Source organism: Pseudorca crassidens, chromosome 3 (genome assembly GCF_039906515.1).
Source record: "Pseudorca crassidens isolate mPseCra1 chromosome 3, mPseCra1.hap1, whole genome shotgun sequence".
In the NCBI taxonomy this organism is placed as follows: domain Eukaryota; kingdom Metazoa; phylum Chordata; class Mammalia; order Artiodactyla; family Delphinidae; genus Pseudorca; species Pseudorca crassidens.
Window position 1 is genome coordinate 45,632,830 of NC_090298.1, and position 574,233 is coordinate 46,207,062.

Consider the following 574,233-nt stretch of genomic DNA (forward strand, 5'->3'; position numbering starts at 1 on the left):
ACTGCAGACACTATTAGTTCTACCCATGATCCCCTCCCTTCTTCCTTGCTCATACATAAATCTCAGTTTGGCTTGGCAGCAATGCACCAAGTTGCAGGTTGGGGGTTGGTAAATTATAGCCACCCATCAAATTAGTTCTGCTCCCAGTTTTAGAAATAAAGCTTTATTGGAACACAAATAAGCCCAATGTACATATTCTCTATGAGCCACTTTTCCACTACAAAAGCCACACACCTGAGCAGCTGCAACAGGGACCATCTGGAAAGCAAAATCTAAAATATTTACTATGTGGCCCTTCAAAGAAAAAGTTGGCAGACCCCTGCCCTAGATGATGGCCCATGGTTGGACTCATCCAACTAACACGTGGGTCTTTACTCTCCCCCACTCCCTCGCACCTGGGGTGGCCATAGAACCATATAACTGGACAACTGCTGAGACACTTCTGGGGAAAATTTTAACTTCCTTGGATAAAAGCGTAGTCATAGCTGATCCATCTTCCTTCCTCCTTCTTCCTGCCTTGAACAGGGACACAAAAACTGAAACTGCAGCAAACAACTTGGGGCCATTAGGAGAAAAGCCAAAAAATTCATAAGGATCTTGAACCTGACACCCTTAATCCAATATATCCATGTTGAGAACAACCTCCCTTCAGACTTCTTCTTATGTGAGAAATGTAAATCCTTATTTATTTAAGCTCTGTTATTGGACTTCCTGTTTTTCATTGCAGCTGAATGCTTCCCTAATGATATGGCTTATGTCCAGGAGGGCCTTTCTGATAACTCCCAACTAAGCCCTCATGAGAGAACAAAGCCCAGCACATATTATACAATATTGTGTGGCCACATTTTTCTTTTTAACCATGAACTTCAGGTTATTATAGAATAAAATACCGTGTAGTAGTTTAAGCACAAAGGATCTGGGCTCTGCTTGGGTCTAACCCTCTGGCTCTCACCCTTACTATTATATGAATTTGGACAAGTTATTTGCTTTATCTAGAAACTCTCTTATCTGGAAAATGGGAAAAACAATACTTCTACCTTATACAGTTTTTGTGAGGATTAAATTAAATTATGAATGTATAGCACTCGGTCTGCTAATGCTCAATAAATGCTTAAAATTATTGATATCTTATTTGTAAACTAATTTTAATAGCTATCCCAATTCTTTAGTCCATAAAGAAAACAGAGTATTTAAGAAATTATAGGTAGGGAATTCCCTGGCTGTCCAGTGGTTAGGACTCCTCCACGCTTCCACTGCAGGGGGCACGGGTTCGATCCCTGGTCAGGGAACTGAGATCCCACATGCCATGTAGGCAAAAAAAGAAAAAAGAAAAAGAAAAGAAATTACAAGTATCCCAGACCAATATTAAACACAGGACGAAAAAAAAATCAATTTTAGTTTCCTAGGAAAGAAAGGGTATTTTTTAAAGTCTTTACGTTTGGAAGCCTTACCTCTTGGAATTCTCCCTCTTCTAAACCTCACTCACCTGGAAAATTGGTTGTGCCTCTCTCACCCTGAGGATATATCTTCATCTCCTCAAACTTCCACACAGTTATTTATGCCTCTTCTTCTTTACCTTCAGATATATTAATCAGTAACAAATTATTATGGCAGCAATATTCATTGAGCATCCATTACGTTCAGCACAGTTTTAAAGGAGATAAGATAAAAACAAAATCAGAAGCATTTTCATTCTTCTCTGAGAAAGAAGCCAGCATTTCGTAGGTAACCATGTCTCCTGACAATACAAGTCTGCAATCTGACAGCTGACACTCTGAGACTCTGACAATTTTGAGGCCAGATTTTTTTTTTTTGGAATGTACAATTTTGTGTGATTTTTGAATAGCAATACATTTTGTATTCCTTACATTAATATAATCAATCAGAGGTCTGGGGCATCACCTTATAATTAGCACATTACTTCAGTAAAATATATTAATATTCACTCCAAGAAGAATGAATAAATACCATAAACAGAGGTGTAGCTTAAGTCAACTTTCGCTGTTATTTAGGCCGAGTGAAGTTTTTTTCACCAAATGAGTTACATAGATCTTTTAATTTTTTTCAGTTCTTTTGAATTTCAAAATGGTAGTAAAAGACTTACAGACTTGTACCACACATTTCAGTAAGATGTAATGCAGTCTAGACAGATGAGCAAACCAAAATGGCTTTTCTCTCAATAACTTTTTGATTATATGAACTAAGCCAAGGCCAGACATCCATGTTCTCAGACCCCTTTTTGTAAACTATATAGAAGAGTCTCAAATAGAAAAATCCTCAAAAAGCTATGCGAAATCCTGCTCCCTGACTCCAAATTGCAACTTTGGAGAATCCCAACTCCAGATTAGAAGGAAAGCTTGCGAGGCTTCCGGGAAGATGGCGGAAGAGTAAGACGCGGAGATCACCTTCCTCCCCACAGATACACCAGAAATACATCTACACGTGGAACAGCTCCTACAGAACACCTACTGAACACTGGCAGAAGACCTCAGACCTCCGAAAAGGCAAGAACCGCCCCCATGTACCTGGGTAGGGCAAAAGAAAAAAGAATAAACAGAGACAAAATGATAGGGACGGGACCTGCACCAGTGGGAGGGAGCTGTGAAGGAGGAAAGGTTTGCACACACTAGGAAGCCCCTTCGCGGGCGGAGACTGCGGGTGGCTCAGGGAGACGATTCGGAGCCGTGGAGGAGAGCACAGCAACAGGGATGCAGAGGGCAAAGCGGAGAGATTCCCGCACAGAGGATCAGGGCTGACCAGCACTCACCAGGCTGAGAGGCTTGTCTGCTCACCCGCTGGGGCGGGCGGGGCTGTGGGCTGAGGCTCGGGTTTCGGTCGGAGCGCTGGGAAAGGACTGGGGTTGGCAACATGAACACAGCCTGCAGGGGGTTAGTGCGCCACAGCTGGCCGGGAGGGAGTCCGGGGAAAAGTCTGGACCCGCCGAAGAGGCAAGAGACTTTTTCTTCCCTCTTTGTTTCCTGGTGCGCGAGGGGAGGGGATTAAGAGCGCTGCTAAAGGAGCTCCAGAGACGGGCGCGAGTCGCGGCTAACAGCGCGGACCCCAGAGACGGGCATGAGACGCTAAGGCTGCTGCTGCCGCCACCAAGAAGCCTGTGTGTGAGCACAGGTCACTCTCCACACTCCCCTTCAGGGGAGCCTGTGCAGCCCGCCGCTACCAGGGTCCCGGGATCCAGGGACAACTCCCCCGGGGAGAATGCACGGCACGCCTCAGGCTGGTGCAACGTCACGCCGGCCTCTGCCGCCGCAGGCCCGCCCCACACTCCGTGCCCCTCCCTCCCCCCGGCCTGAGTGAGGCAGAGCCCCTGAATCAGTGGCTCCTTTAACCCCGTCCCGTCTGAGCGAAGAACAGACGCCCTCCGGCGACCTACACGCAGAGGTGGGGCCAAATCTAAAGCTGAGCCCCTGGGAGCTGTGAAAACAAAGAGAAAGGGAAATCCCTCTCAGCAGCCTCAGAAGCAGCGGATTAAGGCTCCACAATCAACTTGATTTACCCTGCATCTGTGGAATACCTGAATAGACAACGAATCATCCCAAATAGAGGAGGTGGACTTTGAGAGCAAGATTTATGATTTTTTCCCCTTTTCCTCTTTTTGTGAGTGTGTATGTGTATGCTTCTGTGTGAGATTATGTCTGTATAGCTTTGCTTCCACCATTTGTCCTAGGGTTCTATCCGTCCATTGTTTTTTTCTTAATAATTTTTTTATGTTAATAAATTTATTATATTTTATCTTTATTTTATTTTACTTTATCTTCTTTCTTTTTTTCCTTCCTGCCCTCCTTCCTCCCTCCCTCCCTCCTTTCTTTCTTTCTTTCTACTTCTACTAATTCTTTCTTTTTACTTTTTCTCCCTTTTATTCTGAGCCGTGTGGATGAAAGGCTCTTGGTGCTGCAGTCAGAACTCACTGCTGTGCCTCTGAGGTGGGAGAGCCAACTTCAGGGCACTGGTCCACAAGAGACCTCCCAGATCCATATAATATCAAACGGCGAAAATCTCCCAGAGATCTCCATCTCAACATGAGCACCCAGCTTCATGCAACGATCAGCAAGCTACAGTGCTGGACATCCTATGCCAAACAACTAGCAGGACAGGAACACAACCCCACCCATTAGCAGAGAGGCTGCCTAAAATCATAATAAGTCCACAGACACCCCAAAACACACCACCAGACATGGACCTGCCCACCAGAAAGACAAGATCCGGCCTCATCCACCAGAACACAGGCACTAGTCCCCTCCACCAGGAAGCCTACACAACCCACTGAACCAACCTTAGCCACTGGGGAAAGACACCAAAAACAACGGGAACTACAAGTCTGCAGCCTGCAAAAAGGAGACCCCAAACACAGTAAGATAAGCAAAATGAGAAGACAGAAAAACACACAGCAGATGAAGGAGCAAGATAAAAACCCACCAGACCTAACAAATGAAGAGGAAATAGGCAGTCTACCTGAAAAAGAATTCAGAAAAATGATAGTAAAGATGATCCAAAATCTTGGAAATAGAATAGAGAAAATGCAAGAAACATTTAACAAGGACATAGAAGAACTAAAGATGAAACAAACAATGATGAACAACACAATAAATGACATTAAAAATACTCTAGATGGGATCAATAGCAGAATAACTGAGGCAGAAGAACGGATAAGTGACCTGGAAGATAAAATAGTGGAAATAACTACTGCAGAGCAGAATAAAGAAAAAAGAATGAAAAGAACTGAGGACAGTCTCAGAGACCTCTGGGACAATATTAAACGCACCAATATTTGAATTATAGTGGTTCCAGAAGAAGAAGAGTAAAAGAAAGGGACTGAGAAAATATTTGAAGAGATTATAGTTGAAAACGTCCCTAATATGGGAAAGGAAATAGTTAATCAAGTCCAGGAAGCACAGAGAGTCCCTTACAGGATAAATCCAAGGAGAAGTATGCTAAGACACATATTAATCAAACTTTCAAAAATTAAATACAAAGAAAACATATTAAAAGCAGCAAGGGAAAAACAACAAATAACACACAAGGGAATCCCCATAAGATTAACAACTGATCTTTCAGCAGAAACTCTGCAAGCCAGAAGGGACTGGCAGGACATATTTAAAGTGATGAAGGAGAAAAACCTGCAATCAAGATTACTCTAACCAGCAAGCATCTCATTCAGATTTGATGGAGAAATTAAAACCTTTACAGACAAGCAAAAGCTGAGAGAGTTCAGCACCACCAAACCAGCTTTACAACAACTGCTAAAGGAACTTCTCTTGGCAAGAAACACAAGAGAAGGAAAAGACCTACAACAACGAACCCAAAACAATTAAGAAAATGGGAATAGGAACATACATATCGATAATTACCTTAAATGTAAATTGAGTAAATGCTCCCACCAAAAGACACAGATTGGCTGAATGGATACAAAAACAAGACCCATATATTTGCTGTCTACAAGAGACCCACTTCAGACCTAGAGACACATACAGACTGAAAGTAAGGGGATGGAAAAAGATATTTCATGCAAATGGAAACCAAAATAAAGCTGGAGTAGCAATTCTCATATCAGACAAAATAGACTTTAAAATAAAGACTATTAGAAGAGACAAAGAAGAACACTACATAATGATCAAGGGATCGATCCAAGAAGAAGATACAACAATTGTAAATATTTATGCACCCAACATAGGAGCACCTCAATACATAAGGCAAATACTGACAGCCATAAAAGGGGCAATCTGCAGTAACACATCCATAGTAGGGGACTTTAACACCCCACTTTCACCAATGGACAGATCATCCAAAATGAAAATAAATAAGGAAACACAAGCTTTAAATGATACATTAAACAAGATGGACTTAATTGATATTTATAGGACATTCCACCCAAAAACAACAGAATACACATTTTTCTCAAGTGCTCATGGAACATTCTCCAGGATAGATCATACCTTGGGTCACAAGTCAAGCCTTGGTAAATTTAAGAAAATTGAAATTCTTTCAAGTATCTTTTCCGACCACAATGCTATGAGACTAGATATCAATTACAGGAAAAGATCTGTAAAAAATACAAACACATGGAGGCTAAACAATACACTACTTAATTACGAAGTGATCACTGAAGAAATCAAAGAGGAAATCAAAAAATACCTAGAAACAGATGACAATGGAGACACAACGACCCAAAATCTGTGGGATGCAGCAAAAGCAGTTCGAAGAGGGAAGTTTATAGCAATACAATCCTACATTAAGAAACAGGAAACATCTTGAATAAACAACCTGACTTGCGCCTAAAGCAATTAGAGAAAGAAGAACAAAAAACCCCCAAAGTTAGCAGAAGGAAAGAAATCATAAAAAACAGATCAGAAATAAAAGAAAAAGAAATGAAGGAAACGATAGCAAAGATCGATAAAAGTAAAAGCTGGTTCTTTGAGAAGATAAATAAAATTGATAAACCATTAGCCGGACTCATCAAGAAATAAAGGGAGAATACTCAAATCAATAGAATTAGAAATGAAAAAGGAGAAGTAACAACTGACACTGCAGAAATACAAAAGATCATGAGAGATTACTACAAGCAACTCTATGCCAATAAAATGGACAACCTGGAAGAAATGGACAAATTGTTAGAAATGCACAACCTGCCAACACTGAATCAGGAAGAAATAGAAAATATGAACAGACCAATCACAAGCACTGAAATTGAAACTGTGATTAAAAATCTTCCAACAAACAAAAGCCCAGGACCAGATGGCTTCACAGGCGAATCCTATCAAACATTTAGAGAAGAGCTAATACCTATCCTTCTCAAACTCTTCCAAAATATAGCAGAGGGAGGAACACTCCCAAATTCATTCTACGAGGCCACCATCACCCTAATACCAAAACCAGGCCAGGATGTCACAAAGAAAGAAAACTACAGGCCAATATCACTAATGAACATAGATGCAAAAATTATCAACAAAAAACTAGCAAACAGAATCCAACAACACATTAAACGGATCATACACCATGATCAAGTGGGGTTTATTCCAGGAATGCAAGGATTCTTCAATATACGCAAATCAATCAACGTGATACACCATATTAACAAATTGAAGGAGAAAAACCATATAATCATCTCAATAGATGCAGAGAAAGCTTTTGACAAAATTCAACACCCATTTATGATAAAAACCCTGCAGAAAGTAGGCATAGAGGGAACTTTAACATAATAAAAGCCATATATGACAAATCCACAGCCAACATTGTCCACAATGGTGAAGAACTGAAAGCATTTCCATTAAGATCAGGAACAAAACTAGGTTGCCCACTCTCACCACTCTTATTCAACATAACTTTGGAAGTTTTAGCCACAGCAATCAGAGAAGAAAAAGAAATGAAAGGAATCCAAATCAGAAAAGAGGAAGTAAAGCTGTCACTGTGTGCAGATGACATGATACTATACATAGAGAATCCTATAGATGCTACCAGAAAACTACTAGAACTAATCAATGAATTTGGTAAAGTAGAAGGATACAAAATTAATGCACAGAAATCTCTTTCATTCCTATACACTAATGATGAAAAATCTGAAGGCAAAATCAAGAAAACACTCCCATTTAGCATTGAGACAAAAGACCTGTATGCAGAAAATTATAAGACACTGATGAAAGAAATTAAAGATGATACAAATAAATGGAGAGATATACCATGTTCTTGGATTGGAAGAATCAACATTGTGAAAATGACTCTACTACCCAAAGCAATCTACACGTTCAATGCAATCCCTATCAAACTACCACTGGCATTTTTCACAGAACTAGAACAAAAAATTTCACAATTTGTATGGAAACACAAAAGACCCCGAATAGCCAAAGCAATCTTGAGAACGAAAAATGGAGCTGGAGGTATCAGGCTCCCTGACTTCAGACTGTACTACAAAGCTACAGTAATCAAAACTGTATGGTACTGGCACAAAAACAGAAATATAGATCAATGGAACAGGATAGAAAGCCCAGAGATATACTCACGCACATATGGTCACCTTATCTTTGATAAAGGAGGCAGGAATGTACAGTGGAGAAAGGACAGCCTCTTCAATAAGTGGTGCTGGGGAAACTGGACAGGTACATGTAAAAGTATGAGATTAGATCACTCCCTAACACCATACACAAAAATAAGCTCAAAATGGATTAAAGACCTAAATGTAAGGCCAGAAACTATCAAACTCTTAGAGGAGAACATAGGCAGAACACTCTATGGCATAAATCACAGCCAGATCCTTTTTGACCCACCTCCTAGAGAAATGGAAATAAAAACAAAAATAAACAAATAGGACCTAATGAAACTGCAAAGTTTTTGCACAGAAAAGGAAACCATAAACGAGACCAAAAGACAACCCTCAGAATGGAAGAAAATATTTGCAAATGAAGCATCTGACAAAGGATTAATCTCCAAAATTTACAAACAGCTCATGCAGCTCAATTAAAAAAAAACAAACAACCCAGTCCAAAAATGGGCAGAAGACCTAAATAGACATTTCTCCAAAGAAGATATACAGACTGCCAAGAAACACATAAAGAATGCTCAACTTCATTAATCATTAGAGAAATGCAAATCAAAACTACAATGAGATGTCATCTCACAGCAGTCAGAATGGCCATCATCAAAAAATCTAGAAACAATAAATGCTGGAGAGGGTGTGGAGAAAAGGGAACCCTCTTGCACTGTTGGTAGGAATGTAAATTGTTACAACCACGGTGGAGAACAGTATAGAGGTTCCTTAAAAAACTACAAATAGAACTACCATATGACCCAACAATCCCACTACTGGGCATATACCCTGAGAAAACCATAATTCAAAAAGAGTCATGTGCCAAAATGTTCATTGCAGCTCTATTTACAATAGCCCGGAGATGGAAACAACCTAAGTGTCCATCATCGGATGAATGGATAAAGAAGATGTGGCACATACATACAATGGAATATTACTCAGCCATAAAAAGAAACGAAATTGAGCTATTTGTAATGAGGTGGATAGACCTAGAGTCTGTCATACAGAGTGAAGTAAGTCAGAAAGAGAAAGACAAATACCGTATGCTAACACATATATATGGAATGTAAGGAAAAAATAATGTCATGAAGAACCTAGGGATAAGACAGGAATAAAGACACGGACCTACTAGAGAATGGACTTGAGGATATGGGAGGGAGGGAGACGTAAGAGGGAAGAGATATGGGAACATATGTATATGTATAACTGATTCACTTTGTTATAAAGCAGAAACTAACATACCATTGTAAAGCAATTATACTCCAATAAAGATGTAAAAAAAAAAAAAAAAAGAAGGAAAGCTTGTGCTCTCCTAGGAGGAATGTGTATAAATGAACATGACGAAGACCCTACTCTTGTATTTTGGAAGAAGTCAAAGAAATATTTTTTCTTTCTTATTTATGGTTTTGAGATTGTGGCCTGTGTGAGCAGAACAGGAGGTCCTGACCATTCGTCTCTTTCACCGTTCCTCTTTGAAAATGTGAGATACATGTCCAATGCCCAGAAAACCTGAAAAGAACCAATTTCAAACATTCCTTCCCCCACCTGGTTTGATTTTCAATTTAGCTGGAAACTTGGAAACTAATCTATCTTTGGAAGACATGGACCAAGCAGAACAGCTTTGAAGATCTCTTAAGCTGAATAGCATAAAGCTGTAAGCAGACTGTTATTGTTAATATGAATTATTAAACTAATAAAAAAAAATCAAGGTAAACAAGTTCGATAAAGAGTTCCTCCAGGCTTGACTGGAGTCAAAGCCAAAATAACAGACATTTTGGAAAATTTCCAAGCCCACATACTGGTCCCAACCTATAAAATTTATTAAAAAGTCTGTCATTTAATTTAGCATTCACTTCTGGTAGCCTAGTTTACATAAATATTCTCACAGGTGGTAAGTGTATACTATGCCTTAATTCATTGCCTTGACCTTGACTTATCTTGCCCTTGAGTCTCTGACTTTATTCACCTCCTTTGAGATCAAGGGCAAATTCTTAATGGTGACAGCTCAAAGGTGCAGCTTGTGTTTGTAGCACCTTTGTGCAAGTTACAAAATGCTGCCAACTCTGGGAAGATGAATTAGAGCAGAACCAAGGGCATCATGTCGTCCATTACCTGCCTTCTGAGCCAATGGCTCTGCACAGCACACAAACCCACTGTGCTATATGGGGCCAGTGTAGCTGTTGTCAGAGAGACAGAAAATTTGCTGAGGCTGAACACTTCACAGTTCGATCAATTTTTTAAAGTCATTCATCACAATTTTTGTGATCTCTGAACTTTAGGGCCCTGAGGCCCTAGAATCACCCCAGACTCTCCACTCTGCTTCCTCCCACCAAACCCTATCAACACTGAGATTGTGCCTCTTGTGCTGGACCTCCGGCTCCACCCTCCACCCTTCTCTGCCCTGTCCTGGGCTCCAAAGAGCTGACATTCGGTGAGTGTAACACTCAGATCCCTTTGTCCTCTGGCTGGGTTTGACCAGTGCTGATGAGAAGGCTGCAGGCAAAAGAGAGATAGAGGTATTGATTCCCAAGCTCCAGCACAGCCCTCCCCACACGCTCTACTTCCCATGCTTGGTAGGCTTATGGAATTGCTTTAAGATGGCACAGTTTGAACTCTGATGTTGCCCTGCCTACAGCCGCACCTCCATCTCTCCAGCTCTCTTGGCTTCCACTAACACTGCTCCCTCCTGGTTTTCCACTGTTGCCAGTCCCTGAGAGCTTCACCATCTGTTGCTTCTTATCCTAACTCAGACCACACCCTGCAAAGATCAGAGTCCGTTCATGACGGTCTCCGCAGTTACTCCTTTTGAGTGCACCATCACGCTCCCTGCCACTTCTGTCACCAGGAACTCTCACACTGGTCTCACTCCTTTCTTCAACAGTGCTACTCGTCTTTCTTTCTCTTCTAAATGTCCCGGTCCTGGTCTCTGTCTTTTCACCTTCTTCATATTGCCTGCAGAGGGATCTGATCAAGTCACCCTCTTGGAATCGGACAGAACCAAGCCCTGCGTACTTAATTACTACATTTCACCTCTACCTGCCTCTCCCCCTTTATCTCTCCGAGCAGCAGCCATGCCCAACCGTTTGCAGTACTGACACTCAGTGCTCATCTCACCTCCACTTTTGCACTTCAGTTGTTCCTTCTACCTCAAAACCCCTTTATCCCATTCACGCTCCCTGCTGAATGCCTAAATATTTGAGGACTAAGTCGTGTTATTTTTTCCATATCTTTCTTGGACTTTCAGCTTCTTCCTTTTCTTACTGACTTTTTTGCCCATCCCACCTTACTGCCTGTGTCTTAGGAGACTGTGATAATTCTATCAAAACACCTATAAGATTTTAATATATTAATTTGTTCACTTGTCATTTTTTCTCCTATTAGCCCCTTGAAAGTCAGCTCCCAAAACTCAGTCAGTGAAGGCAAAACTGAGGCATTTAGTACATTGAAAGGAAAAAAAAAAGAAGAAGAAGAAGACAGACTAGGGAAAGGAAATGTCCTGTTTATGTTGCAAAATATCATATAAGGTTTTCATGTGTTGCATGAAGACAGAGTGACTTTGTGAATTGCATTTGTTATCTCAGAGTTTGGGGGTGACTACTAAATCCCTGCAAAGATTTTGATAGTAGTAAGGGATGAGTGCAAATACTCTGGGTTTTTTTATTATGAAATTTAAAAATAGAAAATTCTAAAATTGAAATAATGCTAGAGTTTTAAAAACAACAAATTCAGAAAGAAATAAGGAAAGGACTGTTTCTCTAACTTGAAAAAAAAAACCCAGAAACATGTTTTAATTAAAAATCAGGATATCTGCATCTAACTGCTTTATGGTGACCAGCTTTTATTATTGCTGTATCAACATGGAATTCAAGACACATTGGATGGCATCACTGAAAATATGCTAGAGAATTTACTCGAAAAAAATGAAAGTTTGGATTTAAAGATCCCATGTTAAAAGGAAAACGGTATTTATTTGACTAGTATTTACTACGTGTCTATTCTAGATGCTAGTGATACAACTGTGAGAAACAGCAGTATGTACTTCATAAGGGTTTCATGCCATAATGCAAGTAAAATGTTTAGTGCATTTATAGGGTATATGAGAATTATGCTCATCTAGATATTTATCAAAGGTCAAAGTTTTCAAAGATCTTTAGTTACTACATGAATCTTTTTCATCAACGAAAGAATTGGAGAAACGTAAGACCACACTTTTAAATACGAAAAAAAAGGCCCCATTCCCCCATTGGGTTTTGTAAATATTTAATATATTCTAATCACAATATGTTTTACCTTTCTGTTTGAACTTGACTGCCTAGTCTTTCAGGCTCTTCCTTTTCTTTTTGTGATAATGGGACTTAGGTCCTAACTGTCATGGAATAGTCCCCCATATCAGAATGCGAACTGGGCCAATTTCTACAAACCAGTAAAGCTCAGTTTGTGTCCTGATGCCTGTGGACCTTAAAGCTTACCCTCACTAAGTGAATTAATATTCATATAAATAAGCGTAACTCAAATCCAGAAAAAAATTTAGACTTGGGAAAATTCAAAGCATAACAAAGAATTTGTTGTTTTGAAGCATTTTAATATTTGGCCATGCTGTCAACATATTAATGAATGTAATGTCTTTATCAGGATCCTTTCTTTCATGATGATAATGAAGAAGAGGATGATTCACTCACCCTCTGCCAGCTCTTTTGAAAATTTATTAAGCTTATTCTGTAGGTAGTAGCATTGAAGACTGGCAGGGAAAATTCAGAATGTGTATAGAATTCCAGCAGCTAAACAGAGGTTTATATATTATCTCTATATTAATACATGCCTTATTAATTCAAGTTTCACTTTGCAAGTGAAATGTATTTTAGAAATTAAATTAGCAAGGTATGTGATAATGATCTTTTTTATATGTTTTTGTCTCCATCTCATAATTAGATCATAATTCTACCTCCAGGTTATCAATCTGATCTAAAAGACCTAAGAAAGGAAGATTTTTGCATTATTTTGGTCAGTCAACACATTAGTGCTCAGTTCAGTGACAGTATGTTTGAAGACTGAAGCTAAATTGCTTTACCTGCCTGTATTGCTTTCTAATGAATGTTGTAATAATGACTTTCAATATTGCATGTTTTGCAACCATACATTTTCATGCACTTTAACTGCATCCTTTCAGTGTATAGCAGTACATTAAAATAAATTTATGATTTATCTTTTTTGATATTTTTAATTCATAAAAATTTATATATTTTGATTTATAAAAAGTTATGATTAAGTAAATTTCTGATTATAATGATAACTTGTGTGATTCACTCTCACAGCTGTAGTACCTTTTAAAGTTGATAAAGACTTCCCTTCTTGGGCTTCCCTGGTGGCACAGTGGTTGAGAGTCCGCCTGCCGATGCAGGGGATGCGGGTTCGTGCCCCGGTCTGGGAAGATCCCACATGTCGCGGGGTGGCTGGGCCCATGAGCCATGGCCACTGGGCCCGCGCGTCTGGAGCCTGTGCTCCGCAACAGGAGAGGCCACAACAGTGAGAGGCCCGTGTACCACCAAAAAAAAAAAGACTTCCCTTCTTTAGTTGCCAATCATCAGCCAGTCTCCAAGATGGCCCCTAATGATCCCTACCTCATGGAGTTCACACCCTTGTACATTCCCCTCCCTCACTGTAACATGATTGATCACTATGACCAATGGAATATAGCAGAAGTGATGGGATGTCAAATCCAAGACTGGTTCTAAAGACACTCAAGCCAACAGCATGAGTGACCCTCAGCCAATATCACCTAGCTAAACCTCTCCTGGCTTCCTGACCCACACAGACTGTGTGATAGAATAAATGTTTGTTGTCTTAAACTGCTTAGTTTTAGAGAAATTTTATGCACAACAATAAATAACTAATATAAGAGATAAGAGTATAAGCAGGATGATTAGACATGAGACTATTGCAGTGACCCAGCAAAGAGATGGTTGTGATATTAACAGATTTGGAGATAAATGAGAGGATCGTGTATTTTTTTTTTCTGTGGTGGGGTGAAGCCTAACCTGATACAGTTTATGTGGAAGAACCTGGAACATAATCCTCTCAGTGCAAGATATTGATGTGATTTGAGTGCTGAGAAAGCCAACTGAGGCTTCCCCAAAGTGACAGCAGCAACTTTTGTGATGGTATGGACTTCATTTGTATGCTCCCCCAAAATTCTTATGTTGAAACCCTAATCTCCAATGTGGTGGTATTTGGAGATAAGGCCTCTGCAAGGCAATTAGGTCATGAGGATGGAGCCCTCATGATGGGATTAGTGCTCTTATGAGAAGAGACACACGAGAGCTTGCTCATCTTCTCTCTCCCTCTCTCTTTCTCTCTTTTCTATATGAGGATATGGAAAGCAGGCATCTATCTGCAAACGAGGAAGAGGGCTCTCATCAGGAACCAAATTGCTGGCCACCTTGATCTTGGACTTCCCAGCCTCCACCACTGTGAGAAATAAATTTCTATTGTTTACGCCACACAGTCTATGGTATTTTAATTATAGCAGCCCAAACTGACAAAGAGAGATGGAAAGGTGTTTCCTCTCTTTCTTGCACTGAGTAGGCTATTCTTGGAGTGATTTGTCTAATTCTGGGTGATATACTTGCAAAGAGCAATTGAAAAACAAGCCTCATGCAGAGGATGTTCCAAAACGGTAGACTGAGGGATGGTAGAATGGAAACATGACAGTGAGAAATGATGGAAAGAAAGAGCAGTATCAAGCTTGGGAAAAAAACTAAGATCGAACATGATGGATATATAAAAATATTTGGAGAAAAATCCAATCCTCACCAATTCTCTTTATCTGAAGCTTTGGAAATTTTGCTAAGTGCTTAGTTTCTTAATTATAACTTCTTTCCAACTATTCTATCTTCAGTATGAAGAGTTAGTGAGAAAATTCTGTCCCTGAGAAGAAGCCAGAATCAATTCACTGAATTGATATTTGTACAATGTCCACAAGACATGGAGAATTATAACTCAAGAGATTAAAAATGTATTAGAGCATTGTACTTTTTGCTCTAAGGAATAGCGGTAATTAAATAGATATTTTGTTCTAACACTGTGATCTCGTTTTTAATATCCTTCAGCAAGAAATTATGGCAAGTTTTCTCTCATTTCTAGAAATTAAAATTTTTTTTCCTCAGGAGACAAAGGTTTGTTGTTTTGTTTTATACCAGTGTAGACTTGTCTGCTCCAGAGAGCAAGGATTCATTAATATAGCTCCCAGGAGGTAGACAGGCAGCTCACAGCCTGGTGATGAGAGGGGTCACATAGAAATAAGAAGGGAAGAGTTGAATAAATTGCACTAAGAGTGAATTGGGTAAGAAAATGTTGGAAATATTACCTGCAATAGAAATACAAGTATACTTTTAAACAAACCCATGAAATTCACTTAACAAATATTAATTTAGTTCCTACAATGTGTCAACCATTTTACCAGGTACAGTAATCCAATGGTGAACAAAAACAAAACAAAATAAAACAAAAAAGCACTCAGTATATTGTCCTTACAGGCAAGTGGGAGAGTCAGATAATTACATGAACAATTATATAAACAGAAGTAAAATGGATGTAAAATTACAACTTTGCCTAATGCTATAGATGCTATAATGGAGAGCTGCAAGGTATCACGAGAGCCTAAAACAAGAAGATTTGACTTTATGAAGGAGCTTAGGAAAGGTTTATCTGGAGAAGTGTTGATTAAGGTAAGATCTGAAGAAAGAGAAAGAGTTAACTGGATTGAAGATGGTAGAAGTTGAGGGCATATCAGGAAAATGGAATGGCTTGTGCAAAGGCCCAGTGGTTGAAAGAAACATGAAAAATATGAAACACTGACCTGAAGCCAGAAGGCCTGTACCCAGCAGAGAAGGGCAAGAGGGAGTAAAGGATGGAGAAGAAGCTCAGGGCTAGACCCTGCAGAGCTTTATGAGTCATCTTAGGAAGTTTTGTTTGCATGTTTGCAATGGGAAGCAGTTGAAGAGTTTAAGTCTAGAGAGGGGAGAGGAAGGTGACATGATTAGCTTGTCTTCGGGGGAAGGTGTAACTCTGATCACAAAGTAGAGAAGCAGTTGAACAGTGAGCAGAATGGAGCAGAGCAGATCAATAATTGAGGTGAGAGGTGATTGTAACTTGGAATGGAATAGCTATGGTATGCATGGAAAGAAGTGGATAGCTCTTTGGTAAAGTATTGACAATTCGATGTGTGAGAGAAGGAGGGGTCAAGGATAATTGTGAGCTTTCAGACTCACACAACTGTTTGGATGGGTGGAAGTAGGGGTTAATCACTACGAAACGGAATACTGAAATAGGCCTAGGAATTAAGCCAGAGGATTAAAAGTTCAGTTTTGGATATGCTGAATTTAATCTAATATGAGGCCACCAAGATGACTTTTCACACAGGCAGTTAAATATATGGGTATGGAGCTCAGAAAAGAGGTCAGAGCTAGAGATCACTGCTGTGAGTTACCTGCAAAGGTGTCATAATTGAAGCAGGAGTGGAGAAGAGGTAACCTGGGACTGCACATTAAAGAACTTCTACGTTTAAAGAGAGAAGATGCTGGTAAGGAATACTGAAAGGGAGTGGCCGGGCAGATAGGTGGAGAAGCAGGCATGTACTGGGTTTAGGAAGCCAAGGAGAGAGAGCATTTCAAGGATGGAGTTGTCATTGAGTCAACCACTGGTGACAGATCAAATAAAAAGAGAATATGAAGAATAGACTCTCCCGTGCTAAACAAGAAAGATTATTTAAAGCTTCTAGAGGAATTTGCTTCTGCTTTATTAATTCCCTAAGTCTCAGAATTGTAGGAGGGAGTAGGAGGTTTTTTCACCTCTTGATATTGCCATAAAGGACCATATGTCTCATACACCCAAGTTCAGAGAGATGGCACAGTCACACTACTGTTATTCCCAAATGTAGGAAATCACAACTTGTAAATTATGATTTTAAATTAACCAATTATTTAAATTAGGTTTAAGTGGCCCCCATAGCCATCATCCTGGTTTCATTTTGAAAATGTAGAGAAACATGAACCTCCTCTTTCTAAAAGTTCTTTAGCAGCATTAATATAGAAATAATTTTTAACAGTTTGAGTAGGAAATGAGGAGAAGGAAGAAAGCTGAAGAAAAGTACCCTGCAAATATATCATCTTAAGATTCTAAATCATCTATATTTATTTGCTTTTATTTCTTATGAGGTATGGGGATGTATTGCTGTAGCTTAGCATATTCTTGGTACTTAATGCTTACTACACAATTTTTTTAATAGTGGGAAAGAAGAGGTAAATTTGACTCAGACTAGCCAGAATTTTTTTTTTTTTTTTTTTTTTTTTTGTGGTACGCGGGCCTCTCACTGTTGTGGCCTCTCCCGTTGCGGAGCACAGGCTCCGGACACGCAGGCTCAGCGGCCATGACTCACGGGCCCAGCCACCCCGCCGCATGTGGGATCTTCCTGGACCGGGGCATGAACCTGTGTCCCCTGCGTTGGCAGGCGGACTCTCAACCACTGTGCCACCAGGGAAGCCCCCAGAATTTATTTTTAAAGTAATATTTTTTAAAATCCATGTTTATTTTCCAAAAGAACACTGGCTTACTCCTTCCTACTAAATGATGAATTATTAATATTTAGGGGAAAAAATGATGTTCTTCTGATTACCTAATATATTTCCTGATCCTCTTTCTTCCTTTTCATTTATTATAACCATATATGTTATTTTTTTGTTTTAAAAAAGATATTTACTCTGTAGGCCAGAGACAGCCTCCCTATGGGGGAAACAGGAAGAGGGGAAGGAGAGCCACCATCAGATGAAAAGCTGCCCAACAGCAAGAACAGAGCTGGACACTGCAACTCACTCGGTCCTCAGGATGAACTCCTGCGTCTCCGTTATCTTACAGAGACAGAAAGTGAGGTTCTGAAAGGAATGTTCCTGCTCCAGAGTGAACAGAAAGAGTTTTCACTCCTCTGAGCTAGTGTCCATACTCCTCACACTACATCATCTGCCCACACAGGGTTGTAAGGCTGCATGAGAGAATATTATGTTCCCTCACTCACCATATTTACTTGGATGTGGAAGCCTGAAGATGCATGGCCATTCCAACTTAGACATAAAGAAGTAGTACATTTGGGTTAAAACGTGTGATATTGATTTTTTTCCCTAGGAGCAGATTATAAAATATAGAGAGATAAAATCTCATTGGACATCTGAGAGGGATGGGACATGAAATAAGGGAAGAAAAGAGTATTAAGAAGGACCTAGGGATACCAAAACTGTCCTCCTAATTTTGCCTGCAACCAACACAGTTGAAGGCAGAGTAATTGTGTTGTTGATGGAACATTCCTTCCACCTGGCACAATTAGCAAGTTATTACTAATAGATTTGCCCCCTCAAATAGTCTCTAAAATAATTTTTCTCCATTTCAGAAGCAACAACTTTCATCAGGAAATACTGAGGACCCTTGCATAAGCTGCCTTTGAAAGAGTGCAAGTTACACAGATAGAACGGCCCAGTACACAATCCACTGGTGAACTCTCAACTACAATACCTTGATTTTTGCCAAGGTCATGATAAAAAATAAAATTAAGAGATCAGAGTAAGTTCATGACCACAGCAAGTCAGTTCTAGCTAGTGTCTTTCTCAGAATTTCCCAAATAGAACCTCTATAAATAGTCACCCTCTACCCAGAAGAATTTGATTTGGAAATTAACAGCTGCCTCAGTGAAGAATTTTAGCCAGACAGGAAAAAAAAAGTTTATTGGAGAAGCAGCTGCTAATTGCACTACTGTATTTCCCAAATGTGTGACTGCTTCTGAACTGCAATACACTGCTCTTCCCTGCATACAGCCTGGCTACTCCAAAAGCAGAACATTGCATCCTTAAAGTGACTTCAGTGTAAGTCAGTACAACTACAAGACCGAATACCTGATTCAATGAAGTGTCTTCAGTGCTCTTGGTTTATTCTACCAGCTAATCTGAACTCAGTACTTTCCTTTACTTTCACGCAGCTTTGTCGGCCCATAGAATGAGATATGGAGGCTGAAGGAGACCGGCGCCCATCCTAAGCCATGACAGGTGTCTGGGGAAGAGGCTGTCTTTTGTCGGTGTGGTCTGCCACACCGGTTGTTGGAAGGCCATCACAAAGTTGCTACCCAGCCTCTGTAGAAAATTCAACATTTGTTTCAGATGTTTAGGTTTTATGGAAATATTTTAAGTACTTTTAAAAGACATTAAATAGACTACTCAGCTTTTCCTTGTTTGAATGATTCTTCTTTCTCCCTCTGTTCCTCAGATTCTAGAGTTTGATCCACTGTAGATTTCTATGAATATCAAAGAATAAAGGACTAAAAAATAGAAATAGGATACATTAATACACTTACTTATTTAATAAATATGTAGTGGGAATCTGTTATGTGCCAGATGCTGTTTTAAATTTCCAGAACTCTGTGTCTAGTCCACATTCGTAAATGGCTACAATTTAAGCCCATATGTAAGAAATTCCTCCCAAAAAATAGGCATAAAGAAGGTGCAATACTAGTGTAGAGAAGTGGCTGGGATGATGATCAAAGTATTCAAGAAAAGTATAATGCCTATTGTTCATTGTCAAGTTAGAACACCTTCTGTTCTCTTCTGTCTTTCCTCTGCATCTTAGCGGCTGGAAGGCTGAGAGCTGCATTTCCATGAATCCCTTGCTAGTTAACGTTTTGGGTAATAGTCAGCCAGTGATAGGTACTTACATAAAAATGTGTAGGTAAGAGACACAACGCCATATTATTGTTCCTTTGACAGTAACAAGTCAATGTGTGAACTACAGTATAGTTGAGGGATTTTTTTTAGTGACTTTTGGCATTTTCCTAAGAGTTACCTACTTTCATACTCCAGGCAGCTGTTAACAGTAATGGTAATTTCCTGTGGGATTTTTTCTTTTTTTTGCGGTACGCGGGCCTCTCACTGCTGTGGCCTCTCCCGTTGCGGAGCACAGGCTCCGGACGCGCAGGCTCAGCGGCCGTGGCTCACGGGCCCAGCCGCTCCGCGGCATGTGGGATCTTCCTGGACTGGGGCACAAACCCGTGTCCCCTGCATCGGCAGGTGGACTCTCAACCACTGCGCCACCAGGGAAGTCCCCTGTGGTTTTTTGAACTTCCTGATTCTCTGAATGTTAGCAGCAAACCTAAGAACTAGCCATAGCCTTCTCTGACCTTTATTTCCTGTAGTCCTTCAAGCACTTACATCCTTATATTAAATCCTTCCTTACATAAATTTCCTACATATGGCACTCTAGCTGAACCTATACCAGTCAGGAGGGTTTGGGTATGGTTGGCAGAGTGGCAGGTGATCAGGAGCCAGGATTGTCTAGAGATCAGGATGAGCACAAGTACATCATCTTATCATCATTAGCATCACCACCATCATTACTAGTGTTTACTGTGCTTATTATGTGCCAGGTACTGTTCTAGGCACATATTTACTCAATCCTTAAAATGACTAATATAGGTGCTATTATTGTAAAAATGAGAAAATAAGTGCCAAGAGGGGTTAATTAAACCTGTGTAAGGTCACAGAACTACCAAGTGGTGAAACCAGAATTCATCATGTTTGGAAAATGAAGGGTACACGTTAAACAAAATTGAAGATACAACAACATCGAGTGGTCTTAAATATTGTTGGTAAAGTACTAGCTTTGTTAAAACGTTTAAAGTATTGACAGACTCACAGAAAGTTGCAAAAAAGCAACAGCGAGATCCTGTATACCCTTCTCCCAGTTTCCTACAAATGATTACATCTTTCATAATTATAGTACAATATCAAAAGCAGGAAATTGACATCCGTACAATGCCATTAACTAAGCTACAGATCTTATTCAGATTTCACCAGTTTATACATACACTTGTATATGTGTGGTCCATGTGTGTTATACATAATGTGATTGAATAAATTACTGTTTTTAAACTTAAAAACTTAACTTCACAATTTTAACGTCAACGTATTTTCAAGACAAACAATTTTTGCTTGATATAAACTCAGTGTGAGTGAATAATACTCAGTCTCAAGCTGCCTTGATAGAAACACTGTGCCCAGCCTCTTGGTGGTAAGAGCTCTACTATAGTATACACTGACTAGACCCACCCAGTGGTGTTCACCCACACCCGGAGAGACAAGACTGGAAACTGGAGGACTTCCAGAGAAAGGAAAATGGAGGTTGAAGGGTGATGATCAAGGGTCTGAAATCCCTGCCAAACAAAGAAGGGTTGAGAGAATAGGCACTGTTTATCCACGAGAAGAGATGATCTAAGAGGATGTGATACCAAGCTGCTCGTGCAACCCAGGGTCTCAGTTTTACACATGACACTTAGTTGAGCCAAGGACCCACTCATGCATGAACATCCGTATTTTTCTCACTTGGAAAGTCCTATTTTCAGAAAGACTTTCATGATTCTTATTAATTAATCCTTTCAACTTGGAGATTTGTTAGAAATGTCAATTCTTGAGCCCCACCTCAGACTTACTGGATCAGAAACTCTGGGGTGAAATCTGTTTTGTAACAGGCCATCAGGTAAGCTAATGGACGCTAAGTTTCCGAAATCTATGGCGTAGTCCTTAACTACCTGGGGTGTTGTTGTATTGAATATGTACATCCTCCTTCCCCAGCTACTGCTCTGTGAGGGAAGGTTCTATGCCCTTTTCTGTGTCTCCCTAATTGTGCCCAGAACAGAGCTAAGCAGTTCACTGATTGATTTACAAGACTTATTCTGTTTTGTTTGGAAAATTGTGTCTGTTTCAACATATATCAGGAGTTGGTTTCTATCCTAGAATAACAGCTTTCTCTGACTTCCTAGGATTTGATATAGTTCACTATCAAAGCCAAGATGATTAAAACTATAATATTCATCAGCAACTGTCAGTGTTATTAATGCATTTTGGACACCCAACTGAGAACATAAACTTCTACTTTCCCTTAAAGCTGTCCTATCATACAGATTTGGCACCTGTACACCCTTGGCTGACCAACAGGGCTAAGATCACAGCTAAAAGAAAGCTAATGTGTCCTTAGCATGCAGCTCTATTAGCTGGCTTCCATATCAAAGTTCAGGTCAGAGAGCCTGCAATGTGTCCTTTTCTCCTAGTCTATCCTGTTCTCTGAGAACACTGGAGCTAAATGCTTCCATCATTTCCACAGAAGCATCACATAATCAAGAAGTAAATATTCCTAAGTGACAGAAGACATGGATCCTGCTCTTTTAAGAATTATTTTTAGGGTCACCAGAGGGCTTCTGAGATTAACTCAAGAGGCAATCCTTCTGCCTCCCATCTCTGCCCTGAGTTCACAGGCTATACAGAGTGAGGGCCAGGCACCCAGGATAGGAGACCCTTTGGGGTCTGATTCCAGGTTTCCTAAAGGAGTTCCTGAACTCCTTCACTGGCTGAGGAGGCAAGGGCTGTGGTTCTCAAACTTCTGTGTATTTGGGAATCACCTGGGAACACATTTAAAATGTACCTGGGGCCCTCTGCAGAAATTCTGATTTATTAGTCTGAAGGGAAGCTGGATAATCTAAGTCTTTAGCAAGTGCTCACGGAGACTCTGATTCAGGAGGCCTGTAGTTTACACTTAAGCAAATTACGAGGAAAACAGCCCTACTTAGAGTATTTAGCATCGCCTCCTACACCAGGGAGGTGGCACAAAGCAGAGGTCTGTTCACCACCTCTTCACAGTCAGTTGTTAGAACTGCATTAGTGAGAGCGCATGGGCTGCATTATCATATATATGAATATATGTCACTCAAATATTATGTGTTCATTCAACAAACGTTATCACATGTACTATGTCCAGGTCCTGTGCTAGATACTGGGGGAATGAGAGTCAGTTTCTCCATTCAGAGGAAGACAAATATTAACCGTGTCAATATCAAGGAGTCAAGTACTACAAAGAGAGTACAGCGATCTGAAGAAACAGAATAGAACTAAACTAGTGGCTAGGGCTGAGGGGGTAGGAATGGCTGATGAGGACAAGAGTTTATTCCCTTAAATTGAAATCTCACCTTCAATGAGGCTCATTTTAAGGATATGCAGAAAATCATATCACTATTGGTCTCATCATTTGGAAATAGAGTCTGAAGCAATATAAGTCTTCTCAATCAACTGGCTAACTAAAATATCTCAAATTTTATAAAACAACCATTTAAAAATGTGTGTAGACATATATATATATGAATGACTATGCATAGAAAAAAACCTGGAAATGCACACTGAAACTGTTTTGATCTCTGAATTCTGTGATTACTGGTTATTTCTGTTTTTTCTTTGCCCTTGTCTGTATTTTCCAAATTGTCTATAATAAACTGGTATTATTTTTGTAATCAGAAAAAAATATTATTAGAAACAAAACTAAGGCAGATTTTACAATAAAAATGAAAAGCATTCCTATAAGGAAATTATGAAGAAATGTTTTGAGCCAACATACATTTATTAAGCATCTCTTATATAGATACTAAAATTCCTAGAACCACAGCTTGTAGATCTTCCACTTACCAGTTGTATAATGTTAGACAAATGACTCTCTCTGTCCCTCAGTTTGTTTATCTGGAAAAGAAGTTCAGTTATTGAGAGAATTAAATTAATTAATGCATGTTATGTGCTTAGAGCAGAATTTAACATTTGATAGCCCTCAATAAATGTTAGTTATTACTGTTGCTACTGCTATTCTAAAGAACTACTGTCTCCCCCATTTGTGAGTCACCAGGCTCTGCTGGAATATGATCAGAGATCAGGATCTCATTACTTCCTAAGACGACCTTTTAGATTTCTGAATAGCTCTACTTATTGAAAAGGTCTGCTTTATTCTGAGCCAAAATATGCTTTCCTGGAATTTCCACCTACTGGACACTCTTCTTTCTATTACTGCACTGTGTAAAAAGATTGCTTCTCCTCTACATGAAATTCCCCCATATATGCAGGCTCCTGCCATTTCTTCTCTGAGGCTTCTCTTTCTGCTTGGTAAACAGTTCCCCAAATGACATAACAAGAGCAGTAACACCTGCCTTATATTTTCTAAAACTCTATTACATGTCTTATGTGAGCATCTCAGCACATAGAATAAATATTACCACCATCACCTTTTTATAGGTCAATAAATTGAGGCTTGCAGAAGTAATTGACTCAAGCAAGATCACAGCTAGTAGGTGGTGGTAGTGAGAATTAAACACAGGATGCCTCTTAAAAACAAGATGTCCAAGCCTCTCTTCTACATCACGTCTATTTTAAAATGCCATACTTTAAGTATAATGCTCCAATTGTACACAGAAGGATTCTCCTGTGTCTTCAAGTCCATCTTTGATTACTGTAGCTTGAGTGTGTTATCAGCCAGAATTCAGCCAGGAAACAAGAAACAAGTCTACAACTTCCAAACACAGAGAACTATAATAGAAGGAATTGGTTTCACATATGATAGAAGAGTTGTGAAGCCAAACAGAGGACATGAAGACATCCAAGAGATTCGCCAAAGGAGGAAGCCATTACCACCCCTAGAAGTGGTGTCCAGAGCCACCTCTGCACAATAGAAGCTGTGAATCAAGATCTAGCATGATTTGAGGGAATGAGAGCCACAAGACACTGGGAATGGGGGAAAAGAAATACTCTGGCTCCTCTCTTTTCGTCCTCTAGTTGTCAGTCAGGGCCCAGCATCAGCTGAATGTACCCAGAAACTAGGGTCCAAGGGAGCTCGGGAAATATAGATCCTGAATTACAGAGCAGAGGTGGGGAAGAGTGAGGACCAGGTCTGAGAACAACCTGGTTATTAGAGGCACACATCACACTTCTAATTCATTTTGAGCTTACTGTCAAGGTAAAATCAAGTCATTTTTCACATGAACACTTAGTACACTAGTTCTTTTTTGTTTGTCTGTTTGCCTTTGTCAATTGACTTTTTTTTTAACATCTTTATTGGAGTATAATTGCTTTACAATGGTGTGTTAGTTTCTGTTTTATAACAAAGTGAATCAGTTATACAAATACATATGTTCCCATATCTCTTCCCTCTTGCGTCTCCCTCCCTCCCACCCTCCCTATCCCACCCCTCTAGGTGGTCACAAACCACCAAGCTGATCTCCCTGTGCTATGTGGCTGCTTCCCACTAGCTATCTATTTTGCATTTGGTGGTGTATACATGTCCATGCCACTCTCTCACTTCGTCTCAACTCACCCTTCCCCCTCCCTGTGTCCTCAAGTCCATTCTCTACTTCTGCGTCTTTATTCCTGGCAATTGACTTTTTGAATTTAAGTAAGGTCTTTAATTTATCTTGCTTAATTTCATCTTCTGAATTTTGGTCAGCCTTTTAGATGCTGTAAACCTCTCATCCCCTCTAGCCTTGTGTAATCTGGAAATCAATAAATATGATTCAATACGTATATTCAAATTATTATTAAATATTTTGAATGTGGCAGGGCTAAGGCTCGAGATCAACAACTAAGAGCGACCACAGTGGAGCATGTGAGGTACCCACCTTGGGCACAAAATTGGGGTGGGGGAGTGCCAAAAAACTCAGTAATCAAGATAAACAATATTTTAATGTGATATATTAAAAAATCAAAATTAATGCAAAGTCCCAGGGTAAACAAAATATCAAAATTATAAATAAAAACAGACCTCACAGTGATTAACATTTATCAATTTCTCAGCCACGTGTAAATTCTCCTTTTTATGCTCTAACCTCTCCCACCCTTTTCATCTATTACTGAAGGATAAAATAGAGTATGCTGTTAAACATCTTTCAAATGCTTTGTTACATTATGTTCTTGAATCTAGAACACTAATTTACTAACCGTGTAGAGAAAGACAAAATTCAAGATCACATCTGAAGCTGATATAAATTAATGGAATATCACTCTCTAAAGCCAATTTATACTAAATGTAATCCCAATTCAATATCAGTTCATACAGAATTCCCAAAATGTGGCCACTCCAACGTTACTTGACAAGAGGTAAAGTGTGGAAAGTGGACGTGGAAAGACACCGTGGTCTTAACTGATCGTGGTTAGATTATTTTGCAAACTTTACAAAATGCATGTTCTTGTGAACATGCTGTGCTACATCCCAGACTGTAGAAGGGGCCTTTGCAAGCAAAGTTTTATTAATTTTGTAGTAAATCCAACTCTGAATTTAGACAAAACTCCTACTAAAGTTTCACACATGGACAATAAATCACAGCAGAACCTTCCATTGTGCACTGTTACACAGATCTGATTTCTTGCTAGAGAGAATCATGTCTTCTGAACAAACTCTCTTCTCTATAGATGAGTAGATTGGAGCATATGGTTTTGAAGATGCTCTCTAATTTGAAAAACTTACTCCATTTCATAAAATAAAAACTGGCTATTTCAGAAATAGTCCAGAACAAAAGTGACAGTCAATTTCCCCAGCATAGGTTTCATAAAAGGAAGTCTGCATATAAAGTACCTTTCTTTTATAAAATATCTCATTTACAAAAATGTTGTCTCAATTAGGAAGAAGAGCAGTCAGTTTTGTTTTGTTTTTTTCACTAAAAAAGACAAATATCCTGGAGTTGTTTAATCAAGAAACCAGAAAAGAGAAAAGTCGCTGTGCACTAAAACTCCAAAAGGTGGCCTAGATTTTGGTACTTGCTAAAGAGGAGCTTGTCTAAAAATAAGCCCAAGTGTCTGGATAAGCTTGAGGATTTTAGAGAAATGATTCCAAAATGCTAATATGAATGCTAAAAACTCAAATCCATAAATGTCTTACGTTAATAGTTGAAAATTAATTGCCTTCTGAAAATAGTATCATTGCTTTACAAATAAGCAGAGAATGGCAAATCCCCACAATGAACATCATAGTCAATGTGTTCAGAGGTATGAGAGAGTGGTAGGAAAATCTGAACAAAATGTTTGATGGGTAAGGAAGAGATATTTTGGGCCTTTAATCTTGGAGATGGTAAATACCCATTTTAGAATGAGGCACAGTCTGACTCAGCTAATCTAAGTACATTTTTTAATCACTCTGTTAAAACCACCCACAAACAACAGACAGCTCTTCATCACTCACATCATAATAACTTCTCAAATCTCTTTAAATCTGTAAAACTGCCAGTTGACTCTAATAAAATACAATCAGCATAATACCCTATGGCTTGATATTTAAACGCTGAATTTGATTATTTAATTGATGTGGATTTTTTAACCTCAATGTTTAAAAGACAATTTGAAATATTAAGATAAGATAGTTTAGAAGCATGGATTTCACCTAAAACTCACAGAAAAAAAATAAAATAATGTAAAGCCTACGTCATATTATCAAGAGTGTGGTGTTAATTTGACAATGATCTAATTTTTGGGGTAGCTTATAAACAATACTTCTTTAGTTGTTGTTTATTCTAATGAATGTTATCTATTTTAGATACATTGCACAGTTTTCGATTTGGCAATATTATGTCCATTAGTCAATCTTAACTGTTTTCAGGAACATCTTTAAATCTTATCAGATTCAGTATAAATAAAATTGGATTTCATCCCTTCTCTATGGAATTGTACCTTTCAACCAGTAAATCAGTAATTGTTTTGTAGCTAATGACTTCATATCTTTAAATCCTAGAACCACCACTGTAGCAAAAGATGGGAAAAATATAAAATATACTGAGTTCTGACATTAGAAAATGCCATCTGATGGTTTGAGTTGACCCAAATGAAGGGAAAATAGATGTTGTACAAATTTATTTGGAGCAACTAGATTCCATGTGCTCTTGTTTATGCAAAAGAGGTCAAGAAAACCCCTAACAACCCACTCAGTTCAGCTTTCACATTGTGATCATGAACCAGCTCTTGTCTGTAAGATACTCAATAATTTGTGGATAGAACAAAATTTATATTAGCATATTCATCTTTATACTTTGAAATAAGTTTTGGCACTCATCGTTCATGAATAAAAAAAAAATGTTATGCAGTGAAATCCTCTAAGGCAATTAGCATAACACAGGGTTTATTTCTTCAACCAAAACCTTCTACTACTAAGGGCCTTTTTGGAAATCGAACTTAATGCTTCAAAGTACCTATGTGTAAAGAAGATGAAATTTAATTTTTGAAGCTTGTTTTTTTTTTTTTTTATTTCACAGGTTTCCCCTAGAGACAATGCAGCAGATACAATTCAGAAAATATAAAATAATTCTCTGCTTTATTTATGCTGGTAGAAATGTCTAGATTCTCATTCTGACCACAATTCATCTTTTCTCCTGTGTACATGAAAAACGATTAGGAATCTAACCTGACTTCAACATATGGTAATTTTCCATCTCCTGTGATGTTAATTAATTTAATGGAAATGCTTGATTTTAGAGATAAAACAGGGTCCTCAATGTTGTACCTACAATGTATCATTATTATTTATAGAGCACTTTGCTTTTCAGAGAATTTTCAGGAGTTTTACTAGTCAGTTTTCATTGTATCACTTACAGTTGTATGATTACTCTCATTTGACACACAGAGAAAATCACAAATAGAGACATGAAAGCTATGGTTTACACTGTGCCAAAACTATGCATTTCATTCCATCAGTGCAGCTAATCCAGTCATGAAGGAAAAAATAGCAGCTCAGTCAAGATACTTAGCACTATCTGGACAAAAAAGAAAATCAAACAAAAATAAATACACACATCTGTAGTGATCTCCTAAATGAAATGGTCAGCCAAGATATAAGTTTGTTACATAACTTCAGACCTAGCTCCTATCCACCCTATGAACTAACTCATGGTGATGAGATAAGATGAGAAGGCGACATTTTTCCTCCTGAAGAGATAAGTAGTTTCCATTCTATGCATACAAAAAGCTCCTAAAAAGGAGTTTTTTCTATGTTTATTTAAAATTAGTTTATCTCATTTTTTCACATTAAGCCTTAGATTTCCCCAAACTGAATATTTTGAAAAAAAGTGATATCTGATATTTATCGAGTCTTGACTCTGTGCCAGCCACTATTGTGGATTATTTTAACAATCCTCGGAGGGTTCGTATCTCTATGACATGGATTTTATGCCTAATTTACAGTGGATGTGATAAAAGTCCAGACAGAGAAGTCAAGGAACTTACCCACAGTCACAAAACTAGTTTTGATAAACCTGGGACTTGGACTCAGGTCTGACCTTAGAACCTGGATGCTTTGCCACTCCACCAGCTGAGAGAAAGAAAATCCAGGGCTCAACATGACGTCCATCACTATGATTTGTCCTCACTCCTGATTCTATGGTCCCCAGATAGAGGAGACACTGTGAGTATAGCCTGAAATCATTGTTTTCACTAAAACCTCCCCGAAAAGCAATACTTCGATACCCACAGGACAGAGTGCCATACAAAACAGGAGTGTGTGGGCTTTCTCTCCCCTTCTGCACACAACATGCCGTGTGCTCCACGCCTTCAGCCATTGAAGTCCCCGGAATCTGTACTCTCATTTTGGCATCCGGAAGGTTTCAGCATAAGAGCAGGATATTGCTTATAATGGTACCTAGGAGCGCTGAGTGGATGGGTCTCCTATGCATTTTTTACAGGGACTCCAAGAGCAAAAGGAACAAAATGCCTGTGGCTAAAGCAGCTAGAAGAACCCATAGGAGAATGCCAGTGAGATAGCGCCTGCAGACACCATAAATAAGTGGTAGAAAAGTGTTTCACTGGAAGTCGAAGTTTCTGCAATAACAAGGGGGAGTGAAAGCCCAGAAAATGTATATCATAACTGCTCATCTCACTCCATTTTTCACCTGTCCACTCTCCACATCCCTCAAGGCTGGGGCAGCCTAAGAAAATACAAACTGTGAATTTAATCCCTTGACAATGTTCTTTGTACACTAACTCTCTGATAAATAACGTTTTAAACATGTCTCACTCCACTTCGGATGTCTTCAAGTCTCATGTTTTCATTATATGTGGGATCACTGCCCATTATGAGTAGTATTGTGTACTGTGATTAGCAAGGCCTGACTTTATCTCCTTAATACAGCATATAATTGTCTCTGGCCAAAAAGGAAAATTGACATTGTAATTATATTCAAAGTTAACACATAAGTTTTGTTGGTTTTTTTTTTGCGGTACGCGGGCCTCTCACTGCTGTGGCCTCTCCCGTTGCGGAGCACAGGCTCCGGATGCGCAGGCTTAGCGGCCACGGCTCACGGGCCAGCTGCTCTGCGGCATGTGGGATCCTCCCGGACCGGGGCATGAACCTGCGTCCCCTGTATCAGCAGGCGGACTCTCAACCACTACGCCACCAGGGAAGCCCAACACATAAGTTTAGGACGTAATCCAGAGAAACAGGTCAACAAAATAACAGCCATATACGTGCCAGAACAGGGCTAGACAGGGCTGTTACCAAGCCTAATCATTGGTTTTTGTTTGTTTGTTTTGTTTCATACTTCTGATATTTTTAAGGACCTACAGATGAGTAACATTTATTATTGCTTTTCATGGCTATGACCATTCTCTTAGATTCCTAATAGAGAGAAGAAAATACAGGTATGGTCTAAAAGATTTTATATTCAAGGCCAAAATAGTAGGCATATTATGGCAGGACATTTTGAAGAGAATGATTATAGCATACATGCACACATGCATATGAGAGTGTGGTTAGTCATCCTTGATAATCTTCAGGGCCTTTGTTCCAGGACCCCCAGGGATACCCAAATCTGCAGATTCTCAAGTTTCATATAAAGTGGGGATCCGTTGCTTGAATCCGTGGATGCGAAACCTGCGGATACAAAGGGCCCACTGTATACGTTTCTTGGAAGAGGGATGGGCAGCTCAGTGCTGGTGGTATCAGAGTGGCAGGCTGGCCTTGGTAGAGAGCTGAAACAAAGACATCAAAAAATAAAAATAAAAAAGAAGAGAGCCATCTGAGTTTCCAGGAAAGGTTAGGTTAAAATCTAAAGGTTAGGACTCCCCTAACAGGTGTGGCAGTCAGGATCTGGGATTCACTCTAGTTACGCACTGGCCGCCCAAGCATTCCCCTTGAATTTGGCTTGGGAAATAAAGAGTGATCCAGCCTTGCTTTGCCACTAATGGAAGCATGAACTTTGGGTCCCGCATAGCTCCACATAGATGTCCTCACAGTATCCTCCCAAGGTCCCTTAATAGAAGAGCTTCCGCCTATCATGGCTTTGCTTATGATACCCATAACGACAATTAGTAATAATGCCTCATTTTGGTAGAGCACTTTGCATCCTGCTTTTGTCCATTTTATACCTGTTATTCAGTGTGATCCTCACAATAGCTCTGATGTAGAATGAGGGTGGTATTAGCCTTGATTTGCAGATGAGGACAGACTCAGGGAAGGACTTGGTCTAGGTCCAATAGCTAGTGAGTGACAAAGCCAGTACTCCTGTCTTCAGGCCACTTCCTTTGCCAGAGCCCTGGGCTGCCTCACCAGCTGTGGCCAAGCTTCTGAAAAAGTGAGGCCCAAGGCTTCTGGGAAGATTCATCTTGCAGTTTTGCTTCTCCCAATGGATTCAAGGGCAGTATGGCTTCTTTACAATGTTGGATGAAGTGAACAAAGGGATGAACTTTATTTTATTTGCACTCTCTGTCTTCAGGTTCTATTTACCACTGACTCTGCAACAATGAACAATTTAACTTCTCTGATGATTGATTTCTCCGTCTTTAAAATGGCAAAGGTAATATTTGTCACCCACTGACTTTTCTAGAATTAAGGAACCAGAGCTTCTAAAATACAGTGAAAGAGATTATTTCAAAGAGATGCTCTAGAAATATGATATTTACATTCAATACAATTAAATGTGATTTTTTAAACAGAAATTAAGGTTTCACCAAAGAGTCTCGCCACATTGAACTCATCATCATTTGTGTTTTTATTATTCTTATTATTACAATTTCTTTCTTTTTCAGTTTCAGTGACTAGGCAGTAAATGGACTTTCCAGTTTTACAGATTCTGCCATTTTATGGCCCACTGCTGAAGACGGAAATTTCCTCATCTTATACACTCCACCCAAGACCTCATTTTACTCAGTTTGTTCTAGCTAAGGTGATAAATAAACATTGCCTTTTTTTGCTATACAGGAGTAACAACACGTTCTTTAAGCTCTGCCTCAGAACAAAGCATAAGATGATGAACCAGGTTTTACTTCAACACTAAAAGTGCCATTTTGTACCATAATCTAGCAATGGCACAACAGTGTTGCTGGCCCTGGTGACCTGATGCATCACAGGGACAGCCGTCATTAGTCAGGCTGGCATGTCTCCCACTCGGGGAAACTATAGGATGTGTAATCTCTCCAAGGAGAGCTGAGGTATAGCAACCAGACTGCTGAAGGCTTCTTAATGAATGACTCTAACAGTCCAGAGTTACTAGGATTAAAACTATTAAGCCAGAGAGACATCTATGGCTTGCAAATTTAAAATGGTGTGTTTGTTCTTGAGAAGCCATTTTTAGATAAGAAGTGCAAACTTTCACACTGAACTGGATTGTCTAAAGCACCTGAACCAACAAAATGCTTTCCATAAAGGTGCTATTGGTTGTTGAAGTTGACCTTGAAATGATACAGAAGAGTTTTTCTGAAAGAACCTGAAATTCACAAATCAGGATTTTCATGAATGATATTATACATTATCTACTGTTTCATAGGAATTTTTTTCAAAATTGGGTTAGTGTCATTTAGCTTTTCTATCTGTCTCCTGTTTTCAGGAAGACAATGAATTAATATACTGCTAAAAGTCTTCTAAGAAATAAATACCTGTCTTTTAAAGACCTGTCTTTTAAACATCTAAGTGCTTCATTTAGTCCTGATAACCACGGTCTGCTACCAAGAAAACAAAAGGAAAACAAACAAGAAACAAGCAAACAAAATGGTTTATTTCTCAAAAGTTTTTATTTTCTTAAATACAGCTAACCCTAGCTCAAAGTGCTCAAAAATGTTCATCTTCCTCATGACATCTGCCTTATATTTTGGATACTTTGGTTAGTCTTGTGGATTTTGTGTTGTTTTGCTTTAATTTCTAAAGTGAGCTATGCTCTACCATTAGCTTGTTAGGAAACTGGCCTTTCAGTCTTCTCACACCCACTTAAAACAAGCACACAATGTTTGGAAAACAATCCACAGTACCTTTCACAGTGTCCGAAGATTGGAATATGACCAAACGTTGAGAGATTGGAATATGACCAAACATTGAGATTCTGTCTACTTTATTGACCTAAAATTTCCTTCACGTTGCCAAGAAACTGGCTCCTGTAGACACTTGTTACACTTTAATATCAGACTGGTACTGTGGCAATGACGCTAGGTAAATAGCATCGATATGTCTGATACGTTTTCTGAAAACTTCATGGTGCTTCACTGAAAAAAAGTCATCCAAACACATAGAGAACTCAATACCATGTCTGTGTAACTAAAATAAATGATATTTTTTAAAAAATAAGTTATTTTGGCCAATTTGGTGCTGAACAAATAGAGTGTAAGAACAAGAGCTCGAATCAACTTTCTTTACAAGAATTTGGAGTATTGTGATGTGACCTGCAATATCTGTATTTTTTAAAACATAGATTTTTAGGTTTTCAATAAAAATATTGATATAACCCAAAGATTTTTTTAAATGTTTCTTTTGACTGTTAATTCTTAAAATCTTTACATACATGTAATAAAACTTTCATATTTATTGTTGTTATTATGACTCTCAATCTTAATTCCTGTTTTTGTTCTTCTGCCCATTAAAGTAAAAGGGTAACTTCAAGAAACCATATAATGTCACTCTTATACCATGAATGCTAAGAGAAAAGCCAGTTAGAAACTGGGAAACCCTAATGAAAAATTTAAATTTGCTGTGCAGTCCATTCAGTGTAGTATCTACGTCACTAAAGCAAACCAGCTGTTATATGCCTGATATAAAGTGCATTCTTACTTTTAATTCTTAGCTAAGCCCATAAAATGTACCAATACAATCGCAATTCTAAATGCGTCACTAAATTGACAATGTTACTAAGTTCAAGGTGAAATTCTTTTGATGTATCTAGAAACTCAGAATTGAGTTTCTACTATTATACTATTTTAGTTATACTATTTTATAACCTCCTTCCTTAGATAAATAATTATGACATCTTGGTATGTTTAGTTAATATTGGCATTTCAGCTAATATTGACCGAAGAAGCTGGGGTGTCTATATTTAAATTCTTATTTCCATAAGAGCTTCACCACACTCCACAGAATATTTTAAATATTTTTAAATCTATGAGATCTATTATTTTCAGAGTACATTTCAAATTCATTCATTTTTCCAGTCAAATTATTTTTCCAGTCTATCCACCTGAATTGAAGGAAATCTATTTTATTTGAAACAAGAACTCCATATTTCTATTTCAGTCCTTCCTCTTTAAAGCCAGGATGAAATCATGTCACTGTTTAATTCAACCATATACCTCTAAGTTGAAATGACACATAATTGATTATGAGTCAGAGTCTGTAAAAGATTAGTGATTAGAGAAACCATATCTTTTCCAAATATGTTTCTTTCATTCTCATTTACCAGGTGGTACCTGTGTCATTGACTGTCATTAATATTTTTTACCATCATTGGCATAGTGGTCTTAACAAGCAGATAAAGTAAAAAAGTATGTAATTTGTACCAGCATCTAAATAAATTTGTGTAGCCTGGATTCAGTTTTTCTGCTTCTCTGTTTAATGAGGCATAAAAATAAGGTCATAGACACTAACAGTACTGAAAAATTCTAACCTAACTTCCATAGGAAAAGGAATGGAAATCAAAGGTGCAGTAACATGGGAGCAGGTCATGCTAGATGCGTCTTAGCTCATGTGGGATAGAGCATGAATGGGATAGCAATGAATATTTCATAGGGTAACCATATAATTCATCTTCCAAATCCAGACACATTTGACTGGGACAAAGTCTGGGTAAGATTTTCCCAGGTAAACAGAGGTGTGTGGTCACCCTCCACGTATATGTATCACATCTTTGCAGTATCTGGCTGTTCAGTATTAATGAGAAAAAACCAAATTGGACAATTAAGCAATAGCTAAAACAACATGTTCCAAACCGTCTAGTGGACATTGAAAGACCCTCTTCATTTGGATTGGAACTATAATATTATGTTCCTGGTGCAGTGTGAGATTTATTCAATTAGGGTTTCCTGACTTTTTTCTTTAAACTGAACTGAGTTTCTGTATCCCTTCTGAATATATAACTCCTTTCCTTATCACGCCATTAAAATAAGTCAATTAAATCTTGCCCTTCTACAATGATTTCACAATGAAGTTTAATTAATAAATCTTGCTCTAATGTATTCAGTATGATAGATCCACATGCACTGTTCAGTAGGTTCTTCACAGGAGGTGGCATATGGAGGAAGATGCTTTACATCTTTTACAGCTGTGCTCTTCAGTGTAAAGAACTATCAACATGCTCTCTTCAAACCCAAAACGTCTTTTGCAAATCATAGTGAATATGGACTAAAATTTATTTTAAAGCATTTCAATGCTATTATGGTAAAGAAACAGAAATGTGCATAAGTCAACTGTAGGCCTCTCCTTATTATCTAGGAATGGAATGTCTGCACTGCAAAGTTGACGTGGTTACCTGGCCATACGGTTGATTTCTGGGCCATAAGTTTCTCCCTCTAGAGGGAAAATTTTCTTACTAAGTAAGACTGTAGAAGATATCTAAGGGGTCTGGAACTGTGATATCAGAGGTGGTGTTAAACTCCCTATTCACCTAAATATTGTTCTACCACTGTAAAACTCTGGGCTTTCATCCCAACCTATTTGACTGGTTCAAGATCTTTTAAAAGTAAATTTCAGTTACTAAATATGATTACTACATACATTGGCAAACTACATTCCAAGGAACATTGCTTACGATCTTAAAAGTTAATCCAAAACAAAGAGTGTACTAGGGCAAATAAGTTTGGAGAAACCTTTCCACTCTATTCCTCTCTGGAGATTCACAATGCAGGATATAGCATATTCAAGTTCCTGAGAAGTTTTGACTTAAAGAAATGTTTACATTTATTTAATTCAGTATTTCCCCAAATAATTTGCCAGTGAGTATATTTTTCAGGGAATCTTCATGATATTGAAAGAATTTGGTATTCCTTGGAACACAGTAGAGGAATTATTTTTGAAGATAGTTGAGAAAGGACTATAACAAGAAAAAGCAACAAAGGAGGACTTACAATGTGGGAGATGTTTATGTGACTGGACTTAAATTTTGTCGGTTATCAGAAATTAAATTGCTCTCACTTTGGGGCATTCCTTACTTGATTCCTAGGAGCATGGTGAATGAAGCAATTAATAATTGAAAAGCTCTAACAATATTTAATTAGGTACAAAATATACTCTTTACTGAAATGTATATCACACATTATATTGTGTATACTCTTATTTACTCTTCAGTAAATGATATAAATATAAAACAAAAGGAAATATTAATAAAGACAATATTAAAAGAGGGAAGAAGAAAACTTTCAATCTGATTTCTTCTCTTATTTTTTTGAATGAAAAGAAATAGCTTCTGTTGTAGGTCAAAAATGGTCAAATATCATCAATATCATATTGTTCATCCTAATAGATTCCAATACAATTTTTATTATTATCCTTATTTTACAGATGAGAAAACTAAGAATCAAGCAGTGTCGTGTTCCTGATACTCAGCATGATGCCATTGGCCCAGTTCAGTCAAGCTTAATATAGCTGATTAAAATTCCAAACTTTTCCTACTACATCATATATTTTTATAATTTGTTCATTGTGGGTTTTGTTTTACCACAAATGTTTCTTATTTGAGGAACTGACTTTTTACCACAAGTTTTGTATTTTAAACAAGAAATATAACTTGCATATTGTCTTTGAGGTTAACTGTAATTTCTTACACATTAGGACTTTGAAAATGTATTAGCTTTCATACTTATATTCAGCTCAATTTGATTTTCACTGCCATGTATGAATACATTTATAAAAGTCCATTTGCAAAGATATTTTTTCATTCAGTTTAAAAATTCTTATGGCATGTTCAACATGATCCCAACTTTAAAGGTCATTCGGCTGCCATTGATTCCAAAGCAGTACCAAAGAAAGGCATTGCTGATTTTATTTCATTTAGGCCTGCTGCCTGGTTTCTTGCAGTACTAATTTGCTACAGGCCTAAAAAAGAGAATTTGTTCTAACTCATATGGTTGGATTAAAATATCTGATCGTTCAGTATTTCATAGCCGAGATACCTCAGTACATTTATTATTTTCACCTTAACTTGGTAGTGAAGTTATTGTACCTCAATCATTAAAATCAATTTTGCTTTGTATATAATTGTATTATAAAGCTAATCCCAGGGGCAAAATCTATGCATTCTATTCAGTTGAATTCCAAACACTGATGAACCGTTATATTAAATTCTAACACTGCATATGGGAGTTTAACATTTTAGTTTGAATTCACTAATATAATTAAATTGTGGCAATTCAAACAAAGGGATACTTTCCATTACTAAAGTTAATAAGGCACAAAGAAGTACTAGAGGAAAGCATGAGTCTATTCATATATAGATTAGAATCTCTTGCAAGTCAAGGAAAAACAAAATGGAATCTACAGGTTTCTGTTTATAGAAGAGGTTATTCCAAGCCTTGGAAATATACTAACTCTACCATGCACAGAATTGCTATAAAATACCAACATTGATTTCTCCATGTACCTTATGAAAATGTATCTTACTCATTTTTAAGTCATATCTATTTTCATTAGACTAACGTCTCTCTAGTGTAAAAAAGTCTGATGATGTTTCAAATCACAGAGGCCTAAAGCAAGAGTGACTCATCTTAAGGTTCCTCACTCTATCTTGTTCCTCCTCTAACCTTCCCCTGCTTGTCATCCTCCTGCCTAGTGAACTAGAGCTCTTAGCACTCATGTCACTTTGGGATTTAAGAGGAAGGGAGGATAGAGGTGGTACAAAATTAATGGAAGAGAAAAGTTAAGAAAGAAGGAAGGTATTGGCCTGTTCAAGCTCAGACCCACCCCTGCCCTTCCCTGCTTCATTCTCCAATAGAAGAATGATTCCTGCAACTACATTCATCAGGGTTCTTTTCCACTAGCGTCCAGTTCACTTGGTCAACGGTAGACTCTAGGGCAAAAGGAAGAAATAATCCAGAATATTTTATCCCTTTTCTTTCCCATCCAGATGTGTACAGGGGTTATCTCAAGCAGTGACTACATTTGCTCCATGATTTCAAACTCCTGGTAGGCAGTGACCACCATAATTCTACTTTCTGCCAGAAACCCCCAGTTCTGGAGTATTCCCACTTTCCCTCTGGGTCTCTCCAGCCAAGGGCGTGGTAGCGGCTTCCTACTGCTGCTTATCTCTTGGTTGCCTCACCGCCTCCTATCTGACTTCCGAGCTCTTCCATTATCTATACAACCAATAGCCTCCAATAAATTCCTTCTCTTTGAAAGTCCTAAAATGACTTGTGCATTCCTGGCTCGCCCATGACTGATACAGAAAGGAAGACTGGAAGGGGCAGAAATGAGTCAGTTATTTTCTTTTCTAGGTAACCAGGGTTACTGTTATGATGGGTGTGGAAGAAGGCAGGGGAAACAGGACAAGAAAAGGGGCAAATATTTATTGAGCACCTTTGATGTACAAGTGCTTTATTATCATTTAATCTTTGTAGGTGAGGAAACTGAAGCTTAGAGAGGTTAAGTATTCTTGAGATCTTATTGGTAATACATGGTTGAACAGGAATTTGAACTTAGGACTGATTCCAAAGTTTTTCCACTGCAGTACACTTCCTATCTAGCAAACATAAGGTTACATTCAAAAATAGTTCTTGAAGGTTGGTTTTTCTGGGTTTTTTTTACTACTTTTATGAAGTAGTAAATGTCAAATAACTCAGGATCTGAGTCCTGCCATGGTCACACCACACTTAGCTGAAGTTAGCTATTACTATTTTCTGGATCTATTTGAGCGTCCTCACACGAGTTTGATTCAAGCTGTCCTAAACTCACTGTATTTCCCTGAATATCAGGCTCTTCCTTCTGCATTCCTAATTTATTTCAGTTAATGACCCCACAGTACACTGCCTGCCCGCCATTGACTGCCAATCATCCTAAGGCCCACCTTCTTCCTCAGGCTCCACATTCAATAAAGTGCCAAATCCTATTCAAATCAACTTTCTAAGTCCCTCCCAAATCTACTGTCATTTATTCATTCAATATTTGATTGCCATATGCCACCGTACTGGGGATACTAAAATAAACTATTGGTAGACGGGCCAAAGGAGACACTACCTAACTCTTTATATGCTCCTTTTTATAAAGTCCTTTCTCACCTGGATCACAACATTAGTATCTTTACTGTTTGGGTCATCTTTCTCCATCTTCTTCCCCACCCATCTTGCTTTAATAAATTTATTTAATTTATTTATAAATTTATTTAATTAATTTAATTTAATTAATTAATAAATTAATAATTAATTTAATAAAACTGAAATACTAGGTCACTTGCTTCCTTAAAATCTTTCAGTAACTACAAATAGCCTTCGGTGCAGCCTAAATGCCTTGTGATGGAACTTGGGAGCACGTCAGGTCTGTTTCTTCCAGCCTTTACTTATGATGCTTCAGACTTACACATCCACTTCTCCTGTGAACTCTTTCACCCTCGGGCATCTATATATGTTATTCCCACTGCTTATAATACCCTTCCCCATCTCATACCTTTATTTAACCCTCACTCATCTTTCAAAACCCAATAAAAAAGAATTTTCTTCTCTGGAATCTCCTGCGCAGCCACGCCTGCGGCTCCTTCCCCACGATTCCTGTTCTTGGTTCCCACAACACCCACTACATATCTTTATCATAATATCACAGCACTTATCAGACTACTAGACAAATGCACTAGACAAATGTCTCCTCCACTCTGCTGTGATTTCCTCAAGGACAGGGAGAGGTTTGGGCTCACTCAGCATCTCCAACACCAGGCCCTGGATTTGGCACACAGGAGACCCTCAGTACCTACAAGAATGGATAAGTACCTAATTTTGAAATGGTGAAGTAATATACAACCTAACACTGTAAAACTCAAAATGAAAGCACATTTTTTACTATTTACAAACTCCTACTTCTACCTCTCTGCTCACAAAGATAAAAATAGATTCTACTTTTGCACACCCAGCTATGAGTGTGATTATCCAGTTTTCTTCAGCTATTACTATTTTCTTCAGCTATTACCATAAACCATTTAACAGAGGCTGAAGCTGTACACGTGGCCAGAGAACTCCAGTCAGCAGGAGGTACTCTAGGAACTGTGAAATATCCATAAACAGCTCTCCAGATTTGACTTTTATTAATAAAGCTTATCAGGGGCAGTTTGTAGTAATTTTAGAAAACTGTAAAATTACAACCACCATCTCTCCACTACTCTGTACAGGATCCTAGTGCAAACAGAGCCTGACACATGAGAGAGTGCTGCTTTTCTCAGGACAATATTTTCCTTATAGTGGGATTACAATTGAACAGAAAAAGTATTTGCACTTTATACAGGTCACTGTAAGTTCAGAGTAACAGGGAGCAGCTTTGTACACCTGTCAAAGGAGACATCCCACTGAAAGAGAAAACTGTCTCAGATTTACCCCTTGGATAATTTGATAGTTTAAAAGATGGGCTTAAAACCAAAGCTTGGTACCCTTACCATTCCCCATCCTCCATGCACCAGAAGGAAAATGACTTATTTACAAAGTACTTCTCACTACTGGTGGCAACGGGCGTGTTTAGGTAGGTTTAAGCTGACTTATACATTTAGGTGGTGCAAGTATTATAAAGTACAGAGTCCTGCCCACATTAAGATAAACTTCCGGTACCTATTGACACTTAATAACAGAGATCCGTTTACACGGGATTACTCTAGTTTTTAGCTCCAAGCTAAACGAGTTTTGGGGAAATACTCCAGAGAGAAGTTGGGTTTGGATTCAGTAGGAGGCCTATATTCTGGTTGTGAAAAGAGTGGTATTTTTGTTACACTCTTCTCTTCTCAAGCTAGATCTACCAGAGAGCATATGACTTCACTTCAGGTATTAAAGACTGACTTCCTAGAAATTATTATCAGCAAAGTTAAAACTCTAACTTTCTAGCCTGCTTCTGCACTCAACATCCTGCCAAAGAGTGCCAAGGATCCATGATCAAAGAATGCTGGGATGCAGTGCTGGGGCCACACCAAAGACGGGAGATCACTGTTTCTGCTTTTTCATACTCTTTATTGCCAACAGTTTAAAATGGTCAACATAAAAAAAAAACTGATAATAAATACTGCTCTTTGGGCTGTAATAAATAAAAAGTTTATTAACAAGGAATGCACTTTTCCAGCCACAAGTGTCTTCAAAAAAAAGAGAAAATTATATATGGCCATAGTTCACAGTTGAGCAGCCAAAAGCTGCTCCAGTTACAGCCTTTCAACAACACGGGAGCGTCCTCCCTTCTCCCTCCCCTTCAGGAAGTATATTCACAGTCCCAAGTCCTCTGTCTGAAGTGCTCTCCACAGAGAGAAGTTAAGTCAATGCACCTTTCTGCGAAATTGTCTGAAAAACCTTTTGAAACAGGTACATCAAGGAAAACTGCATTCGGGTTCACTCTCAGCTTGTCCAAGGTCCAGAACTGTGTGCCTCTGCCCGGTCTGGTTCCACCGGGTCCAGCAGGCCACGGAGGAATTGTTTTCGTACCACCACCTGTCCACCTTCTTCAACGTGCTGTAGATCATTCTACTGGCTTCCCTGTAGATCTCACAGTGGAAAAGAGGAGTCCCATAGGATCCATTCAAAAAGTCTCTCAGTTACACCTCTGTAAGAGCATGTTCAGAGCATATTCCATTCGATTTTTTAATTCTAATGAACAGCCAGACATCAGCAGAGTTGTCAGTCTAAACGTTGTAGATATCCTGTCCTCATTGATGTAGGTGAGAAGGTATTCTTCATTTTGGCTACAGATGATTATTTTCGTATGATCGTGGTAGAAATTCACCTTTAAAAAGCAGACATAGATATTAGATCTCTCTAAATACTCAAGATGTGAAGAGTTTCGTCAATGATCAGATTGGCTAGGTCACAATCATTTGGGGACCTAAACACCTGCTTTCCTCAAGGGTTCATTTACCTGAAAGGTGCCATCGTTGAAGAGCATCATTAAGGCCTTATCAGATTTTAGCCACTGAAGGAGGTAGAGCCGAGGTCTTCGAACATCCGTAACACTAGGCAGATCTCCACCCTGGGAGAGATTGGGAGACTTAGTGCCTATAAAAGCTTTGCTGTGTGTGCACTCAGTTCTTCTCAGCAAATGCCTATCAAACTTAAGCAAGTGCCAGAGTGGCCTGGAGATTCTAATCCAGTAGATTGAGGGCGGGACACAAGAGGCTGCATGCCTTAAAGCGTTGAGGTTACACAGATGCCACTGCTCTGTGGACTACACTGCAAACATCACTGCTGGAAAGCCACGGTACTTACATCCATGAGGTTTTCCTCCATGTAATGAGAGAAGTATTTCAGCACCGTCACTTGACTAATGAATTGTTCGGGGGCATCTGTTGCTGGGAAAACAGAGCATTGGCCAAGCTCCGCGTAATAGTGAACTGTTCTAAAGAACAGGAACAATACGGAGAAAAGAAGGAAAAACGGAAGTAGTTAGTCACTATTTTCAGATTTCCTTAGGGCAAAACTAAAGAACTGACGGGGCTTCCTTAATTGAACACGCTTACTTTTTATCTGGAAGGAGGCTCATGTGAGCACCGTTGTTGAAGAGGACGCCTACAGTGTGGTCTGAGAGCTGGTACCCAAAGCCATATTTATTAGAGTAGTCGACCCATTTGGTGACCCACTGAAAGGAAGTGCTCAGCTGCTCTTTGGGGATGCAGTCAGCTTCTGGCATGTTTTCTAGACATCCTCGAAGGACTCTTGCCACTGTGTCTGCGACACTTCCCATGGTACTGTCCTCGAGGCCTGGAAAGTCAGAGAAATTTAGAAAATAATTAACAACAAAACCTCAGGCTATGGTAGGTGCTAAGTCTCCCTTCACTAAATCTAAGGAGGGAGGACTCAAAATTGTTCCAGTCCTCTAATTTTGCTTCTTCTATGTTAAATCAGGCCAAAAACCAAACTGACGTCAGTTACTTAGTATTGAGCACTGGCATTCAGAGCGTCCTTATTTAAAATGCAGTTGACAACCACTTACATTCACTGCTGCTGCTGCAGCTGCCAAGTGTTCCTCTGACTATCATCCGAATAGCATCTCCAATCTGCTGCTTGTTTTCCACTGCGGGTGTTCCAGATCTGGCAACTGTAGTGGTAGGTGGCTGGAGTTCCTAGAAGAGAGAAGAGCCAGGCCATGGTCAAGCTTTTAAAATTCATTTGGGGTTGAGAATTCTAGTTTAAGATGAGATTGTGGCAATTAGTAGGAAAGCTTATCAAAAAGCAATGGACACAAGCCAGGTAACAGCTATTTCGGTAACTCAACTGCATGCATTGTTAAACTAAGAGATAAAAATCTTCCCTTTTAAAGGGTTGGGAAGAAAACGTTAAGTAAATATGTGATCCAAGCGATAATTAACGAAGAATGAAAAGGATATAAAGTGTTTATAACTATTTTACTCTTCTTTAGCATACCTCATCTGTCCTATGTTTGCTGGGTTGCTGAGTTATCGAAGTCTTTTTCAAATCATGCCTAAGCTTGTAAATTTCTTCATCTTCTTTAGCCACTTTATCTGTAAATCAAGGAAAAGAATTATGAGCATTATTCTATCCAAACAAGGTAGAAACAGAGCTAGCCCTATTTCCTCCTTTGGCATTAATAACCAACTTAAGAGCATCCAAGGCAAAACCATCAGCTTTTACTTTTATCTTTGCCATCAGCTGCAGTTATGCAAGAAGCACACTTTAATGCCTATGAAACAAAAAGCTATCAACCACAGTTTGCAGTGTGGATTTTTGACGCTACAGAAAGTCAAATAGTATACAAACATACAGGCCAACTTATGTTCATATAAAAGCCTCTTTTAACTAACTTATCAACTTTATATATAATATTGGACACGGAAGAACAAAAGAAGTCTTATAACTTACTGTGTGTGTCAATATATCTTGCTTTGTCTTTTTTGCCACCAAAAAGAGCAGCAGCTGCCTTCTTAAAGAAATTCTTAGCTGGGCTTGACAAGTGGAAATCTGGAACTGTGTGACAACAGCTAGAAGAGAGTCTGTCTGGAGTGAAGCCCTATGGAGTAAAAGACAAGATCTTCAGTAACCTGCTGCGAAATTAGGATCAAGAACATGTAATAAAAAGACGGCAAAAAAAAAAAAAAATGCACCCACCTGCAAAAAAAAATCATGTCGAATGATGTCATCCAAACTGGGACGATCTTCTGGATTTTTGGACAACATGCTGGCTATTAAGTGCTTAGCAGGAGCCAGCAATGAAGAGGGCATCGTATACCTTGCTTCTCTTATGCACCTGTAAGTTTCTTTCAGGTTTGTAGTTTCAAATGGGGGTCTTCCTAATAACATTGTATACCTGTATGCAAGGAAACACTTCTTTAGGAACGGTCAAAAAGCGACTCTTTTCGAGTGTTAAAAACCTACATCCAAATTTGCTTTTTGATTATTTTGGTGCGTTTACTTACATTACACAGCCTAAGGCCCAAATGTCTGATTCACAGCCGTGTCCTTGTTTGTTGAGGACTTCAGGAGAAAGATAATTTGGGGTACCACATATCGTTCTAGGAAAACAAAATATGAAGATCTCATTAGGAACTATTCTACTGTTTAAACTTAGTTCTCTGGATAAAACCTTAAAAGCACTATGTTGAATTTCTATTTGGAAACACCTGACTTTTGATTTCTGGCATGTAAACAACTGACATTTGACCAAGTGACTTGGTAATTTTTTTTTAATGTGTGTACAATTTTTTTCAGCCACATGACAAAGTGTTTTAAGCCAACTGAGACCAGGTACAGCAGGATATATTTATATATTTCAGGCAAATATAAGACAGATTTGTTTCATAATCAACTTATAGGCATAAGGTACTCTGCCTGGTCCATAGTGGCACTGGATAAGTGTTTCCTTCAATTAACACTGTAGCGGTTTATAGATTTTAGTATCAACTGGCCTTTGAAACATTAACTGGAAAATAAGAAGGGCATATTTGATCTCCACAAAACCCTATCAGGATGTGTCCTTCTGACTCTTACCTCCTTCTGTGTTCCAAGGGCTCCAGCCTGGCTGCCAAACCAAAGTCCCCAACTTTTAGTTCCATGGCTTCATTAATAAAAAAGTTTCCTAGATGATTAAAAAAAAGAAATCTGAATTCCCTTGGAAAGCTGTTCTAACCAAGTACACACACATCCACTCAACAGGCAGGCAGCCAGTTGCTTCAAGTGAAAGCCATCATTCATAAGCAAGATTGCACTGGTGAGATCCCAACTAAGAACGTTAATATGTTAAAAAAAAGGGAGAGAGACAGCACACCTCTCTGACACAAAAGTCATCATTCGGAGTGAAAGGCTTACCTAGTTTGAGATCTCTGTGCAAGATTTCTTGTTCATGAAGGTACTTCAGTCCAGACACAATCTGCCTGAGGTAGTATCGGACTTCCGGCTCTGTCAACACCTTCCTTGCTTTCAAGATATGAGCCATGGACTGGGAAGAGGAGAAGGAAAAAAGAGAATCTGTCAAACAAAGTTACCAAAATCAGGGGTTTCCTTGTGCAGGATGAGTGATGAAAGTTAATGCTGCAGTGTAATAATTACCTCCACAACGAAATTCCCAGATAAAGTTCAGTTTGAATGCCATGTCAGTTTGCGGGAAGTAAATGCATTCAAATAGGAGTGAACACTTACCCTTCTACTGCAATATTCCAAAAGAATGTAAATGTTTTCTTTATCCTCAAAGTAGTGGTAAAACTGCACTACATGCTTGTGATGGAGGATTCTGTGAAGCTCTATTTCTTTGTCAATCTAAAAGAAAAAAGCAAGATCAGTCTTATTAGCCTCCCTCACCTCTGAAAAGCCAGTCTTACACATGCAGAAGACATTTTCCTAAAAGGGAAGGGCCATCTTGCACACAAAGAAAATACTTTACTCAACAGTCATACACACCTTTTCCCTTTGATGAGGTTTGGCCACTCTGCTGTGAGGAATAATTTTTGCAGCGTAGACTTTGTTGTTTGTCAAATCTGTCATCTCGTAACATTTTGCAAAGCCACCCTGACAGGAAACAAAGCCGAGACGGAATTGAGTATGGCAGGGACATGGACGGCAGATTTTTATATATATATATATATATATATATATATATATATAAGTAAATGAGAAAGAAAAGCAAAAATATGGGAGAGGAAGGGCGGACAGAGGGATGCGGTCTACTTTTTTAAAGCTCTTTCACGAAGGGAAAAGCATTCCTGAAAACAGTAAGTTAAAACAGTGCCCCTTCTCCCTTTACAGAGAGGAGCTTTCCGGAGGGGGGGCTTGGGGTTGGGGAGATGAGAAATAGGGTATGAAGAGACTTGTCAAGAAAATCCTCTGTGGGGGCAGCTCGAGAGAGTTGGGTCTGGTATAGAAAGCCCTCGCTTCTGGCCTCAAGATCAATGTCTTTGGGCGGCGGGACGCAGACTGAGCCGCGGCTAAGGATGTGAAATCGATCCCGGCGCTGCCAGCGCACAAAAGCCAGAGGAGGGCAGGTGAGCAGCCCACGTCGCGCCGGGATCGGCCTCCCGAGACGCCGAGAAGCGGTGGGCGCGGCGTCCGGCCCGGCCCGGGGAATGCCCGGGCAGACCTCCCTCCCGCCTGGCAGCAGGGCGCCCGCCGCTCGTCACCTTTCCCAGCACTTTGCCTCGGCAGTAGCGCTTCCCCGTGGTGGGGTCGACGATAATCCTCGAGATCTCGGCCCCCGAGTGCGAGTGGTGGTGATGGTGGTGCGAGGCGGCCGGCTGCACCTGCACCTGGGGCTGCGGCGGCTGCGGCTCTTCGGGGGGCGGCTGCGGCCGCTTCTTCTTCGAGTCCCCACCGCAAGCCTTGCCCAGCGCCTGCTCGCACATCTTGGTGCCAGCTGCCGGCTGGTAGGTGATAGTCCGCAAGAGCTCCATGGTCCCCTCGCCACCCTGCACTGCCCGCTGCCACCTCCGAGGCGCGGACACGCGACCGAGCCGGCCTCTACCCTCGAGCCCCAGCCGCAGGCACCAACCTCCCCCGCCCGACGCCTTCGTTCACTTGTACGAGTGTGAACGCCCGGAGAAGTCTTATATACGGGCGGAGAAGGGGGCGGAGAATCGAAACGGGATGCTACATCACGGGTGACGCCCCGCCCACCGGCCTCAAGAGCGTCCGGGGCCGAGCGGGAGGTTGCGACGGGCTGGTGGCTTCCAGCTTGCGAGCCGCTTGCCGGCCGCGGGGAGCGCTCACCCCGATGGGGAGGCGGACACAGGCGTCCGGCCGTTCCCGTGACCGCCATCCCATTCTTGGAATGTTCCGAGCTTCTGGGTTTGAAGTAGAAACCCTAGGGCCGACGCCTGGCTCCGCCCCCACCCGCCCCGCGGCGGGCGGTGCAGTGATCAGAGCCCCACCGGGTGCTGCGGTCCTCGCAGGTTCCCTCCCGTGCACAGCCCTTCCTCACCGCCCTACAACCTGACGCCTCCGGTGTCAACGTGTGAGTGTGGCCGGAGCCACTGCACAGTCACGTGAGGCTTCCCGGTGGCCACCTGGAGACCTTCTGGGCTGCCGCCGCCCCCGCAGTTTTACCCCGTTAGCTCCTGTCTAGAGGGGCCCTGCGGGGAGGCCGTGCCCCTGAAAGACAAGGGTCCGCGGAACAGGGTGTTCCGAGCTCCCCGCCGCTTCTAAATGAAGCGGACTTCGGCTGGGGCCGGCCGGCTGACCATGGACAAGTCCCACTTAGGCCCGTGTGGCCTCTGCCCATCACCTTAGAGCAAGCCTTTGTCGGAGGTCAGGCCCTTAACCTTGGAGAGGGAGGCCAGCGCCTTGGGAAGGCTTCGCGTTCAGAATGACCGAAGACGGGGAGCAAAGGCGCTACCTCGTGGAATGTTCCAGAAGCGCAGTTAGTCCGAGTGGGCAGCGGTTAATGACTATATGGGCTTCCTTTGACAGTAAGTGGTTTAAAAGTGCTCCTGGTGCTAACTATGGTTTTACAGTCTAAATCATCTATCACTTCTTATTCCGAAGGGGTTATGCGGAATGCGTCGTTTAAAATGGCTCATTAAGCCACGTGGCTGCTCTGGTGCTGGGAGAGTCAATCCTAAGCCTTCCAAGTGGAGAGGATTGGTAGCATGAGGGAGGAGCATAGCCATGTGAGCTAAAACATGGCTTAGTTTCCTATTTCCAGATTGTACGATTCAGACTTGCTAACCTGGGACCGCCATTGTTTCTTGTTCTAATGACAGTAGTGCATTTATGTGCAGGGTACCGTGCTTAGTATTTTGAAAAGCCTTATTTAATTCTACATCCATTCTAAGTAGGAAATATTGTTATTCCCATTTTACAGATGAGGAATCTGGGGTTTAACGAATTTAAGTTAACTATTCCCTCTATATATATTTAGTAGAACATCCAAGTTATGTTAATTGGCAATAGACAGATTTTTAAATCCAAGTTAAGATGTGTTAAACAGTTTTTTGATACTAATTTCCAGTGCTATATAGAATACCAGATTAATAACCCCCCGGAAGGTACCTAGAAAACGGTTGGCTCCAGTACAGATACCATCAGGGTATGCATGGTATCAGTTAATTAAATGTGCATGGTTTCGAAGATTCTGTCTCAAGTGTTTCCCACATAATGTAGAAAGGAGTTTCATTGGCATTACAGAGTAGAAAGGGAAAGTCTTCTGTGACTCCTCCTTTTTGATTCTGTAAGCTGTTCAGGGCAAGCCAAGGCATGTTTCTCATAAAGTGAAAGTAGAATTTACCCCATGATTATCAGGGCTGGAACAGGCGCCTGGTGGTGGATATGAAGAATTACACAACCCTCCTCTTTAAAGATAAACCTAGGGGTGACCTTTGCTCCCCAGATTTATGCAGACTTATATACTAGCCTGTAGTAGGCTTGCAGGTTTAGAAAATACTACCTAAATTTCCAGAGTTAATTTTACACCTTGTCTTTATTCTCTCGGTTGATAATGAACTTTTTAATCTGTATCTGTTTATGACTTTCTATGATAAAAGGACTATGAAGAATAATCATGATATTTTTCATTATTATTTCCATTCTTTGATTATCATATACTATAGTATATCTCTTTACCAAATGTACTTAAGCATTTTATGGACTGTTGAACATGCCATGTGAAATTCAGGTCTATCCTCCAAAACATTTGAGCATTTAATAAAATATTAACATGTATATGTGTTATGGGACCTTCTGTCCAACTATGAAAATCTGATTTTTTGGTTCGTGGTGCCATCGTGTGGACAGAACTAAAATTGTTGTTAGTAGAACAAAAAAGAAAATAAATGTACTTTCCAATGGAGATAAATCTTTAATTACAAAATATTTCTCTGTAGTTCTGTAGATTTAATGTAATTACAAGTGGAATCCCAATATGACTTTTAGTGAAACTTGACAAGCTGATTGCAAACTTTGAAAGTGTAAGTGATCAAAAATAGCAAACTAACTTAAAGAAGAATTAGAAGGGGGAAGGTCTTTCTTTACCAGTTATCACAACTTATAATTAAGCTAGAGCAATTAAGAAAATTTGGTCCTCTCACAGGGATAGACTGACCAATGGAATAAAGAGCCTAGAAATAGATCCACTTATATATGGAACTTTGGTATATGGCAGAGGAAACATGATAGATCATTGAGGAAAGGAAACTATTCAGTAAATGGAAGTAGAAAATTGATTTTTCCATATTAAAAAAAAATGAAATCCGTATCTTACACTGTATTAGTTTTCTAGGGCTACCCTAACAGAATACCACAGACTGGGTGGCTTAAACAACAGAAATTTACTTTCTCACAGTTCTGGGGGCTACAAGTCCAGGATCAAGGTGTGGGCAGGCTTGGTTCCTCCTGAGGCCTTCTCTCTTTGACTGCAGATGGCTGCCTTCTCATCGTGTCCTCACGTGATCATTCCTCTGTGAGAGAGCATCCCTGGTGTCCCCTTGTATGTCCAAATTTCCTGTTATAAGGACAGCAGTTAGACTGGATCAGGGCCCACCCAAATGACCTCATTTAACCTTAATCACCTTTTTAAGGCCCTATCTCTAAATACAGTCATATTCTGAAGTACTGGGGACTAGAGCTTCATTATATGAATTTTGAAGGGAAAGAATTTTTAGCCCATAACACACACCATGTACAAAATATCTACTTCAGATGGAGTAAGGACTTAAAGAGTAAGAACAAAACAACATATCAGTAGGAAATATAAGTAACCAACTTGCAGAGCATAGGGTAGGGAAAGATTTTTTTTATTGAGATCTAGTTGACATATAATACTGCATTAGTTTTAGGTGTACAGCATTATGATTTGATATATGTATGTGTGTATATATATATATATGTGTGTGTGTGTGTATATATATATATATATATACAGTGAAATGGCTAACACAGTTTATATCACCACATATAGTTACATATTTTTTCCTTGTGTGATAATAAATTTTAAGATCTACTCTCTCAATAACATTCAAATATACAATACAGTATCGTTAGCTAGAGTCACCATGCTTTACATTACATCCCAGGGACTTACTTATCTTATAATAGGAAGTCTGTACCTTTTGACCCCCTTTACCCATTTTGCCTACCTTCCCTGACTCCTGTTAACCACGGATCTGTTCTCTGTATCTAGAAGTTCAGGTTTTTTTAGATTTCACATATAAATGAGAATATACATTGTCTTTCTTTCATTTCACTTAATATAAATACCTCAGGGTCCATCCATGTTATTGCAAATGGCAGGACTTCCTTCTGTTTTATGGCTAAATCATATTCCATTATGTGTGTGTGTGTGTGTGTGTGTGTGTATCAAATGTCTTCTTTATCCATTCATCCGTTGATGGACACTTTGTTTCCATACCTTGGCTGTCATTAATAATGCTGCAGTGAACATGGGAATAGCGATATCTCTTCAAGATTATGATTTCCTTTCCTTTGATTATATACCCAGAAGTGGGATTGCTGGATCATATGGTACTTCTATTTTTAATTTTTTGAGGAATCTCCATTCTGTTTTCCATAGTGGTTGCACTAATTTATATTCCCACCGACAGTGCATAAGGGTTCTCTTTTCTCCACATCCTCACCAACACTGTTATTTCTTGTCTCTTTAGTAATAGCCATTCTAGAGAGGTGTGAGATCATATCTCATTGTAGTTTGGATTTGCCTTTCCCTGATGATTACTGATGTTGAGCATCTTTTCATTTACCTGTTGGCCAGTTGTATGTCTTCTTTGGAAAATATCTATTCAAGTGTTCTAACCATTTTTTTTTTTTATTGAAGCATAGTTGATTTACAATGTTGTGTTAGTTTCTGGTGTACAGCAAAGTGATTCAGTTATATATATACATATATATAATATATTCTTTTTCATATTATTTTCCATTATGGTTTATTAGAGGATATTGAATATATACAATTCCCTGTGCTATATGGTGGAACCTTGTTGTTTACCTATTTGATATATATCAATAGTAGTTTGTATCTGCTAATCCCAAACTCGTAATTTATTCCTCCCTACCCTTTCCCATTTGGTAACCATAAATTTGTTTCCTATGTCTGTGAGTGTGTTTCTGTTTTGTACATAAGTTCATTTGTATCATATTTTAGATTCCACATATAAGTGATGTCATATGATATTTGTCTTTTTCTGACTTACTTCACTTAGTATGATAATCTCCAAGTCCATCCATGTTACTGCAAATGGCATTATTTCATTCTTTTTTATGGCTGAGTAGGATTGCATCGTATATACATACCACATCTTCTTTATCCATCATCTGTTGATGGACATTTTGGTTGTTTCCATGTCTTGGCTATTGTGAATAGTGCTGCTGTGAACACTGGGGTGCATGTATCTTTTCAAATTAGAGTTTTCTCTGGATATATGCCCGGGAATGGGATTGCTGGATCATATGTCTTCTACCCATTTTTAATCGGATTGCTTATCTCTTTACAGTTGAGTTGTATGAGTTATTTATTTATTTTGCATATTAACCCCTTATTAGACATATGATTTGAAAACATTTTCTGTCATTATATAGGTTGCCTTTTCATTTTGTTGATGATTTCCTTTGCTGTGCAGAAGCTTTCTTTGTTTGATATAGTTCCACTTGTTTATTTTTGCTTTTATTGCCTTTGATTTTGTCATCAAGTCCAAAATATCATACCCAAGACTAATGTCAAGGAGCTTATCCCCATATTTTCTTCTGGGAGTTTTATGGTTTCAGATCTTGAACCTATTTTTTGTTGATTTTTGTGTATAGCATAAAGATAATGGTCCAGTTTCATTCTTTTGCATGCGGCTGTCCAGTTTTCCCAGCACCATTTATTGAAGAGACTATCCTTTATATATGTCCAAAAATATATTATGGGGAAAGGATAGCCTGTTCAATAAAGGCAAAGATTTTCAACATGCAAAATCCATTAACCATATAACAGGAGATTGATAAATTTGGTTAAATTAAAATTAAGAAATTTGATTCATCAAAAGACACCTTAAAGTTGGGGAATCCCCTGGCAGTCCAGTGGTTAGGACTCCACACTTCTTCTGCAGGGGCACAGGTTCAATCCCCGGTGGGGGAACTATGATCCCTCATTACATGCGGTGCAGCCAAAAAAAAAGATACCTTAAAGTAAAAAGGCTGGACAGCCTCTTCAATAAGTGGTGCTGGGAAAACTGGACAGGCACATGTAAAAGAATGAGATTAGATCGCTGCCTAACACCACACACAAAAATAAGCTCAAAATGGATTGAAGACCTAAACGTAAGGCCAGAAACTATCAAACTCTTAGAGGAAAACATAGGCAGAACACTCTATGACATAAATCACAGCAAGGTCCTTTTTGACCCACCTTCTAGAGAAATGGAAATAAAACCAAAAATAAACAAATGGGACCTAATGAAACTTCAAAGCTTTTGCACAGCAAAGGAAACCATAAACAAGACCAAAAGACAACCCTCAGAATGGGAGAAAATATTTGCAAATGAAGCAACTAACAAAGGATTAATCTCCAAAATTTACAAGCATCTCATGCAGCTCAATATCAAAAAAACAAACAACCCAATCCAAAAATGGGCAGAAGACCTAAATAGACATTTCTCCAAAGAAGATATACAGACTGCCAACAAACACATGAAAGAATGCTCGACATCATTAATCATTAGGGAAATGCAAATCAAAACTACAATGAGATATCATCTCACAGCAGTCAGAATGGCCATCATCAAAAAATCTAGAAACAATAAATGCTGGAGAGGGTGTGGAGAAAAGGGAACACTCTTGCACTGCTGGTGGGAATGTGAATTGGTACAGCCACTATGGAGAACAGTATGGAGGTTCCTTAAAAAACTACAAATAGAACTACCATATGACCCAGCAATCCCATTACTGGGCATATACCCTGAGAAAACCATAATTCAAAAAGAGTCGTGTACGAAAATGTTCATTGCAGCTCTATTTACAATAGCGAGGAGATGGAAACAACCTAAGTGTCCATCATCGGATGAATGGATAAAGAAGATGTGGCACATATATACAATGGAATATTACTCAGCCATAAAAAGAAACGAAATTGAGCTATTTGTAATGAGGTGGATGGACCTAGAGTCTGTCATACAGAGTGAAGTAAGTGAGAAAGAGAAAGACAAATACCGTATGCTAACACATATATATGGAATTTAAGAAAAAAAAATGTCATGAAGAACCCAGGGGTAGGACGGGAATAAAGACACAGACCTACTAGAGAATGGACTTGAGGATATGGGGAGGGGGAAGGGTAAGCTGTGACGGGGTGAGAGAGTGGCATGGACATATATACACTACCAAATGTAAAATCGATAGCTAGTGGGAAGCAGCCGCATAGCACAGGGAGTTCAGCTCTGTGCTTTGTGACCACCTAGAGGGGTGGGATAGGGAGGGTGGGAGGGAGGGAGATGCAAGAAGGAAGAGATATGGGAACATATGTATATGTATAACTGATTCACTTTGTTATAAAGCAGAAACTAACACACCATTGTAAAGCAATTATACTCCAATAAAGATGTAGGCAAGTTGAAGATTACTCTTTTTATAAAATTCAAGAGCTAAACCTACATATTTTGTTTATACATATATATGTATTGATTTAAAATTCTATTTTTTTAAAATGTGGAAATGTTAAACAGAACATTTAGAGCAATGATTACCATGTATGAGGCAAGGGGTGTAAGAGAGGGAAAGAACATGCAGGTCTGTATAAGTTATTGCCCATGATCGGTTTTTCGATTGGATTATAAACTCAAACTAGATGTGTATACCTGGGGAGACCAATGATAACTATGTCACGAGCCAAGGAATATGGTTAGGCCAATTATGAGTACCTTACATCCAGGTAAAAAAAAAATACGTACTTCTAACCAGCATGATTTGAGGGAAGTGAAACAATGGGAAGAACATTCCGATATATGTATGCATTGCCAGGAGGCTACAGGGGCTAGGCTGGCCATGGTACGTCTCCACTGAAATATCCTGAGCGTCTAAGGAAGGTGAAAAGAGACCAAACCTCGTTTTATATTTGTCACAATATATCTAATTGATTGGATATTTAAATTTAAGGCCTAACCCTTTGAAAAGCAACTTAATGAATATAAAATAAAAGGTTAATTTTAAGATTTAAATTTAAATATTAGGCTTGGCGGCCCGTGCAGGTCCGGGGTCAGGCAGCCACGCCCCCGGCCCAGCCATGGTGCAGTCCTGGTACATGGACGAGTCGCCGGCGACCCGCGGTGGCCCCATGGCGCAGAGCCTGCGCGCCCGGTCCGCCTGGAGCGGCTGCAGGGGCTCGGCGTCCTTTACTGGACGCTGGATGCTGACAAAGATGAGAATGATCCAGAATTAGAAAAGATCCGAAAAGAGAAAAACTACTCCTGGATGGACACAATAACCATATGCAAAGACAAACTACCAAATTACGAAGAAAAGATGAAGATGTTTTACGAGGAGCGTTTATACCTGAATGACGAGATTCGCTACATCCTGGACGGCAGTGGGTACTTTGACGTGAGGGATAAAGAGGACAAGTGGATCCGGATCTTCATGGGGAAAGGAGACATGATCACTCTCCCCGCCGGGATATACCACCGCTTCACACTGGACGAGAAGAACTACGTGAAGGCCATGCAGCTGTTTGTGGGAGGCCCAGTGTGGACGGCGTACAGCCGGCCGGCTGACCACTTCGAGGCCCGTGGGCAGTATTGAGTTTCTGGCACAGATGGCCTAGCGGTGCCCTGGGGCCTCGGGCACCCGAAAGTCCGGGACATGATAGCAGCAGAAAATCTGTCCTATTCTCCTTGCTTTTGTGTTGTGGACTTGAGGCTAGGTGAGCTTTCCTCTGCAAGATTGTTTGATCAGAATACGTTTTAATGGAAGTAGCTGTAGAATCGGTTGGTACATAGAAGCACCTGTGGAAATCTGGGCAAATCCGTTCGTTTTCTCTAATTCAGGACCAGTGGTCAGTGGCCCTGTATCAGCTCGTGCCTTCAGCTGTGACCGAGTGAGTTTCAACTCCCCAAACGGAGCCACTTAGCTGCCCCATCTGAACCTGATTCTTGGACTTGAAGCAGGTACCAAACGAGGCCATGACTGCCTTGTGCGGAGGAGTGATAGTGGATGACAGGACTGGGTAGAGAGAAGAAGCTTTTCTCCCAAAACACGGGAGGAAGCTGGGTGGGGGAGGGGTGCCGTGGGGGATGAGCTGGCGAGTTAGGGGGGCCCTCACTTGATTATGCCACTTTCTTCTTCAAAATAGAGTAGCTGCCTTAACGTTAATAAATAAATATTAAATATGTTAAATACCTTTTATGTTACATTCATTTTGACATACAGGCATTTTGTAAGTGAATAAAACTCTGTGGTAAATCCTGCCAGTAATCTTTGATGAGGGTTTATATTATACATTTATCAAAATAGTTGACCAAACTTTTATTCATTCATCTGTCTGTCTACCTGTCTACCTACCTAACTACCCATCCACCTGTTTCCTGGACATGATAATAACAGTGTTTGAGAGCGACTCCCCTTTCCCTTCATTCACTGTTGCACAGACTGAAACTACTAATTTATTGCAGTGGACATAGATCTCCCTCTACTGGTACAAAATGATAATGCCAATCAATGCTATAAAGTTTTTAAGGTTGTTTAAAATGCAGCTATTCCTTTAAGTCATACCCACCATTCCATTGCCTTGTGTAGCATCAGCATAAAAAGTAATCTCACTTTTGAATCTATCTTAAGGGCCACACTTATTTTCTAAAGTCAAATTATATAAATTTTTATAAATAAAAACAAATTATTAAGTGAATATAACACAAACAAAAACAAGGTAAAGGTGTTTTAGCTTTTCCTCATTCTTGGAAGTAAAAACATTTTGTCTCATTGAAATCTTAAACAAAAATTTTTTTTGCAATTTTATTTTATTTATTTTTTATACAGCAGATTCTTATTAGTTATCCATTTTATACCTAGTAGTGTATACATGTCAGTCCCAATCTCCCAATTGATCACACTACCACCCCGGCCCCGGCCACTTTCCCCCCTTGGTGTCCATACAGTTGTTCTCTACATCTGTGTCTCTATTTCTGCCCTGCAAACCGGTTCATCTGTACCATTTTTCTAGGTTCCACATATATGCGTTAATATATGATATTTGTTTTACTCTTTCTAACTTACTTCACTCTGTATGACAGTCTCTAGATCCATCCATGTTTCTATAAATGACCCAATTTCGTTCCGTTTTATGGCTGAGTAGTATTCCATTCTATATGCGTACCACATCTTCTTTATCCATTCGTCTGTTGATAGGCATTTAAGTTGCTTCCATGACCTGGCTATTATAAATAGTGCTGCAATGAACATTGGGGTGCATGTGTCTTTTTGAATTATGGTTTTCTCTGGGTGTATGGCCAGTAGTGGGATTGCTGGGTCATATGGTAGTTCTATTTTTAGTTTTTTAAGGAACCTCCATACTGTTCTCCATAGTGGCTGTATCAATTTATATTCCCACCAATACTGCAAGAGTGTTCCCTTTTCTCCACACCCTCTCCAGCATTTGTTGTTTGTAGATTTTCTGATGATGCCCATTCTAACTAGTGTGAGGTAATACCTCATTGTAGTTTTGATTTGCATTTCTCTAATAATTAGTGATGTTGAGCAGATTTTCATGTGCTTCTTGGCCATCTGTATGTCTTCTTTGGAGAAATGTCTATTCAGGTCTTCTGTCCATTTTTGGATTGGATTGTTTTTTAGTATTGAGCTGCATGAGCTGTTTATATATTTTGGAGATTAATCCTTTGTCCGTTGATTCATTTGCAAATAGTTTCTCCCATTCTGAGGGTTGTCTTTTCATCTTGTTTGTAGTTTCCTTAGCTTTGCAAAAGCTTTGAAGTTTCATTAGGTCCCATTTGTTTATTTTTGTTTTTATTTCCGTTACTCTAGGAGGTTGATCAAAAAAAAATCTTGCTGTGATTTATGTCAAAGAATGTTCTTCCTATGTTTTCCTCTAAGAGTTTTGTAGTGTCCAGTCTTACATTTAGATCTCTAATCCATTTTGAGTTTATTTTTGTGTATGGTGTTAGGGAGTGTTCTAATTTCACTCTTTTACATGTAGCTGTCCAGTTTTCCCAGCACCACTTATTGAAGAGACTGTCTTTTCTCCATTGTGTATCCTTGCCTCCTTTGTCATAGATTAGTTGACCATAGGTGCGTGGGTTTATCTCTGGGCTTTTTATCCTGTTCCATTGATCTATATTTCTGTTTTTGTGCCAGTACCGTACTGTCTTGATTACTGTAGCTTTGTAGTATAGTCTGAAGTCCAGGAGCCTGATTCCTCCAGCTCTGTTTTTTTCCCTCAAGAGTACTTTGGCTATTTGGGGTCTTTTGTATCTCCGTACAAATTTTAAGATTTCCTTAGGGTGAAACAGGAAAGGAAAATAATATACTTTTATAGTCTCAAATGTGAATAGGGCATAAAATTTCTGGAAGGATTAATAGGAAACTAATAACAATAAAGGTTTTCTCCATTTACTTGTTTATACATTTATTTTTGCAGGTGGGTTATTTACTTTTCTGATCACTTTTTTATAGGTTTTAGTGTTTGGACCAGGAGAGTAGATTACCTATTTTAAAATATGTAAAAATATTTTTATGACAGGATTTAGCTCCTCAAAGAGGGCTTGTTGGTCTACACTCCCTCTGTTACTGTCAATCAGCTGATCAAGATTTCTGATGTATACCCTGCTTTGTATTATTTAATTGTTTGGTGGTTATTTTTCTTCCCCACAGATGTGAAAGCTCCATGAGGGCAAGTTCATTACTATCTTCAGTGCTGTGTTCCCTGTGTCTACAACAGTACATGGTACAGAGTAGGAAATCAATTATTTTTTGGATAAATCAATTTATAATTATAAAACAGTTGAGGAGACTAGACACATTCTAGATTTGGTCTTGCATAAATTACTGAACCTCTCTGTGCCACAGTTAACATGGGGATTACAATATTGTATAAGGTGGTTGTGATTAAATAATCCAATGCCTAGAATGTGTTTAGAGCAGTGCTTGACATATAGGAAGAGATGAATAGTATTAGTTACTATTTAATATTCAGGAGAAAGGAAGGGGCAAGATAAAGAACTAGCAAGGGCAACAGGGATGGACAAAGAGAAGTTTAACCCAAGGCCTAGTGGAAAGATCTTCTCTCCAGCATCTGGTTTACTGAAAGGAGTTGAACAAAAATAAATGGAACTAACAAGGAGAAAGAGTGAGCAAATAAGCACTGTTTTTGTTTGCCTTTTTGCTTTGTTTCTGGCTTGGGTAAGTGGAAAGAGAGAGGAGAAGCATCTAGGAGGTTGTTACCACCAGCCAAGGGAGAAGATGTCCCAGCTCTGGACCCGGAACGTGATGGAAGCTGCAGCTTAGCTGTTCTGAGGGCTGGGAGAGGCTGGTGTGCTTCTCTCAGTGGCTGCCTAGGCAGTCCAAGTGGGACGGGCTTCTTCAGCTCTGCTCCAGGAGGCCAGCCCTGGCAAACAGTCTGGTGCCCGGAGCGGCCGTGTGCATAGGAAGCGACCTGCTCCTCTTGAGAAGTCCCAAGCCCACTTCGTCCAAACACCTCTCCACACCGCCTCCCACCGTGGCTCCCCACCCACACCTAACTCAGCTTTTGTGAATTCAGGGGTGCAAAGAGCAAGGCTGACTCTGGGGACTCAGTGTGGTGCCTGCAACCCAGGACCTCCAACCACTGGGGTAGGAGCGAAGCCCTGGCAGAGGAGGAGGGATCTGGGCCACTGGCGTCTCACTGTGGAGCTGCAGTGACAGGTTGGCAGCACAGAGCATATGTTTGTTTAACATAATTGTGAAAAACAATCAAACGTATAGAATTGTAAAAAAAAAAAAAAAAAAAGGCACAGTGAATGCCCATACATCCAGCACCACATTCAGCAGCTGTTTACACATATTCCCCCCACTCTCTTGCTTGCCATTTAAAAGTATGTTGTAGACATCATAACATGCTATCCTTAAATACTGCAGCATGTATCTCTTAAAATGAGGAAATTCTCATATAGAACTGTAACTCTTTTATTGCACCTTGCAAAATAAACAATAATCCTTCATATCTAATACCTAGCTCACATCCACATTTTCCCACTTGTTGCACAGATGCATTTTATAGCTGATTTGGTTCAAACTAAGAGCCAATCAAGGACCACAGACTGCATTCTGTTATGACTCCTAACTCGATAAAGCTGCAAGTCAGTCCTTCTTTTGGCTTTTTGAAGAGACCGGGCTAGATGTCTTGTAAAATGTCTGTTTTCTGGATTTGTTTTATTTTTTTCCTAAACGTTTCATTTAACATATTCCTTTGTCTGTATTTCCTTTAAACTTGAAGTTAGAAATGCAGACTGATTTAGATTGGGGCTGAGCATGTTGTAGTAAGAATGCGTCCTAGAGAACACCGTATAATGCCCATGTGTCCCATCAGGAGGCACGTGGTGTTGTCCCGCCATTCCTGATAGCCACTCTGCTCTCCGAGTTAAGATGCTGGCAGCCAGATCTCACCGTCATAAAGCTGCAGGGAATCTGGGGGCAATGTAGGAAAATTTTTCCATCAGCCATTCACCTAATGATTCGATCCCACTTTGGTGATTCTTAATAGAACCAGTCATGTCATTCATGGTTGCAGAATGGTGATTTTCTGATAGTGTCCATTCTTTCTACATTTATTAGTTGCTATTCCATAAAAAATATTTTCTCATCACCAGAGGCTCGGAGGATGGGGGCAAGGGGAATTGGATGAAGGTAGTCAAAAGGTATGAACTTCCTGTTGTAAGATAAATTAGTAGGGATGTCATATACAACATGATGACTATAGTTAACACTGCAGTATGATATATAGGAAAGTTCAGAGAGTAGATTCTAAGCGTTCTCATCACAAGGAAAATTGTTTTTCTTTTATTTTTGTATCTATATGAGATGATGGATGATAATTTAACTTAGTGTGGTAATCATTTCACAATATATGTAAGTCAAATCATTATGTTGTACAGCTTAATCTTATACAGTTCTGTATGTCAATTATATCCCAGCAAAACTGGAAAAAAGTTTCCTTATCAACTGGGATTATATTGTTATATAAGAAAGAGTAAGAAGAGTAAATTAATGCGTTCCCTTTAATTACCAATTTTCAGAATAAGGATTCCAGTGCGGGCGAGGAAGTTTACGTTTGCATGCTTACTTTTTTTTTTAATACAACTGTGGTTTCATGAATTTTTTATGTCTCAAGTGTATTAATCAATTATATTCACCTTTTTCAAAAATGTAGGCCCATTCAGACAGCAGAGGTAGGAAATACATTTTTTTAAATCAGGAGTTTAAATTGACATTTGTCAATTCAAATTTGACTTATAGGGTTTTATCTAATTCCTTAGATTTTACACTTCCCCTCTTAAAATGAAAATTTTATTTTATAGTGGCATAATCATTTATTTGCTTTAGCTCTATAGTATACATAAAATGACTTCCAAATAACAATACCAATATTACTATTAACAGTAAAACCACTGAGTTTGAAGCTCTTTTTGACCTTAGAATATATCTTTCCAAAGGTTTGCGGCAAGAATACAATATTCTAGAGTGATCTAACGTAATTGTTTCCTCTGTCTGGTTATGTTAAATTCTGATATACAGTTAGTATCTTTCCTTTTAAAATATTTTCAATTTTAGGGATTACTTTTTTTTAAAATGTGTAAAATATTTACATGATTCAAAAGTCAAAATTTCATAAAAGTATACTCCAAGAGGTCTTGCTTCCATTTCTGTTCATTTAATACTGTTTATGTCCCAACACCCATCCCTAACCAGTAGATATTTTCATTAGTGTTGGGTTTGCCTTACAGAGTTTCCTTCTGAAAATATAAGTGGATATGTCTGCCTATCTATATCTACCTATCTACTTATCTATATATATGCATAATATATTCATATTCAAATACTTTTATTTCTCTTTCTTTCTCACACAAAATGTAACATAACCAGTCCTCACTCTGAATCTGCATGAGACTCATTGAATCACCCAGCATCTGGGCAGACAGAAGAGCCTGCTGGAAGATTGTGATTTTGCCTTTGTCCAGTGCAAGTTCTAGCCAGAGACAATTAGGTTGTTGGTGATACACGTGAATTTTATCTCAGGCTCCGGGTAGTTGAAGAAACACCTTCACACAAAATTTTTAAATTTTAAATAGACTTTATTGTCATGCTGATGTGAAAATCTCTAGTTAAATGTGAGATCTTCAAGTAGAAGCATCTGGCTGGTGTTTCTGAATGTAAAAAGAGATCAATAAGATTTCTGAGTCATCCACCTAGGGGTGATGATTGGGGATTTGTGAGAATGAGTCAATTCTCCAAGAGAAAAAAATACAGAGAAAGTAACTAATTTTGTAGAAAAGTCGATTCAAATGAGGATATGCATATATTGGAATGTTTCAAGGAGTGCTGGGGCACACAGATAGTTTCAAAGAAGTCAGTTTACGAATTCCCAGCTGTTACATGAACTCTTTCCTGAAACTCATCTGCCTGTGAAGTACCCCGTCTGTTTGTTCTCCTTTCCCAATTTCTCTTTCACAACTGCCCTCCTCTCATTTTACAGTAGGAGAGCATGCCTCTCATCTGTGCGTCCATCCATCCATCCATCCATCTATCCAGAATTTTACTCTTGTGCATTTCCTCCAGGTGTAAATGTTACTGAACCAGGTTCGTTTGCTCGACACATGGCAAGCCGAAAGCTGAGACACTGAGGTTGGCAGCAGGTAAAGGGTTTATTCACAAGGCAGCCAAGTGAGAAGACAGGAGAACAAGTCTCAGATTTGCCTCCCAAAGGTGAGGGGCTCAGGATATTTATAGGATAGAGAAGCAGAGTGGTCTTAGGTGTGGGGAAAGGAGATTGGAAGTAGGAAAAAGGTGAGGTAATCAGTGTTCTGTGCAGGCATATCTGAGTTACATGCTTCTTCATGGGATGCATGATCAGAAAATGGCAGTGTTAGCGAGATCTGAGGGTGGAGTTTTTGGCCCTCTGACATCAAAAGGTCATCTGTGGGACACTCATGCAGGCCCAGTTGGAGGGTCAGTGGTCCCAAACAGCCTTAACCAGCTTGAACTTGAACTAAACAAATACTCCAAGTTCCTAAAAAACAAACTTAAGCAACCATTACCATAGCGACCCATACGTTAGAAGTATTATCTATAAAGGCAGTTAAAGGAGACTTGCAGTATATTGTCTAGGCTACCTGAAGTTTGGAGGGTAGGCAATTTGCAGGAACAATTAAAGGGAGCTTAGTCAATGAAGACAGGTTACAGGGTATCATTTATTAAGCAAGTTATAGTTTAAGGGATCCTAATTAATGGCTGTTCTCAGTTTCGTAAATACCTTTGGAGTATTGTTCCCCAGAACAAAGGGAAAGTTTGAGACTGCAGAGCTTCTGCAAGAAGCTTCCTCCAAGTGGCAAACCTGTGGCAAGACCTCCTGCCTCATCTTTTCTTTTCTTTTTCCTTTTTCCTTCTTTCTTTTCTGTGCCGAAGACTTAGAATTTAGAAGCAAGATGGTTGACACAGAGACAGGTTTTAACACATTTATTTGAGTTGGAACACAAAGTCAATTTTTTGATTGATTTGTTCGGCAGTGAAGACTGTGTTTGCCAATTAAATTATGTAGTGGAAGTTTTCCATAAACTGAAGGTGCAACTCCATAGTTTTGTCAAAAATGTATTAGAGGCACATATACAATATTCACTGTGTCACATATTGTATTCCTTGTGACCCTTAATCTTATGAAAAAATTTACATTTCAACTTAAAAATGTGTGAGGTGGTACATAATTTTCAACGTTATTTTATTATGGAGTACAGGGACCAAAACATTTGAAGTCCTGTGAGTTAGAGGACCTGAAGAGACAGAAAAGGACCAGAAAAAGTCAGGGGCAAGGAGGAGAACCAGAAGAGACGGCAGAAGAGACTCCAGTCCAGGAGGTAAGTATGATGGCAAAAAAGAGGGGTAATGAGAAGCGCTAAACATTGCAGAAGGGTTAAGGAGAATAACAACTGGATACAAATCTTTGTGAATGCAGTTTCTGCAGGTGGGATAGAGTTAATAGTCTGTTTAGATCATTCAGAAAGTTGGGCAGGGCTTCCCTGGTGGCGCAGTGGTTGAGAGTCCGCCTGCCGATGCAGGGGACACGGGTTCGTGCCCCGGTCCGGGAAGATCCCACATACTGCGGAGCGGCTGGGCCCGTGAGCCAATGGCCGCTGGGCCTGCGCATCCGGAGCCTGTGCTCCGCAACGGGAGAGGCCACAGCAGTGAGAGGCCCGTGTACCACAAAAAAAAAAAAAAAAGCTGGGCAGTGATGACAAGGAAAATAGAATACTGTTTATAGTACTATTTGCCAGATCACTGGGGTTAAAATGGATTTTGTAACTGAAAGAGCAATTCAGGATGTTGGCCAGTGAAGACTGTTTGAAGGAATACAGTGGCAGGGGGGCAGGGGGCATAGAGAGAGGGACTTGCCTTCAGGAGAAGGAAGAGAGCTCTTCCTCTGAAACTGGCGGGAGTGAGCAGAGAGCTGTTGAGACAGCTGGAGAGGAGGGAAGCGGCCAGAGCCTCCAGCTCCAGGCGACGGTCTCAGTTAAGGAGAAGGGGAGCTCCTGTGCTGAGAGTAGCCGTCTGGGTGGAGAGCAGAGGAGTCCAACGACTGCTGAGAAGTTATGCCAAGAAATTTCTAAGAGAGGTTTAGGAGAGAGGACCATTTTAGGATTGTTGCATTGTAATTTTCTTATGAGTTTTTAAAGTGTAGTTTTGTCAATGCTGTCCCCTTTAAGATTTCTATATTTTTCAAATTTCCTACAATGAACAAGGAATAAAGAATTTTTTTCCAAAATAAGGGGTTAAAAAATAAAAGATCAAAGAAGGTGCAGGTAAACAATGTCATCAACCTACATCAAACTAAAAAGCTTCTTCACAGCAAAAGAAATCATCAACAAAATGAAAAGACAACATACAGAATGGGAGATAATATTCGCTAACCATTTATCTGATAATTCATTAATATTCAGGATATACAGGGAACTCGTACAACTCCACAGCTAATAATAATAATAACGCAATTAAAAATGGGCAAAATCTTGAATAGACATTTTTCCAAAGAAGATATACAAATAGCCCACAGGTACATGAAAAGGTGCTCAACATCACTAATCATCAGGAAAATGCAAATCAAAACCACAATGAGATGTCACCATACACCTGTTAGGATGTTTATTATAATAAAGACAAGAGATACCAAAAGCTGTCAAGGTTGTGGAAAAATGGAAATCCTTGTATACTCTTGGTGGAAATGTAAACTGGAACAGTCACTATGGAAAACAATATGGAGATTCCTCAAGAAATTAAAAATAGAACTACCATATGATCTAGCAATTCCATGTCTGGGTATATATCCAAAGGAAACAGAATCATAGTCTTGAAGAGATATCTGTGTCCCATGTCCACTACAGCATTAGTCATGATAGCCAAAGTACGGAAACAAGCTAAGTGTCCATCAATGATGAAGGAAGCAAATGTGGCATATGTAGGCAATGGAATGTTATTCAAATGCCTTAAAATAAAGAAGGAAATCCTGTCATTTTCAACAACATGGATGAACCTGGAGGGCATTATGCTAATTAAAATAGACAGACAAAGACAAATATTGCCTGGGATCACTTATATATGAAATCTAACAAAAACATCAAACTCATAGTAACAATAAAACGGTGATTGCCAGGGGATGAGGGTGGTGGGGGAAATGAGGAGAGGAGAGGTTGGTAGAAGGGTTTAAACTTTCAGATACAAGATGAATACTGTCTGAGAATCTAGTGTATATGGTATGGTGTCTATAGTTGACAATACTGTGTTGTATAATTGAAATTTTCTAAGAGAGTAAATCTTGTGTTCTCACCAAGAAAAAAAGTAAATATGTGAGTGATGAATGTGATAATTCAATTGGGGAATCCTTATATGTATATCAAATCATCACATTGTATGCTTTAAATGTATCATAAGGTGTCAATTATACCTCAATAAAGCTAACACAGTTTTAGAACAATGTCCTCAGCAAACTCCCTTGGTACTGTAATACTGTAACGTAAAGGAGGAGTCATTGCCTTTATGTGGAGTAGTAGCTCAGTGTTTCTGAGTTTGTTTTGCCGGTTTGAGGAAGCTTATAAAGATGTCTTCTGAAACGTTAGATGAGTACTTTCAAGCAGTCTACCCACAGCTGAGCCGACAGTCAGCCATACTACCTGCTCAAATTTTGCTGGCCCTGAGTATGATGGTTTCTAATGATCAGTCTGCATAGAAGTCATGTTTATAACAAAGATAGTGATGACTTGGCAGGTATACAGGAATTGGGTGTGAAAAAATAAGGTGCATTACCAAACCCAGATTTTTAGCCAGTAGAGGGCAGTCTTCTCTAGGTTTTGGGTTCTACAGCATTTGCTGCTAGTTTTTCCTAGTGGTGATACAAGTATTAAAGATAGATAAAGCCAGACACTAGGGAAAGTGATAAGAACACATTATAATCAGTAACCTACTACTGCAGTAGGGAAAGGAGTTCAGCGTGAACTGAACTCAACTTTGACTTATACAGAGGTGGCTGGGTGTTTAAAGGGAGAATGAGAATGAGGGTGTTGGTGAGCAGAGGCTCAGCAGTCAGGAAGCTGAAAGCTTACAAAAAGGAGGACGAAGTGGGGGTAGGTCCATAAGAAACCCATCTGGGTTTGCTAACTGGCACTCACCAAAATTAGGCTCCTACCATCCCACAGAGACTGGGAGGTGGGCTCTATCTTTAAGTATTGGCTGGAACAAACAATAAAGTCTTTTGGCAGCAATGAGTTTTCTCAGGCGGGTACTTTAAGGGGGTGTGAGGGTCCTCCTAGGGGTTCAGTCTTGAGCTACTAGAAGCTATGTTGCTATTTGTTCAAGTCTTCATAGGCCAAGGTGAGGCCTGCTTGAGAAAGGGCTTGAGAGGAACCTGGCTAGAGTTTGGTCAAGGAGACAATTTTTGTCACAGGGAATGGTATTAATACTAGTTTTATTGACAAAAATATAATTCCACTACCTTCTTCTGCCAGTGGGACAATGCTGGTACTTCTTGACTCATTGACAATAATTCTGCTTTGGAACTGCTTTAAGATCTCAGCAGAGGGCTTCCCTGGTGGCGCAGTGGTTGAGAGTCCGCCTGCCGATGCAGGGAACACGGGTTCGTGCCCCGGTCCGGGAAGATCCCACATGCCGCGGAGCGGCTGGGCCCGTGAGCCATGGCCGCTGAGCCTGCGCGTCCGGAGCCTGTGCTCCGCAACGGGAGAGATCACAACGGTGAAAGGCCCGCGTACCGCAAAAAAAAAAAAAAAAAGATCTCAGCAGAATTTGGGAGACAACTTGAGAAATGGTTCTCTCTGTCCTGAGAGAACTGTTGTCTTGTCCCTGTCCTTTTTCCTTTAAAGAATCTTCAAGAAGAAAAAGGGTCACTTGTGTTTCTTCACAAAACTCCATAATGTCCTTCTGTAAACCATGCATCAGCCGGCAAAGAGAAGTAGTTAACCTCATTTGTCACCTCCGCTCCGGGGGAGGACATGCAAGCTTGGCCTAACCCATCAGAGCATCATACACCCCCTGAGTCAAACAGTTCTTCCAAGAACTGACTTGAAACCTGACACAGGCCAGTGGTCAATTCTGGGGCTTCTGGAACTGTTGAGAAGCCAGGCACTCTTGCCACTAAACTGCCAACTGTAGCTATAGCAAGCTTGGGGCTGCAGGCGATTCCAGCTGCAGCGGGCCTGCAGAGGCACGGGGGGTGCAGCCAAGAGGAGGGGGTGCCATTGCTGATGACATTTCTTGAGCTGCTGGATCCAGCCGCTTCATGTTGTTTTATCTTCGTTTGTTTTCATTTATTTTGAAGTATTTCAAATATTCAAGAAGGTGTGAAAATTATTGTAATGAACATCCATGCACCCATCAGGCAGTTTGGGAAATAAAAGATTACCAATGACATTGAACTCATGGACTTTTCAGTTATAAAGGTCAGTCAATCTATTTTGTGTAAGCCAGTTTGAGTTGAGGCTGTATCCCTTACAACTGGAGAGTTCCAGCACATATCCAGTAAAGTATGTCCTAAGATGATCTGAAAGCATAGTACATAAACAAATGTAAAGATGTAAATAACTGCACAGTGCATCAGTCACAGTTTTAGTTGCAAGTAATGGACCCTATTGAAGCTGATTTTTAACCCTTTTGGAAAAATTAAGACTTTTGTTTTTAGAACAGTAAGGTCCATAGCCAACTTGAAGGGAAGGTATAAAGATTTCCCATATACTCCCTGTCCTCACACATGTGGGGCCTCCCCAGTCATCAACAGCCCCTACCAGAGCAGTACATTTGTTACAGCTGACCTACACTGACACATCATAGTCACCCAAAGCCCAGAGTTTACATTACCTGTTCAGTCTCGGTGTTGTGCAATTTACAAGTTGGAGAAATGTATAATGTCATTTATCCATCATTAGTGTATCATAAATAGTGTTTTCACTGCCCTAAAAATCCTCTGTACTCTGCCTATTCATATCTCCCTCCTTCCCCAATCACAAGCAACCACTGGTCTTTTTACCATCTCCCTAGTTTTGCCTTTTCCAGAATGTCATATAGTTGGAAGCATACAGTGTGTAGCCTTTTCAGATTGTCCTCTTTCACTAAGTAATATGCATTAATTTTCCTTCATGCCTTTTCACGGCTTGATAGCTCATTTCTTTTTAGCGCTTTAGTATTCCACTGTCTAGATATTTATTTATCTATTCAGCTACTAAAGGACATCTTGGTTGCTTCCAAGTTTTTTTTTTTTTTTTTTAGGGATGTTTGCATATTTTATTCTTTAAAAAATTTATTGACTAAAACATTCTTTAAATTCTGTAGTGCTTTACAGTTTTCAAAAGTTTCACACACATTATTTCATATAATCCCATAATAACCCTTTTTCCCCCTACCCTTAATTGCCCCTCCCCCTTCCCTCTTCCCACTGGTAAACACTAGTTTGTCCTTTATATCTGTGAGTCTGCATTTTTTTTGTTTTATTCATTAGTTTGTTGTATTTTTTAGATTCCAGATATGTGATATCATACAGTATTTGTCTTTCTCTGTCTGACTTATTTAGCATAATGCCCTCCAAGGCCATCCATGTTGCAGCAAATGGCAAATTTTCATTATTTTTTATGGCTGAGTAGTATTCCATTGTGTATCTATCCATATATATCTATCTGCTTGTCTGTCTGTCTATCTATCTACCTGCCTACCACATCTTTATCCATTCATCTGTCTATGGACACTTAGGTTGTTTCCATATCTTGGTCATTGTAAATAATGCTGCTATGACATTGGGGTGTGTGTATCTTTTTGAATTAGTGTTTTTGTTTCTTTGGATATATACCTAGGAGTAGAATTTCTGGGTCATATGGTGGTTCTATTTTTAGTTTTTTGATCTCGATACTGTTTTCCATAGTGGCTGTACCAATTTACATTATTGTAGCAGAATAAAGCTGCTATAAACATCCTTGTGCAGGTTTTTGTGTGGACGTAAGTTTTTAACTCCTTTGGGTAAATACTAAGGAGCATGATTGTATGGTATTGTGTGGTAATTGTACAGTAAGAGTATGTTTAGTTTTGTAAGAAACCACCAAGATTTTGCACCCTTTTAAGCCTAAGGACAGAAGGTCTCAGTGAGCCTGGCCCTGATACTTTCCTATACTTGGCTTGTCTTGACAATATGCTGCCAGGATACTTGAAGCCCCTTTTTACCCCACAGAAATGCTCTTCTTTGACCTACCCCTTAAGGCCATACTCAGAAGCAGAAAATACAGAGCACCCTTTGTCCCTGACCTTGTCTCCACTAGACATCCATGTCTGGTCCATACTAGAGGCCTACCAGCTGCTTGACAATAAGCTGTACATTTTCATGCCACTTCCTAGACCTGTCCAGAGACACGCCAGCCCACCAGAAGGGACTCTGTACGAACTCAAGGAGGCTGAGGCAACTGGTGGTCTCGTGGTTCAGCACAACTTCTCTTCTGCAGAGAGCCTCATCTGACAGTGGAGATCTTGCCATGTCTACATGAACTGAGTCTGTGCTTGCTCTGCAGTTTTCCAGACTATTTAGTGATATATACATAGGTGGTGAAACTGTAACGAAAAGCAAGGAATGATTAACAGAAAAAACCTGGGCTGCCGTTACTCTGGAGATGAGGGAAGACAGTGTCATAGGGTGGCGCAAGTTTGGGGCTTCCAAAGTAGTGGTGATTTTCAGTTTCTTTACCTGAGTGTGGATACGTACACCGATGTAACATTGTGCTAAAGGGAGCAGCTAACGCACGGCCTAAAGGCAAGAACGAACTGAACGCAGTGGAGGGTTCGCAGACAGCAAATGTGTCTGGGGTTCAGTGAGGGAGGGAGGTAGCAGGGGCTAGATTATGAAAATCCTTATCAGTAAAAGTGGGGTAGTTCCAAGACTGCAGGAAGCCACTCAAGGGTCTTAGTAAGCAGGGGGCTGATGTGGTCTAATTTATGTGTGAGAGATATCACTCTGTCAGCTTTACGGCAGTATTGGAGGGTGAGCAGGGTAGGATAAAGAGGCAGTAAGAGGCTATTTCATTTGTTCAGGCGGAGATGGTGTGGTCTGGAATAAGGACATGTCCGTGTACATACAGAGAAGAGGGCAGACTCTATGTGTAACAGCTTACTGAGTCCAGTCAGAGCTAAATGTGAGGTCATTTCCATCACTCTCCCTGGCAGTGACCAGGGCCACCAGCCTCAGGCCATTTTAAGCATGTCACTCCCCTTCTGTGAATTGTTTAATCTGGTACATCACAGGCATTTGGTTACACAAAGAGAAGGAGGGCAGTTCATAAATACCGTAGAGGTTAAAAGCACCTGCTCTAGATTCAGGTCACATGCTGTGAGTTTGAATTCAGGCTCTGGAAAGAGATATGGCCTCGGGTAGGCCTCAGCTTCTTCATCTTCAAACTAGTAAATAACACCCATCCCTATTCTTGCAGAAATTAAAAAAGAAAATCCACATAAAGAGATGAGAGAATGGTCTGACATATGCTCAAGTGTGAAATCAATGTGTATGTCCTATTAGTGCCATTTTAGCCATCATGCAAATTCCTGGCAGCTTTTAGTAACATATATTTTTGTGGTGAACTTCGAGCACTTTGCAGATATGTTTTTACAACACTACGTTTCAAGTTCTCTTTATTTATTTATTTTTGGTTGCGTTGGGTCTTCACTGCTGCATGTGGGCTTTCTCTAGTTGCAGCGAGCAGGTGCTACTCTTCATTGTGGTGCACAGGCTTCTCATTGCAGTGGCTTCTCATTGCAGAGAACGGGCTCTAGGCGCACGGGCTTCAGTAGTTGCTGCATGCAGTCTCAGTAGTTGTGGCACACAGGCTCAGTAGTTGTGGCACAAGGGCTCAGTAGTTGTGGCTTGCAGACTCTAGAGCACAGGCTCAGTAGTTGTGGCTCACAGGCTTAGTTGCTCCATGGCACGTGGATCTTCCCGGACCAGGGATCGAACCCATGTCCCCTGCATTGGCAAGTGGATTCTTAACCAATGCGCCACCAAGGAAGTCCCTCAAGTTCTCTTTTTATAGTGAAGACAACTGAAGTAAAGAGTTAAGTGGTTCTCAAGATCATACAGCACACAGCCATAGAATATTAGTTCAAAAGAGGCCTGACTGTTCAATACTGGCTTGCTGGGGACTTTAAATACCTGAAGACCTTTTAAAAACTGGTAATGCTCAAGTTACACCCTCAGAGATTTTGCTCTAATTTTTGTGGCCTGGAACCCAAGCATCAAGATGCTTAAAGCTCCTTAATGAGATTCCAATGAACAGCTAGAGTTAAGAACCATTAACTCATTAAGATCCATTTTACAGATGAGAAATTGAGGTTCTCTGTGATTAAATGACTGGCTCAAGCTAGTTAATATTAGAGAGATGATAGGTTCTGAGGACAAGAAAGAGATGGTCTTCAAATGCTGATAAACTAGCTAATAAAAGGAACATATTGCGGTGAGATATGTCTCTTAAGAATGAACAACATGATGTTAGCCTGGTCTACTAACAAGAAGCCAGTGGTCTACAACGAAGCATAGAAAATGGGTTTCAGAGACATCGACTTGGCTGGGGCATAACACTGGCTTATCTGAGACTATTAACAATTTATGCCTCGCCACTAAATGCCCTCGTGCTCTGGGTGAACGTTCACCAATATTTACCTGAATATGAATTGGCTTCCAGAGTGTGTTTCTTGCCCTCTTTATTGGGACCCTTTTAGACAGGCCCTCTGCCCTACCCACTCCATTTTAGTGTTTGTTGTTTTCTTCACCCTCTACTCCTCCTCCTGGGAATAAATTTATATAGGGCGCAATCTCATTTTGGGGGGAGAAAAGTGACTCTAAACAGCTACTATTCTCTCTCCATCCCCTAATTTCCTGCTCAGAAACAGTGTATAACTCAGATCACTCAGGGTCTTCAAGCAAAGGCCTGAGAATACGCTTACCTCTGATGAGTGAGCCTTCCCTAGTACCCGCTTCCCGTGCCAGGTTTGAAATGGTAATAGTGATTGACACTGTTCTTGGGAGAAAGGTGTCTGCTCTCCAGTAGTTCTCACATCCAGGCTGACTACAGTGTAAAGTTTCAAAATATGTGCAGTTATTTTTAAAGTAATGATATGTTATAATGTGCCTTGCAGAATTTTCTGAGGAAGTTGGCAGAATCAACCAGTGACTGACTTGGTGCCTATTATTAATCCTAGTTTATAATACTCTCCTCCTCAAATGAACAAAAACCAAACATCTGTTGAAATAGTTTATCCGTTATTTGACTTGTGAAATTATATACACAGTCTAAGATGAACGGTGTATCTTCTGTCGGACTGCTAAATTATGCAGCTTTCAAATGTTTTTCATGAAGCAGTAAAATGTTCTCAATCTTTTTCAGCTTTCCCAATGTCCATTTATTTTAATCTGAAGGAATAAAAGGGGAAACAGCGAGGGAAGGAGAAGGAGTGTTGTTCAACTGAAGTTGAAACAAGCTTCAAGTCATGTTATCTGATATGCGCTAGCAATTAGGAAAGACATGATGAAAAAGGAGTTGGAGTGAAAGGAAATATATGCTAAACGTGAAAACTGCTTTGAAATATCATCTTCTGAATGTGAGGGCCATTTTTATACCATTCATTTGTACTTAGTAGAATTTGAAGGAATCTTAGGGATTACTGAATCCGTTTTTGTTTTGTGGATGAAGAAAGCAAGATGGAGAAGTCATTATTTGCCCAAGATCACAGAATTATTCCTTTTAGGTTAAATTGCTTTATACCTGTGTTTTAGATTGAATATTATTTTTCAGCAACACATCCCTTAAGTAAGTCAAGGCGTGCCAATGAAAGACCATATTCATAATCTCAGAAAGTAGAAATTCCCTGCTTTGACTGGGTGGAAGCTCAAGGTTCATTAATAACTCCCATCCTTCTTACCACCAGCCTTTACCAACCTTCAGGCTCAGGAAGCTCCAGATAAAGTTATAACTCATCCAGCTCAAAGTCTACCTGCAATTTAGCAAAATTTCCCCTCCCAAATTAGTAGATCAGTTTACCAAAGAAGATGGTAATCTGAATGAATAAAAACATATATCTAGTTACCTCAATTTGTCATGACTTTTAAAGGTATTGTCTTACTCTTCATCTCCAGTTTCTTTTTTTTAATTAAGATACAATTACATAATGTAGTGCATAAATCTGAAATGGACAGCCTGATGAATGGTTATACATAGATACGTCTTTGTAGCCACCACAAAGAGAAAGATATAGAACATTTTCTTGCATCTGAGACGGCTCCCTTATATACCTCCCAGTCTATAATAATCACCTTTCTTCCGACTTCTACCATTATATGGTTGTAGAAAGCTTTACATGATTTCAGGAGTGGAATCATAAAACATGTACTCTTTTGTGCATAGCTTCTTTAATTATATATTAAGTTTGTAAGATTCATCCATGTTTTTGTGCATATCAGTAACTTGGCTGTTTTCATTGTTGTGTAGGACTCCATTGTGTGGATTTACCATGCTCCATTTACCCACTGTATTGTTGATGGACATTTGGAATGTTTCTAGAGCTTTGGCACAATATGAAGAAAGCAGTCATAATCAGAAACGGCCTTCGTTTTTGTTGAGTATATACATAAGAGTGCAATTCCTAGGCCTTTTTACTTTGTTTTTCTTTCAATGTCTTCTTTTTTTAGCCCTTGACCATAATCTAACCTTTCTAAGTTGTTAAATGAACCATAACAATATACGTCTCTTTAGTCCTGACAAGTGTTTCAGGTGGCAGATTTCATAGTTTAAAATGGTCCACCAATAGAGTAACATCTTTCATGGATCACTACCTATGGCATCCCTGATGGATTTTGCTCTCTCTTTTTCTTATCTCTAACTTCCTGTCATATATATTCTGACTTAATGTAAGGAGAGAAAAACAGATAGACTCTTGAAGGGGACATCTAGGGACTTTCTTTTTATCTATTCCTCACGGAGGTGGCATAGTATAGAGGAAAATTACTAGATCAGAATCAGGAGACTGTTTTGATATCTGGTCTAGATTTCTACTTTCTATGGAGTAAATCACATCACTTCTCTGACCCTCAGAGGGTTCAATTATATCAGTAGTTCCCAAACCTGGCCACAATTCAAAATCATCTGAGATGTCAATGTTCCTTTTTCTTATAAAAGTGGTACATGTTTATGAAAAAAGATCAAAAAGTATAAAAGACTGTAAAATCAAAAGTAAAAATTCCTCTCCCCGACACAGTCTGTGCAATCCCTTATTCCTCTAACTCAGAAATTCCTTGGTATTGTTCTTAACTTTTAAAATGAAGTTCCCTGGGCCTGACTCCAGACATAATGAAGCAGAATCCCCAGGGTCCTATGAATTTCTATTTTTTTTTAAGTTTCATAAGTGATCTTTTTTTTGTGTGTGTGGTACGCGGGCCTCTCACTGTTGTGGCCTCTCCCGTTGCGGAGCACAGGCTCCGGACACGCAGTGGCCATGGCTCATGGGCCCAGCCGCCCCGCGGCATGTGGGATCTTCCCGGACCGGGGCACGAACCCGTGTCCCCTGCATCGGCAGGCGGACTCTCAACCACTGCGCCACCAGGGAAGCCCCTCATAAGTGACCTTGATAGACTTTCAGGTTTGGGAATGAATTCCTTGACTAAATAATATCTCACATCTCTACCAGCAAAATCCATTCCTGTCCCCTCAAAATTATATGATTTAAGTTTGCCAGCTGCTAACAGGATTGACACTAAGCATAACTAAAGCAACAGTGGTTCTATTTTGACCTCTTCTTATTCATGCCTTCTCTCCTCACCTTCAACTCCTCAATTTCCTCACTTTAAAATTTTCTTAACTCCTTGGCCCACACAGTGAAACTTTGCTAGTTGAGAGGCAGTGACTCATTGCATTAAAGCTCTAGTTGCTTTTTGGCTAATCCCATAAACCCATCAGTATTAATGAATTTGCTAGCTAATAATATGCTACCTTTCCCAGGCAACATAATGTCTTATGCTAAAATGTTTGCTTCCATAACGCCTTTAACCAGTAGCATGGAGTTTGGGGGCTCCCTACAGGATATCCAGGAAGATGTTTTTAGTCAGTCATGCTTTCAAATAAAATCCACATTCACAAACATTTTTCCACATCTGTCATCACCAATATTACTCAGTTCAAGTATCTGAAAAAGTACATGGTTAAAATAAAATAGGTATTAACTGACACAAAAGAAATTGCTAGGAATTTTAATCACAGTTAAGTAAATTGGTTGTTAGTCATCAAATAATAGAAGAAAGATTATCTGGATAAACTATTCAGTCCAAATTACACTAGAGAACAATTTACCTCCCACGCCCTCTGCTACCCAAACGACATGGTGGTAGGAAAAGCAGGAAAAGAAAGCCTAACTATAATTGCTATGATTAAAAAGGGAACTGTAAGAAGACAATAAAAATGTGTCTTGCTAGGCCAAAGATAGGAAGGTAGGAAAACAGAACTCAAGACATAATATCTGATCCATATACATGATGATTATACAATAATTCTATTTTGAAAAAAAATATATAGCATCTCTTCTGTAAATTCAAAGAATGCTTATATCTATTACTTAAAAATAAATCATATCTAGAGAAAAAGGCCAGGGAATATCCCTTCATTTTATTTATCTTTAGAAAAACTAAAGTGATAAAGGGTTAAAACTTTCCTAAGTTCAAACAGCAAAATCCAGATGAACTTCCAGTTGTCCTGAGTTCTAGAGTAGACTGTATAATCTCACATGAATATTGTATTTATTACATTACTTGCAGATTGTATGCGTGTGCGTGTGTGTGTGTGTGTGTGTGTGTGTGTGTGTATTATTACTTGGAAGCGTGGCTAATGTTGCAGTTAAAATATTGGTAGACTGAAGATTGAATTCACATTTCAAGCTTCACAACTTCATAACCTCCTTCACTCTGAGATCTTTGCCTAGAACACTCCTATTCTGCCTCGCTTATCTCCTTCGTGCTCTGTGAGGCTTTGCTCATGTCTTCCCTTCCCTTCACCAGCTGTGAGCTGGTGTCTCTTTTCCTCGCTCCCACTGTTCCCTGTGCATAACGGTGTCTTTCTTAGCTCCTACTGTCTTGATCTGAAAAGATCTGTGGGTACAACCTCTTCACTAGGCTTTAGGTGCTGCAAGGGAGTTTGTTCACTATTGCATCCCCATTGCTTAGCATAATGCCTGGCACGGTGTCAGTGTCCAGTCAGTATTGACAATATTGTTCTTCGAATGTCCAATTGGTATTGCAGTAAATAAATCTTTTATTTATTTATGTATTTATTTATTTTTTTGCGGTACGCGGGCCTCTCACTGTTGTGGCCTCTCCCATCGCGGAGCACAGGCTCCGGACGCGTAGGCTCAGCGGCCATGGCTCACGGGCCCAGCTGCTCCGTGGCATGTGGGATCCTCCCTGACCGGGGCACGAACCCGCATCCCCTGCATCGGCAGGCGGACTCTCAACCACTGCACCAGCAGGGAAGCCCACTAAATCTTCTTTTAAACTGCCTCATGCAAAGTTCATCCTCTGTGCTTGAAAAAGTTCCAGTACAACATAAAAGGCAAAACTTCCGTTACTTTATCATCTTGTCTGTCTAATTCACCATTTCCCATTTTGGTATTCCGCAGAGTTGTCCTCTGAGAGATGCTGTTAGATAAGGGTTCCGTGATGGAGACTTGTCCTTCAGCCTAGCGAGACAGCTAGTATGGTGACTTTAGCACACAGGTGATGGAAGCAAACTGCCAGCCACACGGGGGAGTGAGTACCTCACCACTCAGCCTTCCTCCCCTCCTCTGTAAGAAAGGACGAATAGAGTCCTCTCCTATCAAGCTGTTGTCAGGATTTACTGAGTAGCACACAAAGGCTTTAAATACATAGTAGTGCTCAGAAAATGCTGGCGACTATTATTAAATGAAGTGAAACAGTTTTTCTTTCATGTTTGGTTTTGTTTTGTTTTGTTTGCTTGCTGTAGGACTGCTCATAGCTTTTAGTATGCTGAGTGCCTATGAGTCTCCAGGCAAGCAGTACTTTCCAAATTTACTTGATGAAACTTCTACTAGAAAATTCCAGAAGTAGTACACTTTGGAATATACTTTAGGAAATCCCGTCTTATCAATTTAATTTAAAAGAATATTAGCATATTCTGAACAAAAATTGGGACACTGGTTTGACATGTGTAGATGTAACCTGGGGCACTGGGACATAGTACTTGGAACAAGGACTGTTCTAACATACAAGCAAATAAATAAAGACCTATGCATTACTACATTTTAAAATATTTCTTTTTAAAAATTTTAAAGTACTAATAAAATGACTTATTTATTCTAAAGTGAGGACTGCCTGAAGATTACACACAGAATTAAACTTTTAAAAGTTATAAAAATTTGGGCTTCCCTGGTGGCGCAGTGGTTGAGAGTCCACCTGCCGATGGGGGGGGGACACGGGTTCGTGCCCTGGTCCGGGAAGATCCCACATGCCACGGAGCGGCTGGGCCCGTGAGCCATGGCCGCTGAGCCTGCGTGTCCGGAGCCTGTGCTCAGCAACGGGAGAGGCCACAACAGTGAGAGACCCGCGTACCGCAAAAAAAAAAAGTTATAAAAATTAAAAGGTAAAATGCACACTCTTTTAGGTATTGTAGTAGGTTGAATGGTGACCCCCCCCACCAAGCCCCTAAAAGAGCCATCCAAATCCTAATTCCTGGAAGCTGTGAACAGGACCTTATTTGGAAGTAGGGTCTTTGCAGGTGTAATTAAATGAAGGGTCTGTGAAAAGATCACCCTGGATTATCTGGGTGGTCCTACATCCAATGACAGTGACCTTATAAGAGATACATAGAGGAAAAGACAAGAGGAGAAGCCATGAGACAATGGAGCAGAGATGGGGGTGATGTGTCCACAAGATGAGGAACACCGGGGGTCGCCAGGAAGCACCAGAAGCTGGGAGAGAGGCCTGGATGGATTCTCCCCTGGGGTGTCCAGAAGTACCGCCCCTGCCCACCCCTTGATTTTGGACTTCTGGCCTCCATAATGTGAGAGAATAAATTTCTGATGTTTAAAAGAAACAAAAATAAAGTGGAGACTGCAAATATTGCTCAAATAAAAACACCACCTAGGCTTTAGGCATCATTTTCTGATATAGTTGGAGAATTATTACTGGGTAAAGATGAAGGGCTGGACTTCCTTACTCAAAAACTCGTGCAATTTATCTTAATTCTTGTGCATCTGATGAGAACTTCCTCTAGAGCCAGGAAACTTTGCAAGTATGAAATGATCTGAAAGGAGGGAGTAAAGAAGGAAGTAACCGACCTATGTGAAAAAGAGGAACAAGTTCTAAACAAAAGCGGGTTTAAAACATAACCAAAAGAAAGCTCGGCATACCAATCTCAAGGTAAGTAAGACCTGCTTTAAGGTGTTTGTGTGAAATGAAAACTATAAAAACTAGTTCATTTTAAATAATCAATGGCTTTTTATCTTATCAAACACAGTTTGTAGAATTAGGTGGCCATACGTTGAAAAACCACTTTACAAATTGAGAGTGAGGTTAATGTTTCTTTACTAGTATAGAGCCTCACAAGGATAAGAGTATGCTTTGTTGTTGACTTGGTTTCAAACAGAAGGACAGTATCTGACTGAAAATTTCAGAAGTTTGTCAACAATTTGTGGTCTTAAGACAAATAATTGTTAGGTAACCTGTTGGAATTGTCTTCCAAAACAGAAGCAGTCTTCTTTCAAATTGGGCAAAGTGAAACCTATAAGTTATATTTGAAGGACTCTTGTTTAACATATGTATCCCATTCTAGTAGGTCTTTATTCATGTCTTGCAGGGTTTTTCCTATTGTTATTTTGAAGAAAGAGGACAGATGCATTTATTTTCCTGTAAAATGTCTCCTTGTCTTTATCTCAGAGAACACTACTTTGACAAACAGCTTTAATATTGGGAATGTAGGGCTTCTCTGGTGGCGCAGCGGTTGAGAGTCCGCCTGCTGATGCAGGGGATGGGGGTTCGTGCCCCGGTCCGGGAAGATCCCACATGCCGCGGAGCGGCTGGGCCCGTGAGCCATGGCCGCTGAGCCTGCGCGTCCGGAGCCTGTGCTCCGCAATGGGAGAGGCCACAACAGTGAGAGGCCAGCGTACCGCAAAAAAAAAAAAAAAAAAAATATTGGGAATGTACTGGAATGTCTACATAGAAGAACATAGATGGTTAAAAATAAATTCTCCTCTCGAAAATCCAGAGAGCAATTTCTTACCTTATCCTCAGAGGACAGTAGTTAGCCTTCCTCACTGCTGTTGCAATCCTGGCAGCTTTTAAAAAGCTGATTAATTTCAATCAATATGTGAAATTTAGTTCAAATATGCTGGCAAATATTTACTTAAATGAGTAATCATTTATACCATGAAATATCTTACATATGGTCAGTTCTCAACTGCTGCAAAAAAAAGGAAGTGGGCTCCGAATGGTTAAAGTCACTTGCCAAACCTTTGCCTTTGAACACAAGCACTGTGTCTGGCCTTTTAAAGGAGGGAACCTACAAAAGTTCCAAAGAGAGTAAAAGATGTTGCAGTCTGGGGTGTCTGTCCCTATAGTTTTATCAAATAAATGTTATGAGTTAACTGCATCTCCTATTTAATTTCATATTTTATGTGAAATGCCAATTGAAAATTTGCACATTGATGTATTCTAACCTTGAACAAATTTAGAAAAGTTCACTGTTGTACATGAGTTCCTACTGAGAGCAGGGCACAATTTCATGGGGTTTCTTTTTTCCTGTTTATCATGACTATTTTTATCCTAATGCAGGTTGCTCCCTTCATTAACACATATTTAGCAAGCTAGCTATTCTGTGTCTAGTACTGCTGCTGGTAATATAAAGATGAATAAGATACGATTCCGAACACTCAAGAACCTCAGAGCTAATCATCTATAAAAATTTAGCAATGGATGTGCTTGATAGACATTCATAGAAATGTGGGTAGGAATAATATTTGGGGGAAATTTTTACTTGAATCCAGATTTAATCACTTCTTAGTCATTAAAGAAGTTACTTAACTTTTTAAATCCTCTCTTTTCTCACATACAAAATGGGCATAACAGTAGTATCTATTTAACATGACAGCTGTGCATGGTAGGATTAAATGAGATAATCTGTGTAAAAGTGTTTAGAAGCTGACCCCAAATAACTAAATATTATTGATGATGACATTCAGTGGATCATGACAATCATCTCATAAGCACTATGAAATTGGATGACTATAGTTGACAATACTGTATTATTTATTTGAAAGTTGCTAAGAGAGTAGATCGTAAAGTTCTCATTACAAGAAAAAAAATTGTAACTGACCTGATGCATATTAACTAAATTTAGTGTTTTGATCAATTCACAATACACACATATATCAAATCATCATGTTGTACACCGTAAACTGATACAGTGGTATATATCAATTATATCTCAATAAAACTGGAAGAAAACAACAACAATAATGAAAACAATATTGGGTATAAGTATTTCTTTGACTAGGCTAAAAACATACAGTAATAATATTTTGTTGATAAAATCATAATAGAACACTCAGCCGAGTTGAACACTTCCATTTTTCTCTCCTCTTTGCTATTTTAAAGCATCAACAGGTAGCACTCTAAAATTATCTTAATTAAATGGAAGTTATTTACTGGAAGTTGTGAGAAGACTAGTGAGAGGAAGTCTTTCAAATTTTGTTTTAAATATTTTGGTTTTAGGTATTTTGTGTTACATCAAAGAGCTCTTTTCTTTTTTTAAGTATACACTGTACCTTTTAGAAGACATGTCTCGAGTTTTAAACTGTGAACTTAAACAATTAGATGCTTAGATTTGGAGTTCTATGTTTATTTAATCATTTATTCAATAAATATTGACTGAGTGTCTTTTTTGTGCTAGGTGTTACGCTTTTCTCTAGGAGTATTCAGAGGAAAAGACCTGATCCCTTGTCCACCGTTTAACCAGATAGGAAGACAAACAATTTCCTGTAATTTAGATTGCCATGCTATAATAGAGAACTGACTCATTAATATGGGGATACAGGGGAATGTGTGATTAGGGAAAAGACATGGTCCCAGATCATTACAAAGAGGGACAGGCAAGGTTTCACAGAGGAGGTGATGGGTAATGGAAATGATTGCACATCTATACTCTTATCTCTTTGCTCCTATTGTGTTTGAAGCATTAACTTTCTCTTGAAAATTATTAGCCTTATGGTCAAAAACCATGTTGAAATCTAAGTGATAAAACCACTCAGGCTTCAGCAGAGACAGGTTCTTTTAACTCTCCCCCCACCACACACACACACACACACACACACACACACACACACACACAACAGCTCGTACTGTATTTTATATTAAAACAAAAAGTCACTAAATGCAACAGCTAGTACTGTATTCTACCCTGAAGGAAGAGCTCACTAAATGCTGGTGCTTAATGTAGTGGTAGAAATTGGCAGATTTTTGACTATGCTATGTACTAAATACGCAATTAAAATGTTTCTGATTTACAGCAGGCACGTGGATGGTAGATCGTTCAACCTTCCCTTCCTTGAGTTTTCTGCTCTGCTATTAGTTTCCACTCATTTGTGCTTCATTTTGTGATTCATTGATAGAAAAGGAAGCGGAGTTGAATGAAATCCCCCCGACACGGTGCAATTATACAACAACAATTGTATAATCATCAGCTACAACAAGAGCCAGCTTCCAAAATCAAGTTTACTCACCTCTCCTCTATGTACACCAGGACTTTGCCATGATGTTCTTTCATATCTGAAACAGAAATGCCTAAAAGAACTTCCAAAATTACTTTCAGACCATATCCTACAAAGAATTACAGTGGACTGTACCTGTGAATTCATTAAGGGCTACACCATACTACAAAACAATACTGTGCAGAAATGCTGAAAAGCTGTGGAAATACTTCAGTGGCCGTTTCCATAGGAATTTCCCTTCTTTTACTGTTGGTGATCTGTGGAATTGGGTGTGTTTGGCACTGGAAACAGCGTAATACAAGGCAACTTACCTTACCAAAGTTTTTGCAAAGGAGAAAAAAGAGAAAAGACCAAAGTAAAAGAGTCTCCTTGAGCTCCCAGGTTATCGGCCCAAGGCATAAAATCTCAGTTCAAACCCAAGACCACAGCTCTGCTGGGAAGGACACTAACACACATGGCAACTATGAAAATGTGGAAGCGTGTCCTCCCCAAGCTAAAGAAGAAACAGACAAGGGAGTATATGAAAACACTTGGCAGACCAATTTCAAGGAACACATCTATGGAAATGAGACACCATGTGACTATTATACCCGCCAGAAGCCTGATACTTCTGAAGAACCTCAAGATGAAGACATATATATTCTTCCGGATTCTTATTAACTTTTCAAAATGTGGGTTTAGTTATTGGAGGATAAATATTTTCTGGAACTTTTATTGTACTGATAACATTATTAATCAAGTTCTTCTGTTCAAACTCAATGATCTCTGTTTTATCTCCACCCTTCCGAATCCTCTCTGCATGTATCACTGTGGATTAACTCTAGATATCCTCTCCACCCTCCTTGCCCTGGATTAATTCTGCGTTATGTTTTACTGATTCTTCCTTCTGAACATTACTTGTTATATTTTTCTTCTTTTTCTATCTCCACCTTCTTTTCTGGCCCAGGATTGTTGTCCCAGTCTGCTAACTAGTCTTTCTGGCTCTAGTTTCTACATAATCAGTGATGCTGCATCTATCCCCATGATGTTGCCCGATTCATCTGCAGAAAATATTCCCAACGGCCACATCACTCCTTTGCATATAACCTCTTAATGTCGCCTCTTTGTAAAAGACATACTACTCATAATTCTAACTCCAGAATTCATGATTTTACACAGCTGGTTCAAATTCACTTTTCCAGTGACTTCTACTAATCTCTCACTTCGTTTTCATCAGAATCATCTGAAAACCTGCCGAACCCATCCCTCCTCCACAGCTTTGCTTGTCCACCCCCTCCTAAGCCTGCCTCAGATCATAACTTCTTCCACAAGTCTCTTGAATCATTCCAAACCTACATTTGCCTTTTTTCTTTTCCTGATCTCCTATAGATTTGGCTGCCTATTCAATTCTTTGGGCGTTTAAACATACGAATGTTTGCAATGGCATTTTATTATTTAGTGTCCTATGACGATGTCTTAAATTCCCTACTAAATAGTCAGGAACTGTCTCATATTCATATTTTAGCTCCAATGCTTAGACCGCCGTGTGAGGCACTCAATATTATTCAGTTGACAAGAATTGAACTGTATATTTTACTAAGTCCTTTTGAAAACAATCTAATAAATTCATCCATCCAAGGAATATTTATTGAGTACCTTCTATTTACTTCTTACTGTGCTGTACAAATGGACGGGGTAAAATAGTGAAAAGAAAGACATGGGTCCTGAACATGTTCTGTCTAGTACGAAAGAAAAGACAAAAAACAAACAAATACGATGCTATTTATTAAGCTGTCTCTAAACCCACCCTTGGATATGCTGCTCTAAATTGCTCAGGCTGGAACTCTGCAAACTATCAATACCTTTTTCCTTTGCCAGGTGTATCCACGTTAGGATCTGTCAATAGCGGGCAGTGAGGAAGAATGGTAGGCAACAAACAGGAAGGAAAAGGGGCCTTGCTCGTTCTCGTTCTCCTTGCTGTTCTGAGAAGGTACTGTTGTCATTTAACTTACTCCAGCATCACTGGTTGTTCGCAGTTTCTAATTCTCCCAGCACTCCCAGAACCAGCTTCTTTGCACCTTGTCAGAGTTGCCGGCACCAGCCAAGCAGCACCCTTTCCTTGGTATCTGAGAACCAGCCCCTCAGGCCCTCCTCCAAGCTCCTGAGGGACTGGCAGGAAGCAAACGGAACCTTGAGCTCTGGGTCCCAGCCCTGCAGGACACCTCCTCCTAGTTTCTGATGATCCCCAGCCTTAGGTCTGGTGGCTATTTCCCGCATTTCCTATCTCTCTGGTACCTCAGTGTCCTCTTTTTGTCTTTTCAGTCTGCCAGTACTTTTTTTAAATTGATGCTTTATATTTGGTCCTCCCTTTTCAGACAAGCTGGTATGGTTTCCATTTCCCGAAGTGGACCCTGAGTGATACAACTAAAAATGGTATAGTAGGTGCTGTGAAGAAAAAAAAGCTTTCTGTTTTTTTTTTTTTTTTTTTTTTGCGGTACACGGGCCTCTCACTGCCGTGGCCTCTCCCATTGCGGAGCACAGGCTCCGGATGCGCAGGCTCAGCGGCCATGGCTCACGGGCCCAGCCGCTCCGCGGCATGTGGGATCTTCCCGGACCGGGGCACAAACCCGTGTGCCCCGCATCGGCAGGCGGACTCTCAACCACTGCGCCACCAGGGAAGCCCAAAAGCTTTCTGTTTTTGAGAACAATGGCATTCGTTCAGTAGGGAAGAGGATTTGAATTTTAATAAGATGGCCGAAGGAGGCCTCTCTAAAGGCACGCTTAAGCTGAGACCTGAGGGTGAAAGGGGTTCTGTAAATGCGGTGATGGGCAAGAAAGGAACCAGCATATGGAGAGAATCTGAGGCATGAAAGAATGTGTGGTGCTCTGGGAACTTAAAGAAAGCCATGGTGGCTGGAGCTTGGTGAGAGAGGGCTGAAGTGGCACCTGATGTGTTGGCAAAGGGGGGAAGAGTAGACACAGCGCAGCTTCTCGTAGGTCTTGGTAGGTGGCTTGGACTCTGACGTGGGTGCAAGTGGAATCTAAAAAAATGATTTTAAGCAGAGGAGTGACAACATTACATTTTTAGAAGAGCTACCAGGTTGAGAAATAACTGGAAAGGGTCAAGATGGAAGTGCTCAAGACAGTAAAGAATGTTCAGTACCTTACTACTCATTAATGAAAGTCCATAAAGCCTGGCGAGGTTTGAAACGGCTCCTATTCACTTTCTAGAGGAGAAAAGGATTTATGTTGATCTCAAGCATTTATGTTGGTCCCGGACCACATGGTCATTTTGAAGTCCCAAACAGTAAGTTTTTTGCTAGAGTAATCTATACCCATGCCTACCTAGTACTCAATCATAGGAGCTGAAAATTACCTGCCAGAAACACCACCAGAGAGTATCTGTGTCTTGGTAGGATGGTGGGAATCAGGCTGGAACGAAGAGGGGGTTAATCCAGAACAGCTGAAGTGGTATTATCTAAAGGGGTCACGAGACTCCCTGTGGAGGTGAGTAGCCACAGGTGGGCACTGGAGGAGCCGCCTTACCAGTCTGGTCTGAGCATTCATCGGGAGGAGGTAAAGCAAGGTTTCTCAGTGAGCTAAGCAAGGGCCCATTTGCTGGGAGATCAATAGTGGGTTGGGGTATATTACTCTACCCTCTTATTGGGGTATATTATTATTACCTTTATGATGAAGTGTTAAGTCAGACTGAAGTGAAACTTTGCAAGTTGCAGGCGTGAGCGCCGGGGCAAGGAGCCAGGTGCTCGTTGTTGCTGGATGTTGGCCATGAAACCCTGCAGAGACTAGCTACGAGTCACGGGGTGTGAACATGCCGACATTTCTGTGAGTACCTCGTAAAGCCGCGCTCATTATATTTGACGCTACTGGGTCTTTTTCCCCACCCCCAACTTCCTTCCTCTTTTAATTGTGGTACATGTGGTTAATTTCGCTAATAATCTAACTCAAATGCAAACTGCTATTCTCAGCCGATGTAAACAATCTTTTTATCTCTCAAGGACGATTTTCACTTTTGAGATTTTAAGAAGGTACAGAAATATTGTAAAGGATGCAGATGGAAGATAGAAATTTGAAAGGGGAGGTGGGGACGAAGATAGAGAAGAGGAGGAGGAGAAGAGTGGGGGAAATGAGAGAAGGAGAGAGAGAAACGAGAATAGGAAATAGCGGGACGGAGAATGGAGGGCATGTATGGTAAAAAGAGAAGTTGAATGACAATTTCCTTTACCCCCTCTGTTGTTTCCCCCAACACACACACACACACACACGAATTGCTAATAAGGAGCTTCCCTGGTAGTGCAGTGGTTGAGAGTCCGCCTGCCGATGCAGGGACACGGGTTCGTGCCCTGGTCCGGAAAGATCACACATGCCGCGGAGCGGCTGGGCCCGTGAGCCATGGCCGCTGAGCCTGCGCGTCCGGAGCCTGTGCTCCGCAGCGGGAGAGGCCACAACAGTGAGAGGCCCGCGTACCGTAAAAAAAAAAAAAAAAAAAAAAGAATTGCTAGTAAGGTAAGTAGATATAAAAAGGAGGAAGAAGTTGTCTGCCTTTACTGCCTTTCTAACCTTGTTGAATGTAGATAACAATTGGCTACTGGTAAACATATTGGTAATTGCACCCGTCCTTGTCATGGAAGTGTACTTATGTGATCACTAGCCTTCTTGCTGGTCCTCAAACTTGCCTGAATTCAGGGACATTACATTATCTCAGCCCTGACTGCTCTTCCTCCAGATATTCACACTGTGAACTCCTCATTTCATTGAACTCTCTGATCAAAGGACACGTACTCAGAGCTGACCCCCCAATCTGAAATGGCCCCCTACTGTGAATCTCAGACCCTTTTCCTTGCTTTAGTTGCCTTCATAGACTTATCACTACCTGACAAGTGTTCTTGTATGTTTATAATCTGCTCTCTTTACCTAGAATGTAAGTTCCATGAGGTCAGAAACATTTTCTGTCTTACTCCCTGCTTGATCACCAGTACTCGCTTATAGGATATGCTCAATTATGTTTGCCGATCAAATCATTAAGGTGTTTTCTTGAAGGCTAACATTTTTAGTGAAATTGCTGAAATACTTTGGAAAATAACAAAATGGGAAAACTTACAAATATTATTTTGAATATCACTATTATGCAAGGATATATTAAGCCAGATTTTAATAGAAATTCAGTGCCATGAGACTTCTTTGCTGTCTCAGCACAAGTGAGCTTCGTGCCACATCAGTAGAAGGAGCAGAGCAGGTGTGGCACTTAGGCCAGTGGGGAGACTGGACATTGGGTTCCATGGAGGAAAGGGAAAAGAGGGGAAAGATGACCCTATTTCCACATTTTTTTTTTTTTTTTTTTTTTTTTTTGCGGTACGCGGGCCTCTCACTGTTGTGGCCTCTCCCGTTGCGGAGCACAGGCTCCGGACGTGCAGGCTCAGCGGCCATGGCTCACGGGCCCAGCCGCTCCGCGGCATGTGGGATCTTCCCGGACTGGGGCACGAATCCATGTCCCCTGCATCGGCAGGCGGACTCTCAACCACTGCGCCACCAGGGAAACCCTATTTCCACCTTTTTAACTGCTCTTCTAAGCCACAATAACCAGCTGGTTTTTTACGATTCAGGGAGTTATAAACTCCATCGTCCCCTTTTAGTGCTTATATTGTGTTATCACTTTGCAGCATGGTATTCTTGTTCCCTCTCTCCCCTCCTCAGCTCTTTTGCAAGTTCCTTTCCTCTTGTACACCCATTCAGCACAGTGGTGCTCCATGAGGCTTTCCTTAGCTCCCAGCTTCTTCTCACACTTCTTCCCCAGGTGACTTAGACATTTATGCCTGAACTCTCCTGCCCCCAATGTCCTTTGGAAGCATTTGACTCACATAGCTCACCATCTAATGCTTATTTCTATGCAGTATTATTATCGTTCAGACATCTGAAATTCAGCATGGGTCAGACTGATGGCTAGAGGTCAAGGTGTGGGTTTCACTCAGACATAGAAATGAAATTAATGATGGGATCAGAGAAGGCTCAGAGATAAAGGGAGGGTATCCACTGCATGGGATGCTTGCTAATAATTTCAGAAGCTGACAGTTCAGAATGTCGCAGTGTCAGAAACTCCAGCCTCAAAGTATCATGGTGTCAGTATACCACGTACTGAGTAGCTGCCTCTTCAACATTAGTGCCTGGCTCAAGATTTGTCCCTGTGATCCCCAGTCACTGAATTCAGGTGGTGTCACATTTAGCAAACAGTGTGTCTGTCCTTCTCTTCCGCTGACTGCTGACTGATGAGCTCTGAAACATAAGACTCTGTGTATAGTAGCAAGAAGGGGTCCAGGGCTTGCTAGGCCTGGTAGTGGACTTGTCTGATGACTATAGGTGTATGGCTCAGTAGTGCTACTTATTTCATTTACTTCAACATTTTTGTTTGTTCCTTATTTTTAAGTCTTTTTAGGATAACTGCATTGAGCTGACCTAAAAATCAGTGGTTAGTGGACTAAATCATGAAAAAAAAACACAGACCACAGACCAGGGATTTTAGAATTTGTCCACTTTAAGTGACTGGTTATCTACTGAAATCCCTGTAAAGGATAGGAAAATTGCAAATACATCTTGAATAAAAGCACCTTCTGGTAGATGCTTACAGTTGGATAGACAGGGAGTTGCAGAACACCAAAGTCATGAAATTTATAACAAGGGACTCTCATGATCTAGTAGGATAAAGTGATTTCAGTCATGCAACAAATATTTGTGAAGCGCCTGTGATGTATCAGACACTTAAGGAGCACTGCAAATTCAGCAGAGGGGTTAGTGGATGGAGGGTGTAGAGACAGACCCTGCCTCTGCATTCGGTGGGCTTACACAGTTTTAAGGAGTTCTGATACTTCTACAGGCTATTAGAATGTATTGAGATAATGGTGTAACAGGGAAGCACGTGGTGTAATGGAAGACTCTCCAGGCTTGGGGTTAAGAAGGCTTTCCTGTGGAAAGTGACACCTAAACTGAGACCTGGAGGACAATTACGAGATAGCCAGGCAAGGAGGCTGAGGGAATGATGTTCCAAAAAGAGGGGACAGCATGCGTGAGGACCCAGAGTATAGGATGTGTTCAAGAAGTGAAAGAAGAGAAATAAGAGTGTAAAGGGAGACGGGCAAGAGGAAGGTGGTGCTGTGAGCAAAGGTCAGCTGATATAGGGCTTTGTGTGACAAGCTGAGGAATTTGGACTTTATCCTGACAAAGCTGATACCCATGATATCAGAATAGGATCTTGGAAGGCAGAAGTGGCATCGATTTTTCCAAAAACCATAGGGTATTGCAAATAAATAATTTCTCAGCTGTAACAGAATAGGGGAAGCGAGATTCTGAGGTTCAGGATATGGGACTTGATTCTAACAAGCACATGTCTATGAGTTTTATAAAATAAGCCGTGCTCTCCAGTGTTTTATTAAGGCTCCCATAGCTTTTCATTTAAATTCAGCTCCCGTAGTTTTGCATTTTGCGATTCTCCCAATAGAGATGGGAATTAAGCAAATGAGAGAGGCTCAAACAAAAGGAAGCACAGAAGATGGTAAATTGCCAGATGCAATCAAGGCTGATGAAGGTGTGACTGCAGCTATTGACCTGCGCTGTTGCCATGGGAACAAAAGCTCAGTGGTTCTGGAGTGCTTTTCCTTTTTAAGGACAGACTGGCTTTAGTGAATAGTTAAGACTGAAAATTATGGAAGTCAGACCATCCACTGCCACATGTATTCTAAATCTTTGTTAGTGACAGAGACGGTGGCTAGCTGGGTCTGAGGTGAGCTCCCCAGAAGCCCGGAAGCTGTAAAAGCCATAAGGTTGAGGCTCAGTGAAAAGCAGAGTCTAGCTGTTGCCTCAGGCCCACTCCATGCTCCACTCCATGCTAGACTGACATATTAATTGTGATACTGAGAATTTAGGAGGAGGAATATAATTAACTAGGCTTTATTAACATATGATTTTTTAAATATCAAATTAGGATATTGGAAACTCATCAAGCAAATACACAGAAATGTACATCTTATTTTCCTTCTTAGGTGTTTCTGAGAAGACTGTAGTCCTTGTTACATTCCTACGATTGGACTGGCTTCTGAGCACCAAGCACCATGATAAGGCTTTATGTGAATTATCTTTCTTAATTCACCAACAATTCTATTGCATTTGTACTGTTGTTATCCCCATTTTACAGATGAGAAGATTGAGACTTAGGGAAGTTAAAATCTGACCAAAGATCTTAGTGTCAATAAAAAAAAAATGGAGGCAGGATTTGAACCCAGTCATTCCGATGAGAGACTTGCTCAGGTTATTTTATTACAGTATTATTAGTAGATGATATCTTCTATCTTAGCATCATGGAATTTCAGACTGAGAAAATAACTTGGAAATTATCTAAACTGACTTCCTCATATTGCAAATGAGAACAATGAGTCCCAGAAAGTTTATGTGACTTCCCTAAAGTAATACAGTGATTCATGACTAACCAGGATCAGAACTCAGGGCTAGTCAACGTAACTTGCTGCCTTTCTTATTGACTGAAAATAGAAAGGTTTTGTTTGTCTCTTAATCCAAGTCTTCTTCATAGCATCCTTTCAAGTCTCATTTCCTGAGGGCTTTGCTTTTATCTATTTATTTTAGCTGGGCCTTCTCTGCATTTAGAAATGATGCTGATTTTTCTAAATGTTAAGCAAAGATAGCCCTAAGAGAGCAGAGTATACAGATTTCTTAATGCATGTGGTTCTCGTGTGGCCGGAGCTAAGTAATGAAGCCCATCAATCAGGAGTGGAGTGGTGCACGACATGTCCTCTTTTGGTCATTATTTCTTAAAATGTACTCCTTTGTCATCTTGTTTCATCTGGCAGAATTTGTCTAGACTATATACACTTTTAACTCAATTATCTGATAAGAGAGACACATGACCAACAGAAGAGGCGCATTCAGGGTGAGGGGAAGGGGGAGGAAGTGGGGAAATGTCTGTGACAACTGCATTGCAATGAGAGGGCTGGAGAGCACATTTGAAGGAAGAGCTAATGACAAATATTCTCTCTGGGCTGGAATGGCAAGGCCCTAGAAGCTATTTTCATTCTGTTTGTTCCAGAAGATCAAGGAGAATATTGTGAAGTACCTGAGCAAGGAAAAATCTGATGTTACATTTAAGGGAGAATCTCCTCCTTTTAACATCAAAAGGTGGAAAAGCAAAAGCAAAGCAATAATTACTTTTGAATTTGCTAGATCAACTAATTAAATCTTAGAGCAAAGGTTTGGGAGAGGACTAGAAAAGTGCACGGGAGGGGGAACATTTAGAAAAAGGAGGAATGAAAAGATGCATAAAAAAAGAACCTTGAGAATATATAATCCCCTTAATGGTAATCAAAAGAGAACGTTCTGTCTAAAGGAGAAAGCTAGACATCTACAAGGGCTAGGCAAGGACATATATTCATGAATGAGGCTGCTGAAAGGCAGTCGGGGGCTAAGAGTCTTGTATGTGGAGCAAGTGAAAGGGCTGCCTGTGTGTCTTTCCTTTTCAGACCCTCTGCAGAACAAACAATAATCAAGCAAATGTGTCCCTTAGCTCTAAATCAAGACGTAGTTCTTTGTTCCTACTATTTCTAATGCGTCATGCAGATCTGTAGAAATGGTTTGATTTTACTGTTTAGTAATAGTTCTTTCTACTGAAACACTTTATAGTTCAAGGATATATAATAGTAAAGGAAACCAGAGGGGGAAGTGGTACTCTTTTCATTTAAGAATGATTTTCATTTCCTCTTTTAATTAGCTGTGTTGCTTAATATAACAATACCTTCTCACCCACATGTGTTGAAAAAGAAAGCTGTGAGGCTTAATTTAGGATGCATCTCCTCGACTGCACTTAATGGGAAAAAAAAAGCTGTAATAAAGGGTGTATATTTTTAACATGTGGATTGACATGTTAAACATTTTGCCCCCTTCTCAAAGCCTATATTAAATTCCAGATCACATATGAAGCCTTGTTTAATGCCAGCAGTCCAAAATGACCTATCTTGTGCTGATTTCCTTCCTCTGTCTATCCATGCATCCATTTAGCCGTTACCCAGCTAACAAATATTTACTGACGGTGCATCAGCTGTTAGGCATTGTGATAGGAACTCAATGGTGAATAAAAACATACAATGCAGTCTAGATGAAATACCAGAAAAAAACCCTACAAACAAAAGCATAATTAAAAACATAAATAAATGCTATGAAGGAAAGAAACATGGTGATATTAAAGCTTGTAATAGAAGAACTTGACGTAGTTGAGCAGTCAGAACAGGCTACTTACACTGGATTACTAAAGCATGAATTATATAGCAGAATTTACCTAGAATGAAAATAAGAATTAATGACTGCCTTTCCACAAAAGAGGCCCATTATTATAGGACATTATCACTGTGTTGGCTTGTTTGTGTAAAAGAAAGGGCAAAATCTCCAATTGCTTTGAAGGGCTTGTAAACTGCTATTAAAAATAATTAGAAACACGAAAATATTGGTTGAGAAAATTTCATACAGATTAGCTTTCTACACAGGTCTGGCATGAATTTAAATATTTCTAGGCAGTGTAATAGAGTGGAAAAAATAAATGCTAAAACATATACTAGACTATATTAGTATCACAGTTCTAATGAATATTAGCTATGTGGCTTTGCAAAAGTTATTTATCCACTCTGAGTCAGAAAATCCACAGCTGATAAGTAACACTAATAAGAATACGGTAGAGTTATTGTGGAAATTGAATAATATGTGAAAATGCCTCAGACATTAAGATTATTCAATGCCTGGACTTCCCTGGTGATGCAGTGCTTAAGAATCCACCTGCCAATGCGGGGACACGGGTTCGATCCCTGGTCCGGGAAAATCCCTCATGCTGTGGAGCTACTAAGCCCACGAGCCACAACTACTGAATCCTGCGCCCTCAAGGCCCGAGTACCACAGCTACTGAGCCTGCGTGCCTGGAGCCTGTGATTCACAAGAGAAGCCACCGCAATGAGAAGCCTGCGCACCGCAACGAAGAGTAGCCCCCCCGCTCGCCACATCTAGAGAAAGCCTCTGCTCAGCAACGAAGACCCAACGCTGCCAAAAATTAAAAAAAAAAAAAAGGCTTCCCTGGTGGCACAGTGGTTGAGAGTCCGCCTGCCGATGCAGGGGACACGGGTTCATGCCCCGTTCCAGGAAGATCCCACATGCTGCGGAGAGGCTGGGCCTGTGAGCCATGGCCGCTGAGCCTGCACGTCCGGAGGCTGCGCTCCGCAACGGGAGAGGCCACAATGGTGAGAGGCCCGCGTACTGCAAAAAAAAAAAAAAAAAAAATTATTCAATGCCTAAGATGCATATAAAACATTAATCTGTTGTATTACTTGTCTCAGTTATATTACCTACATATTATTGTTGGACTTTTCACCATTAAGGATTATTTTTTATGATTTTCTTCTTCAGAGATTTTGTGCTTTGAAATTTTGCTCAATAAAATAAGCATTTATTATATAATAATTGATTTTGATGGACATATATACACTACCAGATGTAAAATAGATAGCTAGTGGAAGCCACTGCATAGCACAGGGAGATCAGCTCCGTGCTTTGTGACCACCTGGAGGGGTGGGATAGGGAGGGTGGGAGGAAGACGCAAGAGGGAGGGGATATGGGGATATATGTTCATGTATAGCTGATTCACTTTGTTATACAGCAGAAACTAACACACTATTGTAAAGCAATTATATTCCAATAAAGACGTTAAAAACTAATAATAATAATAATTGATTTTGAAATTTTCAACAATCATGCACTTGTAACTACCAATCAGAACTTCTGATCAGCATGGTCACAATTGAATTTATATAACTAAAAAAACTTCTTGCACTACTTCGACTTTTTAAAATTCAAAATAGCTACCTCTTATGTGAACAGTGAAGCAGCTCTTGTCCGAATTCCTTTCCAGGAAAATAAGGGGCAAGAATGCTGAACCAAGGGCAAGATTGAGGGAGGCTGGGCTGGAGATAGATGAGTTCTGTGCTCCTCGCACCAGCTCTGAGAGTCTTAGTTGAACTCCAATGCACTAGAACGATATAGCTTAATCCCTAATTTCAATATGTGTCAATTAAAAGTTGTATTGATTCTACTGTTAAATCATTGACTCAGATGTTTGGAATGACTTCATTGCCACAGAGCTCACCTTCTGAAAGTTGTCACACTTTTTTTTTTTTTTTTTTTTTTGCGGTATGCCGGCCTCTCACTGTTGTGGCCTGTCCCGTTGTGGAGCACAGGCTCTGGACTCGCAGGCCCAGCGGCCATGGCTCACGGGCCCAGCCGCTCCGCGGCATGTGGGATCTTCCCGGACCGGGGCACGAACCCGTGTCCCCTGCATCGGCAGGCGGACTCCCAACCACTGCGCCACCAGGGAAGCCCTGTCACACTTATTTTGATGAGTTCAAAGGGTATTAAAATTTGCTTAGTTCAGTCTACATTTCTGCTCAAAATTCATCAGCTTTTGTATATCTTACTGCCTCTCTTTGGCTGCCATACTTTACAAGCTTCCCTCCTTGGAGCATTATGGAGGGCCTTGAGAAATTCTCATGATGGATACAGAAGTATTACCTACAGAGACAGTGTCCATAAAAATTATATCCACCCCCATTTGGGCCATGCCATGATGATATAAGTTTCCCTCTTTTCAATTCCCAAGATTGTTGATATGCCCTGAAGTTACTTCCACCACGTTGACTGCTGGTTGAGTGTGTGCACTTGTCCAAGAGTTAGAATGATATAGGAGGTTGTTGCTTGGGTCAAGGTAATTTAAGGGTGTCCAAAGTCCCAATTACACATCCCTCCTGCCTGTCACAGAGTTTGAAACTCACACCAATACAGGGTTCTTCCTTGCTCTTTAGAGTCTCTAAAATCCTTTTGTGTTCTTAAACCATTACCCACTACTTAATTCTTTCAAGAGTTGATGATTCAGGTAAGTAACAGGGATTTAGAGAAGAGCCACCACACATCCGAGCAACTAATTAACTGCTTTCTTCTAAGACAAGTGATCACATAGTGCAGAGGTTCTGGAATTCTGGGCTGGTTCAGGGGGAAGATATAATGGAGTTTCAGATGGCTTTTGGTAAAAAGATGCTATGAGGAAATAAGCCAAATTGTCTTCATATTTCTTCTATATTCCTGCCTTCTGGTACTCAGTTGTCCTTTTTAATCCTTGACATTCATCACCATGGCTGCCTAATTAAGAGCATCTCTTACAGCCCTCCAGGTATTAGCCCATGTAATACCTCAGCACAGTATTAAGCTGAGGATACAGATACATGAAAGGCAAGCCTCTACCCTTGAGGTTTATAGTCTGCTTAACCTTATAATCATTTTTCCCCCTCAAATCATGGACTGATATTGCCACTCACCTGTTAATTTGCATTATTAGGCCTGCAAATCTTTGGAATTCAATGTCGTTCCAGATAAAACATGTACTGCTTTATTTTTTTTTAAATATATTCATATGCCATGGCCATTCTAGACTGTAGTGACACAGAAATGATGTCAAATGACTCATAGACTTTTGTGAAAGCCACATAAATAAACCAACAGTTTTAGTACAATGTAATAAATTCTATCTTTAGTAGAAGCGTAAGTTCATAGCTATGTGAGCAGAGATGAGAAAGTCTAATTCTGACTGAGAGGGTAAAATGTTTCTTCAGAAAGAAATGGTGAGCTAAGATGGGGGAAGAGTACAAGACTTCATTACCTTGGAAGTCCCAGGAAATATTAATACAAGATACATATGACTTGATATGAGAGATAATCTGAGCATGGCCACTATGGGGACCCAGTGGAGCATCATGAGAAAACCAGAAGCATCATGATAAATTCTGGGAAACCAGAGGTCAGAGGGAGTTTTAGTTGTTAGGAAAACACTAAAAGTAGGAGAGAGACTAAAGAAGGAGAGGTGGGAAGCTTGTAAAATATAAGTACACACTTTTTCACTATTTTGTAGAAAATGCATATGTGAGTGTGTATAGGCATTTCAGATAGAGGGAACTTGATAAAGGAATTGGTTGCAAAGATGTTGCAGGACTGCGAGAACAAAAAGGAGTAGGTAATTCTACTCAAAAGATCAGTAACTGCAGGAACCTATTCCCTCCCTATTCTCCCCCAGGGAGAGCTAAAGCGAAATGATCCAGACTAGACTAGAGCTCACAGTTCCTATGCCCCTGAGCCTGCTCCTTGGGGATCAAGTTATGTGAGCAGGAGCCCAGGAAGTGATGCGCAGCAGCCATCACTGCAGGAGGTACCACGAGAAAGCAGAACAAGAGCTTCTCCCTACCTTCAAACCTACCAAAAGGCAACCGACAAGGGAGCTTGGGAGTTTGAGAAATATAACATGCAGATTCTCATCCCCAGTGGTATAGAGGAGACCATAGAACAATGATTATGGAGTTGAGAGATAATAGACACTATCTAACAACTCATGTCCTGACTTAAGAATCCCTTAAGAATCTCCCTCCATCATCCCTACCCCCAGTATTCCATCAACAAAGAACAACATGGAGGACACTCGTGTACTTGTTTTCATTTTCTTTGGCATTACCTACATATATAGTCATGTCTGCTCTTGGGAAATAGGAAATTATTCTAAGTATGTTATTCTAAGTATGTACTGGTAATAAATGAGGGACAATTGGAACAGATAGAGATACAGGTTCAGGAGAGAGCCTTTAAAAACAGCAGAAACTAACACAGCACTGTAAATCAGCTATATTCCAATAAAAATTATTTTTTTTAAAAAGCAGAGAAGGCCAGTAGTAATTATCTAGAAAAATAATAGTCTCCTCTATTCCTAACCTATTCTTTACCAACACAAAATTTTTAAAAATCCACTTATTTTATACATTTATACTTTCCTTTTTAGTTTTTTAGGTCACCATATCTGCTTTACTCCCACAATTAAAGATTTAAGAAGAAAATAAGTTGTATTTTTCCACCCCAACAGTTTCTAATAATGAAATACGACAAAGCTAACTCTATTAAACAGCTATTCAGGTTGTTCAAATACGCTCTATGGCACATATTTGGATAGGAAAATAAGGTGTATCTCTTTCAAAAGGAGATTAAATGGCTAAAGATCAGAGAACAATGACAACTGGAAAACTCAACTGGAGAACAAAAATAGACACATAGCCAAAGAGAGAAGCTTGGGTTTTCTATTTAATTTATAAAAGAGTTCTGTTTTTCAAAAAAAATGATTGCATTTGTTGATCTTTGAAAGATTAATGTAAAAATTTAAAAGAAGTTAAAGTAAAAACAGTAAAACATACTTTATGCTTTTGCTTTTACATTGCTATTTCCTCTGTATAACTGTATAAGTTTTTAAAGGCAGTGCACACTAGTGGCCCACAAATATACAATATTCTTTAGGGTATATTTTAAATGGTACTCTGTGTCACTTGATTGAAAATTTAGGCTGAGAAATCAGGAGAAGTCAAAACTTAAAACTATAAAACAAAATCCTGATCTTTCAATTAATTTGCAAAGTTATAAAATCATCCTGTAACTATAATTTTGGGGGCAATTTGCATGGCACTGCTCTTAATAGACATATTTTTGGAGTAGTAAGAATTTCACCATAATCTCCTCTCCAGGGTGATTTCACACACCATAAAATAGGGTCCTTCAGACCCTTTTCCTAGTTGTTTCCTCTTCCTGGAATGCTCTTCCTCTAGATACCCATATAGACGATTTTCTCATTTTCTTCAAGGCTAGTTGCTTCATTCACTCTATAATAGTAGCTAACACCTTCCTAACACAGCAAGAGTTGTAAGACATCAATTATCCAGAAAGGGCAACTTCAATAGACAATTTTTTTAATGTAATGGTTATATATTTACGTGGTTCAAAATTCAAAAGATACAAGAAGATATATAGTGAAGTTTTCCTTCTAGCCCCATACCATACTTTCCACTCTCACCTCTCGACACCAGTAAAAGCGGTGAGATCCAGGAATATAACCTATACATAAGTCGTGGGTCACTCCACAGGATGAAGCTCACAGATTATTTCTGTGTAATACAAATATGGAGAGTTTATATTCTTGCAGGACACATGTCCCAGAGGTATGTTACACAGTTTAATGGGCTATGATATTTCATTTTCTATATGTGAATAATTCCTTTAAAAAAAACTGTAAAGCACCTAGACATTACATTGTGATGTGAAGTGAACATTGTTCTTTGGAGTAGTCATCAATTCTTTATCAATTCTTTAATGTCTGAGCTGAACACCTCATGGAGAAGAACATTCATTTCTATTTGTATTTTGTTTAATAGTTTTATTAGTCAGGATTATCCAGAGAAGTAGAACCAATGGGATATTTTGTCTGCAAACTGGAGACCCAGGAAGGCAGGTAGTGTAGTTCAAAGCCTGAGAGCCAGGGACCTGATGGTGTAGATTCTAGCCTGGGTCTGAAATCCTGAGAACTAGGAGTGCTGAGGGTAGATCCATGTTCAAGTAGTGAGGCAGAGAGAACAGGAATCTAACCTTCTTCTGCCCTTTGTTCCATTCAGGCCCTCAAAGGACTGGGCGGGCGATACCCACCCACACTGGAGAGGGCCATCTGCTTTATTCAGTCTACCAATTCAAATGCTAATACTTTTGGAAACATCCTCACAGACACACCCAGAATAATGTTTAATCAGCCATATAGGCATCCTGTGTTTCAGTCAAGTTGACACATAAAATTAACCAACATAATGGTAAATTTATTAAATTTGTTAAACTTATGTATTTAATAAATCTTTGAAAATATTTTTTCATAAATATTTAAATATAAATAACACATAAATAACAAAATATCCTTTCAATTTAAATGGGAAATACAAAATTACTATGACTGATTATTTTGAATACTCCAAAACCACTAAGACGACAAAACTTACACACATACAAACTCAGCAAATTTATTATTCTACTGACTTAAAACTATTCTACAGTTTCACTATTACAAGCTTAATTCATTCCTTTGTTGTTTCACACTTGATGTTAATACCTTCCTAGGTGGATAGCTATACTAATTTTAATACATACCTAGAGCTGTAGTCATATTATTTTGATAACTTCTTGGGGTTGAAGTAATCTTAGCAGATGCATTAGAAAAATAATACCTTCTCAGACCAGCCAAGGATTTTTGTTGCCAACAGATGGGACAAAGAATTTGGTCACTTTTCCCATAGTGAGCTTTCTTTTAGGTGACATATTTTATCTGTTACTTCATTGACTCTAAGTCCTCACTTCTTATGTGGATATTATTATTGTCATTATTTTGTCTCCTGTTGTCTTCCCCCAGCCATAATATACTTTCAAATAATCACTTAGCTACACAGCCCACTGTCTAGTCTTTATGATATATTGACCTAGTCTGTTAGCAATATTACAAACTGATATATTTCTTGGTAAAATTTTATTATTATCAATAGTGCTGTATAGGAGCTTCACCTTCTAGGCAATAAGCGATTAACATTAGGTAGTTAGCTCTCCTCATTAAGAACACTGGCTTATTATTTATTTCCCTGGAACACTGGTGACCTCCTTCTCTACTTAGTTTTGTTTGTGGCCACTGATACTGACTACCTGTTGAACTCCCTTTCCACCTGGTTTTTATTTTGGGTCACCTGTTAATGTTCATTCCTTCCTAGTTTTGGTATAGACTCCTTTTTTTCCCCAGACTTTCTCCATGCTTCTCTCTTTATTCTTTCCATTGTACACAGATGAAAGCAACAGCATGTCTAATCTTTATAAACAGACATATAGCAGTTATATAAAAGTATAAGAAACTGAGCACTTTTATATATTGCAACTTTATTTGTTAAAATTGTTGTCAAACCCAAGTTCATGTGCCCGACTCACAGTGAAGCCAAACAAACCAAAACATTGGAGTTTGGAGCAGAGAAAGGTTTAATGCAAGGGCCAAGCAAGGAGTATGGGTGGCTCATGCTCAAAAGACCCGAACTCACTGGTGGATTTCAGAGAAGTGTTTTTTAAAGGCAAGATGAGGGAGAGAGTCACAAAGTGCATGATCAGCTCGTTCATAATTTTCTGACTGGTTGATGGTGAAGCACATTGGAAGGTGGTGTCACAGGGTTTAACATCATCAGTGCTCAGCCTCCAGCCAGTCTGGGGCCTATGTGCTCATGGTCATCATGCAGTTAGTTTCTCCCATCTGGTGGGATTTTATTATCTGCAAGACAACTCAGGAATGTGCATCAGACACTGTTGCCCATGTTCTTTAGGGAGGAACCAAAGGTTCTGTGACTCTGCCATAAGGCTGATCTATTGTTTAAACTGTTACCAGTTTTCCTGGCCCAGCTGCTATTTTTTTGTAACTACATTTTCACATTCTTCTAATCATTAACTCCTTAGCTAGCTTTTTGTGACTCAGGGGAGGCCTGGGAGCCTCAGCTTTTCTATAAACCAGAGGCAGGTGGAGGACATGTGGGGGGTCTGTCCCAGGAAGGCCCCATAGGGTCCTGCTCAGTTACAAAACCATTATAAATTTGAATGTATTCACCTTTCTTTTGTTCTGTATTTTTAAAATAATGTTTATACAAACTGTTCTCTTTGGAATGGCATTAGGAACTTACTGAATTTCACAGCAAACCTTGTTCAAACTGACATAACAAGAATAATCATAGTTATTAGTATTACAGTATTATTGCTGTGGTGGCTGTGGTTTAAATTATCACCACTTGATTAATGAGTTGTTTTTTGAAGAGTCTTTGTCCTTTCAGCACTACCCTTTTTGGTAAGAATTAGACATGTTTTGATATTTCTTTTCCTTAAGATATGGAATCCATTACTTTCCTGTAATACCCCTTGCCTCTTAGTTGAGAATACTATTATAATAAAATACCTGGGTTCTTGGATTGCACAAGAGGATTGGTGATGAGCAGAAATGTTTCTTCATTTGATCCATTTTCCTTAGTGACAGAGGTAAAACATATGTTTGTGTATATATATACATGCGTGTATGTATGTACACATTTGTATATGTACATATATATGTATTTCTTTCTTATTGAATATAATTGACGTACAATATTATGTTTCAAGTGTCCTACATAGTGTTTTGACATTTGCATACATTATGAAATGATCACCATAAGTTTAGTAACTATCTATCTAACTTAGTAGTTACTAAGTTTAGAAACTACTAACATACAAAGTTAGTACCACGTTATTGAATATATGTATTTCTTTTTAAAGCATAAGTTCACACTGATTTTTCTAATTTAAGCATGTGAAGTTTCATCAATAACTAAGACTTTGTTTTACATGAACAGACAGGACATTGTGATGTTCCTACCCTGATAGATGCTATATTACTAGAGAAGAAAATGCTTAGCTAATGATAATATTGAGTATTTTACACTGTCTCTGTGAAATGATTAAGTCTAACCTTAATCCTGCCAACAATTCAATTTTTGAATCTGATGACTTCATTTACAGAATGCAGTTTACCAGAATCTTAATCCCGTCATCAGATGCTCCATTGTGTGTACCATCCATACAGTTATATAGGACCTTATGCTTAGAACGGCCCCATACTTGGTTTACTGCTTTGCTCTTGCTGCGTTAAAATCCTCAATCATTTTTTAACAAGTGTCTCTGCACTTTCATTTTGCCCTGGGCCCTGCAAATTACATCCCCAGTCCTGCCCATAATATATGAGCTGTTAGATTAGAATTTAAGGTCCTGGTTCCTTTACCTTTTTATTCACCCACAGTAAGAGGCAAATTTTTAGCATGTGCCTTTCCAATGAATAACAAATCATATTAAATCCAAGAGACTCACCATTTCCCCTGTGAGACTGAAATCCTATACAAAAAGTCTTCAGACAGAAGAAAATCAGTCTAAATATTTGACTGGTTACTAAGAGTTTCCAGGAGACTTAAAACTACAGATTTCTGGGAAGCTCTGCAAACTGAATCCAAATCTTTATAGAAAAGAACAGGGAAATCTGCATTTTAAAAATCTCTACACTTCTTTTTTAACTGGTTGCGAGTAAGTATGGAAGCAAGAGGCTGCTGAAATTCATGACGTGAGAGGCTCCTGTTACCAAACTCAGTTTCTGTTGGGTATTAATCTGATATGGTTTCTGCCTGTTTCCAGTCCACCAACAGGGTACGCACCAGGAGGGAACTAACAGCTACTACTCACAACCACTGTGGATGTGAGACCTCTTAGCTCTTACAATCATGCTCAGCTAACATTTCCAAGAAAACATTGGCAGAATAAGTCCTTTCTTTTCACTTCTTTTAAAAGTTTATTTTACTAAAGTATAGTTGACTTACAATGTTGTGTTAATTTCTGCTGTGCAAAGTGATTCAGTTATACACATATATACATTCTTTGTAATTCCTTTCTAATTTCTAATTTCACCTCTCTCCCCACTTGTCTATTTCCTGTGGTAACTATGTGGGCTCATTTCATTATAACTTATTCCCCTTTCTCTTCCCTGAGTCTGATCTTAATTACAGCTGTTACTTTCTTCTGCTCAGTCTTGCCCCTTTGTGGGAAAGAGAGAAAAGAAGACAGGAGCAAAGCAGAAGCAAAAGTACCATCTTAACTTAGACACCTGGAGGGGAGTTACTGGGGCTACCCTGACATTTGCTCTGCATAGTCATCACACAAGGGGTGGATTATTTTCCCCTGCACACTCTCTATAAGGTACAGAGTGTAGAGCTTGTGAGCTCTTCAAGGAACCAGGACCTTAGACAAACAACCAAAACGGAAGTATCGACTCTAAAGTGCACAAATAAAACTGCAAAATCAAAATTAGTCATTGCAAAAAAAAAAAAATTAGTCATTGCTAGCTAATGTATATTACATTTACTTAATTGTTACTATTAATAATCACAAAAATTTCATTATATTTGAAAAGAATGCATAGGTTAGCTTTACCTTGCTTTGCAAGAATTCCCGAGTATACTTGATAATTGCTGAGAATTATAGCCAAATGTTCATGAGATTCATTATCCATAGGCAAATAATTTCAGAAGCAAAGTTTAAAAGTTCATTTCAATTTTTTTAATGCAAAAAGTATGTTTAGGGACACAGGGGACAACATAAAGAGCTCCAAGTAGCCAAAACTGGAACAGTTTGAGCAATAAAGTAAATAAATAATTGTAACCTAAAGTATAAAATGAACATCTATGTATCCATACTGACATAAGTAATTGAATTAAGAAATTTAGATATATTTAATGTGAGTAATTTAAAAATGTTTAGAATACTATAGGGACACCATCAAACTTAAGGATGCCAAAAGTCCTCTAAGGTCTTAAGACATCCCCATTAAAGTATACTGCCATAGGCTTCCTTGGTGGCGTAGTGGTTGAGAGTCCACCTGCCGATGCAGGGGACACGGGTTCGTGTCCCGGTCTGGGAAGATCCCACATGCCACAGAGCGGCTGGGCCCGTGAGTCATGGCTGCTGAGCCTGCGCGTCCGGAGCCTGTGCTCCGCAACAGGAGAGGCCACAACAGTGAGAGGCCCGTGTACCACAAACTGCCATTATGTTTATATCTGTAGTTTCATAATAGTTTGGAAAGTCAGATCATAGTTGACCTAGTAAACAGTTACCACAAGCTGCTCTGTTATGGTGGTAATTTCAAATGTTTTGCTAAAGCAAAATATTTTGCAGTACTCCAATATTAAAAATATGTAAATAGAAAGACAGACAGACAGATAGACAGCAAAACCACTCAGCCCCTTACCCACCTCAGCAGCCCCAGGCAGCTCTGCAGAATTCTGATTATCTGTGGACCTCAGCTTGTAATTTTTTTTAATACAGTGGGAAAAGCTGAGTCTTTGAAGGCAAGCCACAGAGTTGGAGAAAATAATTGGAATATAACTGTCTTGTATAGGGCACGTATCCAGATAATATAAAGGACTCTAACAACTAAGTAAGAAGATAAAAATCCCACTAATAAAAATGACAAAAAGTGAGAAGAAACATTTTACTAGAGAAAATATATGAATGGCTAATAAGCATAAATGAAAAGTTTCTCAACATTATTAATCACTGGGGAAAAACAAATTAAAATAAGTTAACGGGCTTCCCTGGTTGTGCAGTGGTTAAGAATACGCCTCCCAAGACAGGGGACATGGGTTCGAGCCCTGGTCCGGGAAGATCCCACATGCCGCGGAGCAGCTAAGCCCGTGCACCACAACTACTGAGCCTGTGCTCTAGAGCCTGCGAGCAACAACTACTGAGCTCATGCAGCACAACTACTGAGCCCGTGTGCCACAACTACTGAAGCCTGCATGCCTAGAGCCTGTGCTCTGCAACAAGAGAAGCCACTGCAATGAGAAGCCCGTGCACTGCAACGAAGAGTAGTTCCCACTCGCCACAACTAGAGAAAGCCTGCACGCAGCAACGAAGACCCAATGCAGCCAAAAATAAAATAAATAAATAAATTAGTTTATATAAAAATAAAAAGTTACCACTACATGCCTACTAGAATGGATGCAATATAAGGGCTTCATAGCAAGTTTTGGGAGATTGAGGAATAATTGAACCTCTCACACATTGCAAGGATGCAAAATGGTACAGTTACAGTTGAAAATAGTTTGGCAATTTCTTATAAAGAAAAACAGCTATTTCCTATAAGACTCAGCACGCCCCCCCCAGGTATTTGCTTAAGATAACAGGAAACATATGTCCCTACAAAGACCAGTGGGTGAGTGTCTACAGCAGCTTTATTAACCTCTGAATATTTATTTACTTCCTGAGGAGAATGTAAACTCAAAAGTAAACAGAAATGGTCACAAGTTGTCTTTGCTGTAGAGTTCGAGATTCAAAAATCTGAATTTACTGCAGAATGTTGTTTAAAAGTCAAATACTTCTTTCAGAACAAAATGTTACAGAATGACATTTTAACACCCAACTTAGGCTTTTTTTAAAATTAATTTTTATCAGACTACAGTTGATTTACAATGTTGTGTTAGTTTCTGCTGTACAGCAAAGTGAATCAGTTATACATATACATAAATGTACTCTTCTTTAGATTCTATTCCCATATAGCCATTACAGAGTATTGAGTAGAGTTCCCTGTGCTATAAAGTAGGTTCTTATTAGATATCTATTTTATTTACAATAGTGTGTATACGTCAACATCACAAAGTCATTACTTAATGTGTCCAGTAGGGCGTGCAGTGCTAGCTGATTCAATGCATGCTTTCTTAAAAACAAATAGGTACTGTAACTTATTAATAGTATTCCTGAAAATTACAGTAATTTTAACACCTATCTAAAGTGGTATAAAATTCATATTTTAAAAATTCTGTCACTAGTTTTAGGTTAACACATTTACATGGATATCACAGATTGAGCTGACATGTTAAGTGATAATGGATTTTTACCTGCCACAACTCTTACACTTCAAACACCAAGAGAGAAATGATAGTGCAAAGCCCTCAGGAGGCAATTTTCTAAAAAGAATTTTTTAAATCTTCACAAAGTAGAGATGCTGCATTAGCATCTTCTCAGAATGGAATTGTTAAATCATATGTTAAGCACTCATATTTTCTGCTTTCTATGTCCTCTGCTAGAACTAGAAATGTTTTCACAATCCCTTTGAGACAGATTCTTAAAATTCTCCGCACTTCTTTTAAGTGAGATAGTGGCATCATTTAATTATGAAAGTTGTCTGCTTTTCTTCTGGGAATATTAATTTGCCCGCCATGCATCTTAGTAATTTTACAGCCCAGTGTTTGCTGCACCTTCCTTCTTCTTGCTGTGTTCTCCCTGATAACTTTATCTTGATTAACACTCTTATCTCCTACCTAAAAGTCACCCAAAGTAGCTTTATATTTTTTGTTGTTGTTGGAGCATTTAATCCGTTTGCATTTAAGGTAATTATTGTTATGTATGTTCTTTTTTTAAAATTTTTATTTATTTTTTTATACAGCAGGTTCTTATTAGTCATCCATTTTATCCACATCAGTATATACATGTCAATCCCAATCGCCCAATTCATCACACCCCACCCCCACCCCTACCGCTTTACCCCCTTGGTGTCCATACATTTGTTCTCTACATCTGTGTTTCAATTTCTGCCCTGCAAACCGGTTCATCTGTACCATTTTTCTAGGTTCCACATATATGCGTTAATATACGATATTTTTTTTCTATTTCTGACTTACTTCACTGTGTATGACAGTCTCTAGATCCATCAATGTCTCAACAAATGACCCAATTTCATTCCTTTTTATGGCTGAGTAATATTCCATTGTATATATGTACCACATCCTCTTTATCCATTCATCTGTCAATGGGCATTTAGGTTGCTTCCATGACCTGGCTATTGTAAATAGTGCTGCAGTGAACATTGGGGTGCATGTGTCTTTTTGAATTATGGTTTTCTCTGGGTATATGCCCAGTAGTGGGAATCCTGGGTCATATGGTAATTCTATTTTTAGTTTTTTAAGAACCCTCCATACTGTTCTCCATAGTGGCTGTATCAATTTACATTCCCACCAACAGTGCAAGAGGGTTCCCTTTTCTCCACACCCTCTCCAGCATTTATTGTTTGTAGATTTTTTGATGATGGCCATTCTGACCAGTGTGAGATGATATCTCATTGTAGTTTTGATTTGCATTTCTCTAATGATTAGTGATGTTGAGCATCCTTTCATGTGTTTGTTGGCAATCTGCATATCTTCTTTGGAGAAATGTCTATTTAGGTCTTCTGCCTATTTTTGGATTTGTTTGTTTGTTTTTTTGTTATTGAGCTGCATGTAGCTCCTTATAATTTAAATGAGATTATGTGTTGGGTAAGACTGTCTCATCGTTAGCAGCTGTGAGTGTGTCTGACTGTATGTCTCTGAGGGGTTTACCTAAAAGTTACCCACAGTAGCTTTAAAGGTTGGAAACAGAAAGTGTGCTGTTTTATTGCCATACTCAAATACCTTAGGCAAAACTATGAAATGAAGCACGCCATTTTATATTCAACATGGCTCTCCTTTCCTCTCCTTCTCTCCTTGTCTTGGTGCCTTTTCCCATATCTTTTCCACCTCTAACTCCTAGACCCCCATATGCCAACTTCTTTTTTGTAAATTAATGTATTTCCTTGCCACCGAGAGAGGATTTGCATTTGAGAGGAGCCAAAACAACCAATTGTGGAATTTGAACAACTCTAGCAAGTTGACAGGGAGCTAATTGGGGAAGGAAGTAAAGGTGTGGAAAAGGTAAAAGGAGTTTTGGTTTTCCTGCCCCAATTGAAATGTACAGATTATTAACTATACCAGTGCATTAGGCTGAGCCTAAACCTTGCCAGAATAATCCAGAATAGGTTGAGGTCACCATTATAGTGAAAATGTGGTTAGAAGGCACCATTTAAATATCTAATGTTATACATATATACATATGAAAATGTGGTTAGAAGACACCATTTAAATATTTAATGTCAAATCCCACAGTTGAATGTATATAATGTGAAAAAAATCCTTGGAAAAAGGTGATGGGACCGTGTTATTATCCAGATTAGTTTCTTGTACATTTGTTTCACTTCCCAAAAAAAAAAAAAAAAATTAAAACTCAATATTTCTCTCTCTACACCTGCATCTGGTTACTCCCTCTTCTGCATTGACTACAGTGTTCCACTAGGAGGGGATCACTTCTGTCTTCTCCCAACTTCCTGTTCTAATTCACATTGCTTTTACTCATCTTTTAAGTTCATATCATCCACTAAAAAAATCACACAAACAAACCCCTTTTTGTATATTGAGAGAAAATAAGCTTAGTGGTTAAAAACTACATGCCTATTCTTGCAGGTGTCAGCTCTCAGCCCCCACAGCCCCATCATCTGTGTACCTTTGCACAGTGCGCAAACTGTACAAAAATCCACTCAGCCTTGACTCCACCCCTCCTTTCCTCCTCTCTCTTTCCACTTCCCACTATTATCAAATGTACTTTACTTTTCAATCTTTACATTCTATTTTGCAACCAAAATTATATGTACTTTGTATACAGATTGAATATTAATATAAAGCATTTTCATTACTATACCAATATATTATTCACTGTAGACAAAAGTATGGTTACATTTCCTATTTTTTGTATAGCCCTTTGTTTTTCCAAAATTGCCATTTTTCTTTTTTATATTACCCCTCTCTCTCTCTCTCTCCCTCTTCCTCATTGGAACCCTCCTTCCCTTGCTTTAGGCTAGACTATTTGATCTTGGAACCGGCTGTGTGCTTGGGCTTTTCTAATTATTTTCTTGGGTTGATGCCATTATTTCCTGGAATTCATGTCTTTTGAAAAAATTTACTGTCTTGTTTTACCTAGTTGGAACAGAGCCTCAAGTAAGTGCCTACCAGAGAGACGAAGTTTCACATTCCTTGCACATCTAAATTATCTTCTCTTTGCCCTCAAATTTCACTGATAATTCAGCTTAGAACAGAATTCTAGATTGAGCACCATTCCTCTTAGAATTTTAAGAATGTTATGGCTCCATTGTCTTCTAGCATCAAGTCTGGCAGATGAGATATCTATTCTCAGTTACATCATATTTTATCTGTTTTCTCTTCCCTTGTTCCACCAGCATACCCCTACTGCCAATGGAAATTTTTAGCATACTCTCTTTCTCTTTATTGCTCCCAAGTTTCACAGGGATTGTCTAGGTATCGTTTTTTTTTTTTTAAAAAGTCAACTTCTATATTATTCTAATAACCTTTTTTGATAGGAAATCTCATGTCTTCTTTCAGCCTGGGCACTTCCCTTTTAAAAATGTATTTGATAACTTCTTCACCTCCATTTTCTCTGTTCTTTCTTTCTGAAATTATTCTAAGTCAGATATTAACTTGCTTGGTTGTAGACCTTCTTTTACCATTACCTTCATATTTTAGCCCCTTGTGTTTTAGATAGTATAATAGGTTATGGAACAAGGCTGCATGAATTTAATCCCACTTCCCCCTTATTATCTGTGTTACCCATAGGAGTTTCTTAACCTTTCTTGTTACATTTCCTCATTTCTAGAATGGACTAATAGTGGTGTCTACTCATAAGGTTGTTCTGAGGACTAAATGAGTTAATTCATTTAGCGCAGTGCTTGTCACAGAGTAAGTGCTTAAAAATACCGGCTTTATTTTTGGAAATAGTATAGCATCACAGTTAAATTCATTGACTCTGGAGCTAGACTAACTAGGTTTTAATCCTAGCTCATTAACTAAGTGACCTTGACCAAGTTGCTTAATTCCTCTATACCTTAGCTAAAAAAAGAGCGTCATATTATTACCTACATAATGGGCTTGTTGTGTTAACTAAACTGCTTAGAACAGTTCCTGGCTATTTGGAAAATGTTACCTATTTGGAAGAGTTCTTTGACTTTGTCTTTTAAACCTGATAATGATTTTTATATTTTGTCAATCGTATTTTAGATTTCCAAGACATCTTTCATGTTTTCTAATAGTTCCTTTTTCATAGTATACTGTTCATGGTTTGTGGGTATAATATCTTCTCAAATTTCTCTGAAGCTACTTATTTAACATTCTGTTTCCAGAACAATCTTAATTTCTTTCTGAGTGATTCTTAAAATTTGCTTATTTTCTTTTGTTTTCATTTAGGAGTCTTTCCTAAAAGTCTTGGTGAGCATTGACTGGGTCATTTTGAATTTCAGAACAAGATCATAAAAGGCTATCCTGGGTATACATTTTAATGGGTACTGTGGCTTTAGGAGGAACGGGTAAGAAGCTGGTCCTTATGTTGGATGGTCCCCGAAGTCCAGGAATCCCTGAGATTTGCTTTGGCATGGCAACATTCGTGCTGGCTGCCCTGGTTCTCCCAGACAACTTTTGTTCCAGTTTCTTTAAGGAGGAAGCCTCATGTTTCCCCTCAGGGATAAATGCCTGATCCACAGCTTTCAGGAGTGACGGGGTGGGGAAGTCAGCTACTCTGTATTCATACCTTTCAGTAATCCCCTATTTTCGCTCCCTCCATAGGGTCTTGAGTCTGAAGCTTTGCCAAGGCTCCACTGGGCAGGCTATTTGTTTCTTTGGTGGCAGCTCAGAAAGCATGAGTTCTGGGCTCCAGTTTGCTCTCACTCAAGCTGTATGGTCAGCACCATCTTTATCTTTCTGCTTTCCAGAGACGTATTGAAATCTCTTTTCGACTGATAGTCCCTCTCCAATTCTATCTGCTATTACGCATGAATACATTGTTAAATTCCTTTCAGAGTGATTTAATGGGGATTTGGGTGGGAGAGGAGATAAATACAGATGTCCAGATGGCCATCTTTAATGACCACTGCTGAAAATGTATTTTAAAAGGATCCCTTGGTTTACCTCAGCTCATTTGGACACACTTGCTTTTAATTAGTTAATCTCACATCATTATCAAGTACAAAGTATGATATGTAAAGAGGAATATTTAACTGTAAAGTCATTTGTCGTGAGTTTGTAAATACTAAGGATTATAGAGCCCCCTCCCTGCCTCTTAATAGCTGTAGCTCATGCCTTCTGGGCCTCACGTAGCTCTTCCTTATTGGCTTCACACCTTGTTCAGTCTCCTGATTACTATATTATTCCCAAGAATATATAATTTGGGGGATTTGGGTAATATGAACATTTTAATTGCTACTTGGCATATCTCCTTTTCCCTCCCCAAAGTCCTATGTAGACTCTTGCTCTGGTGTACAGGCTGGATTACAAAGAACTTGCAGGGAGCATCTCACACAGCCTGGTACTGAGCTAGCCCTAAGAAATTCACTTGATATGTTAAAATTTATTTTCTTATTGGAAAAAATGTATTTTAGATATTTTCTATGTGTGATACATGGGAGATAGAGTGGAGGACAGGATGACATGTTTCCTCTGATTGTATAGCTTCATTCTATAGGATTCTTGTTAATCCAGGCCCACCGAGTTCTTATCAGCTTTTCTGACCTGAGCACCTATCAGCAGAATGCATTTCCAGGCCCTCATACTATTTTGTAGGGGAAAAGGAACCAGTGAGAGTCACATAGGAGAAAGCTTGGATGCACTTTGCTGCTCCCACCAAAGGCTGTGTTCATTTTCTTCTATTTTCTTAGGGGCTCTCTGAGCATGGGGGAGTGGGTTGGGGAGAGGTAAGAGTGTGTAACCAAATGTACTAAAAAGTTTTTTTATATACCTACTCAACATTTTAAGTTGGACATGGGAGGATGGTAGAATTACATTTCTTGGTACAGTGTACAGTGACCATCTCTCTTCTTTTTATCAGGGACCTGCTTGTGGTACTAACTCAATAACATACAAATAAAGTCAAGAATGACCAATGTCTCTCTTTCTCTCTTATAGACTCCACTCTAAAACTCCCTATCACAAAAAGAGGGCAGCCTTAAAACTGTCACATTTTACATTCTGGGCATAAAACTCTTTAGATGACATAGCAATTGTTCTTTTTTTTCCTAATGAGGTTGACAGCCACTAGAGGCCCTCCAAGCCCAGAACTCAACAATGGAACTGGAATGCTAAACAGCTCTCAGCAGCACTGTCAGCCCAGAGGTAACTGAGGGGTTGATTACACCTTCCGAAAGCACTTATCTGCCAGTCTTGTCCACAATGGCCACATTAAACACCTGCAATCTGTTACACAGCCTAGGTGGGTTTCTTTTCTGAAGAGTACTATAAAACCAAAAATCATTTCTGGGCGCATGTGTTCGCCTTTTATTCCTTTCCAGAAATTTTTTTCTTAATATTCTTCTGCTTCAAAACAAATTCTCAATGTTTACCATCTCTTTGGAGAGATTTTACAAACTAGCAAAGATGATTCTGCTTTCCCAGGGCTGATAATACTCACTGTTATTCAGCAGAGGGTCCACAGAAGATGCTTCCTTCTATCCCACGAATAGTGATGCTGAGGATTTGATTCACTGAGTCGGTTGAGCAAATGAGGTTGAGAGGCCTGAGTTATATGTCCACAGGCTATCTTGCTCTTGCCAGTATCTGGATATCCAGAGGTCTAGTTATGGGATAGTCCAGGACAGAATTTAAAGGTCTGTCTTTTTCTCCGCATGGGGCTCCAATAACAGAAGGAGACAGTGTTTCATATGCTTGGTCCTTCCAGGGTGGGGAGTCAAACAACAAGATGAGTATGCCAGTGCTGCATAAGTGAACCAGAGGAACACCTTTAACCCTGATCTTCCAGGCCAGGAATAAGGAGGGCTAAAGACCTCCCTATGATCTACCGCTTCAACACTGAGTATTTGTAATGACATTCACTCTTTACTAAAACCCATCCCACCTCCAGAATGGCCAGAGCAGACAGATCTCTCAGCTGGTAGTCAACTCCCCTTTTAACCCATCTTCATCATGATACCATATTATCTTCCTTAAATCAGCATATTATTGCATCACTACTCTGCATCCTCCCCCACCAGTACTTGGATGACTCTGCATTGCCATTTGGAAAAGTCCAAGTTTAGCATCTTATTCAAGGTTCCCCATTATTTTCTCTTCTAGTATATTTTCCACTTCTCTTCTTTTCATGACCTTTTTATGCAGAAGCTCATCTTTGCAAATGGCCCAGCTGTTTGAAATTCTTTAACAGAATGGAATTCTGCAACAAAGACTCAAGTCAGTTATAAGAAGTTCAGTGTTAACCGCGCCGTGAGTGGGAATGAACCTGAGCCAAAAAGGAAAATTTCTGGTCTTTGGAAGTGGTTCCATTCTTAACCTGCTTCCCTAGTGAAGCTCTGAAAGCCCCAGAACATGGAAAATACACTTGCTTTCTAGGGACTGGGCTGCCGTGTTTAGGTAAGGTTACCCATCCTTTGAGGATACCCTAGAATTTCCATGAGCCTGGAAACATTTCTTCTTGTCTATCACAGTGGGACTAAGGAGTATAGCATGCTGATTTTAATATTGAGAAATTCCATTGTCAGCAATTTATTTTAACTTCCTTAAAATAGCATATAATTTTAAGTATCTCAAGAAAGGAGACATGGTAGATAACACTCCTTTGACATTTATTAGAGATACTGATTCTATGATTAAACACATTGTTCATGTTGTGTTTCAGATTTGCCCAACTATCTAAGTCAGTTGAAAGAATAATCTGTTCAGAGTTCTTCAAGAGAAGAAGGTTTTAGATTTTTTGGATCATTTTAATCTGACATAAAAAAATCACAATATCAAAATCCTGATCTTAACCAAATGATCTTTTTACTTCATCCTAGGGAAATAATATGAAAGTACCTGGTTTAGCTTCTTTTCTTAAACCTTCTTCTTCTGGAGTGATGTTTTCTAAGTTCAAAGGGAAGCAGTTGTTTTCAGGATTTTGACCTTGATTTGCACAGAATCAATCTAGCCATTTTGACTTCCCAAATCTTAAAGAAAGGGTCTTTCACTTTAAGTTTGATAAATACTGCTGTAATTGATTCCTTGTACCTTGGTACAGTGGAACACTGACCACTTGCTTTCTGAGAATCTTCATTTTTATTCTAGAAGTCAAGGATTAAAATGAGCTTTTCTCTACCACATTCAGACATGGTGACCTTAACAGGCCATAGTAGTTTGTATTGTCACCACCCTTGATGCTGCACATTGAAGGGAGCAGAATATGCCACCCCAAAATAAGCGTCTTTGGTATAAGGATTATTTTGAGAAACTGCACACACAGGAGAAGCTCTGAAAGCAGAGTAGAGATTATCCTTTTTTAAGGGAAATCTTCATTTATAATGGAAATTTACATTAGAAAGGATGTCTGTACCAGGAAGAGAGCTATTACCAGAGATAACTTTTTTACCTGAGAGATTTATCCATATGTCAGGGCAACTTTGTTTATCAAACATTTACTCCCCTCTCCTTCCCTGTGAATTGCTCCCCCTCAATTCCCCAACATCTTCCTTTTGTCTTTACCTGAAGATGGTATCTAAGATGGGGGCTTGGGACATATCAGGGAGTTACTCATTTTTCCTGGGTTCTCTCATGAAAATGTGAGGTATACATGTTAATAAACTTCTGTTTTTCTCTTGTTAATCTGTCTTTTATTACCGAGGTCTCAGCCAAGAACTCAGAAGACTGGAGGGAAAATTATTTTTCCTCCTCTTCAACATTTAATAACCACTGAAAAAAACCCATAAACAAAATTTATAACGATTAACACTAGCTGCTGCTTTTGTAAAGTGGTAGATATTGTTGCCGGGAAACTAAATGGAAAGAAGCTAGAGAAAACCAAAGCTTTTACATTTGCAGATTTAGCATATGTGGAGGTAAGATTTGTTTCAAGGGTTTGATTCTTTTTAGCTTGATTTAATTTAGTTGACTGTGAGGTAAGGTATCTGCATACTCATTTTTAATAATCATAGCAACACCTAGTGATACTTTAGGTGATGATTTATATTTGAAGCTGAGAAATTATTTCGAGATCTAGCCTCAGGAAAAGCACGTGCACACACGCACGTGTGCACGCACACACACACACACACACATAGAGTATGAGATCTAAAATGTATAGCATTTGCCAGAAAGCAGAGCTCTAACGGAGTGAAATGTGAGCTTCAAACACTGGCTACCCAGCAGGGAAGGGCCTCATTACTAAATCTGAGATGCACTTATAAATCAAAAGAAGCCCTGAGGTAGACAAATAATTTATGTAAAATTTTTGCTTTTGCCTACATAAGTGATTACTCTAATTCACTATTTCTTTAGTCTTGATAACTCAAATGTTTTATTATTTAGTGAGGGTCACCATGAATTTAAAAATCACAGATGTCGGGCTTCCCTGGTGGCGCAGTGGTTGAAAGCCCGCCTGTCAATGCAGGGCACACGGGTTCGTGCCCCGGTCCGGGAGGATCCCACATGCCGCGGAGCGGCTGGGCCCGTGAGCCATGGCCGCTGAGCCTGCGCGTCCGGAGCCTGTGCTCCGCAACGGGAGAGGCCGCAACAGTGAGAGGTCCCACAGATGTCATAGATTAACTTACGTTTAACAGTAAGCTGCATTGTTTCCAAAGTCTACTACCTGCCCAACACATATACCTTTCCCCATCTGCTTATTAGAACACATTGAGAGCCTAAATTAAAATCACCTGGAAATCATACACTTAAAGATGGTTAAAATTATAATTTTTGTTACAGATGTTTCAGTACAATAATAATTAAGTCATTTTGAAATCACCTGGGGAGCATTCAAACAAATAATAAAAGATAAACAAAACCCCAGCCCGACTCCAAGATGTTGGGATTTAATTGTTCCTTTATGTAAGGCTCCAGTATTCATTCAGTCCCATACAGATGATTCTGATTTGCCTCCAGATGATTGATTTGCCTCCCTCTGATCCAGATGATTCCTTTCTCTGCCAGGTCCTTTCCCTGGGAGCTTATCCTGCATGCTGATGTCACATCAGTGCCCCAAACACTGCTTCATCACATCATTCCTCACATGCTCCCCATTAGTGAGCCATTTCCAACCGTTTAAACAGTAACTTCTCTAAACGAGAAAGGCTCCATTGTGTATAGTAGTCAATACTCAGTATTAATTTTAATGCTAGGGAATTATTTTAAACCTTAAAAGACTGGCACAGAGCATGATACTTGAGTCTGGTACCTAGTTTGTAAAGTATGTGGTTACCCGTTGAGATGAAAAACATCTTGCTTTGTGGACCATGTCTAGAGAACTGTAACTCCAGCATCGGGGCTTTATTTTTGTGGGTTAGAGAAGTGGATGATTTTAAAATGCATATATCTGTAAGAAGGAGGTCTGACATGGGATTGCCTTTCCTTTCTAATTGGACCACTAACTAAAGGAAAATTTGATGGGGGGTTGGCAGAGACACCCTGAGAACACCAGGCACCTCCAGAGACTACAAGAATGAGGAGAAGCCCATGTAAGGAAAGGAGTGAGAACACTGGAAATCAACTCTCTTTACTTCACCATTTACCTGTAATAAATCTGCTGTAAGGGGTATGTTTACACTTGTGAAATATGCATAGTAAAGTGGGGAAATATCATTTAAATCACAATTGGCTTCTATGATTAGACAGTGTCACTAAAATAGTGGCAGGCCTTTACTTCAAATTTTTAAAAACGGGAAATTATGGACAACTTGCTCAATTAAATATGAAAAAGTACTATAAATTTACGAAAACTAAACCATCACAAGGTATTTTCTCATGGGAATATACAGAAAGATAAAAGAATGGAGAAAAAGTCAGTAAACAGACACATCTATGTTTATATGTGTATGTATACATTACTCCGTGCCTCATAGAGATGGTGTAAATTCATGAAGCCACTAAAACAATAAATAACGTACATTAAATACAATAATGTAGAAATGTACTTATTGGCATAGAAATAAAGCATGAGACTCTTGTTTTATACACATATGGTAGATTGATAATTCTGGAAAAGCTCAATCAAAACAAGGTTATCTCCAAGTGGTACTTTGGGTATTTTTTATTTTCTCCTCTTCTTTATCTGACTTTCAAAAATCTAAGTTATACTTATATAACTTGTATAAAAATGCTTTATCATTTTAAAAAAGGCTAAAAGTGAAAAGGTTTTCTTTTTATATTGCAAGCTTATAACTCAGTGATAATTTATTCTGATACCATTTTATAATTACTGCAGGGTTTGCAGGAGATTAGATTGCTTATAAAAATAGAAGCCCAAGGAATATAGAGCCACACCTGAAAAAAAAATGGGTTCCTAAAATCTCAGTGGAAGATCACATAAATGAAGTAAATACTAGGTTTATAGAATAATATGAACAAAGGAATTATCTTCCAGCAGAGCAGACACAGTAAGTGAAAGTTACAAACATTTTACTGAGGCATGGGAATTATAAACTAGGTTGGAAGAACTCATTTTATCAATATTTCAAGCCTAAAGAAGTAAGAATAAAAGGAAACTAAAATTATTTTTTTGTCTGTAGTTCTCTCTTTTCCCTTTTCCAGGGACAAGCCAGCAAAGAGTGAAAATGTGCACAGAATAACGTTGAGGGTGGTGGCAAAATAGCCACAGGAGTGACACAACCTGGGAGCCCACACAAGGATTGAGGCAGCAATATTTCCCAGCAAGCCTGTGCTCCTATTGCTGAGAGAACTGTGTAAATCAGATAAATGCCAAACTCGTAATTCACCCAGACACAGCTTTTACGCCAGCTAGGTCAATCCAATTATCTCAGAGCAGGGACAATGGGAAGAGTGCATGAGGACATATTAGGCAGCATTCCACTGGTAAAAGAGGTAAAGAGATACAGGAACTCTATACCACCACCCAAAGGGTACCTTCATAACTTAAAGCTGAACAGAGCTTCAAGCTCCTGTCCCACAGCCCAAAATCACCCTCCCAAGACCATGGGTCCACCCTCCTCTCGGAGCAAAAGTAAACTTTTCAGCAAGTTTTGTACATGCTACATTTTTACTCAAAAGAAAGACCCCTTAGTGTCTTGAAATGGCTCCAAATAATAACAGCCAACACTTATTAAGAGTTTACAATACGCCAGGTACTGTTTTACACCATTTGTAATTATTAACTTATTTAATGCTCATAAGCTAAGACAGGTACTGTTATTATCTCCATTTCACATATAAAGAAATACAGGCACAGAGAGATTAGGTAACTTGATCATGATCACACAGCTAGTAAATGACAGAGGAGGGATACAAACAAAATCTTCTCTTTTTAAAAAGAATCTTTTTATTGTAGTATAGTTGCTATACAATATTATATAAGTTACAGGTGTATGATATAGTGATTCACAATTTTTAAAGGTTATACTCCATTTATAGTTATCACAAAATATTGGATATATTCCCCCTGTTGTACAATATGTCCTTATAGATTATTTTATACCTAATAGTTTGTACCTCTTAATTCCTTACACCTATATTACCCCTCCCCACTTCCCTCTCCCCACTGGTAATCACAAGTTTGTTCTCTATACCTCTGAGTTTGCTTCTTTTTTGTTTTATTCACTAGTTTGTTGTATTTTTTAGATTCCACATATAAGTGATATCATACAGTATTTGTCTTTCTCTGTTTGACTTATTTCACTTTCACTTAACATAATGCCCTCCAAGTCCATCCATGTTGTTGTAAATGGCAGAATTTTATTCTTTTTTTATGGCTGAGTAGTGTTCCACTGCACATATATGCCACATCTTCTTTATCCATTCATCTGCTAATGGACACTTAGGTTGCTTCCATATCTTGGCAAGTGTAAATAATGCACCTATGAACATTGGGGTGCATGTATGTTTTCAAGTTAGTCTTTTTGTTTTGTTCAGATAGATACCCAGTAGTGGGATTGCTGGATCATATAGTAGCTCTATTTTTAGTTTTTTGAGGAACCTCCATACTGTTTTCCATAGTGGCTGCACCAATTTACAGTCTCACCAACAGTGCACGAGGGTTCCCTTTTCTCCACATCTTTGCCCAGCATTTTTGTGGAGAAAACCTTCTCTTTTAACCACCACAATGTGTCTTGAGAGAAAACATTGGCTTAGTATGAGTTTATTGCTGCTCACTAGGCTCCAGCCACAAAATAGAATCAAATAACTATCTTAAAATCTGACCAAATAGAACAGTACTTCGCCTGATTCTGGGTGGAGATAGAGATGAATAGGAAGAGAAAACAAAAAAGAATTGAGGAAGAATGAAGAGAGAGAAATCTTGAGTAATTAAAAGCAGATCCCACAATGGATAAACAAACTGTGATACATCCATACTGTAGAATACTACTCAGCAAGAAAAAGGAAGAAATTACTGACACTGACATAACAGCAACATGGGTGAATCCCAAGAGCATTATGCCAGGTGATAGAACCAGACACAAAAGAGTCTGAGATCTGCAGTTTATATGACATTCTGTATGGTTCCATTTACCTGACATTTTGGACAAGGCAATACCTTAGGCATGGCAAGCAGACCATACTGGTTTCCAGGATTTGAGGTGGGAGAGGGTTGACTATAAAAGTGTATGGACAAGATTTTTGGGTAATGAACCACTGCATGCATTTGTCAGAACTCTCATAAGTGCACCCTAAAAGGGTGAATTTTGCTCTGTCTAAATTATACCTTAATTTAAAAAAAAATACAGGACCCACAGCACCCAGAACAATTTCAAAATCTGTCTTAAAAAGAACCCTAGCAGGTTAATTTTGTTCTTTTTTGACAGATCTTCATTGAGCAGCTGCTGTGCACATACAGTTGGTAGGGCTGAGAGGGCGCCAAACAATAAATAATACACCATCCTGACCTCAGGAAGCTCAAAGCCTGTTACATTTAATCATGTGGATTGATTCTCTCCTAAGAAATCTGAGGGACCATAAATATAGCAAAAAGTGTGCAATTTTTTTCCTTTCAAAGGTACCAAAAAAGAAAACCCAGAAGATTTTAATAAGTATGAAATATAAATAATGTAATAGCACCAATGTCCTTAGTACAAAGTGGAATATTTCATATGTACCCCAGGGGTGCTCTTCCTGAACAAAATAGTTCATGCAGCCATTAATTTCACAAATATTTATTTAGGTGTTGAGGTGTGGTGGTTAATTTCGTTTGTCAACTTGGCTAGGTTATAGTCCCTAGTTCAATCAAACACTAATCTAGGTGTTGCTGTTAAGGTATTTTGTAGATGTGATTAAAGTCTATAATTAGTTGACTTTAAGTAAGGGAGATTTTCTCAGATAATCTGAGTGAGCTGGACCTGATTCAATCAGCTGAAAGGTCTTATGAGCAGAGCTGAGGCTTCCCTGAAGAAGCAATTCTGCCTGTGGATAGCAGCTTCAGCTTATTACCAAGAGTTCCAGCCTGTCCTTCCTGATGGCAAGCCCTACACATTTCAGTTGTGTCCAGCCAGCTCCCACAATTACATAGGCCAATTCCTTGCAAAAAAAAAAAAAAAAAAATCTCTTGCTGTATCTCTCCTATGGGTTCTGTGATTCTGGTTGAATCCTGACATACTTAAGGAGAGAGGAATCTAAAAGATAGACACAGATCTGGTCCTTACCAATTGTGTGGTTTGGTGGAGATGACATGGAAGTAATCTGGTGATTACAAAATAATTTTTTGATGGTAGAAGTACAGGGAATATATTGGGTGATACCTAGCCTAGACTTCAGAGTGGAATGGGTAAGAAACATTTCCTAGATGATGGAAAGTTTAATTTGAGAGTTAAAAAATTGACTGTGAATTAAAAAAGTAAAGTGTGTGTGTGTGTGTGTGTGTGTGTGTGTATTACAGGGAGAATGGTGATAAAATGTTCTAAGCAGAAGACCTAGTTTTTGCTAAAGTCTAGAGGCAAAAGGGAGCATTGCACAATGGATGAGTGAAAGAGACTCAGTAGAGCTGGTGTGTAGAGTGTGGAGGTGAGAGAGGAAGGCTGTGAGAACAAGCAGAAACTAGATCATGTGGGCCTTGTGAGTCATGTTAAGTTGCTGGGCACAGGGAAGAAATTAGAGTTTTAAGCATAGAGAACAAGTGATTAATTTTGGATTTCAGAAAGATCATTCAGGACGTGATATGGATAATAGATTGGGAGAAAATGGAGGCTGGGGACTACAATCAAAAATTCAAATGGCTAATGAAGGTAACCTAGTAGAAATGGAGAGAAGGATTTAATTGGATAGATATTTAGATGGTAGAAAGGACAATACTTGCTGATTGATTAGATTTGAAGAATGATGAAGATTGAAAAGCCAATATCTAGCCAAGATTTCTGACCCGAGCAGCTAGGTGGATGGTGGAACCACTTGCAAAGATGGGGAACACAGAGGAAGGTGCAAGTATGGAACAGGGAAGGACTCTTTTGGACCTGCTGTGGCTTAGGTACCCTTGGACATACAGGTGCAGAGATCCAGTAGGCAATTGGCTGAACCAGTCTAAAGGGCAGGAGAAAATCTGGGCTCAAAATATGGATCTAGGAGCATCATTAGGTCAATGAAAATTGAGGGTGTGGGTGAGCTCATCTAGGAAGACAGTAGATACAAGTCAGGAGAGAGAGCAAATTATAACCAAGAGTAACACTGATATATCCAGTGGGGAAAGAGAAGGGGAGCCTTCAAAACAGCAGACACTAGTTTTTAAATCAGGTTAAAATATGACATATCACAACCTTCCACTTTTTTTCTTTTCACCACAATTAATATGTGGTTATGAAATGCAATTGGGATCCAAAGATATCAAAATGTTTTTTAGTTGTGGATGTGCTTCCTGTCTATACTAAGGTGGTCTGGCTAGCATATGCTTTGTCATTTGAAGCCTTTTCACAGGCATACATCTATCATTTAATCCTGAAAAAAAAAGCCCTCAGAGGAATCTATTAACATTATTCTTATTTTACAGGCAAGGACATTGAGGTTCAATTCAATAATTTGTCCAAGCTCACTGAAGTCCATCCTAGTGCCTCTGACCATCAATCCCATCAGTATAGCTCTTTACAGTGGACATATTCAAAAACAGCCCTGCAGCCATGATTGACCTTATATTACAGATAGGAAAATAAAGGCTCACAGAAGCCGAGAGACTAATCAATGTTTCTTACTCTGAAAAGGGAGTGGCTGAACTTTCATTCAGATATTTTGATACTATAAAACCAGCTTTCAATACCTGTTGACTAATATAGTAATAACTTAGAAAACCTTTATGGTCCATAACTTCAGTGGAGTTTTTGTTTCTTTATATTGGTTTGTCTGAGTATGAAATTGGGCCTCTGATTATTCACAGCAAGCATCATGATTTTTCTAGGAACTCACTAATTTTTACTAGAAGGTATATACTTCTTTCTGAAAACAAAGTAATAAATAAATGTGAACCCTAGTGATTACTTCTCTGTTTTAGTTTCAGACTCTCCTGGTGCCATAAAGTAAAATTAAAATATGGGGGTATGATTTTGTAACCTTTAAGTTTCTACAAATACTAAATTTTGTCATTAGGATTATAACCATCAGTTATAAGGAAATTAATGAGAAATAGCAGTATAAGTCAGTGATCAATGCAACGATACTAAAAGACACTTGCAATTTCTTCTATTATAAATTTATGAACCATTATAGGGAGAATCCACCTATAAATGTTTCCTTAGTCTACCCTCAGCCATAGAAATATATAACATAATTAAAAACAGCATATCTTCCACCTAAATGATTATATTGAGAATCAATGACTTAATTAATATGAAAGTGATTTGTAAATGGTAGGTATCCCTGGGAAAACGGGGGTATTCTTCTTATTATTTTATTAATGATAGCAATCAGAGTTCTATTTCAGTTAGGTAGGGTCATCCCACTGCAAAGCAAATCACCCTGCTTAAGAATCCTTTCATTAGCAGTATTTTATGTTTCAACCAGATGAATTCAAACATTCCAGAGGAATCCAGCATCAACCAAACAATATGCAGATTTAGGATTCAGTAAAGAAGGCTGATGTTAGTAAGGAAAGAGCCTCAGTGTCAATGAATGTTCGTGGTTATGTGAGTGACTCCTTTTTAATGGTACATTTATTTCTACTAGGTTCTAACTGCTCGGTTCCCATAGCAACTCAAGTGCTGGAGTGATGACCAAGGGAATGACCTTGTACTTCCTGGGATAGCTATTAAGTCCAGGATAAATCATTTCTTCTTTTGCAAAACTGCCTTCCAGTCTAGGGTCTTCCATTTGCTTGACATGCACTCTAGGTAATTCACTTTAACTTTGGTTTTGTTTCCTCATCTATAAAGTGAGATTCATAATAATAATGCTTATATCACAGTTGGTATGAAGATATAAGAAATTATTACTTTACTAATTTACTTTTTCTTCAAAAGTTTTATGATACCACACCTTTCACTTTGAAAAGACTTGAGTTAATGTTACAGAATTTAAAAAGGGAAGATATTTTATTTGGACATAAGAAACATAATGTGAAAAAGGAACACATGCACTCTGCATATAATCCTATGAACCTAATGAATCTCAAAAATATTAACTTTGTAAAGAAATAAATGCATATTTTCCTCCTTCAAAATTCAAATCCAACATTATGTTTCTGTTATCATTATCTTTTTCATTGATAATTTTCTTAATTCAAAATTTGTTCTGTGGAAGTTAGGATGAAGATTCTTGGACAGGAAAATTCTGAGACTTGATTTCTGAATACGTACCTAAAGGGACAGTTGGCAATTTGTATGCTAGTTTGGGAGTAATTTTTTTTTAAACTTAAGGAACTCAGATTCTGTAGTTACAAAGCGAAATACCAAAGCTGCCTCTTTGACGTTATAGGAAATTACTCAAGAACTTCAAAAACGGTCCTGCAGACCATTTCTCATTATAGAGGGGTGGGGTCACTTGTTCACTCATGTGAAATACCTGTGACATAGTGGATAAGCTTGTAGCTCTAGAGCCGCACCACCTGAATTGGAATGCTTACGTTTCTGCTGACAAAAAGCAAACTTCTTAAACTTCCCATGCTTCAATTGGTTTTCTCGTCTATAAACAAGGATCATCACAATATCTATCTTGTGGGTTTTATGTGAGAAGAAAATGATAAAACTGCGTGTACAAAAAGCTTACTAAACTCTCTTGAAAAGACAGCTATTAAATGTACTACTGGACGTTTTTGCCTCAAAAGAATGCCTTAGGGTTGCCTTTGTCTAATTTGTGCCTGTGATCCGTAAGAATGAGACAACAAATAGGCCAGTAATTTAAGCCACAGTCATTCACAAGCACATAAAACATAAAACTCTTAGTGAGCGAAACTTTTTCTTATGTATTCACCTACGTACTGTTCCAGAAAATCACTTGAGCTGCATGAGTTAAACTTCTAATCATCTCTTGGATTCCAAGCTAACGAAAGAGCTGAGTTGCTGCTGCTCTCCTGGCTTCAGTGTTAGACTCGAGGGCACTTCCAACCTTAGAGTATATTCCATCCACTTCATTTCCTGAATAAGAAAATCAATTCCTCAAAACCTTGCATAATTTTTATCCTTGTTCTATCATCCACCAATCTCTTTCTCTACAGGCAAAAACAAGGAACCCAGTAAAGAAATAATGGAGTGAATTGAACTGAAATTCCATTCACTGGGGCTCAATTCAAATAGTGCTGAGGTGCTTGGTTGTGAATGTTCCAACCCAGTGTCTCCTCTAAGAGATGAAAGTAATTTCTCCCTCAAGTAGCTTCTGAGAGTTAAAAGCAAAAAATCAACAACTACAAAAACACTTCCTACAAATCCATCTGTAATGAAACATCTAAGATGAAAACTCCCTACTTGGAAGTTCTTACAATCAGTTAAATCACGAGGACTAACTGGGAACTTGGAGAGAACCAATTACTGTGGTATGCTAAAAGCAACATAATGGAAGAGCCTAAGAATTCTCAGTCTCTTGATTGGCTACTCTTCACAGGGTGAAAGCTTTTCTACTAAGACATAATGTTCCATTAGTCAAAAGATGAAAAAGCAAGATCAGAAATTACATTTTTCAGCACTAACATAACCTTAGCTAGTGTTTACAGGCATAGCACAGTGCATAAAAAATGCTCCTTTTTATTGGTTTTTCATTTCCCACTAGGGTGGGACCAATTCACCTCAGTTTGCTGTGACTTTTGAGAATTCAGCATTGAAAATCCTATATCCCAGCAAAGCCCTCAGTCCTGGGCAAACTGAAATGCTTGGTCACCCTGTATCCCAAACCAAGTCAGTCCTACACCTAGCCACATCTACAATGTAATTTTCAGGGCTCCAAAAGTGCCTTCACCAGAAAAGCATCTTCATCAGCTTGAAATACAGCATTTGAGAAAAGATAAGTAGAAGCATATTCATAAAATAGCTTAAAATCCTCCCTGTGGCTTATTGGTAACATACAGTCATTCATACATTGTATGGCAACAGGGAGACAGTCCCAGAACTCCTGCCACTTACTATGGGGAGAGAAGCCATAAGGTAAGCCATCTCAATACACCTCAAAAAGTGCTATGATGGCCAAAGTTCTGAGTACTATAGAAGCACAGGACAAATATACCTGGAGCCTGGAAGAATCAAGGAAATCTTCCTAGATGGTGATAGCTGAGAACTTTTTTAATTTTTAAAAAAATTTAATACAATTTTTAAGGGTTACTTTCCATTTGCAGTTATTACAAAACATTGGCTATATTCCCTGTGTTGTACAATACATCCTTGAGCCTATCTTACACCCAATAGTTTGTGCCTATTGACAAGTGTGAGGTGATACCTCATTGTAGTTTTGATTTGCATTTCCCTGATGATTAGCAATGTTGAGCATCTTTTCATGTGCCTGTTGACCATCTGCATTTCCTCTTTGGAAAAATGTGTATACAGTTCTTCTGCCCATTTTTTAATCAGGTTGTTGTTGTTTATTTATTTATTTTTGATGTTGAATTGCTTATATATATTGGATATTAATCCCTTATTGGTCATATCATTTGCAAATATTTTCTCTCATTCAGTAGGTTGTCTTCGTGTTTTGTGGATGGTTTCCTTTGCTGTGCAAAAGTTTTTAAGTTTAATTAAGTCCCATTTGTTTACTTTTGCTTTTATTTCCTACACATTAGGAGATCCCCAAAATATTGCTGGTATTTATATCAAAGAGTGTTCTGCCTATGTTTTCTTCTAGTTTTATTGTGTCTGATCTTACATGTAGGTCTTTAATCCATTTTGTGTTTATTTTTGTATACAGTGTTAGAGAATATACTAATTTCATTCTTTTACCTGTATCTGTCCAGTTTTTCCAGCAACACTTATTGAAGGGACTGTCTTTTCTCCATTGTATATTCTTGCCTCCTTTGTCATAGATTGACCATAAGTGTGTGGGTTTATTTCTGGGCTCTCAATTCTGTTCCATTGATCTAGGTGTCTGTTTTTTGTGACATAAGCTGGGATCTTAAACGCATGTTTAATTTAGTGCTAGAAGTATTAAACAAAGCCTTATTCTGAGAAAGGAGGCTAGACAGGCAGGTTTTCCTGAATATCATGCAACCAGAAACAGCTGACATTTTTGGGAAAAGGAGATGTTCCAGAGTGGGGGGAGGGGGAATGAGGACAGGAAAGATCTGGGAAGGCACCCGAAGGGGCAGAGTGTGTTCCTCCAGAGCAAACTTCTTCCTTTTATCATGTTTGCTTTCATTTCCTGTAGGAAAAACCTAGTCCTCTAAACTATTTCCCCTCTAAAGTACCCAAGTGTCCTTCCCATTTGTATCTATTAAACCTTGTTCATCTTTTCAGATTCCTCTGAACATCTCCATTTCCACCAAAGCTTCCTTGCTCTTTGCTGATTCTCCCTGAGCTTCATCTTCCCAGACCTCTAACCCTTTACTACATGTGCCACACACTTATGAGCTTCATTATATTTGTTTTTCAGTATTTTACATTTAAATTCATCAAAATCTGTTGAGCACCTACCATCTGCCAGGTAGTTATTAAATAGTAGTGAACAACTTAAATAGGACCCCTGGCCTCCTGGAGCATATAGTCCTTCATTAAAAAAATAGGATTATAAGCACTAAAAAGTACAGACCATGCAAATATGTCAGTTGTATCCTCTACAGTGTCAAAAACAACTATGGTGCACATTGGGCAATTCATAAGTATTTGTTGACTTGAGGAATTAAAAAATTCACTAGTGAAATTGTTCACATTAGGAAACAATAATAAAAGCAGACAAAAAAGAGATGGTACATAGAAATTATTCAAGGGTCCAGTTGAAATGTGATGATGTATGTACACACTTGATTGTATAGTCCTGGGGATGTTAAGGCTGTGAAAGTTAAATGAGGAAAATGGAGTTGGAATTTTGGGAAAACTCCCTATGATGAAATTACAGATTATTTTTCTCTTAACCAAGCTTAATAGCATAGTTAATACATATAATGAATGCAAAGAGAACTAGAAAGATCTGAGTTTAAATTTTGTTTTGCCTCTGTGACCTGCAAAAGTTATTATTTGCTTTGACTCTCAATTTGCTCATCTTTAAAATGGGACAGTGTGCTGATACCTCCTATTTACCCTCCTTTTCCACCCTACTCTGCCATTCTTTACTCTGCTCTCTGTCTTAGGAGGCTGAATCAACAGATTCCAAGGCTCATGATTCTGACTGGGTTTAGCCAATGGGGAGCTGGCAGGGGACAGAAGGTGGAAGGCTGGTTATTTCCTTCCAGTGCAGTCTCCATCTTCCACAGTAGTTTCTTCTCTGTTCAATGCTTCCTTCCTGGACTTTAGCCATCTGGCTGTAACTTCTCCCTGGTTCTCTGTTGCTTCTAGTCCCAGGGTACACTACTGTCTCCTGTTGGTTTCCACTAACACTGCCATGGCTCTGTAAATAGCCCCTTTATTAAATTTTCTACCAATTACCCAGTTTGACTGTGCAATCTTTGCCTGTTTATCCAGACAACAATCATATTTGCCTCTTTTTTTTTTTTTTCCTCTCACTGTTGTGGCCTCTCCCGTTGTGGAGCACAGACTCCAGACACGCAGGCTCAGCGGCCATGGCTCACGGGCCCAGCCGCTCCGCGGCATGTGGGATCTTCCTGGACCGGGGCACGAGCCCATGTCCCCTGCATCGGCAGGTGGACCCTCAACCACTGCGCCACCAGGGAAGCCCCATATTTGCCTCTTGCTAATGTAAACATTAAGTTAAACTATGCAAAATGTCCAGCAGAGTTCCTAATATAAAGTAAGTCTTAGCAAATATGACTCTCTCACCCTCCTTCTCCTTCTTGTAGAACACTCTGGCCTTCCTAAAGACAAGGTACTAGTCTATGCTAGTATGGAATCTGTACTAAATCTGATTTTTAATAGTTTAATAACTCTCCTTGAATAGGTCTTTGTTACTATAAAGAAAAAAAAAACTGTTGCTTACATCAGGGTCATTAGCAAATGAAATCAAGAAAATGCGTCTTTCAATGAGTCATGGCAATCTAAAGAAAAGTGTACTTCAACTATAAGTGCTTTGACCAGAGTTAAATGTGTGCTTTATAATGATATAATATCCCTCCTTTCAGGAACACATACATACTCAGACTATAAAAGAGCACAAGGGTCAGACAGAAGAAAAAGATTTATTTGACATAGGCAACAGCTTTGTGGACAAAATATTGCTTACAAAAATTTGTTTTGGAGATGATTGATAATATTTCTAGCTCAAGTTTCCTATAGATTTTGTGGCAGGGAGAGTAACTGAGAATTAAATGTGACAGAATATCTGTTGGGAAATGATCGAGTCTCCCTTTTCTCCATAAGATGATCATGGAAGAATGAAAGGTGTTCTTTCCTTGCAGTAGGGGTGATGAGGCTTGTGAGTTCTTTTGTCCAGGAATCCTTAACTTTCCTTACCTCCCGGGGATAGTTAACAGTCAGAAGAAGGAGTAATCAGTTGTTGTAGGTATGCTGGAAGGAATTTTCTGAACATGACTTTGTTATTAAAGGCTTAGGTCCATGTAAATAATGAAACTGGATTACTCAAAGAGAAACTTAACCAGCAGAAGTACTGTGATTGAGGATTGAAGAGGGGCTCTGTGAGGTTGATAGATCCCCTGAAGCCAGGGAGGTGGTGGGAGTTCTGGTGAAGAGCAGCAGAGGCAGGTGCTCATGGAAATGCAGAGCCGTTGATGGTAGAGCCTTGATGCAATGCTGGGCTGTGTGTGGCAAGTTGAAACAGTGGCCACAGTCTCCACAGCTTCCTGTATCTGAGTCCTTTTGAAATGTGACTATTCAGCTCCTCTTATCAAGAAGTGGAGTTTATTTCTCCACCTCTTCAATCTGAGCTGAACTGTGATGTCTTCTGGTAAATATAACAGAGTGGAAGGGATGATATGCCAGTTCCAAATCTAGGTGTCAGGAGGCCTTGCATGTTTCTGCTCTTTCTCTTAGAACCTGGAAAACTGCCATGTGAACAGATTTGAAATATCCTACTCTATGAGAGACACATGGCATGGTCCTTCTCCCATTCCCCATCTGATAGCCAAACAATCCAAGAAGCCACTTTGCTGACTTGTAGCTCACCACAGAGGTATGTGTAAACCCAAGTGAGACAGAAAGACCACTCAACAAAGTCCAGCCCCAATTGTCAACCCATAGAATCATGAATTAAGAATGTTTAAATCACTAAGTTTTGAGATTATTTGTTACCCAGCAAAGCTAACTGATACACTCTGTGCCTATGACTTTGGGATTTTGATCAGAATCTCTGTGGCCTAGCTTGGCATGGGGAGAATGGTGCTACCTGACTACAAATCGGCCATGTTGACCTGAAAAAAATCAGCATCAGTGACCATCAGAGATGTCCAGCATGTACCATTTTGCTGTGCTCCCTGTCCTTCAGGGTTCTGTGTAATCTGAGGAGGGAGGAAGGAGAAACCCTTGCCCCCATTTCTGTCAGATCAGTTGATACTGAACTTTCTAACCATCTTAATATGTGGGGACTTGAGTCAAACTTTATTTCAATTAGAAAAATAATAAAACCTGGTTCTGTAGCTTATGTCACATTTTTAAAATAATAAAATTTAAAATATTTAACAAGCCCTTATGTGAAAAGGAAAGTATTATACTTCAGCTTTCCTTAGATTTTATACCCTGTTTCTCAGCCAGCATAGGAGAGATAACCATCAGATCACATAACTTTCTGGAGGAGGTTTTTGAGTTCTGATTTAATGTGTGGTAATTTCATGATTTTTGAGCAAAAGTTTGGTTAAGTTATGAGATAGCAAATAAGTGTTCAAGTCCAAAGTAGTGATTGTTGAAATGTTGTATATTTACAAAGAACTCTGGTCTTAATGTCATGTGAATTGCATATTAGTCTTGGCTCAGTTATTAAGTATTGTGATGCTAGGTGAGTCATCACCCATATTTGAGCCTTTATCTGCAAACTCAGAAAAATACTAAATAATCCTTAAGTCCCTTTGAAGGTCTTCTAGTCTTTGTCTTGCCTTCTACATTTACAATCGGATACCTTCTTATTCAGAGGCATAATTTACTTCTCCATAGAATATCCTTGAACTGATTACTCTTTCCTATAAATCTTTAAAGCAGTTACTAATGAGAAGAGTTGGCAGGCAGCTAATCAGGCCCAGGTTTGTGTTATCTCTGCCACTGATATCTTGTTATCTGTTACCTGTTTATCTGCTCTTCTGAACTAGTTTGGAACCCCACTTGAGGATGAGGGTGGTGTCTTATCCTTTCTGACTGTGCATTTTAAAGTATAAAATGTAAACCTAAAAATAACTCAATGAAAATTATTGATACACATAAAATTGACTATAATAATAAATTGTGATGTACTTTCAAGATAGCTTTTTTTCCAATATTTGTTAGAGCCCTTCAATGGCATCGGATGACACGTGGTACTTTAGGCAGGTCATTTCACTTTACTGGAATCTAATTTATAATGCATAAAATGGAAGGATTCAGCTAGATCATCTGTAAGAACGCTTCTTCATGTACTAGTCTGTCATGTTTTAAGTGCTATGGAAGTTCAGGACATAGATGTTTGTCATGAGCCTCATTCTTCTTAGCTAGACTTGGCTCTTAGATATAAGCTTAGCTTAGAGCTATTGAAGGCGTGCAGGCTGGCTGTCACAGGTGCTCTGGCTGGGTGCCCACAGCATGTTCTTCCATCTCACCCCTCAACCTCCCACCTTCACCCCCAAAACACACACACACACTCCACACTGTTGCAATTCTAAGAGATGCTGCTTAGGGCCACCCTTTGTTCTCAGAGTTAGTATGTTAGATTGACTCTTTTTTGACTGGTCAGAAGCCTAGAGGTAGAAAATTTAATATCTACACTCGACATAATTAAGTTGGGTCTTGATTATAAAATTATTTTCAAAATTTGTAATAGCTTTACAAAATAATTGTTTTAAAAAGATAATGATATCTAGCTCTTTGGAAGTAAGACCTGGCTTCTGTAAAGATGTAGGTCACATAACCTTCACGCAAGATTAGCAATCTGAAACCTGTAGCTGAATAAGTACTTTGCATGAAATGTGCAGACTGTCGTTTAAAATTCCTTTGTTTTTCTCATAATCTGCATAATTATAATCTGTTTATTCTAAAGCTATCTTCTATGATTTGGAAATATAACATATACACTTTACCAAAAGATCTGAAATTGATACAAAGCTCCTTAGTAATATCTCTAGTGCATCAAATGAATCAGTATCTGACAATGTTGACAGTTTTCAAATTTAAAAATGTATGAAAAGATATAAGTAACCCAGTAATTCCATGAGAGGACTCTATGTAGTATCCTTGTTCCCAAGCAAGGTCAACAACAGCAACAAAGTCTAGTAAAACTTCTTTGAAAGACATTTTAAACATATTATCTTGAATCAATATTGCCTTTTTTTAAAAGCTTTTTTTGCATCTATTAAGATGATCATATGGTTTGTATACATCAGTTTCATAATATGGTGTATCACATCGATTGATTTGCATATAATGAAGAATCCTTGCATCCCTGGGATAAATCCCACTTGATCATGGTGTATGATCCTTTTAATGTGTTATTGGATTCTGTTTGCTAGTATTTTGTTGAGGATTTTTGCTTCTATATTCATCAGTGATATTGGTCTGTAATTTTCTTTTTTTGTAGTATCTTTGTCTGGTTTTGGTATCAGGGTGATGGGGCCTCATAGAATGAGTTTGGGAGTGTTCCTTCCTCTGCAATTTTTTGGAAGAGTTTGAGAAGGATTGCTGTTAGCTCTTCCCTACATGTTTCATAGAATTCACCGGTGAAGCCATCTCGTCCTAGACTTTTGTTTGTTGGAAGATTTTTAATCACAGTTTCAATTTCATTCCTTGTGATTTGTCTGTTCATATTTTCTGTTTCTTCCTGGTTCAGTCTTGGAAGCTTATACCATTCTAAGAATTTATCCATTTCTTCCAGGTTGTCCGTTTTATTGGCCTAGAGTTGCTTGTAGTAGTCTCTTAGGATGCTTTGTATTTCTGCGGTGTCTATTGTAACTTCTCCTTTTTCATTTCTAATTTTATTTATTTGAGTCTTCTCCCTCTTTTTCTTGATGAGTCTGGCTAATAGTTTATCAATTTTGTTTATATTCTCAAAGAACCAGCTTTTAGTTTTACTGATCTTGGCTGTTGTTTTCTTTGTTTGTATTTCATTTATTTCTGCTCTGATCTTTATGATTTCTTTCCTTCTGCTAACTTTCGGTTTTGTTTGTTCTTCTTTCTCTAGTTCCTTTAAGTGTAAGGTTAGATTGTTTATTTGAGATTTTTCTTATTTCTTGAGGTAGGCTTGTATAGCTATAAACACCCTCTTAGAACTGCTTTTGCTGCATCCCATAGGTTTTGGATCATTGTGTTTTCATTGTCATTTGTCTCTAGGTATTTTTTGATTGTTTCAGTGATCTCTTGGTTATTTAGTAACATATTGTTTAGCTTCCATGTGTTTGTGTTTATTACGTTTTTTTCCATGTAATTCATTTCTAATCTCATAGCGCTGTGGTCAGAAAAGATGCTGGATATGATTTCAATTTTCGTAAATTTACTGAGGCTTGATTTGTGACCCAAGATGTGATCTATCCTGGAGAATATTCTGTGCGCACTTGAGAAGAAAGTGTAATCTGCTGTTTTTGGATGGAATGTCCTGTAAATGTCAATTAAATCTATCTGGCCTATTGTGTCATTTAAAGCTTCTGTTTCCTTATTTATTTTCATTTTGGATGATCTGTCCATTGGTGTAAGTGAGGTGTTAAAGTCCCCCACTATTATTGTGTTACTGTCAATTTCCTCTTTTATAGCTGGTAGCAGTTGCCTTATGTATTGAGGTGCTCCTATGTTAGATGCATATATATTTATAATTGTTATATCTTCTTCTTGGATTGATCCCTTGATCATTATGTAGTGTCCTTCCTTGTCTCTTGTAACATTCTTTATTTTAAAGTCTATTTTATCTGATATGAGTATTGCTACTCCAGTTTTCTTTTGATTTCCATTTGCATGGAATATCTTTTTCCATCCCCTCACTTTCAGTCTGTATGTATCCCTAGGTCTGAAGTGGGTCTCTTAAAGACAGCATATATATGGGTCTTCTTTTTGTATCCATTCAGCAAGCCTGTGTCTTTTGGTTGGAGCATTTAATCCATTCACGTTTAAGGTAATTATCAATATGTATGTTCCTATGACCATTTTCTTAATTGTTTTGGGTTTGTTTTTGTAGGTCCTTTTCTTCTCTTATGTTTCCCACTTAGAGAAGTTCTTTTAGCATTTGCTGTAGAGCTGGCTTGGTGGTGCTGAATTGTCTTAGCACTTGCTTGTCTGTAAAGCATTTGATGTCTCCATCAAATCTGAATGAGATCCTTGCTGGGTATCGTAATCTTGGTTGTAGGTTCTTCCCTTTCATCACTTTAAATATGTCATGCCACTCCGTTCTGGTTTGTAGAGTTTCTGCTGAGAAATCAGCTGTTAACCTTATGGGAGTTCCCTTGTATATTATTTGTATTTTTTCCCTTGCTGCTTTCAATAAATTTCTTTGTCTTTAGTTTTTGCCAATTTGACTACTATATGTCTCTGTGTGTTTCTCCTTGGCTTTATCCTGTATAGAACTCTCTGCACTTCCTGGACTTGGGTGGCTATTTCCTTTCCCATGTTAGGGAAATTTTCAACTATAATCTCTTCAAATATTTTCTCGGGTCCTGTCTCTCTCTCTTCTCCTTCTGGGACCCCTATAATGTGAATGTTGTTGCATTTAATGTTGTCCCAGAGATCTCTTAGGCTGTCTTCATTTCTTTTCATTCTTTTTTCTTCATTCTGTTCTGCAGCAGTGAATTCCACCATTCTGTCTTCCAGGTCACTTATCCGTTCTTCTGCCTCAATTGTTCTACTATTGATTCCTTCTAGTGTATTTTTCATTTCAGTTATTGTATTGTTCATCTCTGTTTGTTTGTTCTTTAATTCTTCTAGGTCTTTGTTAAACATTTCTTGCATCTTCTCGATGTTCGCCTCTATTCTTTTTCCGAGGTTCTGGATGATCTTCACTATCATTATTCTGAATTCTTTTTCTGGAAGGTTGCCTATCTCCACTTCATTTAGTTGTTTTTCTGGGGTTTTATCTTGTTCCTTCATCTGGTACATAGCCCTCTGCCTTTTCATCTTGTCTATCTTTCTGTGAATGTGGTTTTTGTTCCACAGGCTGCAGGATTGTAGTTCTTCTTGCTTCTGCTATCTGCCCTCTCAATATTGCCTTTTGTGAGAAAAACTATGGGCAAGAATCTGGGCTTTGGAATCAGATAACCCTGAGCTTCAAATCCTGCCCCAACATCTTGCTGGCTAGGTGTCCATAAGCAAAATCATGAGCAAGAATGAGTTAAAATTATTTTTCTTTTAATTAAAAAGAGATCAATAACATCATGGGGATATTCAATTTCTTCCAAAGGCAACATGAGACAATCAATAGCAATTCTTGATAGAGATGCTGCACAAAGTTGAAATCAAAGACAGCTTTAACACAGAGTCAGACAAAGGTAATGGGCCTCAGTCTAGAAAAACCTCCTGTTTGTTTGGAAATGGTCCCAGAAACACCTAGGATTAGACACCCAGCCATATCCTTGCACAGTGGATTTGAGTAAGGCATGCATGAGGGAGTAAGTGAATCCCCAGGGTCATACTTATCTCTTATACCAAGCCTCAGTCATTTTATTTTTCAGTGTAAGTCCTAACAGAGAGATAGTAACAATGGTAGAAACAAAATATCTAATGCTATTTTTCATTTAACCAATATCATCATTACTAATTAATAATTATCCTTGTTCTTGGGTTTGTTTAGCCTAATAAATTATCCCCATTTAACCCTACTTGATAGAATTTTACTGTTTAATAGAGCTGATATAGACAAGGACTGATAACAACAAAGTGAATAATAGATAAACTAGATAAATACAAAAAACAAAGTAAATGCTAGTAAATATCAGATAAACACAGGATAGTCAGTCAATAATGAAGAGTGATGTCAGACAATGAAAAGAAAACTGAATCCAAAGACAAAGATTTAAGAGTTCTTATCTCAGCTATCCCTCTAATGATCTATGTGACCCTGGGTAAGTCATGCTCTCTGGACCTCAGGACTTTGAGCCTGCTCTACTTTCTAATATGGGGAAGTGCTCATGTTACATACTTTGTGACACTCACTGGTGGGCTCTTTGCCTTCACTTAACTCTACTGTGCCTTTTAAAACCATTTTAATGTCAACTAACCCCAGATTCATATGTAAGTGGAGAAGACTTCCCTTTTTCCTTATTTCCTCAACAAGAGCCAGACTATTCTAACCTTTGGGTAATTCCTTGATTTTAAGGCTTTGATTGCTGTTAAATTACAGAGCTCCCTGGGAATGGATAAATTTTAAAATTATTAGACATTCACATTTCAGTAAAATTGCTAAAGGAAAAAAGTAGCAAGATTTATCTTATAGTCCCCCTTATGCCCTATAGGAGAGATTACCAGCTGTCTGCCAGCACCTGTTCTTCCCCAGTACCCATTTTATAACAGAATTCCTGATTTTCAGCTGGGCACAAGTTTACCCAGAATAGGGGCTACATTTCCCAGCCTACCTTGCAAGTAGGTATGATCATAAGATTAAGGTCTAGGCACTGTAATGTAAGAGCACTGGTGTATTAAAAGGGATGCTGGAATGCCCTTCTTCATCATATCTTCCTTCCTGCTGGCTAGAATGTGGATATAAGAGATGGAGCTCCAGCAGTCGTCTGCTGACCTTGGGAATGAAACTCACAGATGGTGGCCTAATTTCAAGCAAAGATAAAGTGCTCTTCTGACTTTAGGGAGATAATCAGTTCCAGTCCACTTTTGTTTGTTGAGTTGATCCCTGACTAGCTTTTTTTTTTACTCCCTTCACCCACTTAAATAACCAACTGAGGCAGGAGAAACAGGACAGAACTAAGTTCCCCAAAACCTTTCACAATGTTTTTTTTTTTTTTCCTCAACTCAATTTTCATGGGTTCTTCCACAAATAAAAGACATACTAGAAAACTGAGGGGGTAAATCATTGTAATAAAATTTTAAGAAGGGATGAACTTCTCAAATAATAGTAAATCCAAGAGGGTTCAACACATAATATTTCAACATGTTCTGTGGTATCAGACTCTTTGAATTCTGAGAATTTCAGAAGGTGATGATGATAGTATGAAAATTATAGGAAATTTTTTTGAAGAAAGACAAGCTCTAAGTAGCTGTGCATATTTTTATTATTAAATGCCAATAATTATACACATTTAAGTGTCAGTATTACTTTGTTGGTACTTCTCTTGGAAAAAATTTATAAAGAAGTGTACCTTTACATAGATCTACAAAAGATCTGCAGAAGGCTTATGTGTAATAATCTATCAAGAAACATATAGATATTGGTTTTTACCTTTTAATTTTATTTGCTATTAGCTAACTTAAATGAAATTGCTTGAAACCTCACATAACCAATGCTCCCCTATGAGGGGAGCATTTTCAAATGTGTTTTCTGAATAGCTATAAAAACTATTTACCTAGGTGATATCAATTCCATTCTCATTGATTGCAAGATTAGAAGACAGATCTTAGATTTCTTAAAAAAAAAAAAACGGCAAAAACAAAAACACAATCTAAAATTATTGGGACATTTTGAACATGGTAGGTTCCCAATGCATTGTTGTTGCAATATTGAGTCAGTCTGTGACGTTTTCGAGGTTTGTATTTTTGAAAAATTCTTACACATAAAAAATTTTAAGGCAGTGTTTCTCTGTTTAAGGACAACTTGCATCAGAATTGCTGGAGTGTTTGTTTAAAAGGCTAATTCCCAGACACATCATCACTTCCAGTGAATCAGAATCTCTATGCATGCCTTGAGAATATGAATTTTAACACCCCCAAGAGATTTTCAAGCACATTTAAGTTTAAGAACCTCCGTTCTACTGCTTTGTCTAGTGCAATGGAGTTTCAAGCAGTTTTAAGTTATTACTTCCATGTCTCTGTCAGTATCAAGTTAATTCTTTTCCCATTCTGCCTCCAATTTTTGACCACACGTGAAAGGCGGGGATGATTACTGGACTGAATAACATTTACTCTTAAAGGGAAAAGAGAGTTTTTAGATCGGTACAGAGAATATGGATAGTCACACATATTTGTGAACTGAGGGGAAAAGATACGTGTAATAAAAGTACAGTTCCGAGATTTCAAAACTATTTTTGAACTAGTCTGGAGGAGCATGATTGTAATGTAAGGCATGACCCTGTGTTAAAGAAAGGACAGGATAACTTAATAGAGGTCTCCTATCTTGTTCTGTGACGGTGCTTCTAGGCTCTGGTGATGAATGTGTTCATTTTCTGTGACTTCCTTTGGGTAAATAACCCGGTGCCCTATCAGCTCTCCAGCCCTGGGCCAGCAGCGGCCGTGTGTGCGCACTAATGACGGTGGAAGGTGTCTGGGGGAGGGCCTGGGGAGGGGCTGCCCTGCACGATCGCGCCCCTGGCACTTCCTAAGAGACTCTCAGCTCTTTCTCTGCAGCTGGTACTTGAAGCCTCCACACTCTCCCTCCAGAGAAAAGAAACCATCTATCTAAATTAGCTGTGCTCTCTCGTCCCTCGTTTCTCCCTCCGCCAGCCGCCACCCCCACCCCTTCCATTGTGTAGTGCGTTTAGCTTCTCTTCCTGCGTGAGACCTTAACCTCGTTTGTAGCAGGACGGATTACTAAGAATTTCGGAACCTTGAGTTGCAATGGAGCTGTATGGAAAGGTAAGCAGAAGGGAGTTCCTCTGCATGCTCTGAGTGAAATCTTGCTTTGATGGACTTTGGTGTGTGTGTGTACGCGCGCGCGTGGGTGCCTTCTCAATGCAATTGTGTGAGTAAACCACTTTCTTTATGTGTGTGCCATTCATTCTCGTTCTCCCCCGCGTTTGGTGAATGAGATTGTAAAACCACCCCACTCTGCCTATGGAAATGTATAAACTTTCCCGATTCAGGATGGGGAGGTGTAGCGCGGAGAGTTCCAGAATGCAGCGCAGGTTTCGTTTAGATTGGGAATTAGCACAAGGTAGTGCGTTTCCTAACAAGAAAAATCACAATCTAGCTTCGGAAAGCGATAGGTAGCAAAGAAAAATCTCCAGCTGAGATGAGCCGGGGTCACTTTTCGCCTGCACCTTGCGAGGAAATGGTCTGTGAGGCTGAGAGCAGCAACAACCGGGAGCGATTCCAAAAGAGAAGGGAGGCTCGGCGGCCGAGTCCAACAGGAGGAGCAGCCTGTTTTTATGCTGGCTTGCCGGGAAATGTAGTTCACGGCTCACCGGTTTCCCGGAAAGCTCAGCAGGGTTAGACTACAACTCCCAGGAGCACGCGGGGCTCCCAGCCAGTACGCGTGTGCGGCGCCAGGAAGGGACAGCTCCGGTGCTGATGTTGGAGCCGGTTAGCGAACCCCAAGAGTGCAGTGTGGAGCGTGAAGCGCGCGGGCTGTGCACGCTTGATCGGGCTCCCGGGCCAGCACTGTCTTAGCCAGGGAGAGAGGACACTTTGCGAACAATGAGACACGAAGCTCCCATGCAGGTGGGTCTATATAGAAAGTGTGGCCTCGGGAGGAATTGAGAAAGATGCTTTCTCCCTCGCTCCCAGCATAAACTGCGCCCGATCTAAGGGAAGGTCTTAGGCAGCCACCCGCGGGGATGCGGTTCTGACTTGGTCCATGGAACAGAACTGGGTTCCTCTACGCTCCGCGGGGCTGTAACTAGGGATGTTTTGACGCGGGTAAGAGTATACATTATCTTTCTAGGCTCCACAAGGAGGATTATAGTGTCTAAAACGTAAACTTGAGCAAACAAAAGTCAGAGGAGCATGCAATCTCGTATTGGCATTGATTGTCCCTCCTGGCTTGCCTGGTTGTGATCGCGGTGCAGACACACGGACTTATGGCGAGGTTCGGGGTTGCGAACTCTACTGGAGTCGGGATAGAGCGAATACTGCTTGGTTAAGAGCGCGCTAAGAAAGGAGAAGCCAGTGTTAGGGTCCCCATAGTCCTCTTTCTTCAGTTAGGGTCCTAGTAGTATCAACGGAAAAAGCAAACCCATTGGGGCTTGACTCTTCCCAGAAGTAAGCAAGCCTTTATCGCTGTCCACACAACTGGTTTACTGCTGCGTTTCAAAGACTATCCTCTGAGCTTTCCTGAGTAATGTGCCCATTTGTTGTCCGTTCCGATTCCCTATTTCTGTCACATTCTTATGTTTGCTTCCTTTGACTCCGGTGCAAAGGTGCCTCTGCCTAAGCACCTTGCTTAAGTTTTGTTTTTAAGTAAAGATGAGTGATGCTGTCTCCTTTGTATATACAATCAGTTAACGCTAAACATCAGCCTGTGTTCATTACCAAGCAGAGTGATCCCATTGCGTAACAGAAAGGCACTTTATGAATGGGATTGAGAGGGGAATGGAACATACGTTTGGAACGTGTTGTCTCTCTTGAGAACCCAACCCTGCTACCAAATCCACCAATATAAATGTTTGACTTTAATTCGTGCTTAAACATTTTCCACAAAAATCAAGGGCTTTAAACGTATGCTTCAATTTACTTTTTATTTATGGTATGGGTTATGTATATTAACATATATGCTGACTGGACTGTTCAATGAAAAAAGATCTGTAGAATTTAATTGTTTGTTGAAGGATTATATAATAGAAGCTCTCGAATTACCTTATGAGTTATTGAAAATTTGATTTGGTCCAGAGAACATTGGCCCTATTGTGAATCTTCTAATACCTCTGTTTGTGACTTAGTTTTTCATTATAGACCTGATGTGAAAAGAATCTGGACAGACAATAAAGGTGCAGGCTGTTGCAATCAAGATATATTGGCTTATGATAATTTCCCGCTACTAGAGGTACTGCCAGGAACCAACTGGCTAAATTAAGCATATCTGATTACAAGTAAACATTGACAGTAGATTTTAAAAGTAGATTGTTAGTATTTAACATCAAACCCATATATGCACTGAGGTGTTTATGTTAAAATAAATTTCTAACAAATAAATCACACTGCATCTTTTTTATTTTCTTATAATAATTGCTTAGAATGTTCAAAAGGGTCATTAAAATGTTACAGAACTGTATGAAATTAGTGCCTTGAGAACTATTTTAAATTATTTCATATCAACTTTGTAGTAGGCACTGTAATTCCATATTTTAGTCAGAACTTTAATGAATAATTAATATAAAAATAGGTAACAAAATTAATTTGCTTCTGGATGGAGTTGTCATATTTAGGATGTATTTTATTCACTGGACTTGATTTTTGAAATTAAAACTTACAATGCCCAAATGCTATCAAGAATAACATGTACATTAAAAAAAATCAAAGACTATTTTCTGTAGTATATTTCATTTCAGCACATTTATTGATTCAATTTACCAAGTAAATTGTTATGGTGGCCCTCTCTCAATTACTGTCAGGTTTTCAAACATATATAATGATAGAAAGAATAAAAACTATAAACATGCTTCATATATATATGTTTTTTAAGTGGCAAGTAATGTCTCAGCACCTGTACTTCTGAATCATAAGCACATAATCACATTCCAGGTGATTTTGGCATATGAAAATGCAATGAGATGAATAGTTGACTTTTTTTCTTTTACATTTAAAGACTGAACCACATCATCATTTAAAATACATGCCCCTAAGTTTTCCCTTAGGTTTCTGGAAAATGAGTCACAAGCAAAACCTCATTCTATAGTTTCATTATCCTAAGAGATTCTTTTCCCCATATAAAAATATTTAGTTCATTTATTCAGTGAAGCAAAATGTGCTCTTTAATTCTTGATTTCCTAATTTACTTATTTTATTTTCTTAAATCAAAGAATCCTTTAAAAATTAATGTCTTTTAAAAAGTATTTATTGTGCCTATGTACATAGCTCGGTGCTCTGTTCAAGGTAGTTATCTTTGATATATGCAAATTTTCTGAAGAATATTTCTCTCTGAGTTGATGCAAAATAAGGGATAATAATTGTTTTATAGGGATTATTAAAATAATAAACCGTAATAGTCTTTGCTGTCTGTATTTCCTTTGCAACTAAATAACCAGGAATAGCATTTGGTAAGTGTTCCAAATGATGGGTTAGAATTTTAATGCAGGAAATGGTCATTTTGTGTTTCTTCATTCAGTGCATCCATAAATCCTGAGGGCCAAATGAAATGGGGAATAGCAGCGCTCGTGACTTGAGGGCAAGACTCTCATGAACAAATTGTCATTTGATTCAGGAGCCAGGTTGAACAAATTCCAGTTTATCTAGTGCTTTGTGCTAAGCACTGTGCCTTGCATTCAGATCTCTCTGTGTGTGTGTGTGTGTGTGTGTGTGTGTAAAATATAAAACAGTCCTAGAGGTCACCATTATCCTAATTATGGGCAGATAACTAGAACTTTTTAAGATTAAAAAACTTTCCCAACACGGTAAATTCAAAATTCTGCCAGACTCTAGAAAGCCCTTGTTCTTTCCTCTATTATTTTGGGTTCCTCAAGAAGACACAAAATGGTGGTGTAATGAATGAGGGCACTATTGATATAATTTGATTCATTCATTTGGTTCAGAAGAAAGAAAATTGTCTCTTCTGTTTATAAATTTATCTTGCATGAACTAAACCAAATATTTGAGAAAGGCCAATGTTTTAAAAATGGTTAGCTTTCTGTTTCCTGGGTTTGAATTTCTTGCAGCTTTACTTACTCTCTTGCAGGACCAGTGGAATTCATTGTCTCTGTTTAAATGCTTATCTTCAATTTTGTCATCCACAAGCTTTCTGGGTCATCACATAAGTGCAGAGCCCTCTAACTATTTAGGAAACTTGAGAGGAAAACAACTACTCAAAGCATGGAGCAGAGTGCCAAAAAAGGTTATTTGGCTAAAAATGAGGATGATTGAAGAAAGAATATAAGTGTAGGCTGAAAATGAGGTTGAGGTGAAAACCATAATAGGTATTAAATACAGCCATGCTATATAACAAAAACAACTTACAAAGAATCAGTCTAAATATCATTGTTTCATTTGGCTGTGGAAGGTACATGGCAATCTTGCATTTTATTATTGTGGAATTTCTAACCACATCCAGCCTCTGTGATGATCCCTTTATCTTTATAAGAAATGGAAGTTTAGTCCTCATCCCTTACAGAGATAGAGAAAAACTCTAGTTGACATTGGAGAAACGAGAACTTTTTTCTTACTCCATTTGAGCAAATTCCTCAAGTATCCACCTTCCTTCCGTAAAGGAAAGTGGAGGATAGAGAGGAGAATTACAGTAAAAATAAATTTCTGTGGTGTAAGAATGATTTTCCATTTTCATTTTTTTAGTCCAAGAAGTCATGGTTTTATTACATGGCATAACCACAATTTTCCCCTGCCATTCTAAGCTTATATTGGAACTGCAGGTTCCTTTCCTGACCATCATATGCCAAGATGGAAATACATTTTTATGCTAAGGATTGAATTTTCCTGGGACTATTCTTACACCAAGGATACTCAGCTTACTAAGTATAAACAGTTGTGCCACCTGAAAAAAATGTTGTATTGGTTAAAGGTCGTCCAACAATTTTCCCCATTTTTCATTCGTTAATTGGGTCCAGAGGTTCTAAAGGAACCCTCTTAACAGCTCATAGTTTTTTACCATGCATACTATGACCTGTGAAGATGAAATCTTTTAGATTTATTTGGATTTACATAAATTTTTAGCATTTTTCATTTGTTTATTTACAGTTTTTGATATATTTCTATATGTTGAAATGTACAAATATTAAGTGAACAACTTGATGAATTTTAAAAAATTATTTATTTTTATTTTTTTAAAGTCTTTATTGAATTTGTTACAATGTTGCTTCTGTTTTATGTTTTGGTTTTTTGGCTGCAAGGCATGTGGGATCTTAGCTCCCTGACCAGGGATCAAACCCACACCCCCTGCACTGGAAGGTGAAGTCTTAACCACTGGACCTCCAGGGAAGTCCCAAATTTGATGAATTTTGATAAATGGGTACACCTGTGTAATACATACCACTATAAAGATGTAGAATATTTCCAATCAGCCCCCAAAATTCCTTCATTCATATTCTTTTTCCAGTTAATCTACCAATGCAATAAATTCTTGACTTTTTTCACCATAAATTAGTCCTGTTCTAGAATTCTATATAGTTCTGGAAAGCATACAAAATGAACATATTGCAGAATATACAGTGTGTACTCTTAAGTCTGGCTTATTTTGCTCAGTATAATGTGTAAGGGATTTATTCATGTTTTTGCATGTATCAATAATTCATTTTGTTTTATTGATGCATATTATACTGGTGTATCAATCTACAACACTTTTAAAATCTATTTGTCTGTTGATGGACTTTGAGGTAATTTCATTTGGTGCTACTATAATGAAGGCTACAAACATTATCACATTGGTCTTTTTATGATAATGTGTTTTCATTTCTTATGGGTAAATACCTAGAAGTGGAGTCGTTGAGGTAAGGGTAAGTCTTTGTTTAATTTTCTAAGAAACTGTCAAATCTCTAGCCAAAATGGTAGTGCCATTTCACATTCTCACCGGCAATGTATGAACATTCTAGTGGCTTCACATCCTTAACAGTGTCTGGTGTCAGTGGCCGTTTAAATTCTGGCCACTTTAATGGGTGTTTATGGTATCTCATTGTGATCTGTATTTGCATTTTTCTAATGAGGGTGATATTCATTATATTTGTATCTTTTAACTGGCCATTTGTATATCTTCCTTTGTGTAGTGTCTTTAGCCTTTTATCCATTATCTGGGTTGTCTTTTTATTGTTTAGTTGCAGAAGATCTTTATATAGGTTTTTTTTTCTTTTTTGATATCTGTTTGTTTATTTAGTTTTGAAACAAGTTCTTTGAATGTATTAAAATATTTTCTGCCAGTCTGTGCCTTGAATACTCATATCTTAATAGTGTCTTTTGATGAGTATTTTTATTTTGATGAAATTTAGGTTATTAATTATAGGTGGGGTCTATATTTGGACTCTACTTTCTTTGATCTATTTGTCTTAACTATGTCCCAAGACCTTAATACATTTGTTATTTCTAGTAGTATTTTTTTAGATTCCTTAAGAATTTCCCCATAAATAATTGTATCATTTGCAAATAGAGACAGTTCTTTCTTTCCAGTGACCTCCTTTTTTTTGTTTTTTTCCTATAACTTATTCCACAGGATAGGACAGCTAGTAAAATGTTTTATTTTTTTTAATTAGTTTTTAATTTTTATTTTTTTCAATCGCCCAATTCATCACACCACAACCCCCACCCCCCACCGCTTTCCCCCCTTGATGTCCATACGTTTGTTCTCTACATCTGTGTCTCAATTTCTGCCCTGAAAACCAGTTCATCTGTACCATTTTTCTAGGTTCCACATATATGCATTAATATATGATATTTGTTTTTCTCTTTCTGACTTACTTCACTCTGTATGACAGTCTCTAGATCCAACCACGTCTCAACAAATGACCGAATTTCATTCCATTTTATGGCTGAGTAATGTTCCATTGTATATATGTACCACATCTTCTTTATCCATTCATCTGTTGATGGGCATTTAGGTTGTTTCCGTAACCTGGCTATTGTAAAGTGTGCTGCAATGAACATTGGGGTGCATGTGTCTTTTATTTTTTTTGTGGTATGTGGGCCTCTCACTGTTGTGGCATCTCCTGTTGCAGAGCACAGGCTCCGGATGCGCAGGCTCAGCGGCCATGGCTCATGGGCCAAGCTGCTCCGCGGCATGTTGGATCTTCCCAGACCAGGGCACGAACCCGTGTCCCCTGCATCGGCAGGCAGACTCTCAACCACTGCGCCACCAGGGAGGCCCGCGTGTGTCTTTTTGAATTATGGTTTTCTCTGGGTATATGCCCAGTAGTGGGATTGCTGGGTCATATGGTAACTCTATTTTTAGTTCTTTAAGGAACCTCCATACTTTCTCCATAGTGGCTGTATCAATTTACATTCCCACCAACAGTGCAAGAGGGTTCCCTTTTCTCCACACCCTCTCCAGCATTTGTTGTTTGTAGATTTTCTGACGATGCCCGTTCTAACTGGTGTGAGGTGATACCACATTGCAGTTTTGATTTGCATTTCTCTAATAACTAGTGATGTTGAGCAGATTTTCATGTGCTCCTTGGTCATCTGTATGTCTTCTTTGGAGAAATGTCTATTTAGGTCTTCTGCCCATTTTTGGATTGGGTTGTTTGTTTTTTTAATATTGAGCTGCAAGAGCTGTTTATATATTTTGGAGATTAATTCTTTGTCAGTTGCTTCATTTGCAAATATTTTCTCACATTCTGAGTGTTGTCTTTTCATCTTGTTTATGGTTTCCTTTGCTGTGCAAAAGCTTTTAAGTTTCATTAGGTCCCATTTGTTTATTTTTGTTTTTATTTCCATTACTCTAGGAGGTGGATCAAAAAAGATCTTGCTGTGATTTATGTCAAAGAGTGTTCTTCCTATGTTTTCCTCTAAGACTTTTATAGTGCCCAGTCTTACACTTAGGTCCCTAATCCATTTTGAGTTTATTTTTGTGTATGGTGTTAGGGAGTGTTCTAATTTCATTCTTTTACATGTAGCTGTCCAGTTTTCCCAGCACCACTTTTTTTTTTTGCGATATGTGGGCCTCTCACTGTTGTGGCCTCTCCTGTTGCGGAGCACAGGCTCCGGACGCTCAGGCTCAGCGGCCATGGCTCACGGGACCAGCCGCTCCGTGGCATGTGGGATGTTCCCGGACCAGGGCATGAACCCACTTCCCCTGCATTGGCAGGCGGACTCTCAACCACTGCGCCACCAGGGAAGCCCCCCAGCACCACTTATTTAAGAGACTGTCTCATCTCCATTGTATATCCTTGCCTCCTTTGTCATAGATTAGTTGACCATAGGTGCGTGGGTTTATCTCTGGGCTTTCTATCCTGTTCCATTGATCTCTATTTCTGTTTTTGTGCCAGTACCATATTGTCTTGATTACTGTAGCTATGTAGTATAGTCTGAAGTCAGAGAGTCTGATTCCTCCAGCTCCATTTTTTTCCCTCAAGACTGCTTTGGCTATTCGGGGTCTTTTGTGTCTCCATACAAATTTTAAGATTTTTTCTTCTAGTTCTGTAAAAAATGCCGTTGGTAATTTGATAGGGATTGCATTGAATCTGTAGATTGCTTTGTGTAGTGTAGTCATTTTCACAATATTGATTCTTCCAATCCAAGAACATGGTATATCTCTCCATCTGTTGGTATCATCTTTAATTTCTTTCATCAGTGTCTTATAGTTTTCTGCATACAGGTCTTATATCTCCCTAGGTAGGTTTATTCCTAGGTATTTTATTCTTTTTGTTGCAATGGCAAATGGGAGTGTTTCCTTAATTTCTCTTTCAGATTTTTCATCATTAGTGTATAGGAATGCAAGAGATTTCTGTGTATTAATTTTGTATCCTGCAACTTTACCAAATTCATTGATTAGCTCTAGTAGTTTTCTGGTAGCATCTTTAGGATTCTCTATGTGTAGTATCATGTCATCTGCAAACAGTGACAGTATTACTTCTTCTTTTCCAATTTGTATTCCTTTTATTTCTTTTCCTTCTCTGATTGCTGTGGTTAGGTTTTACAAAAATATGTTGAGTAATAGGGGTGAGAGTGGACATCCTTGTCTTGTTCCTGATCTTAGAGGAAATGTTTTCACATTTTCACCATTGAGAATGATGTTTGCTGTGGGTTTGTCAGATATGGCCTTTGTCATGTTGAAGTAGGTTCCCTCTATGCCCACTTTCTGGAGAGGTTTTATCATAAATGGTGTTGAATTTTGTCAAAAGCTTTTTCTGCATCTATTGAGATGATCATATGGTTTTTATTCTTCAATTTGTTAATATGGTTTATCACATTGATTGACTTGAGTATATTGAAGAATCCTTGCATCTCTGGGATAAATCCCACTTGATCATGGTGCATGACCCTTTTAATGTGTTGTTGGATTCTGTTTGCTAGTATTTTGTTGAGAATTTTTGCATCTATATTCATCAGTGATATTGGTTTGTAATTTTCTTTTTTTGTAGTATCTTTGTCTGGTTTTGGTATCAGGGTGATGGTGGCCTCATAGAATGAGTTTGGGAGTGTTCCTTCCTCTGCAATTTTTTGGAAGAATTTGAGAATGATGGGTGTTAGCTCTTCTGTAAATGTTTGATAGAATTCACATGTGAAGCCCTCTGGTCCTGGACTTTTCTTTCTGGGAAGATTTTTAATCACAGTTTCAATTTCATTACTTGTGGTTGGTCTGTTCATATTTTCTATTTCTTCCTGGTTCAGTCTTGGAAGGTTATACCTTTCTAAGAATTTGTCTGTTTCTTCCAGGTTGTCCATTTTTTTGGCATAGAGTTGCTTGTAGTAGTCTCTTAGGATGCTTTGTATTTCTGTGGTGTCTGTTGTAACTTCTCCTTTTTCATTTCTAGTTTTATTGATTTGAGTCCTCTCCCTCTTTTCCTTGATGAGTCTGGCTAATGGTTTATCAATTTTGTTTATCTTCTCAAAGAGCCAGCTTTTAGTTTTATTGATCTTTTCTATTTTTTTCTTTGTTTGTATTTCATTTATTTCTGCTCTGATCTTTATGATTTCTTTCCTTCTGCTAACTTACGGTTTTGTTTGTTCTTCTTTTCTAGTTCCTTTAGGTGTAAGATTAAATTGTTTATTTGAGATTTCTCTTTTTTCTTGAGGTAGGCTTGTATAGCTATAAACTTCCCTCTTAGAACTGCTTTTGCTGCATCCCATAGGTTTTGAATCATCGTGTTCTCATTGTCATTTGTCTCTAGGTATTTTTTGATTTTCTCTTTGATTTCTTCAGTGTTCTCTTGGTTATTTAGTAACATATTGTTTAGCCTCCATGTGTTTGTGTTTTTTACATTTTTTTCCCCTGTAATTGATTTATAATCTCATAGCATTGTGGTCAGAAAAGATGCTTGATATGATTTCAATTTTTCTAAATTTACTGAGGCTTGATTTGTGACCCAAGATGTGATCTATCCTAGAGAATGTTCTGAGCACAATTGAGGAGAGAGTGTAATCTGCTGTTTTTGGATGGAATGTCATATAAATATCAATTAAATCTATCTGGTCTACTGTGTCATTTAAAGCTTGTGTTTTCTTATTAATTTTCTGTTTGGATGATCTGTCCATTGGTGTAAGTGGGTTGTTAAAGTCCCCACTATTATTGTGTTACTGTCGATTTCCTCTTTTATAGCTGGTAGCAGTTGCCTTATGTATTGTGGTGCTCCTATGTTGGGTGCATATATATTTATAATTGTTATATTTTCTTCTTGGATTGCTCCCTTGATCATTATGTAGTGTCCTTCCTTGTCTCTTGTAACATTCTTCATTTTAAAGTCTATTTTATCTGACATGAGTATTGCTACTCCAGCTTTCTTTTGATTTCCATTTGCATGGAATATCTTTTTCCATCCCCTCACTTTCAGTCTGTATGTATCCCTAGGTCTGAAGTGAATCTCTTAAAGACAGCATATATATGGGTCTTGTTTTTGTATCCATTCAGCAAGCCTGTGTCTTTTGGTTGGAGCATTTAATCCATTCACGTTTAAGGTAGTTATCGATATGTATGTTCCTATGACCATTTTCTTAATTGTTTTGGGTTTGTTTTTGTAGGTCCTTTTCTTCTCTTGTGTTTCCCACTTAGAGAAGTTCTTTTAGCATTTGCTGTAGAGCTGGCTTGGTGGTGCTGAATTGTCTTAGCACTTGCTTGTCTGTAAAGCATTTGATGTCTGCATCGAATCTGAATGAGATCCTTGCTGGGTGTCGTAATCTTGGTTGTAGGTTCTTCCCTTTCCTCACTTTAAGTATATTATGCCACTGCCTTCTGGCTTGTAGAGTTTCTGCTGAGAAACCAGCTGTTAACCTTATGGGAGTTCCCTTGTATGTTATTTGTCATTTTTCCCTTGCTACTTTCAATAAGTTTTCTTTGTCTTTAATTTTTGCCAATTTGATTACTATGTGTCTCTGTGTGTTTCTCCTTGGGTTTATCCTGTATGGGACTCAGTGCGCTTCCTGGACTTGGGTGGCTATTTCCTTTCCCATGTTAGGGAAGTTTTCGACCATAATCTCTTCAAAGATTTTCTCGGGTCCTGTCTCTCTCTCCTCTCCTTCTGGGACCCCTATAATGCGAATGTTATTGCATTTAATGTTGTCCCAGATGTCTCTTAGGCTGTCTTCATTTCTTTTCATTCTTTTTTCTTCATTCTGTTCCGCAGCAGTGAATTCCACCATTCTGTCTTCCAGGTCACTTATCCGTTCTTCTGCCTCAATTATTCTGCTATTGATTCCTTCTAGTGTATTTTTCATTTCAGTTATTGTATTGTTCATCTCTGTTTGTTTGTTCTTTAATTCTTCTAGGTCTTTGTTAAACATTTCTTGCATCTTCTCGATGTTCGCCTCTATTCTTTTTCCGAGGTTCTGGATGATCTTCACTATCATTATTCTGAATTCTTTTTCTGGAAGGTTGCCTATCTCCACTTCATTTAGTTGTTTTTCTGGTGTTTTATCTTGTTCCTTCAACTGGTACATAGCCCTCTGCCTTTTCATCTTGTCTATCTTTCTGTGAATGTGGTTTCTGTCCCACAGGCTGCAGGATTGTAGTTCTTCTTGCTTCTTCTGTCTGCCCTCTGATGGGTGAGGCTATCTAAGAGGCTTGTGGAAGTTTCCTAATGGGAGGGACTGTTGATGGGTAGAGCTGGCTGTTGCTGTGGTGGACAGAGCTCAATAAAACTTTAATCTGCTTGTCTGCTGATGGGTGGGCCTGGCTTCCCTCCCTGTTGCTTGTTTGGCCTGAGGCGACCCAACACTGGAGCCTACGTGGGCTCTTTGGTGGGGCTAATGGCAGACTCTGGGAGGGCTCATGCCAAGGGGTACTTCTCAGAACTTCTGCTGCCAGTGTCCTTGTCCCTTGATGAGCCACTGCTGCCCCCCGCCTCTGCAGGAGACCCTCCAACACTAGCAGATAGGTCTGGTTCAGTCTCCTATGGGGTCACTACTCCTTTCCCTGGGTCCCAGTGCACACACTACTTTGTGTGTGCCCTCCAAGAGTGGAGTCTCTGTTCCCCCCAGTCCTGCCGATGTCCTGCAGTCAAATCCCATTAGCCTTCAAAGTCTGATTCTCTAGGAATTCCGTTGCCAGATCCCCAGATTGGGAAGCCTGATGTGTGGCTCAGAACCTTCAGTCCAGTGGGTGGACTTCTGGGGTATAAGTGTTCTCCAGTTTGTGAGTCACCCACCCAGCAGTTATGGGATTTGATTTTACTGTGATTGTGCCCCTCCTACCATCTCATTGCAGCTTCTCCTTTGTCTTTGGATGTGGGTATCTTTTTTAGTTAGTTCCAGTGTCTTCCTGTCGATGATTGTTCAGCAGCTAGTTGTGATTCTGGTGTTCTCAGAAGAGGGAGTAGTAAAATGTTGAGTAGAAGTGATGAGCAGACATTGTTTTCTTATTCCCAATCTTAGCAGAAAGCCATCTTTCACCATTAAGTATGAAGTTAGCTATAATTGGTTTTTTGTTGTTGTTATTTTTATTATAGATATCCTTATCATACAGAAGGTATTTCTTTTGATTCCTAGTTTGCTAAGAATATTTGTTTTTAAAATAAATGGTTGCTGAATTTTGTCAATACATTTTCTGCATCTGTTGCGGTGATCACATGGTTTATCTCCTTTATTCTATTGGATTATACTGATTGATTTTTATTTTATGTGACATTACTTAGATAAACCCCAGTTAGTCATGATGTACTGTCTCAATTCAATTTGACTATATTTTGTTGAAGATTTTTGCACTTAAGTTCATGATGGATGTTGATATATGATTTTCTTTTAATGCTTTTATGAGGTTATAATGTAGGAGTTATGGAAACCGTATAAAACAAGTGAGAAGTGTTCTTTTTCCCTCTACTTTTTGAATGATTTTGGTGTGTAAGATAGATATATTTTGGTCTTGCAAGTGTATGGTAGAGTTTATCAATGAAGCTATTAGAGCCTGGAGTTTTCTTTGTGGACTTTTTTTTTTAAACAAATACAACTTTTTTGATATACAAATATCTCTATCTTCCAGCTATCTACTCTATCTATCTATCTATCTATCTGTCTCCCTTTAGTATATTGTGGTAGGCAGAATAGCCTTCTCCCTAACTCCTTGCAGAGATGTCTGCCTAATCCCTGGAACGTATGAGTAAATTATGTTACACAACACAAGGGCCTTTGCAGATGTAATTAATGTTATGGACTTTAAAATAAGGAGATTAATCTGGATTTTCAGGTGAGTCCAGTATAATGACATCAGTCATTATATTGCTTTAGTCAGAGAGATGTGGCAGAAGGGGAAGTCAAAGATTTGAAGCATGAGAATTGTTGGTTTAAAGATGAAGAAGGCTATATGTCAAGGAAATAGGGACCTCAGTCCTATAACCACAAGCAACTGAATTCTGCCAACAACCTGAAAAAGCTTGGAAGTGGAATCTTCCCCAGAACCTTCAAGTAGGAACCCAGCCCAGCTGGCACATTGATTTTGGTCTTGTAATGCCTTAGCAATATGAGCAGAGGACCTAGCTGAGTTACACTGTGTCTAGATTTCTGACTCAGTAAGTAATAACTGGGTGTTGTTTTAAACATCCATTATGGCAGCAGTAGAAAATTAATTATGCATATATAAAATTTCCTATTTCATCTTGGGTCAGTTTTGGTAAATTATGTTTTCACCAAATTTTTCAAATTTATTGACATAAAATTGTTCAAAATATTTTTATTACCTTTTAATTTCTTTAGGATCTATAATGATATCCCCTTATTCATTCCTATTATTGATAATATGAATCCTCTCTCTCTCTCTCTTCCTCCCTCCCTCCCTCCCTCCCTCTCACCGGTCTTACTAGATATTTATCCATATTATTAATGTCTTCAAATAACCAACTTTTGCCTTTGTTAACTTTTTTGTTGTTTATTTTGTATTGTATTGACTTGGGCTTTTAGAAAACAACTGTGTTCCTTGTATAATACTTTAGTATAACCTTTTTGTTTATCAGGCTTAAATTATTGATTTAGAAATTTAGATCACTGAGTTTAAATGTTTCTTTTTAAAGAATAAACATAGTATTTACAAAGATAAATCTTTACTACTTTAGTAGTTGACTCCCACAAATTTCTGAGTATAGTATTTGCATTATATTTTATTTCAAACTATTTGCTTCTTTTCTTGTGGTGTTTTCCTTAATTAATGGGTTTAGAGGTATGTTGTTTAATTTCTAGATAACTGGGTATTTTTCAGATATTTTATTGATACTGATGTCTAATTAAATTCTCTTGCTACCAGAGAACATATTCTTCCTTTTTTTTTTTTTTTTTTTTTGCGGTACGCGGGCCTCTCACTGCTGTGGCCTCTCCCGTTGCGGAGCACAGGCTCCGGACGCGCAGGCTCAGCGGCCATGGCTCATGGGCCCAGCTGCTCCACAGCATGTGGGATCTTCCCGGACCGGGTCACGAACCCATGTCCCCTGCATCGACAGGCGGACTCTCAACCACTGCGTCACCAGGGAAGCCCCAGAGAACATATTCTTTAAGATTTCATTCTTTTGAAATTTTTTTAGACTTGTTTTCAGGCTAGTGTCTGGTCTAACTTCATGAACATTTCATGTGCACTGTGAATGCTGCATGCATCAGTTGTAAGGTATAGTGGTCTGTAAACATCAATTAGCTCATGGTTTTGTGTGGTGTTGCTAAGATCATCTACAACCTTAGTGATTTTGGTCTAGTTATTCTATCAATTACTGAGAAAAAGGTTTTAAAATCTCCAACTATGGTAATCAATCTTTCCATTTTTTTAGTTCTTTCAGTTTTGCTTTATATATTTTGAACTCCTTTATTAGGGAAACACACATTTGTAATTGTTGTGTCTTCCTGAAATTTTTTCCTTTTTATTATTATGAAATGTCCTTTTTTATTTTTGGCAGTGCTCCTTGTCTTAAAGTCTATTTACTCCATATTAATACAGACACTCTTGCTTTCTTAATAGTGTTCTCATGCATATATATATATACACACACACACATGTATATGCCTGTATATATATGTATATATACTATATTCCTTAAAGCTTTAACTCTGCAGAAACAATATGCCTTTTCCAACACCAGCATGTTTGAGATTGGTTTGAAGCATTATGTTAGTTTTATTGGAGTCATGAAATATTCTTCTGTCCACTAAACAATGAAACCATAAGAGTGAATGCACTAGGTCTTCAGTCACCTAGTGACTGGTAAAAAGTCAGGGTCAGTAGTTCCCTGATGAACTCTTCAGTAAGCTGATTGGATTGGGTCTAGCATTAGGAATTTAGCTCTAGCAGGCCTAAAAGAGTCTCATTTTGTGCCTACTTGGCCTCCTAACTGAGAAAACCCTGGAACCATAGTCACTTTGCTCCTACACTGTCAACTTTTCATGGTCTGGGAACCCAAATCATAATGTAACTTTAAGAGGTGAGGCACTGATCCTCTCATCATGAGTCTACCTGCTTTTAGTTTAATTACTTGTTAGTTGTCCAGAGCGGCTCAGATGCATGCCTGAGTCTCATGAGCTAGAGACTCTTCCTAGTCAACACAGTGAGTGATTCCTGCTAAAATAGCCATAGCTTGAAGAGCCTTAAAGATCTTGAGGAAAGAGCATGTTAAGTACCAATTAGCAAAATATGACTCCCACGTGACACTTATATATGGTGTTCGCAGTAAAAGACAGTTTTTCTTTCAAATGTTTGATTCACTGAACACCTGTCTGAGTAGCAGGACTGATGAAAGGGGACAATGGAAACACAGCACACCTGTGCATGTGAACATTCTTTTATAAGTGTGCTTGGGCGGGCTTGTTCTTTGTAGTAAATAATAGTAGCAGTAGCTTTTGAATGAAAAGTAGGGACAATTATAACTAGAAAAGTGGCTCTGTAAGTCATTCCATTTGCACAGTCTGGAAACACAGACATGTAGACTGCTAGCCCACCGAGATCCTCAAGAATGGTCCCGATAGTCCCTTTGTCTCATAAATGTGTGGACCATGGGGTGTTTGCCCCTGTACATGACCTACCTCAATGACTGGAGGAGGGGAAGAGAAATGTCGAGATTTAGAAGGAATGTATAGCAAATCTCTGGAGGCATTTTTCAAGGCCTTAAATATTTAAAATTCATGTGAAATATTTTTTAAATGTTTAATGTTCTAAAAATGTTTAATGATGAAATTTTGAGGGGAAACACATGTTAATATTAAAATTTAGTTTTTTCCCCCCACTGGGGATTTTTAGAGTATTTTACTACGTGTTTTTAAGAGAGGTTTTCCTTATACCACATAGTACTGGGTACGTCTACTGTTTAATTTTTATTTTCTTCTCAGGAAGAGATATTCTTCATTTTGTGGTTTCAGTTTAGACATTGGCCTCCTATAGCTGTTGGGTGCTTTCTTATGGAGTGGAGGGAAGAAAAATCTAATTGTGTGTTATTTTTAAAAATGACTAATGAAGAAAGGCAGGGCCACGCACCACAGAGCTGAGTAGAGCAGAGTTGCGTGTGCTGTGAGAACAGGATTGCTACCTCTCACTAGGCTGTACTTCCTCTGGGTCTGACGGGGAGCTCACAGTGAGTTGTATCACTGGTCCTCAGAAGGTCTGGCTCCTCCCAGGGCAGAGATAATACATTTCTCAGAATCCAGCTTGTCTGTGCAGGCTGAGCATTTTAGGGTATAGACTGTCTGTGCTGAGTCAACATTCTGGTGAGATCAGCTGTCCCCATCAGTGGAAGGGGTGACTGGTGAAGACCACAGCTGGTAGAGAGCACTAAGATTCCATTTCCTGTCCCACAGATCCGAGCTTAAATATCAGATTACTCAGTCTCCTTGTATGTACGTCCCTGAGGCCTTGACAGCAGACATGGGCCCTGGATTCCCTGCAGGCATTTGTTAATCCAATAAATTCCAAACGTGACTGGTCAAAAGAGCCACAAGGGGAGCTTTAACAATTTGGATACCTGACCCCACCTTGAATATTCTAATTTTGCAGAATTCAGGTGGAGTTTCCCAGGTTTGGAAATCTTGAATCTAGTGAATATTTAGTTTTGTATTCCTGAATAAAAATATATCCAGCTCTAGAGAGCGGATATTTGAGAACACAATGTCTGGTATTTCTTGCTACCAAGAAATGATGAGAAAGCATATGTATATTTTATCCATATTCATGAGAAACGTTTTAAAGGATTCTTTACATTTCGTTGCTAAGAGAGAGGCTCTTTCATTTTTATAAATTGACATCTGCATATAGGAAGTGTGAATGCCAAGAATGTTTGATGACTTTTTTATATTTTAAACTTAATTTTGTTTTAAAGAAGTCGTACGTGGGGAAGATGGTTGCTTGGCTCTACAGGGTCAGAGAGAGATGTGGGACTTGGATTTTCAACTAGTCCTCCTGTTTGCATGCCCTAGAAACACCTCGCGTGACCAACATCTCAGCTTGCTTGTTTTAACACTGAAAGTTCTGCTGTGCACCATGAAACCCCACAGTCCTTGGCAAACGAGGAGAGTTGGTCACTCTAGCCACACCCCGTGATCAAGACACTTGATGTCTCCAATCCCAAGGCCATCCCAAGTTCTACAGGGTAAGGGCTTTTGTGGACTTCCCTAGCAGGCCTAGGATTCCCCTTTCCCCAGTCATGCACTTCCAAATCCCGAACTTTTGTTGACCTTTCTTTTCTACTTTTCTTTGTCTATCTGGAATTTTACTTTTGTGAATACCCTTTGCCATTATTTTAGAGAGGTATTAGCAAATGCTGGAAATAACCATCATGTATGCAAGATACTGTTTATTTATTTATTGTGGGGTTTAAAAATTTTTTATTTCTATTGAGATAGAATTGAAATATAACATTGTATAGGCTTAAGGTGTACAACACTTTGATTTGATATGTTTATATATTACAGTATGGTCACCACCGTTGTGTTAGCTAACACCTCTATTTTATCACATAATTATCATTTCTTTTACATGGTGAGAACAATTAAGTTCCAGTCTCTTAAAGACTTTGAAGTTCATAATTCAGTATTGTTGTCTATAATGATATTGTGGGCTTTGATGATTTATCAAATTCCACATCAGAAATTAGGTTAAATTTTACCTAAGACCTACTCTAAGGCCCTATAAGAAGAAAGCTTCCCCATAATTATTAAGAGTTAGTTCCTGGAGCTCCCTTTCTTTTTTTTTCAAATTTATTTTATTGAACTATAATAGATTTACAATATTGTGTTAATTTCTGCTGTACAGCAAAGTGATTCTATTATACATTTATATATATTCTTTTTCATATTCTTTTCCATTTTGGTTTTTATCATAGGATATTGAATATAGTTCCCTGTGCTATACAGTAGGACCTTGTTATTTATCCATTCTATATATAATAGTTTGCATCTGCTAATCTCAAACTCCCAATCCATCTGTACCCCCCTCTCCCTCCCCCTTGGCAACCACACCTCTGTTTTCTGTCTGTTTCTTTTTCGTAGATAAGTTTATTTGTGTCATATTTTAGATTCCACACACAAGTCATATCATATGGTATTTGCCTTTATCTTTCTGACTTACTGACTAGTTTGATAATCTCTAGGTCCATCCATGTTGCTGCAAATGGCATTATTTCATTCTTTTTTATGGCTGAGTAGTATTCCATTGTATATATGTACCACATCTTCTTTATCCATTCATCTGTTGATGGACATTTAGGTTGTTTCCATGTCTTGGCTATTGTGAATAGTGCTGCTATGAACATAGGGGCGCATGTATCTTTTTAAATTATAGTTTTGTCTGGATGTATGCCCAGGAGTAGGATTGCTGGATCATATGGCAACTCTATTTTTAGTTTTTTGAGGAACCTCCGCACTCTTTTGCATAGTGGCTGCACCAATTTACATTCCCACCAACAATGTAGGAGGTTTCCCTTTTCTCCACACTCTCTCTAGTATTTATTTGTAGACTTTTTTTTTTTTTTTTGCGTTACGCGGGCCTCTCACTGCTGTGGCCTCTCCCGTTGCGGAGCACAGGCTCCGGACGCGCAGGCTCAGCAGCCATGGCTCACGGGCCCAGCCACTCAGCAGCATGTGGGATCCTCCTGGACTGGGGCACAAACCCGCGTCCCCTGCATTGGCAGGCGGACTCTCAACCACTGTGCCACCAGGGAAGCCCTATTTGTAGACTTTTTGATGATGGCCATTCTGACTGGTGTGAGGTGGTACCTCATCGTATTTTTAATTTGCATTTCTCTAATGATTAGTGATGTTGAGCCTCTTTTCATGGGCCTGTCGGCCATCTGTATGCTGAGCACCCTTATTAGGCCAATCCCAGTTTCCATAAAAGTCCACCCACACCCAAGGGTTTCATGAGTTAGTAACTCTCCAAATGTGACTGGGTAGTGGGCGGTGTCATATGACAGGTCACATCACAGGGTGTACGGCCACTGGCCACGTTTCCCTCCCCACAGCCTCTCCAGACCACAGAAGACTTCTATCTTTGCCACAGGTACTCAGGGTCTCAGCTTCTGTCCCCAGACGTGTTTTGATGAATGCTCTTTGTTCCATGACACAATATTTGAAATGAGAGAGTAAATGTAATGTGTTTATTTTGGTAATTATGAAACTCTACAGAGTGGGAGTATTGGGTATCAAAGCCTCTTGTCCTCTAAAGCTAGGAAATGAGAGGGAACATGTCCTATAAAATCAAACATTTCCATTTCAGAGAGTAGCAACAGTGGGAGTTGGGAGAAAGTGAGTGGCTTGTGTATCATTTCAGTATAACAAGAGGAATAACAAAGACGATCATGGATGCTCTATTCAAGGACTTTACACGTGCCGGCAATTTTACTTTGAAGATCCCACTATTATTCCTATTATTTCTGTTTTCTATTTCTCCAATAGATGAGGAGATTGCAGCTTAGAATATTTAAAACAAAACAAAAACCTTGCCCAAGTTTGCACAGGTAACAGACCTAGGATTCCTTCTTAGGAATCCTGACCCAAGAGAGTGTGCTCTTTACCTACACCCACATTACACCAAGAATGTGGAATGCTCTTTTTCACAGATGTGTCTGCTGCACATACTTTCAGACCTGGTAGAAAAGAAGCGGAATGGTGTTTCCCTAGCTCTCTTCCCACTGTGATTATAAAGCCTGGGTTACCAGCAGCTAGGTGATCACCAGCACCCCAGGACTGCACTAATGACCCTCTGGCTTCAGCATCCATGAAGATGTACAGGAGCTACTGGGCAGGGCTCTGCTTCATGGCATCACTGGAGTCTGGAGAGCTCTCCCAGCCACCGTGGTTCCCTTCACAGCGGACCTCGCTCGCACTCTTGTCTGTGTGATCTGGGTGGCCCCTTCACCTGCTGCTGCACAGCCCTCTACAGGCTCTCCCTGCCGGGAGCCCTCAGTGAGCACACTAGGAGTTGGGGTGAAATGTAGCGTGGGCTGAGAACACTGGTCTGTGATACTAATAGGAACCAGTTTTATATGGTTTGGTAAAATTCATTTCCTTTTTCTTGACACTGTAGTAACAAACATGTATAGACATCAAAGGAGTTGCAAAAACCATTATAATGAACTTTAAAATGTATCAAATTTAGAGCATACCTCTCTTCAACAAAGGAATGGATATTCTTCTAGAAGCAAAGAAAAGAAGGACCCTCACCTCTTTCAATATTCTCTGTGATTGAAGGCTGAGACTTGTTAGTTTGATGAAGGGAAGAGTGAAGTAGCTGAGCTGCATGTCTGTAATTCTTGCTTTTAAAATTTTATTGGAGTGTAGTTGACTTAAAATGTTGTGTTAGTTTCAGATGTACAGCATGGTGGTTCAGTTATACATATACCTATATTCATTCTTTTTCTTTTCCCATATAGCTTATTACAGAATATTGAGTAGAGTTTCCTCTGCTATACAGTAGGTCCTAATCCATTTGGTCCAGGTCATGAAGGCACAGTCAGTACGCAGACAGAGGGATCAGGATAACAACCTACTGAAAAACAAGGACCTCCCCCTCTACTGTAGCTTCCTCTCAAATACTCTTAATTTCATCCTTAAAATGGGGAAAAAAGCTTTGAGTTTTCTGTCCAGTACGGAGGGTGCTTGGAAGTGGTCACTCCCATTCTCACACAAGAAAAAAGATGAACAAACTGAAAATTAACAACTCTTCTTAGATCATTGGAAAAGTGGGGTCACGGGGAAGACTGCTGCCCTGCAAATTGGAGAGACAAATAGGCAGACACAGAGAATCACAATTTACTGGAATAGAAACCTTCACGGGGATCAGTACTAGGGTAGGAAAACCTAAATGTAATTGATGAAGAAAATGTAGACTGTAATTGATGAATTGCTGGAGGCTCAGTGTGGACAAGTCTAAGACATAAAGCTCCAGAGGGCCTCACACTTTTGTGAATACTACCTTCAGGAGGTCTGTTAAGTTCTCATAGTGAAGGTTGGAGAAAAATCTGCTCATGCTTCTGGCAGGGGACTGGGGAAGGTAGCCATTCTGAAATACACTCAGCATTCTGTTCCTCTAACGGGGGGTGCTAAGAGTTAGATTCTGAAATCTGGGGACAGTGAAAGGATGAGGTGTGATAATATGTGTAAAGCAGAGTACAGTGTCTGTAAGAGCTGTTGTTGCAGTTATTGTACCACTTTCCTGTGCATTAGCCAAGTGTTATCCACATGTACTAAAGAAGCTATGCATGAAATAGAGGTCCAGACGCAGACTGAAAGGAGTTCTGTGAAACTGAGCTTGAGGGATACCCTTAAAACATAGAGCAACTTGCATCCTGGAAACGTTACCATCATTTGGCATACCATCATATACATTCTCCAGGAGTCCCAAGAAATATAGTAGTTAGTCAATCCCTGCTAACATAAAAGGAGACAAAGACGATTTCCAAATGCTGCCCTACTTTCCAGGCCCTTTACTTCAGAGGCCAGGGTTAGAGTTTAAGTCTTCTAGTGCCTTGGCTGCTTCCAATTCCCTGGACAGCATCCTTTCAGCTTGATGGTGATGTGTCCACAGTGGTACAAGTAGTGTTTATTGCTTCTCAGCTGGCTCTTGCCAGAGCAAACAGTAGCAGACACATGGAGAAACTGCTGGCCAGAGACTGCAAAGAGAATCACAATTCCAATCCACCCTGAAAAACAAACAGGGAGACAGGCAACCAAGCGCAGATGAGACCTTCACTACGAGAAACCACCAGGGCCCAGATGACGTGTGTTTGGAAATCCTATCTTTTAATATTTTCCTTCTTGGTTTTAAAATTTAGTCTTTACTTTGGAGCTCTCAGGAATAACTCCTCTTATTACCTTTTTCTTTTCTTTTCCCCTAGGTAACAACAATTGAGATTTGAAACTACTTTACATATTTCCACACTTCCCATACATATGTCCCATCCTTGCTTTCACTCTTCCAATTTCAAAGAATTGCATTGCATTTTCTGGATAATTTACCCTCGTTCTTTCTCCCACTGACCCTCAGGATGTTATCAGTAGTAGTAGATGGAACATAGTACATTTAAAATGACTTCTTTTTGTTTTTCTCATCAGATGCACAGATGGCTTAGTATAGTTTAGATTCTTAAGCACCCAAGGGAATCCCTGCAAATAATTTGCTTTTCTCATTTATTTGGAAAAGCCTAATGTCAAAAATTCTGAAGAAGGCTATGGTTACGTGTGTTAGTCAAAGGTAATCTGCTTGGTCCCTGGTCAGTAGGACTTCTGGGGAGACTAGAATTGAAATTAAAAATGACACATCAATTAAATCTATGATCTGTTCCCCTGCTACTGAACCAAGGCACACCTAGAGGGATAGCACAGTGGCTTTGCAAGGCACCAACTCCCAGAGGTTAAGGATTTGCTTCAAACTTGCTGAGTTCCTTAATGACATATTGTAGAGTTCGTCCATAGATTTATGTATTCAGCAAGGTAAAAAAAAATTTCATTGTGATTTGTCTACAAACTGATTAGCATTTTGATTAGCATCTTGAGGATATGAAATGCATACTGATCAAACTTAGGAATGAGACAAATCTGGAAGGGATAACTAATATTTTTGATGAAAGGACAAAAAGTTATCAAAACAGAATGGAATTATAAATCAAAACAAACAAAAGGAAATGTAATAGAGTACATAATAAAGGTTGACACTTCCATTAAAAAAAATAAATTGCCGAGGCATAGGATGGGGTTAGGGGAGACCTATGTTTATAACAGTGAATGTGAAAAAAGTGCTGAGCATTTGAGGAGACTTTATTGTGAAGACAGATGTGACAGGACATGAGAATCTCATTTCACTCTGCAACGACCAGATAAATATCTGGAATATTGTGACCAATTGTAGGAACCATGCATGGGACTTTGACATCTGCAGAGATGTCCCCTTTAACCTAGAAGCCGTGTGGGACTTTTCGGACATGTCCTGGGTGGAGAAAGGGGCTAAAGCAGTTGAGATTATCCAGGCAGGAGGAGAGAAAGCTTACGGAGCTGTGATTGGGAAAGGAATCAACTCTTTTGATTCATAGGCAGAATCTGGAGCACATGGACAGAAGCTACAGGGAAGTAGATTTTAACTCAAATCTAAGGAAGAAATTTATAACAATTGCAGTTGTTCAGCAATGAAATAGGCTGCTTCACAGCCTAGCAAACTTTCTGTCACTCGCTTTGAAGGGCTGGGCTAGAATACCAATGACAAGAGGGACACTTGGGGATGAGTAGGAAGGAGGGCTTCGCTGAAGAGTCTTTCCCACTCTATGATTCTTTTTTTAAAAATTAATTCAAGATTAATGCAATTTAAAGGGTTTCTTATGTATGTTTTATAAAATCCTGTTTGCTCTCTGGGAGGTTCCTTCATGCCCACTCCTGTTTTTATATTTTCCCATGAAAATTTTGGAGACATTCACATGACTTAGTATTTAGAACTGTTAGTAAATTTACATAGTGACTGTCTATATGTTCCTTTGACATTCATATGCTGTCAAATTGCTTCATCTTTTTTTTTAATTGAAGTATAATTGATTTACAATATTGTGTTAGTTTCAGGTGTACAGCACAGTGAATCAGTTATACATATACATATATCCACTCTTTTAGACTCTTTTCCCATATAGGTCATTACGTAGTATTGAGTAGAGTTCCCTGTGCTATACAGTAGGTCCTTATTAGTTATCTATTTTATATATAGTAGTGTGTATATGTCAGTCCCAATCTCCCAATTTACCCCCACCCCCAGTAACCATAAGATTGTTTTCTACATCTGTAATTCTATTTCTGTTTTGTAAATAAAAATTGCTTCATTTCTATTCTCAGCAAGATTCAGGCAGTCTACTTCTCCATTCTCTAAGCCAGGATTTATTTCATTATTCTAAAGTTTATGAAACACATATGTTCTGAATACACATCTTTGGGGCTCTCTGTGAATACTTTTGGGGATATAAATCAGGAAATAATTTAAAGAAACCACACACCATCTTCAAGAAGAGCAGGTTAGCAAACTCTTCTAATTCATCCCTTGGAGGATCTAGATCCACAAATCCACCAGCCTCATGCCCCATCATCCTCGGTGCTCCTACCACCTTCTTTGCTGCTAATACAGCTGGTATAATCTGTCCTTAAAATTGAACATCTTCTATTTCTCATGCTGGAGAAAACTCCAGTATGGTTTTCTCTATCTAAATCTCTACAATTACCTTTAAAAAGTACATACAATGGTGATGTCTATATTTCCTCAGGCTTTGGAGTTGGTCTAATTTTGGACTAGGACTTGTGATTGATAGTGGCTTTCTTTATCACATGTTCTTTCAAGGAAGCCTAGAAATCCACAGGACTCAGAATCCCACCTCAGGGTAATGGTAGGCTGTCAGGCTGAGAAAATGAGCAGCTCTAGGAAACTTGTAGAGTCTATTTTCTAACTGTGGCTTAGCTGAACATGCTTAATCCAGAATGTAGTATCTGGGCTGCTTCATATAAAAGATAGTAAAAGATCTTCCTAACAAAGGTCATTTGCAGGCCTGGTTGAACTTAGCACCTCCATAAGGGGGGGATCTTAATTGGTGAAAGGCTTATGTCTGTAGGAATAGGAATGTCAAATGAAATAGTTACCTGGCTTTCTGGGGTGTCAGAAGTCATCAGAGCAAGACATCATTGTTCAAACTGAAAGTCAAGAATTATAATCCTATTTTTGTTCTTGGTGGGCTGCTTGTGTTGGGGGAAGTTTACCTTAGCACGCAGACTCCAGGGCCAGAAAGGAAAATGATGATATCTGCCTGTTTTACTGGCCCAGTTTTTCCCACTGGCAGACAATCATTACAAGGTATATTTACTGAAGACAGCAGTGTGGTTACATGGACTTAAAAAGAGAAATGCTTCAACTTATATTTAATAAGAAATGAAGTCAGAATGTTTATTGCCCTTAAATTTCATAATATATACAGATTTTCTTTTTGCCTTTACTCTTGCTCATATTATTGTGTTCTCCTACTGGCAATGAGTATTTGTAGAAAGGGAATACGTTATCACCCCATCTCCCCTTTTCTTTTTCCCTCAGTTGTCTTACACACACACACACACACACACACACACCTGATTTCAGCAACCAATGTGGTCTTAGATGAGACTAGGCACTATATACTGTTTCTAGCATTCCGCTATCTTCTGGGGCTTTTCTCTTTGCCATACCTCCAAGAGAAATATGTAATTATTAATCAGATTTTATAAGAAATGAAAAAAGACTGTCTAGCCTAGCACTGAGTAATAGAACTTTCTGCAGTTATGACAGTGTCCTGAACCTGCACTGTCCAGTGTCATAGCCACAAGCCCCATGTGGCTCTTGTGCTCTTGAAGTATGGCTAGTGTGAGTGAGGAACTGAATTTTTAATTTTACTTAGTTTAAATATAAACAGGCATATGTGATTAGTGGCTACTGTATTGGGCAGCACAGCAATTGGCAAAGAATTCATAGCATCCAAAAAGGTGACCCGGTAAGTGCACTAATCACTGGGATTCACCGTCCTAAATGCTTCTTTTCTATATGGAGCCAAATGGTTCTTAGAGTAATGCTGCAGCACTTTTGATAGATGTGAAAAAGATCATCAAAAAAGATGAGGAAAAATCCATCTAGAGCATTTATAGAGAATAGATTATTCTCTATTCTTTGCTAGGCACTTTATATATCTGCTGTACAGATATATCATCTATTATTTTCTATTCTATCATCTATTATTATTTTCACAAGTGTTTCAAGTTGGGTAATAATTTTTTCCATTTCACGCAAGAGAGGAAACTGAGCTACACCAATTTAAAATAAAAAAGCAAAAGTTCCACAACCAGTAGGTGGTGGAGCCGAGGTTTGAACCCAGGTAGGGACCTTCATTAATGAATCTCACAATGAATATTTCCCACTTCAACTTTAGAGCACGTGTACATGTTTCCCTAGTTCTCACTGGGAACCGGGGCTGGGGGGCAGGGAGTAGGAGGCATTAAGAACATGAGCCCTGGCGCCACACCGCCTGATTTGAAACCCGCCTCTACTACTTACAAAGTATGTGAAATTGAGCAAATGACTTAGTATCTCTGAGCTTAATTGTCTCCTTTTAATATGTAAATAATAAAGGTACCCACCTATAGGGTGTGGTGAGGGTTAAGTAAGTTAACAGTTCCTGGCACGTTGTTTGAACCGTATGTATTTGTCATTATCATTATTTGAAAGAGATTGGTCATATATGTTAGGATGTTGATTTAAAGTGATATAAATAGATGAAATAGAGATAGGCTTTGGGAGTTCTTCCCTAGAAAATAAGAGAGACTCTAATAATTAAGATGACTCAGGAAGAAACACCCTGCTGTTCAGCCACCTTGGTGTCGCCATCACTGGAATTACAAACTTTCAGAATCCACATGCCTGGCCAGCTCCTCATATCTTTGCTTTTCATGTTACATCTCCTTTTGTGTCTTTGATTCGTTCTGAATGCTGAGCAGTGACACACACCAACACAGCTGGAAAGAGCCGTAAGATTTGCTTTTCTGTCTTCCAGCAGGGAATTATTGCCATGGATACCAGCATCAGAGGAAGGCTGGGGAACTCTCTCAACTTGTCTCCTGAGTGGTCTGACATCTGTTTCTGGCAAGACCAATAATGAGTGTGCTGCTAGCTTCATAGCAAATGGGAGACTGATCCACACCTCTTTTGTTTTGTTTTGTTTTGTTTTACCACAGATGGCCTCTGCCCAAGATGCCAGGTACGGCCAGAAAGACTCCTCTGATCAGAACTTTGACTACATGTTCAAATTGCTCATCATTGGCAATAGCAGTGTGGGGAAAACATCTTTTCTGTTCCGTTACGCGGATGACTCCTTTACATCTGCATTCGTCAGCACAGTTGGGATTGATTTCAAAGTCAAAACTGTATTCAAAAATGAAAAGAGAATCAAGCTTCAGATTTGGGTAAGTGACTTTGAACTGATGGCATCCTTCAGTCTAGGGCATTGAACATATAAGTGTGTGAGGGAAACCTTTCTGCCTTGTTCTGTCCCCATGGGGTCTGTAAGCCTCCATTTCCAGGTTCTTTGCCACAGAACATTCTGTTTCAAAGGCAATAGAGTGTTGCTTCTTTAAGGTAGGGAGACTGAATTAAGCCTTATTGTCATTGATGCTTCTTAAGAGTCTTCAGAAGAAAGAAAATATAAATGTCTGTTTATTGTGGTAAAGAACACTCAACAGAAAGTCTGGCTCTGTCTTTTATGGTCTGTGTGACCCGGAGCAAGTCTCTGAATCCTTCTCTGCCACTTTTCTAATACACAAAATAGGCAAAGTAAATTTAGCCTTTTTAGGTTGCAGGAAGCAGCCTGCCCTGGTCGTTTTAAAGAAGGTAAACAACCAGATATAGAGAAAGCTTAGGTTTAGTCCCTTCATAAAGCCCCAGCTAAAATTTGAAAAGGGTCTATTTAATCTCCACAAACCTTGTGTTTTCAGCTCTAAGTGTTATGTTTACCTACCCAGACAAAACAAAACAAATAGGATATTTATTTTAAGTAGGGTTTTTCCCTAAGCAGAAGGTTCTCCAATAAGCTTTGAGACTGTGTGGCTAGCTTTGTGCCTCTCCTCACCCGCTGCAGAAGATCAGAGATTCCTTAACTAAATAGTTGGGATAAATTTAGGAGAATAGCAAGTGAGAAACATAAAAAGTGTGTGTGGGTACACGTTCAAGGTAATATAAGAGCTGAAGTAACAAAAAAATTGGTTATACCAAAATAGAGTTATGTAGTAAGCATTTTATGTACATCATGCAATGTATGGGTACAATGGTAGAATGTTTTTACAGTTAGTTTTGGTCTCCTTTCCCTGTTCATTTATACCTCTGCCACTCAAATTGATTTGAGCTTTAAAAAGGCATCTCCCAAGAGATGAGGTTTCTGCCTTCTTCTGAGACAATTCTGATGTCTACTACCATTTGGTACTGGTGCCATGGTTCATCTGTAGGACCGACGATAAGCCTGCCTCCTCAGATATGGAAAGCTGAAAGAAGGACAAATCTCAGAGTAAAACGTTTAAACTTTTTTTTTTTTAATAAAAGAGCCCTTAAGATAGCATTATAAATATTCCAGATGTCCTTTCATATCTTAAAGCTCTTAGGAGTAAAATTTAAAGATGCAGGTGTATACACAGGTAGGTATCCTCTTAGGCAGCTTACAAGAGATTGTTACTATTTTACTTATTCTAATTCTGGAGTCTTCCAAGTCTAATTAGAACTCAGAAAACAACTTGGGGGCTTCCCTGGTGGCGCAGTGGTTGAGAGTCCGCCTGCCGATGCAGGGCACATGGGTTCGTGCCCCGGTCCGGGAAGATCCCACATGCCTGTGAGCCATGGCCGCTGAGCCTGCACGTCTGGAGCCTGTGCTTGGCAACGGGAGAGGCCACAACAGTGAGAGGCCCGCGTACTGGAAAAAAAAAAAAAAAAGAAAAGAACTTGGAAAAATAGGCCCAGCCCCCATCGCTGCTCTACTGGTCCCCAAAGACATTTTTGTTGGGAAGGGGGTCGCTCTTTAGATACTTTAGAAACACACAGCCCTGTTGATACAGACAGGAAGAGCTGTGTTTATTGCTTCACATTCTCTTCCTTTTGAGCTTTAAGCAACCAATTGTCATGTGAAGATAACTTTCGTATCCAGGCTTAAGAAAGGTCCCTTAACTCTCAGGGGCTTTGTTGAATTGAAAATTAAATTAATTTGGTAACTACACATCGCCTACCTCTGCGACTATGTTCTTTCTGTTAATATCAAAGAAGTGTCATTCCTCTGTCTGACGGCTCCTGCCATATATCTTAGGGATGTTTAAAGGTGGTTGTTGTGATTGTTTAGGTAAAACATCAACATGGTGTATAAATTCAATCCTATAATCTCTAGCAATTTCTCAATTTAGGTTTTTGACAGAAATGCTTTGTAGAGGTATAAAATCATCTGTCCTTAATGTAAAACAGAAAAAGTTCAAATAATATACTTTTTTTGAGAATTATATTGTCATACTTACAAAAATATTTTTTTCCAAACCCTCAGTGCTAGTACCAGGCCACAGCTCATTCCTGTACTTTTCTTGGACACTGAAGTTCTGTTACTTCTGTCCAGGTCTTGCTTCTGCTTGAAAATTGCTCTTCTCTGAGCCAAGCAAATGCCAAATCAGGTCTCTGGGCTGCTTCTCCTCTAATACCTCCTCATGCTTCTCAATTTCCATAACTTCACTCAAAAGCCTGGGACATATAAATCTGTCTCTAATCATCCATAATCCAGCATTTTCCCAAAACCTCCAACTCTCTTCACAGCTCCGTCCAGCCTGGGACCTCCTTCCAGGGTTTTCATTCTCCCGTTCTGTGGATACCCACACTCCCTTCAGGGGTCAGCCACTCAGGAACCCTTCACCCAGACCTTCCTCAGTCACAACGGTAGTCTGATGGCCACTGTTTTCTTTGCAATCAAAAAATCTTATTTCTTCCTCTTAGGGCTATTGGGAGCTCTTAATGTACCTGTGATTCTAGGGGTATGAAAATGGATTTTACACTACCATATACCAACTGGTCTACTGTATTGTGAACCATTCAATTCAGTACTCTGCAAAGATTTTGTTCTCATTGAACTTGTAGTATAGTTGGAGAAAGAAATGAATACTCACGGAGTAACTATATATGTATGTCTATAAGCAAATATCAAATTGTATAAATATTATATGTAGCTAACATTTATTGAACATAGAACTATGCTAAGCATCATCTATACCTTATTTCTAATTTCCACAACAACCCAACTTTGTATTTATTATTATTCCTATTTTATCCGAGAAACCTGAAAGTCGGACAAATTAAATAGCTCGTCCAGGGTCATATGTGGCAAGAGGCTGGTTCCAGGCTAGGTCTATCAGATTCTAATGCTTTGGCTTGTTCCCCTTCACCATGCTGCCCTAATTAAGAAGTCTTCTTGAATATGGTGGTGGTTTTGTGAAGATGGTGATCTTAGGCAATGTATCCTGGGATGCTGAAGAAGATATTTTTAAAAGAGTCTGACCATCCCAATGAACTGAGTCATGCGGGGGGAGACAGGATAAGGAGCAACAGGGTGGTTACCTAAGTCTAGACATTCCCACAGTAATTCTAGGGGTTCTTGCTTTATGCCATAATGTAAGTATACTAGAAAATATTTAGTTGTGTACAACTTTTATTTTATGACTTAAACAAATTATTTATTTGGGACTGTATCTGGCACTGATGGTTTGCCGTCTCGTATTTAAATAACTGAACGTGAACTGTTTTTTCCAGCTTATAGTATCTTTATGCACTTGTATTAATGTGTAACGAATTCATTAAGGTATCCACAGCTATCTTAGCCTATACTATGATCTGTTTCTACGTGCAACACTTCTGACACCACATGCCGGGGTTTTCCAGACCAAGCAATTCTTCATTGCTATGCAGACACCAACTGGGTGTCCTGTAATTTAATACAATGTTGACACTAACTACCCAGAGTTAGCACAGATCCCACAGGTAAAGGGCTCAGTTCCATAAGCTTATCCCTCCCCTCCCCACCCCACTTCAGATATCAATCACAAATCTGGGTGCCCTGTGCTTTTGACCTCCAGGCTATAAACTCACAGGTCCCACAGTCCCACCCCTCAGGGTTGATAAGTTGCTGGAAGAGCTCACAGAATTCAGGAAGAGTTTACTTACTATTACCGGTTTATTATAAGGGATACAACTCAGGAACAACCAGATAGAAGGGAATCATAGGGCAAATTGTTGTGGGGATGGGTGGGAGCAGCTTCCATGCAGTCTCCCCAGCACTGTGATATATTCACCAACCCCAAAGCTCTCCAAACCTCACCCTTTCGGATGTTTATGGAGCTCCCATTACATAGGCATGATTGATGAAATCCTTGGCCATTGGTGATTAACTCAGTCTTCGGACCCTCTCCCCTCCCAGAGGGCGGGGGTAGGGCTGAAAGTTCCAACCTTTTGATCACATGGTTTGTTCTTCTAACAATCATCCCCTATTCTTTTTTTTTTTTTTTTTTTTATATTGGAGTATAGTTGATTTACGATGTTGTAATCAGCCCCCATTTTGAAGCTATCTAGGGGCTAACCAAGAGTCACCTCATTAGCATGAACTCTGGTATGGCTGAAAGGGGCTTATTATGAATAACAAAAGATGATCCTTTTTCCCCCATCTCTTAGGAAATTCCAAGGGTTATAGAAGCTCTTTGTCAGGAACCAGGAGGAAGACCAAATATGTATTCCTTGGTCTATCACACTATTATATATCTCAAAGGAAGAGAAGCAAAATTGTTTCATAGTAATGAAAACTGTCATGAATTAGTCCAATGCGTTTTTACCTTAACCAAGACAGGCTACAGATATTAACATGACTCTGATGACTCTATTTTAAACTGCCCGTAAATAGAACTGTTTCCAGGTTAAGAAATGAAGATATATAGTGGGCTAAGTGATTTGACCTTACCTTACAGTTAGTGCCAGAGTAGAGTCTAAAATCCAGGTCTCCTGCTAGCTAAGCCAGTCCAGTTGCTAGTACACCAAGTTCACTCTCAAGGTAAGTGCTGTGTTATGACAATTGGGATAAATCTCATACCTGGTTGCCAGTGTTGCCATCAGGCATAGGAACATCAAACTTGAAGCCAGATTTCAAGTAGTATTTCTAAAAGGTCAGGAAGAAAGAACCTGGGTGGGAAGACTGCCCAGTTTTTCTACTTGATGGGTTGCTTTTTGCATGTGCTGTGGGGGAAGTTTCTGAGACCACAAACTGGATTTTTAACAGTCCACATTTAAAGAAAGCTTTTAACGGCTACTACAAACATTGACATTTCTTTCTGGCTGTGTTACGCCTCCTCTCTGTGGAAGTTCACTACTGCCTTGGAATAAACTTGTCTAGAGAAATAACATCGTTCATTTGTACTTAGTTACAAACCTTATTTTCCTTTAGTATATTTATGAATCCCTCTGTCCTTCACTACATTAACATTTCTTATTGCACTTTTATTTTATTATCATTTTTATGATTCTCAAGTCAAAAATTCTCAAAAATTTTGAGGTGTCAAGTATTAGAGGTGGTTCTTTCATTTTCTGTGTCAAATGCTGTTAAGAATATATTGGAGAAAAATCTAGCATGGGTTTTTCACTTTACTTAGGAGGAAAATATTTCACAACTGGAGTCTGTAATATTTTGCTTCTAATTTAAAAGTAGTTTAGCTTTGGGAAAGGCTATGTAGAGTGGATTTCCTCCCAATAAGAAGATTGAAAAATAATATAGCAACCATTACTAAGAATATCTTAGTACTGTATTTATTTTCAGTGTCTAGATTACTACTATATGAACTATGACGCCTATAGCAATCTGTAAAGTAAAGAGTGCTGGTAATTCTTGAAACTAGGCTGCGTAGAGAGCCAGGTTTGACAGTGTGGTTCCCCTGAATAAAAGGCAATTTCCTTTGTGTAAAGAAAGCACATGGACAGAGTGAAGTAAGTCAGAAAGAGAAAAACAAATACCGTATGCTAACACATATATATGGAATCTAAAAAAAAAAAAAAGGTCATGAAGAACCTAGGGGCAAGACGGGAATAAAGACGCAGACCTACTAGAGAATGGACTTGAGGATACGGGGAGGGGGAAGGGTAAGCTGGGCCAAAGTGAGAGAGTGGCATGGACATATATACACTACCAAATGTAAAATAGATAGCTAGTGGGAAGCAGCCGCATAGCACAGGGAGATCAGCTCGGTGCTATGTGACCACCTAGAGGGGTGGGATAGGGAGGGTGGGAGGGAGGGAGACACAAGAGGGAAGAGATATGGATATATATGTATACGTATAGCTGATTCACTTTGTTATAAAGCACAAACTAACACACCATTGTAAAGCAATTATACTCCAATAAAGATGCTAAAAAAAGAAAGAAAGAAAGGTAGCACATGGGTCTCCTTTTTCAGTTGGATCTACATTGTTCAAGTCCAAAAATCAAGGTTGACTCTAACTAATGAAAGACTTAGCTTGAAAAATTTGTAGCTTAGTTAGAGAATATAGGTTTAAAGTGAGCAGAGGGCAAGTAGGCAGAGATCACTGTTTCCTTAGGAATTAGAACTAGCATTTTATCATTTTTGCATTCTCTTTTTCCCACCCTCACCCTTCACCACTCCTTGTCTTTTCTCTCCCTCCTTCCCCTTTACCCCTCTCCTTCCCACCTTCATTTCTGAGCCCTGGCCAGCCTGAGTTAATAAGAAACATCTTCAGTGTATTCAGAGGTCAGGGCTTCCGCATACAGATGCACATGTTGTGCACTGGACGAAGACACCAACCAGGGGTCAAGTGAGGCTGTTCTCCACCCAGAGCGGCACATGCTAAGCTGTGCTCAGTTCCAGGAAGGGGTGCTTTTTCTTTTTCACAAAGGTGTCATCTGCTGTCAAGCATGTGCTTCTGGTCCACGTGCAACCAAAGGGAATTCTGATTCCCATACAGCAACCATATACATAGGCGGTAGCTATATCAAAATCTTATGCAGGAGATGGATGAGTAAACAGAGAATACAAGCCCTGCTTCCCCAGCCCAGTCCTGGAGGAAGACGGTATTTTAAAATATAGGTTTTATTGTTATTTAGGTGCGGCGAGGCCCACAGGTCAGGAGACAACTGCCATTGAAATAGTAATTCGTTATGCTCACAGATTTTAAGAGAAAGACACATGGGCTCGGGGAGGGGGGCACTTGGAGTGAGGGGAATCCCTTGCGTGTGTCAGGAGGCAGAAGGAGGGGCGGGAGGAATGTGACAAGAGCCTCTATTGTGGTTTCTGTATAAAGAATGGGCCAGGCAGGGTAAACAGGCTTAGGACTGGCTAGTTTGAATACCTGCAGCAGACCCTGGGGCATAAAGACTTCCCTAAGTTGTCAGGTGCCTGGGGTAATTAGGGCAGGTGGATAGTGGCTCATAGTGTGAGAGCCCAAGATGGAGCAAGCCCTATGAGCTCTGTATTGGTGGTTTGCATTTGACAAGTGAGCTTCAGTGAGTTGTTTAGTGTCTTTAAGAATTGAGTAGGGCTTCCCTGGTGGCGCAGTGGTTGGGAGTCCGCCTGCCGATGCAGAGGACATGGGTTCGTGCCCCGGTCCGGGAGGATCCCACATGCTGCGGAGCGGCTGCGCCAGTGGGCCATGGCCGCTGAGCCTGGCGTCCGGAGCCTATTGCTCCGCAACGGGAGAGTATGCAAAAAAAAGAAAAAAGAAAAAAGAATTGAGTAACTCAGGGTAGGGCAGTCCCTCCAGGATCCATAAGGCCCCAGCTGTCAAAGCATCTGAATACAGAAAGTAAAAGACATGCTTAATACAAAAGGCAGGTTCTTGGAGTCCCAGGGGTGGCTTCTGTCATTGATTCCACTCTGACAGATGCTTATGTTTTCAACCATTCTCACTGCAGACTCAGTGCATTTCTGGGTCTCAGTATTTAGAGACCTCAGACATACAACTGATAATAGCATCACTTAATGAACCCAGTGTTGACCCATAAATAAGCATTTTATGTTTATATGCATTTTTAGAATTTATTTTTTGCCAAACCCCATGAAGGAAGGTGGTATTATTAGCCCCATTTTATAAATGAGGAAACAGAGAATCAGAAAAATAAAGGGATTTGCCCAAGGTCCTAGCTAGGATATGTCAGAAGCAGGATTCGAACCAGGGGATTGAAATCAAAGCCCATGTACTTGACCACACTTGTAAATGAGGTAAAAGGAGGCCAAGTGGTCTGTCAGAGATCTTCAGGGGATCCAATCTGTAAACCTACATATCTTTTTTATTAATAATTTTTATTTTATATTGGAGTATAGTTGATTTACAATGTTGTGTTAGTTTCAGGTGTACAGCAAAGTGGTTCAGTTATACATATACATATATCTATTCTTTTTTAGATTCTTTTCCCATTTAGGTTATTACAGAATATTGAGTAGAGTTCCTTGTGCTCTACAATAGGTCCTTGTTGATTATTTTATCTATAGTAGTGTGTGTATGTTAATCCAAAACTCCTAATTGATTCCTCCCCTTCCCCACACCTTACCCCTTAGGTAACCTTAAGTTTGTTTTCTAAGTCTGTGAGCCTGTTTCCATTTTGTAAATAAGTTCATTTGTATCATGTTTTTTAGATTCCGCATATAAGTGATATCATAGGATATTGGTCTTTCTCTGTCTGACTTTCTTCACTTAGTATGATAAGCTCCAGGTCCATCCATGTTTCTGCAAGTGGCATTATTTCATTCCTTTTAATGGCTGAGTAATATTCCATTGTGTATATGTATCACATCTTCTTTATCCATTCATCCATCGATGGACATTTAGGTTGATTCCATGCCTTGGCTATGGTAACTAGTGCTGCAGTGAACATTGGGATGCATGTCTCTTTTTAAATTATGGTTTTCTTCGGATATATTCTGAGAAGTGGGATTGCTGAGTCATATGGTAGCTCTATTTTTAATTTTTTAAGGAACTTCCATACTGTTCTCCATAGTGGTTGTACCAATTTACATTCCCAGCAGCAGTGCAGGAGGGTTCCCTTTTCTCCACACCCTCTTCAGCATTTGTTGCTTATAGACTTTTTGATGATGGCCATTCTGACTGGTGTGAGGTGATACCTCATTGTAGTGTTGATTTGCATTTTTCTAATACTTAGCGATGTTGAGCATCTTTTCATGTGCCTCTTGGCCAACTGTATGTCTTCTTTGGAGAATATCTATTTAGAATTTCTGCCCATTTTTTGATTGGGTTGTTGTTTTTTTGATATTGAGCCATATGAGCTGTTTGTAAATTTTGGAGATTAATTCCTTGCTATTCACTTCATTTGCAAATATTTTCTCCCATTCTGGGGCTTCTCTTTTTGTTTTGTTTATGCTTTCCTTTGCTATGTAAAAGCTTTTGAGTTTAATAAGGTCAGATTTGTTTATTTTTGTTTCCATTACTTAGGAGACAAATTTGAAAAGATTTTGCTTTGATTTATGTCAAAGAGTGTTCATCCTATGTTTTCCTCTAAGAGTTTTATAGTATCCGGTCTTACATTTAGGTCTTTAATCCATTTTGAGTTTATTTTTGTGTATGGCATTAAAGAATGCTCTAATTTCATTTTTTTACATGTAGCTGTCCAGTTTTCCCAGAACCATTTATTGAAGAGACTGTCTTTTCTCCATTGTATAGTCTTGCCTCCTTTGTTGTAGATCAATTAACCATAGGTGTGCATTTATTTCTGGGCTTTCTATCCTGTTCCATTGATCTATATTTCTGTTTTTGTGCCAGTGTTACACTGTTTTGATTACTGTAGCTTTATAGGATAGTCTGAAGGCAGGGAGCCTGATTCTTCCAGCTCTGTTTTTCTTTCTGAAGATTGCTTTGGTTATTCAGGGTCTTTTGTGTCTCCATACACATTTTAAGATTTTTGATCTAGTTCTGTAAAAAATGCCATTGGTAATTTGGGATTGCATTGAATCTGTAGGTTGCCTTGGGTGGCATAGTCATTTTGACAATAATGATTCTTCCAATCCAAGAGCATGGTATATCTTTCCATCTGTTTGTGTCATTTTTGATTCCTTTCATTAGCGTTTTACAGTTTTTGGAGTGTAGGTCTTTTGCCTCCTTAGGTAGGTTTATTCCTAGGTATTTTATTGTTTTTGATGTGATGGTAAATGAGATTGTTCCCTTAGTTTCTCTTTCTGATCTTTCATTGTTAGTATATAGAAATGCAATAGATTTGTGTGTATTACTTTTTTATCCTGCAACTTTACCAAATTCATTTTTGAGCTCTAGTAGTTTTCTGGTAACATCTTTAGGATTTTTTATGTATAGTGTCATGTAATCTGCAAACAGTGACAATTTTACTTCTTCTTTTCCAGTTTGGATTCCTTTTGTTTCTTTTTATTCTCTGATAGCTGTGGCTAGGACTTCCAAAACTATGTTGAATAAAAATGGCAAGAGTGGACATCCTTGTGTTGTTCCTGATCTTAGTGGAAATACTTTCAGTTTTTCACCATTGAGAATGATGTTAGCTGTGGGTTTGTCATATATGGCCTTTATTATGTTGAGGTAAGCTCCCTCTATGCTACTTTCTGGAGAGTTTTTATTGTAATTGGGTGTTGAATATTGTAAAAGCTTTTTCTGCATCTATTGAGATGGCCATATGATTTTTACTCTTCAATTTGTTGATGCAGTGTATCTCACTGATTGATGTGCAGATATTGAAGAATCCTTGCATCCCGGTGGTGAATCCTACTTGATCATGGTATATGATCCTTTTAATATATTGTTGGATGCAGTTTGCTAGTATTTTGTTGAGGATTTTGGCACCTATGTTCATCAATGATATTGGTTTGTAATTTTCTTTTTTTGTGGTATGTTTGTCTGGTGTTGGTATCAGGGTGATGCTGGCCTCATAGAATGAGTGTGGGAGTGTTCCTTCCTCTGCAGTTTTTTGGAAGAGTTTCAGAAGGATAGGTGTTAGTTCTTCTCTAAATGTTTGATTGAATTCGCCTGTGAAACCATCAGGTCCTGGACTTTTGTTTGTTGGGAGTTTTTTAGTCACAGTTTCAATTTCAGTACTTGTGATTGGTCTATATTTTCTATTTCTTGCTGGTTCAGTCTTGGGAGATTGTACCTTTCTAAGAATTTGTTCATTTCTTCTAGGTTGTACAGTTTATTGGCATATAATTGCTTGTAGTAGTCTCTTATGATCCTTTGTATTTCTATGGTGTCCATTGTAACTTCTCCTTTGTCATTTCTAATTTTGTTGATTTGAGCCCTCTCTTTTTTTTTCTTGATGAGTCTGGCTAGAGGTTTATCAATTTTGTTTATCTTTTCAAAGGACCAGCTTTTAGTTTCATTGATCTTTTCTATTGTTTTCCTCATCTCTCTTTCATTTCTACCCTGATCTGTATGATTTCTTTCCTTCTACGAACTTTGGGTTTTATTTGCTCTTCTCTCTTTAGTTGCTTTAGGTATAGGGTTAGGTTGTTTATTTGAGATTTTTCTTGTTTCCTGAGGTATGATTGTACTGCTAAAAACTTCCCTCTTAGAACTTCTTTTGTTGCATCTGATAGGTTTTGAATCATCATGTTTTCATTTTCATTTATGTCTAGGTATTTTTTTTTTTACTTTCCTTTTTGATTTCTTCAGTGACCCATTGGCTGTTTAGTAGCCTATTGTTTAGCCTCCATGTTTGTGTTTTTTACAATTTTTTTTCTTATATTTGATTTCTAATCTCATAGCATTGCAGTTGGAAAAGATGCTTGGTATGATTTCAGGTTTCTTAAATTTGCTGAGCCTTGCTTTGTGGCCCAAGATGTGATCTATCCTGGAGAATGTTCTATGTCCACTTGAGAAGAATGTGTATTCTGCTGCTTTTGGATGGAATACTCTATAAATATCAATTAAGGCCACCTGATCTAATGTGTCATGTTTCCTTATTGATTTTCTGTCTTGATGGTCTGTTCATTGATATAAGTGGAGTGTTAAAATCCCCCACTATTATTGTGTTACTGTTGATTTCTCCTTTTATGGCTGTTAGCATTTGCCTTATATATTGAGTTGCTTTTATTTTGGGCGCATATATATATATATATTTTTTGAATTTTTGAATTTTATTTTATTTATTTTTTTATACAGCAGGTTCTTATTAGTTATCCATTTTATACATATTAGTGTATATATATATATCAATCCAAAACTCCAAATTCATCACACCACCACCCCTTGGGTGCAAATATATTTACAATTGTTGTATCTTCTTTGATTCATTGATCATTATGTAGTGTCCTTCTTCATCTCTTGTAACAGCCTTTATTTTCAAGTCTATTTTGTCTGATATGAGTATCACTACTCCAGCTTTCTTTTGATTTCTATTTGTATGTGTCCCTAGATCTGAAGTGGGTCTCTTGTAGACAACATATATACAGATCATGTTTTTATATCCATTTAGCCAGTCTATGTCTTTTGATTGGAACATTTAATCTGGTTACATTTAAGGTAATTAATGATATGTTTGTTCTAATTGCCATTTTGTTAATTGTTTTGGATTTGTTTTTGTAGGTCATTTCTTCTTCCCTTCCTCTTTTGTTCTCTTCTCTTGTGATTAGATGACTAACTAATGACTAGTGTTGTGTTTGGATTCCTTTTTCTTTTGCTGTGTGTATCTATTGTAGATTTTCACTTTGTGGTAACCATGAGGATTTGATATAGCAGATTATATGTATACACAAGACTGTTTTAAGTTGCTGGTCTTTTAATTTCAAATACATTTCCAATATCCTGCATTTGTACTCTCCTCATGATTGCTGATTTTGATATCATATTTCTGTGTGGATGATTTCCTACCTTTACTGTATGTTTGCTTTTACTGGTCAGCTTTCCCATTTGTAAATTTATTGTTTCTTGTTGTGTCTTTTTCTTTTCTGCCTAGAGAATTCCTTTAGCATTTGTGGTAAAGGTGGTTTGGTGGTGCTGAGATCTCTTAGCTTTTGTTTATCTGTAAAACTTTTGATTTCTCCATTGAATCTGAATGAGAGCCTTGCTGGGTAGAGTATTCTTGGTTCTAGGTCCTTCCCTTTCATCACTTTAAATATATCCTGCCACTCCCTTCTGGCCTGAAGAGTTTCTGCTGAAAAATTAGCTGTTAACCTTCTGGGGATTCCCTTCTATGTTGTTTGTTGCTTTTCCCTTTTTGCTTTTGATATTTTCTCTTTGTCTTTAATTTTTGCCAATTTGATTAATATGTGTCTCAGTGTGTTGCTCGTTGGGTTTATCCTGTATGTGACTCTCTGCTCTTCCTAGACTTGAGTGAGTTTTTCCTTTCTCATGTTAGGGAAGCTTTGCACTATTATCTCTTCAAATATTTTCTCAGGCCTCTTCTCTCTCTTTTCTCCTTCTGTGACCCCTATAATATGAATGTTCACATGTTTAATGTTCCAGAGGTTTCTTAAACTGTCCTTATTTCTTTTCATTCTTTTTTCCTTATTCTCTTCTATGGCATTGATTTCTACCATTCTGTCTTCCAGCTCACTGATTCCTTCTTTTGCCTCATTTATTCTGTTATTGATTCCTTCTAGTCTACTTTTCATTTCAGTTATTGTATTGTTCATCTCTGTGTGTTTGTATTTTATATCATCTAGCTCTTTGTTAAACATTTCCTGTATCTTCTTGGTCTGTGCCTCCATTCTTTTTCCTAGATCTTGGATCAACTTAACTATCATTACTCTGAATTCTTTTTCAGGTACATTGCCTGTCTCCACTTCACTTAGTTGTTCTTCTGGGGTTTTATCTTGTTCCTTTGTCTGGAACATATTCCTCTGCCATCTCATTTTGTCTAACTTTCTGTGATTGCAGTTTCTGTTTTGCAGGCTACAGGTTGTAATTCCTCTTGCTTCTGTTGTGTGGTCCTTGGTGGGTGAGACTGGTCTAAGAAGTTTGTACAGGCTTCCTTGTGGGAGGGACTGGTGCCTGCCCACTGGTGGGTGGAGCTGGGTCTTGTCCCTCTGGTGGGCAAGGCCATATCAAGAGGTGTGTTTAGAGGTGGCTGGGGGCTCAGGAAGATTTTAGGCAACCTGCTGCTTATGGGTGGGGCTTTGTTCCTGCCCTGTTGGTTGTTTGGCCTGAGGCATCCCAGCACTGGAGCTATAGGCTGTTGGGTGGTGCCAGGTATTTGTGTCAAAATGGTAGCCTCAAATATGCCAATGAGTACTCCCTAGTACCTCTTTCACCAGTGTCCTTGTCCCCATAGTGAACCACAGCTGCCCCCTACCTCCCTAGAAGACCCTCCAAGACCTGTAGGTTGGTCTGGCCCAGGCTCCTATGAAGTCACTGCTCTTTTTCTGGGTCCTGGTGTGCATGATACCTTGTGTGCACACTCCAAGTGTGAAGTTTCTGTTTCCCCCAGTCCTGTGGGGTTCCTGCAATCAAGCCCCACTGGCCTTCAAAGCCAAATTCTCTGGGGACTTCTCTTCCTGATGCCACACCTCCAGGCTGAAGAGCCACATCTGGGGCTCAGAACTCTCACTCCTGTGGGAGAACCTCTGTAATATAATTATTTTCCAGTTTGTGGGTTGCCCACCTGGAGGGTATGGGATTTGATTTTATTGCGAATGCGCCCCTTCTTCCATCTTGTTGTGGCTTCTTCTTTGCCTTTGGATGGAGAATGTTGCTTTTGTTAAGTTCAAGTCTTTTTTGTTGATGGCTGTTCAGCTGTTAGTTGTGATTTTGGTGTTTTCGTGAGAGGAGGTGAGCTCAAGTCCTTCTACTTCTCCGTCTTGTCTCCAACTCCCTGTTATCCTACGTATCTTAATCCCAGCAAGTACCCTTTCCACACTAAGTAATTGCTTGACAACTTTCTATATTCCCTTTTTACCTGTTCCAAGAAATTATTTATAGGTACAGAAAGGAATCAGTTATTTTGCTTGAAATTTACTATCTGCCAGCATGAACAGGTTGTGCATTATCTATTTTGTGTTTAAAACACATAGATATGCACAATAGGAGGGACTGGAACATATTCCATTCACTTCTTGCACATTTCTGGAATGCCTGTTTCCACTGCTGGGGAGTGTGCATAGAAAGAAGAGTATTTGGAAAGAAGTGTCTGAGTAAATGGAATGAATACCTGCAGGAAAATAGTGCTGACTGTAATCTTTGCATTTGGTGCTCACTTAGCCTAGTCACTCTGCCCATTGATTTCAGGACGGTGTTCAACCCTCTAGTCTGTGGATAAGGAACCAACATTTTCTGCCCAGGAGAATCCTTAAGAGAACCACAGAAGCCAGTGACAGCTGCCAAGACCATTCCTGGTGCTGTCATTTATATGGTCTTTTCCTCCCATCACATTTCTTCTAACTTAGCATCTGCTTTTCCTGGGATATTGAGAAAGGCAAGATTTAGTTTCACTCCTGACAAGAAGTTGATACTGTGTGCAAAATGTCAAGATGCAAACATTCACTTAGTCAGACAGCTGGAAGCAGTGACTCCTGCATCCTGCTGTGTTTAAACCACCCTTCTGAGCATTGACAAAATACAAAGGATGGTACAGACCTTGTTCCTGGCCTAATAGAGCTTACCAGCCATGTGGGAAGACATGAAAACAAACATGCAAGAAAAGATCACCCCACGGATCAGTAAGTGTTTTGCCACCAAGGGGCAGAGTGGCTCAGTGACACAGGCGGGGACTCTGTGGCTCAAATACTGACCCTGATCTCACTAGCTATGTGACCTCAAGCCCAAACTTCCCTATGTCTCCATTTACTTATTTGTGAAACAAGAGAAGATAACACCTACCCCTTAGCTGCTAAGTATTTGCTGTAATAAATACTTATACCTAGTTCAATACTAGGTGCAAAATTAAGAATAAATGTTAGCTTTCTTCTTTTGTAAACAGAAAAGAAGGTTTTTGTACCAACCTTCAGACTTTTGTACCCAATCAAGTAATTTAATCAAACCAAATATTTGTTGGGTGCCTACTATGTACCAGGCACTGTACTAGGTGCTGGGATGCAATAGTGAAGGATGCACAGGGTTGGCCATTAGGAGCCAACCATCTGATGGGGCAGTAGATGAGAGAAGAGAGAATTCATCTTCTATAATAAATTCCCAGGAAGTAGGGGGCACAGAACACACAGAAAAGTTGCCTAACTCGGTCTTGAGGACTCTAGTAAGGCTTCCTGAGAGCATCTATATCTGAGCCAAGAACTGATGAGTGAAAAGGAATTATTCATTCATTCATTCACTTGATCAACATTTATTGAGTTTTTACTGTGTGCCAGACACAGTGAATGAATTTGAGGTTGAACGTAAATAACAGAAAAAATATAGATTGTGATAGTGCTATGGAGAAATCATCAGAAAAATTTGATAAATGCAAAACAGTATCAGAAGAGGGAAAGAATATTTTTGTTAGATGATCAAGGTGGGTTTGTATGAGATAACTGAGCTGAGACACAGAGGATAAGGAGCCAGCTATTTGAAAAACAGGGAGCTTTCTCTCTCCCTGTCTCTGAAAAAGTGAAAGTTTTTCAAAATGAGTCTTTGTTTTCTGATTTTTTTCCACCATAGCTTTATATAGAGCATTCATTGCCTACTGTTTGTTTTTCAAATCCTGACTTTCATCTTGTTTTGCCCTCCATTTGAGCAACTGTGGATTTAGATTATTAGGGCCTGAAGATTTTACAGTTTGGCAATCGTCTTTAAGGAACAAGATACAAAAACACCTTACTTTTGCAAAAGTAGCATAAAGCAGACGAACACATTTGTGGACCCCCTTGGAAGGAACCTAAAGTTTAACCTTCAGTCAGCATCATAGCAATTCACGTCTGCCTTTGTGGAAATTTCTCCTGCATGTCTGTAGAGAATGAAGGACATGTGGCTGATGTGAAGCAGTTACAACTAGTGCAAAAGAGGAACGCCCACTGGGAGCGTGCAGACAAAGGTGTGATGAGACAGTGGGATGGAGAAGAGGGAGTATTGGGGGTAGGAGATTGGATCCCTGGGGCAAATGTCTTCACTTCTCTAGGTATCAGTTATCTCATCTTGAAAAGGAAGGGGACGGACTCAACTAAAACAAAACCAAAATTGACATTCAATGATTGCTAATGTTCCAGGTACTGCTGTATGTGTTTATAGGTATTAAGTCATCTAATCCTCATAAAAAACCTGTGAGATAGATGTTGTTCTTATCTACAGTTCACAGATAGGGAAACTGAGGCACAGAGAGTGCAGATAATTTGCCGAAGGTCACATAGTTAACAAGTAGTTAGCAGAGCTGAGTATGGGCCACCTAGCCTTGGAGTCTTTTCTCTTAACATCTTTTTTCTAGAAGTGCCACTTTTGAATAATTCCTGGACCATCCGCTTTGCACATTTTATGTTTAGTACTACAACCTTGAAATGTTGGTATTAATATAGCTCTTTTAAAGATATGAGGAAACTAAGACTCAGAGAGGTTAAGTAATTTCCTCCTAGTCACAGAGCTCTTTCTACTTCTTTTAGAGTAACTTTGAACTTTATAACTCTCTGATTAAAAAATAAATAAATCAGCAAGTAGGCAAAAATCAACAGAGTAAATTTTTTCCAAAAATATATCATGACAATATATTCTATCCAGATTGGTGTCTTTCATGACTCTCCTGTCATCCTACTTCCTACAGGGACTTCTGGCTTAAGACTGCTGCTCTAAAACCTTCTAAAAATGGGAATGCCACCTTTGGTAGCAGAGAATGGGAGTTCTGCACATGTGAGGTTCCAGATAATTGAATGTTTAAATTGCCAAAATCTTAAACAAATTACATATTTTAATGAAAATCTTTCTAATCTGTGTTGTGCATTTACTTACACAAAACTAAGAACATGAAAGATAAGTGAACTTGTCTTGGACTTGACTCTCAGAATTATCAGTATGAGTCCCTTGGGGATTACCACTCTACTCAACAGTCACCAGATGATATCTTCCGTAGTCTTGGATCTACTTATATATTTCTATTTTTAATATCACCCTGTCCCCCTTCATGTTTCTAGTTGCTTTCTTCTCCCATTTCGATGTTTTACTTTTGTTGTATTGTTTTGTATATCAAATTCTTTGATCTTAGCTGAATTGAGAGCAAAGTGGCTCAGAGTATCTTTGTGTTAATATGCAGGAGCTTTCGGTGCTTTGTGACCACCTAGAGGGGTGGGATAAGGAGGGTGGGAGGGAGATGCAAAAGGGAGGAGATATGGGGATATATGTATATGTACAGCTGATTCACTTCGTTATAAAGGAGAAACTAACACACCATTGTACAGCAATTATACTCCAATAAAGATGTTAAAAAAAAGAAGGCATCGTGAAAAAAAGAATATGCACAAGCTTTGGCATAAGGGTGCTGGAAGGTCTAATTTGACTTCACAGAGGCTTCCTTTTGCTACTGTATTGTTATCTTCACAAATGTATCAACTAAAACGTTTAATCTGCCTGAACACATTGGTGTTAGTTTGACCTTAGGCCTATTCTAGACTTACTTGGATTTAAATTCCCCTAAGATGGCAATATCATATAGTGGTGTTGTGCTTAAAAATGGAATCCAAAGCAGGGCTGTCTGAGTTTAAATCTCGGTTCTAAGACTTATGGGTGTGTGACCTTGGGCAAATTAACTTCTCTGTGCCTTAGTTTTTCCACCTATAAACTGAGGCTAATAATAATAAGACTTTGCTTATTATTCTCTTTGTAAAGATTAAATAAAATGATATTTATGAAGTTCCTAGCATAGTGCCTGACACATAGTATGTCATTTTTCTTTCTCAGTCTCCTGCATTTTACCAATACTATTGACCTCATCTACCTAACTCCATCCTTTCTGGAACTGAACATACACTTTTGGGGCCATAAATTGCCAGTTCTAATGTAGGCAGATACTTATATGAAGACCTTTCTTTTGGTGTCCTGACATGGTAATGAAATATACCGGCATACTGACAAGATAAAACATCTTCTGGACCCCTGGGCTCCTCTCAACAGCCACTGGTAAGTGTTAATCTGCCCAAGTGCAGTCAGCTGTGTTGTTGAGGTATTTCTTGGTGTTTTGGAGCCATCTGTGCATTTAGATAGAGCCATGAACTGCACAGGAAAGGCAAACCCATAAGCCTGTGTATTAAATGCTCATAAAATTGATGTTCTGCCCTGTAACAAAACAATTATAAATCATTAGATCCATGGATGGAGAGCTGTTATTAAAATACTGGGATATAATTTCCTCAGGATATTGCCCAGTGATACCGGCAGCTTCTGATATAAGATATGGGCTGTATGTGTGTCACCATCACTCATTATTATTTCTCTATCGATTTGTTTAAAGTGATACTGAACTGACCAGTTCTGACGTTATATAAACACAGCTTAAATCTGAATACAAATGAAACATTTAATTACTTCATATTTGTTTCTCAAGTCAGATTTAAGGAGAAAGCACAGCATTTCCCAAGCTAGATAGTACTTATTTTCAGTACTATGAATTTTTTCCATCCTGCTTTTGCTCTCAGAACATTAATTTTGCTAGTTCTGGGCATGGCCACTGTGACAACTCAACCAGCAAGATCAAACTGTGAGTTTCAGTTGACAGAAATCACTTTACCCAGCCCTTTGATGGATACAGAGAAGTGAAAGGCAAGGTTTCCACCTTCAAGAAGTTTACAGTCTTTGAAAACAACTTAATCAATCCTAGAATGTCTATAAAGCATCATATGCAAAACTCTGGAGTATAAACTAAAAGCACAAGAGAGACAAAATTTAAAAGAATTGAAGTGGGTGAAAGTATCAACAGGGTTTGGGGGAGAAATGCACCGGGTGATTTAGGAGAGTTTAATGATTTTACAAAGGTATGTGCAGGGTTTAGGGAAGCAAGAAGGGATGGTGCAGACCTCAGAGCCATTCCCATGCCTTGGACTGAAGGGAATGGGGACCAGGAGAGAGCTGTAGCTGTAGCTGTAGGAGGGGGCCTGTGTTCTTCCAGAAGACCAAGGCTTCTGCCAGTCAGTGGCCCTGCAGGGAAGGAGCCAAGGGAAGAAATGTCCCGATGTTTCATTCCTCCTGACTCCTGACCTTTTACCTGTGTCTCTCACTGGCTGAGCCCACCATCAAGGGAGCTCTGTTTTAGCAATTCTCAGAAGTTAGCTCCCTGGAGCACGGAGCAGGATGGAACTGGGTTAAAGAGGGCATCTGGAAAGGTGAAGGCATATATCCCGTACAATGAAGAAGGTAGTGTTTTACATTTTCTATATAAAACCTTTCAATTTTCAAATAAGAAGGCAGACATCCCAAATCTACATTTTAGAGAACTTGAATCATAGCTATTATATGGCATGCTCTTCATATATTCATACCCCTGATAATTTGAATAATATGGTACATTTCACAACTTTCGTTTTGTTTTGGCTGATCACATGGTCCTCCCTAACTTTTTCAATGCGCATTCACTGGATAATTCTATCAAACGCTCAAGATATTGCTAATGAGTTAGCACTTTGAACACATATATAACCATTAAGGTCTGCTTCATAAGGAAATTAATTTTCACTCAAATCTGGGTGAACGTCTGCATAGAAAATAAAAATAGCAGTGAACCCAGGTCTTTTATCTAATCCTCTTGGAAGAGATGTGGGGAAAATATGGCAGTTCTCTGTCAGTTGCCCATTTGTATTTATTTATTATGTTGACCTGAATGCAGAGGTAAACTGAGGCAAACTCAACATTGTTCAACAGGTGAGTTTATTCAGGAATAGCAGAGGAATTACACTTTGGGACATTTAAACTCTAGCAAGACACAGGCTCCTTTGAGGGTTTGGGGTGGGTTTCTTTATGGGCAGGCAAGAGGGGAGGGTTCAGTTAGAGTCTGTTAAAATAGAAAACAAACAAAGACCAGCTTTGAAAATTCCCCTACCAGTCAAAATCAGTCCAGTCATAAAATCAAAGTTCAATTCAGTTTATTTTGTGAGACCAACCCTACCTGGGTCATTTCTTGTTCATGCCTCTGGAAACTATAAGCAAAACTTTCCAGGGCTGATATTAGGCAGCCCCTGACCATTTCTTTATCATTTAAGAAAATTCCAGTATTATCATTTTTCTGTGAATCAGGCATTTATCAGAAATCAGCCTCTCAGTCCTTAAGCTTTATTTTCCTGAGGACACATGCATTTTATACCCCTTAGTTTCATTTTAGATTGAAAATGTTCACAATTATTAGTGTCATTTAGATCTCGGAAGCTCAAATGTCTGGGAATCAGTGACATGGGCGTTTGTGTGGTATAACCCTGCTAGGCTGGACAACGGGGAGGGAACAGCTGGATAGCCAGGGAGTCACCCTGGTTTAGTCAAACAGACCCCAGGATGGCTCTCTCCTAAATGACCAGACGTTTATGAGTGAGCACTCTGTGCTGTATAAAGTGCTAGACTCCGGAGGTGAGAGAGCCAAGGACTTTTAAGCTTCCTGTCTTTCAGCGACTTACAGGATAATGGCACAGAAATAAGTGTGGAAATAAATGAAGAACAACCAAAGGAGAAAAGCAAAGGCTCTTTATGCTGAACTCGATAGAGCTAGGGAGTCAGTCACCATTGTATTTTGGCAGAGACTGAAAGGCAGGAAGAGGAAAGGGAAAGTTTTCTAGGAGAGAAGAGGGAAGGCTTCAGGTGATGTCCTGAGTGATTGGAGGCTGTTGGCAGGGAAAGTTGTAGGTGAGGTCACGAGAAGGGGGGGACTTCTTTCTGATTGGTTAGGGCTGTCTGATTAGTTGGCTTTCTCTGATTGGCCCTAAGTTGGAAGTGGGGACAAAAAGAGAAGAAGCTGTCGGTTGTTAATGAAGTCCTGAGCCTTTGGGGCCAATAGTTTATAGAAATTATGATTTAGCTTCCTGGATTGTCACTAGAGATAACAATTTGGCTTCCTGCAAGTCTGACTTACAGCAGGCTGGCATTCTGAGTTGTTTATCAGAGATGAGGGGGCGGGTTTCCTGCCAGGTTGCTACAGGTTTTGGGTCAAAGTTTTATTTTTATATATGGTCTGCCCGTTGTCCATTTGTATATTCAGACTCACAAGCAAGCCAAACACAAGGCCAGCTTTCATGAGGGCAGCAAGAGAGATAACACAAGGAGAAATAATGAGTTTTGATTTGATTCTGGGCAAATTATGTAACCCTGTTATGTCTTAGTTTCATTTTCTATAAAATAAGGATAAGAATATTTGCCTTAATAACATAGTATGTGGAATATGGTTTGTATGGTGTTCTCATATTTTTGGGGCCCATTTGTACCTTTAAAAATTATTGAGGACCCCAAAGATCTTGTGTATATGTGGGTTATATCTATTAATATTTACGTACTAAAAATTAAAACTGAAAAAAGTTTACTAATTTATTTAAAATAACAATAATAAACACATTGCATGTAAACATAAATTACATACTTTTAATGAAAAGAACTACATCTTGAAAAACAAAAACGTAGTGAGAAATGTGATATTGTTTTGTATTTTTGCAAATCTCCTTAATGTCTGCCTTCATAGAGGACAGCTGGATTCTCATATCTGCTTCCTCATTCAATCCGTTGCTCTATCACATGTCATGTAACCTATAACCTCTGGAAACCTCCACTGAACGCTTGTGAGAGAATGAGAATGAAAAAGATAGATAATAGTTTAGCATTATTTTAAAGTTTACCTCAGAGACTTTCTGAAAGAGTTTGGGGGCCCCCAGGCCATATTTTGAGTAGAGCTGCTCTAGGCCTCCAATAAATTATTAATCATATTAGCAGAAGTTTATAGCACTGTTGACACATACCTGACAGGGCACATCTTTATATAGAGGTACTGCTTTCTACTCCCATGTGCTGGTAGGTAAAGGAAGGAGATCTTCTGACAGTAGGTGGCTTTCCTGGAAGCCAGGTTTGAGGCTCAGAGCAAAGAGTGCAAGTCTTTGTAAATAGAGGCTGAACCAGAAGGAAGTTTTTCAGTAGTATCTGAATGAGAGAATGAGAAAATTAAAGCACACCCACATCTTTTATGGCAACAAAAGCTGTTATGGCAATAGCAAGTGCAAGAGACTGGAAAGTAGGTCCTCCTCAAATCTTCTCACTGGAGCAAGAATCTCCCCCCATTCTGGGGAGGGAGGCAGGTGACAAGTGTGGCAAATCCTCTCCCAACTCCTACTTAGTTTACAAACTGGACAACTGAGCACAGAGGCCATTTGATTTCCTGACATAAGTCTCAGAGAGAGCACTGCTGGTGAAGGCAACCTCCTGGATTCTGGAATTCTAATCTTTCAAAGTTTATCAGAGGCTAAGTGTTAATTTACACTAAATTATACATAACTGATAGACTCACATCTGAAATATACTAAAGGTAGTAGCTTGTTAACCAAAGGAATGAAGGAGCTCACAGCAGTGGGTGTCACAGTGGGACCACCTTCCCTGGCCTCTTCAACTTGTACCACCTGTGTGAAAGGCTGACCCAGACTCTTAAGGTACATTGTTGCCCCTTTATGGTAATGGAGGGGAATAATGTGCAGATATAAATCATTTCATTTTATCTTAGCGGGTAGATCCGTCCTCCTCTTTTAAGAAAAAGTACAGTAGTGACTTTTTTTACCCCTTCAAATTTTGCAAAGCTTTTAAGCTCTGGGTCAGGATAAGCTCAGATTTCATCTCTACTGTTTAATTCTTCACAAATTTATAGTCAATTGGAAACAAGAGAGTGAGAATTGAAAGCGTTTTTCCGCTTTGCTCTGTGGCATGCTTCTGTGAATGCTGTAACGGAGTCTGTAGGTCTGGTTTTGAGAGTAAAATTCTAAAGTAAGTTTTGTAGTAACACAGCTGCCAAGGGTTGAAAACAGAGGTGGAAGGACAGGCCCTTTACTCAGGGACTGGTGAAAATCAAGACCTCCTGAGACCTTTTTACCTGGCCTTGTTGATGATACCTACTCAAACAACGTCAAGGCGGTTCTATGGTTGGGAGGCTCTTGACTCTGCAGATGGGCGGATCTCGGAATATGAGAGAAAAACACATATGAAAGTAAGCACAGAAGGCTGTATGAAGCAGGGTCCTAGCGTCAGCACCATCGTTCCCCAGAGGCGTGTCTAGTCAATGATTTTAGCACGGAAACCACAGTCTCTCCAGAGAGACAGTCCTCAAAGTGTGGCCCCAGAGGCAGGCACTTGTCAGAATAATTTGGAGAATTTGTTAAAAATGTAGATCCCAAGCCCACCGAGTCAGAATCTCTCTGTGAGCAGAACCAGGGAATCTGGATTTCTAACAAGATTCCCAGATGAGTCTGATGCAATAAAGTTTGATAACTGCTGCTCTAAAGAACCGGTCCCACTCAAATGGACCAATTTACTCTTGTCACATCGTGTCTGCTCATGAAGAACAGGAGGTAGGTCTACGTTAGTCTGTTAAGGTCGAGGATAGATACGGGGAGGGGTAGACTTAGATATTCAGATCTGATCTCCTTCTGATTTCTGGAGCCAGAGAACATCTTAGGATGACCCAAATGTGGCTTCTGACTGGAGGTCTATCCTTTGGAGTAGCTGGAGACAGGGTATATATGTAGCATCGAAGCTTCAGGGCCTCCAACATACTCTACCTGACAATGGGTCCACCTGCTTCTTCATCCCATTCTCCTCTTGCCCTGTCTGCCTATCATCCTTCCCTTACTTCAGGATTAAATACAGCCCTACTCCCCACTGGTTGCTAACTTTGCTCCTGATTCTTTTCCCTGCTGTTTTTTTTTTTTTTTTTTTTTTGCGGTACGCGGGCCTTTCACTGTTGTGGCCTCTACCGTTGAGGAGAACAGGCTCCGGACGCTCAGGCTCAGCGGCCATGGCTCATGGGCTCAGCTGCTCCGCGGCATGTGGGATCTTCCCGGACCGGGGCACGAACCCGCGTCCCCTGCAACGGCAGGCGGACTCTCAACCACTGCGCCACCAGGGAAGCCCTCCCTGCTGTTTGATACATCCTTAGATACTGATGTCTACACGTACTCTCTCTCTATTCCCCTTTAGCTCAGGTTTTTATTCTGTGTCTCTGAATACATCATGAACTAAAATGGGAAGGTTCCAGTACTCTCTCGATCTCAAGCAAAGAGGTTTGTTTCCTCAAACTCTTTATCATTTGCCACAGTGATTTTCAAATATTTTTTAGGATATCTAGTCATTTCTTAAAGACAGGCTTGTGTGGTATCCTAGTGACTGGAGAAAACTGACCTGTTTTAAGCAAGTGAAGAGCCCAGAGTCCATTCCCTTCAACTTCCTAACCCCTTACTGAGATGAGGGCAGGGAAAGTGCAGCCTGGAACATTACTATTCCACATATCTTTTAGAATAGGAGCCTGGAGAACACATGGATGTACCTCTCGCTGACTCTGTCCATCAGGCATACCCCCTGCAAAATGGCAGCTCTTATGGACAGAGCCCAGAGGCTCTAAAAACTAGGTGACGGGAAGGAAAGTGGAGGGGAGAGCATCGGCTTAGGACATCTCACCCCCAGGGGGGATCTACCAGGACCCTAATCTTTTAATTGGTGTATTTGAGTGAAGATTCAGTAGTGCAGGGAAAAACATTTGGTGGACACTCGTTCCACATAGAAAAGAGGAATGAATCAAGATAAGAGCAAGAGATTAAAACTTGCCATTAAAAGTCATATTAGTAATTGATATTTACATGATCAATCTGTCATTTAGTTTTTTACTTTCTTCCAATAAATTATGAGCTTCTGTGGGGGTCATAGACTGTGCATTATTCAACTCAGGAGTCCCAGTGTCTGTGATGGCTGGCCCATGGGAGCCACCAGCACACGTTGAGCACATGCATGAGCATGTTTTTGTCTAATAGAGTTCTAATCATGCCCATTTGCTTTATAGATATTTGGTTGTGAAGTCTATTTGGTTGCAATCCTAAATTTTATCCACCTATTTCCAGTTCTCATAACCATCACCATTCTTCCCTCACATTATTTCAGTTGTCCAGGTTGAAGAATATTTATTCACACCTTTTAAAAGTTGGAGGAAATATTGCACAAGGAAAGCAGATTCCCTGCAAGAGCCTCTGCTTCTCAGAAGCCAGAGCAGCATCCTGGTTAGGGGCACAGGCCCTGATGGCAAAGTGTCTGGGTTCAAATCCTGAATCGTGGCTTCCTAACCTCTCTCAGCCCCAGTTACTTCATCTGTAAAATGGGCACAATTAGGATATCTCCCTCTCATAATGTGTTTATGAATAATAATAAATGTGTACGTCACTTAACCTAGCACCTTGTAGACAGTAATACCCAATAAAGGTTAGTTCTTGTCACTATTTGTGGCTTGGACCCAGTAAAAACCTCAACATCTAATCTCAGAAAGTTGTGTGTTGTCATTTTGAGACTTTCCCCTGTTGATATAATATGACCAAATGAGAGTGCCCCACTGTCACCACTGAGGAACGTAACTCTCTGACCTCTTGAGAAACACTGGACGTTCTGTAAGATGCTAGGAGACCCACAAATTGTATGAACTCCAGGCCTCACAAAACCTGCATTCACCCACATTTAGACTTCCCTTCCAGGGCAGTGGGAAGAAACTTGAGCTCAGTAACAATATATTGGAGGTTGCTGATCCTCACTGCAGACGGAAAAGACATGTAAGATCAAGACTTGTAGTGGGACTAAAATAGAGATAGGAAAGGACAACATTTATGCAAAAGAACAACACTTTTTGGTAAAAGTGCATTGTTGAATTGAATTCAGTTCAATTTGGGTGCCCACAGTAAGGGGGGCATTTGACGTAAGAATACTCTGTGAGGCGACAAGGAAATTTGTTGCCTCTGTGTCTATGAGTTGAATGGATGAGACATCTGAGCCATCTGTTTTGGAGACACAGCTCTGGAATACTGATGTGTGTGTAAAGGTGATCAACCCTTCTCTAGTTGCTCTGAGGACAAAGGAGGAAGTGTGATACTAAAATGGCCAAATGACAAGCTTATGGTCAAATGCATAAGGAAGAATATCTTGTTTTGTCAAACATGGGATCTGTTACATGGGGTGCTTGCAGTCCATCCTTAACAGAAGCTTTCCAAATGAATACATCTTAATCTAGGTGCAGGGCTTCCCTGGTGGCACAGTGGTCGAGAGTCCGCCTGCCGATGCAGGGGACAAGGGTTTGTGCCCCGGTCCGGGAAGATCCCACATGCCGTGGAGCCTGCGCGTCCGGAGCCTGTGCTCCGCAACGGGAGAGGCCACAACAGTGAGAGGCCCGCGTACCGAAAAAGAAATAAAATAAATAAATAAATAAATAAATCTAGGTGCAATAGTTTAAAGAAAGCAGAGTAGTGAATTGATGACTTAAAAAGGCTGCTCCTGCCTCCAAAAAAATACGTTTTTTGTTAAGTTGTGTCATCTGGCATGCAGAATGATCTCTGTGTTGATAGGAACGGTTTCTAGAGAATTGGATATTTTGTAACCAAGCACAGAATTGTCATCCTAGGAATCAAAATCAGACTAATTGCGTCTGGACCTGGAATCCTCCATGTCTTGACTGGTGTTGTCAGGACCAGGGTTTGTACATCCTCAGGTTCTCTCTGACTTCCTCCCTGAGTCCCTGAGGCTGTACTTTAGAGCACACTGTACCTCTTGACTGATTGTCCCCTAGCTTTTGCTTTCTTTCCTGACACAGAAAGGAAAATGAAATAACCCTTCTGTTACAGTTTCAGAAGGCGCATGGCCACATCATAGCTACCAGGGGACTCAGGGGCATGTAGGTCACTAGATGGTGGACAGCACATGGGGTTTGATAATGGAAACAGCAGGAAATCATAGGAAAGGACATGTGTTACTGTTATGTTAACATGTTGTATAATTCTGCTTATCTAATTTATAGTTGCTTTTGGGGAATGGATTAAAAGAAAACATTGGATGTCTCTGAGTTTATGGAAAAGCAAATGTAAAAAAAACAAGAAAAGTTAGAGGACCACAGAGAATATAGCATTATGTTAATTATCTTATTGCTCCTGTAGCTCTCAAACCTGAGGACTTGGGACAGCTGAAATAATTACTTATTATTTGGGCTCCACCCCTACTTTGAGACCAATCCTTCTTGGATGAAGGGAATATATAAAATCCAAACATATTTCAAATAGATCGTCTACCTGGTCTTCCTGGGATCCTGATTTCCTAGAAACTGGAAATTTCTGGTTTCCTTTATCTTCCATTCCATTCTCTTGCAGGTGGCTTCTGCCTAGATGTCCTTCCTTAATATCACAGTCATTTTAGAAACTGCACGCCTGCCCCTGAATGCTAATGCCTGTATATTGCTTGGATTCTGGGCAGGTCAACTTTGAGTCCTATCTATGGACCCGTCCTTGTGTGTTTGCCTCTTGATTAACCATCACTCTGCTTTTGCACTCTTGTTCCTTTCTTTACTTTTGCCTCACCTTATTGATCTGTCTGCACTCGTGCTCTTGAGTTGTATGATTTGACTCCCCATGTCCCAGTGCATTATTTGGACTCCATATTCAGCAGATGCTTCCTCCATCCTATTTTCAATTAAGATTGTTTTGTCAGCTGCCTCTAATGAGGCAAGATCAAACGAAGAGGGAAAAAATGTGCCAGACCAGGATGACAAATCATTCACCCACAAGTGGTGAATCATGATCCTCCGAGTCGTCTCGTCCAAAGTTCCCAGGCTGTTGCCATGAGAAAAAAAAAAAAGAGCATATGAGAATTTCAACCTTCTTATTTTCGATTATGTCAACACGTAGTACACGCTTTTCTTAATTTTTTGCCTTTGTGTAACTTTTGTATATATAATACACCACCTTAAAATGTTGGAGAAACTAATAAGGAGCATATGGAAATCAGAAATCTGATTAGGAAAGAAACTTTGGGTAGTGCATTAGGTTATTTTCCTTGCCAGTTTTACAATTATTGGGTAGTACTCATGGAAGGGGCTTGAGTACAAGGAGAAAGCATTATCATTTAATTTATTTTATTCAAAAAATAATTTTTCCATTTTTACTTTCTATTTGAGTGGATTTAAAAATTTTACTTCTAGTTCCCCACTCTTGATGTTTTCTTATATACAGAAGAGTCATATTTGGAAAACCAAAACATTTAATAATCTCTTAATAGTCTTTCTGACCTTTATGACTCAAGAAGGAAAACGAAACAAAAACAGTCTCAAACATCCAAGCTACATTCTGTAATTCTGTACGTGCTTTTCTGTCTCTTCATTTGTACTTCTCTCTTCCCCTTTCTTTTTTTCTCCTGCCATCACTCTCTCTCTAAATGACTAGATAATTCATTATCCTTGTATATTCTGGTGCTAGAACTATAAAAAAAAAACTAGACTCTCTATCGCTGATGCCTCCAAATTCTTTCCGGAATTTTCCCATAAAAGGATTTAACTGAAGAAAAATGATGTAGATTTAGAGTGACTTTAAAATTCAGATATACTATATTAATATGTTCCTTTAGAAGATAAAAGTTTCTAAAAGAAAAGGAGGGAAGACAGAAAAAGTAGTTGAAGCTGCCTTCAAGTAGTTGAAGTTGGCTAAGTTCAAGTCTTAGTCATAATTAATTTTAACACTGAAGTAGATTTTTGAAAAATAATTAGTTTTGACTAGTATTTTAAAAGTACGTATGGGGGCTTCCCTGGTGGCGCAGTGGTTGAGAGTCCGCCTGCTGATGCAGGGGACACGGGTTCGTGCCCCAGTCCGGGAAGATCCCACATGCTGCGGAGCGGCTGGGCCCGTGAGCCATGGCCCGCAGAGACTGTGCATCCGGAGCCTGTGCTCCGCAACGGGAGAAGCTACAACAGTGAGAGGCCCGCGTACAGAAAGAAAAAAAAAAAGTACATATGGGCATTGTAGAAAATATGCAAATATAGAAAAGTAGAAAGGAAATCACGAGGAATGTTACTACCCAAAGATAGCTATTAATAGTTTTGTGTATAACTTTCCAATTGTTTTCTATATGTATAGTCCATACTTAAAAAGAAGATACTTGCTATATCACCAACCGTGTTTTCTCTTCTATGTTATGAACCTTTTCTAAAATATTTAAATATACTTTGAAAGCCTGATTTTAAGTAGCAACATCATAAAAATTTATTTAAACAATCTCTTATTGGTAGTTTTCTTTTTTCTCTGATTTTTCTTTTTGCCACAGTAAATGATGGGAATTTGCATTGATACCTCTTTACCGAATTTACCTCTTTATGTGGGTGGGTAAATCGTATGAAATAGAATTTCTCGGTTTTTAAATTTAAAATTTTGTAAATTCTGTTATGTCAAGTTGACATAACAGAAATGCTCCAGTTCTACACTCCCAATAACAGGGCACAAGATGCCCATTTCACTGAACCTGTAATAGATAGCATGATCATTCTTTTCATTGCCAATTTTATATTTATTGTAATTTCACTCTCATCTCTTGGACTGTCTTTTTCAAATGTTTCTTTGCCATTTGCATTTTTTCTTACATAAGTTACTAACCTTTCAGCTATATATCTTTATTCTTATTGATTTGTGACACTTTTTTCCTGAACATAAACTTGTATTTCTTGCAAATAAGTTTTTTTCCCCCTAATTGTTTGCCTTTAGTTTTGTTTATGGCGTATTTGGGGCATACCTTTCTTTTCCTCTCATTTTTACGGAGCCACATCTATCAATTATTTCCTTTAAAATGATTGTTTAAAAAAACAAGCCATACTAATGTCAAAACCATTATGAAATCATAAATATGTCCTTTTTCTTTGGAAATTATAATCCATTTTACAACTCAAGCAGATGTGTTAGGCCTTAAGTATAATGGAAACTTCAGCAAAGACTAAGAACCTGTGGAACAATAATGTCAGAATAGACTCAAAGTTTGGAATTGAATATAGCAGGAAACAGATGATGTATGTCACCTGGGGCGTTAGATGTGTGTGCACCTTTAAAAGGAAGAATAGAAAACACAGTTAGAAGCTCTTCATGCAGTTGACATCATCATTCTAAAATGGTCTTTCCTTATTAAGTGGCTGTGAGTAGCAGATGCTCTTAGGCCCCCACCCATCTCCTTGGCCTGCTGCTGATTTTCAGCTGCAGCGAGCAAATCTGTGCATGCTCAGTGGTCTACCTCAAGCATATCACGCACGCCTTTCTGCTTTCTGCCCCAGGGCCTTCTAAAACAGCACAACTCACCAGGTCCATGCTTGCAAGCACAGCCAGGAAGTGCAGGGCTGTGAATCACCCCTAACCCCGTAATAGCCCTCAATTAATAGAGACCAGAGCCAGGGGATGGCTTTCGTCTTTTTCTCCTCTCGTGTCTCATTCTCCCTATTACTTCACTCCTGTTTCCCAGCATCACCTCCCCAAAAAACTACCTGCTCTATGTTCTCAGGCTCTGCTTTTGGAGGAACCAAAATTCCAACAATGTCTTCTTCTTTTTTTTTTTTTTTTTTTTGCGGTACGTGGGCCTCTCACTGTCGTGGCCTCTCTCCCGTTGCGGAGCACAGGCTCCGGACGCGCAGGCTCAGCGGCCATGGCTCACGAGCCCAGCTGCTCCGCAGCATGTGGGATCTTCCCGGACCGGGGCACGAACCCGTGTCCCCTGCATCGGCAGGCAGACTCTCAACCACTGCACCACCAGGGAAGCCCAACAATGTCTTCTTAAACATATATATGTTAATTGCACTTGGATGAAATAAAATCCTCAAAGATCCTTTATAATTGTAAAGATGTTTCCTCTTCCTTCCCCAACAACGTTTGACCATCAGGGATTCCAATCTCTGTGTCCCCAGGTTCTGTCAAATAATCGGTGATTTTTAAAGGTACTAGAGAATTTCATTGCATAAATGGAATCGACTGTATATATAGGTATAGTGTAAAAATCCCCTCATGCTATGCATTCTTTTTGCAAAGACACATTCTATTTCTAGTGTCTTTGTAAAGTGCGGTTGATTTCTCTCTCACCCCCTTTCCAGCTAACAATGAATCCAGAGGAGAGAAAGGAGGGAAGCTTCTCCTGATTCCTTTCCTGGAGTCAAGCTCTTACCTAGCTCTTGGAAAGAACTGAGCTTCCAGCTGCTGGCAGTAAATTTGTCTGCCTGCCCAGGAGCTATTTTGCACCAACCGACATCTCTGCCAGGAAAATGAATATCGGGCGTCAGTGTGTGGACATCAGAACTTCCAAAGTAGGATAACTATCACCTCCCTCCCCTCCAATTCTATGCATTTAAAATAACCTCTAGGGAGAGTGAGGAAGGGAGGATTCAGGCTGACTATGAAATTACTCTACCACATTATTTCTATTTGGATAAACATTTATCCCACAAATGCCAGGAAGGTTGGCGATCACCACTGTGGAAAGAGCTCCATTAAAATTTATGAGCCAACCTACCGTGCGGAAGTAATTATAAATAATAATTACTATGCTGCTTAGTGCTGTTATTATTTGAAGCTGCCCTGCTTCAGGTGGTATATAAGATGCAGCTGAAATATATGACTAAAAATACTCTCATTAGCATGGCCTAAGAATTCCTGACATGGAAGAACAGAATAAAATATCAGATGTCTTTCAGGGACGGTGTCGTCAGAGTAGGTGCCCTCTTCCCTAGGATGCTAGCTGCACTTATCGTTACAACATGAGAACAGCAATTCTTTTACTGTAAACTAGGAATCAGGTGCAATATTGTAATTTTACTAACTTTCCAATTGTGTAACAGTGAAGCTTCCAAAAAATAATTTTAGTTGAGTTACATTGTTCGTATTCTGCACTAAGGTTTTAAGAACAAGGAAATAAATCTTTTCATCAGATCTTTCCTTGGATTATGGTTTATCCCCTCAGACCAATCATCCTAGAGTCATGTGAGTGAATAAATTGCTTTTGCCACTTTTGATCTCTCCTGAAGGCTGGTTGTCAACACCTGTAATCAACTTCATATAAGAGAATCAAGCATGCTTTCTCAGATTTTTATCAGAGCAAGGTTAATTGTGTGAGCAGGACATGAGTTGACCCTTAAAGAGGCAGGGGGTGTTGCTGGAGCGACTGTGCTCAGTGGTCAATGGGACGGAGAGCTGGAGGGCTGCTTCCACACTGTCCTATCTGTCAAACTTTCCCTTGTTCTCACTCTCTTATCTGAGAATGTATAAGAATGAGCCCTGCCAATTGTAGTGCAAGTAAGCCCAAGGGGGAAAAAAGTCATTAAGAGAGACAGGAACCCATCTGGATATAAGAAGAGAAGAGATTATGGGATTGTGTCCTAACTGATCTCCACCTCAATATCAGCATCTGTGATTCTCAGAACCCCAGGTAGACTAAACACACCAATAACCTCATCATACTTTATTCCAACTATTTCAAAACAAGTCCCATACATTTATCTTATATTGCAATCTCTATCTTAAAAATGTGTTGTTGGGCTTCCCTGGTGGCGCAGTGGTTGGGAATCCGCCTGCCAATTCAGGGGACGCAGGTTCATGCCCCGGTCCGGGAGGATCCCACATGCTGCGGAGCGGCTGGGCCCGTGAGCCATAGCCGCTGAGCCTGCGCATCCGGAGCCTGTGCTCCGCAACGGTAAAGGCCACAACAGTGAGAGGCCCACGTACCACAAAAAAAAAAAAAAAAAAATTGTTGTTCATACTTCCAGATGTTAATTTTTACATCATCATTTGGAATTAGGACATACTTTCCTATTTAAAAACGTTACAGAAATGGTTAGTTTCCTGGTAGAGCTAAAAACTGTATATAATTCCTAAGCTACCAAAAAAAATTGTAATTGTAATAAAGCGTTCTTGAGAACTATGTCAAAGAAAGAACTTTAGACTTGACTGGATACAAAAAGATTAGAAACCTGTTTAGTTTTCGAGGAAATTATATTATTATATTGCCATAGAAACCAGGGCACTGGCAAAAATAAGACTGTGACTTTTTTTTTTTTTTTTTTTAACAACCCTCGATACTCATAGAAAGTGGGTTGCAAAACCTGCATTTCCCAAGGAGGGCATCCTGTCCAATGCCAACATCAGATGAGGCCACGGAGGAACAAGGACAGAGGGTCCCAGGGTGTGGAGTCAGGGCCTGAAGTGAACAGTGAGGAAGGTGCTGCTTCCTGACGCCTGGCAGAAGACACACCTGCTTATTAAAAATACTGGCTTTGAATTGGCATATATTTTCAACCTACATTCCTTTGACAACAATCAGCTTAATGGCTACACGTAACTATGAGAGGCTAGGGAATAGAGACTAGCTGTGCATTTAGGATGTTTCACTAAAGCAGATTTTAGTGAACTGTTGATAGACTGGGCCATGCCTACGCTTCCCCCTCTCTGCTCATTTCCCTCCCGAGCTGACTGCCCTTGTTGCCTTCTCCTCTTCTCTGCCAGCCCTCTTAAAAGTCCCCTCTTCCTGGGTTGCAGTCACTCTTCACATCCGTTCAGTCTGGCTTCTGTCCCCACAGGCAGGTGAAGTTGTTCACATAAGGCTGGAAATTATATCCTAAGTATTAAATACAAAGACCTATTTCCAGGCCTCATCCTCCCGGTACTCAGCCACTGTTTCCTTGGATCTTCCTTGAGGTCTGTGGTGTCAGCCCCTCCTGATTCCCCTTTCAACTCTCTGACCACTTCTAGTTCTCTTTATTAGTTGTTCCTCTCTGCTCTTCCCATAAATATTGGCACTTCCTAGATTTTTCCTTTTTCTTTTTCACCTCTACTCAGTCTTCCTAGATGATCCATTTGACCTATTTATATCTCCAAAATGTAAATATCTGCTTTTGACCTCTTTTGACCATGCATGAGACTCACTAGACAATTCCATTCCTCAGACACTCAAGCTTAATCATCTAAAATGGAGCTAAGTTTCCTTAAAAACTCTCTCCCTGATCCTTGAGGTTCTCAGATGTCATAATGATGACTAATGTTTAGTGAATATCTTCCACCTATCATGCATGCCAGCACTGGGTGAGGCATCTGACATGCATTTACATGATGAAGTCCACACAGCACGAGGTAAAGTCAATATCACTATTCCCATAAGAGACAGCTAAATTTCAGTGAAGTTAAGTAATTCCCTTCCAGTCACCCAGCTAGGTAGTGGCAGAGCTAGGATTTGAATATAGCTCATAGATCTCACACTGTTATCTATTAGGCTACTGTCTGACTCAATTTCTAGTAAAACGATTAATAAGATCTTTTTTTTTTTTTTTTTTTTTTTTTTGCGATACACGGGCCTCTCACCGCTGCGGCCTCTCCCGTTGCGGAGCACAGGCTCCGGACGCGGAGGCTCAGCGGCCATGGCTCACGGGCCCAGCCGCTCTGCGGCATGTGGGATCTTCCCGGACCGGGGCACGAACCCGTGTCCCCTGCATCAGCAGGTGGACTTGCAACCACTGCGCCACCAGGGAAGCCCAAGATCTTTTTTTTAATCCTGTTTTTCTATACATATTACTTCATAAAGTTCAATAATTTGTGGGAAAAAAACAGTATTGCTTTGTCAATTTAAACACACTTTGATAGAGATGAAAATTGATGCTAATTGTTTCAATTTCATAATCTAAATCCAGTTAGCTCTATGACTTGATAACATTGTGGTCAACTTAACTTGGATCCCAGTTTCTATAAATAATTAAATAGAAGAACAATTCCTGAAGATATGTAGAAAGAGAAAAAAAAAAAGTTATTCTTTACTTGGGTTCTAAAAATAGCCGTAAGTGTCACCAGTAGCAGAATAGCTGAACATGCCTAAAAATAATCTGGCTAACTGTTATTGATCCATTGTGTCATTTATCCTAAATTCACCAAAAAGGATTATTTTCATATTGAACTAATATTGAGGGTCTTAAAGGACAATGATCTTTTAGCTGTTATGACTTTATCTGCTAACGTACTTGACCACCTTTCCCATACTTGAGAAATCTAAGGTTACACATGACAGGCATCAGATTCTCAGTGGTATGTAATTGGTAATTAGCTATTCAGACTAGTTATTGGCAAATGTGCCACATTTTCATTTTGGAAATTTAGGCAAATTGCACTCCATTGAAAACATATATTAAAATGTCTGATTTTGCATCCAGGTTGATACATGATTGAAAGTAATCATTTTCTACCTTTCGAGCCATCACTTGTGACCTTCTGAATTCCCTATTGTTAATTGCCCGTTTCTGAAATTGTGCCTTTGTGTAGCCACATCCCATTAATTGCAACACCACTCCTGAAAAGGTTTCCTGCTTCAATCTCCATAAAGTAGTTCATTAGCTTTGCAGGGATTTTACTTCAATACTATATTTAGTTTGTACTCCCTGGGATACTGCAAACAGAAGAGTGAGTTCCCTAGGCAGGAAGCAGTGGGGTTAGGAGAACAATCAAGAAATAAATATCTGGCTTTAAAAATGGTCTGCGTTGTGAAGAACAAAGCAATACCAGGATGCTAGTAAATCAACAGCACTGCTTTTCTAATGGGCTTTCTCTTACATGAATTATCTTGGGCGAGTCAGACTTCAGCTTTCTCTAATAGGAAAAATATACTGAGAGGCTCAGGGAGCAATATCTCATTCTTCTTGTTGTTGTAATGCTCAAAATTCTATCGAGGCCTGGTATTGTACCCTCGGAGGTACAATGTGATTGGCAACTAGACTTAATAACTGCATTAAGTGGGCAAGTAGAGTGAATGTGAGAAGTGCAGTTAACAGAAATCATAATTGTGAGAGCAGCAGCTAAGGTAGAGGGAGATTCAACGGGCCAGGTGTCCAGACAGATGGGATATCCTGGCTTGGACCTGCCATGTGCAACCCTGGGTAAATTACTTCTATGCTCTGGGCCTCCGTCTCATCTTCCATTGAACTAGGATCTAAAGCTAAGATTTCTCGGGTCTCTTTTGGTTCTGTTATTCTATGATTTAGTAATGGCTCAAGCCAAACAGTTCAGCATGTTTGGAATCAACATGAGGTTGACATCCAAGGCATTCCATCAAGCAAATGGCATGGCTTAATGATAACAGAAATAGCTCACAGAAACTGTGTTAGGCTAGTATACTCCCAGTAACCCTATGAGTAGGCATTATTATTGCCCCAATTTGTAAAGGGGAAACTGAAGTACAGAGGAATTATATTATGGGCACAAGGACACACAGCTCACAGCTGATAAATGGCAGAGCCAGGATACAAACCTAGGAAGCCTATATTTTCAATTACCACACTTCCGGCAAACCAACCACCGGTGACGTATATTCCAGAAATTCTACAACATAAGTAACATAAACAATAATTCTCTTTCCTGTCTGAGTTTCAGAAAAAATGAGAAAAAAAGGCAAAATAGTTAACGAATGGAGGAAATTTTAAAATCACCTGTATTAATTATAAGGCAGATATTGGAGAGAGTGGCTTAAGTGTGAAAGCCCCAGAGTTAGACAAACTTATCCCCCAGCAATGGAAGGTAATGGTCCACCTAGGCCTCTCCTTGAGGAACAGAGCAGAGAGTGAGCCTTCCGTAAGCAGATTTTTCATTTGTTTGCTTTTGTTTTCCCCAAACCCACTAATCACATAAGTCACTCTGGGCAGAGTTGAGTGAGGGAAAGAGAGAGGCCAGGAGTGTTCCTCTCACTGATCTTCCCCAGCTGAAAGGGAAAATGAGGAAGGGAAAAGAAATGTCTCTATCCTAACCATTTCTCCTGGTTCTTCGTTTATAATTTATTTCCTCATTTTCATGCTATATATCTGGTGTTAAAATTGTTTAAGATATTTGACCAGTATGAAGATAAATTGTTATAACCAGCACTAGCTGAGCTGCCATCATTTCGAGTTTCTGTTCTCTGTGTCTCATCACATTTGAAAATGGACCCAGGAAGATCGGGAAAGTTAACACAGGAGCACACAGTGAAGAAAGAGTGATCCTTACACATCGTATTTACAGAGCACAAATGAAGGGCTGATTCGGCTCTCTGTTGGTTAATAACCAAACTGAGTGGTTTGAGAATCAAGTAATATTAACAAGTAAGTGATTTATGATCAAAAGCAATTGTCATTTGGGGAACATTATTTCCAAGAGAGTGTTAAAGGCAGAGGAGATATTAGGAAAGGGAAAAGAGACATGATTCAGAGGAAGCCTCTTGCATACAAGCTACAAGGCCATCAGTAGACATATTAGAATCACAGGGGCTCAAGTGAGATGGAGCAGGTCTCCCTCTGCAAAGTTTATTAGGCTGCAGCGTGTCAACAAGTGCCACAGGCCGATTATAATGCCACGGAATACAAATTGAGAGATCACTGGATTCTAATTTTCTCTTGTAGCTCTTCTAAATGAATATGCAGAGCGTACCTTTCCATAACCAATCATGTGTCTCGCTTCTAATACAGAAAATATGCTTCAGATGCATGAAATACAACTAACTGGAAATATGGAGGAAGAAACAGCACCCATGACTCTCTGAGTGGAATAACTGGGGGAGTCCTAGGGTCCTTTTAAAGACAGCAGAAAAATAAGGGCACAACATCCTTCCATTCATCCATCCACCCACCCATTTATCTAGTCTACACACGTGTTACGTGTACCCACAGTTTGCCAGGTGCTGTGTACAAAGAAGAAGACATAGATCTGTCTTCTTCAAGCAGACAAAAGGAAAACTGTAAGTCAGGGTTATTAGTGTGATTTGTGACAGATTAGAAGTAACCAAGCAGTGGGTATGGTGGGAGCAGAGAAAATGAGAATCTCAGTTTATGGGAGGAGTGCAGCATGTTTTCTGGAATAAGAAGTGGTAATTTCTCTGAGTCCTGAAATCAAGGAGGAGTTAATTAGGGAGCAAGGGGGTTGGGAAGGAGGGCACTCACTCGGGGCAGAGGGAACAGCATGAGGCCAAGGTGGGCCTGGGGCCTCAGGTAGCAGATACTATGGACAACACTGGTCGGGCAGGGCCTGAAGTGAGGATCTAAGTCTTCTCTACTCCAGGAGAGGAGAGTGATTCCAGAAAGGAACTTCATGTACCTTCACTTTGCTGGTTGTGATTTGGGTGGGTCAGGATATGGTGTCTGGAGCCTAAGGGACATTCTACCAGCACAGAATCTCATGAGGAATCTTTGAATAGGTTTTATGAGAAAGATGAGGCCTGATGACTTTTCCCTTGGTGGTAGGCTTGATTACTTTGGGGCTGTTTTCTTTGAGTTATGGGTAGCCTCTGGGGTGCCACCCATGCCCATCCAAAGGTGGAGTTGGGACCCCCTCTGTTCTGCTCACACTGTCTCTCACTGCACTTACCGTGTTATTGCTGTCACTGACACTTAGAAACAGCTTCCGTCTCCGTTTCTTGAAGGTCAGTGGACAGTGTGTTTATTCAATACCTTTGCGTCCTTAACACTTGACAGAGCCCGACACATATTATCTCTCCATAAAGGTTCTCTAAAAGAATGAACCTATGAGTATATGATTTGGCTCTTCTGATGAGTTTTAAGGAAACCTGTTATACATGAGATTTCCTAGGAAAAACCCTGTCAGTGGGGCAAGCTTCATACCAGTCACCCATCCAGCAAAGCAGAGACGATGTTGTCTCGAGGGTGACTGGCGGGCTTCCAGGCCTGCTGTGGGCTCCTAGGAAAGAGCAGACTTTTCACTGATGGACACCAAGCTTGTTCCGCTGGGTGGGAGCTCTGTAAGTGGAGAGCAGAGCACACAGTGGAAAGAGAAGGCAGCAAACTCGATATTGCCTGCTTCTCAGTTTTGCTTCCAGCCTTCCAAGGTTGCCCCCCCACCTCCACTCACTGGGGCAGGGAAAGCCAGCCCCATGCCTCACCAGCCTGGTTTTACTTCGTTCATTAAATCGTGAGCCCAGTGATCACTCATGGCTGACACATCCAATTAGGAGCCACACAAGTAATTTTCCCCAAGCTGCCCCTTGGCACCTTCTGCTGTATCGTATCAAAGTGTGACGAGTCAGTTACGGAGAAGGATGATCACACTCTGTATTGCTCACCTCCTATTGCAGGCTGTGACTATTGGTGATCTAGGTCCACCCAGAAGTATCCAGATATAAAGGAGGAGCATGCTATACTCAATTCAGTGTTCCTCTTTCGAAGCTGCATCTCAAGTCAAACCGAGATCCTCTATTTTGAAGAGCTATTGGATAAGGCACTGAAGACAACTAAAAGAAAAGCAGGACTCGGGATAAGAAAAATCCCTACAACCAGCTTTTTAGCTGATAAGATACTTCAGCTCTTTTCTGATGAACAGAATAATAACTTCCTTACCCCCAAACTTTTAGTTACTACTTTAGCTGATGGTTTATGTCTCACAAGAGTATCTGAGAGCTGATGCAATTGTGTTGAGTCCAGGAGAAATAAGTACTATAGGATTTTTTTAATGACACACTGAATTTGAAGATAATCCCAGTCCTCAGGTTTAATGATGCACACATGTCCCTGAGTTGACTAAATAGGTCTGGAGATTGAAGGTCGCCACACTCCTTTGATATTGAGTGCAATATAGCACTTTGATACCGCCTCGTGCTCCCTTTACAGTCATTGTGTGAGGTGAAATGAATGTTATCTAAGTTTTGCAGATGAAAAACAACTGAGAGTCAAAAATAGTAGGTGCCGGGCTTCCCTGGTGGCGCAGTGGTTGAGAGTCCGCCTGCCGATGCAGGGGATGCGGGTTCGTGCCCCGGTCCGGGAGGATCCCACATGCCGCGGAGCGGCTGGGCCTGTGAGCCATGGTCGCTGAGCCTGTGCGTCCGGAGCCTGTGCTCCACAACAGGAGAGGCCACAACAGTGAGAGGCCCGCGTACTGCAAAAAAAACCCCAAAAATAGTAGGTGCCACAGTAAGGGAAAATACTACTACTCTTTGATTATGAAAGTCAGAGTTTTCATCTAAGTTTTGATATAAAATAGTTCTCTGGGTATGAGCTGATCACTCCTTCTCAGGGCCACACAGCTCTCTCCCTGGAAAATGAGAAGCCAAAACTCTAAAGTCACCAAAGTCCTTCAAAGAAATAAGGACTAGAGAATTCTATATCATAAGGTTAATTAGCAGAAGACCCCAGGTTGCTCTCCATAATTGCCTTCTAATTTACTTTTCCTCAGAACATTGCTTTTCTAGTAGCAATGACATCATTCATTCATTCAAAAAGCACTCACTGGATGAGCCCTATAGGCCCCCTCTTGGATACAGAGTTGAATGAGATTTTGCTCTGAGCATCTCCCCTTAGAGAAATCAGTTTACTGTGTGATTGTGTGGGTTTTGGGTTTACAAAACAGGCTTTTCAATGTAATATAGGAACCCCTATAGTTTTTTATAAAAGAAGGAGAACTCATGTTCCAAAATGTAAGGAAAACAGAAAACAAACAATAAAACCTCTCATTTCTTGGAAAGATGAAACTATAAGATCCAGATACTTTTCATATTTATTTATTTATTTATTTATTTATTTTTATTGAAGTATAGTTGATTTACAATGTCATGTTAGGTTCACGTGTACAGCACAGTGATTCAGTTATATAACTATATATACATATATATATATTCTTTCTCAGGTTCTTTTCTCTTATAGGTTATTACAAAATATTGAGCATAGTTCCCTGTGCTATACAGTAGGACCTTGTTGGTTATCTATTTTATATATAGGAGTGTGTATGTGTTAATCCCAAACTCCTAATTTATCCCTCCCCTGCTTCCTCTTTGGTAACCATAGAAATTTATGGTTTTTTAATTGTGACCTAAAAGTCTCTGTAGAATGTTCTACATTCTCTCAAAGGACAAAAGTAAACTAAGAAATTTGCTCATATTTATCAGTGCGAAGTGGATGCATTAAAATGCTAAAGTATTTTTATTCCGTGTTTTGTTCAGGGTTAGCTAATTGCTATAAAAATCCTAAAAACTGAGTAGGCTTATACAACGAAATTTAATTTCTCAGTCATGCTGAGTCCAGTTCTGGTTTTCCCGTTGAGCAGTTCTCCTGAGAAAGGCCTCCTTCAAGTAGTAACTCAAGGATCCGGGGCTTCCGTCCTATGGCTCCATCCTCCTGTGGCTTCAAGATTTCCCTGTCATCACTGGGAAAATAATCTTACTCCCAGTGCTTAGTTACCTCAGCTGTGAACCAAACAGAACTTTCCTTCGTATTCCTCTGTCAAGAATTAGTCATACGGCCCCTGCTTGCTGAAAGGGGAGCCCAGAAATGTTCTGGCTAGGCAGCCACTTTCTAACATATATTTTAGTTATTCAGCCATGTTTTTCCAGTAAATACATAGCTCCCGTCTCAAGTTCCCCAAGTGCCCCACCACTACCTGGTCCACTGGGAGCCCCTGAACAGTCCAGCAACTAAAGGGTTAATACCCAAAAGGAGCTGGCCTCCAGAATACTCTTCCACTGCTCTCCCTGCCATCTCTTCTGATTGGTGGTGCTCATTCTGTACTGATTAGATATTTTGCAGATCACACCTGCAATTCAGGTATCTTTCCAAGCTCCGTTTTCCGAACTCTCTGGCTCTAACTTGCTTGTTGTGGTCACCGACCTCCAATTCCAGATTTCATCCTCCCTTTGGGAGCTCCTTTGGACTTGATGACTGGTACCTTCCCAGAATTCTCCATCTTTCCTTCCACCCTGACTTAACAGCCATAGTCCATCCCCACCTTATTCATGCCATTCCCCTCCTGAGTGTCCTAACCACCTAAGTGGGGAGTCTGACATTCCAAGGCACACAGAGTCTTCATAATTCCCTGGGCTTTCTGGACTCATCACTGTCACTCTCCCCCATGCCTGACACAGGCTCCTGGCCTCTCCTTCCTTACTGTCTCTCTCTTAGCCTCCCTTCAATGAAGGGGTATTTCCATCCCCTCCTCATCAGAATCTGCCTGGCCAGTGTCACTTTTTCAGGGAACTCGGAACCCTATTAGCCAAAGTAATGAACACATCTCTGCTAAAATGTCTTAATGGTCTGCCCATCTTAGACAGTGCATTTGTCTGACAGCTGGAGACAGGTGAAGATAAAACCTTAGCTCAAAAAGCAGCACATTCTTGTTCTTTCAAGCACTACAATGGCATCAAACTACACTCTTCTTCCCCTGTCTCTGACAGGCCCTGATTTCTTTCCTGCCTTCCCGATTCCCTGCCTTTCTGTTTATAATTTACAATTTATATGCAAAGAATTTTCGGCATCTGACCATTACAAACTGAAAAAAATTGTGTAATCTCATTGTTGGAACCCTAATTACATGCATTTAAAACCTCAACTCATGTAGCCAGTGACATTTTAAATGAACAGGTATAAAATAGTGGCTTTGCACTGGTTCACATTTTCTTAAATGTGACACGAGGATTTCTAACTCTGATCTCCATTCAAATTTAAGGTGCAAGATTCATCTTGTACTAGTGATTTAGAAAAAGGACGATTCTTGCTAAATTCTTAGTAATATCAGGTAAGAGAGCAAAGATCAGAGTCTAGGAAGAAAGAGAGGAAGCAAAACAGGGAAATATGGTGGGAGTACAAGAGAGAGGGTATGGAGGAGGGAAGGCTGGTACAGTTAGACAGCAGAGGAGCAAACAATAAAAGTTAAGAAAACCAAATGTAAAACTCTGGGTTTTGAATGAAGAATGAGGAATAATAAAGAATGGATTTAGCAAGAAATATAGTAACTCCAGTTGAGTCAGAAGAAACCCTGGGAGTTTTAGATACATGTGATAATTGGCATATGTGTGCTAACAGGATCAACTCTGCATTCACATATAATGAAATCTTTCATACCTCAGTTTAATCAGCTTCCATAATTATGGTTATAAATTATAACTAGAGATGCTACTGCTGGAAGAAGAAATATGGCCATATTTGTTAAGCTGCCATTTATTATCATCTGTGAATTTCTTGTAGCTGTGTTTTTGTAGATGGTTTGAGGACCGGCGTTAACGACTGTGATTCCCCTATGAATTATTGAGAATGGCTAGGAAATCCTTGGCACCCACTTTGAAAATCACTTCCACATTATTCTTGTACCTTCCATTCTGGAAAAGACTAATCTCCAAGATGAAGAAAAAAAGGTAAACTCAGAACTGAAATAGAGAACAGCTTTGAATGTTTGGATTAAGCAGGAGTACTCATGATCCAGAGGGATCACTTTTCTGGAGCCTAAATTAAATTGGGCATTTGGTTCCACAGGAGCTGGGTAATGTCTTTACTTTGTAGTTTGAATCAAATTCAGTCTATCATATGTCACTGATATGGGGATGTTAAACTTAGGCAAATCAGACCTTCCTTAAAACCAGATTGTTTCCTGTCACCGTGTAATCTGCTGGATCAGCCACAGTAGCAGTGACCGCAAAGCTCTGATATAAACTATGTCACATCATAGAGTTTTGAGATGCAAATGTTGGTCTTTACTAGCTCTGGTCTCATACCATTGACCACTTTCTTAATTATGACTGATACTGACTGCTTTTCTAGATTCCTGTTTATTTTGCATGTTTTCTGTCACCATTCAATAAGTCAGTAAATGAGGCTGTCAGTAAGTCTTTAGATCAGTTATCTTCAAAGTGACAGGGGTGATGGGAGATGGTAGAGGTAGCATTCACTCCAGAGGGTGTACAAGATAATACATTAGCAGTAAATATTAGAAAATGTATTTATGGCTTTAAATTAATTTATGTATGTGTTTCCATATACATAATACATTGGTACAATAGTACAGTATATACTATGTTATACATGTTATTATATGTGTTTGTATGTGTGTAAAAACAAAACTATACACAATGAAGAATTTTGATTTTAATCCCAGGGCATTTAATTAATTATTCATGCACTCCATAAACAATTTTTAGTCTGTATCTTGTGCCCTGCACTATGCTAGGCACTGAGGATACAATTGTAAACAAAATAAATACAAGTCCTCCATTCAAAGCTTACAGTCTACTTGGAATAGTAATTCTCAGGGTGATGAATATAAGCTTATAACAGAGGAGCTTGGCTTAGCCTAGGGGTGGGAGTTATCAAGAAAGCCTCCTGACTTCTTATTCTTTTATAGTTTTCCTTGGAAATTGGAATATATTTTATAATATCCTCTCATGAATTGTCCCATAAAGTATAGTATCCACCATCAGTTTATATTCCCTAAAAAATGGGAAAGTGAATTTTTTTGTCATAAAACTTAATTTTATATGTTTTCTTTTCTCCATCGCCTACTGTAGAAGTGAAATTGTTATTATATGAGCTGCTGAGCTGGAAGAAGTATCATATCTAAGGTTAAGCATGGCCCAGAGGTACAGTCATTCCACTGGGAAATAACAGGAGAGATGCAGTTAATGATACATTGTGACTTGCATTTCCAAACCTCTGGTACTGGTATGTGCACACAGGCATACACACCCCTGCAGAGCTATATATGGAATAGTTAGGGGATTTTTTCCTCGATAAAGAAGAAAAACAAAGAGAAAAGATGAGACAAGTTTGCTGAAATTTATATGAACTTTTGAGTATTAAACATCTAAGTTTGATTAAAAAATAATTAGGGCTTCCCTGGTGGCACAGTGGTTGAAAGTCCACCTGCTGATGCAGGGGACACGGGTTCGTGCCCCGGTCTGGGAAGATCCCACATACCGTGGAGCGGCTGGGCCCGTAAACCATGGCCACTGAGCCTGCGCGTCCAGAGCCTGTGCTCCGCAACAGGAGAGGCCACAACAGTGAAAGGCCCGCATACCGCAAAAAAAAAAAAAAAAAAAAAAAAAAATTAAAATTTTAAATGAAAACAACTTTTAATAAAATACATGTGCTTCAAAAATCAGGTAACATTTTAGTTTAAAATTCTAATCGGTCCGACGGTGAGGCTGGGGACGGGAGCTGAGCATGGAGGCCTTATGATGGGGCACCCTGGCATGCATTATGCCCCAGTGGGAATGCATCCTGTGGGTCAGAGAGCGAATATGCCTCCTGTACCTCTTGGAATGATGCCCCGGATGATGCACCCAATGGGAGGACCACCAGTGGGACAAATGCCTGGAATGATGTCTTCAGTAATGCTTGGAATGTTGATGTCTCATATGTGTCAGGCTTCCATGCAGCCTGCCTTTACTGCCAGGAGTAAATAACATGGATGTAGCAGCAGGTGCAACACCCGGTGCAAAATCAACGTGGACTGAACATAAATCACCTGATGGAAGGACCTACTATTGCAATACTGAAACAACACAATCTATTGGGGAAAAACCAGATGATCTTAAAAGTCCTGCTGAGCAACTTTCATCTAAATGCCCTGGAAGCAGTACAAATCTGACTCTGGAAAGCCTTCCTATCACAATTCTCAAACAAAAGAATCCCACTGGGCCAAACCTAAAGAACTTGAGGATCTTGAAGGATCCGAGAATACCATTGTTGCTGAAGTCTTATTACAAAATCAAGCCTGCCCACAATGATCAAAGCTGAAGAAAGCAGTAAACAAGAAGAGTGCGCCATAACATCAAAAGCCCCAGTTCTTACAACAGAAATTCCAACCACAGTGAGCACCATGGCTGCCGCCGCTGCAGCCAATGCCAGTGCTTCCACCTCTGCCTCCAGTACTGTCGGTGGAACTGTTCCAGCTGTTCCTGAGCCTGAGGTTACTTCGATTGTTGCTACTGTTGTAGATAATGAAAATACAGTAACAGTTTTGACTGAAGAACAAGCACAACTTACTAGTACCCCTGCTGTTCAGGATCAAAGTGCTGAAGTGTCTAGTAATACAGGAGAAGAAACATCTAAGCAGGAAACTGTAGCTGATTTTACTCTGAAAAAGGAGGAGGAAGAAAGCCAACCGGCAAAAAAACACATATACTTGGAATACAAAGGAGGAGGCAAAGCAAGCATTTAAAGAATTATTGAAAGAAAAGCGGGTACCATCTAATGCTTCATGGGAGCAAACTACAAAAATGATCATTAATGATCCACGATACAGGGCTTTAGCAAAGTTGAGTGAAAAAAAAGCAGGCCTTTGATGCTTATAAAGTCCAGACAGAGAAAGAAGAAAGAGAAGAAGCAAGCTCCTAATACAAAGAGGCTGGGGAATCCTTTCAGCGTTTTCTTGAAAATCATGAGAAAATGACTTCCACAGCTAGATACAAAAAAGCAGAGCAAACGTTTGGAGAGATGGAAGTCTGGGATGCAATATCAGAACGTGATCATCTTGAAATCTCTGAAGATGTTTTATTCTTTCTTTCAAAAAAAGAAAAGGAGCAAGCAAAGCAGTTGCAAAAGAGAAATTGGGAAGCCTTCAAAAACTTACTTGACAACATGGCTAACGTGACATACTCTACTACTTGGTCTGAAGCCCAGCAGTATCTGATGGATAATCCAACTTTTGCAGAAGATAAAGAATTACAGAACATAGATAAAGAAGATGAGTTAATTTGCTTTGAAGAACACATTCGGGCTTTAGAAAAGGAAGAAGAAGAAGAAAAATAGAAGAGTTTGCTTCGGGAAAGGAGACGACAGCGTAAAAACAGAGAATCTTTTCAGATATTTTTAGATGAACTGCATGAACATGGACAACTGCATGCTATGTCATCTTGGATGGAATTGTATCCAATAATTAGTTCTGACATTAGATTCACTAATATGCTTGGTCAGCCAGGATCAACTGCACTTGACCTTTTCAAGTTTTACGTTGAGGATCTTAAAGCATGTTATCATGATGAGAAGAAGACAATAAAAGACATTCTAAAGAATAAAGGATTTGTAGTTGAAGTAAATACTACTTTTGAAGACTTTGTGGCAATAATCAGTTTGACTAAAAGATCAACCACATTAGATGCAGGAAGTATTAAGCTGGCTTTCAATAGTTTACTAGAAAAGGCAGAAGCCCGTGAACATGAAAGAGAAAAAGAGGAGGCTTGGAAGATGAAACGAAAAGAATCTGCATTTAAGAGTATGTTGAAATAAGCCACTCCTTCACTGGAATTGGTTGCTCTCTGGGAAGATCATGAATGTCAACATCATCATTCAAAGAATAAGTAATATTCTAAGAAATCTGAAAAACATCACAGGAAACACTCCTGCTCTCGATCAGGGTCGGATTCACATGATGACGACAGCCATTCAAAGAAAAAAAGACAGCAATCAGAGTCTCGTTCTGCTTCAGAACATTCTTCTAGTGCTGAATCTGAGAGAAGTTATAAGAAATCAAAAAAACATAAGAAGAAAAGCAAGAAGAGAAGACATAAATCTGACTCCCCAGAGTCAGATGCTGAACAGGAGAAGGTTAAGAAAGAAAAAGACTGGGAAAGCGAAAAAGACAGAACTAGACAAAGATCAGAATCAAAACACAAATCACCTGAGAAAAAGACTGCAAAGGATTCTGGTAATTGGGATACTTCTGGCAATGAACTGAGTGGAGGGGAATTGGAAGAGCACAGAAGCACCCTTCTGGAGCAACTGGGTGATGATCAATAAATTATACCAAGTATGTTTACAGTATGATGTAAAGTCTAATTCAGACCAGGGATTCTATTTTAAGTCAATTGAAATAACACTGGGTTTTAATTATATCACACAAATAAAAGTACATTTACGTATTGTTATTGTGGACTTTATAAAAGCAAAGGAAATTAAAAATAACTTTTGATCCTGTATCAAGAATCATATTTTCATACAGTCATAACTGTCTGTGACCCTTTCGTAGGGCACTGCAGAATGGATTCAAGGTGGCAATTTAAGGGGCTTCCCTGGTGGTGCAGTGGTTGAGAGTCCGCCTGCCGATGGAGGGGACGCGGGTTTGTGCCCCGGTCTGGGAGGATCCCACAAGCCGCGGAGCGGCTGGGCCCGTGAGCCATGGCCGCTGGGCCTGCGCGTCCGGAGCCTGTGCTCCGCAATGGGAGAGGCCACAGCAGTGAGAGGCCCGCGTGCTGCAAAAAAAAAAATAGAAAGGTGGCAATTTACTGATAACTGCAGGTGTCTCTACTTTGTTCTAAAGTCTAAATCATGAGGTGATTTGATTTACTTTATACAAGTTGGATTTTGAAGATATAATGAAAGGTTTTTGATATCTAGTAGTATAAAAAAGCACCAGCAATGGATAAAACTGCTTTTTTGTGCACTATCCAGCTGGTTAAAGCCAATATGATCTTTTACGGTGAACTCAGAAATAGGTGTTCTTAATGGAAACCTGGTAGACCCTTAACTATAGTGGTGCTATTGAGCACTACTATAATAAAGCCACAATTATTTTCTATGTCTTCTTCTTGGATTGATCCCTTTATCATCATGTAGTGTCCTTCTTTGTCTCTTGTAATAGTCTTTGTTTTAAAGTCTATTTTGTCTGATATGAGAATTGCTACTCCAGCTTTCTTTTGATTTCCATTTGCATGGAATATCTTTTTCCATCCCCTCACTTTCAGTCTGTATGTGTCCCTAGGTCTGAAGTGGGTCTCTTGTAGACAGCATATATACAGGTCTTGTTTTTGTATCCATTCAGCCAGTCTATGTCTTTTGGTGGGAGCATTTAATCCATTTACATTTAAGTTAATTTTAGATATGTATGTTCCTATTACCATTTTCTTAATTGCTTTGGGTTTGTTATTGTAGATCTTTTCCTTCTCTTATGTTTCCTGCCTAGAGAAGTTCCTTTAGCATTTGTTGTAAAGCTGGTTTGGTGCTGCTGAATTCTCTTAGCTTTTGCTAGTCTGTAACGGTTTTAATTTCTCTGTCAAATCTGAATGAGATCCTTGCTGGGTAGAGTAATCTTGGTTGTAGGTTTTTCTCTTTCATCACTTTAAATATGTCCTGCCACTCCCTTCTGGCTTGCAGAGTTTCTGCTGAAAGATTAGCTGTTAATTTTACGGGGATTCCCTTGTATGTTATTTGTTGTTTTTCCCTTGCTGCTTTTAATATTTTTTCTTTGTATTTAATTTTTGATAGTTTGATTAATATGTGTCTTCACGTATTTCTCTAAATGCATTTAAAAAAGGCTATTGTGAGGGCATTATTTTGAGGTGATGTTTAAAAAGTTAACATCAAATTAAATTGTAAATTAGCTTAAATATATTGCCTTAAGGACCTAATAAAGAATGTGCCACCAAACCTTAAGTGATGGTTGCAATATCCTTGTCTAAAACAAATCAATGTTGACTTAAACGATTTTTTTTTTTCTTTTTTTGCGGTACGCGGGCCTCTCACTGTTGTGGCCTCTCCCGTTGCAGAGCACAGGCTCCGGATGCGCAGGCTCAGCGGCCATGGCTCATGGGCCCAGCCGCTCTGCGGCATGTGGGATCCTCCCAGACCAGGGCACGAACCCGTGTCTCCTGCATTGGCAGGCGGACTCTCAACCACTGCGCCACCAGGGAAGCCCCTTCAACGATTTTTTTAACAGTTGTCTTTTTTCTTTTTTTTTTCTTTTACAATCTGATCTTTCTCTTGCTTTTTTTCATTGAGGAAGTCTTACCTTCCCTACTCACTGAGAAGTACTGACTTCGTGGTACACATTCTAAAGCATTTCTGATTTGAATATTTTTGTACATTTTTATCAATTATTAAATCTCTTCTAGGGAAAAAAGATGCTCTAATAAAAGGGTTATTAAGCATTGTCCTATGCCTAAAATATGGTTCCTTATATTTCTTTGTATCAGTCAAAAACAGATAAATTGAGTCATAAATATCTTAAATGATTATTTGCATGGTAAACCAGAGGATGAATTGAGAATGAAATATAATAAATGATGAATAAATAATGAACTCTTTTTGAACACCAATTCACATAGTTTGTCTCTTACTTGTATGTGAATTATATCCTCTTTTAAAAAATATGGAGTAGACCAAATGGAAAATAGCTAGTGCGAAGCAGCCACACAGCACAGGAGATCAGCTCGGTGCTTTGCAACCACCTAAAGGGGTGGGATAGGGAGAGTGGGAGGGAGACGCAAGAGGGAGGAGGTATGGGGTATATGTATATGTATAACTGTTTCACTTTGTCATAAAGCAGAAAATAACATGCCACTGTAAAGCAATTATACTCCAATAAAAAATGTTTAAAAAATATATGGAGTAGTAGTTTTTGTTTATTTTCCTTTTGCAGTATTCTCTTGGCTTTTTCCTGTGTTTATTATTCCATACAAATTTAATTTTGCTTAAAATAGCTTTATTATTTTTATAATAATTATAAATGTTTATTATAAACAGTTGAAACAATGCAAATATAGTCAAATAATATAAAAATTATCAAAAATCTTATCCCATGCCTATGAGAATATAATAATTATTATTTTGTAGCATATTCTTCTAGACCTTTCTTTATACATTTATAGACGTATAGAAGTAGGTAAACAGTCTTATATAAATGGCATCATGTTACAGATTACTCTTTAATCTGCCATCGTACTCATTAATATTTCATATGTATAAAACCTATTTCATATATAAAAGGATTTTAATTTTTTGTCATGTGTTGCTATTTTTTCCAATATCTCTTTTATTATTTAATTTTCCACAAATAATTAATATGTTTAGAAAGTACTAAACTTCTGTGTTTTCTTTTGGTAATTTTATCTTTGCTTTTTACATTTAAATCTTTGATTCATATAAAAGTTATTCTGGGAAAGGATAGAGGGATCCAGGTTTTTTTTTTTCAAAGATACTAGCTTGTCCAAGTCCATTGATTCAATAATCATTTCTCCCCTATTGTTTTGGAATGCCATCTTTGCTTTTCCATTGTATATTTGACTAGATTTCTATACAAAGCTTCCATTGATCTGTTTAATCCTGTCCCAGTACATTGGTTTTAATTACTCTGGCTTTATAATACGTTTTTAAATCTGGAAGGATACTTTCTTGCTCTATACTCTTTATTGTTCGAAATTTTCCTTTATTACTCTTCCAGATATACTTTAGAAAAATTCTGATAACTTGTAAAATAAAATACTATTGGGGTTTTATTTTGGTCACATTGAATTTATGGACTGATTTAGGGAAAATTGATAGTTTCACAATACTGAGTTCTTACAGCAAAGAAAAAACGTTGACTCTTCATTTATGCAATTTTTACATTGCACTCTTCAGTAGTGTTACATAATATTCCCTATACAATATCTTCACACTTCTCTTCAAATTTATTCCTAGATATTTCAAGATTTTTATTGTTAGAGTGAGTTGAAACTTTACTTTTCACTTGTAAATTTCTGTTTCTTTAGAAAAGGTGTCATTGTTATTGGTCTATAAGGGTCTTTTTTGTTTTTTCAAAACAAACAACTCTTTATTGAAGTATAGTTGATTTACAATGTTGTGTTAGTTTAAGGTGTACAGCAAAGTGATTCAGTCAGACATATATATATATTCTTTTTCAGATTCTTTTACATTATAGGTTATACAAGTTACTGAATATAGTTCCCTGTTCCATGCAGCAGGTCCTTGTTTTTTATCTATTTTATAAATAGTAGTGTGTATCTGTTAATCCCAAACTCCTAATTTATCCCTTCCCTTGTCTTTCCCCTTTGGTAATCATAAGTTTGTTTTTTATGTCTGTGAGTCTATTTCTGTTTTGTAAATAAGTCCATTTGTATCATTTTTTTAGATTCCACATATAAGCGATATCATATGATATTTGTCTTTCTCTGACTTACTTCACTTAGTATCATAATCTCTTCTAAGGATCTTTTTTTTTGCCGTTATTATTTAAAATTGATATGGGTGAGCTTTTATTGTAAATCTGGAAGAAAAATTGCAGATCATTACTTATGCATTATAAGTGTTTTTAATATATTTATAAAACAAGTATACACAACTAACAAAGGTATGGAAAAATAATTTCTCTAAAAAGTATCAATAAATTAAGTTTTAAATGTACATAAAATTATGAAACACCAAGATGAAAGAGTAATATTATATGTATTCACAATTTTACTGATATAAGGAGGAATATTGAGTTTGGGAAATATTTCCTGTTAACAAATCAACACCTCCCAAGAAGAATAATCTTCAGCAGCCTGAAGGAATGAAGGGAAAATGAAAGGCAATGATCTGGGGAGGTGGTGTGAGACTACATTGTGAAAGATGGTTAGAAGTTTGGAATCTGAAGGTAGAACAACAGGTCTGGTGAGTGGTTAAAGAGAGAATGAGAATGAGAAAGGAAAACTGCAAGACTTCTGCTTGGGGAGCCTGGTGGGTTACTGTGTCATGGGATGAGATAAGTAGTACAGGAGATAACTGAGTTTTGTGTGGGTCACGTTGACTTGGTGGTTGGTGATGAGGTGGTGGTAAGACATTTACTTGGTGAGGACCGTTGGAACACTTGATAGAGAAGGGAACTGGTGACAGATTTAGACATCATTCGCCTTTAGGTGGTAGTTGAAGTCACGGAAAGATAAACTTTATCCTAATTGAAAGAAAAATTATGACAGAGTTTTGTGCATATTAAGTTCCATAGTCTTCAGTTTACACATAATCTATTTAGGGTGCCTGTTATTCATACAATGACAGCAGCCTGAAGAATAGACAAAGCATTTTAGATGAAATGACCTGGAAATGAAACCCCAAACTATAAAAATTCATATTTTCTGACTTTCTAAGTTAATGTTTTCTGCATTTGCTTCTCCCTCTTTTTTTGCCCTGATTTCTTCTGCTTGCTCTTTTTGTTAGACGAACTGGCTTAGTCTAAGCATTTGATTTTAAAGCTTAGAGCAATTTAAGGTTTCCAAAGCATTCTTAGATCCACTGTTGGACCATAATATGTCACGTAGGCAATAAAGGATAGCTTGGAGAGTGCAATTTGCCAGAAGGAAATCGTTTTTAACAGCAGATAATAAAAGGGTTTTCGTGGTCAAGGATTTATAGGTTCCTTCCGGGGAACACAGCAAGTTGGAATATATTTTAAACTGAGAAATAAGAAGAGTTTCCAAAAGAGTTTAATTTTACCCTATGAGATTCAAATCCAACTTTTCAAATCATTTTATGACAGAGTATATATGTCTGATTATGCTGTTCATAGTTATAATTTAACTGTTTTAAGTCATAGGAACAGTTTCTACTACAGAGAGTACTTACATAATTAATTAGAGTTACTATTCAAAATTTCAAATGAAATCTTCAGTTTTAGATGAGAAAATATTTTAGGAAATCCTCATTGTGATGAAAAACCATTAAAAGGCAAACTGCATAAAGCAAGCAATAGTGAAATCCCTTCATGTCATGTTACTTCTCTCTCTTTCTAATGTCTTTCAAAATTGCATTTGAAAAAAAATCTTTGAATTAAATGTTTTCCCACGAATGTGTAAATTTGTTTCATAGTAATGATTGAGAAGCATTTGTTCATTTATCCTTTCATTCCACAAATACTTATTGTCTACTGTGTCCCAGGTGCTGTGCCAGGGGTGGGAATATGAAACACAAAAACCTCAGAGAGCTGATGTTCTTGTGGGTGAGATAAACAATACTAAGTAATCAAATATGTAAGTATAGAAATATACACATTAATTTCAGGTAGTGATAAGCAAATTACACATATATGCACATACAATATGTATAATGTATAATTTATAACTATATATAATATATACAATATAAACATATACATAATTTCTTTAAAGGTAGATGTTATATGTGTAATAAACCTAGTTTGTGTAAAACCCATGGGGAAAAAAGTTGTTTTAAGCAAGGGAGAGGACACTAGAATGAAAGTTAGTTAACTCTGTTTCAAAGTGATAGTTCCAGAATTAGTGACAGAGGGGGACACTGGGAATCACTGCACAATTAAAAATAGAAAGAAACAGAAAGCTTGGGAAGAAAAAGAACTGCTTTGTGTGTGTCTATTATGTTGCAGGTATAGTAATGGACAATTTACTTATGTCAGCTTATTTAATCCTCCCAACAAAACTCGATGAAATAGCATATCTCCATCTTAACGTAGGACAAACTAAAACCTGAAAGGCCAAGTGACTTCCCCGAGGTCTACCTAGTAAATAAGTGTGAATTTGAGATTTAAACTCCAGCTTGCTTATGTATCTACCACAGTGAGCACTAGAGGAAAGGACTGTAGTTTAGGAATGAGAACCTTACTTTTAAAAATAAGTAGAATATTATTTAGCAGCCTACTAAAAATTCTTCCATGGTTAATGCATACATTAAAATCCCCCTGTTGGTTGCATCACTTATCTCTTGCTGCCTAACACACCATGTTAAAGCTTAGTGGCTTAAAACAACAAAAATTTATTTAGCCTACTATTCTCTGGGTCAACAGTTTGACTCAGCTGGGTGGCTCTTCTGAGCGTTGAGTTTTGATCATATTTTCTCACATCTGTGGTCAGCAGCAGAGAGGCTTTACTTCTGAGGTTGACTGGCTGTTTGCTGGGCAGTGGGACAATGGGGCTGTTGGGCCACATGTATCTTATCATCCAGCTGGCTAGCTTGGGTTTGTTTACATGTTACCTTGACAGTTTCAAAAGAGGGAAGAAGCATACAGACTTCTTGAGACCTAGACTCAGAACTCGCATATCATTACTTCAGTCATATCTATTGGCCAAAGCAAGTCAGAAGATCAGCCCAGATTCAAAGGAGAGGAAAAATAACTGCCATATTGTGATAGGAGAAGCTGCAAAGTTATAAAAGGGGCACGCAGACAGGTAGGTTTGAAGAATTGTGGCTATTTTGCAATCTACCACATTAGGCAAAAATGTGAGTTAATTGCATAGAAAAATAATTCTCAGTATTGCTTTTTGAAGTCCACACACATGTATGTATTTTTATGAATGCATACATACACATACATGTATTATATAAGTATTTCCCTATGAGGTATTTTATTTCAGATGAATAAGTATAATGAATTGAAATTATGTCTCTTCTTTTGGAAGGGGTAATGTCTTCACTACATATGATATTTTCTTTGGTCCCTTTTGAGAATTTATGCCTGTCCCATAGTAAACTCTCAACAAATATTGGGTGAATAATCCTTTCCAGGCTTTATGTAATCTTTTTCTTCCTTTAGTCCCAGAGAGTAAGAAGCAATCATCTCTTCTTATATCATTCATGTTTGCCAGTGAGGGAGATGACAGGACTTTTTTCCTAGATAACACATAGTTTACCCCTCCAGAGTCTGTGGTGGGCAGGACCATTTAGTTATACCATGAGTGCTCATAATGGAGAACAATTAGTCTACTATTTACTCTGGCAGAACCAAGCCTCATTTTCCCAGCTGGCTTTTTTATAGGAAAAAAATATTAGATTTTCAAAGAAATAATAAAATTAATTACTGCAAATATTAGATTTTCAAAGAAATAATAAAGTAATTCTTGCCAATATTAGATTTTCAAAGAAATAATAAAATTAATTCTTTCTCAAGCAGCTAGAAATTGGTTCTAATTCACTGGCCACTGATTTCATGATGATCACCTCTTTCCTTAAGTTCTTAATATGGTAATTACCTTGGGATGCAAAAACCCAAAAGGAAACAAACAAACAAAATAATATTCTGCCTCTATGTCTGCAAGGTAGACAAGTATGAAACATATTATAAGGTTCCCTTAAACCCATAAGATTTTAGTAGTCCATTATAGAAATTCTAATTGTTATGCCTTACCTGGGATTTGAAAAGTAAGAGACGATATGGTCCCTGAGACTGACTCTTAATAAGGGTATACTTATCCCTCTACCCATCCATCTGCTATCCCACCCCAGCCTATACAGAAGCAACAATAAAATAAGGAAGTAAATGGTTCTTCAAAGATAGCTGCCTGTGTTTTCCTGGAGTTGGTTCTGTGAATACCAACCCCATTTCATCACACAAATCAGATATGGGAAAGAGACTACATTAGCCAGGGAAATTAATAACACTATAGACCAACCCTAATATCATAGTGACAATGTAATACAGTTTTTTTCTTGTGGTTATTTATTTCTTATGTTATGGTCTGAATCAAGTTGGGTAGCTCTTCTATGTAGCCCTCCTTGAAGCACAAAGCCTAGGCTTCTTCCATCTTTTAAGTCTACCATCTTGGATTCCTTTATGTTTAACTCTAAGGAAAGGAGAGACTGCATGGAGAAAGCACACACACTCTTACCTGCCATGGATAGGGCTCACTTCCCTCACATTCCACTGGTAAAACTGAATCGTAGGACCCATCTAGAATGGATGATTCGGGTTGGGGGAGTATAGAGGAATACCAACAACCTCTGACTCAGGGAGATATTCAGAGAAACTTGATTAACATGCACTATCAAAATTAAAACATTATAATGTTCATGTACCCCTAAAATTCATCTCTTATTTCAACGTCCCATTAAAGCCTTAATTTTGTGAATATTTCATTTCTTCCATGAAATAACATCAGGGTTTTCGTTAGCATGTGAAAGAACAGAAGCTAAAGCATACCTTAAAGGACAGTCATGTCTCACGGGTTTTTCATTAGAATTTTGCTACCTGCAGCAAATATCATTCTATTCAGAGAAATAAACAAGTTCAGTAACTGGAAATGAATGCATCTGAATATCATTTGGAATCGTGTGTCCATCTTACTTTATTGTTCCTGCCATGTTATTTCTAATATACATACCCATGTTAATTAGACATGTACTTTCCATCCATAGCAAAACAGTTTGTATCAACTCCAAAGAATTATTAATTTCTTGGGACCAAACACTCGCTACTTAAAACCATTTTTGTGCACACTTTTTTTTGTATTTACCGTTGTACGCTTGACTAAGCCACTCTAATAATTCAAGTGTTAAAGACCCATCTGAGCAAGTGGGGCTGCAGCTGACTGATTGGTTAAACCCTAGATGAGACAGATCTAAGTGTTTTTTTTTAATGGATGTAATAAGTTTTATTTGGATATATTCAGTATAATTTTTTTGTTGAAGTGTAGTTGATTTACAATGTTGTGTTAGTTTCAGGTGTACAGCAAAGTGAATCAGTATACATATATAAATATATTTCTTTTCAGATTCTTTTCCATTATGGTTTATCATAGGATACTGAATATAGTTCCCTATATATAGTAGTGTGTAGAGACAGATCTGACTTTGATCAAACACATGAGAGCTGTCTTTTGGTTGGTGACCTGACTACACCCAGTGGGTGGCAATGCTTGAGAAGCCAGGGGCAGTGCCAAAAGAGAGGTCTTTCAGAAGATTAAAGGGACGCTAGTTAAATCCATTAACCCTATTCTTGAAAGTTGCTAATTGCCAGAACTATAGGCCCTGTATCTTTCCTCCTGCCCACCCCCCAGCTTCCTGTGAATGAATGTTCATATTATAATATCATGAATGCACCACAGAGGAAGAGATGGACAAAAGTGTAAGAGAACAAAATGGGGTAAACAGTGGTAAAAGCAAAACGCAGCTAGAATATCAATCATTTTCTAGTGTGAGCAGGAAGAGATTTGGCAGAGGTGACCGATCAGGGAGGAAATATCGAATCTCCGGCTGCTCTTCCTCTCCCATATCCCAAATCCCCACTTGATGGAATCAGGTCAGGAATGATGAGATTTTTGTTAGGAGAAGGAAAGGCCTCTTGTGCTTAGTCTTTTATATCGAGAAAGCCCCTGGAGGGGGTGGCCTGTAGTTTCATTTTCTCTTTTACTGTGTTCGGAGGGAAGGGATATTGTGTCCTTTTCTTGGAAGTCATTTGACTCTGGAAGGGGCAGAATGGAACCTAGGGCAGAGAAGGCAGAGCTGCCTATAACCAATTTGCTCAAGGCCAAAGGAGATGGGGAAGAAAGAGGCAGAAATTCAGGGGAGTGTCTTTGTTCAATAATAAAATTATGATGGCAGAGTTTTCTCTGTGCCGGTTTCTCTCATAAAACATGTTGAATTAGGCTTGTGGCCGCTTCAGAATTATCCACTTCTCCTTTGATAGGAGGAGAGAATGAAGGAAAAAAATATAATGATATAAATCACATTTATATCCATACGGATAAAATTATTGAGCACCAAGCCAGCTACCTTGATATTAATTCTCATAACAACCCCCTCAGAAATGTACGAATAAGACAATTCCTCAGCTGAGAAAACAGAAGTTAAATAATTGGTCCATTTGCCATACAGCTCATAAAAAGAGCTGGGATTCAAATCCAATAAACTAGATGAATCTCAAAAGCATTATGCAGAGCAAACAAAGCCAGATACAAAAGGGAACATATTGTATGGATCCATTTGTATGAAATCCTAGAACAGACAAAAACTAAGCTATAGTGATAGAAATCAGATGAGGGGTGACCTGGGTGAGGGGTGGGAGTGTCCTGACTTCAAAGAGGCACGAGAGAACTTTTTTGGGAGATGAAGATGCTCTATTTCTTTCTTTCTCCTTCTTCTTTTTCTTTCTTTTTTTCTTTTTTTTGAAGATACTCTATTTCTTGATCGTGGCCATGGTTAAACAAGCATATGTTTATCCAAACTCATTGAACTCTATGCAAAAATGGATTTATTTTAATGTATGTAAATTTTAACTCAATAAAATTGATTTTTTTTTTTAAAAAAGAGGAAATGATCCTACCAATAAAGCACACTTTCCTCAAAGAGACACTGCCACAAAGAAGGAATCTGTATATGTCTACAAAAGGGAAGATGGGTTAAAGAATATAAGTGCAGAATCACTGGCTCTTAAAGAAGGAGCTGTTTATGTTTCTTTCATCCGAATCATCCAAATCGTACTTCTGCATTTTTCTAGTCAAAAACTGAATGTTTCACTGTATTTAATTAACAGACACTTACTCAAGTTATGTCTAAACATGCAGAGTACACAGAGTACAGCATCCATTCTTTTGCTTAATTATTTTTCTTCTTCAAATTAAAACAAAAGCACATTTTGGGGAATTAAAATATTTAGATGATTACTTTCATTTGTACTTATATCTGTGGACATTGTTATGTACAGGTAAACATTGTTGACTAACGCTTAGCTTGACCGCAGTAGGAAATGTGGGTTATAAAATTAATGTTAGTTCAGATCAAAAGGGTAGTATTAGTAGACCCACCCTTGACACAGATATTCTGCCTTGTAAACACATTTTACTAAGAGGTTTGAATAAAATTTCATTGTTATTTGTTGGAAAATTAATTTTGCTAAGAGATTAGTTATCTTTCTCCTAAGAACCTTGAGTTTTAAATATTAAAATGTAACTCAATTTACTAAGGTGAAATAGAAGGGGAAAGATTAACCCAGATGTAGCTATTAGCTAAAATTAAATGTTACTTGGGCAAAAGATCTGAACAGACATGTCATCAAAGAAGGTGACAAAGAAGGTGTTCAAATGGCTAACAAGAATATGAAAAGATGCTTAACATCATTAATCATTAAGGTAGTCCAAACTAAAACCATGGTGGGATACCACTACACACCTATTAGAATACTAAAGTAAAAAATAAAAACAACAGCAAGAAGCTGACAGTGCCAAGTGCTGTTAAGGTTGCTGAACAACTGAACCTCTCCTGCTGTGATGGTGGGATGTGAAATGGAACAGCCCCTCTGGAAAACAGTGTAACAGTTTCTTGTAAAACTAAACATGTGGCCCAGAAATAGCATTCCTGAGCATTTATCCAAAGGAAGAAAAACTTACGTTCACACAGAAAACTGTACATGAATGTTCATAGCAGCATTATTCTTAATAGCCCCAAACTGAAAACAACCCAGATGTCCTTCAGTGGGTAATGGCTAAACAAACTGTAGTTCATCCACACAAGGGACACTACTCAGCAATGAAAAGGAATGAACCACTGATACACACACCAACCTGGATGAACCTCCAGGGATATGCTGATTGAAAAAATCAATCCCCAAAGGTCATATACTGTAGGATTCCATTTATATAACATCCTTGAAATAACAAAATTATAGAAATGGAGAACAGATTAGTGGTTGCTAGGGGCAGGGACAGAGGAGGGGGTGGGAAGTGGACATGGCTATAAAAGGGCAATAGGAGGCATCCTTGTGGTGCTGGAAATGTTCTGGACTTGACTGTATCAGTGTCAATATCCTGGTTGTGGTGTTGTGCTATAGTTTTTGTAAGGTGTTATCATTGGGGGACACTGGGTAAAGAGTACACAGGATCTCTTTATATTGTTTCTTACAACTACATGTGAATCTATAATTATTTCAAAATGAAAATTTAATTTTTAAAAAGCACATTAAATCATATAACCCTCCTTTTCAAAATCATTCATTAGCTTCCCATCACACTCAAAACCCAAAAATGCCTCAAAATTACCTCACAGGATTTGCAGGATCTGGCCCCTGGCATCTTCCAGCTCATTTCTTACCATTATTCCTCTAGCTGACTTTGCACCCCACACTTGACTTCTTTCCAATTCTCAAATACTTCAAGGCCCTTCACATCTCAGGCTCTTTGCACTGTAGCCCTGAAATGCTCTTCTTCCAGACTTTAGAATGACTTACTCTCTCCCTTTAGTGCAATTGCTCACAGGTCATGTCCTTAATCTCACTTGCTCACTTAATGCCATTTGGCAAAATATCCCCTCCTGCAAGAGGACTTCTCCGACCACTGTATCTAAAAGGACACAAAACCCACTCCCATATCAGTCTCTGTTCTCTGATGCTGCTTAATTTCCCTTTTGGGTATTCTTACCTGACACTACAATATCTTTTTTTTTTCCACTTTTTTTGGTGGTAAAATATACATAACATAAAATTTACCATTATAGTATCATTTTTATTTATTTACCACGATGAATAGTAATTAAGTTCCATTAGGGTAGAGCCCACATTTTCCCTACTCACTATTAAATCCCTTGGACCTAGAACAAATATTTGTTAAGTAAACAGTTATTAAATTAATGAATAATTGAGTGAACAAAAGCAATTTGGGAAAGTATACATACCTCTATGAGAGTATTTGTGGGTAAAACTTAACACAAAATCATGACATATTATTTAGTCCTGCCAGGCTGGTAATGCATATTGCTGTTATGGGTTGGGGACGGGGATTAGTATATCACAAGTGAGAGAAGAGAGAAATAATACCTGATGGGTATTACTGTGTTACAGAAGATATGGGAATATGATCTACGGAAAAATTTTTGTGTACAAACTTGTTAGCAACGTCTTTCAGTTGCAATAGTTTTTCTAGTTACTTCTTTTAAGCTGTACTCTTGAGGAATTAGCTGCTATGGACCTCCCTTTATTAGAAGACACTAAAGCTTGGGCCCTGCCTACAAACAAAATAGTCTTTATGACTGCCAGTGTATAGTACCAGTGATTTCACATTGAAGCAGTATAATAGTTGGTCAGTTAAATGCTCTTCAATCTATGGGCACTCATTTCATTGTTGTTATTTGATTAATTCCTTAATGGACCCACACTGTGGAAGAATCATCTTCTCTATGCAAGTCCTGGGACTGCTTCTCCTTGAATTATTCAAACTCTGTATTATTCATTTTATATCTTCCTGGTATCATCGGAATGGCTTGCATTGTATAGGCTTTCCAGAAATGTATTTTAGAATAGAGAAATGAGGACTTCCCTGGTGGTGCAGTGGTTAAGAATCTGCCTGCCAATGCAGGGGACACAGGTTCGAGCCCTGGTCCAGATAGATCCCACATGCTGTGGAGCAGCTAAACCTATGTGCCACAACTACTGAGCCTGTGCTCTAGAGCCTGCGAGCCACAACTACTGAGCCTGTGTGCCGCAACTACTGAAGCCCGTACGCCTAGAGCCCATGCTCCACAAGAGAAGCCACCACAGTGAGAAGCCTGTGCACTGCAACGAAAAGTAGGCCCTGCTCGCCGCAACTAGAGAAAGCCTGTGCGCATCAACAAAGACCCAGTGCAGCCAAAAATAAATAAATAAATAAAATTTATACTAAAAAAAAGAATAGAGAAATGGATAAACAAAGGACATTTGATTCCATTTCACATGTTTAGGAATAGGAAACTTTCATAAGCTTATTTCCTCTGAAACCCCATAAAGTCATGAAATGCTAGCCTTCTAGACATTCTTAAGTGAAAGAGTTAATGAGAAATCTGCACGTCCACTGAGGACCATGGAGGCTAACACCCCTCACTAAATTCTTGAGTGACAGAAAAAAACCATTTTATTGCCTGCACTGCAAACTCCTCTGGGTTTGCTGCCATAGATTTTTATGAGGAGATGATGGGCTGTACTCTATTTTAATTCAGTGCTTCTGGCAGGTTCCAACACAGGTGTGAGAGGGTGAATCGCTAAGTAGGAAGCTATGTTTATTCGGTTAGGGACTGTATAGGGTGACATTCGTTGGCCCTCAGGAAATCAGCACAGCCCAATATAATTGACTGCATTTTATTATGTTTGGAATGTTCATGTTTCCCCAAGCCAGCTCTGCTCTGACTATAATTAAACCGAAAATATCCAAAGCATTTTCTGCTTGTAAATGCTAGTTGACAGAGAAGGCAAATAAGCTATTACACTGTCTGAGGGGGTAGCCTGGTGTCTGAGCATCTCTACTTCTGCTAAGTGTTTAGGTTAGAGATATGCTAAAACCCACCTGGAGGACAAAGACAATCTTTCTTGAGTAAGAATTATCTGAAGAGTTTGTTAAAAGCATGAGGTTCCTGAGCCAATTCTATCTCAATAAAGCTGAAAAAAAAAAAAAAAAAAAGATTCCTAGGCCCTACGCCCAGAGATTCTGATGCCAGACACTCAAGGAGGGCACAACAAATTGCATTTCTAACAAGCTCCCAGGTGATACTGGTCTGCACACCACATACTTTGGAGCACCCCACCAGGCCAGCCAGAGTTAGCCGTGTAACGAGCACTAGAGATGGGAACTGCTGGTATTCCACCTGGCTGCAAGTTAGGTGCAAATCAGCCAGAGGCCTCAGCTGAGGTAGGAGCAGAAAGGCCTTCGTCTTCCCCAGGAAGAAACTGCAGCGCCTCTGAAGACAGATGATGAATGTGATGCTAATTACGTGGGAGCTGACTCACAGGATAATGGAGGTGATTTATGGAAAGTGCTGCTGCAAAACCGAATGGAGATGTGAAAACAAGTGGTGACGTGTGTGTGGGGAACGTCAGGCCAAAGCCAAAGATTTCTTTTGTTGCCTCTGAACCTTTGGGCATTTTATCCGAAGGGGACAACCCATTGCCATAGAATTGGAAAACAAAATTATATGATGCCTTTAGATAGACTATATGGTGTGTCAATGCATCGTGGTAATAGCTGTGTCACACCCTCCTGGTTGCTTTCCCAATATCTTTTCACCCATCCTCCATACCAACAGCACCACGGTATGATGTTAACTGAGGACAAATGGGATTAGTTTTATACACTTTTTTTTTTTTTTTTGCGGTACGCGGGCCTCTCACTGTTGTGGCCTCTCCCATTGCGGAGCACAGGCTCTGGACGCGCAGGCTCAGCGGCCATGGCTCACAGGCCCAGCCGCTCCGCGGCATGTGGGATCTTCCCGGACCGGGGCACGAACCCATGTCCCCTGCATCGGCAGGCGGACTCTCAACCACTGTGCCACCAGGGAAGCCCCATTAATTTTTTTTTTATTACAGCTGCCTACCTTAAAAGACTGTCGTGCTAAGTCATGTTCCTTCCTTTCCTTTTTAAAGAAAAGTTATTAGAACACTAAGTGGAGTAAATTAACCTGAACCTCAGAGGTAAAGGGGAAAATTAGCTTGCAAAGAAATGGTTCACACTATCTAGAATTTATTTGCAGCTTGGATATGAGGGTGGAAGGTTAGAAACCTGAGAGAGAAATGGAGAATCTAGTTTTAAATTAAATTTTAATGTCAGTCTGGAATTCTAGTTAACCTCAAAATGACTGAAATTTCTTTGGCACTTGAGTGTTTCACAAAATCATTATTAAAACTCAACTAAAAGTTTTAATTCCCCTGTATGGAAAGGATCACACAAGTTTACAAAATCATATCTTCTGAATTCACATGAAGTATATAGTTATGACACACAACCAGGGTCAAATCATAGAATCATCAAATTTTAAAGACCTCAGGGTATCTAGTTTAATATACCCATTCTTATATGAAAACACTATAGCTAAGACGTGGGAGTCATTCCTGCTAGTATCTAATCCAGGACTAGAATTAGGGGATCCTAAATCTTACTTTAAGATTCTCTCTAGTCCCCCATGGCCTCCCGTGAAAGATTCCCCTAGTATTGTTTTTCCACATTCTAAGTCCCAGTAGATGTGTATAATTTTTTAGCTGTAGGCTCAAGCAACTGATGACTTTCAAGCGTGTCCTTTGTTGTTGAAATCAAATCCCCATCCCTAATGTGGTCACGTATGATATCATTTCCCCTTGACAGAATTAGAGAAAATCCCACTCTTGAGATGCAACCGATGTTCCAAGAGCCTGCTCCCCAAGTCATAGCAGACCACACCCAGAGGCTGTTAGAACATGGGGGTGGGTAGTTAGCATGGGGCAGGGGGTGTTCACCTCACATCCAGCCTGCTTCCTGACAAACTCCCTCAGCCCCAAATTCGGAGTACAACTAACAGTGATGGTATAAATCCAGGTTCCTAGGTCAGCTGGGGCCTCCCTGGAGGCAGGAGGACCTCCGTGTTAGGTGCAGTGGCTGAAGAGTCAAAATAACTGGGGTCACATGCCAGCTCCATTGATAACTGGTCCTTAAATTAACCTTGAGCAAGTCGCTTGTCCTCACTGTGCTTTGATTTTCTCATCTACAAAATGGACCTAACAATATTAACTCCACAGTGTTGAAAAGATCAAATGAATGAATTATGTGAATGTAATCCCTGCTTGATCCTAGCCCTAGGGTCTGTCATGATCCTACATACTGCGCATACAGGCAAAACCAAGGTGTGAGTCGTCCTTCTGTTCTCATAAAGACCAACTCTTCCAATTTGTTTTTCATTAACCAACACTTTTTCCATGGGATGATTTGGAGATTTCTAAAGAGTATACTGTTTTTTTGCCCTCACCCTCTTTTGTTTTGAGAATTTGGAGAAGAGGCGACAGGCAGCCATTTATACCATCTGCGTGAATATTCCCCAGGAATGCACACATCCACTAATCATTTTTCTACCCCTCTCGTTATTCTCAGGACTGGTTTTTTTGATGGGGGTGAGGGGGGAATCATAAAACCTTTTGAGAATCTGATGCAAGCTATCGTCATCTCCTCTCTCACCAGCATTACTATCACATGCACGTGCAAGCAATTTCAGAGGCCAGGACACCCCCTGGTGCCTCTTCCTGACCCTTTGGGAAGGCCTGTGATAAAGATTCTAAGTCTACATACACTCTTTAAAATAAAAATGTTTCCAAAGGATGGATTAAAAACATTTTTTTTTAAACGTTGGCTCAGATATAATTTGAGGGAAAAAATTGCTCAACAACAGAAGTGATTTTTTCTCAGCATCTATGGAGAAGACACATTTCTCTTCCACTATCTTTCCCTTTTTGGTGATTTTGGACTTCCTAGGCTGTGCTGAATGTGATAACGTTCTAAGTTAGCCAAATATCTGTTGAGGATCTGCCAAATTTCAACGCAAAGTTATGTCATTATGCCTTTCCAACATAAAAAAGTCAAGGTGCCCATAAAAATGTGCCTAAAAATGGGGAAATGTTATCAAAGACAAATTATGTATTTATCACCTTAAAATCAGAATTGCAGTTATTTGTTTAAACTCTATGCCTGATGCATAATTACATGAAAGGAAGTTAAGCAGAAGCCTTATGCCTGCTTTGTGTGACAGCTGGGTCATTTTCATTTTATTGATTACATGTAGAAGCTGGCCGACTTCATGGTCAAAGTCAGATTCTGGTCTCATTTCCACTACAGACTCAGTCCAGCTTTGCCCTGATGATTCACAGAGTGCACTTCAGGTGCCATATCTACATAGTCAGTATGGAATGACGTCTATGAAATCAAACTCATGCTAATGCTTTGGCCGTCATACATTTTGCAGGACTTCCGAGCAGAGGCGATCCCAGCTCTTGTTTCTGTTCCAGTAAGTCACAACCTCTCTGGGCCCCCATTTCTTCTACCAAGTGACAGGTTAACCTTACCTCTCAGGTCATGTTCAATGCTCCTTCTCGCCTTCCTCGATCCATCAACCACGGGCTGCTGCTGATTGTGTGCTCTTTCCTTTCCTGAAGATAATAATACTAACAGTTACCGAAAGCCTGACACTGACTCATGCCAGGCACTGTTCTTTTTTATTATTATTTATTTTTAACACCTTTATTGGAGTATAATTGCTTTACAATGGTGTATTAGTTTCTGCTGTATAACAAAGTGAATCAGCTATACATATACATATATCCTCATATTTCCTCCCTCTTGTGTCTCCCTCTCACCCCCCCTATCCCATCCCTCTACGTGGTCACAAAGTACCAAGCTGATCTCCCTGTGCTATGCGGCTGCTTCCCACTAGCTATCTATTTTACATTTGGTAGTGTATATATGTCCATGCCACTCTCTCACTTCATCCCAGCTTACCCTTCCCCCTCCCCGTGTCCTCAAGTCCATTCTCTAGTAGGTCTGCATCTTTATTCCTGTCCTGCCCCTAGGTTCTTCATAACCTTTTTTTTTTTTTACATTCCATATATATGTGTTAGCATACGGTATTTGTTTTTCTCTTTCTGACTTACTTCACTCCGTATGACAGACTCTAGGTCCATCCACCTCACTACAAATAATTCAATTTCGTTTCTTTTTATGTCTGAGTAATATTCCATTGTATATATGCAGGCACTGTTCTTAATGCTTAATAAAAAAAATTTAATTCTCACAACAACCTTATGTTTTAGGTACTGTTATTATCCCCCATTGAAAAATGAATAAACTGCTTATCAGGGAAGTTAAATAGCTTGGTCACGTTCACACAGTTAGCAAGAGGCAGAGCAGAGGCTCTCTGGTTGCAGAGCAGGCATGCATGAAGACTCTGCTGTTGCGGTAAAGCAACAGAGTATTTCTCGTTAGACTTCCTAGATTCAGTTGCTTATTTTCCAGCATATTTTTCTGGACTTTAGACATTTAACCAAAATTTACATACTTTGGAATTGGAATCATTTACAGAATTGCACCCCTAAAACAGTTGACATAATTTTTTCTCCTATCAAGCATATTTGCTTTTTTTTTTTTTTTTTTTTTCATATTTGCTTTTAATTAAGGCCTTCGCATTTCTTCATATCAGCACTCTGGCTACGAACATAACAGATTACCAACTGGATAGAATTTCAAAATAAAATGTGATTTACACTGAAGAGTTTTTTTTGTAGTGTATGTGACTCAAAGTTAATTGAGGTTTCACTTTTCATCTGTTTTTATGTGTGCTGATATCCAAAATCTTTGTGAGTTCATTTCCATAAGAAATAGGATATTAGTGAAATACAACTGTTATTCAGAAATACTGAGAATATACCATTTCCACCAGGAGAAAGACTGAGAAATTAAGTGAAATTAAAATACATTTAGAAATGACATGATACAAATAAGACATGTTCTAGAAATAACTTTTGTGCTAACTAGGAATTATGTACATACTCACCAGTGACTCATAACTCATCTTTTCAGCTTGGTAGATTATAAACTAGGTGCCATAAGGCCAGAACTTTACAGTAAAGATACTTTTAATATGTGTTACTATAGAGCTTTCAGGTGGGGCTAAAAATTAAAACAAAATGTATATATTTTTGGGGAGAAAAAATCAACTTTATTAATAAAAAGTAACAAAAATGTTGATCATCAGGACTGATCTAAGAAAAACAAGTTAAAAGATTACTTTGCCTAGTAATTAAAAAGTTTAAATGTAGATGAAATATACCTTTTTTTTTACATCTTTATTGGAATATAATTGCTTTACAATGGTGTGTTAGTTTCTGTTTTATAACAAAGTGAATCAGTTATACATATACTTCCCATATCTCTTCCCTCTTGTGTCTCCCTCCCTCCCACCCCCCCATCCCACCCCTCTAGGTGGTCACAAAGCACCGAGCTGATCTCCCTGTGCTATGCGGCTGCTTCCCACTAGCTATCTATTTTACGCTTGGTAGTGTATATATGTCCATGCCACTCTCTCGCTTTGTCCCAGCTTACCCTTCCCCCTCCTCATATCCTCAAGTCCATTCTCTAGTAGGTCTGTGTCTTTATTCCTATCTTACTCCTAGGTTCTTCATGACATTTTTTCCCCTAAATTCCATATATATGTGTTAGCATATGGTATTTGTCTTTCTCTTTCTGACTTACTTCACTCTGTATGACAGACTCTAGGTCCATCCACCTCATTACAAATAGCTCAATTTCGTTTCTTTTTATGGCTCAGTAATATTCCATTGTATATATGTGCCACTTCTTCTTTATCCATTCATCTGATGATGGACACTTAGGTTGTTTCCATCTCCGGGCTATTGTAAATAGACATGCAATGAACATTTTGATACATGACTCTTTTTGAATTATGGTTTTCTCAGGGTATATGCCCAGCAGTGGGATTGCTGGGTCATATGGTAGTTCTATTTGTAGTTTTTTAAGGAATCTCCATACTGTTCTCCATAGTGGCTGTACCAATTGACATTCCCACCAGCAGTGCAAGAGTGTTCCCTTTTCTCCACACCCTCTCCAGCATTTATTGTTTCTAGATTTTTTGATGATGGCCATTCTGACTGGTGTGAGATGATATCTCACTGTAGTTTTGATTTGCATTTCTCTAATGATTATGGTGTTGAGCATTCTTTCATGTGTTTGTTGGCAATCTGTATATCTTCTTTGGGGAATTGTCTATTTATGTCTTCTGCCCATTTTTGGATTGGGTTGTTTGTTTTTTTGTTATTGAGCTGCATGAGCTGCTTATAAATTTTGGAAATTAATCCTTTGTCAGTTGCTTCATTTGCAAATATTTTCTCCCATTCTGAGGGCTGTCTTTTGGTCTCATTTATGGTTTCCTTTTCTGTGCAAAAGCTTTGCAGTTTCATTAGGTCCCATTTGTTTATTTTTGTTTTTATTTCATTTCTCTAGGAGGTGGGTCAAAAAGGATCTGGCTGTGATTTACGTCATAGAGTGTTCTGCCTATGTTTTCCTCTAAGAGTTTGATAGTTTCTGGCCTTATGTTTAGGTCTTTAATCCATTTTGAGCTTATTTTTCTGTATGGTGTTAGGGAGTGATCTAATCTCATACTTTTACTTGTACCTGTCCAGTTTTCCCAGCACCACTTATTGAAGAGGCTGTCCTTTCTCCACTGTACATTCCTGCCTCCTTTATCAAAGATAAGGTGACCATATGTGCGTGGGTTTATCTCTGGGCTTTCTATCCTGTTCCATTGATCTATATTTCTGTTTTTGTGCCAGTACCATACTGTCTTGATTACTGTAGCTTTGTAGTATAGTCTGAAGTCAGGGAGCCTGATTCCTCCAGCTCCGTTTTTTGTTCTCAAGATTGCTTTGGCTATTCGGGATCTTTTGTGTTTCCATACAAATTGTGAAATTTTTTGTTCTAGTTCTGTGAAAAATGCCAGTGGTAGTTTGATAGGGATTGCATTGAATCTGTAGATTGCTTTGGGTAGTAGGGTCATTTTCACAACGTTGATTCTTCCAATCCAAGAACATGGTATATCTCTCCATCTATTTGTATCATCCTCAATTTCTTTCATCAGTGTCTTATAATTTTCTGCATACAGGTCTTTTGTCTTCTTAGGTAGGTTTATTCCTAGATATTTTATTCTGTTTCTTGCAGTGATAAATGGGAATGTTTTCTTGATTTCACTTTCAGATTTTTCATCATTAGTCTATAGGAATACCAGAGATTTCTGTGCATTAATTTTGTATCCTGCAACTTTACCAAATTCATTGATTAGCTCTAGTAGTTTTCTGGTAGCATCTTTAGGATTCTCTATGTATAGTATCATGTCATCTGCAAACAGTAACAGCTTTACTTCTTTTCTGATTTGGATTCCTTTTATTTCCTTTTCTTCTCTGATTGCTGTGGCTAAAACTTCCAAAACTATGTTGAATAAGAGTGGTGAGAGTGGGCAACCTTGTCTTATTCCTGATCTTAGTGGAAATGCTTTCAGTTTTTCACCATTGAGGACGATGTTGGCTGTGGGTTTGTCATATATGGCCTTTATTATGTTGAGGAAAGTTCCCTCTATGCTTACTTTCTGCAGGGTTTTTATCATAAATGGGTGTTGAATTTTTTGACAGCTTTCTCTGCATCTATTGAGATGATCATATGGTTTTTCTCCTTCAATTTGTTAATATGGTGTATCACGCTGATTGATTTTCATATATTGAAGAATCCTTGCATTCCTGGAATAAACCCCACTTGATCATGGTGTATGATCCTTTTAATGTGCTGTTGGATTCTGTTTGCTAGTATTTTGTTGAGGATATTTGCATCTATGTTCATCAGTGATATTGGCCTGTAGTTTTCTTTCTTTCTGACATCCTTTTCTGGTTTTGGTATGAGGGTGATGGTGGCCTCGTAGCATGAGTTTGGGAGTGTTCCTCCCTCTGCTATATTTTGGAAGAGTTTGAGAAGGGTAGGTATTAGCTGTTCTCTAAATGTTTGATAGAATTCGCCTGTGAAGCCATCTGGTCCTGGGCTTTTGTTTGTTGGAAGACTTTTAATCACAGTTTCAATTTCAGTGCTTGTGATTGGTCTGTTCATATTTTCTATTTCTTCCTGATTCAGTCTTGGCAGGTTGTGCATTTCTAAGAATTTGTCCATTTCTCCCAGGTTGTCCATTTTATTGGCATAGAGTTGCTTGTAGTAATCTCTCATGATCTTTTGTATTTCTGCAGTGTCAGTTGTTACTTCTCCTTTTTCGTTTCTAATTCTATTGATTTGAGTCTTCTCCCTTTTTTTCTTGATGAGTCTGGCTATTGGTTAATCAATTTTGTTTATCTTCTCAAAGAACCAGCTTTTAGTTTTATTGATCTTTGCTATCATTTCCTTCATTTCTTTTTCATTTATTTCTGATCTGATTTTTATTATTTCTTTCCTTCTGCTAACTTTGGGGTTTTTTTGTTATTCTTTCTCTAATTGCTTTAGGTGCAAGGTTAGGTTGTTTATTTGAGATGTTTCCTGTTTCTTAAGGTAGGATTGTATTGCTATAAACTTCCCTCTAAGAACTGCTTTTGCTGCATCCCATAGGTTTTGGGTTGTTGTGTCTCCATTGTCATTTGTTTCTAGGTATTTTTTTAATTTCTTCTGATTTCTTCAGTGATCCTAGTTATTTAGTAGTGGATTGTTTAGCCTCCATGTGTTTGTATTTTTTACAGATATTTTCCTGTAATTGATATCTAGTCTCATAGCATTGTATTTGGAAAAGATGCTTGATCTGTGACCCAAGGTATGATCTATCCTGGAGAATGTTCCATGAGCACTTGAGAACAAAGCGTATTCTGTTGTTTTTGGATGGAATGTCCTATTAATATCAATTAAGTCCATCTTGTTTAATGTATCATTTAAAGCTTGTGTTTCCTTATTTATTTTCATTTTGGATGATCTGTCCATTGGTGGAAGTGGGGTGTTAAAGTCCCCTAGTATCAATGTGTTTCTGTCGATTTCCCCTTTTATGGATGTTAGTATTTGCCTTATGTATTGAGGTGCTCCTATGTTGGGTGCATAAATATTTACAATTGTTATATCTTCTTCTTGGATCAATCCCTTGATCATTATGTAGTGTCCTTCTTTGTCTCTTGAAATAGTCTTTATTTTAAAGTCTATTTTGTCTGATATGAGAATTGCTACTCCAGCTTTCTTTTGGTTTCCATTTGCATGGAATATCTTTTCCCATCCCCTTACTTTCAGTCTGTATGTGTCTCTAGGTCTGAAGTGCGTCTCCTGTAGACAGCAAATATATGGGTCTTGTTTTTGTATCCATTCAGCCAATCTGTGTTTTTTGGTGGGAGCATTTAGTCCATTTATGTTTAAGGTAATTATCGATATGTATGTTCCTATTCCCATTTTCTTAATTGTTTTGGGTTCGTTATTGTACGTCTTTTCCTTCTCTTGTGTTTCTTGCCTAGAGAAGTTCCTTTAGCATTTGTTGCAAAGCTGGTTTGGTGGTGCTGAACTCTCTCAGCTTTTGCTTGTCTGTAAAGGTTTTAATTTCTCCATCAAATCTGAATGAAATCCTTGCTGGGTAGAGTAATCTTGGTTGCAGGTTTTTCTCCTTCATCACTTTAAATATGTCCTGCCAGTCCCTTCTGGCTTGCAGAGTTTCTGCTGAAAGATCAACTGTTAACCTTATGGGGATTCCCTTGTGTGTTATTTGTTGTTTTTCCCTTGCTGCTTTTAATATGTTTTCTTTGTATTTAATTTTTGACAGTTTGATTAATATGTGTCTTGGTGTATTTCTCCTTGGATTTTTCCTGTATGGGACTCTCTGTGCTTCCTGGACTTGATTAATTATTTCCTTTCCCATATTAGGGATGTTTTCAACTATAATCTCTTCATATATTTTCTCAGTCCCTTTCTTTTTCTCTTCTTCTTCTGGAACCACTATAATTCGAATGTTGGTGTGTTTAATGTCGTCCCAGAGGTCTCTGAGACTGTCCTCAGTTCTTTTCATTCTTTTTTCTTTATTCTGCTCTGCAGTAGTTATTTCCACTATTTTATCTTCCAGGTCACTTATCCGTTCTTCTGCCTCAGTTATTCTGCTATTGATCCCATCTAGAGTATTTTTAATTTCATTTATTGTGTTGTTCATCATAGCTTGTTTCATCTTTAGTTCTTCTAGGTCCTTGTTAAGTGTTTCTTGCATTTTCTCTATTCTATTTCCAAGATTTTGGATCATCTTTACTATCACTATTCTGAATTCTTTTTCAGGTAGACTGCCTATTTCCTCTTCATTTGTTAGGTCTGGTGGGTTTTTATCTTGCCTCTTCATCTGCTGTGTGTTTTTCTGTCTTCTCATTTTGCTTATCTTAATGTGTTTGGGGTCTCTGTTTTGCAGGCTGCAGACTCGTAGTTCCCATTGTTTTTGGTGTCTGTCCCCAGTGGCTAAGGTTGGTTCAGTGGGTTGTGTAGGCTTCCTGGTGGAGGGGACTAGTGCCTGTGTTCTGGTGGATGAGGCTGGATCTTGTCTTTCTGGTGGGCAGATCCACGTCTGGTGGTGTGTTTTGGGGTGTCTGTGGACTTATTATGATTTTAGGTAGCCTCTCTGCTAATGGGTGGGTTTGTGTTCCTGTCTTGCTGGTTGTTTGGCATAGGATGTCCAGCACTGTAGCTTGCTGGTCGTTGAGTGAAGCTGGGTGCTGGTGTTGAGATGGAGATCTCTGGGAGATTTTTGCCATTTGATATTATGTGGAGCTGGCAGGTCTCTTGTGGACCAGTGTCCTGAAGTTGACTCTCCCACCTCAGAGGGACAGCACTGACTCCTGGCTGCAGCACCAAGAGCCTTTCATCCACACGGCTCAGAATAAAAGGGAGAAAAAGAAGAAAGGAAGGAAGGACAGAAGAAAGAAAGAAAGAAAGAAAGAAAGAAAGGAGGGAGGGAGGGAGGGAGGGAGGAAGGAAAGAAAGAAAGAAAGAAGATAAAATAAAATAAAGATTAAATAAAGTGACTAAAATTAAAAATAATTATTAAGAAAAAAAAATTTTTTTAAGAAAAAAAACAATGGACGGATAGAACCCTAGGACAAATGGTGGAAGCAAAGCTATACAGACAAAATCTCTCACAGAAGCATACACATACACACTCACAAAAAGCGGAAAAGGGGAAAAAATCATAAATCTTGCTCTCAAAGTCCACCTCCTCTATTTGGGATGATTCATTGTCTATTTATGTATTCCACAGATGCAGGGTACATCAAGTTGATTGTGAGCTTTAATACACTGATTCTGAGGCTGCTAGGAGAGATTTCCCTTTCTCTTCTTTGTTCTCACAGCTCCCGGGGCTCAGCTTTGGATTTGGCCCTGCCTCTGCATGTAGGTCGCCGGAGGGCGTCTGTTCCCGCTCAGACAGGACAGGGTTAAAGGAGCAGCTGCTTCAAGGTCTGTGGCTCACTCAGGCCGGGGGGAGTGAGGGGTACAGAGTGCAGGGCGAGCCTGCGGCGGCAGAGGCCAGCGTGACGTTGCACCAGCCTGAGGCATGCCATGCGTTCTCCCGGGGGAGTTGTCCCTGGATCCTGGGACCCTGGCAGTGGCGGGCTGCACAGGCTCCCCAGAAGCGGGGTGTGGATAGTGACCTGTGCTCGCACACAGGCTTCTTGGTGGCGGCAGCAGCAGCCTTAGCGTCTCATGCCTGTCTCTGGGGTCCGCACTTTTAGCCGCGGCTGGCGCCTGTCTCTGGAGCTCCTTTAAGCAGCGCTCTTAATCCCCTCTCCTCGCGCACCAGGAAACAAAGAGGGAAGAAAAAGTCTCTTGCCTCTTCGGCAGGTCCAGGCTTTTTCTCGGATTCCCTCCCGGCTAGCCATGGTGCACAAACCCCCTGCAGGCTGTGTTCACGCTGCCAACCCCAGTCCTCTCCCTGCGCTCCGACCGAAGCCCGAACCTCAGCTCCCAGTCCCGCCCGCCCCGGCGGGTGAGCAGACAAGCCTCTCGGGCTGGTGAGTGCCGGTCGGCACCGATCCTCTGTGCGGGAATCTCCACGCTTTGCCCTCCGCACCCCTGTTGCTGTGCTCTCCTCCGTGGCTCCAACGCTTCCCCCTCCGCCACCCGCAGTCTCCGCCCACGAAGGGGCTTCCTAGTGTGTGGAAACCTTTTCTCCTTCACAGCTCCCTCCCACTGGTTCAGGTCCCGTCCCTATTCTTTTGTCTCTGTTTATTCTTTTTTCTTTTGCCCTACCCAGGTACGTGGGGACTTTCTTGCCTTTTGGGAGGTCTGAGGTCTTCTGCCAGCGTTTAGTAGGTGTTCTGTAGGAGTTGTTCCACGTGTAGATGTATTTCTGGTGTATCTGTGGGGAGGAAGGTGATCTCCGTGTCTTACTCTTCCGCCATCTTCCCCTCGTCTGCCTCTAAAACAAAATGTATTAAAAGTCCAATGCTCCATTGTTTTCAGGATAATGGGACAGAGTGAAAACCGCATTTGTATGAGTTAGGAGTCCTATGTTCTCTAAGCTGCACCTTTAATTTTCCAAGTTACTCCTTGAGTCTCAGTTTCCTCACCTGTAAAACGAGATTGGACAAGATGGTTCTTGAAGGTCATGTCCATCTCCATCATTCCATGGTGTTGAGACTGAAAATGTGTAAGGAATCAAACTCTGGGAAATTTTATCCTGCCTTATATCATTCTTGCTTCTTCTTGGACAACTCTTTTATCCTGTAGTTTTCTTGTAAGTTGATGTATGCTCTGAGAAAACTCAACCCACTTAGTTTCTGGTAAAGCCCTACGGTTCTCTTAACCCTCACTGGCTACATTTATATGATGGTAAAAGATGAAACCATATATATATATATATATATATATATATATATATATATATATATATATATATATATATATATATATAAAATGATTGTTATTTTTGGACTCCACCCCCATTCGGTCATCCAGTTGTTCTAGTCTTTGCTATTCTAAGTAATCTCTAAGGATTTTCCAGGAATGTATTATATGTTAGTATTTAATTTTAATAAACATATTAGGTTCTTGGAGTTGGGTTCTTTGGGGTGAGGAGAAGTTGGGGATGGGCAAGATTACTATGTATTAAAATAGAAAACTTTTAAGAGTGTTTTCTTGTATTCTAGGCATTAGGCAAGGTGCTTTGCATTGAGAACTCTATTTAGTGAATAGACTGCCCTTGATAGAACCCACAATCCCCTTAAAACATGTTCTGTTCCTGAGCTTTTCCCTGCCCGGTGGGATATTTTGTCAGTGTCCACAAATTCTCCAATTAGTTTTAGGTATTAGAGTGCTATCACTCTCAGATATTAGAAAGTCCAACCTGATCCAAAATGAAACGTTCATCTGAGATCCAATTCAGAGTTTCTCCCCCATCAAGCCTGATCCAATTTGGAAATTGGTACTGAAGAAGTGAGAGTTTGTTTCCTTTCTTCTCCTCAACAAACCAGTTACATACATATTATCTTCAATCCTCTTGACAATCCCATAAAGTAGGCCTATTTCCATTTTATATAGACTAAAACTTGAAAAACCTGTGTTTCATAGGATTTGACCCAGGGGTGTCTGATTTTAAAGCAAATTCTTTCCACTGCCCCTATGTTGCCTCTCAAAATTTCAGTTGCCCACATGGTTGGATGTTTTGGGGGGTGGGGCTTTGGATTTGGATTTGATTCTCTTATATTATGTTTCCAAACCAAGAGGATCAAGATTTTCAGTTATGTTCCAATACTTTTTGTTTATCTGCATCTGTTTGGTAAGATTCAAGGGTGTCACAAGCTGATCATGTCTATAATAACTCGGAGGCATTCAGAGTTAATGCAAAGAGGGGTCATGACTCCTACCATAAGACCTAGATACTTTCTCCAGCACTGGCAAATATACACAAGCAATACATAATCAAAGAAATGTGTACTGTATATAGAAATTATTTTATAGACATAAATGACATAAATCAATGGCATAAATCAATGAATTATTGAAGTGTATTTAGTGGATTAGGGAACAGGTCAGTGACAGTACAGGCAAATTGCAGCATAGGATTGGTAATTCTGAGAAGATGCAGGGTGTTGGCATTTTTCAGAATAAAATCTCACTCTTAATAAATATTTGAGAGAATCTAGACGGGGAATTTAGAAACTATCTCAGGATCAGAACTGAGTGTATTCCATGTGATGTGATATATATTATTAGTAAGAACAATGAGTATGTATATTCTATGTAAATCATCCCTGTGTATATTAGATTTAGACCTCAGGACATAATGTCTCTAATGCGCCAGGAAACAACTTTAGAGCTTGAGTCGTTGCTTTATCTCTTTAAAATGTACATTGATGTGTTTTTCGGTAAATTTGATGTGTCCTAGTTTTTTAATTGAATGCTCTATAAAGAATGTGTCTGATGGATGCTACTTGAAAGTTTTTCTCCTATACAAGAGAAAACAATGGGAAATCATGCCTAATGCCAAGAAATCATGCTTTCTGCTCAATCCATGTGAAGAATATATGGATGACAGTCAAAAAGATCTGCCAAACTACAAATGGAGATGGTACAGGAGCTTGTGTGGGCAATGCAATACAGCAATGTAACACTTAACACTGAAATTTAGTTTCCAATAGCATGAAGTTCAACATGCATGTTATGATGCTTTACATTGAATAATGTATCATATTTTAAATGCATAGAGATCTTTTCTATAGGTTATAATGTGTTAGAAGATGTGAAAATATGTTCAAAACTTAAGACACCAAAGAAGGTAAAGATATAAAGTATAAGACCTGTTTTGTTGGTCTTTAGAAATTTGAATTCTCTTTGAAGTTAGTGAAAGTAACACTTTTATGCAGATGAAACATCTGCATAAAAATATAAACCTTTCCCAATCTGAAGTCTAACTCACTCCTGAATGATACGATAAACAACCAAAGCACCATAACTTTATGAACCTCCATTTATTTTCCTGGGGTTCAGAGGATTCCTCTGAGTGCATTCCTCAGACCTAATGGTGACTCCAACACCTTTGGGATCATATTGAGGTTTTTGAGTTGAGTTCCCAAACCCTACCAACCATTTCTCATGCATGTCTATCGTTTCGAGTAGCTTTCTCGTGTTCACCCCAACCAAGGTTTGCTTCAACCACAGACCTGTCTCAGGCTCAGTACATACCTTTCAACAGACTTCGTGAAAATGGCTTTGTGTCCATCCCATACCCCATTCATTTAGGCTCTTTGAGACTAGATTTCAGATGACATTAAATATCTCTTTAAAAGAGAAACATTTTTTTTCTCCAAATCTAATTTTCTTCACCTCTATCAATACTTCCTGGGCTATACCATTACTTAACTCCCATCTCTGTAATCACAATTTTTCATTAAATGCTTTTAAGATTCCTTTGTCAAGATACATTTTAAATTTTCCATATATCATAATTTAAGGTTTCTGTTTCTTTCTCCCATCTGCTATTTAAATTTTCTTCTCAGCAGAAAGCCTTGCCATTGCTTCATTTCCACACATGGCAGACATTCAAGCACAGCAAATTGGAGTCACAGTTACACTGAAATGGGAAGGAAATATGCTTCCCAACACCCCATCAGCATCTCCCACCAGAGGCCATTTGTCTTATCTCCCCCTTTTTTTTTTTTTTTTTAGCCTTTTAAGCAAATGACTACCAAAAGAAAATATCAAAACCCAAATCAGTAGCACCTGCCACCAGTGCTACGCAAATCACCGGATTTGATCATATAATGTTCAGGATTCCTGTTCAAAAATATTCCTCATGGTGATCTGAGATGAATGTATCTTCTAAGCTCTCAGTCATCCTTACTCAGCTTTCTGGTTTCCTACTTCGGTGACCCCTCTTCTGACATCCACTTTCTCCTCCAGGTTGTTTTTCTTGGGTTTGGTTCCTTTCCATTTAGCTTAAACCTTACTCTTTTAGCAGGTCCCCATCTGGCCCAAGGGATCGGCCCTATGTCTTCACCCTGTGGCACTGTGAAAGGACACCCTTTCCTGGCACAGCTTGGCTCTTGGCTCTGCCATGCAGCTTGGTCCCATCAGCCACTTGCCTTTAGGGTCACTTCAAAGAAAAAGTCCCTGTGTTCCCCAAGCCTCAGGAGACCCAGGTTGCTCTTCCTCAGGTATTTTCTGAAGCCTCCCTCATTCCACCTCCATTAAGGACTAAGGAAATTCTATAGCACTCTGACAGCCTTCTCTCTAACCACTGAAGAACCCATTGTCACCCTGAATTCTCTCTCAGCCCTTGCTTTTACAGACTCTTGGTGGAGGATGGGCTAATCTTGGCAGCCGTTTGATCACCCTCTTTTCAGGCCCTGCATTGATAACCATAGAACCTGATTAGTATGTGAGGATACTTGATAGATATTTTCCTCAGCTTTGGGCCCTCAGTTGAAATTCCAAAACAGGAAGTTTTTTGTTTTATATTCTGGTTTGTTTTGTTTTTCTTTGTCATACAGATTTTTAAAAAATTATCTACTTAAAGTTATCAATGATTTTTATAGTTTCTAGTTTTTATATTTGCTTAGAGTGGCTTTTCTCACTCTGTATTTGGGTTACTGAATCAGGTCCGACTACTTGCCATTTAAAAATCAATATTCGGGAGAGGCAATGTTGATAGAAAGGAACATTGCCTTTAATCAAAATGCTGGCAATCTGGGGAGATGGTGGACTCAGTGTTCCTCAAAAACCACCCCCAAAGATTTTGCTCAGCCATGGAAGTTTTTAAAGGGATAGCTAGTGGGAAGCAGCCGCATAGCACAGGGAGATCAGCTGGGTGCTGTGTGACCGCCTGGAGGGGTGGGATAGGGAGGGTGGGAGGGAGGGTGACGCAAGCGGGAAGAGATATGGGAACATATGTATATATATAACTGATTCATTTTGTTGTGAAGCTGAAACTAACATACCATTGTAAAGCAATTATGCTCCAATAAAGATGTTTAAAAAATAAATAAATAAAGGGAAAAAAGGAAATAATCTCAGTTAATCATTGAGATCGGGGGTCAGAGTTTTCACCATCCCCCACTGTGTGTAGGCTTGTGTTGCAGGCTTGTCAACTTGTGATTTTTTCTTTTAGACACTATCTTGTTCACACAGTTTGTTGGAAAGATTACTGAAGGGAAAGCTAGGGGAGAGATCTGGTCATCTATTAATTACTTATTCTTCATTTTTACTTCTTTGATTTACGGAAAGAACCAGCAGATTAGGCAAGATATTGCGTGATCAAAAGATTTGAAAGGCGTGCTAGGGGCAGAGATGAGTAGAGCATGGGGTGCCTAGTTTAAGGTTAGTGACAAGACAAAAGGGGCCTCCTGCAGAACGCTCTTTCCTGCCAAAAGCCGCTTACAAATTCCCACTTGTCTAAACATTCCATTATTATGGGATTATGGGTGAAGGTCCGTCTTCTGTAACTTCTTCCTGCTGGCATAGGGTGCCCATAGGCTGCCGTATTCTTAGAGTGGAAGATGTCATCAAGGGTCTGTAGCATCTCTTTGTTGACAGTTATCGTTGTCCGTTTACATATACGGGCAGAGCAAGCTACAGTTATTTTGATGTCCCCAAAGGTATAGATGATTATAAGCAATAGTGTTAATCCCATTCTCTTAAGGCCAGTTCTTGGAATTGTGTTAGCCATAAATTCAGTACTGCTCAAGATGGATTCTGGTCATCGTGCAGTTAGCTTTCTTCTCTGGTGGCAGTTATAGTATCTGTAAAATGACTCAGGAATGTGCATCAGACACTGAGTCTGTGATTCTATTGTCCTAATCATTAACTGCTCGAGCCTCCTCTTTTGTGACTCAGGGAGGCCTGGAAGACTGCAGCTTTTCTATAAACAAGAGGCAGGAGACATGGAGGGGCCTTTGTACTTGGGGTGGGGGGCCGCAGGGTTCTGCTCGGTTCCGGTAGTTTACTAGGGGTGCCATAACAAATGTCCGCAAACTGAGTGGCTTGAACAACAGAAATGTATTGTCTCACAGTTCTGGAGCCCAGAAGTCTGAAATCAAGGTGTCAGCAGGGCCATGCTCCCTCTGAAGGTGCTAGGGAAGAATCTCTTCCAGGCCTCTCTCCTAGCTTCTGGTAGTTCCTGGGATTATGGCAACATACCTCCAATCTTCACATGGTGTTCTCCCTGTGTGCTTTCTATTTCCAAAATTCCCCTTCTTGTAAGGATAACAGTCATACTGGATTAGGGGCCAATCCTACTGTAGTGTGGCCTCATCCTAGCTTAACTAATTATACACATTCTGAGGTACTGGGGGTTAGGACTTCAGCATATGAATTTGGAGGGGGGCTCAATTCAACCCATAATATGCTCCAATATTTATTAAAACTATCCTGACTTTCCTATAGAGCTTTCAGATGGCCAGCAAGCCAGACTGATAGTTTTTGTTTGTTTTGTTTTTCTTTTCCCCATCTGTGGTCCACCTTAAATTTATTTTGGTATAAAGTGTAAGATAGGGGTAAGGATATGCCTTGATATTTTCCTAAAGAGTTAGCACAAATTAAAGTGTCTTATCCATTATATTATCCTCTTCAGAACCTGGCAAAGTATTTGAATCATAACCAGGTACTAAATAAATGTCCTTTAAATTAAGTCAAATCACCGACCAGAGAACTGAATTGTTAACTTCCTAACTAGATGATAGCTTATCTAACTGTTTGATTTCAGGTTGTGAAGAAATCCTAGAGAAATGACAAGGCCCATAGCTGTGAACCAAAGGATATTGGGTTAAAGGAAATACTAGCATTTTCTACTTATTTAAGGAAATAAACAATGTTTCTGTGACATATCTTTTTCAGTAGGCTATAGGACAGGGTGATGAGCTAGAATTGAAGACTGATTTGTAAAACAGATGTCCTTTTCTTTCACTGGTTTACTGGGAGGTATCAGCTACATTATTTGGGGTGTGTGTGTGTGTGTGTGTGTGTGTGTGTGTGTGTGTACATGTATTCAGTGTACATATGTGAGGGGTGGCCAGTAAGTAAAGAGGCCAAGAAGCAGCCATGTAAGCTCTTGAAAATACTTATGAACAACATTTTAGAGCAATGATAAAAATGATTGTTGATCCATTCTAAATTTTAAAGCTTAGATAATCCTAATTTATGGTGCTAATTTCATAAGTATTTTTCATATAAGACATGAAAGTTATAGAAACTATTGAAAACTAAGTTTTGATAGCTAGTAATGAAACTTATGTGGGTCATATTTGATGTTTGGTAACAAAAAGACATACTTGGAACATTTTACTGCAAATAGATGAAATTCATACAGTGTCATATATATTCATGTTCAAAGTAATTACAGTTACTCATCTGTAATTTGAAGGAAGTACATGGAGTCAACCAGACTGTTGATTAGCTTCATTAAGTAAAGATGCTTTGTCATATAAGGTGACAAGATAAGTCACTGACTTTGGGGGAATGATTAGGAAAAAAATTATTGTCAAGTGGTCATCTCTCAGTAAAACAATGTGTTGTGGGTTTTTTTTTTTTTTTTTTAACTGTTTTGTATTTTAACAGTCTTCCCTGCATGTCTCAGAAAAGAGCATTAATGTGTTAACTTTTAGAAAAAAATACTTCTTATATTACTAGCAAAATTTTTCCCTAACTCTGCCTAAGAGATTTATTTTAAACTGAGTAAAAATCTCAATACAGCTATTCTCTATTTTAACAATAATCAAACTGCAAGTCATTCCAAGTCCAATAGAATCGTGATTTTTCTAAAAAGCTTAGAATAATATGAATAATGCTAAGCTCCTTTATCATTGACTCAAAAGGATTATTCTGATAAAAAAAAAAATCTCCTTTTGCTGTCTTTGCTGGATGTGGGTATAAATAGAAAAGCCCTGTATAACCAAGGAGAGGCTATTAGGAGGCCATTATATATTCAAAGAAGACTTTTTTGTCTGCTTAGGGAAGGTTATCATTTTAGATTCTGGTTAATAGGTGCTTCCTGACCTGATGGACTCCATACTGGTTATATGTGCCCCTGACATACTCTTCCACCCCAGTCATCCAAGCCAGAACAAGGAGACATGTCGGCTGCTGTGAGGAGGGAATGGTGTGGAGTGAAGGAGAAGACACAGTGTGGGGTGGTGGTACAACTAAGGGAAGACAGTGAGAGTGCTGCAAATGCTGTGGTCCAGGGCTTGAGTTGTGGCTCACTTTCTCTGTGACTTTCATTGGGTTAACTGATTGCTTTGAGTCTCATCTCAACAGCTGGAACTAGATACTCTCTATAGCCCCCTTCATCTCTCAGATGCTAGGTTTCTATTACTCTTAACAGGATCTCCCTTGAAAGGGGAATCTTTGTCCTGATTGAGGACACAAATTTGCAGGATTGACATGTCAAGATTTTGGAGACAGACAACTCTGTTACACGTTGAGCCTGCGTTCTCATCTAGAAGACACTCGTTATCCTGTCAAGGCCTTTCATCTGATAGTTTTTCCACATGGAATGACACTTTCTATTCCTGATAGTCTCATAGCTTTCTTTTCTCTTACCAAAGGCAACTTTTCCAGTTAACGTTTTCAGTAGCTGTCTTCCTGAAAAGAATGCCTTCAGGTGGTCTTTACTGTATTCGAATGATTTTAACCTCAAATTAAGCTATTCTCTGCTGCTCCTTGGCTCAAAAACCAGAATCAGAACCAGCAAATCCAAATGTGAATTAGTCAGCAAATTCATGCAGCCTTTTCTTTGCACAGTGAAATAAGCAGAGGCAATGTTTTCTTCTGAGTCCATGGATGGCAAACATATCCTTTTAGGAAACGGAATGTTTGATGTGAAGTAAGAAATGTTTGCTGAGCTCAGGCTTTTAGAGGTTCAGTTTGTCAGCAGATTTTTGTGCCATTCAAATTTTTGCTTATTTCTTTTGAAATCTAAAATTCCTCCATGTGAATATTTTAAATAACTGATGGCCATAATTTTATAAACTGAAACAAGTGGGGAAATCAGCTTTGTTTACAAGTGATAGGGAAATGTGGCAGTAATTTATAGCAAATAAAATAATCAAAGCGAAGGAGTTATATAGTTTATGAATCAGGGGTTCAGAAATCACCCATTTAGAGAAAATGGAACACCTCAAGACAATACCAGCAATTTAGCTCCATGTTAAGTGGGCCTTTGAACCTTCCCTCAAAGTCCTAGAACCTAAAAAAAATAGGTAATTTTTCCAGGCTGTCTAACCAAAGAGAAAAACTTATAATGCCCAGAAGCAGATCAAAAATGATTCAGAAAGATCACACTTTTTGAATGTAACATTATTGAAGTGAACTGTGAAAAGATAATGACCTGGTTGCTTTTATAATGTATACACAACCTCACACAATTCCAAGCAGCTATTTAGGAAAAAAAATCAGTTACTCCCTGCATTAGTTTCCTATTGCTGCTGTTACAAATTTCCACAGACTTGTGCTTCTCCTTGCCTGGAGAGATGGGTTATCTAACTTGCTAGCCTCTCATTTCCTTGACGTCTGTATCACCTTCACCTTTCATTCTAGGTCATTTGACTACTCTTAGGGTTACATCCTGGGCATCTCTTTTGAATTCTTAAAGTCTGACCTCCCTCTCTGACTAAAACCACTCAGTTCACCTAGTTTTCTCACACAGGAGCTCCACTACACATACAGTGAAGAAGTTGAGGTTGTAAGGTGATTTGTTAAACAGTAGAGAAAACAGAAAAGTATAGGAAAGGAGACTTCTGGTGAAACAGAGAAGGCTGAACATTGTTATTTCTCTCTGCCCTCTAAGCCCCCAATAAGAGAGCAGGAGAGAGGAGGGCATGAATGTTGCTCACAATTTTTGAACAGGGAAAGCCACCGGAAAGAGGAACTGACCTACCAGGTGGTAGGAGCTGCATTTCAGGTCCAAGGAAAGGGTAGATCCATGCTGCTGAACCTTGTAAATCTCAGAACTTGAAAACATCAGGCACCATAAAAGGTGGAAATGATGGAGATGATCTGATAGATTCCCTGATGTGTTTGACCAAATGATAATAGTATTAAGAGGTTGATGGAACTACTGGAAAGAATTAATCATGAGCCCACAGACTATGAAACAAATGAAGCATGAGGTCATTATTAACTTCAAGAAAATCTAAAAGATGCACAAGAGACACTACTTCTCTCAACAGTGAAAAATAGTCACATAGTTATAAAACAGACCATTTGATGGATTGAAACCTTGTGCTCTTTTGCTGTAATTTCATTGAGAGTTTGGAGGGAAAGGAAATTGGGGTAAGGGTATCACTGAGCTCAAACCTCCTCTATTATAAAAGGAAGCCAATAGATAACGTCTAAAACTGACCAATTAGAAATAGCAAGAAAAATATATTACTGAGAAATATAGGCATCAGAGTGTTGGGGCCTTGGACTGCTGTTTTTCATAATATGCTTTTTAAACTAGGCGTACATGTAACTATGATTAAAATTAGCATTTATTAAGGTTAAAAACAAACAAAGGTTTGAGAGGATCAGGAGAGAGAAGCACAGAGCAGAGGAAGTACAGATATCTAAAGGAGGTTACATTTTATTTGCTGATGTATATGAAAGCATAGACTCACCATTAAAATCTCTTGAAGCAATTATTAACACTACCCATCACAAGCTTCCTTTCAGTAACAGCAAGTTGAAGAAATTTGTTTTGGTTATTTACCATCTTATCCATTAGGCTAACTATGTAGCTGAGCAGTTACATAATGAGTCAACCTAATACCGGGGAGGAATTGAGTCTACAACTTTGGGAGCAGAACACTCTCTAGGACCACCCCCCCCCCCCAAAACCACAGGCCATCCCAGGGAGAGACCAGAGAGTGCAGGCGAAGGGGGAGCTGGAGGCTATCCTGGGATCTTACAAAACTTCCTGGTAGTGCTGAGACTACAAATCAGATTTTCCAATTTTCAGTTTTCACTCTGATGCATTACAGTGGCTCTCTAGGCTTCGAGAATCATCACTACCATAGGGGAAGGAGGGAGAGTTGAGTTGGGGGGGAGTGGCAAGTTGTGGAAAGAAAGGTCAGAAAAGAAGAAAAGAGCCCTAAGGAGTTATATAAACAATGGAGCAAGAAGGGGAGTGAGTGAAAATAGAGGGTGGCAGGAAATGGCTTGATCAGCATCTTTGTTCATTTTTATTGATATAATCAATCAAATAAAAATTTGCTCATAAAACCATGCACAAGATCCTAATAGGACTTGATTATATCCAATGGATGTGCTCATTTCTTTTGACACTAACGTTAAATAAGCTTCAGGCAGGTGGGGAAGAGGGGGCTGGAACACTTGTTAATGAGATGAAAGACTGAGCAAAGCGAAATTTTCTTTTTTAAAAAAAAGGTTTAAAAAATTCTTAAGAGGACAAGGAAAGGGAAGAAGAAGTAATCAGCATCTACCAACTTACCATCAGATAATTTTATTTCCCATCTCATTCAGGTTATTGGTTCACCTCTCCCTGTGGCCCCTCGTCTATGCATTCCACAAAGGCAGGGAATATATTTTCTGTGTCTCTCTATCCTCTGGGCTTGTTGAGGTGCTTGGCAAGTTGTAGGTTATCAATGAATGTTGCTTGAACTGAACAGAATTAAATGTCATTTCTTCTTGCAAATTTTCTTTTCCCACTCTAAAGTTGGGTATTACACTAGGTTATTTCTGCTTAAGGAATTATTCCTAACCACTTATTCACTAGGATTTTTATCTGGACGTGATAGGGATAGGGGAAACTGAGACAATTATTTGTATAATTGAACTGAAAAAAATTGTGCCCAAATCCTCTAAGTTATTTATCTATTCTATGTAAATTATGTATATAATTGTGTATACAATGTCAAAGACAAACAAACAACAATATAGTAATCACCTACAGTTGCCCCTAAATGTCTTCCTTTTTAGGTCCAATTAACAAAAATATCAACAATTACTCCTATTATGACCTAGGAGTTCTATCATAATCTGTGTCCATCTTAAATATGTGTCCATCTTTTCTTTGTTCTGCATCTCTCTGATTCTCAGTCTCTCTCTCTCTCTCTCTCTCTCTCTCTCTCTCTCACACACACACACACACACACTCACACACACACACACACAGGCACACAAATACAAATTTAATTCTTAGGACCAGCTCTCCTATTTAAATAGGGAGGAGAGGAAAACCTCTTATCAATGGTTTTAATTTTGAAATAAATTTATACATAACAGGGTCAACTCTTGACCCATCCAGTTATCCAGTCCAGTGACTCCTAAAACAGTCACCTGGAGGAGAGTAGAAGCTTTAACCTATTTAACAAGATCTCCCCAACAACACTACCAGTTTTAACTTAAGCCCAATAACTCTAAAAATAGAGTTGAAAAAAAAAACCTTTAGTTTAAATCTCCAGGTGATTTCAACCAGTGACCTAGAGCTCCACAACTTTTTTCCTTTGCTAACAACCCCAATCACCCAGCTCCCTTGTGAATAATAATGACAATATAGTCATCTTTGTTTTCTTTCGTGGTTTATTGGGAACAGGATCATTCTGTCAGCCTTCGTGAGTCGAAACCCCTCTAGAAATGATTGCGGTTCATTTTGTCCACCCACTAGATACCAAAATAACCTACTCTCTTGGCAAAATGTGCAGCCACTCCCCAAATCATATTTTATGCCAAGTTTTAGAAGAGAGGGAACCATGCCAGAATTCATTTTAAAATCAAGTTCTCTTTTCTATTTCTAGTGCTGGCGCATGGTAGACAGCTGGAGGGTAGTTTCATTTAAGTTGATTTCTTCCTTGACACTCTTTCTTTTCAGTTATGAATTAGATAGAATTGTGTTAAAATGAACTTAATTCTGTACTAAAACAACAACAATAGTAATTGCAAGTAAATAAACCTCAGTAAACATTTCAATAATAATATGCTTGGTGCAGCAGTTAACCTTTTTTCCTGCATTTAGGAAATATTATATGAATGTTAGGAAGCTCTACCTAATAAATCCTTGTCTATATAAATGTGCCATAAATTGAGATGTAGGGCAAAAAATAAGGAGATCCAATCTACCTAGAGACAATAGGGCACATATTACATTCAGTATAACGAGCCTAATCCAAGTATTAGTGCAGCTGATCCTGCATATAAGATAAATTCAAAATATACTTAAGAAGGAACATTGGCTGGGCATTTAGATGTACTGGTATCTTTTCTAGTCACTACTGTATTGTTTTGCATTCTTCAGTTTATGAAGTCTTAGACTTTTACTATTGAAAACATTTCTGATCTAAGTTCCTGAACAGAATTGCTAAGGTTTTAGTTGGCTGATAATGTCTGTTTATTTAACCTTCCTCACCTATTAACCATCTTTGACACTTTGATTGAATATGCTATTCCCAACATATCAGCTGTTTTAATTGTTTCTCGCAAATGTTTTGCAAAGGCCAGAATGTTTGTTTCTATAGAGATGCCTCAAATCCTTTTTTCTTGGTACCAAGTTTGCTCTCTGGTAGAAACTGGAATTTTCTAACTGTGACTCTGGAGCCGAGTGTTCTCCTGGTTTCTGCAGGGTTCTCATAAGGAAGGAATCCCATTAAAAATGTTATCAATTTTGTTGACTTTTCCTTGTTTACTTTTTCCTCTTTTAAACATAAGATGCCCCTCACAGCTCTGAGCCTGGCTGGCTGAAGGTTTTTTACCCAACAGCATATTCTTTATGGCAGCTGTGTGTATGGAACAACCCTACCTCTTCCACCTTTCTCTTTAAGGTAAATAGAAGGATTTCCAAAACCAAGAATAAGTCAAGGACAGCTCTAAATTGCAGACTTCAGTATTTGGCAATGTGTTTACCTCTCTCAGGTCTATAGGAATGGTCTTATTCGTTTGTATTTAAATGTAGTCTATTCCGTTTTGAAAGTCAATCTTTTTATGCTGCTAAATTACAAAGTCCTTAACTAATGTACTGCTCTATACAAAAGGTTTAGCTCTTCAGCTATCATAAGAACACGTCAGTGCTACTGTCTTCTCAGGTCAAAGATTCAATAGAGAAATCCGGGCACCTTAAGGTTCTTTATGATTTCGCAATCCATTTTAATTTCTTTGGATGTTTTATTGGTATTTCTTTGACCTTTAATTCTGTGAACAGGAATTGATTATAAATTAGGCTCTCTAAACGTAATGTGCATCTTTGGTTATTAATGATGATAACTTAATACTATTCAGAAAATCAGTAGAAATGGTCTCCTGATGGATTCAATAATGATTTCAGTGAAGTCAAACATGTATTTGATTTGGTTTTACCTCCTTTGTAATTTTTACGTTAATAATTTGTTAGAATTCCTGTTGAGTTGGATATATATCCTCTATAGTAGGGAATAGAGACAGCTGACATTTATTGACCTTTTTCTGTGTGCCAGGCACTATGCTAAGTATTCTATGTAGTTTATTCTCATTTAATCCCCACAGAAGCTTTATGACGTTGATGTTACTTTTATTCTCATTTTTACAAATGAGAAAACTGAAACCCAGAAAAATTGAAGTAATGTTTCCAAGGTAATGTGACTACTATGAAGTTAGAACAGAATTCAAGTTAGAAGGTCTGACTCCGGAACCTGAATTCCCAACCATTCTTATATAGTACCTCTCATGGTAACCAATGTTACCGACTACTGCAGTTCCTAGTTTATAAAACAGTAATGGGATGAATAAGATTTGTAATAACTAATAAACCCAGTTAACACATTTAAGAAGTATTGCAATTGATCATGAGATAAGAGGCTATTATTAATGGTAATTTGCAGAGGTAGATTTCTATGTTAAACAAGTTGCTCTTAAGCCATTTTTGTATCTAGGTTATTAATAATAGCTTATATTTAATTCATAAAGAATTCACAAATTATGATGTTCATAACATTTCCAGTAAAAAAAGTAACCTGAAAACCTTTCAAAAGCTGCCTGGATGTTCTCTTGGAAGTTCTATAAGCTGGTTAGGGAGGAAATAAAGAGAGAAAATGCTCCGTGCTGTGGTATGCTTAACTTGTAAGTTTTGTTGAATGTCATGTTGTGTGGTATTTTAAGACCAGAGCCTCTGATTATAAGGCATGGTAACTTTATATCTTGTAAGATTAAGGTAAAGACTGGCAATCACTCTGACAGGCAATAAAGTTTATTATAAGTTATTATTTTAAAGAATATTAGAGAAAAGGGGGAAGTCACAGTGTATGGAGTAGTTATGAAACTAATGAAAAACTTTTCATGGCACCATGGAAGTATGAGCTTGGAAAAGTCCAGTGTTTGGTCCATATTGAGATAGAATGAAACCAGAGGAATCATTGAAGGGAAAGTGTTTTTATGTGCACTTCCCGCTTTTGAAAATTAGTTGTCTGGCTGTAGCATAATTTACTTCATAACAGTAGCCACAATTCTTCGACATGTGTAGATGTCGACATTTGTAGATGTCTTATTTTTCTATTTCTAGGGACACTTTGGAAGAAATATTGCGAGTCTACTCAGTGAGTGATGATAAACCTACATAGCTCACTTTGTTGATATGATGAACAAATTGCTGTGGAAACATAGAAAGATAAAAGAGCAAAGTGGTGAATTCCCCACTGCTGGGACCGTAAGGGTGGACAGTGTCAGAGACTCACCAAGAAGCAAGCATTCATACTGAGCTTTGAAGCTCAGTAAGTTAAAATTCTAGAGGGATGCTGTTATTGGTTCCAAAGTCACATCCAGGATGTCTCAACCTACTAGACTATTTTGTTCTTCCTCCTCCATATTCCAAAAAGAACCTACCTATTTTCAGGAGTAGGAAGAACTTGCAAAGGATAAGGTCTCAGGCACCTGCATTTCCCTCCTTTACTACCTTGATCACCATCAGTGAAGTTAATATAAGGGGGTCATGGGACTTCCCTGGTGGTGCAGTGGTTAAGAACCCACCTGCCGATGCAGGGGACATGGGTTCAAGCCCTGGTCCGGGAAGATCCCCATGCTGTGGAGCAACTAAGCCCATGCACCACAACTACTGAGACTGCACTGTAGAGCCTGCAAGCCACAACTACTGAGCCCACGTGCCACAACTACTGAAGCCTGTGTGGCTAAAGCCCGTGCTCCACAACAAGAGAAGACATCGCAGTGAGAAGCCTGTGCACCGCAATGAAGAGTAACCCCTGCTTGCCGCAACTAGAGAAAGCCTGCATGCAGCAACGAAGACCCAATGCAGCCAAAAATAAAATAAATAAATTTATTTTAAAAATATATATATATATATAAGGGGGTCATGATGGAAGGCCAGCATGGTGTGACTGATCCAGCACTCAGAAAATCAGTTGTGTCTCAGGCAGGAAAATACCTTAGATATCTAAAGCATATCTGAGATGCTTGGCCGTTCTGTTTTGAAGAGATTATCAAGTTTTAAGATTTTCTAAGTTCTCTTGAGATACAGATCTAGTAACTCTTGACCTTTTACCATCAATTAATTTCTTCCATACAAATGACATGTATATTGAGAATCTGTTATATACTAAACACTGGATTTTTAGATTTGAAAGACCCAGTCCTTGCTCTGAGCAACTCATGGTGGTGTTTAATGTAAGCATGAGACTAAATGAAGTCTTTTCATAAATGGCATGTAAATGCCTGCTACATAAGCCAAATTATAGTCAATTTTTCTATTTTCTATAGTAGATTTATTATATTTTTGATTCATAAATCTTTCAATAGATGGCTATTTTCTTTATTATCATATATATATATTTTTTTTACAATACAATTTAAAAATTATGAAAATGGTACCAAGCTGAAGGAGTAAAGATGAGTTGAATTTATATTTTCTTTTCTAATATTTTTTTATATTCGTTTTGATTCTTTTCCTGAACTCTCTTTATACTAGAATTATAGGTCATCAGACTTGCATTGATCCCTTCTATAATGGCAGTGGAAAGAAATAAAGTGGACAACCCTTGGATTTTATGGCCTGAATGGACAGAGAAGCAGAAATATATTCAATGAATCTGGCAGTAAGACACCTCTTGTGGTTCCTAGACTGACCCATCTATGCAATGAAGTAGCTCCTCTATAGAATATTCATATCCTCTTCATTTTGTTCAGTCCTTCTTGTGAAGGATTCTGGTCAACGTGGCAGGAATGAAGGAGAGATGGGAAGGAGAGAAGTTGGAAGGGGTAGCTAAGAAACAGATTACATAGGTTCTTATTGATCATATAAAGAGTTTGGATTGTATTTCAAGTTCAGTGGGAAAGCACTGGAGGACTTTACATTTTAGATTGTCTGCTGTGGGTGAACGTGTAGTGGGATAAGTTCTACATGTTTTCATAAATGGACTAAGGTTTCTTCCTCCAAACAGAGAAGAGCTTTAAATAACCAGAGTATTAGGGACACAGAGATGGGGCATCTACTTGGTGAGTATTGATAAAGTCTGGAGGAAATGGAAAGCCAAGGGAAGAAACAAAGAAGAGAAGAAGAGATATTTGTCTGTGTTTGTCTCCAGAAGCTCCACATTGACGTAGATGTCAGAGGGAAACTAGCCAAAACACTTTCACAGTCTTTAAATGCACTGGTCTAGCTGGAAGGGGAAAATATGGATGATTACCAGACATAAAGAACTGTGTGAGAGACTTTGGCATTCAGGAGGAACTGACTTGGTACAAAATGTCTTTCCAGGGAGCAGAAAGCTTCTGATACGTGAGGATCATGACTTGGGCTTCCTTCATTGCACATTGCGCCTAGAACACAGATGCTCAGTGAACACCAAGTGGGTGTTTGATCCTTAAAATATATATATATATATGAATATATATTTTGCATTATATTGTTTTGGACAAGATTTTACCTGTTTTCTGTTCACCTAATGTCACTGAAAAAAGTACAGCAGATAAATCCCATTTATACCATGATTTAATTAAAATGTGGAACTGGTCTTCTTGTTCTTTAATCATAAATGAATCATTCTACTCTTCTTTTCACAAAATGTGATTGTGTTCTGAAGATTGATGGATCCAGGCACATTTTGGACTGGAGGAATCACAGTCTAGACTTCAGCTAAAGCAATAAAGTGATGTTTTTTCTTCAAGGTCAGAACACTCAAAGATGAGTAGGCCTGCTGCACAATTACAATTTATTTAGATTCATGTATTACATCTGGCATGAAAATAGTTCCAAATGGTTGCATACTTAGAAACTCAAAGTATGTGTAATATACAAATGAGAGAATAAGATTGTATGTATATGTAATTTAAATACATCCCAAAATATAGACATTTGCCTTTTTTTTTTTTTTTTTTTTTTGCGGTACGCCGGCCTCTCACTGTTGTGGCCTCTCCCGTTGCGGAGCACAGACTCCGGACGCGCAGGCTCAGCGGCCATGGCTCACGGGCCCAGCCACTCCGCAGCATGTGGGATCTTCCCGGACCGGGGCACGAACCTACGTCCCCCGCAGCAGCAGGCGGACTCTCAACCACTGCGCCACCAGGGAAGCCCAACACTTGCCTTTTTTTTTTTTTTTTTTTTTTTTGAAGAAGAAACACTTGCCTTTTTATTGCAGTGTTTTATAAACTCAAAGTTTAGCTAGTAGAATCATCAATGTGTGTTTAAATGTTTTAGATAATGCATTTGTCAAAAAAAAAATAAAAAAGAATTGATGTACTGTTTACCAGAAATACAAATATATATTTCCTCATAAGAAAATAATATGCAGGGATAAAGACTAGGCTGACCTCATATTTGTAAATGAATAGTAATGCACACATACCATCTCCTCTTCTCTTCCTCCTCTTTCTTCTCCTTCTTCTGTCTTCCTTCTTCCTTCCCTCCTTCCTCCTTTTCTTCTTTCTTTTTTCTTTCTAAAGGCAAGATTATAAAAATATAATAGGCTTTGTAGAAAAAAATTTAAATACAGAAGAATAAACAGAAAATAGGTAACTGCTAATATTTATATATTTTCAATTAATCTTTTTTGATATCTAGATCGATATACTTTATTAAGCAAAACTAGGATTCCACTATAGAATTTTGTAACCTGCTAAGAATAGACTTGGCTTTGACCTGGATAGTAAGTGTGGCTAGAACCTGAACTTTTTAACAGAAAAATCTAGGGCAACCTATATGTTGGGTTAGCTAATACTCAGGGTATGTGGTAATTAAAGGTGACTTCCACGAGGAGGAGAAATGTAAAGAACTTTTAATAAAAGAAGAAAGGGATGATTCAGAAATTGCATGTGGCAGCCAAATCCGAACTCTCCTTATGAATAACATCAAATTTATTCTTTTATAATCCTATTTCTGAGGGCAAAAGGTTTTATTTGGAATGATTGTGTCTTAGTATCCTGTTGAAGCAGTTTTTCCAGGCATTAAGCCAGGATTTGAAGAAATTGCTTTATTTCTTTCAAGCTACTAGTTTAATCTCAAAGTAAGGTCCTCAGAGCACCTCCATCAGAATTTCCTGGAGAGCCATTCATAGTGCAGATTTCTGAGCCCACTCCTGTCCTCCTGAATCAGTCTTTAATGACGGGGCCCAGGAATTTACAATTAACAAATTTGATGTATAACAAAGTTTGAGAATCACTGCACTGAAATGCTTAAAACTCTTAAAAATCAATGTACTAAGCAGCTTTTTAGGGGCCCTACAGTGTGTGTGTTAATGTACATTCTCCCAAGAAATAAATTCCTTTAAAAAGACTTAACCTTAGTAGTCTTTAGAATTGAAAGAGACCTTAAAAATTATGTAATTCAATCACATCCCTATACAAATAAGGAAACTCAAAAGATGAAGTGACCTTTCCGAAGTCTCAGAGCCAGTTTGTGAAAGAACTGAGCCTGTTACCCAAAAAGAACCTCTGACTCCAAGTCCAAAGCCCTTTCCTTCTGCAGACTGGAGTGTGCTTTACTGTAGCTGCTGGGTGACTTATGTCGAGCCTCTGTTTCCTCACAGTAAATGCCATTTTAATCCTTGCTTATTTACTTTCTAATGACAAATCCTAACACCAATTTCTTTATAAAAACACATTTTGGTGTTTAAAGAGAAACACGCCTGGCTTTAATGTAATTGTGAAAACTGCAGAGCCATGAAGTCTCCTTTGTTAACTGCATACAGCATATAATCTGTGGTCCATAATTCTTAAGTTTGCCTGCTGGTATACTCAGATAAGAGGAAGCAGTGAGAGCTCTAAATTAAAGGATTGTGATAGAATAAACTGCATAGATATCTCTATTTCCAGAGCAGGAAAAAATTCTCCTTGTTTAGTGAGGTGAAAAGTAATCTAAATAGCGGAAAATAATCTCAAACACAATTCTTGAAAGCACTGAGAATCTTATAAGAACAATGCTGTATAGGTACTGTATATATCACTTATACGTGGAATCTAAAAAAGCCGAATTCATAAAAACAGGGAATAAAACGGTAGTTAACAGGGACTGGGGGGTGGGGGAATAGGAGAGATGTTGTTTAAGGATGTAAACTTGCAACTAGTGGGTAAATAAGTCCTGGAGATCTAATGTACAGTATAGTGATTATAGACAACAGTGTTTGTTATAAACATTAAACTTGCTAAGAGACTAGATAAAAAACAAAACAAAAATGCTGTACAAATGATCTGTGCAGAATGTTTCTGGTGCTGAAATTCTATTCCATTCCAGAACTGCAGTCAAAAAAAAAAGAGAGAGAGATACATGATGGACAGTTAAAATGACTTTTATTTTGCCTGAATTATTTTGGTTGCCATATTTTCAGAAGTCTGAAGGGGAGCTAGCTCTTCCTCTTTTTTTTTATTGCTGTAACCTTCAGCCACTCTCTAGCTGGACATTTAGCTCCAGTTTGAATTAAGAGCCGTGGCCCCTTGCTCAATACTGGAAAGACTGATTTGTTGGACAGTGCTGTGCTCACCATTAATTAACACCATGAGAAACATGTGTTACCAAATCAGAGAGAATTTCAAGCTCATAGCTAACTGTATGCATTTCCTTTTGCTTTGTTTCATGGATGGTAGGTTCAAAGCGAGTGACAGTGCAGTGTTATATTCAGAACCAATTTCATCGAAGCAAAGGAGAACGTAATTTATTATTTTTGACCATCACTATGATCTTTTGATTTTTTCCTCAATCTTCAGTAATGATTTTTTAACCATCTGGTTATTTATGACATCATGTTATATGTTAGAAAGATATTTCTTCAGGAAATCTCTGCTCTCAAAATACTTTTAGATAAACAACTGACTAATGAAATAACTGTATATCACATAGAGTATTTTTTGCATTCTTATTTTTTAAGTAGGTAAAGCAACCTTGACCTTCAGGAAGAAGATAGCTTCTCACAAGTGAATTTTATTTCAGCAGTTAGAGATAAGTGACTAGTCCAAATGTGAACTAGATTCTTCTGTCTCATGGCCAGCAGTTTTGCAGTATCACTGTTAAATGGAATTACTGGTAATCTACAAACAATTGGCTTTCTTTTATAAACTCTTAAAAATTTTTGATGATGAGCTTGACATTGTGGCATTTGGATTTCTTATTTATTAGGAAAGCAGGTAAGAAGGACTTGAATTCAGAATCCAAGATAAAACAAATGTGTGTTTCAGTGAATATTATAAGGATAAAGAGAATTCTTTTGGAGGGAGTGTAAGTCTCTTGGAACTGGGTTTATGGAGTAGAACTAGATGACACACAAACTTACTGTTGAAAGGACTCCTTGAATAAAATGACTTGTTCCCAAGCACTTCTGTCCACCTCTCTCCACTTGCTCTGATTCCCTCTCTCCATCCTCCCTCTCTTCCTGTCTCTTTGGAAAGAGGCCCTCTGGTCTCTAACCTAATTTAACTTGTTTCTGGAAATGGAGCAAATTAAATTTTACATATTAATGTGCTTATGCCTGAAGTATCCATCTTCCTATGATCAAGAGATTAGGCTGCATTTGATTTTATGTTGACCAATCCACCTCCTCTTATTTTTAGATTTCTCATAGTAGCCTTGTAGTTCATTTGATCATAGGAGATACTGGATATTATATTATTGGTGCCTCCAATATAAAATTATGATTTTATGACTTGTAATGTTTCTCTGATGGTTTTGGGGATAGTTGGGACAATTTTTTTAAATGCACATTAATCTAGTGTCAATAACCATTGAGTGATCTAGTAATAAGTGTAAAGGAAATACCAAGAATAGAAACTTTTTCTTTTTTTTTTTTTGCTTAAGGAGTAGCTTATTGTGGCCACGTTGAATAGTAAGCTTTACTATCTCACTAATTAAGAGGAGGGGTCAGTCAGTTTCAGCTACAACTTGTGGGACAATGGTCTTGGAAGGAGAGAGTTTGAGCACCTTCTGGATAAACATATTTTTCACCTTTTGCTTTGGGCCCCCATCCCAAGTTTATATCTTTATTTACAGGTAAATGGCTACTTCCCTTATTGAATCACCGAAACTTGCATGATAGGAAAAGCAGAAAAACCAGTAATCAAAAAGAGTTATTAAGAAAAAAATGTAGGTTGGTAATATAATGAGGACATACCTATTTATAGATTGTTTGGTTTTAGAACATCTCTGCTTTGGAGTTTCCACCTAGGGCTAAAATAAAATATGTCCAAAATCTGAGCTCCTTGTCTTTTCACAGATGTTTAGTAACTTCTTTACTTCTTTGTAGTTACCAAAAACATGATGAACCTTCCAATACCCAGCTTCACAACTTTAACACCATCTATCATTTTCCTTTTGTAATCTTGTGGTTGTGTAGTCTAACGCTTTACAGAATGCATAACTCTCTTCTACGACATCCTTAACATTGCTCACCCAGCCTGTGTTCCAACATGTCCAGTGACGAAGTACTCGCCAGTTCATGAGGCAACCCCTTTTTTTCTTAGTAAGTTTCTCTGTTTTCATCAAAATCTATATATCTCCAATCATTTTTACCATTGAGGCAAAGAGTCTTCATACTTTTTCTAAAACCAGCTTGGATAAAGGCCCAAGCAAACTTTTAGTCATTATTTGTTTGCTTTTCTTTCTGTGGCAATTTCAAATTTTTATTTGCTTGTCTCTATTTGTTTTTTAAATTGCCTCGGACACATTGAAGTAGGTCTTCTGTCAGAAAGAAGTTTTAAAGCTTGGAGATGTTTGCCTGTCCACTTGAAACAAATCGGAAGACCGCAGCAGTGATCTCATTTCCATTTGAGAAAAAGAAGATCACATTTTAGCAAAGAATGACAAAGTATAAGACATCTTTACTCCTTGGTCACTCACATTTTATTTAAGTAAGAATGGTTAACAGTGGTTTGTAGTCACATCTTTGAAAAAAATGACATCCAAAATTAGATCTATCACACCAATAATATATATATGTATATAATATTATACACACACAATTTATGGCATATGCATTATTTGTATATTCTGCAGTGACTTAAAAAACCCAAAATATAAGCATGAAACATATCAATAGATAAAACATTGCATATAAGAAAGAAAATTTAAAAAATGAAAGAGCATTTGGGAGTTACAGTAACTACCATGTATTGCTCACTTGCTAGTCTGAGCTCTTATAGTAAACAAATTGCCTGTGTTAGCTCATTTAATCTTCATAACAACCTTGAGAGGTAATCTATCATGATCCCATTTTACAGTTGAGGAAACTGAGGTTTAGAGAGATGAGTTGATTTTTCTAAGGTCACACAACTAGTAAGTGATGGAGCCACAGTATGAGCCCAAATCACCTAACCCCAGAGTCCCTGCACCTCAAAGGTATTCAGCATTAGTCAAACCACCAGCATCAGAATGACCGAAGGTACCTGGAGAGAGTGCACATCCCCAGACTCCACCACCAAATCGACCAAAGGAGAACTTCTGAGAGTGTGGCACTATTTTAAATGACCAAATGTAATTTTTATATAAGCCATTGAGAAGGAATAGGTCTCCTAAAATTTCCCTGAAGATAAGAGGTAACTCTCCATCTTATCTGTCCCTCCAAGCCAACTCTGAGCAACAGAATTTATTGCTCTTGGTTGCAAAATGGGAGAAACTCTGACCCACTTGGTCAAGTTCTTCAGAAGTAGCTTAGAATTTTCTTTGGATATAATGAATCATTCATTTGTCCTTTTATGAAGGATGATGGATCTGTGCAAGTCCAGCCTTACACCCTTGCCCATCTGCCTGCCTCTCACATTTGTGAAATAACTCACCAGGTTGAGCGTGTAATCGGGCAGAATGAAGAACACACAGGGATCAGACCCTGACCTTATTAGCACAGCGTGATCCTCAGGCCTGGCATCCTCCAGCTGAGTGTTACCCAGCTGGAGAAGTTTCTGTCTTTCCTGTAGGAGAATGATCTGCTCTCTGACTCTGCTTATCAAGCTATTCAAGCAGTAGAGTTCTGTTGACATGGTAAGAAAAATATGTTTGTCAGGCACACAAGCCATAAAAGAACTTTTTGCATTGAAAGTAGAAATTTGAATTATATTTGGAATATGAATGCCCTTTCAGGCTTCTCATGCCAGCAGCCATGTTGTTAGTGAAATTTAAATGTGGGAAGAATGATTTTATGGGCTGTCAGATTGTTTGGCAAATGATTTAGGTCTATTTGGTCTATTTGTAATACAGTGATTTGGGTAACTTTTTACTATGAAAAATAAAAGCTAAATGCTCCTTTATGCATGGGTTTTATTTCACATCAATAATGATTTTCTTCATCCTAGTTAATTTTGCTTCTTAAATGTAAAATGCTAATGTGTGAGTGTCATATATACTATACAACATAAATCTGCCTGTCTGCATCCTCTTTCATACAATTCAATACAGGCTCTTTTTTATTTGATCTGGAGATAATGTGGTTGATTTATTTGTAATGACTCCTGGAAATTTACTTTTTCTGACTTAATAGAAGATTTAACCCCTACATGGAATTCAGGTTGAATCAATTCTATAGATGTTATTCTAGATTGAGATTGTATCACGTTTTAATACGAATTTGGCTTCTCCTTTAGATTTTGTTTGCTTTTGGTTCTGTGGTCAGGTTTCAGCCCTTTCAAAAGCAGCGTCCATAGTAACAATGTTAAAGGGGCCCTGAGTGCCCACGGGGCTCTCCTCTCCCGGCTCTGGCCCCTCTGCCTCCCCAGAGGGGCCTCCATAACTCACAGCCCAGCCCTTAGATATCCTGTCTGCCTTTCCAGCTTCCACAAACCTTGCAGCCAATGTCCAGGCCCCATTTCCCCCAATAAGTCTAGTCCTGTCTTGAATGAAGATTTATAAAAAGAAAAGAGCCACTTCTCATGTTCTATCAGAAAGATTTCACAATACTGAAGTTCTAAGGAAGTCACTTTCAGACTTCCGAGACTTAATAAAGCTTGAGTTGTTCCCCTCGAGCACATCTCTCTTTAACCCTATAATCGTCTTTGTAACCCACCTCTGACCTCCGCCTTCGATTTCAGTCCCTCTGATTATGAAGCTGAGCCCCAGCCTCAACTCTGCATGGGTGTCTGTTCAGAACTGAACAGAAAGGAAAGAGAGAACTGCTTAAATAGCCATTGAAACTATCTTTCAATGGCTTCAACATAACCAAAAAAGTAGGCAGAAGCCAGGGTTTGTCTTCTACTTAGCTATGTGATCTCCAAAGCTTATTTGCGATTACCGTCGATCTTAGGAGACCCTGTATGGCTTTGTGCCTTATAAAATTTGATCCTATATAATCTCATACAGAAATGTGAGGTCACAAAGGCCACACATGAAAGTTCCCTATGCTGGGTGAGGCCTGAGTCTGAGTGTCCCTGTTTCTTGAATGCCAGGCAATGGGCTTAATATTTTCTACCAACTTAACAACTTGTAAAATAGTACTCAACAACTCAAAGTTGCCTTTGATGTTTAGATATTTCATATGGATGTAATGTCATCTCATTATATTTTTTGAATTATTTATGATGAAGGTTATATATAAAGAAACAAATAAATATATTAGACCCACTTCAAAAAGAGAAATATAGGCCATTATTGACAGTAGTACTATTTCTGGTCAAGTCAAGAAGGCTTTCCAAAGTAAACTTCTCCCTGGCCTTCCCGTGCTCCTTCCAGAGCCAGACGGTTACTTTATCCTCTTGCTGCCCAGGCCTGCTGCACAGCTAGCTACCTGCTCCGAGCTTTCTCTCTCTGGATTTGGAGCACATAATGAGATGCTACAGTGACTTCGGTTTCTCTAGCATCTGGTTTCTACGTTTTCATTTCCCTTTGTCTCTCTATGTATCTTTGAGACTTCATTCATTGGACATAGTACTTGTCGTTCAATGATACTTATCAACTACAATGAGCAGTACTCTGAGATGTGGAAATCATTCCTCTAACCTTGAAACACCGTTGTTATTCATTAGGCCTTTTGTTTCAATGCAGGTCAAAACAATCATAAAAGTAAGACTGTGCAGAGGATCTTAAAGAAATTAGTAAGCATAATCAAGTAATTGTCATGATAAGGATTTAATTGTGTATTTCATCTTTGAATTCTGTTCCTTTTTTAGGTAAGGGGGCGTGGAGAGAGAAAATGAGGGTATGTAGATTCTGGGTGATTCTGAAGGACAACTACCTTTATTTTCTCTCCTCTCTGGGAGATGGGAGATATAAGGAACAATGTTCTACCGAGGAATCCAGTTGCATTTAACAAATACTTTCTATTGGGATTTGACATGTTTCAATTCTGTACTATCTTTAACACATTCACTAGTAATGATATTACCTATAGCTTACAGAGAACTTATAGCTTACAGAGAACTTTTGTCATTTGCAACTTGCAATTCAACTCCGTATCAGTTACTAATTTCATTTTGGAGATCAGGATACTGATTCTCGGAGAGGTTAGGTGATATTTCTAAAATCGCTCAGCATGTGAGTCTCAGAGCCAGAGTAGGAACCCAGGTGTTCTAACACCAAATCCTTGTTCTTTCCTCCACACATTGCTGCTTCTAGAAAAAAAAAAAAGAACCCATTTATTGAGCACCTAGTGTGTGCTAGAAGCCTTTCAATATGTTCATTTATTTAATCCTTACAACAACCTTGAGAAGGTAGATAATATTATCCCTATTTTAGCTAGAAAGTGAAAATTCAGAGCGGTTTAATTACTTAATCCACCTGGTACTGGGTCATAGATTACATTTTCTTTCTTCCATTTCGGATTATGGATCCTGCTGTAGAAGAAACAGAATCTGTTCTCAGTTTCCCCCACAAGATACTACAATTTAAAAGGGAGTAGGGAATCATACTGTCCATTTGCAGTGCCTGGTGAATTATCAGGTACCAAACAAAAGCCTTCTGCAATACTTCACAATAAACATTGTTTTAATCCCTGCAGAGGGATTGAGGTAAGTAAATATGAAGGATAAACATCAATTTCAGTCTCTCCACTCCCTGTCACTTCCATGGTCTTTCCATGATCCCAGTTGTGGTTGTGTCTGCTAACTACCTCACCTCTGCCCTTCAAAACCTACTGATCCCTGAGGACTGGCCTTACGTTTTCCTGGAGCCTTTTCCAGCTCATTTCAGTCAACCCCTCTAGCACAGACTGCACACATCATACAATAAACACTGCAAATACAGCCAGGGTCTCAGATCACGTTACGTGCTTTATTTTGGCAGTTTGTGGAAAATACAAACTCTTTGTTTTAGAGATCGTATCATATGGATGCTTATTTTGTATTTTTCTCGGTACCCAGTATAATGTTAGGAATATAGATTTCCAGTGTTTGATTAGTTTTTAACAAGAAGTCAACCCAGACAGAATATTGATTTGTTAAGACAACCTGACTTTTTCCTTGTATAAATTTTGATCCCAAATGTAACTTTCACCTAGGCATTCAATTGCCTAGGCTAGGTTAAGAACTAGTTTTATTCTTTGGTTAAGACAGTCCAGAAGAATAAGAAGAATAGCTATTTGATAAGACATTTTTTTAAAGATATACTGGGATTCTACTGAGTCTGAAAACACAAGATCAAGAGGACAAGCATGTGGAGGCGTATACACACAGGAAGAAGACACGGAAGTCAGAAAACACAGGGGGCGTGGTTTGAGAAACATGGTCAGATTCTGACACAATGGGATCGAAAAGAAAAATAAACACATATAATAAATATAAGTGTAAAGATAAAATTGGAAAGGGATGATGGGGCCAAATGGAAAAAAGCCTAAGGAATTTGGACTTTATCCTCAGGCTGAAAGGAAGACATAGGATGGTTTTGAACAGAGGATAAACAGAAATACTTATGGTGGTAAGTGCTGGGTGATCTCAAATAGCAGTGCCTTAGGGAACAGGCAACAGCAGAAAGGAGAGAAAGGCAGATGACTGTATAAAAGAGGCAGCTAGCTGCTACCCAGCCTCAGCCCTCAATGGCCATACAGCAGTTTGCTACCATCTTTTAACATTTTTCAAAAGAAATTGGAAATCTGGGCTTTTGTGTAAAAATCTCCACATTCTTCAATGTTGGCTTACAATTTTTTAACGACTGTGTTAATCACATGTAACACCAGTGAATCAGATACCAGCCTGTGATCTTGACCTGCAATGAGTGACACAACCACTTTTAAACATGGGTAACTAAAGAAAACTGATCAGAGAAAAAAATAAGCTGAACAGCCAATGTGATGATTTCACAGGTCAGAGACCTCACGAGAAACAGAAACACTCCTTTTCTAGAGGCAGACTCATGCCACAGCATATATTTTATACCCAGTTCTACTTTCATTTTAAAGCTAACAAGTTTTACAATGTGTGACTCAGCTGACCTTTAAAACTTTTTCAAACCTTTTTTTCCAAACTCTTCAGAACTGACAGAAACCGTGTCAGAAACTATGAACTTGTTATATCGATCCAGGCATGTTTTCAGATATGAATTAAATTGAAAAAGTTCCAGAAGACTTTTGAGTCAATAAGTTCATTATTTGAGTGTTCATTGATCTACCACAAGGCATAACCTGGGACTTTCCTGAGAAGCCCAGGCTGTGTGGTCACCTTACTTTCCTGATATCTAATTGTAAGTCCAAAATAAAGGGGGGAAAATAAAGAATGGGAGAAAAGTAGTTTGAAGAGATAATGATTGGATTTTTTTCTAAAATTTTGAAAGACAAGAATCCTCAAAATAGGGAATCACAGTGAACCCCAAGCAACATAAATAAAAGAATTGTAAGTGTAGCCACATCATTGCAAAACTGAAGACCACCAATGAAGGGAAACTCTTAACAGTAGCTTCAGAGAAAACAGTTTACCTAAAATAGAACAATAATTAGAGTGATAGCATATTTTTGAATGTATCAACTGAAGTCTATAAACAATAGCATAATGCTATAAAGAACAGAGTATAACTAGAATTTACACCCAATAATATATATTTATTTAGCCATTATTCATGAATAATGGCTAAATAAATATATCTTCAGACATGCAGGAGGAGAATATTTACTATCAAAAGAACTTCACCGGTGAGATTTCTGAAGAACGCACTTCAGAAGTATGGAATGGTAGTTTAATATGTATTGATAAGAAGAAATTGTGAGCAGGGAAACTGGAAAACATAGGATAAATATAAATGAATAATGTCTGTGTAAAACATAATAATGTCTAATACAGGGAGTAAAAAGTCAAGATAGTATTAGAATATGGAACATTGTACAGCATTATTATGTAGAATGGGAAGGGATGACTGACAGATTATTCTAAATATTTGAATTTGGGTAAATAAAGATAAAGATATAATTAAATTTTTTGAACATAAATTTTGAAGTTTTAATAATCACTTTATATAGAGCAGGTATAACTTCCAAACTAATAAAGGGAAGAATAAAATTAGAAAAAAGTGAAAAACATTCAGCCAAAGAGAAAGCAGGAAATGAATAGAAAGAATTACAGGAAAATCAAGCCAAATATAAAATAAGATGGGAAACATCTATGCAAAGAGAGTGGTAATTAGGGTAAATATTAATGGACAGATTTCACCAGTAGAAAGATTGTGATGCACTAGCCCAAAAATCCTAGAAGAGGGGAAAAGGTATTTAAAGACATTCTATGAATTGAGAGCTGAAACAGACTTAGAAAATTTATTTTCTCATTTACAAATGAAGACATCAAAGCCCAGAGGGGCAAGTGAGATAACCAAGTTCACACAGCTAAAATGTGCCAGATATTCAGCCAGAACCTGTTAACATTCCTTCTGACCCCTCTTGCCCCTGTTAGTATTCCCCATCTCCTCCCCAGCTTCCTCCAGGAGACAGCCCTCTCAGAGGTGGGTTAATGGCAAGATGTCTCAAGAGCAGCTGCCTGCTGTGGTGTTTATTGCTAACCTGTGGGAAGTCGGGCTCCTCTACCACCTCCCCCTCCTCAACCCTGCCATCTCTCTCCAGGTCTCAAATACCCCTACATAAGCGCAGATCAGCAATTCCATTGCCTAAGCAGACATCCATCCAACCAACCAACTGGCACATGGCTGTGCAAGTGAAAGCTCCATCCCTTTGTAAGAAGTTTGGTTGGAGTCTTAGTGCCAATTTTAAGGCAACAATAAGAATCCCACTCAAAAGCCTATTATCGTTTAAAACACAGAGCACTTGATCTGCTGGCAAGCATTTTGAATTGCATTCTGGGAAGAAAAGCAATCACTGATTTTGACTAAAAGCTCCAAGCTGCCTTCATTTAAATATTTATGCCCTAGGTTTTGACAAAGTTGAGCATAATCAAAATCCCACTGAGAAGAATGTCGAAAAGATTAATTAGAAAGAAAGCAGGGCTTCCCTGGTGGCGCAGTGGTTAAGAATCCTCCTGCCAATGCAGGGGATACCGGTTCGAGCCCTGGTCCAAGAAGATCCCACATGCTGCGGAGCAACAAAGCCTGTGTGCCACAACTACTGAGCCTGTGTGCCACAACTACTAAAGCTTGTGCACCTAGAGACCTGCTCCTCAACAAGAGAAGCCACCACAATGAGAAGCCCTTGCACCGCAACGAAAAGTAGCCCCTCTCACTGCAACTAGTTAAAGCCTGCGTGCAGTGACAAAGACCCAACGCAGCGAAAAATGAATAAATAAAAAAAAAAAAGAAAAAATGGCACCTTTCTCTGCCTTTGTGTTAATTGTTCTTAGATAACAAGCTCTTAAATGAGTGAAGATGCCTTTACGTGCTTTTGATTGTAAATTTTATTAAGGTCTTGAAGAGAGTCCATCTGAGCATTGAAATGGCGTTTACTGAAAAGTGTCTCAACTTTCATGAGCAGAAACACACAATTGGTAGATGTGTTGGGTTGTCACTGACAATAGAGTCTAAGGCCCCCTATAAAAGAATTGTAAGTGTACAATACAACCGTTCCTCTCTTCCAGGAAGGATGAATTGCCATGGTAACACTGCCAAGAAATAATAGGTCAAGTTTTATCCTTGTGCCTCAGGGTTATTTTATTAGGGTTTTGCTTGGAAGTGGATGCCATTGTAAAATGAAGGTTTGGGTATTTCAAAGCTAAACATCATGCCAAGAAAATCTGATCAATAAAATCGGCTGGTGTGAAGAGGATGGATAAAAGACAATAGGTAAGAAGAACATCTACATTGATCAAAGAACTATTTAGAGGCCAGTTTATTAGAACTCTTCTAAAATGTGAGCTTCATTTACAGATGCTTGTATAACTAAGTGTCTGTAAATGAATTCAAACTGTACAAGATCAGTAGGGAAAAGTGGTTTGTAAATTTCATTTTAATGGAAGATTAAATGCTGTAAGGAAAAAAAGTTCTTATTCCAAAAATAAGCATGCAACAAGAAAGCATAAAATATTTGAGCTTCCTGTTTTGCTTACTATTTTTATCAGACTATGTTCAATGCTGTTTTATGCCTGCCTATTTATGCAAATTAAAAAATAAATACAACTGGAAGGAAAGTAACATCACCTAAAAGAATTAATGTATAATAATCAGCATTTTGTTGTTTCTGTTGTTTTGGAGAGTAGTGTCTCAGTATATGTTATGACTTTAGGTTTTTCTGTAACAGCATTTCAAAAATTTGGGGATGAAATTCCAACGGGAAACAGTATATAATGTGTATCGCTTCAAGCAATGGTGCTCTGTCCTTCTAAGAACAATATATGTATGTATTCATGTATATTTAAGATCTACTTTTTTAAAGCAATAAGATATATCAACTCACCATTTTTGAATAGAATTAATTTTTCATAAATGGAATATAGTTATGCATTTTAGCATAACATCTTTGTGAGACAATGTTAGGCTTCTCAATAAGACTACTGTTAATCTTCTATATTTTCTCTCCTGTAAAGTAGTAAAGGGGTATGTGGATAGCTGTGAAATTTATATTGTTTTTGCCCTGATCATGAAGATTGCAGACTGGGGTCGATGACTGCATTAGTTTCCTACCGCTGCTATAATGAAGTACCACAAACTGGGTGGCTTAAAACAACAGAAATTTATTGTCTCACAGTTCTGGAGGCTAGAAGTCCTAAATTAAGGTATCACAGGGCCATGCTCTCTCTCAGGCTCTAGGGGGAGAATTCATTTCATGCCTCTCTCCTAGCTTCTAGGGGTTGCCAGCAATCCTTGACGTTTCTTGGTTTGTTGATACATCACTCCAATCTCTGCTACTGCCTTCATGTGGCCTTCTCTGTGTCTCTGTTTTCCCTTCTTGAAAGGACACTGGTCATAGGATTAGAACCCACCGTAATCCAGTATGAACTCATCCCAACTTGATTACATCTGCCAAGACCCTATTTCCAAATAAGGTTACATTCACAGGTTCTAGGGTTAGGACTTCACATATTTTGGTGGGGGGAACACAGTACAGCCCATAACTGTGACTATGAATTGGAGAACCTCACCACTGAGCAGATGGTCTCAGTTACAGTTTTAAATTGCTATGCTATCTGGTTCTTTAGAAATGATATTTCGTGTCTAATATTTTGTAGACATGTGAGGAATATGATATCCTGATTAATGAAATGCTATTAAAGTATAGAGTTTTTAAATATAAAAAATACATCTAGAATACATAAAATAAATTTAATAAATATCTATCACAGTCTGTAACTGGTAATAGGTGTTCACTTATTGTTTATTGAATGAATGAATCAATCAACCAATCAGCATTAATATTAAATTATATTGAGTATAATTTAATCTTCCTTTGATGATTCAAAATAATTCCTACAGGTAGAAGGTAGCAAGGTACAAGTTAAAAGATTGCTACTTGCTTGAATGCTAAATGACTGTTTATTCCATTTCACATATTTGTGTTCTATTTAGAAGTTCACTAGATAAAATGTGTTTTATGTCTTATGTTTCAGTGTTCTCATCCTACATTGCTGTTGATTTCCTCTTTGGATTATTACATATTATTTCCTTTAGCTTAATTAAATTACCTTTGTTGATCAGTTAACACCAATGTGTTCTCGTTTGGTTTCTCCATCTATAAAATTACCTACTTTTTCATGTATCAGGATTGTCTGTCCTTCAATCTATTTTTCTCTGTCTAGACATTCCATAAATGTATTTTGAGGGTAGTGATATTATTTGAGTTATGTTTCTTTACTAATGGTGTCTTCCATTTTCCCTTTAATCCAATACAGAGAGAAGTAACCACCAAAACAAAAACAAATTACAATATAACCCAGATTTTACAAGTGAAAGCTATTTCCTCGATCCTAAAACTGCACATTATCTCTGTGTGACCTCAGAAGTGTTTGAGAATGCACTACATGCAGTTAAAAAAATAAAATGTTTCACCAGAGAAAGAAAACATAAGGCAAAAACAGGCAAAAATGCCAAAATTCAAACTGAAAATGTTCCTAGCTACTACTTATCAAACTGCTAATGTTTTCCATTTTAGAGCTCTTTTTTGACAGATATTCAAGTATTTGCTAATCAAACCTATCATTTAAGCCAAAAATTCCTCCTAAAAACATGATTGAGAAGTCAAAATATTTAAGCCAGCTAAGATGATTTTATTTTTTCTTAAAAGAGAGAAAAATAAAAGCTAACTCTCTTGGAAGAAAGCTTTCATTTTTAAATCATATTTTTATCCCTTTTTTTGTGAAAGATTTCCTGTTGTGTTTTTCAATCACCAGAAGCCTACATTTATAGAAAACCAGCAGGTATCTCCAGTTATCAGAATCAACTGGGCAGAGCAGCAAGGCAAAGCCAGAGTTTAGAGCCATTTTCCGGAGCAGATTGAGAAGTACCATCTTAGTCAGTTACCTTTTGAGATTCTCACATTTAATTACGTTAGTGGCACTTGACATTATAAATGTTCTTTTCTTTCCAATATAACCTTCTATCATTATTGGTAAATGTCAAATGTAATGAGGTATTTTTTCTGACTCCTTTTTCTTCCTAATATAATGGGAGAGAAAATGCTAATGAGTTTGTAATCTTAAAATTGTTTTCAGTACTCAAAACCAATGCAGAGCCAACTAGTGTCTATTAGCTTAGTTTTACTCTTTTTATTTTATTTGCATTTGGGAAGGAAATTTCCTCTCTGTATTTCTTACTACACTTCCCCTACTTGGTGCAATTTCTTATTCTCCCTGAGAGCTCCGAGGTGACAACTACCTCCAATTAGATTGTGTTTCTGAGTTCAAGTCAGAATCCTGTGGAAGGTCCTGCCCCTTGCTGTGACTTAAGTGCTGTCTGAAAGCTTCTCTTTTTTTTCTTTTTCTTAAAAGCTGTTTTTGTCCCCCTCTCTCTGTTTTAAAATTTGGATACATAATGGCTATCCAACCCCGTGGTTTCCTGTAACATCTCAATCATAATGTAACGGGACCTTGATTTCTGCTCCCTTGAAGATTAAATACACTTCCAGTGTGAAATTGATATGTTTTATAACACTAGATCTAGTTTCTTTGCTGTCAAAATAAAATTAACATCTTATGAAAGAGGAAGCCATCACTGGAAGAGGTCAAGAAGAGAGAGAAAATGTCATAGTTTTTCAACACAACATTATTTAGTGTCTGTATTGAAGACATGCTTGACAGGAAGGGTCTGGGTCACATTTTAGCAGTGCCTCGGGCATATTGGCTGTTTTCTCCTATTGAGAAATTGGGGAAAAGCTGTCTTTTGTATAGGGAAAGCAGGAGGAAGTGGGTCCCTAACCTGTAAGAAGGCTACTTGGTCAATGTCAAAAAAGATATTTTACCAAGAGATAAAGAAAGCTATTTAAAATTACTTCACAGTAGGAAAAAAAAGTGGTAATTTTATAGATAATGTATTCTGAAAAATATGAACCCAAGACAAAAGTGCCTAAGTTTTAAAATAGAATGACTAGTTATAAGGGGTTCTGTTCCCCAGGAGCTAAAATATATTACACAATCTCTAATTATACCTTGCTTTTTAAACACAGTCTTTGAGCATTTGGTTCTCTTTCTCCTTCATTTCACAGTTGGATATACTGTTAATGGAATTATATCCAACGAATATCCAAAAATATCCAAATAAGCTCAAGATTGTCTTCTTTCTGTCTAATAAATTTTTATGATTGTCCCAATTACATGCAGTTTTTGATTTCCAAGTTTATCTCTAATATCTATACCTTCATATTTATAAAATACTAAGCAAAGTACAGTAAAATATTCAAATATCATTTGATTATATATCATTTCAATTTTCTTCATAGCATTTTTTTTTATATTCAAGGAATGGTCACATTTTCACGTGGTGAAACCTAGACTTTCCTTTTTATTTTCTGCCAATTGGTGGTATGTTCTGAAAGACCTTCCTCGTTTGTTTTGCTTCATTTTTTGTTATTTTGGATACCATAACCTGTTTTTATCTTACCTTTGGAAATTATTTCAATAATATTACCTAATAAACACCTCTAATCAGGCCAGCCTTATCCCTGCTCCAAGTGTAGGGTAGAATTGTTGCTCATGAACAGTCACACCCTTTGCTAATTTTCAAGTTTTATTTCACACGCCCACATTCTCCTAGAATCATTTGCTGATTTCCTCAACCTTCTTTGGTTACCATTCTCTGAATTTTCAGGGGCCAAATAGAATAAACCACACAAATTAGGAGAAAATTGTGAGCATTCTTGAGTTTCCTACTGTTAGTCCGATGTGGAGTGCAAGCATCTGAGCAGGAGGGTACCTACAGGTGAGGAACAGTGTGTCCAACATGAGCCTGTTCTAAGAGTGAGACCCAGGAGATGTTCACTTCATTTTTTTTAAGGTTTTATTTTATTTTATTTTATTTTATTTTTTTACACCTTTATTAGAGTATAATTGCTGTACAATGGTGTGTTAGTTTCTGCTTTATAACAAAGTGAATCAGTTATACATATACACATGTTCCCATATCTCTCCCCTCTTGCGTCTGACCTACTAGAGAATGGACTTGAGGATATGGGGAGGGGGAAGGGTAAGCTGTGACAAAACGAGAGAGTGGCATGGACATATATACACGACCAAACGTAAAATAGATAGCTAGTGGGAAGCAGCCGCAAAGCACAGGGAGATAAGCTCGGTGCTTTGTTCACTTCATTTTGATGCTAAAGGAACTTCTTGAATCTTCCAACACGTTAGCTTTCCCTTCAAGACCTATTAATATTGCCTTAGGGGGAACTGGGATGCACTTTGTATACAAAGGAGGCATCTCTGGGAGAAGGGAAGAAAGAGGACCCAGACCGAAGTCAGAAAGAAGGTGACATTTCTGTCCAAAATGCTAAGCACCTAGAATACTAGGACAGAGAAATCAGAGCCCAATCGCCTGGGAAAGTGGTGAAGGGGGAAGCCAAGGAGCATTGGGTTATAAGTTATACCCCCAGATCCTGAGAAGACAAAGGAGCAAGAGTTAGTTGAATTGAGGAATAATTTCTTCAACTACATCGTGCGGTATCTGTGACCTATATAGGTCATTTCAGTGATGTAGCTGCCTCTGATTCTCATATTTCACTGCTGCATGAGACTATTTTGCAGGCCCTGAGCCCCTGCATTTGTAAGCTGCCATCTACCATCCTGTGTTAGCCTTGCCTTCCCAAATTTCAGGAATAACAGCCAGTTCTTACCATTTATTGACCACTTTTTGTGTGTCAGGCTCAGTGAAGTACTTTCCATGCATTATTTCATGTCACCCTAACAGGCACGCTAGACTTTAGGGGGTTTAAGTTAATAGAGGCTCAGCAGCTTGTGCATGTCCCCCCAAGCTCTCTAATGGGAGAGTGGGAACTCCAGATCTGTCCGACTCAAACACCCACACAAAGTAGGTATTTTAATTGTCATTTTACCATTGAATAACTGGAAACTACACTGCATGCTTTTAAATGCAGGGACCTTTTCATAAAAGGTCCTTTTCTCTTTTTTCCCCCACAGAGGCTTGTACTTAGCAGATAGACAGTAAATACATAATGCTGGAGCTTATGTACTCTTCTGGTTTTAAACTCTACAAAAGCCACAGATTTTGATATGTATGATCTTTCTTCTTATTTTCTTTTCTATAGTTAAATGCTCCTTAATGGGAATGAACATATGTAGAAGGTACTCTGAGCTAGTTCTTTACACCCCCCCCAAAAAAAGATTTGCTCATAATACTGCAGAGCGGCCATATGAAAATCATTAGGAAAAACAAGACTGAAAAACATATATAGCTATACATTGTAAATACAATTTAGACTCTCTGTTATGACTATTTTGGGAATAACTAATCACTTCCCAGAAGGTGTATTGCCTCATTTTTTGACAGATTATTATTTTTATTTTGTAGGACACAGCAGGCCAGGAAAGATACAGGACTATCACCACAGCCTATTATCGTGGAGCCATGGGCTTTATTTTAATGTATGACATCACAAATGAAGAATCCTTCAATGCAGTACAGGATTGGTAAGTAAGAGCAAATGTTCGCATTACTAATAATGACTTTTTTTCACTCACCTCTCTCTCCCTCCTCAAAGCAGTGATCATACCACAATGTAATATGTGTATTTTTATATACTGTGATCCCACTTGTGTTTCATAAAGCAAATAAGGGCTAGCTATGCTCAGACCCATTTAAGGATTGATAAGAAATCATTTTGATGATTTTGCTCTATTTTGTTCACTCCAGTGCTTTGCATCCTGTGATCTTTAGTTCCGTGGGGACACGTACATTGCTTTTGATTTTTTGAAGTACAGATAATGAATGGTCTGGAAGCATACTGGTCTAAAATAGGAATCTGGAAACCATGAACCATAGGCCAAATTTGAACTATGAGCCACAACTGGCTCACCACTTGTTTTATAAATAAAGTTTTATTAGAACACAGCCAGGTTCATTTACTTATTCTCTCTGACTACTTTCATGGTACAACAGCAGAGTTAAGTAGCTGCAACAGAGACCATAGAGCCCACAAGCCTAAAACATCTTCTGTCTGGCTGTTTACAGTAAAAGTTTGCTGACCCCTTATCTGGATTTGTTAGATAGTTTTCAGTTTTTCTTCAAATTGAAAAGTTCCAAAGGACTGGGATGAAGAAAAAGAAAAAACGGAAACCTTTCTTGACTCCCAGCTACATCAAACCATGTGAAAACACTTCTGTCTGTGGGATTTGCTATGGGGGGTTGACTGCTGTGGCTGCAGCTCCTTCAGCCTATTCCACCAGCACCTCAGGAGGAGCCACTGAAAAGCTGATGGTCATGGTCATGGTCATGAATTAAAGCAGCAGGGCAGAACAGGGCTACTTTTCTGGGGAAAGAGCCAGAGTCTAGTTGCGCTTTGTGTGGTATTAGGAGGAAAGTGAGCTCACTGGTAGGACCAGGACTAAACAGACACCACATTTTAACTCCAAATACAGTCATGGCTTGTCTTATCGAAGGAAAAATTAGCAATACACAGGTAAAATAAACATTTTTTTTTCTGTTTTACATGATAATATTATCCAAAATGATTTTTTTATATGTGTATCAGCTCAGTGAAGGTCAGATGCTATTAAAAATTTCAGTTTGCTTAGATTGTTTCTTTAAAATTTTTTTGCTTATCTGAAAATGCACCTACATCTTTCTTATTTACACACACACACACACACACACACACACTTACAATACAAAAAAATTGTAATAATACCACTAACAATAGCAACTGAAAAGGGAAATATATAGCTGTAAACTGAAAAAGACAAGCTTAGGACCTCCATGAAAAAATAATTATCTTCAACTGAGGGGCATAGCAGAAGGCTTAAGTACCCCTCTTTTCAGTAGACTGAATATTGTAAGAAATGCCAGTTCTTCACAAATAAATTCATAAACTCAAGGCAATCCCAATCAAATACCAGGAGGTTTGGTATAGAATGGAATGAAATAGAGAGTCCAGATATAGACACAAAGCCATATGGGATTTGGTTTATGATAAAAGTAGCATTTTAAACTAGTAACAAAAAGGTTGGTTCAATGAATACCATGGTGCTATCCAGTTAATTGCCACACATAGCTCTGGCACACATATTGTCATACAAAATGGTCATTTTAACTTTGACTATTTCCTCTCTGGAAATGATAAGACCCAGGAGTGTTCATGAATTAGATTTCAGACATCAGGGTTCCTAAATCTGTTTGCACCCATAGCTCTGGCCCATTGTTCCAATGAAAGTTATATGACGACTGAGAAGAGATGGATCTGTTGAGTTCTTTGAAACCAAATGGTAACAGTGCCAAGAGCCATCCGAGCCGTACCTCTGACTCGCGCATCAGAAACACTGTGGAAGAGTGCAGCTTCCTCATGCCCTCCTCCACGCCTTCCCTCTGCAACCCCACCCAGGCTCTCTCACCTGTCAAGAGACCATCTGCCCTATCTCACTTCTCCCCTACCTCCTCCAATTCTCTATATGACTCTATTTACCCACTCTTTCCTTTGAAATTCTGTTTCCTGTTGTCTTAGAGGCACATTTCCCAGATTATTCTTGTGTCTCTCAGACCGCTCCTCTTTCTACTTCCTAGCTTTCACTCCCTCCCTCACCCAGCAAAGGGGAAGCATCCTCTCATGGCTTTTTTCTTGGGCTTATTCTGTTTCCTTGGCCATCTTATCCACTTGTACACATCATTTATCACTTGTACCAGATGGCTCCCAAGTTTAACTGTCGGGCCCCAGTCTGTCTTGTGAAGTGCAATGTTGCATTTCCTGGTATCCGAAATATTTATACACCTGGACATCCTGCTGCCATTTCAGAATCACTTGTCTTCACCTGAAACTGCTCACCTTCCTGACTTCAATTTTTGCTGTTCATTGAGACCACAATGCTTTGCCACCCAGGTTCCACCTTGTATCCAACTCTAACTTCCATCCATCCTATTCTGGGGCCTGATCTTGCATATTCATTTTTTCCTGACTATCCTTTGAATCTGCTCCTGCCTGAGAAATCACATGACCATCATGGCTCAGCTTCTTCTTCTTATCTTTTGCTTCTTCCTTTATAATAGCCTTCTAACTGATCTTTTCCCCCTTAGATTTCTTCCCATCCGAATCCATCCTATCCCACTGCTGCTATAAGAGTCTCCCAAAAGAACATGATCCTAAAGATCATGGAAGACTCCTGCCCAAAAGCCATGACTTACCATCACCTCCTTAATTAATTAAAACTTCCTCAGACTGACTTTCAGACACATGACATCATGGAGTCCCTATATTTTTACAGTCTCATCTCTCACTATTCTAAAGCCAAACTGAACCATTCACTGTTTTTGGAACCGAGCCTAAACTTTCCAACCTTTGTGGGGTTTGTGTTTTGATGGTACCCTCTGTTTTGCATTTCTTTTTCACAACCTTCCACTCTACCTCCCCCGGATATCTAGATTTGTCAAAACCCCACAAAGCTTATCCATAAACCAACTCTTAGTCATGTTTTCATCCACAACTGTATAATCATTGGTTTACTAGGGATTTTTCATTCATTCAACAGTTATTGAGCACCTACTCTTTGACAATCTGCCAGATATTGTAGTTAGTACCTATGCCAATATTTACTATCTCAGTTAGTGGATCCACCTGCACCCAGTTGTCTGATGTGGAAATCTGAGCTCTAATTTTGATTTCTCTCTCTTTACCCATTACTTCTCACTGTCCACCAAGTCCAGTAGTTTTAACTTTCTGAAGGCTTTTGTTCCTACTGCCACTGTCTAAATTCAGACTGTCATGAGCTCTTTAAGAACCTTAGCTCTCAGCACTTTAGGAATTTTCTACCTTGTATGCTTACTGGCAAGTCCCACCCTCTCCAGGTCATCTGTCATATTGCCGTCAGAGCTAAGTAACGTCTCTCATCTTAATAATAAAACCTTTAATAATATCTTATTACTTATAGTGGAGATTCTGGGAGCCTCTCTGAATCACTGTGGAACCTTGACAGTATGAAGAAGCCCAGGCTCCACTCTATACAAACAAAACCAAGTCTGCAGTGATAAATATTGGTATATGTATGTGTGTCAGCTCTAAAAGTGATCCTGATGCCCATTTCTGGTTAAGACCATTGATTTAGAATGAAGTCCACACCCTCTAACATGGTGGGCAGTGTTGCCTCCTCATAGCTATTCCATTAACATCATCTCCTACCACTCTCCTCCACTGGTCCTAGGTTTCAACCAGACAGAACTTTTCTCAATTTACTAATGTTCCATTCTTTCAATAACTCTGTTCCTCTGCTTGGAATACCTTCTCTGCTATCTTTCTAAATTCTTATTCCCCTTTCAAGCCCATCTCAAATAACAGCTCTTCTATGAAGCTTTTGAAGATACCACTATCTCGTTTCCCACCCACCACAATTTCCATTCCCAGTGGACAATGCTATTCACTCCCATATCTCTGCTTCCATGCCACACTAGCACTTCTGCAGACCACATAAAAAACCTAGCAGACTCTGTTTTTATCTGATTACATTTTGTCTTCTGTATTGCAGTGTGAGTTCATTCATCTCTTTTCCCTAGTACTGAATACAGTACAATTTTATTAAAACTTTTTTCTAAATTTTTATTGTGGTAAAATATACAAAACTTAAAATTTACAATCTTAATCATTTTTAAGTGCACAGTTCAGTGGTATTAAATACATTCTTATTGTTGTGCAACCATCACTACAGTCCATCTCCACAACTCTTCATCTTGCAAAACTGAAACTCTGTGCCCATTAAATAACTTCCCATTCTCCTTTATCCCCAACCCCTGGACCATTATTCTACTTTCTATGTCCATGAATATGACTGCTCTATTCATACTACTCTAAGTACCTCATATAAGTGGAATCATACAGTATTTCCTTTTTTGTGTGTGACTGGCTTATTTCATTTAGCATAATGTTCTTTTTTTATATATATCTTTGTTGGAGTATAATTGCTTTACAATGTCGTGTTAGTTTTTGTTGCACAACAAAGTGAAACAGCTATAAGTATACATATATCCCCATATCCCCTCCCTCTTGAGCCTCCCTCCCATCCTCTCTATCCCACCCCTCTAGGTCTTCACAAAGCACTGAGCTGATCTCCCTGTGCTATGCAGCATCTTCCCACTAGCCATCCATTTTACATTTGCTAGTGTATATATGTCGATGCCACTCTCTCACTTCATCCCAGCTTACCCTTCCCCCTCCCCGTGTCCTCAAGTCCATTCTCTACATCTCCATCTTTATTCCTGCCCTGCAGCCAGATTCATCAGTACCATTTTTTAAGATTCCATATGTGTGCATTAGTATACAGTATTTGTTTTTCTCTTTCTGACTTACTTCACTATGTATGACAGACTCTAGGTCCATCCACCTCACTACAAATAACTCAATTTTGTTCCTTTTCATGGCTGAGTAATATTCCATTGTATATATGTGCCACATCTTCTTTATCCATTCATCTGTCAATGGTCACTTAGGTTGTTTCCATCTCCGGGCTATTGTAAATAGAGCTGCAATGAACATTTTGGTACATGACTCTTTTTGAATTATGGTTTTCTCAGGGAATATGCCCAGTAGTGGGGTTGCTGGGTCATATGGTAGTTCTATTTGTAGTTTTTTAATGAACCTTCATACTGTTCTCCATAGTGGCTGTATCAATTTCCATTCCCACCAACAGTACAAGAGGGTTCCCTTTTCTCCACACCCTTTCCAGCATTTATTGTTTGTAGATCTTTTGATGATGGACATTCTGACCAGTGTGAGGTGATACCTCATTGTGGTTTTGATTACATTTAGCATAATGTTCTTAAGTTTCATTCCATGAAGTAGTATATGTCAGAATTTCCTTCCTTTTTAAGGCTGAATAATATTCCATTGTGTATATATATATATATACCACATTAATCAAATATGTATTTTGAATGGATGATCCAAGGAACTATAGAGGTTCACATACTTGCTTGATAACCCAACAAAAAAATATAGAAATTACTTCAGACCAACATAGGAATTAATGGTTCTATTCTTCCTCCCAGCAAAGATTTAATATCATATGTGTATTGCTGCTATGGCGATATTATATTCAACTTTTTATTGTTGTTAGGTATATAGTTGTCCTAAGTTCCTAATAGAATATAAACTATTTGTAGAGAAAAATTTTGTATTTCCTACTTAATGTAGTAACTAGCACAAAATGGGCATTTTAAAAATTACTGTTAATTGATGAACTCAACCCATCAAAAACCTTGGGAAATGTTTAAGGAATAGAAACAGAATTGTATAGTAAGAAAAAAAAACCTGTTTGGGGGAAAAAATCCAGTTCAGCAGTACTAACTTACTTACATATACAGTATTGTCCAGCAGCAGTGAAGAAGGAGGGACTTGCTGATATTCCACGATGCCTTTCTACAACAAGAAATAAGGTATTCCTAAGCAAAACAAGTACAAAGGAACAGATTCTTTAAATTACTGGTATCCAAGTACTGACCTTAAGGCTAGAAAAAATACAGAAAATCATACATAGCAAAAAGAAAAATTAATTGAAATTTATTTGCGGCTAAAGTTTCAAATACTCTTCTCAACAAAATGTACTTTCATTATATAGAAAGAAAAGAAAATGCTTGTTGGCTGTGATCTCAGTAAAATCCTTAAACTATCTAACTGTAGGAAGATTTAGATGAAGTGAATAATTTCTTAGAATTTAATTACACACAAATCCTAGTCAGTTAAGAAAGCAGGTATAGAGATTTAGAGAGAATAGCAGCAAAGTAACAAATCATTTTGAGGAAATAGAGGCTGTTCCTTTTTTGAAAACACGTTAGACTGTACTTTGAATTTGCCAGTAGAATTTTATTTGAGGAATTAAATTAAATAAAAATACTCTCTTTAGCCAAGTTCCCAAGTTCTGTAAAGTTAATACAAAATGAAGCCCACTGTGATCTTATTTATAAGTTTATCTTGAGTCTATACATTTTCAAAAAGAGTGTGAAGTAAACACAAAAGATACATAGAATATGCTTAATAAAATAGGAGTAGAGAGTGACCCCCAAAATCAGGAGGGAATATTGTTTTAGCCCTAGTTCCCTAGAAACAGGGTGGGAAAAGCTTAAATGCTAATACTTTGTTGGGAAGTACAGTCTCAGGGAAGCAAGAGAGAAGAAAGGGGTGTGTGGCACGGAGAAGGGGGAACCAACACTAGGGGACGTCTGGCAAACCAGTCACCACTTGGTATCAAGCGCAACTGACCACAGGTCTCGCAGGAACTTCTTCAGAGAGACTGTCAGGTAGAGGAAGGGAGAAGAATTTCCCCATGAGCCTTTGTCTTCTACTGGTCAGAGGTTCAGGCTTTAACTCCTCCACATTTCCGTGTTACACATCCGTGGATGACTCATTTCAGTGGCAACAGGGAAGCTTCATTGTGGAAAGCAGAGCTGTGTGGCATTAGCCTGAGGTGAGCTACTTTGGATCATGCCCATGTCATGCTGATAACAGAGGTGGCAGTTGAGCAGAGCCCTTGCAGGAATGGAATGGAATGAGTGGCTGGCCTTTCAGACAGGTGAGTCCAGTTTGAGGGTGTCTGATAGAGAATTTTAAAGCTTATGGAAGTGTAAAGGGCAAAAGGGCTCTTGTGTTTAAAACAAAATTTGGTTCTGAGACTCTTTGAAACCGAGGTGAAAATCATGGCTGAAAAAAATAATTAAACCTGATGTAATATACAGCTCTCAATATAGGAAGGGGTAAAAATTGCTATACCAATCCCTGAGGGCAAAGAAAGTTGTTTTTTTTTTATTAAATTCTGCTGGAAATATGTTTCATTTGGGGACACATTGGGTTTATGTCAACAATGGCTTTCACAACTAGTACTAAAAAGACCTCATGAGACTCCTTTTTTATAGTGCCTTTAAAACATAGAAGACAAACATTAGAGTATGTTCAGTGAAGGCCCCTGTGGGAGGCTCGGAAAATATACTCCAAGCACATAGACTTCTTGTGGTCTCAGACGATCCAAGAATCAAATGGTAACCACTCAAGGGAATGCATGGATTCCATGCTACCTAGACTATCCTCCCTAAATTCCATTTTTCTACGTTATACCTTAGACAGAAGGCAGTTTGAGCTTATGTTCTCTGAAGAGGGCCTCAGGTGCTTGCTTATATTGCATCCAATACTTTGGAAACCAGATGCTGACCTTGTATTATTATGCTTGTTAAAGTCTTTCCAATTTTTTTTTTGACATCTCTATTGGAGTACAATTGCTTTACAATGGTGTGTTAGTTTCTGCTATTTAACAAAGTGAATCAGCTATACATATACATATATCCCCATATCCCCTCCATCTTGCGTCTCCCTCCCTCCCACCCTCCCTATCCCACCCCTCTAGGTGGTCACATAGCACCGAGCTGATCTCCCTGTGCTATGTGGCTGCTTCCCACTAGCTAGCTATTTTACGTTTGGTAGTGTATATATGTCCATGCCACTCTCTCACTTCGTCCCAGCTTACCCTTCCCCCTCCCCAAAGTCTTTCCAGTTTTTGAACTTCTTTTAGTTCCTTGAATACTTCTGGGTTCCGTATACTTCTGTTTCTCTTCCTCTTCAGAAGAGGCCTTTGCACATGCCCTGCCTTCTACAAGAAACCACATCCCTCCAGCCCTCACACAGATCAAGCTAATTTCCTCTCATCCTTTCGATCTCAGCTTGACCATCATTTCCTCCGATAGGTTTTTTCAACTCCAGATGTGTTTACTTGCTCCTATTGTAGGCTCTTGAAACACCACCACTGGTTTATCTTATAAAGTAAATGCCTATTTCACTTTATGGTTTCCTGCTGGATTCCAAGTTCCTTGAAGACAAGGGCTATGCCTTCTCTTTTTCGCCTTTATATCTCCTTGCCTACCCCAGGGCCTGGCACTGAGTGACTGCTCAAGAATTATTTATTGAGAGTGAGTGAAACCCGCATGGAAAGTGCACATCTAGTGAGGTTATCTGAATTGGTTGGCATATTTTTTAAAAAGACACAGGGAAGTGAAGTGGCTGTAAACAATCGCTTTGGATGCTGCAACAAGGTTTACAGTGTTCTTCAGCTTTGTCCAGGTGGCGAAACTGTGTCACTGTGGTCAGTAACTAGACTAATTGGCCAGATCCCCATTTGCTCCAACCTGCAGTTTGTTAAGGAGACAGCTGTGTGGAGTTCAAAGTCAAGAGCAGCAATTTAGTGACTCCATAATTTTGAGAAAATAGAAGTTACCTCTTTTTTGAAAACAGAGTATTCTGTGGTTTGAATCCTCCAATGGGCTTTGATTTAAGAAATAAATGAATGATTTATTAGAGAGACAAGGCCCAAATAGATTTAGATAGTTCTAGAAACAGAAGATCACCACTGAAAATTCACTGCCTTTGAAATGTTGCTCAGAGGAGTTGTGGCCTAGAGAGTTTCCTGGGTCTCCGTGGGAGCGTGACCCCAGGTATATGGAATTTGGATCTGCTGTCCAGGCTCTTCCTGAATGTCTAGCACTAAAACTCAAATGTTTATACACACTGCAGAGAATTTTAACTTGGTTTAAATTCTTCCCCATTCCTGACTTTAAATGCATTTCTGTTCTAAGTCTGGCATGGCCACAAGCTGCTGTATTTCCTGTAGGAGATTGTCTCTGGTTTACTTCCCCCACCTTATTTATTTACATTCTGCTTTTGATGACACAATGAGAAACTATAAATACAAGGTGGTTTTTTTTTTTTTAAGGCAGGAAATCTGGTGAGCAGGTTGATATTTTTTTTAAAACCACCAGACTGAGGATAAAAGTCCGACACCATCATCCCACCAGTTTTAAATAATTCATTTCCATGACATTCAGGGTACCATTGCAGATGTACTAGAACTGGAATGAAATTTCACCTTCAAATATTCTTTTCCTCTGCAGTTTTCTGTCTCTTTCTTTTTCTCCAAAAATATATAATGGTCTTAAATTAAGGTGACCTCATATTCAATATGAAAGAATTTTAGCCTGGTAATAACAGCCGAGATATGATGAGCAATTGCTAAGCCTTTGTTCAGAGCTTCCTAATCTTGTTCAAGGTCTTCTCAACTACAAGGTCAGTTCTGTGACAGCTTGGAGGGGGCAGTGGTGGGAATAGAGCACAGACGTCTGACCCCCGAGCTTTACCACCACCCCACACTGGGCATCAAGGTGTCTCTCCTCTCCCTGGATCTTAATGACTACATTTCTTAACTGCTGCTTGGACCCAGCCATAAAACAGTTTTCTTCCTCTGAAATTTTCACGTCATCCAACTTAAGCTCAAGTTTATATTTATAAGATAGACAGCTCCTAATCCACAGCTCCTTCCCAAAAAACAAAAACAAAATATACCCTGTTCCCTCCATTGTCTTTTCTGTCTCCATCTTTCCAGTTTATCAGGCCAAAAACATTGAGGTTAATCTTAACTTCTCATTTTCTCAGAGCCCACATCCAGTCTTTAAAAAAATATACTGTTATTATCTTGGCTCTAATTTCAAAATACATCTCTTTTGTCCTTCGAGGTAGTTATGCTCTATAAAGTTATCAAGAGTGTTGAATTAGTGAGTACAGAATCTGCCCCATTGGGGAAGTATGGGGTTAGGTTCCTGCGAGCTTCTATTCACAACATTTTTGCCAGCCGATCAATACATTCCTTATGATAGGTGTGTTTCTGCTTCAAGACACTGTGTTTAATATATATTGTTGATTCCTGACATCGAACTCATGGCCTACAGCAATGCAACTCATGCTGACATGAAGCTTATCCAACACACCTTTTTCCTCTGTAAGGCACACCACAGCCTTCTTGCACTCGGAAACATGAGACAGCACTTCAGCATTATGCTTGGAGGTCATATTGAACAGCAAAATCATCAATAAAAAAACCAAAATGTGAAGAGTATGACTCTAAATGTATTGTGAAAGGGCACTTATTTACAGGGTGAGAGCTGAAACAAGAAGGCAGAACATGCCCTTGTTCAGCTCAACTAGGAGTATGTGTTTGGGCCACTCGGATTTCTAATCACTGCTCATGTCTGTAAATGTCTGTGAAAGGGCCATGAGTACTTATTTTGAGGTTACAGATAAACTTTAGCAAATCAAAAATATGGAATCCGTGAATAGTAAGAACCAATCACATATTCAAATTCCCACCGCCACCCCCGCCCCTCCCTGTTTCCACTGTGTATTAGCTTGCTAGGGCTGCTGTAGCAAAGTACCGCAGACTGAGTGCTTCAAAACCAGAAATGTCTCAGTTCTGGGGCTAGAAATCCCAGATCAAAGTGTCGGTGGGGTTAGTTTCTTCTGAGGGTTGTGAGAGAGAACCTCTTCCATGCTTCTCTCCCTCTGGCAGCCTCGGGCATTCCTTAGCCTGTAGACAACATTCTCCCTGTGTTTTCATATCATCTCCCCTTTATATGTGTCTCTTCCTGTGCCCAGATTTCTCCTTCACCATCCTATGGGATCAGGGCCCACCCAACAACCTCATCTTAATCTGATCATCTACAAAACCTTATTTTCAAGTACCATCACATTCATAGGTACTAAGGATTCCAACTTTAACATTTTGGGGAGGGGATACAATTCAAGCCATAACATGCTGCTACCACCCTCGTTATGCTACCTCATCTCTTATCTGGATTATTACAATAGCCTAATCGGTCTCCCTGCTTCTAGCACTGCCCTAGCCTCCAGCATCTTCCCAGCACAGCAGATGGAATGAGCTTTTCAGACTGTAAATCAGATCGTGTCACTCCTCTGCTACAAATATTCACAGCATCCCACCTCCCCTGCATTAAAGCCAAAGCCCTTATGAGAGCCGACAAGCCCTGCACAGTTTACCCACTGCCTCTCTGACCTCACCTTCTCCTGCTCTCCCTCTTGGTTGGGCTACACCAGCCTCTTTGCCATTCCTAGAACATACCAGACATGCTTCTACCTCAGGGCACTTACTCCTGCTATTCCCACTGCCTGGAAGTCTCTTCCTCAGATATCTTATGGCTCTCCCCTCATCGCCTTCCATTCTTCACTGTAACATCACCTTATCATCAAGGTGTGCCCCTCCCACCCTATTTTATATTGCAACCCTCTTTAGCACTCCGTATCCCCTTTCTTGGCTTTATCTTGTTTCCATAGCATTTACCACTCTCTAATATATTTTCTAATTGACTTATTTACCACATCTGTCTCCCCAGCAAGCATGCTTCATAGAATAGCAAATCTCTGTCCCTTTTATGCAGTTTTATATCTGTGTGTCTAGAATAGTCCCTGGCACATACTAGATGTTCAATAAATATTTGTTGAATGAATGAATGTATGAATGACAGAAAGAGAGGTATATAGGACTTGATCTTACTCATTTTGTTTCTTCATAGCCTTCACAGTCCCAGGCACATATCAATTACATGTCCTACAAAAAGTTGATGACCAAGGGCCACAAGAGTATCAGAATATTTTGAAGAAAACAAATCAGTGCTCTCAGTTCAAGTGTGTAGGGAGGTATTGCCTATCTCACCCAACTTTTGTCTATATAGTAAGACCTTCCAACTTCTCAGTAAGATGGAGCTGATATGTAGGTAGAATTGATGAAGAGAAATCAAAATTGTCTCATCTTCCATACTGGGCAAAGTGACTTGAAGTTACCTGGTTAATTCCTGTAGGAACTAACCCTGATTCCAGCCCTAAAATGGTCTTCTTTTATCTTTATTTTTGGAGGGGAGAGTATATGTGAGGAATGCCTTAGAACAATAAATATACAACACATATTTGGGGGCCCCTAAAAATGGCCAGAAATGTCATCTAACTCAATGAGAAATATTTACTCATCTCTTATGGCCTCAAAGTTCCATCAACCAACTTTCTGTCTCTGGATTTTTTTTTATTTCTTTGTTTTTTCCACTTATTCTTTCATTTGCTGGACTTAGTTCTGGCCCAGAATTAGCTCCAGGAAGAATGCAGACACGTTAAAAAATGTAAAGCCTGGAACTAAAGACGTTTTAATTAAGTACTTAAGTTTACTCAGTATCTGCCCAGACCAAAGAGGGCAAACCTGGGCTTATATTCTGGTCACAGAGAATCTTTCCTTTTTTTTTTTTGGTGATCCAGGAAATAGCAAAAGCCTTGAAGACTGAAGCATGAAGCACACATTAGCAGTTAATGTGCTGATTATGTACAGAGAAGGAGCTAGGGGAATAGAGATGCCTGTCCCGTCTGACTTTGTGCTTTGTCGCCTAACCTCATCTGTACTTGGAGGTGGTAATTATAATTCCATAAACACTGACACTAAAGTCAAGGCTAGAAGCTAAATTCTTGTTCCTGCAGCCTTACCTAAGACAGGCTATATAGGGAATATGAAGATTAAATAAAAGATTTGGTCTCTTGGATGAAAGATATTATATAAATATGATTGCTATTTGTTCTGCTTCACTTATACTCTGAAAATAGACTTCTTAGCAGCTCCTTATGTGCAGCTGTGTGTCAAAATGTTTATTGCAAATACTGTTATTTTCTCACAGGATTTTCTTGGTTCCTATCTATTTTATTGTGCCTTCTTTTCTTTGAAATTAGTTGCCTGTCTTTGGGGAGTGGATTTGTCTTGAAGGACACTAATTATACCTGTCACATAACTCCTCAGAGAGGAGATTGTGGTAAGAGCTCATTTCCTAGTTCTAGATGTTCAGCTTGGTTTCTGGGTAATATTTTTAATGAAAAAGAAAATGTGTGGGATTGTTGATGATCCTATTTAGAAAACAGAGTTTTAGGCTTTAAAAATGAATGGTTACGCTCATGTCTTACTTGAACCTTACTAGTATTTTCCATCATGAATGTAATCTCCATCAAGTCTGCTTTCCAACCTCAGTGAATATTTAGAATGTTTAGTACTTTATGACACATACTGTTGGTCCTCATTTTCTTTTCTTTTTAAAAACTATATATGTATGTATTTATTTATTTGGCTGCACTGGGTCTTAGTTGTGGCATGCGGGATCTTTTTTTTATTTTAGTTGCAGCACGCGGGATCTTCGTTGTGGCATGCAGGATCTTTAGTTGTGGCATTCAGGCTCTTAGTTCCAGCGTGCAGGATCTATTTCCCTGACCAGGGATCGAACCCCGGCCCCCTGCATTGGAAGCGTGGACTCTTAACCACTGGACCACCAAGGAAGTCCCGGTCCTCATTTTCTAATTGTCCAGTCAGCAAATAATATGCACTCAGCCACTGCACTGTGAAATGAGTAAAGACCAAATCTTCTCAGTCTAAATTGATACAATCCCAGTTTAATTTTACCTATTTCTAAATCTATGGCACTATTTGCCTAATGTGGGGTTCCCAGTCTAGCTGGAGGGTTCTGGCGCCCTATTTGTTCATTTAATGTTGGGATGGCCTTGGTTATTTATCTCTGCAGTCCAGTTGATTGAGATAATTATCCTCATTATCAGTTGTAAACCAACCCCCCTACACACCCACTCCTTAAAAACTGATAGACATTGAAGGAAACTATTCTAAAGAGAAAATTAGAAAAATAGCACAATATTAGTTATGGGAGGATTATGTTTTGTCACCAGAGAAGCTAGGTCATGGTGTATGATGACTGATTCCATTAAATTTAGACAGAGCCCCATATTAAGTATTGTCAGGTACCTTTTCCTTCCCATACTATCAATTTCCAAAACAAGAGCAAGAATTATAGTGTAAATAAAAGGAGTTACAAGCAGCCCAACCATGCCACATTCTCCATGCCCTCAATCTCGTGTTCTTTAGTCACAGAATACCCTTTAGAAAAGTTCTCATTTATTTTTTTTCTCATTGTAGTTCCTTCTTTATTTTTTTTTTTTAAATTTTATTGGAGTATAGTTGATTTACAATGTTGTGTTAGTTTCAGGTGTACAGCAAAGCAAATCAGCTATACATATACATATATCCACTATTTTTTTAGATCCTTTTTCCATATACAGAGCATTGAGTAGAGTTTCCTGTGCTATACAGTAGGTCCTTATTTGTTATCTATTTTATATATAGTAGTGTGTATATGTCAATCCCAATCTACCAATTTATCCCTCCCCACTTCTCTCTCCCTTGGCAACTATATGTTTGTTTTCTACATCTGTGACTCTATTTCTGTTTTGTAAATAAGTTCATTTGCACCATTTTTTAAAATTCCACATATAAGCGATATCATACGATATTTGTCCTTCTCTGTCTGACTTACTTCATTCAGTATGACAATCTCTAGGTCCGTCCATGTTGCTGCAAAAGTTCTCATTTAAAGTCTATTGTATCCTGTAATCCAAATGTAATTTGTATATATCAAACGAATTTTTTTTATAGTTTTCCTTCCCATAGCATACTGAAAGCAACAGCTACTGGATGGCAGGTGAGGGAAGAGATGTGTCGAGGCCTGAGTGGTGTCCTAGGTGGTTTTCAAACTTTTTTTGAACAAAATACTTAGAGCCATTAAAAGTTTTTGAGTAGTCATTCCAATATATGTCTACCCAGAGTTAGCCAAGGTTAAGGGCACCATCCTCCTCAAGATTGGACTCACTTCAGATACTACATATCAGTTTGGCATCCATAGGACCACTCTCACTTCTGACCAGCAGGCTGCAAATACAGGGTTTCCCATGACTACTTTTGGGTTTGATAATTCACTAGCATGACTTACAAAATTCAGGAAAGTGCTATACTTACAATGATAGTTTTATTATAACAAAAGGATTCAAATCAGAACCAGCCAAAGAGAGAAATGCATAGAGCAAGATCTGGGAGGGTTCCACATGAAAAGCTTCTGTTGTCCTCAGGGACACGTCACTGTCCAGGCACATTGATATGTGACAATGTGCAGGAGATTGCCAACCAGGGAAGTTCACCTAAGCTTTTCTGTCCAGAGTTTTTGGTTGGGGGTTTATTACATCAACATGACTGGTTGAATCATTGCCCATATAGTTGAACTCAATTTCCAACCCACCTCCCCTCCTCAGAGGATGGCCCGATATCACCAGACTCAAAATGCCAACCGTCTAATCACACAGTTGGTCTTTTTGGCATGGCCCCCCTCTCATCCTGATTTATCTCACTAGCATTAACTATCTGATTTGCTCTAAAGGACCCACCATGAATAACAAAGACACTCCAGTCACTTGAGAAATACCAAGGTTACCTCTCAGGAGTTGGGGACAAAAACCAGCCAAATTCTTTTATTACACAACATCCATTTACTTATTCATAAATAATAAGCATATACCATTGTGCCAATCTATAATGCACATTACAAAACAAACACAGAAAAGTAGATGCTAAAAAAGGATGAGTTAAATATAAATAGAGCTTCTAATATTGTCTTCCAACACCCTTGTGAAAGACCACGTTGTAGAAAGCTGCCCTAAACAAGCCCACCAAGGAGCGCTGTAAGGCTGACAGAAGTGGTGCATGCCGGTTTCAGCAACACCAGCTGGTCTCCCCTGGGCCTCCCACTATTCTTATTTGCATCTCACTTTCCCCTTGTCATTTCTTCCCACTCTTGCCCTTGTTGACTCCCTAAATTTTGTTATTCACATCAGTTTCATTGACACTGAGGTGAAACGTGGTGATAAGGCCAGTATGACAGGGTCATGTTGATAGAGCCCTCAACAAAATGCCCATGTCAAAGTGTCAAAACATTCTTCTTTTTATGAGCAATAGTAGAACAACAAATATTTTTACCTCCAGTTCCATCCCTAACCCCACTTTTGATCAAACCCCTTCCCTCAACCTCATGCCTTCTCTAAATCCCAGTGGGCTTAATCCTGAACAAGACATTTTTGAAAGCTTTGTTATGGCATTCAAGGAGTTAAGTATAGTAAAATCTAGCTGTGGTCCCACTGACCCAGCACTTCCTAAATGCATATCACATATTTAAACAACATGAAAAAAAAATGGATGCTCTGCTATAATTGAAATTATTTCCTTATCTTTCTGTTTTGGATAAGCTGTGAACTTTAAATATGAATATTAATATGGTAATTTATGTAAATCTTTGCTTTCATAGTTTATATGCTGGAGCTGAGTCTTTTCTGAATTGCTAGAGCACAGAATTTTATATCCTATGACCTATAAAAGTACCAAGAATGACTTAATTTATATAGCTGAATAGAACAGCTTATTTTAGGAGAAGTTTTCTTAAGCTGAGAGGAAAAGTTGCCTTTTTAAAAAAATTCCCTCCATTTAAAACCAACAGAGATAGGGATCTGAGAGGGAATGAGAAAGGTAGAAAGAAGGGAACAGAATTCTTGGTTAAAGATCTATTTTGAAAAGGGCAAGAGGCACCAAGCTGAGAATTCTGAGGCTGGTGAGGGGAGCTGTAAAGGCTTTGCAGACCATTAATTGAAGTCTCCTGCCTCAAAGTTAGACAAATCCAACAAACCAAAGACTGTATAACCTTAGAAACTTGACAGTATCTAACCTTTCTCAGCCTTCGTGACTATCTTTAAAAGAGAGAAAGAATTCCTAACTTACAAGGTGATTGTAGGAACAGAGGAGACAATGTAATGTACCTGGCATGCTGTAGAAACTAAAGGACTTTATCTTGCCCTTAGGTCTATATAAGACAGTAAGGCTCAATCCAGATTCCTCATTAGAATCACTTGGACGTCTTTTCAAGACACGGTTGTCCCTTAGTATCCAAGGGAAATTGATTCCAGAACAAAATCCATCGATGCTCAAGTCCCTTATATATGTGTGTGTGTGTGTTTATATATGTATATACACACACACACATATATATTTTTTAAAACCTGGATATGAAGCCCACAGTATGCTGAATATAGCTTACAAGATTCAATTCGACCAACACATGTTTTTTGAGGGGGAGGGGTCACTTGGTTGGTTGGTTGGTTGGTTTTTGCAATTGAAAGGTCTCTGCATGGCAATCACTGCGAAAGTCACCAGGCCACTATTGCAGAATCCATCTTTGTCTCTAAGATTGCCTTTTTGGTCAGTCTCTCTGCCCTTGCCTCTCCTCTGTCCCTTCCATGGGGTCAGGGCTTTTATGCAGCCACCCTCTGATTTCCAAAGCCCCCATTCTTCCAGGCCTACTGTTTCAGAAGTAGATGAGGTGTCATAACCGCATGCACCTTTCTTCACTCTGACCACACCAGACCACGGGCCATACTCACATGTGCGGTGCATCTTGATCCCTCTGTTTTTCTATAGAACAGAACGAGGGGTTCCTGTCCTGACTGCAGACCTCTGGAGTCTTCCTTGTCTTCTAAAACTCACCTTGAATATCCCCCTTTTTAATAATGCGGGTAGTGTCCTAACTGAGGCCTAACTGACACCAGCCATGGGGCAGGAATTCATTAAGTGTTAGTTCCCTTCCCTTCCTCCTGATCAGGATCAGTTGTTCCTCACTCAGGGGCTCCCCCTGTACTGTCCCTTATAGATCTCATAAGCACTTAGCTCATCCTGCCTTGTATGTTCATCGCTTACCTGTTTATTTCCTCCACTATGCTATGAAGTTCTTGATGTTCAAATATGTATTAGACTTATTTATCCCTACGTTACCCAAGCATCTCTCAAAGAATCTTATACTTAGTAAGGGCTCAATTAATATGCAATTGATGAGTGAATGAATGAGAACACAAATGCCCAGGCCCAACCTTCGCCTACATAACTCCCCTTCCACAGGGTTTTCTCCCTGTCCAAACAACTCCTATTAGCTGATTGGTTTGATGCTTTCCAGGGCCAACTCAGGTTAAAACAATTTACAGAATGTGTATAAATTGTTATTTGCTTTGCTAGGGTAGATGGGAACATTTTCACTTTAGAAAGAGTTTTATATCCCTAAACTGATCTCCAACTTCTGAGGGATTTGTGATGAATATAAATAGGAGGGTCTTTTTGTTCATTGCTGAGGCTAGGAAAAAACAAAAGCAAACCAACAAAAAACATCCTCTCATTCTAGACAGTCACCATCCTCCCTGTAACTAGTTTGTCAGGGATTCAACACAAGGAGCCAGCATCATTCTCTGGCATTCTCAGGCAGCCTTGTAAAGAGCTCCCACATATATGGGACTTAAGAGAAACAAAGACATCTCAAAGGGAAGAGAGGATGGGTTATATGCTGAATATTTAAACTGGGCATCCGGAAGCAGCTAACTTCCTGAGAGTCAGAGTCATTGCACATGTATGCACACACACGTTGCCATCCTTGTGATATTTCAAGAGAATGGCCCGTTGTAGCCTGAGCTTAACATTAAGGACTTGGACTTATGACTTCTCATTAGCAGCCCCTACACACCAATGTGATTCCATACCATCTTGCATAATAATGAGCTCATCCATAAAGTACATGTTTGGCAGCTAGAATGAAAAGCCATATTTTTTTCATGCTTCTTCCGCAGCTGTGGAGGGAATGCAAACAATTTCCCTGAAATCAAGAATCTGGTGTAGATCTTCCTGAAGTAAAAAAAGTATTTCACAAAGTTGGTTTGCAAATCAAATGTGTTTACAGATTCTGAAAACATCCTAAAACTGTAACACTCTGCAAATTTATTATTTTAATAATTACTATTTATGATATTTATGTCACTGATTCCTGTTTCTAGATCAGAAAACTGCTTGATTGGTTCTTTGAGCTTGATACTTAATTTGTCTATCTGGACACACATACAAAAGCTAGCAAAAGGCCAATGGAAGCTAAACCTGAAGCCGTGGACTTATTTCACATATTTCACTTTCACATTCTTAGTTATTCTGACAGTAGCTTCAAGCCCTCTCACTTCCCTCAGAAATCAAAACATACTATGAGTAGATACAGCTTTTGTTGATCCACCACCTACAATGAAATCCTCTACATTTCTTCTAACATTATTTCTGACCAAATTTTTTTTAATGAGATTTTTAGGCAACAGTAGACATGTATTATGATAACATTCGAAGGTTCCTTACTAGAACTTTTAATAGGGTTGCTGGATGTAGCAATGAAAGTGTAAACTGTCTACTTAAATTTGAATTTCAGATAAATAATGCATAAATGTTTAGTATAAGTATTCCCATGCTTATACTAAGAAATATTTTATCATTTATCTGAAATTGACACCTAACTGGACATCCACTAGTTTATCTGGTAATGCTATTCTTTAGAGACTTACAGACAACCTAGGTATAGTAGAAAGTTTTAAAAACACTCACATTCTAACATTTCTCTATTGAACTTCCCTTTCATTGCTTTCTGCCATCTGCCTCTCCCATTTTTCTGGAGGTCACAGCTGGTAGCCAAAAGCATGTTATTATTTAGTCAAAATATTTATTATGTCTGAGCTTCCAAAGGTTGAGGTGAGAAATGCTCACAAAGAAAACAGCATAATGTGTGTTGATTGATACTTATTCCACAGCCCCCAGCCAACCCTATTTCCATGTTATTTTGTATATATACATATATATATATATCATCTCATTGTTTAAATATTCTTTTTGTTCATCAACAGAATTATTCTTTAGCTTGGGACAACATAATGTAAAAGTCTGTCAGTCTAATGATATTTAGCACCAAATCATTTACTTTGTAAATACTCAGGAAATATTTATTTTAGATCGCAGCAAGCATTACAATGAAGACCTTAAAAAAAAAAGTTCTAGGTCTTAAATGGCTCCAAATGAGATTTGATATTGCCTATGCCCAATCCTCCTACTTATTAAATAAACCCTTTCATTCTTTCAGGCATTTAAATAGTATACTTAGAGTAATCTTTGAACAACTACAGAAAAGAGCTTTTAGTGTTACTACATGGCCTTAAGGTAACGGCCTTATGAATGAATGACAGATAGAACAACAACAACAAAACATGTGTTAAGAAAGTAGAGAACTTTCCCCCCACTTTTGCTATCCCTGCCCTCACTCTTGTTAATATAGTGGAGATTAGGAAATTCTTTAATAGGCACATAGGCTATTCCACAATATTTAGAAAGAATTTCATGGGTGAAATGATGTAGCCATCCAGACAGAATGCTGGGAAAACACTAAGAATAAGAAAGATAATTGACCCTTTTAAGCATTAAAATCTGCACAGATTTTGTCATTGTTTAGCCTTGATGTTAAAATTACCTGCTCTTATGTCTTTCTTTCCCCTAGGCTGATTGTTCCTGTGAGGTGATAAGAGCCTTGCCTCATTTTTAGGTTGAAATTGTCTAGAATAGTGCCTGGTTCATAGTGTGTGGCAGTAATTATTTCAAAAAGTCTGAGAACCATTGCTCTGAAGTAGGATGTAATTGCAGTGAGAGAGTTAGGTAAAACTCCTCAACATTCTGATTTGAGGAAGAATCATACCTCTAACTGTGTTGGCTTGCTTGTAGCACCAGCCTTTCATTTCTTAAAACTTTCAAGTAGCGTGTGTGTGTGTGTGTGTGTGTGTGTGTGTGTGTGTGTGTATCTTTCAGAAATTAAATCTACATAGATAAAGAAACATATGTATACATATGTGTATGTGTATCTGTAGATATTCATTTACAAAGTATTTAAAAGAAGATGTAGGAAATCTTTATGGGCAGAGATGGCTCCACCAAATTTATGCACACTCTTCTATAGTACTACTTACTGGGAAGAAGTTGCAGTCAGGAGCTATGTTTCCCAGCTTCTCTTGCAGCTAGGTGAGCCATGTGATTAGTTCTCATCAACAGAATGTCAGCCAAAGTAATGTCTGCCACTACCAGACCTTGGTGATGTGAATTTGCTTTCTCCATCCCTGTTATCCTCTTTTAATGGGCTCCATGCAGAATCTTGGAGACCACGGGGTGAAGATAGTAGAGCCCAAAGATGGAAGGAGAATGGGTTTCTAGAAATCACTCCTGGAAAGAGAGCTCCCCTCTACCCCCTGAATCAGGAACACTTATTGTATATATTATGTATACAAGGAATAAACTTCTATCATGTCTGAGCTGTAGGCATGTTTGCTCCAGAAAATAGCCTCACTACTAACATAATTTACTAGTAGGATTTTACTTAACACCTATTCAGTTGCTTTTTCTGTTCTCTCCAGAAGCAGTTGTTTAGACTATATAGTCTTATAGTTTGCCCTTCCCCATCTTTTCTTTCTAGTGCTTAGAAAAGTCCCAGTATTGAGGAAATAGGATTCTTAAAGAATTCCAAAGTGATTGGTTCTGTGTGAATTTTCTTTTCACTTAATAAACATTAATCTAGCAGTCATTCTATAGATCATGCATTCTGCTAAGCCTGGGGAATAAAAAGATAGTTAACTGATTAATTAGCTAAAGAAAAAGACATATAAAGGATAAATTACAAGGGAATGCAATTTTTAAAAAAGTTGCAGCATTATGAATAAGTCTCTGGGAGCCAGTAGAGCTACTTGGAGGAGAAGGCTTCACAGAGAATGTGACGTTGAGTTAGGTCTTGGAGAAAGAATGTGAGATCTGTCAAAGGATATGAGTCATTGTTTACATCTTGTAACCATTTGTACAATGAAAAGAGGATACTGCTTTTTATAAAACTATATTGGTTTGTCATATCAAAATTGGTCACATTCATCAGGAATAACTATCCCTTTGTCCTACTTTTAGTCTTTTGCTGAATAAAATTTTCAGTTATTAACTTTACCATTAATAATTTATCTTTTTGCTTCAATCACCACAATCTCATTCACAATTTTTTTTAGCATGAGAGCTTTTTAACTCAAATTCTTTAGTCCTTCTGGGATTTATGGTTATATATGATAACAAATAAATTATTTCTTCATTAGTAATCCATTTTTATTAATCACTACTTATTTGTCCATTATTTTGTTTTCCATGGTATTGTAATTTATTAAACTTATAGGCTTAGCTCCATTCTAAGCATCTCTATTTTGTTCCATCATTCTAGTCTTCTATTTTGTGTGTGTGTGTGTGTGGTACACGGGCCTCACTGTTGTGGCCTCTCCCGTTGCGGAGCACAGGCTCCAGACGTGCAGGCTCCGGACGCGCAGGCTCAGCGGCCATGGCTCACGGGCCCAGCTGCTCCGTGGCATGTGGGATCTTCCCGGACCGGGGCACGAACCCACGTCCCCTGCATCGGCAGGTGGGCTCTCAACCACTGCGCCACCAGGGAAGCCCTCTAGTCTTCTATTTTTAACTTGCATTACACAGTTTTAACACCTGGTGTTTTATAAACATTTTTATGTACGATAGAGCAAGATCCTCAATGTTAGCTTTCCCTCCTACTCAAATTTATACAATTTTCACTCTGGCAAGGGACTGATTTCCAACGGCCAGAAGTTTAGAAACTGATAAAATGAACAAGAAGCAATGGAAAGGTTTAGAAAAAAAAAGGAAATAGTAAGCTATGTAGTTGGTGCCGCTTACTTCTTGCTACTATGAATGCTTCAAGGAAAGAGATCTCCTTACTCTTTGTGACTCTGTTTAAGACCTTGGAAAATAGATGCATGATATATGTGTTGAATCACTGCTTGGCCCTGACTAGTTTCTTTTGCAAGTCAGTAACTCAATTCACAGATAAGTTGGGGAAGAGTTGAATTCAGCAATTCTCTGTAATAGATACAAAAATTCAAGAAATTTATTAGAAAACACTGAAACTTTTAGGTTATAAAGGCTTTGAAAAAGAAAAAGAGAAGAAGTTAGGTCTCTGACTCTTGAAAGCAATTAACGGGGTATCAGATTTCACTCTGGGTTCCTTTAATATATATGGAAATTATTTCCTCAGTCAATAGAGTCTTTGTAATCAGATTGCAAAACGTTCACTCTTTACCTTATGAAGCTCATTATGACTCATGGCTTCATTTTAAAACCAAGACTTAAAACTAGGTTAGATTTAGAAAGGGTGCTTTGCTTATAAAAATAAAAACTGGTCCCATCATATATAGATCTTGACCATTATCCTGTTTGCGGGTCTGCTAAAAGGTCCAGATCATAGTTGAGACAGGAAACCAAAGGTATAATTGAGGAGTGTCTATTTTGTTTGCCACCATATCTCCAGTTACCAGAACGGTGCTTGAAGACACATAGTAGGCATTCAACAAACATTTTTTGAATGACTCGGTGTCAAACGTGTGTCGCAGCCAGCAAGATAGCTCACTGAAGGAGTAATTTTAGATCTAAGTCAGGGAGGCTGAGAGGAGGTCAGGAAGCAGAACACAAGATAGATTAACGCAAGAGGTTTGGACAGAAGCCACAAATGGAGATACGTGGGGAAGAGGGAGAGAGACCGTCTGGCATTAGGTAGTATGTTAATGAAGAGCTTATTTGACTGACCTGACCTTGTGTTTGTAGAACATTTAATTGTTTTTCAGAATGCTGAATTGAAACTGCTATTTCTGTATTTTTAAATAGAACTGTGAATTAATGATTTAAATGTAGGTCAGAGGTGTAATTATTGATTTTCCTTAATTTGAAGCCTCTCAAACATTGCCTTTTCAGTTATACCTCAAAACAAAATAGCAGATTTAAGCATAATAAAGTGTAAAAGAAAATATGGAAATCAGCTTTCAGACTCAGTATGATTACTTTGATTTCTGACTTAGGGAAATGTTAAATGTATTTAGAACTCTAGACTTTTCTTAAACTGGTAATAAAATTATTTCAGAGATTCAAAAAAACCCCATGTTTCTTTAACTCAAACTAGGGCTTGTAAATGAAATTCAACATAACTACATACTGAAATCACTTCTTGAGCCTACTTAATAACTTTGTATTTCCCTAATTCTGGAAATATTTAGCAACAAATCTGTCATCTAAGCAGTATCCCTAGCGGAAGAAATAACAACCCAGTTCACAAAATACTACTGCTGTAACTTAATGGTAGAACTGCAATTCAGTTCTAGGAAAAGACCAAGATATTAGCACCTAATGATCTATCAGGGATTTAAGAACTCAGCCAAGTGAAAACTCCCAACAGGACTGTGTCCCAAAGGAATATCCTTGAAAAGAAGATCTGGGATTGCTTTGGATAGAAGAGGTCCAGAATCACAGTACAAAAAACTCATTGAACCAACTGCAGAAAAAGATTTTTGCAAAGGAAAATGCATATATTCTGTGTTGAACATTTACCTATGTTCATCTTAAACTCTTAATCTTTAAGGTTTTCTGAGGTACCAGCAGTGATTCCAGTCAGTGAGAATTCTCAATAGTTGTCTCTTTGCTTGATTCCAAATGGGAAATGATTGCTGATGGACTTTCTCCAGCTATTAAGTGAAGTATCAAACAAGAAAGAGGTATTACAGCTTCGGGGGAAAGGATAGAGCACTGAAATTCCTTTACTCTACTTTGCTCAATTTTATTACTTCTCAACTACCTAAAATGCAGATTTATTCATCATTTTAAAATATAGTATGTTATTTGAATAATGTAATCATATACCAGCTTCCCCAAAGATTAAATTATGGAAATTCACTCTCAATCTGAAAATAGTTGTTGATGACTTAACTCCATGTAAGGAATTAGGCTAAACTCTTTATGTCAGTTGAGATGAGGGAGCCGTCATTTTAGGATCCCAGGCAGAGTCAGTTTTAACTTGGACCTTAAAGAGTGAAAAGGGATCATTAAAAAAAATGACATTCCTATTAGAAAAGTGGTTAATAGGGTGTTTTGAGCATGCTTAAACTTCCTCCAGTATTCATAAATATTCATGGACTCAATTAGTTATTTGAAGCTTGATGTTTTGCTGCTGAACGAAAATAATTATCTGCTAAGGTGGGTGTCCTGTCTGGAGGCTGCATTTATTTTAAAATGTGTGAAGGAAACTAGTGGGGATTATCAGTTTGATCTACGTAGAGGCATCTTTCAACTGAACTATAGGATTAACTTTCTCTTTCCCAAAAGAAACAAGAGTTTTTTTTTTAAGGAAAGAGATCTCACATGCTTTTCCTCATTCCTGAATCATGGATTTTAAGCGGTCATTTTTTAAAATAAAGTTCTCATCCATTTATAGAGTAAACCCTCAACTACCCATTATCCAGTTTTCCAGAACCTCTAGTTTTCCTGAAATTTTTCAGATCCGGATAGAATCCTTCACCCTCAACTATCCCCTTTACCTCCAATAGGCTTTTAAGGCAGGAAGGAACTCCTGAGCATCTGGAAAGGGCAGCAATCAGAACTGAGGCTGACCACTGTTCTCATGAAATGCCATGGGGTTAGTTCAGTATCTGGTGTACCCGGGAAGAGAAGCAGAAGGCCAGGAGGGAAGGGGGCGCCCTCACTGACTGACCCTGTCCAGAGAAGGCATCAAGGCCAGAAGCGGGAGGGGAGTGATGAGACAAGAATTAAGAAATAGAACGAAGAAGAGCAGTGGTGCTGGTAGTGTCAGGGCTGCAATGACCATTGTGGGGCTGGTGGACGGACACCTGGAGAGGGAGCACAGACGCCCCTGCTCATTGGTGGGACCCCTGGCTTCCCTCCTCCCCAGTCTGTAGCCATTTAAATATTTCCGCATTGAAAGGTTTTATTTTCTCTGTTGAAGAGAGGGGAAGAATAATTCTTGCCAACAGTAGTGGGCCAAAATTTGTCAGATGCTGGATTCCAGCTTGCTGGGGAGGGATGGGGGAGGGCTAGAGGTTGGGGGAGGGGTATGTAGAGCTGGGACAGGTAGATTCTTCAGTTTGAGAGAGGAGAGAGTGCGCAAGATATTTGGGGAAGCGTTCCATCATGAAAGATTAAAATCTGGCACTTATAGGGTTAACCTTCATCTCTGTGTTGTGCTGAGTGAACTGTACAATATACTCTATTTCTCCCTGGTTGGGACTTGCACTTTACAACACAATTATTATACTGTCCATGTTATTAACAAAGGTCCTGTAGAAACACACTAAATTTATGTAACCAAAGCAATTTAACAATTGTGATCTACATAACATTGTCAGGGAGGCGAGCTTTTTATTGTAGGGCTGAGCCTTACGTCTTATGATTTCGAGTTCAACCTTTCCCAACTCAGGTACCTTCCACGTGGCAGTTATTAGAAAAATGCTTGCCGAAGTGAAAAGAGGTCAGGGTCAATGTCACACTCAGCATGAATAGGTGTACAGCCCAAACCCAATTTAATAAGGAAGACACAAAGCAGAGGTAATCTTTGTCTTTTGTGGGGGGCAACATACACCCCGCCCAACACACTGACAGTGGTAACTACCCCCGGCCAAGGATAAACAGGACATTCATACAACTGTGCCAGCCTCGAAGAGGGACAGCAGCAAAGGGCAACCAGAAATAATTGTTTATAAGATGATGTTCAATGTATTGACACTGTGTTCCTTCTTGAAAGACAAGAAACTGAGGCACAAAATCCAGAATAATAAATTGCACAGATATAACATCCTGTCTAGTATTTGTTACACTGAGCACTGGCTGTGACCACCTCCATCTTGGGTCACCCAGCAAAATCCAGAATGCTAAGTGTAAATCTCCTTGCGTATTTTCTTGACATCTCTCTCTCTCCCTCCCTCTCTCTCTCTCCCTCCCTCTCTCCCTCCCTCCCTCTCTCCCTCTCTCTCTCTCTCTCTCTCTCTCTCTCTCTCTCTCTCCCCTTCCCCTGCACAAATCAGTAAAACCTCTTCTGTCAGCCCAAGTTAAATTCCAAGCAACATAGGCAAGGAAACCAAAAAAGGAATAAAAAAAGTGAGAAGAAAAATCTGATTGGCTCTAACATGCAGAATATAAAACATACAATTTGAGCTGACAGCTGACACGTTATTGACTAGAAATCATTCTCTAATCACTTACACAACAACCCCAAAAGCATGGCAGCCACACAGAGCTGTGACAAAGAGGGCCATATTCCTGAGGATAACAGAAGGGCACAGGCGAATAATTTCCAGAGAACCTGAGTGACAGTGCTGGTTTCTACCTTATTATTCTAGGGCTCTCCCTTTTGATGTCCTGATTTAATGTGGTTGTAAGCCTGAACTAATCTGACGTCATAAAAGCTTAATTGGCTACTTCCAATTAACACTTCCCTTTTAGTCTGGCTATTTGTTTTCATCTGATCAATTGCTGTTCCTCAGGGCAGGATGCACTTGTTGTGTTGTGCATTCTGAAATGATGTTCGTGTTTTGGGTACAATTGTAAAGTGTAAGTCACCCCTAGTAATTGCGTGTCTGAGCGCTGAAGTGGCTGTATCACTGTGAGCTGCTGCCAAGCTGGACAGAACTAGACATCAGGATTTGGGAGCAGGCAGGATGGGCATCTGGAGCTGGGAGCATCCGGATGATTGCAGCGTTCAGGAGGGGAATGCCTACTGCCAGGGCTTGTGCTTCTCCTTGGTGATGGTCTCGTCAGGCAGGGGCAGCTAGGAGGCTCCAATTTTGAAAATTCCCAGTAGGCAGCATTTCAGAACCCAAAGAACTGCTAAGTCTGGGGACTGCTGAGTGCTACAAATTAGTATGCAAACTTTCACATTATCACTGATTTTATTATACTTTCCCTTTTGAAGTTAAACCATTTTTTAGCATGTAAAATAAGAAGGTTTGAGAACTTATAATTCAAATCAATGTGGTATTCATAAACCCACACAAGTATTTAATGAAATAATTTTTATTTATTTGATTATTGATACTTCATGACATATTTCTACCTTCCTTTACTTTTTTTTTTTTTGCTCTTTATTTGGAAATAATTTCAATCTTATGGATAAGCTGTAAATATAAAAATAGTGCATCCTGGGCTTGAAATCCTCAGTATGTCTACCGAATAAAACATAACTCTCAAAAAAAAAAAATAGTGCAAAGAACACCAATACACTCATATACCCTTTACCCACAATCACTTATTGTTAACATTTCACACAGTTGATTTTGTGTGCACTCTTTCTCTCTCTGGCTCTTCCTTTCTATAGGTATTATATACATATTATTATACACATAATATTTTTCTGAAGGAATTGGGGATAAGTCACATACTTCATGGCCCTTTATCCAAACCTCAGTGCATATTTCCTAAGAATGTGGATATTCTCTTACCCAGTAGAGTAAGCAACTTCAGGGCATTCAACATTGATAGAATTCTTTAATCTATCTTTTATAGTTTAGTTTTATCAGTTGACCCAATAATGTGCTTTATAGCATTTTCCCATCTAGTATAAGATCAAATCTAGGGGCAGGTATCACATTTGCTTGCCATGTCTCTTTAACCTCTTTCAATATGGAATAGTTCTACAGTCTTCTTTGTCTTCTCTAATATTGACGTTTTGGAGGCATAGAGAATCGCCACCCCTCCCCCTTTTAAAATAGAACATTCCTCGTTTGCCTGATAGCACCCCCGTGATTACGATCAGGTTATATGTTCTCATTTGGAATGCTGCCCAGGTGATGGTGTGTCCCTCTCAGGGTATCATATATGGAGGGATACTCTGTCCATCTGTCACTCTGTGGTGATGTTAACTCTCATCACCCAGTTGAGTGTTTTTTTGATTTCTCCACTAGGTAATTACTGTTTCATTTTCTCCCCCGTAACTAATAAGCAGCCTGTTGGGGACACTTTAAACCCATGCTAATAGCTAGTTCCTCATCAAGATTTCCTTCTAGATTTAGCATCCATTGATGACTCTTGCATGATCCAGTCTTTAATAAAAGGTGTACAAAATTAAGATTTTCCAATTTCTGCACTCCCTCCACACTTGCCACCAGCTCTCAGCATTCTACTTCAAGCAAAATTCTCCCATTTATTTATTTACTTATCTTTTTATCATCAGCGTGGACCTATGAATTCCAATTTTTTCCTAATGGTTTATAAATTTGAAATAGAATTTTAATTGAATGGCTTATTTACTCATTTATTCAGTGATTATTCATTGAGTGCCTACAATATGCCAGGCACTCTGATACATTGTGGGGATACAACTATGAGCGAAACAGACAGATGCAACCCGTCCTTTCCCATTCTTACAGACATATTGTTTCTATAAGTACATCCAGAGGTTTGAGGACAGCTGTAGCCTAGAAGAAATTTTTATCAAACACCTATGTGTTGAGAACTGTCCTAGGAGCTGAGGGTACTGATTGAGTCCCTACCCTCAAGGAGTCTAATGGGGGAAGATATCAACAAACAAGTACATAATAAATAAGGTGTCAAAAGAGTTATTGGTTTTGAAAAGGGCTGTGAGAGAAAAAAGAAAACAGGAACTAGGATAATGGATGATTACCAAGGTAACATAGAGGCCAGCCATGATTAAACAGAAATGTGGGAGGACAGCTTCATCATGATCTCTCATGAATGTTTGAGTGGTGCTTCTCTGGGCAGATGTTCAGTGCATTTTTTTTCTCTTTTGGTGTTTTTCCATGATCTTCTTCTAGCTTCTTTGCAGCAGCCTCTGAAGGAGGACCAGGGCATACTCCTGCTGTAGCCCCCTTCCTGCGTCCAGCCTTTAGATTAGAAATTCCCCAACTGGTGACTGCATGTCAGTAACTTTTATACCATGATACAAAAATGACCAAATAGCCAAACCAAGACAGTTTATACAAAATACCACCTACCTCAAATATTTAACAGATATTTAATAAGAATGCACTATGTGCCGGACCATGGAAAACAATGGTGGACAAGATAGACAGTACCTCTTCTCAGTGGAACGGAGATTTCAACGAAGGATGCAAACAAGCAAGTAGGCAAGGTGCTGTAACCACAATGCTAACTATAGGTCCCTGGGGGAGGTTAAACAAGAGAATTCTAGTCCAGACCGGGCAAGTAGGAAGAAAGTGCTTTTTAGAGGAAGTGAAGCCTATACTTAAAGACTGGTACAAGTTAGCCAGAGACCAATAGCTGTTCCCTGCATCCAGGTGGCAGGAACAGCATTTGCAATGTCACAAAGAAAGTGGGCACATACACCCTGATTCCCTAGCTCCCCACTATACCCTCAGTGTCTGGCACATAGTAGATACTCAATAACTATTTTGCAAAGAGTGAGGGAGTACATGCATAAGAGATATTTTGTCCTCAGAAGTAAAGATAACCTTGATAAAATTCAACATAAAATTCTTTATAATATTTAGCATATTTGATTCTACTTTCTATAGTACCAACTTTACATCCATACTGTAGATTTAACTACATAATGAAGAGGAAGATAGAACAGTTTTAGAGTCTGCTGCTATTAAGCTATTTCTGATGATGCCTTTAAACAGATGGGGTGTAAAGCACATTTATACCTAGAAGAACTGACTTCGCTCATGCATTTAATTTTTCCAATTAACTGAAAGCCAGGTTGACTTGACTTTGGTTTGCTCTTTGTGGTCGAAATTTAGCATCACAATACTGATTAATTAGTGATGAGTCATTTAGCTTAAAATATCATAAAGTACACGTTGGCAAATTTAGAGGATGAAAATTGGGCCACAGAGTAGCAATGCATTCAAGAGATGCTCTTTGTTATTTAAAAATATCACTGCCAGAATGGAACTGATAGAAGCGGCAAAGATTAGGGTTTCTTTCTCCCTCTTTTGTGTCTCTGACCTAGATAAGAGACCTTATCTGATGCTCACTCCTAACCCCTTCATCCTTTACTTGGGACCTTCCCACTCAGCCTCCTTGCCATTCACTTGGTTGTGATGAGTATGCATCATTATGAGTAAGATAAATGGCATCATTATCAAAATAAATGTGCAATGGATTTATGTGTCAATAAGATTTTGGTGTTTATTTGTATGAAAAATTTAGCCAGTTGCTTGTTGTCCACCATAACTATATGGAAAAGTCATGAAAGTTAGAGGTTGAGGGCTTCCCTGGTGGCACAGTGGTTGAGAGTCCGCCTGCCGATGCAGGGGACACGGGTTCGTGTCCCGGTCCGGGAAGATCCCACATGCCGCAGAGCGGCTGGGCCCGTGAGCCATGGCCGCTGAGGCTGCGCGTCCGGAGCCTGTGCTCCACAACGGGAGAGGCCACAACACTGAGAGGCCTGCGTACCGCAAAAAAAAAAAAGAAAGTTAGAGGTTGAGAGTATGGGTCCTGAAGTTAGAAGCTTGGATGCAGTCCCCAGCGCCACTACTTAACACTTTGCATCAGATTCCTCATTGTAAAGTGGGAATGTTAAAGGTACCTACACTATGGGTTACTATATGTAAAGCACTTTAGTGTGGTGATCCACTAATGCTCTCTAAGGCTCCTTTCAGAATTATGAGTCTCAAGAATGGGATGGCCAGAAGCCTAGAATATCACTCCTGCTGGGATGTGAGCAATTATTATTAACCAAGCAATTTGCCTGTTCTTCCTTCTTGTCTGGTGTTCAGGATCTTGTATAATCAGTTAATATTCACAAGAAATACCTATTATTGAAAACGTATTTTTGAGAGCCCATCGTGGACCTAGCTCTATGCTAGAATCCATGGTGCATTTAGGTACAACTCGATTCTGCCCTCAGGGAGCTTCCAATTTAGTTACTGGAGGCATGGCGTGGATACATGTCTAACAACGTCAGTACAAGTCCAGTACTTAGTACTGGACTTGTACTGACAGGTGGAGGCTGTCAGTGAAGAGTCCTAGAGAGATAGGAGTATTACTTATATATCTTAATTTTCCAAAGAAAGACATTATGTATGCTTTTACAAAACAGTTTTTATAACATGAGTTATATGATCCCATTCTCTCCCCCCTTCTCTCTCTCACACACACACACACACACACATACACACACACAGCAAGAACACATTTAGCAGGACATATGTCAAACTGCTAACTGTGAACATCTCTAACAAATGGATTGGGTCTGTGAGCAGAGGTTACATTCTACTTTTTTTTAATTCCTTATATATTGATTGAATATTTTTTTACAATAAGCATTTTATATTTTTTAATCAGAAAAACCAGTGTAATATTTTATTTTAGTAAAAATATATCAAAGGTAAGTCCCTGAAAAAGTTCAATTTATCTCTCACGACTTTTAACCTGATAGTCGTATAACTTGTTCTTTCATTACAAATGAAAATTATGCAATTAATTAATGTATGCATTTGCAATACCCACAAACACTTATTAAATTTCACTTTGGAATGACAAACACCTTAAATCCATATTCTGCTTGCTCTAAAAAAAATAGATCAATTTCAGGATCTTGTTTGATATAAGACTTTATACTGTTTCCAAGGCAACCAATCATATCTCTAGAAAGGTTAGCCAAGCTTGTACCTCCTTCTTCATTTTGAATGCTCAGCTCTTTTCATTTCCTCATGAAAACCTTAAACTTTCACACACACACACACACACTCGCACACACACACACACACACACACACACACACACACACACACTCTTAGGATTTTACTTGCTTTCCATCAAGGACAAAAGGTACAACAAAACTAAATATATACTTATTGATCTTTAAACTGTTTACTGCAGGCAGCTGTTTCATGATCTCTTCTGTCTTTATGTATCGTAAATGATGACTGACAAACTTTAGGCGATTATTCATAGAGGAAGCATATTAATTTTTTATGAATTCCCAGGCAACTGCTCTTCAATTTATGACCTTTCTTCTTGTTTTGTTTTTCTCCTACATAGATATTGAAACCCAAGAATATGCCAATAATGTATAGCAAAATAACATTAAATTTGTGGTTTAATTCTCTGTACCAGAATTATCCAATAGCCACATATGTAATTTTTAATTCCCTATTAGTCACATTGAACTAGCAAAAAGAAATGGGTAAAATTAGTTTTTAAAAATATTTTATTTAACCCAAGTTATCTAAGATATTACCATTTCAACACATAATCAATATAAAGATTACTCATGAGATATTTTACATTCTTTTTTTTTTTTGGTACTAAATCTTCAAAATACAGTGTTCATTTTACACGTACAGCACATCTCAATTTGGAGAAGCCAGGCCGCAAACCCTCAGCAGGCTTTTGTGGCTGAAGGCTGCCATATCAAACAGCAGAGATCGAGATGGTTTGTTCACTTCCTTAAAACTGCTGTTATTTTATTACTGAGATATTTAAAGATATAAGATGTTTTGCGGGATTTTTTTTCCTTCCTGAAATTTGGCTCATAAACATGTCAAATTGTCTTCCTTAATGGAAAATATTTTATTTTCACTTTTCATCACTATTTATTTATCCTTTTGATGGATTTTTCTTTCCAGTAACTAGCCTTCTGAGGAAGCTACAATATGAACATTTCTTAGTTAGTATCTGTTAAAAGATAATTTTCAGCAAAAGGTAAAGGCATGACTTTCAGACAGATATAAAATGAACACATATTGAAAAAGTTAGTTTACTCATATGATATGAGGGAACCAGGCAGGTGTTATAACTGTTTCAAAGGAAAAGTCAAAAGAGTATAAATTTATATGGAGGTAAGCAATGGTGAGATGAGTTGCCAATGGGAATGTTTTTCCCACAAGAGGGAAGTCAATTAAATCACTACCAGGTAGGACAGAGCTCACATATCTATCACTTACCTACCACTTACAAAGAGTGGCAAATTAGCTCAACGACATGAGTAGGACTGGAATCTGATAAATCTGATAACCCAAAACGGTATACTGTACATAATGCAGTTATCCATTGAAACACAAAATGTTTTTTACATATCAGAATAATAAATCTTTTTTTTTTTTTTTTTTTTTTTTTTTTGCGGTACGCGGGCCTCTCACTGTTGTAGCCTCTCCCGTTGCGGAGCACAGGCTCTGGACGCGCAGGCTCAGCGGCCATGGCTCACGGGCCCAGCCGCTCCGCGGCATGTGGAATCTTCCCGGACGGGGGCAGGAACCCGTGTCCCCTGCATCGGCAGGCGGACTCTCAACCACTGCGCCACCAGGGAAGCCCCAAAATAATAAATCTTGATATGTTACTTTTGTTGACTATATTTTGTTGAACTATGGCTATAACATATCATGAATATACAGAATATATCTCCTGTGACTAGAGCCTATCAGCATTTACTAGATTTTATGTCTATTCACATTAAATTAGATTTATTAAATTATTCTTATTTGAACTTCTAAGCACATTAAAATTTGTATATCTACATCTAATTTTCCGTAGTAATGGAAATGGAAATGGGGTAATTTTTTTAAATTAAATTTGCTAATTACCTCCTCTTGACTTTAGGTTTACCATCTACCTCTGTAAAACCTTTCCTCACACCTGATAAGAGGTTGATATTTTAACTAAGCTGAGGTTGGCTTCCTCCACCTTTGGAACAACTTGCATTAATAAACTAAGAGTTGAGAGGGGGAAATAGCAAGGAAAAAAGAGAAAAAATGGTAGACCCAGAGAACCCACATTATAAAATATTATAACTAATAAGTACCTATATTTATGCCTTTGAATCTGATAATCCATTTAAAACCACCAAGTCCCAGCTCTGCCCCCAAATTGTAAGCTTAGGCACGTTTGGAAGATTATGCTTCATTTTTCTCATTGATGAATCAAGGAGTGATATTAGATGTTTGTTAACCTTGCTTCCAGCAATATGATTCTTTGAAAGGAAGATCTCCAAAAGTGCATTTTCACCGGAGCACCTCCCCCCAGAGGTACTAAAACAATGGGAAACAGAAGCAGGTCCCATCGTGAAACCAGTCTTCCAGCACTAGATAAGTAGTTTGGGCTTTTTCCAAGCAGTCTCCCTGCCCTCCTGATGAAGGCATCCAACCCATATTATAAGAGTTTGCAGGCTGTCACAAAGGAACAGATGACCAAGCTTTTCGCACATTCTGGGGACTTATCACTCTGTTTCCACTTCCACTGAAGAAGAAGTTTCCACCTTTCTGGTTCACAAGGTAGGCATTTAATAAAAATTTGCCTTCCCATGACTTAGAAAATAAAGCACAGTGATTTAGAGAAAAAGCCATTTTCTTTTGCCAAGCAAGCAGAAATAGCAATAAAGTAAAACAAATGTGTCAATGCAGAGAGAAATGGCTGATGGCATCCTAACAGGGACACATGGGAGTGTTTGGAAATTCCTTGTGGGACTGGGTGATAGAATGGAAGAGCAGGGGGTGGGAAGTCAGGAGGCACAGGGGCTGCACCCATCTCTGCCAATTTTTATTCATCCTTGGGGAGTCTTGTTCAGCTTATCCCAAGTGTGGTCATGTCTTTCTGATTGGATAAGGTTTAACTTTTAATTATTTTCCTTAAAAGTAAGACAAACAACAATGAACGGCATTAAAATAAACCAGCATATTTTTTTGGCATACATCAAACTTGGAGATCCCTTTGTAGAACCCAACTCGCAAATTTGTACTGTACTGATGTAGGAATACAGGGTCAAACTTCAGAGAGGAGAACAATCCCCTTCAGTTACTCCTTCAACCTGAGGACTAGGAATCTCCCCTCCAGGTAAATTTACAAAGGACTAGGTTCCTGAGGATGGTTCTGAATCTAACCTGCATCCTGTGTGGCCATGGTCAAGGCCTGTAGTTCAAAATGCAGGATGGTGTGTGCAGCTGGGCCATGACATTTAGAAAGCAGCTGCCCTGTACTTATATTTGGGGCTATCCATTGGGAGGCTTTCCAGATGACTATTTCCATGGAATGGTTTTATCAGCTATTTCTCTTTTCAACCCTTCCTATTATCTGTTATGACCATTACCCTAACAGAAGGAAGCGTTAAGGAGAATATTGGCCTTAAGAGTTTCTTTTCTTCCATGCATATCATAGTTAATGTTTTCAAGCACTAACTTTTTTGATAAAATATATTTTTGAAATATTGTATTTTGCAATTCAATTGACTTTCTTCAAAACTGTCAAGAAAACCAACTAAAAAGAGGGAAAATTCTTTTAAAAAAATGAAAAAAAGAGAATCTGATTAAAAAACTAAGGATTATGCACTGCTTGAGACAAGTAAAGTCAATAGGAAACAGACCCCTAACTTTCTAGGTACAGTAAGCTGCATTCACGGCCAGTACCTTCTGCTCCTACAGTGGGGTCAGGCCCAGAGGTCCAGCCTGCCTTTGGAGGCCTGGACTGTTAAACTATCACTGACACAGGTTTTCCATTTCCACCTCCCTCAGCTAACATTTTCCTTTCACTTGCTTTACTGCAGATCAGAGAAGAAATGGCCGTGTAATGGGTCCGTACCATAAGTTTTATCTTTCTTTCCTCTTTTTAACGGGGTTGTCTATTTACAGAGATAGCACTTACTCATTTTAGAAAACGATACATCATCATGGATAAAGAAGAAAGCACAGAGGCTCGTAATCTTACCTCCACTGCTATTTCTTGAAAAGAATCCCATGCTACCTTTACAGAGAGGTATATAATTTGATGTGAATGGAATGATACTGAACGTATTATTTTGCAAGCCTATATTGTTATACAAAAATATACCGTGGAGATCTTTCCATGTCAATCTAGTCATGCGTCATCCTTTTCGTGGCCATAAAATATTTCACTCCGTGGAAACATCATCTAGCATTTATCTAATCAGCCACTTATTGACGAACATGATAGCAAGAGATAAAACTGAAATGAAGTCCAGAAGTAAGACTGTAGGTCCATGGCAAGAGTCCAGAGACAAAGCTGCCCTATGGCGCCAGGTGGAAATATGAGAAGATGAATGCCAAATCCAAGGCAGCAAATGATCAACTAAGGAGATGGAATATCCAGAGGTTCTGGCATTTTTAGATGCTTCTAAAATTATTGTATAATTGTCATGAACATGATACCGAAGCTCCAGTATGAATCAGAGATTATTGGTGGGGTTCAGAGTCTAGGAAGTAAACGGAGCTCAGCTAAAGGAATAGTCAGAGCTTTCAGACGAGATAAAGGCTTGGTACAAAGGTACAAAGGCAGTAAGACATACCTGTTAGGGTATACACACTAGTATAGGCCAGGATGTACAGCCAGGAGACGCAGGCAGGAGCTAATTCCAAACATCCAGGTGAGGGACCTAGGTACCATGGGGTCTGAGGAAGAGGCAGGGAGTAGACCTCAGGGGACTGAGGACAGCATCTCTGAATCTGATGCGTGAACACAGGACCACAGAACCCAGGAGGAGACCCGGGACAAGGATTATCATAACTTTGCCCTGGAAATCAGACAAGAGAGGGCCAATATGTGTGCTCTGGCTTTCAGGGGAAGCGAAATTCTGCCGGTGCTGCCAGTTTAAGAGAAAGCCAAGTTATCTGTGATGTCTTCACAGATTTCATAACAGACCAACACGTTGTAAGGAGGGTGAGCAGTTTTCCAGTGAATTGAAGGGATGCGGGCCGCCAAATCTCAGAAATCAGGCCAGAATACTTCACCTGACAATCCTCAGCTCTGAAAGGTGGGCTGAGACGTTGCCAAGCGCTCTAGCTTTATCCCATTCTACACTTCTGGCGTGCCCGCCAGCAGATCCTTAGCTTTATTCTAAACATTTCTTTTATTCATTCATTCTTTCAATACATATTCATTGAGCACCTGCTGTGCATCAGATACTCTGCTCTGTGCTGCAAACAAATAAAACACAGCCCTTGCTCATTTCAAAGAAGAAGAGAAATTATACTGTGCCACATCTGCGAGAGTCGGTAGAGAAGTTTGGGTTAAAAGAGAAACTTGTTTTATGCAAAAAAAAAAAGACTAACATCACTTTACAAATCAATAGGAGACTTGGGGGTGGGGGAAATAAGCATTCTGCTAATATTTCAACTAACGCTTCTTATGTATTCAGTGGATTTAAGGAGCCAAGCTAGATTCATATTCAGCAAATGTTTACTAATCACCTACTATATGCCAGGCATTGTTCCAGGCCCTGGGGATACAGTAGGAACAAGAGAGACATTGGAATTTATAGCCTGGTGGAAGGGGAAGAAAATAAAGAAGAAAAATACCAGTGATAAGGGCTATGCAAAGAATTAAATTATAATGATGTGAGAGGCTGCTATAGACTCAGCAGTCATAGACGGCTCTTTGAGGAATTGACCTTGAAGCTGAACTCTGAATGGCAAGATGGAGCCAGCCCTGGGACAGAGGATTCCAGCGCCCATTAGTACAAGACCTCCAAGTCTGGAACATATGTCGTGAGCCTGCAGGAACAGCAAGAAAACGCTGTGACTGGAATAGAGGGGGCAAGGGGCAGGGTGGCAGGGGGAGAGGTTATTGTGAAGGCAGGGGCCTGTCATGCACATGACTTTGAAACCTGTAGGACATCCAGGGCAGAGCTATGGACTAAGCAGGCAGCACCTCCAGTCACCTTGGTGCTCAAAACAAAAGTAGAAAGACTCTTGATCTGAGTACTTCTTACCCTATAACAATCATGTTGGCACCACTGAGAAGAGTTTAAATTCCACTTTGTCAGAACCTGATTTTATAAATGCATGTCCCGTATTTCCATACAGTAGGGTGGATCGGTTAGTCATTCATTTAACACAAAATTGTTGAGTGCCTACTAGGTGCCAGCCACAGACAGGTCTAGCTGGGGAGATAGATGACAAATAAATAAGGATACAAGTAACAAACAATAATACGGTATTGGATGGTGATACATGCTATGGAGAAAATTAAGCTGAGTAATGGGATGTCGCCCCGGGACTTTTAGATCAGGTGCTCTGAGGAGTGACAGTTGAGCAGAGATGTGAATGACAAGAAGAGGCCAACTATGTGAAGACTGTGGGGTGCTGCAGGGAGCAGTCCAGCCAGAGGAGGGAACAGCAAGTGGGAGAAGGGCAGCCAGGAGCTTGCTGAGTCCAGAAGGGATTAGGAGGCCTGTGTGGCTGGGGCCCAGAGAGCAAGGGTGAGAGTGTCAGAGGTACAAGACCCTACTCGGAGGGCTCCTTAGGCAGCGGCTATTCTGTGCGTAATGGGAAGCCAAGGTAGTGTCCTAATGCTTGCCTTTTGAAAAGATCACTCCCACTGCTGTGTAGAGCTTAGAGTGAAGGAATCCAAGAAAGGAAAACCCAGAGACCCATGTAGAGGCTGTGACCACAGTCCGTGCAAGATGTGATGTCCACATGGGCCAAGGCAGTGGCACTGGGGGAAGCAAGGGTGAGCAAATTCAGAATAGATATTGAAAGGAAGCCAGGCAGGACGTAACAATGACAGGAGAGAGCAAGAGGAACCACGGGTGGCTCCTGAGTTTGGGTCCTGAGCTCCTGAGTAGATGATGGTGGCAGTAAGTGGAGGGGAAGACCTCGAGAGGTTGGCTTTAGGCAGCAGTGGGGATCAGGGGAGGGTTGAGGTAGCAGTGTATGGGCTACATCTTGGATCACTCATATTTGTAATTTCTACCAGACGCCCAAGCAGAGATATTGAGTTGGCAGTTAGATATTTGAGTGTGGGGTTCAGGAAAGAGTTCAGGGTTAGAGATGTATGCAAGCGGTCCCAGCATTAAAACATTAAAGTACGTGCACACTGGTCCTTCCTTCCTAGCACAGACGGGTAGGGGATGCTGAACACGTGCTGCTCGTTTCCTCATGCTCTTTCTTCTCTGGGAGAGTAAATGGTATTAGGAAACTACCTCTGCTTAAAAAAATAGAGAATCCAGACGGCCACATCGTTAACAATAAAAGAAAAGGAGCATTGTCAGAGTTCGATTTGATTTGAGGAAGCTTCTGAAATTCTGACTTAATCTTGCAGTGCCTAATTTTATTAGATTTGGACCTTTTATTTCTTTCTGCTTTTATGAACTTGCATTTCAGCGGCATCTTCATATGTAACTTCTGCCAAGAGGTGAAATACTTTATGCATGTTTCTTTGAGAGAAATTTAATCATCTGTAAGATTCTTCAAGATATGAATTTACATTTAATATTCTCCACCAAGGAATACGAGTAATGTAAAGTATTTAGATCAGATAATTTCTGATAAAATATGAAGCTCTGAAGGGTGTTAATGAAAAACAGTAGCTAAATCACGTGTAAGATGTTCTTATACCTTAAAATCACGTCCTGTGAAAATACATCTAGGCACATCTAGCTTAGAAAAATATAATATATGGACAACGATGCTGCTATTCATTCCATAATGATAATTATAATGATCTTTGCTAGGTTTCTATGTAATTTAATTTTTCACTTCAACACAATAATATTAATAAAGAATAAAGATGGTAATTATTAGTATGTTCTGCCCTGGGGTGAGAGTAGGATGTTTAATTAATGAAGCACCCTTTCTCCTACCTGTGGATGACTCATTGATAAGATATGTGCAATATAGCGGGCTGTTAGGTGTTTTCTCCTGCTAATGGGTTATTCAAATCATTTTCTCAACCAGAGTGGAAAAGAAGTCACTGTCTGTAACCCAGAAATGATATTGGCAAAGAAGCTGAATAATCAGCAGAACAGCTTGGAATAGTGTTTGTTCTGGACGACTGACAAAATACAAAGAGGAAATCTTCTTTAGGGCTTGATGTGAGGCTGAACCCAGTTCAGGTTTTCTTGGAAGTGGCCTACTTCTTTGCCTAAGATGTTTCATATTTTTTAATGTTTCTAAAAGATAAAGTTCCCAAATGTATTATAAGAAGAGGTCTTTAGTAAAAGGCATTTTATTATAGTTTTCCTTCTTTAAAGACCATGGGTCTTTTCAGACCTTCAGCAGGAAGACGTAAAGTTGGAAAAGCTACCACAAATTGTATCCTACTCCACAGCCTAGCCCAAATGTGGGTTTATAATTAATATTCATTATGATTCATCATAATAATTCTTTTTGACCTTAAATATGTCATTTTAAATGAAATTCATATGAAGTGGTTAAAGACAAAACCAAATAGTTTGGGAATAGATTAGATTCTGAAAGACACACTCTCACATATGCTTCACACACACAAAAGCATACATATCACAAGATAATTAATACATCCACATTTTTTAATTAAAGAATGATCCAAAATATTTAACGAATACTCCAAGTGTTTTATAAAAGACTAAAAATTTTTTGCTACATATGTAATCTGGCCCATAGAGCAATGAAAATGTTTCCTTATTATGGGATCTGACCATATAGGGGCCAAACTCCCAACTTCGGTATCAACAGCTCCTGCTCTGACAAGATCAATTAGGCAATGTGCCCATGTCTTCATAAGGACCAAAATCATGAGTAAGCTACTAAAAAACCACTCAGCAATTGCTTGTTGGAAAAAGCATAATGCTAGATACCGGTTAAGTAATTATGATGAAGTATGAATATATATTTAATAATTTATATAAATATAGGTATACATATGTAATTGGTCCTGCTTTAAAAGAGATTCCAATTTGTCAAGGGAGAAATAAATATTTAACTAAATACTAGTGATTTAAATGAGACGAAATCTCTCAAAACTCTTGTTTTGATAACATAATCTGTCAGAATCATAGGCTTATTATTCTTTAATGAATGTAAAGAGAAGTGAAAAACTCAAAAAGCTCCTTTTCTTGGTTGCTAAAAAATTTACAAGTATTTATACCGTGTGAAAAATATTATCCAGCAACAAATTTATAGACAAGGGAAACAGACATTCAAAGTTTCAGAAGGTAAAGGTTAGAATCTCAAATATAACAACCATCTCTGGAGTACAGGTGTCCTCAGTAACTCTTTTTATAAATAACACTTTCAAGGACAGGTTTTCAAGTAGCAGAAATCAGAAAAGAATAGCTGTAGTTACATAAGTCTCTACTTATGTGGAGAGTTTAATTGCTACTCTTGTGAATGAGCCAGAGTTTAAGATTGATACTCTTGTGAATGTTCTCACGTTCAGAATTCTTTTTTTTCATTTAATTTTTATCTTATATTGGAGTATAGTTGATTTACAATATTGTGTTAGTTTCAGGTATACAGCAAAGTGATTCAGTTATACATATACTTATATCCATTCTTTTGCAGATTCTTTTCCCATATAGGTTATTACAGAATAATGAGTAGAATTCCCTGTGCTGTACAGTAGGTCCTTGTTGATTATCTGTTTTACATATAGTAGTATGTATGTGTTAATCCCAAACTCCTAATTTATCCCTCCCCTCCACCTTTTCCCTTTATTAGCCATAAGCTTGTTTTTGAACAAATTCTTTTTTATGAAGCAAAATAGTGTCTGAATATCTGTGTCTGAAAGGGAAGTGGAAACATCTATCTTTTTCTGAGATTCTTTTTACTGGAAGATGTTAATGGAGGAATTGGTATCTCAAGGCTAAACACTGTAATCTTATTTGTTAGCATTAAGAGAAAAGGGAAGCTTTAAGAAACTCAAACTTATACTGCAATATGGAACTAGAAAAGAGTAATCATGGAATATTACTTGTAGAGCAGAGACATGTGATAGACTATTGCATTGGTAACGCCTGATAAACAGCACCTCCGGTATTTACACCCTTATATGGTCCCCTCACACTGATTCTAGGCTTGGCCATGTTGATTATGTTGGGTAATGGGACATTAGCAAGCATGATGCAAGCCTAGGCTTGATAAATGCAGCCTTGAATGGCAGGATCAAGGGAATTCACTGTATTTGGTTAACAAAAGGGAATTAGTGAAGGTTTTTAAACAAAGGACTGACAGGTTCAAAGTAGTGCTTCAAGAATATGAACTTGATTGTGGTGTGTAAACTAGAGTCACGGTGGAGAAGCTTGGTTGGTGATCAGGGTAAGGAGAACATTTGAAAGATTATCATTATCTAAGTTGGCTTCTGCATTAGAATAGAAGAGCAAACAATCAACACTGATATATTCTCTGTTTATTAAGAAAAGACAATTATGTCTCCTGCTTTGTGTTTATTCCTCAGGATTGCTTTGGCAACTCTGGGTCTTTTATGGTTCCATATAAATTTTTGGATTATTTGTTCTAGTTCTGTGAAAAATGTCATGGGTATTTTGATAGGGATCACATTGAATCTGTAGATTGCTTGGGTAGTGTGGTCATTTTAACAATATTAATTCTTCCAATCCAAGAGCATGGGCTATCTTTCCATTTCTTTGAATCCTGTTTAATTTCCTTTATTAATGTTTCTATAGTTCTGAGCATATGCCAAGTCTTTCACCTCCTTGGTCAGGTTTATTCCTAGGTATTTTATTTATTTATTTATTTTTGGTACTGTTTTAAAAGGTATTATTTATTTATTTATTTATTTTGGTAGTTCTTTCGCTTTTAATTTTAAGTAGAACAGAAAAGTATTGAAGTTGAAAGGATTATAGGTTAATGATTTTAGAGTGAAAATGAGAAAAAAATTTCTGAGTAGTGAGGAAAAAAATCATTTTTCCAGTTTTTTAATCTTCATTTTTAGTTGGATCAATGTATATACTATAAACTAATTAAGGGAACTTGCAGAACCATAGTGACAGTGGTTTTTTTTTTAACATCTTTATTGGAGTATAATTGCTTTACATTGTTGTGTTAGTTTCTGCTTTATAACAGTGAATCAACTATACATATACATATATCCCCATATCCCCTCCCTCTTGAGCCTCCCTCCCACCCTCCCTATCCCACCCCTCTAGGTCTTCACAAAGCATAGAGCTGATGTCCCTGTGCTATGCGGCTGCTTCCCACTAGCTATCTATTTTACGTTTGGTAGTGTATATATGTCAATGCCACTCTCTCGCTTCATCCCAGCTTACCCTTCCCCCTATCCATGTCCTCAAGTCCATTCTCTATGTCTGCATCTTAAAAGGTATTGTTTAAATGTAAGTTGGTGCAGTATGGAAAACAGTGTGGAGGTTCCTCAGAAAACTAAAAATAGAATTAGCATATGATCCAGCAATCCCACTCCTGGGCGTATACCTGGACCAAACTACAATTCAAAAAGATATATGCACCCCTATGTTCATAGCACCACTATTTGCAATAGCCAAGACATGGAAACAACCTAAATGTCCATCAACAGATGAATGGATAAAGAAGATGTGGTACATATATACAATGGAACATTACTCAGCCATAAAAAAATGAAATAATGCCATTTGTAGCAACATGGATGGACCTAGGGATGATCATACTAAGTGAAGTGAGTCAGAAAGAGAAAGACAAATACCGTATGATATCACTTGTATGTGGAATCTAAAATACTGCACAAATGAACCTATCTATGAACAGAAACAGACCCATTGTATAGCACAGGGAACTATATTCAATATCCTGTGATAATCCATAATAGAAAAGAATATTAAAAATATTAATATTTTAATATTAAAAATATTTTAAAAATCACTTTGCTGTACAGCAGAGATTGGCACTGCATTGTAAATCAACTATACTTCAATAAAAAAATAAATTTAAAAAAAGTGAAAATATTTAAAAAAAAAAGAAAGGACAGCAAGAAGGGACTGAAGCACCATGGTGATGCAGTAGCTCTCTGGGACCACTAGGGGTGTACAGCTCTAGCCAAGTCCCTGCAGAATGTTTTCCAGGATAGATACGTCCTTTCATTGTCATGAGAACAAAAAAGAGAAGAGGACAAGCCCATGGTGTTTGTCTTTTGGTTTTATCTCCTTTCCTGGCATCCCATAAAGGCACACTCCAACTCATTCCCAAGACCTCCAGGCATTTCTAACTATCCTGGATGGCTCACTTCCAACATAATGATCTAAATTCACATTCCTCTGATCGCCAGAATTCATAGCTCAAAACTCCTAAATTGCTCAAACTTTACAAATAAGATAAGGAAATCATACTTCTCTCGTATAGAAAACCCTACAAAGAGTAGAGAAGTAAAATATTTTTAAGTGACAGAGTAAAATCATGATGCATTCACAGGACCATGAAGCCAAGGCTGAGTGTCAAGTTACAGGTAGGAAGGTGGGGCAGTCAGCAGAAACAGGCATTGAATGCGTATCATTTGACCTCTGGAAGTTACATAAAGAAGTTCTCCCAGGAGACCAGCAGATTCATTCTATGTGTCTGGGGGAAGTGAGTCATTATAAAGATTTCAGATAAACTCCTAAGAGGGACAGGTCAACAGTGGGGTGAGCCAACCTCCTCAGGTTGAACAGAATTGGTGAGCCTGGGACCAAGGGACTAACCAGCTATAAGTTTGGCCTACAATAGAGCACATACTGGTCCTAATTAGTGTCCAAAATTACGGCAAATGGAGGCTTGTATTGAGGAGGATGTTGGAGAAAGTCACCTCCATTCGTAGAAGCATGTCCTTGGGAACTCACATAAGGGACTCTCCTAAGTTGACCTGGAATCAGATTAGAGTCATCCTCCCTCAAAGGACTGCAGCTGCCTGCTTCAGAAGCTAAATAAGTGAGGACTCACCACAGAGCGGGCCCAGCATGTCTGTTGGGTACTGAGAATCGGTTTTCAAAGCATCATTGTGTGGAAGTCAGATAGGTACCCCTTTTGGATAATTCATGGGGAGTGAGGAGAGAAGAGCCCCCAGAAATATGTATCAACATTTTCGTTATTCAAAGTTTGTGGAGTAATTTATACTGGGGACACTTGATTGAGGCCAGTGCTGATTCCTGGGGGGAAGAGGGCAGGGCTGTCAATCAGTGTCATTCTTCCAAATTAGGTGAGCAACCCCAGGGTGACGGAAGAAGCAGTGAGCAGTTAGGGTTACAGCCTGATCGGTTGATTCCCCCCAACTCTCCCGTCTCCTCCCACGACACCCGCTCCTAGCAATCCCAGGACCAATTTATTCCAATCATCTGCTTTTCTCGGCTTCTGCTCCCAGGCTGCAAATGATGCTGGAGAAATCAGGTACCTGGGCCAGTTGGCACCAGGACAGCCTCAGCTGGGCCCTCCATACTACTCGGCAGTCCTTTCACGTGTCCTAACCACTTTCTATTTACAGTGCCCGAAGCAGCTGTTCCAAAGCCTTTCATTCTCCTCAAACAGCCTGTATCTCTTCCCTCTCCTCATTCTCAACTACTGTCTCTGCTCCTACCTCAATGAGGAAACAGAGGGCATCGCCTCTGCACCCCTGGTCCCTAATGTAGTATCCCAAACACAGTAGAGTGCAATAAATGAATGAGTGAATTCATGAGCGAATGGTAATTGGTAGATGTCAGTTTCGCTTCCTTCCTCGCCTTCCTTGCTTTCTTCATGCCTACCTGAGAGAGAGAATTCTCCTTCTGCTTTTTCAAGGCCAGGCCCTCCACCGAGGCTCCCAGTTCTATCTGCCCACAGCTTTCCCAGGATTAGGCTCCATCATTGACATCCTCCACCTTCTGTATCTCTTTTCATCCTCTACATTTCAGCCCACACGTGTACTTAAGTCTCTGGTTCAGTCTCATCCACCTACTATGTGCTGCATACCTACTGCCTGCGAGGCACTGCCCTTAGCACTAGAGAGATATTAGTGGGGAAGAAAACAGAAAAAAAATCTCCTGCCCTTTAATGGATACAAGGCAGATCATATATTAATGAAGGAAACAAACAAGTTAAAAATAGATGTGTATACATGCCTTGGGGAAATATATGCAGGAATGGGGCATTGAGTACTAGGGAGGGAGTGGGGATGCTCCTTTAAATGGAGCTGTCAGGAATGGGAGACACCCAGCCAAGATCTAAAGGCGGGGAAGGAGTAAGCCATGTGGAAGCTCTGCATTCCATTCAAAGCAGAGGGCAAGCCAGGTGAAGGTCCTGCAGCAGGGTGGGAGCATCCTTAGTGTAAATTGGGATCGACACGGGAAACTGTGATTGGACCAGCATGGGGAGGGGACTGGAGCGGGATATGAGGCCAGGGGTCCAGGTCCTGAGGGCCTTGGGGGGCATTGCGGGTCAGGACTCTGGCTTTTACTCTGGATGAACTGGGAAGCTCATAGGAAGGTTTCGAGTAAAGGGATGACGTGAGTTGACGTATTTAAAGGATCCCTCTGGCTGCTGTGTTGTGAATTCAGGGGGCAGAGGTAGAAACAGGAAGCCTGGGCAAGTTCACCCAGGACCGCCATACCCTCCATCTTCACTCACTCCCATCTGTTTTAGGCTCCCACTGGTCTTCTGAAAATACCCTTGGCTAAGGTCACAAATGACCTAAGTACCAAGTGCCAGGCCCTGGAGTTTCTGCTAAGTGTCTGTGTGCTCCTTTATGAAAGCTCAGGGCCAAAGCAAGCCCAACTGTGCCCTTACCTATTACAAGTACTGCAGAGTCAGAAGACCCCTCCTGGCTGGTGTAGTGGAATCACGACAGCCATTGAGGCCTGACTTTCCCTTTCCTATCTCCTTAGACCAGTGTTTGCAGACTGAAATCCTATGAAGGCTGATGGGTGATGGGAATGGAATGACCCCTCCAAGATGGCAAACTTCTCACCTCCCCACAATAAGTGTCACATAGGCAAGTGGTTCAGAGCTGCCAGACATTCTAAGTTTCCCAAAGAATCCTGAAAACTGAAGTTTTGTGTCAGTTGTCAACATTTTTAAATCTTGGTAATGAACTTAAATTTTGAAAAACATTTTATGGACCAAAAAAATGTATCTGTAAGTCATATGCAGCCAGCAGGGCACCAGTTTGCAAAGCTTCTTAGAGGAATTGCTGAGCTGGGTGTCATGAGGGAGTACGCTGGCCTGGCACTCTAACTGCTGAGTCAGTGCCGACTGAAAGGTCATTCATTGTTTCCCCAGTTTGCAGCCTTAAACTCCTACATGCAGCTCTAGGTTTTGCCATTTCCCGTATTCAGATCTTGTTTTCTCTTGAGTTCCTGGCAGCCCCTCGCCTGCTGGACAACCTTGCATGTTGCATCACACACCAACCTTGTTTCTGCTGCTTGCTCCCTGGCTGTGACCACACCCTGCTCTGTTCTGCTCGCCCCATCTGCCACCAGACACATCAGAATCTTTCCTGGTTCTCTCTGCAGCAACTCACACCCTCAGCCACCATTTAGGTCTATTCCACTTTTCCGGAGCTGACTGGTCTAGATTCAAAGCCCTGCTCTCCAGCTTATGAGCTATAGAAACTTAAGGACGTCATGTAACCTCTGTATGCCTCCATCTTCTAATTCACAAATTGAGAAGTGCCCATCTCACTGGGTCTTTGAGGAATGTACCTGGTCAATTATATTTTTTAAAAACCTAATATGCTGTTTTTCAGGAAGTAAGTAAAACAAGCAAACAAAATGTCTCTCCCTTTCTCTCTTAACCCCACCATTCTTTTCCCAAACTCTTTTGATGAACCTCTCCTTTCCACACCTTAAATACTGGTGTTGCCCCAGAGTTCTGCTTCCTCATCTCAACCTATATGCATCAAGACTGGTTCTTTGCACTTCTTTGACTTCAAAGAATATCTATATGCCAGTAACTTCCAAATATAACAAGGCTAACCTGAGCCTCTTTCTTAAGCTTTAAGCCCATTTTTCTCCTGATCTCGTGAGCACTTGGGTGCCCTCGCACTTCTCAAAGGCAACATAGGTGAAACTAAGGCCATTGTCTTCTTCTCAATCTTCTACTTTATTCACACCACTCCTCCTTTCTCTCCTCAGTATTACTAAGGTAGTAACACTAGCTGCTGAAAGAGAGAAATCACAAAATCTTCATGCCTTGCTACAGTAAAATTGGATTGCTTGCTCCCAGCCTAATGTATATAATGGTCCAGTGCAGCCCTGCAGGGGTGGGGTGGCGGGGAAGTTCTGCTCCAAGCACTTTTCAGAGCCGACCTCCTTTCATCCTGTCATGTGGCATCTTCAACACCTTGCCTAGAAGGTTACCGCCGATGGAGAAGAGAGAGAATGCACAGGTCTGGAAGTGGTGTGTACATCACGTCTGCCCGCACTCCACTGTGCAAAATTCAGATGCATCACCCCAACTAACTGCAAGAATTCTGGGTGGTGGACTTGGCTGTGTGGCCGGGAAGAAGAGTAGCTCCTGAAACGAAGAGTAGCTCCCGCTCGCCGCAACTAGAGAAAGGCTGCATGCAGCAACAAAGACTCAACTCAGCCAAAAATAAACAAATAAATTTATTTCATTTGGGGCATCGCTAGAATCCTCAGCCATGCTACCCGGGCTTCCAAGATAGAAACGGGAGAAACAACTTCCGTTTCATTTGTTGAATCTTAGTAGTTCCAGCTCAGCAAAGTCTCACCTCCTCTGCTCTTTGCAATCCTCAACCGCATCACTTCTTGCTGGAACTTTTGACTCAGCCCCCAGTCTTCGCTGGCTTACTACTGTTCACTTCAGGATAAAAACAGGTCTTCCTCAAGCTGGCTCTAACCTACCTTTTCAGTTTCCTCCTTTAATCCTTTCTGCAACTCCCGCTATGCCCTGCACCAAACTTCCTTACTTCTTTCTTCAATAAGCTGCAAAGGCTGTATGTATGTGTGTGTGCCAGGGGTGTTTCTTTGTTCTAGAATGTCCAGCCCTTCCTTCACGACTTCAAAAATCTTCTTTGAGCCTCAAGACCCATCTCAAACATCACTTTTTCTTAGAAGCCTTCCCAAGTCCCACAGTCAGACATAATTTATTTATGTGTCCAACAAAACAATTCATATTACACTATAGCATTTTAGCGCATTTACTTATAACTGTTTTTATGTGTCTCTGTCTCCCATAAGACTGGGGATTTCTTAAGGAGGAGGACTGTGTTTTCTGTATAATTCCTTCAGCCAGATTCGTCGTCCCTAAATCTTGTTCAGAGCTGGCACACTGGGGATGCTCAGCTGATGCCTGATGAATGAATGAATCTTTTTGTAATTATATCATAATGCAAATTAGAGCTCTACATTTTTATTTTTAGACTAATCCAGCCCAGTATTTTTCTTCACTTCAGAATTTTATTATTTGTGCTCTAGGAGCTAGTAGCCATCTAAATCGCATAGGATTTTGGGTGAAAATTTAGTAAAAGCAGCATCCTTCACCAGCCAAGTTAGCAAACTTTTCTCTGAAGATTGTGTAGAATACTATAGTAAGTTCTTGGCTACATCTCAACAAGAGGTAGGGCCTTCCAGGATTTTACCATTTTTACAAATTGCAAACCCTAGACTCATTAAAGAATAGGTAAAGGAGAGCAGGCATTTGTTGGTTTTCTGGGAGCTGGTTATTTCTTCCACTTCCACTGACTTAGAGTCATTTCCAATAAAGAAGGGAATGCAGACAGGGCAAAGGTGTGAATCTCAATTATCCAGTTCTGCCTGACTTTAAAGCCTGGATAAAGGCTAGAATGGGCTTTGATACTGCCTAGTAATTGCAGATTGCCTTGCTTTTATTGTAGGAGTGAGTGATAAGAAGTGAGCCTCATCATTAAATGAGACATGCCAAGAACACTAACTTGCTTGCCCACGTCTCTGCCTCTCATACCCAAGCTGAATGTCAAGGTAGTGCACTAAAATTATTCATACCCCTGGCCTCATCTATCATGTCTATGTGAATGACACCCAAACATATGTCTTGAGTGTAGACATCTCTTCCAAGTTCCCTATATCTGGCTGACTCTGGGCATTTCCACTCAGATGAATCAGGAGAATCTCTAATTCAGCATGTCAAAAGCTGAATTAATCACCCTCACTCCCCAGCCTACTGCAGCTCCTACCGTTTCTTGCTCAATTAATAATATCGTCATTCTCCCAGTCAGACAGGACTGAGAGCACAAGGTCATCTTTGAGGGTCTATGCATCCCATCAACAATCATTTCTTAAGCCACATTCATTCTGTCTCTGCTCAACCATTATGATAAGATCTCACTCTATTTTTTCTATTTTCGAATACAGGCAGCCCAGAGCTGAACCCTCATAATGTCAGTCTCAGAATGAAGAGGACAAGCCAGTGCTAACAGAGCAGAGTCACAAAGACAAACTGACCACATCCAAGTTCTCACTCTGGCTCTTAATTTCTGACTGTCTTGACCACCAGGTCCAAGTATATTTATATAACAAAACCTGGAAGGTGCTCTTTAACTCAGAATTTTGTGACGTCAACAACTACAAAAAATGAACTTGTTGATTTGTCAAGAATGAACCCGTGACAGATAGTCAGAAAGATAGATATATGACTTAAAGAGGGTGTTTTAGAGGAGCTGGAACTGAATCACTGGAAGATTGTCTGTGTGTGCGGGGCCATCCAGCTTCCTAATTATTACAATGAGTTTGGGAGAGTTTAAGGGTGTGGAATATTTAGGAAACACCAAATAGGTGCTTATTCACATTTTTTAAAGTGCATGGTACCAACAGGCCATGAGGAAAATAACTTGAACTTAGCCCACAGTCAGGATCAGATAGAGAGAGATATGTGCCTGGTGGTACTTTGCATAGAGGAAGGGAGACACTGTGGGGAAAAAGATGACAACTCTACGGGCCCGAACCCCCTGGTGTGCGAACGTCCTCTCAAATAAGTGGTCAGGAACCGCAGAAAGGTATTTCCTACTGGCCTAAGGCTGAAGAACACTGAGGGGCAGAGAAACAGAGGAGGTCAGCAGTGTCATGGATGTTATTATTGGCAGGAAATAGGGGGCAGTGGAGCAACACCTTACCGTCAGATAGCAAACTGACGGTAAGGCCTGTGGATTCCAAAAACACGGGACGGCAGACGTGCAGGTAGCAGCTCTGATTAAGTGAGACAGCCCATCTCTCCTCAAGGAAGACTGAATAATTTAGAGGGAGCTTCTGAATTTGGTTTCCTGAGAATCAAAGCACTGATATTTGGAAGAGCTCTAAAAGGTAATACATTTATCCTCACTGATCTGAGACACCTGGGGCTGAACAGTTTATGTACTGAAGTATAGCAATCTATTAAGAATGCTCCTTGGGTACCAATATCTCTCTAAGTCCTTTTCTCTAAGAAAATAATGTTGATCTGGTCTGGATCCTTCTTCGTAACTTACATATGCTCTCTGTCTCCAAATCATCTAAGTCTGGATATCTTGTTTCTTACCCCAGGGTCCTTAGTAACTAGCTTTTGCTCTTTGCTTATGTATTTGCTCAGAGTGTTACCTTTATGAACTGAGTGCTTTTCAGTTGATTTTCAGTGAAATCTTTGCTTCCTTCCAATATAGTCAGCAAAATGCATATAGTGGCTGTGTGATGCTGCAGCTATCTGTCTCCTTAGTCAGAATAAGCCTGTGTCTGTTTCAGGTCTCTTTGGTGGACAGGTTAGAGCTGGTATAATCAGCATTCTGGGATCCCCTGGGGTCTTAGGTGGACCTTTTAAAACACTCCGTTGAAAGGTAGAGCTGTTTATTGTTTAATGAATGGGCTGAAAATAGGTACTCTACCCAAGGATATGTGACTAACATGATATAGCTAATATTTTATTATTAATCATCTATCTCATAGTTTTCAACTATATACTGACTGTAATTTAACTCAGATCTTCATTTATCTCTAGAATTCCAAATGTGTTTTTTTCCTAAATTACACTCCAGCCCTATCTTTAAAACTCTCTCTTCTCCAGCAAGGAGAAATCTCCCTAAAAATCAATCAAATAAAAAATTTAAAAACCTCCAGCCAAAAGTACTCACAGCTGCTCATCAGATTCACACTCAACTCCACACAAGTGTGACCTTCTAGTGTTGACTGTTAACACGTATCCTTTTGGCCAGGAGAATAGTCCTCTGGGTAGATATGATTTGATTAAAATCAGTACTTACATATCTCTCCCTTTGCTATCATCTTAGTTTATTTCTTTCATTTGAACTCATAAGAGTCGCCTAATTTTGTCTCTGTATTTCCAATCACTTCCTTTCTTTCTTAATCTAAATATGATTTGAGAAACTGTTTTCTCAGTTCTCCCAAGTATGGTCCTTAACTAGTATCATTCTAGATACATTGGAGAGAAGTTACTTTGCTACATACTATCCCCACTTTTAAGGCATCAGGACGCAATTCTCAGTTGCCAAAGTGGGGAGTGGAAACTCTCAGCAAGTTAATCTTAAAAATCACTCTTCTGTTCACGTCATCACCCTTCTTAGAATCTTTCAGTGGCTCCCGAGAGCGATAAAGTCCTTTAGCATGTAGGGCCTCCTATGATCTGGACCCAACCTACAGCCAGGTGCACTGGCATCTCTCCAGTTCTCCAACCCATCCTGGGCCACATCAGAAAGTACTCTTCCAACTTTCCCCTCCATTTCCACCACCCCAGTTTCTGACTCCCCGCTCTGTATGTCTCCATTCATTTTTCAAGGCCAAGCTCAGATGTCACCTTCTACAGGAAACCTTTCCTGATCTCACTTCTGTCTAATCTCTACCAGATTTTACTTTTTTATTTTGTGGAACTTACTACCGTCCACTTTTTATTGGAGGGCTTCTCCTATCAACCTCTTTGGCCTGAAAGCTCCCAAGGGAGGAACAGTGCATCCTCTTTCACCCCTTATCCTCATGACTAAGAGGTATAATGTCAGTAAAGCTTTGGTAAAAGCATGAATGAATGAATGAATGGGAATGGGAGTACTTTGCCACCTGTCTATTGGCGCACCACTGGGTTAATTTCAACTGGTTAAGCAGGCTAGGCTTGGAAGAGGAAAGCATCCCGAGAGTGAGTGAGCCTCATCGCTCTACATGCTCGTGTGTGCCGTGCAATGCCATGATACCTTAACTCCCTTCAAAAATCTACATGGCCTCTGCTTCCTCTAATAGCCCCAGCCCAAATCTTCTATCTAGGCTGTACCCAGAATTTCTTAGTGCACGCTTTAACACCTTGGATGCAGTATTTAAGTAACAACTCCAACTGTGAATAGTCATTGTGTCCACTGTTATTCCATGTATAATTGCTAGTCTTTGTGACCGTCAAAGCAAATGTTTCCTCCAGTACTTCTACATAGTATGTTCCTTTGCAGTGACCGCTACATACGACTTTATCTGAAAGCAGCCCAGACATGAAAACTAAGCGCTTTTTTCCTGCTCAGAAATCATCTCGACAATAATAACAATTTTTAAAACTTTGCCTTTCTGAAGTACATTATATTTGAGAATTCTAATGTACTGTTGGAACATCAGTCATGCCAAGGTATGGTTCAGTCAGAATTTTACTCGGAGTATGAGTGTTATCCCTAGAAAACATTCATAGCCTTCAGCACCTGAACAGAACATAGAAGGATAAGAATTATTTCTCAGGAGCCCAGTTCTAAGGACCACATTTGCCTTTCAGATTTAAAATGTGAAGCCTTCAGTTGTATTATGCCCTATACTGTGATTTATTTCAGTTGTTTCACTTCTTTCCTGGTAGGAAACTACCATACAATTCCTCTTGATTTCCGTAACACTGCATATTCATAGCTATTCCTTTGGGCTTCAGGAAGTTGTTTTTGTCATCAGTGTAGTGCTGGTATTGTCAGAATATATGTTTTTACACTGATTCCATCCTCTCTTTTTTAGAAACTAGTAAGAGCCCAACACAAATGCATATATGTTTATAAAGCGAAAATATCCCCCAAATTGCACCTGTAACAGAGATAAGATTTTTAAGAAATTGCCGTATGATATGCCCATCAAGAGAACTTTTTTCAGATTAAAGGTTGTAAAGTACCTTCACCTCCAGCTTGGCAGTATATTAGTTTGTACAGTGAAAAAACTCAAATGGACACTTTTAAGTCTTTCAGAATAGTGAATATCTGAAATGCAGGAATAAAGACAACATGTGTGAATTACTCAGAACAAAATGATTTTCCCCAGTGCCCATTACACCAAAATGAATTTGTTTCCTTCCAAAGAAGCATAATCTTTGTATTAGGATGTTTCAGATAAATGATTGTTTGTTTTTACTGAAACTCGTAGGAAACCATTATTTGTTTTTTTAAGTAGGTCTCCCACAAAGTATGAGAAAGTAGAGGCAAAGTGTTTTCCACACAGCACTTGCTTTAGATGAAATACTTTTAAAGTGAACGCTTTCGTAAGGCTGCTGTGTTCCCTTGAAGGGTTTATCCTGTGGGTCTCTTTGGGCAGGTGGCCAGACATGCCCTGGAAGTGAACTGGGGGACTCAACTTTTCAAAATGTGCCTTTCTTCTGTCCTCCCTCTGTATCCTCTAACAACAATTTCCTTCAGTTTTCCAAAGCAAACCAGGAACCCGGAGATGCTATTGTTTAGCACTTAAATTGTGGCTGAGACCGGCAGGCCATCCTTGATAGGGTGAAGGTCTGCTTTTCCTTCTCTTGTTTGAAAAACTATCTTCAAAATTAATGGCTGGGAACACCTCTCCCAACTCAAATGTGACGAATACATAATAAAATACATAATACATAACAAAATACATAATAAAAATACAAATAATTATATTTTTACTTTAGAGGGACTGGCTTTACATGTATGGCTGCTTTCATTAAAGAAAAACAATTGTGTTACAAACCAATAAATGACCTTACTCTTATTACCAGATATTCTAAATATGTTCCTTAAGTAGAGAATGCTGGAAGGGAGTCAAAAAGACTAAAGGGGGAGTGTAAAGAAGGAGAGACCATCTACTTTTGCCCTTCTTCCCCTTACCTCATTAGCTTGCTGGGAAAGAGTCTACGGGCCTTTAAGGACCATTAGCAAACTTTCATAGGCTGTGTGAGATGCAGATGAACATATTTAAGAATGTATCTGACATATATACACTAATATGTATAAAATAGATAACTAATAAGAACCTACTGTATAGGGGTTTCCTGGTGGCGCAGTGGTTGAGAGTCCGCCTGCCGATGCAGGGGACACGGGTTCCTGCCCCGGTCCGGGAAGATCCCACATGCCGCGGAGCGGGGGGGCCCGTGAGCCATGGCCGCTGAGCCTGCGCGTCCGGAGCCTGTGCTCTGCAGCGGGAGAGGCCGCAACAGTGAGAGGCCCGCATACCGCAGAAAAAAAAAAAAAACTACTGTATAAAAAAAATAAATAAAATTCAAAAAAAAAAAAAAAAGAATGTATCTCAGTTCTAAAGGGGAGCGTTTATCTGTCTGACCCACACATTCTAGAAGTGCCTCCCAATGGAAACGGGGTTGGGGGAGGGGGAGTAAGGGTGGAAAACGAGACCCAACTCTTTTTCTGCCGCAGCTTGAGGTGGTCTGGATTTTGTATCTGTAAACAAGGATGACCAATGTCCCAGTTTGCCCAGGACTATTTTGGTTTTAAAACTGAAAGTCTCGTGTCCCAAGAGACTTTCAGTTTTAAAACCAAAATAGTCCTGGGCAAACTGGGACATTGGTCATCCTCAAAAAACACAATTTAGACTCTCTTCACCATTGAAAGTCTTCTAAATCCCAGACGTTTAAAGCTGGCTGCACACTGGAAACATCTGGGGAGTTGTAAAAGCCACTGGTGTTGGTGTCCTGCCCCTAGAGAATCTGATTTCTTTGATCTGGGGTGCAGCGTGGCCTTTGGGATTTCCTAAAGCTCAGGTGATTCTAATGCATTAGGACCCAGTTTGGAAACCCCTGCACTAAATGATTTTGCCAAGTGATTTGACCTTTCTGAGCTTCAGTTTTTCTTTTAGTAAAAACTTGCCCTGCTTTTTCGCATTCTTACTTTTACAGTAATATTCAAGCTTCCACAGTTTGGGATGTGCTGAATCAGTGCATAGGAATCACCTGGGGATCTTGATAAAGTGCAGATTCTGATTCAGGAGGTCTGGCAAGAGGCTCGAGAGTTTGCATTTCTAACCAGCTCCCAGGTGATTGTGACGCTGCTATCCACGGATCACGCTTTGCATAGGAGAATATGGAACATCAAAGGGGGAGAAGAATTACTCAAAATAACCTTCTTTCCTTTGAAGATTAGCGGACGTTATCAAGGCATTTGTTATTAAGGGAAGTAGGAAGGGATGGATACATGGAAAAGGTGGCTACAGTGGGTAGAAACTCAGGTATATACATTTGGGTATGTGGTAGGTAGAATAATGCCTCCACCTCTAAGATGTCCACATACTAATCCCTGGAACCTGTGAGTATGTTATATGGCAAAGGTTGCTGATGGAATTAAGATTGCTAATCAGCTGACTTCAAAATAGGGCGAGTACCCGTGATTATCCAGGTGGATCCAGTATAATCACAAAGGATCCTTAAAAGTGGGAGAAGCCTGTAGAAGAAGAGTCAGTGCCGAGGAGCTGTGATGGGAGAGAGGCTGCGCTGGCCACTCCTGGCCATTGCTGGCTTTGAGTGTTGGAAGGAGGCCCTGAGCCAAGGAATGTGGCCAGCCTCTAGATGCTGGAAAAAGGGCAGAGAAACAGATGTTCCCTGAGAGCCTCCAGAAGAGAACTCACCCCTGTGGATGACATGCTGATTTTAGCCCAGTGTGACTTGAGGCCAGCTTCTGACCTACAGAACTGTAAGGTGATGAGTTTGTGTTCTTTTAAGTATTTATTGTAATTTGTTTTGGCGGCAGTAGGAAAGCACTACAAGTATGATATTAGTCCACAACTTGGGTAAGAAGCACAGTTATATTCTTGATAAGTCAGTTTCTTACTCTGAGGCCCCTTTCTCCCAACCCTGAACCTCAGCCCTTCATGGGGTTTTGAGCCCCCGTCCATACCCTCGGGTTTGGCCGCAGTTCTGGAGTCCAGAGTTTAGAGATGTGTTGGGAGAAGGAAGCTGGCCAGTCCTTCTTTTCCCCAACGCCCATTGGTAGGTGGGGTCTTGGCAGGACAGCCTGTGGCGGCCCGTCTACAAGCAGCAGTTGACCCCACGCTCTCTGTGGGTCCTGGCATCTCCCAGACATGCGGAGGAGGGTGGTGCTCCCTTCTTTCCATCCCCCCTCTGCCCTTCCAGCCCAGGAGGATCTCAGCTTTTCTCTCTCCACGCTTCTTCAAGTCACTCTGTATATACCTCTATGAAGTCCCTAAATTCACCCAGAGGTTTGGGCTTTGGAAAACAGTTCAGAAAAAAGACCGAGCAGGTTATCTTTATTTTCTGTGAGACCACAAGGCTCCCCTGGGGCTCTGAGCCCAGCTGGCTTTGCAGCACAGGGGACAGGACAAGGCAAGCGAAAAGGGAACAGAGCCCATCCAGGAAGAAAAGAACATGAGTTCATTTGTCAAAATATTAACCATCTACTCGTGTGTGAGAAGAAAACAGAATGAGGTTTATTTTATGGTTCCCCTCCCCACTCCCCAACAAAGAAGAAAGATCCTCGCTGCTATAAGCATGTTATATCTGCCCGGCACGTACAGAGATAGAAAAGTATGGGGGCTTTTTGAGGATGTTAGAGGCAAGCTGAGAGGAAGTGAAGAAACCCAAGGGGCGGGAGGTCAGCTTAGAGGTAAAGTAGCAAGCGCCAGAAAGTCCTGAGCATAATTTCAGGATCTGAAGTTCCGGAAACTAGCCTCTTTCTAAGCCCTCAGGGGTGACGTGAGTGGCCACTGCAGGCAGTCCCCTCATCCCCAGCACGCATGCCTAGTGGACCTGAGCTCTGCATGCCCGTGGTTGCCTCACATCTGCCCCACGGGAAAGCCCTGGGGGCTCAGGGTTAAAAACCTTCCCCCTTGCACTGCAGCCAGGCTGGCGCCAGAGTCTTTTCTGAACTTTACAACTTAGTGTTCTTTACGGTTTCCGCAGCAAAAAAAAAAGTAGCCTCTATGTAAGTTGTCAGCATTTTCTGTACAGATTTAAGTTATTACAGTGCCTTTGTAGGTGACAACCTAGTAGATTATAGTAAAATCCGGTTTTATCAGGAGACTGAGACTTGGGACTGCCTAAAAAGTCCCTGGAGAAGGGTAGATGGAAAAAATGGTCATGTTGGTTAATCTGGGAGTGTAATTGAGAGTGGTTTGGGTTTTATGTTCATCTGTATTTTCTCGGAGAACGTTGGGTTTGTACAACTTATTAAAGGTAAGCAGAAGCATTGTGGAGGGGACAGTGCTGAGGAGCAGCTGGAGGGCTCATCCTCAGCTGTGCGCGGTGACCTGCTCAGCCCTCCTGCTGCAAGGCTGGGACCTCTGTGTGGGCAGGCGCGCTGGGGCTGTGGGCTCCCGCATTACTGCTTGGGAGAGTATGGCCCTCCTGCATCCCGTTGTCTATGCACCGCCTAACGAACAAGTCAGTGGTGTCTTCAGACCCTCTGTTGTGGTCCTGACCTTGAGCTTGCCCCTTTCTGGAAGTCACCAGCTTCCTGTTGATATAAATTGCAAACAGACCTGAATGCAAAGTCGAATGTGTGTTAATCAATTGGCACGTGTCCCTTTGTACCAATATGGGGACAAAAGAAAAAAAAGAGCTCCCTCTTCCTTTGAGCTTGGGATTTGAATTTGACTAAGCAAGGAAAAGGTTAGGGGTAGCTCTGGAGAGTGGCGGCCCTTGGGCGAGGGGACCTCTGCGATGGGAAAGCACAGTTCACAGCAGGTGAGGTAGACAGGAATATGGGTGTTGCTCCTGCCTCGAGCTCCTCCCCCACTGCCCACAGCCCCCAGAGGAGAGGGGAAGAGGATGCCAGAGAGAGAAAGGGGCCTTATGGGTAACCACACTCTGGAAAGGACTGTGATGGTAGGTGATGAAAAGCCTAGAGGGGGTTTTCTAGGGGCCTTTCCCCCTGGCCACATCCTTAAAGAGCCTCAGGCCCTGCTGCTTATGTGGCTGCTGCATCTCCCCCTCCCTCCCAAGAGGCAGCTCCCCGCTTTGCTGTGTGCCCCTATGGAAAGGTGTGAATAAAGCCTGTGTCACAAGGATGGGTGTGACCTGGGCAGGGTGGGGTGGGACCTACCACCACTACGACTCTGAGTGAGCTGGCACATTTCTGTAAATCTTTTTTTATATACATCTTTATTGGAGTATAATTGCTTTACAATGGTGTGTTAGTTTCTGCTTTATAACAAAGTGAATCAGTTATACATACACATATGTTCCCATATCTCTTCCCACTTGCATCTCCCTCCCTTCCACCCTCCCTATCCCACCTAGACTGGCACAAAAACAGAAATATAGATCAATGGAACAGGATAGAAAGCTCAGAATAAACCCACACACATATGGTCACCTTATCTTTGACAAAGGAGGCAGGAATGTACAGTGGAGAAAGGACAGCCTCTTCAATAAGTGGTGCTGGGAAAACTGGACAGGTACATTTCTGTAAATCTTGAATCCCCAGGGCAGACCTACCCTCCTAAGGAGAGTGCGGTGGACTGCAGGGGTGACGGTTGGGGAAAAACTATTTCCTTAAATCTGGAACTCCCAGGGCGACACCTGCCAACCTCACTGGGCGGGGACTAGAATTGCCCTCAGATATTGTGAATACTAATCACAGTTACAATAAGTCTAGTGATACCGACAGTTGACGTGCATGAGCCAGCTTGCACCTGAAGATTGTTGAGTTCTGTGGCTGGGCAGGTGGGGCTTCTTCCCTTGTTCCTCAGGTGATGATAATCAGAGCCTGTGCTGGAAAGTTCTCATTTTCCAACCCTTTGCCAGGGGTGCTGAACACTCCCCTCTGCTGTGGTCAGTCAGGGACTCCAGGCCAAATAGAGATCAAACCTTTTCTTTTCTGCACAAGAGAAGGTGCTATAGATAAATCCCCAGGTAAAGAGAAGAAGGCAAGTGAAATGCAGGTTGGGGAGGAGAGAGCGGAGCTGCTGTCACCTTGCCTTCCGCCAGGCCCCATGCCACCCAGGTCACTGTTTGTTTCTTCACCCAGCCTGCTATTAGCAGTTGGCCGGAAAGCTTTGAACTTAACTGATGTACATAAAGCAAGCTGTTCATTTAATCTGCGCATTTAATTCAGCGGCTCTGTGCTGCTCCAGGCTGGCTCCCTGCCATATAAGGCATTCACAGGAGCCTTCTGCGGCCCCCCTGCCTCTGTCTTGAAAAGCAGCCACAGATGGCTTTGCGCTCGATGCATATGCTGTAGGCCGAAAATCTCGTGGCACCGCCACCACCTTGCCTGCCAGGTAGGTCCTGTGTGGTCCACTTCTGTTTCTCCTGCGAATGAGAACATGCTGAATTCTAGCATTTCGGTCTTTTTGAGGTGAATGAATGGAAAGAAAATCAGTTTTAATTTTGCTTGCCGATCAGATTATATCAGGAACAAATGCATGCATTTGTATATAATTGGCTGGTTGTGAAAATGTTGCTGGACTTGGCTTTAGTGTCTTAAGACAGGTTTGATAAAAGCTTCAAGCATCCTTTCAGTAAAATGTGCATTCCAAACGCATGAGTAAGGTTCCTAGGGATGAACAGTGTGTGGTAGGCAAAGGAGGGACGTTTTCTCCTGTAGAATGTTCTCTTCTAAATACTATGAAAATATGTGTATAATTAGAATTGTATTGAAAGGTGCCAAGAGATTAAATAGATGGTTGCATTTTGGTATTATCCCAAATAGGCAATATTTGCTACAGAAATCTCACATTTGGGATAATGACATGTAAATGTGTCCTAGTCCCATTTCCCTAAGTGGTTTCCATGGTTTAATGACTGTCAAATTTGTGAAATATCTGCAAAACCAGATGATGCCACCGGTGTGAGGGGGAGTTAGGAGATTAAAAAAAAAAAAGAAAGAAATAGAGGCTAGCTTTAGTGACCTTTGCTAAGGAAGAGGGTGCAGGTACGGAGGGGTGGCGTGGCGTATGTAAGCGTGCGACCTGGGGAAACAAATAGTAAGGGAAAGGCATGAGAGAAAATATGCATTATAATTATAAAACTGGGGTGGAAGGAAAATGAAATGTAGCGATAAGCCGGGCCTTGGTATGGATGGGCGGGGGAAATAAGGAGCCACTGGCTTACTTGGTCAGGCCTTATCACCAATGTCTGCTTTGAGCACCAGCTGCCTCATTTAAGGTCTGTTCTCACAGCATTAACCAAGGTGAACCTGTTACAAAACCCTGACAGTGAATGACAAGATCTTGAGATACGGTGTGTAGACAGGATGGCTGCAGACCTCAAACCAGATGCGCTTACAACTATGACCTGCAGAGCAACAGAAATCTGCTCCTGTCATTATGCAAATGAACTATGTACCTTCTTTCAGCTGTTACCAATCTATCGAACAGCTATAAAGTAGCTGGCCCTTTGTTGATGGTCTCTCTTGAATTCTCTTGTTACCTACGGTCTTCTGAAAGTTAGTACTTACAAATAAGAAAAACTAAGTCTCAAGGAAGTGAAGTGTCTCAGCCAGGGTCAGCAGGCTAACAAGTGGAGAAGGTCGAATTTGCAGTCGGATCTTCCAACCTGGGAAAGTTCACGTTCTTCTTTTATGCAGCCTCTCGATTTAATTTCCAATTGTTACAGGAAAAATAGCAAGCAGAAAAAGGAACATACAAATAAAACCATTTTCCTGGGAAGGTTGGAACTACACTTTAAGTCAATAATTAAATCTACAAGTGTTTTTATTTGTCACCTGAATTTTCCAGTGGTTCAAATGTGTTGAAATTAGCCAGACACACTGGGGCATTGTTTCCCAATGCTGGTTATACGTTGTACTAACCTGGAGAGCTTTATAAATCCTGATGCCTGGTTTCCACTCCTAGAGATTCTGATTTAATTGGTCTGAGATGCAGCCAAGGTATCATGGGTTTTAAAAGCTCTCCAGTGATTCTAATACAAAGCCAAATAGCTCTTTCCCTCTTAGACTTCTCTTGAAGTCTAGAACATTCATGCCACTAATTCTTAGCTATCTTGGCTTTAGTATCCCACAGGCATCTCAAACTCACCATGTCCAAACCAGAATTGTCCTTCCACTTAAACCTGACTATCCTCTTCCTACATCTTTTTTTTTTAACACTAGTTATAGTATTGAGTAGAATAGGCCTCCTATTCTAAGGGACTCCTATCTTTAGGTAAACATAATCCTGGGATTAAAATAGACATGCCAGACCACCAGCTGGCTGCTGTATAAATTTATAGAGCTTCTGTGGAATTTAAAAGTCTAGCGAATTCAGGCACTGACTACTGGGAATGTTGTGATAGTTCCCTCCTGGATGCCAAGGAAGAATAAAGCTCAGATGTTTTACATCAAAGTTAACTGAAATGAACATATGGGTCTTATTGTCCATAAGAAAATCACCTTTCAAATTTCAGGTGGCCAAGGGGATTTGGTTGGCTAGGTTTTTACCATGGACTCACCTGGAATCAAGGGAGACTTGGTCCACTCAAACCACGTGGTACTCACAGTGGAAGAGGGGTGAATCCCCAGGGAAAAACGTGGGTCCTGTTAAAAGAAGAGTCAGAAGTTGGGCTGGACATAGAAATCCCCGATGCAACTCTGCAGGTGCAAAGGGAAAGACATCTCATCCATCTGGAGAAACAGGAAGTTGAAAGGGACGGTCCAATTGGGATGAGTCTGGGAAGATGGGCAGAGTAGGAGAAGATATAAAAGAAATTTTAAGTATTGCCAATGATTATACTGTTGCTGAAACAATTCATGTTCCCCAATATTCCCCTCCACTATTGTGAATCTAAAAAGCCACTTAATCATCTGCTCAAATCAAATGTTTAGGTTCCTTGAAGATTCTATGTACAAGGAAAGAGAACATATCATTCATGTACTCAGAAGTTACGATGCAGTCTTTTAAAGTGAGAGCCTCCTAAGTTTGAGGTTTTTTTCTTTACATGAGACAGATACTTTCATGAAACTATAAACAGTGAGAACTCACTAGGCTTAAACTCTTTTATAGAAAATGAGTGAGCTACTTTTACTAGATAATAAACTTCTCCAGCACAGAGACCATCCCTGTCGTATGAGTTCCTTTGTATCTTTAACTACAAAATCAGAATGAAAAGAAATATTCACTACATTCTGCTTACCAAAGAGCTAGACCTATCTTGCTATAATCTAATGAAAAGATTGGCAGTGATACTTAGAAAAAGTTTCCCCTGACATCATACTGCTTCTTTCTGCCACTGGCCTTCCATGTAACTTTAGGCAAGCCGTTCAAATGACTTATGTCTAAAATGGTGACGATATCGGCTGATAGTAACAATGACTGATTATCAGACTGTTTTAAATATCGGATGGAATAAGTAAATAGCTTTGTAAATAGCAAGCACTATACAACTGTGAGATGACAGTGGTGTACATTTTTGGTTTTGGCACGAAGGGATGTGGAGGGAAGCAAAAACATACCTAGTATAGTTGACACCAGAGCAGACCCATTACGCCATTATCAGATCCGCGATCGATCCCATTATCTTGAGCCCTCAGGAGGCCTGCTGGTACCACACCAAAAGAGACTGCTTTCAGAATTCGGTTATGGGAAAGTTTTCTCTTGTGTTTCCCACTATAAATATTTCTATTATGAGAATTACAGACTTCATCTTTGTAATTTTTTGCCTGGGCAGACAGAATTCAGAATAACTCTACCCACATGCCCCAACCCCCTACTACCACCCCTGGTCTCTCTGGCCTCCCCCTGGCCTCTCTTCTTCTCTGCAACACTCTCTCCCCTCTTTCTTTCTCTCTCGCATATACACACACATATAACACTATAGCGTACATTAGTTATTCCCCAATATGAGGAGCTTTTAAAAGTCCAGTTTCTGGGCCTCACCTCTGAAGAGGCTGAATCAGTGTGTCTCGGGTGGGCCCCGCTCTACAGACTTTAAAAGCATCTCATGTGTTTTTGATGGTCACTCAAGTGAGGGAATCATTTACTAGTGACTGGATTTGTATTTTTCTAATTCTATGCTCATAAAATTCTATAATTCACTATGGTCCTGATTTTACATTTCTATTTTGCCATTTTATTGTCTGTATCCTTATTTCATCTTGGAGATCACCTCAATATAGAGTTGGAATTTAATTCTTAAAAGGTGGAAGAAATCTTTGCTTTTTCCCCTTTACGAAACCATGAATTCTTACAATTGTGCATGCAGAATGCAAAGTTGCAGGTTTGAAGGGTCATAAATCAGCTGCAAGTTTCTCAGCAGGATATATATTAAAATGCATGACCCTCTGTTCTTAGAGCAGATCACTAAAGAACTTTCCATACCATCAAATGCAGTGAGTGAAAAAGCACCGTGCTTTTCATACCCCCATATGTAGTATATTACTCGAGTCTCCCTCAGAAATGTATAAAACTGTTTACTTATTACCATTTTTTGGTCCTTCAGACAAAATTCACAATTGTAAAAGAGAAAAAAAGCAGGCAAAAATACAACAAAACACAGAAGCTTCTGAGAAGCATGGTAACTTATTACTTGGTTTTTCTACCTGCAGGATTATATGAAACAGGAAAAAGCAATATTAGAAGCAATAACTTCTAATGGTTTCTCAGCTGATAAGCATGAACAACTTGTAGTCCAGGTTGCATCATTGGTTATGCTTTTAAAGATTATTTTGTCTATGTCTTTGCTAGATATTGAATGCCAGTCATTGTGACTATTAACTGATCAATTCAGTTTTTTCATAGGTGAATCATCTGTTTTAATTAGTTGCTATAAACAAGCATTGGCTGAGTATTAAAGTATTCCAGACAGACAGAACTAAATAATGTGTTAATTTTTATAATACCCCTATGAAAGAGATATCCTTCCCAGATGAGGGAAGTGAGGCTCAGAGAAGTTTAGTTAAATTTCTCAAATTATTCAGCTAGTAAATTACAGAGCTGAAATTAAAATCCAGATCTGCAAGCTCAGAAACCTAGATTTGTAGCCAGAATGCTGGTGGTTTTTATACTTTGGTGTACATAATAATCTCCTCTGAGAACTTGTTTGAAATGCCGGTTTCTCCCCCGAGATTCCCCTTCAGTAGGCCTGAGAGAGCCCAGAAGTCTGCATTTGAACAAGCCATCAGGCGATCCTGACCCCGCTCAGGAAAGGCTTGCACTGTGGCTGGCTTGCTCGGGAAGACGTGTCTGAGTTAGGGAGATGAAGGAACTCCCCAACCCTGTGCTATGTTCATCCCTTGGGTTTTATCTCTTCAGAGCTCAAGCCACAGGAAGCCACACCCCAATACCCGGTCTGCTGGGTGTTTGTCAACCAGAAATTTTAACGATCATATTTTTAAAAGGGAATCCTGAAAATGTGTGTTCAACATTCTTTAAGGTAAAAGGCCACAAGAGCCTTGTGAAAATGATTGAGAAAATGAAAGCTAAAAGTCTCAGAGGTGAGAAGATGGATGCAGCTTTTTCTAGCTCGTTAGGTCTCCATTCCCTGATAATGGGGGTTGCCATCAAAGAACAGCACACTCAGCAGGAACTGAGGCAGCCTTAGGACCAAAAGAAAAACTCCACAGCAGTGAGAGAAAGAAAGAAGGTAGGATAGAAATGTTGGCGTAAGATGTAGAAGAGCACGGAAAAAGCAGGAAGAGGAAAAGTGGAAAACTATGGAAATGTGAGGCTCTTACAACCAGAGCAAACCATGGTTAAGCTTAACAGTGCATCAGTCCACTCCAAGTGTTCAACTGCCTTCCTTTTACAATTCCTGGGACACCTGCAAATGACTAACTCCACTAAACTTACCCTCCTCGGCTCTGTATCTCCACCAGTCAGGTTCACTTATGTAATGGGTTTGCCTAGCAGATGGCCTTTCCTGTGAATCTGAGGTAACATGGTTGCAAGGAGAAAAATAATAGTCCAACAGGGTCCAGGAACTCCAAAGCCTTCCCTATTATTTCTTAGTGTTTGCTCCAAGGGGCATAAATACTTTAAGGCAGCTCCTCACCTATGTTATGAAAAACTTTCTGGGCCATATTGGAAGAAGGTGCTTGGCAGGTTTTAGAAGCATTGCCTGTAGTATTGGAGAAATGGTAACTCACGCTTGGCTCCAACACCTAGTAGTTGTATGATGCTTGGCATATCAAGTAATTTCACCGGGTGTCAGCTTACCGAGCTAAAACATGTTGGTCATAGTGCAACTATACTGGGTGGTTGAGAGGGATAAGTGAATAATCGTTTAGACAGGCCCTGGCAGATAACAGTTGTAGCAGGGTCCTGCCAGGAAAAAGAACCCATCCATGATGGTTCAAAGATAACTTCCTTGAAGAGGTGATTTACAAGGGTGTTAGCAGGGATAAGAAAATGAGATGGTAGATGCCTGGAGACTGTTACAGCAGGAATCCATTACTACCCTTAGAGCGGAAGGCACAGAAGATGGAGTGTTAGCTATTCTGCAGTGAGAGCAGGAGCTGTGAAGAAGTCTGTAAAACCTACAGTGTGGAGCGACAAGCTACTGCCAGAGAATCAGGGAAGGGGTGGCCTCTTTCTCCTCCTGCCATCTGTGCTCCTACTAGAGCCTCCCATTGCCAGACCCAATTGGAAGCCACATGGGAAGGATGCCCAGATGACATAGTTCATGGGGTCAGCTTCCCTCAGCACAGAGCAAGGGAGAAATAAGCATAGGATCGATGGGGAAGGAGAAAGGGGGCCAGGAGTTTTTTCAATGAATTCATTTCCATGTCTCAACCTTAATGTACTACATAGACACCCACAGCTTCGTATTTCCAAACAAAACTGCATGAATAGCGTTGAGGGAAGCAGTTCTTATTTCACCAGTAATCCTATTAATGATGTGCCAAGTCCAGCAATGAATCCAAGATAAACATTGCTCTTCCTTTTCTCAAAACCTCAGGACCACTTGGTTATATACTTGGAAAGACACTAACTCTTGGACCCAAATCCTGTCTCTAAGATACATAAATATCCTTTCCCTCCCTGAGAAAGCTAGTGTGCTTCCCTAAAGAACTTACTTACTGCTAATGAGTATTTGGCACCAAGGGCATCAGAGTCTCTACAAGACCGAATTAAAAAAGCAAGCAACTCATATACTGCTGCAGCTTACACTTCCTTGCAGTTCTTCCCCAAGACTGATTCTTTAAATAGTGGCAAACTTCTCGACAAGCTACAGCTGTCTCCACTTGAAAGTATGAGTCTTCCCCGCTCCCTCCATAGAGGTAGGGGATAGTTAGCTTGCTGGAGTTGCTGGACCTGTTGGCCTCTAGCAGCGATCAGAGAAGGAGGTATCCATGCAATGCTGAAGATGGAAGCAGAGATGTGACTGGGACACGAGCAGCTGTCAATCATTTGGCCAGTCTGTAGGTACCATGCAGATCTACAAGAGGAAAGCCTTTTAACCACAGGCCTAGAGGACTTCTGGAAATTCTTGGTCAGGTAGCGCCATCACAATTTCTCCCATGGACAAGATAATATCTGGTGACCAGTTTGTACTCTACTATGACATTAACTTGACATTTTAGCTTCTGCACTTAGAATAAAATTATCATAAAAGCTACCACTTGTCAAATGCCCAGTATGCTCCAGATATGTACCAAGAGTTTGATACTTTTGTTCTAATCATCACAACTCTTAAGTATTAGATTGTGACACATTAAATTTAAAATAGTCCCTATGGGGAGTTCTCTGGCAGTCCAGTGAGGAGGACTTGGTACTTTCACTGCTGGGGGCCCGAGTTCGATCCCTTGTTGGGGAACTAAGATCCCACAAGCCGCGTGGCATGGCCAAAATAAATAAATAAAATCCCTAATGGTACTCAAAAGGGTGGCAGGGGTGGAATCTCTTTATAGAAGAATGTCAGTTAATACAAGGAAAAAGAAAAACAGAATTGGAAAATCAGAATTTTTCAACCATGAATGTAGTAACTGATTTAAGCAAGTCATCAACGGATGCTAAAATGTTAGGCAGATAGAATGTGCACAGTCGCAAAGCATCATGCCCCAGGTTAGTTATTAATTACAAAGAGATAAAAAAATACCTTTACAATAGAAAAACTTGGCGATACATTAAGCATGTGAGCAAAGTTAACATCACCAGTAATGGGACAAACTGATATTATGTGCCTTGTGTTAGTTTGTAATGGGAAGTGTTCTCATTGAAGTGTTTAACCTGAATCTAGTCATGAGGAAACAGACAAATTCAGATTTAGGGACATTCTTCACCTGGCCACAAATGGCCTGAATTCTTCAAAACCGTCAGTGTCATGAAAAAAAAAAAAAGAAAGTGATCTAAACTAAGACTACAGAGATGACAGCTGAAAATATAATGTGTGATCTTTTAGGATCCTGGATGGGTAAAAGTCAGGTACAAAGTTATGTACTGGAATAATTGGGGAAAGTTGAATGTGGTCTACATATTAGATGGTAATGATAGTATTAGGTCAGATTTCTTGGTTGACTTGATGGAGCCGTGGTTAGGGAGGAAACTGTCTTTTAGTCTTAGAAATCTGTGAAGTGTTTGTGTCATCAAGTTTGTAATTTACTTTTAAATAGTTCAGCAACAACTTAAGTGTTATGTGGAGAGAAAGCAAATGTGGCAAAATGTTAACAATTCATGAACTTTTGTGAAAGCTGGGTGTATGACAACTGTAGGCTTGAACTTTTAAAAAATAACGTTGGGAGAACACACAGTATTATTGATACCACTTTTTCAAAAATGGAAACTAAGGTTGAGATCCCCCTGCTAGTACACATGCTAGAGCTAATATTCAAACTTACGTCTTTCTGACTTTACAAACTTTTCAGTACATTTTGGCCCTGGTATAGTCCGTGTGACCACAATCAGTATGAGATGGTCTTGAAAAAGAATGTCACTTATTTCCCTCAGTTCCTCATGACCCGGACAGTTAAGGATCTCCCCTGAGAGCTGAGGACCTGGGCTTGGTGTGCAAGTGTGCTGCTGGCCTCCTCCCCCAACCCCTTGTGAAAGAGGCAGGCATTTCCTTCTCCTACGAATATTACAAACAGTGGTTTTGAATTCGCTCAATGTCAGTTATTAAGGCCCAAAATGCAAACTCTTGTGGAATGCTGGGATCTAAATTAACTCTGACTTTTCATCATCTCAGAACACAAAACCTAGCAGACAGCAGAAGGCAACTTTGAAGACAGCTCTAATAGAGGTCAACATAATGCACAGTTCTTGCGGACTCATTTTACACTGATGACATCTGAACAAAGGAAGGGCTCAGGAAAGGGCTCAAATCCATTGGCCCCCTTTCTTCAAAGAATTTATCAGCCATTTATGAAATCTATGATCTATCTGGTGTATATGAGGTGATTAATCATGCAATAATGTATTCAATTGAATTTGAAAACATCCATCTCAGGTAATATCTGCTCCACGTTCATGTATTTAGATCAATCAGCTCAGGCTTTGTAGTGAATGGCATTAGAAGTTTAAATTTTCTTTTAATACCTTATGTTGTTCCATAACAACATTTTCTTATGGCATGTGAATAAATCTTCATTAAATGTCCTCAATTAATATAACCAGGTAAAAAGGAAACTCATTCTTTGGTGGTATGTAGGCAGTAGCCCCACTTCTCCCTTACATGGGTGCCCTCCAGTTTTACCCTACATCTAGTTTTTGGATTCTGTGAATTGCTGACAGGAGCCAGATCTTTTTTTGGAAAAGTGTTTTGTGCAGACAGGGAAAAGCTCACAGTAGGTTAGTGGTGCCATTAGCAATTTTGTTCTGTGAGAGCAGGAAAATATAATCCAGGGGTTTGAAGCTACTCTGTATAGGCTGGTACTTCTCTCCCACTAGGAGATGCTTATTTTCACCACCCCTAAAAATGGGTATTTTTTAATGTTTAAGTAAATCCCTGAAGTGTCTTTGTGTAATGAAAGAGCTGTGCTTCAGTGCCTCCTTTGGAGAATATATCAGAGTACAGCCATGTGCTGTGTTTCACCTGCCACACGTGGAGGGGAAGGGCAGAGGAAATCACATTTTGTGGGGAACCTTCCACATTTTTTGAACGGAATTCTTTAGTAAGTTTGAGGAAAAGAAAAAAAAATTAGAGAATGTAGGAGACTGGATCCTTAAATACTGGCTTAGCTCTGAGAGACCTTTGATGTGGCCTTTCATCCTCTTGTGTAACTAAATGCCACTAAATAATTTTTCAGGCCCTGTCTAGTCATTCCTAGTGAAAATATGGCTTTACCACATGAATTCAGTCACTTCCTTCCCACATGGAATGATTGCCATTTTTCTTACAGTCAATGTATTTAGCAGCCTAACTATATTTGCCCTGGGTACATTCCTGAGCGTCCAGGTAGACAGGGGAATATCAACAGGGCTGCAAAAGCCCCTGCAGAGGCTTGAGACTATGGCATCTCCTTGAGGAATATGCCTGTATGTCTCTTGGCCACAGAACTCGCTACTCTCACGCTGGAGTACTATCTCTCTCTCTGGCTCTAAAGGGTTTCTAGCAAAGAAATATACAAGCCCATGTTTGAAATAAGAAGCAGCAAGGGTAAGACCAAACGTCTCAATTAGAGTTCCAAGGATCAGTCCTACAGACCTGGGCAAGGCCAAGATTGCATGCAACAGTGAACCAGTGGGGTAAGGAATTAGAGCAACATGCAGAATTCCATCATGGTGTAATCTAGGAAACTGGTGGTGATGCATGAGAGAGTAGCCTATGTGATTCCAGTCTGACATGAGAACCAATGGGAACCAGCAACATGTGAGTGCCTGGGGAAGTTCAGAGGCTAGGTTAAAATTCAAATCCAGCCAATCACTGAAGATTGAATTCCTCCAAGGATTTTGGAATTCAAAACTCCTGACATTCTTTCTCATTGTGCTACAGCACGGCATCATCTCATACTCACGGTAGAGATAATTATGAAAGTTAAGAAATTTGAAATTAATATCTCAATCCCAGAAAGGGGATCTTTTCTGGTCAGAGGTCAACCCTCTGGAGATGTAATGAGACCAGCAGATCCTGGGACTTCCACTGCTTTGCACAAAGCTGACCCTTTAAATGGTGCAATGTGACAACTTGTCATAATACCCAAACTACTTCAGGGGAGTCTGCAAAACGTAGCTAGGGATATAGAAAATCTGCTCCTTATGTAAATGTGAAAAATTCAATGGCCTTTGAGCTCTTAACTTTCTAGCTATCACACCCTTAGTGATTATGACTGGAGTCACGCAACAGTGAAGAAACTATGGAGCTGCATTCTTTTCTATTCTCCATAAAACCACGCATTAATATGGGATGTTTGAAATTTTACCTTTTGAGTGAAGCATTAGACAGAAGTTTTTCTCTATGAATCATTAGAAGTATATAACTAAGAGAAATATAAATTTGGAAGATTTTTAAACCTGAGGTATGAAAAACCTGTTTTGAACATTTTTAAAAATTGCATTTAGTTACAGTAAATCAATCTGACTTTTTGAGTGTATGTCTTCTTGTAAGAGAAATGCAAATAAAAACAATGAGAGATCTCCTCAGACTTGTTAGAAAGTTATCAGAAAGGTGAAAGGTAACAAGTGTTGGCAAAGGATATGGAGAAAAGGGAGCCCTCATAGACTGTTGGTGGGAATGAAAGTTGGTACAGCCATTATGAAAAACATTATGGAGGTTCTACAAAAAATTAAAAATAGAACTACTTTATGATCCAGCTGTCTCTCTCCTGGTAATATATGCAAAGGAAATGAAACCACTATCTCAAGGAGATACCTACACTCCCATGTTCATTATACCATTATTCACAATAGTCAAGATATGGAATAGTCAAGATATGGAATAGTCAAGATATGGAAACATCCATTGATGGATGAATGGATAAAGAAAATGTGATATATCTATGTGTAGCTCATGCACATATACCATGGAATATTATTCATAAAAGAAGGAAATCCTGCCATTTGTGACAACATAGATGAAGTTGGAGGACATTATGCTAAGTGGAATAAGCCAGATACAGAAAAACAAATCCTGTATGATCTCACCTACATGTAGAATCTAAATAGTCAAACTGATAGAACGGAATAGACTGGTCGTTGCTGGGGAGAGGGGGACATGTTGGTCAAGGGATACAAAGTTGCAGTTACACAACATGAGTAAGTCTAGAGATCTGATGTAGAGCAATGTGACTATAGTAAACGATATTGTATACTAGAAATTTGCTAAGAGGGTTGATCTTAAGTACTCTCACCAAAAAACAAGAAAAAATGAAAATAGTAACATGTGAGGTGATGGATATATTAATTAGCTTGATTAATTAGCTTTGATACATATATAAAATCACCAAGTTGTACACCTTGAATATATACAATTTTTAATAGTCACTTCAATGAAGCTGGGAAAAATATTCAGAATTAGCCTCTTTTTTCTCGTTTGTAATGGAACCCATTTTCCTTACTAGTGGACTAGCACACTTTAATTTCAGGTAAAGGGATAAAAAATAAGCACTCTGCCAGGCATCTTTGGTGTTTGTACTTATGAGAAAATGCATTTATAGTGCAATGGTTGTATGTGCACACTCCCAAATGACAGGGGAATGATGCAGAAACCTCATAGAGAGCGTTTACAGGAAGAAATGTCAGCTCACATGTAATGGCCCTGGCTGCTGACACTGGCAAGGTTATAACTAGACTGGTAAATTTTAGAAATTACAACTTTTCTTATAACTAAGCAATCAATGACTTGATTGTATCTGCTGCCAAAAATAGGTCCTGAAAAGTTTTCCAGCTTTCTGTGATGGACTAAGAATCTATACAAAGGAACTGATTGTTCCAGATGAAAGGCATATGGCAGTAGGTGGGTGCACATAAGGGTATGGGCTGAATTTATACAAGTTTAGACAAAGAATTGGGTATTAGAATTGGGTATGATAAAGGCTAAGCCGCTGTCACAAAAAGTTCCTAAAATACAAGGCTAAATGTTACAAGACACTGCTTTCTGTTTCATTTAAGAAACACAGCTGGACTAAGCTTGAAGGACATCCATGTTCCACAAGGTCCTTCAGGGACACGGCCTTCTTCCAACTTGCTGCCACAGCCTTCCTGCAGCATGAATGTCATCTGCATGATGGAAGCTGGGTCATAGCTTCACCCAGATTCCTACGAATGGGACACGTGAGACGGTCCAGGGCAAGCATTTGTCTTTTGAGGGAACAAGGCAAAACTGCACCCATCCATTCTGATCTCATTGTAGTAACCAGAACTCAGTCATTGTATTAGGATTCTCCAGAGAAACAGAACCAATAAGATATGTATATATTATATGTATTATCTAGACAGATAGATAGAGGTAGGCACATTAAAAGGAATCAGCTCATGCAATTATGGAGACGAAGTCCCATGATGTGCTACCTGCAAGCTGGAGACTCAGGAAGGCCAGTGGTGTAGGTTAGAAGCCTGATAGCCATAGACCGGATGGTGTAGAGTTCAGCTTGGGTCTGAAGGCCAAGAACCGGAGTGCTGACAGCAAGAGAAGATCGATGTCCTAGCTCAGCAGTCAGGCGGCCAACAAATCCAACCTTCCTCTGTCCTTTCGTTCAGGCCCTCAATGCATTGGATGATGCCCACCAACATCAGGAAGGGCCCTCAGTCCCCCAATTCAAATGCGAATCTCTCCTGGAAGCACCCAGAAATAATGTCTAACAGCTATCTGGGCATCCTTTGGCCCAGTCAAGTTGCCACGTAAAATTAACCATCACAGATGTATAGCAAGAGCTAGCTGTAAGGATGTCTCTAGCTGGTGGCCCTGTCCCAAGAAGGAAACTGATTTGGAAGTGACAAATAGCAATTTACTGCCTGGCTAGCACTTCTCACTGTTAAGGTTCTTATTCTCCATAACCAAGCCCTGTTTCTAAGAGGATCATGTTAATACATAATTGAGCTGTCTGAGGAATAATTCAGATTTTTGTCAATTTAATAAAGTGCTGGGACAGTAAAGTCTTATCACCACGTTAAAGTGTTAACTCTTTCATATGCAGTTTTCTGGTATTAAGTGCCTGCTCAGAGCAGACCAGTCACCAAGTGGCACCTTTGTTTTCTCCCTCCTGTTAGTATTATTTCCAGTTGGGCTTCTGATACCAGAAGAACTATGCAGGCAAGCTCCATTTCTGGCAAAAGTTGTAAATGAAAAAAGACAAGTTCACTGCATTAGGTTTCTCTGAGATCATGCATGCCTTTTTTTTGTTTGTTTTTTTTGTTTTTTGCAGTACACGGGCCTCTCACTGCTGTGGCCTCTCCCGTTGCGGAGCACAGGCTCCGGACGCGCAGGCTCAGCAGCCATGGCTCACGGGCCCAGCCGCTCCGCGACATGTGGGATCTTCCCGGACCGGGGCACGAACCCGTGTCCCCTGCATCGGCAGGTGGACTCTCAACCACAGCGCCACCAGGGAAGTCCATGCATGCCTTTATTTCAGAGACTGTCACAAGTCAAAGGTGGCTTCTGTTATCCAGTGTATTGCCACGGAGGTGCACAAGACTTACCAGATAAACCTCTGCTGTTCAATATCAGAAGCAAATTAATTGTCTTCCAAAACCAGCTTTATGTATGTGAAAAGAAGGACAGATTTTGCTCATCTATGTCAGCCCATTTTCTCCTGAGCAACTGGCCTTCTGTAAATGATCCAGAACTATCGCTGCACAGTCTCAGCTGGGTGATTTATCGTGCAGATTGAAAGGCATAAATCCTCCGTAGAAGATAGTTAGGAGACCAGGAAGATAAAGGCGTTCAGAACAATAAGCTTTAAAGGAATTCAGCTGGTTCTCTGGGCTTTGTGAAAATAGGAAATTGTTACAAACTGCCGGGATCTTTCGTTAGTTGTTCTTTCTCTAAATCCAGTTATCTGACAGGAAATTTCTTCAACAGAAATTACTGGTGACATATCTTAACCAACATTTTTTCCCTTTCCTTTTTTGGAAGGCTGGTAAAAAGCAGTTGACCTACCATTTTTCTTGTCTTCCTCTGCATTCAAGTACCAAGAGCCCCATGGTTTTTAATTGGGGTTTTCAATCAGAATTTTTCCTTGCTTGTGTGCTTTTCCACTCCTGTTACTCTCACAGAGCCCTCAGGACCTGCTTTTGTTCCATCCAGGTTTCTCCCTCCCCAGGCAAACTCTCAACCAGGGAAGGGGAATGAGCAAGGGGCTCAGGGCTGCACATGAATCATGTAGCTTCACGGTTGCTTTCTTCTTCCCAAAGAGGTATCTGTCTTATTTAGCACCATTGCTAGCACATCTTTACCACTTTATTTGCAATAAAGACAAATTTAGGAAAGAATATTACGCTAAAGCTAGTTTGGCTGAATGCCACAGGAGGAAAAAAAATAAAATCACTGTACACAGTGGGGTGTGTGTCTGTAGGTGTGTTGCATATTCCAGAAGTATATACATGTTTCTGCAGAGAAGTGTTCACACACGAGCACTCAAACTAACATCCCCTTCTTGCAGAAGGTACTAATAACACCTACAGTATGTAAGCTATGACTTCTCTACTAAAAGATTTGCAATTAAGATAGATTTTTCACATTTTGGTGCTCATAAAGGCCTAAAGATAGTGGTTTTGTTTCCCTATTTTTATTCGCAACATCTATTGACTTGCACTTGATGTTTTATATGATTTTTATATGCTGGAGATTGCAGTAATGAAAGTCAGAATTGGGAAGGGATAAAGGTATGCTTTAATTTATTTAGGTTTTAATTTATCCAGATATTCAGGGTGAGTTTCAGAACTAGAGTGGTCCAATTTCACCAAACTGAAGTCATTTACTAAATACATATTGGGCACTGTTCAATACTTTGGAGAATACAAGGTGGTCTAAGGTTCTATTTTCAAGAATCCAACTCTGTAACTCAGAAGAAAGACTCATGTATAATGCTTTTATAACAACACAAAATAATACGGTAGAGAATTAAGAGCCAGGTGAGCAGTATAAATAGCAAGTACTATAAGGACCAAGAATACAGGAAAAATAGCTTGAAGGGAGAACTCGTCCTGGAGTTGAAAATGGACAGACTTTGAGTACGTAGAAAGGAAAGAGATGGTATTCCAGGCAGGGAACATAGAAAAATGTGCTCAGATGATGAGTTGGGCTTGTTTGAGGAAGAGTGAGTAACACGTGGGAACAGAAGTAGCAAGAAATATTCCTACAAAGATACCATGAGCCCTCAGCCTGGGTGGGCAAAGGTGCAAAGGGCAGACATGGAGCGCTGCAAAGCCCCTCTCCCCCCAAAATGACTCTACCGTGAGAGAGAGCCTGGAAGGGGGTATGGTGGGCGGTGGAGGTGGTGTCTGATATCAAGTCCATATATGACCAGGGGCTGACCTTGTTCCATTTAATTTCAAAAACGTGTGTTTGGATTTCTATTAAATAGGTTATCTGGCTCCCTTATTTTTTCCCTGTCGTTTTAAGCAACCTGATTGTAGATGGGTTCACATCTAACAGAAATTGTAAGAGAAGGAAGGAAAATGTATCTGGGGGAGAGAGACGGAATATTTAATCTTCTGGGCCAGACGTTAGCATAGAAGCGAAGGATGCTAACTCTGGAGCCTATCCCTTAGGTTTGTTTCCCCACACCTCCATTTATTAGCTGTGCAATTCTAGACAGATGCTTCAACACCCTCTACCTCATTTCACTCACCTGTTAAATGGGGATAATGTCAGTCCCAACTCCTGGGGTAGTTTTGGGTATTAAATGAGATCGAACATGTAAAATCATTTGGAAAGCTCCTAGCACATTGCAAGTGTTCAATAAATGCTAGCTATTGTGATCATAGAAAGAAAACACAGGCAACCATTGCCTCAGTTTTAGAGGGGGAAGAGGATGAAGAGACTGAATGAGAATCTGATTGTCTTGGATATGTTTAGTGATGTAAGGATATTGAAAACTCTGGTCAACCACAGGAAGGAGATTCAAAGTTTAAACCTATTCTAACTAGTCACAGATCTTGTCCCAGGAAAACAGAAGGTTAGCACATTGCTGTTGAATATGAAAAAGGCCACCCCCTCAAAAAGAATCATTCTACTTAGAAAGACTATCCTCTATGGCATTTTTCATTTTTCCAATAAAGCAATAAGCGTTATAAGCATTCAGGTGTTGCTTGTTGCTTGTTTGTGCTTCTTCAAAGCAACCTAAGTAGCTAGCTTGAATTCATTTGAACTAATCAGACTCTACTACTCTGCTTCATACTAAAGTAAAGCACAAGCTCCCTAGATAAGTGATTATTTAAGGAAATAAATCCCTTGGTCTGTTAAAACAGGGTTTCTCTACCATGACACCGTTGACAATTTGTGCCAGATAATTCTATTAGGGAAGGGGGGCAGACGTCCTGTGCATTGAAGGATATTTAGCAATGCCTCTGGCCTCTATTCGCTAGGTGCCAGTGGTACCTCCTTCCTCCAGTCATGACAATAAAAAAATGTGCCCAGACAGTGCCAGATATCACCAAGGGGACAAAATCATCCCTAGTCAAGAACCTCTGTTAGACTCATTGGATGGAAACCCATTGCCTGTGTTTTTCAAACAGGAGAGTGTGGCCACAATGGATACTGGTTCCTTTGGCCCATGTTCACTCAAATAAACCCAGGCTTTCATCTCAGTGGCCTCACTGGGCAGAAACCAACCACTTCAGGAGCCAGTATCAGTGGCAGTTGGGTGGTGGGGTGAAGAGGTACGAAGAGAGAGGAAAAATCAGAGATGCACAGATGACTTAGCAAGATCTGAATACTAGTAGCATCTGCCAACCAAGCAGAAGGACCTAGTAGTGATGTCATCACCTCGCTTCTTCTGCAGAATGGGAAAATAAACTACTTGTCTGTTAGAGGAGCCATTTTTCTTTTAGAAATAATTACTTTGGTTTTTATCTCAAATGCTCCTGTGTAATAGAACTGTGAATCTACTAGATACGTTCTGCTTCTTGCTTTCTCTGATATGATAGGCTTTTGAAGGCAGCATGCCAAGCTGCAAGGGTTGTCTGGATGGTGACTATAGTTGGGAAGCAGGACCTTTCTCACTGATTGGTGACCTGTCTCCTCCTAGAAAGCTCACAGCCACAGACTGACACTCATTTTCAAGTTTCAATTCAGTTTGGGGTGAATATGAATTGGGGGGGGGGGTTCTATAGTGTCTTATATTGCTCATCTCTATCACTAACTTTGAAAAATGCTAAGATTCAAGGGTCATATATTTCTAATTTTTAATTTGTGTTTCTATGATGCTTTTTTTCCTGACAAAAAAGATTTCCAAAACTAAGACCTTCTCTTTTATCAAAGTTCTGCCTCCAAAACACTTCAGGTACAAATTCTTCAGTGATATTGTGAAGTCAAAAGCATCTTTTTCAGGGAGAGCCACAGTCCTCGAGGGATATCCCTCTATTCTTATCTGAGAAGAAACAACTTGTGGTTAAAATGAAATAATTTCAAACTCAAAAGAAATCATTACACCCCACGGAATTTAATATTCCCTTCCATTCATACATAGCATTCCAGGGACACTGGGTTATTAACATTCCCTGGGCACATCACATACTTTCATTTTGCTGGATTTTTGCCCTTACTCTTCTTTATGCCAGGATGCCTTTTGCTAGAGAAGCTGGCAACATTATCTTCTCGTAGAAAAGCAAGTGCATGGAGAGTAGAGGAAAACCATGACCACCAAATATGGTACCTGGAATTTCAAATGTTTACTCTTGCAAATAGGATTTTCATGAACCTGATTGCTGAAATGCTGAGTCCAGAAAGCAGGAGATTGAATGATGTTGCTAATACTAAAGGAAACTCTAGCGCCCTCTGTGGTTATGGCTATCATAGGGCTATGATATTTTGAAATATCTTAGTAGTCCAAATAAAAGCAGACCACAGTGAACAAGTAGAGTCCATCATGCGGCAGAAAATAATTCAGTGAACAAAATGCTTTTTAAGATGGTTATTTTAAGTCTGAATCAAATACAAATTAAATATGAGTAGAAATTCTTTAAAGTAATGCTATTATTCATTTCATTCTGAATTACTTAATTGCATTACAGGTCAAATTAAAAATTGAAAAGAACTTTCGAGACGCTTGCTTTGCCAAATAAAATTTGCCTTATGGGTTTACTTATCAGATCAATCAAAAATAATGAGGAGGGGGAGAGGAATACTTCAGTCAACTGATTGAAAGTGTTAACTTTATTTCCTGAGACAGATCTAGTTTTCTTGTCATTAACTTCACCTTTCAGCTCTTGGTTTTCTCCTTTGGAGTCAGGCAAGAATATTTATTCTTTCAACAGCTTTCCTCTGTGTCAAATTCTCAAGAAATGCTGTGTCATGTTTTGTTATTTTACAATTCTTTTTTTTTCTTTTTTTTTCTTATTTTTGCCAGAAGCCAGCTAAAGTTATTTCAAATAGCTCAGTAAACACTAGGGCTTTAGAATTTTGACTAAATGGCTTTTTCTTAACATAGCCTGTATTTTTCTACATTTACTATTATTTCTCTGTATAGATAATTTTATTTTTCTCTTCTTTTTTATTTTATTGGATAGTGCCCACTGCATAGTAACTAAAACCTGGTGTATAGCCTTCAGTCTTCTCACAGCTGACAACATATAATCCATTTAGCCTAATTTGGTCTTTCTGGAGTTGATAAATTATGATGAGAAAACCTCTAGTTATGTTAACTTTATTGTTTACTGTTCTTCCTTTCCAAAGTCTGTGTGCCAGAGGAAGCCTCCGCAATAGTTGGAGAAATAAGGTAGCCTAGACTTTTGAGCTACAAAATAGTGTCCTGTTTTGTTTCCTGAATAAAAAACTATTCAAATGTTAACATAGTGTGTCAGTGAGGATCCAGCCTAGGAAACAGACATTGGCCAGGTCATTCGATAGGGAGAATCTAATCCCAGATAACTAGGGGCAATGAGACAATCCAGAGATTATCAACCACTGGGTTTTGAAGTGGGGTTTCTAGAGCCCACAGACTGGGGACACCACCTACCAAGAGCTGGAACTGTCCATAGAGCTGCCGCCTCTTTTAGAGAGGCCGCTCAAAGCAGAAGCCGGGGGGAGCCCTGAGCTCTGCCCTCTTCCCTCTCCAGTCTCCTGTCCAAGTCTCCCATTGGAAACCAGCTGGCAAGGCAGCCTGGGAAACACTCGTGCAAGGGTCATCCTCCTGCCATACAGAGCGCAGCATGGTAAGGGAAAGAAACAGACCGAAGAACAAATAGGCAAATGACTGATGCATCTAGAAAGCACTGGACAAGAAACAAAAGTGCTTCTGTTGGTACAGAAGTCTTCTTTGTGTGTGCTTTCTCTGTGTGTGTATTAGAGTTAGTTGTTTTGTTTTAATTTGAGATGAGATGATTACTACCTAATATGATCTTCTCCAGAAGCATGGTGATGTTGGGCAATTTCTTCTAAAGCAGGAGTACAAGGGCAGGTGTGTATTTCAAGAACACGTGCTAATATGCACGAGCTGCGTCTTCTTTTAGTTGATGTATTGCTCTTGCACAACAGTTGTAGCTTGTCCTCCTCGCCTGCATGATGGTGTACTTCTAGAATTTTCCCCCACCAAACTGGTGCCGCCAAGGTCTTGTTTGCCTCCAAGGGCTGCGTTATGGACATGGATTATTCTGGTCCTACAGAGGCACGATGAGACCAGGACTTCATCTGAGCAAGCTGAGCACAGGTTCTATGAACCACATCTTTACTGCACAACCTTACTCTTCTTTATGGCAGAATGCCTTTTGCTAGAGAAGGACTGCGGTTCATATGCACAGCCTGCAACTAAAAGTGGCACCTAAAAAACCGAATACCAATTGCTGTCTGCAGCCTGGGCAGATGGCGACTGTGGAGCTCAGCCTTTTCATATTTTCTGGATTCCTGAGGCCAGAGTTCTCCCCAATGGCAAAACCTCTTTGCTCTTGCTCATGTGAAAAACACTGTCATTTCAAAGAAGAGAGAAAGAGAGGCGATTTTACAGTGATTTTTATGGCAAACAATAGAACAATGCTTCAGACATGTTGAATGGGAGGGGTTAAAAGGCAAATGGGTTGGAAGAGAGTGGACAGTTCCTGGCTCTTCCAAATCTGTTTTACCAGAACCTAAGGCCTACAGAAGGGGCCAGAGCCCCCAGTAAAGTCTGTTCCTTGGCCCTGAGGATAATCTTTCTTTGTTTCCTGTTTATCATTTTCTTTTCCTCCCCACTGCCCTTCCCTCTCCCCAAGACACGAAGCTATCTGGGATGGCCCCCTCCCCACACCCCCGCTGTCTCTCACTGTACAGGGGGGCAGTCTGAGCTGAATTCACGTCAGTGAACCACTGAAATGGTGAACCCCCAGATCACCCTCCCCCCCCTTGCCCCACACATCCCCACCACCACTGCCAACATGGGACCCCCAAGCAGCCTTATCTCCTCAGGCCCCTCTGAAGGCCTCCTCCAGCTCTTCACCCCAGAGACCCCAACCCCATCCCAGTACCGTGATCCTCTGTTTCAGTCTATGCATTTCTCTGACTTGGAGATTAAATCTTAGACTTATGAATACCTAAAAGACCCATGATTATCCTTCTGAAGGGGCAATGTGTGCTAGCTCCTATCTTGCATCTGCCACACCCCTCCTCTACTTCCCAGAGGTCCAGCCTCCATTCGTCACTGCCCCCCTGGTCCATCATCCCCCAAGCTGCTGGAACAATCACCACAGCCTTCCCACTGGAAGGGCCCCCCACTTACCCTGCCCATTTGACCATTAACTTTTCAAACTAGACTCTTTTCTCTAGTGAATGTAACAGCCTGAAGACGGGGGCCAAATCCTACTTCTTTCTCTCCCCCACTACAGTGATGCTCAAAATGTGCTTGCACCACCTGAGTGCTTGTTAAAAATGCAGAATCTCAGGCCCTGCCTCAGCCCTCCTAAAGCAGAATATCTGGGGGTGGAACTCAGAAGGTGGGAGCAAACCTTCCAGGTGATTCCGATGCCCTTTCGAAAAGCGGCACCCTGTGTTGTAGACACTAGTGTCTTATGCACAGTAGTTGATGAATAAACACCTGCTGATTTGAGTGTATTTGTGAGATCACAGTATGAGGTCAGGCCGCAGCTCCCTGAGAGCACAGCCCATATCTTTCTTTACTGCTGGGTCCCCAGCTCCTCAAGTAACACCTGACAATGCATTTGTAAGGTTGAAAGAGAATTAGTATTTTATTTTTGTGGTTGTTTTCCTCCCACTTTAACCTTTTCTAATTAAAGATCACAAAACAGCAAAGAAAATCACAATGAGGATTGTTTAGAGAATGATTTGAGATAACATATCAATGCCATATGGAAAATTAATATCATTTGCCGGTAATAATAATACCTTCCATTCATATAGCACTCTCTGGTTTTCAAAACTCCTTCATGGACATCTCCTCATTGGTCTTCTTGAAAATCTAGTGAAAATATTAGGGTTTGTTCTCCCCTCTCGGCAGAGATTCAAGAAAGCTAAGAGAATAGTTCTGGGTTCTCTGAATAAGGTACAAAAATTAGAACCCACCACTTTGAGCTCCTACTCCAATGGAAAGGTTTGCAGTCCAATTGCATTATATTAGCTGAGGGTTTCTGGTAACTTACCCTCAATAGGTGTTCATTTTACAATTTCTTCATCTGCAAAATGGGGAAAACAATAGTATCTACCTACAGTGTTATCAGAATTAAATGAGATAATAATAAATGTAAAGCACTTAGCACATTGCCTGACATAAAGGGTTAAATTAATGATGTTACTGTTTTATTATTATCAATTTATTGTTTTATGTTTAAATATTATATTATTTATATGTACATAAATATGTATTATTTTTTATTATACCACCAGAGTGACCAGTACTTCACATGTGGGTAACAAGGGCTAGCGTCTTCCCCATCTCAGAGGGTGTTCCTTGCTAAATTTAGGGGACATTTAAGGCATTTAGTCCAACTCACATGACTGGGATTGTTTCTCACTGCTGCCCTCCCTTGGGTCTCCTGCTGATTCCTGTGGTCATTACACCTAATAACCCATCAGGATGGTTGAGTACATCTACTGCGGCACAATGGTGATTTCTGTTCTCAAGTACAGGTTGGCTAGTCATTCCAAATACATGCCTTCCTTCCATCAGGTGATAAGTTGTAATGGTTAATTTCCTTTTATTGATATTTTTTATTTAACATATTCTTTATTCTGTGATTTAATTTATCTCATAAAGCATAAACAACCTGTAAGTTATGTTCTGCCAAGTCTTATACTTCTCCAGGTTCCCCTGCTGCTTTTCTACAAGTGTCAATGTTTTTATATGTACCAGGAAAAAAGGTTGGAATGCACTTTTTGTGTGTGTCATGTGTTAATCTTATTTTTTAAATTATATTGGAGTATAATTGATTCACAATGTTGTGTTAGTTTCAGATGTACAGCAAAATGATTCAGTTATACATATACATATATTTTCTTTTTCCCGTATAGATTATTACAGAATATTGAGTAGAGCTCCCTGTGCTGTACACTAGGTCCTTATTGGTTATCTATTTTATATATAGTAGTGTGTATAATATATGTTAATCCCAAGCTACTGATTTATCCCTTCCTCCCCACATTTGTTTCCCCGTTGGTAACCATAGTTTGTTTTCGATATCTGAGTCTGTTTCTGTTTCGTAAATAAGTTCATTTGTATCCGTTTTTTAAATGAGATCCCACATGGGTGATATCGTATGGTATTTGTCTTTCTCTGTCTGACTTACTTCACTTGATATGGTAATCTCTGGGTCCATCCCTGTTGGTGAAATGGCATTATTTCCTTCTTTTTTATGGCTAATATTCCATTGTATGTATGTGTATATATATATACCACATCTTCTTTATCCATTCATCTGTCGATGGACATTTAGGTTGCTTCCATGTCTTGGCTATTGTAAATAGTGCTTCAATGAACATTGAGGTGTATGTATATTTTCGAATTGTAGTTATCTCTAGATATATGCCCAGGAGTGGCTTTGCTCGCTCATATGGTAGCTCTCTTTTTAGTTTTTTAAGGAACCTCAATACTGTGCTCCATAATGGTTGTACCAATTTACATTTACATAGGAGGGTTCCCTGTTCTCCAGCATTTATTGTTTGTAGACTTTTTGATGATGACCATTCTGACGTGTGTGAGGTGATACCTCATTGCAATTTTGTTTTGCATTTCTCTATAATTAATGACATTGAAGATCATTTCATGTGCTTTTTGGCCATCTGTATGTCTTGTTTGGAGAAATGTATATTTAGATCTTCTGCCTATTTTTTAATAGCATTGTTTGTTTTTATGATATTGAGCTGCATGAGTAGTTTGTATATTTTGAGATTAATCAATCCCTTGCCGGTTGCTTCATTCCAAATATTTTCTCCCATTCTGTAGGTTGCCTTTTGTTTTGTTTATGGTTGCCATTGCTGTTCAGAAGCTTTTAAGTGTAATTAGTTCCCATTTGTTTATTTTTGTGTTTGTTTTCATTACTGTAGGAGGTGGATCCAAAAAGATCTTGCTGAGATTTATGTCAAAGAGTTTTCTGCCTATGTTTTCCTCTAGTAGTTTTATACTGTTCAGCCTTACATTTAGGTCTTTGATCTATTGTGAGTTTATTTTTATGCATGGCGTTAGAGAATGGTCAAATTTCATTCTCTTACATGTAATTGTCCAGTTTTCCCAGCACCAGTTATTGAAAGGACTCTTTTCTCCATTGTATATTGTTGCCTTCTTCGTCGTGGATTGGTTGACCATAGGTGAGTGGGTTTAATTCCAGGCTTTCTATCCTGTTCCATTGATCTATTGGTCTGTCTCTGTGCCAGTACCATACTGTTTTGATGATAGTAGCTTTGTAGTATAATCTGAAGTCAGGGAGCCTCATTCCTCCAGCTCTGTTTTTCTTTATCAGGATTGCTTTGGTTATTTAGGGTCTTTTGTGTTTCCATACAAATTGTAAAATTTTTCTTCTAATTCTGTGAAAAATGCCATTGGTAATTTGATAGGGATTGCACTGAAACTGCAGATTGCCTTGGGTAGTATAGTCATTTTCACAGTATTGATTCTTCCAATCCAAGAACATGGTATATCTAGCCATCTGTTTGTGTCATCTACAATTTCTTTCATCAGTGTCTTATAGTTTTCAGAGTATGGGTCTGTTGCCTCCTTAGGTAGGTTTATTCCTAGGTATTTTATTCTTTTTGATGTAATGGTAAATGGGACTGGTTCCTTAATTTCTCTTTCTGATCTTTTGTTGTTAGAGTATAGGAATACAAGAGTCTTCTGTGTATTAACTTTGTATGCTGCAACTATACTGAATTCCTTGATGAGCTCTAGTAGTTTTCTGGTAGCATCTTTAGGATTTTCTATGTATACTATCATGTCATCTGCCAACAGTGACAGTTTCACTTCTTTTCCAATTTGGATTTCCTTTATTTCTTTTTCTTCTCTGATTGCCATGGCTAGGACTTCCAAAACTATGTTGAACAGTAGTGGTGAAAGTGGACATCCTTGTCTTGTTCCTTATCTTAGAGGGAATGCTTTCAGCTTTTCACTGGTGAGAATGATGTTAGCTGTGGGTTTGTCATATATGGCCTTTATTATGTTGAGGTAAGTTCCCTGTATGCCAGTTTTCTGGAGAGGGTTTTTTTTTTTAATCATAAATGGGTATTGAATTTTGTCAAAAGCTTTTTCTGCACCTAATTGAGATGATCATATGGTTTTTATTCTACAGTTTGTTAACATGGTGTATCACACTGATTGATTTGTGGATATTGAAGATTCCTTGCATTTGTGGGATAAATGCCCCTTGATCATGGTGTTTGATCCTTTTAACGTATTATTGGATTCAGTTTGCTAGTATTTTATTGAGGATTTTTGCATCTATGTTCATCAGTGATATTGGCCTGTAATTTTCTTTTTTTGTGGTATCTTTGTCTGGTTTTGGCATCAGGGTGATGGTGGCCTCATAGAATGAGTTTGGAAGTGTTCTTTCCTCTGGAATTTTTTGGAATAGCTTCAGAAGGATAGGTGTTAACTCTTCACTAAATGTTTGGTAGAATTCGCCTATGAAGGTATCTAGTCCTGGACTTTTGTTTGTTGTAAGTTTTTACATAACTGATTCAATTTCATTCCTGGCAATTGGTCTGTTCAGATTTTCTATTTCTCCCTGGTTCAGTCTTGGAAGGTCGTACCTTCCTAAGAATTTGTCCATCTCTTCTAGATTGTCCATTTTATTGGCATATTGTTGTTTATAGTAGTTCTTATGATCTTTTGTATTTCTGTGGTATTAGTTGTAACTTCTTTTTTATTTCTAATTTTGTTGACTTGAGTCCTCTCTCTTTTTTTCTTGATGAGTCTAGCTAAAGGTTTATCAATTTTGTTTATCTTCTCAAAGAACCAGCTTTTAGTTTCATTGATCTTTTCTATTGTTTTCTTCATCTCTCTTTCATTTATTTCTGCCCTGAACTTTATGATTTGTTTCCTTCTGCTAACTTTTGGGTTTGTTTGTTGTTCTTTCTCTAGTTGCTTTAGGTGTAATGTTAGGTTGTTTATTTGAGATTTTTCTTGTTTCCTGGGGTAAGATTTTCTTGCTATAAACTTTCCTCTTAGAACTGTTTTTGCTGCATCCCATAGGTTTTCGATGGTCATGCTTTTGTTTTCATTTGTCTCTAGGTGTTTTTTAATTTCCTCTTTGATTTCTTCAGTGATCCATTGGTTGTTTAGTAACATTGTTTAGCCTCCACGTGTTTGTGATTTTTACAGTTTTTTCTTGTAATTGATTTCTAATCTTATAGCATCATGGCTGGAAAAGACCCCTGATATGATTTCAATTTTCTTAAATTTACCAAGGCTTGGTTTATGGCCCAGTATGTGATCTATCCTGGAGAATGTTCCATGTGCCCTTGAGAGGAAAGTGTATTCTGCTGCTTTTGGATGGAATGTTCTATAAATATCAATTAACTCCATCTAGTGTAATGGGTCATTTAAGGCCTGGCTGTCCTTATTGACTTTCTGTCTGGATGGTCTGTCCACTGATGAAAGTGGGGTGTTAAATCCCCCACTATTACTGTGTTACTGTTGATTTCTCCTTTGATGGGTTTTAGCATTTGCCTCATATATTGAGCTGCTCCTATGCTGGGTGCATATGTATTTACAATTCTTAAGTTGTCTTCTTGGATTGATTTCTTGATCATTATGTATTGTCCTTTTTGTCTCTTGTAACAAACTTTATTTTAAAGTCATTTTGTCTGGTATGAGTATTGCTACTCCAGATTTGTTTTGGTTTGTATTTGCATGGAATGCCTTTTTCCATCCCCTCACTTTCAGTGTATATGTGTCCCTAGACCTGAAGTGGTTCTCTTGTAGACAGCATATATACACGTCTTGTTTTTGTATCCATTCAACCTGTCTATGTCTTTTGGTTGGAACATTTAATCCATTTACATTTAAGGTAGTTACTGATATGTATGTTCTTATTTCCATTTTGTTAATTGTTTTGAATTTGTTTTTATAGGTCTTTTTTCTTCCATTCCTCTTTTGTTCTCTTGTGATTTGCTATCTTTAGTGTTGTGTTTTGATTCCTTTTTCTTTTGCTATGTGTATCTATTGTAGATTTTTGCTTTGCAGTTACCATGAGGTTTTGATATAGGAGTCTATATATAAACAAGATTATGTTGCTGGTGTCTTAATTTCCAGTGCATTTCCAATATTCTGCATGTGTACTCTCCTCACAAATGCTGGGTTTGATATCCTATTTTTGTGTGGATGATTTCCTACCTTTACTGTATGTTTGCCTTTACTTGTGACCTTGCCCATTCATAATTTTCTTGATTCTAGTTGTGGCCTTCTGTTTTCTGCCTAGAGAAGTTCCTTTAGGGTTTGTGGTAAAGCTGGTGAATTCTCTTAGCTTTTGCTTATCTGTAAATCTTTTGGTTTCTCTGTTGAATCTGAATGAGAACTTTGCTGTGTAGAGCATTCTTGGTGTAGGTTTTTCCCTCTCATTACTTTAAGCATAGCGTGCCACTCTCTTCTGGCCTACAGAATTTCAATTTGTTGACAACCTTATGTGGATTCACTTGTATGTTATTTGTTGCTTTTAATATGTTTTCCTTGTCTTTAATTTTTGGAAATTTGATTAATATGTGTCTCGGCGTGTTCCTCCTTTGGTTTATCTTGTTTGGGACTCTCTGTGCTGCCTGGACTTGAGTGAGTGTTCCCTTTCTTATTTTAGAGAAATTTTCAGCTATAATCTCTTCAAATATTTTCTCAGGCCTTTCCCTTTCTCTGCTTCTTCTAGAACTCCTCTAATGTGAATGTTGGTGTGTTTAATTTTGTCCCAGAAGTCTCTGAGACTGGCCTCATTTCTTTTCATTTTTTTCTTTATTCTGTTCTGTGGCAGTGATTTCCACCACTTTGTCTTCCAGCTCACTTATTTGTTCTTCTGACTCAGTTATTCTGCTATTGATTCCTTCTAGTGTATTTTTCATTTCAGTGATTGTATTGTTCATCTCTGTTTCTTCTTCAAATCTTCTAGCTCTTTGATAAACATTCCTTGTATCTTCTTGGCCTGTGCCTCAATTTTTTTAACAAGATCTTGGATCATTTTTACTATCACTACTCTAAATTCTTTTCCTGGTAGATTGCCTATCTGTACTTCACTTAGTTGCTCTTCTGGGATTTTATCTTGTTCCTTTGTCTGGAACATATTTCTGTGCCATCTAATTTTGTCTAACTTTCTGTGTTTGTGGTCTCCTTTCTGCAGGCTACAGGTTTGTAGGCCTTGCTTCTGGTGTCTGCCCCCTGGTGCATTAGGTTGGTCCTGGGGCTTGTGCAGTCTTCCTCATGGGAGGCACTGGTGCCTGCCTACTGGTTGATAGAGCCTGGTCTTGTCCCTCTGGTGGGCACGGTCATGTCAAAAGTGTGGTTTTTTGTTTTTATTTTTAAATTCCATTTTTTTTTTTTACAGTAGGTCCTTGTTGGTTATCTGTTTTAAATATAGCAATGTGTACATGTAAATCCCAAACTCCCAATCTAACCCTCCACCCCACCTTTCCCCCTTCATACCATAAGTTCATTCTCTAAGTCTGTGAGTCTGTTTCTGTTTTGTATATAAGTTCATTTTTATCATTTTTTTAGATTCCACATATAAGTGATATCATACGGTATTTGTCTTTCTCTGTCTGACTTCACTTAGTATGATAATCTCCAGGTCCATCCATGTTGCTGAAATGGCATTATTTCATTCCTTTTAATGGCTGAGTAATGTTCCATTGTATATACGTACCACATCTCCTTTATCCATTCATCTGTTAATGGACAATTAGGTTGCTTCCATGTCTTGGCTATTGTAAACAGTGATGCAATGAACATTTTGCTGCCTGTATCCTTTCAAACCATGCCTTTTGCTGGATAAATTTCCAGGATTGGGATTGCTGTATCTCATGGTAGCTCTATTTTTAAATTTTTAAGGAAACTCCATACTGTTCTCCATAGCGGCTGTACCAATTTACATTCCCACCAACAGTGTAGGATGGTTCCCTTTTTTCCACACCCTCTCCAGCATTTATTGTTTGTGGATTTTTTGTTGATGGCCATTTGGACTGGTATGAGGTGATACTTCATTGTAGTTTTGATTTGCATTTCTCTAATAATTAGTGATGTTGAGCATCTTTTCATGTGCCTCTTGGCCATCTGTATGTCTTCTTTGGAGAAATGTCTATTTAGGTCTTCTGCCCATTTTTTTATTTGATTGTTTGTTTTTTGGATATTGAGCTGCAGGCATGGTTTGTAAATTTTGGAGACTAATCCCTTGTATGTCTATTGTTTGCAAATTTTTCTCCCATTGTGTGGGTGGTTTTTTTTGTTTTGTTTGTGGTTTCCTTTCTGTCAAGGGGTATGTTTTGAGGTGGCTGTGAGCTCAGTATGGCTTTAGGCAGCTGGTCTGTTGATGGGTGGGGCTGTGTTCCTATCCTGCTGGTTGTTTGGCCTGAGGAGTTCTAGCACTGGAGCCTGTAGGCTGTTGGGTACGGCCAGGTCTTGATGCCAAAATGGCCACCTCCAGGAGAGATTATGCTGATCAATATTCCCTGAGGCATCTGCCACCAGTGTCCTTGCCCCCCCAGTGAGTCAGAGCCACTCCCCCCCTCCCCAGGAGCCCCTCCAAGACTTGCAGGTTGGTACAGCCAGGCTCCTATGGATTTACTTCTTTCTGCTGGGTCCCAGTGTACATGAAAATTTGTGTGTGCCGTCCAAGACTGGAGTCTCTCTTTCCCCCGGTCCTGTGAAGCTCCTGCAGTCAAGCCCCACTGGCCTTCAAAGCCAAATGCTCTGGGGGTTCCTCCTCACAATGCCAGGCCCTCAGACTGGGGAGCCTGATATCGGGCTCAGGACTCTCTTGTGGGAGAACCTCTGTGATATAATTACTTTCCATTTTGTGCGTTGCTCACCTCACGCGCATGGGATTTGATTATGTCTTGAAAGTGCCCCTCCTACCATGTTCCTGTGGCTTCTTCTTTGTTTTTGAATGTCAAATCTTTTTTTTGGTAGGTTCCAGTCTTTTTTGTCAATGGTCGTTCAGCAGTTAGTTCTGATTTTGATGTTTTCGTGAGAGGAGGTGAGCTCAAGTCCTTCTCCTCCACCATCTTGTCTGGAATCAAGGACCTGCTTTTAGTTTGGATGCTTGCTGCCTCTTTCCTCAGCATGTGCTTTCTGTTAACCCCTTGATATGGAGTGTGCAGGTGCAGTGGCCCTTGTGCACTCCTGGGACGGCAGGGACGGTGCTTGGCACCTGCTCACAGTTCTCGTAGCTGCGGCTATGGTCAGTGTGCTCCCTGGACAGTGAGGGCAGTGCTTTGTGCCTGCTCATGAGTCTCCTGGGGGTTGCTGTGGCCCACATGCTCCCGGGACAATGGGGGCAGTGCTTGGCGCCTGCTCATGGGTCTTGCAGCAGTGGCCCCTGCTCGCCTCTGGAGCCCACAATGGCAGCAGCAACTTGCGCCTGCCCCTAGAGCTCCTGTAGGCGGTGACCTATTGCCTGGGAGCACTCAGAGGGAAAAAAGCTCTTCTGGTGGTCCCACCCCTCTCCTTCTGTGCCCCCAACAATGGCATCTTGCCTCTCTGGTGGGCCCAGGCCTCCTCTGAGTACACCCTCAGTTGCCACAGTCCAGCCTCTTCAGGCTGTCTCCATGCAGCCAACCCTGGTCCTCTCCCTGGGTCAAACCTCTAAAGCCTGAGCTTCAGCCCCCGCCCACACCGACAGATGAGCATCCCAGCCTGGGGAGTGCACGGCGGCAGTGCTGACCTTCTGTGCATGTTGCTCTCTGTTTTGCCCTCCACAAACTGGGTGCTGTGCTCTCCTCCTAGGCTCTGAAGCTCCCCCTCCATCCAGGCTGATCGCCCTACTGGTGAGGGGACTTCCCAGCGTACAGGAACCTTTCCTCCTTCACAACTCCCTCCCTGAGGTGCAGGCCCCACCCAGATTCCTTTCTTTTTCTTTTTGTCCTACCTAGTTTTGTGGAGGTTTTCTTGCCCTTTCGGAAGTCTGAGGTCTTCTGCCAGTGTTCAGTAGATTCTCTGTGTGAATCATACCACTTGTAGATGTATTTTTAATGTTTTTGTAGGAGGTGAGCTCTGTGTCCTTCTTCTCTGCCATCTTGAGCCCTTCCCCCCTGGAATGCTTAATTTCCTTTTAAAATAAGGTAAAATCACACTTCCATTCAAATATAAAATAAACATGTTAAAGATTTTATTTTCAACTTTTTTTTTTAATTAATTTAATTAATTTTTGGCTGTGTTGGGTCTTCATCTCTGTGCGAGGGCTTTCTCTAGTTGCGGCAAGCGGGGGCCACTCTTCATCGCGGTGCATGGGCCTCTCTTGTTGCGAAGCACAGGCTCCAGACGCACAGGCTCAGCAGTTGTGGCTCACTGGCCCAGTTGCTCCGCGGCGTGTGGGATCTTCCCAGACCAGGGCTCGAACCCAGGTCCCCTGCATTAGCAGGCAGACTGTCAACCACTGCGCCACCAGGGAAGCCCCTAAAGATTTTATTTAACTCAGCAGTTAATGATGGAACCAATATAAGTTGCCAAGGTTCAAGGGAGTAGTCAGTGAAAACACGTAGAGGCAATGGCGAATGCTGGAATGAATTTACCAATATTTGCAAAATAGGTGAATATCCATGGGCGATGATCAATGACATTCCCCCAGACACAATTCATTTACACTTCTATTTCCTATTGGCAAGAACTCATCTATATTATTATCCATTTTCTCCCATTTACAGAGTTGTAAAATAGCTCAAAGTCTATGAAAAGCAAGAGATGATCTGGAAAGATATGCTTGTCAGAACTCCTAGACATCTCTTTTGCCCACTTCAAAGCCTTCCACAATTAATCCTGACAGTGGGATCTTGGAAGAGTTGGCTAGTGTTAGAGGAAAGGAAGATATAACTATATTATTTATTTTCCTGCCTGGAATGGAGGCTTCACAGTCCTAGACTTCAAACAGGTTTAGCGGACATTTCTCCTTTTCCTGTCGTTATCTCCTCTTAATCTCCACTTCTCATTTCCCTTTGGCTTCCACTTGCTCAGTCCCAAAGACTTGAGGTTTCATTCCCCTCTTGGAAACCCTGCCTACCCCACAGGAGGAGACATTCCCTCCTCCTCCTCCTTGGTCCTTTCTTAATGTCTTGCATGCCTCAGTGCTCAGGCTTTTTTCGAATGTGTGTGGAGCTTCTCCTCTGCTCAGCCCCCCGGGCTGTGAAGGGGAAGGACAATTTCCTGGTATCTGAGTGAGGGCAGAGCAGATGCTAGATTCTAAGTTCAGCTTGCCCTTCAGCTAAGTAGCAAAAAGCCTTATCAAAGACCATTCATTCCCCCAGGATAATACAGTCTGATTTGAGAAAAGGATATTTCTGTTAACCTGGATTTGGCCTTGCCAGTTGTGGAAGAATAACCCAGGCATTCTAGAACCTAGGAACATCTGTCCCTTTCCTGGGTCAGACTCCCTTCTGCTCACTGAAGGGGGGGCTCTGTCTCTGTTTTCCAGTGGGTGATGTTTCCTCCATCCAGTTGTTTTTCTTTCTGGCATAGAAGAGAGATGTCCAGTTGTTCCTACCACACATATGGATTAAAAAAATAGAATTTGACATTTTGTACAAACAAAATGAGATTAGAAGTTATAACAGAGGCATGATAGAAATGGGTCTAAAGTTGGTTTTAGACTGACAATGCAGAATCTGATGTGGTCCCAGGTGGTTCCAGGACCACACTGCTGAAGATGACTGCTTCTTGAGTTCTTGAATAAATGCTATTTGCTCTCAGCAACGGGCTTCCTGCGAAGAGGATCGGATCCTTCAGACCCATCCAGTTCTGCTCATTTCTACATGCAGCCTCATGACTCTCATATATATGGAGATTTAGAGTATGTTGGTCTCCTCAGGAGACATATTACTTTTTATTTTTAAAAACCAGTCAACTGTTTGGCACATGAATTTCTTCCCAACTTCCATGCTCAGTAGAATGTAGTCACTACTCTTCCCTGTGGAAGTAGACGAGGAAGCATGGAAAGTCCTGGGATACAGACTCACGTCAGCCACTAGGTAACTGCATCCTCTCCATTAACATGTCGCTCCACATGTTGAGTTTCAGCTTTATCATCTACAAAATGAAGGAGTCAGACTAGGAACCTCCAAAGCAACTATTCCACGGTAACGAGGTGCTAAGTTACTCCCTGAGGATCCTCACCCTGACTGTTGGTGCTGGAGCGGAAAGGAATGTGATTCCTGTTGGCTGGAATGAATAGCTCATCACACAGATGGCCCTGCAGGTTGTAGAGAGGCCAACACTTGCTTTTCTCTACCAAGGATGTGGTCAGGATGTCAAAGACCTTGGAAGAACTCTGCCAGCAACGCGTCCTGAAAGGGATGTCGTGGGGCACTGGCATCACATACAGTGGTGATTCTCCTCCTGTGCTGTTTTAATTTTATGCTGATATTCTGAACTTACTGAATGCCTTAGGCATTTTTGCCACATTCGGTCTACGGTTCTCTCATTCATTTGGTCACTAATTCACAGTTACTGGCTGAGACCCTTCTTTGTGCCAGATGTTTTCCTGAGTGCACAGTGGTGAACAAAACAGTTGGGGTCCCTGCCCCCCTGTAGTCTAGGAGAGATACAAGTGAGAAGGTCCAGGTGAGTGAGGTACAGGGTGTATGGGGGCCTATATGATGAGCACCTAGTCCAGAGGAGGGATTGAGCGGAGACCAGATGGAAGAGGGTGAGGTAGCCTGACACAGAGGCCATGTGTTTTAGACAATGGCACATGTGATAGCAACAGGTGAATTTCTTGCAAAACTAATGAAGCTTACATTCTGTGGTGTACCAGGAAACAGACTCTTTGAAAAAAGGCAAAAACAAAAGAAAAAAATCTGATTTGTAGCATTTGCTAATTTCCATGGTATAAAAACACCCATCGTGGTCAACGTTAAGGTACAGTTTCACAACCAACCCACAGAAGTCCTTAATATTTAATAATCAGTGCTTTCAAGCCAGTACTGCCATCTCCAGAACCTTACTAGGAAGCTTTGGGTCCCTTTCCTGGACAAGCCCATTCCAAGTGTATTAGTTGGGGTTTCTCCTGAAGCAGGCTCGTAGAGGGGAATTTGTATACAAGTGGTTTTTTTCAGAAAGTGTAAGAAATAGCCACAGAGGGTGGGAAAGTTAGCTGGGGAAGGGAAGACCACCAATAAATGGTGTTTCTACCATTATGGGTAACTAGAGTTTCATCCTTCTTGAAATTCTGGGAATCATTGCAGCAGCAGCCGGAGGAGCAAGGGAGTGGCAGTAGTTACACGCTAACTCCTGTCAGTCATTGGCTGAGGTCTATTCCTGGGGTGTGCTCTTTCCCTGTTACATTTGACTTTCCCTGATGGGTGGAGAGGCCTTCCATTGCTTCAGAGAAGACTTTAAAGCCAAAAGCTGCAGATACTGGCAGTTGGAAGGCAGCCAGCACACGAGGAAGTGGCAAGGCCTGGGGAATATGTGCAGAGCACCAACAGCATCTGCTACAAACTGCCCTGTACCTCATTCTGTATTTCTTTTTTTTCTCTTCCATTATGGTTTATCACAGGATATTGAACATAGTTCCCTGTGATATACAGTAGGACCTTGTTTATCCATTCTATGTATACTAGTTTGCATCTGCTAACCCCAAACTCCCAATCCTTCCCTCCCGCTTGGCAACCACAAGTCTGTTCTCTATGTCTGTGAGTCTGTTTCTGTTTCATAAATAAGTTCTTTTGTGTCATATTTTAGATTCCACATATAAGTGATATCATATGGTATTTGTCTTTCTCTGACTTACTTTGCTTAGTATGATAATCTCTAGGTCCATCCATGTAGCTGCAAATGGCATTATTTCATTCTTTTTTATGGCTGAGTAGTATTCCATTGTATGTATGTGCCACATCTTCTTTATCCATTCATCTGTCGATGGACAGTTAGGTGTTTCCATGTCTTGGCTATTGTAAACAGTGCTGCTGTGAACATAGGGGTGCCTGTATCTTTTTGAATTATAGTTTTGTCCAGATATATGCCCAAGAGCAGGATTGCTGGATCATATGGCAACTCTATTTTTAGTTTTTTGAGGAACCTCCATACTGTTCTCCATAGTGGCTGCACCAATTTACATTCCCACCAACAGTGTAGGAAGGTTCCCTTTTCTCCACACCCTCTCCAGCATTTGTTATTTGTAGACGTTTTAATGATGGCCATTCTGACTGTCTGTATTTCTAATTTGCATTTTTTCCTTAAATTGGGCCCTCACATTTGTATTAGTTTTAGGCCTTGCAAAACCTAGACCCACCCATAGTGATAGCTCCTTTGGGTACAAGAGATGAAATGAGAAAGCAATGCTGGGCTCTTCTAGGTTTGGCTGTGATTTGCTGATCTCTGTAGAACTCAGCTGGGCTCCTCCTGCTTTCTCATTCCTCTGGGACAGGCTGGCAGAGCAGCCCCCTTTCTGGGATGGGCTCTTCCATGATGAAGAGCAAGAATACCAGAGGGCTGATGAAACTCACAGTGCCTCTGATGCCTATTGCTCACCAGTGGCTCACACCAAATCTCCTAATATTCCATTGGCCAAAGCAATTCACTTGGCCCAGTCCAAAACCAGGAGGGCAAGGAAATATAATCCACCTACAGGGAAGGAGGTGATGACTCAGTGAGGTCAGTAATACAATCTACTCTAGGATTTTCACCAAGATGTTAGTGGTGGTTATCTGGGGTTAGTGAGATTTCTGATAATTTTTATTTTTTGCTTTAGCTTTTTCTCTTATTAGAATTTTTAATGAGAATATAGCAATTTTACCAAAAACTATAAACCTGTTTCTTAAGTAATTAAAGATATTAAAAGTTGGAGAACAGGGCTTCCCTGGTGGCGCAGTGGTTGAGAGTCCGCCTGCCGATGCAGGGGACATGGGTTCGTGCCCCGGTCCGGGAAGATCCCACATGCCGCGGAGCAGCTGGGCCCGTGAGCCATAGCCACTGATCCTGCACATCTGGAGCCTGTGCTCCGCGACGGGAGAGGCCACAAGAGTGAGAGGCCTGCATACTGCAAAAAAAAAAGAGGCTGGAGAACATTTATTTGAGGATACATTTTTAACATTTCCTTTTATAACTCCTTTATTAAATGAGTCAATGTACCTATGAAAAGCCTATCTCCTCAACTTCTGAGACTACCTGTTAGCTTTTACAGTGTATAAAAATCATTAGGTTTTATTACGTTCCTATTTTTGTTTCCTTATTACTACTCATTCATTTTAAAATTTATTTTGTTTATATCTTAAATTTGTATGTATCTCTGTCAACCACCTGCAAACACTTTGAGCATTAGATGGGAAGTAAAGAAACCGATTATTTTAAAAACTGAAACAGGTGTGGGCGAGAGAGCCATCCCAGTCATACATACAAATGAGCTGCAGAGATTATTTTTTTAAATGCTTATGATGACGTCCCTAAAGGTTCTGATTTAATTGTTCTAGGTTGAAGTTATTTTTCAAAGCTCTCCAAGGGTTGAGAAAAATTGAATAAATAAATGATTAAGTTAGTAGAAAAGTAACAGAAGGGCCAATGCTATGCGATGAGCAGTAGGAGATTGGGAAATTCCATGATGACTTGAAGTCTGCTGAGATGCTGAAGGCTGAGGCTCCCGAATATTGAGGAGAGTAAGGGAAATGGTTGCTGAGGAGAAATTTGAGCTTCCAGAATGAAGAACAGGACTGCTGTTAAGATCTGTCTGAGATTCACTGCAGGGGGAAGAGCTGGTCATATTCTCCCTGACACCTCATCTTCCCATGTATAGCCCAGATCAGACCCTAAGAGATAACTGCTCTTTGGGTTCCTGAGGTACATTTTGTGGACTGTTTTTCAGAACATTATCACTCATAAGAGTCTCTTCTCAATGAAAACAGGTTGAACTCGTAGGAGATTATTTATATACCCAGAACAAGAGAGGAGAAATAGAGATATTATAGGAATTTGATTTGTCTGTTTACAGCTCTCCTAAATTATTTTATTTTGAGCAGAGTTCGGTCATTTATGTATAAAATATGAAAATCTCTTCATCTCCCTCTGCCTCATAGTATAAAACAAAAAACAAAAATCAAAATCCTCTCTCCCTACATATGTATTTATAGAGGAAACATATAAAAATATAGAAATATATATAGAGAGGGGGGTTATTGTTTTATTTTTGTTTTTAACTAAAAGACAAATAACTTTTTTTTTTTTTTTTTTTTAGTAACCAGGACCTCGTTACTGGTAAGGTCTGAGTTAATTGCCATTCGTAGAGTAACCATGGTGACCAGCGTGTTGCTTCTGAGTCCATTAATCTTGTTGAGGTTAACAGTAAATCCCAAAGGATCTTTTGCAGTGATTCAGAAATAAATCATCTTCTCTCATGTATGTTATTTGGTGACAGCACTTTCTTTAAATATGTCTCCGTAACAGACAAAGAAATAAGACAATTCCTAATGAGGTGATAAAAATCCATTCCTGAATAAGAAATTTTACAAAATATAGCAAATGACTGAAAAAGTAGATACATAGAAATGACACATGAAAGGAGGATTCACTCAATAAACATGTACCGTACTCCTAATAGACATACCAAAAAAGGCCATTTACTCCTTCTTAGTAATGTATCTGTACAGGACCTCAGCCTTAAGGTATAAACCGGAGACAAAATTTGAGATTCTTCAATGAAAAAAACTCAAATTATTTTTTAGGTTATAGAAAGGATGAGTTGACCTGGACTGAGGAAGAGAAACAGCTGGCTGCCCAAGCTGGGACTAATAATGTTTTATATTTGTGAAAAGGTGTTTGCGACGTAAAGTAGAGCATGACCCTACTTAAAACCACATTTGTCCTACAACATCCCCAGAGATTAAGTACAAAATGTGGTGGCCTCATTTTACAGATGAAGATGCTGAGGCTGCAGAGTGCAGAATGACTTTCCCATACTCAGTATTAGCACTCTCTTTTAAATGAGCTGAATAAAATTGTTAGGATTCTGAGTTGGAAGGGTTGGGGATTGGATTTTCATCCCAACATTCTTCTGCCCTTAATTCGTATTACACACAACTCTGGGTCTTTCTCAACCCATGAGGTTTATATTTTCTCATCTTCAAGTATTCCTGAGCTAAAGGAATAATCCAAGCTCTCATTTCAAGCTAGGTCTTCATACATAAAAGAAATACCAAGAAAACAGTCGTGTTTTACAGAAGCTAAGATGCACAATTACTCATATTTTAACATCTCTGAAATTGGGATGTGTCTTACAATAAATGACATTGTAATTGCTGATGCTGTATGAGAAATGGATTCCACTGCCTGTACATGCACCAGCATGGTCATAGCTGTGTATACTGTCCTTACCTCAACTGAGTGGTGGAACTGTTACAACGTAGGTAGAAAGTTATTGTGTATGCGGGAGGTGGGTATCAGTTTGATGTTAGGGATGTGAATACTCATTTGGAGTAATGACCATCATTTCATATTTCCCTGCAAAGCAACATGCTGGTGCTCTACAGGTCTTAAGGGAAGATACCCACAAGCAGAAGGGTATGTTGACTTATTGAGGTAGTCATAGGATGATCATCTTTCATGAACAAAGCAACTGAAGACAGAAAGAATTACTAAATCCCTCAGAATACATGAAAAAAACTTCAAAGTAACAAGAAGCTGATGTAACTGACAAGTATGTCTAGCAGGACAATTGTTAACCATTGTATCATAGTTTCATAGGCTGCTGCTTTTTGTTCTTGGCCATCCGTAAAGTAATTTTTAATCTTATAATACACAGCATCTTAGATTCTATGATATGTAGTAATTCATAAATCAGTCAGCATGGTTCTGTTCCCCCTGTAGCTGGTGATTGGGCTTTGCCTAAAGCTACTCTGTTGATGGCGGACTTCATCAGAAAGTCCAGAGTCCAAAAACAAATCTTATTTGATTAACCAACTCTGGCAAATTAATGTTTTGTTCACTTCAACACAAATGTCTCAGACCACAGTTGATATTTGATTAAAAAGAGAAATTGTCTCCAAGGGCTCTTGAAGATTTTAAGGTAACGGATCTTTATAATTCCCTAATTACAGAAAGTGTTCATTTTTAATTATTGGCAATTTAGGACATTGCAGAGGTTACAGTAAAATATTTCTGATATAGGTACAATTGGAAAGGGGGATGGTTCTGATGTAATCATGGCATCCCCAAATTATACAGACACACAGTATAAATGGAATGTTGTGTATGCATAGATGTACAATCTATCTCTGTGGCCTCCAAAGACCCCATGAGTTATTATGCTAGAACTGAGAGACTCAGACATGTTTAATGGCAGAAGCAAGCATTCCATTAACTTGATTAAAGAGTACAAATCAGCTAGCTGAGTTGTTTCTTCTTTACCTTCACAAAGGTGCACCCCGGCCCGGTGTAAGTTTATACAATCGGGTGCAGCAGGAAGAGTTTAACTAGGTCAGAAGAGTGCTAAATTTTTTCAGGCAAGCATTTGTCCTTGGTAAATTCAGTAAGCCATGCTATTACATACCAGCCCCAGCCTCCTCCTTATGCAAGTATGACACTCCTGTGACTCCCGTCTCCCCAGCTTCATTCTGCAAATTTGTGTTCTAGCTGTGTGCCAGGATAAGAACTTTCTCCATTAACATAGGGGCTCTCAACCTAGGGCCTTTCCAGGCATAGGCCAAGCCTTGGCTAACAAGACCTAAAGGAGCAAAGGGATAATTTTTTAAATTACCTAAGGAAATCTGATTAGATTTGAATTCCTTTGAAAGAACCTTTGGAATTTATTTATACAACTATCTTAGCACTTGAGATTTAAGATGTGTCCAGGTATAGAATATTTTTTACATCTTAATTCACTCTGGATTCATCATTTTTCATATACCCCACTCATAAGATGAGGTAAGTGAAAAGTGTAGATTTTGAATGTCTGCCTTTAGTTTCCCAGTTTATAGACACATGCTGAATGTGACTATTGCTAGAGGAATGTATTATTCTCTTAGGTGTCATAATTAGAAAGGTAACATCCCCAGATTTTTCTGATAAAATATGCTGCACCTTGAGATGCTCACATGGAACCAAAGGTATCTTTCACCAGGTATTTTAATCTCATTTGAAAACTTGTACTTGGTTCAGGGAAGTACTCTGAAATAAGACCCTATCTGCCCTTTAGCTCTCTTCTTTCTTCTCGGAAAGGAGAAATAGTGATGACATCTCATTAAAAGCTCTCCTGCTGCAGTTTAAACCTATTTGCTTTCATTCTGTCTTCAAGCTGAGAACAGCTCATCACTATTTTCTTTGTAAAAATCCTGAAGTATTTGACAATTGCTAGTAAGAACATGCCAAGCTTCTCTTTTTGACATTATACAAATCCCTTTATTAAACTTTCATCATTTGTTTAGCATCTCTCTCTCTCTCTCTCTCTCTCTCTCTCTCTCTCTCTCTCTCTCTCTCTCTCTCTCTCTTCTCTCAACCACCCACTGGGTGATATGTCTTTCCCACCTATCTAGAATTGTTATCAAATAAGAACGTGGCCAATAAAAAGGGAGGATTAAAGAACATGGCTTCCTTTCAGCTTCCTCTCTGAAATGATAAAAAATACACTGGAACTTCACTTATCAAACTTGTAATGAGTACTACAGATATGTGTTTAAAAGCACAGGCTTGAAAGCTTTACTGCCTGCGTTTTGATTTCCAGATCTACCACTTTGCTAGCTGAGTTGTCTTAGGCGAACTTTTTAACCTTTCTGTGCCTCATTTTCCTCAACTATAAAATGAGGATCATAATATTATCTCCCTTGAGTTACTCTAAGGATTAAGTTAAGGTAACATATATAAAGAGTTTAAAACAGTACCTGCAAATATTAACTATTATAGTTATCAACTAAGTTTCAAAATCAAAATTTGGTTATGTGCATTATGATCCGTACCAGAAGCTTATTCTGAATCCTAGATATCCTGTTTATAGTAACCTAAAACACCAGCTCATTGTATTATAATTTTGATATTAATCAACCTGGCATTTTTCTCTTAAAAATGTAAGGCATGAGTAGATGAGTTCTTATAACGCCTTTTAAAAATATTATCATTACCCCCAGATTTCCTAACCCAATTGTCTTAGCTCTTTAAGTTGTGACTGTAACAAGGTAAAAATTCTTTTCTGTGATGGGCTATAAATAGTGACCAACCATCTCAGGTTTCTTGGAAGTGAGGGGTTTCTTGGGGCATAGGACTTTTACTGCTAAAACTGGGAACATCTTGGGCAAACTGGGATGGTTGGCCACTCACTCCAGGTATAAAAGTACTGTATAAGGTGAAGTAGAAGGGGGAAAGGAAGAAGCAGTAGTAATATTAATCTCACCAAACACAGAAGAATTCTAAATACAACACCACCATTCCCCTGATTTTTGACTCATGCAATCCCTGATGAGTGTCTGAAGGGTAAAATTGCACTGAACTAATTAATTCTAAATGTCAGGTATTTGGGCTTCATTTTTTGCTGTTATCGTCATCTGTGGGATGTATTTCTTCTCCTTCATTTTATGCTGTTGCATTTTCCTCTGATCATTTTTTTGCCTTTTTTTTTTTTCCTGGTAGGTCAACTCAAATCAAAACATACTCATGGGATAATGCCCAGGTTATCCTGGTTGGGAACAAATGTGACATGGAAGATGAGCGAGTCATCTCAACTGAGAGGGGCCAACATTTAGGAGAACAGCTTGGTAAGAAACAAATGATCAAATCAATGAGAAAGAGCATGGTAATTACTTGTAACACAGTGCAGAGTCCCAGCTACTTGCTAGGATGGATTTAATGAAAAGATTGTCAACCCGACAGTAGAAACCAACACATCACCTGTAAGTAGTAAGTGGACTTCCTCCCACTTTCTGTGGTATCCTTAGAATCCAAGCACAATTACAGAAGCAAAATAGACAGCCAGCATCTGGATTTAGTACAAGATGTTCAAATTCCATTGCATAAGAAAGACAGGATGTGCCTTGCTTGCTATTTCTTTGGGGTTTTTTCTCTATATACAATATTTTATACTGAGTGAGCACTTTATTATGCTATATGATTGTTGTTTTCAAGTTTCCATTGGAGGAGGGTGGGTAATAGGCACAGAATAGGTCATGTTATAGATTCTGGTTCTAGAGACACCACTGGCAACGTGTGTTACAGTTACAAACCTCTTTGAAACTCAGTTTCCTCATCTCTTAAAAATGAGTATTATGACCCATGCCTACTTTACCAAGTCCTTGTAGATAAGATCAACTGAGATAAGAGATAGATATGAAAGAGTTTTAGAAATGGCAAAGCCATTTCAAACGCAAAACATTGTATATAGGAGAAAAAATGCTTGAGTGAGTAAGGTAGAGTTTTGGTGCAAAGGAGGGAATCATGATTGATTGATTTTTTAAATAATTTTTATTGGAGTATAGTCGACTTACAATGTTGTGTTAGTTTCAGGTGTACAGCAAAGTGAATAAGTTATACATGTACATATATCCACTCTTTTTTAGATTATTTTCCCATATAGCTCATTATAGAGTATTGAGTAGAGTTCCCTGTGCTATACAGTAGGTCCTTATTAGTTATCTATTTTATATATAGTAGTGTGTATATGTCAATCCCAATCCCCCAATTTATCCCTCCCCCCTTTCCCCTCTAGTAACCATAAGTTTGTTTTCTACATCTGTTTCGGTATTGTAAATAAGACACTATTTCTGTTTTGTAAATAAGTTCATTTGTACCATTTTTTAAGATTCCACATATAAGCGATATCATATGATATTTGTCTTTCTCTGACTTACTTCACTCAGTATGACAATCTCTACGTCCATCCATGTTGCTGCAAATGGCATTATTTTGTTCTTTTTTATGGCTGAGTAATATTCCATTGTATATATGTACCACATCTTCTTTATCCACTCCTCTGTCAATGGACATTTAGGTTGCTTCCATGTCTTGGCTACTGTAAATAGTGCTGAAATGAACATTAGGATACCTTTTCAAATTATGTTTTTCTACAGATATATGACCAGGAATGGGATTGTTGGATCATGTAGTAGTTCTATATTTAGTTTTTTAAGGAACTTCCACACTGTTCTCCATAGTGGTTGTACCGATTTACATTCCCACCAAGAGTGTAGAAGGGTTCCCTTTTCTCTACACCCTCTCCAGCACTTATTGTTTGTAGATTTTTTGATGATGGCCATTCTGACTGTTTTAAGGTGATTGTAGTTTTGTACAACTACTCATTGTAATTTTGATTTGCATTTCTCCAATAATTAATGATGTTGAGCATCTTTTCATGTGCTTTTTGGCTATCTGTGTGTCTTCTTTGGAAAAATGTCTATTTAGATCTTCCATTTTTTGGTTGGGTTGTTTGCTTTTTTGATATTGAGCTGCATGAGCTGTTTGCATATTTTGGAGATTAATTCCTTGTTGCTTCATTTGCAAATATTTTCTCCCATTCTGTTGTCTTTTCATTTTGTTTATGGTGTCCTTTGCTGTGCAAAAGCTTTTAAGTTTCATTACGTCCAATTTGTTTATTTTTGTTTTTATTGTCATTACTCTAGGAGGTGAATTCAAAAAGATATTTCTGCAATTTATGTCAAAGAGAGTTCTGTGTTTTCCTCTAGGAGTTTTATAGTATCCAGCCTTACATTTAGGTCTGTGATCCAATTTGAGTTTATTTTTGTGTATGGTGTTAGAGAGTGTTCTAATTTTATTCTTTTACATGTAGCTGTCCAGTTTTCCCAGCACCACTCATTGAAGAGACTGTCTTTTCTCCATTGCATAGTCACGGTTGCTGGGTTTGATATCATATTTGTGTGTGGATGATTTTTTACCACTACTTTATGTTTGCCTTTACCAGTGAGCTTTCCCACTTGTGATTTTCTTGTTTCTAGTTGTGGCCTTCCCCCCACACACACACACCTAGAGAAGTTCCTTTAGCATTTGTTGTAAGGCTGGTTTGGTGGTGCTGAATTCTCTTAGCTTTTGCTTATCTGTAAAGCTTTCAATTTCTCTCTCAAATCTGAATGAGAGCCTTACTGGTTAGAGTAATCTTGGTTGTAGGTTTTGCCCTTTCAACACTTTAAATATATCGTACCTCTCTGTTCTGGCCTGCAGAGTTTCTGCTGAAAAATCAGCTGTTAACCTTACGAGGATTCCTTGTGTGTTATTTGTTGCTTTTCCCTTGTTGCTTTTAATATTTTTTTCTTTGTCTTTAATTTTTGTCAATTTGATTACCATGTGTCTCGATGTGTTCCTCCTTGGGTTTATCCTGTATGTGACTCTCTGCACTTCCTGGACTTGGATGAGTGTCTCCCTTTCCCATGTTAGGGAACTTTTTAGTTATAATCTCTTCAAATTTTTTCTCAGGCCCTTTTCCTTTCTCTTCATCTTCTGGGACCTCTATATTGCAAATATTCGTGCATTTGCTGTTGTCACAGAGGTCTCTGTGACTGTCCTCATTTTTTTTTTCCTTCTTTATTCTCTTCTATGGCAGTGATTTCAAACACTCTGTCTTCCAGCTCACTGTGTTCTTCTGCCTGTTATTCTCCTATTGATTCCTTCTAGTGTGTTTTTTTATTTCAGTTATTGTGTTGTTCATCTCTGTTCTTCAAATCTTCTCGTTTTTAAACATTTCTTATATCTTCTTGGTCTGTTCCTCCATTTTTTTCTGAGATTTTGAATCATATTTACTATTATTACTCTGAATTATTTTTCAGGTAGATTGCCTATCTCCTCTTCCTTTAGTTGTTCTCATGGGTTTTTATCTTGTTGCTTTGTCTGAAACATATTTCTCTGTTGTCTCATTTTGTCTAACTTTCTGTGTTTGTGATCTCCTTTCCACAGGCTGCAGGATCATAGTTCCTCTTGTTTCTGGTGTCTGACCCCTGGTGGGTGAGGTTGGTGCTGGAGCTTTTGTAGGCGTCCCAGTGGGAGGGACTGGTGCCTGCCCTCTGGTGGGTAGAGCTGGGTCTTGTCCCTCTGGTGGACAGGGCTGTGTCAGGGGGTGTGATTTGAGGTGGCTGTGAGCTCAGTGCAACTTTAGGCAGCCTGTCTTCTGATGGGTGGCACTGTGTTCCTATCTTCTTTGTTGTTTGGCCTGAGGCTTTCCAGCACTGGAGCCTGTAGGTTGTTGGGTCGGGCTGGGTATGGTGCCAAAGTTGGGACCTCCTGGAGAGTTCATGCCAATCAGTATTCCATGGGACCTCCACTACCAGTCTCCTTGCCCCACACAGCAATCTACAGCTGACCCTTATCTCCCCAGGAGAGCCTCCAAGACCCCTAGGTAGGTCTAACACAGGTTCCTATGGATGTACTGCTTTTTGCTGGTCCCAGTGCACACGAGACTTTGTGTGCACCCTCCAAGAGTAGAGTCTCTTTCTCCCAGCCCTGTGGAGTTCCTTCACTCAAGCTCTGCTGGTTTTCAAGGCTAAATGTTCTGGGGGTTCTTCTTCCCAATGCCAGATCCTCAGACTGTGTCTTGGAGGGCTATTTTTATGTGGGAACGTTTCTGTGTGGCCTGCATGGGTTTAAATTTTTTTGGTGCTAGGGCTGTTTTTAGTATAGGTGTCTGCCACCTCTTTCCTCAGTATATGCTGTCCATTATCCCCTTGATAGGAGGTGTGACTGATGTTGTAGTGACAAGAGCCTGCATTGGATATTGAACCTCCCCTTTGTTCTGTGGTTGTCACTGCCCTGTTGGGTGGGGTCTGCTCCCTAGTTCTTGGAGTAGAGGCCCCCAGATCTGTTTCTTGGCTGTGATTCTGATCTGTGGTGTGAGTTAGGTGGGACTGGAGCCCTTCCACTGGGAGAGAAGCCACTGAGTATCCCTCCTCTAGAGTGTTCACCTGTGGGTGTGCTCTGTTGTGTCACCTTTCACCTGTTGTGCAAGCTCTCATATTACACTGTTGTTGGCACTGCTCTCAGCCCCACCTTAACTGTGTGGGTGTGCCGGCAGTTGGCCTGGTGTCTCTCAGGTGCTGTTTTCACCAGGCCACTAGTGTAGGTCCACTGAAGTCAGGTTCCAGGATTGCAGTAATCATGGATCTGCATCCACTGTGGGTGCTATGGGGTCAGCTCGGACTCTGGCCTGGCCCAACACCCATGTGTACGTGTCCACAAAGTCCACAGCTACTAAAGCTAGACCCGTCTCAACTGTAGGAGCACTCGTTGTCTGTTCAGATGTTCTGCAGGTGCTGAGTTTACAAAGCCGGTTGCAGGGGTGTAAATCCTCAGTTTGCAAAGCAGTAAGGGGAGATTTCATCTCTTCCTCCTTAGTTGCACGGTCCCTGGGGCTCAGCTGTGGTTTCAGCCCCACCTATGCATGTGGGCCACCCACAGGCATCTGCTCCTGAGGCTGCCCCAGAGCACATGAGCCTGCCCTGGTGGGAAGGGGGCACAGAGGAGGCGGCGGCTGGGGGACACCCATGGCAGGGACTGGTGCATGGGGAGAGAGGCTGCAATGGCCATGATTGATTTATTAATTCAAGGCATTTTTTACCGGGTACCAGTTGTGTATCCTGCACTGTGTCAGACATCACGGGGGATACCAAAAAAGTGTGATCCACAGTCCCTCGGCTCAAGTTGCTTCCAATCAAGTGGGGAGACCAGAGATACACACAAGAAAGCAGAAATAACAGGACAACAACAAAAACAGCATTATGAGGATATGATAAGCTCGGAGACAGGCGCCAAGAGGAAAGCAACAGAGGGAGGGAGGCAGACACAGGTGTTAGAAGGAGGTGTGAGAGTGAAGTGAGATGGGAGGCAGATAAGGAGCAATGCAGAGGAAACAGGGAAAATGTATGGAAATGAGCAGAACAGCTAGGAAGAGGTGAGTGATGAGAGGAGCTAACCATCATATGGGTTAAATGGCAAGACAAGTTTTGAATGTTCCTGAAAGGAGAGTAGAATATGAAAACCATGAGGAGGAGAAGAAGCATCATGAATAAAGGGCACAGTGGAGTAAGGACATTGAGAGGAACATTGGGAGGACAGAGAGTGGAAAAGTTGGAACCCAGCGTGATGTTATGGAAGTAGAGTGGATTTGGGGGACAATTCCAGCCCTAAGCAAATGAGCTGGAATTTCTTTCTTTTCCTTCCTCCTTCCCTCCCTTCCTTCCTCCCTTCTCCCTCCCTCCCTCCTGTCCTTCCCTCCTTCCTCCCTCCTTCCCACCTCACTCCCTCCTGTCCCTTTTTCCTCCCTCCCTTCCTTCTGAGAGTCTGGCTTTCTAACCTTTTTGCCCAGGACCTACAGTAAGAAATGCATTCAATCTAGCAACCCAGTGCATACATACGTAGAAAGAGAATGAAACCAAAGTTTTACAAAACACATTTACTCTTATTAGATGAGATTTGTTCTGATGCTATTCTCTTTTCTATTATTTTTCATTTTCTTTTAATAATTGTTTCAACTCACTAAATAAATCTTAGGATCCACTAATGTGCTTCAACCCGCTATAATTTGAAAAACACTGTTCTGAAGGGGGTACTTTGTGATTAATCTGCAGGGAGTGTGCAGCACAGATTAGAGAAGCAGACATCCTCTCAGTGGGGCACCCTGTCACTTGGTCATCTCATAAATGAACTATGCACAGTCCAGTCTGAGAGCTTGACCATTTCCTTATGAGATTAGTGAGCTCATTAGACCAAAGGTTATCACCCAATGACTGCAAGAACCCTCCCACCAAACTTTCTTACATTCGCCCATGACAAAATCATACAGCTGATGTCTGTTCTTTCTGTGGCTGCCCTTGAGCTTTTATCATCTCGTTCATAGGGCCTCTCCCCATTCCATCAAGTTAACAATCTTTTTCCCCCCAAAGTCTGAAAAACTTGGCTATCTTTTCTTTGTCCTCTTAGCACCTCAGGAAGTTAGGAATGGAGAACAGTAGATTCCCCAAGAGAAGAGAGAAAAGAAATCTGGGAGAGAGTTGGCAGGGTGGCTGCCTGAGACAATCTCTTCCCTCCCTGTATTTTCTTGACTAGTCAGGCATATGCTATGTGGAGGGAAGAAACTGCTACACAGACGTAAGTGACTTCTATATATAAACCTGAAAATTGTTTGGTTCAAAGAACAATAGATGGGAGCCAATATTTTAGTGACATTGAGCCAGGTAGCTGGTTACATTTTTTACCACTGTAATAAATTACCTGGGTGTTGAGAAGGTCATGTTGTGGAAGGGGACATGTAGAATGGTGTGAATGCATCAAGAGGGCAGCCTTCCTTGGAACTCCACTGACTGACACAAACCCTTTTCATGCGGTACACAGATGAAGGAAAGTTCCTGAAATTGTGAGGCAGAAATGGTTTATGTACCCATACACATTCCTCCAATGATTTCTGATTGATTTTTTGCTCTGTATTCAATAAACCCCAGCAGTTGTCATAGCAACCAACACTTGGGCATTCTTAGAGAGTCGTTTACCTTCTTCAATGTGCTTTGTTCTTTTCATGACTACACACCCTTCTATAAATGATCATGAGAGATCATTTATACGGGGAAAAAAACCTCACAATCAGTTTAAAGATTTTAAAGGTCTTAGCTTTATTTTCTTTTAATTACTGGTAAAATTCCATTGTCCAGAACAGCATCACACACACACAAAGGTTGGGCACTGTTTTATAAATGTCATTACCACATCTTAGCAGATGGTTCAAAAACACTGCTGTATTGATCTAGTTACAATTAATTCTCCATTGTGGATGGTTACATCCATAACATTTGCTTATCCTAATGAAGGTACTTGATGGAACTGAGCTGTAGCTGAGGTCTTTAAAATACTTGTATGTCAGCTGCCCTTGCCAATCCAAACATTTACAATACATCAGGTGCTTGGGAATACAGTCATAATGCTGCCTTTCAGGAGCAACCATTGTGGCGCCTGTGATGCACTATGCAGACAATCAGCATTTTTCTGGTCTTCCCTTTCCTGGTTGTTTTGTTTCATTTGGCCTCCTGGGCATGCCCTCCTTCTTGCATTCTGCCATCTTGGCTTCTATACCATGGTGCTCTCTCTCCAGCCATACCTTGGCTGTTTCCTTGGGAGACTCCTCCTCTTTCTCCCTCTCGCACTTTGCCTTTCCATCCTTGGCCCACCACTCTTCTCTCTCTGCACTCTCCCTTAGATATTCCCAACCACTTCTGAGGCATGGACTCTGCCTATAAACCAATGACAGCCAAGTCATGTCTTAGCCCTGACCCTTTCACCTGACCCTCTACCCACCTGCCAGCTGCATGTATTCAATACTTCCGATTTTGGGTGGTCCTCTAAATCATGTGCAGCTGAATCCTCTGGGGTTCTTTTTCAAGTGCATATTTGTCAACCCTAACTCAGGCATGCTGCTTCAAAGTTTCTGAAGGCCAGGAATCTACATGTTTAACAAACGACATTCTGACTTTCCTACAACCCTAAAATTTTAGAACACTGGCTTAAATAGCTGCAAGTGTTTGGAGAAGGTAGGGAACTGCCCCTGAGCTGAACATTATCCTCTAGCTAGTATCATTCTTCCCATGTGTGTTTTTGGTATTTACTATAGGCACGTGTACCTATAACAATATATAGATATGTTTTCAATTTTTATTTTTATCCAAATGCCAAATTTATAATATGGCAATAATTTATATATATGTACAGTCTCATAATTTGTTTTAAATGTAAAAATATTAAATTAGAAAAAATAGAAATAATTAAAGATAGAAGTTTTCCTAAAATAAAAGTAATATAACTGGGAATAAGAACAAAGAAATGTATGGAGGAGAATGGATTTGTATTGCCCTGAAATTATAGAAGAAAGAATACTTGAACCATTTTTACAAGCACTGAATGGGCAGAAAGTGCAGAAACTCTGAGGTTTCCTAAAAATGCAGTCAGAGAAACAAAAATTGCAGATAAACTAAATTTGCTTCTGGAGAGAAGTGATGTTTTTAATAACTAATTTGTAAGGCTCTAATTTTGTTTTTAATTTGCATTCATATTTCTTCCTAAAGCAAGTAACAGATACATATATCCTATTACTCTCCATTCAAATAATTGTCATGATATCATGTGCCTGTATTACTAAATTCCAACCCTGTCGTCTCCATCCTTCCTCCTTGTCTAGCACAGGGAACCCATGAGGATTTCTGACAACTATAAAATATTCTTATACTTTGCCATCTTTCCAACCTGTAAAATTTGTTTCCCCTTCTTTTCACATTTAATGACTTGTTTTGTTTTGTCTATTCATCTTCAAATGTTTATTAAACACCTGTAATGATATTAAGGAGTCATAAAATAGGTATCTTCCTCCTCGTGGAGCTTAATGTGTGGTCTGCATGTCAAAAGTACAATAAAATATCGTGAATGCATAAATTGTTCCCAGCCCTTCAAAACAAGTATAACTTGAAGGATGAAGGTGGGACATACAGATCTGCAAATATATAGTTCCTTCTGTATTAAGAATATGAAGAGTGACAAAAAAGTCACATTCTATGTCTATAAACTCTGAAACATTGATTCAGTAAAAGCTGGCTTAATTAAACAGTTCCTTCAAGGGAATAATCTCTTGAAGTAGAAAAAGGTAAATTAAAGACAAATCAGAAAGGATACTCCTTCACATAACAAAGTATATACTAAAAGAACTGATTGTTTCTGGAGGAGGGAGGTGGTGCAGACAGGATATATTCAATATAGTTGCTTCCCCAAAAGTCTAGATAAATCAAGTAAGGCAGATACACCATGGCTAATAGAGTTTGGACTCTATGGGACATTTCTATCCCACCAAGAATAAGTTTGAGCACATTGACCATGCGGCTTCATATGCCCTGATATCACTCTTGGGGACATGTTAACTAGGGTGAAAGGAACATCATTGTTACCAAGCCAGGAAAGTCTACCTCCTGAGATTTTAGTGCCCATGCTGCTGATTTCTGCTGAGACTGGATGACTTCAGGGATGCCTAATTTAGGAACTCTGATTCTAGGATTCTTCAATTGGTTTCTAATTTGAGTCTTTTAGTGTAAACACCCTTGTCTTTCATTGCCAACTCAGGTGAGAATGAACAAAGCAGTAACTTCACTGAACTTTGGATCCATGCAGCCTGATCCTACACAGCCAGATTCTCTTTATACATTTTCCATTGAAGAGAATTATAATTACCAGCGTCACACCCTCCTGACTGCTAAGCTCCGCTTGAGTCACTGTATACTTGGAACGACCTTGAGATACAGATTAGGTCTTAACTGTGTTTAGTTTTCTGTTTTACAATCCAGGAGAGAATTAGGGTCTATATTACAGATAAGCCTATTTAAACTCTGTTCATGGACCCCAGAGTCTTCCAGTGATCCACAGTGATCCAGTGAAAGATGACAGAAAATGACTAGAACACTGTTCAGGATAAATTTTCTCAAATGCAATATTGCCCAAGTACATAATATTTATTTTCAAACAGTGCCCAGCTTTATGGAATTTCCTCCAACCAGTAAATTGGAAAACTCCTTTACTACTCATTCTGTGCCTTATAAGAAACCTCTGAAAATTCTTGATGCCTCACTCTCTGGGCCTTAAAAATTACACTGAGGGCTTCCCTGGTGGAGCGGTGGTTGAGAGTCTGCCTGCCGATGCAGGGGACACAGGTTTGTGCCCCGGTCCGGGAAGATCCATCATGCGGCGGAGCGGCTGGGCCCGTGAGCCATGGCCGCTGAGCCCGCGCGTCCGGAGCCTGTGCTCTGCAATGGGAGAGGCCACAACAGTGAGAGGCCCGCATACCGAAAAAAAAAAAAATTACGCTGAGACAGTTACCACTAACCGGTTAACAGCAACTTCTTAGTACCTTTAGAGCATTATTTTAGGGAATCTGTCAGGAGGACTACTTACGGTAGTTCCCTTCTAAATAATGAAAAATTAAGGTATTGTAAAGTGTGCTGTCTTTCTTCTTTGTTGCGCTGAGAGAGCAACATAAGACTGCTCTGAGACTAGGAATAACAGATAAATTAACTCAAGTCACAGGTAGGCCTCAGAACATTGAGGGGATCTCACTTCTTTCTCAGAAAATTCAATTCAGGCAAGACCAGGGCAAGGAGAGGAGAAAAGTAAATAGAAGGAAGATTGAATCTAGAGAAGGGGTTCTCAAAAATACCAGTGTACAAGCTATACATCAGGCCAGTTAAATTGGGATCTCTCTGGTGGGACTCAGTCAACAGTATTTTATTTTATTTTATTGAGGTATAATTGATATATTAGTTCAGGTGTGTAACATAATGATTCAATATTTGTATGTAATGCAAAATGCAAAATGATCACCACAGTAAGTCTATATCCATCACTATACATAATTACAAAAACTTTTTTCTTGTGATGAGAACGTAAGATTTATTCTCTTAACAACTTTCAAATATGCAATACAGTATTTTCAACTATGGTACTGTGCTGTACGTTACATCCCTGTGATTTATTTATTTTATAACTGGACATTAGTACCTTTTGAACCTTTCATCCATTTTGCCTGCCCAACCCCCGGCCCCCACCTCTGTTCACCACCAGTCTGTTCTCTGTATCTGAGGTGGGTTTTATTTTGGAGGGTTTTTTTGGGGGGAGGTGGTTTGCTTTTTTTTCTGAGATTCTGCATATAAGTGAGATCATACAGTATTTGTCTTTCTCCTTCTGACATATTTCCCTCAAGGTTCATCCATGTTGTCATAAATGGCAAGATTTCTTTCGTTTTTATAGCTGAATAATATTCTATTGTGTACGTGTGTGTGCATATGTGTGTTTATCCATTCATCCGATGATGGACACTTAGGTTGTTTCCATATCTTGGCTATTGTAAATAATAATGTAGTGAACGTAAGGGTGCCTATATCTTTTTGAGTTAATGTTTTTGTTTTTATTGTATAAATGCCTAAAAGTGGAATTTCTGGATAATATGATATTTCTATTTTTAATTATTTGAGGAATATCCATATATGGCTATACCAATTTATATTCCCATCAACAGTGCACAAGGGTTCCTGTTTCTTCATACCCTTACCAACACTTGTTAATTTTTGTATTTTTGGTAATAGCCATTCTAACAGGTGTGAGGTGATATCTCTTTGTGGTTGTGACTTACATTTCACTGATGATTAGTGATGTTAAACATCCTTTCACATACCTGTTGGCCATCTGTACGTCTTTGGAAAAAATGTCTATTCAGATCCTCTGCCCAATTTTTAATCATATTTTTTGTTTATTTATTGCCTTTGAGTTGCACAAGCTCTTTATATATTTTGGATATTAACCCCTTCTCCGGATAAATAGTTTGCAAGTTTTTTCTCCCATTCTGTATGTTGTCTTTTCATTTTCTTAATAACTTTTTTTTTCTTTTTTGCTGTGCAAAAGCTTTTAAGTTTGATGTAGTCTCATTCGTTGATTTTTGCTTTTGTTGTTTGTGCTTTGGGTATCATATCCAAAGAGTCATTGCCAAGACCAGTGTTGAGGAGTTTCTTCCCTATGTTTTCTTCTAGGAGTTTTATAGTATCAGGTATTGTGTTTAGGTCTTTGATTTATTTTGAGTTGACTTTTATGAGTGGTGTGAGATAAAGGTCCATTTTCATTATTCTGCATGTGTTCATCCATTTTTCCCAACACCATTTGTTGAAGAGACTATCTTTCTTTATTTGGTGCTCTGGGCTCCCTTGTCAAATATTAGTTGATTTTATGAGCAGGGGTTTAATTCTGTGCTCTCTAACTTTATTCCATTGGTCTATGCGTCTATACTGTTTTTTATTACTGTAGCTTAGTAGTATAGTTTGAAGTATGATAGCTCCAGCTTTGTTCTTTTTCCTCAGGATTGCTTTGGCTGTTTGGAGTCTCTTGTGGTTCCATACAAATTTTAGGATTGTTTTTTCTATTTCTGTGAAGAATGCCTATGGTATTTTGTTGGGAATTACATTAAATCTGTAGATAGATTTGGATGTTATGGAGATATTAATAATATTCTTCCAATCCATGACAGTATGATGTCTTTCCACTTGTTTGTGTCTTCAGTTTCTTTCAGCAAAGCCTTGTAGTTTTCTTATAGTCTTATACAGATCTTTCACTTCCTGGGCTAAATTTATTCCTAAGTATTTTATTGTTTTTAATGCTATTGTGAATGGTATCTTGTTCAGATATTTCAACCTTAGTGTAAAGAAATGAAACTGGTTTCTGTATGTTAATTTTGTATCCTATAACTTTACTGAAATTGTTGATTAGTTCCAAAGTTTTTTGGTTGAGACTTTGGAATTTTCTATATACTGAATCATATTGTCTACAAATAGCAAATCATTCCTGATTTGGATGCATTTTATTTCTTTGTCTTGCCTAATCCCTCTAGCTAGGACTTCCAGTACTATACTCAATAGGAGTGGTGAGAGGAGGCATTCTTGTCTCATTCCTGATCTTAGTGGAAAAACTTTCAATTCTCCTCCGTTAAGTATAACGTTAATTGTGGGTTTGTCATATATGTTGTGGTATATTCCTTCTATACCCAATCTGCCAAGGGTTTTTATCATGAAAGGGTGTTGTATTTTGTCAAATGTTTTTCTACATCTGTTGGGATGATCATGTCATTTTTATCTTTTATTCATATGATGATTACATTTATTGATTTGTGTATGTTGAACCATCCAGAGATAAATCCCACTTGACAATGGTGTGTAATACTTTTTATGTTCTCTTGAATTTGATTCACTAATATTCTGTTGAAAATATTTTCATCCATATTCATCAGGGGTGTTGGTCTGTACTTTTCTTGTGGTGTCCTTATCTGGTTTGGTATCAAGGTGATGCTGACCTCATAGAATGAGTTTGGAAGTGTTTCCTTTTCTTCAATTTTATGGAGAGTTTGAGAAGGATTGGTATTAATTCTTCTTTGAATGTTTGGTAGAATTCACCAGTGAAGCCATCAGCCCCCCCCCCCCCCTGGGGTTTTATGTGTTGGAGAGTTTTGATTACTGATTCAGTCTCTACTCATTGTTGATCTTTTCAGATTTTCTATTTTTTTCTCATTCAGTCTTGTTAGGTCATGTGTTTCTATAAATTTATCTATTTCTTCTAAGTTATATAATTTGTTGGCATATAATTGTTTATAATAGTCTCTTGTGATCTTTTGAATTTCTGTAGTATCAGTTGTAATGTCTCTTTTATTTCTAATTTTATTTATATGAGTTTTCTCTCTTTTTTTTTTTTAGTCTGGCTAAATGTTTTTCAATTTTGTTTCTTTTCAAAGAAGCAGCTCATAGTTTCATTGATCCTTTTTATTCCTTCTCTAAACTCCATGTCATTTATTTCTGCTCTGATCTTTATTATTTCCTTCCTTCTGCTAACTTTGGGCTTAATTTATTCATTTTCTTGTTCCTCGAGTTGTAAAGTTAGGTTATTTGAGATCTTTCTAATTTCTTAATACATTGTTTTTTTCAGTATAAACTTTCCTCTCAGAATAGTTTTTGCCACATCACATAAGTTTTAATGTTTTATTTTCATTTCTTTGCTGATTTCTAGTTCATGCCATTATCAGAAAAGATAGTTAGTATGATTTCAATCTTCTTAAATTTGCTAAGATTTTTTTGTGTGTGTGTCTTGTATGGTCTATTTTGGAAAATGTTTCATGTGCACTTGAGAAAAGTGTATATTCTGCTGTTGGATGGAATGTTCTATATATGTCTGTTAAGTCCATTTTTTTTAGAGTATGGTTCAGTTCCAACATAGTGCCAAATGGGAGTGGGGCAGGCTAATCAACTCTCTTGGATCCTCAGAGATCCTATCTACTTACTTTCTAATACACAGGCAGGAAGAAATTTCTTGGGTGTCCTGGTACAATGGACAGAGGCAATTTGGTTTTGTTATGAATGTCCAACTCATTGTAAATAAAAGGGGAGAGGAAAAGGGATGACTCACACTGCCATGATGCTGACGTCACTTCATTTGAAACTTTTTTTGTTTGTACAATCCTTAGACTTAAAAAAAAGTGTTTGGAGATCACTGATTAGATGATGGTTTATAGGGGGAGAACAGGAAGCTCATGTGTGCACACACACATGTATGTCACATGAATCAAAATCTCTAAAGCTGGAGTACAGACACTGGTGTTTTGGCTCCTCTGATGATTCTACTGTATATCCAGGGTTGAGAACCCCTAATTTATGTTCTGCCCATGTGTTACCTGATTGTGCTGAAGTTGAGGACCATAGGCCTAAACTGAGCAGTGGCAGTGGGGTACAAATGAGGAGAGAAACTTTTACATATTTAAGCAGTAGAACTAACAACAGTTGGTGAATATCTGGATCCTGAAGGCTGAGGGGGGTAAAAGATGACCCAAGGTTTCTGGCTTGAGTAACTAATTGAAGTCATTATGGAGGGAAATTTGGGAGTAAAATCAGCATGTTAACAGGCAGAAGGGAAGAAACCCAAGAAGAAGCAGAGGGTGGAGAGTCAGGAGAATGGAGCTACTTGGTGGAGAGCCATAGGGTGAATGGGACAAGATCTAGTGAGCAAATGGAAAGAACTAGCATTAAACCTAGACACTGGAAACCAGAAATCCATAGTTTTAAAGATGACAGTAAATTATTTTTCAAATGCAAGTAGCCATCCCTTTCTTTCTATGAATTTAAATTGTTGTTAAGAGTTGCCTCCATTAAATGCATTTTTTATAACATTTCCTAATTTTGTATGCATTTCCTAATTGGTAGGAAAAAGTAAAGCAAATCATAAGAACTGGCCATCATGGCCATGTCTGCATTATTAACCTTGTCTTTAGCAACAGACCATAACTAGTTTAATGGTTGGTGGGGTGCACATTTTTATAGCTAATTTCAATTCGTGTGCTTCAGCCTATCATTATAGTGTCAGTTTAGCTTGCCAAGGGCCACTTAGTTAGGTGGGGTACACAAGCCAGAGAAGCATGAGCATTTCTGGTGGTGAACACACTCCTGCCTGGGCTATTTTAAAGCTTTCTTGTCAAGCTCAGACCTGCAATGTTGCCTCCAGCAACCACACTTTAATAACGTATTTTTTTCCTTCAGTTTTTTAATCTCTTTCTCTTGTCCCTACAAAACCAATTCTGTAATAAAGCCAGGCTGAGGAGCCACAAACTCTAATGAGAAGAGCAGTACCCTGAAGCCTATTTTTAAAACTGAAACCACTTGCATCATATATGCATTGACTTTGTTCTTCAGAAGATTTTTAAAGATTTATTTAAATCTTAATCATAGTATTTATGAAAGAACAAGAATTTCCAATTTCTGGATTCAGTGCTGTTTAAATGCTCTAAGTACCTGTCTGCACACAACTCTCTGCCTGGAAACATGGCCACCCAACAATTATTTCCACTGGCTCACTTTCTCTTTGGCTAAGTAGTCCCAGGAGGTATAAAGCAAATCAACAGGGTCCATTTTAACGTGTTTGGATTAGTTTAGGTGTGATCCTACTTGTGTGGTAGGAAGGGAAGGGACCCCTACTTCCTCCTGATCCTTGTCTCCTTTGAGCTCCCCAATTCATATGAACTCTTGCTCTCCATTATCTCATAATCTTATGAATCTCTACTCTCTTTACTGGAAGCTAAAATTCACTCCCTAGCAAGTATCTGTTCTTTATGAATAAAGTGACTGTGTGCCCCAGTGTGCTCAGGACAGTCTCAATTTATGCTCATTTTTCAGTATGAGTATTAATAGCACCCCCTTTCAATCTCAAAAATGACTTGGTTTAAATGATAAATTTTATGGTCATCCAGCCCATGGATCCCCACCCACGCAGCATGTTTGAGTGGTAAACTCAACTTCCTCATTTACCTCGGGGTTCTGCATGCTGCTACTCTTCTGAACTGCCACTCATTTAATATTTTCACATCTCCCAGTAAATGAAGACCCTGGTGAATCCTTCTTTGACTCACCACTTTCTTTAGTCAACCCCACTAACCTAGGTGGTCTTTCCCATATTTCTCCTTACTGATCCAGATTTCTACCAACATTGATCTCTGGTGATATCCTCATTCCCATGAGTCCATCTGCTCCAAGGGCTGCTGATATGCTCAATATGTTCTTGCTAAAGAACCTCCAAATTCCCATTGTCCTGCTACCACTTGTGAATCAAAGCTTATCTTCTAAACAACCTCAAATTGATATGTCACATGTCCCATCTTACAAAATTATCCATCCCTCACTTTTCTTACCTGGATTTGGCTCAGAACCCTACCTTTGCTTCTCCTCTTAGAATGATCTTCCAAGCTGTGACCTCTTCTCATTTTGTGAAATGTTTATAAATGAACCCAATTCCATGTTACAGAAATCTGTATAAACTGGTGTCTTTGTCTTTTATTTGGTTTTTAAAAAAACAGCAAATGCTAATATCAATGTTACTTAACAATAAAATTAACATCAGATATAAGAAATACAAACTGCAGCATTGGTATAGAGTTTAATCTGCTAAGTGTTGAGAGTTGAAAGAGTTTAAATCAATGAGGACCATTTGATCACACTGAATTGTGAAATATATTCTTGGTCAGCACAGTTGGCAGAGGTCCAGGTCTGTTTACCAGCTTTGTACACTTACCAATATTATTTCTTTTCCCTTGAGGCAAAATTATCAGAGCAGGGGAGAGTGGGGGAACAAATCACACTAACCAAATTCACAAGGGACTGATTTGTAATTAAAAATGCCTTTTATTATTGAGAAGTGTAAATGTTACATCATTGATAATATTTCTAACAGCTAATCAAGTGCATCCTATTGTCAATTGATAATACCCTTAGAAAAGGCGTTCAATTTCATAAGGTTTCTCAGTGGCCCTAGAGCAAAGAAAAGGGAACCCAACAATATTCACTCATTTATTCCTTATTGTATTGACTGTTTACTATGTGCCAGGTCTGTGACATTATAGGAATACCAGTGAGCAAGGACAGTGTTTCCTTTTCCAATGGAAGTGGGCAGGTAGGCAAACCTGAATACCCACACAACTTGGTCAGGCACCCTCTCTTTCCCCTTGACCATGCTGAACAGTAAATACTCTCAATCCTTGACTCTCCTTTTTCTTGACTCCATGCAGACCAACTCCATTCTCTCCTGATGGTCTCACCTTGGAAATTTTAAAACTCATTAGGCCATGGCTAAGAGAAAGATCTTGCCTCCTGTGTTAGAAATGTGGGAGACACCCTAGTCCCTTAATGGATTTTGGGAAATGTCATGCATGTTCTCACCAGAGTCATCTGTTAATCCTATCTTGCAGTGAATTATGCCTGCATATGGCTAATCTCATGTACTTTGTAGCACTAACTTAGCACCGTTATTCCTCAGTGGGTGACTTTTTCTTGTTTCAATCCCAAATTCCAAGGATACATTCTATTTGGTACCTGTAGGCACCTCTTCCATATCTGTGTACGATATCTAAACCATGGTATTTCATTCATGAATGTCATCAGACTAGAAATTTTCCCCACTAAGTCTAAATACTACACCCTATTCTCTCTCTTCTGCATTTAGTTATTTTCATTGAGGTATAATTGTCATATTAGTTTCAAGTGTACAACATGATTCAATATTTGTATATATTGTGAAATGATAATACAATAAGTCTAGTTGACACCCTTCCCCATTTATAGTCACTTTTTTCCCTGTGATAAGGACTTTTAAGATTCTTAGCAACTTTCAAATATACAACACATTATTAACTATACTCACCATGCTGTACATTACATCCCCATGACTTAGTACTTTTTGACCTCCTTCACCCATTTCATTCACCACCAACCCCCTCCTGTGGAAACCACCAATCTGTTCTCTGTATCTATGAGCTCGTTTTTTGGTTTGTTTTTTTAGATTCCACATATAAGTGAGATCATATGGTATTTGTCTTTCTCTGTTTGACTTATTCACTTAGCATAATGCCTTCAAAATCTATCCATGTTGTTGCAGATGGCAAGATTTCATTCTTTGTTATGGTTGAATAGGATTCCATTGTATAAGTATGTACCACATTTTCTTTATATTCAATACATTCGTCCATTGATGGGTATTTAGGCTGTTTCCATATCTTGACTATTGTAAATAATGATGCTATGAACATAGAGGTTCATATGTCTTTTCAAATTAGTGTTTTTATTTTCTTCACATAAATACCCAGAAGTAGAGTTGCTGGATCATGTGATAGTTCTATTTTTAATTTTTTGAGGAACCTCCATACTGTTTTCCGTAGTGGCTGCAAAATTTGCATTCTTACCAATAGTGCACGAGGGTTCCCTTTTCTCTACATCCTTGCCAACACCTGTTTTTCATGTCTTTTTGATAATAGCGATTCTAACAGGTGTGAGATAATGTCTTGTTGTGGTTTTGATTTGTATTTCCCTGATGATTAGTGTTGTTGAGAATTTTTTCATGTGCCTGTTGGCCATCTGTTTGTCTTCTTTGGAAAACTGTATATTCAGATCCTCTGACCATTTTTTAATCAGATTTTTTTTTCCTGTTGAGTTGTATGAATTCTTTATATATTTTGGATATTAACCCCTTATCAGATATATGATTTGCAAATATATTCTCTCATTCAGTAGGTTGCCTTTTCATTTTGTTGATGGTTTCCTTTCTTGTACAGAATCTTTTGTTTGATGTAGTCTCACTTGTTTAATTTTGCTTTTATTGCCTTAGCTTTTGGAGTTAGATCCAAAAGGTCATCACCAAGACCAATGTCAAGGAGCTTACTGCCTGTTTTCTTCTGGCAGTTTTATGGTTTCAGGTCTTACATTCAGGTCTTTAATCCATTGTGAATTAGTTTTTATGTATGGTGTAAGATAGGGTTCCAGTTTTATTCTTTTGCATGTGGCTTCCAGTTTTCCCAGTACCATTTATTGAAAAGACTGTCCTTTCCCTATTGTATATTCTTGGCTCCTTTGTTGTAAATTAATTGACAAAATATTTATTGCTGGGCTATCTGTTCTGTTTCATTGAGCTATGTGTTTGTTTTTATGCCAGTACCACGCAGTTTTGATTACTATAGCTTTGTAATCTACTTTGAAATTAGGGAACATGATGCCTCCAGCTTTGTCCTTGCTCAAGATTGCTTTATCTATTCAGAGTCTTTTGTGGTTCCATATAAAATTTAGGATTGTTTGTTCTATTTCTGTGAAAGAAAAATGCCATTGGAATTTTGATAGGAATTGAATTGAATCTATAGATTGCTTTAGGTAGTGTGGATAGTTCAATGATGTTAATCCCACCAATCTATGAGCATGGAATATCTTTCCATTTATTTGTATCTTATTTCTTTCATCAATGTCTTATAGATTTAGTGTATGGGTTTTTCACCTCCTTGCATAAATTTATTCCTAGGTATTTTATTCTTTTTGGTGCAGTTGTAAATGAGACAGTTTTATTAATTTCTTTGCCTGGTAGTTTGTTATTAGTGTATAGAAACACAGAAGATTTTTGTATATTGATTTTGTATCATCAACTTCCCTAACTTTGTTTATTAGTTGGAAAATTTTTTGGTGGATTCTTCATGTTATTTTATATGTAATATTATGTCATTTGCAAAAAGTGACAGTTTTACTTCTTTTTTGATTTGGATGCTTTTTTTTTTTTTCCTTTTCTTGCCTGATTTCTCTGGCTAAGGCTTCCAATACTGTGTTGAATAAAAGTAGTGAGAGTGGGCATCCTTGTCTTGTTTCTGCTCTTAGAGAAATAGCTGAAAGCTTTTCCTGATGAAAGTCATCAGAATAGAAGTTTTACCCCCGCTAAGTCTAGATACTACACGCTTATTTTGTCTCTCTCTTTTGCCTTTACTTTAATTAACTGACATTCTCCTGGATTGGCTTTAACTGACAGAGAAATTGCCATTCTAAGCAAGAAGTTTACTCAAAACACATAACTCATACAACTCAATAGCAAAAAGTGCATAACCCAATTTAAAAATGGGTAAAGGACATGAAGAGAGATTTCTCCAAAGAAGACATAAGCAAAAAGCCAACAGGTACGTGAAAAGATGTTCACCATTACTAGTCACTAGGGAAATGCAAGTTAAAACCAACAATGAGTTTTCACTTCATGCCTCTTAGAATGGCCATAATCACAAAGACAAGAGATAATAAATGCTGGCAAGGATGTGGAGAAAAGAGAACTCTTATGCCCTGTTGGTGGGAATATAAATTGGTACAGCCACTATGGAAAACAGTGGCTTTTTGAGGATTCTCAAACAAATTAAAAATAGAACTACCATATGATCCAAGTTAACAAAAACACTAACTTGAAAAGATATCTACACTCTCATGTTCATAGCAACATTATTTACTATAGCCAAGATATGGAAACAACCTAAGTGTTCATAGATGGATGAACGCATGAAGTTGTGGGGAGTGTATACACACACACAATGGAATATTATTCAGCCATTTTAAAAAAACGAGGAAATTCTACCATTTGCAACAACATGGCTATACTTTGAAGACATTAAGCTAAGTGAAATAAGTTAGAACAAGACAAATATTGTATGATCTCACTTTTATGTGTAAACTTTAAAAAAAAAAGCCAAACTCATAGAAGAAGATACATGAGATTTGTGGTTAACCAGAGGTGGGGGAGGGAGGAGTGAGAGTTGGATGGAGGTGGTCAAAAGGCACAAACTTCCATATATAAGATAAATAAGTCCTAGGGATATAATGTACAACATGATAACTATAGCTCACACAGCTGTATGGTATATAAGAATGTTAAGAGAGTAAATTCTAAGAGTTCTCATTACAAGGAGAAAGTTTTTTTCCTGCTATCTTCTTTCTTTTCTTTTTATTGTATTTATGAGAAGATGGATGTTAGCTGAACCTAATGTGGAAATCATTTCACAATATATGTAAGTTGAACCATCATCATTCTGTATGCCTTGAGCTTATACAGTGATGTATGTCAATTATTTCTCATTAAAACTGGGGAGAAAAAAAGACTGCAGGATTAATCATCATCTCGTCCTCTGCCTTGATGGCTTAATGAACAAAGAAACTGCTGTTGGAGAGATGGTTCCTTTTCCAGATTCAAGATTTGTCAAGAGAAGGGATGGCTTAATTACAACTTTCAGAATCTCTCACTATATGTAGGAAAATCATTTGCATGAAGCTTCACATGCTTTCTGTGTCTGTTCTAAATAGGACAACTAGGCTGTGTTACCATAGAAAGGAACTAGATTTAGGCTTTGAGGAGAATGTCCTGATTTTAAGAGTGGGTAAACGTTAAAATATGTTACTCAGGGTGGATAAGAATCCCCAAGAACATTTTTCTGAAGCTGACAGCTATCATTCTATAATGTTTGAGTGTGGTGCTGCCAGAATATAAAATAGAAATTAAGGGATGCTTGGAGATTAAGAATGCAGGAATTAGAGTCAGACTTCACTTCCTGTCCTGGTCTGCCAAACGTGTGACCCAATCACTTTTCTCAACTGTAAAATGGGCAGTGTGAAAGTACTTCATGGAGCTTGTCCCAAGATTAGGAAATAGATGCAAGATGCCTGGCACAGTATTTGCACATAGTGTGTGCTCAGTAAAAGTTAGTTATATTTAAGATTCCACATCCTTGGATATCACAGTGAGATCTCATTAATTTGGGCCCTGATAATTGAACATTTATTACACTACTTGCTCTATGTCACATGCATCCCTCACAGCAAAAATAAGCCACTGATAATGCATATAAATATATTTGTAAACTAAAATCCTGCACAATAAAAGTTATTGATATTTTCCCTTCATAAATAGGCTGTCTGGAAATTGTCTCCTTTATCACTGAAAGCCTATTAAAATGTTAAGGTACAAGGGGAATATTTAAACGATTTAAGAAAAACTCCTTTTAAACACTCAGCAGCTATTTCCGTCTACACAGTTACTCTGCCAATCATAAATGATCCTTCTTTACCAAAACCAGTCTGACAGAACCTCCACTTCAACACCTGAATTAACAACTATTGAAGTGTTGAAGTGTAACAACTCTGCGTTTCTTCAATAGTTTCAGAAATGTATCTTTCCTCACAGTTGGATAGAGATGGTTTGTTTTATATCACAAATTTTCCGCAAGGCAAAAACAAAATAATATTACATGGAATTCTGTACTAGGTAAACCCCACCTAGAAATAATCTGGCTGACAAAATTGCTCACAGTTGTACTCACTTTATAACTATAAACAAAAGAATAACTGATTCTCTTTTATTTTTCCATTCCCTTTCTTCCCCTTCTCCCAGCAATCAGTCCTTTAATTAGCCAAAATCTACCAGACATCTGCTGGTGTCAGGCACTATATTAAATGTCGTGTGAGATAGAGAGAAGTCCTTATGGGATGCACAATCTAACTGGGGATCAAAATACACCTAGCATGAGGAGGTGGGGTAAGGGGAGGCTGAGAATGGGGATTAACTACTTAATGGATACAGAGATTTTGGCAGGGTGATGATTATGTTCTGGAATTAGGTAGTGGTGGTGGTTGCACAATATTGTGAGTGTACTAAAAGCTACTGAATTGTACACTTTAAAATGGCTAAAATGGTGAATTTACGTTTTGCAAATTTTGAACCTAGTACAAAACAGCAACTACTAAGTTCCAAATACAAGGTAGAAAGAGAATTAGTAGGGAGCAGGGAATGTTCAGTGCACACTGGAGTCATCCAGCAAGACCTTAGAGTTCAGTAAGGTCTCAGCTAGGTCTTTTTTTTTTTAATTTTTATTTTATATTAGAGTACAGTTGATTTACAATGTTGTTAGTTCCAGGTGTACAGCAAAGTGATTCAGTTATACATAAACATATATCCATTCTTTTTCAGATTCTTTTCCCATATAGGTTATTACAGAGTATTGAGTAGAGTTCCCTGTGCTATACAGCAGGGTCTTATTAGTTATCTATTTTATATATAATTGTGTGTGTGTGTGTGTTAATCTCAAGCTCCTAATTTATCCTCCCCCCACACCTTTCCCCTTTGGTAACATAAGTTTGTTTTTGAAGTCTGTGAGTCTCTTTCTGTTTTGTAAATAAGTTCATTTGTATAATCTATTTAGATTCCACATATAAGTGATATAATAATGATATTTTTTTCTGTCTGACTTCATTATAATCTCTAGGTCCATCCATGTTGCTGCAAATGGCATTATTTCGTTCTTTCTTAGGGATGAGTAATATTCCATTGTATATATGTACCAAATCTTCTTTACCCATTCCTCTGTCTATGGACATTTAGGTTGCTTCCATGTCTTGGCTATCAGCTAGGTCTTGAAAGTTTCAAAATCAAATACCTACAGGGGATGGGCAGGTGATGCAAATAATTGAAAGAGTGAAGCTGCTAAGTGTAAGATTCAAACACAGTTTGTTTTACAAAAGTAATGTACTCTCCTTTCTCTGGAAACAATAGGCTCTTCTCTATGTAGCTTCCATTTTCCCACTGTTAATAGAGATGTGGGGGTCAAGAAGTGCCAGTGCAAAAGGAACTAACAATTGAAACATGGATTTCATGCCAAAGAGACATGACTGTGACAGAGATTGTGTCAGCTGAAGAGAGACTGCCCATCTGAAGTAGACCAGCCACAGATATCAGGGTGTGCGACCAAAGACCCATGAGTATTCCAAAATTTAAAGATAAACCAGAAATCTGAATTTTTTTCCAGTTTTACTGAGATATAATTGACGACGGCACTGTATAAGTTTAAGGTGTACAATATAATGCTTTGACTTAGATATACCATGAAATGATTACCACAATAAATTGACAACCATTTAAAAAAATTTTTTTTCCTTGTGAAGAGAAACTCATAGGATTTACAACTCAACAACTCTTATGTACATCATAAAACAGTATTAACTATAGTATTCACCTTGTATGTTACATCCCTAGTACTTTTATATCTTATAATCTCACAAATGGAAGTTTGTGCCTTCACCCAGTCTCCCACCACCTCATGCCACCTTTGGTAACCGTAAATCTGAATATCTATTTCTATGAGTTTGGGGGTGTTTTGTTTTGTTTAGATTCTACATGTAAGTGTGATCATACGGTATTTGTCTTGCTCTGACTTATTTCAATTAGCATAGTGCCCTCAAGGTCCATCCATCTTGTCACAAATGGCAGGAATTCCTTCACTTTTATTCCTGAATAATATTCCTGTGTGTGTGTGTGTGTGTGTGTGTGTATGTGTATTCCACCACTTCTTTATTCATTTGCCTCTGGACACTTAGACTGTTTCTGTGCCTTATCTATTGTAAATAATGCTGCTATGAACATGGAGGTGCAGATATTGCTTTAACAGTACTTTTGTTTCCTTTATGATATTCTCAGAAATGGAATTCCTGGATCATATGGTAGTTCTATTTTAAATTTTTGGAGTAGCCTCCATACTATTTTCCATAGTGGTTGTACCAATTTACAATCTCACCAACAGTACACAAGGGTTCCCTTTTCGCCGCATCCTTGCCAACATTTATTATCTCTTATCTTTGTGATGATGGCCATTCTAGCAGGCATGAGGTGATATCTCATCTCATTGTGGTTTTGATTTGCATTTCTTTAATGATTAGTGATGTTGAGCATCTTTTCATGTGCCTGTTGGCCGTCTGTGTATTCTTTGGACAAATGTCTATTCACATCCTCTGCTCATTTTTTAATTGGATTATTTTTTTCTGCTATTGAGATGTATGCGTTTCTGTATATTTTGCATATTAACCCCTCATCAGATAAATGGTTTGCAAATGTTATTTTTTCCCCATTTCATAGGTGGTTGCTTTGTTAATTTTTTCTTTTGCTATTCAGAAGCTTTTTAGTTTGGTGTCGTCACACTTGTTTATTTTCTATTTTGTTGCTTGTGCTTTAGGTGTCATATGGAAAAAAAGTCATTGCCAAGACCCATGTCAAGGAGCTTTTTTCCTGTTTTCTTGGAGTTTGTGGTGTCAGAGCTTACATTTCAGTCTTTAATCTATTTCAAGTTAATTTTTGTGAGTGGTGTAAGATAGAGATCTATTTAATTTTTTTACACGTGGATATAACAATTTTCCCGGAACCATTTATTGAATCAACTCTCTTTTCTCCATTGAGCATCCTGGCTCCCTTGTCAAATGATGTTTGGGTTTATTTCTGGGATATTCATTCTGTTCCATTGGTCTATGTGTCTGTTTTTATGCCAATACCATACTGTTTTGATTATTATAGAGTTATAGTACCGTTTGAGACCAGGAAGTATGAGATTTCCAGTTTTTCTTTCTTAGGATTGCTTTGCCTATTCAGGATCTTTTGTGGTTTCATGTAAATTTTAGGATTTTTTTTTTACTTCTGTAAAAAATGCCATTGGAAACTGAATAGGGGTTTCATGGAATCTACAGATGGCCTTTGGTAGTATTGACCCTTTAATAGTATTAATTCTTTACATTCATGAACATGGGATGCTTTTTCATTTTTTTTGCCTCTGATTTTCTTCATCAGTGTCTTGTTTTCAGAGTAGAAATCTTTCACCTTCTTGGTTGAGTATTTTATTGTTTTTGATGCTATTATAAATGTGATTGTTTTCTTTTTCAGATAATTTGTTGTGATGGTATAGAAACACTACTGATTTGTGTATGTTAATTTTATATACTGCAGCTTTACTGAATTTGTTGATTAGATCCAACAGTTTTTTGTTGAAGTCTTTAAGATTTTCTATGTCTAAAATTATAGCATATGGAAATAGAGAAAATTTTTACTTCTTCCCTTCTAAATCTGATGCCTTTTTAAAACTTTTCTTGCTTAATTGCTCTGGCTAGGACTTCCAGTACTATGTTGAACAGGAGTGGTCAGAGTAGGCACCCCTGTCTTATTTCTGATCATAGTGGAAAAGCTTTCAACCTTTTACCATTAATGTTAGCTGTGGGCCTGTCATATATGACCTTTATTTTTACATTGAAGCACATTCCTTCCTACCTAATTTGTTAAGAATTTTTATTACGAACAGGTGTTGAATATTTTCAGTGTTTTTTTCTGTGATGTATCGCTTTGATTGATTTGCCTATGTTGAACTATCCTTACATCCCAGGAATAAATCCTTCTTGATCATGGTGTATAATCCTTTTACTGTGCTGCTGAACCTGGTTTGCTAATATTTTATTGAGAATTTTTACATCTGTATTCATTAGGAATATTGACCTGTAGTTCTTTTCTTACAGTGCTTTTTTCTGGCTTTTGTAGCAGGATAATGCTGTCTTCAAAAAACTATTTTGGAAATGTTCCCTCCTTCAATTTTTTGGAAGAGTGTGAGAAAAATTGACATTAATTCTTCTTTAAAAGTTTGATAAAATCCACCACTGCAGCCATCTGGTCCTGGGCTTTTCTTTGTAGGGAGATTTTTAAATATTTATTTTATTGAAGTATAGTTGATTTACATGTTATGTTAATTTCCACTGAAGAGCAAAGTGATTCATTTATACATATAAATACCTTCTTTTTCATACTTTTTTCCATTATGGTTGATTACAGGATATTGAATATAGTTCCCTGTGCTATATAGTAGGACCTTGTTACTTAGCCATTCTGTATATAATAGTTTGCATCAGCTTATCCCAAACTCCCAATCCATCCATCCCTCCCCCCGCCATGCCAACCACAAGTCTGTTCTCTATGTCTGTGAGTCTGTTTCTGTTTCGTAGATAAGTTCATTTGTGTCATTGTTGGGAGATTTTTTATTACTGATTCTATCTCCTTATTAGTAAGTGGTTGGTTCAGAATTTCTATTTTGTCCTGATTCATTGTTTGTAGGTTGTATGTTTCTATGAATTTTTTTACATTTCTCCTAGCTTGTCCAGTTTGTTGGTGTATAATTGTTCATAGTAGCCATTTATGATCATTTGAATTTCTCAGATACCAGTTATAATGTCTCCTTTTTCATTTATAATTTTGGTGATTTGAGTCCTCCTTTTTCTTTGGTTGTCTAGGTAATGGTTTGTCGATTGTATTTATCTTTTCAAGTCAACTCTTAGTTTTGTTAACTTTTTCTATTGTTTTCCTGTTCTCTAGTTCATTTATTTCTGCTCTAATATATTATTTCTTTCCTTTTTCTAACTTTGGGATTGATTTCTTCTTTGTTTTCTAGTTCCTTAAGGCATAGAGTTATGTTGTTTGAGACCTTTCTTGTTTCTTAAAGTATTTATTTCTATGAACTTCCCTCTTAGAACTATTTTTGCTGCATCTCATAAGTTTTGTAAGTAGTGTTTCCATTTACATTTGTCTCAAGATAGTTTATTTCCCCTGTAATCTTTGATTCATTGGTTGTTGAAGAAGTATTTAACTTCCATGAATTCATGAATTTTCTATCTTTATTCTTGTCATTGATTTCTACTTTCATATCATTGTGGTGCAAAGAGATACTTGGTATGATTTTAAAAGAGATACTTGGTATGATTTTAATCTTCCTGAATTTTCTAAGACTTCTTTTGTGGCCCATAATATGGTCAGTCCTATAAAATATTCCATGTACATTTGAAAAGAATGTGTATAGTTGACCCTTGAATGACATCGATTTAAAGTGCATGGGTCTCTCACAGACATCTCCATCTCAACACTAAGACCCAGCTCCACTCGACAACCAGCAAGCTACAGTGCTGGACATCCTATGCCAAACAACTAACAGGAGAGGAACACAACCCCACTCCGTAACAGGGAGGCTGCCTAAAATCATAATAAGTCCACAGACACCCGAAAACACACCACCGGATGAAGTTCTGCTGACCAGAAAGACAAGATCCAGCCTCATCCACCAGAAAACAGGCACCAGTCCCCTCCACCAGGAAGCCTACACAACTGACTAAACCAGCCTTAGCCACTGAGGACAGACACCAAAAACAATGGGAACTATGAACCTGCAGCCTGCAAAAAGGAGACCCCAAACACAGTAAGTTAAGCAAAATGAGAAGACAGAAAAACACACATCAGATGAAGAAGCAAGGTAAAAACCCACCAGACCAAACAAATGAGGAGGAAATAGGCAGTCTACCTGAAAAAGAATTCACACAAATGATAGTAAAGAAATAGAAAGGAGAGAATACAAGAAACGTTTAACAAGGACCTAGAAGAACTAAAGAGCAAACAAACAGTGATGAACAATGCAATAAATGAAATTAAAAATTCTCTACAGGGAATCCATAGAAGGATAACTGATGCAGAAGAATGGATAAGTGACCTGGAAGGTAAAATAGTGGAAATAACTACTGCAGAGCAGAATAAAGAAAAAAGAATGAAAAGAATTGAGGACAGTCTCAGAGACCTCTGGGACAACACTAAATGCACCAACATTCGAATTATAGGCGTCCAGAAAAAGAAGAGAAAAAGAAAGAGACTGAGAAAATATTTGATGAGATTATAGTTGAAAACTTCCCTAATATGGAAAGGAAATAGTTAATCAAAGTCCAGGAAGCACAGAGAGTCCCATACAGAAAAATCCAAGGAGAAGCATGCCAAAACACATATTAATCAAGCTATCAAAAATTAAATACAAAGAAAAATATTAAAAGCAGGAAGGGAAGAGCAACAAACATACAAAGGAAACCCTAATAAGGTTAACAGCTGATCTTTCAGCAGAAACTCTGCAAGCCAGAAAGGAGTGGCAGGACATATTGAAACTGATGAAAGGGAAAACCTACAAGCAAGATTACTCTAACCAGCAAGGATCTCATTCAGATTTGACAGAGAAATAAAAACCTTTACAGACAAGCAAAAGTTAAGAGAATTCAGCTCGACCAAACCAGCTTTGCAACAAATGCTAAAGGAACTTCTCTAGGCAGGAAACACAAGAGAGGGAAAGACCTACAATAACAAGCTCAAAACAATTAAGAAAATGATAATAGGAACATACATATCAATAATTACCTTAAATGTAAATGGATTAAATGCTCCAACCAAAAGACATAGACTGGCTGAATGGATACAAAAATAAGACCCATATATATGCTGCCTACAAGAGACCAACTTCAGACCTTGGGAAACTTACAGACTGAGAGTGAGGGGATGGAAAAACATATTCCATGCAAATGGAAATCAAAAGAAAGCTGGAGTAGCAATTCTCATATCAGACAAAATAGGCTTTAAAATAAAGACTATTACAAGAGACAAAGAAGGACACTACATAATGATCAAAGGATCAATCCAAGACAAAGATATAACAATGGTAAATATTTATGCACCCAACATAAGAGCACCTCAATACATAAGGCAAATGCTAACAGACATAAAAGGGGAAATCAACAGTAACACAATCATAGTAGGGGACTTTAACACCCCACTTTCACCAATGGACAGATCATCCAAAATGAAAATAAATAAGGAAACACAAGCTTTAAATGACACGTTAAACAAGATGGACTTAATTGATATTTATAGGACATTTCATCCAAAAACAACAGAATACACTTTGTTCTCAAGTGTTCATGGAACATTCTCCAGGATAGATCATACCTTGGGTCACAGATCAAGCATCTTTTCCAAATACAATGCTATGAGACTAGATATCAATTACAGGAAAATATCTGTAAAAAATACAAACACATGGAGGCTAAACAATCCACTACTAAATAACTAAGATCACTGAAGAAATCAGAAGAAATTAAAAAAATACCTAGAAACAAATGACAATGAAAACACGACAGCACAAAACCTATGGGATGCAGCAAAAGCAGTTCTAAGAAGGAAGGTTATAGCAATACTATCCTAGCTCGAGAAACAAGAAACATTTCAAACAACTTAACCTTACACCTAAAGCAATTAGAGAAAGAAAACAAAAAAACCCAAAGATAGCAAAAGGAAAGAAATCATAAATATCAGATCAGAAATAAATGAAAAAGAAATGAAGGAAATAAATGAAAAAGAAATGAAGGAAACAATAGCAAAAATCAATAAAATTAAATCTGGTTCTTTGAGAAGATAAACAAAATTGATAAACCATTAGCCAGACTCATCAAGAAAAAAAGGGAGAAGACTCAAATCATCAGAATTAGAAATGAGAAAGAAGTAACAACTGACACTGCAGAAATACAAAGGACCATGAGAGATTACTACAAGCTACTATATGCCAATAAGACAACCTGGGAGAAAAGGACAAATTCTTAGAAAAGCACAACCTTCCAAGACTGAACCAGGAAGAAAGAGAAAATATGAACAGACCAATCATGAGCACTGAAATTGAAATTGATTAAAAATCTTCCAACAAACAAAAGCCCAGGACCAGATGGCTTCACAGGCGAATTTTATCAAACATCTAGAGAAGAGCTAACACCTATCCTTCTCAAACTCTTCCAAAATATAGCAGAAGGAGGAACACTCCCAAACTCATTCTATGAGGCCACCATCACCCTGATACCAGAATGAGAAATATGTCACAAAAAAAGAAAATGACAGGCCAGTATCACTGATGAACATAGATGCAAAAATCCTGAAGAAAATACTATCCAACAGAATCCAACAGCACATTAAAAGGATCATACACCACGATCAAGTGGGGTTTATCCCAGGAATGCAAGGATTCTTCAATATAGGCAAATCAATCGATGTGATAAACTGTATTAACAAATTGAAGGAAAAAAACCATATGATCATCTCAGTAGATGCAGAAAAAGCTTTTGACAAAATTCAACACCCATTTATGATAAAAACCCTCCAGAAAGTAGGCATAGAGGGAACTTTCCTCAACATAATAAAGGCCATATATGACAAACCCACAGCCAAGATCATTCTTAATGGTGAGAAACTGAAACCATTTCCACTAAGATCAGGAACAAGACAAGGTTGCCCACTCTCACCACTCTTATTCAACATAGTTTTGGAAGTTTTAGCCACAGCAATTAGAGAGGAAAAAGAAAGAAAAGGAATCCAAATCAGAAAAGAAGAAGTAAAACTGTCACTGCTTGTAGATGACATGATACTATACATAGAGAATCTTAAAGATGCTACCAGAAAACTACTAGAGCTAATCAATTAATTGGGTAAAGTAGCAGGATACAAAATTAATGCATAGAAGTCTCTTGCATTCCTATACACTAATGATGAAAACTCTGAAAGAGAAATTAAGGAAACACTCCCATTTACCACTGCAACAAAAAGAATAAAACACCTAGGAATAAACCTACCTAAGGAGACAAAAGACCTGTATGCAGAAAACTTTAAGACACTTATGAAAGAAATTAGAGATGATAGAAACAGATGGAGAGATATACCATGTTCTTGGATTGGAAGAATCAACATTGTGAAAATGACTATACTACCCAAGCAATCTACAGATTCAATGCAATCCCTGTCAAACTACCAATGGCATTTTTCACAGAACTAGAGCAAAAAATTTCACAATTTTTATGAAAACACAAAAGATCCCAAATAGCCAAAGCAACCCTGAGAAAGAAAAACAGAGCTGGAAGAATCAGACTCCCGGACTTCAGACTATTCTACAAAGCTACAATAATCAGGACAGTATATTAGTGGCACAAAAATGGAAATATAGATCAGTGGAAAAGGATAGAAAGCCCAGAGATAAACCTATGCACATATGGTCACCTTATTTTTGATAAAGGAGGCAAGAATATACAATGGAGAAAAGACAGCCTCTTCAATAAGTGGTGCTGGGAAAACATGTAAAGGAATGAAATTAGAACACTCCCTAACACCATACACAAAAGTAAACTCAAAATGGATTAAAGACCTAAATGTAAGAGTGGACACTGTAAAACTCTTTGAGAAAAACATAGGCAGAACACTCTGACACAAATCAGAGCAAGACCCTTTTTGACCCCACCTCCTAGAGAAATGGAAATAAAAACAAATGGGACCTGATGAAACTTAAAAGCTTCTGCACAGCAAAGGAAACCGAAATAAGATGAAAAAGCCAACAGAATGGGAGGAAATATTTGCAAAGGAAGCAACGGACAAAGGATTAATCTGCAAAATTTACAAGAAGCTCATGCAGCTCAATATCAAAAAAACAAACAATCCAACCCAAAAATGGGCAGGAGACCTAGACATTTTTCCAAAGAAGATATAGAGATTGCCAGCAAACACATGAAAGGATGCTTAACATCACTAATCATTAGAGAAATGCAAATCAAACCTGTAATGTGGTATCACCTCACATCAGTCAGAACACCCATCATCAAAAAATCTACAAACAATAAATGCTGGAAAGGGTGTGGAGAAAAGGGAACCCTCTTGCACTGTTGGTGGGAATGTAAATTGATACAGCCACTATGGAGAACAGTATGGAGGTTCCTTAAAAAACTAAAAATAGAACTACCATACGACCCAGTAATCCCACTACTGGGCATATTCCCTGAGAAAACCATAATTCAAAGAGTCATGTACCACAATGTTCACTGCAGCTCTATTTACAATAGCCAGGACATGGAAGCAACCTAAGTGTCCATCGACAGATGAATAAAGAAGATGTGGCACATATATATAATGTAATATTTACTCACCATAAAAAGAAATGAAATTGAGTTATTTGTAGTGAGGTGGATGGACCTAGAGACTGTCATATGGAGTGAAGTAAGAAAGAGAGAAACAAATACCGTATGTGAACATATATATATGGAATCTTAAAAAAACAGGTTCTGAAGAACCTAGGGGCAGGACAGGAATAAAGATGGAGATGTAGAGAATGGACTTGAGGACACGGGGAAAGGTAAGCTGGGACGAAGTGAGAGAGTGGCATGGACATATGTACACCACCAAATGTAAAATAGATAGCTAGTGGGAAGTAGCCGCATAGCACAGGGAGATCAGCTTGGTTCTTTGTGACCACCTAGAGGGTTGGGATAGGGAGGGTAGGAGGGAGATGCAAGAGCAAGGGGATATGGAGATACATGTGAATGTATAGCTGATTCACTCTGTTATACAGCAGAAACTAACACAGCATTGTAAAGCAGTTATACTCCATTAAGGATGTTAAATCAAAAAAACGATAAAGTGCATGGGTCCACTTATATGTTGCTTTTTTTTAAATAAATATGTTGAAAAAAATATTTGGAGATTTTCAACAATGTGAGAAATCTCACAGACAAATCACATAGCCTAGAAATATTGAAAAATATTTTTAGAAGTCAGGTATGTCATGAATGCATATAATATATCTAAATACTAATGTATCCTTACATAGCAGTTGGGTGAGTGAATTGAATATAAGATTAATAATATGGTATTACATTACCATACAGTATGCCCCTCTCTCATAATTGGAGAAACTTGGTAAGTGGGTTTTAAATAAATGTTTCCAGTACTGTCTTATGAATATGACTGTAATATTTGTATGCCGTAAATATTTTATAATTTTATTTGTAGGCTAGGCTACCATGAAGCAATCATGTTACTGCTTCTTCATTATCAATGCATTAACTTTTTCACATTACCTTTTCATTTTGATTTCTAGTGTTAGTAATAAGTATAACATCTACAGTGTTTTGTATCATATAAGACAATATTAATGTGTTGGTACTGACATACAATTTATCTTTTTGTAAATGGATGACAAATATATGGTATTGAGAAGTGTAGTACGGTAAATATACCTTCTCATAGTTTTAAGTCTTTCATCTAACTTCATTGTAAGAATATAGCATATAATACATATAAGTTACAAAATATGTGTTAATCAACTTACGTTATTGGTAAAGCTTCCAGTCAACAGTAGGGTATTAGTTAAGTTTTTGTGGAGACAGAGATTATACATGGATTTTCAACTGCATTCTGTTGTCGGATAGAATGCTCTGTGTAGGTCTGTTTGGTCTGTAGTGTTGTTCAAATCCTCCTTCTTTTATTCTATCTGGATGATCTATCCATTGTTGAGAGTGGGGTATTAAAATTCCCAACTATTATTGTATCGCTCTTTATTTCTCATTTTAGCTCTGTTAGTTTTTGCTTTATATGTTTAGATGTTCCACTGTTGGGTGCATAAATACTTACAATTTTTGTATATCATTATAGATTGACATCTTTATCATCATATAATGACCCTCATTGTCTCTTTGTACCATTTTTAGTTCAAAGTCTGTTTTGTCTGATATAAGTTTTTCTTTCAGTATTTTGAATATATCATCTAATTGTCTCTGGGACTGAAAAAAGTTTCTGTTGAGAAAGCTACCACTAATCTTATGGGTGTTCCCTTGTCACTTCTTTCTTTTCTCTAGCTGCTTTCAGAATTCTTTATATTTGACATTTGACAATTTAATTAAACTGTGTCTGATGTAGCCATATTCAGGTATATCTACTTAAGGTCCTTTAGGATTCATGGATCTGGATGTCCGTTTCTCTCACTAGGTTTGGGAAGTTTTCAGTCATTACTGCTTGAAATATATTTTCTGCTCCTTTCTCTTTCCATAATGTGGATATTGTTCCTTTTGATTGTATCCTATAAGTTCCACAGACTTACTTTACTCTTTCTCATTTTCCCTTTTGCTCCTCTGACTGGGTAATTGTAAATGTGCTGTATTCTACATTGTTGATTCTTCCTTTTGTGTGGTTGAGTCTGCTTTTGAAGCTCTTTATTGGATTCTCTAGTTCATGGTATTTTTCTGCTCTATGATATGTTTTTTGAAGTTTAATATTTTTGCTGAACTTCATATTTTTTCATGCATTGTTTTCCTAATTTCATTTAGTTGTGTGTTCCTGTAGTTCACTAAACTTCTTTAAGAGGACTGTTCTGATGTGTCTGACAGTTCATAGATTTCCATTTCTTTAGTGTCAATTATTAGAGCCTTACTAGTTTCCTTTGGTGGTGTCACGTTTACCTGATTTTTCATGATTCTTAATTCTTTACACTGGTATCAGCACATTTGAGTAAACAGTTCCCTCATCCAAACTTTATAGGTTCACTTTGGCAGAGAGAGTTCACCAGTCAGCTCAGTTTGGGTTTCTGGATGTGTCTCTTGGCAGCATCCTTGGTGTGAAGCCACTGCCCAAGCTCTGAGGTTGGGGGGTGGGTGTGTGCTGCTGGCTTGGTTCCTTGCCCAAGCCAGGCTACAGGGTGGGCTCTGTATTTATCTGGGTTCTCTGGCCATGCTTCTTACATCGTTGGAACTGGGTACTATACTCAGCAGTAGATGGTGTTATGAATTAACTTCTCTGCCATGGCAGCATAGCAGGACATACCCCAGAGGTGGTACAGCTTGTTTAGAAACCTGAATCTGTCAAGATAGTACACTGAATTCCCTGTCCAAGTGGGGCCACTGGTTTTGCTCTCTGAAGACGAGGAAAGCCATAGGCTGTGCTCTCTGTTTAAGTGCCAATGTAAGCAGGGCTATTAGATAGGCTGCACAGCTCCATATATGGTCTGGTTCGGTACCCTGGTCACGTGGGCTGAAGGCTATGTTCAGCAATGGGTGGAGCTATGAACTAGTTTCCCTCCCCCGACAAAAAAGTAGAACGAGATCCACTTCTGGTCTTATCTCAAGCCAACCCACATCCCAAGTTCCCAAGCCATACAGGACCACCGACAGTCTTTGCTCTGCAGAAAACCAACTCTGCCTGCCACACCCTCTGCTCAAGTGTTGTTGGGCTATGCAGCTTCCAGGTGTTCTGACGAGCCTTTTTGATTAGGCAGTGCTGGGAGTTACGTTCAGGAGTGAGCCAGGCTATGACTCAGCTCTCGTGCCTGAGTGGGGAAAGGCCGAGTTGCAGGGAAAGAAAACTCTTTGAGGACCTGTGTCAAGCAGAACCATACCCTGCTGTGTTCCCTGGTCAGACTGCACCACCATCTTGGCTCCACAGATGAGCAAAGCCACTGGTTGGGACTGCTACTTGGGTGCTGCAGATAGGAACTCAATCTGTCAAGATCCAAGTGCTGGCTGTTGTGAGCCTCTCCCTGCACATTATCACCATCAGATTCCCAGTGGCTGAGCCTTACACATTCCCTTGCCATCCTTTGTGGGATGTGTGTGGAATGGAGGCTCCTAAGAAGCAACCCACAATACTGGGGAAGCTGAACGTCCACCCTGGGCTCTCTTTCCCACTGGAAGAAGTATCAGCTCTTGGTGTGGTGCTGTACCAGCCTGGGGGAGAAGCAACACAGTCAGCATGTAGTTGCTCTCCTTACCGTGCTAATGCAGTCTGTCTTGGCTCTCTGGGGTGCAGGGGGGTGCTTCAGCCTCTTCCACATGTTCTAGGATTTTCTCAGTGGTGTCTTATTACATGAACAGTTGTTAGTCGTTCCCCTTGTGAAGGAATGAAGTCAGGAATGACCTGTGTCATCATCTTGGTGATACCACTCCAGAAATCTAGATTTTTAAAGGTAAGCTCAAAATATAAATGTTAAGTCTGGGGACCAGATATAACATACAGGAGCCTCTGTCTTGAAGAGTAGGTTGGATTGGGAAGGGGGAAAGGGTGAAGGACAATGATTCAAAGAGATAACTCACATGGCACAGCTGCAAGGGGCTTGTGTTGAGTCTCTACAACAGACAGGGAGTGGACAAGCTTCACTGAGTGTGGGATTCTGGGGGTGGATTGACTGAGAATGATGAACTGTAGGTAGCATGGGGAGCTGCTACACCAGCAAGCTCAGAAAGCTTCCTTTCCTCTGTATTGTTTATCTGAGCTTCTCCCACATATGAAGTGTGTTAAGCTAATATCTGCAGAGGGAAGGACCAGGAGGAAGCCTCTACATTGAGCAGGAATGATCCTTGCATAGTTTCAGAATACTAACAAAGCAGGAGAAAGCTACCAACTAGTCAGGCCTGGCTAAGGGCAAGGACTCAAAGACTAGAATACTTGACCTTTTATTTTAGCAACACAGACCTTGGGCTGAACTCCCATTCTCCAGCTTTTGTCTGCTTTCTGCGGCCCTTCTTCAGGCAAGTGGGTCAAAATCCTTATCAATTCCTCTCAAGTCTGTCTCCAGGCTGGGGCCCAGCAGGGAACAAGCTAATATCATAGCTTGTCGTGCTGCTCAGCAATCCCAAGATCTGGTCCAAATGTCACCCACCTGGCAACAGAATGACCTTTCCTTGCTGCTCCGGTTCATTCAGTTCCACAGGAAAGGGAAGATAAGACATTGACACTGCAGCTAGAAAGTCTTCTCATTTAGGAGTTTGGGAATAGAAACCTAAGGACAGATCATAGATTTTTAACAATTAGAGATGAAAATGATTTACCGCACTATGATTTTTATGGAACGAAAAGACAGTTGTAATTTTTTTCTCTCAAAATGAAGTTGAACACAGTCATAGTGCCCCAAAGGGTGTTTAAGATTTTCCTGGGGTGGAGAAAGAGAAACAGTTCCCCAGAATGTCTTATGGAAACAAATGGTATTTCCCAACATGGCATAGCCATTGATGCGTGGGAATATGAAAAGGCTGAGAAGGTGGTAGTTAATGCTCAATATTTGAATATTTGAGTTGTGATTATAACCACTAATGCAGTACAGTTGCAAGGGGAACAGAGTCTCTTGTGGGGTGCTGTGACATTTCAGTACTCTTCAGGTGCCAAGGGGAGCCTTCCCGGGACCTGCTACCTTAATGAGAAGCATGCTTTCAGCCTTAAGCTACCCTGTGTGGGTATTGGTCTGAAAAAGTGCCAGACATCTGTGGGACCCGGCACTCACTTGACCGTCAGGGAGCCAAGTAGAGAGAGTGGTACCGGCAGCCAAGCTGAGAGTGGTTTGTGTTCCTCATATTCACCAGAATGTATTCAAATGTCCTCCTAATAAGCAGCTTCTCTGTCATCTCCACTGAGGCTAGAGCAAAAACAATGCACAAATACCTGTTTGAAATGTTTGTGTTGGGCATGAGGCGATATTTTCTGATTGACAGAATCCTTTATCGGTGGAATGGTTCCCCCAGTAAGGCATGGAGATTCCTTCTGGAGAGGCCTTTTCTGGACAACATACATTCTCATTCATTTAAAACAGTGATTCTTAATAAATACATATATATGTACACCTTATTGACATCTAATTCACATACCATGCAATTCACCCATTTAGAGTGTTCAATTCAGTGGTTCTTAGTATGTTCACAGAGCTGTGCAACATTTACCACAATCAATTTTCATCACCCCAGGAAGAAAAGCTATGCTCATTAGTGTCTACTTCCTATTTCTCCTGACTCTATAGATTTGCCTATTTTGGACATGCCATATAAATGGAATCATATCCTATGTATTCCTTTTTTGTCTGACTTCTTCCACTTAACATAGTGTTTTCAAGGTTTATCTACATTGTAGCCTGTATCAGTAGTTTATGGCTGAAAGGTATTCCATTATATGCATATTCCACATTTTATTTATCCATTCATCAGTTGATGGACACTCAAGCTGTTTCTTTTTGTTCATTATAACTATTGCTATTGTAAACATTTCTGTGTAAGATTTGTGTGGACGTTTGTTTTCATTTCTTGCTGTACTGTACCTAGAAGTGGAACTGCTGGGTCATACAATAAGTATGTTTAACTATTTGAGAAAGTATCAGAATGTTTTCCAAAGAGGCTGCATCATTTTACACTCCCATCAGCAGTGTATAAGGATAGTAAATCTTTTATAACTGGAAGTTTGTACTCTTTGACCCCCATTTTGCCTACCCTGCCAACCCCACCTCTGGCAACCACCAATCTGTTCTCTGAATCTCTGAGCTGAATCTTTTTATTTTACATATAAATTAGATCATACAGCATTTGTCTTTCTCTGTTTGACTTATTTCACTTAGCATAATGCCTTCAAAGTCTATCCATGTTGTTGCAGAGGGCAAGATTTCATCTTTATATGGCTGAATAATGTTCTATTTTGTGTGTGTATATATATATACATGCGTGTGTATATATATATATATATATATATATATATATATACACACACACACATATATCACATTTTTAAAATTCATTCACACAATCTATGTACTCTTAGGTTGTTTCCATGTCTTAGCTATTGTAAATAATGCTGCTATAAACATGAGGGTGCATATATTTTTTCCAGTTATTGTTTGGTTTCTTCAGATAAATAACCCAAAGTGGAATTGCTGGATCATACAGTACTTCTATTTTTAATTTTTTGAGGAACTCCATTCTGTTTTCCACAGTGGCTGCACCCATTTACATTCCCACCAACAGTACACAAGGGTTCCCTTTTCTCCACATTCTTGCCAACACTTGTTATTTTGTTTTTGATGATAGCCATTCTGACAGGTGTGAGGTGATGTCTCATTGTGGTTTTGATTTGCATTTCCCTGATTAGTGATGTTGAGCATCTTTTCATGTACCTCTTGGCCACCTGTTTGTCTTCATCAGAAAAATGTCTGTTTAGGTCCTCTTCTCATTAATTAGATTGTTTTGTTTTTTGCTATTGATATGTGTAGGTTACCTTTTCATTCTGTTGATGGTTTCCTTAGAAGCTTTTTAATTTGATGTAGTCCCACTTGTTTATTTTTGTTTTTGTTGCTCTTGCTTTTAGAGTCAGATCTAAAATATCATCACCAAGACCATTATCAAGGAGTCTACTGCTCATGTTTTCTTCTAGGAGTTTTATAGTTTTAGGTCTTATGTTCAATCATTTATCCATGTTGAGTTAATTTTTGTGTATGGTCTAAGTTAGTGATCCAGTCTTATTCTTCTCCATGTGGTTGTCCAGTTTTCTCAGCACCACTTATTAAAGAGACTATCCTTTCTCCACTGTATGCTTTTGGCTCCTTTGTTATAAATTAACTGACCACATCTACATGGTTTTCTTCCTGGGCTCTCTTTTCCACTGATCTGTGTGTCTGTTTTTATGTCACAAAATACTGTTTTGATTACTATAGCTTCATAATATAGTTTGTAATCAGGGAGCATGTTGCCTCTAGCTTTGTTCTTGCTCAAGATTGCTTTGACTATTTGGGGTGTATTGTGTGGTTTCATATAAAATGTAGGATTGTTTGTTCTCTTTCTGTGAAAAGTGCCATTGGAATTTTGATAGGGATTTCATTGAATCTGTAGATTCCTTTGGGTAGTATGGACATTTTAACAATACTCTTCCAATCTATGAGCATGAACTATCTTTTCATTTATTTGTATCTTCAATTTTTTTCATTAATGTCTTGCAGTTCAGTATACATATCTTTCACCACCTAGGTTAAATTTATTTTATTCCTTTTTAATGTAATTGAAAATGGGATTTTTAAAAATTTCTCTGATTATGTTATTATTGAATAGAAACAAAACAGATTTTTGTAATTGATTTTGTATCCTACAACTTTACCAAACTTGTTTATTAGTTCTACAGTTTTGTGATGGAGTCTTTAGGCTTTTCTGTATTTAATATGTCATCTGCAGGTATTGACAGTTTTACTCCTTCCTTTCCAATTTGGATGCCTTTTATTTCCTTTTCTTGCCTGATTTCTCTGACTCAAACTTCCACTACCATGGTGAATCAAAGGGGCAAGAGACGGTATTTCTGCCTTGTTCCTTGATCTTAGAGAAAAAGCTTTCAGCTTCTCACCATTGAGTATGCTGTTACTCATTGAGTATGATGTGGGCTGGGCATATATGGCCTTTATTATGTTGAAGTACAGTCCCTCTGTATCCACTTTGTGAGAGTTTTTTTTATCATACATGGATGCTGAATTTTGTTAAATGCTTTTTCTGCACCTATTGAGATGAAGATTTTTATCCTTCATTTTGTTCATGTGGTGTATCATGTTGATTGATAGGCACATGTTGAATCATCCTTGCATCCCTGGAATATAGCCCACTTAATCATGGTGTATAAAATTCTTTTACTGTATCGTTGAATTTGGTTTGCTAATATTATGTTGAAGATTTCTTTAGGGATATTGATGTGTAATTTTCTTGTTGTGTCCTTGTTTTGGTATCTGGGTAATGCTGATATCATAAAAATATCATAAAACGAAGTGTTGCTATGAATTCTTCTTTGATAGAATTCACCAGTGAAGCATGCTGGGCTTTTATTTGTTGAGAGGTTTTTGATGACTGATCCAGTTTCCTTACTAGTAATTGTTCTGTTCAGATTATTTCTTCATGATTCCATCTTGGATAAATTCCTAGAAACATAGGTTGTCCAATTTGTTGACATATAATTGTTCATGGCAATCTCTTATGAACATTTGTATTGCTGTGGTAATGTCTCTTCTTTCATTTCTGGTTTGAGTTCTCTTTTTTCTTGGAAGGTCTAGCTATGGGTTTGTCAATTTTGCTTATCTTTTCTGAGAACCAGCTATTACTTTTTGTTTGTTGCTACTTCATTCATTTCAACTCTGATCTTTGTCAGTTCCTTCCTTCTGCTAACTTTGGACTTTGTTCTTCTTTTTCTAGTTTCTTGAGGTAGTGAGGTATTAAGTTTGAGATTCTTCTTGTTTCTTAATAGAGGCATTTATCACTATGATTTTTTTTTAATTTTGGTAAAATACACATAAAAATGGCTAACATGGTAAATTTTATGTTAAGTGAACAGTTCAGCATGTATTCACTTTGTTTTGCAACCAATCCCCAGAACATCTTGCAAAAGTGAAACTCTAAATGACAACAGTTTTTCCCTCCCTCAGACTCTGGCCCTCCACCTTCAGTCTCTCTGAATTTGACTTCTTTGTGACTGGTTTATTTCACATTGCATGATTTCAAGATTCATACATGTTGTAGCATGTGTCAGAATTTCTTTTAAGGCTGAATAATAGTCCAGTGTATGTATATACCACATTTTGTTTATCCATTCATCAGTTGATGGATACTTGGGTTAGCTTCCACCTTTTGGCTATTGTGAATGATGCTGTAATGAACACGGGTGTAGAGAGGCTACTGAATCTTAACCTTTCATGTGCATAAGAAACCACCTAAGGAGCTATTTAAAGGGCATATTCAAGGCCCTTCTCCTCCTCACAATTCCAGTATGTCTGGGGGTGAAGTTTAAAAGCTCTTAAGTGTTTCAGGTGATTCTACTGCAGGTATCCTTCTACTGGTATGATGTTAGGGTGTAGGATCACATCCCTTGGGCAGAAGAGTGAAATCTGGTTTGTACCACCTCTCTCTGCTGCCTCACCCTGGGACAACATGAAATGCATCACTGTTCACATTATAGGGATGCCAGAAGGAGAAGAGAGAGAGAAAGGGCCTGAGAAAATATTTGCAAAGATTATAGCTGTAAACTTCCCTAACATGTGAAAAGAAACTGTCACAGAAGTCCAGGAAGTATAGAGAGTCCCATACAAGATAAACCCAAGGAGGAACACCAAGACACATTCTAATCAAACTGACAAAAATTAAAAACAAAGAGAAAATAGTAAAATTAACACACAAGGGAACCCCATAAGGTTATCAGCAGAAACGGTAAGCCAGAAGGGAGTGGCATGATATATTTAAAGTGATGAAAGGGAAAAACCTACAGACAAGAATACTCTACCCAGCAAGGCTCTTGTTCAGACTCGACAGAGAACTCAAAAGCTTTACAGACAAGCAAAAGCTAAGAGAATTCAGCACCACCACACCAGCCTAACAACACACACTAAGGGACCTTCTCTAGGTGGGGGAAATAAAGGCCATAATTAGAAACAAGAAAATTACTAATGGAAAAGCTCACCAGTAAAGGCAGGAAATCATCCACACAAAAATAGGATATCAAACCCAGCATTCGTCAGAAGAGGAGAGTACAAATGCAGGATATTGGAAATGCATTGGAAATTAAGAGACCAGTAACTTAAAACACTCTTGTTTATATATAGACTGCTATACCAAAACCTCATGGGAACTGCAAACCAAAAATATACAATAGATACACACACACAAAAGGAATCCAAATCTAATACTAAAGATAGTCATCAAATCACAAGAGAACAAAAGGGTACTGGAAGAAAAAAGATGTACAACTGAAAGAAAAAAGACGTACAAAAACAAATCCAAAACAATTGACAAAATGGCAATAAGAACATACATATCAGTAATTACCTTAAATGTAAATGCTCCAATCAAAGCATAGACTGGCTGAAGGGATATAAAAACAAGACCTGTATATATGCTGTCTTACAAGAGACTCACTTCAGACTGAGGGGCACATACAGACTGAAAGTGAGGGTATGGAAAAAGATATTCCATGCAAATGGAAATCAAAAGAAAACTGATGTAACAATACTCATATCAGACAAAATAGACTAAAATTAAGACTGTTGTAAGACACAAAGGACACTACATAATGAACAAGTGAGGATCAATCCAGGAAGAAGATATAAACAATTGTAAATATGTATGCACCCAACGTAGGAGCACCTCAATATATAAGGCAAATGCTAATAGCCATAAGGGGAGAAATCAACAGTAACACAATAGTAGTGGGGGATTTTAACACCTCACTTTCATCAATGGACAAACCATCCACACAGAAAATCAATAAGGAAACCCAGGCCTTAAATGACACATTAGACCAGATGGACTTAATATTTGTAGAACATTCCATCCAGAAGCAGCAGAATACACATTCTTCTCAGGTGCACATGAAACGTTCTTCAGGATAGATCATATCTTGGGCCACAAATCAAGCCTTGATGAATTTAAGAAAATTGAAATCATATCAGGCATCTTTTCCAACCACAACCCTGTGAGATTAGAAATCAATTACAGGAAAAAGAAACTGTAAAAAACACAAACAAACACATGGAGGCTAAACAATATGCTACTAAATAACCAATGGATCACTCAAGAAATCAAAGAGGAAATCAAAAAAGTACCTAGAGACAGACGACAATGAAAACATGATGATCCAAAACCTATCAGAGGCAGCAAAAAAGCAATTCCAAAAGGGAAGTTCATAGCAATACAACCTCACCTCAGGAAAAAAGAAAAATCTCAAACAACCTAACCTTACATCTAGAGCAACTAGAGAAAGAAGAACAAACAAAACCCAAAGTTAGTAGAAGGAAAGAAATCATAAAGATCAGAGCAGAAATAAATGAAATAGAAATGAAGAAAACAGTACAAAAGATCAATGAAGGCTGGCTCTTCGGAAAGACAAACAAAATCAATAAACCTTTTGCCAGACTCATCAAGGAAAAAAGAGAGAGGGCTCAAATCAATAAAAATAGAAATGAGGGAGGACCTTCAAGATGGTGGAGGATTAAGACATGGAGATCAACTCCCTCTACAAAAATACATCTACATGCAGAACAGCTCCTACAGAACACTGACAGAGACCTCAGACTACCCAAAAGGCAAGAAACTCCCCACATACCTGGCCGTGTGGCTGACAGGGTCTTGGTGCTCTGGCTGGGTGTGAGGCCTCTGAGGTGGGAGAGCAGAGTTCAGGACACTGGTCCACCAGAGACCTCCCAGCACCTCATAATATCAATCAGCAAGAGCTCTCCCAGAGATGTCTCTCTCTCAACCCTAAGGCCCACCTCCACTCAATGACCAGCAAGTTCCAGTGCTGGACATCCCATGCTAAACAACTAGAAAGACAGAACACAACCCCACCCATTAGCAGAGAGGCTGCCTAAAATCATACTAAGTTCACAGACACCCCAAAACACACTTCCGGATGTAGCCCTGACTGCCAGAAAGACAAGATCCAGCCTCATCCAACAGAACACAGGCACCAGTCCCCTCCACAACCCACTGAACCAACTTTAGCCACTGGGGGCAGTCACCAAAAACAATGGGAACTACGAACCTGCAGCCTGCAAAAAGAGACCCCAAACACAGTAAGTTAAGCAAATGAGAAGGCAGAGAAACAGCAGATGAAGGAGCAAGGTAAAAACCCACCAGACCAAACAAATGAGGAGGAAACAGGCAGCCTACCTGAAGAAGAATTCAGAGTAATGATAGCAACAGTGATCCAAACACTTGGAAATAAAATGGAGAAAATATAAGAAACGTTTAACAAGGACCTAGAAGAACTAAAGAGCAAACTATGATGAACAGCACAATAAATGAAATTTAAAATTATCTAGAAGGAATCAATAGCAGAATAACTGACACAGAAGAACGGATAAGTGACCTGGAAGATAAAATAGTGGAAATAACTGCTGCAGAGTAGAATAAAGAAAAAAGAATGAAAAGAATTGAGGGCAGTCTCAGAGACCTCTTAGAAAACATTAAACACACGAACATTCAAATTATAGCATCCAGAAGAAGAAGAGAAAAAGAAAGGGACTGAGAAAATACTTGAAACTTCCCTAATATAGGAAACTTCCCTAATATAGGAAAGGAAATAGCCAACCAAGTCCAGGAAGTACAGAGATTCCCATACAGGATAAATCCAAGGAGAAACATGCCAAGACACATATTAATCAAACTATCAAAAATTAAATACAGAGAAAAAATATTAAAAGCAGGAAGAGAAAAATAACACACAAGGGAATCCCCATAAGGTTAACAGCTGATCTTTCAGCAGAAACTCTGCAAGCCAGAAAGGAGTGGCAGGACATAATGAAACTGATGAAAGGGAAAGCCTACAACCAAGATTACTCTACCCAGCAAGGATCTCATTCAGATTTGATGGAGAAATTAAAAACTTTACAGACAAGCAAAAGCTAAGAATTCAGCACCACCAAACCAGCTTTACAACAAATGCTAAAGGAACTTCTCTAGGCAGGAAACACAAGAGGAGGAAAAGAGCTACAATAACAAACCCAAAACAATTAAGAAAATGGTAATAGAAACATACATATCCAAAATTACCTTAAATGTAAGTGGATTAAATGCTCCAACTGAAAGACATAGACTGGCTGAATGGATACAAAAACAAGACCCATATATATGCTGTCTACAAGAGACCCACTTCAGACCTAGGGACACATACAGACAGAGTGAGGTGATGGAAAAAGATATTCCATGCAAATGGAAATCAAAAGAATGCTGGAGTAGCAATTCTCATATCAGACAAAATAGACTTTAAAATGATGACTATTACAAGAGACAAAGAAGGACACTATATAATGATCAAGGGATGAATCCAAGAAGAAGATAAACAATTGTAAATATTTATGCACCCAACATAGGAGCACCTCAATACACAAGGAGAATGCTAAAAAGCCATAAAAGGGGAAATCAATAGTAACACAATAATAGTAGGGGACTTTAACACTCCACTTTCACCAATGGACAGATCATCCAAAATGAAAGTAAATAAGGAAACACAAGCTTTAAATGATACATTAAACAAGAGGGACTTAATTGATAATTATAGGACATTCCATCCAAAAGCAACAGAATACACTTTGTTCTCAAGTGCTCATGGAACATTCTCCAGGATAGATCATATCTTGGGTCACAAACCAAGTGATAAATTTAAGAAAATTGAAATTGTATCAAGAATCTTTTCCAACCACAACATTATGAGACTAGTTATCAATTACAGGAAAAAATCTATAAAAAATACATACACATGGAGGCTAAACAATACACTACTAAATAAGCAAGAGATCACTGAATAAATCAAAGAAGAAATCAAAAACTACCTACAAACAAATGACAATGCAAACAAAATGACCCAAAACCTATGGGATGCAGCAAAAGCAGTTCTAAGGAAGATGTTTATAGCAATACAACCGTACCTCAAGAAACAAGAAAAATCTCAAATAAACAACTTAATCTTACACCTAAAGCAATTAGAGAAAGAACATAAAGAACCCCAAAGTTAGCAGAAGGAAAGAAATCATAAAGATCAGATCAGAAAAAAATATAAAAGAAATGAACAATAGCAAAGATCAATAAAACTAAAAGCTGGTTCTTTGAGAAGATAAACAATTGACAAACCATTTGCCAGATTCATCAAGAAAAAAATAGAATAGAATATGATGCAGTGGTAGAATAGAATTAGAAATGAAATTAGAAATGAAAAAGGAGAAGTAACAACTGACACTGCAGAAATACAAAGGTTAATGAGAGATTACTGCAAGCAACTATATGCCAATAAAATGGACAACTACAAGCAACTATATGCCAATAACATGGACAACCTGGAAGAAATGGACAAATTCTGAGAACAGCACAAATTCTGAGAACAGCACAACCTTCTGAGACTGAACCAGGAAGAAATAGAAAATATAAACAGAGCAATCACGAGCACTGAAATTGAAACTATGATTAAAATCTTCCAACAAACAAAAGCCCAGGACCAGATGGTTTCACAGGTGAATTCTATCAAACATTTAGAGAAGAGCTAACACCTATCCTCCTCAAACTCTTCCAAAATATAGCAGAGGGGAGAATTCTCCCAAACTCATTCTATGAGGCCACCATCACCTTGATACCAAAACCAGAAAAAGGTATCACAAAAAAAGAAAACGACAGGCCAGTATCCCTGATGAACATAGATGCAAACATCCTCAACCAAATACTAATAAATACAATCCAACAACACATTAAAAGGATTATACACCATGATCAAGTGGGCTTTATCCCAGAAATGCAAGGATTTTTCAGTATATGCAAATCAATCAATGTGATACACCATATTAGCAAATTGAAGGAGAAAAACCATATGATCATCTCAATAGATGCAGAAAAAGCTTTTGACAAAATTCAACAGCATTTATGATAAAAACCTTACAGAAAGTAGGCATAGAGGGAACCTACCTCAACATAATAAAGGCCATATATGACAAACCCACAGCCAACATTGTTCTCAACAGTGAAAAACAGAAAACATTTCCTCTAACATCAGGAACAAGTCAAGGTTGCCACTCTCCCCACTGTTATTCAACATACTTTTGGAAGTTTTAGCCACAGTAATCAGAGAAGAAAAAGAAATAAAAGGAATCCAAATCAGAAAAGAAGTAAAGCTGTCACTGTTTGCAGATGACATCATACTATATATAATAGAGTATCCTTAGGATGCTACCAGAAAACTAGAGCTAATCAATGAATTTGGTAAAGTAGCAGGATGCAAAATTAATGCACAGAAATCTCTTGCATTCCTATACACTAATGATGAAAAATCTGAAAGGGATATTAAGGAAACACTCCCATTTACCACTGCATCAAAAAGAATAAAATACCTAGGAATAAACTTACATAAAGAGACAAAATACCTATATGCAAAAACTATAAGACACTGATGAAAGAAATTAAAGATGATAGAAACAGATGGAGAGATATACCATGTTCTTGGATTGGAAGACTCAACACTGTGAAAATGAATGTACTGCCCAAAGCAATCTACACATTCAATGCAATCCATATCAAACTACCAATGGCATTTTTTCACAGAACTAGAACAAAAAATTTCACAATTTGTATGGAAAGTCAAAAGATCCTGATACCCAAAGCAATCCTGAGAAAGAAAAATGGAGCTGGAGGAATCAGGCTCCCTGACTTCAGACTATACTACAAAGCTACAGTAATCAAGACAGTATGGTACTGGCACAGAAACAGAAATATAGATCAATGGAACAAGATAGAAAGCCCAGAGATAAACCCATGCACCTATGGTCAACTAATCTATGACAAAGGAGGCAAGGATATACAATGGAGAAAAGACAGCCTCTTCAATAAGTGGTGCTGGGAAAACTGGACAGCTACATGTAAAAGAATGAAATTAGAACACTCCCTAACACTAGACACAAAAATAAACTCAAAATGGATTTAAGACCTAAATGTAATGCCAGACACTATAAAACTCTTAGAGGAAATCATAGGCAGAACATTTTATGACATAAATCACAAGATCCTTTTTGACCCACCTCTTAGAGAAATGGAAATAAAAACAAAACTAAACAAGTGGGACCTAGTGAAACTTAAAACTTTTGCACAGCAAAGGAAACCAAAGGAAACCATAAACAAGATGAAAAGGTAACACTGAGAACAGGAAAAAATATTTGCAAACGAAGCAACTGACAAAGGATTAATCTCCAAAATATACAAGCAGCTCATGCAACTCAATATCAAAAAAACAAACAACCCAATCCAAAAATGGGCAGAAGACCTAAAAAGACATTTCTCCAAAGATATAAAGATTACCAACAAACAAATGAAAGGATGCCCAACATCACTAATCATTAGAGAAATAAATACAAAACAAAATTACAATGAGGTATCACCTGATACCAGTCAGAATGGCCATCATCAAAATATCCACAAACAATAAATGCTAGAGAGGGTGTGGGAAAAAGGGAACCCTCTTGCACTGTTGGTGGGAATGTAAATTGATACAGCCACTATGGAGAACAGTATGGAGGTTCCTTTAAAAGTAAAAATAGAACTACCATAAGACCCAGTAATCACACTACTGGACATCTACCCTGAGAAAACCATAATTCAAAAAGAGTCATGTACCACAATGTTCACTGCACCTCTATTTACAATAGCCAGGACGTGGAAGCAATCTAAGTGTCCATCGACAGATGAATGGATAAAGAAGATGTGGTATATATATACAATGAAGTATTACTCAGCCATACAAAGAAATGAAATTGAGTTATTTGTAGTGAGGTGGATGGACCTAGAGACTGTCATACAGAGTGAAGTAAGTCAGAAAGAGAAAAACAAATATCGTATGCTAACACATATATATGGAATCTAAAAAATAATAATAAATGGTCCTGAAGAACCTTGGGGCAGGACAGGAATAAAGAAGCAGATATAGAGAATGAACTTGAGGACACTGGGAGGGGAAAGGGTAAGCTGGGACAAAGTGAGAGAGTGGCATGGACATATATATTACCAAATATCAAATAGATAGTAGTGGCAAGTAGCTGCATAGCACAGGGAGATCAGTTAAGTGCTGTGTGACCACCTAGAGGGGTGGGATAGGGAGGGTGTAAGGGAGATGCAAGAGGGAGGGGATATGGGGATATATGTATACGTATAGCTGATTCTCTTTTTTATACAGCAGAGACTCATACACCATTGTAAAGCAATTATACTCCAGTAAAGATGTTAAAAAAAAAATGAAAAATAAGATACAACTGACACCACAGATACACAAAGTATCATAAGAATTAGTACAAACAACTATATGCCAATAAAATGGACAACCTAGAAGAGATGGACAAATTCTTAGAAAGGTACAACCTTCCAAGACTGAACCAGGAAGAAATAGAAACTGTGAACAGACCCATCACAAGCACTGAAATTGAAACTGTGATTAAAAATCTTCCAAAAGCCCAGTACCAGAGGGCTTCTCAGGCAAGTTCTATCAAACATTTAGAGAAGAACTAACACCTATCCTTCTCAAACTCTTCCAAAAAATATCAGATGAAGGAACACTCCCAAGCTCATTCTTTGAGGTTGCCATCACCCTGATACCAAAACCAGATGAAGATACCACAAAAAAAGAAAATTACAGGGAAATGTCACTGATGAACATAGATGCAAAAATCCTCAATAAAAATACTAGCAAACCGAATCCAGCAACACATTAAAACCGAATTCATCAACACATTAAAAGGATCATACATCATGATCAATTGTGATTTATCCCAGGGATGCAAGGATTCTTTAATATACGCAAATCAATCAATATGATACACCATATTAACAAACTGAAGGAGAAAAACCATATGATAATCTCAGTAGATGCAGAAAAATCTTTTGACAAAATTGAACACCCATTTATTATTAAAAACTCTCCAGAAAGTGGGCGTAGAGGGAACCTACCTCGACATAATAAAGGCCACATATGACAAACCCACAGCAAACATCATTCTCAATGGTGAGAAACTGAAAGCATTTCCTCTAAGATCAGGAACAAGACAAGAATGCCCACTCTCACCACTTGTATTCAATATAGTTTTGGAAGTTCTAGCCATATCAATCAGAGAAGAAAAAGAAATAAAAGGAATCCAAATTGGAAAAGTAGTAAAACTGTTTGCAGAAGACATGATACTATACATAGAAAATCCTAAAGATGCTACCAGCAAACTACTAGAGCTCATCAATGAATTCGGTAAAGCGGCAGGGTACAAAATTAATACACTGGGATTTCTTGCATTTATATACACTAACAATGGAAGATCAGAAAGAGAAATTAAGGAAACAATCCCATTTATCATCACATGAGAAAGAATAAAATACCTAGGACTAAACCTACCTAAGGAGGCAAAAGACCTGTACTCTGAAAACTATAACATGCTGATGAAAGAAACTGAAGACAAACAGATGGAAAGACACACCATGTTCTTGGATTGGAAGAATCAATATCGTCAAAATGACTATACTACCCAGTGCAATCTACCAATTCAGTGCAATCCCTATCAAATTACCAATGGCTTTTTTTGCAGATCTAGAACAAAAAAATCTTAAAATTTGTATGGAAACACAAAAAGCCCCAAATAGCTAAAGCATTCTGGAGAATGAAAAACTGAGCTGGAGAAATCAGGTTCCCTGACTTCAGACTATACTATAATGCTACAGTGATCAAAACAGTATGGTAGGGACTTCCCTGGGTGGCACAGTGGTTAAGAATCCTTCTGCCAATGAAGGGGACACAGGTTCAATCCCTGGTCTGGGAATATCCCACATGCCATGGAGCAACTAAGCCCATGTGCCACAACTACTGAGCCTGCATTCCACAATTACTGAAGCCTGCGCACCTAGAGCCCATGCTCCACAGCAATGAGAAGCCCACATGGCAACGAAGAGTACTCCCCACTCTCCACAACTAGAGAAAAGCCCATGCACAGCAACAAAGACCCAATGCAGCCAAAAAAATAAATAAAATCAGAAGAAAATAAAAAGCAGTATGGTACTGGTGCAAAGACAAATTGCTGTGTCAATGGACCAGGATAGAAAGCTCAGAAATAGACCCTTGCATCTATGGTCAATTAATCTACGACAAAGGAGGCAAGAATATACAATGGAGAAAAGCCAGTCTTTTCAATAAGTGATGCTGGGAAAACTTGACAGCTACACATAAATGAATGAAATTAGAACACTAACACCATACACAAAAGTACACTCAAAATTGATTAAAGACCTAAATGTAAGGCTGGACACTATAATACTCTTAGAGGAAGACATAGGCAGAACACTCTTTGACATAAATCACAGCAGTATTTTTTGGATCCACCTCCTAGAGTAATGAAAACAAAAATAAACAAATGGGACCTAATTAAACTTAAAAGCTTTTGCACAGCAAAGAAAACCATAAAGTGAAAAGATAACACACAGAATGAGAGAAGATATTTGCAAATGGAGCAACCAGCAAGGGATTAATCTCCAAAATATACAAACAGCTCATACAGCTCTATATCAAAAAACCAAAAACCCAGTCAAAAAATGGACAGATGATCTAAATAGACATTTCTCCAAAGAAGACATACAGTTGGCCAAAAAGCACATGAAAAGATGCTCAACGTCACTAATTATTAGAGAAATGCAAATCAAACCTACAATGTCACCTCACAATGGTCAGAATGGCCAACATTACAATATCTACAAACAGTAAATGCTGGAGAGGATGTGGAGAAAAGGGAACCCTCCTAGACTGTTGGTGGGAATGCAAATTGGTACAACTGTTATGGAGGACAGTATGGAGGTTCCTTAAAAAACTAAAAATAGAGCTGCCATATGAGCCAGCAATCCCACTCCTGTGTTTTTTCCAGAGAAAACCATAATTTGAAAAGATACATGTACCCCAATGTTCATTGCAGCACTATTTACAATAGCTAAGACATGGAAGCAACTAACTGTCCATTGACAGAGGAATGGATAAAGAAGATGTGATACATATATACAGTGGAATATTACTCAGCCATAAAAAAGAATGAAATAATGCCATTTGCAGCAACATGGATGGATCTAGAGATTATTATACTAAGTAAGACACTTAGAGAAGGACAAATATCTGTTGATATTACTTACATGTGGAATCTAAAAAAATACAAATGAAATTATTTACAAAACAAACAGACTCACAGATTTCAAAAACAAACTTATGGTTACCAAAGGAGAAATATGGTGGTGGCAGATAAATCAGGAGTTTGGGATTAACATATACACTACTATATATAAAAGAGATAACCAGCAAGAACTCTACTTAATATTCTTAATAATTTATACGGGAAAAGAATCTGAAAAAGAATGAATGTATGTATGTAACTGAATCACTTTGCTGTACACCTGAAACTAACACAACATTGTAAATCAACTTATAGTCCAATAAATGTTTATTAAAAAAAGATATTCTGAACCATGGTGCAAGGCTTATCCAGCTTGGAACATTGCTGTCTGTGCCAGAGAGAAATTAGAATGGATGATTAGTGCTTCTGTGATCAACTGAAAGTGTTCACTGATTTGTTGATGAAAACATGTGTATGCTGCAATTATTAATACAGGATGATATAGTCTGAGGGACAGGTGTCCAAGACTGTAGGCTAAGTCAGTAACCTATTTATTAGGAGATCTCTGTCACCCTTCACAATCAGCTTGCTCTGTGACCTTGGGCTACTTATTTGATCTGCCAAATCACGCTGTCCTACCTAGTAAATTGGAAATGATCTTCAAAGTTTTATGAAAAAGACTGTTTCCTAGGGATCACTGACTGAAGTGCTGGCTTTCCACTGATGTTCGTGTGTATGAATGGGAGGTTAAATATTTCTAAGAACAAGGTCATGCTGCTATAGTTGAATTTAGTATGATACATTGGTAGGTAATGGCCATAAAACCCAACAATGACTCAATAGAAGAATAAAGCCTGAAGTAGGCTGAAGTGTTTGAATTTGTGGTTACAATTTAGTTCATGAGCTTTAAACACCATGGACACCCATAGGTGTGGAGTGTGGTCGCACATAGAGTTGCTTGGTTGTAGATACTGATTCCCCAGGATGGAGAATCATTTATTGCACAGTAAACTTGCTTTGCCCTGAATCCAAACAACTATATGCTAAAATAATGATGTTGAGTTTGATCCTGAATATCTCATTTTATGACCAACAGCACATGTGGTCAATGAGAGGAGGCCTAATTTCCAGAACCTTTCACATATTTCTCTATAGACATATAGCTGTCCTGATGGCCACCTTGATGAACCTTAAGCAGCACAAAATACCAGAGTACCTTTGGAATCATTAAGAAAAGATGTTTCATATGTTTCACTCGGAGTGTTAAATCTAGTTAATCACTAACTATGTAAATTGATGAAAGTTTGTTGTATTACTTAACATAGAACTTCCAGTTCAACTGGAACCAAACAGTAGGCTTTGCAGAGTATCTGAAGGAGGAGGAGAGTGTTCAGGTTTAGTTCAAATGCCAGCTTTGCCACTACTGGCTGATCAAGTAAATGAGCAAAGTACTCAGCCATTTTGTGCCTCTATTTCCTTATCAATAATTTGGAGAAAATACTGGCACCTACCTTACAGATACAGTGTTTTAAATAGCACCTGTTCTACAGTAACCTCCCAAATGTTAGTTTCTTACTATTATTGTTGTTATAATAATAGTATTTAATTATATAGTTATTGTATAATTATATAATAACATTTTCTGGTTTGCTTGGCACTTTTACATATATTTTCTCATTTGAGCCTAATGTAAGACAAATGTCATAAATAAAGAACATAAGAATAAAAACATGACTTTCCCATGGTCACAAAGCCAGTAAGTATTGCTCCTATGGCTAAATCTCCCATCTGACAATCCATCCCTCTCACCACATTATGGCATCTCCTTCTCCAGCCATGCTGGATAAATGGAGGGCTGTTATAATATGGTGTTCTCTTCCTGGGGTTCCAGGTTAAGGTCAAGACACAGAGCATTCTGGCTCCTGGGCTCAAGGATCATTTTACTGACCTTAAGTTGTACACCAGCAGCATTGTGTGTCTCTAAGCCCAGATTAAAAGAATCACATTTGATAAAGGTTTGCACGGATTACTGTGGTTTGTTTTACAATGGCCAAATCTTTTATGATACCCTTCAAGTTCAGTGCCTTCCCCCAAATCATGCTAATAAATAAAAGATGTGTCAGCAGAAGCGATGAGAGAAAAGTGAAACCTTTGGAGAAAAAAAAAATCCCATAATTTATCACAAAATCTCATTTAGGGATCTTGATTTCAGTGGGGTTTTGGTATCTTGTGACTTAAAGCACCCTCCTGTTAACACTGAGAAAATCCCCACAAGGATGCAAATAGTCATGACATCTAGGCAAGTATGGATTCTAAGCAATTGTGCTTTCCAAAATCTGGATCAAATTGCTGAAAGGTGAACGATCTAGCCCTATAGATTGCAAACATTAGAAAAGAGAATTCTGTTAATGCCAGAATTTTGTAAAGAAATTAGGAATTTAAGAGAGCTATATAAACACTGTCCAGAGAGACAAATGCAAGGGAAATAAATACAAGGCAAAGAGGGCTTGAAATATTCTCTATTTTATAGAACCTGGCTTAACTCATGCTCGCTCCTTCAGCTCAAATCCTGCGGTTACTCACTCGGATTTTAACAGAATACACAGTAACTAAAGAAATTCGAGCTCAGAGATCATCATCTATCTTAACTAAATTTTAATTCACGAAAATTGCTTTTTGTTGTTTATCTTCAATACTGCTTAAGAAAATAAGTATTTCTAGCTCATGAGAGCGATTTTGACATGGATTCAAAATATTAATCCATTTTTTCCTCTTTTGGCCCCAGGAGCTGGGATGAAATCACATGATTTAATCATTCTGAATCCATGTGGCTCCTCAGAGATAGGGCCAGATGTAACCAGAGGATTTATAGGGTGTAAAATTCAGAATGGATTAGGACAGCATTTCTGTGTTCAACCCAATACATCCTAAATCAACATTCCCTGGATGGACCAGAGCAATCTCTGGCTGGCCTAGTGGGGAGGTTGTCATGGCAACTGACTGGCAAGCTCAGCCCGTGGAATGTGAATGCAAACAATAGTGACAAGGCTGTGTACAGAGCAGCCTACTAAGGCTGCTTCTACCCAGGTACAGTGACACATCAGTCGATGCGTGAAACTGTCACTGCATTTTTTTGTAACTTCTTGCACTTCTGGCAGCTTATTTGAAATTTATCGTGTCCTTTCCCAGATGTTGATAAAACATTGCTGCTGACAGGTAACAGAAGATATGGAAAAATCAGCACCAGTAGCTAGCTGCAATGGTATACAAAGCCCTGGAGGGCTGTTAGGCTAACACCACTCAAATTTCCTAAAGGAGGCTGGAGCTCGCTTAGGGTAAATCCAATGATTCTTTAGTGCCACCTTATGTCCAGTTAAATACTGGAAATTTACCAAAGGCCTACCCTCAAACACTTTACTAGGCAGCAGTAGGACAGACATGGAAAAAGTTAGAGCTGCATTATGTTGGAGTTTGGGAGTCCCTTTCACAGCAGAATATGAACATGAAGTCTTCTAAGCCTGAAGTTAAAGAAAAAATGAAAATTAATAATCTTGGTAGAATCTGAAATGAGGAAATTAAAAAAAAATGCCAAATAACCCCAGACCTAGAAAAGATTAGAAGAGGCTGCATGCTGATCCAGGGGTTGCAGGAAGAGATGGCAGAGACAGACTGTGTCAAGGATTCTTCATGTCGTCCTTACTAACTCTTGCCAAGGCTTTTTTTTTTTTTTTGTCTAGAGAAAAATAAGATGTGAACATCACTAATTCGACTTTATACTTCTTGTTAATGGATAGCAAGATGGTAGCATTTGTTCAATCCTGCCTCTCATCTCCCACCCAAACCAAACCTACCAGCCACTGCTGTCCTACCATCACCATGTCCCATTTAATTTCCGCAGAAGTATGAAGTGACCAAGCTGTGTTTCTTTGTGTTTCTTCCAGGTTTTGAGTTTTTTGAAACAAGTGCCAAGGATAATGTTAATGTGAAGCAGACATTTGAGCGTCTCGTGGATATCATCTGCGACAAAATGTCCGAGAGTTTGGAGACAGATCCAGCCATCACTGCTGCAAAGCAGAACACGAGGCTCAGGGAAACCCCTCCCCCACCGCAGCCCAACTGTGGCTGTTAGTGTCCCTGTACAGGCAGCTCCAGAGGGGTTGGTTGCTAAAAATAGCATTTATAAATGGTCAATTAGCCTTCATTTATACTGCCTAATAATTATTTGAGGGAAATCTTTGATGTCTGTGGCTCAAACATGCATTCAATTCCGGGGAGATTTCCGGTGTTAATAAGTGACAAATATGTGATCTTAACTTTGTAAGGACTATCCATCTATAAACATCAGATGTTTGCATGTGATTTGTTATTTGTCTTCTAGGCTCTTTTTGTTTCAGGTTTCTTAGATTAAGCTACTGCTGGGACCTCTGATTATAATTTCAGTACAACTGAGTTTTGGGCTACGGGTTCAAATTATGCTATTCACTTGTAGGGATGATAACCAAGAAATTGGTTGTGTGTGTGGTGTGAGCAGGGCGAGATCTCAGGAGGCCTTATTTGCTTTACTCTCAATCGAAAATCAAGTGGAAATGTTACTCATGATTAGGGAGACTGTCATGGGTGTGGTTGGTTTACTGTTCAGGAAAGGTATCTATTTTTCAGTGTTATTATAACTGAGAAGACCATTGACTATAAAGAACTTGAATAATTGTTTAAGGCCCTTGCAAATTTACCAAGAGATTAATATTTACCTGACTGGAAGTAGATTTTAATAGTAGTCTTAGTTTAGATGTTTAAATAAGGAATACCTAACCCAAGACTGCACCACCCAACATTCTGAATATTTGAGGGCACTGACAGACAGAGGTATCTGCTGAATGTGTTATGTAACAAGCGTCTTAACCAAGAAGGATATGAGTAGCAGTGGGATTCCAAGGCCTGAGCTCCCCCCCATGACATATACCACCGCGACTTTCTGGAACAATTACCAACTCTTGGAACAGAGGTCAAGTTGAAGCTTGTTAGAGCACCTCTTCCCATAGGATGTAGGCTTGCTTCCCCAAACATTGCCTTCTGCTCGCACCTCCCTAGGTTCTTTTACCTGGCTAGAAATCAGTTAAACAGTATCTCCATGGCTCTCAGATTGAGGAAAAGACAATTATCATCGCTAATCCTTTTCAATCCAAGTATTTATACCTTTAAGGCGTATCCCCATTCTGTAAGCCTTTAAACATGCTTAAGTTACTCAGAGACCTCTCTTTGGAGCTGAGAGTTACAGAAAAATCTTAGGGTGCCATAAGCAATTTGAGAGGAGAAAGGAAACCATTTGAACACCCAGATTCTTTCTCCTAGAGATTCCTTCGCCTGGATTTCCTGAAGACCATATATGATTAACAAGCAAACCAATCCCACCAGCGATTCTAAGTGAGGACTGAAAAGAGACACAGCATCTGTATCACCACCCAGCATTGTTTACGGCTAGGACTTTAAGGCAGCAGGCACACATTGGCATATTTGGAAGGGCAGTTCCATTAAGTGAACTTTCCCCTTTTTTGGTGATCATGTAAAAGATTTTTTTCTCTTTTCAAAAACAGAGACACTTCCCATGAAAGTATTGAGCGCAAGATTCTTGAGCAAGGATATTGATAGGGAAAGACGCATATCTAAAGAGATCTCTGGAGGATAAATGCCTGCAAGTCAGGGAACTAGGTCACATATATTACTAGTAAGTTAGAAGATGAAAATTACAGGAGAAAGCATTTGGGATGTCTTAAGCGTATCCACATTCTTATTATTGCTCATCTTAGCTTAAGATCCACTAATTGGCAATAAATCTTCACTTTGGCACTCTGCAAGGTAGACCTTAGCCTAGTGAAGACAAGAAGACATTAATGCTTTATTAGATTTTAATGGGGCAACTAGCTTCAAAAATCACAGAAATTAAAGTGAAGGGAAGAAAGAGAAGGCAGGGGCCATCAAAGCAGATTTGTTTGCAACAGAAACCTGTTTGCATGATACTGTAATATTTCTTTAACATGGTCTAGAAAATGGCCATGTTAAATGATATAGCTGTTAAGCTGACTTTTACAATCTAATATGAAGCAATAGAACTAGGAAGACCTTCGCATCCTCTCTCAGACCTGATCTCACATACATACGTACAGATGTCAAGGACCTCAATATGATGTCTCAGATGGCTTTTTCAGAAGAACATTGATATGCATATTATCGTAAAATGGAAAGCAAAATCAGAGAGGGTAGAAAATGGGAAAGAAAGTTGAGTTTTGCCCTCTTGTAAACTCCTTCCCTGAAGAGCTAATTGCCATTGAAATTAAACGGCTCTAGAACCAGAAGACCTAAGCCAAGTACCCACTTCCACAGTGTCAAACATACCAGACTTGAGCTACTGTGTGCCAGTCGGGAGCAGAATGCAAGAATGGCCCAGGTGTCAGTGCCAAGGGACATCCAATAATTTCTATTTTTCAAGCCTCAATGGAAGTAGAGGCTTACTAATTGATTCTCAGTTCTGAAGCCCCTACCCCAGTGTGATTTTCTAAGTGAGACGCTTCCAAAAAGGATCGTCACAGAGCTCAATGAATTGAGCACCTATGCTCCTGCGGTAAAGCACATGAAAAGAGAGAAAAATTCTCGACTCCTAATCTCATCAAGAGATCCTGGTTTTAAAAATCAAGTTTGGCAAAAGAAGAACCAGCCTAGGATTCACTAAGTAAACTTCTATTGGCATCAAGCTATATTATTTATAATGCTGTGGTTCCAAGGTTTTTCACCCTTTAGGCCATCATGCACACAAATGTGTATACACACACACGCATACAATATCTCCCATATTCTGTCTGCCAACAGCTTAAATAACCACAGATCATTTTTACTAATGGCCTAACTAAATTTGTATTCAAAAGAACAGAGACATCTTACAAAGTGTATGTTTGTGTTAGTGTGTAAATTGTAGACAGCCATGTTTTGTCTTTGATGCAACTCAATTAGTGTTTCAAGAACAAATTTCTCTTCCTCTGTCACCCCTCTCCTCATCACCCCATCCCTCCGATTACTTTTATAATCAAACCTTGATTGTTTTGAGCAGATACTTCCAAGAGCTTTGGTTTGGGGACATTCCTTTCTGTTCTAAATGTAAATGAAAAATTGGACTGGAAATTATTTCCTCTAAACAGCCATTTAGGACTTCCCTGGTGGCGCAGTGGTTGAGAGTCCGCCTGCCGATGCAGGGGACACGGGTTCGTGCCCCGGTCCGGGAAGATCCCACATGCTGCGGGGCGGCTGGGCCCGTGAGCCCTGGCCGATGAGCCTGAGCGTCCGGAGCCTGTGCTCCGCAATGGGAGAGGCACAACAGTGAGAGGCCCGCGTACCGCAAAACAAACAAACAAACAAAAACAGCCATTTAGTGGACCCGCATTTCAGCTTTTGGGGTTGTGAGTGGATGTAGAAGGTGCATGAAGTTTCTTAAGTCCTAAGATGGCAGTTTACAAGTTAGCATTATATCTATGGGCTTATAAGAAGAATTAAGACAGTGAATTAGTTCATTGCCACTGCTGAGCAACCTCTACTGCCTTGATAAACTTCTAACCACCTCTTTAGTTTAACTTAAAATCATTATCCCTTTGCCCGCCTAGTAAATAAATGCTAAGATTTTTATTTGGAATGGGAACTATGATGATGTCTTTGGTTGCTGCAGAAAGCCTCAGCGTTATGTTAAATATGAACTATGCATTCCACTACAACCGCAATTATACAAGACATCTACATACTCAACAAACAAATATGTATTTCACCTACTTAACTCTTATCCAGATTAATAATAGCTCTTTGGTTCAGCACATTGGTTATCTTTCAGGAACTAATTTAACCTTCCCATTTTAACTACATCTATACTGAGGATAGACTTTCAGGGATGCAATGTTCTTGCTTTAAAGTAAAATACAGTCTACTGTTAACTGAACTTCCATGAAGCAACATTAATTTTGGAGCGTGGTAGTCAGTAATCAGTGGCTCATTTTGATGTACTTTATCCAATGTGTCTCTTCGTGCTCAGTGAGGATATACTGTGCCATCCTTCAGTCAACTGTGTGGCATCTGTGAGACTATGTTAAAAATGTATCCAGACTCTCCCAAGCTATCCCAAGGCTGAGGTAGCAGCTGCATGTGAAATACTAAGATAAATCTTAAAGTCATGATTAAAACCCTTCTAGGTCAAAAAGTGTTTAATAATTTCCATCTACTATTGGAATGCTCCATCAGGAATTTTTGGCGTGGCATACTTGGGAGGTAGCCTTTCTGTCTGAAGAATGCTCTCTCTCTCTCTAAATTATAGTTTGCATGACTGGTAACTAGAACTCTTTGTTCCTTTGTGTGTGTACTCACTCAGTGTGCCATGTCAGGCTGCCATGTGAGCAACTAGACCCATGTGGCCTTTCTAATCACCCCCTAGAAGATGCAGCCACTCCAGATCTGCTTGGCTTTGCCCTTTTGTGTATAATACCTGTGTTTTAGGGGTCTACCAGTAAAATGGTGAATTCTTTCTGATCAGCTGAACAATCAGGGTCAGCTTTTTAGATTCCTTTATATTTCAGATAACTTTTTGATCAAAGCCAGTTAAAGACAAAAACCTGTTTTATATTCTGAAACAAATTAGGAAAATTGAGTAAAAGATGACGTTTATAACCAGGAAAAAAGGCATCTTGATTATCTCTACAGTGAACCTAAAGGGTTCCAGGTTCTAAAAATACAATATCCTCTAAGGGGACAAAAACAGGTCTAGAGAATTTGTTTAAAATATATCCACCTATTGTTGTTTCATAAATAAATGTTTTTTTCTTAAAAACCTTTACAGGAATGCTTGACACTCTAGTCAAATACTTCACTTAAGTAGATTAAAATATTTACACTTGGGCCACACAGAGAGTGTTGCCCCTCCCAGCACATACACACTCAAACACAGATACCTTTTCTATGAAGGAAAATTTCCATATATGGTGCTTTCTCAGTGCTAGGGAAAAGGGAGATTTTACTATGCTCCAACAACTGTAACTGGCATTTCCCTTAAAAAGGTCTACAAAATAGATTCTTCACACTGATTTGATTTGCCTCTGTGCAGAGAATTCATTCCCATTAAAAGGGGAGGATAGAGAGAATATATTTTGCAAACCTTCTAGAGAAAAGAAATTATTTCAAAGCCTCTGTCAGAGTTCGGGTATTAAGATCAGACCATGTAGCTAGTGGACAAATTGAGCTTTCTATTTACAATTCTCTTTTCTACTTCCTGATTTTTTTTTATCATCTCAGTTTTTTAAAGCACTCTCCTCACAGAGTGACAGGACCAAGAATAGGAAATGAGACTCAAGTTTCACCATTTACCTCCCATCAGTACAGTTAGTGGTAGAGTTTCAACCGGTCATTACTTGCTGAAATGAGGTTGGGGGGGGGTACCTGTGTATTTCATTCACCTGTGTTCATACTTTCCTTCATTGTGGACAACTGAGAGTTGGCTGTGGCTTTATTTCTTGATGGAAATGTTTCCATGGTCATATTATTTGGCACTAGAGGTTGCTTAGGTTCATGAATGCCATTCTTAAAGATGCAGATGGTACATGAGCCACAGACACCTGGCCTTTCAGGGATGTGAGCATAAATTACATCTGTCTAGTGGTTCCATACGCCTCATAAAAGTGAAATCTGGGGATTGTACGCTGTTTCAGTATGATGGTTTTCCATGCATTGTCTCATCATCCCTAGGATATGTGCTGAATGAAAATTTCCTGTAATTCCTGTTAATATATTGTTAATGTCAGACGTGATGTGATACCGTTGAACTGTCCAAATGTACAACTACTTAATGGTGTTTGTGGAACTGAAATGTCTTAAATGTTGCATGAAATATGTTATAAAAATAGATTTGTTTTCTATTTTTCAACACCTCAGAATTGAGGGTTCATGGGCCAATAAGTGCAATATTTAATGACTTACTCAGTGTATATAAACTAGTGTGAAAGAGTGAATAATAATGAATGTGTGAGATGCTTTGATGGCTGTTTGACTTACTCAGATTATTTCGTGTAGCTGTATTTGTCTAGTGGTACAATTTATACAGTAAATACCTTATTGGTGTCATGTGAAACTCCTCTGTGCCTACTTCAAGGTATGTTTTTTTTTCCCCTATAAGACCAAACATTTAGGATCTGGGAATATATGTCAATTTTGCCTTTTAGAATTGTGGATTTTATTTTCAAGACAGAATGGCTGTTAGTTTATTTTATATAGGCATTCCCTTCTTTAATTCAGAATCTTCCTTAAGCCTTTTATAAGAGGTTAATTTAGAAACCTAAGAAAAAATATGCACATAAGGAAAAGTCATTTTTATTTTTCTCTGAAATGTTGATCACATGTTCTGTCTCCTAAGAATTTTCACTCATATTTTTGTGTATATTTTATTGTCACTCAACCTTGTGTTTGGTTTGCAAATTTAACACTGTCAATCCTAAGAATCCTAAAATATTGATGTCTTTTTAGGTTGTTGCTAATATTATATTCACTTTCAATTCTCAATTGTCCACACTGATAATATAGGAGAAACAAGTCAGAATCCTTAAATCACTTTGGTATGTCATCATAAACTCATATATTCGTCCTCAGACTCCCTTGGTTAATCTCATAATTGGTGGCATAGAACTTCAATGAGATACAAAATCAAGAAATTAGGCCTGGTTGCTGGATTACCAAAAACTATGTATTTATGTATATGAAGTTTCAAGTAGGACAACTACCTTAAACTCCTATTTGCCATTTTAATTTTTAAGGCAAAACACTCATTGTAATACTGTGTTTTGCCTTTTCATTTAGTTAGAGTAAATCATAATACCCTTGGGAAAAACGTTGAGTTTTTCACTAAAAATGATGAAAAACAGTTGGTTTTAGATGACCATGGCCCTCTGTACATCACAGGAAGCCTTCAGTTCTCTCTATGGCAATTGCCTGAAATTGACATGTGAGAATGTGCCAATCATATTAAATGGCTTTGGACCACTACCAGCGATATGTGGCCCTATTTTACATGTGATAGCCTGCTCTCGGACCCACAGAAGTCAAGTAGAGGTGGGTGAAACAGGGAGGTTAGAGACTACTTCGTGCCAAATTTTAAAAAAAGAAAAATATAAGCAGGTAGCCAACATTAGAATGATAATTTAAGGGTGTGTTTAAATATTTAGTCATCAATAGTTACTGAATACCATGTACTCAGTGCTGTGGGAATCAAACATGGAAGAGGTATGGCTCTGGCCTCTAATAAGCTTACTGACTGAAGAACAAGGAAAGAAATACCAGGATATGATCTAAATGCTATGTTATGTCAGGCTATAGGAGCACAGAGAATGTGAAACCTACAAAAACAGGAAAAGTCAAGAATGGCTCCATTGAAGAGGTGAGACATGATCCCAGAAAGAATTAGATAGAGGAGATTGTGCCAGGCAAATAAATGGGAAAGGTCACAGTTTGTTCCCTTGAATGGAAGGGGGACAGAGCTGGCAGCTAGAGATCATTGTTTTCCTCCAGAGAACAAGACTGGCCCTCGGAAACCCAACAAATTACCCCAGTTTGGTTCTCTCTGTTTTTATCCCCATGAGGAAAGCAAGCTGCAGTATCATCATATTCCTCTGTGCTGAACAGCCCCAGACTCGGGCCCAAAACACAAATTAATCTGAAGCTCATAAGAACAGTAGATTTAGACATTTTGCCCATGCACCAAACCACAAGGCATTGTCAAATCCAGTGTCAACCAGGCAGATGTGAGCCCAGAGATTTTTCTGTGGTTCTGTGTTTCCCATAAAGGGTGTGGGGAAGTGCATAGATGAATACCTTCCTTTGTAACCAGGCACTTTCGGCTCCTTCTTAGTGACTGCACTGTGGAGCTCTTCTTGAGAAAAAATTGAGTAACGGCTTAATGCTTTCATATAGTGATCGTGATGTTTATTTGAACACTACTGCTGCACAGCAAATATTATGACTCTTCATGTGTCCACAGGAGCTCTTGTCTGGGTTTAACGCTATAAAGTGTATTCACATTGTGAAGTTTTAATTCTCTTTATTAAAATTAATTGTGTAAGAACTGTATGTGCTCTATTAGGTATTAAGTTTGTATGTGAATTCTGTATAGAAAGTGGTTTTTGTTCTTTGGGTTTATCTTGTTTTATTTGGAGATTACAATAAATATCTAAGAGACTATATTCCTGAATTTCTCAGTCTTGGTCTGAGAACATTTTTCATCTCCTCTCAATTTGTATTACTTTTGGTCCTAGGATACCTATTTTCATTTTTTTCCTTCCTCATCTACAATCCTAGGCACAGTGCTGAGCTTGAACTAGAGACAGAATGAGTGTATTTTTATTTAGGGCTATGAGTTTCCTACACGTGATTTTGGACTTAGGCAAAGGAGTTAACTCTAACATTTGTCATCTTTTAAGGTAGGTAACTTTTTATACCTGACTGACTATATTCCAGAGTCAAAGCTCTTGGTTGTAGAATCAAGAAAGTCTGCTATGGTATTAAAAAGTCACCTCTGCTACCTGAAGACCATGTGTTCCTGTATCTGAATTCTAGGCTCCAATGATTATTTTGCACCCTACTGACACAGCCTGGGAAAGAAGCATTCAACCAGGCAATGTATGGATGGGATGTGTGAGTGGTATAGGCTTTTTTAAATGAATGGTGTGTGATGCAGTGATGCTTCAGGTAATATGCAGGCTTGCCTTGGTCTTGGACCTCAGAGCATGGTGAAGCACCCAGTTATCCATCTATTTGCATCACAGCAGATCTACTACTAATTTTAAGATTGCTTAATGTTCTAATCATGCCAACAGCTCTATTTCCACATATTTTCTTTCAAATATGCCTCTAAAGCTGTTTCCCAAACTCTGTGCTAAAAATAAGCCAAGCAAGACGGTCCTAGGAATATCCACATGGGTCCACAGGGTCAAAATAACTTCCTGAACAGAACTCAGTGACAAGAGGGTCACCTGTCTGTCTAGACAAAGCAGGCAACATGAAAAGAATCAAAATTAATGGAAAATAATAAATTAAGGGACTTCCAGTTATATTAATCAACAAACATTTATAGAATGTCTTTTATGTGCTAATTTCTTGGTGTACATGAAAATACATAAATAGAATACTACCTCAGTGAACTCATACAAATTGTGATAGAGGAAAATGTATAAGTTAATATTAATAGATTACCAGTTTATATATTACTCTTTCCTAACATTTGTGTCTAATAAATAATTGAAGTGAACATTAGAAAGTTGTTTCATTCTAAAAGAACTCACAAAAATATCTTCTTGAAATCTTATGAAATACATTTTTTTAGACAAGAGTCCTCTATCCCTAGGTAAAAGTCTTGCCAGTAGCAAGACCTCAGAAGAACTACACATGCTTCATGGTCATTCTGAGGTTTCTGTGGCTAAACCAGTTCCAACTGGTTTTAGCAGGAATCCCCCTCTATGTTCACCCCTCAGAAATAATCACCCTGGCTTTAATTTTTAAAAAATGAAGTTACTATGTGTCTATTTTTCTCAATAACACTGAAAAGGTAGACCTAGAAAGAATATATCTGGCACCCTCAGAAGATGCTAATCATTTTTTCTACGTTCCTATTGGTCCTGAAAAAGACTTCTAAATAAAAGGCCACATGGCAGGCTCTGGTCTTGGACACTTCTCGGGAACACTCAAGTCTGAAGGTTCTCTTATTTCTCCTCTAAATTTCTTCTCACTTCACCCCATACCCACCAAGTCCAAAGAATCTTTAGTCTGGTGGAGAGGTAGTCTGACTGCTCAACTTTTCTTCCTAATCTATTTTTTATGCCCCAAGTCCTTCCGCACTAGAATTTCTTTTTTATTAATTCTAAATCTCAGGCAATTTCAACTAAAAATCATATTCTTTTTTAAAGTATATTGTTCCCCCCTTAAAGCAATTCTACTGACTGAATGGTAGAAAGGCAAAGATAATATATTGTATAGACAATATAAGAAGGCAAGTATTGGGAGAAAGTCTGGATTAAAATATCAAAACAGTATACTACCAAGCAGACAATTACAATACAATTTGATGTGTGCCTATATAGAAGTTACATACAAACTACTGTGAAAGCACAGAAGAGGGGCAATTAACCCAGATTGGAGGCAAAGATTGCGATGTTTCAGGAAAGTGTACTAGAAGAAAAGAAACCTGAGTTAAAACATATAGGAGATGTAGGAGTTATGCTGGAGCAGAAGTGGAAGAAGAAGGTTATTCCACACAGAGAGAGCAACAAAAGCAAACCACAGAGGTAGAGCAGAGTACTGTGTATTCCTAGAACTCCAAAACCATTCACATAGGTCATCACAGGGTGGAAGAGAAAAAGAGAGGCTCAGTATTGAGATCATCACACTTTTCTGAAATACTTTAAAAGTCTGGATTTCATGTTCCAGCTTTGAAAATTTCTTGAAGGAATTTAAGCAAGAAATTAGTCTGATCAGATTTGAATTTTGAAAGATCACTCAAATGGCAATATAGGAAATGGACTAATAGGAGGCAATGGTGGAAACAGAACAAGCATTAAAAAGCTGTTAGGTTATCTATATGCTTGAAATAAAGGTGGCTCAGTAGTGGTGAAGAGTATAGGATACACGATAGTTCAATTTAGAAAGTAGGTAATGGTGACCAATAGGATTTCAAGAGTGAGAACTAGAAACTGAGAGGAGACACTGACATTTCTGGCTCAGTTTAAGTATATATTAGCTCCACTAACTCAAAGACAAAGTACAGGTTCTGGTTCAAGATGTTGATGTAGAAGATCCTGAACTCACCTCATCCCATGAGCACACTGGATCTGTAGCTACATATCGAAAAACTTCCACTGAAAGAAAATGAAAAACTACCTGAGCAACCCCTATACACTGGGCAAATTTTAAAAAAAAAATGCAGGTAAGAGAGGCTGAGACAGTCTCACCATAAACTCCATACTGAGTGTGGTGACCCACAATCAGGAGAGAACTCAAAACCCAGAGCTTCTCCCTGTGGAGGAAAGGGTTTGAGCTCCACATCAGGCACCCCAACTCTTAAAGTCTTCATCTGAGAGATAAACTCCAAAACATCTAGCTTTTAAAATCAATGGGGCTCACATCCATGAGACCCATGAGTCTATAGCAAACCAAGAAACAGCCCATAAAGAGTTTGTGGACTCAAGATTCGTTTGCCTCAGAAACCAGCACAGAGGCAGTCAACTGAGAGGAGCCCAGGCTTTAAGACAAGCAAGTAAGCCTCTTTCACATAAAGTATCAGCCAGAGGGGCAGGCATCCAATTTAATACACATCTAGAGGCCTGATAGGGTACTCTCCAGAGACAGAGGCTGGTGGGCAACATCTCTGTGCTCTCTCTCTGCCATGCTTCAGCTCACCTTTATCCCTTAGAAAGGAGTGCTTACCCTCTCTGGCACCCTGCCAAGTTTAATTGCCTGGCTCTGGTGGCCAGTGGAGCTCAAGCTTGAGAATCCTAAAAAATAGTAACCAATGGAGAAAGAGTTCTTACATGGCTGCCACCCCCAGAGCACAGCAAGAGGCAGCAGACTGAGACACCCAGTCTTTCTGTGAAAGAGGCCTACCAGCTTATCTTCAAGCTACGGCCTTAGGGATAGGTTTCTAACTAAACAGACATCTAAGAGCTTAATGTAATCTTCTCCAGAAACATTAGAGGGCAGGCACAATCTTTGTGTTCTCCCTCTGCCACACCCCAAGAGGAGGGCTCTTACATGTGTCTGGTGCCCAGTTTTTATGTCTGGTGCTTTTGTTTTTGTGGTTGCCCCCCAGGGAATGCCCCTTGATGGCCTGGTTCTGATGGCCAGCAGGGCTTGCTTTCCTGAGTTCCATGGGATGGTAATAAACAGAGAGATGGTTCTTGGCAAGCTACCACTCCCAAGACACTGTGCAGACAGCAGACTGAAACACATCCCCAGTCTTTATGTGATAGAGGTCTATTCGCTTCTCCTGGTTCTTCAGCCTGGGGAACAGGCTTCTACTTTGTCACATGTTTAGGGCCTAACAGAGGGGCATTCCAAGGACAGAAGCTGCTGGACTCCATGTTTGTGCTCTCTCTATGCCTTGCTCTAGGCCACTTGTATCTTTTCTAAAGGACCTTGTGTACTCATCTGGCACCCCAATTTTTGCAACTGCCACCCACAAGATGCCTTTAGATTCCAGGACTCCTGTGGCCAGTGAAACTTATGCATACAGTCACATAAGACCATATATATATTTGTGTACTTCAAAAGCTGCTGCCTAAGGGTCTGGCTTCCATCAGCTTGAATCTATGTACTGACTGAGCTATTCCCCTTTAGGACACTGACAGCCTCAACTACTGGGAGTCACTAAGAATAAAATAATCTGCTTGAACAATCAAAAAAGGCAACAAAGAGCTAGGGCAGGGTTGAACGATAAGGTTCATCTCCTACATGAGGACACTCCTTCAAGACTGAGAGAGGTGGGTGTTTTATCTAATACATAGAAACTAACACAGAGGGTCAAGGAAAAAGAAGAAACAGAAAAATGTGTTCTAAAAGGCAGAACACACCTAAGAACAAGTTCTTAATGAAACAAATATAACTGATTTGCCTGATAAAGAAGTCAAAATAATGGTCATAAAGATGTTCAACAAACTCAGAAGAATGAACACAGTGAGAATTTCAACAAAGGAATAGAAAATATAAGAAAGTACCAAATAGTAGTCATAGAACAGAAGAATCTAATAAATGAACTGAAAACTACACTAGAAAATTTCAATAGCAGACTAGATGAAGCTAAAGAAAGGATCAGTCAACTCAAAGACAGGGCAGTGAAACTATCTAATCAGAGCAGCAAAAGGAAATGATGACAAAAAGTAAAGATAGCTTAAGGGACTTAAAGAACAACATTGAGCATACCAATATTCATATTATAGGGGCCCCAGAAGAGAAGAGAGAAAGGTGTCAGAAAATTTATTTGAAAAAATAATGGCCCCAAACTTCCCTAACCTGGGAAAGGAAACAGACATCTAGATCCAGGAATCCAGAAAATTGCAAGTAAAATGAACCCAAAACAGACCCACACCATGACACATAATTAAAATGTCTAAAGTAAAGACAAAGGGAGAATCTTAAAAGCAGCAAGAGAAAATCAATTTGTTACATAAAGGAAACCCCCCTAAGACTATCAGATTTTTCAGCAGAAACTTTGTGGGCTAGAAGAAAGTGGCACAATATATTCAAACTAAGAATACTCTACCCAGCAAAGTTATCATTCAGAATTGAAGACAAGATAGCAAAATCTAAAAATGTTCATCATAACTAAACTGTCCTTAAAAGAAATGTTAAGGGGACTTCTTTAAGCTGAAAAGAAAGGGCACTAATTAGTAACAGGAAAAGATATGAAGTAATCTCACTGTAAATATATAGTAAAATTAGGAATAATCTAATGTAAAATGGTGAATTAATCACTTGTAAAGCTAGTATGAAGGTTAGAAGACAAAAGTAATAAAATAACTATAACTACAATAATTAGGAAAGGGATACATAAGATAAAAATATAAAATATGACATCAAGAACATAAAATGAGGCAGGGGGGAGATTAAAATGTAGAGCTTTAGATGCATTTGAACTTAAGTTGTTAAGAACTTAAATTAGACTGTTATAAATGTAAGTTGTTTTATTAAAGCCTCATGGTAACCACAAGGCAAAAACCTACAGTAGCTACACAAAAGAGAAAGCTAAAGACATACAAAACACCACTACAGAAAGTCATAATATCACAAAGGAAGAGAGCAAGAGAAGAACAGAAGAAATACAAACAGCCAGAAACAATAAAAATGGCAATAAGTACCTATCTATCAATAATTACTTTAAAATAAATATATTAAATTCTCCACTCAAAAGACATGGAGTGCCTGAAGGGATAAAATAAAAATTTAAAAGAACCATCTGCAGGCTGGCTACAAAAGACACAAGGGCATACACAGTAAAGGGATGGAAAAAGATATTCCATGCAAATGGAAACTAAAAGAAAGCTAGGGTAAGTATACTTATATCAGACAAAATAGACTTTAAAACAAGGACTGTAACAAGAGACAAAGAAGGGCATTACATAATGAAAACAGTTCAATCAACAAGGTAATATAACATTTGTAAATATTCATGTACCCAACATAGGAACACCTAAATATGTGAAGCAAATATTTATAGACCTAAATGAATAAGCCATGCAATACAATAGTAGTATGGGACTTTAAAGCCCCACTTTCATCATTGGATAAATTGTCCCAGTCAGAAGATAAATAAGAAACATCAGCCCTAAACGACACATTAGACCAGATGGACTTAACAGGTATATAAAGAAAATTCTACCCAAAAGATTATAGAGTCTTTTCAAGTGCACATGGAAGATTCTCTAGGATAGATCGTATGGTGGGCCACAAAACAAGTCTTAATAAATTTAAGAAGACTGAAATCATATCAAACATCTGTTTAACCACAATGATATGAAACTAAATATCAATTACTAAAGAATACTGGAAAATTCACAAAGAAGTAGAAATTCAACAATATGCTACTGAATAATCAATGGGTCCAAAAAATAATCAAAAAATACCTTGGGGACTTCCTTGGTGGTGCAGTGGTTAAGAATCTTCCTGTCAGAGCAGGGGACAAGGGAAGATCCCACATGTCGCAGAGCAACTAAACCTGTATGCCACAACTACTGAGCCTGCGCTCTAGAGCCCACGAGCCACTACTGAGCCCATGTGCCATAACTACTAATGCCCACATGCCTAAAGCCTGTGCTCCACAACAAGAGAAGCCACCACAATGAGAAGCCGCACACTGCAATGAGTAGTAGTCCCCACTTGCCACAGCTAGAGAAAGCCTGTACACAGCAATGAAGACACAATGCAGTCAAAAAAAAAACTTGAACAAATGAAAATGGAAATACAACAAACCAAATCTTATGGGATACAGCAAAAGAAGTTCTAAGGGAGAAGTTCATAGCCATAAATACCTACATCAAGAATCAAATATCTCAAATAAAAAAAAAACCTAACTTACTACTCAAGGAACTAGAAAAAAAAACACTTAAAACCCAGCGTTAGCAGAAGGAAGGAAATAAAGATCAGAATAGAAACAAATGGAGACTAAAAAGACAATAGAAAAAAAATCAATGAAACTAAGAGCAGGTTCTTTGAAGATATAAAAAAAAAAAATTACAAATATTTAGCTAGACTCACCAAGAAAAAAGAGGACTCAAAATCAGAAATCAAAGACATTACAATGCATAACACAGAACTATAAAGGATTGCAGGAGACTGCTGTGAAGAAATACACACCATTGAGTTAGGCAACCTAGAAGAAATGGATAAATTCCTAGAAACATAAAAACTACCAAGACTGAATTGTGAAGAAATAGAAAATCTGAATAGAACAATTACTAGTTAGGAGATTGAATCAGTAATCCAAAACCTCCCAACAAACAAAAGTCAAAGACCAGACAGCTTCATTGGTGAATTCTACCAAATATTTAATGAATACCAATCTTCCTCAAACCCTTCGAAAAAAACAGAAAAGGAAACACTTCCAAACTCTTTTTAGAAGGCTAGCATTACCGTGATACCAAAACCAGACAAGGACACCACAAGAAAACTACAGACTACAATCACTGATGAACATAGATGCAAAAATCCTCAAAATATCAGCAAAACGAATTCACTATTAAAAGAATCATTCACCATGATCAAGTGCAACTTATTCCAGAGATTCAAGGATCGTTGAACATTCACAAATCAATGTAGTACATCATATTAATGAAAAGCATTTGACAAAATTCGACATCCATTTATGATAAAAACTCTTAATAAGGTGGATATAAAGGGAACAAACCACAGCATAAAAGGCCATATATGTACATAGCAATAAGGACATACCTATCAGTTACAAGCCCACAGCTAACATCACACTGGTGAAAACCTGAAACCTTTTCCTCCAAGATCAGGAAAAAACAAGGATGACTACTCCCACCAGTCTTATTCAACATAGTACTGGAAGTCCTAGCCAGAGCAATTAGCAAGAAAAAGAAATAAAAGGCATACAACTCACACAGGAAGAAGTAAAACTGTCACTATTTGCTGATCTTATATATAGAAAATCCAAAAGATTCCACCTCCAAAAAAAATGCAAGAACTAAATAAATTTCAGGATATAAAAATCAGTCTGTAAAAATCTGGTGCATTTCTATACACTAACAATGAACTATCAGAAAGATATTAAGAAAGCAATCCCATTTAAAATATCATTAAAAAGGAAAAAAAACTCAAGAATAAATTTAACCAAGGAGGTGAAAATTTTTACACTGAAAACTGCAAAACATCGATGAAGAAAAATTGAAGAAAATACAAATAAATAAAAAGATATTCTATGCTCATGGATTTGAAGAATTAATATGGTTAAAATGTCCATACTACTCCAAGAAATCTATAGAGACATTGCAATCCCTATAAAAATTCCAGTGGCATTTTTCACAGAAATAGAAAAAAATCATAAAAGTGGTATAGAACCACAGAAGACCCCCAAATATCCAAAGCAATCTTGAGCAAGAGCAAAGCTGGAGGCATCATGCTGATTTCAAACTAGACTGTGAAGTTATAGTAATCAAAAAAGTTTGATGTTGGCATAAAAACAAACACATACCTCAGTGGAACAGTACAGAGAGCCCAGCAGTTAAGTGCACACATATGTGGTCAATTAATTTACAAGCAAAGAACTAAGAATCTACAGTGGGAAGAGGACAGTCCCTTCAATAAATGATGCTGGGAAAATTGGACAGCCACTGCAAAAGAATAAAACTGGACGCCTATCTTACACCATTTACAAAAATTAACTCACATTGGCTTAAAAACTTAAATGTAAGACCTGAAACCATAAAACTCCTAGAAGTAAACAAAGGTAGCAATCTCCTTAACATCAGTCTTTGTGATTATTTTTTGGATTTAATATCCAAAACAAAGGTAAGTGATAATATTACTGATAGTTAACAGCAAATAAACACAATTCAACACTAAATTATTTATTAAGTACACTGTTAACCCAGCACAGGTATGCACCCAGGGAAAGATTAAAAAAAGTAAAAGGAACTCAGCAAACATAAACCCTCCTGTTTACCAAAAACATCACCTCTAGCATAACTAGAGGCACTGACTGCTCGGTGATAACTGTTAAGCAGCTGTGGTATCCTGCCCGAGCAGCATAATCATTTGTTCTCTAAATAAGGACTTGTATGAATGGCCACACAAAAGGTTTACTGTCTCTTACTTTCAATCAGTGAAATCGACCTTCCTGTGAAGAAGTAGGAGTAAAAAAATAAGATGAGAAGACCCTATGGAGCTTTAATTAATTAACCCAAATAAATATAACTTAACCACCGAGGAATAATATAATTTTCATGAGGGTCTGACAGTTTTGGTTGAGGTGACTTTGCAGAACAAAAAAGCTTCCTCATGATTAAAATCTAGACCTACTAGTCAAAACACATTATCACTTATTGATCCAAATATTTTGATCAATGGAACAAGTTACCCTAGGGACAACAGCACAATCCTATTCGAGAGTTCATGTTGACAATAGGATTTGCGACCTCGATGTTGGGTCAGGATACCCCAATGGTGTAACCGCTATTAAAGTTTCATTTGTTCAACAATTAAAGTCTTATGTCATCTGAGTTCAGACCAGAGCAATCCAGGTAGGTTTCTATCTATTACATATTTCTCCCAGTACAAAAGGACAAGAGAAATGAGGCCTACCTTTTAAAAGCACCTTAAAATCAGTTAATGATATAATCTTAACATATAGAAAACATTACCCAAGAACAGGGTTTCTTAGGGTGGTAGAGTCTAGTAATTGTGTAAAACTTAAAAATTTATAACCAAAAGTTCAAATCCTCTCCCTAAAAAAATGTTTATAATTAATATCTTTATACTCATTATCGTTATTCTTCTAGCTGTAGCACTCCTAACATTAATTGAATGAAATATTCTAGGCTATGCAACTTCGAAAAGGACCAAATATCTTTGGAACATATGGCCTACTATAACTTATCTCTGATGCAATCAAATTATTCATCAAAGAGCCACTACAACCAGCTACATCTTCTATTTCCATTTTTATTATCACAGCCATTCTAGCCTTAACTTTAGCCCTAAGCATATGAATTCCCCTACCCATACCCTACCTCCTTACTGATATAAACTTAGGGGTATTTTTTATACTAGCTATGCCAAGCCTAGCTGTCTACTCCATCCTATGGTCTGGATGAGCTTCCAATTCAAAATATGCACTAATTGGAGCCCTATGAGCAGTAGCACAAACAATCTCATATGAAGTAACACTAACAAGCATTCTCCTGTCAATCCTTCGAATAAACGGATCCTTTACCCTCTCAACCCTCATCACAACACGAGAACATTTATAAATAATCTTCCCAGCATGACCACTGGCCATAATATGATTTATTTCTACCCTAGCAGAAACCAATCAAGCCCCCTTCAACCTAACAGAAGGAGAATCTGAACTCATATTGGGCTTCAATGTAGAATATGCAGCAGGCTCATTCACTATATTTTTTCTTAGCAGAACATGCCAACAACATCACAACAAATATTTTCCCAACAATCCTCTTTCTAGGAGCCCTGCACAACCTCCACACATCAGAACTATACACAACCAACTTCATTATCAAAACACTACTATCAACAATTTCCTTCTTGTGAATTTGAGCATTCTATCCTTGATTCTGATATGATCAACTCTACTCCGAAAATGTTGGTTTATATCCTTCCCCTACTAGTAAATCCTGTTATTCTTATTATCATCATAACAACCATTATCTCAGGAATAACATAAATGTAGTTACCAGTTGACACTGAATACTTATCTGAATTGGAGTTGAAATAAGTATACTAGCCATTATTCCCATTAAAATAAAAAAATTCAACCCATGAGTCATGGAAGCATCTATTAAACATTTTCTGATACAAGCCACCGCATCATTATTACTTAGAATAGGGTTATAATTAACCTATTATATTCCGGCCAATGAACTATTACAAAAATCTTTAACTCAGCAGCATCAATGGTAATAACAATAGCCCTAATCATAAAACTAGGGCTATCTCCATTCTACTTCTGAGTATCTGAAGTCACACAAGGCATCTCGTTAATAGCAGGCTTAATTTTATTAACATGACAAAACTCGCACCCCTATCAGTATTATACCAAATTTCACCATCCATTAACCTAAGTTTAATACTATCTGTATCTATATTATCAATTATAATTGGAGGATGAGGCAGACTAAATAAACCCAATTACGAAAAATCATAGCCTACTCATCAGTCACCCATATAGGGTGAATAACTATAATAAGTTATTATATTGTATAATCCAACTATAACAATCCTAAATCTACTAATCTATATCATAATAATGTTTACCATATTTATACCATTTATTTATAGCTCAGCCACCACTACACTATCACTATCACAGACATGAAATAAAATGCCCATTCACGACCTTTATTCTAATCACCCTATTATCAGCAGGAGGTCTTCCACCACTATCAGGCTTTATACCAAAATAAATAATCATTCAAGAAAGAACAAAAAATAATAACATTATTTTACCTGCATTAATAGGTATTATGACGTTACTTAATCTATATTTCTTCATATGACTCACATACTCCACAGCACTGACTATATTTCCCTCCACCAACAACATAAAAATAAAATGACAATTTGATTTCACAAAACAAATGATGTTCCTACCAACAGTAATCATTATATCTACAATGCTATTACCACTTACACCAGTCTTTTCAGTAATGGACTAGGAATTTAGGTTAGTATAGACCAAAAGCCTTCAAAACCCTAAATAAGTATAATTTACTTAATTCTTATTTAATAAGGATGGTAAGACTATATCTTACATCAATTGAATGCAAATCAAACACTGTAATTAAGCTAAATCCTCACTAGATTGGTGGGCTCACATTTCCCAGGAAATTTTAGTTAAGGCTAAATACTCTAGTCAACTGGCTTCAAGCTACTTCCCCCACGGTCAGGGAAAAACAGGCAGAAGAAGTCCGGGCAGAATTGAAGCTGCTTCTTTGCAATTCAGTATGTTAGATTGACCACAGGACATGGCAAAAAGAGGACTTAACCCCTGTCTTTAGATTTACAGTCTAATGCTTACTTAACGATTTTACCTGTGCTCATAAACCGCTGATTATTCTCAGCCAACCACAAAGATATTGGTATTTCATATTTATTATTTGGTGCTTGAGCTGGAATAGCAGGCACTACTCTAAGCCTATTAATTCATGCTGAATTAGGTCAACCCGGAACATTACTTGGAGATGATCAAATTTACAATATAGTTGTAACAGCCCACGCAGTTTTAATCATCTTTTTTGTAGTTATACCTATTATAACTGGCGGTTTGGGAGATTGACTAGTCCCATTCATAATTGGAGCACCCCATATAGCCTTCCCCTGCATAAATAATATAAGTGTCTGATACCTTCCATCTTCTTTCACACTATTACTCGCATCATCAATAGGTGAACCTGGCACCGGTACAGGTTGAACCATATATCCACATTTAGCTGGAAACCTAGCCCACGCAGGAGCTTCCGTTGACCTTACCATTTCTTCCCTACATTTAGCAGGTGTTTCCTCAATCTTAGGTGCTATTAAGTTTTTTACTACAATTATTAATATAAAACCACCCACTCTGTCCCAATACCAAACACCACTATTTGTATGATCCATTCTAATTACAGCTGTATTACTATCACTGCCAGTTTTAGCAGCCAGAATTACTATACTATTAACAGACCGAAACCTAGACACAGGGAGAGGTGATCCAATCTTATATCAACACTTATGTTGATTCTTCGGACACCCTGAAGTTTATATTCTTATTTTACCTGGATTTGGAATAATTCCACATATTGTCAGGAAAAAAAGAACCTTTTGGGTATATAGGTATAGTTTGAGTCTTAATGTCAATCAGCTTCATAGGGTTTACCATGGGAGTCCACCATATGTTTACAGTAGGAATAGATGTTGATACACAAGCATATTTTACAGCAGCTACTATAATTTTTGCCATTCCTATATGAGTAAAATATTTAGCTGACTAGTAACACTTCACGGAGGTAATATCAAATGATCCCCTGTCATAATATGAGCTCTTGGCTTCATTTTCCTTTTCACAGTAGAAGGACTAACAGTAATTGTTTTAGTTAATTCAACCCTAAATATTGTCCTTCACAATACATATTATGTAGTTGCACACTTCCACTCTGTATTATCAACAGAAGCAGTATTCACTGTTACAGGAGGCTTCGTACATTTAATCCCACTATTTTCAGGTTATAAACTCAATGAGTCATGAGCAAAAGGTCACTCTGTAATTATATTTGTAGGTGTAAATATAACCTTCTTCCCACAACATTTCCTAGGTCTATCTGGAATACCACAACAATATTCTGACTACCTTGATGCCTACACAACATGAAATAGTATTTCATCAATTGGCTCCTTTATTTCACTAATAGCAGTAATATTAACAATTTTCATAATTTGAGAGGCATTTGCATCAAAATGAGAAGTCTTAACAGTAGGATTAACTACTACAAATTTAGAGTAACTATACTTGATGCCCTCCACCATATCACACATTTGAAGAACCCATTTATGTCAATTTAAAATAGTGAAGAAAGGATGGACTCGAACCCTCTTCTACTGGTTTCAAGCCAATAGCATAACCATTATGTCTTTTTCAATAAATGAGTCATTAGTACAATTTTACATAAGTTTGTCAAAGTTAAATTATAGGTGAAAGTCCTATATATCTCCATGGCGTATTCCCTCCAACTAGGATTTAAAGATGCAACATCACCCATTATAGAAGAACTTCTACACTTTCATGATCATACATTAATAATATTTTTAATTAGCTCTCTTGTTCTTTACATTATTTCACTTATACTAACAACTAAATTAACACATACAAGCACAATAGATGCACAAGAATTAAAAACTATCTGAACAATTTTACCAGCTATTATCATAATTTTAATTGCCTTACCATCATTATGAATTCTTTACATGATGGATAAAATTAATAATCCCTCTCTAACTAAAAACCATAGGACACCAATGATACTGAAGCTATGAATATACAGACTATGAAGACTTAAACTTTGACTTCTATATAATTCCTACATCAGATCTAAAACCAGGAGAATTACGACTATTAGAAGTAGATAGCAGAGTAGTTGTTCCTATAGAAATAACAATCCAAATACTAATCTCCTCAAAAGATGTTTTACACTCATGAGCTATACCTTCACTAGGCCTAAAAACAGATGCCATTCCAGGAAGCATGACCAGGTCTATATTACGGACAATGCTCGGAAATTTGTGGGTCATAGCTTTATGCCCATCGTCCTTGAATTAGTACCACTAAAATACTTTGAGAAATGATCTGCATCAATACTATAAATACGTTAAGAAGCTAAATAACGTTAACCTTTTAAGTTAAAGCTTGGGAGTTAATCCTCCCCTTAATGATATGCCGCAACTAGATACATCAACATGATTTATTACTATCCTATCAATAATTCTAGTCCTATTCATTATATTTCAACTAAAAATTTCAAAACATATTTACTATTCAAACTATTCATTATATTTCAACTAAAAATTTCAAAACATATTTACTATTCAAACCCAGAATCAATATTACCAAAACACTAAAACAACCCACTCCTTTAGAAATAAAATGAATGAAAATTTATTTGCTTCTTTCATTAACAGGGCTTCCTGTTGTTATCTTAATTATCATATTTCCAAGCGTTCTATTTCCTACACCTAATCGACTAATCAAGCATATAACTTCTATTCAAAAGTGATTAGTTCAAATAACATCAAAACAAATAACAGCTATTCACAATCACAAAGTACAAACCTGAACACTAATACTAATATCACTCATTTATCAGATCAACAAATCTACTAGGAGTACTACCACATTCATTTACACCTACTATACAACTCAATAAATCTAGGCATGGCAGTTCCCCTATGGGCAGGGACTGTAATTACAGACTTTTGTCACAAAGTAAAAACATCCCTAGCTCACTTTCTACCACAAGGAACACCAGTTCCTCTTATTTCCATACTAGTTATCATTGAAACTATCAGTTTATTTATTCAATCAATAACCCTGGCCATACACTTGACAGCTAACATCACAGGACACCTGTTGATTCATTTAATTGGAGGAGCAACTCCAGCATTACTAAATATTAGCACTGCCACAGCCTTAATTACATTTATTATCCTTATCTTCCTCACCATTCTCAAATTTGCTGTTGCCATCATTCAAGCCTACATATTTATCCTACTAGGAAGCCTTTACTTACACAATAATACATAATGACCCACCAAACCCATGCATATCATATAGTAAACCCCAGTCCCTGGCCCTTCACAGGAGCTCTTTCAGCCCTGCTAATAACATCAGTCTTAATTATGTGATTTCACTTTAATTCAACATTATTGTCACCAAGCCCACTAACAAATACCTTAACAATATATCAATGATGTTGAGACACCATCCAAGAAAGCACTTTCCAAGGCCATCATATACCAATTGTTCTAAAAGGACTTTGATATGGAATAATCCTATTATTTCATAAGTCCTCTTTCTTTACTGGCTTTTTCTAAGTTCTTTAACCACTCAAGCCTTGCCTCCACACCTGAGCTAGGAGGATGCTGACCACCAACAGGCATCTGTCCCCTAAATCCACTAGAAGTTCAACTCATCAATACCTCTGTACTATTAGCCTCTGGGGTATCCATTACCTGAGTCCACTACAGCCTCATAGAAGGAAACTGCAAACACATGATTTAAACTCTTTTTATTACAATTGCTTTAGGTGTTTTTTTACACTTCTACAAGCCTCAGAATATTATGAAGCATCTTTTACAATCTCAGATGGAGTGTATGTATCAACTTTCTTCATAGCTATAGGATTTCACAGACTACATGTAATTATTGGCTCTACCTTCCTTATTGTCTGCCTCTTATGTCAATTAAAACATCATTTTACATCTAATCATCATTTAGTCTTCAAAGTCACTGCCTGATACTGACATTCTGTAGATGTACTATGACTATTCCTTTATGTATCTATTTTTTGATGAGGATCTTATTCTTTTAGTATTAAATAGTACAATTGACTTCCAATCAGTTTTGGTATAATCTGAAAAAGAATAATAAACCTGATACTGACATTAATTACAAATATAGCACTAGCCTCATTTCTTGTATTCGTCGCATTTTGACTCCCTCAATTAAATATTTATACAGAAAAAGCAAGTCCCTATGAGTGCGGATTTGACCCCCATAGGATCAGCCCATCTACTCTTTTCCATAAAATTTTTCCTAGTAGCTACTACATTTCTCCTTTTCAACTTAGAAACTGATCTTCTTTTACCCCTACCATAAGCATCTCAAACAATCTAAAAACTATACTCATTATAGCACTATTCCTAATCTTATCACTAGCAACAAGCCTAGACTACAAATAAATCCAAAAAGGACTAGAATGAACTGAATATGGTAATTAGTTTAAAATAAAATAAATGATTTTGACTCATTAGAATATGATTAAGTTCATAATTACCAAATGCCTTTAGTATATATAAATATTGTTACAGTATTTATAGTATCTCTCATAGGGTTATTAATATATCAGTCTCATCTAATATCCTCACTACTATGCCTAAAAGATATAATATTATCACTATTTATTATAGCAACCCTAATAATCCTAAACACAAATTTTACCTTGGCCAGCATAATACCAATCGTTCTGCTACTCTTCACTGTCTTCAAAGCTGCACTCAGACTATCCCTACTGGTAATAGTATCAAACACATATGGCACTGATTACGTACAAAACCTTAAACATCTCTAATGTTAAAAATTATTATCCTTGCAATTATATTAATACCACCAGCATGACTATCAAAAAGCAACATAATCTGAATTAACACTACAGTACATAGCCTATTAATTCGTTTCATAAGCCTTTCTCTCCTAAACCAATTCAACGACAAAAATCTTAACTTTCACTAGTTTTTCCTCCAACTCCTTATTAGCACCATTTTTAATTTTAACATGACTCTTACCATTAATACTAATAGCCAGCCAATTTCACCTGTTCAAAGAATCATTAACCTGGAAAAAAATTATATATTACTATGCTAGTAAAACTACAAATATTCCTAATTATAACATTTACTGGCACACAGAACAAATCTTATTTTACATTTTATTTGAAGCAACACTAGTCCCAACACTTATCTTCATTACCCAATAGGGCAATCAAACAGAACAACTTAATGCAGGACTTTATTTCTTATTTTATACACTAGTAGGGTCCCTCTCACTCTTAGTAGCATTAGTATATATTCAGAGTATCACAGGCTCATTAATTTTCTAATAATCCAATATTGAACTCAAGCAATATCCAACACCTGATCCAACGTTTTCATATGATTAGTATGCATAACAGCCTTTATAGTAAAAATACCCCTATATGGTCTCCACTTTTGATTACCTAAAGCACATGTAGAAGCCCCCATTGCAGGGTCTATAGACCTTGCAGCCATACTGCTAAAACTCAGAGGTTATGGTATATTGCTAGTTACAAAAATATTAAATCCATTAACGGACTTTATATCATATCCCTCCCTCATACTCTCTTTATGAGGAATAATTATAACCAGTTCAATTTGCTTAATGCCAAACAGACCTAAAATCACTATTCCTCTGTTAGTTATATAGCTTTAGTTATCGTAGCTATTCTTATCCAACACCTTGAAACTATATAGAAGCTACCACTCTAATAATTGCTCACAGCCTCACATCATCTACACTATTCTGCTTAGCAAATTCAAATTATGAAAGTATCCACAGCCAAACAATAATTCTAGCCTGAGACTTACAGACATTTCTCCCATTAATTTCAACATGATGACTATTAGCAAGCCTAACAAACTTAGCTCTATCCCCAACTACCAACCTATCAGAGTTATTTGTAGTAATATTACATATTATTTCATGATCAAACATTACCATTATCTTAATAGCAATTAATATAATTACTGCCCTATACTCCCTATATATGTTAACCATAACACAATGAGACAAATATACACATAATATCAACAATATCAAACCATCATTTGCACTAGAAAATGCCCTCATAACCCTTCACCTGTTACCTCTATTACTCCTATCATTAAACCCCAAAATCATTTTAGGGCCCTTGTACTGTAAATTTAGTTTAAAAAAACACTAGATTGTAAATCTAGTAACAGAAGACTAGATCTTCTCATTTACCAAAAAATTATGCAAGAACTGCTAATTCATGCCTCCATACCTAACAGTATGGTTTTTTCAAGCTTTTAAACGATAGCAGCGACTTCCCTGGTGGCACAGTGGTTAAGAATCCGCCTGCCAATGCAGGGGACACAGGTTCAAGCCCTGGTCCAGGATGATCCCGTATTCCACGGAGCAACTAAGCCCATGTGCCACAACTACTGAGCCTGTGCTCTAGAGCCCAAGATTCACAACTACTAAGCCTGTGTGCCACAACTACTGCATCCTGCATGCCTAGAGAGACTGTGCTCCACAACAAAGAGTAGCCCTCACTTGCTGCAACTAGAGAAAGCCCGCACACAGCAGCAAAGACCCAATGCAGCCACTAAATAAATAAATTTATTTTTTTTAAAAAAAAGGATAGCAGTTATCCATTGGTCTTAGGAACCAAAAAATTGGTACAACTCCCAATAAAAGTAATAAACTTATTTACCTTCTTAACACTAGTCACACTATTTATCTTAACAATTCCAATTACAATAACAAACTGTAACATTTACAAAAGTAACATATATCCACCCTACATAAAAGCCACTATTTCATATGCTTTTATTACCAGCCTAATTCCAAAAATGTTTATTCACACAGAATAAGAAATAATTATCTCAAACTGACATCGAATCACAGTCCAATGGAAAAATAAACAAATTGGACTACATCAAACTACAAAGCTTCTGCACAGCAAAGAAAATCATTAACAAGATGAAAAGACAATCTACTTCAAGAGAGACCACGATAGTGAGAGGCCCGTGCACCGTGATGAAGAGTGACCCCCACTTGCCACTAGAGAAAGCCCTTGCACAGAAATGAAGACGCAACACACCAAAAATAAATAAATTAATAAACTCCTACCCACAACATCTTCTTTAAAAAAAAAAAAAAGGCAATCCACTTAATGAGAGAAAATATTTGCCAGTCATATATCTGACAAGGGGTTAATATGCAGAATATATTAAAAAACTCATAAACTCAATAGCAGAAAAAGTATGATTTTTAAAAATGGGCAGAAGATCTGAATAGACATGTTTCCAAAGAAGAGATACAGATGAACAAGAGGTACATGAAAAGACGCTCAGCATCACTAATCATCAGGGAAATGTAAATCAAAACCACAATGAGATATTACCTCACACCTGTTAGAATGGCTATTATCAAAAAGAAAAGGTCCCCCGAGCTGCAGTGTCAGCACAGCAGTTTCACACTAGGAACTCTGGTCTGAAGTGCCTGGGGACAAGGTCTCTGCACATGGCACCATATGAATAAGTGAAACTAGAGAAAGAACAAAGGGAAAAAAATACATATATGTATATATGAGAAAAAGAAGACCAGAAAAGAGTGAGCAACCTGCCCAAGGTCACAAACAACCACACTCAGTAACACTGAAAGCAACATAAAGACTGGGTAAAAGAGGAAAGAATCCCCATCACTTTCTAGCATCAACAAGCCCCTGTGTCTCTATCCACCACAGTGAGAAACCAGAAGGTGTTGGAGACAAGATGGCCTAGCAGGACTTGAGTTCAACTCCTCTTACAAAAACACCAAAATCACAGCTAACTGCTGAACAACCATTGACAAAAAAGACTGGAACCTACCAAAAAGGATATTCTACATCCAAAGACAAAGAAGAAACCACAATGAGACAGTAGGAGGAGGGCATTTGCAATACAATCCAACCCTATACCCGCTGGGTGGGCAAAACACAAACTGGAAAATAATTATATTGCAGAGGTTCTCATACAGGAGTGAGAGTTCTGAGCCCCACCTCAGGGTCCCCAGCCTGAGGGTATGGAAATGGGAGGAGGAGCCCCCTGAGCATTTGGCTTTGAAGGCCAGTGGGGCTTGGAACTCCACAGGACTAGGGGAAACAAACTCCACACTTGGAGGCACACACAAGGTATCATGCACACCAGGACTGAGGGAAAAAGGAGTGACTTCATAGGATCATAGGCCAGACCTACCTGCTTGTCTTGGAGGGTCTCCTGGGGAGGTGGGGGTGGCAGCTGTGGTTCACTGTGGGGACAAGGACACTAGTGGCAGAGGTACTGGGCAGTACTCATTAGCATGAACTCTCCTAGAGGCTGCCATTTTGTCATCAATACCCAGCCTCACCCAACAGCCTGTAGACTCCAGTGTTGAGACACATCAGGCCAAACAACAAACAGGGTGGGAACACAGCCCCACCCATCAGCAGCCAGGCTGCCTAAAGTCTTCCTGAGCTCACAGCAGCCTCTATACATATCACTTGACACAGCCCTGCCCACCAGAGGGATGAGACACAATCCTTCCCACCAGGAAGCCTGCACATGACTCTTAGACCAGCCTCACCCACCAGGGGGCAGACTCTAGATGCAAAAGGAACTACAATCCTGCAGCATGCAGAATGAAGACTTTAAACAGAGAAAGTTAGACAAAATGAGAGGGCAGAGGAATATATTCCAGATGAAGCAACAAAATATAACCCCAGAAGAACAACTAATTAAAGTGGAGATAGGCAATATACCTGAACAAGAATTCAGAGTAATGATAGTAAAGATGATACAAGATATCAGAAAAAGAATGGAGGAACAGATTGAGAAGATACAAGAAATGATTAACAGAGAGCTAGAAGATATAAGGAACAAAAAAACAGAGGTGAACAATACAATAACTGAAATAAAAAAAAAAAAACACTAGAAGGAATCAATAGCAGAATAAATGAGGAGGAAGAACGATAAGTGAGCTGGAAGACAGAATGATGGAAATCACTGCCACAGAAGAGAACAAAGAAAAAAGAATGAAAAGGAATGAGGACAGTTTAAGAGACCTCAGGACAATATTAAACACACCAACATTATAGGGTTCTGAGGAGGAGAAGAGAGAGAAAGGGCCTGAGAAAATATTTGAAGAGGTAATAACCAAAAACTTCCCCAACATGGGAAAAGAATCACTCAAGTCCAGGAAGTGCAGAGAGTTGCATACAGGATAAACCCAAGGAAGAATATGCCGAGACACATTTTAACACATTATTGACCGGAGATGTATTAATAAGTCTTTTGTTATCTGAACATTACTGATCGGAAATGTATCAATACGTTTTTAGAGAGTGATATAATTAACATCACCGTGTGAAATTGTTAGAGCTTAAAATTGATCAAGGGTTCATTATACAACTTATGATTGTTGTTATCATTCACATTTTGCTCCATCAGGTTTTTGTTCCAACTTTGTGTATATTATAAATGCAAGTTTATTACTATAAAATTTTCAAAAATTACACATCAGAAAATTTTGAGTGAAGAATAATTTTTCAGTGAATTTTATTTATATACTTTCTGATTGTCCGAGTGACATATATACTACTGTCTCAGAAGATGATAGTTCTTCAGAATATAGCTCTGATTCAGACAATGTGAATATTAGACCAAAAAAAGACAAAAAATTTTAGTGATTGATTCTGATATGGAAAGTGAAAATGAAACTCATGGTGCTGTAGAATGCTCCTTTGCTTCTACAGAAGAGTGGATGGGGACAACATTTCATGAAAATTAGAAGACTTTACAGGTGTGCCAGGGGTAACTATTGAATGTAATAACCTGCAAAATGTCAGTGAAATAACAATTTTTTGTGTGTGTGTGCAGTACGCGGGCGTCTCACTGTTGTGGCCTCTCCCGTTGCAGAGCACAGGCTCCGGACGCGCAGGCTCAGCGGCCATGGCTCACGGGCCCAGCCGCTCCGTGGCATGTGGGATCTTCCCGGACCGGGGCACAAACCTGCATCGCCTGAATCGGCAGGCAGACTCTCAACCACTGCGCCACCAGGGAAGCCTGAAATAACAATTTTTGGTAACGACTTTTTCGAGTTGGTCACTTCTCAAAAAACTTGTATTGGCAACAGAATGAAAAATCATATAAAAAGTATGACAAGGCTTTAAAATGGACTGATGTAACCAATAGTGACATGAAGAAGTTTCTTGGATTAATAATTTTGATAGCACAAATAAGAAAGTCACACTGGAAAGAATACTGGCCGACTTATCCCTTACTTGAAACACCGATCTTTTCAAAGATTATGACGAGAAGAAGGTTCGAACAAATAATGACATTTCTTCACTTTCATGATAACTTGGAAACTCCACTTCTTGCAGACAGAATTTCAAAAGTTAAACTTCTTTTGGATTATTTTCTTCCAAAATTTCAATCGATCTATATACCCAAACAAAAGCTATCACTTGATGAGGCAATGATAAAATGGAGAGGATGACTCCGATTCAAAACGTATAATTCTGGAAAACTTACAAAATATGAAATTTTGGTCAGGATGTTTAGTGAAAGTGAAACTGGATGTATATGCAAACTTGAGATTTAGAAGGGTAAAGGAAAGAAACTGCAAGAAACAATATTATCAGTCCTACAACCTTATCTTGGTTCATGGCATGATATTTAGCAAGACAATTATTACAACAATGTGTCCACATCTGAAATATTGTTGAAGAATAAAACCAGAGTCTGTGGGACTATAAGAGAGAATCATGGTCTACTAAACTAATTAAAGGAGAAATCTAAAAATCTACAGAGGGGAGAAATGACATTCTTACAGAAGGGAGAAGTGATTCTTCTTATATGGAAAGACAAGAAGCTAGCCTGCATGGTGACAACTATTCATGTTGCCTCCATAGCATCTATAGGAAAGGAAGACAGGAGGACCGGCCATGAGATAACTAAGTCCACTTGTATGTTAGAGTATAATAAATATAGGAAAGTAATTGATTGATCTGATCAATATCTAGCAAACTTCAATATCCTCCAGAAAACTCAAAAATGATATAAGAAAGTGGGTGTCTATTTGAGTAACTGCAGTTTATTCAATGTGTTTAAAATTTATTGTAGCCTTAATGCACAGAATAAAATGACTTACAAGCAATTTTTGTTAGCAGTAGCTAGAGAATAGGTAACTGACCATTCTTGTGAATGTAGTGGTAGTTCCACACCTGGTTCTTCTTGTGGTGTTTCTAAAAGAGCCCCCTACAAAGATCCACCTTGTTGACAATAAATAAAATAAATAATAAATAAAATATAAAAAAATAAATAAAATAAATAAATAAAAGAACATAATCTAGAGGAAATAATACCAACAGGACAAAAAAAAAAAAAACCCTCCAGAAAGTGTAGAGTCTGCTCTTCAAGGGAAAAGTGCAGTGAAACACAGTATATTTGTAACAGATATTCTGTTCCCCTGCACAGAGGTGCCTGCTGTACTGCCTATCACAGTCTAACAAAATATTAGAATGCTTTAGTAAGACACATAAAAGTTTCAAATAAATACATTAAGTGCAAAAAAAGTTGTTGATATTTACACACATGTGGGTGTTTCAATATTCACTTACATAAGAAATCACTGGGCACAGGTGTTAGTTTCTGCAAAAATCCCCTGGTCGATAACGTGTGAATCAAACTGACAAAAATTAAACACAAAGAAAAAATATTAAAAGCAACAAGGGAAAAGCAACAAATTACACACAAGGGAAACCCCATAAGGATGTGAGCTGATTTTTCAGCAAAAACTCTGCAGGCCAGAAAAGAGTGACATGATATATTTAAAGTGATGAAAGGGAAAACCTACAAGTAAGAATACTCTACCCAGCAAGGCTCACATTCAGATTCAGTGGAGAACTCAAAAGCTTTACGGACAAGCAAAAGCTAAGAGAATTTAGCACTACAAAACCAGCTCTACAACAAATGCTAAAGGAACTTCTCTAGGTGGAAAAAAAAAAGGCCAAAACCAGAAACAAGATAATTATGAATGGAAAAGCTCAATGGTAAAAGCAAATATAGAGTAAATGTAGGAAATCCCCCAAATGCAATATGATATCAAAACCGGCAATCATGAGAAGAGAATACAAATGCAGGATGTTGGAAGTGCATTTGAAATTAAGACACCAGCAATTTAAAACAATCTTGTGTGTGTGTGTATATATATATATATATATATAGAGAGAGAGAGAGAGAGAGACTTCTGTATCAAAACCTCATGGTAACTGCAATCCAAAAATCTACAGTAGATACACACACAATAAAAGAAAAAGGAATCCAAACTCAACACAAAAGACAGTCATCAAATCACAAGAGAACAGAATAGGAAGGCAAGAAAAAAGACCTACAAAAACATATCCAAAACAATTAACCAAATGGCAATAAGAACATACATATCAGTAATTACCTTAAATGTAAACAGATAAATGCTCCAACCAAAAGACATAGACTGGCTGAATGGATACAAAAACAAGATCTGTATATATGCTGTCTACAAGAGACCCACTTCAGATCTAGGGACATATAAAGACTGACAGTCAGGGATGTAAAAAAGTATTCCATATAAATGGAAATCAAAACAAAGCTGGAGGGCTTCCCTGGTGGCGCAGTGGTTGAGAGTCCGCCTGCCGATGCAGGGGACAGGGGTTTGTGCCCCAGTCCAGGAGGATCCCTCATGCCACGCAGCGGCTGGGCCCATGAGCCATGGTTGCTGAGCCTGCACATCCGGAGTCTGTCCTCCACAACGGGAGAGGCCACAGCAGTGAGAGGCCTGCGTACCGCAAAAAAAGAAAGCTGGAGTAATAATACTCATATCAGACAAAACAGACTTTAAAATAAATAGTTACAAGAGACAATGAAGGACATTAATAATGATCAAGGGATCAATCCAAGAAGAAGGTATAACAATTGTAAATATATATGCAACCGAAATAAGAGCAGCTCAATATATAAGGCAAATGCTAACAGCCATAAAAGGAGAAATTGACAGTAACACAATAATAGTGGGAGATTTTAACACCCCACTTACATCAATGGAGAGATCATCTAGACAGAAAACCAATACTGTCTTAAATGACACATTAGACCAAATATACTTAATAGATATATAAAGAACATTCCAACCAAAGGCAGCCAAATACATATTCTTTTCAAGTGCACATGCAACATTCTCCAAGACAGATCACATGCTAAGCCATAAAACAAGGCTCAGTAAATTTAAGAAAATTGGAATCATATCAAACATCTTTTCCAACCACGTCACTATGAGATTAACATTCAACTACAAGAAAATAAAAACTATAAAAAACACAAACATGTGGAAGCTAAACAATATGCTACTAAACAACCAATGGATCACTGTAGAAATCAAAGACGAAGTCAAAAAATACATAAGAGACAAATGAAAATGAAAGCATGATCATCCAAAACCTATGGGATGCAGCAAAAGGTGTTCTAAAAGGGAAGTTTATAGCAATACAATCTTATCTCAGGAAACAAGAAAAATCCCAAATAAACAACGTAACTTTACATCTAAAGCAACTAGAGAAAGAAAAACAAACAAAACCCAAAGTTAGTAGTAGGAAAGAAATCATAAAATCAGAGCACAAATAAATGAAATAGAGATGAAGAAAACAATAGAAAAAATCAATGAAACTAAAAGCTGGTTCTGTGAAAATATAAACAAAATTGATAAACCTTTAGCCAGATTCATCAGGTACAAAAGGGAGAGGGCTCAAATCAATAAAATTAGAAATAAAAAAGGAGAAGTTACAATGGACACCACAGAAATACAAAGGATCATAAGAGACTACTACAAGCAACTATATACCAATAAAATGGAAAACCTAGAAGCAATGGACAAATTCTTAGAAAAGTACAATCTCCCGAGATTGAACCAGGAAGAAATAGAAAATATGAACAAACCAATCACAAGCACTGAAACTGTGATTTAACACCTCCCAACAAACAGAAGTCCAGGACCAGATGGCTTCACAGGCGAATTCTATGAAATATTTAGAGGAGAGTTTACACCTATCCTTCTGAAACTATTCCAAAAAACTGCAGAGGAAGGAATGCTCCCAAACTCATTCTATGAGGCCACCATCACCCTGATACAAAAACCAGTCAAAGATACCACAAAGAAAGAAAATTACAGGCCAATATCACTGATGAACATAGATGCAAAAGTCCTTGGTAAAATACTAGCAAATCAAATCCAACAATACATTAAAAAGATCACACACTATGATCAAGTGGGATTTACCCAGGGATGCAAGGATTTGTCAGTATGCGCAAATCAGTGTGATACACAATATTAACAAATTGAAGAATAAAAATCATATGATCATCTCAATAAAGGCAGAAAAATCTGTTGACAAAATTCAACAACCATTTATGATAAAAACTGTACAGAAAGTGGGCATAGAGGGAATGTACTTCAACATAATAAAGGGCTATATATGACAAACCTACAGCTAACAAAATAATTAATGGTGAAAAGCTGAAAACATTTCCTCTAAGATCAGGAATAAGACAAGGATGTCCACTCTTGCCGCTTTTATTCAACATAGTTTTGGAAGTCCTAGCCACAACAATCAGAGAAGAAAAGGAATCCATATTGGAAAAGAAGAAGTAATATTGTCACTGTTTGCAGATGGCATGATACTATACATAGAAAATCCTAAAGATGCTACAAGCAAACTACTAAAGCTCATCAGTGAATTTGGTAGTTACAGGATACAAAATTAATACACAGAAATCTGTTGCATTGCTATAAACTAACAAGGAAAGATAAGAAAGAGAAATTAAGGAAATAATCCACTTACCACCACATCAAAAGGAATAAAATACCTAGAAATAACCCTACCTAAAGAGGAAAAAGATCTGTACTCTGAAAACTATAAGATACTGATGAGAGAAATAGAAGATCACACAAGCACATACCATGTTCTTGGATTGGAAGAATCAATATTGTGAAAATGACTATACTACCCAAGGCAATCTACAGATTTAATGCAATCCCTATCAAATTACCAATGTCTTTTTTTGGAGATCCAGAAAAAAAAAAAACTTAAAATTTGTATGGAAACATAAAAGACCCTAAATACCCAAAGCAATCTTGAGAAAGAAAAATGGAGCTGGAGAAATCAGGCTCCTTCACTTCAGACTATACTATAAAGCTACAGTAATAAAAATAGTATGGTACTAGCACAAAGACAGACTGGTAGATCAATGGAACAGGATAGAAAGCCCAGAAATAAACCCACACACCTTTGGTCAATTAATCTATGACAAAGGAGGCAAGACTATACAATGTAGAAAAGACAGTTTCTTCAATAAATGTTGCTGGGCAAACTGGACAGCTACATGTAAAAGAATTAAATTGGAACATCCTTTAATACCATACACAAAAATAAACTCAAAATGGACTAAAGACCTAAATGTAAGACTGGACACTACAAAACTCTTAGAGGAAAACATAGGCAGAACACACTGACATAAATCACAGCAATATCTTTTTGGATGCACCTCCTGGAGTAATAAAAAAATTTTTTAAATAAACAAATGAGGCCTCATTAAATTTAAAAGACTTTGCACGCAAAGGAAATCATAAACAAAGCAAGAGAACCCACAAAATGGGAGAAAATATTTGCAAATTATGTGACAGACAAGAGACTAATCTCCAAAATCTACAAACAGCTCATGCAGCTTAACATCAAAAAACAACCCAATCAACAAATGGGCAGAAGATCTAAATAGACATTTCTCCAAAGAAGACATACAGATGTCCAAAAAGCAATATAAAGATGCTCAACATTGCTAATTATTAGAGACACGCAAATCAAAACTACAATGAGGTATCACCTCACACCAGTCAGAATGGTGTTCCATCTCTTCCATCCAACATGGGAATGTAAATTGGTACAACTGTTATGGAGAACAGTATGGAAGTTCCTTTAAAAACTAAAAATAGAGCTGCCATATGAACGAGCAATCCCACTCCTGGGTTTTTTCCAGAGAAAACCATAATTTAAAAAGGTACATGCACCCCCATGTTCATTGCAGCACTATTTACAATAGCTAGGACATGGAAGCAACCTAAATGTCCATCAACAGAGGAATGGATAAGAAGATGAGGTATATATATACAATGGAATATTACTCAGCCATTAAAAAAATGAAATAATGCCATTTGCAGCAACATGGATGGACCTGGAGATTATCAGATGGAACAATTGAAATCAATTCCTCTAAGATCAGGAATAAGACAAAGATGCTTACTCTAACCACTCCTACTTAATATAGTACTGGAAATCCTGGCTGAAGCAACAAGGAAGACAAAGAAATAAAAGACATCCAAAATGGAAAGGAAGAAGTAAAATTGTTGTTATTTGGTGATGATATGATTTTATATACAGAAAATATCAGTCAGCCAAAACTTTTATAATTAATCAATGATTTCAGTAAAGTTGCAGGATACAAAAATTAACATACAGAAATAATTTGCATTTTTATACTAATGATGAAAGATCCTAAAAAGAAATAAAACTTCCCCATTCACAATGGCATCAAAAACAATACTTAGGAATAAATATTCCTAATAAATATATTAGGAATAAATATAACCAAGGAGGTTAATGATCTATACAATGAAATCTATAAGACTTTGATGAAAGAAATCAAAGGATACACAAAAGACACCTGTGTTTATGGATGGAAAGAATATTGTTTAAATGTCCATGCTACCCAAAACCATTTACAGATTCATACAAACCCCATCAGAATACCAAAATTATTCTTCACTAAAATAGAAGAAACAATTCTAGAATTTATGTAGAACCACAAAAGACCCCAAATAGCCAAGGCAGTCCAGAGAAAAAAGAAAGTCTGAGGTACCATGCTTCTTGATGTCAAGCTATACTACAAAGAATGACACAGTCACAAAAATAGATGCATAAACCAACAGAACACAATCCAGAGCACAGATTTAAATTCTGGCATATATGTTCAACTAATATTTGACAAGGGAGCCAAGAACACTCAACGGGGAAAGAATAATCTTTTCAATGAATGATGCTGGGAGAAAGGGAGAAACACGAGCAGAGCAATTAAACTGGACCTCTATCTCATGCCACTCACAATAATTAACCTTGAAATGGGTCAAAGACTTAAATGTAAGACCTGATACCATAAAACTACTAGAAGCAAACATAGGGGAAAAACTCCTTAATATTGGTCTTGACAATGATTGTTTGGACATGATGCTAAAATCACAAACAACAAAAAGCAAAATAAATAAACAGATAAACAATAAAATGAAAAGACATTCTACATAATAGGAGATTTTTACAAACCATATATTAAGAGGTTAATATTCAAAATATATAAATAACTCATAAAATAACAAAAAGACAGTCCAATTTTCTAAATGGACAGAACAACTAAAGAGACATTTTCCCAGAGAGTACATCAAAATGGCCAATGGATATATGAAAAGATGCTCAACATCTATAATCATCAGAAGAGTGCAAATCAAAACCACAATGAGATATCACCTCACACCTGTTAGAATGGCTATTATCAAGAAATCAAGAGACAACAGAGGCTGGCGAAGATATGGTGAAAAGTGTAGGAATGCAAATTGGTCCAACCACTATGGAAATTAATATGGAAGTTCCTCAAAAAATTAAAAATAGAAATACTATAAGATCATGCAATTCCAATTCTGGGTATATAACATGTGGAATAATAGAAAAAATATAGATAGATAGATAGATAGATAGCTATAGATTCTGCCCCTGCTTCCTGGCACAGAGCTCCTTAAACTGTTTTTCTTTTTCCCAAAATTTTAATTGAAGTATAGTTGATTTACAATGTTATATTAGTGTCAGGTGTACAGCATAGTAATTCAGTACTTATACAGATTATACTCCATTAAAAGTTATTACAAGGTATGGGCTATAATTCCCTATGCTAGACAATATATCTTTGTTGCTTATCTAATTTATACATAGTTGTTTGTATCTCAATTTCATACCCCTAATTTGACTCTCCCATGTTCCCTCTCCTCATTGGAAACCACTAACTTGTCCTCTTTATCTTTGAGTCTGCTTTATTGTTATATTAACTAGTTTTATTTTTAGATTCTACATGTAAGTGATATCATACAGTATTTGTCTTTCTCTTATTTCATTTAGCATAATACCCTTCAAGTCTATCCATGTTGTTTCAAATGGCAATATTGCATTTTTAAGGATGAGTAGTATTCCAGTGTGTGCGTGTTTGTATCACACCTTCTTGATCCATTCATCTGTTGATGGGCACATATTGCTTCCATATCTTGGCTCTTGTAAATAATGCTGCTATGAACATTATGGTGCATGTATCTTTTTGAATTAGCGTTTTCATTTTTTTCGGATATATAGCCAGGAGTAGAATTCCTGGATCATATTGTAGTTCTATTTTTAGTTTTATGAGGAACCTCCATACTGTTTTCTACTGTGACTGCACCAATTTACATTCCCACCAACAGTGTACAAGGGTGCCCTTTCCTCCACATCCTTGCCAACATTTGTTATTTGTGGTCATTTTGATGATAGCCATTCTGACAGGTGTGAGGTGATAGCTCATTGTGGCTTTGATTTGCATTTCTCTGATGATTAATGATGTTGAGCGTCTTTTCATGTGCCTGTTGGCCATCTGTATGTCTTCTTTGGAAAAATGTCTATTTAGGTATTCTGCCCATTTTTTAATTGTGTTGTTTGATATTGAGTTGTATGACCTGTTTATATGTTATGGATATTAATCACTTATCAGTTATTTTATTTGCAAATATTTTCTCTAATTCAGTATATTGTCTTCTATTTCTTGTAAAGCTGGTTAGTGGTGCTGAACTCTTAACTCGTGCTTGTCTTGAAGATTTGGATCTCCCTATCAAATCTGAATGAGAACCTAGCCAGGTTGAAGATTCTTGGTTGTAGGTTTTTCTCTTTCATCACTTTAAATATATCACCCCACTCCCTTCTGGCCTGCAGAGTGTCTGCTGAAAAGTCAGTTCATAGCCTTACGGGAGTTCTCTTATATGTTATTTGTTACTTTTCCCTTGCTACTTTTAATATTCTCTCTTTAATTTTTGCCATATTAATTACCATGTGTCTTGGTGTGGTCCTCTTTGGGCTAATCCTGTAAGGCAGCAGTCCCCAACCTTTTGGCCCCAGGACCAGTTTTGTGGAAGGCAATTTTTCCACAGACCGGGGTGGGTTGGAGCGATGGTTCAGGCGGTAATGTGAGCAATGGGGAGTAATGTGGAGCGACAGATGAAGTTTGCTTGCCTGCCCACCACTCACCTCCTGCTGTGCAGCCTGGTTCCTAACAGGTCATGGACCAGTACTGGTCCATGGCCCGGGGGTTGGGGACCCCTGCTGTAAGGGGATCTCTGCACTTCCTGGACTTGAATGTCTGTTGCCTTTCCCAGATTAGGGAAGTGTTCAGCTACCATGTCTTCAATTATGTCTTCTGCTCCTTTCTCTCTCTCTTCTCATTCTGGGACCACTATAATGTGAATATTAGTGTTTGATGTTGTCACAGATGTCTCTTAAACTGTCCTTTTTCTTTTCCTGTTCAGCATCAATGATTTCCACTACTCGTCTTCCAGCTCACTAATCCATTCCTCCATATCATTTAGCGTACTGTTGATTCCTTCTAGTGTATTTTTCATTTCGATTATTGTATTCTACATCTATTTGGTTGTTCTTTATATTTTCTAATTCTTTGTTATAAAACTTCTAACGTCTAACTCTGTGCATCCATTCTTCCCCTGAGTTCTCCGATCATCTTTATAATCACTACCCTGAATTCTTTCTTGGGTAGATTGCCTATCTCCATGTCATGCTTAGTTCTTTTCTGGAGTTTTATATTGTTTCTTCATTTTTACATGTTCTTCTGTCACCTCATTTTGCCTAACTTGCTTTTTTAATTTTTATGGTAAGGTGGTTACATCTCCTGATCTTGAAGAAGTAGGCTTTTGTAGGAGATGTCCTATGCATTCCAGCAGTGCACTTCCCTCTCTTCACCAGAGCAATATGCTCTAGGTGTTCCCCTTATGAGGGCTGCATGGGTCTTTCTGTTGTGGTGGGCTGACTATGTGGGTGATATTGTAGGCTTTGTTGGCCCCTAGTCTGTTTGGTTGCCAGGTCCTGCCTTGTGTGGAGGCTGCCAGCTGCTTGTTGGAGGGACTGAGTCACAAGGCAGCTGGCTGGCTGAAGAAACCCAGGATCCCTGGGGCTAGTGCTGGATTACCGGGGTAAGCCAGGGTCAGGGTCCAGGTGACTCTGGAGCTGTTGCCCACCCTCTAGTGTGTGAAGTCAGGTCCTGGGGCTAGTGGTGCTCTTCTGGTTGGCAGAGCTGGGTCCTGGGGTCTGGTTGCAGGGCCCATGGGTCCTAGAGCAGGTGTTGGGCTGCTGGTGGGTGGGACTGGCTCCTGATGCACTTGGCTGTGGGCCCAGGGTATCTTGAAGCTTGTGTTGGCCTGCTAGTGGGTGGGGCCTGAGCCCAGTTGGTCCCAGTGCAGAATCTGGCCTGCTAGTGGATGGGCCAGGTTTGCAGACTGTGGTGCTATGGTTTTCTTACAGCTGGTGTCCATTGGCTGGTGGGTAAATATTGGAGCTGGCTCACTCGTGGGTAGGGCTGGGGTCCTAGTGATTCTGGGCCAGGTGTCTGCCCACTGGTGGTGGAGCTGGGTCTGCAGTCTCTGGATGGAGGGCCCTGGGAGGTCTTGTGTTTACTGCCTGCACACTGGTGCATGGGGCTGGGTCCTGGACACTCTGGCAGGCAGAGCAATGTCCAGAGGTGGCTGTGGGCTTAGAGATTCTTAAGGCAGCCTGTCTGCTGGTGGGTGGGGCTATGTGCATTCCCAGTTAGTTGCTTGGCCTGAAATGTCCCAGAACTGGGGCCTACAGATGATTGGGCCAAGGCAGGGTTGGGCCCTGGGCTAATAAGCTAGAGGGAAGGTTCCAAAATGGTGCTTGCCAACACCAGTAACCAAGTGGAAGAACAAACTCCCAATAATGTCTGCTACCAGTGTCTACATCCCCAGGGGTAGGATGAGGTTGCCTCCTGCCTCTCCAGGATACTATCTAGTATCAGCAGGTAGATCTGACCCAGACTCCTATCAAATTACTGCTTCTGCACCAGAACATGTGAGATATTTTGTGCACCCTTGAAGAGTAACTTCTCTATTTCCCACAGTCCTCTGGCTCGCCCAAAAGTAAGCCCCTCTGGCCTTCAAAGCCAAATACTCTGGATGCTCATCTTCCCAGTGCAGGACCCCCAGGCTAGGGAGCCTGACACGGGGCTTAGACCTCTCACTCCTTTGGGAGAACCTCTGCAATTGTAATTATTCTCCTGTTTGTGAATCACCTACCTGGGGGTAGGGGATTTCACTGTATCACAACTGTGTCCCTCCTCATCTCATTTGTAGATCTTTTCTTGTAGGTTCCAGTCTTTTTCACTGATGGTTATTCTGCAAAAAGTTGTGATTTTCGTGTGCCTGTGAGAGGAGGTGAGCTCAGGGTCTTTCTACTCCACCATCTTGTGCAATCTCCTAAACTCTTAGAATTTCTTAAGGGATAATGCGCCCTAGGGCTCTTATTTGTTACATGGAGGTGACTCTGAGTGGGCTCCTGGATGGAGGCTGGTCACCAGAAAGACCAGGCCATGATTAGAAGTTTGGAATTTTCAACCCCACCCCACAACTTCCAGAGAGGGGAGAAGAGCTAGAAATGGAGTTAATAATTGATCATGCCTAGGAATGATCAAGCCTCTTCCTAGGAATGAGGAAGGCTCTGTAAAATCATGCCTAGGAATGAGGAAGCCTCTGTAAAATCCAAAGAGTACAGGGTTTGGAGATCTTCCAGGTTGGTGAACAGGTGGAGGTGCTAGGAGACTGACATACCTAGAGAGGGCATGGAAGCTCTGCATTCCTTCCCACAGATCTTGCCCTACACTTGTCTTTCATCTGGATGTTCTACTATATCCTTCAGCATATCCTGGTAGAAAAGTAAAACATATCTGAGTTCTGTGAGTTTTTCTAGCAAATTGAACATGAGGAAGAAGTTGTCATAACCTCCAACCAACAGCCATTTTCTCAAAAAGCCCAGGTGACAACCTGGGAAGTTGTTGGAAGGAAGGCCTGTAGGACTGAGCCCTTAACTTATGGGATCTGACTCTATACACGTAGAGTTTTAGAATTGAGCTAAATTAGAGGACACCCAGCTGGTGTCACAGAGAATTGCTTGATGTGGGGAAAAACTTCTATATATTTGGTGACCAAAAGTGAAGTGTTTTTTTATGAGTAGTAAAGGAGACTCACAGGGAGGAAACTCATAGTAGGGAAGAACTGTTTTTTTCCCTACAATGGAAGGAGGAAAACTGCATTTTTCCATTACATTGCCAAAGGAAATGAAAACAGGAGTTTGAAGAGATGTATGCACTCCCATCGCAGTGTTATTCACAATAGCCAAGACATGCAAATAACCTGAATATTCATCAGTGGATGAATGGATAAAAAGATGTGGAATATTATTCAGCCATGAGAAAGAAGGATATCTTGCCATTTGCGATAACATGGATAGACCCTGAGTACATTATGCTAAGTGAGATAAGACAGATGGAGAAAGTCAAGTACTGTATGATAACACTTATATGTGAAATATAAAAAAGTCAAACTCATAAAAAACAGTAAAATGATGGTTACCAGGGAATGGGGTGGGGGATAAGACTGATGTTGCTTAAGGGTGCAAATATGGAACGAGTAGCAGTATAATGACTTTAGGCAATATTGTACTATAACTATGTGATGTTATAAATATAGCTACAAAATTATATTACAATATATAAGTACCAAAGTAACATGCTGTATATGTTAAATTTATACAAGGTTGTATGTCAAATATACTCAATTAAAAAAAAACAGGTACAATAACCAAAACTCTGGGGAGTAGAGAAAACAAAATGCAGGTGAATGTCACATATCAGAAGAGAAAACTGGGAACTAGGATACACTACATCTATAGGCAACCAAGGAAGGCAAGCTCCCAAAAAAAACTTGAAAAAGGAGAGGCTAAATAGATGGATGGACATGAAGAAGTCTACAAATAACAAATGTTGGAGAGGGTGTGGAGAAAAGGGAACCCTCCTGCACTGTTGATGGGAATGTAAGTTGGTGCAGCCACTGTGGAAAACAGTATGGAGGTTCCTCAGGAAACTAAAAATAGAATTACCATATGATCCAGCAATCCCACTCCTGGGCATATATCGAGACAAAACTATAATTCAAAAAGATACATGCATCCCTTTGTTCATAGCAGCACTATTCACAACAGCCAAGACATGGAAACAACCTAAATGTCCATCGACAGATGAATGGATAAAGAAGATGTGGTATGTATATACAATGGAATACTACTTAGCCATTGAAAAGAATGAAATAATGCCATCGGCAGCAACATGGATGGACCTAGAGATTATCATACTAGGTGAAGTAAGTCAGAAAGAGAAAGACAAATACCATATGATATCACTTATATGTAGAATCTAAAATATGACACAAATGAACTTATCTATGAAACAGAAAAAGATCAGAGACAAAGAATAGACTGGTGGTTGTCAAGGGGGAGGGGCCTGGGAGAGGACTGGATTCGGAGTTTTGGTTTAGCATATACAAACTGGTATATATAGAATGGACAAACAATAAGGTCCTACCATATAGCACAGGGAACTATATTCAATATCCTGTGATAAACCATAATGGAAAAGAATATGAAAAAGAATGTGTGTGTATATATATATGTGTGTGTATATATATATATATATATATATATAAAACTGAGTCACTTTGCTGTACAGCAGTAATTAAAACAACATTGTAAATCAAGTATACTTAAAAAAAGGGATGGATGGAGAATGGGATGAGAGTGGGATACACGAAGCCACGAGAGGAGAGAGTTTTGAGATAGAAGTGGTCCACATTTTCAGATTATGTGAAGAAAAATCAGGATTGCCAGTCATGTCGACAGGGGCAGTTGTAGAATAGCAATGGAGGAGAAAGATTGCAATGGGCAGAGAATCAAACGGTAATGATGAAGATAAGACACTATTCTTTCAGGTACGTTGAAGATACAAGTGAGGGTTATTTAATGAGGATAGTCTAAAGGAGGGTTTTATTTCCCAAAATGAGATGCTTACATATCATTTAATGTTAAAGAGAGCCAACAGAGTTCGAAAATATAAGCAAAAATTGATATCCTCTCCATCTAAGTCTTATTCTCCCATTTGTACTGTTTCTCTCTCCTCTGCTCCCTCTCTATGCACTTTATTTTTTATACAACCATCTCAAACTAATTGCTTTTGTCCTTTCCTAATATTTTTACTAATCTGTAGGGCATGGAGCTTCCAACAACTACTTACGATGAGATGAAAAACAAGTATCTTTTTAAGGTTCATACTGAAACAGACATTGAATATTATTTAAAAAAAATTTTAACCAAGAAAAGCATTACCTCATCTTGACAGTGATGACTACATTTTTAATGTCGAAGAAACCAGAAACCATTCGTTAAGTGGGTGACACACCCAACGGAGCTAAGGTTTTAAACTGCTGTTTTTCCACCAAATCACAAAACCATTTGCAGGAGAAGGGAAGGTGATATTTCTGAAAAGCCGGCAGCTGCTCCTTTATACTTTTTTCTCATTGGGATACACCAGGTGTGATGCATTCCCTGTGGTTGACATCACTTCAGATCAAGTATAAAATAACATATTCCTCGGCATCTTTTTGCCCTTGCCTCTATTTATAGAACAGAAAAGGCAAAAGACGGGTAGGCTAATGGAGAGCAAGTCAAAATTAAAAGGACATTTAAAAATAGAACTTTGGAGGGAGGAGTGGTGTTGGTAGTAGAAATCCTGGAAACTGACACATAACATAGGCTTAGCAAGGAAAAAGATGGCATTCACAAAAGGCCATTTGTTGATACTTGCGCTAAAGTGCAGTCAGGATTTGCAATGGGAAGCGGGAGGGGAGGGAGAATTTCTTACGGAGGTTTGACAGTATAATCAAGAAATCAAAAGCTAGTTTAAAAAAAAGGTCTTGGAAAATAGATTAGGTTCTTAGGTGCCATGAATTCCAATCCTAGAGCTGAAAATAGGGTTTTCACAAAAATACTCACAATTTTTATATATTATCAAAAACTGAATGGGACCTTAAGAGGACATCCAGAAAAATCTTTTTCCCTTTCTGTACTTTAAATTGCAGTTGCTATACTACACAATTGCTGGTGTTCTCCTAAGGTTACTGTGACTCTCTATAAAAGACATTTCAGTATTTCTCTCACTATCTGTCTGCTCTTAAATGGTAAAGACCTAGAACATTTTTCTTGTACTGTGTCAGTAGAAAAGGAAAAAAAAAAAAATTCTTCAAAGAGCATTACGATATTGAAAAGTATAATAGCTTTTTGGAATTTTTTCATTTCCATTTGACCCCAGGCCATCCTCAAATACAGTGATTTAATTGGAAAGAACCCTTGGACTTTCAATGTAAATTATTCAATGTTAAGACCACCCTCAAGTCACTGCATGATCTGATCATTAAAACCAAGTACAGTTTTACGGTGTTTTCAATCTTCTGGGGGCAGTGTGCATTATTTTATTCATCTATGCATTTAATAAATATTATATAAAGAGCTTTTATGTGTCAGGCACATAAGTTGAATTTATTTTCCTCTGGGGGAATTTATTATCCTCTGAGCCCAGAGAGAAGGGCTTGTCAACTTGATTCTCTAACTCTACCTCGACTAATTTAATCAGATTCTCTGGTGCTGAGACCCAGGATTAAGTATTTTTTAAAAGCTCCTCAGGGCTTCCCTGGTGGCGCAGTGGTTGGGGGTCCACCTGCCGATGCAGGGGACACGGGTTTGTGCCCCGGTCCGGGAAGATCCCACATGCCGCGGAGGGGCTGGGCCCATGAGCCATGGCCACTGAGCCTGCGCATCCGGAGCCTGTGCTCCGCAACGGGAGTGGCCACAACAGTGAGAGGCCCGCGTACTGCAAAAAAAAAAAAAAAAAAGCTCCTCAGGTGTTTTTCATGTGGTCCAGTTTTATGAAGCATGAAAAACCTAACAGGAGATACCAGTTTGGTACAGCTTTCGCAAAATACTGAGCTAAGTAGAGCTTTCTTTTCCATCAAGGGTTATCCAGCTATTCAAGGGCCATTACAGTTGCCCTTCCACCTGTTCCCTATTCTTCATCCAACCAGGAATTATTAAGTCCAAGAGCAGCAGCTGCCTTATTACCAGTAGGGTCAACATCTGAGCATGCAAACGGAGCCCTGGTCAGTGCTACTGAATCCATGACAACATCATGACAAACAACCCACCAAACAAACCCACCAACAATGAATGGCGCCTATAGGATTAATTCCCCTTTTATCTCCTTTTCTTTTCAAGCCATTTCTACTTTCTGGTCATGGCCCATGAAAACGAGTTTGCCCATTCCTCTTGCAACAGCGCAGGGACATTACATTTGCCATTGTACTGGCAGAAGCACCTCTTTATTCCCAGGTAAACCTAGGCGCTGCAGAATGTGCTCCCTATGCTTCTATAAGAACCTCATTCAACCTCTGCACACACTCAGTATGGTAAGCTGCCCCCTAAGGACCCCATCTCCTGGTGGTATCATGTTTTGTTACGTGGCCAAAACAAATTACAACAAATTTAACAACTTAAAGCAAGCAACCCAAATATTATTTCACAGTTCTGTAGGCAGAAGTCCTACTAGTCTCACCAGCCTAAAAATTAATGTATCAACAGAGACACACTGCTCACCAGAGGCTCTGGTAAGATGAATCTGCTTCCATGCTCTCTTAGGTTGCCGGCCAAATTCAGTTTCCTTGGTTGTAGGATTGAGGTCCTCAGTTCCTTACTGATTGTCACCCAGGACCAGTCTTTGCTCCAGTCTTTGCTGGAGCCTCTATGAATCTCACTTGCTTTGGATAAGCTCCTAGAAGCCTCTCTCCAGTCACTGCACGCGACCTTTACGTCTCAGAACCTGCACCTCAAACACCTTTCAGCCTTAAAATCTCTCTGACTTCCCTTTCTGCCACACCCCTTCACGTTCTTCTTCTGCTTTTAAGAGATCATGTGATTACATTGGCCCCACCTGGATAATCCAGAATATTCTCCACTTTAGGGTCAATCAACTTAATCACACCTGCAAACTCCTCTGCCACGTAATATAACATCTCCACAGGTTCCAGGGATTAAGGAGTGAACATCTTTAGGAGGAGCCATTAGTGTGCCTACCACATGCCTTTATATAATTCTCTCTCCTTAAGTGGGAAATGGATTTAGCAAATAGAATGCAACAGAGGTTACGAGACATCATTTCCAAGATTAAATTATTAAAGACTGCAGCTTCCATCCTGGGGCACTCTCTCTCACTCTTTCTTGATCACTCACTCTGGGGAGGCCAGCTGCCATGTTGGAGGCAGACCTATAGTGGAGACGTCCCCGGGATTCAGCTTGGAAGCAGAAGCAGATTTTCTTAGGTCTGGCAACAGCCAAATGAATGAGTTTGGAAGCACATCTACCTGGAGTGGAGCCTTGAGACAGCTGCAGGTCCATCCATCTTCTTGATCACATCCTTGAGAGAATCTGATCTTGAAATAACCAACTAAGCCACTCTCAGGTTCCTGACCTACAGAAACTGAGATAATGCATGTTTAAAGCTGCTAAATTCTAGAATACTTTATTATGCAGCAATAGATAACTAATATGCCCAGTCACTCTCTTCCTGAGCTTTTCTAAAACTGGGGGTACTTTATTCCTCTCCATTTGCAGGAAGAGGTCTTCAGCTAGAAGTCCCTAAGATCTATTATTGTGGACAACGGGAAAAATGTTTGTTAACAATGTAGAAACTGGGTATATTTAGATGTGGAACAAAAAGTATCAGTATTTCAAACACCCTTTTAGCCCTGGTTTAACTGTTATAGTTTGCTTAGAGCGATATATTTCCAAAATAGAGAAGTAGAATCCAGATAAGAGAAACCTACATTATTATGAACTTGGGACATACAAACTCTGGATTCAAGGAGACTGATTTAAATAGTATATAAATAGGGGGGGAAAGTACTGAGGATACATTATAACTGGGCACAATGAAGAAAAGTGTGCCCTCTCTTTGGTAGTTGAAGCAGTGTTTCTCCAAGTGTGGTCCTCAGACTACTTATATTAGAATCACCTATGATGGCTGATTAAATTGCAGATTCTTGGGTCTTCTGAACTAAAACCTCCAATAAGGAGTAAATGTGCCTTATTAAGAAGATTCTCAGGTGCTGTTTATTCCCATAGAAGTTTGAGAACCACTGATATGGTGGTTAGGGGTGCAGACTTTGAACAACCTGTGTTTAAATCTCACCTCCTTCATGTAGTTCTGAAGGTAGAGAATTCTCTTTTGTTCCTTCAAATCCCCAGCACCTAGACTGCCAGGCACAGAGCTAGCGCTCCTAAAATATTTGTTGAATGAAGGGTGAGCAAATTACTGAATGAATGACCATGGGCAACTATCTTAATTTCACCAATTTTCTTAACAGAAAAAAAAAATAAAATGAGAAAAGTACCCCTCTCTTACGGGGCTAGAGTAAGAAAGAAATGAGCTAATTTGTGTGCAACAGACAGCACAATGCCTGATACACATATGAAGTGCACACTATGTGGAAGGTGGTGATGGCGCTTGTGTTGTTGTGGTCGTCACATAGGTGCTTGATGTGTCAGCAGAAACAGCAGAGAAAACCCTTTGCTCTCAGAAAAACTCAGGAGCTAGAAAACGTGCCCTCCATGTGCTTGTTGAAGAGATGCTGGGTGAGTATACTAGAAGTAAGTACACATTTTCAGCATTTATCAGAAAAACATCTTTCTTTAGGAGTTCCAAATAATCTGTTCCGGTGAGGCCATGAGGAAGTCAAAGGCCTGACATAAGGAAATATAATTTATGTACATGTTCTTATTTATCCTCTGCTGCATCCTTTCCCCTTTCTTTATCCCCCAAATAAGGAATTTTTATATTTCTGGCCAGAAATTGCTGGATGTTCACCAGACTCATGCATAAAAGATGTGCTGACTACTCTAAGAAAAATTTTGAAAACATTTAAAACATAATTCAGTCTGAAAGGTGCTCTGTGAATACAAGGGAACAGTGGTATTTGCAAAAATACTTTGTGCAATTTAGTAACTTCACCAAAATTAAAATATTGTTAAACACAATAACATTTAATTCGGCTTAGAATCTGATTAATATGGTATATATTCATTATCTTGATTGTGTTGCTAATTTCATGGGTGTGCTGGTTTTAAAATACGTTCACAGATTCTCTGATACTCCTCCCTTCAAGGAGTGGAACCTAAGCTTCCTTCTCTGAGTAAGGGTTGCACTTAGTGACTTGCTTCTAACAAGTAGAATAAAGATGAAGTGACGATAGCCTTCAGAGCCCACGTCGTAAAGCACTGCAGTTTTCTCTCGCTTGTTCTCTCTTGGATCACTTACTCTGGGGGAAGTTAGCTGCCATTGTGAGGACACTCAAGTAACCTAAGGCATCCTGTCAACAGCAAGCAAAAACACTGAGGCTTCTAGCCAATGGGCATGAGAGTGTGCCGTCCTGGAAACAGATCCTCTGGCCTCAGTCAAACCTTCAGATGTTTGCAGCCCTTTGAACATCCCGGCTGGAGCCACGTGAGAGGTCCTGAGCATTATCCCAAAAGCTGAGCTCCTAAATTCCTGATCCACAGAAACTGTGGGATAACAGATGCTTATTGTTTTAAGCCACTAATTGGGGGGGGGGGGTAATTTGTAACACAACAGGATAACTAATACCACAGGTTTGTACATATGTCAAAAGTTATCACATTATACACTTTAAATATGTGTTTATTACATGTCGATTATATAATTCACCAGAGCTGAAGATGCAAAAGATACATAATAGGATTAAAATGCTATGATTTATTATTGAAGGGATATCTGGCTCTTTTGAACAATGCGCAAATTAAAGCCAGGTATAGAACTGGCTTTTTTGTTAAACAGACCAAAAAAAAAAATCCAGAAAATAATGATGTTATTATATTAATTACACATTAGAAATAAACAGCCAATCATAATTTCTGAATCCATACCCCTGTTGATTGTCAGATGTTTTCCTTATTCAACAACCCATGGTAGGCAAAAACAAACATGTGAACACAGGAATTTCTAACAGCAGTGGAGATGTCTGATTCAATACAATCCATTCTTGATTATATGACCTACTGGAGGCAAGAAGTAGCTCTGGAGTGTCACAGAAAATTCTGTTAGATTAGGAAGAGGGAGAATGGAATAGGAAGGAAATAGTGTATTTATAATGGGACGTATATGTATATAATTTGAAGATTGATAGACACATAGATACATACATACATACATAGTTTATAGTATAGATAGTTCAGTATTTTGGTTTTCTTTTTCCACCTGTCACTGTGTTGTATTTTCCCAAGTCATCTCCCATACCAATATTTTTAATAGATATACTGTAGTTCATTGTACTATAAATACAGTAAATTATATAAGTTATCCTCTATTATTCACACTTTGGTCACTTCTAGCTTTTGGTCATCAGTAATACTATGATGAGCGGCTCTTTAGCTAAAGATTTGCTTGCTTTGCTCTTTAGGGCAGATTTCTGAAAGTGAAAATTCAGTGTGCATGAACATGTTCAAACCTGTTACTACAAATTACTGTCCAAAAACACTATGCCAACTTATATACTCACTGACATAAAAATTCCTGTCTCACCACATTCTTGCAAGCATTGTGGATTTTTTAAATTGTGCTATTTATTTTTTCATGAGTTTCTGAGGCTTGAGTTTAAAAAGAGCTTTACCATCCTTCAACCACCCCACACCATTCTGTTTCCTTCACTGAAAACATTTCCTTTGGAAGGTGACTTCTTTTTCAAGCATGGTGAGGCCCTTTAGTTAGCAAGATTTGGCACCAGAGAGAAATTAGTGACCAAATCATAAGTAAACCATTAAATTAATAAATTCATACATTTTTCTTATTAGGAGATGAATTCCTAAATGACTTTGAATAGAATTATATACAAGGGGCTTCCCTGATGGTACAGTGGTTGAGAATCCACCTGCCAATGCAGGGGACACGGGTTTGAGCCCTGGTCCCGGAAGATCCCACATGCCGCAGAGCATCTAAGCCCGTGCGCCACAACTACTGAGCCTGTGTTCTAGAGCCCGTGAACCACAACTACTGAGCCCACGTGCCACAACTACTGAAGCCCACACGCCTACAGCCCGTGCGCCACAACAAGAGAAGCCACCACAATGAGTGGCCCATGCACCGCAAAGAAGAGTAGCCCCCGCTCGCCGCAACTAGAGAAAGCCCGCACACAGCAACGAAGACCCAATGCAGCCAAAGATAAATAAAATAAAATAAATAAATTTTAAAAAAGAATTATATACAAGAAGCAAAGGTTCAGGGACCATATTCTCATTTGAGCCTGAGTACCTGCCCCTTCCTAGGAAAACAAAAGCAACTCTCTCATAAATTAGACCCACTGAGGGGAAAATGGCAGTCCCCAGGGTAGCTCCAAGAGATGTCAAAAGACTCAAAGTCCCTTTTTACCAGGAAATTTGCATTTAAAATTTATGAAGAAGTCATAAAAGTCAACAACAGAAAGAAAGTGTACCCAACAAATTTGAGTTTGGGGCATGCACAATATTTTTCAACAAGATTATGGTCATCAGACCAACCATGCACTGATTGCTTACCTTGTGTGTTTATGGATTTCTTTTAGTTGTTTAATTCTCAACAAAGACCTCTGAAATGTGGCCACCATAATCCTCATCAAGAATCATACATAAGACTACAGAGATTTAAAGATATTAAATAAGGTGACCAAGGAGACAGAGACAGAAAGTGGGAGGAATGGATCTTAAAGCCAGGTTTTTCTGACATGAAATCCTATAGGCAAACCTGCATATAGTTATCAGAGACCCAATGCATAGTTTCATTAGGCTATTTTCTTTTTTGAAGATATTGGATGGGAGGCAGCATGGCATAAGGGCATGAGCAAAGCTTTGGATTTAGACAGCCTTGGATTTGAATTTTGCCTCTGTGTGTTAGTTGCTGACTTCTGTGATCATCAATTTCCTTATAATATCATCCTCAATTGTTGTCAGACTTAATCGATGGATGCAGTGCCTGTCACAACGCTTAATGTAATGCGTAACGTGTGGTAGGTATGATTCTTTACATGCTGCACAGTAGACAAGGCTAGAAAGGAAATGTGTACTCAATTGTCTCCACCAGAGGGCAGAGTAAGAATTATTGTGTCTTTTTCTATGTCAGTTCTGATAAGGGAAAGTAGAATGGGATATGAATACATAACTTAGATACCATTTACTAATCCTTAGATCCCGAGAGGAGGCTACAAAAGACTTAAAAAGAAACAAAAACATGAAAAAAGAAATACATGAAGAATAATAAACTGAATATTATTTTACATTCCATAAATTCAATGTACATTCCATATATATTCAATTATATGAATACTTTCAAAACAGAAAATTTTGGTAGTGAGGACAAATATAAAGTAATTATGAGGATTTTTTTTAAATTGGAAAGATACTCAGCAATATCTTTAAAATTATTTTAGACTATGATGTGTGGGTAAAGAGAATAAATGGGGATATGGAAAATCATTCAATTGATACAACTTTTTCTGTTAAACCATGCAAGTGGCAAATGTTTTACCAAAAACTGTTAAAATTTTAAAAATCACAGAAGTAAGAGTATGCTGGAAGGAAAGAGGCAGGCAAAACTATGTTACAGATTGAAAATTGTTCCTTAAAAATAACCATTCTGAGTCCTCCAAGACGGCCCCGGGAATGCGCTTCCCAAAGAAAATAAGATAAAACACTTTTGACTTCTTGTCAGTGTCTCACTCAGTGGCAAGTCCTTGAAATTAGTGCGTACATTTCCTCCGGAAAGGCAGAGGGGACTACGGGCCGGATGTATCGACCGCCAGCTTACTGCTGCAGATCTCTGTCAGAAATACCAAATCCACCATGGGGCGAAAGGAATCAGCAGCTTCTTTTAATGCTGCTTGACATGTAAATTGGTCCTCTGCAAAGTGTGGTTTGCTCCTCAGTTATTTGATCTTTCAAACAAAAATTGAGTCCTGGGTAATTTTCCTACTTTATTAGCTAAAAATGCCTTTCCTTAATCGATACTATAGACAAACCCTCATACCCACTAAACCCAGGGCAATGATGAGGCTAATAGACTCCCATCGAGACAGACCTCTGTCTGGCGGTCTCCCCTCCCTCCTCCCAGTGTCCCTCCCAGGTGTGCAGGCATCCTGACATCCTCTGATGCCTGCAGACTTTGTAGCAGGAGCTCCCCCAACTGCCTGTTATGAAGCAGAACTCCATTCCATGTCCTTTACTGCTCAAGGGCTCAGGTTCCCTAGGGTTCTTCTTAGTAGATCCCAAATGCCCACCTTGAATTCATCCGATGCATCAGAATCACCTGGGGCAGGGGTATTACACCTTCTCAGCTTCAACCTCAGACCCACTGAGTAAAATCTCTCAAACTAGTTGGCAAGAATCCATATTTTAAACTATTTTATTGGGTAAATCTCATCAGCACCAGATTTCAGAACTTTTCAGCTAGGTGAGAGCTAGCAAATTGGGTATAATAACAATAATACCAAATTCTCCACAGGGTTTACAGTGTGCAAAATGACTTAAACTGCATTTTGCCACTGAATCCGCATCACAGCTGGCCTTATGAGATAACTATAACATTAGGTGCCTGCCTCTATTGCTCACTTACAGGCATTTTCAGGAGGTAGCTTCTATTAGGGTCCTTATTCTAGACTCTAGATGAGGAACAAAGCCTTTTAAAAATGATGTAGTTGTCCAAGACCAGAGTTGGGCAGTGAGTCAAGGTTTGATTCCAAACCCTCTAAGTCCCAACCTTCCCACCACGCAACACTGTCTTGCAAATTTCTGAGGTGGACAGAGCCAGGTCTTACCTTTCAGAGGGAGGAAATTTAAATTCAGAAGGTCTAAGACAGCATCAGGATCCAGCTCATTTCTGAGTATCTGCTGCTTAATTACCTTGACAACACTATCTTCAGAGGCAGATTTAATGTACTTTTCATCGTTTGTAAAGATGTTCCTGAAGGGCCTTCATTTGGAAGTACTTTTCAAGCACTACAAACAGGTTTAGACTGATGCATCCATAATCTTCATAGGTTTTTATTAAAACAACTTTTCAACTGAATGAGATATAGACAAAGGGAAGGATTTCTCTATAGCCATAGAAGATAGACTCAAAAGAAGATGAAATTCCCATGACCAAGGTAAGCTAACCGTGGCAGATTTTATTTTCTCAAAAAGCCACAGTAGGGCTTCCCTGGTGGCACAGTGGTTGGGAGTCCGCCTGCCGATGCAGGGGACACGGGTTCGTGCCCCGGTCCGGGAAGATCCCACGTGCCGCAGAGCGGCTGGGCCCGTGAGCCATGGCCGCTGAGCCTGAGCGTCCCGAGCCTGTGCTCCGCAAAGGGAGAGGCCACAACAGTGAGAGGCCTGCGTACCGCAAAAAAAAAAAAAGCCACAGTAGTGTTTCCAGTCTCACTTGCTTTCCCAAGACCTTGCCACTCACCCAAGAGGTGGAGTCTGTGTCCCCTCCCCTTGATTCCGGGCAGGTTTTTGAGTGCTCCCATCCATAGAATATGGCATAAGCGATGCTAAGTGACTTCCGAGGCTGAGTCATCTAAAAAGGGTACAGCTTCTGCCTGGCTCTGTCTTTTAGGACACTTGTGTGGACACAGTGAGGAAGCCCAAGTAAGCCCATGTGAGAGGACTGATGCTCCGGCCAACAGCCAGCTTTCACCCCCAAAAGGTAAGTGAACAACCCTTCCAGCCTTCAAGCTTGACAGTGAGCTTTTCAAATAAGGCCCCAGCCTTGCTGTACCCTGTCCAAATTCCTGTCCCACAAAATCCATGCTCATGACAATTTGTTGTTTGTTTGACACCACTAAGTTTTGATACAATGTGCCACACAATCATGGTAAGTGGAACTCTGACCATAGCCAGCTCCATTTTTAGGCTCAGCTAACATTCAGTGAAATGTTCTAGACAAAAAATTCATCCAAACTGAGGCAGAGCAACTTATCAGAACTTGTAAACTGTTCCACCCAAAGTTCCCCAGAAAGAAGTGAAGAGATCCCCCATGAAACTGGATTTCTCCTATACCTTTTTCTTTTTTACCATCAGATTAAGTCTGTTCTCTAGGAAGGTGTGCCCTGTTTCCCCTTTGCCCTCCCCTTGGGAGGCTGTACAGGGGTCCCCTTACCTCTGCTTAAGAAGCATGGATTTGAGTATTACCCCTCCCAGACCTATTCTCCTTTTAATATCAGAAAGAGCCATAGACGGAAGGAAGGAATCCTAAGTTCAGAGTGTAATGTCTGTGACGGGAAGGCATGGAAGGGCAAGTGAATTGTTTACGTTTCTGAAAAGTCATGTGAAGGAGGTGGACACCCGCTTTGCTCCAGGGTAAGGCACAGGTTCAACCAGGTCTGATGGCCTATGATATGGAGCAAAAGGAATTTGGTCCATTACCTAATTTCTCTTGATTGGCAAATCTGTATTGTTCAGAATGAAACCTTTCTCTCAGAGCAAGACCCCACAATGATTTGAAAACTCGAACACCATATTTCACACTTTCTAAGTTTGGTAAGAAACATTCTTGGTATCACTGTGTATACTGAGGACGTGGCATCACTGTACACATGGAGGATATAAAAGACCTAGTTGTACGTTAGAAGTATGGTATGGTGTGGTCTTTCTAACTGAGTTGGGTTTTCTAGACATAACCACATCACCAACTTGCTGTGTGACCTTAGAAGGTCATATTACTTCTCTGGTTCTTACCTATTCAGCAAAAATAGGGAGTTGGAATAATATGGCTCTCTTAGTCTATCAGTCTATGATTTCAGAACTCAGACTTGGCCTTCACCCAAGCCACACAAAGACTGCCCTGGTTCCAGAGAGGTCCACCATCAGAAAACTCTCCTTTGTCTTTATGTCAGGAATGAACTATCTTTCGCTACATCATTTAGGGTGTGTTTGCCTACAAATAAAATCTAAATCAAAGTGTCTTTAAATATCTATTTTATAACATCTCAGAAGTAGGATGGGCTCCAAGGCAGGTTGATACAGTGGCTTAACAATGTCATCAAGACCCAGGGTCTTCTGAGCTTTGATGTTTATTCCCTCTATAGGCAGGTAGCCAGATAGCTTTGGTGGAAACAAGCATCACATCCAGACAAAAATGGCAGGAGGAAGAAGAGAGAGTATCTCCTTCTGGGACTTTCTCTCAGGTGAGAGAAACCTTTCCCAGAATGACACCCCCAGGCCCTAGCTAGCAGCAGCAGAGAACTTCTTATATCTCATCAACCACAACTGGCTTATGTGCTCCACCTTGAGCCCATTACCAGCAGGAGAAGGAGGGTCCCCTAGCTGGCTTAGGCTAAGCATTTGAGTGAGACGGATATTGAAAGTCAATTAAATGTCCACTATGTTCCCCTCCAACTCTGCTTCAGTCTCTCCTAAAATGAGCACTGGCTGTCCCGTGATACCAACCTGTTGTGGTATGCAACGGCTCTCGGTGCTGGGTACCCAGTAGAATCACCTGGGAAGTGCTTTTAAACATACCAAACGTTGACCTCACCCCCAGATCAATGAAAATGGTATCTCTGAGGGTGGGAGCAAACCCTGGTTTGTCCAGGATTGTAGCAGTTTAGGGATGGTACCAAATCTCCTGACTCCTGTTTTAACATTCCTTCCATTCCTGGCTTCCCCTCTTGTTTATTCCATGCAATTCTATATAGCATATATAAGCGATTTGACTAATAAAGGACATTCTACAAATCTTCCTTTCTATGAGAACAACAAAGTTCGAGTTTATATCAACACTTTCCTCCTCTAACTCTTTTTAGATTTCTTCAGAAATACCTGAAGAAAAAGACTGACCTGATTCTGGCTTGCATTTCATAGCCCCTAGAGCAGTCTTGCAATAAATGCATATTTTATAACATACTTCAGCAGATAGTTCATGTTTTACAGTAATCTGACGTATTATGACTGCCTAGATTTACCAATTTGCAGTCAAACATTTTATAAGGTATTCATTCCTCAGTGTGTTTTAAAATGGGCCTCAGTAACACTCAACTCTGAACCACTGTAGGACGAAGAAGCTAGAGTCCCGTCCCCAGTACCTCCTCATTGCGACAAAAGAAAATAAGCACATAAGACCTTAATTTCACTCTGACATCAAAGACAGAGTTTTAAAAAGTCAGCAAAGTTCTGCCCACACACTCTACATTTTTAAGTCGTTTATTTCAACTTCTATTTGTTATCTTACCGTGAAAGAGGCATAGTTCGCATAAACTAAAAATGTTGAAAAGAAAGGGAATATTATTCTCTTTAGATGAAAGTGGAAAGAACTTGGCTAAACTGGAAAGGATAATATAAATAATATGAGAATAAATTGGGGCAAAGGGATGCTATTTCATCCTCCTAGAAACCGCACCAAGCGAAGAACCCCTTCTGCGAGTGGAAGAAGTTGTAAAAAAGAAAGGACAAACTACCTCACTCAAGCTCGCCCAAAACGAAGGTGGGAGGAAATAGCATAGCTAAGTAAAAAGCCTACTAAATATTTCATGAGCCAAGTTTATAAAACCATTTCTATCTTTACAGTTTTATACCTTCCTGCCTTTCACTTTTCTCTCTTCCTTTCCTCCCTGAAGGAAACATTCTGGCTCAGTCACACAGCTTTAACTCTCGTGCTCCAGAGCAGCTGGTCCCCACTTCTACAGCTGCCTGCTTGATATTTCCTCAGCCCCTCAGACACAACTTTTCCTCTTAGCCAACTCCTCAATCCAGCTCTTCCTCCTGATACTTAAAGTTTCTCTCTGGGGTAACGATATCCTCTGGTCACCAGGCTTGAAACCATTAATTCCCCCACACCCACGTCTTCCTTATCCCTAATGCCTGGATTTCCTCACTTCTCCCAGTGCTATCAGCCTAGGGTGGGATCAGAGCAGGAACATTGGGTGCATGTCTGCAGGAGCGAGCCTGGCTGCATCCCCATCCAGTGTCCCTAGTTTCCAGATTTATGAACATTAGAAAGTTTGTTTTATTTCTCTATCTATCTATCTATCTATCTATCTATCTATCTATTTATGGCTGTGTTGGGTCTTCATTGCTGCGCATGGGCTTTCTCTAGTTGCAGCGAGTGGGGGCTACTCTTCGTTGCGGTGCGTGGACCACTCATTGTGGTGGCTTCTCTTGTTGCGGAGCATGGGCTCTAGCTGCACAGGCTTCAGTAGTTGTGGCACGTGGGCTCAGTAGTTGTGGCTCACAGGCTTAGTTGCTCCGCAGCATGTGGGATCTTCCTGGAGCAGGGATCAAACCCGTGTCCCCTGCATTGGCAGGTGGATTCTTAACCACTGTGTCGCCAGGGAAGCCCCATCAGGAAGTTTTTTAACCTCTCTGTGGGTCAGCTTCCTCATCTGCAAAAGACAGGTGGTAATACTACTACTTACCTCAATGGGTTGTTGTGAGAATGAAATCAAATAAAACACAGAGCACTAGAAGAGTCAACAATAAGTATTTGCTGCCCTTTAAATGTAAGCCTTATCACTGCACACCTGTACCTCTGTACCATTCTCCTAGCTGAGCTGACTCCTTAATTCTTCTCCAAAGCAACTTCCACACATTGCAAAGATGAACCGTGCTGATCCCACTCCAACGTTGTCAGTGGCCCTCAGATGATGAAGCAGCTTGATTCGTCCTCCATCAGCAGCATCCACAGTAGGTCCAGAGCCTGAGTTTCCAGCCACACATCCCTCCAACAGCATCTGAGGACCCTGTGCTCCAGCTCCGTCTAACCACAGCCCGTTCCTCCTTAGACTGCGGCCCCTTCTCTCTGCTTTTCTCACTCTCCTCCAACTACCTGGCAGTTTTCTTCTCGACCCGTCAAATCCTTTGACTCTGAAATATCTCGAACAAATAAAAAATAGAATAATAAACTTAACCCCACCAAATGCTATCAATTCTAAATATTTTGTCACACGTACTTTACATCTCTTTAAAGAGATCACACGTTACAGATGTATCTGAAGCCCCCATGTATCTGCTCCTGAGCCTGTGGCCCTCACAACCTCCCCAGAGGTAACAGATGTCCTGGAACTGGTGCTTGTGATTTCCTTACACCCTTAAAACACTACTATTTATCAAGAACAAGAAAAGTCTAAGATACTGTCACCACAAAGAGGAGCCTAAGAAGACATGACTAAATGTAACGTGATATCCTAGATAAATCCTGAAGCAGGAAAAGTACATTAGGGAAAAGCAAAGAAATCTCAGTAAACCAGGGACTTCAGTTAATAATAATGCATCCGCAACCATTCATTATTTGTGACAAATGTACCACATTATGTAAGATGTTAATAATAGGGGAAACTGGGTATAGTTATATGGGAACTAGCTGTACTGTTCTCATAATTTTTTTGTAAATCTAAGTTTATCCTACCATAAAAAGATTATCTTAAAAATATTATTACCACCTATGTATAACCACTGACAGCATGTAGCATTATTCTAAATGTTCTATAGGTTTTCCAGCTTGTATAAATGATAGCATACTATACATTTCATTATATAACTAGATTTTTTCAGTGGTTAGTTGCCAATGCACCACCCCAATTCTATTCTCTGTTCTTCTCTGCAGCTGTCCCCAAAAAAGTGACCTCCATGGATTGCATCCTTGGGCTTCCTTGCTCTCTGCTGCTGGTTGGATTTGTCCATTGGAAAGCAACAGCAGGAGATGGTAGAGTGGCAGAAGAGAAAGTATGAAATGATGGGCAGAATAATGACCCCCCAAAGGTGTCCATGTACTATTCCTCGGGACCTGTGAGTATGTTATTTTATATGGCAAAGGGGGCAGATGTGGTTAGTTAAGGATCTTGATATGAGAAGATTATCTTGGATTCTCTAGATGAGTGCAATGTAACTACAAGGGTCCTTATAAGAGGTAGGCAGAGGGGTCAGAGAGAGAGAGAGAGAGAGAGATTGGAAGATAGCTACACTTCTGGCCTTGAAGATGGAAGAAAGGACCACAGGTCAAGGAATGCAGACGGTTTCTAGAAGCTGAAAAAAGGCAAGAGAATATAGTGTCCTCTAGAACTTCCAGCAAGAATGCAGTCCCGCTGATGCCTTGATTTTAGCCTTGTAAAACCCAATTTGGATGTCTGACCTCCATAATCATTAACATAATAAATGTTAAGTTTTATGCCATTTTGTTATAGCAGATATAGGAATCTCATACGTGTAAGATATTCATCCCCTCTGCTATCTCCCTGTCTAGCTGCATTTCTGTCAGTGGCTTCATTTTTGACAATAACTCCCTTCCAGCAGCCTCTCTTTTATGGCTTCATCTCTAACCAGGTTCCATTAACCCCAATCCCTCCTTTTTAACATTTCAAGTCTAGAAGTGGTGAAAACTTCCCTTTGTTACTAGTTCCCAAGTATCTTACCAACGCTCTGATTCCATTTACTTATCCACACCTCTGAATATAGTCTCTTCATTCAATTATCTTCAGTTAAACTCCATCAAACATCAGAGTACCATGTTTTCTAATGGGACCCTGGCACATATACTCTTTTCTCTCATTACTAATATTTTTATGATATACCCATGTTGATACATGTAGCACTACTTCATTTAATTTAATAGGTATATAGAACTCTATTGCATGAAACACCATCTTTTATCAATTCTCCTGTAGATGGAAATTTAGAGAGATTTCAGTCTTACTCATTACATTTTCCTGTGTATGTATCCTTATATATAAAAGTTACATTTTCTTTAAGGTGTATAATTGTAGGTAGAATTACAGATTGTTGACTACATGTAATTTTCAATTTTACTACATATGACCAATTGGCTCTCCTATGTCATCTTTTAAATATCTATCTTTTAAGTATCTAAAGATACTTGTCATCTTTTAAGTATCTATCAACATCCTGCCCATTTTTCAAGGCCCAGCTTGAATTCCACCTTCTCAGTGCAGCCCTCCCTGACTCTCCCAGCTGTAATCTCCTCTAGATTCCCATAACACCTTTCTGGGTACCATTCATATGGCACCTACCATCTCCATATTTTTGCCCAATTATGTACGTGTGTACCTCATCTCTCCTAGAAGCAGGAATTATGCAGCTTTCTGCAGAAGATTACATTTGTAACCTCAACAATAACTATCAGCACATCTTTTTCCTAAATAGTTTTTCTTCTTGACTTCTCTCCTTCTATTAATGACATCAAAATTCTCCTAGCCACAAAATACTGAGGGCTTAGGCATCTTAAATTTTTTCTGACCCTTTCCCTGCTAAGTTATTGTTTGCTAAAGACTGTAGCACCTATGACTGGTGACCATAAATCCATAGCTTTTAAATCCAGCCCTTCATTCCATTTTCATTGTTGCTTCCTTGGTCTAGGTCTCATTTACTTGTCATTAGGATATCTGGGATGGCTCTGTACTGACACCCAGCTGCACCCAAGATAATGAATTCTCCTTTCAAAGCATCTTATGGTAGCATCCCTTTCCAACTCATACATCCTCAGGGCTCAGAACTGACTCTGGAGCTCTCTCCCAGATATTCAAAGTCAACAGAATTGAAGGCAGATAGACAGCAAAACAATAATAGTAGAGGACTTCAATACCCCACTTTCAACAATGGATAGACCATCCAGACAGAGATCAATAAGTAAATAATGGACTTGAACTACACTTTATACCAAATGGACCTAATAGACATATATAGACTATTCCACCCAACAGCACTATATACCTACTTCTCAAATACCACACAGAATATTCTGCAGGATAGATAATATGTTAGTTCATAAAATACATCCTAACAAATTTAAGAAGATTGAAATAATATCAAATATCTTTTCCAAACACAATAGTATGAAACTAGAAATAAATAACAGGAGGAGAGTAGGAAAATTCACCAAAATGTGGAAATTAAACAACACACTCCTGAACAACCAGTGGGTCATCGAAGTAATAAAAAGGGAAATTTAAAAAAGATCTTAAGACATCAAAAATGGAAATATAACATACCAAACTTATGGGATGTAGCAAAAGCAGTTCTAAGGCAAACGTTTAGTGATAAATGCCTACATTAAGAGGAAAGAAAGATCTCAAATAACAACCTAAATTTATGCCTTAAGGAACTAGAAAAAAAAGAACAAACTAAACCCAAAGTTAGCAGAAGGAAAGAAATAACAGATTAAAGTAGAAATAAATGAAATAGAGATGAGAAAGACAACAGAAAAGATCAATGAAATTTAGTTGTTTTTTTGAAGAGGTAAACAAAATTGACACAACTTTGTTGAGACTAAGAAAAAAAGAGAGCAGACTCAAATAAAAGTATAAATGAAAGAGGAGACATTACAGCTGATACCACAAAAATACATAAGATCATAAGAGACTACTATGAACAATTATATAAATTAGATAACTTAGAAGAAATGGATAATATCCTAGAAACATGCACCATACCAAGACTGAACCATGGGGTAATAAATCTGAACAGACCAATAATGAACAAGGAGATCGAATCAGTAATAAAAAAAATCTCCCAACAAATAAATGCTCAGGACCAGATAGCCTCACTAGTGAATTCTGCAAAACGTTCAAAGAATTAATACCAATACTTTTCAAACTCTTCCAAAAAACTGAAGAGGAAGAAACACTTGTAAACTCAATTTAATGAGGTCAGTATTACCCTGATACCAAAGTCTGACAAGGACACCATAAAAAAAGAATATTATAGGTCAATATCCCTGATAAACATAGACACAAATATCCTCAATAAAATACAAGCAACTGAATTCAAGAGCACATTAAAAGGATCAAACGGCACGCCCAAATGAAATTTATCCCTGGGATGCTAGGATGGTTCAACATATGCACATCAATAAATGTGATATACTACATTAACAGAATGAAGGATAAAAATCATTTGGCATTTTCAATAGATGCATAAAAAACATTTGACAAAGTTCAGTATGTTTTCATGATAAAAACTCTCAACAAATTAGATATAGAAAGAATGTACCTCAACATAATAACACTCATATGTGAAAAGCTCACAGCTAATATCATACTCAATGGTAAAAAGTAAAAAGCCTCTTCTTTAATATCAGGAACAAGAAAAGGATGCCCACTCTCCCCACTTCTATTCAGCGCAGTACTGGAAGTCCTAGCCACAGGAATCAGGCAAGAATAAGAATTAGGGGCATCCAAACTGGAAAGGAAGAAGTGAAATCATTTCTGTTTGCTGGCAACAGCACCATGTGGCTTTCTATTTTGGGTCCCTTTCCCTCAACTTTGTAGAGAATATTTTTTATGATGGTGAGGCAGCCCCCACCTTTGATTTCCCTTCCTAGGTGTTGGATAGTCTCCATTTGGCCCTCCATGTCCAATCTTTACCTTTCTTCATCTGGCTCTGTGCCTGAAAGGCCAATCTCCAAGGACGGCATCATGAGTTCCCTGGACTGCTAGCTTCCAATTGTGTTCAGTTAATGGGAGGCACCAGCAGGAGATTGAAAAGTGGGGAGAGAGGAAGCAAGGTATTTATTTCCCCAACTCAGGTTCCCCTGGCAACCTGTGTCCGGTGCCAGGATACAGGTTGATAGCGGCTGCCTTCCTCTTTATGGAGCCACAACTGCTATAGCTACAGGTTTTACTACATTGCAGTGATAGCTCCCTATCCTTTCAGGTCTGGACGTGGTAATGACTTCTGTTCTGTTGTTGGCCCTGGGGAACTTGTTGGTTTTCCTTATTGCTGTCCCCACCTTTATAATTAGAGTAGTTTTTCATGAAACTCTTGAATCATCCCAGCTGAGAGTGCTAAGAATCTGACTAATATATTTGGTTTGGAGAATTCCCCACCCCTTAGGAGAAGGAGATAGCTTTTTTTACAGAAGCCCAAAGCTCACTTTCCCAGCTTCCTTTGCACCTGGGGTAGAGGCATGTGACCCGAGCTCCGCAAGTTGGGTGTATCCATGCAAGAACTTGAATCTGAAACTGGGAAAGCAAAAGAATGAGCTGTGTGGAATCATTTTGGGAAGGAAGCCTGCAGACAAGACCCATTCCTGGCTGTCTAGGTTCAAAGCCTAGATTTTCAACCCTTTCAAGCATTCTGAGAATCTCCTGCTTAACCAAGCCAGAGGTGGATTCTGTTGTTGGCAACTGAAAACCCTGAGTGATGACGCCCTCTCCTGGACACCGGAACACTTGATGCCTGGCTGATTCTCTCTCATCTTCCAACCACAGTTTAAGTCTGACTTTATGCTTCCTGTTCCTGCACCAGAAAATGCTTCCTTCCTTTGATTCCAGTCATTAAAATTGATCTGCTATAACTTGACTTAAAAAATAATCCTTGGGCTTCCCTGGTGGCACAGTGGTTGAGAGTCTGCCTGCCGATGCAGGAGACATGGGTTCGTGCCCCGTCCGGGAAGGTCCCACATGCTGCGGAGTGGCTGGGCCTGTGAGCCATGGCCGCTGAGCCTGCGCGTCCGGAGCCTGTGCTCTGCAACGGGAGAGGCCACAACAGTGAGAGGCCCGCGTACCGCAAAAAAAATAAAAATAAAAATAATAAAAAAATAATCCTTGTAAAAGCTGATCACTTGCAGATCAGGAAAAGAGAGTTGCTTACTTCCTGCTCTGCAGGAAGCTCAGATCCAAATATCCTCCTCTTCCTCTCTTCAATCCAGGCCTGACCCTGCTCTTTAGTGGTTTCAAGAAAAGCTCTACTCCTGACTTCTTGCACTCACACTCTGTAAAGATTAATCATGGACAGCCACACGCATCTGAGCCTGGGCTTGGTTGCTTTTCAGAGGAGGCCGATTGTGACTCAAATTAAGAAAAAGGAGAATACTCCTTTTAAATAACATGGGTCACCTATATTACTACGAATATGCCGTGGGTTTCCATGGTACACAGATAACAGAAGAAAGTGTGTGGCCATGTGCACGCCAGTATTTTAACACAAGATTGGAAAATGTATCCTAATTTATTTTAGTTCATACGAACTACTCAGAGACTGGATGGGGCATTTCATTTTCACCTTGACATTCCTAATTGAGGATCCCAAGTCAGCCAGCCCATTTCCCATAGGAATTTAGATAATAACGAGCTTAACTTATCCAGATCTAGAAGGTAGAGCATGTGGTACACGATTGTATGAACCAAATTATCAACACCGTTTAATCATGATGGCATTTTTTTATATTTTTCCTCTCATAACCTACCAATACTTAATATTCCAACTAGTAGGAGGCTTAAAATTCATCTGGTTAAATTCCTCCATTTTACAGGTAAGGAAACTGGAATCCAGAAATGTTAAATGCTTGCCTGGGTCAACCCGTTGCTGAAAAGCAGAGCCAGATGCAACCCTGATTCTTTTTGGCTTCAAAACCAGTGTCCTCTAAACCTCAGGAATCTAACTCTCCGAATAACAGGAAGACAGTAGCTTTCAAAACCCCAAAGAGCTATTAAATTTGTCTACAGAACTTAGGATCTGTAAGGAAAAAAAGTAGGAATAATGTGTTAGTTACATTTTAGATATGAGGAAATTGAAGAATAGAAGATACTTTAAGCTTTAAATGCTTTTTGCTATGGTAGCAAAATTGAGCCCAGAACCTTGTTCAGGGAGCTTACCTTGTAAAGTGAACCATCTTTTAACAGTAAATGAAGCTACAAGTTTGTCTAAAGTGATGATTCACAAAGAAATCCAAGTGCTAGTTACAGAATCTGTTGAGTGCCCTTCTGTTGAAGGCCTAGAGACCGACGTGGTGACCCTGGCATTCTGGGCCCTATACACGGCTTAGGAAGAGAGAAGAAGGCAGTGTTGGGGCCTGGGCTCTAGAATATGGCTGTTCAAAGTCACCCCGCTCCACAACGCATCTGCGTGATCTTGACACATGAGGTAAATTCTCTGTGCCTCCATTTCCTCATTTGTAAAACAGGAGACAATTGTGAGAATTAATACATCTAGGTATTAAGTGTTCAAACAAGTTAGCAATTATCATTATCAAAAAAAGAATTAAGAGATTTAAGAACTCCACAGTTGCCTTTGGGATTATGTATTTCTAAATTTGGTGGGTTGGAAATTAAAAGAACCTGCTCCAGACAGCCACTAGAGGGCGCCCTCCGGTCAGGCCAGAATGGTGCAGGCTGGTGGCCTGAGCAGCATTCTCACCGGAGACCAGAAAAACACGTGCCTGAGAGAGAACCCAAACCCTAAGGCTGAGACCCACGGGACTTGTAGATCAGATGCATCTTGAGTTGAGCTTTCTGCGGGAAGGTGGCTGGAATGTGTCACTCAATTGTCTCTTGTTTTCAAGTTGCCTGAAGCTGTAGTTCTTTACTGTTCTGGACTCCGTTGTGAAGAGTGTTACTGATAATACACTGAGATAGTTTAATATGAAGGAGACTCTGTGTGTGTGTGTGTGTGTGTCTACTCTCAGAGAATAGTTGAATCCCATTTACCACTTTATAATATCAACACGTCTCTGCGTTCCTAAGAGGCACAGAAAAGGAGGGCAGTTGTGGGAGCGTGCAATCTCCAAACGGCACAGCGCCTCAGAAAGGCGGAGTCTGCAGCCTGTATAGGTTCAGTTTAGGCAGAATATGTATGTTCTCGAAGGTGAGGCAAGAGAGACCCCCAGGACCAAGACTGAAGGGGGTGATCCCCCGGCCCTGGTGTGCGTCCTCCACCCCGCTCCGCCAGAGTCCACCTCCAAGCCCCTCCCAGACGCAGCGTCTGGTTTGGTAACCCCTCTCCTCCCCTTCTCCGATCCCCCCAGTGCCGGGAAAGATTCAGTCTTTTACTCCTCAGCTTGATTTCAGGACATCATTAACTCTTCCAGAAGCATTTCTGTTTTAACTCAGCTGTAATTTTTGACTTAAAACGCTTTCTGTATCCTGTCTGCTTTCTACTACCAACTCCCAGCATCTTAAAGTGATTCCAAGTGTTACCCAAGCCCACAGCCCTCCCCGTCAGACGGACGCTTCCTCCCAGGCAAGGCTCTTGTTGATTCCTTCTGTGGATTTCCAAGGGCGAAACTATGGGGAGTTTCTTCACTGAAGACTCTCCCCAGATATCCTGTTCTCCAGCACATCCTGTCACTGCCCTCCCGTCCTCAGCTGGTTTAATGCCGGTAGCAAACACTTCTGAATCGCGGGGTGGGCGCTGGGGGAGGCCACGGGTCCACTCCCAGTCGGTCTCCAAGCACTCAGCATCCTCTGACAGAGCCCATCTGTTGCCAGCTTTCCCTGCGAGGGTTCAGGCCTTGCCGTGGGGATGAAGAGTCATCCCCAGGCCAACTGGCATTTTCCATTCTCTTATCCCAGGGCAGACCTTTGTTTTCTGGAGTGGCTGAACTATTCCCCTGCTGGCCTCACGTCCCAGGTCTTTGGCTTTTGGTGCAAACACTGTCTGGGCAGCTGTTGGCCTGCTCAGCTCGGTACTGGTCCTCTGGGCTCTGTGTCACTTGGCTGGGGCTGTGCCTTCCTGTGTGTCTTCCATCTCGCCTCCCCTGTTTACCCCCTGGCGTCCAGCCCTAGGTGGTCCCCACCTCCTCTTGCTGGACCCACAGACCTATCCAGCCTCTCTTTGACACAGAAAAATGAGTTTTTATAAAGCCCATTAACGCTCTGACAAGGATTGCCCCCAAGTCACGAGTGTCCCTGATTAGGGGGCCCGCTCTCCAGTCACAGAGCCCCCTCCTCACACCCCTCCGTGGGGATTCGTAGCAGAAATGTGTGGAGTAGAAATGCAGGGAGAAGGCAACCATCATCTTCCCCTGAGTGGTCCTCTGCCCGTAATGCTCTAAAAATATTGGAACCTGGGGCTTCCCTGGTGGCGCAGTGGTTGAGAGTCCGCCTGCCGATGCAGGGGACACGGGTTCGTGCCCTGGTCCGGGAAGATCCCACATGCCGCGGAGCGGCTGGGCCCGTGAGCCATGGCCGCTGAGCCTGTGCGTTTGGAGCCTGTGCTCCGCAACGGGAGAGGCCACAGCAGTGAGAGGCCCGCGTACCGAAAATATATATATATATATATAGGAACCTACAACTTCTTCTTGAGATGGGAGTATTGTTGGTTGGTTGGTTGTTTTTCAAACATACATCCTTTTCCCTCCTTCAAAAACCATACCACTCAGGCCCTGCCGTCTTGGGTATGCCCCCCGAAGGTCAGCCAGCACTGGCTTTTGTTTCATTTGTCTGAAAACCCCTCCATCACCCACCGCCAACTCTACCCTCATTCCCGGCCCCTCTGGGATGTACACATCTGGAGACCAGGTCACCAGCAGGGTTGGGATAGAAGAAAAATAAGCTTCTTTTTAACGCTGGTTTAACTAGCTTTGAAAAAAACAAAAACAAACACTGAGCCAAGTGGACATTATCATTTTTGCCTCAAGTAGCACTTTATTGTCATGGATATCAGGGCATCCAGAGCATATAATTTTGTCAGCCTGTTAACCACAGTTTTAGTAGATGACGTAAAATCGTGCATATTAAAAAAAAGTATGAGATATTCTCCTAGGTAGCCCTAACATCCAGTGTTCCCTCTTTTCTTCTCAGAAAAGCTACGGTGACTCACATCTGTGCTCAACTAGATGACATTTGTGCATCCACTTCTGGCCACGACAGAGGGGGACGGGCTGAGAGCCTGGGGAGTCGTGGGGAACTGGGGAGGGTGTCTGCTCCCACATTCTGCGTGGAACAAGGGCACGTGGAGTAAGCCCGGCTGCAGGCAGTTCTTTCTAACCCTGAGATACCGCATGGTTGGCTCTTTAAACCTAGGCGTAGAAGCAACCTCGGAGAATATGCAGTCAACCTCCTCCATTTTCTAGACAAAACGACAAGCCTGTGGTTACCCCGAGGCAGAGCAGAGGGTGGGAACTTGGCCTCTGGTGCTGGCTGCCTGGGTTCAAATTCAGACTCTCCAGTTCCTGGCGGCTGTGTGCCCTTGGTGTGGTATTTAATCTGTGCTCGGCTTCTTCACTTGTAAGATGGAGATAATGAAAGCACTGCCCTCTGAGGGTAGTGGTAGTGAGTTGATACATTTAAGGAAGTTCCTTAAACAACTAAAAATAAAGCTACCATATGCTCCTGCAATCCCATTCCCGGAGAAAACCATAATTTAAAAAGCTACATGCACCCCAGTGTTCACTACTGCAGCACTCTTTACAATAGCCAAGATATGGAAGCAGCTTAAGTGTCCATTGATAGAAGAATGGATACAGAAGATGTGGCATATACATACAATGGAATATTATTCACCACAAAAAAAGAATGAAATAATGCCATTTGCAGCAACATGGATGGACCCAGAGATTATCACACTAAGTGAAGTGAGACAGAGAAAGACAAATATCATATGATATTGCTTATATGTGGAATCTAGAAAAAAAAACACAAATGAAATTATATACAAAATAGAAATAGACCCACAGACATAGAAAACAAACTTATGGTTACCAAAGGGGAAAGGGAGGGAAGGATAAATTAGGAGTTTGCGATTAAAAGACACACACTACTATATATAAAATAAGTAACCAACAAGGACCTACTGCATAGCATAGGGAACTATACTCAATACTTTGTAATAACCTATAAAGGAAAGGAATCTAAAAAATAATATAAATAATAGTATATACACACACACATATATATATAACTGAACCACTTTGCTGTACACCTGAAACTAACACAACATTGTAAATCAACTATACTTCAATAGAAAAATAAAATAAAAATTTCCGTGTAAAAAATAAATAGATAAAGTGCATGGGGCTGGGTAAGGCCTGGATGCAGGGCAAGGCTGATTCATTTTACAGTCCTAGCACGGAGCAGAGTTGTGGGCATTTCATTGCTGCTCAGTAACTCTATCAGGAACGAATGAATGATTAAACAAGGACGAGTCTACCTACTTTGCAGATAAAGAAATAAGGCTAGAGAAGATAGACACATACTGGGTCATGAACCTAAGGACAGGGGAAGTGGTCTCCCGAACCCCTTTCCCCACAGCACTGTGTTCCATTGACGATGACCACGGTAAAGCTCAGTGAGCAGACCCTTGAGGTCACCTTGACTCTGTCCTGCCCCCTGCCAACACTCAGCAGAGCCGGGGACGCTCCCTCACGCGGCACATAGGAGGCTCTGCTGCACATTTAACGCAGCTTTAACCCACCTCCTTCAGTGACTCCCATAAGTTGAGTCACTGAAGAATCTTCCCTGTGACACTCCAGCTAGGAAACCCCCAATATCTGCTCCTGACCAGAGCCTTCTGCTTTTTTGAGACCAAACTGCCAACGCGCAGCCTCCGCTTTCCTGCAAACTCCCACAGCATGGTCACGGAAGCTTGAGGTCCCAAGATCTTTGTTCTCTCTTTGTTCTGAAGGTGACTGTTTCTGCCGGACCTTCCTTCCAGCCCTCTCCCCCTTCCTCACCCCTATGTGCTATCCTGATGAAATTCTCTGCCTAGAAGAACAGGGAACTCCCGCTGTGTGGTTCCCTCTATCCCCTCCCTCCCTCTCTCAGGCATCATTTCCCTCCTTCCCCTGCCTGCGTTCCTTCACCTGTTCCTCTTGATTTATTTTATCCCCCTGTGCATAAAAGAGAGGGGACACTTGTAGTGAGAAGACATCAGCGCCCTGTTCCCCAGTGCCTCTTCATCAAAACTGGACAGTCCTGACACCTCATCCCGGGCTGACTCAAATGTCTCCTTTGCTGTTTCACTCCACAGCGGGCAGATTAAGGACACGGGCATCTGTTGGGAAGCATAATTGTCATTGTTTGCTTCCATTTTCCCAAGGAGCAGCCTCCTCTGACGTAACAGCCAGTGACCTTGTGATGCCCCAGAAAAACGCAGTGTCTGTTCTAACGTGCTTATGACCAGACCTCCCCCAGACGGGCGGTTAGTCAAGGAGACAAGGATCCAGAGCAGGAAACATGACGTCATTCATCTGGTAGAGAAGAGAATTTCAGGCTCTGCTCTTTGTGGTTAGGTACCACGTGTTTGTCTTTGAAAGATAATTTCTTTCTCGGCGAAGTAAAGTTTAGCCTGCAGGTCTCTTTGTTCTGCGATGACACCTGACCCCAGGGAGAGAGGAGCGCTCAGGCCCCCTTCATCCTGGCCTTTTGGTTTTTGATGATGAATGTGGATAAGTAGAACCCAGGAGGCACGATCGATCCTTTTTGCAACACGTTTCTGTCTTAGTCACATTGTGTCTTTTACGTACAGATTTTTATTTTAGTCTGTGTCTCTACCCACCTGTCTCCCTCTTCACTGTGTCCTGTGTCCTGTGCTTCTATGCCTTCTCCACCCTTTCGCTTCCTTCGGACCAGATGAGTTTCACCCTCTCCTTCCTACGAACTGTCCCCTATGCCTGCAGTCCAGCTAAGAGAGAGCTTGCTGGAGGAACAATGGGATCGACCCTGCAGGTTGAAGTACTCACCACCAGATGGCACTCTACTAAGCTCTCTGCCCGTCTCTTGGCTCTGATGAGAAATCTGAGTGGTGTTTTAAAAAGTCACTGGAAAGCATCGTGAAAGGTCACTCAGTCCAGGGGCCTCCAATATTTTTTAAAATTTCTCACCCATATAAGTAACAACTTTCTGGCAGTGCACACCCACATTTGTTTGTCCATGTGTATGTACTATTATCAATCTGTATTAAATATTAGTAAAATGATAAAAAATTATGCTCATAAAATTTTAAGTTTCTATTCTAATATTTTCTTCTTGCACAACAATGGCTCATTTTATGCATCTCCCACACAGATCACTGAACAGTTCATATTTCCTTCCTCAAAAAGAGCCACATTTCAAGTTTAAAAAAAGTACTTTTTGAGCTTTTACTGTGTACTCAGCACTATGGAAGGAACAAAAAATGAGTAAATAAAGGAATAAAACATGTTCTCTATCTAAAAGTTGCTTATGCTATAGCTGTGAAGGCAAGATATAGCAATAGATATAAAAGATCTAAAGACAATGTCAAACGATATGAATGTAGCCACCAGAACACTTAATTTGCAAACAACCGACTCTTACTATTTTAAGCAAAAAGAAATTTCTTAGGTGGCTTATAGAATCTCTTGCAGGACCAGTAAGCCAGGATTAGATGCTAAGCAGCAGCCAGAGGAAGTAACCAACCACCCAAGGACCGTTCTGTCGGAAATCAGTGATATGACTGTCTGCCACTCAGCACCAATGACACGAGAGTGACACCCGAGAGTGCAAACTCTGCTAGAGATGCCTGGGGAACGGAGCTCGGCCACCATGCTTACAAGGAGCGCTGAGCACACAGGTCACATCCTCCTTCCCAGCAGCATAGGGCTGCATCTGCTCAGCAGAACTGAGGCTACATCTATAATCAGGCTTCAAGGACCCTTTAACTCTCCTGACTCTAATGTGGAGAAGGGACAAGAAGAGGTTGGAAGGGCTATTGACTGAGCCAGCCCCTAGGATGTACCACGCCACCACAGTGTCTACTAGACGAGAAAGGTTCATGCACGACTTGAGCTCTTGCGTGAACAAGGCCAGGAGGCCAGTCAGGAACTGTGAGCTGCTACCCCGGGCTCTCGGTGGATCTCAGCCTGAGTCAGCCCTGAGTTCCTGCTACAGCAGGCAAGCTCTAAGAGTCTTTTTATCTGGGGTAGCTTCACCTAACTTCCAAAGGTTCCTTGCTTTTTTTTTTGGATGTGTCTATTTTTCTTCTCCTAAATGCACATCGGACTTTCACCCACGGCTGTATTTTAATCTCCGAATTCTTCTTTGTCCTCTGGTCTTACGTACCTGCCTACCTTTTGGACTCATTTTTGTATTGACGCCATTTCTTCCTGTTCCCTGGTTCCTCCCTGCAAGCAGATACTTGATTCACTGCCTCGCCTGACATTTGGCTTTTATCCTATCCCCTGTCTTACTCTCAGCACCATCCCCAAACTTTGCCTGAATCCCAGCTCACTCCTCATCTGCTTAATATATGTGGGCTTGGTCTCAGCGAGAGACATAAAGGGAGTGGGGCTCTGGGAGATGGACGGTACGGAGAATTGGAGGAAAGACACTCTCCATGGGGACAAGTGAGAGTGGTAACAGGAGCATGAAAGGGCCTATGTAAGCAGAAAAAAAGATTTTTGTAAGGAAGTGGAAGTAATTGCTGTGATTTACAAATGCTGAATATCTCTCGATGTCTTAGTTAGATTGAGGTAATATAACAGAGAGCGAAAACAAAAGTGGTTTAAATACTTAATAGTTTCTTTCCCATAAAAATCCAAGCTGATAGTAAAACTCTGCTTCTCAAAGTGGTCAGGAGTCCAGGCTTCAATGCATGGCTTCCACTCATGGCTGCCACCATCTTGTCCAAGAAGAAGAAGCATAATTGAAAGACTGCGTTCCTTCGCCTGAAATGGGAAGTGAGGGTACACTCTTCCCTTTAGGGGCGTAACCTCGACATTGGATGTTTCACTCTCTCTCCTATCCCTTTTGCCAGAAAGCAGTCAACTGGCCACATCAAGCTGCTGAGGAACCTGGGAATTATGGCCATCACTGGCATTTACCCAGCTAGAACCTCTGTTTCTACGTAGAGAAGGGAAGAAAGAAGATTGGAGGAGAGCCAGCGCTCTCTGCCCCTCTTAGCATGCCCCTCTTGACCAGGCTGTGGGGGAGTTCTCAGGGAAAGATTGCTACTGTATCACTGGATGAGGTTGACCAAGGGGATCTTCCCTGGAGTGTGGACAACTAATAGCCAATGCCTTCTTAAAAGACATCATAGTTACTGGCGTACACGGTCCCATCCTATGGGATTAGGTAAAGGTGGATGAAAGAATGAAAGGTAAGCAGTGTGGTAACAACCACACTGCTCCCACCCAACCGCCACCCAAGCCACAGCTTGGGGTGAGAACCTAGTGGAGCTCTTCACAGCCCTATGTATCTAGCCCAGGCCTAGGTTCAAATCCCAGCTCTCCTATCAACCACCTGTGTGATCTGAGCAATTTGCTTTTCCTTCCTACGCCTCCATTTCCTCCTCTATAAAAGGGATGTTAACAGTACCTACCTCACAGAGTTGTTCTGAGGATGAAATGAACTAATGCATTTTCATTGTACCTGATATGTAGTAAAGACTCAACGATTCTTGGCCATTATTACATAACAGACTCTAAACACATAAACCCACCCGCACACACATACGCAGTTCTTCCTGACTCTGATCTAGCCAAGAAGAGAGGGTACATTTGTGTCCAGTTCCTTTCCTCATCTCCCATACCCTAGGCTCCACCATGGGAGAAAGAGTAATGCCACCAAGAAGGACAATAGGAAAATGCAAAGGTATAAAAGCAAGAGTGAGCGTGGGCTTTGGAAAACAATGAAAATCCCAGACCTGCTACAATAGAGTTTGCGTTGGAAGGCAGTAGAAAAAAATTTTGGATAGTTTGATTCATGCATTCATCAATAAACACAATAAGATGTGAAACCACCTAACAATGAAACTCTCCAATTTCTGAAAACTCATCTGAGAAAGAAATTCTCAGTACCAGCAATAGGTGGAGGAATACTTGCTACAGTGGTTGCAGTTTGCATCATCAGGAGAATTACTGCTAAACATACACTCTAACACCCGAGCTTCTCTTAATATCCTTGCCCCTGACCCAAAGTACCCGGACAAAACTTGAAAAATTAGCATCCATGTTCCTTATACCCCTCCCCCAAATCCCAGCAGCTTTCTGAATTTGATAATTATCTACAAAGGTAATTCTGGTTGATAGAAAAGGAGGGCAGAGCTCCCCCTTAAAGGAAATTCTCAGAATCTTCTGGGGAGCCTTTCAGTGGCACCCTATATAGGTTTCCCACCCCTCCAGAAATTATAATACCTACTTACCCATGGACTAATGATGTGCTAGAGCCATCACACATCTGACCAGCTCACAGGAGCAGGTTGCACACACTTCTTTCCAACTCTACATCCAGCTGCATCTCATTGGTAGCTTGAAATCAGGCATGGTGGAAATATTTATGCCATGGAAATTGGTAACCACGGTAAACCAGGGGTCTCCCCATCCCTGACTCCAGAGAGCTTCTTTTTAAACATTGAACAGTATACCACTGCCACCACCCACCTTGGAAGTAAGCATTCATGTGACTAAGGTTGATGTAGTATATCTGTCTCCTGACATGTGGGAGAGGAAGAAGTTAGGGAATTGAATGTTCCACATTATATGGGGAACCATGCTGGGGGCTGCAGGCTTCTGCTCTCCAGAAGGGACAGATGTGTGATGACTCCAAGCAGAGTGATGAGCTCAGCTCTGTTTCCATGAAGAAACGTGGGGAAGTCCTGCTGGGTGGAAATACAAGGGGTGTCAGACACACCCTCTGCCCTTGTGATACCTCTGATTTGGATGACAGACAAGGTAAAGGCCAGAAAGCAGTGAGTAATCTATAATATACACTAAAATAAGGTGCCAAATGACTGGTGTGGATACCAACTACTCAAAAAAGCAAAAGAGGGTTGTTTGAGTGACTACTATGTGCCAGGCACAGTGCTCAGTTCTGGGGGCTCAGGTGAGTAAGACAGACCAGCTTGCTGACCTTGGAATGCTCGTCATCTAATGTGGTGCCCCTCAAGGTGTGGTCTGGTGAACATCTGCCTCAGAATCATCACTAGCAGTAACAGCTACCATGTATTAAGGGCGTGGTACGGGCAGCCACTAAACTAAGTGCTTTACACGTAGTGTAATTTCATTCTCAGACCAACACTATATTTGACCTATTATTATTATCCCCATTTTACAGACTAGAAAACTGAAACAAAAAAGTGAATTACTTTGCCAAAGGTCACACCATTAGGGAACAGAGCCATGACTTAAATCTGGAAGTTTGGGCTCAGTACTTACACCCTAAACCTACCTTAAAAAGATCGAATCCCAGTGCCCAGAGTAACTGGAGGAGAATCTCTGGGATTGGATCCCCAAAATCTTACACTTTAAATGGGATCCCTAAGTGACTGTGATGCCTTCACGTACTAAGACCCAATGGTCTGAAGTCAGACAATTCAACAAGCAATCATAATAAAAATAACATCTGACAAGTATCATGGAAGGGCTAAGTATGGGATACTAAGGTCACCTTTAGCCTAGATGTGATCAGGGAAGGCTTCTGGGAGAATTGCTCACACCTGCCTCAAAGGTAGGTGTTCTCCAGGTATCAAGGAAGTGAGAAAGCTTCCAGACTGAGAAAACAGATTTTGATAACAGGGCCAGAGGGAGGAAAGCTGCTAGGCCTTTAAAGAAGTGGAAGAAATTCTCTATGGCCAGAAGGTAGGATGGTGCTACTCTGCCTAAGAAAAAAGGCAAAAGTGCCAGGTGGGGCTTCCCTGGTGGCGCAGTGGTTGAGAGACCGCCTGCCGATGCAGAGGACACAGGTTCGTGCCCCGGTCCGGGAAGATCCCGCGTGCCGCGGAGCGGCTGGGCCCCGTGAGCCATGGCCGCTGTGCCTGCGCGTCCGGAGCCTGTTGCTCCGCAACGGGAGAGGTCACAACAGTGAGAAGCCCGCGTACCGCAAAAAAAAAAAAAAGTGCCAGGTGGAGGTGAGGCAGGCCCTCCCATAGAAGGTTGTGCTGTTTGCACACCACATAACGTTCCTGCACCCACCCAGGAAAGGGCCTTTTTGTAACTCAACCTCTCCCTGCATACCTTTATGCAATTTGCGCCAAGTACCATCTATCTTTCAGCGGCCATCCATGGGCTTTCTGGGTCAGATCGGGAAGAGTTTTTTTATGTATAAGTTCAGAAGACTGGACAACGAGTAGTTATTGAGGGATTTTTTTTTTTTTTTTTTTTTTTTGCGGTACGCAGGCCTCTCACCGCTGCGGCCTCTCCCGTAGCGGAGCACAGGCTCCGGATGCGCAGGCCCAGCGGCCACGGCCCACGGGCCCAGCCGCTCCGCGGCACGTGGGATCCCCCCCGGACCGGGACACGAACCCACGCCCCCCGCATCGGCAGGCGGACTCCCAACCACTGCGCCACCAGGGAAGCCCTACTGAGGGATTTTAAAAATGGCAGTGACATGGCTGGATTCAGGTGCTTGGTTTACAAAGTCATGGGTTTCTACAGAGCACACAGTGGATGAGACCCAGGGTTGTGCACAGGACTCTGAGGTGCAGTCGCCACAATGGCTGCTCCTGTCCTGCGAGGCTGCAGGTGCTTTACCATCATGAGACACTGAGTTTCCTTTCACACCCTCCCAAAATGTCACCCTGCACACCCCCGCCCCCCAGTCTTGTCCACATGCTATCCTACTGGGGGTCAAAGAGGTGAAGCAAAGAGCCCAAGGCCACAGAGCTGCAAGAGTAGAATCTGAAGCCAAGTATTTTTTGTTCCCAAAGCTCTTGCTCTTACCACTGTGCTCAGCTGCTTCCAAGTCTATGTAAACAGGGTCAAGCCAGATTCTCCTAGGTTCTTACGTGATAAAACCCACACGGAAATTCAGAAGCACTCTTATTTCCTCCTTACTGTTCCATGCCACAGATAGCTAAGAATGAATCAAGGTTACTTGTATCAGACTAATTCAGCTCACAGTAACAGAAACACACCCCAGGCTGGCTTAAGCTAGGAGCTTCAATAGCTCATGTAACCAAAAGCTCTGATTTTGAGCCTAGTGGGTCCTTAGTCACTCTCACTTCATCTGAGCTTTGCTTCTCTCTCTATGGCTTCATCCAAAGGTAAGCTCTGCCCTGGTGACAAGGACAGGCAATAGCAGCTCCAGCTTACATCTTACCTACTTCACCACCTTAGCTGGAAAAATGCCTTTCACACTGAATCCAGAGAAAGATCTGGCCGGGGACCTCATTGGCCAGGTCTGGGCCATGTGCCAGCCTCTCAAGAGGGTATGAGGTCAGCCCGACCTGATCATATGGTCTAAGTGTGGTAGAGGAGCATCCCCCAAAGGAAAATGAGATGCTGCTATCAAAGGAAGAACAGGATAGCAGGCAAGGGAAAAAATAGGTCTCTAGAGCCCACAGAATTTTCTAATCCTTTCTATTTGACACAGTAAGATCCCACTGGCTTCATTTTTTCCTACAAATTTCTAGGCCTCTCCAATGATAGTGATAATCTGAGACCCTTCTTAATGAGAACTGCCAGTAAAAAAATGTCTGAAATCCTCCTTTCAGTTTCACATAATTTAACATACGAAACAAATTGAAGAAAGTCCAAAGGGCAGTGGAGTCATTGATGTCATGGGAAATATTAAATAATGCACTGAAATAGTTGGAAATTTAATAAGAAAGTAACAAGTATGAAAGATGAGAATATGATTTCGTTTAACAAAAATCTGAGGCCAGAGAGAATGAGCAATGTTGGAGGATGGAAAGGAAAGGAAAATTATTTTGAAAATTGCAATGTCAGAAAAGGAAGAGCTAGTCAATGACGGATGTTTCAAGAAAGCAGAAATCCATCAACTTAATCAAGATTTCTATGTTAAAACTGTTAAGCTATCAATACGCTACTTTTTCCAATAGGACAGGTGACAAAATAAGCCAAGCAAGGAAAAGATTTTGTTCCACTAACTGGTTCCTCCATCACCATGGCAATATCACAAATGGAAAACGGGGATGTTGGTAATGCCATGATCTAATTATTTTTCCCCTCTACCTTCGTTACTTGTCAGTGTTCAGGATGATAACAAATTTTCTTTATGTACGTTATTCCACATGGATTATTCTTACTTTAAAGTTGCTAGAAACTATAGGTTCTATTCTGTGTAGGATTTGATTTAAAAATAATAAATTATGCAGAGAAATTTTTTAAATAGTGTGAGAGAAAAAGAGAGGAAAATACTATTTTTCCATGATTGAGTTAATAGCACTTTATCATTTGGAGATAACGCTATCCAATGACAAGTGAGAAGTGTCTCGTGTGGGTTCTGATCTGTCCACTACTGTCTGCCGTAGAAGACCAGCACTGAACACTCCAGGTTAGATATCATCTGAAGATCTGGTGGTTTAAATGTTTTCTTAGAATAATAAAATAGATGGTCCTATTAATTTTATCACAATTCTCATCATTATCTTTGAAATTATCAAAATAGTTACTGTTTATTAAGTGCTTTCTGTGTGCCAGGCACCATGATAAATGTCTTGTGTCTTACTTAATTATGTGAAACATTGAGGCTTAGAGAGCTCAAATTACCTGCCCAAGGGGATAAACCTAGGAAGTCAAAGAACCAAGATTCACACATTGAGCTCCTCATCCTGGTGGGTGCCCCACATGAATGTGGGCAAACCACAGATGCAATGCATCCTGGGACCAATTTGCTTCACAACGTTCTAAGGCCAAAGAGTTCATTCTTGTCCTTTGCCACTGAAGCAAGTACTCAAAAAGAGAACTGAGCGAGAGTGTGTTCTTCATGCACTAAAAATCCTGCTCACGATGTGTACAGCACCACCTTATATGTGAAGCCTACCATATGACGATTTTATATTCACCAACTGTATTGCCTAGGAGTTTAATTTACTGACTGTCCACTACGTGCAAGGTACTGAGGCCATGACTTTGGGAGGACAGTTATGAGTTAAGATGTGGCCACTGTTTCAAAGAGCTTACAATATGCAGTAGGGCTGGGAGAGGTAGGAGAAGCTCAGATGAGCACTCTGGGAGTAAAATGAACCATTCTCAGAAGAACACCATAGAAGAGCTATAAACCAAGTGCTACAGGAGTAAAAGGACAGAGGAATCCTGTCCGTTTGTGGAAAGGCTTCTCAAAGGATAGACCATTTGATATGGTCTTATAGACCTGACAGGATCTCAGCATACAGGGAGGAAAGGAAAAGAGGGTGCATCTGACAGAAAGAACAGCATAAGAAATGTCAAGTCACACACCTTCGCATGATGAGCGAAATATCCTAGTGTGAATGGAGATACATGTGTGTAGGGGGGACTAAGAAGAAGCGAGCCTAGAAATGTAGGTTGTAGATATTGTGCCCAGCCTTTACGCCACCACCACCCCCCAAAAAAAAATTGGGCTCAGTTTGCCAGGCAATGGGGAAGACTTGCAGACCACTGAGCAGGGAGGAATTGGGCTGGATTAAAAATAAAACAACTGGAATCAAAGTGACCAGGTTGTCATGACAACAACCAACAAAGTATTTAGGCCAGTGCTTCTCCAACTTTAAAGTGCCTGAGAATCACCTGGGAAACTTGTGAAGATGCAGATTTGGACTCAGCAGCTGTGAGCTGGGACCTGAGATTCTGCATTGTAAGAAGCTCCCACATAAGGCATTGACGGTGAATTTTAAACCAGAACTCAAAAACATGAATCAATATACAATGATTCATAAGACATCCTCAGGCATTTCGCCATCATTTGTTATTCTCAGTAAGTTCTCTGCCCAGGTAGTTTTTCACTGTTTTGCATTTTCAACAGCAAATCTGAAATTTACACCTGCATATCCTCCTGTCCTTTTTTTTTTTTTTAACTCTTTAAATACAATCTTGAAGAGGAAGAAGTAAGCAGATTAAATGAGGTCATTTACGCAATTTGTGGTTTCAGCTACAGATTTTTGTTATCTTAAAGGGAAGCAGAAAACATGTAGATGTATAAATAGAGGTGTAGAACGCAGGTTCACAGAAATTCATTCTCTCTCTCACTGTGTAAAGATGAGCTCACATTTAGAACGCAGGGCTCCAAGCTGGTTGCCTTAGTGGGAGGCGGGCTATTGGTTACACTGAGGACACCTTGAGCAATTTAGTGACTTTCTGTCACTTGCTGTGGACCAGATGCTGGAGCGTTGGCCTCTGGAGCAAACTGAACTGAAGGCATTTCATAGCAACCTCAATCTTAAGGGCTGAAATAGGAAACACAGCAGCAGACTTGCAAACTAGGTCAAGGAGGAAACTCTGGTAAAGTTCCTGAAATGGCTGACTTTTCAAACTCTACCCATATCAGTCCTTTTCAAAAGGAAAGCATGTATTCCCAAATGGTATCCTTCCCGACCCCAAACAAGACATGTAAGCAGTCAGGCACAAAGAAATAGAGAAACAAAACCCAAGCTAGCCATGTATGACTCACCTCTGCACTGCCCAGCCTTCCGTGTCTGCATCTTCCACGTTGCCCTGACTCTTGGCCACGTGGTGCAAGGAAGATGAGAACCAGTTGACCCAGAATGAGAAACACCTGTAGGGAAACAGATGCATCCAGAGTCTGAGGTCATTATCATTTAATCCATTTTAGATGGATGGTTTGGCTGATCTGATGAACTGGACAGATGATGGCAGTGTCCATGTATAAGCTCCAGTCAGTCTCCTGTTCAATGTCCACTCACACACCAAGGAAGAGGTTAGCAAATCGTCACGGCCAATCTAAAGCAAGATTAGAGGAGGTTTCACCTACACTTTCTAAAATCTCACTGGTGTACTCTTACCTGTAATAGCATTCCTTTGTGAGTAAAGAAAGAAGATCTTGCCTAGCCCACCTGCAAATTTCCTTCAAGGGAGTATTACCAAGTAAATGAGCAGTCATTCTTAAGTCAGATTAAAACATGTGGGACAAGATGTTGTTGAAGCCATGGGTGTCTTAGTGGAAAAGAGTGTTCCTGGCAGACAGTCACCGTGTGAGACCTCCCCGTCCCATTGAGAAAAACTGCCCCACTGGGGAGAGGGGCTCCCAAGCAATAATTCCAGTAGGGTTGGCAATGTTCAGGCTACGTGACCTGCTCTGGCACAAAAACTACCAATTCCCACATGGGCCTGGGACCCGTGATGTGATCTTGCACAAAGAGCTCTGTGCAAAGAGAGATGATGACAGTTAGGTGGCCAGCCAGACCTTTCCTCAGAATTGGAAGTGGGAAATGTAGAGAGAATCAGCCGTGAAGAAAAAAGCAAGAAGATGCCAAGGCAAGCAGAAGCTGAGTATAGCAGAACCACAGGAAAGGCAGAGCACCGGGCCAAGAGACATTGAGTCCTGCTGCTGGGTGTGTTTGGAAGTGTGTGTGTATGAAGGGGGCTGGCATTCCAAACAGCCATCCTGACCCCTCCTGGGCTTTGTGAGGCCAGGCTTTCCCAGCCTCTTGCTCTCTCTGTGGAGCCTGATGAGTCAACTCTTCCTGAGTTTCCTTAAGACCCAGCTATCAGCTGAGATTCCCATTGGCAGTCTCCACTCCCCAGTGCATGTTAACCAAAGAGATCAAATGCTTAACCAACTAGGACACAGGAAGACAGGAAGAAAAGACTGGAGGGAGAGAAGAAAGAAAATAGACAGGAATACAGGCCCTGAATGGAAAACTCGAGTAGTTTCAAGAACTTGTTCATGAGTAGAAGTTCTACCAACATCTCTGTCAGCCAAGACCCTTGCATTGCAAAGATCTCTTGCTAAAAATGATCAGCAGTTATTGAAAACAAAGAATCAAAAGATAAGTGTATATTATTAATTTTTTAATCATTCGAAAATATTTTCATTATATTTAAAATAATTTTCATCATTAATTTCAAGGTATCCAAATCCTCCTTTGGCCTTCTCAGTCTCCTTTTTTGAACTCACAGATCAACTTTATTCTATTTTGCTATGTCTTAGCATCCGGAGAGAGGAAAGATCTCTCAGATAAAAAAACACCATCTCCATCTTCCTTTCCCCACCATCCCTGGATAAAATTCTGAGAAACAGGAAAAGAAAGAAATATTCATTTAATTTCATGCCTCAACCCTCTTTCCCACTTAATCCAAAGTGGAAGCTCAGGGCAGATTTTTTTTCAGAACCTCGGAAGTATGATTACAGTGAAGACAGAATGAAAGGTTAGAAAATTCTCTCAAACCCCAAGGTTATTCCTAGTTCAGGAGAAAGTTCTTTACAAAATTCCTTTTCTGGGTCACTCCATGATAGTTCCTCCTGCTAGTCAAAGCCTTCAATGCCATCATTTGAATGCAGCCTGCATCATAGGTGAGCATTGTCATTGAAATCTCTCTAGTGGTTTATCACTAGGAGAGGATCTTGGAGGAGATGAGTCTCAGCACAATTGTCTCTGGCTGCTGTGAGTGTAGAGATCACCACAGCAACAAGAGCAGGGTAAAGAAGAGCAGTGTTATTGTTCCCTCCTGGGGTGATGCTACAGAAAGGGCCTTGAGTGCTCAAACTTATCCTCTTCTACATCCTGCTAGATCTCTCACCACCTCTTGCTACTGGAAGTCACCCCCTTCCTCCTAGTATTTAGACTGCATTCAACAAACTGGAAAATTGTATATATATAAAATAGATACAGTCATCTCTCAGTCTGCAGGGGATTGGCTCCAGGACCCCTGTAGGTACCAAAATCCACAGATGCTCAAATCCCTTATATGAATAGCATAGTATTTGCATAATATGACCTATGCATAACCTCCCATATACTTTATATAAATATAAATAAATAAATAAATAAATATATATATATATATATATATATATATATATATTTGCCACGCCATGTGGCTTGTGGGATTTTTAGTTCCCTGACCAGGGATTGAACCTGGAGCCACGGCAGTGAGAGTTCGGAGTCCTAACCACTGGACCGCCAGGGAATTCCCCTCCCACATACTTTAAATCATCTCTAGATTACTTATAAACTTAATGCAATATAAATGCTGTGTAAATAGATGTAAATACAATGTAAATGCTATGTAAATTGTTCAATCCATGGTTGGTTGAATCTCTGGATGCAGAATTCACAGATTCAGAGGACCAACTGTCTATCAGTGACTCACTGGCTAATCATCTGAGCATTCCTAAGACATTATATAGGTCAAACTTGGAGCCCCAGGAGAAATACGAGTCTACGAACTTGAAATTAAAAAGAACTTGAAGTGTATCTCCCAAATGCCAATCTTTCAATCCCTCAAATAAATAAAAGATAGTAAGACCTTAAATTTGTGTGATATAGCATCCTGTTCTTAAGACTCCTCAATGTTTTTCTTTAATCATTATCAAGTTTCTAAAGACTGCTAGAATTACTTGTTCCCAATGAAGAATGGACTGGGGTTAGGTGGAAGAGAAGAATGCCTACTTCTTGAGATAAAATCTGAAAAAAATTAAAAGGGTTTGCTTCCTCCATAAGAGCTATACTATCCTCCTTGCCTCAGAGAAAGTAAAATGTTCCTAAATTTGGCTAATTTAACATGAAAGAGAGCATCAGTTCTTCTTATTCAAACTTCTATCCTGGTACAAGAGAGTATAGTATTGTGTTAACATCTAACTGTGTAACCATGGTCAAGTTAATAAATTATCAAGTCAGGAGAACTGGGCAACCTTGGTCAAGTTACTAATCTCTCTAGCCCGAACTGGGTGGTAACTACAGTATTATCACTTACTCACAATATGAGCACGAGCAAGTCAACCATCACAGCTCATTTTCATTGAATGTCAAATTAAGGCAATACTCTTGCTTCCCTATTTGCCTTAAAGCCATGCTCTTCAGTATTTTGTTCCTCAAGGTCATACCTGTAGACAACAGTCACACTCTGGATAACACAAGTCAAGATGGCTCACTAATGGATTAAGCAAGTTAGACTTCACATTATGCTCAATTCCCTCAAGAACCACTAATATCTTCTCTTGCTGATACCAGGTTTTCCAATGTGGTAGGCAGCCAATAAGATGGTATCCAGTGACTCCCCACTCCACTGCATAATTCTCTCCCTTTAGGTGTGGGCTTGGCCTAGTGGCTCACTTCTAACAAAGAGAATACAGCAAAAGTGGTAGAATATCACTTCTGAGACTACATTATGAAACGACTGTGATTGTGCCTTGCTCACTCCTTCTTGTTCTCTTTTACTCACTCTAATGAAGCCAGCTCTCATGTCACTAGGTGCCCTGTAGAGAGGTCCACATGGAAATGAATTGAGGGAGGCCTCCAGCCAACAGCAAGCAAATAATGGAGACTCTCAAAGTCCACAAGGAATTGAATCCTTCCAACAAGCATATGAATGAGTTTGGAAGTTAATCCTTCTGTTCCCCAGTCAAGTCTTCAGATGAGACCACAGCTCTGAGTAACACTTCCCAGTCAAGTCTTCAGATGAGACCACAGCTCTGACTAACACTTCAATTGCAGCCTTGTGAGAGAACTTTGAGGTAGAAGTACCTAGCTAAACAATGCCTAGATTCCTGACCCTCAGAAACTCTGAGATCATAAATGGGTATTGTTCTAAGCCAGGAAGTTTGTGGATAATTTGTCATGCACAGCGATAGATAACTAATAACCAATATGGTCAGAAATCATGATAGAGAGTATTTGCATTGAAGTGGTATTTTTCAAATATCTGTATCTCAATCCATTCTAGTGGTCATGATCTAATTTAGTGAGCTAGTGAGCCTCAACCAGCAATTTTTTAATGAAATAACATGGAATGGAATAGAACGGAATAGAATTTTTTAAAAAAATCAGAACTGATTGGAAGTGTTAAAAATAAATATTGTCTTATGAAACTTTTATTCCATAAGTACATTTCATACACTAAGTCATAATATAAAATATATTTCTTAATATGAGTCGGGCCAAAAAATGTTCCAAAGAAACAACCCTCAAGGGCAATTGTAAAAATCAAATGAGGAAATAAATTGAACTCTTGCTATGGTCTGAATATTTGTGTCTCCCCCAAATTCACATGTTGAAATCCTAATGCTCAATGTGATAGTTATGAGAGTAGAGCCCTCGTGAATGGGATTAGTACTCTAATAAGGAGACTCCACAGGGCTCCCTAGCCCCTTCTACCTTGTGAGGGTATAATGAGAATCCTGCAATCTGAAAGATAACCCTCACCCTACCATGCTGGTGTCATGGTCTTGCACTTCCAAGCCTCCAGGACTGTGAAAAATAAATTTTTGTTGTTTATAAGCCACCCAGTCTGTGGTATTTTGTCACAGCAGCCAGAACGAAAGAAGACAACCCTCTTCTCCTCTGCTTGCCCAACTTCAACAAAATGTCAAGATTTGGTTCAAGTCTTACCTCTCTCTAAAGCTTCCCTTCACCACTCCAGCCCACTGGCTTTCTCTATCTCTTCTTGGAATACAAGGCCTACAAGAATCCAGTGTCGGGCTTCCCTGGTGGTGTAGTGGTTAAGAATCCACCTGCCAATGCAGGGGACACGGGTTCGAGCCCTGGTCCAGGAGGATCCCACATGCCGCGGAGCAACTAAGCCCTCTAGCCACAACTACTGAGCCTAAGTGCCTCAACTATTGAAGCCCTTGCGCCTAGAGCCCATGCTCCGCAACAAGAGAAGCCACCGCAATGAGAAGCCTGCACACCGCAACGAAGAGTAGCCCCCACTCGCCGCAACTAGAGAAAGCCCCTGCGCGGCAACAGAGACCCAACACAGCCAAAAATAAATAAATAAAATAGATAATTTTAGTAAAAAAAAAAAAAAAAAAAAAGACTCCTGTGTCAGTGGTAATAAGTTATGTTAATTTGAGCATGGGGTACTTCTCCTGAAATAGATGGCAAGATCTTGAGAGCAGGACTGTGATTTCACTTTTCTATATCTTCCATAGTATATATTGTGGTAAGCATAAAATAAGTAAAGCAAAAGTTTTTGGTTCACCTTTGGTGATAGAGGTTTACAAGGAACACAGGAATACAAAGTAGAACTGCAATTGTCTCCTTGTGTTAGGTAGAAAAATGGTCACCCCAAAGATAACATATTCTAATTCCTGGAACCTGTGAATGGTACTTTACATGGAAATAAGATCATTCCATTTGAGATGAAGTTAAGGATCCTGAGACGAGGAGGAGATGATCCTGGTCTATCAGGGTGGGCCCTAAATGCAATCACGTACATCCTTATAAATGGGAGGCAGAGGGAGATACGGCACAGATGGAAGAGAAGGTACTGTGACCACAGAGGCAGGGATTAGAGTAATGCAGCCACAGACCAAGAAATGCTGGCTATCACCAGGAGTTGGGAGAAGCAAGGAACAGATTCTCCCCTGGAGCCTCCAGAGGGAGCATAGCCCTGCTGCTGATACCTTGATTTCGACCTAGTGATACTGGTTTTGGGCACCTGGACTCCAAAACTGTGAGAGAATAAATTTATTTTATGCCACCAAGTTCGTGATAATTTGTTCCTGTAGCCACAAGGAATGTGTACACTCCTCAATACCATTGATGCCTTTGAGTCCCAGAGTATCCAGCATTATGATGTGTCATATGCTTTATTGAATCTTCACAATGTTTCTTCCCCTCGTTTCAGGAAAATAACCTGAACTGCACTGGCCAACTTTCACCTCAAAGAGAAGATAAGCCTGGGCTGGTTTGTTGCCACATAATGTAGACTGTCCCTAGTGGGAAGTGCTCTTGACAAATTATCTCAAAGGCAGCTGGACTTTTCCACATCTGTACCATTTGTGGCGACTTTGGGGTCATGCCAGTCTTATAGGGTTCCCTAGAAGCAGAGCCTGAGACAGAGATTCTTGTTCAAATTATTGATTGGGGGATGCTGTCAGGATAAGGGGGGGGGGGGTGAGAGAAGCAGAAGAGGGAGGGAAAAAATGGAGCCACATATGGTTTCAGCCAGAGACTAACTTCGGTCTGACCCTATGCAGAGTTTGCACCACAAAGTTAGCCCCTCTTGAGGCAAGGGGGCCAGCCTTTCATTTCACACTATCACTCCAAGGTTGGGAGATGGGAAGATGTGAAAAGGGAGAGAAACGATGGCCTCCCAGGCAAAGAACAATTGGTTTTATGGGCTTCTTATAAGGAATGATTAATAAAACTATCATCTGTAAAGAAAACCACATATGCAAAGAATCATATAAACTGTTAATGAGTGTAACTATTATAAGGTACTGTAATTTGTCAAGACAAATTTAGATTGATCCTAAAGTGCTGGCCAACGGCAGTCAGTGACGGTTGTTTACTACCCCTGAGTTTGGACTCTGGGCTCCCGGAGCCTGTCGCACAGCATGGCAGCCTAGTTAAATCTCAATTGGGTTGCAAAAATAAACATGACTCTCAGTAGAGTTAACAGTGGAATGATACTCAGCTCAGAGAATGCCTTTAAAAGACATGTTCTTACAGGCCAGTGGAAAGACCTCTCCACGGCAGGTGAAGTGTACAAGTGGAGAGCGGCAGCATCTATGAAAATATGTGATCACAGTGGGATCCTGTTTGAGAGCAGGGTGAAAGGCACGATCCAAACCCAGCCTTGATAGAACCAGGGCTGTTTTGTTTGTTTTCCAGGCAGACAGGGTGAAACAGCGAAGTATCCAAAGAGGTGTGAATTCCACCCTTCATGGGGCAAAACAGGTGACCTGCAAAGCCTAGATTTTGATCATTTCAATCCAACATTTCTGAGCAAGTCCTTGGAACTTAGAAAATGCCTCCTAAATTTTCAAAACATTTCTGAGACGCGTTAAGCTGCTGCCTTTGTTGAGGTCAGCTGGGCACAAGAGCCTGGGCAGAGACTGGGGACGGTGAAGAAGGAAAGCCATGGCCACAGGAGGTCCAGCCAGGCATGGCCAGGTTCATGACCCCCATACAACATGCTCAACTCAGATCTTAACTGGTATTTACCAGACAGATTCTTGGATTTCACTGACTGGTAAAGATAGATGTGTGTGAGAAGAGAGAGACAGATAGACAGATAAAGAAACAGAGAGACAGAGAGAGAACAGAGAATGACTGAAATAGCATTGTAGACTCTTCTTGTAACATCTAAAAAACAACAAAATATCAAAAAATTATCCGCCATAACCACTATTTCATAAATAAAAGACCTTTGAGTATCAAAATAAGAAGAAAGGACATGATCTCAGAATAAAGGGCAGTCTTTTAAGCTGAATAGATCTAGTTCTAGGGAGAACTCATTACTTTAAGCTTACCTTTTTCATTTTACCTCACATCGGTACTCTAAGTATTCTGTCAGCCACAAGTTGAGACTCGAGCCCCTTTAAGTGTCCTCCTTTCCATACAAATTGAAAAGAGCTGGACTCCTTCCGGCATAACATAAATCAAGGGCAAATGAAATACCTGCCCCAAATAAAGGATGTCCAAAGGTCATGGAAACTTTAAATCAACCATTCCCAACTTTATGTTTAAATACCCTTGGGGATTTCTCATTATATCAGTACGGCTGCCAGGAGAAGTTTCAATAACCTACAACAAATTAAAGTTTAGCTTTTATTTTAGGTGTTCATATCATTTAACCCTTTAAAAAATAAAAGATTACGTTTAACATTTATTGAGTCCCTGACTCTATGTCAGATGCTGTACCAAGGATATGTATATGCATTTCCCCTATTTTAAAAAATTAAGATATTTACGTACAATAAAATTTAGACTTTTTTTTACCATGTAAATCTAGGAGTTTTGACAAATATATAAGTTGTGTAACCATCACCGCAGTGAAGATATAGAACAGTTTCATCAGCCCCCAAATCCCCCCTCACCTCTTTGTAGTCAACCCCTATCTTTACCCCTAGAACGTGGAAACCACTGCTCTGTTTTCCATCCCTATAGCTCTGCCTCTTCCAGAATGCCCACATTATAATTCCCCAGGTTTCCTTATAAGTGGAACCATGCAGTATGTCGCCTTTTGAGTTCAGCTTCTTGCACCTGGCATACTGCATGTGACATCTTTCTGTTTGGGGTGCATCAATGGTTCCTGCCTTGTTACTGCCCAGCACAACACAGGCTGCTTATCCATTCATCTACTGAGGCACAGTTGGGTTGTTTCCATTTAGGAGGTAGGGAGACTAAAATAAAGATGCTATCAACAGTCACATACTGTTTTTATGTGAATATAAGTTTTCATTTCTCTTGGGTAATTACCTAGGAGTGGAATACCCGAGTCTTAAGGTAAGTGTATGGTTATTTTTTTAAGAAACTACCAAACATTTTCCAAAATGACTGTATCATTTTTCATTTCCAACAGCAATGTACAAGAATTATACTTACTCTGTATCTCTGCTAGCACTGGGTATTGTCAGTTCTTATGCATATATATAAGTTTATATACATGTGTATCTGTCTCTTTAAATATATATGTGCACATATATATTTATATATATATACACACATACATACATATGTAGTGGTATTTCCTTGGTTTTAACTTTTTAAAATTGAGATAAAAATCACATAACATAAAATTCACAATTTTAACCTAATTTTAATGTGTACAATTCAGTGGTTTTTAGTATATTCACAATGTGTGCAACCTTCTCCACTGTCTGATTCCAGAATATTAGTGATGATGATTAGCCTATGTGCCAACTTGATTGGACCATGGGTACCCAGAGAGTCAAACATTTTTATGAGTGTTTCTATGAGGGTGTTTTTAGGTGGAAATCCATAGTAAGAGAGCTGTGTAAAGATTTTGTAAACTCTATTCAGTAGATCTGGACAGATTTGAGTGGGAAGGCCAAAAAGAGTCATATAAAATAGTCAAAGCACAACTTGATTGATTAAAAGTTTACAGTCCTTGGACCACTGCCTGTACCACAAGGGAGCATGACCAAGAAATCTGCAGAATTAAGATTCTAAAAGAAAGTTGCGAGGGAGGGAGATGCAAGAGGGAAGAGATATGGGAATATATGTATACGTATAACTGAATCACTTTGTTATAAAGCAGACACTAACACACCATTATAAAGCAATTATACTCCAATAAAGATTAAAAAAAAAGGTAATAAATGTTAAACAAAAAAAAAAAAAAAAAAAGAAAGAAAGTTGCAAAGATGAAAGGAGAACCAGGAAAGGTGAGTATAGACTGAGACCAGTCAGGCCTGAGCTACATTCTATTCTGATGGGAGACTATCTCCCAGGAGGGATTACCTCAGTCAAGCAGGAGAAGTTTGATAAGATTTATTTAAAAATAAGGATATTTCTGACAGTTCCAGAATGTCCATATAATAACTCTCCAGATTTCCATATAAATGGAATCACACAGTGTGTCACCTTTTAAGTCTGGTTTTTTGCACTTAGCATAGTGCACCTGACACCCTTCTGTTTGGGGTGGATCAATAGTTCCTTCCTTGTTACTGCTGGACACAACACAGTTAAATGAATGTTTACCATGCAACGGTTGATTTGATATTTTTCATTACAGGACACAAATTGAGAACAAATGACTGAGCCAGAAGGCAACGAAGATGTGAAAGGAAGGCAGGCTCTTAATTCCAGCAAACGATTTGGGAAAGCAGGGCACCAGCTTGAGAAACAGAGTCAAAAGTTAGACGTCAGTTGAACCTTCCCCAAAGCAGAGGAGCAGCAGGGAAGAGGAAGATAAAACACTAGAGGCAAAGCCAGGACTGCAGCAAAAGAGGCAGCAGAGAAAATGCTACTCAAGGCCTGGAATATCCAAAAGCAGAGAAGGACTGCGTCTGGAGGTGTGCGTAGCAGAAACGTTGCTGGTCTCTACGCCCCAGGGACACACGCTTCAGAAGCATCAACAACAGCTTTGCTCGGGAATCTGTTCAATGTGATTCTCCAAAATCAACAAATATGGGGAGAAGGGAGAACCTCCTCCGGGTGACAGGTTTTCAGACCTAAGCAATTTCACAGCAAGAAGGCATGGAAAAAAGATACAGTCTTCCCTCCGTATCTGCAGGGGATTGGCTTCAGGAACTCCCGTGGATACCAAAATCCCCACATGCTCAAGTCATTTACAAGGGATCCTACATCTGTGGTTTCTGTCTCCAAGGATTCAGCTAACCACAAATTTGACCTGTGGATCGTTGAATCTGCGGGTGCAGAACCCACAGATAAGAAGCACCACCTGTATCTAGCAAAGAATAGAAAATGCCTGCTCTATAAGAGATAGTAAAGACAAGGAAACTAGACAAAGTCCCACTTTCATACAACACAGGGTGGAAGTTGGAGGGTCAGAGAGGAGACAGGAACATGGGGCTCAAAGAAGAAACAAAAATTAAGAGATTCTGATTATGCTGGATAGGGAAGAAAGGCAAGTCAAATGAGAAGGGTGACTTAGAAGGGCTGCTTCTATTGCATGTTTCTGGACTCTGAAAGAAGACAGCAGTATCTCAAAAGCCACTTTCAGAGAGTGGAGGGTGTACATAGACGAATTTTCTAATGCAAAGCAATGTCTAATGCCAAAAATATTTCTCCCCTTTGCACTAAAGTTTACACGTCATGGGTTCTGGACAACTAGCGTTCACTGACCAACAACTTAAGGAGACAAATCAAAAAGTCTTCCTTTGTTTTTTCTCCATCACTCAGAAACCACTGGGGTTCTGACAAAACCGAAAAGAATAAGAAACTTTGAAGTTGGTTTTTGGACATTAACTTAAGAATTTTGGACTTCAGACTTTCAACTCATTAAAGGGAAATTTGAGTCTGAATTTTAAGACTTTTTTGAATTGGATTTTACCAAGTAATACTTGGACTTTGCCTCAGGAATTTGATGTTGTGGGCATAGCCTAACTGGGTTTATTATGGGGATTAGTTTGAAATGCATAGAGATATCAAATCATTATGTTGTGTAATAGATACTAATATAGGGTTGTAGGTCAATTCTACTTCAGAAACAAACAAACAAACTCATAGAAAATGAGATCAGATTTGTGGTTACCAGAGGCGAGGGGAGGGGGAATTGGATGAAGACAGTCAAAAGGAACAAACTTCCATTTATACGATAAAAAAATACTAGGGATGTAATGTACGACATGATAAACACAATTAACACTGTTATATGTTATATATGAAACTTGTTAAGAGAGTAAATCCTAAGCATTCTCATTACAAGAAAAATATCTTTGCCTTCTATTTCTTTAATTTTGTACCTGTGTGCAATGATGGATGTTCACTAAACTTATTGTGATAACCACTTCATGACGCATGTAAATCCAACCATTATGCTTAAACTATTACAGTGCTATATGTCAATTACAACTCAATAAAACCAGAAGAAAGAAACGAATTTGACCAAGTGATGACATTGGTATTCAAATTCAGGGCATGTCCACATGGCCAGAGCCTTAGTGTTAGAGCAGATTTATGCTTTCTTTTTTTTTTTTTTTTTTTGCGTTTCGCGGGCCTCTCACTGTCGTGGCCTCTCCCGTTGCGGAGCACAGGCTCCGGACGCGCAGGCTCAGCGGCCATGGCTCACGGGCCCAGCCGCTCCGCGGCACGCGGGATCTTCCCGGACCAGGGCACGAACCCGCGTCCTCTGCATCGGCAGGCGGACTCGGCTTTATGCTTTTGATATCAATATTTCCATTTACTTTCTTAGCGGATCATTTGAGGCTGTGATGGAGAAAGCAGCCAGACATAACAGGTTGGGAAACAGGAGAGCAGACAAATTCCAGCTCTGGCCTTGGTTTTGATGAATGTACTGATCTACTTTAGAGCCTTCTATAGGTACATACATTACAATACATTGGATCTGTAAATATAGCAAAGTAAAAAGGGGAAATGGGATTGGACAGGAGCGGGGGAAGAAGATGGATAAAGACAACAGAGAAGGTGAATACAGCAAAAAAACAGTAGTCTATGAATTCAGAAAAGAAAGGCAGGAGATTGAAGTCCACAAATAACTAAAAATAGCATGGCCATATAATCCAGCAATCCCACTCCCAGGCATATATCCAAAGAAAACTCTAATTTGAAAAGATACATGCACCCCAATGTTCATAGCAGCACTATTCACAATAGCCAAGATATAGAAGCAACCTAGATGTTCATTGACAGATGAATGGATAAAGATGTGGTGTGTGTGTGTATGTATACATACACACACACACACACACACACACACACACACAATGGAATATTACTCAGCCATAAAAAAGAATGAAATAATGTCATTTGCAGCAACATGGATGGACCTAGAGATTATCATACTAAGTGAAGTAAGTCAGACAAAGACAAATACCATATGATATCACTTATGTATGGAATCTAAAATATGACACAAATAAACTTATTTATGAAACAGAAATAGACTCACAGACTTATGGTTACCAAAGGGGAAAGGGGGTAGGGGAAGGATAAATTAGGAGTTTGGTAGTAGCAAATACAAACTACTATATATAAAATAGATAAACAACAAGGTCCTACTGTATAGCACAGGGAAACATATTCAATATCCTGTAATAAACCATAATGAAAATGAATACGAAAAAGAATATATATATATATATGTATTTTTTTTTAGTTAGTTGTGGATTTTAATCTCCTGTGTATGCATATATATAGCTGAATCACTTCGCTGTACACCAGAAGCTAACACAACATTGTAAATCAACTACACTTCAATAAAAAACTAAAAAAAATAAAATCCCCAGATAACAGAAAGCATCCTCAATAGTCACAAATTGAAGTCCTGCTATTTGCACAGATGCAAAGCCCAAAAGAAAAAAACAAGAGCGTCGAAGCTCTTTGAGGGGTTGTATTAGTCAGGTTTTTCCAGAGCAACAGAACCAATAAGATATATGTAGACACACACAAGAGGAGATTTATCACAGGATTTGGCGCATGTAGTTATGGAGACCAAAAAGCCCTACAGTCTGCCATCCGTAAGCCTGAGGATAAGGAAAACTGGTGGTGTTATTCAGTCCAAGTCCTAAGGCCTGAGAATTAGTGGTGGTGGTGATAGGGGACGGATGGTGTAACTCTTGATCTGAATCCAGAAGCCCGAGAAACAGAGGCACTGGTGTCTGGGGACAGGAGAAGATGGATGCCTCAGCTCCAACAGAGAGATTTCACGCTTCCTCCACCTTTTTGTTCTATTAGGGCCCTCAGGAAATTGGACAATGCCCACCCACATTGGGGAGGGCCATCTGCTTTACTCAGTTCACCAGTTTAAATAATAGTCTCTTCCAGAAACAACCTCACAGACACACCCAGAAATAATATTTTATCAAGTACCTGGGCATCCCTTAGCCCAGTCAAGTTGACACATAAAATTAACCATCACAGGGGTATTCAGAAACTCATAGCAAGCAGTTTACAACACAGGTGATGTTCAACATTAGTCCCATTGTTTAATTAAGTAATTGATATACTGCCTCTCCACCAAAGATTAAAATGGGAGAAAGTAGTCCAATCTTTATTTTCCTTCTCTCTCTTCCTAGACGTAGAAACGTAAAACAGAAACATGACACACGCACAGAGTAGAAAAGAACTTTTTGCTGAAGGGAGTAGACCTCTTTGATCAGAGCAACTTGGCCCCAGGGATGAGCAGAACCACATGACTGACTAAAGTCTTGCTGATAAAATGAATTGCTGCAAGAAAAAGGATCAGACATTAAGTGTTCAAAACACTACCCACGTATCCAAAATTAATGAGATAAGATTAAAAACCAAAAGCAAAAAAAAAAAAAGAAAAAAGCATTTTTGACTTTCGACTCTATAGAGTGCCATTACCCCAGCAACAAGAACCCTCAAAGGGAAACAACCCATTGGCTGGTGCCAGAGGTACAGTGGCTTTTGCCAAGTGCTGCTTAAATGTGGCCCCTGGACTTTCACATAGACCTTCTCTTCATATGTCCCTTAACCTTGGAAATCACCACTGCTCTCATAAAGGAGAGAATCCCTTTGCTGCTTTGCTCCTCTTGCAACAAGGAAGGACTCCAATTAGACGGGGTCATCTAAGCACTTTGATTAGGTAATATTCCTCTTAATGGATTATAAACCTAAAACACTAGCCATTCTGTCTACCAAACCAGAATTAGTTACTGCCATGGGTCACTGTAACAGATTTTTTTTTTTTTTTTTTTTTTTTTTTGCGGTACGCGGGCCTCTCACTGTTGTGGTCTCTCCCGTTGTGGAGCACAAGCTCCGGACGCGCAGGCTCAGCGGCCATGGCTCATGGGCCTAGCTGCTCCGCGGCATGTGGGATCTTCCCGGGGCACGAACCCGTGTCCCCTGCATCGGCAGGCGGACTCTCAACCACTGCGCCACCAGGGAAGCCCACTGTAACAGATTTTAATACATGGGTTTGTCAGTGAAGGTAAACAGAATAGAGTAATCTTACTTTCTCCCTTTTTTATTTATCCACAGCCGATTGCTTGAGGACCAGCTATTTTTCATCTTATACCATGCTCAGGTGCCTCTACAGCTAAAGGAGACTCTTTGAGGCAAAATATTTCCTCTTCCTCTTCTCTGAAGTCCTTCTTCTGTTAAGGTCAACTTTCTTCATGAAAACTTGGTTGTTCATTTTGGATCCTCTGGCTAGGGTGACCATATAATTTACTGGCAAACTGGGACACTGGACATGAAAGGGGGGCAATCATACAAACTAAGACTTACAGGCAAACCTGGTCACCATATGTATGACATTTCCTCCATGATCTTGCTGTGTTTATGGCTTGTTTTATGAGCATCATGCATTAAAAATTATCCTTTCAAGTATAAGTTCTGAGTCAAGCTTTTCTTGTTAAAAATAACTGAAATACCTTAAACTAGCTTAAGCCAAAAACAAAAGGGGAAGGAGATTTATTTTAAGGCTGTGGACAATCCCACGGATCTAAGAGTGGAAAGTCCAGCAGGTCTCATGAGACACTTGTGGAGGGAGGGACTGGGACAGCGTTGGGAACTAGGGACACGCATCAATCTCTTGTCTGAACATTATCTCATTGCCACTTCTCTCTGCTCGTCTACTTGTCTCTTTTTCTCTGAGATCACAGATAAGATCATTTGTGGAAAACTATGGGGTACAAAACTCCTGGGCTCAGAATAATGCCTCCTTAGAAGATGCCTCCATGCAGACTGGCCATGTGGTGTCCAAACTCTTCAACTCTTCATACGCAGCTATGCAAGAGGCTTGAATTTTTATGACTCACTTCTTTTTATATGAAGTTTCTTAACCACATTTCTCCTTCCTATAGGGACATTTGAAAATGTGTATTAGGGAAGGGATTTTCTGGCATTGAATGTGGGGCAGGGGAACAGACATGCTACTATTCCTCATTGTAAGAGGCAGCCCTATGCAATGACTTGCCCAAGCCTAACCCCAGCTCTCCCCTCCCCTGGCTTCCCACTCCCCCCGCTTCCCCCTCCCCCGAGATGGCAGTAGCAGCCCAAGGAGAGATGCTGAAACACAGTCTGCTGCCTGCAGGAGCCTGGATGGCTGGGTGCACACTATGTAGGTCACTGGGTTGAGGTGAAGCCCAGTGCTTTGGTGTTCAGATCCCCTCAGCAGGGTGTGATGGAAGAGAGGTGCCTTCAGTGGTCCTGGACAGGAAGATAAAAACTACAGTAGAAGAGATTTTTGCTGTTGTTATTAAGTGCCTTTTTACACCAGCTAAATGTCATTAAGAAACATTGCGGTTCTGGCTATGCTAAACGTGGGCCACAGTAACAAAACCTCCCATAACAGTGGTGAAACAGACGTCACCCACACACCCTCAGGACACTCTGACCTTCAGAAAGAAAACGTTAAAGTCCTCCCACCCACCCCCCCCACTCTGCACTGATTAAGGTGAATGTCCTTTGTACGTTGACAAGGTGCCGGATATTAAAAATAGCCTATTTTGGTCCCTGGAATATTTCAATCAATCTTATCAAAGCATTTTTAAATACCAGTGGCTTCTATCCCCTGGTTTTTATTGGCTTCCCAATCTGCAGTTTCCCACACTGACTTTAGGGGACCTTTGCTCTATAAATTACAAGGCTTTGAACCCCAGAATCTAGACTAGTTGAACTGGTGTGGTAAGGTGGTCTGCAGTGACTTCCAAGATGGGATTGTTGGCTTTTCGTGTCATAGACCTGTGCACTGGGAAGCTACTCAGCTAGAGTCCTAACTGGAGGATGGAGCCTCAGCTCCCAGCGTCCGCTCCCCCGCTCTGGGCACACAGCCCCTTTCCTCTCCTCTGTGCTGTCACTCGGTCGCCACATGGCTATGTGTGGAAACTTGGCTCCCTCCTCTGAGCTGATCCCTTAAAGCTTACTTCAAACTGCCCATATCTGGTATCAGGACACAGGGAGGAGGTCTGCAGTGACATCATCCAGAGTTATCTAACAGCTTTCCTGAATGATGGAGGAAACAGAAATCCTGAGGTGTAAAAATAAAGCTCATCGGCATCATTCTAGTTCACAACAGAATAGCCTCTCTTTCCTTCTTAATTATTAATGGGGTCAACAGAGAATCTAAAGTTCGATCCAGGAAGCACCAAGGGTAAATGTGGGAAACCATCTTTGCCTGTCAGGCTCAGGTTAACACCTTACAGGCAAGCAGCTCCACATGTGAACAACTGGCCTGCGATCCAGGTGGGGGCTTGCTGTGGGTTCAGGCAGAGGCCTGGGGCCAGGCCTGACATGGAGGGATGGCAGCTCCCTGGCACATTTGCAGAGGCAGAGTTCAGTCATGAATCATGGACATTTCTCTGATGATTAGCGATGTTCAGCATCTTTTCATGTGCCTGTTGTATTCTTTGGGAAAAAAATGTCTCCTCTATTCTTCTGCCCATTTTTTAATGGGGTTGTTTGTGTTTTTTTATGTTGAGTTGTATGAACTGTTTATATATGTTGAACATTAGCCCCTTATCGTTCATATCATTTGCAAATATCTTCTCCCATTCAGTAGGTTGTCTTTTCATTTTGTTGGTGGCTTCCTTTGCTGTGCAAAAGCTTTTAAGTTTAATTAGGTCTCATTTTTTAATTTTTGTTTTTATTTTTATTACTCTAGGAGGTAGATCCAAAAATATACTGCTGCAATTTATGTCAAAGAGTGTTCTGCCCATGCTTTCCTTGAGGAGTTTTATAGTATCTGGTCTTACGTTTAGGTCTTTAATCCATTTTGAGTTTATTTTTGTATATGGTATTAGAAAGTGTTCTAATTTCATTCTTTTAACATGTAGCTGTCCAGTTTTCCCAGCACAACTTATTGAAGGGACTGTCTTTCCTCCACTGTATATTCTTGCCTCCTTTGTCATAGGTTAATTGACCATAAGTGTGTGGGTTTATTTCTGGGCTCTCTATTCTGTTCCCTTGATCTTTGTATCTATTTTTGTGCCAGTACCATATTGTTTTGATTACTGTAACTTTGTAGTATAGTGTGAAGTCAGGGAGCATGTTTCCTCCAGTTCTATTCTTCTTTGTCAAGATAGGTTTGGTTATTCCAGATCTTTTTTGTTTCCAGACAAATTTTTTTTTAATATTTATTTTTGGCTGCATTGGGTCTTTGTTGCTGTGGATGGGCTTTCTCTAGTTGAAGTGAGCGGGGTCTACTTTTCGTTGCAGTGCGCGAGCTTCTCATTACAGTGGCTTCTCTTGTTGTGGAGCATAGGTTCTAAGCACACAGCCTTCAGTAGTTGTGGCACACAGGCTCAGTAGTTTTGTGGCTCTCAGGCTCTAGAGCACAGGCTGAGTAGTTGTGGCTCACAGGCCCAGTCACTCGGTGGCATGTGGGATCCTCCCAGACCAGGGCCTGAACCCATGTCCCCTGCACCGGCAGGTGGACTTTCAATCACTGTGCCACCAGGGAAGTCCCCCATACAAATTTTAAAATTATTTGTTCTAGTGCTGTGAAAAATGCCATTAGCATTTTGATAGGGGTTGAATTGAATCTTTACATTGCCTTTCATGGTCATTTTAACCAACAGTGTTTCTTCCAAGAACATGGTATATCTTTTCACGTGTTTGTGTCATCTTTGATTTCTTTCCTCAGTATCTTATAGTTTGCCAAGTACAGGTCTTTTACCTCCTCAGGTAGGTTTACTCCTAAGTATTTTATTCTTTTTTGGTGTGATAGTAAGTGGGCTCATTTCCTTAATTTCTATTCCTGATAGCTCATTGTTAGTGTACAGAGATGCAACAGATTTCTGCATATTAATTTTGTATCCTGCAACTTTACTGAATTCATTGATGAGCTCTAGTAGTTTTCTGGTGGCATCTTTAGGATTTTCTATGTATAGTTTCATGTAATCTGCAAACAGTGACAGTTTTACTTCTTCCCTTCCAATGTGGATACGTTTTATTTGTTTTTCTTCTCTGATTGCTGTGGCTAGGACTTCCAAATCTATGTTGAATAAAAGTGGCAAGAGTGGACATCCTTGTCTTGTTCCTGATCTTAGAGAAAATGCTGTCAGCTTTTCACCATTGAGTATGATGTTAGCTGTGGGTTTGTCACATATGGCCTTTATTATGTTGAGGTATGTTCCCTCTATGCCCACTTTCTGGAGAGTTTTGATCATAAATAGATGTTGAACTTTATCAAAAACTTTTTCTACATCTATTGAGATGATCTTTTTTTTATTCTTTAATTTGTTAATGTGGTGTATCACATTGATTGATTTGTGGATATTGAAAAATCCTTGCATCCGTGGGACAAATCCCACTTGATCATGGTGTATGATCGTTTTAATGTATTGTTGGATTCAGGTTTGTTAATAGTTTGTTGAGGATTTTTGTATCTATATTCATCAGTGATATTGGCCTGTAATTTTCTTTTTTTGTGTGATATCTTTGTTTGGTTTTGGTATGAGGGTGATGCTGGCCTCATAGAATGAGTTTGGAAATGTCCCTTCCTCTTCAGTTTTTTGGAATAGTTTCAGAAGTCTGGGTGCTAACTCTTCTCTAAGTGTTTGGTAGAATTCACCTGTGAAGCCATTTGGTCCTAGACTTTTGTCTGCTGGGAGTTTTTAAATTACTGATTCAACTTAATTCCTGGTAATTGGTCTGTTCATATTTTCTATTTCTTCCTGGTTCATTCTTGGGAGATTGTATCTTTCTAAGAATTTGTCCATTTCTTCTTGGTTGTCCATTTTATTGGCATATAGTTGTTTGTAGTAGTCTCTTATGTTCCTTTGTATTTCTGTGGTGTCAGTTGTAGCTTCTTTTTCATTTCTGAGATATCACCTTACACTGGTCAGAATGGCTATCATCAAAAAGAACACAAATAACAATTGGCAAGGATGTGGAGTAAAGGTGGGAATGTAAATTTTTGCAGCCACTGTGGAAAATGGTATGGAGGTTTCCCAAAAGACTAAAAATATCACTACCATATGACCCAGCAATTCCATTCTAGGGTATGTGTCCAAAACAACCAAAAACACTAATTTGAAAAGATACATACGCCCCAGTGTTGACAGCAGCATTATTTACAATTGCTGACGTATGGAAGCAATCCAAGTGTCCATAAACAGATGAATGCAGAAAGAATATGTTGTGTGTGTACATATACATATATACACACACACAAATATTACTCAGCAATAGAAAAGAATGAAATTCTGCCATTTGCAGTAACATGGATGGACTTGAGGGGCATTATGCTAAGTGAAATAAGTCAAACAGAGAAAGACAAATACTGTATGGTATCACTTGTATGTGGAATCTAAAAAATACAACAAACTAGTGAAAAAAAGAAAAAAGAAGCAGACTCACAGATATAGAGAATAAACTAGTGATTATCAGTGGGGAGAGGGAAGGGGGAGGGGCAATACAGGGGTATGGGGGAAAAAGGGGTTATTATGGGATTATATAAAATCATCTGTGTGAAACTTTTGAAAATAGTAGAGCACTACAGAAGTTAAAGAATCTTTCATTCAATAAAAATTAAATTAAAAAAAAGAATCAGACATTTATAGCCATAGCAATTTCTAGAATGTAATTGTTAGTGTCTTCCTCCTCTCAACCAGATGAACACTTTTATTTTCCTGGAACACTGAATTAAATGTTTTTATCTTTATCTTGTGAACTCATGTCATCTGGACAGCAATTGCAGTCACTGGTATTACTCAGTTCATCGAAAAATTGAGAGCTTTCAGCCTAAGACATGAGTACTGAGAATATAGAGAATGGTGAGTATTCAAATTTATTTCAGTTGGAGTTGTGTCTTGTTTTTAGCTTTCCATTCTTTTTCTCTGAGTCAGACCTCAGCAAATTCTTTTTTTAATTTCTTTAATTTAAAGTGTCTCATATTAAATGAATGGTGTGTGAAGTGCCAAGCCCATAAAAGGAAATCAGGTGATGGCTGTGCGACCGGCTCACGGATGTACTAGTTAGAGCTGGAACTGTCTTGACTATGTATGTGAGACATAAACACGTATTGTATATGCACATATGCACGGTTCCAGACATGCCACTGCTATTCGGAGATGACTCCCCCAGTCCCTCCTCAGTTGATCCTGTCTACACAGTCGTGAGGATGTGTTGGTTGAACTTCCCGCATTTTGCTGTTTGCACATTTTCCTGACCAGCAGTTAGTGGGATGACTTGCTGATATTGGGGTATAATCTAGCTATAGACTAGAGTTTTTCTCTGAGTGAAGCTGGGAAGTCTAAGGGAGATTTTTATTTGCAAGCCTGGCATAATTAGCCAGTGATCTAACTGATGAAGAGAGTTTCTCCATATCTGACCATCTCATCCTTTCTTTTAGAGCTGACCATGCAAATGCCATGCTTCAGCTTCTCTTCTTTGATAGTTATCTGAAATTGACCAGCTAGATAATTTTGGACCAAGGTAGTACAATTTATAGGATCATAACCTAAATGAGGTTATCTGTATTCCCGTCAATCTTTTAGAAAAATAATATTTTAGGTTTGCTGAAAAAGGAACCATTTGGGCAGTCTTACCTGTTAAATAAATACAATATAAGAAAGGTGAATTTGGGGCAAAAGGTTTTTGTTTTCAATCATACTCTCTTTGCTCTCTGTCTTCAAAGTTACTGATCTTCCAAGTGTGGGTCGATGGTTTACCCAGTGAGGGTTGGATCTGCCTTAATCAGCCTTGAGGATAGTTGCACCGCCACAGTACTCTTAGTAAAGCCATGGTGTAGGTGGACACATTGCATGGGCCACCTGGAAGCCAGGCAGTAGAGCCAGGGTAGCTTTGGTTGGGTCTGGAGGACTGCCCAGGAGACCTCGGCTGTGGTTCCAGCAGCCTGGAGAGATCTGTAACTATAGCTGCTTCTGAACTCCAGGAACTGCTTGTCCAGCCCTTCCCTTGCTTACCAGCCCATCTGTGTGTAAAAGGTCTTTTAATGAGTCACTGGCCAGCTCACCTCAACATCAACATCTTCTTTCAGGAAAGCCTTTCTTAGATAAATGAAGGAGGCTAGTGGTTATGGATATTAGTACAAATCAGTAATTTAGGATAAGAACCTCCTTAGGTATCTCATCACTGAGTCAGGAACAACAAGCTTTATTAAGAAAAATGAGTTAGGATGAAAGGAAAATGGCACAAAATAGAAATAACTACTATGAATAGGAAGAACCACTAGCAAACTACACTCTTTGCCCCAGGTTATAACCCCTTTCCTTCACCCCATGCCGTCACTGGAGGGCCTGGCTTCCCTTCCAGAGCTTGCTAGTCAAATATGAACTCATAAGAATGTCTCAGGGGAAGTCTCAGTGTCCTAGGTATGAACCCTTTCAGTTTTGTGTTGAGACTTCACAGCGTTGAGGCGAGTTTGGGGACTGGTGACATGGTGTGCTCATGACTACAATCTTCTCTCCTGTCATCCCCACCCACTCAACCCCCACCCCATCCCTTTACTCCCTCCGCCTCAGCCCACTCCACTGTCTCAAAGCTGTGGACTAGAACCAGAGATGCTGAGCCTTTTAAATAATTTGAGGATTTACAAACTCATGGCAGGATGTGTAGGAGTGGGACAGTCTTGAACTTTGAGGTAAAGCTAGCTTCTATATAAGCATGGAAGAAAAAAATTCACTTTAGGGGATTTACCTCCTTGGGGCTGTAACAAAGAGGTAAAAGCACAACTTTTCAACAATTCATTTGCATCACCTGGAGATGAAACTAAATACAATTAAAATTGGGTATTTCGGGGAGATGATGATCTATGGTTACAGCCTAACCTGGTAGCACTGTGCATGCAGCTACAGCCAACACCAGTTTGGATCTCTTGAGGCATACAACCCAGCCTGAACCTGGGTGCTCTGAGTCAGCCCTGTGCCCAGGGTGTAGAAGGGCAGGGAGTTAGGGCCTTCACCAGAAACTTCCATAGAGGGGCGGAGCCATCACTGGGCCCCAGAGCTATTCTAGGAGGAGACGGGTAATCCCTTCTCCACCAACCTCTCCACTTGCACCCCTCCCCCCCATACCAGCAGTAACTCCCCCACTCTGTACCTAAAATTCCAATTAAAGCTTCACTTTTTAGTGCATTAAGGAATAAAAGATTTTCAAGTTTTGGGGAGAGTGTAATATGGACCAAAATTATTACTGGTTCAGTATTTCCTCTACCAGGTTTCTATGGGAAGAGTTTTCGTTCACAATGCTTTGTTGCCTTTGTTTTGATGACAAAAGGCAAAGGGTCCAGAAGCAGAATGAAGAAAGGCAGAGCCAAGATCACTTTACACGAGAAGAAACAGTGGTTTAGAAACCTGGAGGAGGAGAGAGAAGAGAAGAGAGGGTATGAGGCAATCATGTTGGGGGGAGAATCTGTAAGATCAGGTTTTCGATATTTTATTGTTTTATGGCAGAATGTTGCCTGCTACCCATTTTACCACCTTATTTAAGCTATCAGGAAAGACAGTGTTTTTCAAGGCTTTCTTGTTGGATTTTACTTCTTTTGAGATAGGAGTTGATGGAGCAAAAAGGCGCAATCGACTTTGGGTCTGTCTGCCTCTTAACATAAAGGGTAGGAGCCAGCCAAGTGAGAGGGAAGCTTGGCTGAGATGGGCAGAGGCATGGAGTGGGCTGAGGTGCTGGAAGGGGGCATGTGTGTGGCACGGCAGCCCTGACACGCTTTGTCTCACAGCTCTGCCCAGGGCCTGTCCCACAGAGCCCCTTCTGAGTGTTCTTGCTGCATCAAAGGAGTACCCAGGCAGCTGCCACCAGGGAGGGAAGCAGCTGGGGGACTGGGAGGGAGGCCAGCTGCTCCAGCACAGCCCGCACCTTTGTCCGCCCACACTCTCAGCCCACTAGCTCTTCACTAGGAAGCCAAAGGCAAACCTGAGCCCTCCCCGGCGCCCTCTACTTCCTTCTCATCCCCCATCAATGTCCCAAGGATGACCTTGCCTGTGGTCCCCAGGCAGAAGCACATTCCCAGCTTCTCCCTTAAGGCCAGCCTCGGGGCTGGAGGAGAGGAAACTTGGGCAGAGGAAGTTGGCACTTGATCTGGCTCCTTACAAAGAGATTTACAACCAGAAAACTCACTGCCTCTGTGGTGCTTTCAGAAAACAGTTCCTGGCTTGACTGAGGAAGAGGAACTTTTGTGGAAAATGCCTGTTATTCATGTTCCTGGCAGATTTGCGAGCGTTTTCACAGCACAGATGTAGTTTTGATTGCTCGCTCTGCAAACGCAGACAGAACCTTTGTCGGGACACGGGCTACAGTGTGTGCCAACTGGCGGACAGAAACGGAGGCCCTCAGAAGAGCAAAGGGTGATTTCTTCCTTCTGAGCACTGGAGAGGTGAGGATCTGTGCTTTCTCCAACACCCACCCCAACTGTGTACCCTTCACCTTAAGGACAAGTTCTTTCCTGCAGGATATAAGGGCATCTGGGAGGCGTTAAGCTAAATTTATCCCAAATTTTACTGGTTGAATCATGTCCCACCTGAAAGACACACTGAAGTCCTAACCCCTAGTTCTTCAGAATGTGACCTTTCATTTGGAAATACATCTTTGCAGGTGTAATTAGTTAAGATAAAGTTATATTGGAGTAGGGTGGACCCTTAATCTAGTATGATTGGTATCCTTAGAGAGGAGGCTAGAACGTGAAGAGACAGAAACACATAAGGAGAAGATGGCTGCGGGTTGGAAAAGGTAGAGCCAGGAGTGATGTGTCTGCAAACCAAGGAATGCCAAGGATTGCTGAGAACCGCCAGAAGCTAGAAAGAGGTGAGGAAGAATTCTCCTCTGAAGCCTCAGAGAGGGCATGGCCCTGCCTACACTTTGCTTTCAGATTTCCAGACTCTAGAACTCTGCGAGAATAGATTTATGTCATTTGAAGCCACCCAGTTTTGGGTACTTTTTTTGGCAGCCCTAAAAAATGAGCACACCAAATAAAATCAGCTTGATAATCGTCACCCTGAGCTGGCCAGTGTGTAGAGGTAAACTTGTACAGATCCCAGGGAACTTCAGGAGTACCAGGGAAAGAGCATGTGCTACACAGAAATGCTTTTACTGTTTTTTAACTGAAGATGCTTCTCCTTCATTGGTCCTTGGGGGAGTTTGTAATCCCTGTTTCCAGTCAAACAAACCAGGAGCATGAAAGGTTGTCACCTTGTCCAATAATAAACATGCCAACTCCGAGAGCCTTTGTCCTGTGTTTCAGACTTGTGGGACAAGAAAACAATCCTTGGGAGTACAAACTCCATCATCTCTGTTTGATCTCAAGAGGATAAGTCCTAATCATTCCAGAAGAAGGCAACATAGTCTCCTGGTTAGGCGTAAGGGTCTGGGAAGCTGATCACATCGACCTTGGGGCTTAGATGTTCACTGACGATTAAAGTTTGGGGCTGAATGGACATAACCTTAGCTTTTAGCCACAATAGTCAGTGACCTAGGAGACCCTGAGCTGTCTATAAAAAGGCTGGCTTGGCATCACTTTGGGGATTAAATGGAGGGGAAATTTGGCTGGAGAGGGCGCCAGGGTGGACACTGTATGTGTAATCTAGGCATGATAAAGCCACTACTTGAGTTAGGACAGGTTGGTGAAGGTTAAGGGGACAGAGTAGTTTGCAGAGAAAGAAGCAACTTGAACACCTGAACAAGAGAGGTTCTGAAGACCGTGGCAGAATTCTGAATCTGGCAAGGGAATATTTACGGGAATTTACCTCCTTCTGTTCAGGAAAAGGAGGGTTTATTCAACTGATTTTAAAACATCTAGGTTTCCAGAAATATTCCAGGCATCTCATAAAATTAAACATTATGTAAAATAGGACAATTAAGGATTAAGGAACCAAACAGGGATTCTATAAAAGAGATAAAGGAGTAGATATGACAAGGCACCCGCATAAAAGGAACTGTTGCAATTAAAAGCTAAGGTGAAAAGAGAAATAATCTACTATATTTTCATTGCATACACATACAAACTCATCTAAAGATAAAATTTTTCCTGCAAGTGAGCTTATCCCATTAAGCTATGAAGATTCTTTTTGAGAAAATGGTGATTATAAATGTCCTCCTTTAGGGGTGTGGGTGTGGGTGTGTATGTATGGCTGTGGGTATAATTTCTTTCAAACTTATTGGGCTGAAAGGAGGTTCAGTTTAAAGTCTGCAAATGGATTCTCTGATTTCTATGATTATTCTGCTATCCTTAAGAAACACAAGGTATGTGACAGCAAGCCAGATAAAACATACCCATGATTTTACACACAAATATATTCTCCCTTACCTACCATCAGGTCTTGGAGCCAGAGACAGAGCAGGGGGTGGTAACTGAAAGACAATCAGTTCCATAGTCTTACAGAGCCCAAAACAAAGGTGATACCTTAATCCTCCAGGGGTGTAATTATCTCATGAAAACCCCAGCTAGTGGAGGAGTCTCCTTGCTATTATGCGATTTCTTTTAGTTTAAGATTTAAGTATATGCTGAAAGTCATTCACTGAAAATTATTCATTTCTCCATCGGTGTGTTTGACATCTGAGCTCTGTGGTGATTCATTTGGTCCTTAAGCTAGGTGAAGCTTCGTTCTGGCTCTCCCTTAGTGCAAAGCTGGATGCTGAATGAACTGGCATGCGACCCTTGATTCTACTTTTGCGTGTGTTCCCAGAAAACAGCAGGACTGTTCTCTTGGACAGCTAAGGTTTCTCTACGTTCAAGACTTTGTTCCATTGACTGTTTTTCCTTCAACTGTTTCAAAAGTTCTTCGTGGCATTTCTTTTTTAATGTCATAACCGAAGATGTGAATGCTGCCCAATTTGTGGTCAAAAGACAGCCCTCTCATCATGTCACTTGGTCTCTTGTGTTCTCCCCTCCTGCTGCCATGCTCTTTGTGGGATATGTGTCCCAGAATCAACTGTTTCAACAATGGGAAAAATGACTGACCTGTAGGTTTAAAAGGATTGACAACATTAAAGATGAGAATTTTATGCAAATCAAAACTACAGTGAGGTACCCCCTCACACCAGTCAGAATGGCCATCATTAAAAAGTCTACAGACGGGCTTCCCTGGTGGCGCAGTGGTTGAGGGTCTGCCTGCCAATGCAGGGGACACGGATTCGTGCCCCGGTCCGGGAAGATCCCACATGCCGCAGAGCGGCTGGGCCCGTGAGCCATGGCCGCTGAGCCTGCGCGTCCGGAGCCTGTGCTCCGCAACGGGAGAGGCCACAACAGTGAGAGGTCCGCATACCGCAAAAAAAAAAAAAAAAAAGTCTACAGACAACAAAGGCTGGAGAGGGTGTGGAGAAAAAGAAACCCTCCTACACTGTTGGTGAGGATGTAAGTTGGTGCAGCCACTATGGAGAACAGTATGGAAGTTCCTCAAAAAATTAACAACAGAGTTGCCATATGACCCAGCAATCCCACTCCTGGGCATGTATCCAGACTACACTATAATTTAAAAAGATACATGCACCTCTATGTTCATAGCAGCACTATTTACAATTGCCAAGATATGGAAACAACTTCTGTGTCTATCGGCAGATGAATGGATAAGGAGGATGTAGTACATATATACAATGGAACACTACTCAGCCATAAAAAAAGAATGAAATAATGCCACTTGCAGCAACATGGATGGACCCAGAGATTATCATACTAAGCGAAGTAAGTCATGAAAAGAAAGACAGATAGCATATGATATCACTTATATGTGGCATTTAAATATGACACAAATGAACTTCTCCACGAACCAGAAACAGACTCACAGACGTAGAGAACAGACCGTTGGTTTCCAAGGGGGAAGGGGGTGGGAGGAGGAAAGGACCGGGAGTTTGGGGTTAGGAGATGCAAACTATTATATATAGAATGGAAAACAACAAGCTCCTACTGTATAGTACAGGGGTTTATAGTCAATATCCTGTGATAAATCATAATGGAAAAGAATATGAAAAAGAATGTATATATACATATAACTGAATCACTTTGCTGTACAGCAGAAATTAACACAACATTGTAAATCAACTATACTTGAATAAAATTTAAAAAAGATGAGAATTTTATATGTAAACGAAATAGGTTGATCAGTGTTAATGCTCTCGCTTTCTCTTCACACATGCACTTATTAACTAGAAATATAGTGAACTTCTGCATTAGCCAAATGACCAACTAAAAATAATATGGGAAAAGACCCATTCTGGTATTTAGCGGATAAGGTTAACATTTGTTGGACACCTGTTTAACAGGCACTGCAGACACTTTATTTTACCTACAGTATCTTAAGTAACTCTGCTAGGTAACTGCTGTTATGTTCATTTTACCAATGTAGGGAGGCTTTGAAAGGTTAAGTGACTTGCCCAAGACTTTACATCTACAAGTACTAAAGCAAGAATGTGAACTTGCATCTGTACCATTTCTAAGCTATTCTCTTCCTATTCCATCACAGATACTGCTAATGGATAATTACAAAGTAATTGATTATTAGAATACATAGATATTAGCCAGTCAGTTAAAGATACTCACTGTAGCCGTTCAGATTTAACTATAACATAATCATTTTTGAGACTTCGTTCTCCTTTGCATAAGTCAAACGAGACTTGCTAAACTCTGAACCTAAGTCAGTGCTTTCCAGCAAAGTCTTCAGACTGGTAAGCCTGCTTCATCCTCTTCTTTATTTCCTCCCCAGAGCATGGTGGCTTGGGAGCTCTACCCCAGTACCCACCCCTCTGTTTTCCTCAGTGTCTGCAAAAGAGAATGTGGAGAGCTCACTGACTCACAAAATACTCGGCCTTGGAAAACCCTGCCCTTGATCTTACATGTAATTGACTCTGTGCACTTGAGCAATTGGAATATCTGTGACCAGTCCAGTGACCAGGAGGGAAGTCAGCAGCCAAGCTGACCTATGACACCAGAGACCAGCTCTGCTTCTTTTTGATGGTTTCATGAGACTATTGGGAAAATTTCCCTCCCATCCTGGCACACCTCGCACTCACCTACTTGTGTTATGTCTCCCCACACTGCTCTCCCAGGGACTCTCGTGTGGCCATAATCTCTGCCATTTTTCTTTCCTTCTTTCTTCTTTTTCTTCCCTCTCTTCCTTCTTTCCTTCCTCTCTCCTCCTTCTCTCCCTCCCTTCCTTCCTTCCATAGGTACAGAGGAGTGCTGTCATCATAGGTTTATGATACACTTTCATCAGTTTATGATACACTTTCATCATGAATCTACACAAAGACTCTTTCTTATTTTGTACAAATGTCATTCTTCCCCTTTCATCCCGATGCCCATTCCTCCGTCCTCAGGCCCCCACCCTAAGGCGCCTGACTTGTGTTACTTGCACACGTATATGTCTATGGTAGGCACTGGTTCTTGTCCTCCTTGCATCCTAACAGAATTCGTAGCTGGCTGCTAGGCATGACTACACTTTCATGTTAGCCAACGGAATATGAGCAAAAGTGATGTGTCAACTTCTAGGTTGCTCTGTAGGCGGAAATGTGTCCTTTCCTTTCCTTCCCCTCTCCCCACCGGGCAGATTCTGATTGTGTGCTAGGAGATCAGGTAGTCACAGAGGACCCTGAGATAAAAGTCACGAGTTGAAGGTGGGAAAGTAAAATGACAGAAACAGCTGGGTCCCTGATGATGTTGCACCCCCTCTGTATCACCTTCCTGAATTTTAACAGGAGAAAAATCTATCCAGTTTAATCATTATTTTGAGTCCTTCTGTTACAGCCATTGATCCAATTTCCTAAATAAATACAGCATCTTTGCAAAGTGTGTAGGGCATTTAATATGTCTGCATGTGTTTCCCATTTTAAATGGTATTGTTCTGTTTCTTAGGTTTTTCACTCAGCGCTATTTTTAAAACTCTATCCTTGCTACAATGAGCACATCTAGTTCTTACTTCTAAGTGCTGCAGAGCACCGTACTTTTCCTACATACTCCCCTAGTGATAGACACCCAGATTACTTCCAACTCCCCACTACCACAAACACCACCATAACGATAGCCCTGTGACATCCCTTAGGAATTTTTTTTTTTTTTTGAGGTACGTGGGCCTCTCACTGTCGTGGCCTCTCCCGTTGCGGAGCACAGGCTCCGGACGCGCAGGCTCAGAGGCCATGGCTCACGGGCCCAGCCACTCTGCGACATGTGGGATCTTCCCGGACCAGGGCATGAACCCGTGTCCCCTGCATCGGCAGGCGGACTCTCAACCACTGCGCCACCAGGGAAGCCTCCCTTAGGAATTTTTGAAAGAATTTCTCTTGGGTATAAGTAGACAAGGATGACAGCCGGTCACAGAGTATTCTCATGTTTAATTCCATTAAGTACTGCCAAATCACTTTCCAGAATGGCTTTAACAGTCTGCAGCTCCACCAGCAATGCTTGAGGACTCCTATCCTCTGCCTCCTTGCCAATGCTTTGTTATTTAAGTTTCCATATTTTTCTGATCTCCAGTGCCCCATTTTTATTTGCAGTTCTATGATTATTAGTGTTTGTGTAATTGCTCATATACTTATGGACAATTAGCCACTTGGGTTTTCCATTTGGGTTTTCCCTTCATCATACCCTTTTCTTACTTCTTGTTTATTCTTGATATGAATTCATGTTGGTTTTAGTCACTTCTATTCATGATATTTCAAGGAAGATATTCTCAGCACCTTATTCATCGAGACCTCACAGCATTTTATATCAGTTTCTACATTAGGTCTGCCACCCATATCCAAGTCCCACATGAGTGTGCACCCCTGCCCCAAGCCCAGTCATGCCCTTGACATTCCCAGTGTCTCCAAGCTCAAGTGTCCTCAGCTTCCAGCAACGGCACCGGTGAAGCAACTCGCCCCTCCCTCCCTTTCCATGTTTTAGTCCCCACATCTGAATGTGGCCATCTGATGGCGACGCTCTTCCTTTCCTGGTGCCTCTTTTGCTTCCACCGCCGTTAAGGAGAAGAGGGGAACAGGACGGGATTCGGATTGTGTGGCCAGAGGCTACCACTTAAGATTCCAACGCTTGGAAATGGAAACTAGGATGGAAATTTAGATGAGCAACTTGGAAGGTCCCACCTGATTCTACAAAGTCTGACTCTTCAGAGGACATGTGGGAAGTCACAGAGCATTTCTTTTCTTTTAAACCAAGGGGTTTCCACTGGCTATACCTCATATTTTCAGCTTAGTTTGTACTGACTTTCCCCTTTAAAAGCCACCCTCCCTCTGGATTTGGGAACCCTCACCTTCACCTTAGCAAAGCCTGCCTCCATTTACATCAGGAGGCCTGGAAGCTGCACTTTTTCTTTACAGAGTCCTGGGAGAATGTCAGCCCATGTAAGTCAGAGCAAAAAAGTTCATGCAGCTAAATAAAGGAAAATCTTTTAAAAGAGCTTCACCAACTAACAAACCAGGTAGGGGACAAAGCTGGTTCCATTCTTGGAATAGAAAGAGGAAGGATGTACTACCACTGAGGGCCCCTGAGGTTGACCAGGGGCCTTTATAATGTAACAGTCTCCTAGGTGTCCCTTCTGGCCCTAATCATGGTTCACTGCTAAGCTGCTCAGTCTGGTAGTCAGTGTTCTCGGTGACCTGCTCTTTTATTCTTCTGCTACTCTTGCTTAGGGAAACTCCAACCCTGGATGAATCCAGCCAGCCTTCTCCACTCCCCTGGAGAAGCGCTCCTACTGAGCTCTTCTGGCAAAGGCGAGAGCCTTGCTGCTTGAGGCTCTCGACAAATTTATGGTCTCCAACCTCAGCTGGACTTTTAACACTGCCTGGTGATCTTCCAAGTGTCTGAAGACAGCATTCATCCACCACTGGCTTTCCTCTCTCTCTCTTACGGCACTTTCTTCAAGCTCACTTTCTCCTTCACTCTGAACACATCTTAACCTCCTACTTGACAGAGGATAAAGGACAGGATGATTCCCTCAACTCCATGTCCCCCCTCCTTTGGCTTCTGTGAGTCTTATCCATCCTTACTGCCTTCTCTAGGGCAGTGTTTAATAACTTCTCCTCCTAAACGCTTCTATGTTTGCTGGCAATTCTCAGCAGAATCAGATCCTATGCTCTTTCTATAAAAATAAAATATTTTGTAACTCTCCTTCCCTTTAATATCGAGAAATGAATATAACCTACCTAGATAATTATACTTTAATGGATGTAATAGCATAATTCTAAAATAAAAGGAAAAGGAAAGGAAAGTAATATGCTTTTCAGTATGTGAAAGCTCACGTACTATTATACTGGATACAAAATTAGGTAGACAAAGCCTTACATCTAGATGTGGAGTCGCTGTGTGGGAATTATGAATGTGGAGACAGACACAGATATTTAATATTGGCACTCAAATAGCAGGAGAAAAATGCCACTCCAAAACGACAAGCAATGCTTTATAAGTCCCAGTAAAACGCAGTACAATCTTCCCTTGATTTATACTGTGGTTGAAACTTTGGAAAATTTAATCTATACTAAAACTACCTAAAAATTACTTTTTGTCTCTATGAAAAACAGTGCTAGGTTCCAGGCTCAGGTAATGCTAAAGAGGGTTCTCACTTTCCTGGCTGGTAGGTCATTTGAAAGCTGTTGGAATGTGGAGACTTTCCTCACTATATCACCCCGTGCAGGACACAGAACATGCCTGGACTCTGCGCATGTGATGCCTTAACAGCCCCAAAGCACTGTGATACCCCACACATTTCCAAGGTGCTTCCCGCCAGAGCCTTCACCCTTGTGTGGTTGGACAAGTACTGGTCTGTGTTCTGGATCTCTCTTCAGGGAGTCTGTTTCATCAGTTAGCCCTTCATTTTTAACCTTCAACCTCGCCTTCTCTACTTGCCATTTTTCCTCAATTCAGTGCCATAATGAAGGCACTCCCACCCCAATCTATCACTAAGTCCTCCTCAGGCTGGTGCACAGCCCCCATCTCCCTCCTCCCAGCTCAGCCGCACAGCAGCCTGCCATGGCTGTTCCTTCCCTCTCACCTCTCACGTACCCCCTAACCCACTGTAATCTCTCCCTGGCCCCTACTATACCAAGGAAATCATTCTTGACTAGCTCACATGTGATCTCCTAGTTCCTGGTTTTTCTTCTTTCTGGTTGGCTTTTTTTGTTTGTTAATGTGCTTGTTTGCTGGTTTTTCACCTTCCTCCTCAGTCCCTCTTCCTTTCTGAATACCCATCTCTTAGCTGAGTCCCTCCATCAGTATCACCTGTCTCAGTGAAGGACATCACTACCCACTGGGTTGTCCAATCAGAAACCAGGGAGTCATCCCAACCCTCACCCTCCAGCACTCAGCCAGCCATCAACTTCTGTTGCTTCTCCTTCCTTAACATCTCTCAACTCTTTTCTCCATCTCTGCTAGGCCTATTTCTCTCACCTGAATTATAAAAACATCCTCTTTCCCTGTCCTCTTCATACTATGCACTGATTCTGCCACTGCTTTAAAAAAATCTTTTGATAGCTATTGGATAACTTCAGGACAACGTCTAAACCTTCAAGCCTAGTAGAAACAAGCCCTTCAAAATCTGGCATCAATCCCACTTGGCCAGCTTCATTGTTCACACTGTACCCCTGCAAAGTGAACAAGCCACAGGGAATTACTGGTTGTCTCTCCACGGCACCAGCCTCTTTAATGCTCACTGGCATTTGCACATGCTGTTTCTTCTTTAATTGCGACCCCACCCTTCATCTGCTTCTTCTATTCAAACTTCAAGATCAGATCTCCCCTCCAGAAAGACTTTCTTGAACTACCTGTCCCCAGACCGCAGTAAAGTTGGGTGACCATCCTTTGGTTCTCCTCCCAGCCTGTTGGAGTGTTTAGCACACTGCACTGTAATTGTCTATAAGGAATCTCCCCTCAACTAGAGAGTGAGTTTCTCTGCTGTTTTTTCTCTCTGCAATCCCAGTGTCTAGCACAGTGACTGGTACTCTGTAAAAGTTTGTGAAGTACATAAATAAACAGATGAACAGAGTCCATGGCGACACCAGCAAACTCGGCTGAGGTGCTTACAGTGACCTAAGGACCAGCCCAGTGGCTTGCTTGCTTAAAATAAAAAACAACAACAACAATGATGACAAAAATCCCTCAATTTGTCAGCATGGGCTCTTCCATAAATCTTTGTCAGTCCCCAGAGGATGTAGTGGTTGGCCAGATGTTCAGGAGCACAAATGTTCACACCTTCCCTCCTTCAGAGCAGGATGCCCACCATCTTGCTTGATAAGCCACGAAGAACCTTGCATAAAGACAGGAAAGGGATCAGCTAACCCAGCCTAGAGAGCCCCTAGGAAGTGGGCTTTTTTTTTTTTTTTGCGGTACGCGGGCCTCTCACTGCTGCGGCCTCTCCCGTTGCGGTGCATAGGCTCTGGACGCGCAGGCTCAGCGGCCATGGCTCACGGGCCCAGCCACTCTGCGGCATGTGGGATCTTCCCGGACCGGGGCATGAACCTGTGTCCCCTGCATCGGCAGACGGACTCTCAACCACTGCGCCACCAGGGAAGCCCGGAAGTGGGCCTTTTATGACTGCAGAACACACTGTACAGGAGCTAGAAGGTCAGGAAACATCTCAGACAGGACTTACATTCACAGGGGCACATTTTCACAAGAGTAAGGACCTCATTTGTTTGCTTCTGTATTTGCAGCAAGTAGCGTAATGACTGGTATGTTGTAAGCACTCAGTAAATCTTTGATACATTATTAAATAAATTCTTGATGTGTAATACCACAAAGTATTAAGTAGTTGGCTCTGAGAGTGGTATTCCGAGTTTGTTTCTTTCTTTTCTGCTCTTGTACCTTGTATGCTTTTTGTTTCTATCCAAGTTTTCAACAATGAGCACGTACATATTCCTTCTATAATTCCTTTCATAGTCAGAAGTGTTTCATAGAAACAAAAGGAAGCGATCGTGGAATGCAGTCATATGTCCGTGTGGGTGGTGGCAGTGGTGATACTAGCATAGAATAAATCTCCTACCCACTCATTATTTCTGCACACCGCCTAGTGAAGGCATATACCTTATACAGAACAGTTAAGAAGGAAAGGTCATTGCACAGCCCAGAGAGTCATCTGTGACCACTCTCTTTCTCCCTCCCACCATCTCTCTCTCTCCCTCCATCTCTCTCTCTCCCTCCATCTCTCCCCCTCTCTCTCTCTCATAGAGCAAAGAACTGTGTGGTTGCATGTGAAGAGGGTGTCGAGGCAGGAAAATGATAGGGGCTTTTCCATGCATTCTAAAAACTGTGTGGGAATCTGTTCTTTCAACCAAATGAAAAGCTATTTAAAAGGCAGGCTCTATTGTGAATGATGCACTGGGGTGGGTCTCTCGGGTCGTTCCTAGTATGTAAGAATGAAATACTCCCACGAGTGTCAGAGAATCCCCCAGTGCACTGGCACCAAACTGCATTTAAAGGCCACTGAATTCTGACGATAACACTTCCCTCACTCCCCCAGCTTCCCCCAAACAACAATATCACCAAACACTTCATACAATTGCCAATGCCACAACAATCACCAGTGTGGAAATAATCACCAAGGATTACTAATACTAAGCAAAAGCCAACAAAGCTGCAAATTAAGGGGTCTGGGTAACAGAGAAAAATAAATGCTTTCAGCTGGCATTTGAGAGGAACTGGAGCTAATGGAGTCAGAGAGGTGGGAGATGGGACTCCAGATACGAGGGGAAACGATCAGGTAAATAAGCTGTCTGCAAAGGGGCTGGCCACATTTGGGTACAAGCTCAAAGTCATTCCAACCCAATAGGATCCTTTGGTTTTTGCCTTCCAAAAAGGCAGCAATAATGCCATCATTTTCCAAGGTGAAGTCTCTCAGGAGAATGAAAAGGAGAATCCCTCCCTTTACACTTACCTGGTGCTTTCCCCAAATGCAACCTGCTTGCCCAGCTATTCAGGAAATCCAGTTTACTTGTGACCCTCAGGTTACCTTTGTTGTCACTTTCTGCCATTAGCTTTTAAGTATGCTTGTCATGTGCTTGTAAATTTTGTTTGTTTGTTTGTTTGCAGTACGCGGGCCTCTCACCGTTGTGGCCTCTCCCGTTGCGGAGCACAGGCTCCGGATGCGCAGGCTCAGCGGCCATGGCTCACGGGTCCAGCCGCTCTGCGGCATGTGGGATCTTCCCGGACCGGGGCACGAACCCGCGTCCCCTGCATCGGCAGGCGGACTCTCAACCACTGCGCCACCAGGGAAGCTCTGTTTGTAAATTTTTGAACAGCTAGATTTGGGGGCCTTTTTCCCACCTGATTGAAAATCATTGAATTTACCCACATCTCTGACCACGACCAAATTCAAATCCCATTTCCCCACTGTTGTTCTTTTTGGTTTCTGCCCAGATTTGTCATGAATAAAATACTACCTTGTTATCCAACAGACATGGGACCCCAGGGTGGGATGACCTCCTTTTTCTTTCCTCCTTATCTCTCTGGCCACTTCTTTAGGATCTTGACACAAAATATGCTCAAGAAGTATCCTGGGTTGATTAATTGAAAATTTCCCCTTTGCTGATTCTTTTCTCATTACCTTTTGGCATTTTCCCCTTAATTCTTTACTTTCAGTGCAGCAGCTCGTAGATATTTCAGAATTCTTGTAGTTTTCATCACCAACTCTTATGAATGTGAGTGGCAAATTGATTTGTCTAACTCTTTACCCAGTGCCTCCAAACTCATGCAGCACCTTCTCTGAGTGTCCTTTCAGCAAGGTGAACTAATATTCAAAATCTTCCTATAGCCCTCATTAAGCACAACTCTCCTCTCACACATTGTAGATTTGTTCTCTAAAGTTGGATCTGAAAGACAGTGTAGAGATATTAACAATACCTTTAATTACATGCCTTGTTCGTGTATCTGATGCTGTTACACTGATTTGATATGTAACTATATCATCACTGATACACAGATGTCGGAAATAATGAAGTAGGCTTTCTGAAGGCTGAAGCATAACAGCAGATTATGGACAAATACTGACCTAAAACCAAAGTCTGCTGCATTTCTTTTTAGAGTTTTTTCCCTATCAAGGGCATAGGCATGAATCCATGGGGCTGGGAGAGGCAGTCTAGTAACAGAAAATACTGTCCTATGTTCAGAAGTACTTCTCCCTCTAACTGTGGTTTTACTGAATCATGCCAGGCTCCATCTTTTTCTTAAGATTTTTGTAAGTCTTCATGCAGAGGTTGCTTCCAGGCCATCATATGCTCCTCAGTGTGTTTAAATCCCTGTTAGCCCTCTGCTACACATATATACATAAATATTATTTTTTCAGTGCCTGCTATGTAACAGGTGCTATATATGATAAGTGGTTGTAAATATATATATAGAATTTCTAATTTTTATGATAATTCTGTGAGGAACTTTCACTTAAACAAGTGGGGTTGAATATGCATATTTGTATATTTTTCCACAAAGATGACAGTAAAAGGATTTTCTTTAAAGGCATAAACCCACAAGGATGAAGAGAATGGAAAAGAAGATGTCACAACCATATGGTAGAAGCTGGAAGCAGATGGAGAGGTGAGCTGGGAGCAGAATTAGAAAAAAACACAGCCCAGAGCAAGGGATGCCCATCAATAAGCAATTTGCTCTGCAGAATCCTGGAAAGGCTCAGAAACTGAAGAATCCAGGGACCTGTGGAAATGAGGGCACAAGTGGGTTCTGCAAACAGGAGGGCTGGTTGGAAATAGGACAAAGAGATCTTAAAAGCATCAAGAAAATGAAGAAAAAACAACAAGAAAGGAAAACTAGGTGATCTACATAAGAATCAGAGAGTCAGTTGATTTCTCAGTGCCAAGGCAGGAAATTAGCACATCTGCAAAGATCTGAGAGAAAATGTATTTCCAACCCAGAATTCTCTATTTAACTAAGATGAAAATAGCAGAGTAAAATAAAGACATTCTCATACTCAAAGTCTTATCAAATTTATCTACTATGCACTTTCTCAGGAAGCTACAAAGGCATGAGCTACACCAAAGTAAGTAAAATAAGAAATAAGCCAAGAAAACCAAAAACACTAAGATCCAGGAAACAGAAGATCCAATATAGCAAGAGGGGAAGGGATTCTCCAGGAGGATGCTGAACAAAGATCCAAGGACAGTAGTCAAGACAAGATCTCAAAGCCACAGGCTTGGAAAACAACCATCCCGGATGGAGCAGGTGTGCCAGTGAAAGCCAGAACTCCCTGATGTGTTCATGACAATGAAAGGAGATTCGCTTCAGTGGAGAGCATGGGATGAACAGTGATAAGGAGGTTGAAAACTAAGGTAATAAAAATGGAAATATTATCTTCAGGAAAGGCACTACAGAAAAATGCAAATGTAATTATAACAAACTATATATACATGGATTGGCTGTATATAATTTTTTACATAACTATAACAATGCAAACTCTTAATTATAATCTAACCAAAAACATGATACACTTCTGGTAGAAGACTTTAAGAAAGCATGTGGGGATGGGAACTGAGGGTATATCCTCGTCTCTGATAATAAAATCAGATTAGAGCTAAAATCAGAAAAGCAAAAAATAGCAGTACAAACAAGTCATTTATAAATATGGCAGTAAATACAGGAAGAAAAAGGAAAAGGAGGGCTAGGCTCTCAGAAAGTGGAAATCAGGGTGTGCAGGGATAGGTACAGGGTTTCCTTTTGTTGGTTGTTATGGGCTGAATTATGCCCCCCTCAAATCTACATGCTGAAACCCTAACCCCGCCTCGCTCCCACACCTCAGAATGTGACTGTGTTTGGAAATAGGGTATTTAAAGAGGTGAGTAAAGATAAATGAGGTCATATGGGTAGGCCTAATCCAATCTGACTGGTGTCTTCATAAGAGGAGATTTGGACCCACAGAGACACCAGAGATGTGCACACAGAGGGAAGACCATGTGAGGACACAGGGAGAAGGCAGCCGTCTGCAAGCTAAGAAAGGAGGCCTCAGGAGACATCAAACCTGCTGACACATTGATCTTGGGATTTCAGCCTCCAGAACTGTGAGAAAATAACTTTTTGTTGTTTAAGCCACTCTGTCCATGGTACTGTGTTATGGCAGCCTGAGTAAACTAATAGACGGTAATGAGTCATGTAAAAATTGGACTTTTAAAATAACGTACTTGTATTGCTTTTATAAAAATTTTTAAAATTGTTAATAAATATAAGAAGCATGTGAAATAGATCCTATAGGAAAGAAAACTGGAGCTCAGATTAGTTGAAGAATATGCTCAGGGTGACAATCTGAAGCCAGGTGTATCTCACTCCCTGGGCCCAGAGATCTCCAAGTTTCTCTCAGGGTCCAAGGGGCCCCACAAAGACCTCAGCCCCTTCGTGTTGGCAGCACTGGACCCTGACTGCTCAGAACAATAGCTTGGACTGCCCTGGAGGAAAACGCCCTCTGCATCCTTCTCCCTTAGGCTACTATCACCGCTCAGCTACCATCTTGGTTACAAAGCTCTGCAGGTTGGGGTAGGACAGTTAAGTATGTCAACTCTTCATTTCTTCAGATCTCATCAGCATACTTTTTTTTTCTCTCTTTTTTTTTTTTTGTGCGGTACGCAGGGCTCTCACTGTTGTGGCCTCTCCCGTTGCGGAGCACAGGCTCCGAACACGCAGGCTCAGTGGCCATGGCTCATGGGCCCAGCTGCTCTGTGGCATGTGGGATCTTCCCGGACCGGGGCACGAACCCGTGTCCCCTGCATCGGCAGGCGGACTCTCAACCACTGCGCCACCAGGGAAGCCCACATCAGCATACTTTTGAACACCACTCCCCAGCTCAAGGGCTGCCCTGGGAGTGATTCTGGCAGAAAGACATGGCCCTTGTACTGAGAGACCTGAACTCAGAGGTTCTCTTGAGGTCTGCATTGATGGAAGAAACATTTTTATTTCTTGTATTAAAGAGAAAGAGTTCACATAGGTCACAGCGCTATGAACCTGAGTAAAACCAGAGAAGGGATGAAATTACAAAAGGCTCTTGGGGAACTTCCCCTTTCTCCCTAAGGCTATCCAGGGAGAGGGAAGAGAAGGTCCCAACAGTGGGGTCAAGTCTCGGAGGGCCTTCCTGGCAAGGTGAGTCCATGTTTTGAGCCCAGCTGCTTGTTAGCATGTGTATAAATTAGAGAAAAATGGAGGATGTTGGCAGGAACCAAAACTTGTGGCCCTCTTCCTCTTTCTGAGTTCCAAGGTTGGCAAACATGGTGGTATATTTCACTATGCTGCAATTCAACTCTTGGTAAAAAATACTCATCATGTTGAGAATCATTGCATGAGCACTGAACACACTGATCTTCATCAGCTTTAAGAAATTGAATGAGACTGGCTGCTACAAAGAGGCATCTGCAGAGCATTTGAGAAGGGCCCAGAATACAGAGAATGAATTATTAGGATTTTCTGTGTTCACTCTTATTTGATTGGCCTCAAACATGGGAATGAAACTGTTTTAAATACACACATGTACATATATGTGTACATGTTAGAGGTTTAGTGAAAAGTCAGCCAGCATAAGTTAGAAATCCTGCTCTGCCATATACTGAGGACACAAGGTTGTCTGTTTGTTTTTAAGTTTTTTGTATTTCACTTGTATTTCTAATTTCTAAAATGAGAAGAGGAAGAGGGAGGGGGAGGGGGAGGTGGTGATCACCAACTTTTGCAATAAGATCTGGTAATAATGTATGTTAAGTATTTGCTCAATGTAGAGCAAAATAACCACATTCCCAACATGTTAATTACTTTAATAATATTGATAGTAGTTATTAAAGAAGATGGAAATTTGAGATAAGAAAAAGAAATCCCAAAAATAATAACTTGAATACTCACAGCTGACAAGGTAAAGAACTTAAGCAAAAGAAATAAGGAACTTAAGCAACAATCAGGTTAAAGATTTTCCTTTCCAGGGGATAGAGGTGACTTGAGAGACAAGCAGGCTTATGTTCAAATATCAGCTCTGACATTTTGAATGAGCAACCTTATCTTTCTCAGCCTCCTTTGACTTCTCTGTAAAACAGAGGGAACACTGTGTTCCTGTCAACTTGAAATGAAAAAGCACAGGTGTGATGTGGCCTCAGTACTCACTATACTCCTCCCTGATTCCTACCTTTTCCACCATCCTTTTCCAACCAAACTGAAAGCTCCTCAAAAGCAAGAGTCAAGCACCAGTCCTTTAAGGCACCTAACACAGTGGTCCATAGTGAGGCAGTTATCACTCAGTTGATTTTGAATTTGCCGTTCTCTCTTCATGGTTGAAGGCCCTATCCCTTGCCCAGATAAGTGTGAATGATCTAAAAAATAATTTTGTCTAATCTTCTCTACTTGCTCATTAAAAGAAGAAAAACAATCCATGGCAGAACCTGCATTTTGAAAGGATTTGATTTTATTCTTTCCTTTGCACTGGAATAATTTTTGCTTTTCTTGCCTGTGCACACACTTGAGCCCCATGCTGATTAAAGGTCATGGTGAGCAAGCCCCACCTCCACTTAGGTGTCTCCTGTTTGTGTCTAGGCAGTAAGAAGAATTGCAAAATTCATTCTCCTCTTTTCTTTAGCCCATATCCCTCTAGGATGTACGTTGCTGATAAGGGAGCATAAAATTAAGCAGTACCCTATGTTCACAAAACAGAGCAAAGCTACCTGTCCCCCGAAGCAGCCAACTTTCCCATGAGGTGTGGGGTATCCTATTGGTTCTGGGTGCATTCCATTGTTCTCTGTCTCTTCCCAGGAGACACTGCACATCACCACAATTCACCTGAAGACTACCCCAACATTCAGCAGAGGATCAAAACAAGGGAAAGGAAATATATATTAGTTTGAAAATTTTGCGATGGACGATGGCTCAAATATGAATGGCTTACATCTATCCAGCACTAGACCAGGTGCAATTTGAGACCCAGGCAAGTCTAAGCTACATACCTAACCCTCAAGGGATGTATTAGTCCAGTAGCTGATTTTCAGCTGAGACTTCCAACTAGTATTCCCGAGTGTGGCATTGCCTTTGTCCTCTCACACAGATGAGCTGGCATGCTATGTCTTCAGTCTTCTAGAACAAGGCTCTGGAAACCACAGATTCTCAAAAGCCAAATGTGGTGGGTAATTTTATGTATCAACTTGACTGAGCTAAGGGATGCCCAGATTTCTGGATGTGTGCCAATGTGCCTCTGAAAGAGATTAGTATTTGAATCAGTAGACTGAGTGAAGAAGATCGCCCTCACTGATGCGGTTGGGCATCATCCAGTCCTTTGAGGGCCTGCATAGAACAAAAAGGCAGAGGAAGGGCAAATTTTCTCTCTTTGCTCCAGCTGGGATATCCATCTTTACCTCCCCTCAAACATTGGTGCTTCTGCTTCTCAGGCCTTCAAACTTGGACCAGGACTCACAGTTGGCTCCCTGGTTCTTGGGCCCTTGGACTTGGACTGAACTATAATGCCAGCTTTCCTGGTCTACCAGTCTGCAAATAGCAGATCATGGGGCTTTTGGCTTTGATAATTGTGTGAACCAATTTCTATAAATTTCTGCTTGTATTTATCTATCTACCTATCTGTCTCTCTATCTACTTATCCATCCTATTGGTTCTGTTTCTCTGGAGGACCCTGACTAATACACCTGGAAATCACTTTGTCTATTTTCCTGTCCACACAATCTGAAATATCACTGTTGGGATCTTTTCCCAAACACTGCACCATTATACTGCCCTAAAACCAGCAGTGGCTACGTATTATGTTTCAAATTAGGACTCCATTTTTGGTCAATTTTTATTTATCTTTAGAAATCATTCTGGAATTCTGGAAGGAAAGTAAATTGGCAGGCGTGGGGGTTGATGAGAGAGACCCAGGTTCCTCTAGTCATCTCAGGTGTTGAGTTTGTTCTAAATCCATGCTTCATAAACTTTTTTGTGCATGACCTAAAGCAAGAAAAATATTTAACCTGACAGCTATGCACACATACACATGCATGCATGTACAACTACACACGTGAATGAAACAATAATTGCAGAAGACTAAACTTACTGTGTGTGGCAACAGTAATATTTTCTGTTCCACTTTAGTTCTTTTAATTTTTAGTACTCGATGCAACCATCTTTTAAATTACAGTGAGAGAAGATGGTGGAATAGAAGGACGTGCACTCACTCACTCACTCTTGAGAGGGCACTGGAATCACAACTAACTGCTGAACAATCATCGACAAGAAGACACTGGAACTCACCAAAAAAGATACCCCACATCTAAAGGCAAAGGAGAAGCCCCAGTGAGATGGTAGGAGAGGCACAATCACAATAAAATCAAATCCCATAACTGCTGGGTGGGTGACTCACAAACTGGAGAACAGTTGTACCACAGAAGTCCACCCACTGGAGTGAAGGTTCTGAGCCCCACGTCAGGCTTCCCAAACTGGAGTCTAGCAATGGGAGGAGGAATTCCCACAGAATCAGACTTTTAGTGGGATTTGACTGCAGGACTTCGACAGGACTGGGGGAAACAGAGACTCCACTCTTAGAGGGCACACACAAAGTAGTGTGTGCATCAGGACCCAGGGAGAAGGAGAAGTGACCCCATAGGAGACTGAACCAGACCTACCGGCTAGTGTTGGACAGTCTCCTGCAGAGGCAGGGGGTGGCTGTGGCTCACTGCAGGGACAAGGACACTGACAGAAGTTCTGGGAAGTACTCCTTGGCGTGAGCCCTCCCGGAGTCTGCCATTAGCCCCACTAAAGAACCTGTAGCCTCCAGTGCTGGGTCGCCTCAGGCCAAACAACCAACAGGGAGAGAACTCAGCCCCACTCATCAGCAAACAAGTGGATTAAAGTTTTACTGAGCTCTTCCCACCAGAGCAACACCCAGCTCTACCCACCACGAGTCCCTCCCATCAGGAAGCTTGCACAAGCCTCTTAGATAGCCTCATCCATGAGAGGGCAGACAGCAGAAGCAAGAAGAACTACAATCCTGAAGCCTGTAGAACAAAAACCACATTCACAGAAAGACAAAAGATAGACAAAATGAAAAGGCAGAGCACTATGTACCAGATGAAGGAACAAGATAAAACCCCAGAAAAACAACTAAATGAAGTGGAGCTAGGCAAACTTCCAGAAAAAGGTTTCCAAATAATGATAGTGAAGATGATCCAGGACCTCAGAAAAAGAAGGGAGGCAAAGATCGAGAAGATGCAAGAAATGTTTAACAAAGACCTAGAAGAATTAAAGAACAAACACCTAGAGGAATTAAAGAACAAACAGAGATAAACAATACAATAACTGAAATGAAAAATACACTAGAAGGAATCAATAGCAGAGTAACTGAGGCAGAAGAATGGATAAGTGACCTGGAAGACAGAATGGTGGAATTCACTGTCACAGAACAGAATAAAGAAAAAAGAATGAAAGAAAAGAAGACAGCCTAAGAGACCTCTGAGACAACATTAAACACACCAACATTCACATTATAGGGGTCCCAGAAGGAGAAGAGAGAGAGAAAGGACCTGAGAAAATACTTGATGAGATTATAGTCAAAAACTTCCCTAACATGGGAAAGGAAATAGCCACCCAAGTCCAGGAAGCACAGAGAATCCCAGGAAAGATAAACCCAAGGAGAAAAATGCCGAGACACATAGTAATCAGACTGACAAAAATTAAAGACAAAGAAAAATTATTAAAAGCAACAAGGGAAAAATGATAAATAACATACAAGTGAACTCCCATAAGGTTAACAGCTGCTTTCTCAGCAGAAACTCTACAAGCCAGAAGGGACTGGCATGATATATTTAAAGTGATGAAAGGGAAGAACCTACAACCAAGATTACTCTACCTGGCAAGATATCTCATTCAGATTCGACGGAGAAATCAAAAGCTTTACAAACAAGCAAAAGCTAAGAGAGTTCAGCACCACCAAAGCAGCTCTACAACAAATACTAAAGGAACTTCTCTAAGTGGGAAACACAAGAGAAGGAAGGACCTACAAAAACAAACCCAAAACAATTAAGAAAATGGTAATAGGAATATACATATCAATAATTACCTTAAATGTAAATGGATTAAATGTTCCAACCAAAAAACATAGACTGGCTGAATGGATACATAAACAAGACCCATTTGTATGCTGTCTACAAGAGACCCACTTCAGACCTAGGGACACATACAGACTGAAAGTGAGGGGATGGAAAAAGATATTCAATGCAAATGGAAATCAAAAGAAAGCTGGAGTAGCAATACTCATATCAGATAAAATAGACTTTAAAATAAAGAATGTTACAAGAGACAAGGAAGTACACTACATAATGATCAAGGGATCAATCCAAGAAGAAGATATAACAATTATAAATATATATGCACCCAACATAGGAGCACCTCAATACATAAGGCAACTGCTAACATCTATAAAAGAGGAAATTGACAGTAACACAGTAATTGTAGGGGACTTTAACACCTCACTTACACCAGTGGACAGATCAACCAGACAGAAAATTAATAAAGAAACACAAGCTTTAAGTGACACAATAGACCAGATAGATTTAACTGATATTTATAGGACATTTCATCTGAAAACAGCAGATTACACTTTCTTCTCAAGTGCACACAGAACATTTTCCAGGATAGATCACATCTTGGGTCACAAATCAAGCCTCAGTAAATTTAAGAAAATTGAAATCATATCAAGCATATTTTCCAACCACAGTGCTATGAGATTAGAAATAAATTACAGGGGAAAAAAGTAAGAAAACACAAACACATAGAGGCTAAATAATACATTACTAAATAACCAAGAGATCACTGAAGACATCAAAGAGGAAGTCAAAAAATACCTAGAGACAAATGACAACAAAAACACAATGATCCAAAACCTATGGGATGCAACAAAAGCAGTTCTAAGAGGAAAGTTTACAGTAATACAATCCTACCTCAAGAAACAAGAAAAATCTGAAATATACAATCTAACCTTAAACCTAAAGGATCTAGAGAAAGAAAAACAAACAAAATCCAAAGTTACTAAAAGGAAAGAAATCATAAAGATCAGAGCAGAAGTAAATGAAATACAAACAAAGAAAACAATAGCAAAGATCAATAAAACTAAAAGCTGGTTCTTTGAGAAGATAAACAGAATTGATAAACCTTTAGCCAGACTCATCAAGAAAAAGAGGGAGAGGGCTCAAATCAATAAAATTAGAAATGAAAAAGGAGAAGTTACAACGGACACCGCAGAAATACAAAGCATCATAAGAGACTACTACAAGCAACATTATGACAATAAAATGGACAACCTAGAAGAAATGGACAAATTTTTAGAGAGGTATAACCTTCCAAGACTGAACCAGGAAGAAACAGAAAATATGAACAGACCAATCACAAGTAATGAAATTGAAAATCTTCCAAAAAAGAAAAGTCCAGGACCAGATGGCCTCACAGGTGAATTCTATCAAATATTTAGAGAAGAGCTAAAACCCATCCTTCTCAAACTCTTCCAAAAAACTGCAGAGGAAGGAACACTCCCAAACTCAATCTATGAAGCCACCATTACCCTGATACCAAAACCAAAGATACTACAAAAAAACAAAATTAGTGACCAATATCACTGATGAATATGGATGCAAAAATCCTCAACAAAGTACTGGCAAACAGAACCCAACAACATATTAAAAAGTACATACACCATGATCAAGTGGGAGTTATCCCAGGGATGCAAGGATTCTTCAATATACGCAAATCAATCAATGTGATACACCATATTAACAAACTGAAGAATAAATACCATCATCTCAATGATCATCTCAATAGATGCAGAAAAAGATTTTGCCAAAATTCAACACCCATTTATGAAAAAAACTCTCCAAAAGGAGGCATAGAGGGAAACTACCTCAACATAATAAAGGCCACATACAACAAACCCACAGCCAACATCATCCTCAATGGTGAAAAACTGAAAGCATTTCCTCTAAGATCAGGAACAAGTCAAGGATGTCCACTCTCACCACTATTATTCAACCATAGTTTTGGAAGTCCTAGCCATGGCAATCAGAGGAAAAAAAAAAATAAAAGGAATTCAGATTGGAAAAGAAGAAGTAAAACTGTCACTGTTTCCAGATGACGCAACACTATACATAGAGAATCCTAAAGATGCCACCAGAAAACTACTAGAGCTTATTATTGAATTTGGTAAAGTTGCAGGATACAAAATTAATGCACAGAAATCTCTTGCGTTCCTATACACAAACAACGAAAGATCAGAAAGAGAAATTAAGGAAACAATCCCATTCACCATCGCAACAAAAAGAATAAAATACCCAGGAATAAACCTACCTAAGGAGGTAAAAGACCTGTACTCAGAAAACTGTAAGACACTGATGAAAGAAATCAAAGATGGCACAAACAGATGGAGAGATATACCATGTTCTTGGAATGGAAGAATCAATATTGTGAAAATGGCTATACTACCCAAATCAATCTACAGATTCAAAGCAATCTCTGTCAAATTACCAATGGCATTTTTTTTACAGAACTAGAACAAAAAAATCTTAAAATTTGTATGAAGACACAGGAGACCCCGAATAGCCAAAGCAATCTTGAGGGGAAAAAAATGGAGCTAGAGGAATCAGAGGCCCTGACTTCAGACTATACTACAAAGCTACAGTAATCAAGACAATATGGTACTGGCACAAAAACAGAAATATAGATCAATGGAACAGGATAGAAAGCCCAGAGATAAACCCATGCACCTATGGTAAACTAATCTATGACTAAGGAAGCAAGGATATACAATGGAGTAAAGACAGCCTCTTCAATCAGTGGTGCTGGGAAAACTGGACAGCTACATATAAAAGAATGAAATTAGAACACTCCTTAACACCATACACAAAAATAAACTCAAAATGGATTAGAGATCTAAATGTAAGACTGGACACTATAAAACTCTTAGAGGAAAATATAGGAAGAACACTCCTTGACATAAATCACAGCAAGATCTTTCTTGATCCACCTCCTAGAGTAATGGAAATAAAAACAAAAATAAAAAAATGGGACCTAATGAAACTTAAAAGCTTTTGCACAGCAAAGGAAACTATAAACAAAATGAAAAGACAGCCTTCAGAATGGGAGAAAATATTTGCAAATGAATCTATGGACAAAGGATTAATCTCCAAAATATATAAATAGCTCATGCAGCTCAATATTAAAAAAACAACCCAATCCAAAAATGGGCAGAAGACCTCAATAGGCATTTTCAAAGAAGACATACAGATGGCCAAGAGGCACATGAAAAGCTGCTCAACATCACTAATTATTAGAGAAATGCAAATCAAAACTACAATGAGGTATCATCTCACACCGGGCATCATCATAAAATCTACAAACAACAAATGCTGGAGAGGGTGTGGAGAAAAGGGAACCCTCTTGCACTGTTGGTGGGAATGTAAATTGATACAGCCACTATGGAGAAAAGTATGGAGGTGCCTTAAAAAACTAAAAATAGAATTACCATATGGCCCAGCAATCCCACTACTGGGCATATACCCACAGAAAACCATAATTCAAAAAGACTCATGCACCCCAATATTCATTGCAGCACTATTTACAATAGCCAGGTCATGGAAGCAACCTAAATGCCCATCAACAGATGAATGGATAAAGAAGTTGTGGTACATATATACAATGGAATATTACTCAGCCATAAAAAGGAATGAAATTGGGTCATTTGTAGAGACGTGGATGGACCTAGGGACTGTCATACAGAGTGAAGTAAGTCAGAAAGAGAAAAACAGATATCATATATTAATGCATATATGTGGAATCTAGAAAAATGGTACAGATGAACTGGTTTATAAGGCAGAAATAGAGACACAGATGTAGAGGACAAACATATGGACACCAAGTGGGGAGATCGGGGGTGGGGGGGCAGGTGGTGGTGGGATGAATTGGGAGATTTGGATTGACATGTATACACTAATAGGTATAAAAAAGGTAACTAATAAGAACCTGCTGTATAAAAAAATTAAATTAAATTAAAAAAATAAAGTTTACAGTTAGATTAACATTAATTCATTTGCTTTCATAACACTGTGAAGAATTAGAGTAGATTCTAATATCATAATTACCATATTTAAAATGAGAAAAAGTAGGGTACAGATATCAATTAACACACCTACAGTCACTCAGCTAATTGGGGCCAAAGCCCCAACCTTTCCATTGTGCCAGGCGTGCCTCCCAACATGCCAGACTCCCTGGCATGTTGTTGGAATAGATAGTGGAGGTGTTCGTCACGATTCTTTCAGGGGCAAGTAACAGAAGGTCCAACTGTTATGGCTTACATTATAATGAAAAACTGGTCATTATCTTACATAATTAGCTTAGAAGTCAAGTTGATTATTTCAGCAGCTCAAAAACATCTTCAAAGACTACAGTTCTGTCATCAACTCTGTCATCCTTGGTATGTTCTTTGTATCTTCAGATAATTCCTCTCATGGTCTCAAGATAACAGTCCAACCATGGCAGCCTCAGGAACCATTTCCAAAGCCCAGTCCCTTCCTTTTCTCCCTTTGTAAGAGTGTGGGATACTTTCCCGGGAGTCACCTGTATCTCATTGTCTAGAATTGCGGCCCTGCAAGCCACAATTCTAACCTAATCACTGGCAAAGGCAGAGGAATTCCATAAAAGGTTCAGAATCAGCCTGTGGGACTAAGGAGGGGCCGAATTTCCCCAGAATTCCGTGGCTTCACAAGACCCAAACTAATTCCAACTTCCACTCCCCAGGAAGAAGTGGGAGTGGGGGGGTGGTAATAATAGAGTAGGCAAGCAAGAATGTTGCTTTACAGTGGGTACGAATAAGAATTCCCAGAAGGTGAAGGGCGTCACAGTATCTCTCTTCCCATGTCCTTTGTTTCTAATTAGAAGGACTAATCCCTTCAACTTCTACTTGGGTTGCTTCCATATTCTCCTCTAGCTGCCTTTGGCCCCTTAACTGTGTCAGTTCCTGTTTATCCATTCTAGGCCAGTTCACACCCTCTCCATCCATTCTTCATCATCAACCTCATTCTTTCAGGCAGTTACTCACCCACCTGTCATTCTTTTCCTGTTTAATGAACACCTGCTATATGACAGATGCTGAACTGAGTTATAGGAAAACAAAGATGAAGAAGGCACAGTCTCTGCTTATAATATCCAAAGGTCTTATTTTAAACGTAATGCACATGCACATATACTCAAATTTGGCATCTGCTGATTTTTTTTTAACATCTTTATTGGAGTATAATTGCTTTACATGGTGTGTTAGTTTCTGCTTTATAAAAAAGTGAATCAGTTATACATATACATATGTTCCCATATCTCTTCCCTCTTGCGTCTCCCTCCCTCCCACCCTCCCTATCCCACCCCTCTAGGTGGTCACAAAGCACCGAGCTGATCTCCCTGTGCTATGCAGCTGCTTCCCACTAGCTATCTATTTTACGTTTGGTAGTATATATATATATGTGTCTGCTGTTCTGAATGTAAAGCATGGCATGGAGCCCCTGGTCTCTAGGAAACAGAGCGGGAGGCACAGATTAAAGTGATGGGAGTTTACTTGGGAGGTGCAAACCCTTGGGCAGTGGGGTGAGAAAAAAAGGATTAAGGCTGAAAGAAGCAAGGAAGGAAGAAAAAGGGAAGCAGGAAAGATGGGAAGCAGTGTGCTGTGATGTTTCCACGCTGGCTACTGCCTCACAAGGTGCAGCTGAGACACTGCAGGCAGCTTCGGAGGGGCTTCCACTGGATAGGAATATAGGGATTGTCCCCGTGGCTTCAAGAGGAAACCTTGCCTCAGAGTAGCCACAGAGAAAGAAGGAAAAGAAATTAACTGACCTGGCTTCCTCCCATCTCTGGATTCCCAATGGTCAAAGTTAACCCTCTGGGGCTTCCCTGGTGGCACAGTGGTTGAGAGTCCGCCTGCCGATGCAGGGGACACGGGTTCGTGTCCTGGTCCGGGAAGATCCCACGTGCCGCGGAGCGGCTGGGCCCGTGAGCCATGGCCGCTGAGCCTGCGCGTCCAGAGCCTGTGCTCCGCAACGGGAGAGGCCACAACAGTGAGAGGCCCGCGTACCGCAAAAAAAAAAAAAAAAAAGTTAACCCTCTGAACTTCTGGGTGTGTCATGTGGCCTCTTTGGCGGCCCCTTGTGATGCCAGATTCCAAGCCCTGTGCTGTGGGGTTTCACCCAATTACAAAAGCAGAGGGGCACGCGCTGTGTGACTCACAGCCAGAATGGGGCCACTGAAGCTGGGTGAAGGTGCTCAGTCCCCATCTATTACACTAATGGCCCTGCAGGGAGGATATGGGCGGGATCTTCTCTCCTTTGTCTCATCTCTTCTTTGAATGATATTTTAATCTTACACCCTTTAGCCCATGCCAACTGTGATATGTAATACTGTAACTTACAATAAAAACATATATTTGGTCTTCTTCCCAGTTTCTGGCATAAAGCTCTGAGCACCCTCAGAATTTCCCAAGTGTTGAGAGTGGTAAAGTTGTCCTTTATTATGTTAATAGTGGCTTGGAAAACACCTAAGGATGGGGGCTGATTGTCAGGAGGACTAACCATGTGATAAGAGGGTTGGAACTTTCAGTCTCACTCCCTGACCTCCAGGGAGAGGGGCTGGAGGTTGACTCAATCTCCTATGGCCAATGATTTACTCAATCATACCTATGGAATGAAACCTCCATTAAAAAAGCCAAAAGATTGGGGTTCGAAGAGATTCCAGACTGGTGAAAACTGTAGATTTGGGGAGGGTGATGTCCTTGGAGAGGGCATGGAAACTTCTGTCCTTTCCCCATACCTTGCTCTCTATATATCTTCCATCTAGCTATTGCTGAGTGATATGTCTTTATAATAATGCAGTGATCTAGTAAGTAAAATATTTCTCTGAGCCACTCTAGCAAATTAATGGAACCCAAGACGGGGGTGTCGCTGGAACCCCCGATCTATAGCTAGTAGGTCAGAAGTGCAGGTAACGACCTGAGTTTGCCACTGGCCTCTGAAGTGGAGGAGGTGGGGATGGAGGGGTGAGGGTGAGTGTCTTCTAGTACTGAGTCCTGTAGCCCTTGTGGAATCCAATACTACCTCCAGGTGGATAGTGCCAGGATTAAGTTGAATTGTAGGACCCCCAGCTGGTGTAAGCGAATTCCTTGTTGGTATGAAGAACCCTCTCCAACCCTCCACATTGAAATTGGGTCCAGAACCCGTAATTATGTCAATAACTGTCATAATGGTAACAGCTAACCTGAGGTTTCCTCTGCTACTGAAGAGAGCCAATAGCTGGCTTCACTATTCCTGCTTGATGGAAACTGGCTGGTTAAACCTGTGTTTCTACCGTTCCTCCAATTGCCATTAGCTGCCACTGCGACACCTGTTGAAACTCCTGCTGTAACATGCATCCCTTTGAGTAAATGCAGTGAATTAGAAAGGGGGTTGAGATAATTCTGCTTTTCTGCAAAACCGAAAGAGGAAAAAACAACTCCAAGAGGTCTGGAACAGAGTTTCTCAAACTTTATGGCCCATAGGAATAACAGGACGACTGGTTAAAAGACAGATTCTGGGACCCACCCCTAGGGATTCTTATTCCCAAGATCTGAGTTGGGGCTTGATCATTTGCATTTCTAACAAGAATCTAGTTGATTCTGATGTCAGTGCAAGGACCACTGGTATTAGAGGAGAAGGAACAGGCAAATATTGATGTCTTGACTTAAATCTTTACTAGCCAGACCAAAAGGAGCACACTATCTGCAAAATCTCACAAGCTAGTGAGGGGTATGTACACATCTAATCTAGGGATATGTACAAAATACTGTTGAAATAAATTTCTAGGCCCAAGATGGAGCGGCTCCTGCCTGAGATGCCACATCAACAAACCAAAATTTACATAACTTGTGTTCCTGTAAATGCGCCTCTTGATCAGAAACACAGTGTATCCAGTCAGCCAATCCCCAGACACCAGGCCGCCTCCGGCTTCTTGCCCCAAACAAGGTTGAGTATTTGTCCCCAGCCAAGCAGATATTTTCTATTTGTCTCTTCCTTGTTCTTTATTCTTTAACCTAGAAAAGCTCCTTGCTTTCTTCCCCCTTTGGCAGTTCTCCATTCGTACCACCCAAATTATCTTCTTTCATCGTTTTTAAACAGTTTTTGGCAAGTTTTTTGAAACACCACAAAAGCCCTAGCCCAACAGCACATCCCCCTTAGGTATTCATTTGTCTCCTAGAGACCCAAGGCTTAGCTAAAGTAACGGGATTCTCAAGTTTCAAAGACCTGAGTATGCCACCTCCCGGCACATCTGCTTATTTTAAGTCTAAGAACTGTGGTCCAGGAAGCCATAGATATCTACAAAAATGGCAAAATCTTACTAAGACAACCTAGAATTACAATGGCCGTCATGGGGAACTTTCCAATTAGGGAAGATCGTTCATTTAAGAAGTGCACCTGAAAGCAAGGGCTCCCAAACCAATGAACAGAATGGGATATCTATATTAATTGGCATGCAGAAGCCTCCAAAAGCTTCAAGATTCCAAAAAAGCATCATTGAAATTCATTGTAAAAGGCTAATGAAAAATTAAAGACCAAAGAGGTGATTCCTACCGACGCCTGTACCCTCCGATGCCTGAGTACTCACTAAGCCTGCGCTGAATTGCTTTTCCACTCTGAAGAGACCCCAAGGCCGTAACTAAAAGCCCACCAAGTCAGTTACCTTACAGCAGCGACAGCCTTAAAGCCAGAAACCTGGAACACCTGGGCCTCCCCCACTGCACCCTCCTGGGGTCCATCGGCAAAACAAATCGTCTCATTGGCATTCACTTAGGACACTGGAAAAAAGGTTTTGTCAAATCCTTCCACTCCAACTCGAATGCCCCCATATCTACCCTCGAAAGAGGGCCCCTCCCAGGGTTGACCAGACTCGCAGATATTCTCCAGTCAACTGTTATCAGTTATTCCCTTCAACAGCCCAGGAGAAGCTAACATTCAAATTAATGAAAAGCCTTGTCAGTTCTCACAGACACAGGGCTACACTCTCTACTTGAAACCCTACTCACTCTGGAGCCTGCAGATGGGATCCTAGGAAAACCAGCAGAAAAGCCAAGGAAGGGTGAGAATTCTTACCAGCGTCAGCTCGCTTGGATCTCTGTAGTGCCCCACTGAGAAAGGTAAAATTTCAAGTTTTCCCTTCCTTGCCGAAGCCTGAGCCCTTGGTTGTGGATCCTTTCTCTCCCAGGAACAGCCGTTGCCTCCTTGTTTGTCTCATTTTGTGTCCTGCCAACTTGGCGTGACTTTCTGCCTGCCTGGGGCACACAGGTTGCCAGTTCCTTCT

General features: G+C 39.5%; 3 protein-coding genes and 2 pseudogenes across 10 annotated transcripts; 4 read left to right on the forward strand and 1 right to left on the reverse strand.

Moving 5' to 3' along the window:
* Positions 1-41,339: 41,339 nt before the first annotated feature.
* Positions 41,340-47,397, reverse strand: PLK2 (polo like kinase 2). Its single transcript, XM_067730721.1, has 14 exons — positions 46,872-47,397; positions 46,156-46,263; positions 45,898-46,014; positions 45,568-45,697; positions 45,250-45,337; positions 44,679-44,774; positions 44,371-44,569; positions 44,125-44,272; positions 43,669-43,766; positions 43,238-43,367; positions 42,765-43,005; positions 42,514-42,643; positions 42,167-42,277; positions 41,340-42,034 (listed from the first exon to the last, which is right to left on the reverse strand). Exons 1-14 carry the CDS (start codon positions 47,139-47,141, stop codon positions 41,843-41,845), a joined length of 2,058 nt encoding a protein of 685 aa, XP_067586822.1. The 5' UTR covers positions 47,142-47,397; the 3' UTR covers positions 41,340-41,842.
* A 624-nt stretch (positions 47,398-48,021) lies between these two features.
* Positions 48,022-83,811, forward strand: GAPT (GRB2 binding adaptor protein, transmembrane). 6 transcript variants are annotated; one of them, XM_067730727.1, is made up of 3 exons: positions 48,024-48,155; positions 63,663-63,782; positions 82,009-83,811. In XM_067730727.1, the coding sequence occupies exon 3, from the start codon at positions 82,396-82,398 to the stop codon at positions 82,867-82,869; it is 474 nt and encodes a 157-aa protein (XP_067586828.1). In that variant the 5' UTR covers positions 48,024-48,155; positions 63,663-63,782; positions 82,009-82,395; the 3' UTR covers positions 82,870-83,811. The 6 variants fall into 6 exon arrangements, with proteins under 6 accessions (XP_067586832.1, XP_067586828.1, XP_067586827.1 ...); XM_067730726.1 differs by having other exon boundaries at positions 48,053-48,155; positions 63,658-63,782; XM_067730731.1 differs by lacking the exon at positions 63,663-63,782 and having other exon boundaries at positions 48,022-48,155; positions 82,111-83,811.
* RAB3C (RAB3C, member RAS oncogene family) lies at positions 48,023-446,678 on the forward strand. Of its 3 annotated transcripts, none has more exons than XM_067730725.1 (5): positions 48,023-48,155; positions 165,449-165,676; positions 278,305-278,423; positions 381,327-381,451; positions 438,372-446,678. In XM_067730725.1, exons 2-5 carry the CDS (start codon positions 165,449-165,451, stop codon positions 438,557-438,559), a joined length of 660 nt encoding a protein of 219 aa, XP_067586826.1. In that variant the 5' UTR covers positions 48,023-48,155; the 3' UTR covers positions 438,560-446,678. The 3 variants fall into 3 exon arrangements, with proteins under 3 accessions (XP_067586826.1, XP_067586825.1, XP_067586823.1); XM_067730724.1 differs by lacking the exon at positions 48,023-48,155 and adding an exon at positions 137,656-137,896; XM_067730722.1 differs by lacking the exon at positions 48,023-48,155 and adding an exon at positions 138,520-138,700.
* LOC137220697 (acireductone dioxygenase-like) lies at positions 54,956-55,492 on the forward strand (annotated as a pseudogene).
* Positions 211,016-213,648, forward strand: LOC137221308 (pre-mRNA-processing factor 40 homolog A pseudogene; annotated as a pseudogene).
* Positions 446,679-574,233: the final 127,555 nt, after the last annotated feature.

What these genes read in the sequence shown, in the direction of transcription:
- RAB3C (XM_067730722.1), top strand. Translation starts at nt 138,677, where the DNA reads ATGAGACACGAAGCTCCCATGCAG. An exon ending in GACACGAAGCTCCCATGCAG is followed by an intron (nt 138,701 to 165,448) that starts GTGGGTCTATAT and finishes GTTTTACCACAG; the next exon opens with ATGGCCTCTGCCCAAGATGC. An exon ending in ACATTTAGGAGAACAGCTTG is followed by an intron (nt 381,452 to 438,371) that starts GTAAGAAACAAA and finishes TGTTTCTTCCAG; the next exon opens with GTTTTGAGTTTTTTGAAACA.
- PLK2 (XM_067730721.1), bottom strand. Translation starts at nt 47,141, where the DNA reads ATGGAGCTCTTGCGGACTATCACCTACCAGCCGGCAGCTGGCACCAAG. An exon ending in TGGAATATTGCAGTAGAAGG is followed by an intron (nt 45,698 to 45,897) that starts GTAAGTGTTCAC and finishes TCCTCTTCCCAG; the next exon opens with TCCATGGCTCATATCTTGAA. An exon ending in AGCCTCCTTCCAGATAAAAA is followed by an intron (nt 42,644 to 42,764) that starts GTAAGCGTGTTC and finishes CCTGTTCTTTAG; the next exon opens with AACAGTTCACTATTACGCGG.
- GAPT (XM_067730731.1), top strand. Translation starts at nt 82,396, where the DNA reads ATGCTGAAAAGCTGTGGAAATACTTCAGTGGCCGTTTCCATAGGAATT.